This window comes from Manis javanica, chromosome 11 (genome assembly GCF_040802235.1).
Source record: "Manis javanica isolate MJ-LG chromosome 11, MJ_LKY, whole genome shotgun sequence".
Lineage (NCBI taxonomy): Eukaryota > Metazoa > Chordata > Mammalia > Pholidota > Manidae > Manis > Manis javanica.
Genome location: NC_133166.1, coordinates 9,432,381 through 10,000,000, shown reverse-complemented (window position 1 = coordinate 10,000,000; position 567,620 = coordinate 9,432,381). Strand labels below are relative to the sequence as shown.

At 38.9% G+C, this 567,620-nt stretch overlaps 3 protein-coding genes, 1 long non-coding RNA gene and 1 pseudogene across 19 annotated transcripts; 2 read left to right on the top strand and 3 right to left on the bottom strand.

The window, feature by feature from the left end:
• Nucleotides 1–37,849: 37,849 nt before the first annotated feature.
• Nucleotides 37,850–46,563, bottom strand: FZD4 (frizzled class receptor 4). Its single transcript, XM_017657120.3, has 2 exons — nucleotides 46,279–46,563; nucleotides 37,850–44,196 (listed from the first exon to the last, which is right to left on the bottom strand). The coding sequence occupies exons 1-2, from the start codon at nucleotides 46,561–46,563 to the stop codon at nucleotides 42,868–42,870; spliced, it is 1,614 nt and encodes a 537-aa protein (XP_017512609.2). The 3' UTR covers nucleotides 37,850–42,867.
• LOC108395111 (uncharacterized) lies at nucleotides 46,561–49,642 on the top strand. 14 transcript variants are annotated; one of them, XR_012122508.1, is made up of 5 exons: nucleotides 46,561–47,158; nucleotides 47,603–47,689; nucleotides 47,907–47,986; nucleotides 49,238–49,297; nucleotides 49,440–49,642. XR_012122508.1 is itself a non-coding variant. In XM_073215915.1 (4 exons), exons 1-3 carry the CDS (start codon nucleotides 46,562–46,564, stop codon nucleotides 47,940–47,942), a joined length of 720 nt encoding a protein of 239 aa, XP_073072016.1. In that variant the 5' UTR covers nucleotide 46,561; the 3' UTR covers nucleotides 47,943–47,986; nucleotides 49,440–49,642. The 14 variants fall into 14 exon arrangements, 6 of the variants coding, with proteins under 6 accessions (XP_073072016.1, XP_073072015.1, XP_073072013.1 ...); XR_012122507.1 differs by having other exon boundaries at nucleotides 46,562–47,158; nucleotides 47,843–47,986; XR_012122505.1 differs by having other exon boundaries at nucleotides 46,562–47,158; nucleotides 47,451–47,689; nucleotides 47,843–47,986.
• A 44,572-nt stretch (nucleotides 49,643–94,214) lies between these two features.
• LOC118973016 (U4 spliceosomal RNA) lies at nucleotides 94,215–94,296 on the bottom strand (annotated as a pseudogene).
• A 5,229-nt stretch (nucleotides 94,297–99,525) lies between these two features.
• On the bottom strand, nucleotides 99,526–100,763 carry LOC118970956 (uncharacterized). The gene is made up of 2 exons (XR_012122503.1): nucleotides 100,327–100,763; nucleotides 99,526–99,988 (listed from the first exon to the last, which is right to left on the bottom strand). It is a non-coding gene; the product is annotated as an uncharacterized lncRNA (long non-coding RNA).
• A 114-nt stretch (nucleotides 100,764–100,877) lies between these two features.
• TMEM135 (transmembrane protein 135) lies at nucleotides 100,878–371,237 on the top strand. 3 transcript variants are annotated; one of them, XM_037010522.2, is made up of 15 exons: nucleotides 100,878–101,195; nucleotides 137,774–137,901; nucleotides 140,193–140,285; nucleotides 156,795–156,828; nucleotides 206,819–206,884; nucleotides 287,301–287,347; nucleotides 347,756–347,797; nucleotides 351,576–351,722; nucleotides 354,361–354,430; nucleotides 357,615–357,782; nucleotides 360,780–360,843; nucleotides 361,825–361,901; nucleotides 365,560–365,658; nucleotides 366,495–366,562; nucleotides 368,530–371,237. In XM_037010522.2, the coding sequence occupies exons 1-15, from the start codon at nucleotides 101,055–101,057 to the stop codon at nucleotides 368,660–368,662; spliced, it is 1,377 nt and encodes a 458-aa protein (XP_036866417.1). In that variant the 5' UTR covers nucleotides 100,878–101,054; the 3' UTR covers nucleotides 368,663–371,237. The 3 variants fall into 3 exon arrangements, with proteins under 3 accessions (XP_036866417.1, XP_036866418.1, XP_073072011.1); XM_037010523.2 differs by lacking the exon at nucleotides 361,825–361,901; XM_073215910.1 differs by lacking the exons at nucleotides 137,774–137,901; nucleotides 140,193–140,285; nucleotides 156,795–156,828.
• The last annotated feature ends 196,383 nt before the right edge of the window (nucleotides 371,238–567,620 follow it).

Below are 567,620 nucleotides of genomic sequence, written 5' to 3'. Positions count from 1 at the left end.
ACACATTTTGTGTTTACTGGGACAACTTGCTAGGACCCGTTTTAGAGACTCCCCAGATGTGTTCCCTGAGGCCCTGTGAGCCACATAATGCCAGGTGTCCTCATGGAAGTTTCATGGTGTGTAAATTGCACCCTCATGCTTTTTTCGTCAGTAATGCATTACTATCCTCCTTTAACAGACTGAAAACTGAAGCTTACCAGCTGTGTGTCTTTGGGTATATTACTTAACTTCTCTGAACCTTCATTTCCCCTCCTCTAAATGGAGAAAACAATGCACACCTTTCCAAGTGCTGAGGAGCATTTTATGTATATTGTCTGGTGGTAGTAGGCACTCATCTATGTTAATTTCTTTGTGTCCCAGGGTTGTGATTAGGAAGTGATAAGACATCCAACCCACACATCCAACCCAGGGCATCACTCTACTTCCAGGAACACCCAGCAGAAAAAGTACATCCCCTAAGTCCCGTGTTCAGCCTGAAGCTGGGAGGTGTTTGTCCCTCCCCTCCATTCCCCACCTGCTTGCACCACCCCTATCCCTGCCTGTATGCATTCCTGTGCGGACCCCTGCCCCAAGCCCCACAACCCACCTGGGGGGAGCTGAGAGAGGAGAACCAAGCTAACTCTAGCAAGTCAAAAAAAAAAAAACCCCACAATTACCCCAAGGAGCCATGAAGTAAATGGGGAGGGGAAACTAATGACAAGTGACACTAAAAAGACTGGATTTTTCAAGATGTTTTCACTTGTCTTTAAAAAAAAATTACAAAGGCAAATCAGATAACCAAAGAATGCATGGTCTGTGAGGGAGAAAAGTAGGAAATTGAGTTAGAAAAGGGAAGGGGCTGACTAAACACCACTTTGAAAATAGAGATGTTTCTGAATCAATGGGCCCTAAGGACATGTTTCCTGAGATGCTTACAGCCAAATGGATTCCTTTCACTGAAAACCAACTTCACGCTGGAATCTTGTTCTTTAAGTTGGTAAGATCTTGAAAACTTGATTTATTGTTTCCCCCTCACAGCCTTCCTCTGCTGCTGCAGTCCCAGACACTTTACACTTTAGCTCACTGTCTATAAGCCACATTCTGTCTCCCAGGCAGGATGTTAGGGAGAGGAGACAGGGGAAAGTGATCTACATGTGCCCAGGATATGCCCAGCTTCAGTGCACACCTTGCCATCGAGCTTGGAAAAGCAAGTTGCCTGTGGAACATGCAAGTAAGACAGATACATGATGACTCAGGCTGTGTAAAATGCTTTCTTAGACATATATTGATCCATTCTATACACAGAATTCACAGGTATTTTTTAATATAAGTAGATCATAATACTTCCCTACTTATGACTCTTCTGTGACTTTCCAGGCCACCCAGGATGAAACTCACACTCTTTGCCAGGTGCTACAGGCCCTGCATGGCCTGGCTCTGAGCCACCATGCCACCCTCCTTCTGTGGCACTCTGCCCCACCATGACTATGCCACAGACCTATTGCCTGCGATAGTTTGAAGAGGATACCATCTTCTTTTCAGCTCATCGTCTGCCCATATGCTATGCCCTCTGCCTGGAATCTGTTCCCCTGACTCTGGCCAGCTAGTGCCCACAATATCCAATCTCAGCCTTACTGTCTCTTTCTTAAAGAGGCCTTCCCTGTGTCCCAGTGCAAATTAGGTCCACCCTTACCATACACTCACAATAGCCAAGTCTCTTCTATCTGCTCTTATTAAAATTTGTGGTGTTATTTGCTTAATGTCTATCACCCCACCCCTGAGAGATGGGGCACTGACCACATCCAGGTTATGTGTCTGTATACCAACCTAGCATAGCTCTTGGCTCAGCACAGCACACGGCAGATGTTTGGAGAATCGACGAATGGTTGGCTTGGAGAGAGGTACCTAATTATCTACTCCTACAACCAGAGCTGAAAGAATAAAGTGGCTTCTGACCAAAACCATCTCACAACAGAATATCAAATTATTAAAAGTGCCTGTAACCAGGTTGAATGAGAGGCAAAACGGTAGGTTGGCAGACTCTTGTCTCTGTCTAGCCAAGGAACTGGGATAAAAGGACTTTGAGAAAAATAAGGTCCATTTTTCAAAACCAGGAAGCCTCTAATCAGCAGCCTCCTGAGAGAACAGCCATACAGGTACCTAGTCCTACAGTCACTCATGTAAATGTAAAAGGTCAGAATTTAAAGGTGGAGTTTGGAAGAGAAGCAGCTGCACCCCCAGAGAAACCTGGGTCCTGGGGATCCTTGCTTCATGGTCTAGTGTTTCCAGTGGTATTAGGAGAAGCCCAGCTGCTCCCGTAACTAAAGGCAACTTGCAGTCATTCCTCTGATTTTCCACATTTATAAAACATTAGTATAAAGGCGTAGCATGTCAACCAGAGCCCTTCCAGAGAGTCATGACTCATGTCAGTCTCTCTCTCCTGAACCAGGACTGGGAGCTCCTTCAAGCCAGAAACCACATGTTATGTTGCTCATCTTTGTTTACCAAGAGCTCAGAACCATGCCAAACACAGAGTAGATCATCAGGTAAGGTGTGCGCACACCAAGTGTCTGCATGAACAATGGAAGGATGAGCGTGTGTCTAAGCCACTGGTGGAGTTTTCTTTCACTGAAATGCAACTGACCCTCCAAGCATTCATTTAAGAAGATACTGTACTTTTAACCTGACCCACCTGTGCTCAGACCCTGTGGCACCTACTATATGACCCCCAGAATCTCAACTTTTCCTGCTCTGTTTTGACTCAGCCCATCTCCTGACCTTTGACAATATCTCAGCTGTAGTCTCCCCTCTCTTCAGACAAGACATTTGTACTCAACTTTCTACTTCCTAAGAACTGTAACGCAGAGGACTTCATTCCTATCTTTGACAGACTTGGATAAGAGTCTTCATTCAAGCCTTAGCCACTTACCTTCCTCGGCTCAAGGCCTCTATGCAACTTTAGAGAGAATTCCCCAGAAACTAGATAAGTTAGTTAGCTGCAACCAAGCGAGTAGCGAGCATAGTTCATAGGCTCAGCAGCTATTAAAGTGCCTCCAGACATGAATGACCGAGGGGAAGAGATTAGTCTACATTATGCCACTACTTAATGTTTTCTTTTCCTGTAAAGACAATAAAGAAAACAACCCAAAACAAAATAACATCAATGCACAGATTGGTGCTTTTTTTTTTCCCTGATCTTAACTAGTTCTAAACTGCTTCTCTCAACTGCCTTAAGCTTTTTTTTAGGCATGAGTTGGAAATTTCTTCCCTTCCTCCTAAGGATAGAAGATATATATAAAAGCTGTAAAGAGCTTGGACTGTGGATTCTGGGAGACCAGTGTGGAAATTCTGGGTCTACCTCTGGATAGTATAGGTGAGCTATGTAACCTCTTCAAGCCTCAGTTTCCTTATTGCCAATATACAGAAAATGACAGCACAGAGAATGATTGCTGACTGAGGTCTCAGTGACTTCACCTACTGTGGAAGAATGATATTTCCAAGGTTTAGATTATCTTATCTTCAAAACAGCTCTTCCTGCTGCCATTTGATCCAGCTCGAGCAACTTCTAGATCTATTCCCCCACCCACACCTGCTTCTCCTCTCCTCTTCTCTCTTTCTCTCTCTCTAGTTCTGATTTATTATATGGATTAAGGGATGAGGTGTATAATATCAATTTACACAAATTAATATCAATTTAGATAAAAGATATTCTATCACCAAAATATAAACAAACAAGAATAATCCCAGCTTCTGTTTTACAAGCTATCTATAATGAGGTGACAGCAATCATGTGTTATCATTTACGCCACACCATCACTGTTGCATTGACTGAGCCTCTCAGACATGCCTACCAGTCATTTACAACCCAGCCAGATGCATCGCCACCATACCCAGTTGTTCCTCAATTGTTGTAATTTTTAATGGATAATCTTTAGAACAATTAAGATGCTTATTGCCAGACCCCTGGGTACATGATCTATGTATTCTACCTCCCTCATGCCATTGAAGTGAGGATTAAGAGAGAGAAAGCATGTAAAACACTTGGTGTATGACCTGGCACAGGCCCACTAGACAGTAATTTAGAATGTGCTGAAATGGGACTACTCGAATTAGTAACTTTGCTTCTGAAGATCTTTTTTAACAGCTTCAGAGGAAGCACCTAGCTGGAATGATGTAAATTAAGAACAGCAAATAGATTTCAATGTGTATGCTAGCTCTGATGAATGGTGGCTACCTGAGTACCAGTAAGGTTGAAAAGCATTCAGAAGCTGCCATTTGGGCCCAGCTGGAGTTCTGTGATCAATTAGCACTGTCTGTCACAGGCATGGTTGAAGGCATGGTAACATGTATGCTGTGTATTTGCTGTCTTTGAGGTTGTTACAAACACTTAGGACTAAAAGTCAGAAAACCCAGATTCTAGTCCTTCTCCATCTAGACATGTCACCTCCAGGAAATTATCTAACTCTAGCCCAATTTCTTCATCTGCTGCAGGCCCATCTTGCACTTTATAGCCTAGTAATCATAAACTACTTGCCATTCTCCCCACTTATTAGACTATTTTGTATATACTTGGCTCACTGAAGGATTGTTTTGTTCTTCTATTCACATAAAACATTATGAATAAAAGCATCTTTAAATATATATTACATACAATTAATATAATTATAGTATTACATAAAATTTTGTTATATAGGTAGATTGATGTACCTATATAAGTAGAGTAATTTTGTACATGCCTAGAGATCCCTACATGAACTTCAATGCATAGCACAGTACCTGGCACATTCTAAGTATATAGTAAGTGTTTACTGAATAAATTAATGATTGAGAAAGCTGAAAGAATCAAAATGTCAGCCATGGTATTAGGACCATTGTCGTTTTTTATATTTTTCTATAAGTAACTTTTTTTGTGTGTGTTGTAAGAACGCTAAACTTGAGACCTACCCTCTTAACCAAATTTTAAATGTGTAATACCATACTGTTAACTATAGGCATTACATTGTACAGCAGATCTCTAGAACTTATTAATCTTGTATAAGTGAAACTTTGTACCTATTGAATAGCAACTTCCCATATTCCCCTTCAGGGATCCCCTGGCACCTACCATTCTACTCTCTGCTTCTATAAGTTTGGCTATTGTAGATAATCTCATATAAGTGGAATCATAAGGTAACTGTCCTTCTGTGACTGGCTTATTTCACTCAGTATCATGTCCTCAAGATTCACCTGTGTTGTCACATATGGCAGGATTTCCAATTTTTTTCAGGCTGACTAATATTCCACTGTATGTATGCACCACATTTACTTTATCCATTTATCCACTGAGAGACAATAGGTTATTTCTACCCTTTTGCTGTTGTGAGCAATGCTGCAGTGTACGTGGGACTGTAAATATTTCTTCTAGATCCTGATTTCAATTCTTTTGGATAAATACCCCGAAGTGGGATTGTTGGGCCATAGGTAATTCTACTCTTAACTTTCTGAGGGAACTCCATACTGTCTCCCACAGTAGTGCACCATTTTACATTCCCACCAACAGCATACAAGCAGAACATAGATTATTAATAATCAAAATATGTGCATATGTATAATTTTGTTGGCCTTTGAGAAAATAACATGTCAAAAGTAACAAGAATTCATAAGATGTTCATAGTCTGTAGGAGCCAGTTTACATCTACAGATCAACCCTAGGGGGGAAGCACAAAACACCCCCAGCCGTCCCTGGAGCGGGCTGTGTTTCCCTGGCAGCTGCTTCCTGAGGACTCCCTGGCCCAACCATACGAACCTTGAAGCCCAACATCAAAGGCCTGGATAAGTGATGCTATTCCAGCACTATGGGATATTGTACAACTACTTAAAAATAATAATTACAGAAACTTTGCAATCTGTATAATTCACAGAAACATGGAAACTATTTAAGATGTAATGTTAAATGAGAAAATATCAGAGGAGGGAGAGTAGTATTAGGGTGGTGAGATTTAGATAAATTGTTATTTTCACTTTCAAAGATGTTATTCATTTATGTCCTTGTTCATCAAGGGTGGCCCACTTGAGCAACAGCAGTATCAGTCAGCCTCACCCTGAAGGTGGTTAGAAATGTAGAATTGGGGGCCCTACCCCTGACCTTCTGAATCAGAATTTGCACTTTAATAAGATCCCCAAGTGATTCATACGCACGTATGTTATCTTTTTAAGAAAAATGATGTTTGTTGAGTGAGTTTCCTCACTTCGGTGTTCAGACAATCCTGTGAGGTGGTAGCAGAGGGCTTGTTAGCCACATTCTACAGATGAGCAGACAAGGTTACAGTTAGTGATTTACAAAAGGACGTGCGCCATTTAGGGTCTAGGTCAGCTCTCAAGCCCAAGTCTCCTGATTCTGGGGGCTAAATCCAGGCCAGCCACAGCCTTCCTGGGCTTACTTATGCTCCACACCTTCCTACGCAAGACCTAAGGTGGACCACCCGCTGTCACCCTGATGAGGCTTAACGGCACAGTGAAAGTCCAGAAGGAAGAAGACAGTCTGAGGTTCCTGAGGTCATTCATCTTTCCTCCATGAGACTGTGAGGACACTGTGCTGACCCCCAACCTGGGAGGGTGAAGCTTGCATTTGTGAACCATCTTTGGGTTGTGGGGATGGGCATGAGCAGGGAAGAGGGCCACGACATCAGTCTGAAGCCACCCTGGCTCTCATCTAGTCTGACCCCATCCATCGTCAGAGGGATGCAGGCCCAGAGAGGGGAACCAGGCAGCAGAGCTAATTAGGATCAGAGCGATGAGCGTCAGCATGGAAGGCAGTCCAGATATTGGAACACAGGGGGTGTGGCTGGGAACACCTGCAAAGGCCTGGAAGTGGGGCATCCCTGCTCCTCCTTGGGAAGGAGGAGAAGGAACAGGGGGTCCGGAGCCCTCCCTGCAGAGGAGGGCTGCAGAAGTCTCCCCCACTGTCGTGATAGTGTGTCAGTTGTGTACCCTGATTTGATTGGAAGTGTGTCCTAGCCCTCCACACTGAGGAATGTTTGCACCCTGGCCCATGTGCTGTGTATCTCAAGCTCTTTACCCTCTTCAACCACTGACAGAACCAAATAGTAGTTATTTAAAAGGTAAACTTAAGGAAATAAAACGAATGTTTTAGTTAAGGTCTGCCCAAAGGCACCATGTGAAATGAACTGTGCTACTCATATACGCTCTTTTCAAAATAGAATTTGAAGACAGGCTTCTTCAGAGGAGAAATGTCCATCCAGGTAAAAATTTCAAAAAAAAGAAAAATCAACTATTTGAATTAGTTCCCAAGAGAACTTCTGTACAATCCACAGGAAATAGAAGATCATTAAAATACGTGATTACTTAGAGATAAGTGGAGACATGAAACAGTAGTTAATATGGCTTGAGCTCAGATTGCTTCTGTAAGATCTGCAGGAATAACATGACAGGGCAGGGTTTTGTAGAGCAGTATTTCATCAGGAGATAATAGCAGTATCTCATTAGACCTAAGGGAGATGACAGATGACGGAAGATGACTGTTCATTACAGCTCTTCTCTGACTGTAATAATATCTTCTGCAAATGACAGAGAAGTAAGTTCATACTGTATCTAAATAACACCAAAACACTAAGTCAATTCAGGGTTTTAAGAAGTTGGCCCAAAGTGTGCAGCTCCATAGAGGGATTCAGCCACAAAACCTAGATTGTACCTACATAGGCTATATTTTAGCATTTTACAGGTAAAAGCATAACATACACTAAACTACAAATGAGGTATCTAAAAGGAAAATATTTGTGTCTTTGATATTTGCTATTTGTAATTTCTAAAGTAACTGGAATGAGCTAAAATGTTTTCAATCAAAAATAAATACTTCCTATAAGTGCCCACTTTTAGCATTCTAATATTCTCTCTCTCTTGTTCTGTTTTGTCCAGCAACATTGACTAATTTTCTTGGAATTCCCATTTTGGGTATTGTAGTTGACCCTTGACAGACATGGGTTTGAACTACATGGGTCCAAATATATGCACATTTTTTGAATAATTTATTTTTTCTATGAATATTAGAAAGTGTTTTTGGAGATTTGCAATAATTTGAAAAGAAAACTTCTTTTCTCCAGCTTATTTTATTGTAAGAATGCAGTATATAATACATATAACATACAAAATATGTGTTAACGATGGTTTATGTTATCAGTAAGGCTTTGGGTCAACAGTAGGCTCTTAGTGGTTAACTTTTGGGGGAGTCAAAATTTATATGCAGATTTTCAACTGTGTGGGGATCAACAACCCTGACCCCTGTGTTGTTCAGGAGCCAACTGTATATTACACATCTATTTGCTTGTTTTCCTTTGTGTGACTCACCTACTAGAGGAAAAGTAAGGATTTTTTTTTAAAGTTGGGTTCCCAGTACCACAGATAATCCATGGCACATAATTGGTGCTCAGTGAGTAATTATTGAATAATGAATTATCTTCCCTTGCTCTCCTATATCATCTAAATATCCTATGCATTACTTTTGTGATAAGAAAAGCAATAATAAATTATTTTAGAAGTAACAGAATACAAAAGTGACCAGTACAGACCCTTTGACAGTGAGTTCTGAAGTTTTTTTCTCCTTTCTTGGATTTCCCAATTTACAGCTGCCATTACCTGAATGCTTTCCTCTGATTCTTCTCTCTAGTAAGACTGCAGGCTTCTCGCTGAGTTTAGTTGCCCTGCTTAGTACTGACTGGGGTTTCTTTTCAGGCAAAAATCCATAAAACATGCAACACTCACATATGACATTTCATTCTTCCAAGTGCTGGCTCTTATCCACTATCTGCCTGTTTTTGGTTCCCCTGCAATGCCTCCAGGTAACTGGTTTTTGGTTTTTGTTCTATAGTTAGTAGTTGTTATTTGTGGGAGGGTCGGCCTTACAGGAACAACTCTTCTGTTTTAGGAAGTGGAAGCTTGGGTTTCCATGTTGTAGAATGTATTGCCCAGGAGCGTTGAGAATGGATTGGAGATGAAATTAGGGGTAGAGGGCCCAGCAGGATGGCATGGCGGGATGCCCAGGAAAAGGCGGGTGAGGGTTCATAGCAGCAGCAATTAGATGAAAAGGAAAGTACCTGTTTCAGAACTCCTGATTCTGAAATTCCAACTCCTCAGGGAAATGGCCAGCAATTGAGTCTGGACTATGATGTCAGGAGTCTCTGGTTAGAGATGTAGGAAGAGCCGAGAATTGGTGGGATGGCCTTGGGTGGTATTATCTCAGGAGGGGGAGGGAAGTACGAGGGAAGTGGAGCAGGGGTTGAACCCCAGGGAGGACACAGAGTGATGGGGCAGCAAGGTGGCCAAGTGGAGTCAGAGACGTAGGCCAGTCAGGAGAGCAGGGGTGGTGGCACTAAGAGCACAGTTACAAAAGGGGCATTATTTGTTAACAACAGCAAATGCCTCAGGTAATCTAGTAAACTCAGGTCCAGAAACTGCTGTTGGGCTTGGCAGTTGGAAAGCCATTGGTGACCTCGGTGGGAGCAGTTTCAGTGGACGGTAGGGAAGCCAGATGGGAGGGGATTAAAAAGGAAAGTGTGCATCTATAGATGCCTTTAGAGCTTCTCACTTGTTTTTCCCTGTTCTTTTTCCACATACACATTTTATGATCATACACTACACAGTTTTGAAATTTTGAAAAGTGTGATTATATTAAGCCATTTTTGTTCCTATTTTTACACACGTATCCTTGGAAACAGTGCCACCTGCTTATGCTTTTAAAACCATTCAGAAGCAAACGGCAAAATTTATAAGGTGTTAGACAATTTCAATATTGCACATCAATAACTTTCCCTTCTAATGATTTTGCTAAAGTGAAGGTATCTTTGTTCATTTATACTTTCAGTTGGTTGGGATTCCAGGCTGCCAATTATTGGCTAGATGACTCTAATCTTCCTAAATCTCAATTTCCTGGCAGAGCTAATAATAATAACAACAATAGCAGCTAAGCATTTACATAGTGCTTAATATTTGCCAGGCGCTGCTTTAAGTTCTTCACATATAACAAATAATTGAATTATTCTGACAACTCAATTAGGTACTATTATTATCCCCACGATAACTCCAGGGGAAAATATGTTCCCAGTCCAGGGCAAATAACCTTATAAGCCGAAATCATCCAGACAGAGAAGTGAGGTGGGAGAAGCTCGGTTATTGCTTGCAAGCAGTTGTCTACTCCTGCTCTCCCGTGTCTCTCGCTACCCAGCTGCCAAGGCCTCACCAAACCTCTCCCTTCCCAGTGCCAGCTCGCTCTCCACCAGCCTTGTAATCACCTATTAATACGGAGATGGGCAATTTCTCTCCACCCTTGGAAACACCTATTGATATGGAGATACACTAAGACCAGGCAAGAGATTCTGGAAATATTGCAATTTTACCCACACCCACTTAAGATGAGAAAACCCGAGGTACAGAGTGGTTAAGATACTTGCTTAAGCTCACAGAGCTAATAAGTGGCAGAGCCAGGATCTGAACTCACAAAAAATGACCTCATTAAATGGCAACTGATACTGTTATTATCACAATTTATTCATTCACTCAACAAATATTGATTGAGCACATATTCTAAGCAGGTATTTTACAAGGACCTGGGTATATAATGGAGAATAAAAATCTGTCCTTTGCTATGAAAGATTCTAACTTAATCAGGGAGACAAGCGATTAAGGAGTGAACAGATAAGTAAGTAATTTCAGCTTACCATAGGGGCTATGAAGAAAAACATACTGTCGTAAGAAAGAATAACAGGTGATTGCTTCATTCTGGGTGATCAGAAAGGTCTCTCTAAGAAGGTAGATATTAAAACTGATGTCTGTCTGATAAAAAGGATCTAGCCATGGGGAGTGTTAGGGGACAAGTGTACCAGGCAGAGGGATCTGCATAGTGAAGGTTCTAAATGTGTAAGACGTAAGAAGCCAGTTTGGCAAGGAGAAAGTAAAGATTGGAGATGTGGACTGGTGGCCAGATCATGTGAGGCCTTACGGGCCGTAGTAAGGAGTTCAGATTTTACTCAAAATATAATGCAAAGTCCTTGAAAGGTTGGAAGCAGGTAGTTAGCATGAATTAGGTTATATTTTTAAAGATCACTCAGGCTGTGATGTCTAGAATATGCTGTGGGAATATCCAGCTGTGATATTGGGGATGGCCAGGAGTTGGAGAGATCAGATCAATTAAGGAGCTTGAAGGAGTTCAAATGAGTGATGATGATGGCTTCCTGGATTGGAGTGGTGGCTGGGTAGATGGGGAGCCCCGGGGCAGGAAACAAGAGGAGCTCAGCAGCAGCCTGAAGTTGCAACAGTGGGAAGTTGGTAGAATCTTGCGAGTAATTGATCGCCAGGGAGGTGGCTTGAGCAAGAGGTGAGGCTGAGCTGACTTGAAGTGCTGCATAAGAAATGTCTAATACAGCCTCTTCTTTATCTCGAGGAAAATTTGTACCTAGAAATGCTCTAGTCCAACAATTCCTTTAAATTTCACTGACCACCCCTTGCTGGAGGCCAGGAATAGAAATACCCAGCAATGGAGCTGAGATTGCTATGATGCGCTCAGGTCAAACCTGGTTCAGCCACTGGTCTGGGCTTCAAAGTTCTGCAAACTAAGGAGGGGGCTAGACGGCCACAGACAGATTTGAAAGAAAACATCAAGAATTCTTATTTGGACACAGTACATTTCAAAGCATCTGCAAAAGGGTATCAATTAAACCATTGGATATATAAGTCTGGAATTCAAAAGAGAAGTTCGAGCTTGATGCATTTTTTTTTTTTTAAGTTTAGCAGCCTGTCTAACATGTGCTGAGTTGCCAAGGGCACCTCAGATCTTGGAAATTGTTGAAAATATAAATGGAGTACAAATAACCGTGAGGGCTTAGTGAGTATATCAGGATTCAGTTGTACAACATGAAGACGAGCTCAACCTCACAGCCTGCCTATGTGAGAACAGCTGAGAACGAAGGAGGGTGAGAACATATGGGGCAGCAGTTGGGGGCCATCAGTTGCATCAGCCCAGCTGCCTGGGAACTTTCCAATGGACAGTATTTAACTGCAAAGGCCTGCATCTTATTAAGGGACCAGGGTGTCCATGAGAATATGAAAGGAGGGAGACTAGGATTAGGATTTTGGACAAAGGAAGAGTACAGGAACATTCCTCGGTCATAAGCAGTGATGCTCTGGGAAGATGGAACACTCAGTGTGGCACAGAGTGAGCCAAGCACACCCAGGGTGTGATAATGAGGGGCTGGCTCAGGAGTTAGACCTGGATTCAAAACCTGCCTCTGACCTTGGGATAGTTCCTTACTCTCTTTAAATGCCAGTTCCTTCATTTCTATAAACACTGTCATGTCTACTCTGGAGGCTTCAGATGAGGAAATGAGATGATGTTAGAGACCAGTGGTACATCTCAATGAGGCAATGTCTGCTCAGAGTTGTAATAATATAATAATCAAAAGTTGGAGAAGATGGGATTTAAATGTCTAACAAGAGATTGGCCAACTAATTACAGAGCAACCCCATAACAGAATGTTACATATCATTTATAGTTATGTTTTAAAGAACATAATTCATGGGGAAATATTTACCATGTAATGTTATATGATCAGAGCATGATATAAAATGCATAGAAAGATCATTTTTAAAAGAAAATACATACAGCAAAATGTTAACAGTGGTTTGAGTAGAGAAATGATAGATCTTAGGTTTGTTTTTACAAAAAAAAAAAAAACTCCACGCACATTTCTGTCATTTTCTGAGTTTTCTGTGAGAACAAATTGCTTTTATGGAACATGGAATTTGGAGATAATAAATGGTAGATGTTTTAATGTTACTGTGGTTGTTACCCTTATTAGTGTATTGTTCTTATTTGCTGTTCCTCAAATCTACCTCTGGCTTAGCCCCTGGGAAAATGGCAACAATCCAGCAAAACTCAAAGATGTGTACCTAGAGGAATTAAGAGGATTTTTCTTAATTTAATTTGGGTGGTTTTGACCGGCTGGGTGTGCCTCACCCTGAGAGGAAGTGTGTGTCATTAGAGAACAATTTAATTCTTTGCAGCAAAAAGATGGTGAGTGGAGAGAGAGAAACACCCTTGCGTGTTTCTCACAGACTCTGCTTGATGGTGTCAGACCAGCAGCCCCACAGAGCTGGCCCCACTCAGAGAGGAGACACCTCTTCTCAGGAGCCACCCCTCAGCCGGGCAGGGATGTGGTGTAGGAGCCTCCCAAGGAGATTAGCCTCCTTTGGCCCCTGGACTCTAAACCTGGCTTTAGCCCTCGAAAGAATTATCATCCTGCCCTGAGCCTCAATTTCTCAACTGTAAAAAGCTCTTGGCTCTGCCCAGGCCTGCTCCCTCGACAGGGAGCCCCTTTCGGGGCAGGGACTCTGCTTCATTCCTTTCTGTACCCATAGGGCCTGCCCCAGTGCCCTGGCTCAATGAATGACTGTTGACTAAGTGAGAAAGTGGTATTAAGTGGCTTTGTAAATTTTACATACAGTGTTGGCCATTACATCTGTGAACACGGGCCTCCAGGTATACTTATACACCATGTTCTTTTTCTGGAAGAAAAAAAACTATCTAAAACAAATATGGGGAAATGTTAAGAGAAGTCTGGTTGGTGGGACATGAATGAACCCACATAACATCCATATTAATCTTTGATTCTTGGTTTTCCTATGTTCAAAATAATATCTACCTTATTGAGTTGTTCTGTGCCCTGAATAAGATGTGTTTTGTGAACTTCCTAGCTCATCTGTGTACTCATTAAATGTTCATTTTCTTTCAGTGAGGGGAGTGGAAGGTAGCTGTCATTAGCTGGTCTTTTAATTCTAATGCAAACATTCCACTCTTTGCTTTGAAGGACATGGTCACAGTCACCCCGGCTGTATCCAGGGTGGCTCTATCTGATAGTGACACAGATTTTCAGTGGAGAATAAATCAGCTCCCATTAGGACAGACCACAGCATTGATTTCAGCCAATATCCCACCCAATGTTGGAAGCCCTCCATGGTAATATGTGAAAATAAAATTAATTGCCCATTCCTTTACTGAACACCCACCATATGCTAGACATCATCCCAGGCGCTCTAATTCAGGGATGAGAAGACATAATCCCTGGCCACAAAGAACTCACTGTCCAGAAGAAACAGAGGTAGAAACAAATCATCACACTACAATGCAGGGAATACTAGATTAATAGCCCAGAGGAGGAAGTGAAACACCCACCCACACTAAGCAATGAAATGTAGCCACTTCATTTTAGTAATGAGTCCCATAGCTCTCATATACCTCTGAAGCTTAGGAAACATTAAGAAAAGGCTGTCTGCCAAAAATGAACTGGCATCAGCTTCACAATGGATAATCTCAACTAGGAAGTCAAAGTTATGTGTGTGGGTGAGACTTACAAAAATGAATATAAACTTAGAGACAAAGTTTAGGAAGGGAAGACACTTGGAGGGGAAAGTGATAGGGTAGCGAGAAGGATAGCCTCTTGTTATTCATGTATTTCTATGTTGTTTGAAGTTTTTAATATTGAGGATGTAGTCACACATTGCTTATGCTATAATTGCATTACTTAGACACACAAAAAATGGAGGGAAGAGAAGTCTTCCCCAGAGGTCCCCAGGGTTTACTCCCACCTCTGCTTCAGAACCCTGTCGATGACACTTTCTGAATATCCTACTTTAAAGTGCCCCCTCACCATCATTAAAATCTGCATCCCCTTCTCTGGCTTATTTTTCTTCATAGCACTTCCCACAGTCTGACAGTCTATAAATGTTACTTCTTTTAAAACTGAATTGTCAGTCTCCCCCAACTAGGAGGTAAGCTCTGGGAGAGCCGAGCCTGGTGGATACCATTGTTCGGCTCTGACCCCAGCACCTGGAGCCCCACAGGCTGGAGAGGGTTTTCTGCCTGAACCTGTGCAGCGGGGACTTAACAGTGAGTATTTCTGAAGGGACGAATTACAGATTTAAAAGTTTTTCTTCTTTCTGCTACTTGGTATCTGAATTTTTGTATTGAGCTTATATTAATGTTATTAGCTAACGAAACAATAAAGCGCATTTCATTTAAAAAATGTTAGCTGGGAGGCAAGAGAAGGCGACTCCTGTTGAAGCCACAGTGGGAAACGAAAGGGCTGGTGGGAGTCAGGCCAAGGGAACGTCATGAGACGCCTGGCGGGTGAGCCAAGTCCCTTGTACACAACTCTGCTGCCTCGCTGTTTGCAGACATTGGGACAAAGGCCTGTTCTAGGGGTCACTGGCTCGCAGAAGACCTGCCCTGTAGTTACCCATTCCCTGAATGCAGGGCACAGAAATGTATCCTCATTTTTCTATCCAGCACATGTCTTTATCTAGTTTCTACTTAGGTTTCAGCCAATTCTTTACTGAGGCAACTTGGCTTCTTGTTTTCCTTGGGAACCAGACTCTTTTTAAGTCAAAGCCATAAAAAGGATGAAATCCACTACCTGATCCTCTTCTGTTCAGCTATTCAAACCCTGCCACAGATGGGGGCCCTGCGTGCCACTCATTGTGGGCAATGGCATCTGGCCGGAACACTTTGAATAAGGCACTTTGGAATAAAGCACATGTAACAGTGACCGCTGAGGGTTTTTCTTCCTTCATTCTTTTTTTTTGTTCTCCATTTTTTCTCTATTCTGTTTCCAATTAAGCCATTGTCTTGAGTGAGCTTGGTCCTCTCCAAATGCCACCCTAGGAACAGTGGCGGAAGGCGGTCATGTCAGTTCAAGAGTTAAGGGACTTGGAGTCTCATACTTGCTCTGCCACTAACTTGCTACATGATCTTAGTTAAATTGCATTAGCTCTCTGTGCCTCAGTTGCAAAATAAGCGTTTTTAGTGTTTTTAAAGTCCCTGCCCAAATCAGTTTTTGTTAAACGGAGGATCAACAGTGACACCTTGTGGTAACATTTGAGCCGTGGCGTCAGTTTCTAGCCCACAGCCTGAGGCATTCATTCATCAGCAGGGAGCTCAGTCCCGGCTCCTGGCCCAGTCCTGCTCCAGCCCCTGACCCATAGATGAAGGCCTGTGCATCCAGTGGTGAAGTCTGAGGTTTGATGTGAATGTGAAGGGCTCAGCCCCAGGTGTCTTATGGGGCTTATAGAAAAACTCTAGAAAGGGACCTGGCAATAGCTAAAATGGTAAGACTAGAGATTTAATGGTTTTCCAGGGATTCTCCTAATTTGTAAAACAAACTCCAAATTACTCTGTGCCTCCATTTTCCCATTCATAAAATAAAGTTGCCACTCAAACTGCCTTCAAACTCAGAGTTTATTCATTCATTTGCTTATTCATTCATCAACTGTGTATTGAGCATCTTCCTAGTGCCAAGTTCTGAGCACTTACCTGTGTTAGTGATACAAACCTGAGAACACACAGTCCCTGCCCTTTAAGAACAGTGTTCTTGACCAGTGAAGAGGAGAAACAAGAAAACCTTCCACTACCATACAGTAAGATAAGCCTTAAGGTGGACCCTGTGCACAGCAGGGCGTGGAGATAGACATCTAACTGGAAAGACATCTAGCTGGGCCTGGGAAGAATGTTTGACAGAGGATGGGAGCCTTCAACCTGGATCTTACAGAATTTGCCAGAAGAGGAATTCCAGGAAGAAGGAACAGGATGGACACATTAAACCTGATCTATAGATACTTCAGACAGAAAATCAAATGCCGAAACTTTCTTGACCCACCCATGTGACTCCCCTTCCAGATATCACTCTATTTCTAAGCTCCCTATTTTGGCCAAACTTTCCAAAAGAGCAGACTTCCCTTTCTCACTTCCTATTCAAACTTCACCCACCCTGACTTAGCTGCACCCCCCCTCAATGCCTAACCAGTGTCACCATGATACCACATCCAAATGACCCTTTTGGGGTGTTGTCGTTGCCTTGCTGCCCTTTGGCAGCATTTGCCACAGCGAGCTGGGCTTTCCTGCTCGAAGCACCTTCTTTTCTTGCTTCCATGACACCTGCTCTCCTAGTAATGTTCAAACGTCATTGCTCCTTCTCCATCTCGCTTGTCAGCTCCTCCAACTCTACCCAACACTAAATGTCAGTATTCCTTAGTGCTGGTCCTGTACCTTCTTTTCATTTTTTTTCTACTGAGGGAACCTTATTCATTCTCATAGTTTTATATACTATGTATCAGCTCCTAAATTTGTAAATCCAAACTTGACTCCTGAAGTCCAGACTTCTCAACCATCAGAGTCTCGGTTTAAATGCTACCTGATGCTTGGATGACTTTTGCTGGCATTTTTCTTCTTTCTGTCTGCCTCCCACTAGACTGGGAGTCCCCAGCAAGGGCAGATCCATCTTTACTTTCTTCAACCTTGTAGGTTTAATGATTAGCACAGTGCCTAGTGGGTACTAGAAAAGGTATTTGTTGACTGAATGAAATATAAGTAAACATATTACTTCAAATGACAGAATAAATCTGTTTTTTTGTTTTTTGTTTTTAATTCCTCAGCCTATCCAGTTCAAGTTCAGCCAGGCAAGCCTCACAGGTGTCCTTTGCTCTGTTTCAGGATGTGATCTGATTTTCAGTTGTTTCTTGAGGCAAAGTATCACCCTCTTCTAGGAACTGGTTTCCCCCACACAACTGTCTACTCTCCTCTAGTGGGAATTTCCTCATGAAATCACACTGATGATCTTGATCAGAATATTTTATTCTCCTTGATTATTTCAGATTCACAAACTTCTTTAGCTGTGACCCTCATGGCAGGTGGTGTTCTTTCAGGAAATACGGTGGCTGCAGCAGGCTATGTTCCAGCTTGCTGGGTATTCACATTCTGGGTGCTTCTTACCGGCACTCACAGTTTCCAAGTGACCAGGAGGAGCAGGAGACAGAAGCGCAGCGATCTGGACTATGGCAAAGAGGAAGTCACTGCTGGCCTGGCCTCTCAGCACCCCAGCAAAGGGAAGTGGCGAGCAGCATGCTCAGTTTAGAAAAATTAGGTCGACTGTCCTTGATATAAACTTGAGGCTGAGACCCATTTCGACAGGAGACCTCTGAGACACAGAGTGGCTCCCAGCAGCCGAGAGGAACTGAGAAACACAACAACCTCAGCTCTTCCTTTGTTGCCAGAGGGGAACTTCACAACTGGCAGGGGGATCTTTGGTCACCTGGGATGGACAGTTGTAATTAAAATAAACCTCCGGTCAGGGAACTTTGGGAATGTTTGTAAATAGACCAAAATAGAAATGGTCGAGGAAAGCTTTTCTCTCTCTCATATGTCCACAGGGTGATAGTGACCAAGTTAAGCATGCCGGCTCTCTGAGACTGAGTCTCAGTTCCACCTCTGATAAACTGGGGACTTTTGGACAAATTATTTAACCCCCTGAGCCTTTATTTCCTCTTTTTAAAATGTGTGAAATAATGTCTCCACACAGTCACAATGAGCTGTAAACCAGACAAAATTTGTCAAGTGCAGGGCACAATGCCTAGAACATAATAGGAGCTCAGTACAAATAGATGTTTTTCTGTCCCCTGATACCTGAGCAGAAGAAAATGCCCTGGAGATGCAGATATTTTTCTTCTTGATTTGCTCAGTCAAACATACCAGTGAGTAATCCAGCAGCCAAGCTGGGGAGGGACTCCCAGCCTTGGATTATGGGGTGTGGCTTCCAAGGCTGTCCACCTAGTGCCCTGCTGTATTGATTTATCTTCCTATCCCCACATCTGATAGAGTGCCTGGCATACAACAGGTGCAAAAACATGGCTGCCTTGAATTGAACTAGACCTGCGCTGTCCAATACAGTGGCCACCTTTCAAGTGCTTAATAGTCAGACATGGCTAGTGGCTGAGTTGATTGTGCTGTAAGTGTAAAATACACACCAGATTTTGAAGACGTAGAATTTTAAAAAACCATAAAATATTTTATTAATAATTTTATATTGATTATATATAATGATAATATACCACATATATTGTGTTAAGTAAATAAGTTTTTAAGGTTAATTTCTCCTGTTTCGACTTTTTCAATGTGATTACTAGAAGCTTTTAAATTGTATGACTGGTTTAGATATTGAAATTCTACTAGAAAGAGCTGAACTATCTAGATCTGTACTGGCTGAAAGATCGTTGACTATATCCCAGACTTCTCTCTCTGGGCGGCCTCACTTGTAAAAGACGTACAAGCTCAATCAAGTGCTTTCCAGTTTCAGCATTCTACGATTTTATGAACTTTAGGCTGCACTTTCTTTAGTATGGATACTTATTAAATTGTTAGTATGGATTAAACTTTTGCAAACATTTTTGTTTAATCTGCATGCAAATGTAAGAGCGAAGAATGGCTCTTCTCATTTTATGGCTCTTTCATTTTAGAAATGAAAACGAGGATGCCTGCACAAATTGAGAGACTTGGCTGAGGTCATCTGCCTCGTATGTATCAGAACTAGTCTAGAATCTTCGTCCCTCTTCTGTGGTTCTCTGTAAGAATTTCCGGCAGAAAACACGACTCAAGAGCTGTAGGTGCTTTGGCTCAGTTGTCCCCGAAGGTCCATTTCCTTGCTTGGGAGAGCCGTATATCATTGGAAGCATGGTACAAATGTATGTAAGGAGCTCCTTGAAGACCAGGGAGGTACCCTGAGTGCCCATGGATTTGGTAGATCATTGACACCCAGCAGTAAAGTGTTGGGAGGCTTCTGAGAAGAGAAGATGAAGAGCGGCTGGAGGTTAATTGTTCACCAGCTTCAGAAGAGCCAGCCGGGAGGGTAGCTGGAGGAGTGAAACATTGACCAGTTCTGATTTAGATGCAGGAATGTGTTGGGGAGGCACGGAAAGGTCAGGGGAGCAGTCGGCACCTGAGACAGCTCCCATGGGCAAAATTCCTCTCCCAGACAGGACAGGAAATGGGAATATGCTCAGAAGGGGTGAAAAGGGCCTCTGGCCTCAAAGGCACTTAACTTGCCGGCTCCTACAGCCTGTTCCAGGGCCAGCTGGAGGCAAAAATGATGAGGTCAGGTTTGACTTTTTCAACCCCCTAAACTCAACTAAATTTTGGAGAGCTGGCACCAGACAGGGAGAGGTAGGAGAAACAAAGATGAATAAATAAGATATTGTTCTTGCCTTGGAGCCAAGCTGGAAAAATGCTGATCAGGCCTGGAGGCTCAGAGGTTTAAGTGTCGGCTCCACCCACCCAGGGAATCCTAGGCAGCTGAGTTTCCCTCTGAGTCTCAGTTTCCTCAACAGGAAAAGTTAGAAAATCTACCTCCAAGTATTTTTATGGTAATTACGTGATAAACCTCCAGACTCCTAGTTCAATCAATGGATGAGTTGAAGAGAAAGGAAAACAATAGCATCGTTTAAAATGGTCCAGAGGGCTCCCCACAGCAGCTAGGGGAAGGTTTGAGCTCCCTTCCCTCTGTGATGTGGCACCAGCTCTCTTCCCATCTCCCTCCACCCCCCAAATCCCCACCCCCACTCCACCCTTAGCAGCTTCTTATCTGTGACACTTTTAGAAACAACATCTTGGATGCTGAAGTTGGTGTCTCATTCTTTAGCATTTTCTGTAGCTTGTAAGTCAACCAGGGGAGTTGATCCCTTAAAGACCCTCCGTTGCTCCACCCACCAGACTACGTGGTCCTTTCCAGGGGTTAGCTTTTAGCCCAGGGGAGATGGGCCTGATCACTTGACAAAGAGCATGTTGCTTTCTCTCTGTTTTTCTTAAAAACACCACACAGAAGTTTACTGGCTGGCTGCCCAGTTTCTGTTACGTAGTCCATGATTGAATTTCTCTTGAACTAGTTTGCAGAGCCCCTGGATGCTTGACTGGAAAGTGATTTACATTTTCTCTTGGCAGGGAATTACCCAAGTGGGAATTGCCTTAAAAAATAACTGAAGCTTGTGTATGTGTGTGCACACACATGTGTACACATGCCCATGTCTGCTCAGGTTAATAAGCTTCTTAGTGGTTCATAAGCTTCAGAAGAAGAAAATCAAGAGCCAGGAAGGGGGGTTTACCATATTTGATGTTAATGGTAACAGGGTTGCCATGACTACATTTTAAATTGGATTCTCAACTCCTGGCAAAAAGGGAAACATAAGCAAGCAAGTAACTCACATTATCAGTAAGGAAGGTCCTCCTGATCCTTCTTGGGAGCGCTGGGAATAATACCGATCATCTACTGAGCCTTCACTATGCACTGGGAGCACATTTAGTGCTACAAAACCACACAAATTAGGTTTTTCTTGTTCATTAAGAAAATTCAGACCTATAGAGGTGGTAACTTTTGTAAGCCTCCCCAGCTAGCAGGCGTTGGGGCCTAAATTGCAAGGAGGTCTGGCTCTAGCTACTACCCCACAGTCTTCCCAGCCCATAACAGACATGTCTTTGTAAGTCCTGGGAGAGGAAATCCCTGGGCAAAATACCTCTGAAAACCAAAATTAGTCAAAGGGAGAAATAAAGTTTAAAATCCTTTTATTGCTCACAAACTGCAGTCTGGTGCCATCTCTCTCTTTCCATCTCCAGCAGAAGCAAAACCAGCCCTCCCCCTCACCTCTCAGGTACAGATAAGCCTTCCAGTTGCCCAGGTGATTACCCATTGATATGGAGACGAACTTCTCTCCACCCCTGAGGAATGATGAAAATGCACTAAAGCCATACTTCTTTCTACCTGTGAACGCCTATTGATATGCAGATATACTAAAGCCAGGCGAGATATTCTGGAAATATTACAATTTTACCCACAGTCTTCAACAATGTTTTCATTGCAAACGTACTACTTTTTATGGCTGTTTGACCTTCCAACAGAAATTTCAAGACATTGGGGTTTGTGTGGAGTCATGTTCAAACCAGGAGTGGGTTGACTGGCTGAGGCTCAGAGCTCTGCCCCATCAAAATATATATATATATAAAACTAAACATATATTGAATCCACCATACGTGGTGCCCTATATTCATTTTTCTATTTAAACTTTACAACAATTATGTAGGTTACCAGGAATAGGCACCACATGAAAGAATTTAAATAAAAGGGGACATATCGTTACAAAGATACATTACGTGTATCTGTGAGAGTTTAAGGGCAAGAAATGTGACTGGGCTTCAGAAGAGAGACAAGAAGCAGAAGCTAGGAAGTCAAAATCCAGACAACTGGAGCTAGTTCTCTAGGGAGTATTGTCTCTTGGCCCTGCTTCTCTCTACACCTCCATGTTAGGGTGACCTTCCTTGTTTCCAAGTATAAGGACCTCCATTAGGGTTACACTCCCAGCCTTTGACTGATGAATTTGGGAAAAGGATCAGGCACTCATGGCTCATCAGCCCTTTCCCTCCCCCCCTTTCTTCTTTGGAGGCCTCCAGAAAGCCCCTAGTCTTCCTTCCTCAATCTATGTGGGTGGCCTGACTGTTTGGGGCTGTCTGTAAAAAGTCTCTCTCCATGTGGTTCAACATTGCCACAGGAAGCCATGCTTATCTCCAAAAAGCTGATGTGTTGGTCTTCCTCTGACATAATCACAGCCATCCTTCTCTTCCAGCCTGCAGTCGAACAGGGCTCCCAGTCTTGGTTTCACCCCGCTTCCCAAATCAGGAATTAACAGAGCCCCTAGGTTCTGCTCTCGAATCCCTTTGGCATTCTGACTGTGCTAACTTAGATCAGCCCACCCAGGGCCCAGTCGGCTCTGCCAGGCACCTGGAGTCACCAAGTACAAGCAGGGAGGAGAGAACAAGGTGAGCAGGAGCCTCAAGGCTTCCACTCAGGGTAGGTGTTGTCATCTCCTTCTCACTGATAGGAGATTGCATCTCAGGGAGAAGATGGTCTCACGGTTAGGAACAGAGCTGAGACTCATACTCGGTTCTGGTTGACCCTCGAGGCCATGGTCTCAGTTAAACAGGGTTGTTATGAGACTCCAGAAGCTGTCCCCGAGCTAAGTATTTTCCAGTAGGAGAGTTTTCCTCAATAGGAAAACCTGGCATCACATAAATTATTTCAACAGTAACACCAAGACCAAGGCAGAGCTAAGATTTTACCTTCCATCTTTTAATGGCATCTCCTTTTCCGTTCTCCTTTTGGACTGTTCTAGAAATAGGAAGCTGCATAGATTAATAGAAAGCATACTGGACTTGGTGCCAGAAAGTCTCCACTTACAAGCTATATGCCTTAAATCATTTCACCTTAAGCTGTTTAATCACCGTCCAGTTTTTTTCATTCATTTAACAAATATATAAACTAGTAAATAATACATATGCCTATTATATATTAATACATAGGAAATACATATTTAGCATATATCATATGCTGTATTAATAATAATACATATGTTTACTATTGTGTCAATAAATGTATTGGCTATCTACCACATACCAGACACTGTGCTAAGTAATTAAAAATACAACAAAAATCCTACCAGATGCTTATTTCTTATAGAAGAAATGCAAACAAAACTGTGATGAGATAGTATTTTTCTGCTCCCTGATTTCCAAATGCTCCAGTGTTCTGCAACCCAAATGGATGAGGCCGAGGGGAAACAGATATGTGGATATATTGTGGGTGGGACTACAAAGTGGTGTAACCCCCTGGAGGGCAAATTACCAACTCTGTTAAAATACACAGGCATTCTCACACTCATAAAAAGTAACATATGTTATATGACTGTTACCATTGCATCATTGTTCATAACAGCAAAAGATTAAAAATAACTTAAAAGGCCATCAGTATAGGCCTAGATCAGCCATAGAGTGGAACACTGGGCATCATTGACAAAGAGTGTATAGAATAATTAGTATAGTGTATGTGTGTGTGTAAAATCTTATATAGGCATTTTTTTAAATCTCTGGAAAGATTTAAAAAACCGTTCCAAGGAGTTATTTTTCTTTTTCTTAATATAGGTGGGAAACCAGGCAAATGGGAACAGTGGTGGGAATAAAATTTTTCATGAATAACTTTTGAGAATCCTTGAACCATGTGACTGTATAATGTATGCAAAATTTGAGATAAATATATGCAAATCTAAAAATAACAGCAGCACAATGAATATGAAGAGGAGAACGCTAGGTGCTACAGGAACAGCTAACAGGGGACCTGACCTAATCTGCAGAATGAGTCCCTGAGGACATAATTTTGAAATGGGAATTTGGCTGATAAATAGGCAGAGGAGCTAACCAGTGAAGAAGGGCTACCCAGGTAAAGGGACCTCATGTACAAAAGTCCTGAAGAGGAAAAGAGCTTCACACACAAGGAATGGAAACATTTCCAGTTCAGCAGGGATGCAGCTACAGGGGGGTGGGAAGAAAGGGCTAGCAGTAGCTGAATACAAAGCAAGGCACCAAATTATCCAGGCTATGTTAAAAACCTTGAACTTTATCTCAAGGGCAGTGGGAAGCCACTGAAATGGTTTAAACAGGAAAGCGATGGGATCAAGGTTATGTTTTAGATTGTTCTGGAGCCTATGAAGAGAAAAGACTGGAGGAAGCAAGAGTGGATGTTGACAACTCATATAATCTGACAAATTGCTTTGGAGAACCATCTGGTGGTTTCTTACAAAGCTAAACATACACCTACCCTGTGACCCAGCAATTTCATTTTTTAGGTTTTTGTCCAAGTTAAATGAAAACATATGTTCACAAAAGTATTCATATGAAAAAATTTTATAGCAGCCATATTTGTAATAGCAAAAATTATGGCCAAAGATTTCTATCAAATGATGAATTCATAAACAAATCATGGTATATTTATACGAGGGAATACTACTCAGCAATACAAAGGAAGGGACTCCTGATAACACATAACACAGGTGATTCTTAAATCCATGAAGAAAGAAAATACAGACATGCACATACTTAAATCCACAAAAAAAGAAAATACAAATGCATATGATTCCATTGGCATGAAATGAAATCCCTGTACAGAAAAAATAATGCATAGTGATAGAAATCAGAAAGCAGTCACCTGAGGGAAAGAAGGAAATTGACTGGAAAGAAAAATGAGGAAATGTTCTGGGGCAATGGCAGTGTTTTATCTTGTATATGGCAGTTACACAGTGTGTGCAAGTGTCAAAACTCATCAAAGTGAACAACCCAGAATTGTGTTTTTTATTGTATGTTAAGTATACCTCAATAAAAAAAAAAAAAGAAAGAAAAAGAGAGTGGAACTGAGAAACATGGGAAGGTTTACGATATCTAGGAGAAAGGTGATGGTTGGACAGTGACCTACGGTAAGTACCCCATAAAGTAATGTGTAAACAGGGCAAACTGTAATGCCCTATGCAAACCATAAAGCTCTATACACCATATGAAGATTTAGTCTAACTTAACCCCTATCACATTTTTGTGGTGGACATGGATCACCTAACTTGCCCAAGGCAGTCCTGTGTATCTGTAATGAAAAGTTAATCATGGTCTTGTTGGGTCGGTCACATTGGGCAGGAAATGGATACAATAGCTGCTGAGCTTCATCAGGATACTTGACCTTGGGGCAAAAATAAAGGGGGTGGGGCAGGAGTAGTTTCCTACTGAAAACTGGGCTTTCACAAACAAAAAATGCATTCCGCTGCTGTGCTTGAATCTTGAGTTTATTATTTTTTTAAATAGGGTTTCAAAGATACAGAAAAAAGGAAGCAGACTGTCAGTTCCTGGGGTAGGGACCATAACGATCAGTGACACAGCCACCCAGCATTCAGGAGAGTTTGCTGGGAGCTGAGAGTGTGTGGAAAACACCTGGGCTGCTTAAACTATCTGCCTGAGTGCAGAACAAGTTTGGAGAAACAGCTGTGTGGACATCAGTCAAAAACCATCTGAAGGGCTGATCACTCACTATTTAAATGGATTTAACTGTTTTTGTGTGATTTTTCTCAATGTTAATAAATCCCTAATTATTTGATTTTATTTAATGTTGATTTTTTCCCCCCCAAAAAAAACCACTTTGAATAAGCAGACCAGCTGAATTCTTCCTGTCCACACCAATGGACACTGAACAAACACCTGGTTCTGTACTTCCATGTTTTGTCCATGAACAGGAGATGTGGGGGAAAATGGAAGTTCCTATGGCCAGGATCCTCCCCTGACCCTAGACGACTTGATGATGTAACTGGCCTGCTGCTAGGCTACTGCTTCCACACCTGGAGGCAATGAGCTATTATTGACTGAGTCACTCTATACAGAGCTCTGCCCAGTGCTCTGCACATGAAGGCAAACATGGGGGTGGATTAGGGTCCTACAGACTGCTGGACGCAGATGTGATTCTAGTGCTCGACCTACCGCCGGGAGAATAAAGTCAGGTATAAACCCTTTTGCCCTAAGAATGTTCTGTTGTCATTTCTTGGTCTCACTTAATCCACAGTGAACTTGCCCAGGGCTGAAATACTCAGGCAAGACAGAGACATCCCTGAGTTAGGGCCTTAGATTCCACAACCTTCAGAAGAGGATTGAAGATCTGAGCAGCAGTGGACATTTGTCATATTTTTATTAACTAGGATCTTCCATCTAATCCCTTTCTCTTTCTAAGGATTGATCTCTGTTGTATTTTATCTTGCTGTGAGGTAGGACTCATCTTCCACATTGAAAGTCGATGGGATTCGTGTATGCGCACACACACACACACACACACACACACACACACACACACACACACACACACACACACACACACACACACACACACACATGCATGCACACACCCCTTGGTCCTGCCAAAAACTGAGGATGGGCAACTGACTTGGGCTTGGCCCAGCTGGTGGTCTTCCCTTGAAGGGGGAGTCTTAGGTGAGCAATACAAGATCATGGGTGTATTTGGTGCTTATCCATGGATGCAGCTGCAAGTCATTTCTTCCAAGAGGCAGACTGGCATGTTGACCGGGCTCCTCCTGCCAAGGAGTAGTGCTGTGACTCCTTTGGCCTCACCCTCTGACTCACCACTTCTGGATGGGAAAACCGAGGCTGAGGACTTGAAATGACATGTCCACGTTCATGCAACAAATTATCCAAGCCAAAACTCAAACCCAGATCTTTCGCTCTCCCCCACTGCTTCCTGGCTGGCACAAGAATCTCCCCTAATTTCTACCCTTTTTTAAGCCTAACTCTCTCTATCCAGTAAATTCTCTTCTTTATAAGTTATCTAAAGTCTGTTTTCACTGCTGACATGCAAGACAGATATACAATCATAAGATAGTGGTTCCATTTCCTATCTGAAGCCTTTGCAGCAATGCTGTCCAGCTGTATCTCAGACACTCAGATCAAGGCTCTACTCGGGGTTACAAAGAGACACCTGAATAAGAGGGCATGGGGACAGGGTAAGAAGTGTGAGAAAGAGGAAGGGAGAAAGGAAAGTACCATGTATTTGCCATCTACTCTGTTCTGGGTGTGGATAAAGTGAAGGTCCCTGTGGCCAGGATTCTCACCTGGCCCTGGTTGGCTAGCTCACTACACACGTGTGGGCAATACGTTGTTATTGACTCTATAAAGAGCTCTGCCCAGTGCTCTATCCAAAATGGTGGTATTGCTGCAAGGCAGGAGAGTGGAGACTAAACTGGACTGGTGACAGTGCCAAGCAAAGAGACTGAGATGGCTGTGTGGGTAGAGAGGCCCAGAAGCAGAGACTGGCTTGCTGCATGCAGACTCTCTCTGAGTGGATGGAATTTTCATGATTGACCTGCCACCATGGAAATAAAGTTGGGTATCAACTCTTTCACCCCAAGAACATTCTACTATCATTTCTTTGGTCACATTGAATCCATAGTGAACTTGCCCTGGGCTGAAACCCATTGGTAAGGCACTAGGACTGAGGATACTATGATGGTCAACTTAGGCTGAGGTTCCAACAGATGCCAGGAACTCTGTTGAGCACTTGCCCTTGTGGTAACAACCCAGGGAAGGAGGTGTTTCTGCTCAGAAGTGGAAAGAGTGCAGTTGGCTGAGGATGAGAGACTTGCCTGTGGCCACACAGACCAGGAGCAGCAGAAATGCTGCACAAGATCTCATTCCTAAGCAGACTTGCCCTTTCCACTGTAATACGTGTGTTGAACAGTGGTGAGTAAACCTTGTCTCTTTTTCATATATATATTTTTTTATTTCAGTGTTGTATCCATGATTTGGAATGTATGCACCTGAGCATAATTATGTGACAAGATCACTGGATTACATATTTATTTTAAAAGCACGAGCTAGGAAACTTTACGGAGCCCATGCAAAGCAGAGCTGGAGGCGCATAGAAGCCTGTTTTGATTTAAGTGGAATGGATCCAGCTAGAGTGTAAATTCGAGACTGTATTTGCTTTTGTCACATTCTATTTTTTCAAAATACTTTTGTATGTTTCATTTGATCTATTACCCCCACTTCTGGATGAGAAAACTGAGGCTTAGGATTTGAAATGGTGTGTCTATGTTCACACAACAAATTAGTAGCCATGCCAAAACTCAAACCGAAATCGTTCCCTGTACCCTGCTGCTTCCTTCCCAGCAAGGATTATTATTATTGCATCAATTGACCTTCACAAGGCGATCTGATTGATTCATCCCTGATGACTCAATTTAGCCTCCCGGGCTTATTCAAGTAAATATTAATCCCACATCTCTTCCTAAATACACTGAATCTGTGTCTCTGTTTTTGCTTCTTCATCACTTTCCCTGCGTTCCACCTCTCCTCCCTCCTTCCTCTGCCATCCTCCCTCTCTGTTAATCTCCTTTCCTTCTCTTCTTTCCTCCCTTCCTCTCCTCTCACAAACACATTTGTTTTTCTTACATAGGGATGGTATCATGTTGGCAGGGCTCATGAAATGAGGAGTATCAAGTCCCTGGAAGCAGAATATTTTCTTATGGATTTTTTTTATTGTGTGGATTGTTTTGCCAGGCTAATGAAAAAAAGGAGTTGCCCTTATCTCAGGCCAACCAGAGGAGGCCTTCAAGTTTTTGTTTTTTTTTTCCAAGCTGGTTCCTTACAAATGCATCCAGAAGGTCACTCTCAGGTCCCCAAGATAGCAGCGGGTAATCAATCACATCCAGGACATGAGCATCCCAGAAGGTGATCTCATGCATGGGAGGATTGGGGGAAGGAGAAAGGGAAGCGTGAGCTGTCCCAGCATGGTGAGCTAGTAAAGGTGACCCGATGGATGGCTTTCTCCAGGCTTTCTCTGGGGCAGTCGCAAGTATATTCTAGCACCAGTGGCTGTCCTTCCCCTGGTTGTTTTACACCAAATTAAAAAAAATAAAAGCATACACTTGCATAAAAGGCTCAAACATGTCCCATAATTTGATAATTGCAACTCAGTCACAACTTAGACTGTCTAAGAGCTCCAAGTGCTGACTCCACATGGGACCCCCAGGCAATTCCTTCAAAACACAAGAGGGGGCTTCAGTCCTGACTTTGACAAGGGCGAGCTGTGTGAGCATGGGCAACTCTATCAACTTCTCTGGGCCTTGGCTTCCTCAGTTATGAAATAAAATAACTAGTTTATTCTTTTAACACACACTTATTAAACATCTACTTTAATGACAGGCCATGTTCTAGGAGTTGAAAAAACTTTTTAAATGATAGATACAGTTGCTGGTCTCAGGGGGATCACAAAGTTTAATAGGGGAAAGATGTGTAATATAGGAAAACAGTAATAATATTTTTAAGCGCTCTTATGGCGCTGTGTGCAAAGTGTTACGAAAAGACAAAGGTGGTAACAACTTAACCTAGGAGCTTATCTTTAGGATAACCTCCCAGCCCTAAAAACTTGTGTGTGTGGCTTTTTAATTTGTTTTGATCTGTTTTTCACACTAATGTATTTCATTCTTTCTCTGGCTATTTTCAAATCATTGTTGTCATTATCAACCATGACCAATTACTACATCACATGCTGTTTAATTGCCCCAACCATTGTAAAAATTAGGTATTATAATCATCATGATCATAGTGTCTTGAGATGTAAGAGCACTGAGGCCCAGAGAGGTTGAGTAACTGATTCAAGCTCACACAGCTGGGAAGTTTCAGAACTGGGATTTGAGCCTCCAACTATCAACTCCAAAGCTCATGCCCTTTCCACACGGTGATGCTTCATGTGTGTGCTGCCACTCAGGACTGGCAACATAATTAGCAGGACCAAGTACAAAGTAAAAATATGGGGCCCTGTGTTCAAAAAGTGTTAAGAATTAAGAATTTCAATGCAGCAACAGGAGAGCATTAAACAAAGCAAAAGGCCTAAGTATGGGGCCCTGAATGACTGTCCAGGTGGCACTCCCATAAGGCTGCCCTTCAGCCAGCCCCCCATTCACTCTGCAGATGGCATCTCCCATCAAGGAGCAAAATAGCATCAGAGCAATTTGTAGGCCTAGACCTATTACTAGGCAGTAATCATGCTCCACGTCCAGGTTTCCCAGTTTACACAGAAGGTTCAGCATGGACCTCTTGGGCAGAACTTGTGGGCACTGTGTGACAGCTCTCCAAGAGTAAGAAAAATTTTCATTGTGGGGAAAGGTGCATAATCTTGGGCTGACAAAGATTAGCCACAAAGATCTAACCACACCCTCATCTTATATTTGGAACCTGAAGAGGGGGGCATAAATGCAGAACAAATAGAACACAGTCAAAAATCCTCTTAGCCTCTCCTTTTAAATTGCAGGTCAGATCTGCAGGTGTGCCCTAAGGAAGAGAAGTGGGGGAAAGTAACAAGGGCCTTGCCTCTGCTGGTTGGTAAGGCTCCCTCCTAATGCTCCCAAGAAGGTGTCGACTCCTATGGATCCAGTAGAGATTCTCATCCCTCTTTAGGTCAATGATTTTTAAACAGTGGTATTTAATCTTTTGAGATCATAGATCCATCTATGAAAATATGAACTATCTCCCTAGAGAAAAGACATATATGCATAAAATATTTTGTATGCAATTATAGACTCTCTGCATTGACACCAGATTTTTTAAGACCCTGTTTTAGACCACAGCTTCCCCAAAAATAGAACCCTACAATATCAGACCCAGTCAGAAATTTAGAGATTATTTTTTTGAAACCATCTCTTCCTAAGGGAGTAAAAGCTGAGGTCATTTGGATAAATGGTCCTGCATATTTTCAAAAGCCGACTCCCCTGATTGTCAACTCTACCCTTGAACAAGTTGCCCCACCCCCATTTGCTCCTATCAAAACACTGTAGCTGAGAGGAATGAGTTACCGTCACAAATGGCTGCTGTCAGGCTGTCAGTGAACATTCGTGGAGCACCGAGACAAGTCAGGGTGTTAGGCAGAACAGTTCTTGTCCTTGGGAAGCTCACAGACATCTGGGGAGAGACACATCAAAACAATGGAATGTATATAACCTGTAGGGTAGACATGTTTGAGCTAGGCTGAGAAGTGGCACACGGGCAGGCACAGTTCGCTCTGCTGGGTTGGCCATACAAGTGTCCCGAGAAAGAAACACTGAGTCTTCAAGAATGAGCACAGGGCCATGGGGGGAAAGTCTGCTAGTCAAGGGAACCGGCATGTACAAGAGCAGACGAGGGAGAGACAGCACGAGGTTTGCAGGGAACCGGAAGTGGATGGGATTGGCTAGAACACAGGGCAGGTCTGAGGAAGAAGTTGGAGGCGAGGTGGAAGAGAGGGGCAGGGACCAGAGGCTGGGGGGCCTTAGATATCATGCTGAGGGTTTGGATCTAAGGAAGAATGTCAGCCTGAGTGATGGATGAGGGAGTCTCTTCCTGAGGCTGATGCGAGGAGGCCAGATATCCATCTCTCCCGGATGGCCGCCTACCAGGTGGGGGCAGGGGGAAGGGTGGGTCATGAGCAGCCCCTTTGAGATCCCTATCATTTCTCTTTACAAATCAACCACTGCCAAACACTAGAGAACATAAGAAGGGCCTTGTAAAGCGTTCATCAATGATGGGGAGTCTAAAATACATCTCTAAGATGTCAATGAGATTTAGCACCAGAAAAGTACCATTCTGCTCTACTAAAACATGGCTAAATGGGAGGAGGCCTTCTCACAAATACAGAGAAATTGCTTTCATTAAAACAAATTTAAACATTAAAAGCCTGACCTCCACCTGATATATAGATGTCTGCAAAGTCTCACATTTTTTATTCATTCTTAAAATTGAACAAGTTTAGCCCTAAGGTGATGGGCTGACTTTGAGGAGATATGGATCAAGAGAAGATCGCCAGAAATGCTAAGAATTGCTGTTTCCATGTCACTACTTCTCAGGATTCCTAGACAGTATGGGCACTAAAAAGTGCTTGGAAGGCATGTGTTTCTCCCAAGCAAATGTGTAAATAAAAAACCAACTAGGACTTTTTGGTCAGTATTCTGCTCTAAAAGTGGTTTTCCCATATTAACCACTAGATGTCACAGGAACCCTGTTTTAAAAGGAACAAAGCGTCAAAATTGCAGATTTAAAGAAAACAATTCCCCCTAGTGTTTGGATTTTTCAAGTAAAAAACACTTTTAACGAGAGTAATATCTACCAATGTTCAGAATTTCTCTATTGAGTGTCCACATAATGATTATAATTCCTCAGACTACCTGCAAATAAGATGGTCCCTGCAGGATCACAACAAATAGATTTCTGTTGAAATATCTGTGGTAAATGTACACTGTACAGGAAATTCCATTTGATTTACACTATTTATTTAATAAAAATAATCTCTGCGATTATTTGCATTTATTTCTGAAGGAGGATGTTTTTCCTTCCTCAGAATAAGTTCAGGAAATGGGTGAAGTGTTCAGGAAGTTAGCTAAATGCTGATGTAAATCCAAAAGGAAGGTCTGTTGTTAAAAAAAAAAAAATGCTAGGAAGTGGTTCTCTCTTTCACTTATGGAAAATGTTATACAGAATTACTGATTTAAAAGGAAGAGGACTAGGAAAAACGTGTGTACCCGTGATATCTTTTTCTGTGGATCTGGTTAGGCAGTCCAGACTTTTACTGATAACAGTAGCCGGCAAAGAAAACTGTGTCAAGAAATAACATCTAGATGGGAGACGTGACTGGGATTAAGTTTGTACTAAGTTAAGCCCTTACTATGGAATTTGTATCAGCTATTCTAGGAAGTATGTCTTGATAGGAAACTCTGAGTTGAAACGAGATGGTGGGGCCCCTCAGAGCTATAGAAACAGCCAAACACTGCACTCCCCTGACCAGGACCCTGTCCCTTCCAGCTACCAACAAAGGGTCATGCTGACCTGTGGACACAGAGAGGCAGAGACTCATTCAGGGAAACCTCAGCTCTCCAAGGGTGCTTGATCAGTGTTGCAATGTGCTGTGGCCCTTTAGTGATGAGGTGGTTATTTATCTGCAGCTTGCAGTGTAGGGAGTGTGCTGTATCAAGTGTACAGAGCAAACAGAAAGCTCCTGGCCTCTGAAACACTGGCAGTTGAGAAAGCGAAGATTCGATTCACTGAACAGTGCCACAGAGGACAGTTTGTTGTGCTTTCTTTGAAACTCGCCCCCTCCTTTCTATCTCTCTGTTACCACCTTCATTCAGACTCTCATGGTTTCTCATCCAAACTGGTCTGCCTGCCTCCAGCTTGCCTCCTCTCGAGCCCATGGTCTGTGTGTCAGCCACAGTGAGCTTTGCAAAACACCAGCGTGGATCTAGGCTTTCTTGCCCTTAAATGTCTGCTGGCTCCCCTGTGCAGGAGACAGTACAACCCCCAAGACCTTTCATAACTTTGTCTCAGCCCCCCTTCCCTCCTACTCCAAGAATCTCAGGCTCCAGTTACACTGAACAACTCGCTGCCCACACCTCCCCGCAGGCAGCTCGCAGCCAAGTTTATTCACACGTTTATTCTTTTCACTCCGGGTAAATGAGGAATTGGGGATTGACCATGCCCTTTTAATTTCTAGGGAGTAGTCTCTTGGATTGATGGAATTACAGCATGAGAGAAGCAAGAGCATGAGGCTCAGAGGACCTCAGGCAGACCCACCTACACAACCATCTACTCGGAGCAAATCTCATTAATCAATAGGTCTACTAGGAAAGATGTTTGCATGGAGGTAGTTAGCTGATCTGATGATTAAATTGCCTCTACTGGCACATCATGAGTCAGTTTTAATTGTAATTTTTTTGTATATTGCATTCAGAGGATGGTTGTGATGAGCAGATCAAGTCTTAAAAGAATCTTGGTCCCTGGGATCCACCCCTTCCTGTTTCCTTCCCCTAGCCCTCCCTCCACATTTACCAATTGAGGCAGATGTGTCCTTTCAGGGATCAAATGGTGAGATGGCAATAATTTAGAAAATGTTTTCCCATTGCCCTCAGAAACTGTTCTATCCAAGGCAAACCAACAAGGCCCTGGGACTTAGGATAGGAGGAAATGACATGGTAAATGTGAGAGGAATAGCAGCCCTGATTCTTGAGGGGGTAGAGATATAGGGGTGAAGGGGGGTTAAGTGGACCATGTGGTTTGCTGCCATGAACTTCTGGAGGCAGAGGTTGTGTCTTATTTATCCTGGTGTCCCCTGCAGTGCCCTCCCAGGACAGTGGCTGGCACGTGATGGACTCTCACTCAGCTATTCAACAAATATTTACTAAGTGGTAGAGGGTTTGTTTGTCCAGATTTGGAGTTTTAAGCTTGTCAATAACAGCTGAATTCTTTCTCTGTTTTGTCATCTGCACTTTTGGACTCTGAGTCCGACCTTGTCTTTCGAAGCTTTTTACAATTCTCCCTCTCCCCCTTCCTCAGCTCACTCCAGGATTCTACATACAGTCGGTGCTCAGCAAATATTTGCTGGGGAGGTGGAGGAGAGAGAGGAAAGAGACAGCTTAACAATAAGCCACACAGGAGGTAGGTGGTCATTCCCAAGCCCATCTTTGAAACTGGAGAATCTTCTTAGTCTATTGCCGGAGCATTTTTCCAGAGCTTCTTGCCTATGTGATGACCTGTTACCTTTGGTTTCTTTCCTGTGCCGGCCACATTTGTCACCAAAGCTCCTCAGTTTCCCCACCTGATAAGAGAGAACCCGCCTTACTTCTTTCCTCCCTCTGTCGCATAGATATTCCTGCTGGACCCTGAGGATACACAGGAGGCACTGTGGGTGCTCAGAGTTCTCGGGGAGCTCAATCAAGTGGGGAGATGGATAGACGGATAGACCATCACAAGCAGGGCAATTAACACTTCTGGAGTTGAAAGCAGAGGCTTACCCTTAACCTATGATAAGAAGAAAAGAGAGGCAGTCTCATGTGAGATGACCTGAGACTTCAATCTTGAATGAAGAATAGAACCTAGTGGAAGAAAGAGGGGAGGGGCATTCCAGGCAAGGGGAAACACAGATGAAAAGGCAAAGGAGAGGCAAACACGGAACTAGGACAGGTTTGTCTATGTGACTTATCAATTCCATCTCATTGCTTTATACTCTACCCATTCACCTCATATCAAGTGAAATGATGCAGCCCTCAGGCATTTTAGTAAATTTAGATAGGCCATCACCTAATCTCTTCAGGAGAAAGGCATTGATAATGTGGGCTACCCACGAGATTAAGCATGTTCTTGGGTGAAAGTGGGCTTGAGTACTTTTAGGAAATCATGTGGGAGGCTGATGAAAATCAGGCTGTTGATGTGAAATGTAATCAATTTTATCTTTATTCTCTTTCCTGGTTGTTGGAGAAGTTGGAATCTTTTGCCGTGAGGGGAGATGAATCTATGGGTTCTCTTAGTCTAAGAACAAGCTGGAGGAAGAGGACAGGGTGATTCCAGGAATTTCAGGAGGAGCCAGGCCCACTTTGCAAGTCCACTTCTGGACCACACCTGTGCATGTCCAACATTTTCAAAACATTTTATGGGATTCTCCCATTCCTAAAATGCAGCACTGTGAAGAAGAACTGAGGCGAGGAGGGCGCCCCTCTCGGAGCGTGGTTTATTTCTGTTCACAGAACCTCTGAAGACAGGAAGCCGAGGCTGACCTCTTCAGTCAAGAGTCAGCTCAACTTTAAAATTATGATTGCATGTGAAAGCTAAAATGGGAAAGAGAAAAAATCAGTTCTCAGGACAGAAATGCTAAAAACCCTTGGGCCACATTCCACTCAAGGTCCAGGCCCTGCACACAGAGCTCCCACTGGGGGGTGGGTGGGCGGGAGAAAAGCCAAGACCAGTCCAAATAGGTTGAATGTCAGGGATAATGCGGTTTATTCTAGAGGTGTCCAGCTTGCAGATAAAGAAGGTACCAGGGTGATTGTGCTACATAATCCTTAAACAACAGAAGCTCATGGCCAGGTCTCATTGTTGAGAGAGTTGCCTGCCAAAACATTTACCCATCCCCAGTGAATTATTTGTAGTAAAGGAATCAGAGGAATAGAGAATGTTTTAGTTTCCTACAGGCTGCCATAACAAATTATCACACACTGGCTGGCTAAAGACACGGAGATTTATCCTTACACAGTTCGGGAAGCTGGAAGTTCACAATCAAGCTGTCGGCAGGACTGGTTCCTATCTGAGGCTCTGAGGAGTGCACCTTCCATACCTTCCTCCTAGCCTCAGTGGTTGTGGACAATCCTTGGTGTCTCTGGCCTGACCCACAGCGGCATCACTCCAATCTCTGCCTTCACGTGGCTTTCTCCTTGTGGTGTCTATGTCCAGATTGCTCCCTAATTATAAGGACACCAGTCATGTGATTAGGGCAGACCCTAAGCTAGTATGAGCTCATCTTAGCCACTAAGACCACAAAACCCTTGCTTTCAACTCTGTTCATGTTCACAGCTATGGGGGCAGGGTTGGTCAAGACCCCAACATGTCTTTTGGGTGGGCACAGTTCAACCCACAGCTGAGTGTGAAACAAAAACAGCCCCCTGGGCGAGACAGGGGAAGACCTGGCTATCCAACCTGCTGCCTCCCCAGTGGGTTAACCTGGGCAAGCCCCTTATTCTAAGTTTCAGTTCTCCTCTAAAGCAGAACAATGCCTGCCCTGCTTACTTCAGAGATGCCATGAGAATAACATGAAATCATGCACAGAAAAGTATTTTCTAAGGCAGAGTGTTTCTCTAAGTACAAGGGCTTATTATTGAATTAATTCCCTATTATACTGATTCTCCCTTAACTTTGTAAATACTTAATGACTAGGTAATGAAATGAGAAACACAGCCTGTCTTATAGGGAAGAGAATGTAAATTACAGCATCCCTTCATTTACGGTTTGACATAAAAGTACAATAGCCATCTGAAGTGAAGGAGAGTAGCATTGGATAGCCTTCTTCCCTAAGCTTTTGTATTCATACTAAAGCAGGGTGGTATTCAGGTAAAACTAATGGGTGGAAAACAGTCAAACTAAGAGGGTCTATGAGACACCAGCAGATGACTCCAATGGCAGTGGCTCCCCATCCCTGTGTGCCCGTGTGGTCCATAATATTATTTGCTCCCGTGACAATGTCCCAATGATAGCTTTGAATTTGCCTGATGTCATTTCTGGATATGAGGACACAGACCACCCAACTAATAAAATCAGCTAATGCCGTCATTTTCCTGGACTAATGTGACATACTCCCATATCAATTGCACAAAACAGATCTATTATGTTTTAGCTAGGGAAAAAAAAATGTTTTTTAATGAAAATCTTAAAAAAAAAAAGGCTCTTCTCTTTTAAAGAGGCCTGAAGCTCTGGTGGTGAAAGGGAAACTTTGTTCAGGCGACCAGATTAAGTCAAAGGGGTTTGGAAAGTCTATTTAAACATGGCCACACATATAGGAAATGCCAAAAAGAGGTGTCATGGATGACAGCTTGAGAACTACAGTTATGTCCAAGAAGTATGTGACCACTTGAGTGTTACTGATGACCACAGTAGTGATAAATTCTGTTGACCTTGGACCTTGGGGGTTTGCTGACCCAGGAGAAATCCCAGAGGCGAAAGACAGCACCAGCTAGAAAGAAACAAAGGGGCCCTCAGTTCTCCCTGCAAACCGAATTCTCTGTTTCTCACTGCTGGGTATGTGTACTTCCCGAGGGCCATCACACACCTCCAGGAATATGCCACATCACACACCAGTTAATAAACAAAACTTTTATTTCCTTTAATACAAAAATTAAATAGCAAAGTTTATTTTTTTTGTACAGTGATAAATTAGAAATTTACAGTACAGACATCAATGCAGACATACGCTTGTACATCTTTAAAAGCAGGGTCCATTTTCTTTGATGTTAGCAATTTGTTCAGGGCATGTGTAGCAGGGGTTTGCCTGGTACCTCTTTGTCAAACACCTGAAAAACCCCCAGGTTGGCCTCCAGGAGGCTGGAGCTGCAGGTGGATCCACAAGGGGCCACCGAGTGCTGGCTTGACTGCAGGCTGAGTCACTTTTCATCTTGTCATGGACCATGTGTGATTATTCCACTTTTCCTACAAAGAGCTCGAGAGGCCTTCATCCCCATACCTTCTCAAGTCTCACAACATCTCTGTGAGGTAGGAGAAAATCCAGAACCACCTAGATGCCCCTCTGGGAGAGATGTAGAAAGCAGCCTCTCCCTCCCAAAGCCCACAGCCAAGCCAGAGCCCCAGCCCAGGAACAGGATGTGGACCCAGCCTTCAGGGCCCAGAGCTGCTCTTGTCCCTCTTCCCAGAAACCTTCGGGGGTGACAGTGGTCATGTATTGAATATTGTAGGAGATCAGGGAGCTACAAAAGCTTGGAGGACACAGCTCATACAGGAACTCACACAGGCCCTCTACAAATTGCCTGGGTGAATACTGGATATTTGCTGGTGCAAAGAAGAAATAGAAAGAAAAGAAGTAAGGCAAATCAGAAACAGAAACAGGCTATGATAGGGCAACGGGGCTTATAAGGGGGAGAGGCCTGTCAGGGTTATCTGGGTTCACTTCCCTCCTGGTACTGTCCAGTGTGCCAGTCCTGCATATACGCATGGCAGAGAGTTCTGCCCAGGCCAGTGAAACAAAATCCATTCTGTAAAGCTCTGGTATCTGACCCCTGGTAGGAGCCACATGCTCTTCTAGGAGTTTCCAAGATCTGTGACCTAGGTCCGGAGGAAAAATGGTTAACTTGGGTCCTTTGCCAGGTACAAGACAAACCCAGACATGGACTCTGAACCCAAATACAATAAAGGAACAAAAAGAAGTGCTAAAGTCCAGTGACTCATTGTAACTGGCTAGAAGAGCAACTCCCTCCAATCCTTTCCATCACAGAATAAGATTCAGGATGTAGATCAATTCTGGGGGCTCCTTCCCAAGTCTGTGCTCTGTGGCTCTCTTCTCTAACTGCTGTGATGGCCACCTCACCAGAAGCCAAAGATTGCACTATCGTGGGGAAATCCCCTTAAATTGAGTCTGCCCTTCAGGGCTGAGGCTGACTGTCAAGCTCCTCTTTGCGTCCTCAGGTTCTAGCTTGCTTCCCAACAGGGTAAGCACTAAATTCAGTGACAGGAAGCTGAGGAGGGCCAGAGAAGATAGAGCTAGGGGTGCTGGAATAGTCACAATTCAAAACCTAGAAGTTTCCTGGATTCTAGGTTAGGTGGGTGCAGGCGAGAGAGTGACCTGGGAAAGGAGAGTCAGAGAGTATCTCAGGGAAATAAAAAGTGTCACCTCTTCTCCAATTTCAGGTCCCTGAGAAGCAGTCTCAGAGATCAGGAAATAGGTCTCCATAAAGGAAAAAAGGATATGAATTAACCGAGTAGCTCAACCAGTGGTTCTGACCAGTTTCACCCTACTCCATGTCCCTCTGCTGTGAGGTGTGACCTTTATGAAGGAGGAGAAAGGTGTTTGCTGGGGAGAAGGCCAGACAGAAGTGCCCTTGGGCCCTATTAATAAAATCTCTGGTGGTCACGGGATTTTATAGGAAGCTACCATCCTACCTACTTATTCTAGATTTCAGAGAAAGAAAAACAACCTAACTCAAGAGGCTATCTTCAAAGTCACCTGTACAAGTCACATGGAACACCCAAGCCCTGAACTGCCTGCCTGCAAAGCCATGTTAGATGTGGGCACTCATGTGGGAGGAACCCCTATAGCCAGTTTTCATAGTCTTCTTACTCCATGGAGAAAGCCATGAAACAGGGCTGATGCTTTCTGTCAAAACCCCAGTAATTGATTTTCAGGGAACTCTGGGAAGATGTGTTAAATGAAAGATGTGTTAAAGGTAGAAAGTCCCAACAAGAGATTTTGGGATGGAGACAGTGAAACAGATGGTGATTCAGAGGACCCTGCTTCTTCCCAAAACCAACAGCAAAGTTCAAAAGACCTAAGAGCATCCCTGGTCTAGGTCAATCAGACCAGAGCTTATCCTCTGTGACATCCCCTAGGCACCTAACACAGGGCCTTACACACAGTTGGTACTCAATAAATGTGTTGATAATTGACTTTTTAAAAACAAAACAAAACAAGTACATACTTAAGAAGTAGTGGAGTCACTTCAAGGTAATTGGTAACTGACTCCTCAGCCACAAAGCCCCTTTCCTGAAACCATAAACAGTCTCCATTGTCTGGAATGTGAAAGGAAAGGACTATACCCCTGTGACATCGCTAAGGCTACTAATCCAGTCTGTATGACAGCCACTTCAGATGGAGGATACTTCCCCCTAGGAAGGCAAGAGATTGCTGGGAGACATGTTAAAACCCAGGGAGGCTAGCTCCAGAACTTGGCCTTCCAGGTTCACCCAACTACTTTTATGATTGTTACTATTTCATCATTCACAAGTACTGAGCAGCTGCTGTGTGCCTGGCCCTCTCTTAGGTGCTGCCTTGGTCACACGGCACTGAAACATTATAAAGGAAATTGCATCACGAACCCCTCCACTCGGCCGCACGGTCCTTCTTCCCCTTCCTGGGCCAGAGTCCCTGCACAACTCCCAAGACACTAGAGTGGAGCGTGAGTAAGGGCAGGCTCTGCCCCTGGGTGCACACTCCAGGCCCCGGGCAGCTATGGGAACTGTCAGCAAGCAGCGCAGGGAGTTCACATTTTACATCTCAGAGGTGACATAGCCTCAGATGGACTTCAACTGATCCTTCTGGGCATCATTTCTCATGCTCCCAGAGCCCTGACCCTGAGCCCAGCTACGATGCTCAGGCTTGGCACACACAGGGGCCACCTTGCCCACTTAGCATCTGTCCCCAAGGCCCCAAGACTTTCCCTTCCAAACAACATATCACACCTAACATCCATGTGCAGCTCCGACAGCTCAAGGACCAGGAGAAAACAGAGGAACAGGGAAGGAAAATGTCACATCACCGGTATAAAGCTCAAACGAACAAAAAAAGACATGCTTATTCCCAGAATTTGACTAGGTCTTTGGAATTCTGAGTCCCTGGAAATGTCACAAAGAAATGTGACAAAAGAGGTTTCCGACCTGTTTTTAAAAGTGGGGGGGGGGGGGGGGGCAGGGCATGAATAAATAAATGGTCATCGCAAAGTAGTTGCTGAAGCAAAGACAGATATGGGTTACGAGGCGAGTCCTGCAACAATTTGTCCCAGAGATCTGGTGGTTAGAAGGCCTAAGGCGAGTTAAGAGAAAGGCCAGTTACAGTTTTTAAAGGACTGCAACTCTTGAGAGGCTACTAGGGGGGGCACCCCCTTGTGAGGAACATGAAGCATAAATTTTAAAAGCTCTGGATACCTCCGCAAAAGGCAATTAAGACCTGTGTTTAGTTAGAGTGTGCAGTTCATTTCATATGTCTATACTTTATTCCCTACTAGCCAATCAAGCTCCTGGCTGGCATTCTGGAGATTCATTAAGCACCATATAAATACTCTAGGCCACACTGCCTCCAATGAAATGTTATAAGGAGCTTTTACCAATTACTAGGAAACAATTATGGACCAAGCAGTTGGATTAGCTGTCCTTAGCTCCTGCGATGAAACTGAAAAAGTCACCATTGTGGTAAGTAGACCAGACTCTGATAACATTCTTATGCTAAATGCAAAAAAAGGCACTATCATTCAAAGAATGCAAGATGACCAAAGTTTTAGTCAGTTGAGTATACTACTATGTCATGGCCCAAGAATGTGCTTTTAATTGTAATTGACACACACAAATTACACAGTTAATCTGTGTGAGTGCAAAGTTGCCAAGAAACTCAACATTTTAGCTCTTTCAGACTGGCGTCTGCAGAGATGCAATCACACAAAGTAAAATATATTAAGTCCCCATTGCTCAATGCAATAGGTCTCTGGGGTCGGTAAAGTAAGTAGACTTGGTAAATCTCATTTTCCTCTGAATTAAGTGATTGTCAGAAAGTGAATCACCCTTCCTTCCCCCCTTAATTAGGCAGGCTGCAGTGCAAAAATTCCTATAAAAATGCCTATTTTGAATCATTAATGTACAATGAAGAAAACAGCAGCAGCCTAGAAGGGAGATGTTGAAATTTGAGAGGAAGCGAGAAGAAAAATCCACTGGATACCTTACATGTGTTTGTACAGTACTTCTGTTTGTTCAAACAATTCTGTTTTATGATCAAGGCACTGAAAGATTCTGACACCACCTCTTGGGAGAGCAATCCGCAAAGTTCTAAACAGCAGACAGTGCACCACGGAAAATGTTTATGTTAGATCAGCCAAACTATAAAACTCTCGTTACGCTTCTCTGAACCCAGCATTTCCAGTGTTTATAGATTGCTTTGCTATCTGAAAGACCCAGTCAGTATTTAAAATTTTTAAAGTGTTAAAAAAAAGTGAATCTTTCTCCTTGTGAGTTACCTACTCACAGCTCAAATCCCACCTGCAGAGAAAAGCAGCCACCACCTTGGACCACCTGGAATCTAGGCGGGACCTCCACGCTCCAAGCTGCGACCTGCTAAAGTGATCAATGTTTTGATTTTTCACAGCTTTGAAAGCCTTCTAACTGGCTTTTCCATTTTGGATCAGTCCAAAGTCTGCAGCAAAATCATTAGATTTATGATGCTGAGCATAGGGTGGGGGAGTGGAGGTGGGTTATGGGAGTCCCTTAAGTGTTGCTAGTTTGTTCAAACTGAGACTCCCTGCACGAAACTTTTAGTAGCTTTTGCACTGAAAATGCTGGCATTCCCCCCTTCAAAATTTGAGAATCGTGGAGGCCCCTGGCTAGCCTTATACCACAGTTTCATTGCCTTTGCTGGGCTTCATCCAACCATTCCCTCTCTTTTCTCTCTTCACCTTCCCCGAGTTCACCAATCTGTTGGAACACTTCTGCCACGTGTGAAGAGTTTTGGCAGACCAAATCCACATGCCTGAAGTGATGCCCACCAGCAGAGACATAAAAATTTTCAACATCTCAACCGCCATGTTGGAGTCATCTGCAGAATACTGGAAGAGCGCCCAGTTAGAGATTTCATAGAAATAACAGGCAATCACACAGGTTGCAGGAACCGTGTACAGGACTGAGAAGACCCCAATCTTGACCATCAGCCTTTCCAGTTTATCTGTCTTTGTCCCATCCTTTTGAAGATTGGACCGAATTTTGAACAAGGCCACCAAACCCGCAGCAATGAACAGAGTTCCAATCACCAAGTAAGTGAAGAGCGGAGCTACCACAAAGCCAGTGAGGGCATCCAGGTTCTGGTTGCCGACATAGCACAGGCCGGTCAGCTCATCTGCATCCACCAGTCTCATAATCAAGATGACAATGGTTTTCACTGCGGGGATGGCCCAGGCTGCAATGTGGAAATAAGAGCTGTGCATTTCAATGGCTTCATGACCCCACTTGAGTCCCGCTGCCAAAAACCACGTGAGTGTCAGAATGACCCACCAGATGGAACTGGCCATTCCAAAAAAGTACATCAGCAAGAAAATGATTGCACATCCTGTGTTCTTAAGTCCTTCTTGGATGAGAACAGGTTCTGCTGCCTCTTCAAAATCGCAGGATATCCTTTCCCGGCCTACAGTCAGCCTGACAATATAAGCAATGCTATAAATATTATAGCACATACTGAGGAATATGATGGGGCGCTCGGGGTAGGAAAACCTGGAAGAATCGATCAGGAAGGTCAGCACGGTGAAGGCGGTGGAGATGAAGCACAAGCTGGCCCACACGGCCATCCAGATGTCGGTGAACTCCTTGGCCGAGCGGCTGTGAAGGCCAGCATCGTAGCCACACTTGAGCACGCAGTTCAGGCTCCTCTTCACCCAGATGTACTGATCGGAGTTGGTTCCCACGGCATGGCACTCCTCCCCAGGCTGCATGGGGGTTTTGTGAGGTAATGGCATCTCCTCATCACCGGGCCCTTCCATGCACATGTGGTTGTGGTCATTCTGTGGTGGGAATTTGCTGCAGTTCAGGCTCTCTGGCCAGGCAAATCCAAATTCCTTCAGGACAGGTTCACAGCGTCTCTTGACTGAAAGACACATGCCACCACACGGGCCGATGGGGATGTTGATCTTCTCTGTGCACATTGGCACATAAACCGAACAAAGGAAGAACTGGAAAAGTAATGAAATGAACAAAGAAAACAATGACTTGGAAGTTTGGCCAAAGCTTTGCACAAAGCTGAGTTGAATGCTTCCAGGCTAAGTACGTTATCTACTTTTAAACCAGCCTATAGGGAGTCAGCTGTTTACTCTGACCTCAGACGAGGGTGCTTAATAATCCATCACTTACACACTTTTTTTTCTTTTGGTTTTACTAATCCTTTCCAGGAGAATATAAATAAATAGACATATAAAAAGGACCTGAAGAATTACATAATCTCTTTTTATACAACACTTAAGGAAATAAACCTTAAAACATTGACTTGGAGACCCCCTCTCCCTTTCAGCTACACTTTTGAAAGAGCTGAAGAGACTACTCAAATGACTTGGTCATTTTGGTGATGGGGTGATTTATTTTTATCCCCATAAAAATAAATGTAAAAAAAAATAGGTAGGTCCAGCTTTTCTCCTGTTCATATTCTTCCTTTCCTCTACTTTATCCCCTAAAATTATTTTTTCATCAGTCCCATATTAAAACAGAAAACGTCCTAATTGAGACACTGTTAGACCCGAGGATGGGATGCGGATTGAGGTCTCTTGGTCTCCAGGGGTTTGGTTAGTCAGGTTTCCTAATAATGAGGCACAATAGGAAAATATAGATGTTACGTCCTTGAAACTGCAATACCAGCAGGGGAGAGTCCAGTTGCTGTCCTCAATTCCTCCAGCATTGATAAACAGTCTGCTTGGCTCCTTACAGATGTTGTCTATGAAGTCTAGAGTTACAAGTAACTATTTTCCAGCATGTAAAGGGATCCAGTCCTGCCCTTCAAAACAGCTTGGCTGCTTCCCCAGGATACATGTAATTAAAAATATATATCCCTGCAAAAGCTGTTTCTCCAACAAAATTGCCACTGATGTCAGGATATGTGCCGTTTCCAAACTGAGAGCTAAAGGATCATTCCTTAAGCTTTTATAACCTAGTTCTAAAGTTCTGAAATTTCCAAAGGGACATTTCACCAGCAACAGGTCTAATCCCAACCATCTTTCTGAAACCACAATCCAACTTTTTAAATGACCTATGTAAAAACATGCTCTTACTAGGGAAGCTGCTTGCCTGTTTCTTATCTCTCAAAAGTTAACAACCAGAACTATGGATTTCTGGAGACTTTAGCTTGGATGACTCTATTTCCTCCCAACTTCTCTTTTCTACATTTCTAACAATCACTCAAAGCCTCACCAACATAAAAACACAACCAGTACTAACACTTTTTAAAATTTCCTTTCAGCTCCTTTTTTCCCCAATCATGGGCTTGTTGTTTGTGTAAGATTATAATCACCCTGCATATGCAAATTATTGTTATTGTTGTAGGACGAACATTTTCCATATCATTACATAAGCTTTAAAATTTTTAGTAATTGAAAAAGAAAAGAAGAAGAAAAAATTATCTTCCAATATACAAAGTTCCTTCCTGGAGCTTGATCATACCATTACCTTTTTTTCTCTCCATGCAAGTACTAAACTTAACCCTCAACCCTGAGGATAAGAACGAACTCAAGCCAACCCCACCATTCCTTCCTGTGACCTCTAAAATCAAGCGGGAAGACGGGAGGAGGGGCCATTCCGCAGAAAACGGGGCAGTGGCAATTCATTTACTAACCCATCCAAAAATATGGGGGAGAAAGGAGGTCGGTGAGGGAGGAGAAGGTCCCGTTTCCTTATCTCTCCTTCCAAGTCTTAGCTGCAGCTGGCTGCCCTGCCGGGGACTCGCCCACCGAGCTCCGGCAGCCAGAATCCTTGGCAAAGATAACCCTCAGCGCCACTGGGGTTAGGGGCTTGGCCAGACACGGGTGGGCAAGGGAGAAAAACGGAAGGGCGGGGTGTAAGAGTGGGTTCTTTCGCAGGCCAGATGACTTACACAACGTTTTGGCTTCCAGTCCCTGAGAAGGGACAGAAAAGTGGGGGTAGGGATAGAAATCACTTCTCCAGGATGGTTATACCCTTCAGCCTAGGAAGGGGGCAGGGGGCCCGACTTGGAGTTAGTTTGGGGAGTTCCTGCCCAAGGGGTCCCGCCAGGGTTGGGTGGGGGCGCCCACCTGCAGCTGGCTGGAGCAGCCGTACTGGATGAGCGGCGTGAAAGTTGTCAGCTGCAGCTCGGCGTCCGTCTGCAGCTCGTGCCCCACAAGGTTGGGCATCTTGGTCACGTTGTAACCCAGGTTCTGGCACATGGAGATGCGGATGGGGTCGCAGCGCCTCTCTTCCTCGTCCCCGAAGCCCCGCACCGGCCCCAGGAGCAGTAGTGATAGCAACAGCGGCCGCAGGCTGAGACCTGCGCCCCTGGGCGCCCCCAGGACGCCCGGCCCTGCGCCCCACCAGGCCATGGCCAGAGCCAGGGGCAGCAGCGGCGGCTGCTCCAGCAGACACCCCCAGTTTGTACAGGGGCGCCGGCTGCCCGCGCTGCTCCGGCTCCGGGAAAGGGAGCGTGATAAGGCGCCAAGGGCGAAGAGGGGGCAGCGGCCAGCAACCGGCAGCTGCGCGCGGCTGTGTGGGTATTATACGCCCCCGGCCGAGAACGCAGAACAGATTGTGAGGGTCATTGCTGCAGGCAGCGAGTCCCCTATCCGGCGCCGGCCGCGTTCGCTCGGCGTCTCCCCGAAGCCCGCCAGCACCCAGCGCCGCGCCGCTCTCGCCGCCCCAGCCCTGCACGGCGCTGGAGGTTCGCTGGGCGGTGGAGGGGCAGGACGGACAGCGCGCCTGCCCAATGACCGTGCGCCATGGGCAGCGGGGGCGGGGCCGGCCCGCCGCCCGAGGGTCAGCACCCGCCCGCCCGCCCCTCCCGCAGCCCTCCTCCCTCCCGGGGCGCCCCGCCCCACTTCCCGGCTCTCACTTTCCTCCCACCCGGATCGCAGAGCTGGGGGCCAGGCGGGGATGGGGCTGAGTAGCTCCGGCGGGGCCAGCCTGCCCCTCCTCTCCCAGGTGAGAAGAGCTCCTATTTCCCTTCCTTCTTCCAGCTGTCACCTCAGCCCGTGGCCACCTCCCCGTCAGGCAGGGAAACGCACACAAAGAACACGGGATTTGGATTTACAAAATTTGTGACTTTTAATCCCGGCTGTGTGACTTTGAGCAAATTGCACAACCTCTCGGCGTCGCTTTCCTCATGCGTAAAGGGACTTGGGAGGATTAGAGATAGTACGTAAAACGCTTAGCACGGTGCCTGGTACAGCGTGAGATCGCAGCTATTTTCACTCCTAACTTGCTGGGGTTGGAGCCCGGCCCCCTCTCCCCGCCCCCAGGCTCGGCCCGACCTGCGCCCCGGAGCTGCCTGTCTCCAGCCGCGAGTGGGGGAGGCGCCCCGGAGCAGCCTACCAGCCGACGGTCTCGCGCTCCGATTTCCTCACCGTATGAAATGAAATTCCACAGGGGGATTCGAAAGGAAATGAGACCGGGACGCTCCGTGCTTCTCGGCCCGCCGCCCTTCCTGTCTCGGGGACACGGTTTCTAAATAAGGTTGGGAGGGTGAGAGGGCGGTAGGGGAGAGGCTTGACCTGTGCACGCGGGGCGGAGAAGGCGCACAACCACCCGGGCCCTCCTCCCCCAGCTCCCGGGCATCCCTTCCCTGCGGACGGCATCTCTTTCCTAATTTGTTTTGCTTCTGCACAGGGTCCTGAGCATCTGAGTATCCTGCAACCCGTGTTTCGATCCAACTTTTCCCTCTCATTCCCAGCCCACCCACCACCCGTCGAGTGGAGCTTTGCGCTAGTCCACCCTCTGGGCTTTCCAGTCGGGCGGTGAAACCCTCAGCAGGTGGATGCCTAAACCATTCAGTTGTTGTTTGACTATGCCAAGCTACTGTGCCTCTCAGAGCCTCACGTTGGCCATCTGTAAACTAAGGAAGTTCACGTCTACCCCACACAGTTGTTCTAAGAGTTAAATGAGATACCGCCTGAAAATCATTTAGCACAGGGAAGGTTACTATTGTGGGATAGTCCTGCTTTCCAATCTGGTGCCCACAGCCTCTGGGTAAATAATTTTCTCTTCCTGAGATCTTTTGTCCAACACTTGCCACTGTTTTCCCGGGGCTTGGTGACAGAGACGAAGTTTTTACCCATTTCAGCCAAGTCCGTCATATAGCAGAGGCTGGATACAAAATTGGAAGGATGTCTGAACCACTCGTGTGGTGCTCGTATTCGGAATTACATTTTTAGTTTTCTTATACTGGCAACTAGCCTTGGCCAAGGGCAAGAATGAGATCAACTTTTTGGGTCTTTGGCTCTGTGCCTAGAACTGTGATGGACACATAGAAGCTGCATTGTCTCCAGGCATCATCATAACCTCCTAGGGAAGGAGGCTCCACTAGCCCTTAAAGACATGAAAAAACTGAGGCTAGAACCAAGGTATAGTTAGAAAATGAAAGAGCAACCAAAGGAGGCCTTTCAAAGATGGGGGAAAGACAGGGCAAGGTTATTTCTCCAGAAAAGCTCCCAGTTAGTAATCTACATACTCAGCAGTTGAAATGGATCTTCTGCATGGCTGTGCTGAGTAATGCATAAAGCCATTGGCCTATAGAGATGATTATTGATTAGATGAAAGAATCAAGTGAGTAGATGATCCCCACCCTCTAGGAATTCACAGGAGGAGGTAAAGAATAAACAGACGACTATAACTCAATGTGCTAAGTGCGCAGAAAGAGAACTGTGGGCAGACTGAATGTAGAGGTAGCTGAGTCGGAAGGGCTGCTCAAAGGGGTTGACCTGCAGGGTTCTGGCTTTCCCAGCAAAATAAGAGTGCACAATTGCATTTCTCCTAGGGCACGTGCAGGGAGGTGAGGGGCCTTGTTTTGTGCTAAAGATCTGTGTACATGGCTTATTAAACAATGAACTCCATGGGTCAGGAAGCAGGAGCTGTCCCTTGCGAAAGACCTGGCACACTGAGGGAGCACCACTGGTGTGGGATGAAGGGATGCCGTAATCAAATCAACAACAACTCATATAAAGCCCTTACTCTGTGCCATATATTATAACATATTTTACATGCATCCTCTGTTTCACACAACAGCTTGAGAAAATTTATGTGAGAAAACTTGGAGAGTTTAAGCAGTTTGCCCCAAGTCACACAGTAAGTGATAGAGAAGGACTCAGACACATGTCTGCCTAGCCCAAAAGTCTGTGCCTGGTCCTGCTCTCACAGAGGAACCTACTTGGCACTCAGCCTAATCCACAGGTAAAGATGAGCTGTGATCTGGACCTCTTCTTCCTAGGTCTGGCACCCCTGCCTCAGCTTGCCAGAAGCAACTGCCTCCTAGAACACTTCAAGAAGCCCCTTCTCTGTCAGAAGCTTTTCCTGTCAACAGCTTTTCTTTCCCAGCATGGAACTCATCACAGGTATTTTCCAAAAAAAGAAAGCCAGGGGAATCACATTTCAGTCTGAATGTGGAAAGGAAACAAAGACCACGACTTAGAGGTAAGTCTGAAGGGCCTGGAGCCCCTTGGCCTCCCCTGACAGAGTGGTTCACACGGTCGCCAATCTGCTCCTTGTGACAGGCAAGGCATGTTTTTGTTGCAGAAAACACTTCCCCGAGGGAGTTCCGGACAGAGGGCTACCCACCCTGTGACATGCAGAGCATGAAGGAGGAGAGTAGAAGATAGAGACTTGTGAATAGGACCTTCCAGTAACCTAAGGGGCAGGCCATGGGCCTCCAGTGGCTCTGGCCTAAGTGCCTGGGTGGCTTCCTCCATCCACTCTCAGTAGCAAAGATGCAGCCACTTTGGAGCTGCAACAAATATGACTTCAGGGGACTTTGGGGCAGCTGAAGGGCTCTCTGTTTGCATCTCATGAGAGGTTGGGTCCTAATTAACTCCTGTGATGTGTTAATTTTTCAACCTGATGTTTTTCTGCTCTAATAGATTCTTGTACTGGTTCCTAAATTAAAGGCTGCATTTGAAGACTAGTGTTTAGGTTGAAATCCACCACCTAAGGGGGTGGGGGGCCATAAACATCCTCCACTCCTAAGGAAAACCTCTCATTTGCAGTTCTTTGCTAACCCAATTAAGTGCTGAAGTAGTCACCCCAGAGCCTGCTTTTTATTTCCTGCAAAAGAATCCAACTAATCCATATTCAGTAGCTTCCAAGAAAAGTCTTATTACAACCACTCATGAAGAAAGCAGCTTCTTTGAATCTGGACAGAACATTTAGATCTCACAAAGCGTTTCTTGATAGAAAACGCAAGAAAGTGGTTCATTATCATCCTGCTCGGTTTTTGAGGGGAAAATTCACTGGGGCTAACACCTCATACAGATTAGGAATTTATTGTGGAAGACAAAAGCATCGGGGGAAGTCATGCCACACCCAATCCATTTATAGATCGTCTAGGTGCTGTATCTTCCCCTGCACCCAAACTAGTTATACAACAAAAATGTGTGCACGAAATAAAGCAGAAAGGAACAGTGATCTTGCTCAAAGTTGAGGAACCAAAGGCCCCAAGAGGTTCAGTACCAGCTCTGAAGTGGCAGAACCACACCCCCATCTTATCCATTACACCACGAGCCAGGAGAGAAGAATCAAGTCACACTGAACTCTTGCATGTCAAGGAATCAAAGCCTTGCTGTTCCTCCTACCAGGCATAGGATGTATGTAGGACATTCTTATTTGTTGGTAATGATGGTTTAACATATAGATGGGCAAACAAGAGCCTTTGCAGGAGACAGAAAATAATGTGTGCACACTTTGTATCTCCACAACCTCATTTCATTTCAGCATTTATCAGTCAAGCCATATTTAGTGAATGCAAATTTAGCTAAACAAATCTTGAGTGGTGGCACAGTGGACATGTCACTGAGCTGGGTTCTGGATGGTATGCAGGCATGTAAATCGTGCTCTGCACCTTCAAGGAGCTAACACTCAAACTGGAGGAGATTAAGACATGAGACCAAGAGTGAAACAAGCTCATTTATAGTGACATGCTTTTTCTTGAGCTCCCTTACTGCACTCTCTGAGTAGGAAAGATGCAGCCACTTTGGAGCTGCAACAAACAATAAGAAATTGCCAATAATTTATTTGTGTGTGTGTGTATGTGTGTGTGTGTTTATGGTTTCCTTCACAACCCCTTGAGGTGGGGGCTGTATCTTTTTCACCTTTTTGCTCCTGAACAGTAAGGAAGAGCACTACCTGACCCACAGAAAGCATTCAGTAGATAACTGTTGAATAAATAAGTGAATGATTCCAATTATAAGTGCTCTAATTCTTCAGGAAAAGAGACCCTTCCTTATGTGCTGGGTAGAAGTGACCATTAAAATACAACCTAACTGGTTCCAGAATGATGGTTGAGTCTATTCTTTAAAGCCACTGCTGTGAGAGAGCTTTCAGCTTTCTTTTGAATTCGGATGTTTTGCCAATCATTTATCTTCCTTCTTTATTTTACTGTGCTGATTCCTAATATTTTAAGGTAGAATAATGTCTTGGCTAAAGTTGTTTGATTTAGGAGCTTGTTTCTCTATTTCATGAATCTCCCCAACACACTTACTTATCACTGTTTATTGGCTAGTTGACCACTCATCTCACTGTTGTCAGTTGAAGCAATTAGGAATGCCACAAGATAGGTGGTAAACAGAGGTCTCCAGCCAAAGAGTTATATGTCAGGGAATCACCTGTAAGTAGTAAGTTTGTAGAAAAATTGAAATGTGAGCTTAGCTATGAGGGTTATATGAGGTATGCAGGTTTCCAAGGGACCTGGGGAAGCAAGGAAAGGAAGGGCCTGTAATAATATTCTCATAGGCAAAACTCTCATCAGTTGATACAGGTAAGAAATGAATAGGAATAAAAATGATGCTAAGTAATGACCAAAGGGTGAACTGGATACCCACTGTGGAGGGCATGAACTAGACTAGATGAAGTTCCAGGTGGCGGTTTTAAAACAGCCTCAAATTTTTCAACATTCTTCTCATTGACCAGCAGAGTTTATGTTCCCTTCTCTTAAATCTGGGAGGGCTTGTGACTTCTTCAACCAATAGAGTATGGTGTAAGTGTCCTTAGGTGACTTCCAAAGCTCTGTCACAAAACGCCATGCAGTTTCTACCTTATTTGCTGGGAAGTTCGCCCTGGAGCTCTGAGCAGCCTTAGAAGTAGTCCAACTACCTGAAGACTGCCATGCAAGTGAGGATACATGTAGGCATTCCAGCTGGTAGTCCCAGATGAGCTTGCCCTTCAGCCATTGCAGGCCAAGTCTGCAATGAGGATTCTGTGGCCCCAGCTGTTCCTACCCCTAGCTGTTTGAGTGATCCTAGTCCAGACATTGTGGGGCAAAGAAGAACTATCCTTGCCATGCCTTTTCTAAATTCCTGACACACAAAATCCATGATGGTTACTGTTTTATGCCTATCTTATTAGCCCATTTGGACTGCCAGAAAAAATCACCACAGACTGGGGCAGCTTATAAACTGAAATACAGTTACAAACAGTAATTTATAAGCAGATAATTTTTAACCAGTCTGCATGCTGATAAGTCCAAGATCAAAGCACCAGCAGATTAAGTGTCTGGTAGGGACCCAGTTCCTGGTTCTCAGATGACTGTCTTTTTGTTGTGTCCTCCCATGATAGAAGGGATGAAGGAACACATCCCTTTTTTAGAAGGGCATTAATCCCATTCATGAGGGCTCTGCTCTTATCACCTAATCGTGTCCCGAAGCCTCCCTGGCCAAATACCAACACTGAGGATTAGGGTTTCAACACATGAATTTGGGGAGCTGGTGGGGACAAACATTCAGTGTATTGTAATGCTTATAGGTGTAGGTTGGTCTGTTACTCAGGACATGGAACCAGGACAGAATTAAGTAACAAGATAGCAAAGGGGATTGTGACTCAGCTAAAAAAAGAATGAATATCACCCAAAGATGGACAAAAGGACTTTAGATCCTCTCTTGGGGAGAAAGGTAGCATGATTTTGCTATTGTCTTTACTTGAAAGTTAAATATTGTTAAAAGAAGTATTTATGAATGCCAAATTGACAAGGAGGGGACTCTGTCAGTTTAGCTACAGTGGAGCTGCTAGTGGAAGTGCAGCAGCATTTTAGGCTCTGGAAGTCAGTGCTGGGTGCCAGGCACAGTGGCAGCTCACGCATGCTGTCTCTAATCTGCTGACTCACCTGTTGGCATGGGGCAGCACTGGACCTGTGCGGTCTGCTCCTTCAGCTTCTCTGAGTCCTGGTCTGGGGTAGGGGTTGCTCCATGGCTAAGGGCTCTAGTCTCTGCAGGTAATCTGCATCATCAGGATTAGAGGTGGTTACAGACAGACATAGGATCTAGCCTGTCTCTGTGGGTTCCAGTTTGCCCTCAACTTTATAAACCTTGTGCCCTGCTTTCCTTCTTGATTGGAGGCCTGGCTGATCTAGAGTGACTTTGGGCCTAAAACCAGACACAGAGGCAAGGCCTTGCATAGAGTACCTCTCCAGCTTCCATAGTTTTGTAAGGTCTAATGCTTATTAAAAATGGTTTATTCTGCCTTACTCATAATGAATTCTCTAATCAAACTCTAACTGATATATCCCTCCCCACCCCCAAAAAAAGGATTCACAGAATGTTAGCTCTGGCAATTGCATTCTTACTCATTTGGAGGTTCTTATTCATTTGATCCATTTCTTATTTTATGAATGCGGAAACTGAGGCCCCAGATGTGACTTGCCCAAGTGGCACATAAATAAAAGAGTGGGTGAACTAGTTTGCCAAACTGCTCTGTGGACTTAAGTATTTACCAAATTCCTCTTTAACTTATGGAGTTGCAATTGGCCCACTACACCAGATTGTATTATCTAGAGCAAGCACTTAATTGAGCCCCTTCTGTTGTACCCTGGGCTAGGTGTTTCACATAGATTACCTCATTTAATCCGCATGTCCTCCAGAATATAGCCTAAATCTGAATTACTGCTGTCCAGATCCACCACCACCAGCTGTCCAGTCCTCATCAGCTCTCCCTTGGACGACTGTCTCCTACCAGGCCTCACTCCACCGTTGCTCATGGACAACCTCTTCTCCACACAACACATCACATGTTCCTTTCCTGCTGAAAACTTGTTAGTGGTTTCCCAACGCTGTTGGAAGGAAATTTATCAGGCCTATAGAGTCCTGTAAGATCTGGCCACATCTCCACTCACCTTTGGTCATGCTCTCTGCTTTTCTTACCACACTCCAGCTGCACTGACCTTTCCTTCTATTCCTAGAACATGCCTAGCTGGTTCCTGCTGTAGGGTCTTTGCTCTCCCCCATCTTCCCATGGCTGCTCCTTCCTGACAAATGTCATTTCCTCAGAGAGGTCTTGAGCACTCATGTCTCATCCTTCCCTTTGTCACTTGCTTCTTAACCTAGTTTTATTTCCTTCATGGCGTTCATCGATGTCTGTCACTGTCTTGGTTATTTAGTTGCTTTTGGAAATTTTCTTTCTCTCCTAGCTAGAAAGAAATCTCCATGAGGACAGGGTCTTTGCTGTCTTATTTATTCATTTATCCCTGGTGTCAAGCAGGTGTTCAGTAAATACTTGTTAAATGAACAGACCTGTAGTACCTATTGTTACTCTCCCCATTTTACAGATGAGGCAACAGAGTCCCAAAGAGATTAAGAAACTTGGCTGAGGTCCCACAGTAAATGGCAGAGTTGCTATTGCATCACAGGTCTGCCTGACTCCACAGCCTGTGCTTTCGGCCTTTATGCATCCTCCTGCAGATGGCTTTATTGCCTACACAATGTCCTCTGGGCACAAAATGGATCAGAGGATATTGGAATTGCAAGGAACCTTTGGTAATCAGCTAGTGCCTTGCCTGGCTGTGACAATAAAGTTAATCAGTTAGCAACTATTTATTGAGTCTTAACAGTGTATATCGGTAAGGTCACTGGAATAGCTCCCCCAAACACGGCAGACACTAAGGATCACTCATTTGTTACATCCTGGGAGTTTCCACATGCCTGCATTTTTATCTGATTTCCTTCAGGAGCCCTCAATTTTTCAGTTTCAAGACTTTGAATTTTTGGCCTTCCTGCCTTACTTTTTCTCCATTAGCTCTTTTTGCCTTCAAGAATCCATACCTAGGGTTTCATTCGTATTCTAAAACAGGAAGGAGTGACACATTTTAAGAAAACAACTTTCAGACACATGCAAGGAAACAGTAGCAGCTGATAGCATCTGTTAGACTATCAGAGACCCAGAAGGAACTTTCCAGATCATCTGCTGCAGAACCCCACTTAACAGATGAAATAAGCTGCGATGCAGTGGGTGGAGATGACTTATCCCAGACAAGATTAGAACTAGATATCCTTTACCCTTCCTCCAGGACTCTTTCCACCACATCACAGCCTTCCTTCCACCTCCTTGCTCGGGAAAACTAGGATTGCTGTGGAAACCAGGTTATGGGTAAACAACAGCAGACCCATTCTTGGGTCTGTGGCTTCAGACATCAAACTGCTCGGTATAACCAGGCACTTTCTCTTTCTCAGTAATACTGCCACACAGCACCACTCACTAAGGACGACTAGACCTGCCCCATCTGCCTGCCCTTCATAGTGACCAGTCCCTTCTCTACCTCAGCCATCCCATGTTTTCCTTCCTTCTTGTCCAAACATCATGTTTCAGAAAATTGTATTGAATGACTTTCTCATTTCTGCTTCTGCGACTGTTTAAGCCTCCCTTGAGGGATGAGCTGAGGTTGAGGTCCCTGCTAATGAAGTATCCCAGTGAGGCTAGGATGGTAGGAGTTATAGGGCCCAGAGAATGAAAGACCAGAAGATACTCTTAAATGCTAAGGCATCTACCTCATCACCTTATTGCACATAGATGTGGGTACAGAGAGAAAATGAAATATTGACTATCCATTTTGATACTGTTAACTAGGCACAGAGCAGGACCAGAACCCAGGCCTTCTGACTTCACAGATTAGCACTTACTACATCATGCTAAAACCTTGCCACTTAGTATGTGAGGGACAGTGAGCCCTGGGGAAAGGGTGTTAAATGACTGACAATATCTTCCAGCAAGTAAATCAGGAAATACTATTTCCTTCTTAGAATTAAGCTCCACCATAGTAACTCTCTACAGGAAAAACAAAAGCAATAACAAAATTTCTGTGTCATCCTAGGGCTTTTGTGAAAATTAAAGAGATACATCTGTGGAGGTTCTTATTATTGGGCTTGAAAAATTCTGTAACCTCTCCTTGACCTATTGTAGTATTGGGTTAAAACTTGCCTGTATTGTTGGACTTAAATTCCAGAACTCTTCACTCCTCATTCTAGAAGTGAGTTTTCTATACCTCTTAGTAAGGGTGATGATGCAGTGAAATTCCAGGGGCATAATACACCTTATCCTAAGTGAATAGTGCTCCCTGGAGTTGTACAATAAATATGTGGTTCTTTGTACTGTGATGAGTCAGCAGATAACAGATGGTCTCTGACTTACGATGGTTTGACTTACGACTTCTTGACTTTACGTGGTACAAAAGCAATATACATTCAGTAAAAACCATACTTCAGATTTTGAATTTTGATCTTTTTGCAGGCTAGTGATACGTGGTAAGACATTCTCTCAATGCCGGGCAGGGACAGCAAGCTGCAGCTCTCCATCAGCTGCATGGTCAAAACGTTGAACAACTGAAATGCTTATAGCCATTCTGTGCCCATACGACTGTTTTGTTTTTCACTTTCAGTACAGTATTCAATCAATTACATGAGATAGTCAACACTTTGTTACAAAATAGGCTTTGTGTGAGATGATTTTGCACAACTGGAGGCTAATAGAAGTATTATGAGCATGTTTAAGTTAGGCTAGGTTAAGTTATGACATTCAGTTAGTTAGGTATAATAAATACATTTTCAACTTACTCAGTTATTTTCAATTTACAATGGATTTAGTGGGACATAACCCCATGTAAGTTGAGGACAATTTGTAAAAGGCAAAGTACTTTACATATACTATCTAAGTTAATATGATACTCTGAAAGATAAGGACTATGATTATGTCTATTTATCAGTGACAGAAAAGAAGATTTGGAGGGATTAAAGCACTTTCCAAGGTTACAGTACAGGATGGAGTAAGGTCTACCCACAAATAGACCTTCAAATACAGCAGACAAATTAGAGCCAGAGAGATGTTACAGTACAGGATGGAGTAAGGTCTACCCACAAATAGACCTTCAAATACAGCAGACAAATTAGAGCCAGAGAGATATTATTGGAACTGCTGACTTAATAGTTTGCTGGGTATGTGGTGCTGACTAGCTCAATCTCTCTGAGCCTCCAGTGTCCATATCTTTAAAATAAAGATAATAGAAATTATGGCAGAAACACTGTTGGTTATTTAGCCAATAGCCTCCCCCATTACTACTTGCCCCATCCAAACCTTCCTTTCCAGCAACAATGTATCTGGCTGTCAGTGCTTCAGAGGAAGAAGGATGGAGGCAGGTAGCAAATCTTTCCCCTTGCAAATGATTGGTTTAGGAATGGGCACATGACATAGTTCTAGCCAATGAGTTAGAAGTGGCAATTGGGGGAGGATAGGTATGGAGGGCTCATCTTTTGGAACATTTCCCCTAACTTTTAGAAAGAATATGGGAAAAATGTCTGCATTTTCTTACTTCAGTTCTTGAATGTTGTTTGAGGGTGTGATAACTGGACCTGTTTTCTGTTATCCAAAAGGGTGTAGACCAAATGCTGAAGATGAATGTGTGGTTAGTTTTTTTATGTGTCACTTTGATTGGGCCACAAGGTACCCAGATATTTAGTCTCACATTATTCAAGGTGTATCTGTGGGAATATTTTTAGGCAAGTATAAGATTTAAATCAATAGACTGAGTAGACTGAGTAAAGCAGATTGCCCTCCCTAGTGTGGGTAGGCCTCACTCAGTCAGTTGAAGGCCTAAATAGAATAAAAAGGCTGACCTTCCCCTGAAATGAGGAAATTCCTTCTGCCTTATTGCCTTTGAACCTGGGGCATCAGGACTGTCTTCAAACTTCAAAATCCACTGTAAACTGAAAGTAATCAATAAACTGAATACTGGCTCTTCCTGGGTCTTGAGCCTGACAGCCTTTAGACTAGAACTACACCATCAGCTCTCCCATGTCTCTAGCTTGCCAGTTCACCCTGCAGGTCTTGGGACTAGTTCATACTTAATTCATCATAACAAATCCCTAATTCTGTATATATATCCCATTTATTCTGTTTTTCTGAAGACCCTTAAAATACAATGAGAGAGCAGAAAGGTGGAAAGAACCTGGGTTTTTGCAGATATGACTGAGCTACTGAATTAATCAATCCCAGTTATCATCATGTCTGCACTTGTGGTTAAGTGAGATAATACATTTTTCTTCTTGTTTAAGTCACTTTTAATTGTGTTTTCTATTCCTTGCACCTAAAGGCATCATAGCTGATCCAGCAATCAAACTAGTAGAATAGTTGTGAAAATAAAATGGTATTCAGTAAATATTAGTTCTCTTCTCGGCATCTAAGTTATAGTACAAGACTCTCTCCTTAATGATAAAGTTTAAATGGTATAGTCTTTTGTTTGTCACAGAATGCTTCCATAGGCATTTTTCTACTAAACTGGAATTTCTTGAAAATCAAGACCATGATTAATTTACCTGTAGCTCCAGCTCCTAGCACAGGTGTTGAGTGTTTCTTAGCCTACACCTTTTTTTTAAATTAAAGTATCATTGATATACAATCTTATGAAGGTTTCATGTGAGCAACATTCACCCATATTATCAAGTCCACCCCCCGCCACATCACATTGCAGTCACTGTCCATCAGCATAGTAAGATGCTATAGAGTCACTACTTATCTTCTCTGTGCTGTACTGCCTTCTCCATGACCCCCCTACACTATGTGTGTTAATCATAGTGCCCTTTAATCCCCTTCTCCCTCCCTCCCCACTCACACTCCCCAACCCCTCCCCTTTGGTAACCGCTAGTCCCTTCTTGGGTTCTGTGATTTTGCTGCTGTTTTGTTCTTTCAGTTTTGCTTTGTTGTTATGCTCCACAAATGAGTGGAATCATTTGGTACTTGTCTTTCTCCTCCTGGCTTATTTCACTGAGCATAATACCCCCAGCTCCATACATGTTGTTGTAAATGGCAGGATTTGTTTTCTTCATATGGCTGAATAATATTCCATTGTATATAGGTACCACATCCTCTTTATCCATTCATCTATTGATGGACACTTAGTTTGCTTCCATATCTTGGCTATTGTAAATAACACTGTGATAAACATAGGGGTGCATATTAGACTATATCTTTTAATGGGTTTGTTCTTCATTGTTGCTCACTTCAAAGTAATTACCAAGGATCCAGGCTTGCTTGACATCACTCTAGATGTGTAGCTCCACTGAGTTGTTGATTATAGGGCAGCTCAGTTTGGTTCCTTGATTGACAAACCTTATGTTGACAGTGATGTGCTTATGTGTTTACTGCTATTATCTAAGGTCTATGCTATATTGAGGATATCACGAACTTAATAACCTAATGTGTGGACATTCTCTGACAGGACTACCACCAACGACAGAATAATGTTGCTTGGAAGCGCTTGGGCAACCCAAGAATTTAGGAAGAGCAATAGAAAATGCTAAATATGATTCTAAAGAGCAAACAAGAATTTTTAGGGATAGATAGCTGTCACCTAGCTGCCTCTGGCTGCTGGAGAATATGTTATATATACCATAAGCCAGTAGTAAGAAAGGGGGAGAGAAGGAAGATCTCTCTGAGGTATATTTTGTGTATTTCTTGGAGCTAGTGGGTGCAAAGTACAAGGAGATTGTCAAGGGAAAGGAAACCTATAACTGAGCTAAAATCTAGCCTTCCTGAAGGCCTGTTTGTATCTTTGGGCTTCTTCCAAGAGGAAGAGTCTTTCTAAGGAACATTCAGCTCTTCATCATGATGCCCATGTAGCCTTTTTGAAATGAAGAGAATTCTTGACCAGGAAAGCCTTCTTCATGATCAGCAAGCCTGTAAAGAAGTGATTCAAATTATTTTGACAGCTCTCCTTAACATAATCTCTAAAGATTTTAGAATCTAGGTCCGGTGTATGGTTCAGGAAAGTGCATTTTCTGTCAAGTGTCCCAAATGATGGTGTCAGTAATTTTTCAGACCCTACCTTGAGAATTACTGATATAGGAACACATTACTGATATAGCAAGGCACTGTGTTTTGAGGAGACCCCTGCCAGTTAATTAGTAAGGCCTAAAATGTATTTGTCAGTCCTTTTCTGTGAGGGTAGGACATACAGGTGGGAGAAGTGGGGTCTAGAGAGCATGACGCTTACGTATCTCTTCAGGAAGTCCTCATGATCCCCTCTAGCAACAGGAAGGACCTTAACCCTGAGAAAGGGCATGCACAATGTCAGGCCTGCTTCTAGCCCATATTCTCTGAGAATTAGTAAAGTTATCCCCTCTGGGTGGAAACTGCCCATGGATTCATGGCTTGGTGAAAAAAAGGAAGGCTAGATTTTAGCTCACTTGCCCACACTGGGACATCTTTGTACACTGTACAATTTGCTCAGCCATACGGGATGGCCTTATATGAGACCCTTGCCTTGGTTTTCATGAAGTGAGAATTATAATAATCTGAGGATTAGTTAAAAAAATTAAAATAGCTTGTTGGGGTTCCCCAGTAGAGCCCTCATTAAACAGAATCCTTTTTCCCAGTGGGGTCAAAACAAGTTGCATAAATAAGCCAAAAATATTACCTTTATTAATGAGAGAGGCTAGATGCTACAGCTCTAGTGCAGGAAAATAGCTGCCCTTTATTCACTGACTAGTATATACCAGGGCTGAATAGACATACTATTTCTAACCACCCCTCCCCTCAAACTTTGGGAGGTAAATATTATGATCCCTGTTTTGCAGATGAGGAAACTGAGTTCGTAAGTTGGAGGGGAATTCAAATCAGGCTTGACTAGACGCAAAGCTCCCTGCTTACTTGACATGGCCATGTCTGGAGAAACAGCTGGAACTTCTAACCAAATTAAATCAACCAGCAATTCTTAGGAGATTTCCAAAATTGCCTTCTGGCCGACGTTTTTCCTTTCCCCAAATTTCTCCTTTGGCATAAAGCCTTAAAGGCTTGGCTCTTCCAGCAGATGTAGAAATGTGCAAAGCCTCAAGCCCTCCAATTCCAGGTCATTCCTCATCGCCCCTGGGAGCACTAGGTCTAATGCCAGCACGGATATACTATTTTAAAACTAAATGCATTTCTCAGAAAATGCAGGCATAGTGCCATTTCGAAGATATATTTTATATTGTTCCCCAGGTCTTCAGTCCATAGGGCAGTATTGCCTCTGTCTTTTCAGTCTGGCCCTGCTGCCTGCGGAGAAGTTCACTTGGTTCAGCTCTGCCTCTCAAGCCTGTTGTGAAAGTTACATTCGATGACCCAAAGGGCTGTTTTGTTTGCTTGACTTTCATCATTACAAAGATGCGTTTGTCCATGGGATTGTTCTTGTCTTAGGTCAGGATCCTTAGAAACAGTCTAGGTGAGTTGTGTTAACTGTTTTTTGGGTGTTTTCAAGGAAAAGGAGGTGAAAAACAGGATAGGACGGGGAAAGGAGAAGGCAAGAATTTGCTTCCACTGGAGTCTTGCTTCAGCTTGATCCCGTGGGGAGCTCTGGAGCACAACTTGCACCACAAGGCCTGTCTTGCCTGAAGGTTAGGAGGGTTGGCTTTTTGTACTCTTATGATAGTCAGTTACTGGCCACTGGCTGTGGAGACCACATGCATGTGTGTGTGTGCACGTAGCCATCTGGTCAAGATGGCTCCCTAGTAGCCCAGGGCAATTCCCCAGAGAGGCGGTAGCTGTGATTGGCCAACTCTCCCAGCAGCTCAGGTAAACTGTCTGGGTGTGCTGACTGGTTAAAGGGATCTGGGCATGGCGCCTACCCCACTTCTGAATCACAAGACACAAAAATCAGTTGAATCAGAGTGTTGGTCCATTAATCTCAGAGTTCCAAGAGATTATGCTTCATTATATATTCCTTTCTACACATTTAATTGGTGAGTAAACCAGGGCAAAACTCACATAGTAAAATAGTCCTATACTTCCAAACAGCTGTGACTAAAGATAATGTTCAAGGAACATTTATTCCATTTCAGCATTCAGCCAGCCTGATGAAATACATAACTGTCATGGCTACAGCATAAATTCCATTTCATATTCATTTTCATGACCAACAATACTGCATATAGTTCAGTCTTACAGTATGACCAATAGGTGGCACCAGCAACACCTACACTTATGTCAGCTAATTTATGCATTATGTATGTATTTGATAAAGTTTCAGTTCCTCTCTGTTTAGGTTTTTCATGATGAAAAGGCACCCATAACAGTAAATCCAAACCAAAACTTGGTAACTTACATTTTCTCATTTGCTATTTGACTTCATTCTTGTAGGGTTATTTGAGTGTAAAAAAAAAAAAAAAAATAGAGGGTGATAGGGACAGTGAATTCAGAAAGAAAACATCTATTCATTAACAAAAGGAAGGAAAAAAGACTGGAGTCCTGCATCCTTTTCCTTCAAGGTCTCCTGAGTGTATAAATGCTAAAGATTATTAGGAAATATTTGAATAACAGGATAAAAAAGTCAAGGATACTGCCTTCAAAACATGAACTTTATTCCCCACTGAAAACAGGCTTGGATGGCAACCAAGTTGTTCAAGGATTGCCCTGGCCAATATCTGACCACAGGGTTCCCCTCCAGGAAGGGTCTCTGAGTCTGGCATTCACCATTTTCAAGTTTGTTTCTTCTGAAGTTTGTGCTTTATTGTTGGTGAGGGGAAGTAAAGGGGGGAGCGGGGAACCTGCATCTTCCAATTTTTTTTCCCCAACAATCCAGCATTGAGCTCTTTTCCTACATCAGGCTATTCCAAGGAGTAGAATGACAGAGGAAAAAACACCAACCTGGGAAGTAAGCCACAAGACATAAGACACTGTATGGAGAATTAGGCCTTTTGTTATTTGATCCTCTGACCATGTTAAAAATGGGGATACTGAGTCTCAGAAAGGTCATCTAGGTGTAGCCAGGATCTCAATCCAGTTCCTCTGACTTCAAGGGCAAGCTAAATCTAGAGGTGCCATGAACTCACCATGCAAATTAGGATGAACTATTTCCCTTTACTCGGCTTCCGTTTCATCTATAACATAAGAGGCTGGACTGCATGGCCCCAGTATGCCTTCTAGCTAGCAGTCTCCAGATTCTGAATTGTACGTGTAGAGCATAGTGTCTTGTGTACCGATTGGGACTGAAGGTGTGGTTTGGCACTGTGGTTAGTAGGAAGGGAGGGTAAAGCTCACTTTGATAGTGTTCCAAAGTGGAAGGTGACACGGCTATTATACAATGCGCTAAACAGCCTGGTTCTTGTATTTTAGGGGAAAAGTAAATACCAGGTCCTGATTAGTCTTTCCTATACCTGTTGTCAGCTTATTATACTGTAAACATTGTGCCTCTGGGAGCTTTTCTTTCCAAATGAAATAATCCCAGGGTTTGGAATTCCTCTTTTCATGGCATGATCTTCTGCCACGCATGCCACAAATTATTTTCACTGCCCTTCTCTGAACCTTTACTATTTTTGCTTTGCTTTTTTTGACATCACGAGTGACTAAGTCTTGGGATCTGATTTGGGACATTCTTTTAAATTTTTACTTAAAAGACTCTCCAAAAGGACTCTTCAAGGATACGTATGGAGTCCTTGCTCATATATATCTCCATAAGGTGAATGGGGAAAAGTCAGGAAAGAGGAAGAAAAGAAACTAACGTTAATTGAGTACCTACTGTGTGTCAGACTCTCCACTATGTGTGCATTTGATATCTTACCTCTCTTCATCCTCATGGATGGGAGGCAGTGCGATGCATTAGTTATGTACCAGATGCTTCGGTTGGACAGAGCTAGCTTCTTATTGAGGCCCTGGTAGTGCTTTACCAGGCTCCTATTGGAACCTTTCTAAGCTTTAGTTTAACTCAGCGAGACAACATACATAAAGTACTTAGTATCAGCCCAGAGTACATGCTAAATGAATGTTAACTAGCACCATTACTACCACCCCAAAGGGCAGATCTCATCTATTTCACGCTAGATGAAAAAAATAAGGTTCTCAGAAGTTAAGTAAAAGATGTTCAAACTCATGTTGATCTCACACTGTTACGGTTGTCTGTTGTTTTTTTTCCCCAGCACCTCTCTTTAAGCAGGGAAATCCTCCTTTCCCCCGTCCCACATTGTTTTGTAAGAACAGACTCTGTCCTGGTCAAAGAGTGAACTCTGGACCAACTGGCCTGGTCCAAATCTCAGTTCTACCACTTATTAGCTGTGTAATTTTGGAAAGACTGCATAACCTTCCTGTGCTTTAGTTTCTTTGTCCATCAAATGGGAATACTAAAAGTTCTTGCCAAGATTAAATAAATTAATACAAGTGAAGTGCTTGAGTACTGCTTGACATTGTGAGTGCACAAATTGATAATGTATTATTATTTTTTTCTTACCTTATCTTTCTCCTAGCTAGAGGGATGGATGCAATACTCATCTGGCCAGTTAGAGGGACCTGTCTTCTTGTTTACCATGACTGGTCTAGGGCAGGGAGGGTCTGCACAATTTTTCTGTAAAGAGCAGATATTACTATTTTAGGTTTTGTGGGCTATACTGTCTGTGTCACTGCTACCCCATCCTACTGTTGTAGAGGAAAACAGACATAGACAATACATAAATGAATGAGTGTGGTGTGACCAATAAAACTGAAATTTGTGGATACTTAAATCCAAATTTCAAAACATCTCCAAGTGTTATGAAATATTATCCTCCTTTTGTGTCTCTTCCAACCATTTAAAAATGACAAAACCATTCTCATGCTGTCCACAAGCAGGATGTGAGCTGAATTTGGCCTATGGGTCATAGTTTGACTCCTGATAAGGAAAGGGCACATGAACCACAAAGGGCCAAAGTCCAGCCATGAGATACAATACATGGGCATGGGAGAGAGTATGCGCCTCTTCCTTTCGGGTCATGATTCCCAGGACGGTCTTCTTTCCCACATGGAGAGATGCTGTCTGTTGCAAGAGAGAACGCAGTAGCCAAGAACTGGAGCCAAGCCAGCTATGCGAGAGAGAAAAGGACTCTGCAAACTTCATTTGAGCCTCTAGTTTTAGTCATGCCTATTAACTCCCTGAGCCAATGAATTCCTTTTTTTTTTCCTTCTAGTTTGAATCACCTACAATAGGAGAGTTTCGATCACCTGCAATAGGAGAGTTTTGATAGCAAATTATAGGCTCATTTTCCTCACACTGTGTGACACTGCCTTACAACATTATTAAGAAAAAGGGAAAACTGGATGTAGTCTGTCCTTATCAAGTGCCACACAGTTTGGTTAGTGCTTCCACTTGTGATTTCTCATTTACTTGTTATAGCAGCCCTCCGAGACTGGCATCTTTACCTCATCTTACCGAGAACGCAGACCCGTTTGGGGCCAGTGGTGTGCTGGCTCAGAGGCAGTGTGTGACGGCAAGAGAGAGCAGTTTGAAGGGAATTTTAATGGGGGGAGGAGTGGTCCCTTTCCTCACCCACTTTCACTCCCCAAGAAAGAATGATGAAAGAGTAAACTTTGTCAAGGCACGCTTAATCCCTCTTCTGGGAAAGAGAGCATGCACTGATCAGGAATCCCCACTGCTCCCTCTGGCCCCGCTGGGCCGTGGGGAGTGGCGGTCCTGAGTTTTTGCCCAGCTGCCCAGCAGAGAGTGGATGAGCAGCTGAGACATCCTGATGAACAGCCTGGGTTAATCCAGGCTGCAGTTTGCAACTCCCTTGCAGGACCGATCCAGGATTTCCTTCAGAAGTATCACTTCACAGCAGCTGGCTGGCTTGACTTTGCCAACTGCTTGACCTCTGGCTACACAGGAAACTTCAGCAGGTAGGGCTTGGCCAGCCTGAGGAGCAGACACACCCTGAGCTCCTCAGGACAGAACAGAAAAGCTTGCACAGACAGGGTTTGCGTGATACAGGATGAAAAAGGAGCCAGGAAAATAATCCTCCACATCCATTAACCCTCACCTTGATACATCAGCCCTTTGCATTTCGGACTGAGGACAAAGTGCTACCATATTAAAGCTACTACTTACTGGACAACTACTGTATCTCATTCCATTTCTTATTAAAATAGCTACCATTCTTTATCAAGCAATTGCTGTGTGCCAGGCACTTTACTTTCATTATTCTTAATTTCAACGACCCAGCAAAATAGACATTAAATATTACCTATTATTTTATGGATAGATAACTGGGATACCTAGCAGGTAAGAAATGATGAACACTGGGAGGGAAGGGGAATTTGCACTTGGTGTGTCTCTGTGTGTGTCTCACTGCCTAAGGAGCTGAGGGGCTAGATGAGAAGAGAGGACCAATCCTTTTCCAGTCTTCAGTAGTTGGTCGGGATGGGTCGAGCCACCAGAAAAGGAAACTGAGCTTGAGGCTTGCATCCCTCCTCAGGCTCTGGGACTCTTTGAAGGCATGAACCATTGTTATTTTTGGGTTTGCCTGATGTACCCTCAGCACCTATCTCATACTTGGCTCTGAGCAGGGCTGCAAAGAATGTATGTTAGATGAATGAGTAAATGACTGAACGTGTTTGTTATCCATAGAGAAGGAGATGGCTGAGCGGACACTGATTTGATGAGGTCTTCTCTTTGTTGAAGTTGCTTTCAGGAACTCTTAGAAGTTGTGTGGACTCTTAGGGGCATCTACACTACCATCAGTGCAGCGGAACAGAATTTTACCCAATTTTACAGGTCATTTTATAGGCAGTGATTTACCCCAGTGGTCTAAAAGAATCAATGCATCTTTCAAAACCTCCTACTGGACTGACTGCTAGGGAGTAGCTTGAAGCAGGGAAAAGAGTCTGATTCTGTAAACTTGCCTTAGGCCTTTTTTTTTGCTGAACCTTAACTAGGCAGTGATCAAGCATGGGATGCAAAAAAAGTTAAGCAGAGAGCTCTATAACGCAAGTCTTTCAAATAGAGGAGGAGGACAAAGGAAGGGAAAATTGGACAAAAAAGGTAAAAAACAGGCTTTGGCTATTTCCTACTTAGCAGGCAGGCCCTGAACCAGATGCCCCTTTGCTTGCTCTTAAGGACAAAGCTGAACTAGCAAGCTATAAATTCCATTAGTGTTAAGTGTGAGGAATGTGGAGACGAATGTGGGGAAGTCTTAGTTCCAGAGGAAAGGGCACAACAGTGGGCCAGCTGGAGATGGAAGACAGAACAGATCCCAAGTGCGAGCCAACAGAGATCCGAAGTTAGAATCTGAGCTCAACCTGCATCAAGTTTTTAAGAACTCTGTAAGCGAATAGGGCTGTCAAATAGTTGGAGGAAATTTTGTAGAGACCTGAAGTGACATAGTGTTTATTTGCCTAGAAAAATCATTAGCATGTTTATCTGATCATTTGAGTCAATGTATCTTCTTGGCAAGGAGAGGCATCTGTGCAGAGAACTATGACCTGGAGGGGAAGAGTAACAGAAGAAGAAAGGCCTGCAAGAGGTGAGCAGGAGAAGGTCAGCTGGTGCCCAGAGGAGCCCATCTGGCTTTGCCATCAAAGGCAGCTTGAAGGAGATGGGTTCTTTAAACAATTTGCCAAATTTCCGGCGGGGTTACAGCTGATGCCCTCTCATAGAACTCATGGCCTGGGATCCAGGCCTCAAGCTTTCTTTGGAACTAGTTATGGAGGATCATTTTTATTGGGAAGTGTGGTTTGGAATGTAGAACTGTTGAGGACTCTGTCTATCTTTGAAGATCACTGTTTGCTGGCACAAACTAGGGCTCTGGGTTCTTGGCTATTTCACAACTGTCTCTTTCCTCACCGCAATTAGACTAGGTATAAACAATGACTATGTGGGAACTAAGAATTCAAGGATGATGACCCGCTGAGGGTTTGGTTTGAGTGGAAGGATTTAAAACTATAATCTTAACATGATCTCACCTTTTACACGGTGGGTCGATAGCAAAAAGGTATCATATTAATGGTCAGAAAGAGGGGACTCTGGGCCAACTCTACCATTAATGTGTGAAGTTGGGAAAACTATTTAGCCTCTTCCATATTATTTTGCTTACCTTTAACGTGGAGGTAATAGTATGTTTTTTTCTTTCCACAGAGTCTCTTGTCAAAGTGAAATAAGGTAAGTGACCAAATGCTTTTTAAGTACGAAAACTGATTCAACTACATTACATGAAAAAGGATTGAGAATCTGGGTTTAAATCCAAATTAAATGATATACCACCTATATCATCTTGGGCACTTTTCTTAACTTGTCAGTGTCTGGATTTCCTGATTTCTAAATACCTCTCTTAAGAAGTTGTTTTGAGGTTTGAATTATGTATGTAAAGCACCTAGCTTATAGATGGGGCATAATCATACTGGTTATGATTTAGACTCTTATCAAGCAAGAAATACATGTTAAGTTCTTAGATTAATACTTACCCTGGCATATGGTAACTACCTGTTATCATTAATGTTTCTACCAGACATAAAAAAACAGAGAGGCATAATTTCTTAACCTCTCTGAAGAATGGCTGATTAAAAGAAAAGTGAATCTAATCTGTGCAGAGTAACCTGGGGATTATTGGACCTAAATGTAGTTTCCTAACACCTCTGGAAATCCTCTTTCACAGGAGTTTTTATTTTATTGAAATAAGAACAAGAAAGGGCTTAAAACCACTAACAGTATTTAATACAGAGACAAAACGCTGACCGGGGATAGGCCTTGGACATGATTCTTCAGCAATAACTCAGTAGTGACCACAGCTCCACAGGAATAATGTTCTTCCAGAAGCCTAAAAACCAGGGTGGCGTCCTTCCACCAACTTACCACAAAAGATTGTACCGAAACAGTGGGGGAGAAGGAGCTCACATTTTTAAAATTACAGGACAAATGAATGCAAGTCCAAAATATCCATAGGCAGAATGTAGTATAATCTCATAACATCCATAACTGCTAAGTAAGAACTAATTATACTAAGACACTTTATCTAGTAAAAACATATGGTAAGGTAACAAAATTGGTTAAGCTTGCTAGAAAGCTAATAAAACATCTAGATATTTAATTTTTTAGCCCACGGGTCTAATAGTTAAATCTAAAAACTTTTTCTGCCCATTACATATTTTTAGAGGCAGTTCTATTTTTGTGTTTAATGAGTTTCTGAAAACCTGTATGAAAAGTTAAATATATTAAAATCAAGCAGTAACCTTATATGTTATGTGAGGAATTTTATCCCCAAGAGCTAAAAAATTTATGAAGTCCCTTGTATATGTTAGAAAGGTTTTAATCTTAATTAAAAATAGAAGCCCGAGTTATCCAGTATAAACATGAATATTACCAATGTACAAAACACAACATAAACATTAAATATAGACAGTGAAATTTCTTATCTAAAGTAATTTTAACTTACCTCTTATTCTGTACTTAGCCTATTTGAAATGACATTTTGTAGACATCAGGTTTTGACTTAATGTTAGGAAGGAGGACTTCCTGATGGCATATTTTCACTGGCTTGGCAGGGTATTTTGCAGAAGAAGTTTGATAAGTGGGTTATGAAGCTATTGCTTCTCCACCAAATTTCCATCTTGGGTGGATTCATCATACAAGTCAGTCTTGCTTCTTCCACTCTCTGAAGCCCTTAAAATAACATAAATGATAATTAAAAGAAACTAGGGTTGGCATACTTAGCAAAAAATAAATTAAAAAAATACAGGACACCCAGTTGGATTTCAGATAAACAATAATTTTCTTGTAAAAGTATGTCCCAAATGCAATATTTGGGACTTACTGTATTTTACCTGGCGACCATAAAAAAATATATCCACAGCACTGTACCACTAGTGCATCATAATTACGAAAATTTTTTGGATTGCATCAGATTGGATTTGTCCCACAATTCTATGTCTAGCTCTTTACCCAATAGAAATGAAGAGATATGTTTACAGAAGCTTTATTTATACTATCCAGAAGCAACCAAATATTTATTAGCAGTATTATGGATAAATAATTTGCATTTCTCACGAGTTCCCAGGTTCTGTAGATGCTGCTGGTTCAGGCACTAGGAGAACTACTGGTATAGAGAATTCTATAAAAAATAGATTGGGCCAGAAAGAAAGAAAGTTAAAAGTTTATAAAAACTCCCAGTTCAGAGTTAGAATGTATAAATGTATAAATCAAGAGCAGTAGGGGGCCCTGAGATAATTATTAGGAGTTTTAATTACAGACCTGCATCCATAGCAACAAAGCCCCCTGGCCTCCTACTACCACCGCCCCTGAGTAGGCAGCAGCTGCCACCGCCTTAGACTTGGGTGAAAATCCCAGAATCTCCTTCCAAATAATGTGAACCTCCTATCCTCAGAAGGATAGTGATGTGTGGGGCTCAAGGGCTGAGAGAGATAAATGGAAAAATCCAAAATGGACTCTGAAGTAATAAAAAATGTAAGTTATTTTTTGCGTAGGTGAAAAATTCATTGATGTCCTCCAATGCCCAAGTGAAGCCCTCCTTGCCTGGGGAGGAGGTAGGGGTGAGAGGATAAGGGGTCTTCAGCCTGCATGTCTGCCCCATGCCCAAGTCCCTCAAGTGGAGTATGTTGGTCAGGGCCCTATCTACTCGTATGAGGATCGCAGCCACCCTTTCTGTTAGGAGAAAGGCCTGTTGGGGTAAATGAGCCTGAGTGGTTGGAGAGGGAGCACACACCAGGTACCATAAATCATGAGACTATGAACAGATAACTGGGGATTTACAGTCATCTGAGGATCATCACACATGAAGGCTATGATAGATCAAGGAGAACACTGACAGAAGAAGCAGAGAGAACTCAGGAAGCAGAGAACTTGACAGAAATGCTAATTTGTGTAACTAGGAAATATTTAATTGTGTAACATGCATAAAACAAAAATATGAACAATCATAGCCGAAGGCTGTCAAAGAAAAGTAATACAAACTAAACATGGCTGAGGACTGTCTTTTCCTGTTTCTCTCTTGTTTTCTTTGTAAATAGTAATGGATATATGAATAAAATATGCACAAAAACTTTAAAATAGGAAAGGATGTGCCCTGCCAAAGCAGAGCTGTGGGCTGGCAGGTGGTGCGGCCATGGGATACCTCAAATTGCTCATTAAACGGCAAGTGTAGGAAATTCCAGATTTGGTGTGGGAAAGGCATTTTAGGGGTGGCATGTGTAATGTGTGAAAATCAGGTTATATAAAAATCAAGTATGTGAAAGTTAAGAACCATCTGTGTCCACATTCCACTTGGCCTTCTCCAGAGTTAGTTATATAAATCTTTCAGTTTAAATTCAAGATTACTGTAATAGTAACTAAATCTACCTCTCACTTCACCACTTGATTGTTTGCAAAGCACTTTTACTGATTCTTAATATTTAATTCTTACTTGGGGAGGCAGCTAATATCCCCATTCTACCTTCAGGGAACACAGGCAGCCAGAAATTTGTGTCTTCCTTCCAGGAAATAGAGCCTAGTCAGAAAAGCAAATTTGCAAATTGTTCCTAAAGGATGTTTTACTGATTGTTGATCCTGTAAGACAGTGGTTCTCGAAGTTTAATGTACATCAGAATTGCCTGGATAGCTTATAAAAACACACAGATTGCTGCCCTCCCCATCTCCCACCACCTAAACTCATTTCTGATTCAGTGGGTCTGGAGTGGAGCCTAAGAATCTGCATTTCTAACAAATTCCTAAGTGATGTCTGCTGCTGCTGGCCAAGGATCCATACTTTGAGAACCACTGCCGTAAGATGTTCTCTGAAGAAAGTGTTCCAGTCAAAATTACCATGTAATAGAATACAAAATAGCTTCCATTCTGTAAGAGAAAGAATAGGAAAAATGAGAATAGTTATAGAAAATAATAGGATTGTAAATTATTTTTATTAAAAAAATATTTTTAAATGCCATGAGTGTCTTATCCTTTAAACTAAAATGGAGGTGGAGGATATAGTCTACTGAAAAATAGCTAAAATAAAAGATTATCTACAAAGCTTAGTGAAAAATTCTTAGTGATCCTGGAAAATGTTTATGATGTACAATGTGATCTTAACCATAAACCTTAAAACAAGTCTAGCTTTTTCTATAAGAGAGAGAGGTAGCTAGAAGGAACTGCTGCAGAATTGTTACAGTGGTTATCTTCAGACTGAGTTTATGCATAATTTTTTGTTTTTTCTTTGTACTTTCTACAGTATGTACATGTTATTCACACAGTCAGAAAAATTAATCTGTAATTTTTTAAAAAAGGTGCTTAGGGTATGTAGAAATCTTGATTTTAAAAAATCCCATGGTTATCTTTTTTTTTTTTAAAGTCCACATTATAATTCTACCTGTTCTGTTTAAGTAATCTTTCTGATAAAATTACAAATTTCTTGTAACATAATTCATACAAAAGGCAATTTGGGGGCTATTGATGCAAAAAAGGGATTATACCATTAAATCAACTAGGATCAAATTACCACATTTCATTGCATATAGCCTGTAATTACGGCCAGCCTAAACTGGACTGATCTTTTCTCTCTCTCTTTTTTTCTTTTTTTTGCTTCTTATAATAATCTGGTTTCATCTCTTTGCATACTACTCTTATGTATTTTACCCAACTATATTTGGAAATTACCCCAAAGTTACAGGCCAATTGCTGATATTCATACATAGTAATAATGTCTTGTTAATTTTGGAAAAAGGATGGTAAACCTGTCCATATAGTGATATGTTGACTGTAACAACCTCATGCTAGAAGAGTGGGCTCCTGTGGTATACAAATGCATAGTGTACAAGTTTCACTGTGGGGAAAATACTCCCCTTAAAGAAAGAATGAATCAATAGTTCAAAATCAATAGAGTTTAAAAAACATTTCCCAGATAGACTCAATTTTTTTGTTTTCATTAAGAAGCTGAAGCAGACTGGAGCTGTTTAAAATGATCCCAAATGTACTTATTTCGGTAATATGTTCACAAAAGTACACTTTCAAAAATTCAGTTATTAATGCATATGATGGATCCTTGTTGAGAGCCTAATTCTGACAGACCTACAAAAAGTCTCCTGCCATAAAAGAGCTTCTCTCTAAATTGGTAGAGATAAAATGTGCAGGCAGGAAACAATAAGAGGCAAATGAAAGATAGTCTAAATGAGTGGCTAGTGAAGGTAGCTCATTAAACAAGGGCAGGCCCTATACCCCACTCATCCCTAAACCTTAAACCTGTCGGAACACTACTGTAACAGATCAGTGATAGTTCAGGGTGGTTAGCAGCACAGCAATTCCTAAGGAATTTAAAAATCAACTAAATTAAAGTGAATTATTGCACTGGGAAGTCTTCAGTAAGGAGCATTTCTTTTTTTTTTCTTTTTCCTACTCCTACCAGACTTCAGGACATTTACTAGCTTGGGGGGGAAATAGACAAGGGGGACCATTTCCTTTTAGGGAAACATAGTAGCTAGGATACTCTTGGCTACAAGTAAGAGAAAAGCCCACTCAATGGACATAATAAAGAAGAAATCTAGTATCTTACAAGATAAGAAGCCCAGACTGAAGGTGGGTTCCACGTGTATTAGGATGAGAGGTTCCCATCAAGGACTGTATTTCTTTATCTGTCTCCATCCTCAGTTTGGTAGCAAAATGGGTGCTGCGGTTCCAGGAGGTGCTCCCAGATGTGCACGTTAGTGTAGAGCAGGGATGAGAAAACTATGACCCATGGGCTAAATCTGGACCATCACCTGATTTTATAAATAGGGTTCTGTTGGGACACATCTGTATGAGTTCCCTTACATATTGTCTGTGGCTGCTTTCAATTTATAACAGACGAATTGAGTAGTTGCAACAGAGAATTCGAAAAATTCTTGCAAAGCCAGGCCAAGTCAAGAGACAGCCAGACCGGTGCTGCTCATTACCCATATTTTTCATTCCTGTCTCTAATGATCCGTCCATCTGTCCACCTACCCACTGACCCGTACTTTCACATACATTTCTTGAATACTGTCTGTGTCTGCATGGGTACTTTAAGCTCATGTGTGCGCACATGCACACACACACACACACTTTAAGCTCATGTGTGCACACATGCACACACACACACACACACATTATTTTAAGAGAGATAGATTCCAGTCACCTGCTTCTCAGAAACTTGTTTATGATGTGCTTGACTCTGAACATTTCTAAACCCTTGTTAATTCTTGCTCCCAATCTGATTCTTTAATAAGCTGACACTGAGACTGCAAGGCAGGGAGAAGAGAGGAGGGAAAATAGAAGAGCATCTACTGATGGTCTCTTGTGAACCATGTATTATCCCAGACACCCTCTGTGCTTCCTGTCTTCACATCTGAAGTCAGTTGCAGGCAGGCATGAGGAACCTTGGCAAACAGCTGAGAGAGGAAGCGCAGAAGGACACTTGCATTAATTGTTGCTAGGGAGAGATTGGTTTCTCCAGTTTGTTTGACCCTTACCTGGCATCTTTTCATACTCAGGTTCCTGCTAAACAAGATATTCTTTCTAGTTCTCCCTTTTCCTGGTCTTTCTGAGGCCTTGGAAAATTAAAATTAGAGTGAAGCTAGAGATGAGTCTGAAAAATATTTCATTCTAGGTAATTTATTCATAAAAGGAGCTTGTGTAAAATGTTAACAGTACTGTTCACAAAGGGAGTGATATCAATTTTCTGTGAAATGAAATGTGAAGAAAACCATCACTTATTGGAGCATCTACTCTGTGACTTGTATATGAATCCCATCTCATATTTACAATAAGCCTGTGATATATTGGAAATACTTGGGAATAGATTTGACTGTAAAATGCAATGGCTTAAAAAATTATGGGTTTAATAGTCCAGTAGGTGGTGCTGGCATTGAAGCAGCTTCTCAGTGGTGACATCAAGGAGCTAGTTGTTTTTTCTCCATCACTGTCCTTAGCTGCGTCGGCTCCAGACATCACATCCACACCCAGAATTGAGAGGGAAGTACAAGGCCAGCCATATTAGTCCCTATTTTATCAGAAAAGCAAAAAATTTCCCAGAAACTCCTTTGTGAAACTTCTATAAAGGTTTCAGGTCACAGCAGGGTCATGGATACCTTTAGTACAAAATAGATGGAAAAAGTAGGGAGTAGGCTTTTCAGGGTGTTTACTCTAAGGATGGACAAATCACAACCAAATCTGGATCACTGCCTTTTTTTGTAAATAAAGTTTTGTTGCAACATAGCCACACCCATTCTTCTTTAAGTATTGTCTATGGCTGTTTTCATGCTACCGTGGTGGAGTAGTGACAAACTCAATGGTCTGTGAAGAATTTTACTAGATATCTCATGACTATCATTGTAGGTCTTAGATTAGTCACAAGCCATCATCTAGGTTAGACAGTTTCCTTCTCCAAACAAAACTGGGGGAGCTTCTGTCTCTGGGTAGGCCACTTACATTATGTGCCACACACAACTATTGTTGTCTGTTTTAAGTGAGAAGACTGAGGCTCCGAAAGGTTAAGTAATCTGCCCAAGGACACAAGTTGAATGAGCTCAGTCCTCAGTGCAAACTTAGGGCTCTCTGAATTTGTACTTTTGACCATACCATATTTTTGTGGGTTTTCTCATCTGTGAAGGAGTTGTGAGATACCCACTTGTTATTCAGCCCTTAATGAGTTGTACAAAAGAAAAGAGCCAGTGAATCTATCTTTAATAAGTACACAAGATCATTAGACACCAACTTTTAAATTGAATTTCGATGTCCATTTCTGATCTTGTTCTCTTTCCATTACAGATGTCCACAGGCTAGGAGATCCTGATCTATTTTAGGATAGTTTTTTTTTTGTCTTTTCTCCCCATCACTTCATATAGTGTCTGACACTATTGTAAGGACTCAATTAAAGTTTGTTGTACACCCCACTACATTATTGTCTCGTATCAAGTAAATATATACCATTCCTGTTTGTGTGTTACCTCTCCAGTGATGCTGTGAGTTACATTAGGGGATGGGATACCCATTCTGCATTCAGCATATGCGGAATGACTGAATGACATCCCGAGCCCCACCACTGACCCCTTGGAACTGAAAATGATTGCAGTTCCTGTGTTTCAGGGCAGCACGTGTCACCTTTGGCCTGGCTGGTCAATATCATCTGCGTGTGATGGCTGCAGCATCTCTATGGATTGTAGGCTTCAACCCTGGGCTGCTTCTGTCCTTTAATTTCCTCTGTAATCTTGAAACAACAGCACAAGGATTAGGTGAGCAAGAATAGCATACTCGGAGACAAAGGAAAAAGGCAAAGTTTTGAGAGAAAGAAGAGGAAGTCTTTTGCAAATCTATTTTTCTTTTTCTTCTCACCTTTCTTCATAACTCAATCTAAGGGGAACAAGAAGAAGGCACTTGCCCTTTTCCTGTCTTCCATTCCAGACGTCTCAAGCTTCCTCCAATGCTCTCTACTTTTCTTGTTTGCAGACATTAGCCACTTCTTTAACTTGGAAGATCCTTCTTCTCTCCCACACTCAGATCACCTTTATCAGGCTCTCTCTTCTAAGGTTTTACTTTGTGTCAACTTCCTTCAAAAAGTCTTGCTCAGTCGTTGAAGATGCTCTGAAATTACAGGCATAGCATCCTGTACCCTGGAATTAATGTCTGTCTGCCTGTTTGTCTCTTGTATGAATCTATAAGCAAATCTATGAGGAGCCACATCCGGTGTATCCTATGTACCCAATTAACTGGCAAATGAAAGAATGAGGAACAGGAGGAGGAACTCGTAGGGCACCTAATCCTTCCCAAGGGTCAGGCCAGGGAATTCCAATCCATATGTAATTCTCTCTTTCCTGGAGGTTTCTGTTTGCTCCTCAGACTTTGGAAACTAGCCAGAGTGACTGCCTTTGGAGATTTTATCTACACTCTTCTCCACCGGGTGTCGTTTTCCTCTATCTTCCCAGCCAGCCATTCCTCTGCTGCCAGCCACCTCAGCTCTCTAAGTGGTGGAGCCTGGTGTCCTGGACAGAGTGCAAAGCCACAGTGTAATCTCGTTTTCTTTCAGGGACACTGACCAGAAGAAACAAAAACTGCACTGATTGGGTTCTCCTGACGCGGACCAGCCAGTGGCTGTATAGTTTCCTTCTGTGTTTAAAACTCCTTATCTGGCATTGCTAGAAAATCAGCAGGCCCGCAGGTCAATGGAAGCTTATCTCCAGAGCTGGCCCTTCAAAGGGGTATACGCACACTGCTCCCCTGGATCAGATAGCTGTGTCAGTGAGAGATGGAGTTGTTGGGATCAGTTAACTGAACACATAACACGACCCATTAACTGTTATTTATTTTCGGTATCATTAATATACACTTACATGAACAACATTGTGGTTGCTATACTGCCTTCCCTGTGCCCCCCCTAAATTATGTGTGCTAATAATCATAATGCCCCTTTTTCCCCTTATCCCTCCCTTCCCCCTTGCCCCCCAGTCCCTTTCCCTTTGGCAACTGTTAGTCCATTGTTGGGTTCTGTGGGTCTGCTGCTGTTTTGTTCCTTCAGTTTTTTCTTTGTTCTTATGCTCCACAGATGAGTGAAATCATTTGGTACTTGTCTTTCTCGGCCTGACTTATTTCACTGAGCATAATACCCTCTAGCTCCATCCATGTTGTTGCAAATGGTAGGATTTGTTTTCTTCTTATGGCTGAATCATATTCCATTGTGTGTATGTACCACATATTCTTTATTCATTCATCTACTGATGGACACTTAGGTTGCTTCCATATCTTGGCTATTGTAAATAGTTCAAGCAAGTATTTTTTTTTTGGATGTAATCTATTTATGATCTTTTTTCACCTCCCCATGTGGCCCTTTAATATTTTCCTTGTTTTTTTTCATGTGATTTCGGGGAAGACAGAATAGCACAGAGAAGATAAGTAGTGACTCTATAGCATCTTACTACACACAGATGAACAGGAACTGCAATGGGGTGGGGGTGGGAGACTCAATAATATGGGTGAATGTAGTAACCACAATGTTGCTCATGTGAAACCTTCAAAAGATTGTATATTAATGATATCTTAATAAAAAATTCTTTTTCATATTATTTAATTCTTACCTTACATACAGCTGTAAATACATTTTCCTATTTGTTGCTTTCCTTTTGATTTCAGTTTGCTGGTGTACAGAATAAAATTTTTTTTTGTACTACAATATATTGCTTTTTAACATTGCATTATCTTTTGTTACTTTTAAACTTAAATAGCCTCCCTCCTAGAGATTTGATAACCTTCTTTTCTTTGTTTGCTTTATGTTTGTTAGTTTGTTTGGCTTAGGAAGATAGCATTTAAGAACCCAAAATCTGGAGTCAAACTGCCTGATTTCAAATACCAGCTCTACCACCCACGGACTCTAAAATGTGGGGTTACTTAAACTCCCAGCACCTTAACTTTCTCATCTGCAAAATGGGGACACTAATGTACACACATTTCAAATGGTTGGTGTGACAATTAGTTAATGTATAAAGTACTTAGAACTGTTCTTAGAAGCTTATCCTAAGTGCTATATAAATGTTGGCTACTAGTAATTATTGTAGATTTAGATTGTTTTAAAATATGATAGAGCTAAGTTCTGTTTTCCTAGTTTTAAAAATTGCTGATTTTTCAGAAATGCCTTACTTAGACAGTTTCACTTGGTTTTCAGGATGAAATTTCAGTCATGCTCCTAAAAAGATGTCCAGTGAGGGTTTACCTGGCCTTGCCCCCATCTAGTTTTGTGTTCCACAAGGCTGTATAGCATGGTTAAGAGGCAGTGATGTAGTGACTAAGAGCAAGAATGAAAGCATCAGATACTCCTGGATTTGTGTGCATCTCAGTTCTGTCACTTTCTAGCTGTTTAACCTTGGTCAAATTTTACATTCTGGAGATTCAGTTTCCTGAATGCTACCACATGGATGAACCTTGAAAACATTACACTAAATGAAAAATTCAGTCCATATATTTTACTGCTCCATTTATATGAAACACAGAATAGGTGAATCTAAAGACAGAAAATAGATTAGTGGTTGCTTAGAGCTTGAAAAGATGGGGAAGCTGGAGGTTGATAACTAAAAAATACCAGGTTTCTAGTTAAATCCCGTATGGTTGGAACAGATTGATGGTACAAAGATTGCGTGCCTGCCTCCTGATTCTACACTGAAAAATTTACCACTTAAATATGGGAATTTCCCCTAACACAGAAAGGCTGTTCAAAAGACCATGGGACGTCATGATTATAATTACATAAGTACTAAAAGAAAAAAGATAGACTCCCAGAAAACTCAAAATCTAAGCGGGGTGGAGAGAGGAAGAGCATCTAGGGAAGAATACAAAGAAGGGAGGGTAATATAAATGGAAAGAAAATACAAAAAGAAAAATAATTGAAGAAAACAGATAAAAGAATTTCAATAAGGAGGGAGTAGTGAACAAGAATGTTAGTATTACTGAGAAATCAAATCAAAAAAGCTGAGAATTATCCAGTAGCTTTAGCCATTAGGAGGTCATTCATTTCCTTAGTAAGAGAAGTTTAATTTAGTATGGTGAGGAGGAAGCCTAATTTCAGTGGGCTGAAAGGAAATGGAAGATGATGATACAAAGACATAACACTCATAAAGAGTTGGGGATATGGTTCCAAAATGAGGATGCTGTAATAAACGTCATATTTAATCCTTGTAAAGCCTTATGAGGTAGGGAATGTTATTACCCATATCAGATATAAACAGGCTTTGAGACCCAAGATCATGTAAGGAGCAGATCTGGGCCCCACACCCAGACTTGTCTGACATCAGAGTAGAAAAAACTCTTAGGCACTAGATTACACTGCAAACCCTTTATAATAGCTATGTGTTTTAGGGCAATCCCTATATTTACAGATTCTCAGAATGGGAAGGGATTTGAACTCTATTCCTCTTCTTGATTCCACTTCATAGATCCTTAAAACCAGAATGTTTCTACCCCATCTTTCATCATACTGTGTTTATTCCTCTGTTATATTTGTTTTTGAATCATTTCTCCTTCTTATGGTAATAGAACTCTGATTTTTTCCCCCTCTGGGGAATTGCTCATGCACTCTACGTCAGTCCACTCACTTTGGCAGATGCTGACTCCATCCTTGTGTCCAAGGCTCCAGGGCTGGTCACTCAGCCTTGACTGGTTAGAACATGGCCCCCCTCTGGCCACTGTGATAAGTTTAGGGAAAAACTTGTTAACAAATTCAAACCACTAATCATATCCAAAACTTATATTATACAGCTGTGGAATAGAAGTCCTATTTTCTGTTAGACTTGAGATAGACCTGGAGCTGTGGGAGGCCATCTTCCCTTCACACAGAATCTGAGAGGGAAGCCTGTACTTGGGAGAGAAAATTCAGAAGATGGAGAGAGTTGGGATCCCAAAGAGCCCGTGGATCAAGCCCCATTTGAGGCCAGCACCTCTGTATTTTTCATTAAATAAGCTAATACTTTTTGTTTGTTCACTTAAATCAGCTTGAATGGGGTTTTCCTGCACTTGATACCAAGAAAGAGCTAATGCATAGCTTATCACTGCCTGCACTTTCTCCATGGAGTGTTCTAATCCTGCCATTTTTATCTTTGTTCTGTGCCTCCACCAATGCTTAGGATGATGTCTTGTATGTATCAAGTGCTCAGTAAATGCCTGATGGGTTCACAAGAATTGAATATGGACTGATTCTGCAATAATCTTTAAAAATTGCTTCAGGAAAACTTCCTGGCTGCATGCAAGCTTACTGAATGTCGCTTTGTCTCTTAATCACAAAAGCAATCTGCCAAAAAGTTCCAAATATTTGATCTTTCTGTTTGTTTGAATCCATGTTAAACTGAAACTTAGTGTAAACATGGACTTGGAAAGTTCACTACATGCTTCGACAAAACAGCTTGAAAGATGCAGAGTGGATTGTTTTATCAGTGGCTCCATAAAGTGAAATATTTACTTTATGTCCTTTCTGGAAAAAAAACACAAAAACACTACTTTTTCTCTAGGGCTTGATTCCTTTCACACAAAGAGACTGACATTGTCTCTAATAAAAAAGGGGTGGAGAAATTGGGCACTTTTCTGTTTATTACTGTGAAAACTTGGCAGCAGCTCTGTACCGCAAAGGCCATGAGCTATTGCCATTATGCACACTTTAGGAACACTGCCCTTTTGCACTGGACTCATTAAACAAGAATGATACAGACAGAAAGGAATACTTTCCAGACACATCGAGGAGCACTGTTAAATGATGTGTCATAGCTGTGGATGGCTGGAAAATCCTGATTTGCTCATGTTAATAACTGCTGAGATTGTTGTTCCCTAGACATAGGTAAAGAAAATCTTCTACCCTACCTTCACGACAAAAAAAAAATCCCATTGGAGGAAATATAGTGAGTTGATCATATTAATGTTCCAATTTATCACAACTATAATTATAGCTGTACAACTTACTAAGTACTTATTATGTGCTGGATACTGTTCTATGTGTTTTACACATATCAATAATAGATAAGGTCTGTTATTATCCCCATTTTACAAGTGTGAAACTGAGGTACAGCATGATTACTTAGCTTGCTCAAAGTCACACAGGTTGTAATGGCCTAGTTACGAGTCATGCCAGGTAGTCTTGCTCTACAGCATCTTTACTCAATCATTATGCTTTACTGCTTCTCATAATATTTGCACAGAGAAGTTGGTAAGCTTGTGGGAATATGGGAATGTGACCTTTTGAGAAAGTAATCTTGCAACATCTACTGAGTTTAACTTACATATACCTTTGACCTAACAGCCTAGGAACATATTTTGCAGAAGTAATAGACATATACTAAAGGGATTACATGCAAGAATACTTACTGCAACATTGTTTATTGAAACTGGAAAATCGTAAGTGAAGATTGAATTAACTTGACTGAGTTATATTTAGCAGGTTTATTTTGAATCAGCTGGGTCTAGATCTGTTGACCTGAAGGTAGATCCACGGTGTATTATTAAATGAGAAGAGCAAATAGCAGAAAACTGTGTGTAGCATAATCTATTTCTATAAAACAATGACCAAAAGATATATATTTGTGTGTGGTTTCATGAAAATTGAGTGGAATTAGGATATATCAGGCGTTTAGTATTTTGGGTACAGGAAAGTTAAGAAAACAAAAAACTAAAACAACATGTAACAATAGTCATGGTATAATGTCAAATTGAACATCAAATATAGAAGACCATAGTATTACTGCAAATATGTAATAATTGAATGTGCATTTAGGAAAGAGCTATATGGTAACAAGGGCAAATGTTAAATCACATATTAATTTGATTAAATGATAATCATGTGAAAAATTTTTTCTTTGAGTTTGGTTGCTTTTTAATATTGATTTTTATAATAAATAACCATTAATGGGCAAGGAGGAAAAGATGTAAACCTTTGCAGGAGAGGAGCAAGTCTAAAATCCAGAGGTGAAATTCAGTAATGTGGCCTATTCAGTGCATTGTGAACATGGGCTCTGAGATAGGCAGAGGTAGGCAGCACTGCCAAGCATCATAGGCAGGGAGCTCAAGAGCAAACAGGACAGCACTGAGGTAATATGGGACAGGAAGCAGCCCGTGTACCTACATTCCTGATCTGTGACTTGTTTGGACTCAAATCATAGTTGCCTGGACTTACATTTTTAATGAAGTACCTACCAGATCTAGAGTTTGGTAAACTATATTTCTCTATTACAAAGGCATCTGCCACCTGTCTCTCCACCCACCCACCTACCCATCCATCCATCCATCCATCCAGGTGTTCATTCACCTAGCATTTGTTGAGTGCCTGCTGAGTACCAGGCCATGTGCCAGGTACTCAGAAGGCACGCTTGCTTCTGTCATAGAAGGTCGAACATACTCTGTCCGTCCTCCCCAAAACCTTCTTTAAGGATAAACATGCTCATTTACCCTGCTCACTATGTGAAAGAGAAAGGAAAGGAATGGTTTTTCTTTTACATGTGGCTGGAGTGGCCTTAGACTTTTCACTGGGGCCCCCTTTAGCTAATAGTGGCCCTGTCGAATACCCTGATAGACCATGGCATGTGAGGCTCTCCATAATTGCCCCTGACCTATTTGGCCTGTTTCCTCTCCTACCACTTCTCACCCTCTATCAAAACTATCACTCCAAGTTTCTGAGCATTCCTAGAAAATATCATGCTTTTGTAAGCCTCTTTGCTTTTGTAAATGCCACTTTTCCTAGAATACCCCTACCCATCCTTTAAGAATCAACTCACATGTCACTTCTGGAAAGCTCTCAGTCACTTTCCCAGAGTCTGAGAAGCAAATGTAAGCACTTCCCATTGTATTTCCCCAATGTGAGTAGTGCCCCACGGGGTGAAATATCCTTGCTGGAGATAAAATTTGAATTATTTCCATGTCTAATGATTTTCCCTACTGTGGAGATGGATACTGGAGGGTATCAATTTCAAGTGCTATCAGCCATCCTTATTGTGAGAATTATATAAAAGCATATCTTAGCCAGTCCCACAAGGCAATGTTCTGATTATAATTAGGCTTTCTATGTAGCTTAAGAACCAGAAGTACAAGCTTTCTTCAATAAACTGTTGAGATTCTAATCTATTTGGCAGTTTTATTTCTCACTGAAAATTATTAAATAATCACTCTGATGTCTATTTTTAGTTTCCTGTGCATTTTATTTATCAGGAATCACTGGCAGGCCCTGAATCCAGAGCACTGAATCCAGACAATGTATGGGCTGGCAAAGCAAAGGAAGAAAATTTGGAAATTGGCAACAACTGAAAACAGGCCAGTAGTTCTCAACCTTTATTCCACAATACGCATAGTGAAGGGTGTTCACATGAACAGATCCTAGGGACAGTCCCAGGCCGATGTGGATTTGAGGGTGCTCGTTTAAACTCCATTACTTTCTTTTCCACTAAAGCATATTAGAATGCAAGTGAGTTCAAGGTTGCCACAGAGATGACCTTGAATCTGTTCTAATTTAAAAAAAATAAATTACTCTTGTTTTTTTTTTCAAGTTGCCCCACTCTGGTCTGTACAGTTTTGGGGGTGAGGTCTGTAAAGGATTTTAGCAGGTGAGCAACATGATTATATTTGGAGTTTAGAATGGAAGCTAAAATTTAGAATGCTACTGCAGTACTTCAGCAAGAGCTGATGAATGTCCTGGTGGTAAGGATGGAGGAGAAAGGATTGATTTGAGAGCCATTTAAGAGTACAATGAATAGAATGATTGGATATGGGGCAGGGGGAGGGCAATGAGAGAGAGGGAGAGGTTACAAAGTCAGTTTGCTTGAATGACTGGGTATAAATAGTAACAGCACTAACATAAAAAGGACCTCAGGAAAAGGGGCTGCTTAAGGGTGGGAGAAGGCACATTTCACTTCATATACAATAGGTTTGAGGTTCTCATTTAGGAAATCTGGACATCAAGTAAGATGTCAAAAATACAGTCTTGGAGATTAAGTTATAAGTATAAATATAAATTTAACAGTAATGAGATTATAAATGATAGTTGAAGTCAAAGAAAGTGAAAAGGAAAAATAGATGAAGGATTACATTTAGGAATACTAACATATAAGGGCTGCAGAGAGGAAGAAGCCAGCAAAGAAAGCTGAAAGATGTTGAGATTTACTAGAAGAATCAGGAGGGAAGAAAATTCCAAAAAGAAGAGAGTTTTTGATGATGTCAAATACCCTAGAGAGAGCAGGAAAAACAATGAAAAATATTTATTGGCTTGGCAATGAAAAGATCATTGAAGGTCTTTAAAAGAATATCCAGAGTGTGTGGAACACGGGCACTGGACTGCAGTGGGCTCAGGTGTGAGCAGGAAGCAAGGACTGAAAGGGAGCAGGAAGGAGTTTGGTGATGAAGGAAATAATAAGTCATGACAGCGAACATTTACTGGGTGCTTATTCTGTGTCAGGCACCGTGCCTGACATATAATTTCTCATTTCATTTTATGAACTACATATAATTTTAGTTTCCTTTTTTACATGAGAAACATACTTTGGAAGTTAGGTGAGTTGCTGACGATCACTTAACTAATAAGTTACAAAGACACAATCCAGACCTATAGCTGATGGACCAAAGGCCATGATCTCAACCACTACCCTGGGGTCAGAGAATACTCTTGTTTATCTGGTTATAAAATTATAAATGGAATGCTTCTTCTGAAACGGTGGATTTCGTTTTTTAATAATGAAAACCACACCCACAAAATAACAAGGAATTAGTTTCCTTGAATTGTCATTCTGATCTCATGCCTGGAACCAACTGATAATGAACTACTCCAGTTCTTTCAATATCAAAACTTTGCACTTGGCCAGCTAGCCGGTCAGTCATTAACATGTACTGAGCCTGGACTGTACAGGACAGAGAACTTGAAGTGGAATTAAGACATCAACCTCAACTTTTTGGACTTTCGGAAAAAGGCAGCTGGTGAAACAGAGAAGAGATTTCCAGATCCACATTTCTGTTTCTGACTTGTGCTGGAGGCAGCCCAGAAAGGTATTTTGGTTACGGTGTCCCTGCGGGGATTCAAGTCCAATTTTAAGTTGGTGTGGGAGTCTGTTTTACAGTGGGACTCTGAGTTATTCCAGAATCAATCTGCAAAGACCTGATTTCCCAATTTTATTAAGAAAGTGGACTTTCTGCGATTCACTGGTCTCATGGATCACTCATCATGTGCCAGCTATGTGCCAGAAGGGCTCCAAAGACAAACCTTTTCATGGCAAGTGCATCTCTAGGGCCCTCCACCTTCTTTCCTGCCAACAGATCTCAGAAAACTGGTGAGTTGACCAATCCAAAAGTTTCTTTGTTCTGTTTCTGCTATGCTGGGTCCTTGCTGCTCCTGCACAGACTACTGGGCATGTCTCCTGCTGAGGTTATACTGTTGCTGGTCCAGGTCCTGCCCTGGCTGCATGATGCACCAAGGTTTGCCTTCAAGGTTCAGCTCCTCAGCTCACTTAATACATGCTGAGTGTGTTCCGCCATGGTTTCTTCATAGCATCTTCAGGCAGAAAGCTCTGCTAGGTCCCGCCCTCCAAAGACAGCCCTTCTCTTAGGGCAGGTGCCTCTCTGGGGCCCTTCATCTTCTTTGCTGCCAGCAGATCTCAGTAACCACCATCCCAAGCCATTTGAGATCCAATATTCTTGAACTTCAAAGAGAAAAAGTCAGAGTCCCTTTCCTTTCCTCTCCCTAAGGCTGTCTGCTTGCACAGTTCCAGGGACACCATCCATACTGTATTCAAAAGGAAGGCTGTCCCTCCACACCTAGCTCCAAAGAGTCTCTATATCTAACACAATAGATCACCATATAAATGGTGTCCCCTGGAGTTGTGCAACTCAGCGCTAACTCTCTTCTCTAACCCCAGCTTCAGTTTTCCATCCAAAAGGAATGGGAAAGAACAGATAGTAATATTCCCTTCCTCCAAGGCAGTAAGTCTCTTGTAGTTGCATAATTAAGAAGGGTCACTCAAAGAAGGATCCCTTGCAAAACGAAGATCAGCATCAAGGTGAGTTTCTGAAGCTTATTTTTTAAATAAAAATAAAATATATTTTCTACTCTTTTATGTAACCCTTTACACAAATAGTAATAGCTGTCATTTATTCAATGGACGTGGCACAAATACATTACCAGCATCATCTCATCTTGCTTGTAGAAGAATTCTGAGCCTAATAATGTAGCTAAATGGACAGAAATTACAGTACATGATAGAAAAAAAAAATTACAGGAGTGAGGTAAGTGCAAGGCACCCAGAGAGTGTTGTGTGTGTGTGTGTGTGTGTGTGTGTGTGTGTGTGTGTGTGTGTGGTGGATTATTTCCAGACAGAGAGGCTCATCCAGTCAACATTCAGCCTATAATTACTATGTATGCCTTTTATATCCTGGTCTCAAGAATTTCACAGACCATGGGGAAAAGAACAAGGAAACAGATCATTTTGACAGTGGGGTGTCATGTGATGACTGCAATCTGGCCATCCAGGTAGGCTCCTTGGAAGAGGAGGCATGTGAACTACAGGCATTGAAGGTTTGGGGGGCTTCTGAACAGACAAGGATGGGGATACCTCAAAGCCCAGGGTTGCACCTGGATCTCATTACAATGGTCTCATCCCTAGAAGAGAGAGAGAAAAACAAGGCATTGTTAACTTCCTTTTTCAATTCTCCTTAAAGTCCCTCATTTTGAAACCTTTAATGGTAACCAGTCCTTCCCCTCTGTGCAACTGGCTTTCCTCCCACTGAAGATTGTACTGCACTTTTCTCTTCTTAACTCTGTTCACTTAGTGACCTTCTCTCCAATTTACCAATTCTGATCCACATCCTCCGTCTTTTCTCCCACTGAGAAGAAACAGCCAACTCTTGGACTTCCAAACCTCCTGGAAAAAGGCCAAGCTTCCATAAACTCCAGAATATCATTGTGTGAATTAAAATGGTCACATGGTATCAACCATGCAGTTACTCCAACGTTTATTTTGGAAAATATTACATTTGGAAAATGGGAAGCATTCCAGAGCATTCTCTTACCTTGAAATATCAATAGACACAAGGGTATTTTGAGATCATTTCTTGCACAAAAGTTAGCAAACAATCTTTACAATTAGACACATAAAATTGCCTTAAATAACATTAGTTAAGGGCTCTGGGACTTAAAAAATGCCTATAGAATATTTGTGGAGAAATCTGGGGCAAAAGGCTGCAATTGTAATGCAATGAAGCAAACTTTCAAAATGCCTTTGAGTTAAATCCCAGTTGGCTCTTATTGCACATTTGTCTTCCAATCACTGATGATTAGACCTTGCTCAGTTGCACATTTTCCAAGGTCTTACATGCTTCAATCTCCATCTCTCTGGCTATAAGAGGCAAAGCAGTCTAGAGGCCTAGCAAGAACTATATCTAAACCTAAAGGCCCATGCACTTAGGGGTCCGAGGGGCCCATACATGCTTCTTTTATAGTCCTGTCCTCCCATTTGTTTCTCCTCAGCCTGGTTTTGCAAAGCTAAAGCCACAGAGAAGAGTGCCAAGGGGTCAGCTGTCCCAGGGGGATCTTATTTATGCACCTTTTTCTTTAATGTGGCTCAATTCCCAGTGCCTATGATATGTTTGCAATGGCTACAACACAAGTGAGATTGGAAGGCCTGGAGAAAAAGGCTGGGAATGATGGACAAGGTTGCAGATCCTTTTGTGTGTTCTTTCTGGCTTTGAAATTTGATAACACCTGAAACTCAACATTGTCCATTATCCCATTTATGAAAAAGAAAACCCAACATACAAACATATACCTATACACACATACGTGTGTGTGTGTGTGTGTGTGTGTGTGTGTGTGTGTGTGTGTAAATGCATAAAGAAAAAGTAGGAAGACATATGCCAGTAGACAAGAATGGTTACCTCTGGGAAAGGAAGTGTAGTCGGGGATAACAACAGACTACTGAGTTACATATGTCACTTTTATTTACATTGACAATTTATTCATGTAGTGTGTGAATGAACATAAAGAAAAATGATTGAAATAAAGTGAAAATACATTTTTTTAAAAGAACTAAATAGAATTCTATGTACTAATTTAGAAAGCTACCCAAGAAATGTCAAGTTGAAAACAGCAAGTTTAAAGTGGTAAGTATAAGTTCAGTTTTGGAGGAAAATGTAAATATACTCACACATAATTGGTAGTATATGCAAAAAAAAAATTATGAGGAAAATAGTGTAAGATATTGCTGAGGTCATTTCAGGGAGATGGAATATTTCTGGGAGATGAAGATGGTGATTTTTAACTTTCTACCTTGTATGATCCCTAGAATATTTAATTTTTAACCATATTAAATTAGCAGTTATTGATTTTTCTAGAAAACGAATGTACTGACATAGTATTATGTTCTTGATATTGCCCCCAAAAGACTGATTGCCTGGTTTAAATGGACCAACAACATGTAGCATCACTTTGACTGATTTGGACAGGTAACTCACACCCCAATCCAAATGATAATGTTCATGGGAGGTTCCTGAGTTTAATAGCAATCCCAGGTTTCACACCTGTACCTACCTTAGACAGCTAGTTCCTTCTGCTACAAATTTCTGTCTTCCTCTCCTTTTTTGGTAAACTCTTTTTCACCCCTTAAAACTCAACAACTTTCCCCAATTCCCCAGACAGAAATAGTCATTTCCACTTTGCTCCTCTAGCATTTACACATACCTCCATTTCCGCAAATTACTTCATGTACTCTAGCACTGCTTTTCAACTGCTGTCTCCCCTTCTGAATTGTCAGCTCCTCAGAGCAGGGAAAATATCTTATTTGTCTATGTATCTGTCTCAGGGCTTAATATAATGAACAGCACTTAGTAAGCATTCAATTAAAACTGTTCATTTCCTCAGCCTTCCCTAGCATAAGAGTTTTAAATTCAGTGGACTCCAAACATGGCCATTATCAGAATTTCTGGGGGATCATTTAAAAACACAGGTACTGATACCCCACTATAGCTGTTCTCAATTCAGATCTCCCTGATGGTTTTCTCTTTCTATTCCCCCTCCTTTTCCCATTGCTTTCCTTCCTGAACAATTCAGTATAAAGCCTGAACTGGACCTGAACAGGGTAGGCTTCCCCATGGGGCGGGGAACAGGACACAGACACCCAGAATGGGGTGACAAAGTCTGAGCTGCTTGAGGGAGGTATCTGGGTTGTGTGGGAGGGGTGATTTGGCACAAACGTTAAAGTCTGAGCAGGGTGAGAAGGGCATTCACATGGGGGATGATGCAGTGGTGCCTTAGGGTGGAATGTTGGAGCCTTACAATCAGAAGGGGTCCCCATGAGGTGTCCAAGCAAGGTGAGGGGTACCTTCCTGCTTGGGTAGCGTTTCAGAGCCCACACGGTAAGGAGAGTATTCGCATGGGTGTTGGGGGACCAGGGTGAGAAAAGATTAGTAAGTAAGTACATTTACTGGTGGTGTCTTATGGTCAGAGAGTTACAAATATGGAACAGGAGAAAGCTAGGATGCATCTTATAGTGTCATATTGGAATTGAAGTCTCTCATAGTTTTCAGTATAGAAATAGATACAGAAATATAGATGTAGATAGTGTGTATGTATAAAAATGTATGTGTGTGTATGTGTGTGCACGTTCATGCGTGCTCTGTTCACTTGAAGGGTTGGAAGCAGAAACACCCTCATAGCAAGGATCATACTTAGCCTCTTAATTTCTAAAAGGAACTGGCATTCTTTGCAGAATTGGCTGATTCTAGTGCTGAGGCAGTCAATGGAAAAACTGAACCTGGTGTCCCAAACACAAAAGAGTGGTCAAAGTATAGCAGACATGTCTAAGGAGCTGCGAGGCCCTTCCAGTGCCATTCTGGGACAATTGGAACAGCAATGTAAGGAATGACAGTACTGGGTGATAACCCATTGGATAAAAGAGGAATCCATGAGTACATACTGCTATAAACATGTAAGTGAATAAATTGAAAGTTTGATGAGGGATATTTACACCATCTTAAAATTCTCTCTCATAAAAAACTTATTAGAGAGAGAAAAAGAATTACTTCACAGTGTATAAGCCTAGAAGATACTATCTTAATCAAGTGATTGAAATACCCATAAATGATACTGGGACAAATAAAAACGGTGTGCCCCTGAATTGGATGTGATGAGAAAAACGTGGCATCACTTCTGTGATATTTTTTCAGAGGCACGTAACCACAATCTAATCATGAGAAAACTTCCAACAGCCAAATTGAGGGCCATTCTACAAAATAAGTGGCCTGCAATTTTAAAATGTCAAGGTCATCACAATCAAGGAAAGACTGAAGAACTGTCTTCTGAGTAGAGGCTAAAGAGACATGACATAAACACAACACATGATTCTATATTCTACTTTTATTTTAAAAGACATTTGGGAACAATTTACAAAACCTGAATGGGGTCTGAGGAGGAGAGGGCAGTGACATACTGAAATTAATTTTCCTGGTTTTGATGGGTTCTCTTTGGTTGTATAAGAAAATGTCTTTGTAGGAAACACAAATATTTGCAAGTACTGAGGTACCATGTCAACAACTAACACTTAAAATGGTTCAGAAAAAGAAAAAGATATGTATTCTTCTTGCCACTTTTCTGTAAGTTTGATTTCCAAATAAAAAGTAAAAAAAAAAAAAAAAAAAATCCCAGATAGGTCCAACGCATCTCTGTTGGTTCAGAAGCTTCCCAGGTGATCCCAGTGTTCAGTAATGGAAGCTATTGGGTTAGACAATGTGAGTGGATTTTCCCTTCTCACATGAACTTCTTTGTCATGAGAGTGCTTGTAAAAGTATAGATTTCTAGGTCCAAACTGAAGCCCACCTGATCAGATTTTCCAGAAGTAAAGCCTGGGTACTTTTATTTATAATAACAGAAGTTTGGGAAACATTAAAAATCAGCATAAAGGTCAATGACCTGTTTGTCCAGGGCATGCAAGGTGTGTCCATTTAGTATCAAAATAGTAAATAATATTGATGCACCCCGGAAGAGAAGGAGGCTAGTATACAAGCTTTCTAAATCCTATTGCCAAGAGAGGACCTTTGACATCTAGGAGTCAACAGAAAACTGCTGCCAGAAGAATGGTGGCCCTGAGACCTGGAGACCACCTGCGAAGTCACTTTAGCTGAGGGCATGAAAGGGTCTCTTGGCTGGGAGAAGAATGGAAATAGTACTTTTGTATGTTAATGGTTGAAGAGAAATGTGTTCTAGCATCTGGGGGCCCCTGAGACTGGAATGGTAGTGGTTTTGCTGTCTGTGAAGGGCTGACACCGAGCCGGTCAGAGGGAAGTGTCATAGGATTGATGGTGAGGCTTGAAGGAGAACGACCGTGTGTGACAGAAAGGCCTGAGTGCTAAATGCTGCAGACAGGGAGGTCCAGTGAGGACCATTCTTCATTGATCATGGCCCTGAGGAAATGGAGTCTCTCATGAAGTCCCTCTGTGTCCTGCTGGCCTGTGCAGTGAACGGGACCCGCAGCAGCACTGCACAGTGGAGCCGCTGAGGGCCAGGCCAACTGCACGGCCAGGACTAACTTCCGTCAGTAATACCCTGAGGCCTCAAGGAACAGTGTGGATGCTTAGATTCCAGGGCCTATCTTAGCCTGAAGTGAAGTCAAATGGACCTCCTAAGTGGATGTGTACACCTTCCAGGGTTCTCAGAAGATCTAGAAGAAGAGAAAGGGCTTGAAGGAAATGACACTAGATTCCACCCTAATCTAGCACAAGGGGGCTCAAGTCATTTTTCCTTTAATTAGGAGAATTGAATATATGATAATTCTGCCTTAAGCACTGAGGAGCAGTTTATACCAGCTACATTTTAGTGGATCTGCTTTGATTTCTATCATACTGCTTGGCATATACTGGGATCTACTACATGATTACTAATGAATGCATAAACAGAGTGTGATCAATATAATTTTCACAAAATTGGTTGGGAATCCATTTTAGGCCTGCTTTTGTATTCTGCAAACCTGTGTTAAACAGGTTACTAAGAAGCAAAGACAACATTTTATAGTGCATGCTAGGTGCATATACCCAGTCTCCCAGACCTCACTAGATTATGATTTAAAATGAGGTCAAGTTTACCTTTCCATGTCCAAATTACTGTGGCTCAAGCTTTCATCTTCTCTGATGACAGGAAGTCTCACTTTTTATGAGGCTCCATTCCACAAGTAAGTCTTTGCACTTCCTAGTTGCTCACGTGTACCACAAATCCATCCTGCCCCAGCCACCTCTGTGGTTCCAGATTGCTCCCCCACTGTCACCTCACACCTCCTGCACCTCTATGACTGAAGCCACCACAGCTATGCCCACCTCAAGGGAAGGCTTTTCTTCCCTTTTCTAAATGTTCCCAGAGGTACACACAGAGCTGTCCTTTAATTTCCCATATCCTAACAAGGACTAGGTTGTTAACATTTAGCAAACTTCTATGGAATAGTGGAGAATAAGAGAAAGGAGTTGTAAAGCTGACAAACAAAAATGGCTGTGTACTCTGAATGCTCTCAAGGTCCACAAGCCAAAGCACAGGCTGTCTTAAGGCCACAGGGGTGCCTTCCTGCCTAGTTCTCAGGCTTGCACTATCTGGCAGAGTCTGCTTATCTTCTCCCTTGGGTGGGGGTGACCTCCTGAAAGTTCAGGCCTCAATCTCCAGAAGCCCCAGGAGAAGAGCCCATTGCTCCCTGTAGTGTCCCTAGTCTCAGGCCACCTCTCCTATCCTCATTTCCTGTCCACTTCCTCTTAAGAATGCCCAAACCTCCCCAACTCATGGAGTCAGGCCCATTCCTATGGCCTCTGTGAAATATCACACAAGAGCAAAATATCCAGTGGAGTACATTCCTCAAGTCCGTGTTTGAGCATTACCACGTGTGGGATAACAGCAGGCCTGTCTTTTTGTACTAAGCCCAGCCCAGTCCTGTTTCTTTTTATGGCATTTTATCCACATGAAGTAAAAAACCAGAATCCTATAGCCCTAAAGTCTTCACTCCTAATCTCCTGTAAGAAGCTGTTTAAACAGGCAGCACGAGCATCTCAACTAAAATAAACAATACCACGCAGGCTAGGGGAGTCTACACCCACACTTTAAAGGAAATGTTTCTCCAAAGACATCAGAAACTATAGCAATGTAAAGGTAACTTTTATTCATGTTATTAGGCAGAAAAGTTTAGATCTCTGGAGTGGCAGCTCTCAAACTTCCATTCCAGAAAAGGGTCTGGCTCAATATTATTATATCCAACCTCACCCATTAGATAATTTCCTGCAAACAGAGGATGACTTTGCCTCAAGATGAAAGAAAGTTTCACCTCTTGAAAAAGTATTCGAAGATCTGAAATGATAATGTACTCCACAATTGAGCCTTTTTAGGGATTCAGGTTGTGTAGTCATAGGTTATGTAGAATTAAATGAATTTGGAGGTGTGGATTTAGATTGGGTTTAGATGGTGGAGTTTAGTAGACTGAGTAGGTTTAGATTGTGGAGACTGTCAACTCAGATAAATTGAAGCAAAAGGTGGATTTTTCTCAGTACATTTTTTTTTTTTTTTTTTTTTTTTTTTTTTTTTTTTTTTTTTTTTTACGTTTTCAATTAGCAATAATCGCGCCTCGGATAAACCTCATTGGCTACGATACTGCCACTGCGCAAAGCTTCTCAGTACATTTTTAAATAGACTTTAAGATTTTATAATTATGGCAGCTGGCAAGTGCTCGCATCTATTTCTATTTCTATTTCTGTTGGCCACTAGCCCAAACAATAAAAATGGATTTTGCCAATCCTAAACTTAAAGTTCTTCAATGGGGAATACCATTTTTAATTTAAAAAACACAAGTAGATATACAGTATTCTGAAAGGAGTCAGAGACAGCTTTCCATTATTTTCTCTTGACTTCAGTGACATTCATTGAAGTACTTATTGCCTACTATATGCCAGGTACTGTGCTAGGTCCTGAAGGTGCCATCAAGATGAATGGGCAAACCTGCCCTTGAGTTCCTTACCACCTGGTTGGGGGTAGAGGTCAGTGAGTTGGCAGGAAATACTATTAAGTAAAATATTAAAATAAAAAGCCTGTTCCCAGTTGATAACAGAGGTATGACTCATATGTTGTAGAAGCACAAAGGGCAGTGAACTCCCCCAGAAAGCTTCACAGAAAAGGTGCATTTTAGTCTGATTCTGAAAGGTGAGTAGAAGGTCACCAAATGAAGGGAAGAGGAATTCAGTATTTGATGCCTATTCTTCTTACAGACTGACTGTAAGTTCCATGTGGGTAGGAACCAGGTCTTGTTCATTACTGTATGCCTGGAACCCAACTCAGCACTTGGTACACATCAAATGTTCTAAAATGTTTATTGACCAACTGACTGAAAGTATCTTAGCCAGAGAGAACCATATGTATAATAACAAATAAATAATAGTAATTTTTCTACTATGGTTTATTATAATATCCACACCACCATCTCCTGGAAAGAGATATATCCAAAAATAGCTCAAAGAGCAAGCACTGGAGAAGCCAGAAGACCTGAGCTCTAGTCTTAGCCCTGTTACTAACTAGTCACATGGCTTTGAATTGGTGATTATCTTGTACCACCTTCAGTTTCTCACGTGTAAAGCAGACTTGTAAGGGTTTATTGTTACAATATTATATATTGCAAAAAAAAAAAAAATTAAGAGGAGGGAAAGAATGTAGCGCTGCATCTTTTATTTATTTTTCTAAAGGCAAAATTAATACATGCATCCCAGGTTTAAGGTGGCTGGCAGAGTACATACTGATGATCTCTCCCTCCCTTACCAAAGTTGGAGGACTGACAAAAAATGGATTAATAAGTCTATAAAAACAAGGCAGGGTCTTTCTTTGGATCAGAAGCTGTGATCAAATGATGAGCCAGAGCAGCGAGCTGGGGCTCCAGCCACCTAAAGCTGGCCATGTGTTGCCCTCACTGGGGGCCTTCTATTTCTCTCTAATCTAACCACAGAAATGAAGACATAGAAAGACTGAAACTGAAAGAAAAGCTAAGAGGCATTGAAGTTACAGAGATTTTTATTCATCTATCTAATGCAGGCATTTTTAAAAACTTGGTAGTTTGTAACAACAGGAATTTGTTTCTCACAGCCTGGAGCCTCAGAAGTCCAAGATCAAGGTGCCAGCATGGTCACCTCGTGGTGAGGGCCTTCCTCCTGGTTCATAGCTGGGACCTTCTTGCTATGTCCTTACATGGGGCTCCCTGGGGCTTCTGTTATAAGGGCACTAATCCCATTCATGAGGGTTCCATCCTCATGACCTAAGCACCTCCCAAAGGCCCCACCTTGTACTACTATCACATCAGGCATTAGAATTTCAACATAGGAATCTTTTGGAGGGAAGACATTCAGACCACTGTACCTTCTCAGAATACCTTTAAATGAACACAATAAAAATAAAAAAGATTAGAAAAGAAATCAATTATATTGAAATGCAGTTGTGAAAAGTTAAAATTTTGTGGTCTATTAATAAATAAGATCTGATAGCCAGTTTACTATCATTTTTGAGATATCTGCCACAATCAATGTAATATGAAAATATCTGTGATTTCTATTAGTAATAATGTCACAGACACTACTGTGGTTTGTTGCCTCAATTCAAATGGTAGAAAATATTATATTTCAGTTTGAGGCTGGTGAAAATACAAATGTAATTGTTTTCTTGCCCAAGTTCATGGACTCCCCTGAATTCTATCCACAGATCCCAGGTTAAAAAATCCTGGGTTAATAAAAAAGAAAGAAATCCTGCCATTTGGGACAACATGGATGGACCTAGAGAGTATTATGCTAAGTGAAATAAGCCAGGCAGAGAAAGATAAATGCCATTTCACTTGTTTGTGAAATCTAAAAAAAAAAGAAAAAACAACAGAATGGACAGAATAGCAGTGGCCTCACAGACACTGAGAAGTGACTGGTGGTCACCATGGGGGAGGGGTGGGGGAGGAGGATAAACAGGCACAAAAATTCTCAATCATAATATAAGTTGGTCATGGGGATGGTAGTACAGCATGGAGAATATAGCCAATGATTCTGTAACATCTTTCTATCTTGACAGATAGCAATTGCACTAATTGGGGCAAGGATTTATTATTATGGGTAACTGGTGAACCCCTGTGTTGTACACTTGAAACTAATATAAGATTGTGTATCAACTATACTTCAATTAAAAATAAAACAACCTTCTGGGTTAGAATTTCCAGATTTCCAAAGAACAGAGGAAATGCAAGTTTTAAATTTTCTACAACTGAAAAGAGATGAGATACTTCAGATTAAAAGAGTTCACTAAATTCTAGCAGAATACGGAAAATGAAACAGAGAAACATGACTAGAAACATATAGTAAAACGTTAGCGATAAAGAGAAAACCCTAAAAACCCTAAAAACTACCAGTATAGAAAGACAACCTACACAGGAAGAAGACTCAAATAACACTGGGTATCTAATTAGCAAAACTCTATGCAAGAAAGCAATGAAGAAGTGGTTTTAAAATACTGACGGAAAAATTACTCTGAACTGAATTAATTTTATTCATGACCAAACTATCAGCAGTTTGAGGGAACATGAGGGTAACAAAATGCTGATTTTGGACATAGAAGAATTTAAAACAATTAGCACTCATGATCTAAAATAAATCTAGCAAGCAAAAAAAAAAAAAAAACCAGAAGGAAGTGTTGGAATGCAAGTATAGGTATGCTAATTGGGAAAAAAATTAAATAATATAGTAGTATATAAAATTAAAATTAAAAGTTCTATCCAATTCCTTTATTTGTTGTGTGTATCTGCTACACCTTTTCAATGTCTACATAAGCATGTACACAAATACGTATATACAAGATATTTTTTATTTTTTAAACAATGAGCTCACTCTATAAAATTGTGTTGGGTTTTTTCCCCATTCAGTGGAATAACACGAACATCCTTCAGAATTGTTACATGCAGATCTGCCTCACTTTTTTTACTATCTACATTTGACAATATGGATGTATCATAATTTATTTATTTAACATGCCCCTAACATGGACATTTTGATTATTTTAAAAATATTTTTACTCATATAAATAATGCTTGGCACAATTTCTGTCAGCATTTCTATAAAATAAGAGCCTAGAATTAGAATTGTTGGGGTCAAAGGATATATATATATATGTCTAAAACATTTATAGATTCTCCTGAAATGACTTCTAAAAATATTGCTTATTTATAGTCAGACTGCAAGTATATGGGATGCAGTAGTTTAGGGAAGAAAAATCTTCAAACAAGAGAACAAATACAAAATGGAGAGAATCTGGTTGTGACTTTTCTTTAAAGAGACAGAAAATAAACAGTGCTTTGAGTACACATGACAGATGGCTTTGTCCTCTTGGCCGTGTGAAAAATACTTTTCTAAAAGTGATTACAAACTAATCCAAAGAGATTTAGTAAGGAAGGAACTCTTCAGTTATTCAATTAGGTCTTATTTTATTAAGAGCAGACGATCGAATTCTCACAGATAATTTCATCTTTTATAAGGTAATCTTAATGAGGAAAACTTCTGCCTTTCAACTTGATTCTAACTATCATGGGGCACTGCTTTGTACAGTGAGCATGATAAGATCTTTTGGTCAAAAGTATCTGCATTGTCTTAGAATTTGTAATATTTGTAATATGTAAGACTGTAATTGCTGGGCAGGTTTAGACATGTATTAAGATTTGGGGAAAACACTGAAAGTTTAGAGAGAGAAAAATATATAAATGGCCCATTACTTGAATCTTCAAATGAGAGTCTAGCTATAGCATGCTAACTGCAGAGTTTAACCATAAAAAGGTATAATTTAAATTTTATTTAGTGTTGCAAGACTTACATGTTAAATATAAAACTGCTATACTTACTTGGTATTGTACACTCAATGAAAAACAAAAAGGCATTCATAATAGCTATTTCTTTTAAGAAGCATGCAGTAAGAGGAATGAACACGGGAGTACTAGTATAAGTTGATGACACAGTTAACACAACCTAATTGGCATTCCTTTTGGAGGTGGGGATTAAATTTCTTGCAAAAAAGTGCTTTCAATGCATAGTGTTATATCATGCTGTCATGTCACAAAACTAGGCTTGCCAAGGTAGGTGAAGTGTATGAATGCTCAGGTCTCACAGAACAGCAGTCAAGTGCAACTATAACAATCCTGAGTAAGTTTACCGCTGACAAATGGATAACACTTTCAAGGCCTCCAATTAGGTTATCCTCTGCAGTATTCTAAGCTAGTCACATTGACAATCACGTTCATTGTAGTGCTTGCTGCAAGGAAGGCATATAACCAGTTTTTCTGGCTAAAATATGATGGGAAGGCATTCCTTGTGTTTACATAAAAGTAACAGAATTAAACAGTCTTAAGAGCAATCACTGGTAGGCTGCTTCCTTCACTCACTGTTTTGTAAGGGCCCACTGGGAAGGGGAAAAAAGAACACAAAATTCATACAATTCCAACTGACTGAGTTGGAGAAGAGAAGTAGAAGTGCCCTAACATTCAGATGGCCTCTGACTTTGATTTTATAAGGTTTTCCTTCAAGTGAGACTACTACGTTCCCTCCCAGTTTCTCTCCAAGTCCTTAATATCATCCAAGCCATTTACTTGCCACTCACGTCTAATACCTGTAAATTTATTTTTAATGGCAACTTTGGAGGTATAAATCATCTTGCTTCTTAAAGGTGCACTTTCTGGAGGCCAGAATATAAATACAGTTGCCCTTTGAACAACAAGGGGTCAGAAGCCCTAAAGATAGCATAAACAATTAATACATATTTTGTATGTTATAGGTATTATATACTGTATTAAAAAAGTAAGCTAAAGTAAATGTTTTTTCAAATTGTTGCAAATCTCCAAAAAATTTTCCAATATGTTTATTGAAAAAACTCTGTATATACATGGTCTCACACAGTTCAAACCTGTGTTGTTCAAGGGTTGACTGTACTGGATCTTCTTTATGAAGACTCTTGTGTTTTGTATGTGGCATCATACAAAGCAAATCAGCAAGCATTCAACAGGAAAAACTTCACAAAAGACACGTAGGTGTCCTCTACAGCATCACCAGGGTCACCGAGATGTTTTGCTTCCTCTATAATGGTCTTTTGTCATTGATTAAACCGAAGAGAACTGCTTTTTGCCCGCCTTTTCTTAGATCTCCTCTATGCAGATTTCCTACTTTCATCTCATTAAAAGCTTTGGTGATCATCGCTCACTTTAAGCACGGCAGCTCAGGCTCTGCTTCTGTGGCTCTGTGGAGAAGGAAGAGTGGGCTGAAACCTTGCCTCTTGTTTACATCTCAATCTGTAGAATTTATAGTAGTGCCTGGAAAACAGGATGTGCTCAGTAAATAGCTGTAGAATGAGTGGCTGAAGAGTAGATTAGAACGGGAATCCTCTAAAGGTAGTACACTCCTGCTTTAAGGAACTATAGAATTTCGAACTCTAAGGAAACTGGAAGGATATTACAGGTGAGGAAACTTACATTTGGAGGGATTATATGATTCATAGGCCACACAGGTCTCTTGTCATGTTAATTACTTGGCTAAGCTTTCTAGCCAGATTTGAGTTCTAAGAACACTGCTCCCTCTACTGTGCGTAGTTTGGCTGATGAACACTTGTCACGGATCCTCAGTGGCACAGGGTTTGGACAGGATGACCTACCGCTCTCTCCCGACCCAGGAAGTACAGGAACACAGCTAACAGAGCTTTCAAGCCTTCTCAGGCACCACAAAGCGTTGACAGCCCAGCGACTGGGAGCAGCGTGGTCGCAAGCAGCAGGCAGCCTTAGCTATTTATTACCGGGCGCTCTAGGGAAGGGCAGCTGGCAGTTCTGAGGAGGACAGTTGCCCAGGTTCTCCTCTGGAAACCGCCTTCCTCCACCAGCTCGCAGCAAAGACATGTAATCCCTTTCCTCCCCTGCCCTCAGATCTCGTTGGCCAGACTTTGAGCGGACAGAGCCTAGAGCGCAGTGTGACCCACGCCACTGATCACGGCGCAGCCTGTGCGCCCTAGCGCGGGGCGGGACGTGGGGCGTGGGGTGCGGGCGCGCCCGGAGCTGCGCTAGCACACCTTCCGCTTCCCGCTCGCGCCGGCTCGGAAGGACGGCGCGCGTCCCCGCGAGGCCTGCTGGCGGGAGCGCACGCGCCCCGCCTCTCCCCGCCTTCCCGGTGCGCGCCCCGCCCCCTCGAGCTTCGATACGCGGAGCCCTCAACATCCGAGGGCTTTGGCCCAGAGTAACCCCGCTCGCGTGACCTTTCCCCTCCTTTTGGTACCTCCCGCGGCCCGCGGGGCCGGCTGGCTGCGGTTGGGCGCTCGCCCTGCTCCCTCCTCGCCACCTCCCTCCCGAGCTTCGGCTCCCCAGTCCCGGCGCGTCGGCGCGACTCCCCGTCATGGCGGCCCTCAGCAAGTCCATCCCTCATAACTGCTACGAGATCGGCCACACTTGGCACCCTTCCTGCGGGGTCTCCTTCGTGCAGATCACCCGGGGCGCCCTGGAGGAGTCCCTGAAGATCTATGCTCCCCTGTACTTGGTGAGACCCGTCAGTTCCTCCCCTAGGGCGAGTTGGTGTGGAAGATGGGCCAGGGGAGCAGTCGGGTTCCCCAGAGGCCTGGGGGACTCGCCCTGTGTCGGTTTCGCACTCGGAGTAGGGGGGGAGTTCAGATTGTTTTTTGACGGGGTGGATAAGTTGGGGAGAGGTCGCAAGGGGCGAATAGCCCTAAGTACTCGGGATGCGAGAAGGGTGATGCGAATTAGAGGTTGAGTTGTCATCCGATCGCCTGTTGTTGGGAAGAGGGTCTCTTCTCAACTTTAGGAGTCTTAAAATTGTAAATTGAGGGACCTGCATTACGTTTCCTCTCTCCTGACTTGGGATGGAGAGGTGTTTATAGGTCACCGAGGCGAATAAGCAATGGCCTGCAGTTTCTTCTGAGCTGATTTTCTTATTGACCCCATCTCCCCCCTCACCCCCTCCCCATTTCTTTTTTAAGAGCATATTTGCCAGTAAAGCCCTGCCACCTCAGGTCTTGTCGTTTGGGATGGCTGGGTTTGGCTTGAGGGTTTTCTAAGTGTTTTTGCAAGTTCACAAAGTAGACTACCTACCGGTTGAAATTTTGCGTGGTAAATTAAAGTATGGTTCCAGTATTTGAGTCAGTGGGGGTGATTAGGAGATCTGTATATCAACTAAGTCCTTTATTACACAGCTTTACATATAGGGCAATCTTGGAGTTGTAGGTAGAGAATATTTGTAACTTCGTGTATGTATCACCGGGAACTTAAAAGAAGTTTGTTCTTAAATGTACTCACTGCATCTCTTTTTTTCAATAACCTTGTTCTTGGTATTAATGATTGACTACTTTGGCAATTGAAGTTCATTCATTTTCTTGTGCAATAGAGTCTGTGTCCTGAGAGATCATACTTTGTCTATGTTTCCTGGAAGTTCCACTCAAGAAGCAATGGATCATCAAGTTTTACTTCTCACTGAGTAATAATTTAGGTTTAATACCCTGTTATGCCTGTAAGTGTGTTATGGCCTTATCTGTAGTACTTCTGGAAAAGTCTGATTATTTATTACAGAGGTAACACAGGAGAAGATGGTAACTTTTTCTGAGCTTGCAGAAGCCAGTTTCATTTTTTTATCATACAGTTTGATGCTTTTCAGACTTTAATGTGTGTTAGGAATCCCCAGGGGGATCATGTTAAAATGGGGGTTTTGATTCAATAAATCTGAGTGGGTGGGGCCTGAGACTCTGCTTTTATAACAAACTCCCATGTAATCCTGATGCTGCTAGACTAAGAGCCACTCGGAATAGTAAGGATCTGGAGTAGATAATAAATTTACTATCAGAGCTGGGAGTTTCTTCATTTTCTTTGGCAATGATCCGTGTTTATCTGCTTTTCCACATGAATTGTGGCTAGTCTATAGTTCATTTTTAAAAAAAACAGAGCATCTACAAACATTACTGAGCTCTTGATACAGTCAGTACAAAAGACTGTTCCTGCCCTTAGAGGATTATGATGTAGGTGGGGAGAAAGTTTATGCTCTGTACTTTCTCTCTCTGAAAATCCACAGCATTTTGATTGTGCTTCATTCTTTCAACAACTATTTGTTGAGTGCTGTTATCTGTGCTATCTACTGCCTGGACAGTTTACTGGTTGTGTTCCACGATGGGGAAGTTCAGGGGAGCAAAGGAACTTGGGTTCTTCAATTCCAGTAGGTGGCATGGGGGCTGGAGATAAATTCTCCATCTTGTTTGATCTTGTATCCCTTACAACTGTCCAAACTTTGGGTTACTACTCATGAATTGTGAAATACTACTCATGAAATCGTGGGAACTGACCATTATTTTATTTTAAGGAAAATAGAAGAGAAGAGAAGAAATTAAGAGTCTTTTGCAAATACTGAGGATAAGCATCATTTCATGACAGTTTTGTTTCAGTTATATTTGCGTATTTGGCTTGGGCTACTTGGAGCATACAGCAACACTTTGCTCTTTCTTTGTCAGTGTTGAATAGTTGTTGATTATTTTTGTAATCCTAGGTGCCAGTATACAAGTTGGTATGGGAAGAAGTGGACTTGGAAAGGGATCAAAGACATCTGAATTTGAATCTCAGCTCTATTAGTTACAAGCTGTTAGATTTTGTCCATGTTACATTGTCTTTCTCTCTGAGAATCAAGTGAAATAATGCACTTAACGCATATCATAAATTTTCTAGTTCATAATAGGTCTCGGGTTAGGCATTTTTTTCTTTTCTTCCCTCTTACCCCAGTGGCACTCAAGTTACTTGTAAAGTTCATTGAAGGTGGCTGGGGAGGGCTCCTGGGAGCAAGTAGCATTTGACTTGGGCTTTGAAGATAGGAATGGACAGACATTGATTCATGTAGTAGATACTTATAGAATACTCTTAATGCAAAGGACAGAGAATGGTGTGAACTGAGGTAGAGATCTAAGTGGTTCTGTGAGGAAAGTAGTTATGTACATTGATGACTAGAAACAAGTTTGTGTACAGGAATTATGAGTGATAACTTCTCTATTTAGAACATGTATGTATTTAGATCCTTCCATGTCATCTTCTTTAATGCTTACACAACTCTGTTATCCATTTCATAGGTAAGCAAACTGAAGGTTAGAGAAAAGTGATTTCAAAGATTCAGAGCTAGTAAGGGAGAGAGAGACAGGATTCAGTTCTAAGTTTTGTTTTTTTTTTTTTTAGATTCAGCGTCAGACTCAAGGGTAGGCTAAAGACCATTGAGATTTTTTTTTGAGGAAAAGGGTTACAAGTACAAAATGGTGCTCTAAGATGATGAACCTTGTAGCACTGGGTAGACTGGAATGGAGGGAGTGTTTTAGGAGTTGATGGAGTAGATTCATTAAGTGGTAGAAAGAATCGGACCCATAGAATCCCACTCTGCAATTTACTAGCAGTGTGATTTTAGGAAAATTACCTCACCCCTTTGAGCTTTAGTCTCCTTGCTTTAGTGAAGATAATTATACCCATCTTTTAGGGCTGCTGTGGGTCTTTAAAGGGATTGCAATGTGTAATAATAGCAGTTGTCACTTAGTAGGGTCCTAATAAAATGTTGCTGTTAAAATAGTGCATTTGTTATGACCTATGTTTCTATCTCCTGTTAGAATGGTGGTTTGTACTCAAACCAAGCATGTTTCTTCAGTGAGTGCTTAATAAGTGGGTAAATGAGTACTTATATGAATGAATGAACTCAAGGATAGTTCAGGAGTAAGGAGATATTCAGTAGGTCTGGGTAGTGCCAGAGAGAATGGAAGGGCAGTTTTAGAGGCATTTTACAAGAGAGGCATCCCACAGAAGAGGAGTTTCACAGGAGGAATGAATAGAACTTAGAGACTGGGAAGACTGGGGCAGTGTGAGAACTTGTTGATACATCTAGCATTTCAAGTCTGCTGCCTTTGCTATGATTGATAAAAAGGAGAAGTTTCTGAGGGAAGCTGGTTTGGGGGGAAATTTTAATTGAGAGTGTTTTCTGGATCCTAGAAAATGGGTCTTCTATATTTGCTTTTCATTTGAAATGTTACCCTATGTGTTGTACTAAATTGATTTCCTTTTGCTCCTTTCATATTTACTATCTTGTTCTGTACATCTGCTCTGGAGCTTTTTCATCTCTTTTTCATCTTGGTATCCACAGCTATTCTTGGAATTCATCGTCTAATGCTTAAACCGTGTTGAAATGTAGATGGACTATTCCTTTTAGTAGTGAATTTTTGTGTTTTCCCAATTTGTAAAAACATTAATCCTCATTACCTATTCACTTCTCTCATGTAGTTTTTTTTTTTAAGAATCCTACATTTGTTGTAATGCAGGCTAACAATTTATGCATGTTCCCAAAATGTATTTCTGGAAGTTATATTGTGTTTCTTGCATGTTCGTTATTGTTACACATTCATAGTAAGTGGTACCCTTTGCCACACGCATACATGTGAATCAGTTGTTAAACTGTTTAAACCCTTGACTACCACTTAAATTAATGAAAGCATTGTGCCCTCAATAATTTGTGGCAAATTTAGAATGCACAGTTGCTCATTTAGGGGGATGGATTCTATGCTTTACAAGTTCTTAGGTGCCTTCTCTAAGAGGGAAAACTTGTTCACTTATCTCAGGTGGTTATAAGACCTCTCTTAATTATGCTTCTCCTAGGTGACTTTTTAGGATCTTCAGATTAGGGTACTGGCATTTACCTTTAGCTGACTGCAGAGTAGACCCTTTTGCTCTTTTCAGAAGGAATAATTTAAAAACCTGCTTTAAAATGACCTTTATATATTTAAATCCTTTTTTAAAAAAATTTAGTATCTACTCCCTTTGAACCTTCTCATCTAACAGATAAAGGGTCAGTTCATCATCTCTAGACTGAATAAATACTTAAAGCAAGAATTGAAATTCTTAGGAATAAAAAAACAACTTATGGACAGTCTAGTTATTTGCTAAAGGCTTGAAAACCACCTACTGTGAAGAAACCATTTTAGGGATATATGGACTGAGGTTTTTTTTTTTTTTTTTAAATACGTTCTCACACAGTTTTATTATACAGAGACATGGTAATTCCACAAAATTTCCAAACTCTAATTTCCGTTACACGAGTCTGTTCAGATTCCTGTATTTCAGTATGGTTGATGAGGCAGGATCCCGGATTCTGGGATCAAATTGCCTGTTAGAATTCTAGCTCCCTAGAATTTTTTTCTAGCTGGGTAACCTCAGACAAATTACCTAACCACTCTAAGCCTCAATTTCTGTGTCTGTAGTATTGGAGAAAGGGTACATTTTAACTCCAGAGGTCTTTGTGAGGATTAAATGAAGCATAATATGTAAAGTGCTTCTGGCACGTTTTGTGGACTGAGTTTGAAAGGCAGTGGCTTAGCAGGTTTCTAGGGAAAACATGACCAGCAATGGGACTTTTTGAAGGGTTTGATAATAGGGCATTTGTTTTGTTTTCTCTTTAAAAAAAAAAAGAGTCTGAAGTCATTAAGAAATACAAATTGTTGAAAACTATCTATATTATTTGATCTTTGGAGATCATGATGTTTGTAAATACGTGGACTGATAATCCTCCTTCGATATTTGCTTGACGCCTAGTTTAGGGAGTAGAGGTAAATAACTCATTTTATCTCTCTATTCAAAAAGTAAAAAATGATATTAACAGGATTTTGTTGTTATATCTTTGGAGTTGTGAGTAATTTGTTGTTTTGCTTTTAAATGAGCAAGTAAGTTATGAATTTTTCTATTCATTAACATGACATTTTGAGTTTGTTGAACTTGTTTTTATACTTGTTGACTTTTTGCTATTCTTTGCTGATCTTTGTTCTGTACAAAGTACATTTCTAGCTGAAAGCTGAAGACTTACTGTTGATTGCACTAAATACTTTTTCAACTCTCCACTTTTTTGTAGCAACTGTCATAGTATAGCTGCCGAAATCTGGTTTATTATTGTTTGCACTTTTAGTTGCCATAGCTCAGAGGTAAAAATTAATAACAATTTGTTGGAATATAGAGTCTAAATAATTATGATCCATTACTGCTCATGTTTTTGAGTCAGTAGATTCTTATTTAAGCAGATATTTGGTTGACTTAAAAAAAATTTAAAGAGCCTTCAAGCCCTTAATGCATAGTTTTCAATGTCAGCATTATTTTCTTTCTCATGGTCACTAGAAAATTCTCTTCAAATCACAAAGACTGGTTGTCCCTCTAGGAAAGTTTATCATCTTCAATAAAATAATACATTTTAGTAGAAAGAAGAACCCATGTGGAAGAGTGAGGGAGCCAAATCCACACTGGTAATCCTTGTGGCGACATATTTTCCATCAATTGCCTTGATACACAGTTAGGTTCTCAGTGATATAGATTATTTTGAATAACCAGACCTCTTACTTATTAGTATTTACAAAATTGTATTTGTCATGTACTTTTGGTCTTTTAAAACATTTGTTTTTGATTATTTGCTGATAAATATTGATGAAAAAATACACTAATGGAGGGGAGACTGAGATTTGATGATTAGGTTTAGTAATACCTGAAACTCAGACTATTAGTATTAGAATATTGTCCCCTACCCATTTACCAGTTATTTTTTGAGTCTGCTGTTTTTTGGGATGTTGTGTATAGCAGCTGTGTGCTGTGTGGTGGTGGAGAATAAATAAATCAATGAGACATACTTTTTATATTAAGTTTATAGTCCAGGAGAGAGGATTAGGCATGTATTATGCTGTAGTACAGATTCATTGAGATAAATACCATAAGGTACAGATAAAATGGTGTGAGAGATCAGAGGTAGATCACATTTGGAAAATAAGGGGAAATTTAATGGGAAAGGTGGTATTTTAGTGGCCTTGAAGGTAAAGTAGGATTTGGAAAGGTATAATTTAGGGGGTGCATAAGGGCCCTAATGGCTTAAATAAAGACATTCAGTAAAATAGGATATGGTATGCTTTGGGGAGTGGCATATGGAATAAAACTTCATTTGAGGTAATAGGTGATCACTAAAGGTTGCCAACAGGATAGTACACTTGGAATTGTTTCTTAGATCTTAATCTGGCAGCAGCATAGAATTGAATCAAATGAAGCTATAAGATTTTAAGCCTTGTTTATTGTGATGTGTGGGAGGTAGTGCTTGGGAAAAACATTCTTAGTGAAATCTGCTGGACTGCTTTGTGGCATATTGATAGCATAGTTGTAGCTACTAGTGTAATATATGACCAGAGAATTGAGAAATGTAGAGGCATTGAGAAATGTAGAGCTGTTATTCTAGAGAGGATGGGGTTAGAGATTTGGGTTTACATGTCCTGAGAATAAAGATGACAGTTGAAGGTATGGTAGCCAAGAAGAAAGGTTCTTTAGGTCAACAAGTGAGAGTTTAGAAAGAGAAGATAACTGAGGAACACTTATTTTTGGAGCAGAGGAAAACAAAATGAAAGAAAGAAGTCAGAGAGGTATAAAGAGGTTGAGAAGAAAGTGTTGGCTGCGATCTTGTTTGGAGGCAGAATAGCACTGGCTCCAATCTCATTTTTACCCTCTTTTAGCTTCATAATCTTGAGTAAGATTCTGAACCTTAGTGTTTTCTCTCTATAGATATAAAATGCAGGGTAAAATACCTATCTCAAGTCCTTTAAAAACATAAGTCAATGCTTGTTAAATTCTGCTCAGAATTCTGCTGTGGTTTTCTATCTGTGTAAGATGTGAAATCTTTACTGTGGCCTACAGCATCTTAATGCGATTTGGGTGTGCCTTGTTTAATAACGTTTAATTCCATTTTCCCCTTTGTTTATTCACTCCACCCAGATATAACTACATAATTTATATTTTTTAATCCAAATTTTGTTACTTAGAACAGACAACTCTTGATTTAGTATCTTAAATTGGACAACAGATTGTCAAAAAAATGAACATGACTAAGGAGTGAACTAATGTAAGGTAGCTTCCTCTTTATGAGTTATGACTTGGAGAAAAAAATCTTGCCTTATATTTGGGCATAAGCAATATGCATATAAATTTTTGCTTTTATTGTTTATGACAAGACAATGTGGATTGAAAGGCTGGAGCACAAACTTATGTTTCATAAATCTATCTATGTAAACTGATAGTAATAAAAAATGTGGTAAGAGTTTAATAATATACTTATAACTTAATTATCAAATACTTATTGACCATCTACCAGATACTGTGCTAGGCAATAATTAGGGAAGAGAATTAATTGAAGTGACTGCTTAACAAAGAGCTAAATAAAATGTTTTTGGAAAGTCTTTTCAAAATGTATTGGTACAATTTCTTGCATTACTTATACAATAAATGTGAAAAATGTTTACATCCTCAAGGACTATACTAGGCACATAGTAATGCTTAATATTAGTTGATGCTTTGATGATTAAGGGTCTTAAAATATTTTATCATGACTGTGGGTAAAATTGCAATATTTCCAGAATCTCTCTCACCTGGCCTTAGTTCATCTCCGTATCAATAGGTATTAGAAGTAGCCATTTTCATATCAATAGGTGATTACAAGGTGGATGGAGAGGGATCCTGCACCTGGACCGAGAAGTGTTTTTAGGTTTCTTCTGAGCCAGGAGTAAGAGAGACACACAGGCAAATGGGAGTAGATGACTTCCTGTAAGCAATAAATGTTTTTTTTCCTTCCACTTCATTTTTCCCTTTGATTACAGCTTCAAAGGTTTATTTGTGCTGGGCTGAGAACATATTTTCTCCCCCAGAGTTACACCTGATGATAGTTGGCAGGACCTCTGAACCCGAAATCTGTCTTAGTGTGTGTGGTGCTTGGGTGGGCTGCCCCTAGAGATGGCGGGGAGATACCTGGAAGCCCCTGTGTGGATGGTGGGGAGGCCCTGGTCAGGGCTGCGCCCTGTTGGCTGCTGTAGTGGGGGATGATGACTCACCCTAGCCTCCGGCAGTGGTGGAGGGTATGGCTTCACCCAGGAGCCCCCTATCCATCGGGCTTTCCCTTGGGGAGATCCTAATGGAGAATTGGTCTATGGTAAAGCCCCTCCTAGATGGGTAGGCCCTTCCTCAGAATTGAGGAAGGGTGGAGACACCAGAAGCTGTGGAATTAGCCCTCTGTAAGAGAGAAGACTGCTTAGAGCCCTGAGTGGCCTTGTGGCAGCTGAGATTGTGGGATGTTTGTTTCTTGAGATATTGGAAAGTTATCGAGGAGAGAGACACACTTTGGTGTCTCTTGGAGGAGCTGGGTGATGACCTATGGGATGCCCTTAAGAAAGAGAGACAGTTATTGAGAAGACAGGTAGCGCTCCGAGAAGATTTGTTAGCAGTGAGGGAGGAGGCAGCAGGAGAAGCCGCGTTGCAGGAGGCTGTCGGAGTGGGAGGAAAGAGCGGTGCCCTCAGCCCCAGAGGTGGCAGAGGAGACATCAGGGAGGATGAGGGAGTGGGCCAAGGGTGGAACTGCTGACAAGCCCTCCCCAACCAGGCACCAGCCCCTCCCATATTAAAGATATGGCTGGTTGTAATTAAGAAAATAAAACAGCAGCAACTGTGGGCTCAGGGAGGAGCAGCCCCCTCCCCAGGTTATGGTGCACTCCATGCTCCACCCCTGTACCCAAGATGAGCTGGTGAATATGAACATCCTGTTTTGGCAGAAGCCGTCAGAACCTCTGCCTACATGGCTTTTCTGTCTTTGGGATATGGGGGGTGGAAAACATAGTTATGTTGGGTTCTAAAATGGGTAGACTGGCTTCCCTGAGGACTCACTGCTCCCTCTGGCAGCAGTTGCAAAGTGCTTGTCACACCCCAGAGAATCATGCGCTTCTGGATTGGCTGACAACAGCCCTCAGGGCAGTTTGGCCCAATCAGGGTGATTTAGCACACTTACCCACTAGCTGGAAAACATGTGCAGAGCTCCAGCAGGTGTTACAGGAGTTGGGCATGAAAAATATCATCTCTAATTGGGACCCCCAGTTATCCTATGAGGAGTTGTTCACCGAGTGAATGAGAAATCTGGTGCTCCATACAGCTCCCCATCTCTCTTTTGGTCCCTAGAGACTATTCTTGCTCACCCCCCTACTCCGCAGCCCACCATACAGCAACCCATAAGTGAGGGTATTTGTACTTTAGCAGATCTGAAGGAACTTGAAACAGTGAGAGCACAGGAAGACACATGGGCTATGACTGAAAGGAGATGTGCAAAGAGCCCCATTGTGGTCTTGAGGACCCAGATGTGGGTTGATTTGATAAAAAACCAGTGAAAAAAAAACCTGTTGGGCAGTCCAATAGGATCTTGTTAGAACTGTGGCATCAATTTAAGCCAGAGCAGCAGTTGCAGCCGCTGAGGTCCAGGACATGGAAGATGGAGGCAAAGCCCCACATCTGGCCTGTGTCCCTGCAAGACTTCCTTGGGGACAGTACTCAGGCTCTGCCTGGGCCCTCACCCCCACAGGAGGACGATTGGGCATTGTAGTTTGAGGTGGGCAGTCAAGGCCCCCACCTTGGAGGAGTGGTGGGGACCGGGGGCCACATATAGAATTAGCAATTCATTGGTCCTCTGTGAATGTACAACGTGTCCTGGCACTGGTGGACACAGGAGCTGAATGTTCTCTGATTTATGGCAACCCTGAGTGTTTTCCTGGGACCCCTGTTGTGTTAGATGGCTAATCCCACTGGGGATAGGGCATTTATCCCCAAAGGAGTATACTGTGTACATTTGTCCCTTCCCCGAATATATTTTGGGGGTAGATATCCTGCAGGGCTTGGGTTACAGACCACTGCAGGTGAGTTCAGACTAAGGGTATGTGTGGTAAAGACAGTTCTGAGGGGACATGCTCAGCACCCACCTGTAGTTCTTCCTGTGCCTCAGTGGGTGACAAATACTAAGCAGTACAAAGTGCTGGGGGGCACAAGGAAATTGGAGAAACTCTACAGGAGTTGGAGAAGGTGGGCATCATAAAGCCCACTCATAGTCTTTTTAATCCCCTGGTGTGGCCAGTGAAAAAGCTGGATGGCTCCTGGCGTATGACCATGGACTACAAGGAATTGAATAAAGTCACACCCCCTTTTCATGCTACTGTCCCTCTACAGTACCCATTATGGACATCCTCAGTCATGAACTAGGGATATATCATTATGTCATGGACCTTGCTAATGCTTTCTTCTCTATTGATCTAGCACAGCAAAGTCAGGAACAGTTCGCCTTCATGTGGGAAGACTGGCAGTAGACATTCACTGTCTTTCCACAGGGAAACCTCAACAGTCCCACCATTTGTCGCAGACTGGTAACCCAGGACTTGGCCACATGGAAGAAACTGCAAGTGGTGTGGCTGTGTCACTACATTGATGATATCATGCCCACATCTGATTCTCTTGCAGATTTAGAAGGGGCAATTCCTAGACTGCTGCAACATATGCAGGAGAAAGGATGGGCTGTGAACAGCACCAAGGTTTAGGGACCTGGTTTGTCAGTAAAGTTCTTGGGGGTTGTCTGGTTAAGTAAAACTAAAGTTATCCCAGAAGCACTCACAGACAAGGTCTGGGGTTTCCCTACTCCTACCACTGTGGCAGTAGAATTTTTGAGCCTTTTTGGCTACTGGAGGGTGTTTATCCCACACTTGGCACAAATTCTGAAGCCCTTACAATGGTTGGTACAAAAAGGCATTGGGTGAGACTGGGATGAGACATGTGCAGCTGCTTTTACTGCTGCTAAGTGAGCAGTCAAGGCCATACATGCCTTGAGTTTAATGAACTCATCAAGGCTCTGTGAGCTAGATGTTCATGTGACCGAAGATGGTTATGGATGGGACCTTTGGCAGCAGCTTGAAGGACCCACCAATCTATTGGATTCTGGTCACAACTATGGAAAGGAACAGAGGTCTGGTACACCTTGACAGAGAAGCAACTGGCTGCTGTGTGTACCATGCCTTGCTGCCTGTGGAGCCCATCACTGGAACAGCTCCGACCAGCGTAACAACCACCTACCCCATTGCTGGGTGGGTGGGAGACTGGACCCAAAAGCCATGGAGTGGCATGGCAAAGATGCCTACACTGGCCATATGGAGTGCATATTTACAGCAGTGTAGTGCTCTCTCCTCCAGCCCAGTAAGTGGAGAACTTTAACTCTTATTGGGACCAGTGACATATACCAGGGGAAAGCTCAGGAAGAACTTTGGAGCCATTAATAACAGAGAGACCCTATTAGGAGGGAAGAGCTCCTATATGTAAAGACGCTCCTACACCTGAGGACGGCTTCAGTTGTGGGCAGCTTCTGAAGTGGTAGGCTGTGGCTTTCCATCCTAAGACTGAGACAATATGGATGGAGGACGGAGAAGGGGGAAGAGTAGCCAATGGGCTGAGCTGTAGGCAGTATGGCTCTTCATCACCCAGGAGCCTTCCCCTATAGTTGTCTGCACTGATAGCTGTGGCTACTGACATGGTACCATGCCAACTGGATGGTTGGTCACCTGTCTCTTTGGTGGCAAGAGTTATGGCAAGTCCTATAGGCCTCTGGTCAGACTAACACTGTTACTGTATATCATGTGACTGGCCATTTGCCTTTGGAATCCCCAGGGAAGATGAAGCAGACACACTGGCCCAGGTGCATTGGCTAGAAGGAAAGCCTGCCTCTGATGTGGCCCAATGGTTATGTCAGTGTTTGTTGCATGCGGGCAAAAGACAATGTGGGCTGTAGCCTGTCAGTGGGGCTTGCTGTTGACCTTTGAAGAAGTCAGCAAAGCCCGAAAGGAGTGCCTTGTGTGCTCTAAGAGGGGCTTACACTGAGTACCGCAGGAACATGGGACTATAGTGTCTGATACTTGTCAGGTACCACCAAAAGGGGCCTAGAGCGTCTCTTTGCAACCTGTGGCTGGCTGCAGGTGATTGAGAGCTATCAAGGCACCCGTTTCCCTGGACATCGTTACAGGGATGGGTGCAGCAATTTGGGATAAAGTGGAAGTTGCATGTACTATATAACCCTACTGTGGCAGGTGTGATAGACAGGCACAATGGTTTGTTGAAATCTAGCCTGAAGTTGGACAACAGTAGTCTATGGGGATGGTCAGTTTGCTTATGGACAGTGCTACAGCATTTGGATGAGAAGCTCTGAAAAGGAGCCTTGAGCCCTGTGAATATCCTAACACACATTGCTCTCTTTCCTATACAACTATATGTGCAAACCAAAGAGGAATTATTGAAGCCAGGATATGGCCAGCAGAGCAACATCCTGCTGCCAGCTCCAACTGCATTAAACCCTGGAGACTGATGAGTGGATGTGGTCCTGGACATTTTGACACATGGACCAGTGATGGCTGGCCCTTCTGGCACCTTGGGAAGATGGCGTGGAATTTGGCCTCCTGTGTGTTCCTAGAGTAACAGCAGAGTGACCCCCCAAAGATCATGGTAGTGTACCCAAAACGTCTGGGAGGTAAGGGCATTTTATGGGAAGTTTTGTTTTATCTTTATGGCCAGTGCAGGTACCTCCCATAGCCCTATATATTGACCCATCTGTGACTCCCACAGGGAGTGGGTGAAGGTCTGGTATACTAGATCAGGATGAGATCCCACTCCTGCCACTGTCCTATCACAGGACCAGTCTCTTGCATGCGTCCTACCTGATGGACAAGATTTGCCTATGCTGGTGTCATTAAAACATGTATCTTACCATCCTTAAGGTTATTTTCTTCTACAGTTCCTGTGGCCTGGACCCCGCCCCCTTGGTGCAGCTGCCGCACTTAATTCCCTACCTATTCAGCTACCGACTGCTTGTGAAATGGGCTAGCTATGGACTTAATCTATGTAGGACTTTGAATTTAGCTGAATTCTCTGGCTTGAGGATTATCATGATTTTATTGCTTTTGTTACTGTATGTTATTAGTCTGGTGACAGTGCTCCAGTTTTCTCCCACAGGGGCTGTTGTGGAAGATGGGGAGCCAGTAGATTGTGATGTGAGATTTCTGGAGGGGTGGGCTTTGGGTAAAATTGCAATATTTCCAGAATCTCTTACCTGGCTTTAGTACATCTTCATATCAATAGGTGTTTCCAAGGGTTAGAGAGAAGTAGTCTGTCTCCATATCAATAGGTGATTACAAGGTGGGTGGAGAGCAAGCAGGCACCTGTACCAGAGAGGTTTTTTAGGTTTTCTTCCAAGCCAGGATGGGGAGAGACATGGGTGAGCAGGAGTGGATGACTTCTTGGAAGCAGTAAGCGGGTTTCTCCTACTTTATTTTTCTGTTTGACTGATTTTGGCTTCAAAGATTTATTTGCCCTGGGCTGGGAACCCATTTCCGCCCACCCGTACCTGGAGTTACAATGACATAGTATGTATTAAAGATATTTTTAAATTAATCACTTTTGATTAATCATTAATCTTACCTTCCTTTCTACTAATTGATCTCTGAAAGAGTGTTATGATTTCAGATTTTTTGGGTGTATTTTTTCCTTCATGTATAATATAAGATGTATCTATTTCATCTTGGGAAATCAGAAGTATAGTTAATAAGTGTTTGTTAATGAGTTTGATTTATTAATGAATCAATATTGTAAATTGTATATTTACATTATTGTGATTTAAAAATTGTATATAAGACTTTCTATACTTGTGGAGAATTAATAATTGAAGTGAGTGAAGATTTTAAGTAATTTTGCTTTTAGCAGCTTGGAAAAATATTGTGTTTTGTGAGCCCTTGGAGTGTTACTGTAACTGTATTTACTCTGATCCTTCATGTACTTTCACTCTCTTTCCTACCCTCATTTCATTCTTCAAATATTATGGAGTGCCTGCAGTGTGTCATGAAATGAATTTTTGCATGAAGAAAAATGTATGAAAAGTGGTAAGTATGCTAGATCAAGATTTGAACAGATCATCAGATTTGAGCAGGTTTGTTTTATAAGAATGCTGAATTTACAGTGTTTCCAACTTACTACCATTTATTTTATATAGTCTTTTAACTCATTACGAGTGTTGGGTTGCTTTGGTTTATTGATTCCAACTAGATCTTTGGGGTTTGGATTGTGCTTCGTCCCATTTGGGAGTTGCCTTGAAGATTCCGTATCTAGTGATAACAATAGAAGGAGCCTTGTTCTGATCATTCTTGATTTCTAAACCTTGAAGAAAGTAGGTATGCAATAGTTTTTTTCAGACCTGTATCTCAGAAACTCTGAAGGCCAGGGAATGCTGAATTGATCAGTGTCAAACTGAATTTCAGTGTGCTCATAGTTTCATTTGGAGCCCTTGGAGTGTTACTGTAACTGTATTTACTCTGATCCTTCATGTACTTTCACTCTCTTTCCTACCCTCATTTCATTCTTCAAATATTATGGAGTGCCTGCAGTGTGTCAGAAATACAAGGGTGGAGGGGGAGCATGGACATTACAAGTTAAGGGGAAAGACAAATATTTAAAAAATTAAAATGTTAAATTAAAAATACTAAAAAATTTTTAGCTGTGATAAGTACTATTAAGTACAGGTTGTTACCTGGAGAATGTTACAAGAGGACATTTTCTAGTGTGGTGGGTTTGGGAAGGCTTTCCCAAGAAAGTAACGTAGTGATTATAGGAATATATTTTAAGTGAATATGTATTAGACTTAACATTGACACAAAACCCAAATTTTACTATGAGGAAATTGAGAGAAATAAGAATCAGTTACTTTATAGAAAGAGATTTTTTCTTAAATCCAACACCCTGGCCAAGAATTTGATTTCTTTCCTTTTCACTTTGGCTTTTACTTAAACTTGAAGCCAAAGGCAGTAATAAAACACCTCAGACCATACAAATACTTTGATTACCATATTCTCTGAAATTGAACCTCCTTCTAAGAAAAATCTGTATTTTAAATTAAGGTCATCAGAAATTTTCAGATACAAATGTTAAGAACACTGTTGTAACCTCTATTTGTCTACACCCTTTTAAAGTTAAATGAAGTTGTTCAGACAAAACGTCTGGGAAATTCAGCATTTTTTTTTTCTTTTCTACGTTATTTATTTATTTTATTTTGTTTTGATATCATTAATCTACAACTACATGAGGAACGTTATGTTTACTAGACTCCCCCCATCACCACGTCCCCTCCACATACCCCATTACAGTCTCTGTCCATCAGTGTAGTAAGATACTATAGAGTCACTACTTGTCTTCTCTGGGTTGTACAGCGCTCCCCTGCCCTCCCCTCATTATACATGCTAATCATAATGCCCCCTTTCTTTTTCTCGTGCCCCTGACCCCCCCCGCCCACCTTATCCCTCCCTTCCCACCTATCTTCCCCAGTCCCTTTCTCTTTGGTAACTGTTAGTCCATTCTTGGATTCTGTGTGTCTGCTGCTATTTTGCTCCTTCAGTTTTTTCTTTGTTCTTATATTCCACAGATGAGTGAAATCATGATACTTCCTTCTTTGCCTGGCTTATTTCACTGAGCATAATACCCTCTAGCTCCATCCATGTTCTTGCAAATGATAGGATTTGTTTTCTTCTTAAGGCTGAATGATATTCCATTGTGTATATGTAACACATCTTCTTTATCCATTCATCTACTGATGGATACTTAGGTTGCTTCCAATTCTTGGCTATTGTAAATAGTGCTGCGATAAACATAGGGGTGCATATGTCTTTTTCAAACTGGGGTCCTGCATTCTTAGGGTAAATTCCTAGGAGTGGTTAAGCATCTTTTAAAGCTTTCTTTTTCTGTTCTCTTTTCTCTTTAGCATGTTTTAATTACTTTTTTGGGAAAGTCTTCCCAAACCCACCATACATGTTTAAATTTTTGTTTAAATTTCTTTTCTGAATTAGGTAGATAGTTCAGGTTATCCCTACCAAAAAATAGTAAGGGATTTTATATGTATGAAATAGTTGATGGGCTAATTATTATACTTAAGTATGAGTTTTAGCAGATGTGTGAGCACATTCTCCTTTGAGAATGGCTTTGTCTTCTGCTAATCGACTTTTATATATCAACAAATGGTGAGGTAGTCGTTTAGTCAGCATAGTCGCTGATAAATGTGATTTCTTCTTTTGTTCAAATTGTCCTTACTCTGGCTTGAACTCTTGGTTGGCTTGAGTTCTGTTTTCAGAATTCAGTTCAGTTTACCCAATATTCTTATTGGTGAGACTGGAATATATGTGCATAACTTCTATTTTCCATCTTAATACAGTTCTTCAATAAGTTATTTGGAATTTCCTTTATTAATTAAAGTATTTCATGTCAGAGCCCATGGTATTTATACTTAAATATGCAGAAGATGGCAGAGTATTAAAGATGTTTTGGTTTAATATTGTAATGTTGCATGGTGAGTTATATCAGTAAGTTTAAGTAATAACAGGTGTGCGTTTTTAAGACTGTCCCTGTATTACCAAAAATATTAGTATTACTTACTCAGTTTGGAACATGGCTATAAAATATGCATGGCTAAATCTCAGTTTTGTTCTTGGTCCTATTTTGTCTCAATCTTATAGCTTAAGTATATATTCAGATTTATCTTTAAAGCTTTTGTCGACTTCCTTATAGATTTGAAAGTGGCCCTTTTATTGAGAATAAGGATATTATAAGACTTAATGGTCATCACTAAAGCTTGATGGTATGATTTTCATTATAGGGAGGCTTTATGGTAAGTAGCTAAGGAAAACCTTTGAAGATTGGCTTGTATTTTCCAACATATGTTTTAATGGAGTTGCCCTAGTTTTTTTTGTTTTGAACAAGCTGGTTTGTCTGTAGGTGATGAGCCAGAATGGTATAGTACATTAGGTCTGTGTTATAAAAATCTAAGTTTTTGTTTTTCTGCAATTCATATGATGACCCTCAGTTTCTTCATCTATAAAGAGGATAATCCTTCCTTAACTGTTAGGGGCTAAGTTCATTTTCATCCATTCTTGTCCCTGCTGCAACAAAGAATTGAAAGGCAGAGATACAGTAGTGAAGCAGAATGAAAGTTTTAGTCAAGTACACTCTGAAGGAGGAGTGGGCTAAAGTCAAGGCAGGTTAAAGCAGGTTTATTTGATTACGCTCCAAGGGAGGAGTGGGTCAGAGTCAAGGTACACGAAGGCAGACTGCTTACTGTGAGGCTTCTTTTATGGGGTTTTTGTCAGGCCAGAGAAGTCCTTGATTGACATCCTTTGGCCCTGGAGGCTTGATCTGATTGGAGGATTGAAGACTTGGCCTGTGCTCTGACATTTTTATCTGGGGAGTTTTTGTCTTCTGGGGAGTGCCTGTGTCCTTCAAGTCACTCTTGGTCCTGTGGCTTCATTTCATTAATCTCCGGAGTCATCTCTGGCCATCCGGTTTTATCTGATTAACTCCCTGAGTTCTTGGTGGGCCCCAGCCTCTTTTCATCTCATTCATATCTGCCTTTCTGCCTAAGGTAACTACTTAATGACTTGCTGTGGGAATTATGTAAGTGCACATGTAAAAGGTTTGAACATTGTAAAAAGTTATATAAATATTGGTCTATGATACATGGTTTCTTGTCTTTTTATTTTAGATATTTAAATTTGGATATTTAAATTAAATTTTATTTTAGATAATTAGACTTCTGTAACTTATAGTTTAACCTGAAAAATAAAAACATTGGAAACAATTTAAATAAGGTGTATTTTTCAGGGTTCTCCAGAGACACAAAACCAAAGGATGTCTCTCTCGCTCTGTGAGTATGGGAGTTTTCTTCCTGGAACAAATTCCTATGAATCCTTTGAAACCAAAGTCAGTCAAGGAAAGGGGCAGGTTGGGAGAAAGGCTTTTATTTCTTACAGCTTGCTCTGGATTACTAGCCAGGCCCTGCATGGTTTGTCCCCTCTGGCCATGGTCCTTTCCCCAACTGGGAGGAATTCAATGGGCAGGTTCTTGGTGACTGGCAAACACTAGAACAATTACCTACCAGGAATGGAGGGGAGGAGAATATGGCCATTTCCTCTCCACCCCTTGCCACAGAATGACTGGAGGCTCTGTGTAGTAAGCATCCATTGGTATGTAAATGGACTAAAGCCAGGTGGGAGAGTCTAGAAGTTCTGAGTAAAACCTTCCATTTGCCCCAAATCTTTCTTGCACATACAAAGACTTACAAAGATTTTTTTAGCTCATGAGATTGTGGAGGTTGAGAAGTCCCAAAATCCAGGAGAGCCAATTGTGTAAATTCCCATCTAATAACTGACTTGAAATTAACAAGCACATGCAATATACATTTATTTGTGGCAGCAAAGTAATTATTTTAATAAAGACAGGGTTTTGAAATTTGTTAGAGTTAAAAAACATAGGACATATTCTGACTTTAGATGAATATTCTACTTTAGTTTTTTTCATTGAAGTTCGGTTTTTATTTTGAATCTGTTGGTGTAAAAATGTGGTTTGATTATTCTCTGAAAGAGTAAGTGACTTATTCTCTGAAAGAGCTCCTTCCTGACCATGTAACAGGTTAGAGCGATCAACCCTAATATCTACTGATCCTATTTTAAGAACACAAAGGATGAGGACATGAGGTATAACTGAGTTTTTTACAGTCCTTTTTATCACCATTTATTTTTTCAAACATCTTAAGTTACCAGAAACAGAAATCTCTTCAAAATGCTTAATAAAACAAACCTGTACAAAACAAAAAGGAACTAGGGTTGGAGTAGGGAGTGATTGTGCACAGTGAAGGAAACTAACACTTTTAAGTGCCTACTATGTGCTAGTTACTCTGCTGAATACTGCATACTTACTATCTCATTTATTTAAAAAGTACAATGAAGTCTTGGAAGAAGAAAATAGAGTAAAGTTAGCTGCTGAACCAACCAGGTTCCACTTTATTGTGATACGTTTATTTACTAATTGAGTGTTGTTAATGCTATGTTTCCATCTTCTTTCATAATTTGCTCTGTAGATTGGGAATGTAATTTCTAGTGCTGGACTCAGTGCCTTATTTAGTCTTTCCCCAGGTTAGATTACTGGTTTATGTGTATACCAAATTTATGAATATTCTTTTAGGTTATTTATGTATCTCAGTTGTGTTTTCTCTGTATTTTTGTGTTTTTCTTTTCAAGATGGGTGGCCTGGACTCTGTAAGGGCTAGTAAGTCATAAGTTTTTACTTCTAATGCACACTATCAATAAGTGGTATTTCTCTTCATGTAGGATATGTCAGACTTCAATATCAGGTATGGTGTTTAAGAGATGGATTCTAGAACCACTTACCTGAGTTCAGTCCCTGCTCTGCTACTTAATTGTATGACTTTGGACAGCTTAATCTCTTTGTGCCCATGTTTCCTGGGGATAATGATCATGCTCATCTCGGAATGTTTTGAAAATTGAGTTAATATTTACATGGTGTTCAGAACAGTGCCTCTCACATTGTAAATGTTACAGATTTTAAGTGAATTAAATATTCTGTTAATAAAGTACGTAAAAATGTAAATTCATTATGCTGTTTTCTTTAAAGCAGTTGTTCTCAATAAGGTATAATTTCACCTTTGAGGAAACATTTGACAGTACCTGGAGACATTTTTGGCTTTTACAGTTCAGAGCATGCTATGGGCATTTAGGGGCAGAAGGCAGGGATGCTGCCAAATGTCCTGTAATGTATAGGACAGTCCTCCACAGCAGCAAATTATCTGACCCAAAATGTTGATAGTGTCGAGGTTGAGAGACCTTGCTTTAAGAAATCATTATATGCCAGTGATTAGAAAGATGAAACATAACATGAAATCAGCTCTTTTTTATTGTGAACTGTTTTATTTTCCAAAGAAACTACATTTGTCAGACTCTCTAGAAATAGTCTTCTAGGAGAATTAATGATCAAGCTCTGGGGCTAACGAAGACTGCTAAATTAAAGTTTGGTGCTAATAAAGCTAATACTGGCCAGCCGTTTTGAGGGACAATTAGCATTGTTCTGCTCCGTGGCTATAAACTGCAATCCCAACACCAGTCAACCATGTCTGTGGCAAATGTGCAGCATTAGTCACATGGGGAAACAGACAAAAGAATATAAATGAATTAGATGAAATGCATATAGGCCTGATACATATTTAATAGTGATATTGTTGTAAAGAGAAACTCCTAAATTGGGGCCCGGTCAGTATAATTTTGCATCACTGTTCAGTCTGTGTGGCCTTTGTATTAGTTAGGTTGGTCTCCATACTTGCCCTTCATGAGCTATGTTTAATGCTGTCTCAGTTTTTTGACAAAGGAATAGTCACAAGGATATATAGTCACCTATGTTTTTTTCTAGATACTTCATTGTTTATACTTTCTAAATTTAAAGTTTATGATCCATCTCAATTTTTGTGTATAGTAGGAGGTAGAGGTCAGGTTAATGTTTTGTTTACACACATAGACAATTCCTCTAGTACAATTCATTTTAAAGATGATACAATTTTAGAAGTGGGAAAAAAAGAACTTATTTTTTTTTTTAGTGTTGACCTTTTTTATTCTACAACATGATTTGATGTATATACATAATGAAATAATTACTATAATAAATCTAATTAACATATCTTCTCACATAGTTCTATTTTTTTGTGTATGATGAGAGCACCTGAAAACTATTTTTTAGCATATTTCTAATGTTCAATACAGTGTTGTTAACTAATAGTCATTAGATGCTATCATGCTGTACATTAGTTCTGTAGACTCACTTAACCTACATAACTCACTTTCTACCCTTTGACCAACATCTCTCCATTTCCTGCACCTTTGATCATTTTTAAAATTTTAAATGTTTTTGAATTGAAATACAGTTTATATATAATATTGTATTGGTTTCAGATGAGCAACTTAGTGATATATCAATTATATATATTACTAAATGCTCACCGTAAATGTAGTTACTGTCATCATATAAAGATGAAATATAATGAGCTATATTTTCTGTGCTATACTTCCATCCTTGTGACTAAATTATTTTATAATTTAAAGTTTGTACTCCTTTATCCCCTTCACCTATTTCACCCATTCCCCCCTTCCCATGGTTACCAACCATCTGTTTTCTGTGTTGATGAGTCTGTTTCTGTGTTTGTTCGTTTTTGATTCTCATATTCCACATATAAGTGAAGTCATATGGTATTCCTCTTTCTTTAACTGCCTTATTTCACTGAGCATAATACTCTCTGGGTTCATCCATATTATCATAAATAGCAAGACTTGTTTCCTTTTTATAGCTGAATAATAATCTATTACATATATGTACCACATCTTTATTCACCAATTGAGGGACACTTCAGTTGCTTCCATATTTTGGCTATTGTAAGTAATGCTGCAGTAAACATAGGGGTGCATATATCTTTTCAAATTAATGCTTTTGTTTTCTTTGGGTGGATTCCAAGAAGTGTAATTGCTGGGTCATATGGTATTTCTGTTTTTAGTTTTTTGAGAAACCTCCACACAATTTTCCTTAATGGCTACACTCATTTGCAATCATACCAGCAATGTATAAAAGTTCTCTTTTCTCCATATCCTCGCCAAACTTGTTACTTCTTTTCTTGTTGATACTAGTCATTCTGACTGGTGTGAGATGATGTCTCCTTGTGTTTTTGATTTGCATTTTCCTGATGATTAGTGATATTGAGCATTTTTTCATGTCTCCTGGCCATCTGTATGTCCTTAGAAAAATGTCTATTCACATCTTCTGCCCAATTTTTAATCACATTATTTTATTTTTGCAGAAGCTTTTTAATTTGATGTAGTTCCACTTGTTTATTTTCGCTTTTGTTTGTATTGCCTGGAGAGACCTAGCCAGAAAAAAATTTCTAATGTTGTTATTCAAGGTTTTGCTGCCTTTGTTTTTTTCTAGTAGTTTTATGGTTTAAGATCTTAAATTTAGGTCTCTAATCCATGTTGAGTTTGTTTTTGTATATTGTGTAAGACAGTGATCTAGCTTCATTCTTTTGCATCTAGCTGTTCAGTTTTCCCAGTACCAATTATTGAAGAGACTTTCTCCCATTGTATGTTCTTGTCTCCTTTATTATATATTAATCCACCATATAGGCATTGGTTTATTTCTAGGCTTTCTATTCTGTTCCGTTGATCTATGTGTCTATTTTTGTGTCAGTACCATACTGTTTTGATTACTGTAGCTTTATAATACAGTTTGGAAGTCAGGGAGCAAGATACCTCTAGCTTTGTTGAGGGTTTTTGTACTTCCATACAAATTTTAGGATTATTTTTTCTAGTTCAGTGAAAAATGTCATTGGTAGTTTGATACTTCCTGTCTATGAGAACGGGATAGCTTTCCATTTATTTGTATTGTCTTCAATTATTTTAAACTATGTTTTACAATTTTCAGAGTATAGGTCTTTCACCTCCTTGGTTAGATTTATTTCTAGGTATTTTAGTTTTATTGATGCAATTGCAAAGGGATTGTTTTCTTAATTTCTCTTTCTTCTAGTTCATCATTTGTGTATAGAAATGTAACAGATTTCTATGCACTGATTTTGTATTCTATGGATTTACTGAATTCATTTATTCTAACAGCTTTTTGGTAGAGTCTTTAGGGTTTTCTATTTATAGTATCATGTCATCTGCAAATAGTGACAATTGTACTTCTTCCTTACCAGTTTGGATGCCTTTTATTTCTTTTTCTTGTTTGATTGCTGTGGCTAGGACTTCTAGGACTTCTAGCACCTATGTTGAATAAAGGTGGTGAGGGTGAGCATCCTTGTCTTGTTACTGATCTTAGAGTAACAGCTTTGAGCCTTTTCCCTTTGACTGTGATGTTAGTTGTGGGTTTTTCATATTTGATCTTTATTATGTTGAGATGTGTTCCCTTTCTACCCACTTTGCTGAGAGTTTTTATGATCAATAGTTGTTGATTTTGTCAAATGCTTTTTCAGCATCTATTGAAATGATCATATGCTTTTTATCCTTCCTTTGGTTATTGGATTGTATCTCATTGATTGATTGGCAGGTACTGAACCATCCTTGCATCCCTCAGATAACTCCTAATTGATGGTGGTGAATGATCTTTTTAACATATTTTTGAATTTGGTTTGCTAATATTTTGTTGAGGATTTTTGCATGTACATTTATCAGGGATTTTGGCCTGGAATTTTCTTTTTTTGTAGTGTCCTTATATAGTTTTGGGATCAGGGTGATGCTGGCTTCATTGAATGAATTTGATAGTTTCCTTCCTTTTCAATTGTGTGGAATAGTTTAAGTAGGAGAGGTACCAACTCTTCATGAGATGTTTGGTAGGATCTCCTGAGAAGCCGTCTGGTCCTGGGAGTTTGATTGTGGGAGTTTGTGGGAGTTTTTGATTGCTTGTTCAATTTCATTACAAGTAATTGGCCTGTTCAATTGTAATGGGGCAGTGCAGCCCCAGTCCCAGGTGTGACTCCCCAGGAAAGTTCCACCTCTGTGGCTACTGGCTTTGCACACACAGTGGCTCATGGGTGCTTTCAAGGCATGGGCAGCAACAGAATCTGCATCCATGGTGCAACCCCAGGCCCAGGTGTGGCCCTGGAAAGTCCCACCTCTGTGTCCATGGTGTACTGTGTATTGTGTGCACAGTGATGACCTGCTTGAGGGAAGCTGCCTTCACAGCTACAGGCTTGATGCCTGCAGTGCTGTGGTGGCCAAGGTGCATTCTCCATGGGTTGTTAGCAACTGACTATGTACCCTTTGGGCAGCCGTGTCCTGCATGTGCTCTCTGACAGACACAACTGGGTCTGGGTGTGGGCTTGGAAGCCACCTAGATCAAATATGAAATTGGTGTGTGTGCCCCAAACCTGTTCACCACGTCTCTGTCAATGTGAGGAAGAAGTGCAAACAGTGATGCTTGCCTGACCTCCAATCCTGAGCGAATTATAGCCATTCCCCTGTCAACTGGTGGGTTTAGTCCTATTAATCAGGTTTTTTCATGTATAGTTGAGATGCACTTTAAAGTGCAGCTTTGTTTTCTGTGTGTCGCAGGGTAGCAAATCTGCATCCTGGTCCCTCAGTGATACAATAAAATTGTATGAACATTTTAACAATATTTGTTCTTCAGACCCTGAGTATGGAATATCTTTACATTTGTGTATTCTTTAGGACATAGTTTTATCAACAGTTTAATGTTTTCAGTGTACAGCTCTTATACCTCCTTGCTTAAATTTATTCCTAAGTGTTTTATTCTTCCAGAGGTAATTGTAAATATCTTTAATATCTTTTTCAGCTTGTTTGGTGTGAGTGTATAGAAATACAACTAACTTTTTATGTTGATTTATATCCTGCAACTTTAATGAATTCATTTATTAGCTGTAATAGTCTTTTTGATGGCATTTTGTGGGTTTTCTGTATATAAGATCATGTCATCTGCAAATATAGTTTTACTTCTGCCTTTCAGATTTTTTTTTCCTTGCCTAATTGCTGTTTAGGACTTCCTTTACTAAGTTGAATAAAAGTGGTGAGTGGCCACTCTTATTCCTATTCTTAGAGGAAAAGTTTCATTTTTTTCATTGTTGAATATGATGTTACCTGTGAACTTAACTGTACATGGCTTTTATTATTGAGTTTTATTGAGAGTTTTTAATTATGAAAGGGTATTGAAATTTGTCAAATGCTTTTCCTCCATTTATGAAGATGATCATGATTTTTATCCTTTATCTAGTTAATGTATTGTACCACCATTACTGATTTCACTATGTGGAACCATCCTTGCATAAATCCTACTTGATCACGGTTTATAATCTTCAAAAGTGCTATTAAACTCAGTCTGCTAGTATTTTTGAGAGTTTTGGAATATGTGTTCATCAGGGTTACTGACCTGTAAATTTTTTTTTCTTGTAGTATCCTTATCGAATTTTGGTATCATTGTAATGCTGGCTCATAAAATGAGTTGGAAATATTTCCTTCTCTTCAGTTTTTTGGAGAAGTTTGAGTAGCATTGACATTAAGTCTTTCAATGTGTGTTAGAATTCACCAATGAAGCTCTTAGGTCTTACATTTTTCTTTGTTTTGGAAGTTTTTAGTCATTGACTCAACTGGCTTCATGTTATTGTCTATTCAGATTTTTTATTTCTTCATTATTTGTTCTTGATAGGTTATGTGTTTCTAGGAATTTATTCATTTCTTCTTGGTTATCCAGTTTGCTGGTGTGTAATTGTTTATAGTAGTCTCTTAATGATCCTTTATATTTCTGTGGTGTCAGTTCTAAAATCCCTTCTTTGCTTATAATTTTGAGTCTTCTCTTTTTTATTTAGTCTAGCTACAGGCTTGTCAATTTTATCTTTTCAAAAAACAACCTTTAGTTTTATTGATCTTCTGTATTGTTTCTCTAGTCTCTATTTCATTTATTTCTAATCTGGTTTTCACTGTTTTCTTCCTGCTCCTAATTTTTGGGTTAGTTATTTTTAGAGTATTTTGAGGTACAAAGTTAGGCTATTTGAGATCTTTCTTTTTTCTAAATGTAGGCATTTATTGATACAAACTTTTCTTGTAAAACTGCTTTGCTGTATCCCGAAAGTTTTGATGTGTTGTGTTTCCATTTTCATTTTCATTTGTCTCAAGATATTTTTTAAAATTGTTTTTTACCTATTGGTTTTTCATGAGTATGTTTTTCAATTTCCATATATTTATGTGTTTACAATTTTGTTCCTATTATTGGCTTCTAGTTTCATATTATTGTGGTCAGAAAAACTATTTGATATGACTTCAAACTTCTTAAGTGTTTTTAGACTTCTTTTATGGCCTAACATTATGATCTGTCCTTGAGAATGTCCCATGTAGCTTGAAAAGAATGTGTATTCTGTAGTTGGAAATTTGTGTGGTCCATTTGTCTATAGTGTTGTTCATCCCAAATATTTGTTGATTTACTATCTGGATGATCAATCTATTGTTCAAAGTTGAGTACTGAAGTCTCCTACTGTTATTGCTGTCTTTTTCTTCCTTCAGTTCTGTTAATTGCTTTATATATTTAGGTGTGTCTATGTTAGATGTGTATACATTTACAATTTTTATATCTTCTTGATGGATTGACCCCTTTATCATTATATGATGGCCTTCTCTTTCTCTTGTTAGTTTTTGATTCTGTCTTATATAAATATAGCTACTCCTTCTCTCTTTTGGTTATCATTTGCATAGAATATCTCTTTCCATTCCTTCACTTTAAGTCTAGTGTGTATCCTTAAAGCTAAAATGAGTCTGTAGGAAGCATTTAGTTAGGTCTTTTTAATTTTTTAAAATTCATTTAGCCACTGTGTATCTTTGATAGGATAGTTCCTTTGCATTTAAAGTAATTATTGATAGGTAAGGACTTACTGTTGGTATTTTGTTCATTGCTTTCTGTTTTGTAATTCCCTTCTTCCTTTCTTCCTCTATTGTTTCCTTCCTTTGTAATTTTTTTTTTTTTGGTAGTGGTGTGCTTTGATTTTTAAAAATCTTTTTTGTATCATTGGTAGGTTTTTGCCTTGTGGTTATTGTACCCTTACAAAAAACATATTTAAACAGTCAAAGGTGATAACAACTTTGATCACTTACAAAAACTCTGCCCTTTCCTCCCCCATTTTATGCTTTTGATGTCACAATCTTTTTATATGGTGTATCCATAAGCAAATTATTATAGTTATTTTAAGTATTTCATCTTTTCACCTTTAGAGTTAGTTGATTTACACAGTACTATGACAGCATTAGAGTATTTTGAATTTGACTATATATTTACTTCTACCAGTAAGTTTTATACTTTCATATGTTTTTATAATGCTAATTAGTATCCTTTCACTTCAGCTTGAAGAACTCCATTTAGCATGTCCTCTCAGGCAGGTCTCATGGTGATGAACTCCCTCAGCTTTTGTGTTTTTTGGAAAGATCTTTAACTCTTTTTCCATTTTGTATGACACCTTTACTGGGTAAAGTATTCTTGGTTTGCAGTATATTTTTTTTCAGCACTTGGAATATATCATTCCACTCTTTCCTGGCATACAAGATTTCTGCTAAGAAATCCACTTACATTCTTTTGGGGTTCCTTTAAATGTAAGGAGTTGCTTTTCTCTTACTGCTTTCAAAATTTTCTCTTTGTCTTCGACCTTTGAGATTTTGACTATAGTGTGTCTAGATGAAGATCTCTTTATATTTAATTTATCTTTGGTTTTTTGGCTTCAAGGATCTGGATGTCCATTTCTCTCTCCAGAATAGGGAAGTATTCAGTTATTATTTCTTTAAGTAAGCTTTCAGTCCCATTCTTTTTTCTACTTACTCTGGGACTCCTTCTATGTATATATTAATTATTTTCCTGGCATCCTGTAAGTCTCATAAGTTTTTTTCAGTCTATTTTCCTTTTCTTCCTCTGCTTGGGTAATTAGAGCCTGGCTCCACTGGTATGCATTTTGTTGTGCTTTGGTCCATGGAGGCAGGCATGGTGTCTGGGACTACAGGGTTGGACCTGAAGCCTAGGCCCGTGGGGCAAGCCTGGAGCCTGTGGTTTGGGGAGTTGGCCTGGTGCTGCGATGGTTCAAGAGCCTGAGTTCACAGGGGCACTACTGGCTCTGTGTGGGCTGGCCTGGTGCCTGGTTTCATGGGGGCAGGCTTGGTACTGGGGTTTGTACTGAAGTCGGGTCCTCAGTTCAGTCCTATTCCTCCACTGGGTGAGTGTCTCACTCCACGCTTGGTTGCCTTGGCGTGGGGGTTGGGTGACTTGCGTAATGTGAGATTGTCTTTCCTACTCTCTTCAGTGCATCTTTTCTTATTTCTATGCTCTACCCAGGTGCTGTAGTCTCTTACCTGGAATCCTTAGCTCTTGTGAAGGCATATTCATGCGTAAATAGTTGTTCACATTGATGACTGTGAGGGGATGAGTGCTGGAAACTATTCTGCCATCTTGCTGATTCCTGAGTCATTTAATTCAACCTCTTTATTTAATAAATGAGGGAAACAAGGATCCTTCATAGAAATTGTTAGTCATAGACCTAAGATTAAAAATCATATCTCCTGATTATTTTGTGTTCTACATGCTGATCATTTCTGTTTCTTCTTCAGCTTTTTTTCTGTGGTAATTAATCTCCACCTTGTCATAGCTGTTCCCCTCCCACCAGTTTTACAGATATTACATATGTTTATTGTAAAATGTTTGGAATATACCCAAAAGCAGGAAGAAGATTAAAATAATCTGTTAACCACCATCAGAGATAACCATTGCATAATGTTTGACAATTTGTTCCATATGTTCATTAGAGAATATTGTTTTGTAGTCTGTCTTCTCTTTATATATTCTCATTTATTTTTCCTTGGTCATTAAATAGTCTTTTAAAACTGGGTGATATAAATACAAATAAATACAGTTGTATATTTTAATCATATTACTCTTATGTGCCTTGTTTTAGCTAAGTGTATGCATACTTGGAAAATTCATAAGGAATTAATTAATGTGGAATTACTTGGTCAAAAGCATATGAACATTACAACATTTTTCCTATAAAATATATTCATGAAGGTGTCTGGTGTCTGATAATGATTTTATACATATGTGCATGTGTTCTTAAAATTACTACCTGGCTAGTACAATTATTGTTATTTTATTTGGTTAACTCAGTGCTTCCTAATCTTGTTTCACACTGTAGCATGCTGTGGAATATGTGGAATGTGATAGTAATTGTGTCACATGCTATGGAAAACTGAGATGGTTATTACTCTGCTCTGTTAACTTAGGCTTGACCTGGCTACCGAGACTGTGGAGAAGAGGAGTATTTCAGCCACTTTAAACCTGATTGAAAGCTCTGGGTTAGATCACAGTGATGATAAGGGCCTAGGTTCTTTCCCATGTTTTGTGTCATATTTTCCCTATTTCTCACAAAAAACTGTACAGTTTGGTCTATCAGTGTTGCAGATAGTACAGTTTATTGACTTTACTGTTAGCAGAAATTTAGGTGTTTTGTGGTATTTGTAATTACAGATAGTGCCATGAATATGACATTTGGTGAAATAAGCACTATTTCTCTTGAGCATCTACTCAGGAGTGGAATTGCTGGATCATACAATATAAGTATCCACTTAATTTCATTAGATAATAACAAGTGACTGTGCAATTTTATATTCCCGCCAGCAATGTGTGAAGTAGGAGTTTTTGTTCCAGAAAGTACTTTACATTATCAGATCTTTATATTTTAGTCATTCTAGTGTGTGTGCGTAGTGGTATTTGTTTTGTGCAATTTTCTCATGGCTAATGATGCTGAACGTATTTCATATGCCCATTGGTTGTGCAGGTGACTGCTTTTATTTTTCTTTTAACTTAAATTTTATTTTGAGATAATTGTAGGTTCTTTTATTTTATTGAAGTATCATTGATATATAGTCTTAATTGGTTTCAAATGTACAGTGGTTCAAATGAACAGTGGTTCAGAAGTTGCCCATATTATTAAATCTTCATCCCCTCTAGAGCAGTTGTTATCTGTCAACATAGAAAGATGTTACAGAACCGTTGACTGTATTCTCCATGCTGTGTACTACTGTCTCTGTGACCAGCTTATATTGCGATTGGGAATTATTATGCCCCATTATCTCCCTCACCCTCCCTACTTTCCCAACCCAATCCCTTCCCCTTGATAACCACTAGTCACTTCTCAGTGTCAATGAGTCTACTGCTGTTTTGTTCATTCTGTTTTATTTTGCTTTTATATATCACAAATAAGTAGCATCATACCCTCTAGGTCCATCCATGTTGTTGCAAATGGCAGGATTTCTTGTTATGTCTGAATAATAATCCTTTGTGTATATGTACCACATCTTTATCCATTAATCTGTTGATGGATACTTAGGTTGCTTCCATATTTTGGCTATTGTAAATAATGCAGCAATAAACATAGGGGTGCATATATCTTTTTGAATCAGGGCTTTTGTTTTCTTCAGCTTAATTCCTAGAAGTAGAATTACTGGATTGAATGGTATTTCTATTTTTAGTTTTTTGAGGCCCCTCCATACTGCTTTCCACAGTAGTTGCACCAATTTATATTCCCACCAACAGTGTAGGAGGGTTCCCTTATCTCCACATTCTAACCAACATTTCTTATTTCTTGTCTCTTGGAGATTGGCCGTTCTAACTGGTGTAAGGTGATACCTCACTGTGGTTTTGATTTGCATTTCCCTGATGATTAGTGATGTGCAGTATCTTTTCATGTGCCTGTTGGCCATCTGTATTTCTTCTTTGGAAATATGCCTATTCAGGCCCTCTGCCCATTTTTTAAATTGGGTTGTTTTTTGGGTGTTGAGGCATACTAGTTCTGTATATTTTGGATGTTAACCCCTTATGAGATGAGTTGTTTACAAAAACAAATATATTCTCCCATAATATAGGTTGCCTTTTTGTTCTGCTGCTGCTGTCCTTTGCTGTATAGAAGCTTTTTTAGTTTGATGTAGTCCCACTTGTTCAGTTTTGATTTTATTTCTTTTGTCTGACGAGATCTGTCCAGGAAAAAATTGCTCATACTTACATTCAAGAGATTTTTGCTTATGTTTTCTTCTAAGAGTTTTATTGTTTCATGATTTACATTCAGGTCTTTGATCCATTTCAAGTTTACTTTTGAGTATGGAGTTAGGCAGTAATCCAGTTTCATTCTCTTGCATGCATCTGTCAAGTTTTCCTAACACAAGCTGTTGAAGAGGCTCCCTTTTCCCCACTGTATATTCATGACTCCTTTATTGTATATTAATTGACCATATATGTGTGAGTTTATATATGGGCTCTCTGTTCTGTTTCATTCATTTACAGGTCTGTTTTTGTGCCAGTACTGTACTATTTTGATTATATAGCTTTGTAGTATAGCTTGAAGTCAGGGAGCATAATCCTCCAGCTTTGTTCTTCTTTCTCAGGATTTCTTTGGCTATTCAGAGTCTTTTGTGGTTCTATATGAATTTTAAAACTATTTGTTACAGTTCATTGAAAAGTGCTGTTGGTGTTCTGATAGGGATTGCATTGAATCTGTAAATTGATTTGGACAATATGGCCACTTTGACAACATCCTTCTTATCCACTAGCACAGGATAAATTTCTACTTATTTGTGCCTTCTTTAATTTCTCTACTGAGTGTCTTACAGTCTTCAGAATGCAGGACTTTCACTTCCTTGGTTAGGTTTATTCCTAGGTATTTTATTCTTTTTGTTGAAATTGTAAATGGAGTTGTTTTCCTGATTTCTTTTTGTGATAGTTCAGTGTTAGTATACAGGAATGCAAGAGATTTCTGTGTATTAATTTTGTATCTTGCAACTTTGTTGAATACAGTTATTAGTTCTGATAGTTTTTTGGTGGAGTCTTTAGGTTTTTTTATGTATAATATCATGTCATCTGCAAATAGTGACAGTTTAACTTCTTCCTTACCAACTTGGATGCCTTTTATCTCTTTTTGTTGCCTGATTGCTGTGGCTAGGACCTCCCCTCCAGTACTATGTTTAAAAAAAGTGAGGAGAGTGGACATCCTTGTCTTTCTTCCTGATCTTAGAGGAAAAGCTTTCAGCTTTTTGCCATTGAGTGTGATGTTAGTTGTGTGTTTGTTATATATGGCCTTTATTATGTTTAGATATGTTCCCTCTACCCATTTTGTTGAGAGTTTTAATTTGAATAGGTGTTGAATTTTGTTAAATGCTTTTTCAGCATCTATTGAGATGATCTTGTGGGTTTGTCCTTTTTGTTAATGTGGTGTATGATATTGATCGATTTATGAATATTAAACCATCTTTTTTGAATCCCTGGAATAAATCCCTCTTGGTCATGATGGATGACCCTTTTGATGTATTTTTGAATTTCATTTGCTAATATTTTGTTGAGGATTTTTGCATCTATGATCATCAGGGCATTAGTCTATAATTTTCTTTTTTTGTGGAGTCTTTGCTTGTTTTTGGTATTAGAGTGATGCTGGCCTCATGTCTTTTTCTGGTTTTGATATTAGAGTTTGGAAGTATTCCCTTTTCTACTTCTTGGAATACTTTAAGAAGGAAGGGTATTAGCTCTTCTTTAAATGTTTGGTAGTATTCAGCTTTGGAGCCATCTGGTCCTGGACTTGTGTTTGTTGGGAGTTTTTGATTACCAATTCAGTTTCATTGCTGGTGATTGGTCTGTTCAGATTTTCTTTTTCTTCCTGGGTCAGTCTTGGAAGGTTGTATTTTTCTAGGAAGTTGTCCATTTTTCTAGGCTGTACAATTTATTGGCATATAATTTTTCATATTCTCTAATAATTCTTTGTATTTCTGTGACATCCATTGTGACTATTCCTTCTTTGCTACTGATTTTGTTTGTGTCCTCTTTCTTTTTTTCTTGATAAGTCTGGCTAGAGGTTTATCTATTTTGTTTATTTTCTCAAAGAACTAGTTCTTGGTTTCATTGATTTTTTTTTTCTGATTTTTATCTTCTGTATATTATTTATCTCTGCTCTGATCTTTATTATGTTCCTCTTTATAGTAACTGGGTTTTATTTGTTCTTTTTCTAGTTTCTTTAATTGTGAGTTGAGATTGTTTATTTGGGATTGTTGTTTCTTGAGGTAGATCTGTGTTGCTTTGAACTTCCCTCTTCGATTGGCCTTTGTGGCATCCCACAAATAATGGACTGTTGAATTTTTGTTTTCATTTGTCTCCATGTATTGCTTGATTTCATCAATTGTTTGGAAGCTTGTTTAGCTTTCATGTGTTTGTAGGCTTTTTTTGTTTTCTTTGTGTAATTCTAGTTTCATACCATTGTGGTCTGAGAAGCTATTTGATACAATTTCAATCTCTTTGAATTTATTGAGGCTCTTTTTGTGACCTAGTATGTGATCTCTTATGGAGTACCTTCCATGTACATTTGAGAAAAATGTGTATCCTGCTGTTTTTGTGTGGAATGTTCTTTAGGTATCTGTTAAGTCCAACTGTTATACAGAATTTTTCAGTGCCTCTGTTTCCTTATTTATTTTCTGTCTAGTTGATATGTCTTATTGATGTGAGAAGTATTTTAAAGTCTCCTAAAATGAGTATGTTGCATTCTATTTCCCCTTTAATTCTGTTAGTATTTGTTTCACATATTTAGGTGCTCCTATAATAGGTGCATAGATATTTATAATGGCTGTATCTTCTTGTTGGACTGCCCCCTTTTTGTTATGTAATGTCCTTCTTTATCTCTTGTTACTTTCTTTGTTTGAAATCAGTTTTGTCTAAGTATTGCTACTCCTGCTTTTTTCTCCCTATTAGTTGCATGAAATATCTTTTTCCATCCCTTTACTTTTAGTCTGTTTATGTCTTTGCGCCTAAAACAAGTTTCCTGTAGCAGCAGATAGATAGATCTCGTTTCTTTATCTGTTCTGCCACTCTCTTTCTTTTGATTGGTGGATTCAGTCCATTTACATTTAAGGTGTATTTCAGTCCATTTACATTGGATTGGTTACACAGCTCTCTTATTATTCTTATTAATCTTTCATTCCTAGAGGTCCTCTTTTCTCTCTGTTTCTCAGCTTTGTTGTTTTTCTGTTCTCTAATTTCTATCTTGTTGTCTCCTCTATTTGCAGCAGTCTATTCATTCACTCCATTGTATATTTCATTTCATTTACTGTATTCTTCAGCTCTGAGTAGCTGCTTTTCAGCTTTTCTCTTTGCTGTCACCCTCCCTGAGATCTTCAATACTTTTCTGCAGATGAGTGAGCATATTTATGACTTTTATTTTGAAATCTTTGTTAAAGAAGATTGGTGATCTCTGTTCCATTTAGCCCTCTTTGTGGTGACTTGTCCTGTACTTTTGTTTGGAACTTACTTTTCTGCCTTCTCATTTTGTCAGTGTTTCTGTGTTTCTTCCTTTGTATTAGATGGATCTGCTATGCTTCCTGATCTAGAGAGTAATGGCTTCATGAAGAAAGTGTCCTGTGCAGCTCAGAAGCCCAGGAAGCTTTCCTCTTCAGTGCCCAGCTCTCCTTTGTCGTGGAGCCTCAGTTGCTGTTGGTGGGCAATGGTTGGGCCACTTTTCTGTCTGTCTGCTGGCAGTGGTTTATGTCATTCTGTTGAGGGCATCAGTTTGCTGCAGCTGGCCCTTTGTGGTCAGAGCAATGGCTTCTGAGATTGTTGTGGGCAGAGTCACCCTCTGCCTGCCCTAGAGCAGTGGTGGGGCTACTGGGTGAACAGGGCACGGTGAGCTGCACAGTGGCAGGGTTCATGGGCAGGGAGTGGCTAGTTAGTGGGAGTGCCTGCAGGTGCTGGGAGGCGGCAAGTTGTGCTTGGGCATGTGGCTGCTGCATAAAGTCAAGGTTGTCTCCTAGAGGCAGCAGGGCACACAGCAGTGGGCTTGGCCACCTGTGGGGAGGAAGGAGCTTTGGAGGCTGGCTCCTCTAAGTACTTGTCTAATTGGGTTGAAACAGGTTGGAGAAGGCTGGGGGAGTCTCCCTTTGCCGGCCAGGCAGCAAAGTCTGATGCTGCCAGACCGAGTGTGCTGGTGTGGTGTGCAGCAAAGTGTCCTGGGGCTGAGCAAGGGTGATGGAGCATCTGGGGCTCCTGTGTGCTTGACCTGTTGGGCCTGACGGAGGGCTGGGTTGGGGGGTAAACTCCACCTGCCCTTTCTCCTGCAGAGAGAGCTCCACCCAGCCGTGGTTCCCCTGGCACTCCTCCCACTGCTGGGAAGTCTTTTAAACTGCTGCCTCTGTGTTGGGTCTCAGTAGGATCAGAAGAGCATGCCTGTCCTCCACAAGTGGCTGAAGTCTCTGCCTCCCAGAGTGTTCCAACCGTCCCTGGTGTCCAGTCCTTCTAATCACTAGAACTCAGTGTAATGTGGGCTTGTGTTCCTGGAGCAGATCTCTAGGGCCAGGTGTGCAGAGTTCCTGGGTGCCTGTCCCCTCCACTCTCCATTCCTCTTACTTCTGCCTCTGGGCTGGGATTGGGGAAGGGCTTGGGTCCCACTCAGTGGTGGCTCTGCCACTTTACCCTTTCTGTGTGGTCTCTTCACCAGGTGTAGGCAGTCTGTTCTGTAGTTTTTAGGTCGTTTTCAGCTTTAGTTGTGTCTTTGATGTGTGTGTGTGTGAGAGGGAAGGCTTCTGCCTTGCCTTCTTACTCTGGCATCTTTTTTCCCTGTCCTTAGCCAAATGAAAACTTTTCTAGTCTTCCTTCTCTCAAGTCAGGATTGCCCTTTCTTACATCCCCTTCTCATTCCCTAATCATGTTGTTTTAACTTGTTCCTTTGATATATTGTTTCATCATGATGGAAAGTGTTCCTCCAGTGACCTGTGAGGATTCTGCTATTCTTCCAAATCTAGCTCATATCCCCTTCTCCATGAAACTGCTGCCTAATCTGTGTTAAACTCACTCTTTGCTAAACTTCCAAGGCACTTTGTATTATATTATTAACATTTAATCATCCCTTAATATCTGTAGCCATATCATATTATGTTATGATTTGTATTCTTTTAATTTCCTATAGCATTAATAGTGAACTCAATAAATACTTAGATTTCATGTCTTGAAGTTTATCTCAGGGCTTTTTCTTTTGTGTTTGTTTTAATCTCTAAAGTTTTCTTTTAAATTGAAAGTTCACACACATAAAAACCCTAAAATGAAATGTGTTCTCAATCAAAATTTGAAATATAAGTCATGAGGATTTATAGATTGATAATCTTTATAAAATATTTCTTTCATAAATTTATGCAGTCCTCTACACAGGAAATTGTTTCTGTTTTTGTGTTTTTGTAGCATGTGGTACCTACCTGTATTATACTAGATTCTCAGTATTCATTTTTCAGGTTTTTTCTTTTTAAATGAGCTCCATTCAGTAAGCCAGAAATCATTACTTTTATATTTTCCTTTTTTTAAAAATACTATAGAATGGTTTTTGTCACACAGTAGTTGTGTTTGAATAACTGAATGAATTTTTCTGGTTTCTGTCTCTGAGGTTCTCTGATATCCAGGTGATAATATCTGTAATGTAGTTTTATTTAGCATTCAATTTCTATTTGAATTGTAGTTTTCCATTTAAAAAGTGTATTTTATTTCTCAGCTAAAAACTGTTCCTAAGGCAGTATAAATACTTAGCTCAACATTTGGGGGTTACTCTTCAATAACCCAGGTTGTAATTTCCTGGTGCATATTTTACCTGTTACAGTAAATTAAAATTAAATTACATGTTTTCCTTTCTGTCCCAGAAATTGCAGTTTTATAGAGGAGCCAGTAAAATACCAGGGTTTTATTTTAACTTAAAAATATGTGCTATTATTTAGTAGCATCCACATAAGAGCTAATTTAAATAGGAAAAGTTGGTTGGATTAAACAAAAAAGATTTTCTCTTTCCAGATTGCAGCAGTTCTCCGGAAACGAAAATTAGACTATTATTTACACAAACTACTCCCTGAGATCCTCCAATCTGCTTCATTTCTGACTGCTAATGGGGCCTTGTATATGGCTTTCTTTTGCATTTTAAGGTTGGTACCTTAATCACCATTGGAGGTTAATACAGATTCCTTTGCTGAAACTGAAACAAGCAGATATTTAGATAAATGTTGTATAGGTCATTGCTGCTTGCATATTTTTTCTGTTAAATGACATTTATTTATCTCAAGAAAGCTTGTAAAACCAGGTGTTGTGGGACTTTTGGCCTAAAGATGTAATATAAACTTGAAATTATTGCTATGATTATATAACAAATATGTTTTAACATCTACATTTTCTGAGGCATACTGTGTTTATTTACCAAGTTGAGCGTTTCTTAATTTTTCAGTTTCATAGATCAGGAATTCAAAGCAATTATCTGTGATATAGGTTAGTCCATATACAGTGAACAAACTTCAAAAGGACTATAAAATGCTGGTGTTATGTAACAAACAATAAGTTAACTTCTGGCATATCCTACTGATGAAACTTTTGATCTTGATTCATTCTTTCATACGTTACCTATGTCACATGCTTCGTACAATACACATGCAATAAGAATTAAATTTTTCATGCTGTGATACACCTAACATGTTCATTAAATATTTACTTTTTCTTTTTCTCCACTGATAGTTGAAAACCTAAACTAGTGTTGTCTTTTAAACTTGTCAAGTTAAAATACTAACTTCACATTATCCTTATATTAGTGTTACCCAGTGTGCCCAAAATAGTTCTGTAGGTATGTTTTAACTGCAATTAAAAATTGAGTTTCCAAATATCTTTTATAGTTTTTTTCCCCTCTGATGTTAATATCCATAAGCTTTAGAGTATAATTGATACTCTATTATAAAAATAATTGATAAGTTTTATTCTATTGAGTAAATCATGCCTTTAAATTGACTTAAAAATATGTATAAGAAACTATTATGTGGTCTCTGGAAAGTTTCTATACTCATTAAAACTCAAAATAAAGTTATGACTAGGTTTTAAAAATCGCAATAATAATAAATTCCTATTGCAACCTATTTATGTTTTTTTATGTTCTGTTTAGTTAAGTTGTGGAAATATAAAATACTTATAACGTCTGTGTTCCTCCTGTAACTGACACCTTGAGTTATTTTCCCTTAATTTTTAGTAAATTTTAAAATTTACTAACAATTTACTAAATTGTTGAATCCTTTGTGGATTTTATATTGGAGGGAGGTCCACCTCCAGTCTTCTCAGGCAGAAGGTTTCTGATGTCCCTTTCAGAAACACCCATGTTATAAATACTCAGTAGGTTTTCTAATTCTTTTAAAGCTAAGCTTCAATTAAAAAGACCATTTCATCTGTGATTCTTGATCCTTATCTGTACATATATGTATTTTTTCCTATAATTCCCATTTAGCCATCTACCAACTTTGTTCAGATAATTTCTGATCATTTTTATGTGCTGCTTTTCCCTTAGAAATTTATTGTCTTTGAAAATAAAAAGAAATCTTTCTAACCTCTCCAAAGTTATTTTTTTCTCCTTAAAAATCCAAGCAGCTAATGGCCATTTATAATATGTGAGACACTATGTAGATTCTTACTTTCAAGGGATGTAGTCTCTTAAATGAAAAATGGTCTGTACATGTAACAAAAGAAATATAAAACACCTTAGTAGCTGCTGTAGGAAAAAGTTGTTAAGGGCTGTAGAAGCCAAGGAGGAGAGACATTTGTTGAGTATCATGTATTAAAAAATAGTAGTAGTAAAAATAGTACTAATAGCTGACATTTTCTGAGTACTTTGGTGTCCATGCATGGTGATGGGAAATAGCTCATGAAGCCCTCGTAACAACTATATGAGGTATGTAAGATTATTATATCCGTTTGGTAGATAAGAGGACTGAGAATGTAAAGGGTTTGTATTGTGAACGATGTTGGATCCAGGGAATGTCTAGATGAATATGACTAAGTCATGGGAAGGAGGGATGCTTGTTAGTGTGCTGTCGTAGTGACCTGAATAGGAGATGGTGAGGAACTTAACCAAGGCAGGGGCAGTGGGTTGGAGAGAAATTTGAGAGATACATTGTGTTGGAAACATTTCATGGCATGATTTAATATATGGGGTAGAGGAGGAGGAGAAGCCAAGGATGTCTCAAAGTGTCACACATAGGTGGATAGTTGTCGATGTCACTAACCTAGGAAAATAGAGAGCAAGGACATGGGGATACATAGGGTAGAGAGCTAGTTTTGGACATGTTGAATTTGCTGTGGGTCATTTAGATAGAGGGTGGACAGAGAATGGGAACTTACATTCATAATAACTGAAATGACCAACCAACTAGAAATTTCACTCAAACATTCCAAATTTGCATTTCAGGAAGATACTTGGAAAATTCTACTCATGGAGTCCTGGCTTTGGTGCCGCTTTGCCAGCATCTTATGTGGCAATTCTAATTGAAAGGAAAAGCAGGTAAAATTTTATTTATCTACCTATTTAATAGAACTGATTTACTATCTCCTACCCCAGCTTAAAAAAATTTTTTTTATCATTCATTGAAATCCAGGTATAAGAAATAGTTCCACATGTTTTTCAGTTTTGCAAATTTTTGATGGAAAATTTAACTTTATACTAATATGATTTATGTTCACTAAGCCTATAAAAATATAAAAGTTGACATTATAGAGCAGTAACACCCAGTAGTCTTTGTTTACTAAAAAGAATGTTCACTAATGAATGCAAACTAGAACATGGCATGCACAAGTTATAATTAAAGATATTTTCCTTTAACAAAATACCATTATCACACCTGAGAAAATTAACAGTAGTTCTTTATTATCATCTAGATCTGTAATTTACTTCAGGCTTATTGAGTGACCTCTGTTAAATCAGTTACTATTTTTAAAACATCATCTCATTTAAAAGTGTATTTTCATTTTTGTCAACCTGAAAATGTTCCATGTGAAATAATAAGATTTTCATAAAGTGCTACAAACTGTTATGTAAATTGTTCAGTCAGGTAAACAGTTGAGGTTAAAGTTGTTACATAAAAGAATTTTTGCCCTATTATGAGTAACTATTTTTATGGCTGAGAATTGCTTTGATTCTATATTTATCCCACAGAATCAAGATGGGGTCATGTATAAATCAAGGGGTCATGTATTATTCAAGAATGGGGTCATCTTTCAGTTTATAAAGATGTTTATTATAATCATTGATTCCCTAGTAAGAATATAGATAAATCTTACCAGGTAACCAAATATTTACTTATCTACCTGAAGCAATTTTTAGTGTCTTGTTGTAAATGTAATAATATCTAAATTTGTGTGGTTCTCTGTTTGATTATATCATAATACTTTTGGATTGTTAAAATTATTAAAATAAAAGGACTGGTAGATATTATTACATAGTCAGTAGATATTATTACATATCTACCATTAATACTGGTAGATATTGTCTAGCATAGTCAATCTGTATTGCTAGACATGTAGATTTCCCCACCTGATAGGACAGTACAGAATACTTGTTAGGAGTGTGGATTCTGGAGCTGCACCATCTGGCTTAGGAGACTGGCTCTGCCACTTATTGTGTGACTTCTATGGTTTATTCCTTGCCTGAAAAATGGAGATAGTGATAATCTGCTCATATGGTTGTCTAGAGAATTAAATGAGTTAATATATGTAGAAGTGCTTAGAACACAGCTAAGTAATAAGTATAATTATTTTTTCTCATAAGTAGTAATAGAGTTACTCTGGTGATTGTAACTTCCCAATCAATTTTAAAAGGTGAACACTGTTTTCAGAAATATGATTTCAGAATATGTTCCTCATACATGAAACTTAAAAGATGCTTTAAACTAAGTTTACTCAGATTTATGTACTTTTAGCACTTGAATAATAAGATAGCATTTTTTAAGTTATTTGTCTGCTTTCAACAAAATGTTGAGATACATTACCTGAAGTCAACAGTTGTTAACATTTTGCCATTTTTACATTATTTATATGTGATTATATATATATGAGTATGTGTGGTTTTGTGTGTGTGTGTGTGTGTGTGTGTGGAAGTGCATTAAGACACCATAATACTTTACTTCTAAATAGTTCAGCATCCAAATTATAAAATAAGGATATTTTCCAGTGTAATTACAACACTGTTATCACACATAAGGAAATTAAAGTCATTCCCTCATATCACCTAATCCATACTGTCTTAAAATGCTTTCATAGCTGTTTTTTTGATCCAGAATATAGTCAAAGTTTATGTATGGTGGTGTATTACTCTATGTCTTTTTATCTAGGTTAATCTTCCATGTTTTTCCCCCCTGGCATTGACTTACTAGCATGACCAGGCCAGTTGTCTTGTATGCATAAAACACTTCTGATTTTGTCTGAATTTTTTCCTCATGTAATTGTTTAATTGGCTCATATAGCTCATGTATTTTCTATAAATTGAAGTTCAGTCTAAATACTTGATTAGAGTTAAGCATTCTTGGTAAGAATATACTCCACAGATGATGCTTACACCATCAGGAGGTCCATAGTTCCAAGTGGTTCCAAGTTTGAATATGTGATTAAAGTAGTAATCACCAGATCTTTCCAATAAATCTATTATTTATGGTGAATTAGGTGAATGGATTTCCTCACATTCCACCATCCTTGCTTTACTGGAATGAACCTCAGTTGATCATGACATCACTGTTTGTGAGATTAGCTAGTTGTATGTGTATGAGTGTGTGTGTATTCTTTATCAGGTTTGAGTATCATTTATATGATAAAATATCTTAGAAGTTTTCATTCTTTTTTCTTGCTCTGGAAGTTTAAGTAGCAGTGAATTTTCTGGCCTGTTGAGTATTTGACTCGTTCCTCTGTGAAACATCTTGGCCACGGTGACTTTTGGTTGTGGTAGTTCTTAGAAAAAGTTAACCAGTTTCTTCTATGGAAATCGGTCTATTTAAACTTTCAATGTACTTAACAGGAAAAGTTTTTAGTAAGTTTTTCTAACAGCTAGAGTGGTATCCATTTCTTCAAATTATCCATTTCCCAGAAATTATCCATTATATAAAGATTTTTATATTTATTTACATGGAGTTGTACAAAGTCTGTCATGTTTGATTTTCAACGGTTATTTCTCCACTTGTTATGTATTTTGTATAATTGTGTCATTTCCCCTCTTTATTAAATTAGCTAATAATCTTTTTGACTTTTTTCAATGAATCATTTTATTTATTAGTCCTGGTTTTTGATTTTCTAATTCAATTTTTGTTTTTATTGTTTTTTTCCTTCTACTTTTTTTTGGCTAATTTGCCTGCTTTTTTAAACCTTTTTAGTTTGATGTTTATTTATTTTAATGTTTTAAGTTCTGTAGATATGAGTATTTAAAGCTATGAATTTTCTTCTGATCAGTGCTTTAATTCTACCCTATAGATTCTAATATATAGTATTTCCATTAATATCATTTATCAGAAGTTTTGCAATTTTAGTTTGTATTTTTGCTTTGATATAAGAATTATTTTGAAGAGAGCTTAAGAAGATGGAAGGGCCCGTTTGTTATTTCTAGTTTTATTGCCTTCTTATCTGAGAAGGTTGTTTGTATTATTTTTTCTGTATGAAACTTACAGATTTATACCCAAGTTTTGTGACTATTTTATGAATGTTTGAAAGAAAGGTGCATTCTCTTTTATATACAAGTTCAAAGGTTGATAGATAGCCATAGGATCTATGCTACTGGTTATGTTTTTTAGGTTGTATTTTCCTTTTAAGGTGGGATTTCTGGTGTTAGAAAGTATATTCTTCATTTCATTTAATGCCTTTTGGCTTGAGGTTCTATACTTTGGTTATCTTTCTTTTTGCTTGTATTTGCCTAGTATGTTTTTACCTTCCTGAAACACTTTATGTGTCTTTTTCATGTACAGCAAAGATTTCATTCTTTTTCTATTGCTGAGTAGTATTCCATTGTGTGTATGTGTATCTTCTTCATCATTTCTTCTTTATCCATTCGTTTAATAATAGACACTTAGCTTCCTTCCATATCTTGGCTATTGTAAATAATACTTCAGTGAATATAAGGGTGCATATATCTTTTTGAATTGGTGTTTTTATTTTCTTTGGATAAATACCCAGAAGTGGAATTGCTGGATGGTAGTTATATTTTAAAGTTTTGAAGAACTTCTGTACTGTTTTCCATAGTGGCTGTACCAGTTTTCATTCCCACCAGCAGTGCACAAAGCTTTCCTTTTCTCCCCATCTTTGCCAACACTTGTTATTTCTTGTCTTTTTCATAATAGCTGTTCTGACAGATATGAGATGGTATTTTATTGTGGTTTTGATTTGCATTTCCCTGATGATTTGTGATGTTGAACACCTTTTCATGTGTCTCTTGGCCATTTGTATGTCTTTGGAGAAATGTCTGTTCAGGTCTTCTGCCCATTTTTTGATTGGATTTTTTTTTTTTTTGTATTGAGTTGTGAGAGCTCTTTATATATTTTGGATATTAACCCCTTATTGGTCATATCATTTACAAGTATTTTCTCCCATTCAGTAGGCTGTCTTTTCCTTTTGTTGATGGTTTCCTTTGCTGTGCAAAGCTTTTTTAGTTTGATGTAGTCCCCTTTGTTTATTTTTGCTTTTGTGGCTCTTGCCTGAGGAGATAGATCCAAAAAAAATACTGTAAGACCAATGTCAAAGAGATTACTGCCTATGTTTTCTTCTAGTTTTATGATTTCTGGTCTTATAGTTAAGTCTTTAATCCATTTTGAGTTTATTTTGGTGCATGGCATATGAAAGTGGTCCATTTTCATTCTATTTCATGTTGTCCACTTTTCCCAACATCATTTATTGAAGAGATGTCTTTTCCCCATTGTATATTTTTGCCTCCTTTGTCAAAGACTAATTGACCATATTAGCAGGGGTTTATTTCAGGATTCTATGTTCTTTTCTATTGATTTGTGTATCTATTTTTGTGCCAGTACCATAATGTTTTGATTATTAAAAAATACACGTTTAATATAAAGACACAGGTGCTTGAAATTAATTAGAAGAAAAATATATACTATGCAAACAGTAAAAGAAGGCTGAAATAGTTGTAGTAATACTAAATAAAATGTAATTTGAAACAAAGAAAATCTGAGCTGTAGAGGCACATTTAATTTTTTTAAAAATAATTTTTTATTAAGGTATGATTGATATACACTCTTATGAAGGTTTCACATGAAAAAACAATGTGGTTACTACATTTACCCATATTATCAAGTCCCCACCGATACCCCAATGCAGGCACTGTCCATCAGTGCAGCAAGTTGGCAGAGATCCACTATGTCCCTTCTCTGTGATACACTGTTCTCCCCGTGATCCCCCACACCATGTGTACTAAACATAATACCGGTCAGTCCCCTTCTCCCTCCCTCCCCACCCACCCTCCCACACCCCTCTTCTTTGGTAACCACTAGTTCATTCTTGGAGTCTCTGAGTCTATGAGGCACATTTAATAGTGATAAAAGGTTCAGTTCATCAAGAAGAAATGGCAATTGTATCTATATCAATAAAATCTTCCCAGAAGCTGATAGCATTAGAGACACAGACAAGCCCAGAACCACACTTGGAGATTTTGACACCTTTTTCTCAGCAGATGATATAACTAGACAAAAAAAAAATAGTAACAATATAGATCAGTAGTTCTCAATGAAGCAGGGAGTTGTCCCGTAGGAACATATTTCCCATAGACAACATTATTTGTTGTGTCAATTTGGTAGGGAAGGGAAGGGAATGCTAATGGTACAATGCACAGGACATCCCTTCCCAAAATAGAGACTTATCTAGCTCAAAACGTATCAATAGTGCAAAGATTGAGAAATGCTGCTGTAGATGAACAGCACTATTAAATTGGCCTTGTTAATATTTAGAAAAAGCAGTACAACAGGATTAATCACAGAAGTATCACATGATCATATTAATTGATCCAGAAAAGGCATTTGTCAAAATAACTATATACATGCATGATCAATGCTCTAATGAAGACTCGGAAGAGGTGTGAACTTCCTTAACATGATAGAGAGCAGCTTAAAAAAAATGCTCTGAATTCTTTCCCCTATAATCAAGAACAACATAGAAGGTATTATGCTAAGTGGAATAAGTCAGACAGAGAAAGACAAATACCATATGATTTCACTTATATGTGGAATATAAGAAACAAAACAAATGAACAAATACATTTAAAAAAGAACAGAAACAGACTCAAAGCAAAATTGAGAGGAAGGTACAATGATTTGTCGTGTATTTCCTGTATTATATATTATTCATAGCCTCCCTAATTATCAGTATCCCTCAACAGAGTGGTGTATTTGTTGAAATTGAGGAACCTACACTGAAATGTCATCATCTCAAATCCATAATTTATGGTAAGGTTCACTCTTGGTGTACATTTTATGTTGGGATTGGACAGATGTATAACATGTGTCAACCATCATAGTATCATAAGTTCACTCTTCTAAAAATCCTCTGTGTTGCTTATTTATCCCACCCTCCCCCAAGCCCCTGGTAACCAGTGATCTTTACTGTCTTCATGGTGTTACCTTTCCCAGAATGTCATAAAGTTGGAATCATACAGTTTGTAGACTTTTGTTTGACTTCTTTTACTTAGCAGTATGCCTTTTAGTTTCTTCCATGTCTTCACAGCTTGATAGGCTTGATTTCTTTTAAGTGCTGAATAATATTCCATTGTCTAGATATACCATCATTTATTTCCCTCTTGACTTGCTTGAAGGACATCTTGGTTGCCTCCAGGCTTTGACAATTATGAATAAAGCTGTTATAAACATCCACATGCAGGTTTTTATGTGGATATAAGTTTTCATTCCCTTTAGGTAATGACTAAGGGGTTGAGTTCTGGATTATATATTTAATTTTATAAGAAACTGCCAAACTGTCTTCCATTTGTGGTTATACCAGTTTTACATTCCCACCAGCAATGAATAAGAGTTTCTGTTGCTCCACATTCCTCATCAGTATTAGGTATTACTAGTGTTCTGAATTTTGGCCATTCTCATTGGTGTGTTGTGGTATCTTATTTTTGTTTCAATTTGAATTTCCTTGATGATATATGTTGTGGAGCATTTTCATGTGGTTATTTATTGAAATCTGTATGTGTCTTTATACTTAAAGTGGGTTTCTTATAAATGACTTACAGTTGAGTTGTGTTTTTTGGTCGACTGACAATCTCTGTCTTTTAAGTGGTGTGTTTAGACCATTTGGTATTGTTGGATTAATATCCGCCAAATTTGTTACTGTTTTCTCTGTTGTCCTTGTTTTTTGTTCTGATTTTTGTCTTCTAGTCTTATTCTGCCTTTTGTGGTTTTGAATAAACAATTTATATGGTTCCACTTTCTCTTCTAACTTAGCATATCATTTATACTTTTTATTGTTGCTTTTTTAGTCCTAGTTTTGCCATATACATATACAACTAATCCGAAACTACTTTCAAATCATGCTACACCTTTCATAGGTAGAGTACCTCATAATAACAAACTAATGCCAGGTCCTTTTCCTGTCCCTTGTATAATTGCTGTCATTCACTTCACTTATATATAACCCTTGAAAAACATGGGTTTGAACTGTGTGGGTCCACTTATATATGGATTTTTTCCAATAAATATATTGGAAATTTTTTTGGAGATTTGCAGCTATGACAAAATGTTTTCTTTAGCTTACTGTACTGTAAGAATGCAGTATATAATATATATATAACATACAAAATAAATGTTAATTGACTACTTATGTTATTAGTAAGGCTTCAGGTCCACAGTAGGCTATTAGTACTTAAGTGTTTGGGGAGTAAGAAGTTATATACGGATTTTCAACTGCATGGGGGTTGGTGCCCCTGACCCCCATGTTGTTCAAGGATCAACTATAGATTTATATAGATATAGATATATGGATATAGATAGACATTCACACATAAGATACATATGTAAACATACATATACATATTCAAATGTATTTTTTACCAATTTTGCTTTGAACAAACTGTTATCTGTTAGAGCATTTGAGAATAAGAAATAGGAAAATTTTTATTTTACCTTCACTTATTCTCTCCTTGAAGCCCTTTCTTTATGTAGATGAGTTTCTGACCTGTATTATTTTCCTTCTCTCTAGTGAACATTTAACATTTAACATTTCTTGCAGAGCAGGTCTACTGGCAACAAATTCTCTCTATTTTTATTTGATAAAGTGTTTGTCCTTCATTTTTTAAGGATAATGCCACAGGGTACAGAATTGTAAGTTGGTGTTTTTTGTTTTCCTGTCAACACTGAATATTTCACTCAGCTCTCTTGTTTGCATGGTTTTGAGAAATTGGATGTAATTTTTATCTTCCTCTGTAGGTAAGGTGTGGTTTTCCTCTGGCTTCTTTCAGAATTTTTATTTATCTTTGAATTTATCTAGTTTGAATATGATATTCCTAGGTGTAAGGTTTTTGTTTGTTTTATATTTATCCTGTTTGGTGTTCTCTGAACTTTCTGGATCTGTGGTTTGGTGTCTGACATTAATTTGGGAAAATTCTCAGACATTACTGTTTCAGAGAGTTCTTCTGTTCCTGCTCTTTTCCTACTGCTTTTCCCATTCTGTATATGTTTCATCTCTTGTAGTTGTCACACAATCCTTGGATATTCTTTTTGGTTTTTATTCCTGTTTACAGGAGACACACTTAATTTTAATTTTTATTGAGGTATAGTTGATATGAATGCAATATTATATTAGTTTCAAGTGTAGAACATAGTGACCCAACATTTATATATATTATGAAGTGATTATTATGATAAGTGTAGTAACCATCTGTTACCATATAAAGTTATTACACTATTATTGACTATATTCTCTATGCTATACTTTTCATTCCTGTGGCTTATTTATGTTATAACTGGAAGTTTTTACCCCTTTTTCCCCTTTACCCATTTTGCCTATCCCCTCCCCTCTGACAGCCACCAGTATGTTCTCTGTATCTATGGGTTTGTTCTGTTTTGTTTGTTTGTTTTATTTTTGTGAAATGTGCTATTTGTTTTTCTCTGTCTGACTTATATTACTTAGCATAATACCCTTTAGGTGCTTCATATTGTTGGAAATGGCAATTTTTCATTATTTTTTATGGCCTAGTAATATTCCATTGTATGTTTGTACCATGACTTCTTTTTATCTGCTGATGGACACTTAGGTTGCTTCCACATCTTAGCTATTGCAAATAATGCCACAGTGAACATAAGAGTACATATATCTTTTTGAATTAGTGTTCTCGTTTTCTTTGGATATTCCATTCTGTTTCTTTCAATCGTTGTTCTCTTTTCTTTTCTGTTTTTAAGTATTCTACTAATAACTTATAATGTCATTTAGCTTAGAGATTCTTCTCTCAGTTACATTCAGTCTACTAGTAAGTCCTTCAAAGACATTCTTCATTTTTATTATAGTTCCTTTTCTTTGTGTTTCTTTCTTAGTATTTCCATCACTTTGCTTACATTGCTTATCTGTTCTTATGTGCTATGTACTTTACTCATTAGAGCCCTTAGCATGTTGTTTTAAATTTCTGGTCTGATAATTCTAATATCTTTGCAGTGTCTGGTTCTGGTGCTTGCTTTGTCTCTTCAAGTTGGGTTTTTTGACTTTTGGCATGCCTTGTAATTTTTTTTCTTGATAGCTGGACATGGTGTGCAAGGTAAAAGAAACTGCTGTGAATAGTTAAGTGTGAGGTGAGGGCAGTGGAAATGTTCTGTAGTTCTTTGATAAGGTCTCAGTCTTTCAGTGAGCTTATGCCTCTAGATTGAACTTTACAAATGTGTCTCAGTTTTCTCCCTTCCCTTTGGTGCAGGATGGCTAGCCTATGCTAGAACTGGGTTTTTTGCTTCTTTCACGTGGAGTTCTAGAGCTGGCTGGGGTTGGGTATTTTTCTTCGCCAGGTCAGTTAGGTTGTGATACCACCCCAGGCAGGTTAGGCCCTGGTACGCTGGTTCTCCTGAGCGCAAGCCTTGTAAGAACAGAGTGCTCTGGTTTATTTCAGAATGGCTCCTTTTCTCCTCCCCCTGCTTGGAAACCCAAGGGGATTTGTCTCTGACATTTACTGTGAGAGCTTAAGTTAAGCTCCTGTAGGTAAAACTCACAAAAGTTTGAGGCCCCTTATGATTGCGTACCCCTGGAATTTTTAACTCTGACTTGTCCACACCGAGACTACCGCTATTTATCAGTTACAGTTCAGCTTTTCCTATTCTGGGTCTCATTCCCTCGAAGGTTTCACCTTATGAGTTTCAGCGCTGGTAAGTTGTGATTCTCTGTATCTGCCTATGGTCTTTCCAAATTAGGGGGCAGCAGTTTGCAGTGTGACCTCACTTTTACGGGTCTAAGAAGAGTTGAGCTTTCAGTTGGTTCAGCTTTTTATTTGGTGTTAGGACTGAGTAATGACTTGTATGAGCCTTATTACATGGAAACTAGAGGAATTTTTTTTTAGAGTTCCATTTTTATGTATTTTTTCTTTTTTCTTTAAGCTTTTGCTCTATAAGACTACAACATGTATCTTTAACTTTATAGCTTCTCAGTGTTAATATTTGATCACCCTGCAAGATGTAGAAATATGTTCAGGTCCATCTTAGAGGCTGCTTGCCGTAGGCTCTCTTTTTATTTTCCCCCCTATTTTTTTGCTGGTGAATAGTCAGTTACTCTGGCACCAGGAATTCAATAGTTCATGCTTTTTTCCACTGTAGTACCCCTTGTCATATACCAATTTTTCATATATATTTGTGTGTGTGTTATTGAGCTCTCAATTCTTTTCTGTTGATTTACTAGTCTAGGTCTTATGTTTACAACTTTAGTTGTAAAAAAAAAATCAGACTTTTCTTTGAAGACAAACATATGTTTAAATACAGTAACACCAAAGTAAAATTTTGTCATGGACAGTAAAAGCTCCTATTTTCTAAGGCATAAAGATGTTTCCTGGAAGTGAGATGATAGCTTAGATTTTGGTTACTAGTTTATTTTCTGTTCTCTTTTTACTTTTGATAGTGAACTTTTTTTAAAAAAAATATTTCTGTTTTTTATATCTTTTAATGAGTTCTACCAACAGTGTTTTATTTGTAGACACTACATATTGACAGGAAATTTGTAGGTGTTCTAGATTGTGACCTGTTCTGAATATTAATTGTAGTAGTTTTACTGTTTTAGAGACCTAATAAAAAGTTTAAGTCTAGCTTCTTCATTAGTATTATGGTTGCTGAAGAAAATTGATCCTTATCTTGATGTAATTATTAGGTAGTCATACTCTGTGATATATGTTGATTTAGCTCTGTTGCTTATTAGGTGATACAGCTAATACCTGGAAATAGCTCTTTAGTTCTTTTTTGTTGTGAGTTGTGTATGTATATGCATATTACTGGTATGGGCTCTAATTAGAAACTTTAAATTTTAGTTTTTTAGTATTGTTCAGAAGCAAGTGACTTTTTAAAAAATCAGGTTCTAAGAATTGTCTTGGAGTCAAGTCTAAAACATAGAAAAGCAAACCTGTTTGCTTTAAATCTCTTTACAAGTTGCATTATAGTGTGTCTTAATTTAGGCAGATCTGGTTTGTGTTTATATGGAATTGTGCAAAAGTTAATGGTCTTATTTGCTCGAAAAGTATTTGAAAGTATTTGTTACAACAAAATTTTAAGATTTCACTCATTATTAAGATCCTGTGACAGGTCGTAAGTAATTTACAAAGGTTGAAGTTACATACATTTAAAAATTATTATATCTAGTGCCCCAAATTAAGCATATTAATATTATAGTCTTTACTTTAAGGAAAAGGAATTTATAATTATGCCTTTAATTTCCAAAGAAAATCAATGATATGTTTGTGGCTATAGCTAGTAGGCAGCTTGAAATATGAGTCTAGATTCAGGAAAAGTATGGAGTTACAAAATCAAAATTGGTAGTTTCCTTCTTATAGTAGGTGGTCTTTGAAGCTTTGGGAGATTAGAATGTGAAAGCCCAGAATAAGAAGAGGTCTGAAGTTAGAAGTTGGTAAACAGCAATATTCAAGGAGTCAGTTGTCAGTTGAATGTGTGTAAAGTTTATCCTCTTAAAAATAAAAAATACCAGTAATGTGTTAAAAAGAATGGAAGTAAAAGAATGTCGGGGATTAGCAGTTTTTTCAGATTAGCAAATAGTGGTAGTCCTAATTACTGAATCTCTAAAGCTTTATTTAATAGTGAAATCTTTAATCTGAGATTGTACATTTTGTATAATCAGTTTTTCAGAAAGCATTTAATGAGTCAGAACATATAGTATAGTTACATACACACACACACACAGGCCCTTATCTTTCTTTGTTTCCCTACTTTTTTTCTCCTTCTCTCCAGTGCATCCATTTATACATCATCCATCTCATCTATTCATCCATTTATCTGTCTTTCCCAGTTTTCCTTCCTCCCTTTACAGAATTAAGCATAGTTTGCCAGCTAGTCTTGACAGCCTGTAAGAGGGGAGTTTACTTAAATCTTAATCGCATCACTGTGGGGTTTTGAGAAAGCTTTGAAGTTGTTTCCAGGGTTGCTTAAAAAATTTGTGTCACAAAGAATTGGGATCATAGTAACTCAGCAGGAAGCATTCGTAACATCTAGTTTATCCTTAGGTGGGCTGTTAAGAACTAGTCTTCTCTTTCTTTTTCTAGGAAGTGCTTTGTTTGTGGTTCTGAAAGAAGTTCTCCTGATGGATTTTGTTTTTTAGAATTGCTATGGAATTTGCTTTGATATTTACTATTAGTTTAGATAAGTTAAAACTACAGGGAGCTCAAATGTGGGCATGGATTAAGATGTAAAAAATTGTGTATTTATTCTAAGCATACTCGTAGGTTGAATTGTTAAATTACACTGTTGTAGTTATGTAACTTTGAAGCAGATAGGACCAAAATGAATGCACCGTATCATATGTAAGTGAAAGAATACCATGAATTTGGTCCATGAATTCTTGGCATCTTCAAGTTTCAGTGTCATTTTATCTTCACAGGGAGAAAAATTACCTTAGAGTTTTTGGAAAAGTTTACTGTATCTTATTCACTATCTATAGTAGAATATGCACAAAGACTTGCTCTAGACTGGAAGTTGATCTTCTCCATTCCTATGCCTTAAGGAATATTTTTATACTCTAATAAAACATTCTGATGGATGAAAATCTATTATATGTTTAAAGATTTCCTGAGATGATTAAATAGCATCTGTTAGTGAACCATTACAAAGAACTTTTACTTTGTTTTTCTTTAATCTCTAATCTTCTTATTTGTAGAAGGCATAAATATTTTTGTATGTGTATATAGGATATATACATATTTAGAATTTTGAAGTTACACCATTCTTATTATACCCGCTGTGACCCTAGTTATGAACACCCTAGAGTTATTAACCTTAGTTAGTAACATCCTAAAGTGTTACTCAGAAATTTGAGGTTAGCTAGAGAATATATATACATACACCAAAGTTTCCAGAAAAAAAGCATTATTGCTCATCTAATTAGACACAGTGATACCGTTAGAAACTAGTAACACTTGCAATTTCAGCAGAATGTGAGGATACCTTTTAACCTACAAAAATGTTAAGAAAATTTAATTATATTTACCCAGAGGAATAATGATACTCTGGTTACACAGAGTTAGTTCCTACAGCTGTGACTGTGAATACTTTTTAGGTAGTACCCCTTGATGTGCATACTTACTTCAATTTTCCATGCTAATTAAGAGATTCATACCCATCAAAAAAAAGAAGCAAATTTGTAGTTTAAAGAAATAACTCAACTAACTTTAGACTACTTATTTATTGATCTTCACCAATCTAATCTGTGGTTCACAACAGAATGGGGATATTGTTGTATCAGAGTCTCCTGTGAAGTTTTTTAAAAAAGTTATTGTCTGTTGGTTCCAGCCCTTCCTCTTTAGGCCTAGGCCACCTTTTGTTCTGATTGGCACCTCCTCCTTCTCTGTCCCTATTGTAGTTGTGTTTTAATATGCAACTTGGTTTCCAGAGAAATACTAGGGAGTGACCTGTTTGGCTTAAGACTTAGGCTAGATATAGTCAAATATTAATAAAATGGCATTTAATTAACTTACCAGTTTCATGTGATACTGAGTGTCTCTGGAGAACTGATAAAAAAAAAATCACTACTCTGATACTCTCCACCTCTCAGACTGACACTGGACCAGAGGCTGGAGTCACTGTATCAGGGAGACCTACCAAAAGGAGTCTGACTGTATAACCCAACATACCACACCCTTCACAGATACTGTCCTTTAATTCTTGAGGCTGTTAGCTTGGGGTTGGAATTCAGATAAATCTGGGAAGGAGATTACCTTCCTTATTATTTGGGAACAGTAAATTGAAACTTGAGACCAGAACAGGACATCATGTAACAATTTACATCCTCTGCCTTTTCCCTATAGTAAGAGTAGGTCAAAGCACAGAAGCCTGTTAGTATACTGCCTTAAACAAGTCAGTGAGTTGGGAAATTTAAAGGTAACTTAGTAATGTAAAGATTTTTTGCTGTAAGAGCAGTGCATTGGAAGAAACACAGAATTGGAGTCAGATGAACTGACTACTAATTTGAACTTGTCTTTTTTTGCTACTTTTATATTTTTAAGGAAACCATTTTTCTCTGATACTTGGTTTTCAATAGCATGAGGATAATAGTATACTTGATATAACTATTATACTTACTTGTATTACACTTGATATAAAACCTGATTTCACAATGTTGACTGTACCTTGCAGATTGTGAGATTTTATGCAAATGTAAGAATCTGATCATATCTTTGCTTGCTAATAAATTGATATCCTTGATTGACTCTTCCTCTGTCTAGTGGCCATCTTTCATGATTATTTTTCTGTATTATATTATGTACTTATAATGTCTTCTTTTTATAAGGCTGGGTTCCTAGTAACACTTTGTCTACCAATTCTACAGTCATTTATTTAGTGCCTATTAGATGTCAAGTAGTATTGTAGGTTTTGAAAATGTAAAGGTAAATGAGATAATCATTGCCTGGTAGTTAATGTTATATAATCAGATATGTGAAAGCTAGTGTTGAAACTGGAGCTGGATTGCTGTTGAATATTAACAGAAACAGAATTAGATTAGTGGACAGCATCATGTACTGGTTCACTTCATAATGAAGTATATTAGAGGAACTACCACTGAAATTACAGGAACATTTTTATTTTGATTTTGTAATAACGAATATATATTTTTTTCTCCATATGTAACCAGCCTTCAGTAAGAAAGTAACTTTCTATGTATGTGTGAAGGATTTAACTTTTCTGCATAGTGCCTCTTGGATGTTGATGTTACGCTACTTTTTCTTTATATAATTTATTTAGAATAGGTACTATTAGAACACCTTTGATTTAGAGTTTGGCAGGAATTGATAAATTGGTAAGGATTAGTAAGCACAATTTCAAGTCATGTATATAAATCATAGAAAAGAAGAACTAAAGGGCATCTTACAGACCATCTTATCAGTGATTTTAAAATTCTTTTTTAGAGGAGCAGTAGATTTCTGTTGTTCTGCTGAGGTGCATTAGGACCTGCTCCAGAAGGACACTGTCTAGGGGGTGATGGCTCAGTGGGTATTATGCCTAGACCTCCTTGCCCTTTCCAGCAGAGTAGCTCCAATATTATGTTTTATATATTGGTGATAAATGTAAGTCTTTTCTTAAATAGTTCTTATGTTTAAAAATATAAGTTAGGGAACTAGTCTTGTCTCATTTTAATGACAAAATTAAGAAGTGCCAGAGAATTAAAGTTAATAGGCACCCCTATTTCTTAACTTCAGTGTTGTGTTCAGTTAAAGCATACTGCCTCCATGTGGCTTTAATAATATTAAAAATCTTCAGTCTTTTAAAATAATGAACAGGCTATGTTAACTGGACCTGACTTTAAGCAGATTTTATTGACAAAGTTACTATGAAGAGCTGGCATGATATTTAGGTGAAAATGATCTGATACTGGTACTTGTTTTATATGCAAAGTATTTTTTCTTTGAATACTAAAAGTATTCCTAAATGAAACTCAGGTTTTTATAATTTTCAGAGTTTATTTGAACTCTGCCCTTAAACTCTTAAAGCATTCAGGACCTCTTTCCTAGAGAATAGGATATAGTTCATTCATGGTCTCACATGCAGTGTAAGTTGAATGCAGTGATTAAGGGCAAGAAATTGTCCTTATCTTTGAGTTTCTACCTAAATTATCACTAACTTTTCATTAAATAAGTTTGGTAAATATGCACTTTTTCTGTAAAACTGTGTTTATAGAGATTTTGCTTGTCCTTTGGAATTAAAAAGTTCATTTAGTGCCTGACTTCCCACTTAACAATGAAATAAAGCCAGGGTGATTTAGTATGATTTACAGTGACATCTAGGCAGATGCATTGGGTGTGAAACAAATAGGAGACCTCATTTCTTTTAATAAGTTTGCATTTGGTTAGAATTTTTCTGGCCCTGACTTTCTGAATGTGTTAAGATTCTTTATTAAATTTAGAACTTCTAGCATAAACATAAACTAACACAACAAATTGTACTACTCTTCCTGTTAATAAATATTAGGAAAGCAATAGCAGTTTTCAAAGTTGAGGTATAGTGGACATAATGACACTGTGTTAGCTTCAGGTGAACAACATAATGATTCAATATTGGCATATATTGTGAAATCATCATAAGTCTAGTTAACATTTACTAGGCAATGATCTTTTAAATATTTAAAATATTTTGAATAATTTTAATCAATGACTACCAAACAGAATGTTTAATGACCACTAAGTGGAACTACTTGTAGATTCCATTGAGATCCAATTATTAGGGCACTGAAACTTAGTTCAGCATAATCTCCCCCTTTTTCTCAATTCCTGATAATTGTTTTGATAAACTTCTAGAAAATGCTGAAGTAGTAAGTCAAATGATGCTTAATCTCACTCTCTCTTTAAAATTGTTTGCAGGAGAGGGCTGCTCACAATTTATATGGCCAACTTGGTAAGTCATCCTTTTTTTTTTTTTTTTTTTTGGCTTATGAGATTTCTCCATATGCTTTTTAAAACCTTTTTCCTTTTTTTTTTTAAAAATGAAGTTCCCTTAAAAAAGGAAAGCTACTTAAATTTGAGAATATTTTCTCTCTCTGTTTTAAAGGCTGGACTTAAAATGTGTAAAAGAGCTTTGATGCCTTCTGGTTTATCCCTGCCATACATGGCGGAATTTCACTTATTTCAGAAGGAAAGTGATTCACTGTCCTGTGCCCTTCATGACTCTTTCTTCTTTAAGCTTAACTCTTCATCTTTGATAGAATACGTATCTTTCTTTATGTGTACCTTTAATGTCATTTCATACTCTGCTTCCATTGCCAGAAAAATTATTTAAGGATGAGCTTTTATGATGTACATTCTTCTTGGACATCAGGACAGCATTGGTTCTATCTCTGAAACACTGAGCACATTTAATAATATAATTAGCCAGGCTTCTAAATTTCTAAGTTTACAAAAAAAAAAAAAATTAATGTTATCCAGTATGATATTCTTTGTGGTAAATATAAAAGCAAGGTTATATAATTTTCATTGCCAAGTTCAGATTTTAAAAACATATATGAAAGTCTTCTAAATTTAAAAGAATTGTTATATATAGAATTGATAGGCAACATTGAAAAATTCAACTAAGAAAAAATAAAATTTTTTTTACCTAAGGATAGGTTCTTGAATTCTGTAAGAAGGGAATATAATTGAGTTATATTTAGCAACTCATTTCACTTATTAAAGTGTCTAGTTGTTCTTTTTTACTTACCATGTGTCAGTTCTGTGCTATATGCTGTTATCTAAGATAGATACAGTCCTTGTGTTTATGGAGTTTGCTGTCTAGTGGAAAAGTCAGAGTAGAAATAACAGTGTTTGAAAAGGACTGAAAGATGAGTTAATTACGGGGTGCTGTGGGAACCGAAATAGTGGCACCAAACTATTCTGGGTGCTGCTCTCCTTATTTTTAAAAAATTTTAGAAATGTTATTCCTACAAATTAGAATGAATTTGAGTTTATTTTTTTTCTTTAAGCTATGTATATACTTTTCTATACTACAACACGGTATACTTTAATACCCAAACAGTGTGTGCATTTATATACTCTTATCTTTAAATTCAAAGTAAACCTTTATAAACTTTTTTTTGTGTGTGTTGCCTAGTTTATATTGTAAATTCCTGGAGAGATTTTTGACTTTGTTTGATATAACCAATGTTAGAGAGTGCTCTTAAAATACTGTATTTTTTTTAGATTAAACTTTTTATTTTGAAAATAGCATAGATTCATATGCAGTTGTAATGAATAATGGAGAGATCTCACATACTGTCTGCCCAGTTTTCTCCAATAGTAGTATCTTACAAAACTATGGTAGTATCAAAATTAGTATATTTACACTGATATTTACTGTAGTTAAGATAGAGAACATTTCCTTCACTATGAGGTTCCCATGCTACCCTTTTGTAGCTGTATCCACTTCACTCTTACTCTTACCTCCTACCCCCACCTTTACCTCTGGCAACCACTAATCTACTCTTTATTTCTATAGGCGTTTCCAAAATGTCATATAAATAAAATCATACAGTATATACTATTTGTGACTTCCTGTTTCCACTCAGTGTAATTCTCTGGGGATTCATTCAAGTTGTTATATATATCACTAGTTCATTCCTTTTTATTACTGAATTGTATTCTGTAGTATGGCTATACTAGTTTCTTTAACCATTCACTCATTGAAGGACAGCTGGCTTGTTTCTGGTTTTTGGCTATTATAAATAAAGCTGCTATAAATATTCATATGCAGGTTTTTGTGTGAACATGAGTTTTCATTTTTCTTGGATAAATGCTCAGGAGTGCAATTACCAGCTCATATGGTAGTTGCATGTTTAGTTTTTAAAGAAATTGTTAAACTGATTTCCAGAGTTGCTGTACCATGTTGTTTTTGTAGAGTTCCCAATCTAGAATAAACCCTTGAATCTCTAGTTCTTTCTAAATAGAAAACCTCTTTTACTGGAGGGAGAATATTGGTCTGTTAAGCAGGTTTATTCTTTTAGAGTCCAGATTAATAAGTTTTGGTATTAGAAGTTTTTCAGGTAGTGCAATAAATGAATTGGTCTTTAATCTTTTGTCAGCTCGTTATAAAGGGTCTGTAGTTCAAAAACATAATGAAATCAAAGGCTTATCAAATGTATTTTTACTGTATTAAAGGAAAGTGAATTTGTACATGATATATTCTGGATACTAATGATAATCTAATAACCTTCATCTTCCCTTTATCTAAATAGAGCCTTTTATTTATAGTATTACTAAAGTAAGAGGGTGGTTGGTGGAGAATGGTTAAGAATTTCAATATTTTAAGAGAAATTGAGGTTAGCCTTAAGAAATACTATTCTGTAACTTGATTGTATTGCTTACTAGACTACATTAAAATTGTTGGCTTATATTGTCAACAACAAAATTTCATATGTTGGGAGGTTTTATTTTAGAACATTTAATATAGTTAGGTATGTGTTTCTGATTTGTAAAGTACATAAAAGAATAAAGAAGAAAGCAAAAATCATCTGCAATTTTACCATGTAGTAATTATTAACATTTTAGTGTTTACTTTTTACCCTCTTCTCCTCCAGTGTACATACATAAATATACAAACAACAAATGCGCGTTCACATTATATACTCATTTTTAAAAAATTGGGGGACATATTGTTTTATGATGTCTAGTTTTCATTGCTCATGATATTAAATGGTTTTTGGAAGGTGTTCTACTAATTTTTTACTTACTTCTTGGTTACACCTTCATTATAATTGGTTTTATATTTAACACATATACACTGACCCATTCAAAATATTGGGAGACAATGAAATAGTAACTATTTGTCTAATAATAATATCATTTTATTAGTTTTGGCTGTGACAGTTCCCCATTCCTTCATTATTTTGACCAGAAAATTTCAAAGGCATTACTATGCCTTTGAATGAATACAAAATGGAAAAATGGGTAGAACTGGCTCCTTACTATCTTTATCATTTTTTTCTTTATTTTTATCAGCAATCATCTGTTGAGTGCAAAGCATTTTGCTAGGTGTTGGGACACAAATATAAGCCCTTATCATGTCCTTAAAATAAATTTATTTTGTGGGAACAGTTATGTCTAGATAAGGATTTAAAATGTAAGTAATTAATAGTCCAAGATAGTGTATATATATCAAATATGTGGCCAGACAGTACACTCTTTAGGACCTCAGAAAATGGATTTTGCTTTGGGTTGGGGTAATCAGAGAAGCCTTTATGAATTTAGATGGGACTTGAACCTTGAAGAAAGGAGAGAACTTGGAGGCAGCTCCATGTTAGAGTTGTCATTGGTGACTACAGAATGACAGTCTTCCCTTTCCTAGGATTGCCAAGTTGGGGCCAAGGTTTAGGGACAAAAAAAAAAAAGGATAAGAAACATTTATTGAACATCTACTGTGTTAGACACTGTAGATGAAATTGGAGTTATCAAAGTAAACAAGGCATAGACCTTGCTTCTGAGGACCTCATACTCTACTGAGGCAGAGAAATATGTAAGCTAACGGAAGCAAACCTCATCTCTCCTTAGTAATGATAGTTGTCTCAACAGCAACAGAATAGTGTTTGTGCTATGTAGCTGGGAATATAAGTGTTGGCAGTTCTGTTTGTGTTATGCTATAATGGGTGGGTGAAGAACTAGAACTATACACTCTAAATAAGGGTCGTCTCTATTAATGCTTTCATTATTAAAAGAAGACCTTCAAAAAAAAAAAAGACCTTCCTTTGGTCTCATTATTACTCATACTTGTCAGTAACCCTGTTATTAGCCCTTAGTTATTAGACTAGTAGTTTATAGCCTTAATGATTAACTAGAAGTTTTAAAAATCACAAACTTAAGGCAATTGAATTAATACCTTTTTGTAAAAGTTGTTTTCTTGTTTTGTGCTAGTTAGCGTATTTTGGAAGAAAAAGTACAATTTTTAAAGTAGTATAGTTTTTAGAGTTTTTGAAAAATTAATAGAATTTTTTGTTAAAGGGTAAAATGTATAAAAGGTATATAGAAAAGGTGTGAAATAAAAAATTAAACATTTTCTCTGGCTCCTACCCAAGATATGGCTATGTAATGATAGAAATATTTTCCTGTAGTTAATGTGCCAGAACCAGTTTTCCACAGAACACCAGCTGCCGGGTTTCAACTTTGCCATACTATTACCTAAAAGAGAACACATAAACGCTTGCATTTCCCTTTATTATGTATGTGGGTTGTGACAATGACTGAGGATTCCAGTCTTTTAAAATTCATCCTATGCTGCTAATGGTTATTTAGAATGTGATACCTATAGCAGTTCACTTCGGTTTAGGTTACTTATAATTTATTACATTTTAAAATCTTTCTGTATGTCCTTTTGAAAACTTCTCTTTGCTATTTCACTTATGTCACCAAAGCATTCAACAATGCAAGCATTTTAAAATTGTAAACATATATCTAGTAGGCTTTTCTCTAGCATTTTTTAAAAAATTTTAAACATGTAGTGTCTTTGATTAAAACATCTGCATTTGATTTTTCAAACATAAGGTTTGAAAATGTTGATTCATATGTTTTCTTGTAAGCCTACTTCAATTTAATTCAATTAAGTAGGTATTTATTATATATATCAGTGGTGTGCTAGGCACATGAGGAAACAAAAGAAATATAAAACGGATTGTAAACTAGTTGGAAAAATTTGACAACTGAATTTGAAAGAAATAAACTGAGAGTATTAAATTCAAAAAACAATTAGAAACATCCTCTCTCAGATTGTTCCCCTAAGCGTTCCCATTGCATCAAATGACATTAACCATCTATCCAGTTGCTCAGACCAAAAACTTAGGAGTTTTAACTCTTCTCCTCATATTCCTGGTTTAATCCACCAGGAAATCTTATTCTACTTCTAAAATATATTCTGAATCGTACAGTTAGTTAACCTCCTCCATAGTTATAACCACAGCCCTAACATCTCTTGCCTGAACTATCTGAACAGCCTCGCTGGTTTACATCATCCCACTCTTGTCTTACGCATAGCAGTCAGTCTTTGCAAATACGAAGTAGAGTATGATGATGATCCACTTAAAATTCAGAAAAACCTTGCCTTCCCACTGTACCCCAGGTAAAATTCAGACGCCTTACAGGCTCTGTGTGATAGCTGCTACCTCTCCAACTTCATCTACTCATGTTACTCATTCTGTACCCTGGCTTTCTCTTTATCTGTTCAACACTTGAAGCTTGTTTTTCCTTTATAGCCTTAGCACTTGCTTTTCTTTTTGTTTTGTAAATCTATTTCCCTAGATTTTTCTCTGCTAGCATCTTCTCCTTATATAGCTCTCAACCCATTGTCACCTCCTGAGAGAGCCCTTTCTTACTACCATAGTTAAAGCAGTTTCCCCTTGCCTCTACTCTCTCACTCATAGTCTTATATATTCATGGCACTTTATAAGTACTGAGATTTTCTTATTCGCTTGTTAAATTGTTTTTCTTCCTTCATTGTATATAAGCTGCCTAAAGGCAAGGGTTCTTGCTTGTTCACGGCCATATACCTAATATCTAAAAACAGAGCTTAGCATATGATATATGCTCAATAGAGAATTATTGAATGATGTAGATTGGGAGCAGATACTGAAAATGGCTCTTCCAAGTTGGTGAACACAATACCTGTTCTTCCTCCACCTCTCTCCCCCGCCTTTCATTAGCCCCAGGACCCAAGCCTTTAAGCCAACCAGATGACCTTTTTTTTCCACAGGACGGTAAGGAAAGAAGTAAGTATATCTACCCTCAGCTGAGTTCCTGAGTTCTCTTGTTGGAGGCTTTCTTAGGAGTACCAGAATTAGCGATGATATGATACCCTCTGTTCTTCCTATGATTCTTTCAGTCACACTGAGGAATGTGTTGAATCAACCTATGTGTGTTGTTTTATATGCCTCCAAAGCATTGCTTCTGACTGCTGTGTATTGTGTCAGAATCTCCCTATCGTATATATGCATTATAATAGCTTTCTTCAGATATATATCATACATTATAACATTTACCCCTTTCAGAGTTTATCGTCCAGTGGTTTTTAGTATATACACAGAGTTGTGCAGCTGCCACCACCATCTGATTTTAGAATATTTTCACTCACTGCATTTTACTTTTCATTCTTCAGCAGTAGACATCCAGATTGTTTCCCACTCCTCTACATCACAGACAATGTGGTGATGAACATTACTGTATGTGATTCTTGTAAATTTATCTGGGTGTGCAGTGACAAAAAAGTTAAGAAGATGGATTTTTAGATCATGCATTTTCTGGTAAAAGGACAGAAAGGCTTGGAATGTGAGGAAATTATCCTAGTAGTTCATTTGGAGGTGCATTTCTTGTTACTTCAGGAGATAAATGTGCTTCTTTGTCCTGTGTTTTTATAAGTCTCAAAGGATTCATGTCTTAGAATTTATGGTTTGGCCACATGGAATTAAAGAGACCAGTAACTAAAAGTTTCTGGAAAATCCCCAAATATTTGGAAACTAATATACTTCAGAAGATATCAAAACAGAAACTAGAAAATTTTTTGAACTTGAATGAAAAAGCAAACAAAACATATCAAAACCTAGGATATATTTACTGCCTACCTAAGAGGGACTTTTATAGCACTAAATGCCTGTTTAGAAAAATAAGGTTTTAAATAAATGATTTCAGTTTTCCAAGAAAACAGAAAAAGAGCAGTTAAACCCAAAGTAAGCTGAAATAGGGAAATAGTATATATTAGAGTGGGAATAAGTGGAAAAAATATTAAAGCCAAAGAAAAAAATCAGTATACCCAAAGCTAGTTCTTTGAGAAAATGAATTAAATTGATAAATCTCTAGCCAGACCAACCAGGGAAAAAAGAGGAATGATACAAAGTAACAATATTAGGAATGAGAATTGATATCAAGTATAGATTGTACATATATTAAAAGTACAATAACTTGATATTTGAACAAATTTATATCCACATATTTGATCAATTAGATGAAATTTTTACTTTTCTTCAAATAGATGAACCACTAAAACTTACTCAAGAAGAAATAAACAATGTAACCAGCCTTGTATCTATTAAAGAAATTGTATTTGTAGTTAAAACCCTTTTCCCAAAGAAAATTCCAGGCATAGGAAGCTCTGTTGGTGAGTTCTGTTAAATATTTAAATAAAGAAATAATACCAATTCTACTCAAACCGTGTCACAAAGTTGTTGAAGAGAAGTGATAATTTCCAAATCAGAAGACTTTAGAAGAAAAGCAAACTACAGATCCAGTATCATTCATGAATATAGATATAATACTCTTATCAAAATTTGAGCAAATTAAATCCAATATAATTAGAAGAATGACATATCATGACCAAGTAGGTTTAGCCCATAAATTCATGTTTGATTTAACATTCAGAAATCAAATTAATGTAAGTCATATTAACAGACTTAGAAAAATGTAATCATCCCTAATAGAGTCAGAATAAACTTTTGACAGAATTCAATATCCATGTCTCATAAAATCTCTCATAAAGCTAGATCAGTGTTTTTCAATCAGGAAGAGTGATTTTCCACCCCAGGGGATATTGACAATGTCTGGAGATATTCTTGATTCTTATGATTGGGTGAGTGCTGCTAACACTCATCAACTTGAATCCTGGCTTACACTGTTTACTATGTTTTGTCTTGATCTCATCTGTCTAATGGAATAATTAACATATCACTTTTTTTGTGATTTTTGTGAAGATGAATTAATAGAGTCCAAGAGGAATAGGAAGTCATTAAACCTAGCATTTCTTTACTGTGATAATGAATCTTTCTAATAAGTAAGAAAAGAGGAGTAATTTAAAGGAATGTTTGATTACACAGTTATATTTTTGACAGCTTTTTAAAATATGTATGTGTTATGATAAATGGGTAATTAAGAATGAATAAAAAGTGACATACATTTTAAAATTATAGACTTTGTTCCAAAGAGAAAATAATATTTATGTTATTAGCTGTGTATAGTCATTTTCGTAATGTGTGATCAGTTTCCCAAAATGCTTGCCTGAATGCTGATATAGAAGTAGGTTCTGAGACTTGGACCTGCTGCAGATTCCTTATTTACAAATTATGAAACAATGAATGAAATGAATATTGTAGTAGAGATCATCGACATCAGATTGGATTAAGCAGAAGAACTAATTTTTGAAGTAGAAGATAGGTCCCTTGAAATTATCATGTCAGAGGAGAAAAAAGAAAAATGAACAAAAGAGTGAAGAAAGCCTGTGTAAAAAACAGTATACCATTAAAAGACAAAATCTACATACTACTGAGGTGTGAGAAAGAGAATGCAACAGAAGATTTCTTTGAAGGAATAATGGGAACTTCCCTCTGGGGAGAGATTTGGACATCCAAGTTCATGAAGCTAATAGGAACCCAAATGAACTCAAAGAGATCTTTGAGAGACAGTATAATAAAACTGTCAAAAATCAAAGCTAAAGAGAGAATTTAAAAAGCAACAAGAGAGAAAAAAATCTTACATATAAAGGGACTCCCCATAAGGCTATTCACAAATTTCTCAGTAGAAACCTTGCAAGCAGGAGAGACTTGAATAGTAGATTCAAAGTGCTGAAAGAAAAACTGCCATCCAAGAATATTTACCTGGCAAAGTTGCCTTCAAAAATGAACATGAGCTAAAGACTCCAAAACAAAACAAAATTTGGGGGTTCATCACCATTAGGCCTACCTTACAAGAAATGTGGAAAGGAGTTCTTCAAGCTGAAAAGAAAGACATTAGTGAAAGCATGGAAATATACAACACAATGGTAAAGGTAAGTATATAGTCAAATTCAGAATATTGAAATAGTGTAATATGGTGTGTTAAAATTTTAACTCTAAAGGTTAAAGCACAAAGTCTTAAAAATAGCTGTGGCTACAAAAATATATTAATGGATACACAATATAAAAAGGTGTAAATTTTGACATCAAAAACATAAAACATGGGGGGAGAATGAAAAGGTAGAGTTTTTGTAGGTGATAGTAGCTAAGTTGTTATCAGTGTTAAAGAGACTGCTTTATCTATAAAGTATTTGATGTATGACTCACAGTGACCACAAGGCCTATAGTTGATACAAAAAGATAAAGAGAAGGGAAACAAAGCAAAACAGTATAGAAAAATCATTAAATCAGATAGGAAGATAGCAAGAAATGAAGAAAGGAACAAGGGAACTGTAAAACAGCCAGAAAATAATATGATGGCTTTAGTAAGTACTTACCTATCAATAATTACTTTAGATATAAATGTAATAAATTCTCCAATCAAAAGTCGTTTAGTGCCTGTGGATAAAAAGTCAAGACCCAACTATAATGCTGCCTACAAGGTTCTCACGTTAGCTTTAAGGACACACGTATGCTTAAAGTGAGGGGATGGAAGAGTTATTCCATGCAAATGGAAACAAAAATGAGCAGGAGTAACTATACTCACATCAGAAAAAACAGATTTAATCAAAAGTTCTAACAAGACAAAGAAGATCACATATAAAGTGATCATTTATCAAGAGGATAACAATCATAAATATATATATGACCAACATTGAAACACATAAATGTATTAAACAAATATTAACAGACAAAAGGGAGAAATGGGGAGTTAGTTCCCCACTTAACAATGTGCAGATCATCCAGGCAGAAAATTAATAAGGAAACATTGGATTGTAGATGAAATGGACTTGACAGACCATCCAACAGCAGCAGAACACACATTCTTCTCAAGCACACATGGAACATTCCCCAGGATAGACTATATATTATGTCATAAAACACATCTTAGCAAATTTAAGAAGGATGAAATCATATGAAGTATCTTTGCCAATGGCAAGGGAATGAGTAGTAACCAAGAACAGAAGGAAAAACTGGAAAATTCACAAATATATGGAAATTAACACACTGCTGATCAACCAAATGGGTCAGAGAAGAAACCAAAAGGGAAATAAAAAAATCTTGAAAAAAAGGAAACACAACATGACAAAACATGAGATGCAGCAAAAGGAATTCTAAGGGGGATAAGATATGCACATTTGGTCAGTCATATCACCAAATATATATTTCTCATGTATATTTGGTCTTTACTCACAGTTCCTGAAAACACTGCAGAGCCTTAAAGGTGAAACTGGTGTTTGTCATGTTAACAGACTTTGGGACCCCAACCCTAGGGCAGGGGCTGAAGGCTGAATCAGCCAGTGGCCAATAATTTAGTCAATCATCTGTGCAATGAAGCCTTCACAAAACCCGTGAGAAGAGCTCACTCTCTCTGCCTGCTCTGCTCTTCCTGCTCTGCTTGGTTTGATCCTGCTTCTTGGCTGGAGAGAGCTTCTATGCTTGGGGAACCAGAATGCCTCCATGTGCTGCCGAGCCAGTCCCCAAGCTCCACGAGGATAGAAGTTCCTTTATTTGGGACCTTGCCCTGTGTCTCTTTTCATCTGGCAGTTAACATGTATCCTTTATGGTATCCATTATTAAACTGATAAACATAAGTGTTTTCCTGAGTTCTGTGAGCTTCTCTGTCAAATTAATGGAACCTAAGGGGGAGGTCGTAGAAATCTCCAGTCTGTAGCTGGTAGGTCAGAAGCACAGGTAATTGCCTGGGGCTTGTGACTAGCATCTGGAGTCAGGGGTGGAGGGCAGTCTTGTAGGATGGAACCCTTAACCTGCAGAATCTGGTGCTGTCTCCAGGCAAATAGTATCAGAATTTAGTTGAATTCTCCAACACCCTCCTGGTGTTTAAGAATTGCCCCTCCCACATATTTACACACATTGGAATCAGGTCCAGGTACCCAAATGAGGTTATACTACTATTACTACTGTGTGTAATATTGTTACTGTTATACATATATGTAAGGAAGAAACACACCATCTCATTTGGTGACAGAAATGTTGCAGGGAGGTATCTAATGATATACATTTACATAAAGAAAAAAAATAAGACCTCAAACAATCTAACTTTACAACTCAAGGAAGTAGAAAAAGAACAAATTAAGCCAAACTTAGCTAAAGAACGGAAATAAAAAAGATCAGAGAAGAAATAAATGAAATTGAGACCAGAAAACCAATAGAAAATATCTTCAAAACAGGTGGTTTTGAAAATATAAAATGACAAAACTCTACCAAGACAAAGAAAATAAAGGCTCAAATAAATAAAATCAGCAATAAAAGAGGAGATGCCACTAAACTACGAAGGATCATAAGAGACTGCTTTGAACAATTATACAACACATTTGGTAACCTAGAAGAAAGAGATAAGTTCCTAAAGATATAAAACTTACCAAGACTGAATCATGAAGAAATAGAACATCTGAACATATCAGTAAGTAAGGAGATTGAATCAGTAATCAAAAACCTTCCAACAAAGGAAAGCCTAGAAACCCATAGGGTCACTTGTGAATTCTACCAAACATTTACAGAACAATTAATGCAAATCCTTCTCAAACTCTTTTAAAAAAATTGAAGAGGAAAGGACATTTCTAAACTCTTTACAGGGCCAAAATTACCAAAGCCAGATAAGGATCCTACAAGAAAAGAAAACCACACACCAATGTCCTGATCAATATAGGTGCAAAATACTAGGAAACTAAATTCAACAACTTATTAAAAGGATTGTACACTGTGATAAAGTGGGATTTATTTTTGGGACACAAAGATGTTCCTCAAGTGCATACACCACACTTGGCTACTGATTGATTAATAGAATGAAAGATAAAAATCATATGATCACCTCAATAGATACTGAAAAAAATATTTGACAAAATTCAGTATCCTTTCATGATAAAAACACTCAACAAATTGAGTATTGAAGGAATGTACCTCAGTGTGATAAAGGGCATACACAACAAGGTCACAGCTAACATCATAATGGAGAAAAGCTGAAAGCTTTCCTTAGATAAGCAACAAGACAAGCATGCCAACTCTCACCATTCATATGCAGTGTCCTACTTGGAAGTCCTAGCTGCAGCAATTAGGTAAGATAAAGAAATAAAAGGCACCCAAATGAGAAAGGATAAGTAAAATTGCTCTGCTGTAGTTTTATTAAGTATGCAATAGTATTGTCTAAAAAATATGCATACTTTAATTAAAGAATACTGCTAAAAAATGCTAACCATCATATGAGCTTTCAATAAGTCATAATCTTTTTGCTGGTGGAGGGTCTTGCCTTGATATTCTTGGCTGCTGATTGATTGGGGGGATGGTTTTCTGTGGACAGCTGTGGTGATTTCTTAAAGCAAGACAATAAAGTTTGCAGCATCAATTGACTTTTGTTCACAAATGATTTTTCTAAAGTATGTAATGCTGTTTCATAGCATTTTACTCACAGAAATTCTTTAAAAATTGGAGTCAATCCACTGAAATCCTGCCACTGCTTTGTCAACTAAGTTTATGTAATGTTCTAAATCTTTTGCTGTCCTTTCAGCCATCTTCACAGCATCTTCACCAGGAGTAGATTCCATCTCAAGAAACCACTTTCTTTGCTCATTCATAGGAACAACTCTTCATCTATTAAACTTTTATCATGAAATTTCAGCCATTCAGTAACATCATTAGGCTTCACTTCTAGTTCTCTTCATATTTCTACCACATTTGCAGTTACTTCCTTCACTGAAGTCTTGAACCCCTTGAAGTCATCCAGGAGGGTAGGAATCAACTTCTAAATCTTTTAATGTTGACCTCTTCCCATGAATCATAAATGTTCTTAATGGCATCCAGAATGAAGAATCCTTTCCAGAAGGATTTCAGTCTACTTTTCCCACTTCCAGCAGAGGAATCACTATTTATGGCAGTTATAGCCTTGTGAAATATATTTCTTAAATAACAAGACTTGAAATTGAAATTAACTTTTTGATAAACAAGCTGAAGAATGGATGTTGTGTTGTTACATGAAACATGAAAACATGTAAACAATACTAATCTCATTGTTCATCTTCACCAGAGCTTTTGAGTGATGAGGTACATTGTCAATGAGGAGTAGGTCTTAACAGTGAGCTTAAAATAATTATGTAAGCCATATTATAAAGAGATGTGCTCTCGTACAGGCTTTGTTGTTCTATTTATATAAAACACTTATCATAATTTTTAAAGGCCCTTGGATTTTCAGAATGGTAAAAGAGCATTAACATCACCTTAAAGTCACCAGCTGCATTAGCCCCTAACAAGAGGGTCAGCCATCCTTTGAAGCTTTGAAGTCAGACATTGAATTCTCCTCTCTAACTGTGAAAGTCTTAGTTGGCATCTTCTTGCAATATAAGGTTGTTTTGTCTACATTGCAAATCTGTTGTTTAGTGTAGTCACCTTCATTAATGACCTTAGCTACATCTCTGGATAACTTGCTGCGGTTTCTACATCAGCACTTGATCCTTCGCCTTGCATTTTCATGTTATGGATATAGTTTCTTAAAGCTCATGAATCAACCTCTGCTAGCTTCAAACTTCTTTCTCACCTCTTCATAGAATTGAAGACAGTTAGGGACTTGCTCTGGATTAGGTTTTGGCTTAAGGGAATCTTGTGGCTGACTTGATCTTCGATCCAAATTACTAAAAAAGGCTGTTTTCCCTTTTTTATCATTCATGTGTTCACTGGAGTAGCACTTAATTTCCTTTAAGGACTTTTCCTTTGCATTCACAGCTTGGATAATTGTTTGAAGAGGCCTAGCTTTTGACATGTCTTCCTCACTAAGCTTAATCATTTCTGTTTTGGATTTAATCTGAGAAATGTACAGCTCTTTCTTTTACTTGAACATTTAGAGGCCCTTACATTATGATTAGCATGTGTAGTGTGGAGGGGGACACGGGGAGGGCTGTGCAACACAGAGAAGACAAGTAGTCATTTTACAGCATCTTACTACGCTGATGGGGTATGTGGGAGGGACTTGGTGAAGGGGGGAGCCTAGTAAACATAATGTTCTTCATGTAATTGTAGATTAATTATACCAAAAAAAAAAGTAATTCTTCTTTGAGGTCATGGAAAGATGGTCACTACACATTGTTGGAGAAGAAGACAAGTTAGACAATAGTATTGTAGTATGATTGTATTTTTGGCAGGAAAACTATATACATATGCAGACATGTATATGCATGTACACAAATAGTCTGTGAGTGAAGTTGGAATAAAATTTTATTGTGTTATCTCTAAAAATAAAACATTTAGAGGCCCTTACAGGGTTATTAAAGCCTAATTTCAATGTTGTGTGTCTCAGGAAATAGGGAAGCCCCTGGAGAGGGTGAAAGATGGGAAAACAGCTAGTCAGTGGAACAGTCAAAATACACACATTTATTGATTATATTCACTGTTTTACATGGATGTGGCTTATGGCATCCCAAAACAGTTTACTATAGTAGCATCACAGATGACTTACCAAAGGTCACCGTAACAAATATAATAATAATTAAGAAGTTTGAAATACTGTAAGAATACTGAAATGTGACACAGAGACATGAAGTGAGTAAATGATGTTGAAAAAAATGGGACAGAAAGACTTGCTCACCACAGGGTTGCTACAAACCTTCAGTTTGTAAAAATACAGTATCTGTGAAGTACAGTAAAGTGAAGTGCAATGAAATGAGGTTTGCTTGTATAGTTGGCCCTTGAACAACACAGGTTTGAACAGTGTGGGTCCACTTTTATGTGGATGAATATATATTGGAAGAATTTTCCATGACTATATTGAGAGACTTTTTGGAGATTTGCAACAATTTGAAAAAAGATATTCTTTTTTCTAACTTTATTGTAAGAATACAGTACATAATACATATAACATACAAAATATGTATTAGTTAAGTGGTTATGTTACTGGTCAGTAATAACTATTAGTAGTTAGCTTTTTGATGAGTCAGAAGTTATACATGGATTTTCTGCTGTGTGGGGGTCAGTGAAATATAAGGGTTAACTGTCTTTCTATATATGAACAATGAAATACCAGTAAAATAAATAAAACTATCCCATTTACATTAGCATTGAAAACAGTAAAAACTTAGAAGTTAATTTAACCAAGGAGGTGAAAGATATATACTCTGAAACTATAGGACTTTGAGGAAAGAAACTGAAGGCACAAATAAATGGAAACGTATCTTGTGTTCATGCATTGGAAGAATTAATATTGTTGAAATTCCATAGTACCCAATACTATCTATAGATTCAGTGCAATCCCTGTCAAACTTCCAATGGCATTTTTAACAATAATAGAAAAAAATCCTAAAGTTTGTATGGAACAACAAAGGCATAGCAATCTTGAGAAGTATTAAGAAAGCTGGAGGCATCACACTTCCTCTATATTCTAAAAGTACAGCAATCATAACATTGTTGCACTGATATATAAATTGACAGTGAGACCGAGGGCCTAGAACAGAATCAAGGGCCCAGAAATTAAACCCTCACAGATCCAGTCAACTATCTGATAGGGGAGTCAAGAATACTCAATAGGGAAAAGACAGTCTCTTCAAAAAGTTGTATTGGAAAAGCTGGACAATCACATAAAAAATACAGAAACTAGACCTCTATCTTGCACCATTCAAAAAGTTTAACTTGAGATGGATTCAAGTCTTCAGTATAACACCTGAAGCTTGTCATCAAACTCCTAGAAGACAATGTAGGGGAAAAACTTCTTGGTATTGGTTTTGTCAATGAGACCCAAAGCACAAGCCACAAAAACACAGACAAGTTGGACTACATTAATCTAAAAAGCTTTTTGCACAAAAGAAATACTCAGTAAAATGAAAAGGAGTAGGAGAAAGTATTTATAAACTGTATATCTGATTACAAGGGGTTTATAATTCAAAATACATAAGGAACAGTGCTTGAGACCTATGACATTTTATTATACCTTCTTAATAATTCAACTTAAACTCTAGATCATATTAGTTTATAGATTTTTCCCCCTCTGTGTTGTAAATGACTTTAGCGATCTTATTCTTGAAAGATTTCTATCTCTGTATTTCAAATAGAATATTTTTTAAGGTAAAATAAAGTGATTTCAGTAGCTTTGAGAGCCATGGTTCATCCCACCCCACCTCACACCAGTCCCTCTTTATTTCGGTTAATACTTTTATAGTCACCTTCACTTTTATGCTTATTCAACTAAACTATATATTTACATTGAAGTTTACTACCATTGAGGTCTATAAATTGTGTAATGACTTAGTTGGCATTGACTTTTCTATTTTTTATTTTGTTATTTTGTTATCAATAATCTACAATTAGATGAATAACATTATGTTTACTAGGCTCTCCCCTTCACCAAGTCCCCCTCTATTAATTTTTTATATCTAGCTGATATTAGGTAGGTAATTAAATTTAGAACTACTGACTTGAGTAAAATACTCATGATTTTTTGAGAATTTTTTGAGAGTACTGCTTGTAGGAGAAGTTTTCTTATAACTTCAGAATTTTCCTTTCTAAAACAAAAGAAAGTTTTATACACATAGTAATTTTAATGTTACAAATGAAAAAAATCTATTATATTTAAATTCATTATTATTCTGGTCATTTTTGAATCTTAATCTCAGAAAACCTTTGAGAAATTTGTAGCACTATGTTAGAAATTCATTAAACATTAAATTAGTTTATGTAGAATTTGGTTTATTTAACTTATCAGCAAAATAAAAATAATTACTTTTCATTTATCTAAGAATGTATATTAATGATAATTTTAGTTACTTTAGCAAATTGAAGGGTTAAAAATAGGTTTATGAAATCACTTCAATTTTTTTTTTTTTTGAGAGGGCATCTCTCATATTTATTGATCATATGGTTGTTAACACCAATCAAATTCTGTATAGGGGACTCAATGCACAATCATTAATCAACCCCAAGCCTAATTCTCAACAGTCTCCAATCTTCTGAAGCATAACGAACAAGTTCTTACATGGTGAACAAGTTCTTACATGTGAATAAGTTCTTACATGGTCAACAGTGCAAGGGCATTCATCACAGAACCTTTCGGTTTTGATCACGCATCATGAACTATGAACAATCAAGTCAGATATGATTATCCATTTGATTTTTATACTTGATTTCTATGTGAATCCCACATTTCTCCTGTATTTTTTTTTTTAATAAAATGCTGAAGTGGTAGGTAGATGCAAGATAAAGGTAGAAAATATAATTTAGTGCTGTAAGAGGGCAAGAAATCACTTCAATTTTTACTCTTGAAAATCAATTAAGATTTATTCTGTTATTTTATAGTTTTTGTTTGACTCTGGCCAATGATATATATGCAGCAGTAGCTTTTAATTGATGTTACAACTGCATGTATTGACAGAGTTTACAATGTAGAATTCCACATTTTCTAGATCTAAAATTGACAGAATTCATCTGGATAATTGTTAGCCTTTACAAACATACTTTTACTGTGCTTGAAGTCAGAAAACAGTGACATTGAAAACCTATGCTTTTCTAACATATGGCTTCTATTTGCATTTTAATCAGAATATGGAAGTCATTACTCTGACATCTGAAACTGAGGTAGCAATAAAAAATTATCACTAACAGGACAGCAGACACAATTTATTTTGTGTTTATTACTGGGTGGCCTTCTTGAAACTTTGCTGGGCTTAATTGATTCCAGATACTAAAATATTACAATTAAGTTATATTTATTTTGGATGCATTTATGTTGAACTCTTTTAATAGGATTGGTATAAATTAGTGATTAATATCTGTTAAGATTTGTAGAATATGTGTACAAACTCATATGTATGTGTAGTATATTCATATCTATGCATATGAATGTGTAGACTAAGGAGCAAGAAGATTCATTTGAAAATGCTAAATGGCCTAATTATATTTAATATCTCTGAAATAGAAATGTTAGTGAAAAAAGAATTTCAGATTTTATTCTAAATATTCTGTGTCTTACAGTGGGGATAAATTATTTCTATAATAAAATAATAAATTTATTCAAATTTTATTTGAGCTGAAATATGCAATCATAATTGTTTAAAGGACTGTTCAATAAGTTATTAAAACAAATTAACTTCTAATGAAGAAAATAGGTATATAGTATTCTATGATCTAGAACTTTATTTGTTGTCTTAAGTTTCCAAGATAACCTTAATTTTGACTCAACAAATATATTTTGACTCTTCAGATGTTGCATACTGTGGGCTAAGTGTTGGAGAGAATAATGATGAATAAAACAGTTTTTGTCCTTGAGAAATTCAAGGTTTAATGAAGTCCAAGTATCAGCAAATAGATAACACTACAGTATGATATGGCAAATACTATTTTAGTGATGGAGAGGAAGGACAGAATAATTTGCTGGGAAATGTAAGGAATGGGTTTACTGAGGAGGCTGCATTTGAAGGAGGAGTAAGAATTTTCCAGGTAGGTAAACAAGGCAAAGGGAATTTTCAGCAGGAGGAGAATTATGTGCAAAATAAGGGAGTCCTGAGTTGACCTGGTGTGTTCAGTCATCGGGTTTTCATTTATTCATTCTTTATTCAGCTTATATTTATTGTACATTTTTGTGCCAGGCACTGGGTTGAGTGCTCTGTATATTATAGTGAAGGTGACAGACGTGCTCCTATTATAAAATTTAGTTTAGTGTGGACGAATACCCAAGTAACTAAAATCATAATGGATTTTACAAGGGGGAAGCATAGGGTGTTATAAGTGTTTATAACAATGTTAAAAATAGGAGAAGCTTCTGAAATATTGAAGTGTGGTATGAAATGGGACTGGGTTGTGGGTAGGGCTCTAATTGTGAAGGACATTATATACTGACAACAGGAGTTTAAATACTGTCTTAATTAAAAATGAACTACCGAAGTTCCATAACATGATCAAACTTTTAATTTTAGGACAAATATTCTGATGATTGTATTGTAGGGATAGATTTATAAAATGGGCAGTGTTTGGTCAGTTAAAGTTGTAATTGCTTAGAATTGCCGTTTAAATAGAAAATAGAAGACTAGGGTGTGTCAATCAATGTCTAAATTTTTCAATCATTTTTTAAATTCCATTTGATGCTGTTTTCAAGAGACTTATACTTGATGTTACTGCCTACCTCAAGTGATATACAATAAAGCAAATTAATAGTGTTATTCCCCATCATTTTACTGTTCCCACATTCTTCCTAACAGCAGCTAATATCATCTTTTTTCATAAAATAAGACATGTCAGATTATTCTTGACTGACACTTTTGTGTTTTGCTAGTCTCTTGCCAAGTCCTGATTACTTTAAAACTTTAAACCATTTTCCCATGATAAAAATTCCAGGTTTTTAGATTGTTCATTTAGGTTTTTAATCTATCCAGCTAGTAGTTGGTCACCTGTCACTAGTTGGATCCATTTTAGAACCTCTACTATTTGTGTCTGAGGCATTAATTCTTTAGTGCCAAGGATTAGCAAACCTTCTTGGGATGGAGTCAGAAAGTAAAGATTTCCAGTTTTGTGGGCTGTGTGGCCTCTGTGGTAACTGTTTAACTTCACCAATGTAGAACAGAAACAGCCACAATCAACGTTAACAAATTAGTATGGCTATACTCCAATAAAACTTCATTGACTTTGAAATTTGAATTTTAGACAGTTTTCTCATGTCAGAAACTACTATTCTTTTGACTAAAAAAACTATTTGTATTAGTCTCCTAGGGCTGCTATAACAAATTACTACAAACTGGGGGGCTTAAGACAACAGAAACATGTTTTCACACAGTTCTGGAGGTGAAATCTGATATTAAGGTGTGGGCAGGCCATCCACGCTCCTGAAGTTTCTAGGGAAGAATCTTTCCTTGTGTCTTCTGGCCTCAGTGACTCCTTACAGTCCTTGACATTCCTTGGATTTTAGCTGCATCATTCCAATCTCTGCCTCTATTGTCACATGGCTTTCATTCCTGTATCCAAACCTCCCTCCTCTCTTACAGAAACCAGTCATTGGATTTAGTCATTGGCTCGCCCTAATCCAATATGACTCCACCTTGATTGCATCTGCAAAGACCCTTTCTCAAAATAAGATCATATTTACAAGTACTGGGGGTTATGATTTCAACCTATCTTTTGAGGGGGGACAGTATTTAACCCACAACTCTATTTAAAAATATGAAAACCATTTGTATAGTTTATGGGCTATACTAAACCAGGGGTGGGGTGGATTTGGTCCATGGCTCTATTTGCTAATCCCTGCTCTAGCCAGAGTTGACTTTTTATTTATTCCCTGATTAAACATCTTACCCTATTGGGAAACAAGGTAAGTATTAACATTTATGAGCCCCTTCTCACTTCCAGACATTTGCTGTGTATTGACATCTTTTATTCTGTTTAATCTTTCAAGTAATCCTGTAAGGCAGATGTTATCAGCAGTTTGGAAAACAGACAGAATAGGGAGTAAATACTGAACTGCATTAGAATGTGAGTGACACTACTGTGATTCTCTTTCTACGATAACGCTATAGTTTGTACGTGTGTAGTGACTTTAATAATAATTGGAACAGATCCGTAATCCTTAATCTCTGTTTTAGCTCTTCATTAGAGTGATTGCACATTTATAGCGTTTCATATGTCTATTACAGTTGCTTTGGTTTTATATAACAGAAACCAATTTGGAAGGACATCAAAGGTGGCTCACAGAATTGAAGGAGGTGCTAAACAATCACGTCTCAGGAAAGGCTGGAACCAGGGAAGATACAGGGATCTCCGCAGTAGGACCTTTTTTTAATATGACACTTCCATTTTTTTTATATGATTCTACCATACAAAACACACATATATCACTGTCATTAAAGTGACTCAGTAACAACATCCCCACTCGACCTACTTCCCCCTGCTTTTACCCTAAAATTTCAGGCCATTTTTCCTAGTTTGGGTATAGTGTATTTGATCCAGGAACAAATGACTATAGTGGGGTGAGGGACAATAACGTGACTTATGGAGTATTCCTGGTGAATTACACAGTATTCTGAATTTCGTCAATGACATCTTTTGTGTCATACACATTCATGGGGCTCCTGTGTGGTACTGAGGGTCAAATGGAATAATCCCCATGTAGTACATGGTGTGTACTACTGTTTTTTCCTGGTTATGTACCTCAGATTGACAAATCTGAATTCAGAACTCTTTTCCTCTCTTCTCCCATGGTGCTTAGTTTGTGGTTCTCTAGTAGCACTGTTCCTCCCTTGCCTTCCCCTCCCTTCTTCCTTTTCTCTTCCTCCCATCTTTCCTTCTGTTTTCCCTTTCTCCCTTATTCCACTTCCACCTCTCTGTCATTACATCAGCAAGTTCTTCCAGAGCTGAGGCCAAGACACTGTTATGACTGGAAAGAATGGTATGAAATGAGGTTGAAAAAAATAGGCAAACAACAGTTCATATTTAGGACATTGTTGGCTGTGGTAAGGAGTTGTTTTATTTTATGTTCAGTAGAAAACTATTGGAGATTTTTCAACCAAAGAGTGATAAGAGATGATTTGCCTTTTCAGTTATTGTAGCTGGCTTAGGAAGAAATAATTGCAGGGGAGATGGGCAACAGTATTAGAAGCCTTGGGGCTCGTTCTCAGGCTCTTGTAGCAGGTTATTAAGAGCTCCAGAAAATCCAAATGGCATGTAAAATTGATTTAATTAACTTCACAGTTTATTTGTGCAGATAAATTTTGGTTAGCCACTAAAATTTATACTAATTTGTTTTACTCTTTTATCAAAGCAAAAGTCATAGTACATGAGACATACACTTTCTCAGTGCCATTCCCCCTTTCCCAATCACTTTCTCTTTCATCAGTTTTCAACAATGGTATGAAGAAAATACTGTATTGAGATCTGCTATGGGGAATGTTTCCGGAAATTTTTATTTGTACTAGTGAAAATATTATAATCATCTCTTTAAAAACATAACTTCCCCTGAATTACATCCTGATATGCTTTCTTGAATGGAAGACAAAGGGGTGAATTACAGCTAGCATGACAGTAATTGTCCATAATCTTGGTAACACCTATGGGAATAAGTCAGCCGTCATAGGGGTGATGATGCAGAAAGGTTGAAGCCCCTGTTTCAGATGAAAGGTAACCCATTTTATTTATTTACTTGTTAATCATTTTGTTTTTATTCCAGGTAGAAATTATCTTTTAAATTGGGACATATATATGAAAGCAGCTTGTTAATTTTAAAGTGCTATGCAAATATATACTATTTTAATTCACAGGATCAGTATGAATCTATTAATCACTTTGGAAAATAATTTTAATTCACGTCTTTATAAGTAGGCTCCTGAAACTTAATTTTTGTGGCTGTCTTTTTAAGAAAAGTCTGGATTATTGTGCTTATGTAAAAAAAAGTATACTTTTTACGTATATAGTAGCATCAAAATTTTAATTTTAATTTATTTTGTTTTTCTCAAATATTTTAAAGAATTTTATTTAACATTTGTTGATAATTATTTATCCTTTCACTGAAAAATGACAGTTTAAATGACCATAATTGAAACGATTACATTATTTAAATTTCTAGCAAAAAAATTTGGTATGCTATATACCTTTACCCTTCTTTTTTTGAGAAGGAAATTTAGTCCTTACCAACAACCTTAGAAGTGCTATGCTTTTTTTTTCCCATGTAGCACATTATTTGTATATACACAAATGTGGGAGAAAGGGACTCATTAATTGTACCATTATGAATCTGATTGTTTCGAAAAAGATGCTTTTCCCATTTCTGGTGTTAAAAATTGCTAATAAAATGAAGTGCTTGTGAAGTATAGCCTATACATATTTGGAAGTCCTAGAAAGGAAGCATTTAAAGAAGTCTGATTTTAATTACTAAGTAGGCATATGTACTGTATGTGTTTATCAAATTTATGTGTAGTTTCTGAATTCTTATTAGAGGAATTTATGATGGAAATGAAAGCCAACAGCAGAGCCAGACTCTAGGAAATGGCAAGAAATTGTGGAATTAGGGGGGAATGATTAAGCATTGGATCTTTTACATTCTTTTAAGAACACACATACAAATGTAGATAAAAAAGGCTAGGTTAATTTATGATATATTTATTAACAGCCTAAACCTTGTGGAAAGTAATCTTGACTGAGTAACTTTGGATTTTTTCCAACTCCTGTTTACTTTGTTAAAACCATAGCAAGGTAATCTGGTTCCCTTAGACTTAAATAAGACAAAGAATCCAATATTGAGACACTGTTTATAGGTTGTTAAATATTTTAGTTTGGTGTCTGAGGATAATGTTTAGCATTGTGTTAAATTAGTGTGAACTAACCAGTTCAAGTGCCAGATTCTTAAATGTCTTACTTCAATTAATACGGAATACTGAGGGCTCCATTCATTCCAAGTTACTTGCTCCGTGGGTGCCAGCCATGCAGTCGCCATAAGCAGGCTTTTCTCAGGACTAATCAAGACTCATGGCCTCCAGGTTTTGTAGCACTGGCATTTTAGTATCTGAAACGTCACTTTTTCTTTTTATGAGCTTCTCTGCTTTTATTCCTAGTTATTTCTCCCATTTTAAGTTATATAGAATTGTATTTGAATGATACTCCAATATAGTTAGAAATGAGTCTGACTGGGTACAACATATTGGAAAGTTATAACAGTAAACCCAAATGAAACTTTATGTGAATTTAGGATATTGGTCTTAAGTAGTAGAAATTTTCAGTCAATTAAAGACAGCAGGAATGTTGTTTCTTCCTACTGGTGTTAGGGCCAGATGGTGGTAAAATGGTGAAGTAGGCAAGTTTTTGTGAGGCCTTCTCTCGCCACCTTTTTCAGCATCTCTGTTCCCATTTCTGTTTTTCTTCACGTGCCTGTCCTTGTCAGCTATTTTTTCGTAAGTTTCCTGTGTCTAGAGATATTTGCAACTTAACATAAAATATTGATGCAAATATTTGTTAATGAATGAAAAATCCTAAACGTCCAACAGAATGAAATAATGCAAATGTGGTTTCAGGCACTGTGAGGGAAAAGGCACTGTTCTGGAGGTGAGAGGGACTTTTTGACATCACTTAAATCCAGACAGGCAAATAAGTGCTCTGAGCATTTTGTATCTATAGCCTCACTTCAGCTTTATTGTGTCTAGTCCCAGTTATTCTCTGAATTGGTTACATAGGCAATAGAGAAATTACTGTAGATACAGTTGTATAATATAGTAAAACTCTTGCTTCTAACCTTTTATAATTTCCTGTTAAGAATAGTAGAGCCTGAAGACAAAACTATGCTCCTTTACACATTCATCACACCTTTTTCCCTGGTCTTAATTGGGTTGTGTGTGTGTATGCATATTAGCATATATGACTACATGTGTGTGCACATGCCCATGTACATACTTCCCATACTTCCTTGAAACCTTCTACTCACTCCTCTGACTTCAGGAGACCTTTGTTCCAGCTGTTGCAACTCTCTGAATACTCTTTCTTTTCTTGTGGGTTTCCGTAGTAAGGGAATCTTTAGCAGACCAAGCGTCTATGATTTTCTTGCTACCAAGGGAAGGCTAAGGAATGCTTCTGATTACTGAGTTACCACCACACATAGGGTACCATGAAGTAGGTAATCAATAAATACTTACCGAGGAAATGAATAGTTTTCACTTCAGACTTTCTTTAGATAGTTTCAAGATACTTGATGAACTTTCGTTTTTTTATGCCTGAGAAAAGCATTACAAGTAAATACAGGCTTACCTCAGAGATAATGTGGGTTTGGTTCCAGACCATCAAAATAAAGCTAATACTGCAACAAAGCAAGTAAAAATTTTTTTGACTTCCCAGTGTATATAAAAGTTATGTTTACACTATACAGTAGTTTATTAAGTGTACAATGATATTGTCTAAAAAAACAAGGTACGTACCTTAAAGAAATTCTTTAGTGCTAAAAAAGTGCTAACCAACACCAGAGCTTTCAGCATGTCATAATCACTGATCACGAATCACAACTACAAATATAATAATAATGAAAAGTTTGAAATATTGTGAGAGTTACCAAAATGTGACACAGAAATCTGAAGTGAGCAAATGCTGTTGGAAAGTGACATGGACGCTTGTCTTTGCTCAATGCAGGGTTGCCACAAACCTTCAATTTGTGAAACACAGTATCTGTGATGTGCATTAAACGAGATATGCCTGAAGGAGAAATTATCTGTTGTAGGTAGGAGTGTAGGTTAGTGCAACCACTTTGGAAAACAATTTAGTGATTTTTAATAAAGCTGAACTTACACGCACCCTATGACTCATTGGTCCATTCTTCATGTACTAGAGAAACTTTGACTCATGTGTACCAGGAGAAACCAATGAGAATGTTTAGAGCAGCATGTTCATAATTAGAAAAACTCAGTTCAACTCACAGATTCACCAGCAGTTGAACAGATAAGTAAATTTATATTGATGTATATTATACACTATACATATTTTATAGTCATGTAAAGTAAATGTTTTATTCATATCCACTGTATTGGAATACCATATGGCATAGAAGTTTAAGTTGGTTCTAAGAAACTCCAGTGAATTATTTCTTCCAAATGCCCCTGCTGTTTCCTCTTTGGAAATTAAGCAGCTTTAAGTTTATTTTTCTTAGTTAAAGCTTACCACTATGAGTGTCTTGGCCTCTTGCATTTTCTCATGTTTGGATTTTGTAATTTATAATCACTACTTTCCCTTAGAAAACTTATTAGTTGTATGGCTATTATAGAAAGGAATAACAAGGTTTGTCTTATCAGCAGTTAATTTTTTTTATAATGTTCCTTTTTTCATCATAAATAACACACAGCTGTTTACGATTTTTCTTAGGATAAATTGATCCCCAAATTAATAAAATACAATTATTCAGGAAACGATTTCAAACTTGTCCAGACATCTAGGACCCAAAATATTTAAGGAGTGATGAATGAATGCAGAGTTCCACGTTAAGATGGAGATTTTATTTTAACAAATTGTAAGGCAAGTTCTTCATTGGGCTTCTAGGCTTATTTGGATGCAAGTAGCTGGATACACAACTACGAGTGACTTAAAGTGTAAGTATGCTGTTTTTTAAAGTAAGTTACAAAGAGTCTTGAGAATCCGAGTTTCAGGATGCAGTGATGTTATTGAGAGCTCAGATTATTTAGATTCCTCTACTCTGTCTTTGGTTCACTGGCCTTTTGCTTTCATGCTTGTCAGTAAATTGGTGATGATGGTAAAGGACATACTATTCCTATTTCTACTTTTTCTGGAAGGATCTGGGTGAACAGATTGATAATTAGAGCATAACTCTTTGAAAGTAATGTTCTATTGATATTTTGGAAATCATATGACTAAAATTCTGACATGGAAAGGGAATGGCCCTCCATATGCACAGTTCCTCCTTCTGGTTTTGACTCTTCATTCCATACTGTCCTTTTCATGGACTATGGAGATTGGATTGCATATATGAGTCTTACAGTCATTATGAGTAACTCTTGGTACTCTAGTATGGAATGAGTAGCTGTTAGATATTTTAAGTGAGTTAAATTCAAATTGTCATCTAATTTCACCCATTTTTTGATATTTATTAAAATAGTAAATTTGTTGTAGGAAAGGTACTGTTTCTAATTTATGTGTTTTGTTAGAGTGTTTTTCTTTTATTTTTTACCTTGGTATATGATCTTCCATTTTCTATTTTCTTTTTAGGTTGTACATATGTACTTTCTACGATTAGACTAATTTTCAGTGCAGTTTTAGGTCTATAGACAAATTGAGCAGAAAGTACAGATAGTTCATATTCTCCCCTGTTATTAACATCTTGCATTAGCATGGCACATTTGTTAAAATTGATGGATCTACATGGATACATTATTTATTAACTAAAATCCGTAGTGTATCCATAAAGGTGTACTCTGTGTTGGTACAGTGGAATAGTTTCACTGTCCCCCAGATCTCCTGTGTTCTACCTATTCATTAATCCCTGGCAACCACTGGTCTTTTAGTGAAAAGACAATTTCATAGTAAGAGAGTTAATTCATCAAGAGGATGTAAACTTAAATGTTTGTGAATCTAAAAAGAGAGATTCAAAACACATGAGTCAAAAATTGATACAACTACATGGGGAAATAAGACAAATCCACATAAGATTTCAGTACCCTTCTATAATAGCTGATGGAAAAGTAGAGAGAAAATCAGTAAAGATAGCCTGGAAGAACACTGTCAATTTACTTAAGTAACCTGATTGATGTTTATAGAACACTACACTAAACAAAAGCAAAATAACATTCTTTTCAAATCCATACAGAATACTTTCTAAGACTGTAATCTGGAAAAAAAGAGAAGGCACAAATTACCATTATCAGGAATGAGGTGATATCACTACAGATCTTCAGAAATTAAAAGATAGGGAATATATGGACAGTTTTATGCCAATTAATCTGGTAACTTAAATGGACAAATTTCTTGAAAGAGACAAACTATCAGAGATCACACAAGAAAAAATATAACCTAAATAGCCCTATGTCTATAAAAAAAATCGAAATAGTAGTTAAGTATCTTCCCACAAAGGAAATTCCTGGTCCAGATGGCTTTGATGCTAAATTCTTACAAACATTTAAGGAAGAAATAATTCTAATTCTATCCAACCTCTTGCAGATATTTGAAAAGGAGGGAATGCTTCTAAACTCATTCTAAGAGGGCGATATTACCCTGACAACAAAACCAGATGGAGACATTACAAGAAAACTACAGACCAATATCCTCCATGAACACAGATATAAGTGTGTTTAACAAAATTTGAGCAGTTTGAATACAACAATATATAAAAAGAGTAATAAATCAACTTGGTCTTAGTCCAGAGTACAGAGTCAAACACTCAAACAACAAGCAATGTAATTCACCATACTAAACTAAAAAAGAAAACCACATGATCATCTTTGTAGATATGGGAAAAACATCTGACATAATCAGTCTTCTATTGTTCATAATAAAAACTTGCATTAAGAACTGGAAATAGAAAGGAACTTTCTCAAGTAGAAAGAGAGAATCTACAAAAAATTTGTATCTAACATGTTTAAGGCTGAAAAGATTGAATATATTCTTCCTAAAATCAGGAAGAAGGCAAGATGTCAGCTTGATTTTTATCAATTTGTAGTGGAAATCCTAGCCAATGCAATAATGAAATGAAAAGGAATACAAGTCATCCAGATTAGAAAGGAAGAAGTAAAATTTTCTTTTTTAGATGATATTCTAATAACAATTAAACACCAACAAACAATTTTTTCATTCTAGAAAAGGCAAAACTATAAAATAAAAACTATTAAGAATGGTCACTTGTATCTCTGGTATCTTCTGCCTATATCTTAAAAAAATCACTGGCAGAGGAATGGGATTAACATTATTGATTTAGTTCAGCCAATAGCCTTAAAAAAGAAGATGGATTGCCTAACCAAAATGAATTTTCTTACAAGGAAAAAGTGAAGGAAGGGGAGGGACGTTTATAGTCATCTAACAATTATTTATTATATATGCTAATCTTGCCTATTTACAAAATTAAATGCCAATTAAATGAAAAATCAAATTTAGATCAAGTCCTTTATTCCCAGTCTTGAAGTTTAAACAAACTCTCAATTATTACAATTTTGATATTATCACCTTTTAATGGTTGAGGAAACAGCTGACAGAGTGACTTGCTGTTACTTTTCTTTGTTTTGACTTTATATGAAGGTAACATTGTGGGGGAAAAACATGCTTTTCTTAAGTTTTATTATATTCAAAGAGGAAAAGCAGAACATAATATAGTACATTATTTCATCATGTCACATTGGATAGAACATGACAGAACATATATTTACAAAAGTACACACTTCTTCAGAGCCAGATGACTGCTATCAATTTGGAAACAAACCATCTGCTTATTGTTTAAATTCCAGAATAACTTACCAAGCCACATCTATAAACAGAAGTAACATTCTTCATAACCTTAAAACCACTGCTAAGGTCCATTGTCTCCATATGTAATGCATATTTCCTGTGTAGTGAATGAAAACAGATTATGACATTTATGATGCCTAAAAAGATCAAGTTGATTCCATTAAAAGGAAAGGCTAATGAATTATACTTTCAACATTTGAAATTGTTACAAAACAGTTTGGGACATATTTATTCACATTTTGGTAGAGCACATACCCCAAAACTATCAATAAATAAACTCCTGTCATATTCCAAACAAATACTTATTCATTTAATTCTTGCATTTATTCAATATTTATTGAGTGTTTCTCAGGTGTTAGGTGCTAGGGGTATAATGATGAATGAAACACAGCTCACAACCTACTGAGCATTTTACATGAATACATTACCACTATAACAAGTTTTATACTGTACTAAGTATGATAATACATACTATAATAAGTGAAAGGAAGGAGCAACACACAGCAGCAATTCACTGCAGAATTCTGCTTTATTAGGGAAAGGTGCTGGGTTATATAGGAAGGGGCATGAGCTGATTGAGGTGTCACTTCTACGGGCCTGGTGGCTATTGGCTAGGTACTGGGATTGGGAGGGGGCGAGGGGTGATTGGGCTTCAGGTGGTGCTGGCGGGAGCCGAAGACCCAGAAGAGAAGCAGGAAGTTCACCATCTTATGGGTAGGGGCCCTTCATTCCCCCCTTTCTCCTCTATGGGGTTGTGGACGTTGCTTTCTCTCTGACTGCTTCCTGCTGAACGGGGGCAGAGAAGGGAGTGAGGGCTTGAGGATTGGGAGGAAAGGGTTGATAGGACTCCCCACAGTAAGGATGAGTAGATGTGGACTTCTTCAGGTTGGAAATCAATGAAGGTTCCCTGTAACCATAGGTCGAGGACTTGTTGATTCCAATGGTGCCAAGAGGATACGGGTGCCAGAAGCCAGGCGTCTGTGGCCATTGTTTCCAGGAACAGTTTCCAACGGAGAGAGGGTCTATCTCAGCGTGCGGTGAGGAGGTTATGTGAGGGTGAGGGATCTTCTGTGGCCAGAAGCTGGTACTTCCTGAGTAAAAGCTGGTTGAAAGTTTGATTAGAGATTTTACCGACTTGGGATTTGATAAACTTTATTATACAAGGCAAGAAGAGACAGGCAAGAAGAATGATTATTATGGGGCCTGCAATGGACCAGAGCCAGGTAAGGAGGGTGTTTGTTAGTATTGAAGAGAATGGGTTGGAATTGGAAGCAGAGTCGAGGCTGGAGGCAAGGTCGGTGAGTTTGGTAATGTCAGTTTCTACAATGCCGGATTCGTTGATGTAATAGCAGCACTCTTCTGGAAGGAAGACGCAGGTGCCGCCCTTTTCAGCTGTGAGCAGATCTAAGGCCCGCCGGTTTTGAAGGGTGACCTTGGCTAGCGAAGTGACCTGTCTTTGGAGAGAGGCCAGGGAATCGGCAGTGGATGTCAGGGCTCCCTCAAGTTTGGTGTTGAGATCTCTAATTGCCCATAGAGAGTGACCCAAGGCTCCCGCTGAAAATCCTGCCCCAATGGCTGAGGTGACTAGGGAAATACCGACCATAATGAGAAGGAAAGCAGCCCTTCTTTGCACAAGGGCAAGGGAGGTTGGAGCTCAAGGAATTCTGCCATGCTGTAAAGTGTAAGCTGTGGGATTAGGGTGATGAGAATGCAGGGTGTGCTGGAGTTGGGAGGCATTGAGTTGAAAAGACTGCCATTACACCTAAAGAAGTGTCCCGGTTGCGTAAAAGTCTTAGAGACGGAGGTAGGGGTGTGGATAGAGAGACAGTGAAGTGCGCTGGAGGTGCGAGGGGTTTGGGCCTACACAGTGGTGGATGGTGAGATTATCTGCGTATTCTGGTTCCCGTAGGGGTATGTCTGCCAGGGGGCGAAAGGGTTGTTCTTCTGCGTGAAAGGAGTAATTGGAAATATTAAGGGGCACGGCAGCCAGCAGTGGGTGCTGTAGTGATGCGCACAAGAAACAATTGGCAGTGTTAAGGGTGTGGTTGAGAAAGATGGTGGTGTCTTGAATGAGCTGTAACCAAGAGTAGGAGGAATAAGAAGATGAAGAGGCGCCGTCAAGAGTTTGGATAATGACTTTTTTTGGAATGTCCGATATCTGATGCAACTTGAGAGATCTGGGGGTGAGAGGGAACATACTCTCGAGAGATATGAAGGGTACCATGGGGGGTCGAGGACCCCCCATAGTAAACTGAGGCTGTGACTCTGGCGGCCCATCGAGAGTCCCAGGGATCTGGGATTGATAAGGAGAATGAGCTGTTGGGATATTTTATGAAACGGCTGGAGGAGTAATACTGTGGGTACTGGGAGTTACCCATGTAGTGAATGGCGCAGGACCAGTAGGGACATCCCCCGTAGGTGTCTTGCCATCGCCTGCAATAGGCTTGTTTTTGGTCATAGAGGAAGCAGAGGTAGGGAGAATAAGGGTAGCTGCTAGTGAACACTTCGGTGGAGGGAGGAAAGTGGAGGTATAAAGGCTCAGAGCAGCCTTTCAGAGGGCAGTCTGGTGTAGCAATGAGGGCAGTAACTTTTGTTTAATACTGTGTGTAAGTCTGTCTGACTTTGAATCGCCATACAAAGGAGGCTGGGGTGGTGGGGAAAACAATAGGAATGAGGAAAAAAAGCGAGAGAGCAGTAAAGGAGGAAAAAATCATGATTTGGGTATGGATGGCAAAGGGGGTGAATGGGAGATGCGGAGTTTCAAGGGATCAGAGGGATGAGGCGTGGTAGAGTAGATAGCGTCTTGGGCTGTATCCGAAGGACTCTGGGTTGTGACTGATGGGTCTTGGGTGTCCAGAGAAGGTGGGTCTTGTGTGTTTGGTTTCAACCTGGAGATATGAATCCAAGGGGTGACAGAGTTATCAGGCAGTGAGAGCATGGTGGCCGAGGGGGTGCAGAGAATAACTGGGTGTTGATCTTCCCATTTTGGAGTAAGGGAGGGCCGATCCTCTGGCAGCTTATAAAACACTAGTTGGCCGGGCTGTAAGACAGGAGGATTTTGGGAGGTGGATGGATCAGGAAGGAGCCAATCCTGATATTTCCACAATTCAGTGCAGAGGAGGGAGAGTAGCGGAAGGGCCATATTGGGAGGAATTGGTCCTTTGTGGGAAGGGAGCCCCGGGGGTAGAATTTGGTGGCCGTACATGATCTCAAAGGGCAACAAGAAGGAAGGTTTCTTTGGGAGGGCCCGAATGCGGAGTAGAGCTAAGGGAAGTAAGTGAGCCCAGTCAAGGTGTAGTTCTAGAGATAGTTTGGTCAGGATGTCCTTTAGAGTCCTATTGGCTCTTTCTACTTTTCCCGAAGCCTGTGCTCGATAAGGACAATGTAAATGCCAGGGGAGCGAGAGCGACTTGGAGAGGTTCTGGATAATTTGGGCAGTGAACTCAGAGCCGTTATCTGATTGGAGGAAAGTGGGCATCCCAAACCTAGGAAAGATCTGGGTGAGGAGGATAGAAGCAAACGCGGACGCTCATTTGTTAGTGGTGGGGAAAGCTTTGACCCATCCTGAAAATGTATCTACTAACACAAGTAGGTATCTGGTATGATGTACGGGGGGCATGTTAGTGAAGTCTATTTGCCAATCTGCAGTGGGGACATTACCCCTTGCTTGATGAGCCAGGAAGGGTTGGGCCTTGAGGGGGGTATTAGGGTTAGTGAGTTGGCAGATGGTGCACCTGCGGGTGATTTGGTTAAGTAGGGTTTTGTCTTCAGGAGAGAGAGAAAAAAAAGGATTGTAAAAAATGGATCAAGGATTGGGGGCTAGGATGGAACAGATCGTGTAAGAAGCGGAAGAGGGACTCTTTGTCATGGGAACAGAGGGTGTCTTGTGATAAGGCTAAAACCGCAAGGGCAGACGGATTGCTGTCTTCTGATAGGGCAACCGACCGGGCTACTCTGTCAGCTTTATTGTTACCCCTTGTAATGGGGGAGTCATCTTTGATGTGATTTGCAGTGGACTATGCCCAGTCGGTGTGGGAGTTGTGAAGCCTCTATAAGTTTGGTAATTAAGGCTGAATTAGTGATGGAATTTCCATTTGTGGTGAGGAGGCCTTGTTCTTTCCATACTGCCGCATGAGACAAGAGAATTTGGAATACGTATTTGGAGTCAGTGTACAGTGTGAGAGATGTGTCCCGGGCTAGAGTGCAAGCTCTGGTGGCCACAATGAGTTCGGCCTGTTGATTGGTTGTACCGGCGGTTAGGGCTTGTGCTTCGATGATGTCTTTGAGGGAGACTACTGCGTATCCTGTGTAGTGGGTGCCCTCATGTTTACAGGAGGACCCATCAGTAAACCAGATGAGGTCAGAGTGTGAGAGGGCTCCTTCAGAGATTGTGGAGTGGCACGGAAGGAAGTTGTGAAGGGCTTCCAGGCAATCATGCGAGGGAGTATGAGGAGAGTAGGGTAGAGGAAGAAGAGTGGCCGGATTCAGGGGCTGGCAGGGGAGGAAAGAAATGTCTGGATTTTGGAGGAAAGAGGACAGTAAGGTCAGGAGTCTGGAGGGAGGGAGAGTCTGTAAACTTTTGTAGGTTAAGAGGTCTTTTAGGTGATGTGGGGACAGAATGGGAAGGGGCGCCCCGAATGTCAGTTTATGAGCTTCCTTCTGCAAGAGCTGTCCAGCGGCTAATGCCCGTAGGCAGGGGGCCCATCCCCAAACTGTGGGGTCTAATTGCTTGGAGAGATAAGCTACTGGGGCAAAGGATGGGCCATAATATTGGCCTAGGACTCCTAGAGCTTGACTGGACCTCTCATGAATGTATGAGAAGGGCTTCGACAAATCAGGAAGATGGAGAGCTGGGGCTTCCACAAGGGCTTGACGGAGCTTAATGAAGGAGTGTCGGGGTGAGGAGGATAATGGTTCTTCAGAGGGGCCCCTGCTGAGGTCGTATAGGGGTCTTGCCAACAGGGAGAAGTTAGGGATCCATGCTCTAAAATACCTAGCCAGGCCTAGAAAGGAAAGGATTTCTGTCTTGGTTTTGGGAATGGGCAGGTCAGAGAGGAGCCATTTTCTGTCTAAGGTAATGGACTTTCTTTGTTGAGATAGAAGGAATCCAAGGTGACAGAAGGGGAAGAGATTTGAGCTTTGACGGGGGATACCCAGTAACCTCTGGAAGCTAGAAGGTTAAGTAGGGAGGCAGTGTCAAGTTGAGACTGTTCCCACGAGGGACTGCAGAGTAGAAGATTGTCCACATATTGTAATAAGGTGGACTCGTAGTGATCATCATGAAACTGTTTGAGGTCCTGAGCTAGGACCTGTCCAAAAAGATGGGGACTATCTCGGAAGCCTGTGGCAAAACTGTCCAAGTGAGTTATTCAGAATGTCTTGTGTATGGGTCCATCCAGGTGAAGGCGAAAAAATCTTGGGAGGAGGGGTCCAGAGGGATACAAAAATATGTGTCCTTGAGGTCTAGGACTGAGAAGTGGGAGGCTGAGTCAGGGATCTGCGATAAAAGTGTGTATGGATTTGGAACTAAGGGATGGATAGGGACCACGGCCATGTTGATGAGGGAAAGGTCTTGGACAAGGCGGAAAGATCCGTTGGTTTTTTTAACAGCTAATTTGGGGGTATTAAACTGGGAGTGAGTGGGTCTGAGGTAATTTTTGTTTAAAAGATCTTGAATGATGGGTTGAAGGCCTATGAGGGCTGAAGTGGTTAGGGGGTATTGGGCCTGACAGATATACTGAGAGGGGTCACGTAATTTGATAGAGGCAGGGAGACATAGAGCCACGGAGGGGCTTGTAATGTCCCAAACTTTGGGATTTACAAGGTGTATAAGGGCAGAACTGGAGCTCTCATTGGGTAGAGGGGGTCATCGGCTATGAGGGCCATCAGAAAGAGGGTACTGGGGGCTGTGGGAGTGGATATAGTTATGGAAACATGGAGGAGAGAAAGGATGTCCTGTCCTAGTAAAGGGATGGGACACTGGGGCATAACCAGGAAGGAGTGGGAAAAAGGTATGGGATTGTCCTGGATTGTGCATAAAAGGAGAGTGGGTTTTAATGGGAAAATCTGTTTACCTCCTACACCGACTATAGGAGTAATGGCAGGCATGGTAGGGCCCCGGTATTCTCACAAGACTGAGGAGGTGGCTCCTGTGTCTAGGAGGAAGGAGATGGGGCGACCGTCTACTATTAAAGTAACCCTGGGCTCCTGTTTGGTGATGGAAATGGTCAGGCAAGAAGCCCTTGGTCCCCGTCAATCTTCTGCGAGTCCCACTACGACGGGCTTAGGATGGGGGTTGTTCATTCAGTCTCCCCTTCGGGTGGTTGGGCAATCAAACCCCCAGTGGCCCTTTTTGTGGCATGGGGCATGGGGTGGTAGGAGATCTAGGGGAGGGGCATGCCCTTGACCAATGTCCTTCTTTTCCGCACTTGAAACAAGCCCCCCGAGGGGGGGCTTGTTTGTAGAGGGGTGCCCAGGTTGTGGTTTTATCAGCTGGGCCAACATTTGGAAGTTGGCGTGATCAGCCTTTTGTTTACGTCGTTTTCTCCTCCTCCCGGTTATGGAAGACTTTAAAGGCCACTGTTAGGATCTCAGTCTGTGGGGTAGCGGGGCCCTGTTCTAACTTTTTGAGTTTAGCCTTAATGTTGGGGTAGCTTTGAGCTAGGAAGTATGTCATAAGGACATGTCTTCCGTCCAGCGTTTCTGGGTCTAGGCTGGTATACTGTAATAGGGCTTGGGTGAGTCTATCTACGAATACGGAGGGAGTTTCTTCCTTTTTTTGAATTATGTCCTGGAGCTTTTGAAAATTGACTATTTTACGAGCTGCCTTTTTCAGACCTGCTATTAAGCAGGAGGCAAAAATATCCCGAGAGCGGAGACCTACAGCGGTGTTATAATCCCAGTGCGGGTCTTGTTTGGGGACAGCAGTGGGGCCAGTGGGATAGGTGGGGTCAGTCCTGTGGGTTTCGGTAGTGTGTGTTTGGGCGAAGTCCCAAACTCGTCTGTGTTCTTCAGGAAGGAGGGTATTGGCTAGGAGCATGAAAATGTCATGATGTGTGAGGCTGTAAGACTATAGGGTCCATTGAAACTCCCTGATATATGTCGTGGGATCAGTGGAAAAGGAACCAAGGCATATTTCAAGTTGGGCTAAATCCCCTAAGGAGAAAGGTACGTGAACTCGCACAATGCCTTCGGGTCCCGCCACCTCTCGGAGGGGGGCAATAATTTGGGGAGGCCCTCGGGTTCGAGTCTGAGGGGGACTGAAAGGTTCCCGCTCAGTCGGTGGGGGAGAAACAGGTGATGGGGGCAAAGACGGAGGAGGCCCCTGGGACCTAGTTAAAGGGGGTCTGAAAGGCTCAGGCTCAATCCACGGGGGAGGGTGGGAGGTGAAGGGGACAAAGGTGGAGGGGGTGAGGTGGGGTAGGAGATGGTGGTGGAGGAAGGGGAGGGGCTTTTGAAGGAGAGGAGGGGGAAGGGAGTGGATGGGAGGCTTCTGCGGGGGAGGAGGTGGAGGCGGGGGCGATGGCGGAAGAATGTGGAGGGGTTGTAGGAGGGGGAGGGGCCGAAGAGGGAAGCCTGTATGGTGGAGGTTCGTTGGCTGGGTCAAAGGTAATTGAAGAGGGACTGGGAGCGTGTGGAAGGGAGGGTGACGGCTTGCAGGCTAGGAGAACTTGGGGCAGGGAACAGGTGGTGCAGAGGCTAGGATTTTGGGCTAGGAGGTGAAAAGCCTCGATATAGGGAATCTCCTTCCATTTTTTCAGGTGCCGACAGTAGTTAAAAAGATCGCGAGTGATGTTAGGATTAAGAGTTCCCCCTGCGGGCCATTGGTTGTTATTGTCTAGGGGGTATGTCGGCCAATCTTGGGAGCAGTATTTATGGAGAAGTTTTGGTTTTTATCAGGTGTCAGAGAGAGGGTAGCTAGATGCTTGATCAGGCATTCAAGAGGTGAACTTTCAGGGAGGGATGAGGAGGCTCCCATGGCTAAAGGACAGAGAAGGAGTTGAACAGGGGAAGACGAAAGGGGATCCTCGGACTGGGAGCAGGCTGCAAGGAGACAAAGGGCGTCCCCGATGATCCTTGGTGGTCTGCGGAAACTCGTATACGAGTCGGAGTTTCTTAGGAAGTGTGGGTTTTCACCCAGACTTCTCTAAGAAGGCAGAGTTCCAGAGTCACGAGGAATCTAGTACTAGGAATTTTTGGTGGAAGGAGCGGAAGGGGGTGGGGGAAAGGGAGCATTCTCATCTGCAAAGGAGTCACCTCGTTTATGGCTGTTGGAGGAGGGGCCTGAAGGTCCGCTGCAGCCGTGAAGGCCTGCGGTGGGGAGAGTTACCTCCTCGTCCCCGAGCATCAGGGCCTTGCCGGATGATCACGGTCAATGGTGCTGCGATAGGTTGGGGAAGACTGGCCCGCTTCGGGGGAAAACTTACCCAAAGGCCAAAGAGGAGTGGTGAGTGTGAGGAGCCAGCGCCAGAAAAAGAGGACAAGGGCAAGCTGCTGCTGGTGTCGGGGGGAAGACGGGGCCCAGTTGGGGTGTCCCGTCTCCCGGGTTTCGGCACCAATGAAAGGAAGGAGCGACACACAGCAGCAATTCACTGGAGAATTCCGCTTTATTAGGGAAAGGTGCTGGGTTATATGGGAAGGGGCATGAGCTGATTGAGGTGTCACTTCTATGGGGCTAGTGGCTGTTGGCTAGGTACTGGGATTGGGAGGGGGGCGAGGGGTGATTGGGCTTCAGGTGGTTCCGGTGGGAACCGAAGACCCAGATGAGAAGCAGGAAGTTCGCCATCTTACTGGTAGGGGCCCTTCATTCAGTATTACGCGTTGTTGAGAGAAAATAAAGTTTTAGGGATGCCTCAAGTTTCTGCTTGGGCAAATGAGGGATGAAACAAGTGCAAGAACTCTGACCTGCAAGTGAAGGTGAGGTTGGTGATGCTTCTTTGCTGATTGGTCAGTTTTTATGTATAGTACTTATTTTCCTTAATTATTAAGTTAATAGTATAGTAGAGCAATGGTTCTTAAATGGTGATATGTATAGAATTTTGAGTGTTATGCAGAGTTTTCATAACTATTTGCTCTTCTTGGATCTCTTAAGTCCTGTTAGTGTGACGTGCATACTCTCTTACTTGTTCTAAATTATTCATCTCTTGCATTTCTTGTTCACTTAGGTGTTTTTTTTTTCTTTTGCTAATTTTATTCTGTTTTGGTCAACCTCTTTCTCTGCCTCCAGTTTATATGAATTTAAGATGAAATCTGTATCTAAAACATATAAATGCTGTTCCTAAAAATATTTTAATTAGGGTAGTAGTTAGGTTTTTCTTAGTGTTTGGTGGGAAGCAAACTACCAATTAGTTGAGAACTGCTTTGGGAAGGGGAACATTCATTTTTTAAGAACAGTGTGGTATTTAATGAACATCACCTGTTTTATGTACACAGTTTGATGAGTTTTGACAGATATTTATAGTCATATGACTATAACCATAATCAAGATATAGAATATTTTTCTCTTTCCTAAAAAGTCCCTCTACCTGCTTTACAGTGATTCCTTCCCCCCATATCCCAGGTCCCAAGCAATCCTTAATGTGCTCTTGGTCACTATAATTTTGGCTTCTCTATAATTCATACAAATGGACATATGTTTTCATTTCTCTTGGGTAGATACCCAGGGATAGAATTTCTGGGTCTTATGGTAAGTGTATGTTTAACTTTATAGGAAACTTCCCAACTATTTTCCAAAGTGCTATACCATTTTGTATTCTCACCAGCATCACTGAGAGTTCCAGTACCTCCATATTCCCACTATCATTTAGTATTGTCGTTCTTTTTACTTTTAGCCATTCTGGTGCATGTGTGGTTGTAGCTCACTGCAGTTTTAATTTGCATTTCCCTGAAGATTGATGATGTTGAACATCTTTTTGTTGACTTTGTGCCTATTTGTATGTGTGTATGTATAAGTATACACATAACAAGGTATACACATACATAAACATACACACATGTATGCATGCACACACATATATATCCATGTGCTTAAATATCTCTTTTTGTTTTTGATGTAGTGTCTGTTGGAATCTTTTTCCTATTTTAATTTTTAATTTTTCTTTGGTTATATGTCTCTTTTGAGTTGTACAAGTTATACATTCTGAATGTAAGTGCTTTGTCATATGTATTTGCAGATATTTTCTGTGAGTCTGTGGCTTGCTTTTTCATTTTTTCTATTGAGTCATTCAAGGAGCAAAAGGCTTTTAATACTGATGAAGCACATTTTATTAATGTATAGATATTTATGCTGCATAACAAACTACTCAAAGTTTAGTGGCTTAAATTAACAATAGTGTTTATGTTGCATGATTCTGCCATCTGGGAAGGTCTTGCCAGAAGAGCCCATTGCTGCTCTATTTGATATTGGCTGGTGCATACTAGCTAAAGGCTAGAATCATCTGAGGACTCACTCACATGAATGGCAACTGGGCTTGGAATACTTGAATGGCTGTGTGTTGGAATACCTGGGCATCTCTCTCTGGTTCTATGTAGTTTTTCTATCATGGTGGCTTCTAGGCAGTTGGACTTCTTACATAGTGGCTCAGGGTTCCAAAGGTACATGTCCAAAGAAAATGAGAATGCCAAGTAGAAGCCATTTTGCCTGTTATGATTTAGCTTTAAAATTAGCAGTGCTTCTGCCTCATTATGTTGAGTTACAATATGAAGGTAGTTTCAAAGGTCCCAGGTTCAAGGGGAGGGAAGATTTGACATATGGAGGGACAGGGAAGGCTTAATAAAGGAATTCTGAATTGAATGCTGATAATATGTTTGTAAATATGATCTGACAATCTCTGTCTTTTAATAGATGGGTTTAGATCAGGGATCAGCAAACTACAACCTGCTCGCTGTTTGTAACTGAAGTTTTACTGCAGCCATGTCCATTCATTGATGTATCATTTATGGTACTTTCATGCTACAATGACAAGAGTTCAGTAGTTGTAACACACACTGTGAAGCATGAGAACCCTGAAATATTTTTTATTTAAACTTCTGCATTAAAGTAAAGTTTTCTGGCCCTTGGTTTAGATACTTATTCATGTAATTATATTGTTGAAATACTGCATTATCTTGTTTTCTGTCACCTCTTTTTTTGCTTCTTTGTTCCTCTTCTCTTGCATTTCTTGGATTATGAATATTTTTTACTGTTCCATTTAAATTTATCTCTTGGCTTTTGGCTTTACCTTTGCATTATTTTTTAGTGGTTCTATTAGTGATTATAATATATATGCTTAATCTGCCAGTCTACTTAGAATTAATATTTTACCACTTAAAAAATATGACCAGTTCTAGTAAAATGTAGGCTTACAACCACATAGGCCTCTGTACCCTCCCCACTTATGTTATAGTTCTCATGTATTACATCATGTACACTGAAAACTTCATCAGTGTTATAATTTCTCAAGTCATACCTATCTTAAAGATCTTAAAAGAAGAAATGCAAGCTTTTACATTTACTGTTTTTTCATTTTTATATTTATTTTATGATTTCTGTTGCTTTTTTTTCATTCATGACACTTCAGGTTTCCCTCGAGGACTATTTTTCTTCAACCTGTAGAAATGCTTTAGCATTTCCTTTAGAGCAGGTCTGCTGGAGACAGATTAGCTTCTCTTAGCCTCTTTCACATGAGAATATCTTTATTTTGTCTTCATTCCTAAAGGATATTTTTGCTGGATATAGAATTCTGGCTATGTTTTTTTTTTTTTTCAAAACGTTAAAGATACTCTGCTTCTTTCTGTGATTTCTGATGGCAAATCCATGATCACTGTAATAGTTGTTCTACTACATGTAATATATGTGGCTTTTTTTTGTTTATACTTTCAAGATATTTTCTCTGATTTGAATTTCAGCATTTTGTTTATGGTGTGTTTAGGTATGGTTTACTTGAGCATATCTTGCTTGGGGTCCACTGAGTTTCTTGAATCTTCAAATGTATGTCTTTCAGCAAACTTGGGAAATTTTTAGCTATTATTTCTTCAAATATTTTATATGAATATGTTTTTCCTCTTTCTGCATCTCTGATAATACAAACACTAGATCTTTTGGTATTCTCCCACAAGTTTCTGGAGGCTCTGTTCATTTTTTTTTAATCTTTTTTTCTCTCTGTTCTGTAGCATGAGTAATTTTATTGATATATCTTAAAGTCAACTTATTCTTTTTTCTTTTTTAAAATTATTTATTTATATATTGTTTGAGAGGACATCTCTCATATTTATTGATCAGATGGTTGTTAACAACAATAAAATTCTGTATAGGGGACTCAATGCACAATCATTAATCAACCCCAAGCCTAATTCTCAACAGTCTCCAATCTTCTAAAGCATAACAAACAAGTTCTTACATGGTGAACAAGTTCTTACATAGTGAATAAGTTCTTACATGGTGAACAGTGCAAGGGCAGTCATATCACAGAAACTTTCAGTTTTGATCATGCATCATGAACTATAAACAATCAGGTCAGATATGATTATTCATTTGATTTTTATACTTATATATGAATCCCACATTTCTCCCTTATTATTATTATTATTATTATTATTATTATTATTATTTTTAATAAGATGCTGAGGTGGTAGGTAGATGCAAGATAAAGGTAGAAAACATAGTTTAGTGCTGTAAGAGGGCAAATGTAGATGATCAGGTGTGTGCCTATAGACCCAGTATTAATCCAAGCTAGACAAGGGCAACAAAACATCCACGGATGCAGAAGGTTTCTCTCAGAACAGGGGGGGGTGAGGTTCTAAGCCTCACCCCTGTTGATCCCCAATTTCTCACCTGATGGCCCCCCTGCGACTGTGCCTGTCTTAGGTTGTTCCTCCCTTGAGGAATCTTACCCATCTCTGGCTAACCAGCCGTCTTCCAGGGCCATACAGGGAAATGTAAAGTTGGTAAGTGAGAGAGAAGCCATATTGTTTGAAAAGGTTAGCATTTTACTTCTTTGCAGATTTATGCCCTGTGGCTTCTATGCCCAGCATTTGTCTTGAGGTATCTTTACCACTTGGAAGAATTATGATACTCAGTAATTTCATTATGAGGCACGAATTCTACTTAAAGGTTGTAATTAGGAAGGAAGAAGAAAAGCTATAGAAGTAGCAGATGGAAGAAAACATGGGAAGATTGATTATTTCTTTGACATATCTTCTTGTAGAGTAACATAAGCATGTATAGGTTTTAAACTACTAATTAAATTGCATACACACATTAACATAATAGGAATACAGCTACATAACCAAAGCAGACCTCCAATTACCAGCCATCTCCAGTGAAACCAAGAAAACCAGTTAGGCACCCTAGGCATTTGTGAAAACTTATCAATGATATGATGGATATTGTCTAACTGAATTTGAATATTTTGAGAAAAATCAGACAAATTAAAACAACTCATTCCTGGGAACTGTTCACATCCCATATGTTCTTTTAACAGTAGTCTATAGTCGCAAGATTTTGGAGCGCTGGAACTTACACTTCTCCTAATTCTTGGTTGAGTTCCAACAGTATAGATCCAGTCAAATTTGTTGTTTTACTGTATGCACAGGCCATGATTCTTTCTTCTTTTTATCTCCATTCTTCGTTGAGTCCCCATCCATTGAATTTTTTATTTCAGATAGTGTATTTTTTAGTTCCAAAGTTTCCATTTTTTTTATGGTTTCTATTTTTCTGCTGAGAATGTCTTTCCATTCATAGTGTGTTTAACCTTATCTCATAGAACACAGTTACAATAACTACTTTTATAGATACTGTACTGCTCTATGTGTGTTCAGTGAGCAGTAATGTCAGTTCTGTGTTCAACACTTTTGCTTTGCTGCTTTGGGGTCTGTCCCATCTGTGTGCAGCTTACAGGACATTCTAGAACTCAGGTGGTAGTTCCAATTATAGTTTTGCTCTCAAAGCCTTTGCTTTACTGCTTGGGAATGTTCCACGCTTATGCTGATTAGTGGTGAGTCCTGTACTTAGGCCACTTCAAACACAGATTTAGTTAGGGGGATCTGCCTTTCTAGCTCTTCCTTTCTGGGATTACCTCTATATTCTCTACCTCATTGAGCTTCCGTTTATTGGTCCTTTGGCCAGAAAGATGGGGTTCCTCTTGGAGTTTTAGCTGCTTGTACTGCTCTTACAGCTGCACACACTCACACACTCAACAGGGCCTGCTGTTGGAACAAAGTGGCTAGAGAAAAGAGTGAAACAAATACTGGGGATTTTTCCTTTTTTCGTGGGCTACAGAGGTCTCCTTTCTTGCCTTTGTGGTGAGAAAAACAGAATTTATTTTTCAGTTTTAACTACCTGCATTGCTGCTCTTTATCTTGAAGCAGCAGTGGGGCATATCCTTGAGATAGAGTCAAGAGAAGAAAAGAAAGGACCCCTCTCCCCAACCTGGGATTAATTCCCTACACATTCTCTGGTTCACTTGGGACTGTCTTCCCTGTTCTCTGGCTGGAAAGAGAGTTTCTCTGAGAGTTATTCTTCCCTGTGCTGCAGCTGCTGCTGAAGTTCTGAGGTATAATTAGTGAGCTGGCAAAGGGATGGGTTATAGGCAGCTGCCTGGAGAAAAGAGAATGAGAATGGTTTGGGGACTTCACAAAGGTCTTGGTTGCTCTGCTGATGCATGTATATTTTGAAGGCATATTGTTAAATTGATATCATGCACTGCTGCTTTTGTGAGAAGCAGGTAGCTAATGTTCAGTTTTCATATTTTTTATTTTGTATTTTTATCATCACAAGGAAGGAAAGCAATTGGTACTTAAAAGCCTCAGTATTTAAATCTTTTTTCTTCTATGGCCAGGATAAACAACTGGGAAATGAACTTTGCATATGATTTCTGAAGACTATTGCTAAATTAATCTTCTTGATGTAATGTAAGTTTTCTACTTTTCTGGTTATCTTGTCAAGATTTTAGCTTAAATAAATGGCCAAACGATATAATGTGCTAATTGTGGTCGACAGTTTTATGTAGCACATTTTTAATTGCCATATGATGCAAATTTTAAGTGCATTTAAAATTCCAGTCTGCTGACTACTTTTTAAGGTAGAATTGGAATTCTTCAATTTGTTTGAGATGTTGAATTGTAATAAAATTATCATGTATTGAGCACTTATAATTTTCCTTGAGTTTTGCACCATTATTATTCCTTCCTTATTTTGCCAATGATGAAGTTGAGCTCAAAGAACTGAAGTTGCTTGTCTGAGAACACACATCTTGCAAATGGAAAAAAGAATTTAAACTGAACAGTCTATTTCTAAACCTGCTTTCTTAATATGCTGCTTGTTATATATTGTATAAGGTGCTGGGAATAAATAAATAAATGATATAATTCATTGTCCTCTATGACCTTCATAGTTGGTGAACCAGAACAATGAAGAGATAGTCATAGAACAGTAAGTGCTGTGACTTTTTCACATAGATTTTTGTTTTTCATGATCACAGTTGTGATTAAGGCTTATTCACTTTTAGTCTTTCATTAGTCCTTTCTTTATTTTTACATTTGAAAAATCAAAATTTGTATTTCTCAAACACCTTTTCAGCTCAAGGAGTGCTGTCCTAAACTAGATCTCCTTGGATTCATCATTTTACATTCATTTAGCTCTTTACATAGCCTTTCACATGTTAGTTAGCACCTGCATTGACCACCACAAGAAGACAGGTTGATATTAGCTGTCACCTTTTGTAGAAGAGGTCAGAGATTAGAGTTTTAAATGACCTGTGTAAGGTTGCCTGATAGTAAAAAGTGGAAAAAAGATAATTAGAATTCTAGCTGCTTCACTAATAGGAAATAAGTATCTGCTAAATACACTTTTTACTTTATTTTATAAACTTGATATTGAATTAACCCACTGAAGTCTTTCTATAATATGTTTTAAACTTATTTTAATCCCACTGCTTTTCAAGGCAAACTGTATTAAATAAATATTTCTTACTTTTTAAAAGTTTACTTACTTGGTGCTGGTTTAATGAGTTAAGAAGTAGTAGACAGTAGGAGTACGAGCCTCTATTGAATTTTGGTTCTTTTCACTTCGGGAGCTATTCAACATAGTGCTGCTTGTATTATAACACTTTACATTGTTCCAAAATTCTATCTGAAATCTGTTTCATCTCCTAGTGTAACAAAAATTGTTACTTTTTATTTTTATTTTTAACAAACAGTATATGTGCATGGTAGAATGTTAGAAAATAAAGGAAAAGAGATGACTACTATCAAGTCATTGAATATCCTGATTGGGTCTTTTTTGTGTGTGATTTGATTTGCACACATACACAAAGAACCAATCCAGAACCTTGCATTTAGTACATCTAGATTTCATATCCCCTAGATTTCTTTTATCTAACACCTCTTAAAAACAGTCTTTCTTGCTAACCTGTTTTTTTTTCATTTATTTGTTTATTTATTATTTTATTTATTAATTTTTTTGAGAGGACATCTCTCATATTTATTGATCAGATGGTTGTTAACAACAATAAAATTCTGTATAGGGGACTCAATGCACAATCATTAATCAACCCCAAGCCTAATTCTCAACAGTCTCCAATCTTCTGAAGCATAACAAACAAGTTCTTACATGGTGAACAAGTTCTTACATAGTGAATAAGTTCTTACATGGTGAACAGTGCAAGGGCAGTCATATCACAGAAACTTTCGGTTTTGATCACGCATCATGAACTATAAACAATCAGGTCAGATATGACTATTCATTTGATTTTTATACTTGATTTATATGTGAATCCCACATTTCTCCCTTATTATTATTATTATTATTTTTAATAAGATACTGAGGTGGTAGGTAGATGCAAGATAAAGGTAGAAAACATAGTTTAGTGCTGTAAGAGGGCAAATGTGGATGATCAGGTGTGTGCCTGTAGACTAAGTATTAATCCAAGCTAGACAAGGGCAACAAAACATCCACGGATGCAGAAGATTTCTCTCAGAACAGGGGGGGTGAGGTTCTAATCCTCACCTCTGTTGATCCCCAATTTCTCACCTGATGGCCCCCCTGCAACTGTGCCTGTCTTAGGTTGTTCCTCCTTTGAGAAATCTTACCCGTCTCTGGCTAACCAGCCATCTTCCGGGGCCATACAGGGAAATGTAAAGTTGGTAAGTGAGAGAGAAGCAATATTCTTTGAAAATGCTAACCTGTTTTTTAACAAGGACCTATAGATGTTTTTTTCTTTTCCCCTGCCACTGACAGAAAATGTTTAATGATTGTATTTGTATTAATCATTAAAGCTGCCATCAAAACTCCAGGAGAGGGAAATTTCAACGAAGAAATTGATGGTGGAAAATTTTACAAATGCTGGAATTAGCCTTGTATCTTATTGTTTTTGACACTTGTTGGTTGTTGTTTGGGTACAAGTAAATTAAAAGCAGTCTCTTTAGTAGAGGTCCAAAGAATGTGGTACACTCCAGTGCCTCCTTACAGAGCCAAAGGGAGCTGAGCTTGACTGACGGAGTGCTATTAGAGTGAGACATCCTTTAACATGTTGCTGGGAAGAGCTGATGAAGTAAATCAATTGAGTTGGAAACAAAAGACTGAATTTGGTATTCTTTTTCTTCTGGAGAAAATGCAGAAAGAGAATTAGATCTTTAAACTGCCTCGGGGTTTTGAGACACAAAAAAGTTAAGTTGTTTGGTCTGGTTTAGAGAAGTTGTATACTTTACTCAAATGCTTGCTGCCTCTGCCTTTCTCCTTTTGCCCCTCAAATATATACAGTAACTAACCTGATCTAGATGAGGACCATTAATCACATCATTAGATTAAATTAAGTTTAAAAAGAAACTGGAAGATGAATGGTGTAATTTAATATGCATATCATTAGGAATAGGAAAAAATGCAAGTGTATCACTGGTGAGAAATTTTTTTCCTTTAATAAAATTTTCTGTAAATAGTTCTTTCAACATTTAGTTTTATATGCTGTAGTAGAATTCTGTCATAGCAATATAAGTGCCATTTATTTATAATTTGTTTTTTTGTTTGGGTATGTGACTAATCCCTCTCCTTCCCCTATTCATGACCTATTTTGACTGTCTTAGTGAATTTTGGATTTGAACTATATTCTTATTATACTGTAATCACAAAATTTAGCAGAGTTTGTCCTGAAAGTTTTTAAATTTTCTGACTTAGCATGTAAACATCAAACCCTCTCCCTTTTTAGCGTGTGTGTTTGTGTGTGTAGGAATGTTCTAAAGATTACCACCCTTCATTTAAAAAATGTTTGGCAGTTTTCCTTTTATTAAAATTTCATGCTGTATTTTACCAATAAAGTTGGATTTAAAAGAGTTGTTTTAATCCATATCCTCTCTAGTATTGTTCACTTTCCCTTGACAAATCTTAAACCATGGACTTCTCTAGCATTTCTAATCCCATAACTATGTGGATTTGTAACAACAAAGATTTATGATTTACAACCTTAACTGGGCTTTCAGTATTGCTTGGCAGTTCAATGTTTCATTCCTTTATGTTTTTCTTTTCCATGTATGCCATACTCTTTCCTTTGTCCTTTAAGACATTATCTTTCTCCTTCTCAGCAGATTATCCTGTCTCCTAATTTAGAGAGAGAGAGAGAGAGAGAGAGAGAGAGAGAGAGAGAGAGACGGAGAGGGAGAGAGACAGAGAAAAGGGGAAGAATAAAACGAGAAGGTAGAGAGAAAGCATTTGTCTATGTTTGCACCTTTTTCCTTTTAACATAGCTAACAGGTTTTGTGTGCTCTTGATCCTGTTCTCTACAGTCATCTCCTAGTCAGTATCCATTTTCCTTCCTGTGTTTATTATAACTTCTTCCATCTTACTGACTACTTCTGTTTTGCCATTAAAACTTGTTTAAATTTCTTCTATCCTAAAAATACAGTTATCAGTTTTTTTCCTCAACTCTGCTTTTTAGGAATAACTCAGTCTCATTCTTTACCTTTCCTGTCAAACTATTTGACAGAGTTTACTTTTTACTGTTTGACTTTATGTCCTCTTAGTCTGTCAAATATATTCTTATATGCACCACTCTATCAAAATTGTAAAGACTTCTTTGCAAAATTGGACACTTGATTACTTACTGCTTTAAAAGTTAAAAATAGTTTTGATCAGATATTTACATGTTGTTTAAACCGACAGCAAGCTGTGGAGCCAGTAGAAAAAGCATAGTCCTTTTTTTTCACCTATCCAATGCCTCATTTTCACAATCCAGAGGCAACCGCCTGCAACCCTTTTCTTATTTCTTCTCTTATTTACTTTTTTATGTCTAAATTAACATGTTTTCACTGCTATTTATGTTACACTGATCACACTGATTTTGTTTACATACATTAGTTTCCTTACAGTTTCCCCTGGTTTTCCACGCCTTCTACTCTGGATTCTTTGGATGTTCATTCCATTTTAAATTTAAAATTCTGGTTTTTTTTTTTGTTCATATACTAACTCTTAAAATTTATGTTTAGTAGAGCATCCTTTGAATTCTGTTTTCGATTATTGAAGGTTAGAAATTATTCCTCTTCTGCCAGGTTAAGAAAAGCACATATTGGCCGATGAACTTGCATCGTCTCCTTTCTCTGCCATACTCTTATGCAGTCTTTTTCTTTCAGCCTCACTGGCCATTTTACTCGTCTTTGAACATGCCAACCATGATCCTCCCTACCTTCCTTTGTGCTTATTGCCCCTTCTGACTAGAATACTCCTTTTACAGATTGAATGTTTGTGTTCTCCTCAAATTCATGTCAACACCCTATCCCTCAATGTGATGGTATTAGAAGGTGAGGTCTTTTGGGAAGTAATTAGGATGAAATGAGGAGCTCTCATGAATGGGATTATTGCCCATGTAAGAGTACAAAGAGAGCTCTCTTCTCTGCTCTCCACCTGTGGAGATAGAACAAAAAGACAAGAATCAGGTTCTCACCAAATACTGAATTGTGAAACTGTTCCTTTATTTTTCTTCTAAGAGTTTTATAGTTTCAGCTCTCACATTTAAGTCTTTGATCCTTTTTGAGTTAATTTTTGTGTATGATATATGGTAAGGGCCCACCTTCATTCTTTTGCATGTGGATGTTGTTTTCCTGGTACCATTTGTTAAAAAGACTACTTTCCCCATTAAATGGTCTTGGTACACTTATCAAATATCATAGACCATGTAAACAAAAGACTATTTTGGGACTCTCTATTCTGTTTCATTGGCCTACATGTCTGTCTTTATGTATGGTAGTACCACACTGACTGCTGCAGCTCTGAAGTGAGCTTTGAAATCAGGAGTGTGAATCCTCAGCTTTGTTCCACTTTTTCAAGTTTTGGTTATTTGGGGTCCTTTGGGTTCCATATGACTTTTAGGTTGGATTTTTATATTTCTGTGAAAATGTCATTGGGATTTTGATAGGAATCACATTGACTCTGTAGACCATTGTGGGTAGTTTTGACATCTTAATATAAAACCTTTCAATTCATGAACACAGGATGTCTTTCTGTTTATTTATGTGTTGTTTATCTCTTTCAACAGTGTTATGTAGTTTTCAGTGAATAAATCTTTGGCTTCTTTGGTTAAGTTTATTCCTAAGTATTTTACTTATTTTATTGTATTTATTTTATTTGATGCTATTGTAAATGAACTCTTAATTTCCTCTTAGGATTGTTCATTGTTAGTGTATAAAAAGCAGTAACTGTAGAGGGTTATTTAATATATGATATCACTGTATTACTTTGTTTTCTGTCAGTATTTTAGTAACAGTCAAGTGATTTGAAGTGAACTCAAATGGAAGCTAAAAATCAGAATAAATGATAATTTCTGAATTGAATCCAGGTATTAAAATTTTATTTACTCTTTGTTAATTAAATTAAGGTTTAAATCTATCAACTATACCAATTTGAAAGTATAGACCTGGAAGAATATCAGCAGATCCAAATAACCTTTGAAATAATTCACTTTGAGCCCTTGATGACATTAAAATAAGGTTCTGAAAATGATATTTCTGGAGTATAATGGAGAACTTGTAGCTCTTACTGTATCTTATTGGTGCTTCTAAGAGGTTACTGGAAATGTATTGAATGTTTTTTACATTTTGGGGGTGGGATATAATATGCATTTGAGTACAGATTATAGATGATACAGCTTTACTCTTTTTAATTTACAGGCCACAGAAACGCTATTTAGAATGGGTGTAGCAAGAGGAACCATCACAACATGGAGAAACGGAGAAGTAAGATGAGAATTTTGATATAATCGCTAGTTCTTAATTTGTAGTTGGCTGTTTTTAAGACATAAGATGTGGTGAATTCTGTGATGATTTATATAACAAATTGAGAAATACCTGATACACATGATGTTGAGTAAATCTGACCTACAAATCTATTTCATTTGAGTCGTATTGGAAGCAGATCTTGGGTTGAAAATGAATTGTGAGCTTTTTAATTTTTGGTTACTAGTTGTTTGTACTCTTAAAAGAGAATGACATTAAAAAAACTCTTCAAATATATATTTTTTAATGAAAATAATCCATACTTTTCCCTTTCTTCCTATTTTTATATTCTGCAGATCTGATACTTCGTAGGATAAAAAAATTTTTAATGTTGATATTTATCACAAAGAGAAAAAGCGGGAGGGAAGGAGGGAGAAAGAGAAATGGAATTTAGTCTGCTCTTTCTTGTATTTGAGGCTCATTGAAGACACACATTCTAAGTTTTGATTTTTCTAAATGCTCCTACCAGTTATTAAAAAAATTTATCACCTGAAATAAATTTCCATTCCAAAATTTTTTCCAGCCTAATTTACTACTCTATTTTTTCTTTACTTAACTTCCTCACCAAGACATTCTTAGGTTGGGATTGAATATAATGTCACATTGCCATATTCCTTTTTCTATTCTACTAGCAATTACTTAAGGGTAAAATATAGTGCACCTAATTCTGGAATTAAGGTCTATGTTATTTCATGTAATATTTATAATTCAATAACCTAAATATTTAGTAGTAGACATGAGTAAGTAGCTAAGGAGTTAACTGAAGTTCTATTACAATATAATTATAAAATTTATTGGCCAATTTATCTGCTTGTCAGGTGAAAATGCACAGTCATTTAGAAATCTTATACCCTTAAATGTTCAACTGTACATTGGCAAATCATTTTGATATTAATTTGTAAAATATATTTTGTCTATGAAAATGATTTAATTGATCCTTTGTAGTCTCAACAAACTGTAGTATGTGGTGCCATTTTGAGAAAAGAAAACATTCCAGTTAATAAAGTCAGACATACTTATCTGCCTAGAATGTGTAAAAATGAATTTCAGATTTTCGTAATTACGGTGTATTTTCTCATGCGGCAATGAACTTTTGAACTTTATCTCTGTTTTAAGAAGACTGGGAAAATGTATGCAAGACAGGTTTATAAGTACTCTTCTGAGAATATCAACACATATTAAATATGTACATATTTTACTTAATGGAGAGGAAGTAATTAAAACAGTTGGATTTTGATCCATTTCTTCCCCAGTTACTAGAGATTGCTATAGTCACTAACCTGGTTAAACAGGTATTAATGTTGGATAAAGTTTTTAGGCACTCTGACTTCATTTTCTAAAATAAGGTTAAAACTGCAAAATGCATTTTTTTCCCCTTACAGTTTACGATCACTGAAAATGAAGTGTATCTTTTAATCAATGAGACCTCATACTCACCATTTACTCTTTTTACATTTTAACACCTCTAAAATTATGAGATTTCTTATAAGTCTATGATATTTTATAGTTGATAAAATATGACAATATTTTGTAGTTTAAAAAAATACAGACTGATATGTAGTAAGTATTCATAGCTAGGATAGGCCACAAAATTAGGTTTAGTTTAATTATTTGACTTTGGGTAGTAGAGAATTAAGGTAAAACAAAACAAAGATATTATGGAATATGTATATATACAAATGGCGTAGATCGTAGGAGATCATGGGCTGAGTGCTATGCAAATACAGCACATAACACTGTTCTTGCCTTTAGAGGAGCTTTGTCTCTGATGCAGGAAACAGTCGCATCAATACTTGAGGAAAAATTTTGGGAGACAGTAAGACTGTTTAGTTTACGTTGAGTCTGAAAGCAGTGAGAGTACAGATTCCAGTGACAATGTGCCGTAAATCTCAGTATCAAGGCAATAATAGAGAATTCATTTAGGAGCAGAAGATAAACCAGAAAATTAGCAATTTAATGGATTATTTAAACAGAAGTGAAATCACTGTGTTTATCATATTGGAGAATTTATGTTATGCTAAGAGAGGAGAGTGGCAAGGAGTTTACTTGTCCTAGGGCATTAAAATAATTGTTCTAGCCCATTACTGCAAAAATATCTGTTATACAGGGATTAATAAGTAACCCCATGACAATGACATCTGCTAGGATGTATAAAGATTGGTATATCCAAATTACAAAACCAGCAGTCTTTGAGTAAATTTGTTAACTGTTTGCATGGTGACTCAGAACTTTGCAACCTTCCCTGTGTTCCAATTCTAAGCCTATATTTTGTCTACCTATTGGACCTTTCTGCTTGGATATTTTAAGAAATAGTGAGGCTCTTCTCTTGGAAAGGTAGATGGTATTTTTGAAGGAGTTTGAAATTTACTTTCTAAGTTGTAATGAATCACTAGCAAATTTAAGCACAGGAGTGACACATCTTTTTTAACTTCATCACAGCTCTGCACTTTATACCCATCTTACAGATAAACCAAGGCTCAAGAAGTTTAACATTTTGCCTATAATCAGCTTCCCAACAAACCATAGAAAATGGCAGTGCTAGAATTTGACACCAGTTTGACTCCAAAGCATATTCATTCCACTATAGAATGTAATTCCTTCTCAATGTAATTCTCTTAATTAGATTAGAATTTTCTAATCATTTAATTGTCCTATAGTTTAACAATTGAAAAATAGCATAGTAGCTAAGACTTCTAACATTATGTGAACAGCAATGATTGCTTACCACTGTTAACTTTTCATACATTTAAAGAAATATATGGCTTAAAATGAATAGAAAAAAAATACTGAGTTTTCACAATTACATTTTGCCACTGATAGCCTGATAATGGTGATATGTTCTTTGTACACTCCTATATGGACTAGCTGGATTTTGTATCTTATTAAATTATTTAAGCTAGAAAGCAACTACATTTTTTTGGGTAGAATTTTTTATAATGTCTTTCTTTATTTAGGGAAGGAACTGACTTGTAAAATTATCATTGTCAATAGTTACTGAAAGTGCTTAGCACAAAAATTATACTTCTGTAACTTCTTCAGGAAAGGTATGATCCTGTTTTCAGCTTTCTACATATTTATATATAGGTTGAAACAAGTACTTTGTTGAAAGATAAATTACTCTCTTAAATTAGTGTGTTTTAATAATTATCTACTGTTCTTTTACATAACTTGAGACCAAAGTAAGCCAGGATTGGTGTTTTTTTCATTAGATTATTCTTTATGTTTATAAAAGAGAACAAAACAAAATTTGGCAATTTTTTACCATAGAAAAGTGGAATTTTAAATGCTAGGTCTTAATTTAATCTTTTACCTTCTGTTTCGTCAGCTGACACTATATCCCCAGTTTTGACAAGTAATAATGACAGGGGTCCCTGAGCATGTGTAATGAAGAAGCCAAGTGAATTCCAATAGCCAGTGAGTTGATTGATCTGTTTTAGCTGTATTAGTTTTCAAAAATTTTTTATGAATTCCTATAATATCAGGCATACCTATTTTCATTTTTTTAAAAAGTTTAATTATTTATATATGTTTTTAGCATTACATTTGGAATTTTGGAAGAGATTCATGAATGGAAGGAGAAGTAATCCTTGCTTGCTCATTTTCAAGTTTTATTGAGCACCTACTTTGTTGACAGCATTGTTTTAGGTGCCTGTGATCCATCAGTGAGCAAAACAGACCAATATCCTTGCCTTTGGGGAGCTTATATAAGCTGTGTTCTAATTATGGAGAAAACATGTACAAAGCAACTAGGAAGTAATTACAATTATATAGCTTCAAAAGAAGGTGTAAACAGGTATATGGTTTAAAAGTACACAATTTAAATAATAAAAGAAGAAACAGGTAATTAAAGTCAGTTGAGAAGATTTTTTAGGAGGCATATCTTAAACTGGGTCTTGAAGAAATTTATGAGCGTTACTGAAGGAGAAGAGGTCAAAAGGCAGTACCAGTTAGAAGAAACAATATAAAAAGGGGCATAGTTGAAAGTTATAGAGAGATATCTTGATATAGAATCAAAAAGGAAAGGGGAGGAGGGTGTGGTGTTGAGGGAAGGAACATTTGTTGAGTGCCTTTTCCAGCCACTTTATAACTACTCAGCTCATTTTATACATCAAAACAACTTTCTATTTCAGATCCTTTTTGTCACCATTCTTTACAAAGGAGAGATATCTGAGGTTTAAGGAAGAGTAAGGTTTTTATTTTTAATCATATTTTCCTAGGAATTTGTTTTTGAATGCTTATGATTTTGATTCAGCTTGTGGTAGAGTCAAGAATGATTCTTGATTTTATCTTTTGATTTTATCTTTTATCTCCCCCACCCAAAGTGGAGTAGCCAGTCTTGTGTGCTAGAAAGGGTACTTGTCTGCATGCCAGGAGACCTGGCTTCTCTTCCTGGCTTTACCAGCTATGTGGTCTTGGACAATCAACTTAATGTCTCACAACTTAAGATTCATACTTTAGAAAAGAGTTGATTAGATGATCTTTAAGGTCCTACAAATTTCACATTTTCTAAGTCTGGGCAGCTTTGTATACACTTACTCGTAGTTCTCAGCCTTGACTCCACCTGCGAATTGCCTATGGAACTTTGCAAAACTGCAGATGCTTGGGCTCCAGCCCCAAAGACTTTGGCCATCAGGTCTAGCATAGGACTCCAATATAACATCAGCTGATTTTAATGCTTAGTCACTGTTGTAATCTACTGTTTAAGAGTATTTTTCAATTTTATGTCTTTTTTGAGTTTAAGGAATGTACAATTTGAGTAAAACAAAACAGATAAATAGCAAAGAAATTTGTAGTGTATTTAAAGATTTTAGTATATAAAGTAGAACACAGCAGCAGGGTTTGTTCCTATTTTGGAAAGACGGATCTGAGTTTTGACCCAGTATCTAATTTTGTTTCATGTTACTCCATGGTATTATGTATTCTGCATGTTTTACTGGAATGGAAACCTTTTTTGCCTTCATGGAGCATGCTTCAATTAGTAGTATAGACTATTTTAGTTTTAGTGTGATTGCTGCATTGAAGGTAGGAGCTTTTTTGTTACAGATTTGTTTTTTTCAGATTTAGCACTTGCCTAACACATAAGTATCTCAGTTGATGAACAAGTAATAGATTTATTTAGGAAGAACTTATGTGGTAAATATTACTTTGATTTAATTAACTCTCAGTTTAAGATAAATATAACCATAAGTATCTTTATAGATTTATATGTATACATATAGATACTAGGGCTATATTATTCTGAAATCATGCAGTTTATGATACAGTGATACATTTTTCGACATCAGATTTTTTCATGAATTAAGAAATATTTGAAGAGACTTAAATTTACATGTATTTATTCACAAAGTTAATTGAATATTCAGATGCTAAGATACATTTCTGGCATTGTGGAATTGTTAAAAACTGTTTAATTTAATATAATTCTTAAGTTAATATTTTCTTCTTTTTGAATGTGAATTCTTTAAATAAGGAAATGTAGAAGTAAACTTTCATACATTTATATTTTTAAAATCGCATCTATTTTTTCTTGAATTTTTATCTTTTTATACTATTTCTCTTTTAATACCACTTCAGGAAATATCTAAGTCTTTAATAAGCAAAGTGTTTGTATTTCAAATAGTAAAGTCTCTTGAGGCCTGGTGCACAGTAGATTGCAGTAACTAGTCGCTTGTAGAATCTAATCAAATCAGCTAGTCTTTATTGAGAGCATCTTGAAGGGGGGTGTGATACATGGCTTTAGCATCGGATCTAGTGTTTCTTCCCTTTCCTCTCTTCTCTAAATATTGAGTGCCAGGGACTATATTAGGTGCTGGGTTTTAACAGCAAAAAAACCTAATATGGTATCTGCTCTCAGGAAGCTTTATAGCTTTATAGCTGGGTCTGTAACATGCCACTTAGGACCTTGTTACTCAGTGTTTTCCTCTGTCAGTAGGAATGAAAAGTGTCCATTTCATGCATTACTTTGTGAGAAATTAATTAGATATTAATTATAAAGCAGCTAGCACAATGTCTGGCATATACTAAATAATAACTATTTTTTATTTAGTTAAATATGATGAAATATTTTCTATATTAGAGTGAATATATGGAGATCTCTGGATTATGGTTATTTATAGCAGTATGTGAATTGAGAGTTAGTAATGAAAGACTGATTAGATGTTTTGGGTTCATAGCCATGTTAATACCAGTGTTACTGGTGCTTTGAATGATCATTTCCTTAATCATTTCCTTTGTGTGGAACTCAGGGTTTTTAGGTCAACGTATATTGCCAGTGCCCTCTGCTGTCTAGTGCCAGTAGCTCAGTAATATACAGAATATGTGTTTAGTTACAGACTTGAAGTGTACTACTCAACCAAATTCCACTGATCATGATTTTGTTACTATATGTAGAAAACATAGCAGGAGAAAGTGCAGTGGTAGAAAAACTGATGTACAATGTAGCAAATAGAATCCTAGTAGAAAAATAGGGCCAAGTCATTACATAGTGAAAACTTAGTTCTTCTAATAGCAGGTCTTAGTTGGGCAAAAGTCCCACTGACAATGGTGACTAAGGCTTGTCCCAGAAGTGCAGACTAAGGCTCATTTAATCTGTCAAAGAAAATTGTATTATCTCTGCTGTAGTAAGATTTTTCATCTATGTATTCATTTTACAGGAAAAAAAATTTTAAGATACTTTACACATGTCCATTGCCATTGAAATACGTTGTTTGTTAACTTGATTAGCTTCCTTCCATGTGCCCATATCATCTAAGGAAAAAAAAAAGGGAATTCTGACCTCTCTAGAATGTTCCTGAATAACTTAGTCAATGATTTTTTCCTACTGGAATGATTTCCAAATTCTTATTGATAAGCTATACAAATAATGTATTAGAATTTAGCGTAGAAAAGTTATGTTTTCTCCTTTCAAGTAGCAGGTAGAGTATAGCTTAGAAAAAAAAAGGCGTATGGGGAAAATGGATAGAATGGATAGCATCCAGAGAAGAAAAAAAGAAATAAGTATGGAAAAGGATCTAGAGAGAAAGGGTGAAGCCCAGGGAATATTTATAACAAGCAAGATATCTATGTATAAGGAAGCCCCAAATTTGTCTCTAAAAGGTAGGAAGAAATAAGTTTTGATTGCAGAACAAAAAGTTTGGGATAACTGGAACTGCTGGTCATTACTTCAGGGTGATGAAACATTAAAAGAGGCTTCAAAGAGGTTGTGGGATTGCTATCTTGCTCATTTTTACAAAGTTGTTATTTCTTAATAGCCATCAATTTGATGGTTTAGATATTAAAATGCCAGAGGAAGAAGGCTGGTCTAAGTAACATCTTGATTTTTTTTCAGTTTTCCAATTCCATGAATCAAAACAACATGTTGTATTTTGGCAGGTGCTTAGAAAATTTCGAATTCATGCCGGAATTGCCTCATCAAACACTGACTTTCAGAACTTATATTTTATTCTTGTAGAAATATTTTATTTTGTCACTAAATCTGCTTTTAAATGGCTCATCATGATAAATGCTGTGGCTTTATTTCATATTCTTGATGAATACTTTATTTGGAAAATTCTGGTGCAGATAAAGTAGGCCAAGGGCCAAATCGAGGTTTTAAAAATATCAGATCACTATGTTTAAGCTTGGTGGGCTTGTCTGTACCAACTCTGTATGCGCCTTTTTATACTGAGATAATTATCTTTTATGCCTTTATTTTCTTCATAATAGTAACTCTGTTTTTGATTTAAATACAAAAATAAATGTGCCATAATTTTGTCCTTAAACAAAACAAACAATATCTGGACAATATCTGGCTAACTGTGGAACACTTAGGTTTTATTTTTCAATGATTAGAAGGGTGCTTAAGATAACATCAGTTTGTCTTGATCCTAATAGGAAAAGCTTTAGGCCAGAAAACAATTATTTCCACATGGGAAAGACCAGTCCCAACTACCTCCCCTCCACCAGCCACAAACTGAACTTAACCTTGCTTATCATGGTTAGTTATATAGCTAAATGTTGAATGCATTAGAAAATGCAGGCTCTGTTTTAAAAATAGAGTCTTTAAATGTACAGAAACTGTTTCTTTGCACAGAGTCTACCAAAAGAATTTTGTGCTTGATGTTGGGGTGAGTTTTGCAGCAAGTAATTTAAACTTTTGAATTATCAAAGAAATTTTATACGCACATATCCAAATATAATTTTACCATTTTGTTTGTATGGTCATTTTTTCTTTCTTTGTTGACACTTGGGTGTGTTCTCAATAGGTAATTTTGCTATGTAGAGCAAGTATTATTTGTGGTGGTTCAGTAGGGATATGGCAGATCAGAAAAGAGAAGATTTGTTATTAAATGATGAGCCTTGATCCTAAAGTTATTACCATGAATCACCTCATTAGCATGACTGATACTCCTATTGCTTAAGAAGCTCCAGGGACTTTTGAAGCTGTACCAGGAACTGGGAACAAAGACCAGATATATTATTTTTTTTTTGAGAGGGCATCTCTCATATTTATTGATCATATGGTTGTTAACAACAATAAAATTCTGTATAGGGGACTCAATACACAATCATTAATCAACCTCAAGCCTAATTCTCAATAGTCTCCAATCTTCTGAAGCATAATGAACAAGTTTTTACATGGTGAAAAAGTTCTTACATAATGAATAAGTTCTTACATGGTGAACAGTGCAAGGGCATTCATCACAGAAACTTTCGGTTTGGATCACGCATCATGAACTGTACACAATCAGGTCAATTATGATTATTCGTTTAATTTTTATACTTGATTTATGTGTGAATCCCACATTTCTCCCTTATTATTATTATTATTATTATTATTTTTTTTTTTTTAATAAGATGCTGAGGTGGTAGGTAGATGCAAGATAAAGGTAGAAAACATAGTTTAGTGCTGTAAGAGGGCAAATGTAGATGATCAGGTGTGTGCCTATGGACTAAGTATTAATCCAGGCTAGACAAGGGCAACAAAACATCCACAGATGCAGAAGATTTCTCTCAAAACAGGGTGGGTGAGGTTCTGAGCCTCACCTCTGTTGATCCCCAAATTCTCACCTGATGGCCCCCCTGCGACTGTGCCTGTCTTAGGTTGTTCCTCCCTTGAGGAATCTTACCCGTCTCTGGCTAACCAGTCATCTTCTGGGGCCATACAGGGAAATGTAAAGTTGGTAAGTGAGAGAGAAGCAATATTATTTGAAAAGGTTAGCTTTTTACTTCTTTGCAGATTTATGCCCTGTGGCTTCTATGCCCAGCTTTTGTCTTGAGATATCTTTACCACTTGGAAGAATTATGATACTCGGTAATTTCGACATGAGGCACGAATTCTACTTAGGGGTTGTAATTATGAAGGAAGAAGAGAAGCTATAGAAGTAGCAGATGGAAGAAAACATGGAAAGATTGATTATTTCTTTGACATATCTTCTTGTAGTGTAACGTAAGCATGTATAGGTTTTAAATTACTTATTAAATTGCATGCACACATTAACATAATAGGAATACAGCTGTATAACCAAAGCAGACCTACAATTACCAGCCATATCCAGTGAAACCAAGAAAACCAGTTAGGCACCCTAGGCATTTGTGAAAACTTATTAATGATATGATGGATATTGTCTGAGTGAATATTTTGAGAAAAATCAGACAAATTAAAACAACCCATTCCTGGGAACTGTTCACATCCCATATGTTCTTTTAACAGTAGATAGTCTATAGTCGCAAGATTTTGGAGCGCTGCAACTTGCACTTCTCCTAATTCTTGGTTGAGTTCCGAGAGTATAGATCCAGTCAAATTTGTTGTTTTACTCTATGCACAGGCCAGCTTAGATATCTCCTTCTTCATTGCAGTGCAAGTCCAGGAACCGGTGGGATGGATGCAGCTACAACTGCAACAGCACCAGAATCTTTGTTGAAGTTTTTTGATGATCATCTTCTGGAATGACTCTTCCAGAGAATTTTGATGTTGGAAGTTCTTCTTCATATCGTATCTTAATTCGTTTTCTGGGTAGCCAAATTAGGCTTTGATCCTCTGTATAAACACAAACAAACCCTTTGCCCACTCTTTGATATGCCCTTTATACCATTGTGAAGAACTCATTGGAGGTCACCACACAGGAACTGCTTTTTTTTTTTTTTAGGAGAAAGGAATATTATCAGAAAATGTACTTCCATAGCTGATCATCTGACACCCTTTAAATGATCAAAATTAAGGATATTTAAAGCATGCATTAATCAGTGATTTGCAGTTAGTTTTATCCTATCAGGGAGTAATCCCCCCTTTCTTTTTTTTTTTTCAGATATATTCTTTGTTATAGCACAATTGATAAATTTGATTTCTCTGAAAATTTCTTATCCATGGAATTATACAATATGCATTTTTTATGTCTGACTTCTTTTATTTAGCATGTTTTTGAAGTTCACCCCTATCAGTTTTTCCTTTATATCTTTTTGAATCAGAGATTTTGTTTTCTTCAGGTAGAGTCCTAGGAGTGGATATAACTTTTAGTTTTGCATTTAGATCTGTGATCCACTTTGGGTTGACTTTTGCATATGGTATGACACAAAGGCTCATCTATTTATCTTGCACTGGATATCTAATTGTTCTAGGAGCATTTGTTGAAAAAAACTCACCTTTGCCTATTTAATTACTTTGACACTTTTGTCAAAAATCAGTTGGCTATAAATGTTAGGGTTTATTTCTGGAAATTTTGTGATTCAGTTTCTGTTAAGATGGAAGAAGAATGGTCTTTCTAGCTTTCCCACTGATTATAACTAAAACCCCTGAACAGAATATATCAGATCTCCAGAGAGTAAATAATAACAGGAGTTTTGGGAAGGGAGGTCAAATCTGGGAATATGACTGATAACAGTGAGTGTCCTATACCCTCTTATCATCCTTTATCTCCTGGCTTGGACTCTAGGTAATCCCCTATTCTTGATTTGCACAATGTATCCAGGCAGAAAAATCTCTTAAGAGACCCTCTGTTCCTCTGCTTATGATCAGAAAACTCGAAAAGAGAACCCCTGCATGAAGGAGACAATGCAGAAAATCATTGTCTTCTTTCTTTTCTATTTTGGCTTTATTCTTCTGGTGGGGTTACAGGCAGGCCCCAGCGATGAGGCTCTTCTCCAGTAACAGTGGCAACAGCAGCTATGTAGCCATTTAAAACTTTGACCAGAGAAACTGGACAAAGGGGCTCCTATAGTCCAAAGAGAGTGGAGAGAGTATCTGTTATTTTTTTGCTCTGTTTTCCTTCTTGCCTCTTTACCCCTGAGGCAAATGTAGTTGCAGGAAATGTGTTATGGTATGGATAGGCAAAAAACCCAATGTAGGCAAAGGATCAAGAAAAGGGCTCTGAGAGACAGCATGGGAAAATCATGGAGAGGTAAGAGGTAGAGAAAAAGATGACATAAATCTGTGTTTGAAGTTTGAACTAACCCCTGAGCTCAGCATATGTGGAACTTAGTTGAGGAAGTGTAATGAAGGCTTGGAGAACTGAACTGTAGCACAGACCCCTGCCTGTAGGTGGCACATATGGGATAAATTGAGTAGCACTGAAGGACTTGGGAAACTGAAAATGATATTCAAACTGCAGCCCACAGAAGTGGGTAGGGTGTTGTGGCTGGAACCTAACAGGGCGGATTGTATACAACAACAATAACAACAAAAACATCCACAAAAACAAGAAATCAATTCTTCAGACAGGCAAGATGTATACCGTGACCAAGAATGTCACAGTGCAAGTCTCTGGAAAATAATCCAAAAGTATTTGACATATGAAGAAATGAGGAAGTCATAATCAATTGTAGGGAAAACAATCAATAATCAACAGATGGCCACCATGAGATGACACTGATGTTGGAATTGTATTAAAAAGTTCTCAGAGCAGTTATTATAACCCTGCAAAAACTTCTGAAATGAATGGAAAGATTGAAGCCTCAGCGAAAAAAGAGAAACCAAATTGGAATTTTAGGACAGAAAATTAAAATAGATCCAATTCTAATATTGAACATTAAAATAACTAAAAATTTACTCTATTAGTTCACTAGCACAGTAGAGAAAACAGAGGAAAGAAAAGTGAAGTTGTAGAGAGCTCGATAGTAATTGTACAATCTGAACAATAAAGGTTAAAAGACTGAAAAAAAATGCACAGAGCTTAAGGACCTGAAGGACAATGGCAAATATATAACATTTGTGTCTTGAGCGTCCTAGAGAAGAAGACAAAGAGATCTGTGCAGAAAAAACATCTGAAGAAATAATGGCTTACAGACTTTAAAATTTGGTGAAAGACACACATTTATATATTTATAAAGCTCAGTGAACCCGTACAAGGCTAACTATTGTATGATTCTATTTATATGACATTTTGCGAAGGCCAAAACTACAGGGAGGGGAGAACAGGTCAGTGGTTGTCAGCGATTGGAGGGGGACGAGAGGTTGACTACAAAAGGACAAAATGAGGAAGTAGTTTTGGTGATGAACTATTCTGTATCATCATCATGATACTGGTGGTGGGTACACAGCTCTATGCATTTTTCAAAATCCATAGAGCTGTGCGCTGTAAATAAGTTTTTTTTATGCATATTAAAAGAAAAAGTAATGGTTGAAACAATAAAGTGTATTTAGAGAGATAATACATTCAGAACGCTCTGGTTCTTATAACTTCTCCTGGACTAATAAAGATTAAAGAGCATAATTATGGAGGCTAGTTCTACAGTTTCTTTCTTCCCTGTCTTCCTTCTTTCAGTATTTTTCTTTATCTTTGATTTTCTCTAGTTTAAAAATGATATGAGTAGGCATATTTTTTTTTGGCATTTATCTGAGCTTGCTGAATCTATTGTTTGGCGTCTGACATTAACTTGGGGAAATTCTGTCATTGTCTCAAATGTTTCTCCTGTTCCTTTCTTTCTTCTCTTGGTATTCCCATTACACACGTTACAACCTTTTGTTCACAGTCCTTGGATTTTCTGTTCTGTTTTTTCTAGTTTTTGTTCTCTTTGCTTTCCAGTTCTGGAGGTTTCTATCAATATATCCTTAAGCTCAGAGATTCTTTCCTTAGCTGTGTCCAGTCTGCTAATAAGCCTATAAATAGCATTTTTAAAATTTCTGTTAATAAGCCTATAAGTAGCATTTTTTATTTCTGTTACTTTTAAAAAAATTTCCAGTGTTCTTTTTGGTTCTTAGGATTTCCATCTCTCCACTTACATTGCCCATCTGTTTTTGCATGCTGTCTACTTTATCCATTAGAGTGCTTAGCATATTAGAGTTGTTTTAAATTCATGGCCTGGTAATTCCAACATCCATGTCATGTCTGGTTCTGATGCTTGCTTTGTCTCTTCAAACCTCTTTCACCTTTTAGCATGTTTTGTAATTTTTGTCCTGATAGCTGGACATGATGTATTGGGTAAAAGGAACTGAGGTAAATAGGACTTTAGGAATGTGGTGGTTAGGTATGGGGGCAGGAGAAGCGTTCTGTAGTCCTATGATTTTGTTGGTCTTTTTGTGAACCTATGCCTCTGAACTGTGAACTTCACTGGTGTTTCTCAGTTTGTTCAACCCCTTTAGGTGAGACAGGATGGCTAAAGTGGGCAGGAGCTGGATACTTCCCCTCCCCCAAGTCAGTTAGGCTCTGATAATACAGCCGCAGATTAGGCTCTGATTAACGAGTTTCCCCTGAGCACAGGCCTTGTTAAGCACAGAATGCTCTGGCTTATTTCAAAGTGGTTCATTTTTCCCTTCCCTTCCTTGTAAGGGGATTTTCTTCTGATGTTTTCTGTGAGAACCTAACCAAGCCTTTGGCGGTTAAACTCACAGAAAGTGTGAGGGTCCCCCTATGACTGGGTGCCCTTGGGGTTTTTAACTCTCAGACTTGTCCATGGTAAGCCTCCAGTAACTCAATTACATTTCAGGTTTTCTGTTTCCAGCCCTGGTGTCCACAGTTTTCACTTGTGACTATTTGCTAGGCTTTCCCCCCAGTCTTGGGGACAGTAGTTTGTACCCAGGTCCTCAGTTCTCTTGTGGATCCAGGTATTGTTGGGTTTTCAGTTTGCTCAGCTTTTTACTTGTTAGGATGGAGTGTCAACTTCTAAGTTCCTTAGGTGTGAACCAAACACTAGGAGTCCCCCAGATTCTTCTAGGAGAATTGAATCCTTGAATTCAGTATTCCTATGTGATGTTGAAGTATTCAATTCCTTTTGAATGAGGGTGATAATTTTTTTTAAGGAAAGGATTGGCAACATGGCATGTATTTGAACTGGGAGTAAAAAGTCTTAATATCCTTAATAAAGCCCAAGCCAAAGTTGAAAAGCATTTGCCAAAACTAGAAATTCAGAACAGAATTTAGAATATGTAATGATATTTAACTGTACTAAAATGACATGTTTGTTTATTGTCTTTCCATGCAAACTTTGTAAGTTTACATGCCAAAATGAAATGTGTATGTTTTGTGTTTCCTGTTAACAGTAGGTATATACAGTGTACATTTTATGACCTGCATGCTATTTCTCTTTTTTTTTAATTCTCTGTTTAAATTAGGAGGATAAATATAAACCAAAGTCCTTTCTTGTATGTGTGTTTGTTTAAGTTACAGTTTCTTATTCATTGTTCAGACTTGTGATGTTGAGTAGAGGGTTGTGCTTGATGCAATTGAAAACAAGGTGGAATAGTTGGAGAACTACAGACTCAAATAAGAATTTCCAGTTGGTGACCTTTTTGCTCCAGATCTTACAGCTCTGACAGCCATCTTAAAGTGTTGTTTATCTTGTGTTTTAAAAATATTGATTCCTCTGTCTTAAGAGCTGTCTTCAGATTTTGTTTGCCTGGGTTTTGTCAAGGCTATTTTGGCAGTTATAGTAAGTTTTTTTTTTAATCTTGCACTATGTTTTCACCTAAATATTAAATATAGAAGAAAACCCTTGAAAAGAAAGTCGAGTTATACACTAGGCATACAGCCTTTTCTTAAACATGGCTTAGTACTGAGGCACAAATATGAATTAACATCAACTTTGCCAAACATAGTAAGAACAGTTGCTCCCAAAGATTTATGATAAAACCCTCTGGAGGGGTTTTCATTTTCCTGTGCTGCATGGGTTGTGCAACAGTATGGGGAGGCAAAACCCCAAACTTTGCAGCCTATGGCTACCTCTTTTGTCTCCACCACTGCTAAAGAAAAAAGGAATCATGGTGTTTGCTTACCTCATGGACTGCTAGAGTGGATGGTAATAGCCAGCTCTACCATTCCAAAAAAATAATGAGATTCAAAAGCAAATAACTACTTCTTGAAAACAGTGTGCCCTTGCCCATTTCTTCCACTTCCCACATTCAGATCCTGCTCATTCCACAAGTGAGACCCATCACAATTGTTACCTACTCTGTGGAGTGTGCTTTGATTTACCCAGCTGGAAGTCATTTTTCCTTTCTCTGAAATATCACAGTACAGTATTTGTACTCTGTAAAAAGCCTTTAGTATTTCCTGCATTTCCATTTTTTATTTAGTTATTTGCCTTATGTTTCCTGCTAGATTTTAAGCTCTTCAAGGACAGTTTTTGTGTCTAGTTTTCCTTTGCATTCTGGACAGCAGTTGGTACATAATCCCAATTTATATTAATGGAAGACAAACTGACAGTAAATTAAGAGGAGAAAACCAAAAATGAAAGTCCTCTTGTATGTATGTTTAAGTTACAGTTTCTTGTTCACTGCTTAGGCTTGTGATATTGGGTGGAAGGTTATTCAATATGGTCTATAATAATTGCATATACCTTTTACAATAGAGTGACTAAAATGGTAGCATCTTTATTAGGGTGCTGTGAATTGTAGGGTGTAAAAAATATGTGTCTGTGGGCAGGTGTTTAAATCTCCTTATATCTCCAATACCTTGGGTTATGCAAATGTAATTTCTTCCTCTATTTTGTGGTGTTTGATTATTAAAACAGTTAATTTTAATGTTAATGTGATGGGAATGTCTGAAGATAATTGCATTACTTACTAATTTTTTTACTTAATGAACATCAGATTTGCTTTAGGAAATATTTTGTCTTCAGAAACTTAGAAAATTTAGAAAGAACTTTTCTAGAAGTAATGATAAATAAGACGGGCTGTACTTTCACAGATCTCACTTTTAAAAGTATAGTTTCACGTGAAACTAAAAAAATATATATATATCTTTTAATTTTTCTCTTAATATTTAGAGTTAAATGTTTTGAATGTGATTTTTTGTTAGTTTACTTTTATATAAAATGTAAATAAAATAATATTTGTTCTCATTGTGGTGTTCAATGGAAATTTTCTCTTTCACATGCATATGACCTAGTAGGGTTTACTTACTTCTAACCCTAATAGAACCTAGTTCCATAGAATTGAGGTTAAGGAGGGCAAAGAAAGAAAGCTGTTGCTTGAAGCTAAAAGTTCTATTGTATCTGAATTGTAGCTGTCTAAATGACTGATATTTCTTCGCAAATGGTATAGTTGAGTAATTATTAAAAAATTTTGTCTACTCCCTCTATAGTCTATAGAAAGTTAAAGGCAAAATTTAGCTCTTAATGTTTTCACTCCAGAGCACTTTTCTTTTTTAAAGGACATTACAGTTAAATCATTTGATAAAAGCAAACTTTTCTACAGATGGATTTCTTAGGATAATTGAAATGTAGGCACTGACACTAGAATTTGCAAATCACATATTTTCTGTATGCTGTTTCTGTACAGCACTCTGTACAGTCTGAAAAATCCCAACAGAGTTTGATTAATTTTGATCTTTTTTTCTAAGGGCATGTTTAGTGAATGAATGTTCTCTAAATAGAAAAATTTTACAATATACCTTTCAAGTATTTTAGAATCTTTGAAATTCACAGTTATTTCATTTGCTCTTTTGGAAAATTATTTAAGAGAAATTGAAACTTTTTCTCTGTATGTTTATTGTGAATTATCTGTCATCCAAGAAACTCATCAGAAAAATTAAAGAACAGTTACGTGAATATCATATACACATTGTGTAAGGACAGTTTAATTTTAGATGACCCTTCTACTTGGTATTACCTCCATAATTGGGTTTTTTACTTTTTAATTCAAAGTTTTCAATCTTTAATATGCTTTTAAATGTTGCTTTTTGAAAAATGCATAGTGAGGCATTAATCTGTAGTTTTGCCTGACAGAGTGACTTTTAGATAAGAATTTCATAGGAAGAAGTATCTGAGTACTTTAGATCTTTAAAAACAATAGCAATACAGAGCGACTTTTTGAAAATTACTGTTTAGTCCATATAGTAAATAAGAGAACTTCTAATGGCAAATATGTTTCAGAATCTATAGACATGACAAATTGTGTTGTGTTTAAGTATATATAGTAGCTTTAAATGCTCCCCTTTTTCCCCTTAAACATTCTTGTGTTATGTGTTTTACACAAATAAAGTTACCATCTTCATTCTATATACATTTCTTTCTTTATTGAATGCCTGTAGCATCTAATCTAATGGCTGGAATGTAGTATATGTTCAGTAAAAGGTTGATGTTGTTAAATACTCTTTTGAGTAAACACTGATTTATAACATTTAAAAATACCCAGTATAGAAGTATTAATACACATTGGTTTACTTCTCTTTATGAAAACCCAGTATGCAGACATCCTTTTTGCTAAATGAAAAATTTATGGTATCATTTATTATATTACGAAAGTATGTTTCTGATAAAAAATTCTTTTTGTTATTGAAAATTTCAAACTTATACAAAAAACAGCCATCTTCCAGCTTTTATAATTATACACTGATTGCCAATGTCTTTTACGCATATCTACACCCACTTTCCTATTACCTCCTCTCAATAAATTTGAAGCAAATTTCAACCATCATTCTGTAAATATTTTTTTAGTATGTATCACTAAAAGATAAGGACGCCCTTTTAAAAATATAAATATGTCATTTCTCACTTAAACATTTTTCCTAAATCACCTAATATATTTAATCAGTGTTCATATTTCCCCACTTATCTCTTTCTCTTATTTGCATTAAAGTGAGAATGCAAATAACATTCCAATTGGTTAAAAAATCTTATGTTTGTTTTATTGGTTGGTTCCTTTTCCAATCCACCTCTGGTTTCTTAGAAACCAGCTCCAAAAATGAGTAATGAGGTTTTTAAACTTACTTTTATAAATTCATAGGTTTAAGCATATTTTATTATTTAAATTTATTGCAGTTATCATTCTCGATGGTCAGATTGTCCCTTCTTTGGCCAGTGGAAGCCTCTAGAGATTGGCGCCTGAATCCTTTTGATCTAACCCTAGTAGTGTTCTGGTGAGGTAGGATGTTCATCTTGTCCATTTGCTGGCCCCAACTAGAACCAGCCATTTCTCTAAGGAGCCATGGCTGATTTACAGAGGCTTTTTAACTTACAAAATATTTCTATATTTAAACAATCCCTTCCCCATGAATTAAATTTTTCATTTGACTTAGATAGCTTTGATTGTATTGGATGTATGAGTGGGTCATTTCTTAACATTTGTCCACTGTTCAAGTCAGTAGTCTGGGATTTAGTTATTCCCCTTAGGAATTTCTGTTACTTACAATTAAATTTATCTTTAAAGATGATTAAGTTTTTGTGATGTCTGATTTGAATGATTAGCCTTATTATACTCATTTAGCTTCATGCATGTATTTATAAAGTTATCTCCACTTTATAAGTAGGAAAACATTTATAAACTTAGGATTTTGTTTTGTTTGTGAGACACTGTGAAACACAGTAATTTGAGTTCCAATATTTTTCACTCACTGATATGTTACTTTCTGATTTAAAATTGGTGTGGGAGTAAACAGTTATTTTATAAAACAAGGGAAAATTAAAGATAAACTCCCCCCCCCAATATTTAAAGAAAAGTAATGTATGAGAAAAAGTGCTTTTTATCATGTGATTAGTATTATGAATACTTTGTTTTCATGGTTTTTAATTAAGTGAGTCTTAGCCAAAATAATAGTTTGATCAAATGCTCAAATGATTAGTTAAGAATATTATATACAGCCTATTGGATTTTCAAACTTTTTCTGACTTTGAAAATTTAAATGTTTAGAAATATCAGTGCTTGGTTTGTGTCTCAAAGGGAGATATGACAAACCAAGTAAGAGTTCATGAATAGAACTCTTAGAATTTATTTCCCACAGAGGTTTAACTTGAATTTAGATGTCAGAGGTTACATAGAAGTACTTCATAGAAAGTCTCTGAGGTAAAGATAGTAAGTTAGCAGGGCCAGGCAGGGAAGTGCGGTACCTGAGGCCAGATTCTGATTAATGTGTTCACATGAAATGAAAACAGGAGTGGAGAAATCGTTACTGACTGTCAGAAAGTATTGTGGTTGGGCTGGAACTGCCAAACCTAAGAGATCCTGTTGAACTCAATGTAACCCTCCCATGGGCTTTGGGGATCTTTCAGATCTTGACCTTAACTGCCTTGGGCCTTCAAACCACTCACTCTTTGAGCCCAATTGGAGTGTGGGCTGGTGTAGGAATTGCAGTAAGATGACCGGAAACATGCTGGGTACTTGTGTGTCTGTGAGCACTTGTGTGTGGATCTTGTAGTGGTTGATTGGCTTTATGTTTATCATACTTCAACTACTGAAAATATTTTTATGGTAGTTGACAAATTTGGTTTCAAAGATTGGAGCATTTTTCAACCAAAGTGTAAATAAAACTGTCAAGAAAATGTCTAGTTACCATGCTGCTTCAACAATTTCTTATTGTTTGTGGTAAAATAAACAAAGTCAGGTTCCTTTACATTTCATTCATCTAGCACAAAATGTTGCTTATGCCTGGCTAGCAGGTGTTTATTTGCCAATCTTCCAAAGCTAAACCTTTTTGGAGTATATTATACTTTGAGACTCAGTTAATTGCTATATCTGATTTTGTTTAGAAAGAGTGCTTTGTGTTTATGCTATAGGATATTTTGATAAATAAGGTTAGTTATTCAGAATTCCCAGCTACAAGTTCAGAGTTGAACAGTGACCGAGAGCATCATCACAGACTCCTCTTTGTTTTGATGGTGAAATTTAGTGGACAACAGATGGTATTCAGATGCCTATTTCTTTAGAATGTTGTAGAAGGGGGAGGGAGCCAGTGCAGTTTGCACAGTCATTTTTTTGTTCATTCCCCACCCCCAATCTCATGCAGAGGCTTTTATAGAAAAAAAAAGTTTAAGTCATGGGCTTCCTCTAGAGTAATTAAATTGAACTGATTTGAAGTCAAATCTAAAAAAGTAATTTTCAGCCTGATATTTTGTGTTTTGTTTGTTTTTAAATCACTCTCCACTTCTCCCTATCCCATCTTTTAATGTTTCCCCTCGCTTTTTAAAAAAGCATGTTAATAAATAAGAAGTGTGGTTGTCTTTGTGTCATTCTCACCCTCCGGGTTAACCACTGTTAGCAGTTTGATGTTGTATCTTGACTGTTTTGTGTTCATCCACATACATAAGCATACATCTGTATAAGCATAGAAAAAACTATATATTATGTACCTATTTTAATAGTAAAAAATGGCATCATGCACATTTTCTATATCACTTTTTTCACATAAAAGTAGGTCATGAAGATTCTACCAGTTGGTATATATGCCAACCCAATTTATTCTTTATAACTATTGTATAATTACTGTGTCCTATAGATACACCATCATTTATTTACTTAGTCTCTTATTGTTGAACATTTGGAGTGCTTTCAGTATTTTATTTCTTTAATGGTAAAATGATCATCCTTGAGCATCAACTCTTGGGCACTTTTGTTTATTTATTCTTTATGTTGGATAGATTTCTAGAGGAAGAATTGCTGGGTCAAAGTGGGTGTACATTTAAAATATTGATAAATATGGCCAAGTTGCCTCTCCAAAAGTTAGGACTAGTTTATACCCCAGCACACACTGTAAGAATGTACTTTTCCTCACACTTTTGCCAACACTGACGATTCAATCTTTGACTTTTTTAGTAGGTTTTTTAAAGTCACTGTTTTCACCCTTTTTTAAAAAATTCAAACTGCTTCTTAGGTTTTCTGAATTAGTCCCCTGATTTGTGATGTCTTCTGGCAGCTTACAAAAAGAATACAGGCTACAGCCAGAGATTTCATTGAAAAAAATAAGGAAGGGTAACAATGGTAAAGTTTCTTCGCTGTTTGAAAAACTTCTTTCTTCAGTATTTGCTATTACTGTTCAAATATGAATCTAACTTGTTATGTTCACATATGCTGGAGTATCCAGCCAACATCACTTTTGTAAAAATTCATATTTTTATAATTTATACCAAGATTGAGGTTCTAGAAGATGAATGATGAAAAGTGATATAGTATGGTAGCACATTTTCAAAACTCTTTAGTGGATGAAACATAATAGAGTGTTCTTTTAAAAATTTCTAGACTTAATTGTTTTTTTAAGTAGGGCATAGTAAACTCTCCAGGGCAAGAGCTATATCTTCTACTTCTGTGTTTTCCTCCACATACTCTTCCATACTCCTTAGTAAGGATTTGTTGATTTGGGCTGACTTACAGTCGAGTTTTGGACATTGGACATTGAGTTATCCTGTAAATTCATGAAGGGGATGTATTTATTAAAAACATTTCAAAATTTCAAATTTGAAGAAATTGTCTTACTTAATGGTATTTCTTTTCAGGTACAGTCAGTTGTCACCTGCCTGGGAAGGTAAATTATTAATTTTGTGAAATACTTTTTTTTTAATTCCTTAATTTTTATTTATTTATTAATTTATTTTTATTAATTTATTTTTTGAGAGGGCATCTCTCATATTTATTGATCAAATGGTTGTTAACAACAATAAAATTCTGTATAGGGGGGTCAACGCTCAATGTACAATCATTAATCCATCTCAAGCCTAATTCTCTTCAGTCTCCAATCTTCTGAAGCATAACGAACGAGTTCTTACATGGTGAACGAATTCTTACATAGTGAATAAATTCTTACATGGTGAACAGTACAAGGGCATTCATCACAGAAACTTTCGGATTTGATCACGCATTATGAACTATAAACAATCAGGTCAAATATGAATATTCGTTTGATTTTTATACTTGATTTATATGTTGATCCCACATTTCTCCCTTTATTATTATTATTTTTATTTTTAATAAAATGCTGAAGTGGTAGGTAGATGCAAGATAAAGGTAGAAAACATAGTTTAGTGCTGTAAGAGGGCAAATGTAGATGATCAGGTGTGTGCCTATGGACTAAGTATTAATCCAAGCTAGACAAGGGCAGCAAAACATCCACGGATGCAGAAGATTTCTCTCAAAACAGGGTGGGTGAGGTTCTGAGCCTCACCTCTGTTGATCCCCAATTTCTCACCTGATGGCCCCCCTGCGACTGTGCCTGTCTTAGGTTGTTCCTCCCTTGAGGAATCTTACCTGTCTCTGGCTAACCAGTCATCTTCCGGGGCCATACAGGGAAATGTAAAGTTGGTAGGTGAGAGAGAAGCCATATTGTTTGAAAAGGTTAGCTTTTTACTTCTTTGCAGATTTATGCCCTGTGGCTTCTATGCCCAGCACTTGTCTCGAGGTATCTTTACCACCTGGAGAAATTATGATACTCAGTAAATTAGATATGAGGCACAAATTCTATTTAAGGGTTGTAATTAGGAAGGAAGAAGGAAAGCCATAAGAGGTAGCATATGGAAGAAAACATGGGATGATTGATTATTTCTTTGACATATCTTCTTGTAGAGTACCTTAAGCATGTATAGGTTTTAAATTATCAACTAATTTGCACTCACATATTAACATAATAGTAATACGATGACATAAACAAAGCAAATCTATAATTACCATCCATCTCCAGTGAAGCCAAGAAAACCATTTAGGCCCCCTAGGCATTTGTGAAAATTTATCTATGATATGATGGATATTGTCCAACTGTACTTGAACAATCAGACAAATTAAAGTAGCCCATTTCTGGGATCTGTTCACATCCCATATGTTCTTTTAACCGTAGATAGTCTATAGTCATGAGATTTTGGAGTGCTACAACTTGCACCCCTCCCAAGTCCTGGTTGAGTTCCAACAGTACAGATACGGTCAAATTTGTTGTCTCACTGTATGCACATGCCAGCCTAGACATCTCCCTCCTCATTCCTATGGCAAGTCCAGGAGACGGTGGGCTGGATGCAGCCACAACCGCAGCATCGTCCGGATCCTTGTGGAGGCTTTTTGATCATCATCCCCCAGCACAAGTCCTCCAGAGAGTGCTGATGCCGGAAGCTCCTCCTCATATCGTATCTTAGTTATCTTAGTTCATTTTCTGGGTATCCAAGCTAGGCCTTGATCTTCTGCATAGAAACAAACAGACCCTTTGCCCACACTTTGACATGCCCTCTATACCACTGTGCAGAACTCATTGGAGGTCAGCACACAGTAACTGCTTTTTTTTTTTATTAAGAGAAAGGAATATTATCAGAAAAGAGTACCTCCATAGCTGATCATCTGACATTCTTTAAGTGATCAACATTAAGGATATTTAAAGCATGCGTTGATCTTTGATTTACCAATAGTTTTATCCTATCAAGGAGTAATCCCCCTTTTCTTTCTTTCTTTTCTTTTTTAATCTTTAATCTACACTTATATGAAGAATACTATGTTTACTATGCTCTCCCCTATATCAGGTCCCCCCTAACAACCACATTACGATTACTGTCCATCAGCATAGCAAAATGTTGTAGAATCACTACTTGTCCCCTCTGTGTTGTACAGCCCACCCTCCCCTTTCTCCCCCCCCATGCATGCTAATCTTAATACTCCCCTTCTTCTTCCCAACCCCCTTATCCCTCCCTGCCCACCCATCCTCCCTAGTTCCTTTCCCTTTGGTACCTGTTAGTCCATTTTTGGGTTCTGTAATTCCGTTGCTGTTTCGTTCCTTCAGTTTTTCCTTTGTTCTTATACTCCTCAGATGAGTGAAATCATTTGGTATTTCTCTTTCTCCACTTGGCTTATTTCAGTGAGCATAATACTCTCCAGCTCCATCCATGTTGCTGCAAATGGTTGGATGTTTCCACTTCTTATGGCTGAGTAGTATTCCATTGTGTATATGTACCACGTCTTCTTTATCCAGCTTGTTGGCATATAGGTTTTCATAGTAGTCTTTAATAATTCTTTGTATTTCTGTGGAGTCTGTCGTGATTTTTCCATTCTCATTTCTGATTCTGTTGATTTGTGTTGATTCTCTTTTTCTCTTAATAAGTTTGGCTAGAGGCTTATCTATTTTGTTTATTTTCTCAAAGAACCAGCTCTTGGTTTCATTGATTTTTGCTATTGTCTTATTCTTCTCAATTTTGTTTATTTCTTCTCTGATCTTTTTATGTCCCTCCTTCTGCTGACTTGAGGCCTCATTTGTTCTTCTTTTTCCAATTTCGATAATTGTGATGTTAGACTATTCATTTGGGATTGTTCTTCCTTCTTCAAGTGTGCCTGGATTGCTATATACTCTCCTCTTAGGACTTCTTTTGCTTCATCCCACAGAAGTTGGGGCTTTGTGTTGTTGTTTTCATTTGTTTCTATATATTCCTTGATCTCTATTTTAATTTGTTTGTTGATCCATTGATTATTTAGGAGCATGTTGTGAAGCCTCCATGTGTTTGTGAGCCTTTTTGTTTTCTTTGTAGAATTTATTTCTACTTTTATACCTTTGTGGTCTGAAAAATTGGTTGGTGGAATTTCAATATTTTGGATTTTGCTGAGGCTCTTTTTGTGGGCTAGTATGTGGTCTATTCTGGAGAATGTTCCATGTGCACTTGAGAAGAATCTATATCCTGTTGGTTTTGGATGTAGAATTGTATAGATGTCTATTAGGTCCATCTGCTCTACTGTGTTGTTCAGTGCTTCTGTGTCCTTACTATTTTCTGCCCGGTGGATCTATCTTTTGGGGTGAGTGGTGTGTTGAAGTCTCCTGAAATGAATGCATTGCGGTCTATTTCCCCCTTTAGTTCTGTTAGTATTTGTTTCACATATGCTGGTGCTCCTGTATTGGGTGAATATATATTTAGAATGGTTATATCCTCTTTTGGACTGAGCCCTGTATCATTATGTATTGTCCTTCTTTATCTCTTGTTACTTTCTTTGTTTGAAGTCTATTTTGTCTGATATTAGTACTGTAACCCCTGCTTTCTTCTCACTGTTGTTTGCCTGAAATATGTTTTTCCATCCCTTGACTTTTAGTCTGTGCTTTTCTTTGGGTTTGAGGTGAGTTTCTTGTAAGCAGCATATAGATGTGTCTTGCTTTTTTATCCATTCTATTACTCTGTGTCTTTTGATTGGTGCATTAAGTCCATTTACATTTAGGGTGACTATTGAGAGATATGTACTTATTGCCATTTCAGGCTTTAGATTTGTGGTTACCAAAGGTTCAAGGTTAGCTTCTTTAGTATCTTACTGCCTAACTTAGCTCGCTTATTGAGCTGTTATATACACTGTCTGGAGATTCTTTTCTTCTCTCCCTTCTTATTCCTCCTCCTCCATTCTTCATATGTTGTGTGTTTTGTTCTGTGCTCTTTTTAGGAGTGCTCCCATCTAGAGCAGTCCCTGTAGGATGCCCTGTAGAGGTGGTTTGTGGGAAGCAAATTTCCTCAGCTTTTGCTTGTCTGGGAATTGTTTAATCCCACCATCATATTTAAATGGTAGTCGTGCTGGGTACAGTATCCTTGGTTCAAGGCCCTTCTGTTTCATTGCATTAAGTATATCATGCCATTCTCTTCTGGCCTGTAGGGTTTCTGTTGAGAAGTCTGATGTTAGCCTGATGGGTTTTCCTTTATAGGTGACCTTTTTCTCTCTAGCTGCCTGTAAAACTCTTTCCTTGTCCTTGATCCTTGCCATTTTAATTACTATGTGTCTTGGTGTTGTCCTCCTTGGATCCTTTCTGTTGGGGGTTCTGTGTAATTCCATGGTCTGTTTGATTATTTCCTCCCCCAGTTTGGGGAAGTTTTCAGCAATTATTTCTTCAAAGAGACTTTCTATCCCTTTTCCTCTTTCTTCTTCTTCTGGTATCCCTATAATACGAATATTATTCCTTTTGGATTGGTCGTATAGTTCTCTTAGTGTTGTTTCATTCCTGGAGATCCTTTTTTCTCTCTCTATGTCAGCTTCTATACATTCCTGTTCTCTGGTTTCTGTTCCTTCAATGGCCTCTTGCATCTTATCCATTCTGCTTATAAATCCTTCCAGGGATTGTTTCACTTCTGTGATCTCCTTCCTGACATCTGTGATCTCCCTCCGGACTTCATCCCACTGCTCTTGCATTTTTCTCTGCATCTCATCCCATTGCTCTTGCATTTTTCTCTGTATCTCTGTCAGCATGTTCATGATTTTTATTTTGAATTCTTTTTCAGGAGGACTGGTTAGGTCTGTCTCCTTCTCAGGTGTTGTCTCTGTGATCTTTGTCTGCCTGTAGTTTTGCCTTTTCATGGTGATAGAGATAGTTTGCAGAGCTGGTACGAGTGACCGCTGGAAGAGCTTCCCTTCTTGTTGGTTTGCGGCCTTCCTCTCCTGGGAGAATAGCGACCTCTAGTGGCTTATGCTTGTCAGCTGTGCGCAGACAGGGCTTCTGCTACGTGCCGGTTTGCTATGGAGTTTGTCTCCGCTGTTGCTGTGGGTGTGGCCTGGCTGTGGCTGCTCCTCCAAAATGGTGGAGCCCCGTTTGAGGGGGAGCGGCCGGGAGGATATTTATCTCCGTAAGGGGCCTCTGTGCTCCCTGTTGCCCAGGGAGTTAGAGTGCCCAGAGATCCCCAGATTCCCTGCCTCTGGTCTAAGTGTCCTGTCCTGCCCCTTCAAGACTTCCAAAAAGCACTGTCCAAACCAAAACAACAACAGCAGCAATGAGAGAGGAAACAAAAAAATAAATAAATAAAGGAAAAAACACGTGATTTTTTTTGTCCTCAGGTGCCGGTCCCAGGCACCCGCTCACTGGTCCTGCTGTCCTGCCTGCCTAGCACCGGGGTCCCTGTCCCTTCAAGGCTTCCAAGAAGCACCCGCCAAAAAAATAAATAAATAAAATAATAAGGGAAAAACGCCTGATATTGTTTGTCCTCAGGCGCCAGTCCCAGGCACCCACCCACCGGTCCTGCCGCCCTGCCTCCCTAGCACTGGGGTCCCCATCCCTCCAAGGCCTCCAAAAAACACTCGCCAAAAAAAAAGGGACAAACACGTGACCCTCTCCGTTCCCAGGCGCTGGTCCCAGGCACCCGCTCACCGGCCCTGCCGCCCTGCCTCCCTGGCACTGGGGTCCCTGTCCCCCTAAGGCCTCCAAAAAGCACTTGCCAAAAAGAAAAAAATGGGAGAAACACGCCATTTTGTTTGTCCTCAGGCGCCTGCCCCAGGCCCCCGCCCACTGGTCCCGCTGCCCTGCCTCCCTCGTATTGGGAAAAATGCGTGATTTTCTTTGTCCCCAGGCGCTGGTCTCAGGCACCCGCTCACCAGTCTTGCTGCCCTGTTTTGCTGGTATTGGGGTCCCTGTCCCTTTAAGGCTTCCAAAAAGCCCTCGCCAAAAAGAGAAAAATAAAAGGGAAAAACGTGTGATTTCCTCCGTCCTCAGGCGTCGGTCTCAGGCACTCGCCCACCGGTCCTGCAGGGAAAAACACGCGATATTCTTTGTCCTCTGGCGCCGGTCCCAGGCACCCGCTCACCGGTCCTGCTGCTCTGCCTCCCTAGCACCGGTGTCCCTGTCCCTTTAAGGCTTCCAAAAAGAGAAAAAAAAAGGGGAAAAACGCACCATTTCCTCTGACCTCAGGCGCCAGTCTCAGGCACCCGCCCAACTGTCCCGCAGGGAAAAACGCGCAATATTCTTTGTCCTCAGGCGCCTGTCCCAGGCACCCACTCACCGATCCCGCCGCCCTGCCTCCCCAACACCGGGGTCCCTGTCCCTTTAAGGCTTCCAAAAAGCACTCGCCAAAAAAAAAAAACCCGCTCCAGTTTCTTTCCACCCGCCTGGAGCCAGGGGGAGGGGCGCTCGGGTCCCGCTGGCCCGGGGCTTGTATCTTACCCGCTTCACAAGGCGCTGGGTTCTTGCAGGTGTGGATGTTGTCTGGATGTTTTCCTGTGTCCTCTCGTCTCTATTTTAGGAAGAGTTTTCTTTGTTATATTTTCATAGATCTATGTGTTTTTGGGAGGAGATTTCCAGTGCTCTACTCATGCCGCCATCCTGGCTCCGCCCCCGTGAAATACTTTTATGGTCAGTTTGAGTCTTGGTTAATTGCAACCCTTGGCTATTTGCCAGCTTTAAGATATTTTTCTTTGACACTGTTTTCTGTTACCTTCTGTAGTGTGTCTAGGAAATTCAAACTAATCTCAGTAACATCCTGTGAAGACTATATTAGGAATATATATTTGCAGATGCCACCACAACATAAGATAAATTCTAATGCAAATGCAAACTGTATAGTTAAAATTGTACACATATATTTCATATGCCTCCTAGCTTAATTTTTAGCTTTTTTATATACATTTACTTAACTTTTTTCTATGTATTTCCTCTTAAGTATTCCATTACATGCTAGTCACTTTTCCTTGATTTTATGTTGTTTTTAAATTGTTTTCTGTATATTATCTTGTTAATCTTCCTAAATTCCCAGAGGGCATAGATGATCGTTGTCATTTTTGAATTATATAAAAATTTACAATTTTCAAATGCACTATATTCTTTCCATGATTGTGTTAGGTAGAAGAATGTTTTTTTTAAAAAAAGTCTTATTATTGGATGGTGTCATGCTCCTTAAAGGCTTAACCAGTCCCATGCGTAGGATTATTATCTGTAATATGCTAACTGTTATTTATGACCTTCCTCATACTTGCCTTCTAGAAATCCCAGGCATTCTCAGCTGCATAGTAATCATTATAAACATGCTAAGAGTTTGTATAGTGTTGAGGGTGGCAGAAGACCATCTCAATGGGCAGCATCCCTCTGGTAATGTTTGTTTGACAGAAACATTTATAGGACTGGAAAGTATGCATTTTGAAACTGCTATTAAAATAGGATTCAAGAAATCATTTTGAAGGGCTCAGGGTAGATCCAGATTATGTTTTTAAGTTGATCATGCAGAGCAAGGTGCTATTTTGACATTTTTGAATCTAGTGATTCCTAAGTGAGTTGTCTTAACAAAAATCTCACTTTGTTTCATAACCTTGTCAGATAAGCCTCAAATTGATCTGCCCCTTAAATTCTTTCTTGTTTACAGATATCTTCCAGACTTCAAAGCTCTTACTCTCTGACAAACATAGTCACCGATCTTTGTGAAGTGCTGTCACTGCCTAATTCCAGTTTATTTTTGACTGCTATCTTTGAGGATTGTTACAGATAATGCCCTGGAAAATAGAAAACCATCTGGTTAAAAGTGAGTTAGTTGTAGTAATTGTATTCAGTTGAGATAGTGGAGTAGGGTGAGGTGGTGTAGGGGTAATGTGTATTTTTAATATGAATAAGGCAAACTTTTTCTTAGTTTTTTTTTGTTTGTTTCTTTTTGGGTAGTATTTACTAACTAGGAAACTTGAAACTGACTCCTGAACATTCACATCCTTATACTTAGAAATCTTTTGGAATTTCAAAGATTTACAAAAGTCTATCTTAAAGTCTATCTTAACATGTGCCTGAGTGAGTGTCCAAGAGAAAGCAAAGAGGAAGTCACAATGTCTTTTATGTCCTAATTTTGTAAGTCATGCACCATCACTTCTGCCACATTCTACTCATTAGAAGTACGTCACTAAGTACAGCCAACACTTAAGTGGAGGGGAATGAGGTTCTACCTTTTGAAGGGAGAAGTGTAAAGAATTTGCTAAATATATTTTAATACCACTAAAGTCACAAAATGTCATTTTTAAAAATTTTGCTGTTAGAGTCTTATTTAGGGTGTTTGCCATGATGTTAGTAAATGACATGTACTATGATTTGTTTTTGATGAAGTTTTTTTTAGACTTTGCAATCACTTTACAGAAATAACTTGGAAGCATTCCTTACATTTTATGATTTTGGAATACTTTCAAATGTAAATGGGTGTTCACAGTTTTTAAAAGTATGCTAGAATTCTCCTGAGAAACCATCTGGACCTGGGGGTTAGGGGGTCTTTTTACTTGGGAGCTGTACAACTACTTACTACTTTTTCTAATTCCTTCATAATATTTGATTTATGTAGACTGTATGTCTCTACTAAAGCCATTTCTGTTACCAATTTCAGTAGTTTTTAAGGTAAAATTTGAAAGCAAATTTATATTCAGAAGACCATGTCGTTTGTTTTTGTACAATAAACCAATGAGAATAAAAAAGAAGTTACATTCTTATGTGTTTTATATATAGGCAAACATCTGAAATACCTTATTTCTTTAAAGAAAGGTCTGTCTTTTTTATACACATTTCTTTTTTAACCTGTAGCGGAAGGCATTCTAATTAGGTAAATATGAGTGAATGTAAGAGTTTTCAAAACACCATGTATTTATTTTTTGGCATTGTGTGTGCTATTTAAAGATTTCAGTCATCATTATTACTTATAAATGAGAGAGTGACCTATATCCCATGTAATTTGATGTAGTGATTTGAATTTTTTGTTTTTAGATCTATTCTCATCTAAATAATATTGCTTGAGTTTATTTCTCTATAAAATCAGTTTATATATTGGTAAGAATGTGACTATTGGTAAGAAAGTGTAAATGAGAAATATGATACTGCTTTTAATATATATTTGGGTTGCCAGGTTTCTATTCTTTGTTTATTCATTCTTCTTTCCTTAAATATTAAAATCCATTGTTCAGTTAGGATTGGGTGTTATGTAACAGTGGAAGTAGCATGGTATCTGCTCTTGAGGCACTTGTGTCTAGTAGATTCTGAATTAGCACATTGGTAGTAAGATTTGAGAAATATTTAGGAGGTATCTGAGAATTGTAAAAGACATTTATAAAATCACTTTGTCTATTCTGGAAACAAAGATATGGATCATTAAATAGGCTAGCCTCTGTTAATTTTTATCCATTTTCCTTGTAATTTATATAGTTTTCAGGTTAGTCCATTCTATTTTTCCAGTTTATTTTTCTATAAAACTAAATATTAATGAGACTTCAGATACCAAAATTAGTTTAGTTTGATATTAAGGATTGGAAATGAACCCTTTTCTGAGGAGCAGTAGCTATTTATTAATTGCTACAAAGTACCCAGGGAATAACTGTTTGCTTTTAGTTTTGTAGTTATGATGTAAAGAGTATCTAAATTCTCTTTTCACTTTATAATAAGAAAAAGAGAATTAAGAACTCAATTTTCTTTCTCTTTTTTCCCCCCTTTAGTGGGTTCACATTCATGTCTTGACTATTCACAAATGAGGAGAATTATATATTATATTTGTTTTGAATTTTTATGGGCATAGGGCTGTGCTTGGGTATAGTAGACACACAGTAAATGTTGATTCAATTTGTGTATATTGAAACACTGCTGAGGAAAATGATAAAATATTTTGTGGTAAGACATAGTCTTGTCATTTTTGTATTTTTTACTTACTGGCAGTGAAGGTTACTATAGTAATGTAGTAATTGTGATATTCATCATTATTCTTTGAAATCTTCATAATATGTCTTTTAAATTGGGTAAACATTTAAAAGAATATGTGAATTTTAAGCCTTTTAGTGTTTTTTACTTCCATTTCATTTAATGAAGAAGAAAACTTTTTTAGCTTCACAAAAAGGCAGCATTTTCTCTGCTCAAGTTAAAAGGAAAATATATTGCTAAATATAGGTCTTCATTGAGTGAGTGCTGGGAAAGTTACTGTTTCTTGCATGAATTCTTTTTTTTTCCAAGTGTGTTTTTTTAATTGAATAATAGTTGCTACACAAATATTATATTGCTTTTAGGCATACAATACAGTAATTCACCAGTTACACACATTATTTAATCCTTACCCAAACTACTGCAGGTACCATCTGTCAACATAGAAAGATGTTACAGAACCACTGACCATATTCTTATGTAGCACTTCCATCATTGCGGCCAACTTATATTATTATAGAGATTTTTGTGCCCCTTTATTCCCCTCATTTACTCCACCCATCACCCAAGCACCTCCCCAGTCACTTCTCAGTGTCTATGAGTCTACTGCTGTTTTATTCATTTTGTTTTGTTTTATTTTTAGATTCCACATGTAAGTGAAGTCATATGGTATTTGTCTTTCTCTGCCTGGCTTATTTCACTTAGCATAATACCCTCTAGGTCCATCCATGTTGTTGTAAATGGCAGGATTTCTTTTTTATGGCTGAATAGTATTCCATTTTGTATATGTATCACTTCTTCTTTATACATTCATCTATTAATGAACATTTTATTTGCTTCCATATTATGACTATTGTAAATAATGCAGCAATAAACATAGGTGTACACATATCTTTTTGAATCAGAGATTTCATTTCCTTTGGGTAGGTTGCTACAGGTGGAATTACTGGGTTGTATGGTATTTCTATTTTTAGTTTTTTGAGGAACCTCCATACCGTTTTCTACAGTGGTTGGACTAATTGACATTCCCACCAACAGTGTTGGAGGGTTCCATTTTCTCCACATCCTCATCAACACTTGTTATTTCTTGTCTTTTGGGTAGTGGCTATTCTAACTGGTGTAAGGTGGTAATCTCATTGTGGCTTTGATTTGCATTTCCCTGATTATTAGCAACGAGGAGCATCTTTTCTTGTGCCTGTTGGCCATTTGTATTTCTTCTTTGAAGATATGTCTATTCAGGTCCTGTCCCCCATTTTTAATAGGATTGTTTTTTGGGTCCTGAGGTGTATACAGTCTTTATATATTTTTGATGTTAATCCCTTATTGGATAAATTGTTTATGAATATATTCTCCCATACTGTAATTTGCTATCTATTCATTCATTCATTCATTCATTCATTCATTTATTTTGGTATCATTAATCTACAATTACATGAAGAACATTATGTTTACTAGGCTCCCCCCTTCACCAAGTCCCCCCCACATACCCCTTCACAGTCACTGTCCATCAGCGTAGTAAGATGCTATAAAATCACGACTTGTCTTCTCTGTGTTGCAAAGCCCTCCCCGTACCACCCCCCACACTATACATGCTAATTGTAATGCCCCCCTTTCTTTTTTCCTGCCCTTGTCCCTCCCTTCCCACCCATCCTCCCCAGTCCCTTTCCCTTTGGTAACTATTAGTCCATTCTTGGGTTCTGTGATTCTGCTGCTGTTTTGTTCCTTCAGTTTTCCTTTGTTCTTATACTCCACATATGAGTGAAATCATTTGGTACTTGTCTTTCTCCACCTCGTGTAATTTGCTGTTTTGTTCTGCTGATGGTGTCCTTTGCTGTAAAGAAACTTTTTACTTTGATGTAGTCCCATTTGTTCAGTTTTGATTTTATTTCCCTGCTTGTGGAGATATGTCTGGGAAAAAATTGCTCATACTTATGTTCAAGAGATTTTTGCCTCTGTTTTCTTCTAAGAGTTTTATGGTTTCATTTCTTACATTCAGGTCTTTGGTCCATTTCAAGTTTACGTTTGGGTATAGGGTTAGAGAGTAATCCTGTTTAATTCTCTTGCATGTAGCTGTCCAGTAAATGGTTTCCCAACACCATTTATTGAAGAAACTGTCTTTTTACCATTGTATATTCATGGGTCTTTTAACATATATTAATTGACCATATATATATGTGGGTTTATTTCTGGGCTCTCTATTCTGTTCCATTGATCTATGGGTCTGTTCTTATGTCGGTACCATAGTGTTTTGATTATGGTAGCTTTGTAGTATAGTTTAAAGTCAGGGAGTGTGATACCGCCAGCTTTGTTCTTTCTCAGGGTTGCTTTGGCTGTTCTGGGTCTTTTGTGGTCCATATGAATTTTAGGATTATTTCCTCTACTTCATTGAATAATGCCATTAGTATTTTGATAGGAATTGCATTTAATGTGTAAATTGCTTTAGGCAGGTTGGCCATCTTAATTCTTCCTATTCATGAGCATGGGATACTTACTTGTGTCTTCTTTAATTTCTTTTATTGGTATCTTATAGTTTTCAGATTACAGGTCATTTACCACCTTGGTGTTTATTCCTAGGTATTTTATTCTTTCTGATGCAATTATAAATGGGATTTTTTTCCTGATTTCTCTTTCTGCTAGCTTATTGTTAGTATATAGGAACACACCAGAATCTGTGTATTAATTTGGTATCCTGAAATTTTACTGAATCCATTTATTACTTCTAATAGTTTTTTGGTGGAGTTTTTAGGGTTTTCTATATATATTAGCATGTCATTTGCAAATAGTGACAGTATTTCTTTTTCCTTACCAATTTGGATTCCTTTTATATTTTTATCTTGACTGATTGCTATGGCTAGGACCTCCAGTACTATGTTGAAAAAAGTGGATTTTAGAGGAAAAGTTAGTGTACATGGATTGTTCTCCAGAATACATCACATACTAGTCCACAAAAAGAGGAAAAGTTTTTACCTTTTGCCAGTAAGTATGATGTTAGCTGAGAGTTTGTCATATGTGGACTTTATTATGCTGAGGTATTTATCATCTATACCCATTTTTTTGAGAATTTTTATCATAAATGGATGTTGAATTTTGTCAAATGCTTTTTCAGCATCTATTGAGATAATTATATGGCTTATATCCTTTTGTTAATGTGGTGTATCACATTGATTTATGAATATTGAACCACCCTTCTTGCATCCTTGGGATAAATCCCATGGTCTTTATGGATGATCCTTTTTATGAGTTTTTGAATTCAGTTTGTTAATATTTCATTGAGAATTTTTGCATCTATGTTCATCAGCAATATTGGTCTATAATTTCCTTTTCTTTGTAGTGTTTGCCTGTGGCTTTGGTATTAGAGTGATGCTGGCCTAATAGAATGAGTTGTAAAGTATTTGCTCCTCCTCTTCTTTTTTGCAGTATACTTTAAGAAGTATGGGTATTAGCTCTTTTTGAAATGTTTGGTAGGATTTAGCTGTGAAGCCATCTGGTACTGGAATTTTTTTTGTTGGGGAGTTTTTGATTACCAATTCAATTTCATTACTGGTAATTGGCCTATTTAGCTTTTTCTGCTTCTTCTTGAGTCAGTCTTGGGAGGTCCTACTTTTCTAGGAATTTCGTTTATTGTCTCAACCAAATCTTGGTTTCAATGATATTTTCTATTGTTTTGTTCTTCTCTGTTTTATTTCTCTGATTTTTATTATGTCCCTGCTACTACTAATTTTGGGTTTCATTAGTTCTTTTTCTAGTGTCTCTATTTGTGAGTTTGTGCTCTTTATTTGGGTTGTTTTTGTGTTGTTATGTGCTGCCCCTTTAGAACCGTTTTTGCAGCATTTCACATATTTTGAACACTTGTACTTTTGTTTTCATTTGTCTCCATGTATTATTTGATTTCCTCTGATTTATTCATTGATACATTGAGTATTTAGAAGCATGTTGTTTAGCCTCCATGTTTTTGCAGGCTTTTTTGTTTTCTTTGTGTAATTTACTTCTAGTTTGATACCATTGTGGTCTTAGAAGTTGCTTGATCCACTTTCAGTCTTTTTGAATTTATTTAGGCTCTTTTTGTGGACTAGTATGTGATGTATTCTGGAGAACAATCCATGTACACTTGAGAAGAATGTATATCCTGCTGCTTTTGTGTGGAGTGTTCTGCATATATCTGTTAAGTCTCTCTGGTCTAATATATTATTCAGTGCCTATTTCCTTATTTATTTTCTGTCTTGTTGATCTGTCCATTGATGGAAGTGGGGTGTTAAAATGCCCTCATTTGATTGTACTGCTGTCTATTTCCCCCTTTAGTTCTGTTAGTCTTTGTTACACATATTTAGGTGCTCCTATGTTGAGTGAATAGATATTTATAACTATATCCTTTTGTTGGACTGACCCCTTTATCATTTTGTAATGTTCTTATTTTTCTCTTGTTACTGTCTTTGTTTTGACATCTAGTTTGTCTGATATAAGTACTATTACTTCTGTTTTTTTCTCCCTTTATTTACATAAAATATCTTTTTTCATCCCTTTAATTTCAGTCTATACATGTCTTTAGGTCTCAAATGAGTCTCTTGCTGGCAGTATATAGATGTATCTTGTTTCTTTATCCATTCTGCCATCCTGTGTCTTTTTATTGGTTCATTTAGTCCATTTACATTTAAGGCAATTATTGATATGTATGTTCTTATTGCCATTTTATCAATTGTTTCTTGGTTTTTTTTGTTGTTCCTCTCTGTTCCCTTCTTCCTCCCTTATTATCTTATGATTGTATGGTTTTCTTTAGTGTTATGCATGAATTTCTTTCTAAATTTTTTGTGTATCTGTTATAAGTTTTAGGTTTGTTGTAACTCTAAGTTTCACAGATAGTTTCTTAAATATATAATAGTCTATATTAAGTAGATGGTTGCTCTATTTTGAGCACAATCTAAAAGTACTACTTTCTTATTCTTCCTCTTCTACATTTTATGTATAAGGTCTCAATCTACATTTATATGTGTATCTCTTGACTGATTTTATCTATAGCTTATTTTACTACTTATGCTTAACTTAGTACTTGCTTAGTATTTGGTCCATTACTTTTACTGTAGGTTTATTTTCACTGGTGAGAAATATTTATGCATAAGAACATTTCTATCTATGGAAGTTCCTTTAATATATCCTGTAAAGCCAATTCAGTGGTGGAAAATACTTTAACTTTAGTTTATTTGGCAAACTTTTAATCTCTCCTTCAGTTATGAATGAAAACCCTGCTGGGTAGAGCATTCTTTGTTGTAGGTTTTTTTTACCTTCCAATACATTAAATATTTCATGCCACTCCCTTTTGGCCTGTAAAATTTCTTCTGAGAAATCTGCTGATAGCCTTACGGAGTTTCCTTTATAGGTAACTGTCCACTTCTCTCTTGCCTTCTTTAAAATTCTCTCTTTATTGCTAATCTTTTCCATTTTAGTTACCATATGTCTTAGTGTTATCTTCCTTGGGCTCCTTTTGTTAGAGGCTTTCTGAGTTTCCAGACCTGAGTGTCTTATTTCCTTCCCAAGTTTGGGATGTTTTCAGCTATTATTTCTTCAAAGAGACTCTCTGCTCCTTTGTCTCTCCTACTTCTGGGACTCCTATTATGTGAGTTTTTTTGTTTGGTGTTGTTACACAGCTCTCTTAGCATCTTCTCATTTTTAGAAATATTTCTGTTTCTCAGCTTGGTTATTTTCCAGTTCTCTAATTTCCATCTCATTGATTATTTCCTCTACTTCCAACAGTCTACTATTCATTCTCTCCATTGTATTTTTCATTTCTGTTATTGTATTATTCAGCTCTGTGTGGCCCTTTTTTGAATATTCTATCTTTTTGTTGAAGTTTTCATTGAGATCATCCATTCTTTCCCCAGGTCAGTGAGCATCTTTATGACTGTTACTTTGAAATCTTTATTAAGATTAGTAATCTCTATCTCATTTAGCTCTCCTTTTGGTGTCTTACCCTGTACTTTTGTTCGGAACTCTGCCTCCTTATTTTGTCTGTGGTTCTGTATTTCTTCCTTTGTGTTATATAGATCTGCTATGCCTCTTGGTCTAGAAGTCTAGAAGGTAATGACTTCATGCAAAACATGTTCTATGGTGCCCAGAAGCTTGTGATTCTTTGCTCACTAGTGCCTGGGTCTTCTTTGTTGTGGAGCCCCTATTGCTGTTGGTGGGCTGTGGCTGGGGCCACCTTTTGCCCTGCCTGTGGATGGTGCCTGATCTGTCAACAGAGGCTAGAAGCTTACCTGAGCCAGCCCTTTGTATTCAGTGGGGCAGTTCTGCAGGGATTGTTGTAGGCAGGGCCACCCTCTGCCTCCTGGGCAGCAATGGCAGCTGCTGCTGGGCTAGTGGGGCTGGTATACAGGGGAGCACAATGCAGGGCCCAGCTAGCAGTGAGGGAGTTTAAGTATTTGGGGCTGTGCTCTCAAGAACGTGTGACAAGTTGGCTCAGGGAGTGTTGGGGAGGTGTCATTCACCTGCCTTTTCTCCTCCAGAAAGAGCTCCCTCCCTTCCTTGCCCCTTTGGCACACTTACAACTGCTGGTAGATCTTTCAAACTGCCATCTATGTGTTGGGTCTCAGCAGGTCTGATGGAGCATACCAGTCCTCCACATGTGACAGGAGTCGCTGCCTCCCAGAGTGCTTCAGGTGTCTCTGGTGTCCATCATGTTAATTGTCAAACGACAATGCAATGTGGACATGTTTCCTGAGCGGAGGTCCAGGGCCAGATGTGTAGGTATCCTGTACTATTATCCTCTCCTTCCTCTCCTTCCTGCTTGCAAGCTGGGATGGGGAAAGGGCTTAGGTCCCAATCAGTTGGTGCTCTGCTACTTTACACTTCTCATTATGATTTTCTCATCTTTGCTAGGTATAGATGGGCTGTTCTGGAGTCTTCAGGTTATTTTCTGAATTAGTTGTATTTGCTGTAGTTGTTTCCTTTGTGTATATGTGGGAGGACATTTTGCCTTGCCTTCCTAGTCCATCATCTTTTCCACAGCTCTCCTTGTAGTATTCTTAAAATAAACAAAATACTACCATAAGACAATTAACAGTTATAGTTGGACTTACAAAGCACCATCCACCATTCTAACATCTGCAGTATTTTAGTCTAGGTAACTATGTGTCACTCTGCAAATTTAAAAAAGAATCTCTCAAGTCATTTAGTGGACAAAGCTTTAGAAATTCTCTCCTGTTATAGTATATCAAGTCTTCTTTGGAACTATTTACTTTCTATTTTAGTTTCCTCTACATTGTGTAGTTATACTCTCTTGGGGAATAATAACACCAATGCCAATAGTAATACCAATACATTTATGTGTAGTAGAAAATTTGATTATCATTAAGTATACAAATTAAAGCAACCATTAAACTCTACTTAAAGTGATTTCCTTTTATTCCTAATCTACTACATTGAGCAAGGTTCCTGTTGCCCCTCACATCTTCCATCAGCCCTCCAGAATTCTCTGAAGGCATTGCTTGCTGCAAGTAAGGTAGTAAGGAGAGAAAGGAAAGCCTAACCAGTGTACTAAAACTCTTATTGAAGTCAATGACAGTTCGTTGTGAACAAATATGTCCCTCTTTCATTTTTGTAGTATCTATAATATATAACAAGTCACATGTGATCTATTGCTTTTTAGAAAATTAGGTATCTTCCTAATTTCCTGATGCTATACCTGATGCTGTATAATTTTCCTCTTGCATAATATCATAAATACATGAATTACATCTTTTTACTAAAGTGACACATAGATATGCCATTTAATGAATATTGGTTTCTATTTTCCTGAAGTTTTTCGTTTTTATTTTTTTTGAGGGCTACTCTCATATTTATTGACAAATGGTTGTTAACAACAATACAATTCTGTATAGGGGACTCAATGCACAGTCATTAATCAACCTGAAGCCTAATTCTCAACAGTCTCCAATCTTCTGAAGCATAACGAACAAGTTCTTACATGGTGAACAAATTCTTACATAGTGAGTAAGTTTTTACGTGGTGAACAGTACAAGGGCAGTCATCACAGAAACTTTCGGTTTTGATCACACATTATGAACTATAAACAATCAGGTCAAATATGAATATTTGTTTGATTTTTATACTTGATTTATATGGGAATCCCACATTTCTCCATTATTATTAATATTATTATTTTTATTTTTAATAAAATGCTAAAGTGGTAGGTAGATGCAAAATAAAGGTAGAAAACATAGTTTAGTGCTGTAAGAGGGCAAATGTAGATGATCAGGTGTGTGCCTATAGACTAAGTATTAATCCAAGCTAGACAAGGGCAACAAAACATCCACGGATGCAGAAGATTTCTCTCAAAACAGAGGGGGGTGAGGTTCTAAGCCTCACCTCTGTTGATCCCCAATTTCTCACCTGATGGCCCCCTGCGACTGTGCCTTTCTTAGGTTGTTCCTCCCTTGAGGAATCTTACCCGTCTCTGGCTAACCAGTCATCTTCTGGGGCCATAGCGGGAAATGTAAAGTTGGTAAGTGAGAGAGAAGCAATATTGTTTGAAAAGGTTAGCTTTTTACTTCTATGCAGATTTATGCCCTGTGGCTTCTATGCCCAGCATTTGTCTTGAGGTAACTTTTCCACTTGGAAGAGTTATGATACTAGGTAATTTCAATATGAGGCACGAATTCTACTTAAGGGTTGTAATTATGAAGGAAGAAGAAAGACGGAAGTAGTAGCAGATGGAAGAAAACATGGGTAGATTATTTCTTTGACATATCTTCTTGTAGAGTAACATAAGCATATATGGGTTTTAAACTACTAATTAAATTGCGTACACACATTAACATAATAGGAATACAGCTATATAACCAAAGCAGACCTACAATTACCAGCCATCTCCAGTGAAACCAAAAAATCCAGTTAGGCACCCTAGGCCTTTGTGAAAACTTATCAATGATATGATGGATATTGTCTAACTGAGTTTGAATATTTTGAGAAAAATCAGACAAATTAAAACAACCCATTCCTGGGAACTGTTCACATCCCATATGTTCTATTAACAGTAGATAGTCTATAGTTGCAAGATTTTGGAGTGCTGCAACTTGCACTTCTCCTAATTCTTGGTTGAGTTCCGAGAGTATAGATCCAGTCAAATTTGTTGTTTTACTCTATGCACAGGCCAGCTTAGATATCTCCTTCTTCATTGCAATGCAAGTCCAGGAACCGGTGGGATGAATGCAGCTACAACTGCAACAGCACCAGGATCTTTGTTGAAGTTTTTTGATGATCATCTTCTGGAATGACTCTTTCAGAGAATGTTGATGTTGGAAGTTCTTCTTCATATCGTATCTTAATTCCTTTTCAGGGTAGCCAAATTAGGCTTTGATCCTCTGTATAAACACAAACAGACCCTTTGCCCACACATTGGTATGCCCTTTATACCATTGTGAAGAAGTTATTGGAGATCACCACACAGGAACTGCTTTTTTTTGTTTTTAAGAAAAAGGAATATTGTCAGAAAAATGTACTTCCATAGCTGATCATCTGACACCCTTTAAGTGATCAAAATTAAGGATATTTAAAGCATGCATTAATTGTTGATTTACAGTTAGTTTTAGCCTATCAGGGAGTAATCACCCTTTTCTTTCTTTCTTTCTTTTTTTGTTATCATTAATCTACAATTACATGAAGAATTTTATGTTTAGGCTCTCCCCTATACCAGGTCCCCCCCACAAACCCCTGTACAGTCACTGTCCATCAGCATAGCAAAATGTTGTAGAATCACTACTTGTCTTCTCTGTGTTGTACAGCCCTCCCCTTTCTCCCATCCCCCCATTATGCATGCTAATCATAATACCCCCTTTCTTCTTCCCCCCCTTATCCCTACCTACCCACCCATCCTCCCCAGTCCCTTTCCATTTGGTACCTGTTAGTCCATTGTTGGGTTCTGTAATTCTGCTGCTGTTTTGTTCCTTCAGATTTTCCAAATGGTAGGATTTGTTTTCTTCTTATGGCTGAGTAATATTCCATTGTGTATATGTACCTCATCTTCTTTATCCATTCATCTACTGATGGACACTTAGGTTGCTTCCAATTCTTGGCTATTGTAAATAGTGCTGCGATAAACATAGGGGTGCATCTGTCTTTTTCAAACTTGATTGCTGCGTTCTTAGGGTAAATTCCTAGGAGTGGAATTCCTGGGTCAAATGGTAAGTCTATTTTGAGCATTTTGAGGAACCTCTCCATACTGCTTTCCACAATGGTTGAACTAATTTACATTCCCACCAGCAGTGTAGGAGGGTTCCCCTTTCTCCACAACCTTGCCAACATTTGTCTTTTGGATGGTAGCCATCCTTACTGGTGTGAGGTGTTACCTCATTGTGGTTTTAATTTGCATTTCTCTGATAATTAGCGATGTGGAGCATCTTTTCATGTGTCTGTTGGCCATCTGTGTTTCTTTTTTGGAGAACTGTCTGTTTAGTTCCTCTGCCCATTTTTTAACTGGATCATTTGTTTTTTGTTTGGTGAGGTGGGTGAGCTCTTTATATATTTTGGACGTCAAGCCTTTATCGGATCTGTCATTTACAAATATATTCTCCCATACTGTAAGCAACCTTTTTGTTCTATTGATGGTGTCTTTTGCTGTACAGAAGCTTTTCAGCTTAATATAGTCCCACTTGTTCATTTTTGCTGTTGTTTTCCTTGCCCGGGGAGATGTGTTCAAGAAGAGGTCACTCATGTTTATGTCTAAGAGGTTTTCGCCTATGTTTTTTTCCAAGAGTTTAATGGTTTCATGACTTACATTCAGGTCTTTGATCCATTTTGAATTTACTTTTGTGTATGCGTTTAGACAATGGTCCAATTTCATTCTCCTACATGTAGCTGTCCAGTTTTGCCAGCACCATCTGTTGAAGAGACTATCATTTCGCCATTGTATGTCCATGGATCCTTTATCAAATATTAATTGACCATATATGTTTGGGTTAATGTCTGGAGTCTCTAGTCTGTTCCACTGGTCTGTGGCTCTGTTCTTGTGCCAGTATGAAATTGTCTTGATAACTATGGCTTTGTAGTCAAGCTTGAAGTTGGGGAGTGAAATCCCCCCTACTTTATTCTTCTTTCTCAGGATTGCTTTGGCTATTCAGGGGTCTTTGGTGTTTCCATATGAATTTTTGAACTATTTGTTCCAGCTTGTTGAAGAATGTTGCTGGTAATTTGATAGGGATTGCATTAAATCTGTATGTTGCTTTGGGCAGGATGGCCATTTTGACGATATTCATTCTTCCTAGCCACAAGCATGGGATGAGTTTCCATTTGTTAGTGTCCCCTTTAATTTCTCTTAAGAGTGACTTGTAGTTTTCTGGGTATAGGTCTTTCACTTCTTTGGTTAGGTTTATTCCTACGTGTTTTATTCTTTTTGATGCAATTGTGAATGGAGTTGTTTTCCTGATTTCTCTTTCTATTGGTTCATTGTTAGTATATAGGAAAGCCACAGATTTCTGTGTGTTAATTTTGTATCCTGCAACTTTGCTGTATTCTGATATCTGTTCTAGTAGTTTTGGTTTGGAGTCTTTAGGGTTTTTTATGTACAATATCATGTCATCTGCAAATAGTGACAGTTTAACTTCTTCTTTACCAATCTGGATTCCTTGTATTTCTTTGTTTTGTCTGATTGCCGTGGCTAGGACCTCCAGTACTATGTTAAATAACAGTGGGGAGAGTGGGCATCCCTGTCTGGTTCCTGATCTCAGAGGAAATGCTTTCAGCTTCTCGCTGTTCAGTATAATGCTGTCTGTGGGTTTATCATATATGGCCTTTATTATGTTGAGGTACTTGCCCTGTATTCCCATTTTGCTGAGAGTTTTTATCATGAATGAATGTTGAATTTTGTCAAATGCTTTTTCAGCATCTATGGAGATGGTCATGTGGTTTTTGTCTTTCTTTTTGCTGATGTGGTGGATGATGTTGATGGATTTTCGAATGTTGTACCATCCTTGCATCCCTGGGATGAATCCCACTTTGTCATGGTGTATGATCCTTTTGATATACTGTTGAATTCTGTTTGCTAATATTTTATTGAGTATTTTAGCATCTACATTCATCAGGGATATTGGTCTGTAATTTTCTTTTTTGGTGGGGTCTTTGCCTGGTTTTGGTATTAGGGTGATGTTGGCTTCATAGAATGAGTTTGGGAGTATTCCCTCCTCTTCTATTTTTTGGAACACTTTAAGGAGAATGGGTATTATGTCTTCTCTGTGTGTCTGATAAAATTCCGAGGTAAATCTGTCCAGCCCCGGGGTTTAGTTCTTGGGTAGTTTTTTGATTACCGTTTCAATTTCTTTGCTCCTAATTGGTTTGCTTAACTTTTGTGTTTCTTCCTTGGTCAGTCTTGGAAGGTTGTATTTTTCTAGGAAGTTGTCCATTTCTTCTAGGTTTTCCAGCTTGTTGGCATATAGGTTTTCATAGTAGTCTTTAATAATTCTTTGTATTTCTGTGGAGTCTGTCGTGATTTTTCCATTCTCATTTCTGATTCTGTTGATTTGTGTTGATTCTCTTTTTCTCTTAACAAGTTTGGCTAGAGGCTTATCTATTTTGTTTATTTTCTCAAAGAACCAGCTCTTGGTTTCATTGATTTTTGCTATTGTCTTATTCTTCTCAATTTTGTTTATTTCTTCTCTGATCGTTTTATGTCCCTCCTTCTGCTGACTTGAGGCCTCATTTGTTCTTCTTTTTCCAATTTCGATAATTTCGATAATTCATTTGGGATTGATCTTCCTTCTTCAAGTCTGCCTAGATTGCTATATACTTTCCTCTTAGGACTGCTTTTGCTTCGTCCCACAGAAGTTGGGGCTTTGTGTTGTTGTTGTCATTTTTTTCTACATATTCCTTGATCTCTATTTTAATTTGTTTGTTGATCCATTGATTATTTAGGAGCATGTTGTGAAGCCTCCATGTGTTTGTGAGCCTTTTTGTTTTCTTTGTAGAATGTATTTCTACTTTTATACCTTTGTGGTCTGAAAAATTGGTTGGTAGAATTTCAATATTTTGGATTTTGCTGAGGCTCTTTTTGTGGGCTAGTATGTGATCTATTCTGGAGAATGTTCCATGTGCACTTGAGAAGAATCTATATCCTGTTGGTTTTGGATGTAGAGTTGTATAGATGTCTATTAGGTCCATCTGCTCTACTGTGTTGTTCAGTGCTTCTGTGTCCTTACTTATTTTCTTCCCGGTGGATCTATCTTTTGGGGTGAGTGGTGTGTTGAAGTCTCCTGAAATGAATGCATTGCAGTCTATTTCCCCCTTTAGTTCTGTTAGTATTTGTTTCACATATGCTGGTGCTCCTATGTTGGGCGCATATATATTTAGAATGGTTATATCCTCTTGTTGGACTGAGCCCTGTATCATTATGTAGTGGCCTTCTTTATCTCTTGTTACTTTCTTTGTTTTGAAGTCTATTTTGTCTGATATTAGTACTGCAACCTCTGCTTTCTTCTCTCTGTTGTTTGACTGAAATATTTTTTTCCATCCCTTGACTTTTAGTCTGTACGTGTCTTTGGGTTTGAGGTGAGTTTCTTGTAAGCAGCATATAGAGGGGTCTTGCTTTTTTATCCCTTCTATTACTCTGTGAGTTTTGATTGGGGCATTTAGTCCATTTACATTTAGGGTGACTTTTGAAAGATATGTACTGATTGCCATTGCAGGCTTTCGATTCATGGTTACCAAAGGCTCAAGGTTAGCCTCTTTAGTATGTTACCGCCTAACTTAGCTCGCTTATTGAGCTGTTATATACACTGTCTGGAGATTCTTTTCTTCTCTTCCTTCTTATTCCTCCTCCTCTATTCTTCATATGTTGGGTGTTTTGTTCTGTGCTCTTTCTAGGAGTGCTCCCATCCTGAGCAGTTCCTTTAAGATGCCCTGTAGAGATGGTTTGTGGGAAGCAAATTTCTTCAGCTTTTGCTTGTCTGGGAATTGTTTAATCCCTCCATCATATTTAAATGATAATCGTGCTGGATACAGTATCCTTGGTTCAAGTCCCTTCTGTTTCATTGTATTAAATGTATCATGCCATTCTCTTCTAGCCTGTAAGGTTTCTGTCGAGAAGTCTGATGATAGCCTAATGGGTTTTCCTTTATAGGTGACCTTTTTCTCTCTAGCTATCTTTAAATCTCTTTCCTTGTCCTTCATCTTTGCCATTTTAATTATTATGTGTCTTGGTGTTGTCCTCCTTGGATCCTATCTGTTGGGAGTTCTGTGTATTTCCCTGGTCTGTTCAATTATTTCCTCCCCCAATTTGGGGAAGTTTTCAGCAATTATTTCTTCATAGACATTTTCCATCCCTTTTTCTCTCTCTTCTTCTTCTGGTACCCCTACAATACGGATATTGTTCCTTTTGCATTGGTCACACAGTTCTCTTAAAATTATTTCAGTCCTGGAGATCCATTTATCTCTCTTTGTGTCAGCCTCTATGCATTCCTGTTTTCTGGTTTCTGTTCCATCAATGGCCTCTTGCATCTTATCCATTCTGCTTATAAATCCTTCCAGAGTTTGTTTCACTTCTGTAATCTCCTTCCTTGCATCTGTGATCTCCCTCCGGACTTCATTCCTGAGCTCTTGCATTTTTCTCTGCATCTCCGTCAGCAAATTCATGATTTTTATTTTGAATTCTTTTTCAGGAAGACTGGTTAGGTCTGTCTCCTTCTCTGGTGTTTTCTCTGTGATCTTGGTTTGCTTGTAGTTTTGCCTTTTCATGGTGATAGAAATAGTTGCAGAGCTGGGAGGAGTGACGGCTGGAAGAACTTCCCTTGTTGATTTGTGGCCTTCCTCTCGTGGGAGAACAGCGACCTCTAGTGGCTTGTGCTGGGCAGCTGCGCAGAGACAGGGCTTCTGATTCCTGCCTGGCTGCTATGTAGTTTATCTCCGCTGTTGCTGTGGGCACTGGCCCACCTCGGGCCACTGCTCCGACATGGTGGAGCCATGTTGGAGGGGAAGCGCCCCTGAGGCTATTTATCTCTGTGAGGGTCTTCTGTGCTCCCTGCTGCCCAGTGGGTTAGAGTGCCCTGAGATCCCCAGATTCCCTGCCTCTGGACTAAGTGTCCTGGGACTCTTCCTCTCATTTTGGGGTCCCTGTCCCTTTAAGACTTCCAAAAAGCACTTGCCAAAAGAAGAAAAAAAAAATTTAATAAATAATAAAAAAAAAGCCGCTCGCTTTTCTTTATCCTAGGGCGCCAGCCTCAGGGACCCACTCACCGGTTTTTCTGTTCTTTTTCCCTAGTATCCAGGACCCCATGCATGCACTGTGTCTGTGCTCTGGTCCGGATGGCTGGGGCTGGGTGTTCAGCAGTCTTGGGCTCCCTCTCCCTCCCTGCTCTGACTCCTTTCCTCCCGCCGGGAGCTGGGGTGAGGGGCGCTCGCGTCCCGCCGGTCCGGGGCTTGTATCTTACACTCTTTGCGAGGCGCTGGGTTCTTGCAGGTGTGGATGTGGTCTGGATGTTGTCCTGTGTCCTCTGGTCTCTATTCTTGGAAGAGTTGTCTTTGTTATATTTTCATCAATATATGTGGTTTTGGGAGGAGATTTCTGCTGCTCTAGTCATGTTGCCATCTTGGCTCCACCCCCCTGAAGGTTTTTGAGAACATAAAGTATTATATATTTTATTTTTTAAAAATAAATATGCCTCTATATTAGATGGTGAACCATATATCAAAAATTAATTTTAGTTGTATGCTATTTGAATTGTTTTGTCTAGAAACATGGTGTTCTTTGCAAGATAATAAATGCAAATACAACTAGCTAAACTTAGGTAGTTTGTTTACAGTGAAATGTTTGTCTTTCCTTCCTTCTTCTTCCCTTCTTCCTTCCCTTGTTTTCTTGCATATGATGCTGCAAAGAATGATAGATTTCCATCAATACAGTTAAAAAGTCATTTCCTAGTATACAGAAGTGAAAACTATTTTTACATGTCTGTTACCTTCAGCCTCCAGTTTCTTGGAGTCTGCTTCCTACTGTTGTTATTCTATGTTAAAAACAGTGAGTAAGATTTAAGACATTTCTAAAATATAGTATATAGTTGGTATTATTAAGGTAGCATTTAAAAGTTATTTTTAGTATCTGAGCAAGACTATTTTGCAACAGTTATAAGCTTGTGTGGAATGATACCATTCTGTTGGCTGGAATTATTAAAAACAACAAATGAGTTTATGAAATCTCCCTTCATAGTTCTTGTTGGGAGAATAAAATCATGTAAAAAAAGTATTTGTGAGAGTTTTATTGGGAAATATTTTGGGTTTTTGCACTAAAAATGTTATCCATAACTTTCATCAACCTTTGTAGAGGTAAAATCTTCAAATATTAAGTTAAATATTTGATTAAATATTACAGATTCATTCATATAATAACTTTTGGTATATTTAAAGTAAAAATGAAGGTCATTGAAATTACATTAATTATCATTTAACAACCTTTTTCTTTTCACTATAGTTAACTTAGTTAACTTGGCACAAATGCCGAGAAAAGAACATGAAAAAGAATGATAAAATCACAAAAATCCACTATATTTTTTATTATTTTATGATATGCTGGGCTTTCTAGCCTAAAAATTGTAATTCAACTATATCAGATTTAGAAGTCTGATATTAGAATGTTTTCTTTTTGTTTTGTGCACAGTTGGAACCATTATTTTTATATAATTTGGTTTGGGGAACCTGAAATTGAGATTTAGTTTCAGAGTTGTTAGGAAGTAGATTCCAAATATAATTGCGCATAATCTGGCTGCCTATTCAGTATTTCTTGGCTTTCTGATAAGACAAAGCCCAGATTGAATGAGATTTTTAGTGAAACCTGAACTTTTAGACTTTAATGCATAATCCTTCAAGTGGGATAATATAGTAGATACTTTTAGTGGGCTTTAAGAAATGCCAAGAATTCTTTTTGAAAATTATTGTCCAAAAATGGACTAAAATTACTTTATGAGCAGATTTTTTTTTTTGGAACACATATTGTCTAATAAAGATATAGAATATTGAAGGGATACTGAAGAAGCATAGTTAGGTTCTTCCAAGTTAAAAAACATGAGTTGAACTTATTTATAGTACCAAAAAGAAAAAAGAAATTCAAGTATTTTTGTTTCAGACTAATTTTTATCTTCAAGTAAAATTAAATATTTTACTTTTTAGAAATTTCCTGATGCAAACAGAAGGTGCAATAGCTGCATGGTTATGTATTCTTTTACTTTATTGCCAGAAATTTCAATCGAGCAGAAATGGTAAAACAGACCCAACTCTCATACAGAATATTGTCAAATAGTGTAAAAGGCAACACATTAAATTCCTTTGTGTTCAAACTAAAAGAGAAAATTCTTTATTCCTGTGTTAGAATCAAGAAAGGAGATAGTAACATATAATTTGTCATTGGATACAGACCTCTTTCTAAGTTAGCAAGTGAAACTTGCTAAATTTGTACTATTGATAAGATATATTTCTTTATGATGGTATTTAACAGTTCTATTAAAAGTTGTAGTTTTTTGTTATTTTCATGGTTTGGACAGTGTGGTTTTGTGTGGTGTGGCAAAACAGTTTCACGTAGTTTGGAGTGAATCCGAGGTTAAATTTTATTTTCATATTATGTGAAGTATTTCTTACAAATTCATTATCACAGGTGTCATAAATGTATTGCTAATTCGAATGAAAAAGTCACAAAATGGTGTTTTTATTTGTATGTTATCAGAAAAGAAAGTTGACATTTTAAATATTTGGAAAACAGTTAACAGTACAAATGAATTCCATCTCAATCCATTTTTATTTTGTTTCATTATGCATTTTTATCAGGATACCTGTTTTCAACTAAATTTATTTAGGAGGTGGCATATTAGCACAGAAACTCTTGGAAACCCTTGAAAACCACTGGAATATTCCAGAGAAAAATCAGAATAACAAAAAACAACAAGACATGTTAATATGGTTATTTCCAAAGTCAAAACATCTAAGGCCTGCGTTTGGTTAGTTGGTCCTTCCTTACTTGTACATCTTCCCTCCCTTTGTTCCTCCTTCCCTCTCTCCCTGTCTCTCTCTCTCTTTCTTTCTTTTCAATGAATGAATACATGATGATTATCCAGGCCAGGTGATAGGGACAAGTAAAAGCAAAGCAATCAAATTTTAAAAGATGCTTAGAATGGGGAACATTTGACTGCCTAGTTTGTAAATTCGTTCAACAAATTTTGATGTGTCTTTTTTTTTTTTTCTGTATTTTGTCAGGCCCTCAGATTTTCTTGCTTACAAGATGCTCATAATTTAAATATATTTGGTGCTACAATGGAAGTATGTACAAAATGCCATGGGAGTCTAGAGAAAGAAGCATCTTAGCCCTTGAGAAAGAATCTTTATGCTCTGATTTGGAAGCCTAGTTCAGACACCTTATGTGTTTTAACATTAATCTAGTTAATATCAGAATTTATGAATTTCTAGCCTACATTTTTACAGACCCAGCCTCAATGCTACCCCAGATTGTTTAGAGTTATAGATGGGTGGCAGTGGGAAAACATTCTCTACTGAGTTCTCTTCTGCCTGTGTTCTGGTGAGTAAGTAGTCACCACATTTGTAGGCTGAGGATAGGGAAATAAATGTTTCATTCAAAAAATGAGATGTTCATTTGCAGTATTATGAAAGGATGGCTGTAGCTGTGCTCAGAGCATAAGCTTTCTTGGAGTTGGTTTCACATTCGTTTCTTGCTAGGTTGCTCAGTTAAAGATGTGTGTGGTCTCCAGTTCATTACCTTTTACCCTACAGTCCTTTTACCCTATAAAAAATATTTTAAAAGTTTTTAGATTCCAAGTCTTGTTCTCAGAAGTGTTTATTGGATCTAACATTTAGTAGTAATGCTATTTCCCAAAAATCAATTTAAACTTTTATATAGTTTATAAATGATAACCCATGTGTAAATAAAAGTTTCTTGGAATAGATTGCAGTATATGTTCTGGAATTTTGATCAACTTCTGATTTTTCTAACCAAACAAATGTATAAAATGTTTTTATAGTATCAGCAGAATATAGATAGCTAAAAATAACAACTTTAAAGATGATTAACCACTTTAAAATTTTTATGCTTTTTCAACATGTTTAAATTGTCAGAGAAAAATCAAAGGCGGTATTCCATGGAGGGTTTATAAACTGAGATTACTTGAATACTTAGAAGCCAGAACACTTGCAGAATTTTATCTGGTCCTTCTAGTTTCTACATTTGTTAATGTACATTGTTAGTGTATTCTTCTATACTAAATTCTATGCACAACTAAATTAAAAGACATGATTTCTACCTTCAAGATGTTTACTGAATTCACCTCTTAAGGCACCTAGAATCCGTATTGATATTCCCAATAACTTCTGTTATTATTATTATTTAATGTAGCTTTCTCTATCTCAACAAACCGGTTACCTCCCTCCCTCCCATCACCGTTCACCCTCCCTTCCTTCCTTTCTTCCTTCTCTTTCTTCCCTCCCATGAGGATGAACAGTGTGTTTGAAAACAGTTTCAACTGGCAGACTGATTGTTGATATAATGGCCATAATTATCTTAGAAACCTCAATGTAATATGAAAATGAGTTGTTAAGTGCTCTGTAATGTGGTATATAAATGTAAAGTATTATTATAGTTGCATAGATAAATGTAGAAAATACTGATTAATATTTACTGGGCATACAAAGATTAGTAAGTCTTTGTCCCTATTCCCCTAGGACCTTGATTCTGTATTGAAGGACAACTATTTAAGAAATTCTAATACAATTTAAGCCTTAATTAGCACAATAGTATAGAGTAGCATCTAGATTTTGGGGAGACAGTGATGAAGTTAATTCCTTTTAATTCTAAACTTCATGCTTTTCACAGTACCTTGGAGGAATTTGGAATAAAAAAAGATCTAAAATAAATCTGTTAAACTTGAGATTGTGTAGTAGGAGTGTAATAGGAGGTAAGATTTAAAGGTTGAGATCAGAATTTGGAGAGGTCTTAAATTGCCCTAGAGTACACAAGTTTACATCTTTAGTAGTAATTTCTTGTAGATTTACAAATAACAGTTCAGGGATTATGGTTTTTATTATTGCCATGTGAGAGCTTTTTCATTCCTTAGACCTTGCATAAGTACAGGTGTTTAATATAAAGGAAATTAAAGTTTTTGCTAGTAATAATTTTGAAACAATTCCCTTTAGGATCAATCATAAGAACATTTAATAAAAATGTGATATGAATGGTCAATAATAAGAAAATAGGAAAGCTCTTCCATTAGAGACAAGTTATTGGAAGGTAAATAGAAATAAATCCTTGTTAAGCACTAAGATTTGCATTCAGTGTAAATCATGCTGATTATTTTACAGCAGAATCATATCTTTGACAATATTTTACTTTCTCAACTTTTGTCTTTCTTTAGCTGTCATTCCCATTTTCCTTGAGAAAAGATTCACAATTTGGGAAGACAATTCAACTGAATATTTTTGACATCCCTTTTGGGGAGAGTAAAGATGCATTCTTTTTTAGAATTCCTATTAAGTATACCTTATTTGTCTTCAGCTATCTTTATAAATATAATTTATAGTACTTGAGATTAAGAAATAAAAGGAGTTAAATGGTGATGTAGAAATTAATCACATGTTTGGAAGAAAGATTTTTATAAGCTAAGCTTTTTGGTTATTTTGTAATAAGGAGTGGCTTACCTCATATATAGGATAGAAGAAAAAATATAAACTCTCAGCATGGCCCTCTTATTATAATTCCTTGTTTTGCCTTCTATGAATGCATGATGCTATTGTAACTGTAAAATTAAAATAGTCATAAAAGACACTAGAGTTCAATGATAGTTAAACTTGATGTATTTTACAGGACTTTAGATCAGTATGTCTCTTATTGCATGAATTAGGTTCTATTCATTGGTTGCAAACTAAAATTGTCCAAGAAATTTAAAAAAAACAAGTAAATATTTCTCTTGAGATTCATAATAATTGTTTTGGCATCTCCAAAGCATTTTATAGAATTGGCTAGATTTTGAACAGTAGCTATATGTATATTCTAAACAAATTTGTTTATGGTAGTATTTTTTCTGCCCACAGCCACATCCCAAAAGTCAATTTTTGAAGTTAAAAATAGTGTTAGAAGTCCTTATAACTGCTGTATCTTATTAGTCCAAGAGCATTAGCTAACAGCTATAATCTCTCAAGTCTATGGTAAAGTTACTCCCCTAGCCGATGCAGTTTCCACTAAAGGCAAAGGCGTACACCAATGGAATGGAAGGCACATGGCAATTTTTACAGATACTGAACTAAGGACACTCAGCAAGGACACTGTAAATTGCTAAGGCTCACATGAAGTCATGCCATACTTGACAACATAGATGGTGACTTGGGCATGAAATTGTTATTTACTCTGTAAAAGTAAAGTTGTTTTTTAAAAAATTAGCTTTTTTTTTTACTATAAAAGTATATTCAAGCTATTGCTTTTTAATCATAGAACAAAGCTTTTCTCTGTAATTAGGTGTATCTTACCTATCAGTGTGTAGTTATGCCACTTTACAAGCAGGTTAATTTTATGAGAGGAATGTACCTACTGGATGTATATTTTCTCTCTGTAATTGTCTCTTTGTGTGTGTGTGTGCGTACAGCTACATGTGTGTATAAAACCATACATACGCATACATAATTTTAAAATATTTTTCCCACTTTAACTTCTGTCAACATTTTTATTGGGGTAAAAATATCAGTTTACATAAGCCATATATCACTTTACATATATATGTATGTCTCTTGTTAGCATAAATTAGATTCTATTAATTGGTTATAAACTAAAAATTGTCCATTGTTCATATATGTATACACACATACACATATTTACATTTAGGGTGATTATATACACACACATTTATATGTACATATAAAATGTAAAAAAATATATATCTTTGAACTGTACATTTTCTTTTTTCTAATATTTGGAAAAATTATGAAATACTGTAGGAACCACGTTTTGCAAAAGTAAATTTGTAATTTAGTTCTTGAATGACTTCATATTCATATATCACTTTTAAAAAATATTTCATCCATGTCTTTGTTTTATTAACATAATTGTTGGTATGAATGACTCTTATCATGGTTTTTGTTTTAATGAAGACAAATTACTAATTTGTATTTTGAGGGAGAAGAATGGAACCTCAAATCCTAGGTTGCAATCCTTAGTCTTTCAGCTGTGTTTTTGTTGAAATGGTATGACATCATTATTGGAAATTTGGGCCATTGCTTGTTAATGAACTTTTGTTTTTCCAAAAAGCTGTTCAAAAAGAAGGGAACACTTTCAGACTACCTTTTGCAGTATAAAGAATGCAGCACTGGTGACAGAGAATGTACTTAGAGTCTAGACACTGGGAACTCCTTGTACAATGCTATTACAAGTGGCTTAATGTTTCTGAATAGCGTAGGTTAGAGGGAGTGTCAAGAGGATGGAAAACTTGTATTGACCTCTTTGAGACAGTGCATTCATGTCAAAAACTAATCAAGCGCAGCTGCAAGATTAATTGTGTTGGGAAGCTATAAACATAGGAAGCTGTGACCTCTACTCAGAGCTCTGTTTTATGTACAAGCATTCACTTTGGAACTACTGACTGTGAATTTGAATGAACAATAATTTACTCAATTGAGCATGCTGTGGTAGTATTTAATAATTACTGAGTTTGTAGGACATGAGATGGACACTTAACCGATTTCTAGTTGAGGCATTTGAAGAAACTAGAGTAGGCCTGAGTAAATGAGAAGAGGGAAAAAAGAACTTGGGTTTGTAAAGACATGAGAGAAATTTGCCATTATTAACCTTGGAATCTTTTACTTGAGACCATTTGCTTGTAATAGAATTTCACTTTAATCCTCACTGTAACTTGTCTTTCTCTAAGTCTTATTAATAATTGTTAAACATCCCTCATCATAGTATGTAATTATTAGTAATTCTTGACTGAATAACTACTTTACTGAAGTGAAATAATGTTTTCAAATTATGAGATAATAGTTAAATTTATTTTAAATAAGTAGCTTATCCATCTTATTTTAATAAGAAGTAGCTTATATTTATAAATAAATATCAATATTTTTAATTGATATGAGCATTCACAGGGCTTTAAGCTTTGCCTACATAAATCCAAAAATGTTGTTATTTGGAAAGTAGCCTAACAGGACATTTGGATTATCTTGTTAGGTTTTTGGTAACTGTAGAATTCAAGATTATCAAAGTTACATGATGATTTATCTTTATAGTGTATGTTATTTTATGATTCTATTTACTTATTTATTTTTGCCTTAATAGACTTAATTTTTTAGAGCAGTTTTAGGTTTACAACAAAGTTGAATGGAAGTATGGAGAGTTCTGTATCACCCCTCCCTCTGCCAGCCTCCCCCGTTATCAATATTGCCCACTGGAGTAGTAGGTGTGTTACAATTAAAGAAGCTACACTGACACGTCATTAGCAAGCAAAGTCCATAGTTTACTTGTGGGTTTACTCTTGGTGGTGTTCCTTCTGTGGTTTAATGGCAAATTTATAATGACCTGTATCCAGTATTATAGTATCATGCAAAGTCGTTTCACTGCCCTACAAGTCCCCTTGTCCTACTTATCTATCCCTTCCTCCCCACAAATACCTGGCAATCACTGATCTTTTTATAGTCTCTCTGCCTTTTCCAGAATGTCATATACACGGAATCAGATTGGCTTCTTTCACTTACTAACATGCATTTAAGGTTCCACCATTTCTTATTGTGGCTTATATAGCTCATTTCTTTTTAGTGGTGAATAGTATTCTATTGCATTCTTTTAGCTTTTAGGAAGAGAAGAAAGCATACATATGTTAGTGCTATTATTTTTTAAAATTAAAATTTAATTTTTTCCTAAGTAAAGTATAATTACTACTATTTGCATGTAAGGAAATTAGGTACAGAGAAGTTATATAACTTTCCCCAAAATCACATTGCTGAAAATTACAGGTCCAGGAATTAAATTCCAGAAGACCTTGTTTCTGCTACATCATTTTGTCTTGGAGAAGGTATATGTAACATATAAAAAATATGATTTTAATGACTTAATTTTTGTTAAAAATTCCCTCTTTTTACATCTTCCATGATCCACTAACATTTTTTTGTAGTTTGTTTTTTTGTCATAAATTTATTGAACTATAATTCACATACTGTACAATTCACCCATATAAAGTGTGTAATTCAATGGTTTTTAGTATATTCACAATGTTCACGCAACCAGCCAATCAATGACAGAGCATTTTCATGACCCTCAAAAGAAAATACATACCCTCTAGCCATATGCTCCAAACCTCTATACTTTTAGCCTAGAAAACCACTAGTCTGCTTTATGTTCTGTAGATTTGCCTATTCTGTACATTTCATATACATGGAGTCATACAACTTGTGTCTTTTTTGATGGATGGTTTTCTCTTCCTCCTGAGAGCATTTACTTTTGCTTTCAGGATCCATTAAACATTTTTAATAGGCAAAATAAGTAAACTACTTTTGGAAAAGAAAATGTAAAAAGTCTGTATAGTACATATTGACATTTTATGAGTCTTAGTAGATGCAGTTTAAATTCCACTAACTTCAAGATTTCATGCAGTACAAAAGGCTCCTTGCCTTTCATCCTTCTGTAATCTTGTGAATTATGTATCTTTCCTGATGCAATCAATGACTATAACATGTAATTGTTAAGGTCATTGTTAAGACACTTGGTACTTGGAGGAGTTAATTTTGTCATGTGATGACAGCTAATGTCAGTTGTATGTTATGAAAGCTCCTACTTTGGGAAATGTGAGAAGTGATTGGGGTTTATGCTTAATATTCCTTTTTTCTCCTTATATTTTGAGAAAACTGACACTTGAAAAAAAATTAGTTCATTGTAAAATTTCACTTCAGTTTGCTTAAATATCCTAAATTTACATTAGGCCATTCATGAACTTTAATGATCATTAAAGAGTTATTATACTTACATAGTACTGCAGTGACATGTCACGTCATTACATTTTTTTAGACTTAGTAGGGGATTTAAAAACATACACGCACACACGCACACACACACATATATATATATATATATATATATATAGTAGGGGATTTAAAAACATACGCACACACACACACACATACACACACATATATATATATATATACAAGGACCTTTAGGTTTTAAAGAAAATTCTGTAAAAGTATTTCTTTCATTGCCACTTGAATAATTTGCAGTCTTATTAATTTGTATAGCTGTTGAGTGGCAAGTGGCAAGCCATAGGTGTATGTATATAAAATACAGTTCTCTATAGTACAGATGAGTGCATATAACATTGCATGTAAATAATAATGATTGACATTTGTTGTCAAGCACTGTACTAATTGATTTGTATGGGTTTCCTCATTTAGTTTAATATTGGTAACCCATGAAATAGGTAATATTACTTTCATTTTACAGACACCTGTGGCTTGAAATAAATTAAATGCCACATGACAACACTCTTATAACTGGGGTAATGTCAAGAATTTTAAAGGGTCTGAGAGTTTACCTTATCTGCAGGCTGCCAATTTAGCCTGCAATAGTTTCATGGATGGTAGCAGAAGACATGAGATTTTTGGTCAGCGACAAAAGATTTTATTACTCACAGCAATAGCAATAAACAGAATGCCATTTTCCTGTAGTGGTTCCTTGAGCCCCAGTTCCCGAGGGGTGAAGAGGGCCAGGTGACACCTGCGAACATAGTAGGTTATGAACTCTGAGCCTGGGCAACCCAAGTCTTTTATAATGGCCAGTAAGCATGGCTTTTTGCTCCAAAGCAAGAAAGTTATATCTCCCAAAGTTGTTCACTGTATACACATCCTTGAAAGATAGTCTGGAACCAAAGATAAGTGCCTTTCTTGTTAAGACACCCAGAAACACTAAGACCTATGCAGAATTCCACCCCCTGCTCTCCAGTCCCACAATCATGTATTGGTAGAATGACTGCAGAGTGGATCTCTTAACTACTTCTTATTATACTGACACCCCACATAAAATACTTTGACCTTTATTCTTTCTTTTCCTTTTCTGTGTAGTCTTCTCTGTTTTTTTTGCAGTCATTCAATTAATTTTTAGAATTACCCTTTTCTTTCCTGCTTCAGTTCCATTGCCATTTCTGGACCCCTTTGACTCAGTTACTGCAAATAGTCTGGGAGGTCTTTTGCCTTGCTCTTTATTTTTCTTTCTCATGTATTTTGTTTTGGGCTAAAATACCTCTCTCTGAAAGTCCCTTATAAATCTATAATTGGTTTACTTAGCCAATCTTTATTGAACAATGAATGGATTGAATATTCATACATATGATCTGTCAAGTCTAGGCCTGTTGGCCTAGTATGTAAGGCCATTTATAATTTGTTCCTTTCTTGTCTATTCAACCGTTCTTCCTACTGCTTCCCTATGGAGTGTGTTATAACGGTTGTCTCTTTAACTATTCTTTTTTCATATTGTTTCTTCTGTCTGAAATGCCCTTTGTGGTTCTCTTCTGAATTGTTCTGCTCTACCTTCTCCATGAAATTCTCATACGATACTGAAAGTGCATTTTGAGAGGTCTTATACTGCTTTTAATCAGTTATTTATTGTTTAGTAAATTATTTAAATGAATTCTTGAATTAAAGTCCTTTTTGCTAGTTTTATCATGGTAAAATCAGACTATTATCTATGTGCTTTGTATTCCTGCTGCTGAAAAAAGTGGTTGCTCTGAGCTTCAGAAGATGAGTAATTACATGGACAAAAATATAGACGTGAAGATAGTTGTAAGGAAGATGTGAGAACCTGGTTGAAATAGGGTTATTTTAAAGAGTAATGTGAGCTGAGATGGGATAGATTTAAGATTTTTTGATGTGTGGTGGCTGTGAATTTTCAGTAGGCATAAAAGACCTACCATAGATATTTGAGTAATAATGTTATGATGAAAATGGTGCATTAGGAAGACCTATTTGTCAGTTTACTATAGGTTGGGACAACTGAATAGTAAGAAAGCAGCTATAAGATGTTTGTAGTAATCTAATGATGAATAGTATAGACATTCAAGTGTCAAAACTATTAATTGGGAAGGGATCCAAAGGAATAGGGTGGAGGCATTGCCATTTCTGTAGAGAGACAGAAACACCCCAGTTTATGTGAAACTGATATTCTTTGGAAGTTTTATATGTTAAGCCATGTTATAGCCAGATATAAAAAAATCAGTTACTTACTTAACATTTGTGTTATTAATGTTGTAGGCCCTAGAGATGTACAGATGAATAAGACACAAATCTTTTTCAAACCATAAAGTTGGCTAAACATAGTAATTTATAATGATTTTGTTCATGTTCTGCATCCCTTCACCGTCCTGAGTCCATATCGAATGCTCTGCCTCTCATGGTTTCTCAATATGCTGCTAGTCAAAGGATAGGGAATTGGGCAATTAGGAGAAATAGTGATTGACTTGGTGACTCTTTATCCCCACCCCAGGTCACAGAGATAGCCTCTTTGGCAGATAAGCTTGATAGGATGGATGTGGGGTTCACTATCTTACTAATTGTAATAAATCTTCATTTCCCTCTTATCATTAGGTCCTGCTGGTCACTGACGTTTACACAGGTGGCTGTGAACTACTGTTCTAGTCTTTTAAAATGTGATTCATTTTGGAATACTTTTATTGAAACACAACTTTGTAGTAACATTTCATAATGTCAGGAAATGATGTACATCTGGTTTGAAAAGACCATGCTCTGTTCCAGATTGTTGGCAAAGCTTCAGAAACTGCATCTGAGAGTAATATGTAGTAATTTGTGAAATGCTGTGATTTAGTGTTTAGTAATGTTAGCAGTACATGTCTGTATTTAATGGATAAAAATTGCGAATTGCGACAATTTGTTATAATTAATCTCAAATTACTCCAGGACTACAGAAAGGCAAATGATGGTACATTTAAATCATTTCAGGAATTTTTAAGTGTTATACTCTTTTCTTCCTATCTCATGGTACAGATTACTTCTACAATTTTTCAAAGATAATTTATTAAGCAAAACAGTGTAAAAGCCAATCTTATAGTTAAGGCACATTTCTCTAAATTATCCATAATATAACCTGTGGAAGTGTTGTTGAGGCTAATCAGAAACACCTGTTAGGAATAGTCACACTGAATGTTAGTTAAGAATATTTACTACATACATATACTATAGTTAACCAGAATAAAGTGTTTAGTCTGCATAAGTTTAACATTTAAAGGTATTTTGATTGGATACTAATAGTTTAAAAACTTACAGCAGGAACCCTATTTTGGGGGATTTTATTTTCATTTTAGCTGAAGCCTGTGTATATATTGTAATTGTAATAGATGACTGTTTAAACTTGAGGTCATCTCCCTGCCTGGATTCTTTATTTTAATATGTATTTTTATTTTAATACATATGGTAGAACCTTTATTGGTCAGAATAGCCCACTTAAAAGTTAGGCTAATAAAAATTCTCTCTCTAGCCTTCTGTGATGCCAAAAATCATGAAAAACATGAGTTTTATCTAGGCAAGGATGAGACAGGAAACCTACCAAAGCAGTAGCTAGCTACCACCTTTAGCAGGGACTTTTCTGATGATTGGTACAGAACAGAATGCTAGGGTAATGGAACAGAAAAAGTGATGGAGGGAGACAGGAAACTTTTTAGAACTTGTAGTTCAGATATGTTTTAGGTTGGGTGTTGGACTGTTGGTTGTGAGATATTGGGTTCTTGGGATGAACTCTAATAGTACCAAGGATAAACATTGCTTACAAAGTTTTACCTCGGGTTGATGAAATTAATAATTCTGCATTTGTATTGCTCCTGGAAGTTCTGCTGTGTTACCTTATGGTTCTTAATTCTGATTTTCTGTGATCTTTGCTGTACCTGAAATAGTTTCAGTACTTTCCGGGTGTGTTTTAGATCTCTCTTTGGGACCCAGGGACCACATATTCCTAGTTTAATAATTGTCATTAGGCAGTAATGTTTACTTAATTTAAAGCATAAATCATCCAAGCTATAACAACAGTAATCACCACCATTTATTGAACCTCATCATTTATATGTGTCAAATAATGTGCTGAGTACTTTACATAGAGGTATTATTTTGTTAAGTCCTCAAAATGGCTTGAAAAGAATGCATTCTTACCCCCATTTCATAATATAAAACTGAGGCTCAGAGAGGCTATCTCATTTGCCCAAGGTCACACACAGTAAGGATTTCAGAACCTAGTACTTTCCAGTTAATAAACTGCTGCTTGGAATATGAAGTTTTTAATGAAGTTGGATTTTGTTTTTTTCATAAATATACTGCATATTACTATCATATAACTATATGCTTTTCATATATGTTTAGTTCATTGAATATTTTAAAAGCAGAGCTGTCAGTGGTGTTGCTAAGTCCTGTGTTCTTGGTCTTATATTCCTAGGCATCCTATTGTCACTTAGATTCAGAGAGTGAAACTATATTGAAGAGAATTAGTAAAAGAACATAGTAAGGAAATCCTATAGAATTGAGGAGGAATCTGCATAAAAGCCATTGATTTTTCAAGAAAATTTATAGACCTCTTTCAGTTTTGAACTGTTAAAAGATAAACTGAGGTAAATTAAAATTTACAAAAGCTTATTTGAGCTTTTGTAATCAATTCTAATCAGGTAATGACAAAATGAAAGTGGTTGGAAGCGCTCTGTGGACAGGAGCCTGGGAAAACGCTTCTATAGAGCAGTCAAGAAGCAATACAAGGAAATTATTTGATTGGCTATAGCTTAAATGGTGGCCTCATGTGGAAAAGCCTTCTTATTGGCTGTTGTGATTGGTTGTTCTTAGGTTTTCCTTTTTTAACCTCAGGGCATTTACAGGAATTTATTCTGGTTTAGGTTTCAGTTTGCTTATTTAGGTTGCAAAGGCACTTGAGCCACCTCAGTCTAAAGCCTTTCTTGTTTAATTAGTTTAACACTGTGCAAATTAGCTCTAATTTCTAAGAGTCACAAAATGCACTAAAGTAGAGATATATAATTACTCTAAAAGTTCAGAATGATTTCTAAGTCAGAATATAATTTGACTGAAATATAATCGAATATATCAATAATTCTAAAGGAGAACTTTGTAAATTACAGAGGGTATTGGCCATTCCAGAAAGGGAGTACTAGGAGTTGTAGATTAAAAATTACCAGTGCCAGTATGGTAGAGAAGACCACGGCCAAGAATATAAAGTCGTGTGTATGTAGCTTGACATTAGTATATATTCAAACCTTAATTAACTCATCTTGCTATGATCCTATATTCACCAATAAGTCTTATGATTAAAATCTGGCTTCTTATGGACCTCCTCCTGTTCAGGGACAGTATGCAATAAGAGCTTCAGAATGTATAGTCCCTTTGGCATTGCATTTTAAATTACAAATTTATCAACTTTTTGCTGAAAGAATCATTCAAAGTGGTAGAACCTGGGATACCTGGTATGTGATGAGAAGACAGCACCAGTGAGATTTCTGGGCCATTTGAGAACTGTGTCTGTAGGATAAATGACAGTACACAGAGGAGTATCCAGTTATGTGCAGAGACTCCCCAGAAGAGCAATTCTCAAGCTTCCAAACTAGTGGGTATTGTATCTGTTGTTCTCTACTGCCTTCCCAGCATGGTAGCTTGTGTTCAGTAAGATTTTGTAGCATGAGTGACTAGAATGAATATTCAGTGTTGAATAGGTCAGTTGTGGAATACAAACATAGAACACACTTAAAAAAAAAACTACATTATTGAGATGTAATTGGCATTCAAAAAGCGGCACATATTTAATGTATACAACTTGATGAGTTCGGAGATAAGTATAACCGTCACCACAATCAGTGCCATAAACATATCCATCACCTCCAAAAGTTTCTTCCTGCCTCTTCATGCTTTCCTTCTTCCCTTCCTCTCTCCTTCTCTCCTTCCCTCCTCCCCTCCCTCCTCCCCTCTCTTCCTTCATTCCTTCCCTCCTTTCACTTTTTTGTAGAACACACTCTTTAGTGACCTAATAAAGGTGCATATTTTGGCTGATAACACATCTATTATCCTATTCCAGATGGTGACTTAAAAAGATCTTACAGCTGTTGAGTTCAGCAGTAGAAAGTGTGTATTAAATGAATGATAACTTCAGTCTTTCCTTCCCATAACATTCCATACTGATATGATGTAAGAAAATAGAGTAGTAAGTACTTAACATGAGACTAAGAATGTATCCTTTTATGGGAATTGTGATATTCTATTGTACTAGTAGTTGTAATCACTGATGATTTCAGTGTTGTCCTGAGTCTTAATTTCTTACTTCCAAAGTGGTCTGAGAACACAAACAGGTTGAGAATCTCTGTTCTAGCCTGTGGTGAATCCTCAGTGTGGTGCAGTCCTGCTAGGGACCTGTGGGCAACCAGGTGAACTTCCGCAGGTACTTTGCCAGTGAAAGCCAGCCTGTCTGCAAACTCTCATATACTCAGTAGGACTGGTGGTGGCTATGCTAAAGTCTAACTCACTGAAGACTTGTGTTGGGAAGTTACTTGTTTGTAGGCTATGCTAGAGATCACAAAGTAGAGAGTTTTCTTTAAAGAAAACACACTACCTATGCAGATTAGATGGTATAACACTTTTTTTTTCTTTTGGGGTATTTTTTTTTTTTTTTTTTGCTACAGCACCATGTTATGAGGCAAAAAAAAATCCTAGTTATTACGGTGTTTACTTAATTAAATGGTGTTATTTTAAATACTTAACATTTTCTCTCATATTACATCACTGTGGAATGTTATGGGAAGGAAAGACTGAACCTATGGTTCACATATGTAGAGTTTCTGCTGTTATAACAACTGAATAGCTGTATTTTTCAGCCAATGTTTTGAATAAGGTATTGGATAAAGATGTATTAGCAGCTAAAACATGCATCTTTATTAGGTTATTAAAAAGTACATTCTAGGTTTTATGTATCCATAATTGACTTCCTATTCCAACACTCATGGGAATATGTAAGAAAATAAAGGTGCTAAAGAATGTTATTCTCTACCTACTAAAATTTCTGTTCTGTATCTAAGATCAACAGAATTAGTTGTTATTTAGTAATGCAAAACCCAAGTTTTCTTCAAGTTTTGGGTTCATTAAACTATTTCAAACCACCTTAGATTTAATTGTCTCTAAAAGGTGTTACATGTCCCTCTTTGTTAATTAGAACATGGTAAACAACTTAAATTGTTCATTATTAAGCTATTAATATGAAGTATTTTATACCAGAATATTTATACATTTAGGACCTATCAGTTGGGTAGGGCACTTTATTCTGCACTAAATTATCTCCAGATGACAATTATTTTTTAGTTCAGCTTACTTATTATTCAACTGCTGTGTAAATGAACCACCCTAAAACATAGTAAATTTAAAACAGAAGCAATTTTATTTAGTTATGATTCTGCACATCAGCAATTTAATCTGGGCTTAACTGGGCAGTTCCCTCTGGGGCTCACTCACATAACTACCAGCTCCTGGTGCCGTGGCGGGTCTTCATGGGCTCAGACGATGAGCTGGTTGTTTGCTTCTCTCTCTTCCTGGTCTTTCATGCTCAAGTTGGCTACCTTGGGCTTCTTCACTTAGTGGGCTCAAGGTTCCCCCCACAGGTGAGAGTGGAGCCTGGCCTTAAGAGTCACACAGTGTCACTTTTGCCACATTCTGTTGGTAACAGCAAATCATAGGGCCAATCCAGGAAGGGAGTGGAGCTAGTCTCTCTCTAATAAGCAGAGCAGTAAAGCCAGTTGGCAAGAGGATATGCATTCAGGAATGGGGAGAAATTGTTGTAAATCTGGCAACTCTGTAATAATATAGCATCCTTAGCAATTTTTGTTTTTGTTTTCAACAGTTATTTCACTGTTACTTTTGTGCATAGCCTTGTAGCATCCCCTCTCTTCCCTTTCCCTCTTATGTTGAATTTGCAACTATGTTTTTGAAACCACTTAACCCACATTGCTAGCATGGTATGTAAACTAAGAAAGACTTACTTACAGAGAGTGCTTGAGATGTTTTACTACAAGTGCAGGGTAGATGTGGCATCTCTCTTTCCAGCCTCCGAACCTTTTTTTTTTTTTTAAACTACATGTCAGGATAGTGTTTATTAATATATTCTTTACGTAGTGCCAGAGTTTTTCAGAAGTTTCTAGGAATACTGCATAGTGTGGAATGGGAGACAAAACAGTACTTCAGGCCGTTTCTACATTTCTATATTCATTAATTTTACTTATAGTTTTGCAGATTTGATTTTTTTTGAACAAAGAGTTTCTTTGCTTAAAAAACAAAACCACCATTTTAGGTAATTAAACCTGTTGGTTAGCTGAATTTTGGATATGTGAGGTTAATTATACGGTTAAAACACAAATAATTTAAGACCTTATAAAAATATTTTTCCCTTAAGACATTTCTCAAGTATGTTTTCTAAATGGGGAATTTGTATGCTTTGATTTTATCAGATACTTCAAAAACACAGTCTAGAACTTAGCAACCCCAAGTACAGACCACCAATTACCCAAGAAAATAAAATTATATAAAATTAAGAATTAACTTCCATCTAAGAAAGCAGTCAATATAGTAAAGCAGCAAAATGAAAAGTCACTGTATTGAAGGAGGCATATTATTTAGTCCACTAGTAAGGGAGATCTTTTAAAAAAAATTTAAAACATAATCTTTATCAGAAATTGTGTTCCTATTTAAATGAAAAGGAAATAATTTAAAAAGAAAAAAGTTATTCCATTAGTTATAGGTATGTTTTTGAGGATACGAAAATTTAAATGAATAAACAAGTGTTTATAAATGTTGGTCTAATGCATTTATGATCCAGGGCTGGACCTGGCCGGAGCTGGGGGATAGCCCAGTTTCTCTCCATCTCCATGGAAGGCTTGGGTGACTCCTGATCATTGGATACCTGAAATGTTGACTGAGATTATTTATGTGTCCCTTGTAGTTCCAACCTACAAAGAAATCAAGGTATAGAGATTGTCACTTATATTTGAAGGGCTAGTTTTATGGAAGAAAAATTCGTTGTTTGTGAAACTAGAAATTACAAGTATAATTTAGAGAAGAGCATATTCCAGGGTAATAATAAGGAAGACTATTCAAACAGAACTGTCCAAATTTTGGATTTGGTTGCTTGATAAAGTTGAGAGTTTCCCATTCTAGGAGATTTTTAAGCAGAAGCTGTCCAGTGATGTTTTATGGTCATTACAGAAAGGATTTAGGTAGCAGAGGAGGAGTTAGATTGAATAGTTCTCAGAGTTTTGTCAGTGCTTAAGATTTTATTAATGGTCCAGATAAAGAATCTCTAGGTTTCCTCTAGGTTAGTGGTTTAAGCTCGGGCAATTTTGTATGCCCTCCAAGAGATATCTGGCATATTTGGAAACATTTTTGGTTGTCCTCACTGGTGACCTGGGGTGCTTTTCTAATCAGCTGGGTAAAGGCCACAGAGCCTGTTAAACATCTGCAGTGCTCAGACAGCCTCCCACCTCCCCACCCAAAATGACAGTTACCCACCCCAAATGCCCAGGGTGAGAAACTCTGGGACTTGGCTGAGTAAGTGATTTAGATAATCTTTGAGACTGCCCTAGGTCTGAAGTGATTAGGCCAGCTAATAATGGCCTTAGGCAGAGGTATGAAGTAGGAAACAGTTATTTTCAGCAGCTTCTTGCCATGCCCATCACACCGTCAGTTCCGTTGCTCTCCCTCTGTACAGCCTGCCTCTGTCTCACCCTTCTGGGAGTCTCCACTCTGACTCTTGATCTCATCAGACTTGGCTCCCCTGGGTCCTAATTCTTCAGTGTCTGCTCTTTGCTAGCTAGATATATGAAAAATGAATATTTAGTGATTTAGTACTCTTTTCTTAAGTGGTGATAATGCTTGAATCTCTTTTTGTCCCCCAGAAATTACTGTTGGTTCTGTGGGAGCCTTCCAAGACGGCCCGTTGTATACTCACTCACAGGGCTATAACATTTGCTAATCGTCATTCAGCAGATTATGTATGAATTCTTCATTAAAGCAAGACAATCTTTATTAAAGATTCTTACCTACTATTTATTCAAAATTATGTAAATAATTCCAACAGCACATTAGAAATATTACATGTATTTTATATGAAGCTAAGTAGAGTTAGCAACCAGGAGGTAGATTAAAATATCAATGGACACAGTTGGAGTACTGGAAAAATTAATACTATTTAATACTAATTTTGCTTATGTATGTAAGCAGAAATGAAATAATCAGTCCATAGTTTTGCACTGAAATTTAGATGATATAAATAAACCATTCTGATTTGTAGTTTAGTAGCAGAACAATCTAAAATCAAATTCAAAGGTCACCATATTTTTAAAGATGGGGAAAGTTTTATTCTAGTCATTCTTACTATACACACTAGTAAGTTCTGAATATATTTAATTGGATAATTATCTTTTTTGCTCAGGTAGGTCTCTCTATATATAAAAGTCTAATTCTAATGAAATTTTTGAAGCAGAGTAATTAAAGATATTTTAATGTTTAGTTTCCATTAAAAACTAGTCACTGTACCCTCTTACCTTTTTATAAAAATGAATTATGCTTCCCTAAAGCCAGTTTATGCTTTGGCCTCTTGCTTGATTAAGACGAAGGAATGTATACTTGGAATAGCCCAAACACTGAGACTGTGTACCAGGAACCACCTGCTTTCCTTAGGGGCCTTTTCTATTAAAATATTAATTTGAGAGTTTGTTGTTATAGATAGAATTTCCATGTGAAAATTTTGGTTAACTTACACACATACCTCATTTTTTTGCCATGCCCTCTATTTAATACACTAAGAAAGTTACATTTACAAATGTTCCTTAGATCTTTGCAGCTTCCATCCCCAATTAGCCTCGTTTATTGTTACTAATTAAATTTGGAGACTAAGAAGGCCAAACACATATCAGATTCAAAGTGTTTTGAAGTTGAACGAGTTGTGAGTACTTACTTTTAAGGGTTTTACTCTATTTCAGGCCTAATCATCTTCCCAGCAAGACAATATTGAGTTGTTGTGCTCTGCTGATACATTGCTTGTTCACCTCATTCTAACTTTGTGGGTGGAGACAACAATGGTATTTAGACACAGTGTTTTAGAAATAACCCAGGGGAGTTTTGTGTATGCTGTAATTTGTAGAACTTTATTTGAAATGGCTCTAACATTCAAACTTTAAGATAACTTTAAATAACCACTTCAAAAAAATTTGGGAGCAAGATGAGAGAAATCACTGTCTATAATTTAAATGAGTGAATAAAATGAATGACCCTTTTGTTCTTAATCATGAAATCTGTGTCCCATATGTCTATATGTCCAGTAGTGATACTTTGGAATATAACTCAGAGTAAGCATACATTCATGTTACTGGTATTGTAAAATAAAAATTAATATGGGTGTATACATAAAATAATACTGGAGAAGTAAGCTAAAACTCTTCAGCTATGCTAATTGCTACTAAAAAAAACCTGTGGGAACATTAATAATGCTATTGTGAGAAGTTTAAGAAAATCTTTGTTCTTCCCATGCCTTTTAATGACATCTTCTGGACAAAAAATATGAGAAGAAAAAACAAAACTTACGTTTCCTTTTGTGATAATTTCTATAGGAGATAATTTCTAGATGATTATCAGGTTGTTAACATAATTGAGAGACTGAAATACCATATGAAGATCACATTCTTTGTTCTGAAACCTCCTAGTCCTCTTAGATGCAAACATTATGAAAAAGCCAAGTATGTTAGAGAGGAAAAAGCAAGGTGGAGGTTTGTCTAAGTAGAAACCATGCTCAGATTTGCCAGGTACATTATTCTGAGTTTATTTAGAAATTGCAGGCAATAGGCTTTGGTAAGAGGATTCTAAAGAAGAGTTCTGCATATAAACCTATCTGTCTATCCATCTGCGTACATACATACATACAAAATACTGACATCTGCATTTTAAGAGTAATGTGCTTTTAAAGGGTGATTAGTTTGTACAAACATTCCCAGATATCAGTGCCTAAAGTTGTGATTTTGACTTTAAGACAGACAACAGACTGCCTGCTTGCATTTTAGGTTATATGGTCCAGATCCATCCTTGAAACTGGCTATACACAAATGTCATACAAGGTCTTGACCACATGCAACTAGAATACAAAGCAGAAGGGAGATTTCCATGATAGGGTAACCTCTGGTCTATAAGTCTCTACTCTTTAATCATTTTGGAATCCATAACTAATAGCTAATACTGGGTATAAACTTGGTTTTGTTGTTGTACTAGATTTTTTATCTTTCTATTTATTCTTAGTTAATTTTTTTCTCTTTGCCCTACAGCCAACAAACTTGACTCTGGGTTTTAAAAAAATATCAGTAGTGATTTTTTTATTCTTGAATCACTTTCTTATCTATAAGATGTTAAAAATGCTTCTTAAGGTATTTTGAAAACTATATATTTCAATATTGTGTCTCAGTGACAAACTATATACTGAATCTGTTTTGCTGTTTGGGGAGGAAAAAAAAAAGCACAGTAAATGAAGGTTTCTTTAGGTTGCCCAACACATCTGAGAGGCCTTGATCTAGTGTGTTTCCTTGATGTATAAGCATGGAAAACTCAAAAGGAAAATATCTTGTATGTGGATTAAGTATGGACAAGGTGATTGAAAAGTCTTCCACAGTTCATCTGGCGCAGAATTCAACCACATGCTACCCTATTTTTTTTGTGTGTGTGAAAGTACTGCCCACTTTCATTACACCTAAAGACTTTTACAGTGTTCACTAGAAAAACCAAACCAAACCAAACCAAACCAAACCAAACCAAACCAAACCAAGCCATTAGTTCTGCACCTTTCCTGCCTGAAGAAGTGGTAGTGGGAACTGCGTATGCAGAAAGGAATCTGCAGCTGGATAGAAATAGTGAGAACCAAGACAGATACAAGCAATGCCATGGCTAATCAAGGAAGTATTTTCTCATGAATGCTGGAATTAGCATATGCTCAAAGCACCGGCAGATGGCTTGAATGTGGACACAGGACACAACATTTGGGAGAACTAAGTGACATTCTATTATACTACATGGGTAAATTATCCCTTTGCTGTGTTTAGAACAACAGCAATGAGATTATCTATCCTCCTGTTTATTGTTGATAGCTTTTTATTTTTATTTTTATTTTTGTAGATTATGTATTGGGATTGAGTTAGTTCTCAGTAGACACCTAAAAAATGTGCAACTCAGCTGGAGGGCAGCTGTTGGCCTTTTGCCCACAGCAGTGTGGTTAGTTGAAGCAGTGAGTGCTATCTTACTGGCCTCCTTAGTTAGGTTTACGAAATAGTCTTTCTTATGTGTTCCAAATGATGAAAATCTGAATTGCTATACTGCTATGTACTGTTTGGATATGGCCCTGCTGTGACCTCTCTAAAGTAATCTGGAAGCTCTTATTTATTTTTGTAGTGTCTCTGAGGGAAAAAACATAATGTCACCCTAAGCCTGGTTCTTATTTGAGGTTAATGGGAATACCGTCCTTTGGGTGAAAATAACTAACTTACTACAAATCGTCTACTATAATAATGAGATTTCACTTGGGTGACCTGTCTACTTTGCCCTACTGAAACACAATATTTTTTCAGCTTTCACTTTGCTGTGAATCCACATAAAAGCTTTCTCCTCTCCTCCTCAGTGTGCTGAATGACGTGTGAGGTTTTTTGTTTTGTTCTAAATTGAAAAAGTAACATGTTTGGCTTCATTAGGATAAAGAATGGCCTGTGACATAGTTAATGTAAACATATTATTGGAAAACTGGTTTATGAAATTTTTTTCTTATCTCAACACATACACATGTAAGGTTTTCAGTTTTTGATTGTAATATTTAGGTTACTTATTTTGGAAATTTAAAAATATATTTCTTAGTTTTTTTTTTACTTAGAATAAATGTTATATGGAAGTTTTGAGGATTATGGAATTTTCTTGTCATCTTCACTTTTTTCAAATCTGGTTCATTATGTAAGTAGTGAACTCTGACACAGAGACTATATATTAGCTTACTGTTTAATCCATTGTGCAAGAAAACAAGAGATGTTTTATAAATTGAATGAAACTTGTAAAAACTGGGATTCTTTGGGGTTTTTAAAGGAATCTTTGAGAGAAATCCATGACAGCTCATGAATTTAGAATCACACCTGGTTTCTAAACTGGGCTCAATCCCATAACTATATATCTCTAAACTTCTCTGAAGTGGAGATAATAGTCTCTAAATTGCAGGGCTATTTTGAGTATTATATAAGATACGTATGTCAAGCATTGAATACAACATAGTGAGCATTCAGTAACACGAGCAGTTGATACTGTGGTTACACTAGTATTTTAATTCCTATTCTACTGAACTCTGATTTTTACTCATTCCCTTTTTTAAAATGAAAGACACTGATAATAGATATGTATATTAAATATATGCATGTATATATATAATAAGCTTTATGGTGTTATGGTTTATTCCTATCTTGGAAACAGTAGGCACTAAATAAACATTAATAAGAATAAAATATTTTCTAAGGGCTGAGGGTATGACTGAAAGCCTCACATTTGAAATCAGAGTCTAGCTTTGAGTCAGTTCACCACCTAAGTACTCTTTGATTTTACGTGAGTAACTTATTTTCTGCCTCATCTTTAAAATGGGAGTGATGAAAATGTACATTAAAGAGCTATTTTTAGGATTAGAGATAATGTTTTAAAAATATAAAGTGTTTGGCACTGTTAACCAAAGTAGTTTATTTTCTGTTTATTCGTATACTTTGTTTCTCCATGTTCTCATTTTCTTCATTACCTTTATTAGCTTTCCATCTTTAAAATCTCTCATGGTTTCTTTTGCCCCTTACTCTTCCTATTCATATTTATTTCCTTTCCTGTTTGTTTTGAATTACATTTTTAATGATTTTAAGGACCAATTAATTGGCCATAAAATAGAGAAATAGGTATGGGAAAGAAAGGAAGCAGCTGAATATCTTGATAACTTTTTAATATAAGTGTCTAATTATTTTTTTTTAGCTGCAATTCTGATGATAACACCAATGAGCATTTTGTTCAATGAATGAATTCACATCTTGTTTTACGTGATCACTAAATTAGCTTTTCAATTTATAATAAAGACTGAATTTTCCCATATGTAAACCTTTATCTGTAATCCTTTAAATAGTGAGTTGTTTAAAGCTGTTTTTTTTTCCCAATCTGCCAGTAGATAGAATTTTGTTGTAATAAGGAATGTAACTTCCAGGTTGTATTAGTTACTTCATATTGAAATTTTCCATAGTTATATACTTTGTTTCATTTTTATGGAAGACAAAATACAGCTTACCTCCTTACCATAAAAGGACAGGATATCATATAGGTTGAACTTCCCAGCCACTGTCTATAACATTGCTGTTTCTACAACTGGAAAATTTTAAGGTTAATATGTTGCCAGACTCTGTTCTCTGACCTTGAAGGTATAAATCAAGAATGGTAAGCAGTGCAATAAAAAGACTCTGCCCAAATTTTTGGCATATTTTAATATAACTCCCACAATTCTGTCAAAGCAAATATTTTTATTTGCTTAGTGTATGTATATATTCTGAGGTTTGTCTCATATATTAATGACAGTTTGCTTTGAAATGATTTTGTTGTACGCTGAGAAAAGTTGACTCATGACATCAGAAGTTTGGGGTGCTGAAGGATCCTAGAGATTAATCTAACTTCTTTTAAAGTAGAAAAGTGAAGACTTAAGAATGGAAATGATTTGATTAAGTTTATAGTGTTAATCTGGAGACCTGAGACTTCTTTCTAGCCTGGCATTTGTGACCCTAAATTTCCCATCCAGTGTTTTGTACACTTCCTGTACTTGTTTTGCCAAGGCACGGAAACTTAAAATCAGTAACTAAAACTGCTAACCCAAAACTAAGGGACAAATTAAAAAGATGGACTGTATATTATGTGAGATTTTATATAAGGATTTAAAGAAATTACAAACCAATACATAGCTATTTAACTCTACCGAACTATTTAATTAGAGAATAGTGCTTCTTAAAAATATAAAGCAAAACAGTATTATGATAATGATGTGTTGTGTATTCAAAGTCAAAATATATACGTGGCAAATTGTGATAACACTCACTCACCCAGTAAGAGGCTATGCAATGAATGGTCTGTGTTTCAGAAAAGTCGAACACACTCAGTAGAGTTTAAAGTTCTGCCTTTTTAAAAGTGTATATGAATGGAAGTACTATTTTTTTTTGAAAGGTAGGTGCTATAAATAGAAACAAACATTATTATCAACAATCCTATATATCAAAAATCTATCCATTTTTGGAATTAGGTGAGGTAAAGACTCTGTCTGCCCTTTGGGACTTTCTGTTCTAAGTAATTAATTATGGAGACATAGGGAAAGGTGTATACAGATGCCCCAAAAAGGATTGCCTAAATATATTGAGTAATTAAAGTAATAATATAATCAAATGTTTTGATGAGTACCTTTTGTAAGGTGTAGTATAAATATTCTGTCTAGCATATTTTAACGGAATGATTTGCTAATATGCCTGCATTTTCACTAGACAGACTTCATAAGGGCAACAGGAATCAAATATTGTGTAATTTTGTTTCCCCAGTAGCTGGCAATATAGCAAGTACTGAGTAAATATATAAATGAGGGTGAGAACTTGGGGTTCCTTGTCTCTTGTTTTGCTTGACGATCATAAGGGCTTCTGATAGTCTGGCTCTAACCCTCTATCTATCTCCTGTTGACTTGCTCAGTTTTAAGTATTAGAAGCATATGAACACCAGATCAATTTTTGTGAGTGGGTAGGTGGATACATGGCTAAAATAGGAATGAAGTACACTTGGGAGAAAGGGAAATTTGTTGCTTCTTTTACAAAAAACAGAGAAGAGATTCTAGTATTTATGAATATTGGAAGGAAGAAGGCTCAGTGAACATCAGGGAAATGGGCTTGCAGAGTAATGAAGCTCAGGCAGCACAGGGCATCCTTGTTTTTGGAAACACTGAATATGGGGTAGGCATGGGTTCTGTGATCAAGGAAAAAGGACATTTAATTGAGTATGTTAAATAAAAGCAGAAGAGTTCTGTGGTAGGAAGTAGTTAAATGCACCATCTGTTTATGTCTCTAGTAGATTTTAAAATGACTGCGGGATATGTGTTTGAACCGTTTTGAGGCCTAAATGGTAAAAACAGCTTTCTTTACCAGACCATATTCACATTGGACCATATTAATATTTTTTAATCTTTCTGGTTATGTTTAAGATTTTTAAATATTCATGTATTGTGATACTTTTTCTTTGTTAGAACCATGAGAGGGGTAGTTTTTTTTTTTACATAATTACATAATTATACGTGATATGGTGACAACAATAGTACAATTTTTTTCTGAAAGTTTTGTGATTTCTATAGCAGAAAGCCACGTATCTATCACTTTCTGAAAAGTTGTTTCAGAAAAAACAGTATCTTTTATTCAAATGAACCTTGCTTTCACATTATTTGTTATACCTTCTGTACACTCTTGGCTTAAAACATTCTTTTGCCTTAGTACAGTAGGAGATTTCCTTCACATGATTACTTTCATTGAACCACCCATATTCTCAGTGCAAATAGATAATACTGAAATTAATTCTAGATTTTCATGTAAATATTTTCAGTCTCACAAAATAAAAATGGTTTCTAAAAGATCAATGTCCAAAAATGTACAAAGTATATGAAAAAAGCAGTTAAAACAACTAATCAAAAACCAAACAAAAAGATTTATAAACCTGGAAGGCTCAGTTTCACTCATAAGAATAATAAAACTATGATATATCATTTCTTTCATCCATCGGATTGGCAAGGATTAAACAATCTAATAAAATGGTTTTTGTGGTTACAGGGATAAAGCTAGTGTAAGGAAATAGCCACTTTCATATACTGTTGATGGGAGGGCATCAAGATTAAAAAGGTATCTACCCCTTGATACAGTGAATCCAGTTGTAAGAATTTACCTCCAGAAATACAAATGTACATGTTTACAAAGTATACTTTGCTATGCAGTATTTATTGCATCTGTTCTAAATATCTATTCATAGACCACTTAAATAAACTTCAGCATTGCCATAAATGTGTGTGTGTGTGGATAGACATGGATTGATCAATAGATCTGCCTGCCTGTCTGTCTGTCTATCTATCTATCTATCTATCTATCTATCTATCTATCTATCTATCTATCTATCTATCTGTCATCTACCTATCTGTACACACATACAATATCCTATAAAGGGTAACAAAGATCTGAAATACAAAGGAACTTTCTTTTCATTGTATTTTTGTTAATTCAGTCTGAACTTTTGTTTTTATCATGTGTCCTCCATTGTAAAAAAAACCAGTTTTAATAATAGCATTTTTGAAATGTAATTTACATGCTGTAAAATTTGTCAGCTTAAATTGTCAATTCCATGAGTTTTTAGCATATTTACAGTTGTGCACCTATCCGTACGATCTAATTTTAAAACACTTTCATAATGTACAGAAGAAACCTTGTACTGATAGCAAACACACCCTATCACTCCTCACTCTCCTACCTCTAGACATCCATTATTCTTTCTGTAAAAAGATTTGTTTAATCTGAAATTTCATATAACTAGTATCATCAACACGGTCTTTTGTAACTGGCTTCTTTCACTTAATGTTTGTGAGGTTCATCCATGTTGCAGCATGTCCTACATTCTTTTTTGGATGTAAGGAAAAGTTAAAAAAATTAAAGGGAAGATAACAATTTCAAAATTACTTATCTTGTTTATATTGTGCACTGCTTGTGAAATAGAAGGGAATTACAGAGAAATTTCTTGTTAATAGTTACTATTTATTGAGCATCTATGATGTAGTGGTCACTCTTTCAGGCTTTATGTATGTTACCTCATTTAATTCTTACAATGTATGCAATAGGTAGTATTGTATTGTTTCCACAAATGAGTAAATTAAGTGATGTGATTATTTTATGTATCAATTTAGACATGAAAGTGTGAAGTATAAAAATAGATGTGTGCAGATGTACTCTTTACACCAAAGTTAGAATATGTTAAGTGCTATAATAATACTACAATGCACAGTAAAAATGTAATTTACTAGCCAGACAGGTCTTAATAAAAATCCCTGCAGTTACAGAGATATTCTGCATCTCCACTCTTCTCTTTCCATTAGAGTATCCACTATCACATGTGGTTGCTAATTACATGAAATATGGCTAGTGTAAATGAGGAACTGAAATTTAGTATTGTTTATTATTAGTAGTATTTAAGTTTAAGTTTAAATAACCACACTGCTTGTGGCCATGACATAGTAACAATTCTGTGTTAATTGGTGAAATCCTTACCCTTCAATTGAAACAACCAAAGATGGGCAAAACACATGAAACAATGGTTTTAAGATCCTGAGCATTAGACACTGAAAGGTAGAGATCCCCAAGAGTTGGTAAGCTACTGCAAAGAGGTCTAGGAGTATGCTAGTTTACTGCCTAGATTCCAGGAGGGTTTCCTTGAGAGGGCTGGATCAAAGATAGGCATTCAGACAAAGTCTAGAGGACTTTCTAAGTTGAGGAAACAGAAAAGGAGAGTAAGAGGTAACCATACTGGGTCAGGTTCACAGAAGACTAGAGAAAAAAGCGCTCACATGATTACTGATGAGGTCATATACAGGAGGAAAATACCCTGGCCAAGGAAGGAACTAGAAAGGATTAGAGGTCCTTAATCAAATGCTTCACACTCTTCATATCAGCAAGAATAGTGTCTGTTCCTACCAACCAGACTGGAAAACCTCAAGATTCATGTGGTATTGGGTTAAGTACACATAAGGATTGTATCTCAGTAATGTGGAACAATTAGCCCTTAATTGAGCACTACTCCACACCCTCCTAAAATACCTTGAAAGGAGTTCCTAAAGGATCAAACTATTTCCAGATAACTGTGTCCCAGAACAAAGCTCAAAAAGATTTATGGGAATGCGAAATATCCAGCACCCACCAAGATAAAACTGAGAATGTCTGCTATCCAGTCAGAATTACCAGGCATGCAGCAAGAAACAAGACAATTTAAGCCATTTACCAAAAGCAAAGCAAATTCAAACAAACAAAAAAGAATAAAGATCAAATTGAAATCAGTGAAGTAGAAAGCAGAAAAAAATGATAGCGAAAATCATTTAAATCACAAGCTTATTTAATAAAATCAATACAGTTAATAAATCTATACTTAGACTGAACAAGAGAATAAAATAACAAACTTCCAATACTGGGAATTAGAAAGGTGACATCACTACAGATATTGAAATGACAATAAGGGAATGCTATGAAGACCTTTTTGGATGTGGTGTGTTCATTATCTTGAGTATGGTGAACTTGCAGGTATTATTTATGCCCAAACTTAAAATCCGATAGTTTAAATGTGTCAATTATACCTCAATAAAGCTATTAAAAAATTTAAATAGTCACGTACGAACAGTAGGTACATAATGGACTGTAGTGCAGTATTCTTTAAGCTCCTTGAAGGTCAGAACTATATTTAATTTAAATATCCTCTGTATAGGGCAGATACAGAGTAACCACTTGACTAATGTTTGCTTAGTGGAAGGTACACATAGCAGGGTAAATGTGAACTTTGGAAGTATAACTTTCTTAAGATCTTAGTTTCCTAGTAAGAAAAAAAATACATGTCTGTTTGAACTTTCTTACAGCTCTAAAATAATTCGAAACAGAAAATATTCTTATTTATTTAACTGCAGATTTGTATTTATTTGGGAAAGCATTTTGTTGAAGTCACAATGTCTCATAAATTAACATAATTAACTTAAAAAACTTTTGAAAACTTTATATCACTAAAAATGAAATCCTTTGTTTACCATCTTTAATGAACATAATATTGAATATTCTTCTTAATAAAAAGTCAGTCTTTGCAGTGGTTCCATTGATACCATCCCCTCACTTATCCTTCATTCTTCTTTGTCTCTACTAACAAATCTCTGCTCCTTGATTACATAGTATAAAACAATAAAACAATAACCCCTATTCTCCTGTATTATATTTCCTTTTCCTGCTTTTTTTTTCTTCCAAAACTCTAGTCACTATCTGGCATTTTTTTTCCCCATGGTCATACCTTTATTTATTTATTTATTAGGGTATCACTGGTATACAATCTTATGAAGGTTTCACATGAGCAACGTTGTGGTTACTATATTCACCCATATTATCAAGTCCCCCTCCCTCCATTGCAGTCACTGTCCATCAGCATAGTAAGATGCTGTGGAGTTATTACTTGTCTTCTTTGTGCTCTACTGCCTTCCCCATGATCCCCCTGCATTATATGTGTTCATCATAATGCCCTTTAATCACCTTCTCCCTCCCTCCCCACCTACCCTCCCTACTCCCTTCCCTTTCGTAACCACTAGTCCCTTCTTGGAGTCTGTGAGCCTGCTGCTGTTTTGTTCCTTCAGTTTTGCTTTGTTGTTATACTCCACAAATGAGTGGAATCTTTGGTACTTGTCTTTCCCCGCCTGACTTGTTCCACTGAGCATAACACCCTCTAGCTCCATCCATGTTGTTGCAAATGGTAGGATTTGTTTTCTTCTTATGGCTGAATAATATTCCATTGTGTATTTGTACCACATCTTTATCCATTCATCTGATGGACACTTAGGTTGCTTCCATATCTTGGCTGTTGTAAATAACATATTTTTAAAGGAAAAATAGTTTTCTTTTAATACCTCCTCTTACCTGACTTGAAGGTAAGTTCCATGAGGGCAAGAACTTTGTCCATTTTGTGTACTGTTGGAAGTTCTAGGACAATGCCTGGCACATAGTAGGGGTTCAGTAAATATTTGTTGAGTGCATTGATCAGTTGTACTTGATATCCCTTAGATTTTTTCCCCCCTACTTGTACAGATTTTCATGTCTTTAATCCCTGCTCTATAAAAACATGAACTCCAAATATTTGTGATTTGAGAGATTTCAAAAGGTCTGCCTGTTAAAAACAACTTCTTTCCAGACTTATGTCTCTGGATAAGGTTTTCATATCTTCTTTGAGTAACACTTCTATGAATAACAAGACAAAATAAAAACAGTCTGCCTGATGCTTGACACTTTTGCAAGCATCATCTCATTTAATCTTCCCAGCAATTCAATGTGAGATCATATCCTCACTTTATAAATAAGGCATCTGTGGGAAATTATATAAAGCATCCAAAGTCACACAAAACTGGATTCAAACCTAGACTGGCCTTACTCCAAAGCTTGAGTCCTTAAACATTGTACTCCTTCCCAGTTTCAAATGTATTATTTGAAAAGATAATTGTTGGTTTAATATGAACACAGGTTTAGTACATTAGGGCATAGCAACATTTTGAGGGAAACAGACTTTAGAAATTTTCTTTAGAGAAGGTTAAGTGTGGGGAAACATTTGTGGGACACTTCTAGAGAGGTGTGTGAGTGGGTCTGCACAATGCCTAGTGCAAGGAAAGAATGAAACATTGAACGTCTAGGGATGATGGCATTACCCAAAGGGAATAGGGTGAATTCAAATAAAAGTTGAGTTTCATGATTTAGATCATTTGCTGGCAAATGATAGCCAGTAAACAAACTCACTTGAACCTTAATTTATAATTCATTACTCAGCAACTGAAAATTATTCCTTTTGCTTTGATTCATGTTACATTTTCAGAAATAGTGACACAAACCTTATGCACATAGGTAGGATATTTTTAAAGACTATGATAAAGAAGAGGAAGGGTAGCAGAAAAAAGTGTGCATGTTTATTGGAGATTTTATGTATTTTATATATAAAGAGATTTTGCATATTTATATATTATGATAAACAAGCAAATAAATAAATATTTGTTTTGTTGTAATTGACACCCTTCCTCTTTTGGTTGGTAGGTTTATATATTCTTAAGTCATTCCAGTTATGTTTATAATGCTTTTCTTAAGCCAAGGTGGCAAACCTGTCGAGCTGGATTTATAATAGCAAAACTATTATACTTTGTTGACTTAAGCTGACTATAAGTTATTTGTGTTGGAAATTGCAAAATACTATTTTGCACCATTTTTATTTTTGTTGTTTCTTGTGGTCAATCTTTTATGGTTGAAGATTGTTATTTATCATTTGCTTATGATGTGAGGTCATTGAAGATCTTTATGTTTAATTTACTCTGTTAACATAGGAACACATTTTACAGCTTCTTTTTTAGTGACTTAAAATAACTTATGGAGATGGACTACGTTGGCATAACTAAGCTTTTGGTCAGGACTTGGTTTCTGGAGTCTTCCATGTATATCTTGGTATGGGGTGTTCAGGATGATATTTTGAGAAAGGCTTCTTTCATCCAGATTTACCGTGTGTTCTAATGCCTGTTTCTAGAGGAATTTTTTTATCGCTAGTCTGTATCCCGCAAAGAATGATTATATTTTCAAGAGCTTTTCTTATTGATTAGAATTGAGTGACAAGTGGACATATTTTATATTTTTTTAAAAATCTGGTCATCTTATATAATAGTTAATAAGCTTTGTGATTTATTGCTGACTTTCTTATATAAAATCCATTGCCTTTGTTCTTAAATTACTTGCTTCTTCAGGCATTCTTAGAGATAATTAAAAATCATCTGGTCTTTCTGAACCCTGTTACTCTTCTACTCAGTCTATATACATATGTATTGTAGTATATATACATATAGTATAATGTATATAATTTTACTTATATATAGAAACTCCTTATTGCCTTAATATGGTTTATTTAAAAGGTAGAGAATATGATATGTGTATGGTTTTACATATCTTTTAATTGTTTCAGACACAAGGCTTAATAGTGGGTATTTTGCTTTTATAAGACACAAATGATGAATGTCAGTGTTCTTCTGCAAGTAATATATTTTCTTCTTATTATAGGTCCTTTTGTTCTGCATCACAGCTGCCATGTACATGTTCTTTTTCAGGTATGTTCTATTATACCTATTTATTTTAATAGAAAAGATAGTGTTCCTGTGTAACTTTCTATCAACCATGTAACTAATGTGTTCCCCAAATATTCCCTACAAATGGCACGAATTATTTATTTATTTTTTTCCTGCAGTGTTCAGAGATAAACCACTGCTTCTTAGTGAATAGAAACAGGGAAAGGAGATTTGTGGGGTCTTTTTTTTTTTTTTTTGTATTATAGGTACATCTTGGAAAGCTGAATATGCAAATTAATAGTCCTCAAATCTTGATAAGTGAATTTTTGTTTTTTGTGGAACTGATTTTAGATATTCTTCACTGTCCTTATAAAGCAATCAACACTTTAAATTGAAATGAGAAAGAAGTGATGGTAGGGCTTAATCTGTCTTCTGTGAAGGTAGCTCGCACACTCATCATTGTCTGTAAAGTGTTTAATTAGCGCATAGTGTCAGCGTTGTATTTTTCATCAACACTGAGATTCTGAGGAATTGGGGGATTCTTAGGATGGCTCAAGTCTTCAATGCCTAAAAGAATGTTTGTCATCATCATATAATTACAGCAGTATGGGAATAGGACTTTTGATTAGGAAGAGTCCATTACTTCATAATCTTCATTTTCAGAGATACCAGTAATTCCCATTTATTTTACTCTTATTATACTCATTTGATAGTGTAATTTGATATTTCACTCTTTTTATACTCTTCCTTGATTTTTCTGGATATATGCGGAATTCAGTCATGGCAGGAAGGACCAGGACTTCAAAATAAGGATTTGTACTTGATTAACAAAGGCAGTGATGGATTTTAGTAAGATGTTATTTGGTAGAGAGCTGTATTTTTTTTTCTTTTTTACCTAAATAAAATAATTCAACTATACGAGAATTTGTAAACACTAATCTCCTCTCAGAACATCCTAATAAATATTTGATAAGCACAATGATGACTTTTAACTTACTTTAATTTTATAAAAAATGTTATATGTAAATATAAAATGGTGATGCTGCTGTTCTTATTCTTGTTAAGTAGCCAAGGTTATTAGAAGGGGAAAAGGTGGATAAAGTTTCAAGGTAGGGAGAACTTGATCCATAAAGGATTGGTAAGGGGGTACATAATGTTTTATGTCAGTTACTGGTGACTGAAAAATCATTTCAGCTCTCTGGAAAGTTCTTTTTGAAATTGTTTGACCTACCATTTTAAATATATCTTCATACATACTGCACAGTTCCTGTGGTCTCTTAAAGTTTAATAATTTGGGGGTAGGGCAGGGGAATCAAGAACAATGACTGTTTTGTTTCATCGATTTCCAAAACCTCCATAACTGTATTCAGACACATTATTAGGACAATATTGCAAAAAGTTCACCTGGTTTAACTATGTTTTGTCTAGTCTGAAGATAAAGCATACATAGTACGGGAAATGTAAAAAAGGTGAAAACTTAGAAACCTATCTTTTGTTGACATGTGCAAGAGGAAAGTATAATATCAAGTAAATTTTCTCTGTGAAAATTCCTAACAGAACAAGTAGGTAAACGAATCAATCCTTCCCAATATGACACTTAAAGATAGTATGTTTGATCAACATTTAGCATTTCTTAGTCACTAGAAGTTTTTCAGGCTTAAAAAACAAATTCTGTGTTGAATCTAGTGATAATGCCCATTTTTTAGCATGATCCTAGGAAACTGTACTTTGCAAACTGCCATCAATCTAGTATTTTTGGTGTAGAAAGAAAACCCTGTAAATATGTATTTTGGTGCAGAGCTACAGAACATTTTCCTGTTTCAGTCACAACGTCTAGGTTAAAAACAAAAATTTAAAATACTTTCCAGAAGGCTCAATACATGGTTTTTGTGCCAGGATAAACATTTTCAATTTTCTGAGGAAAGGAGTTATTTTCTCCTAAAAGAAGCACTATCACCAAATTCCTAGTGATCCTGGCAGAAGTTACTTTGACTGACTCAACAAAAGAGATTTAGTAAATGGCAAAATGAAACCCTTTATAAAGTACTACAACCAAACAAAACAATGTTATATGTTTGTTTAAACTCTAGCATGTGTTTGGAATGAAAAAACAATATTGTACATAGTTAGAAAGTCCAAGTTCCTATGAGTATTTTATTTCTTAAAATTAGATTTTATTATAAATATAGATCCTTGCAGATATACTTATTCTATTTATTAAAAATTATTTTAATTTTAATTGCCTGTAATTTTATAATACATCAAATGATATTGTCCCTAAGACTCTATTTATGGTAATGTCCTTTGAGAAGAAGATAGGAAAACATTTTATGTTAGAAATGAGTCCACTTGTGCTTGTAGCCTAACCCATAAAAAGGAAAAAGGGAAATGAGACCCCTTTTCAATAGAGAGAAAATGTGCCAATTTTATTTCTTTAAAGAAAACTTGAGGAAGTAGTTGTATTCCGTAAGTACTTTCTTAAAGTGACATAGGATGTGAATGCTCTAGTATGAATTTACTCAGAAAGCAACACATTGTTCTTAGTATTGAAGCAATTATTATTCAAATGTGTAATGAAAATATCTTGCTTTTGAATAGCTCTTAATATATTTTTAAAGGCATAATTTTTTTCCGTATGTATTATCTTATACATGGTGATCTTGGTTTTCCATTTGTACATCAGAAATAAGGCTTACATTCAAATGGAATTCTTGGAAAACTTCAGAGGCCTGGGTTGAGAGAAAGGTAATGATGTGAAAACAAAGTTCAAATTTTCTTCTGGTTCTTGGCCAGCTGGCCATCCAGCCATCTAACTATTGATACCAACAAATGCTATGGTTTCTGTGAGGAACTGGGGTACAGTATTTTGAAGATATTTTGAAAGAAGTCTCTGTACAGCCCCAGTAGGCATTTTTCATAATGGTTCTGCCTCCTTTGTTCCATCATTTTATTATTTTGTATGTTATTGTCATAGCTTTGCCTTAGAGAAGGTCTGCCACTATCAGTTCAGGCTAAGCAGAAGTCATGGTTGAAAACTTTAAAGAATATTTTATCTCAATCCTCCATTTAAAGTATTTACTTCCAAATATGTATCTGTGAGTAAAGCAATCTTAAGTTTTTTTAGTCAAGGATTCATCATAGTTGTTGATTTGGGCTTGATCAGGATCTTCCCAACAGTCATGTGGAGAGAAGAAATGAGCTGCTTTTGAACAACTAGTTGTTTGATTGAGAAGCAAAGGAGAGAATAAGCAATAACATAAACACCATGCCAAAACTATTACCCTTATCCTGCTCTCAAAGAATGATGAGACATGCAACAGTTTGAAACATTATTTTATTTGTTTTATTTTTATTAGGTATCTGTGTATGGAGAACAGTAATATTTTAGAAAAATGAAACTATCCAACTTCATTTTTCTTCAATTTAATTTAAAACAGACAATATATAAAGTGTATTATGACAACTTTGATCCCATCCTAGTGAGTCCCTAGTTAGAAATTCTTTACACCTGCATTTGCCAAGGCAGCACAAATCCAAGTTTGTTTAAACATATAGATTGAAAGGCTCAGATGTTGTCATAGCAGATAATCTACAGACTGCATATGACTGATTCACAATAGACAGGTCTTAATCAGCTGTAAACATTGAAAAGCATTGCATTTTTAGTTAGAAACCAGCTGCAAGTTAACGTTTGTTGTTTTGCTTTAAACATTTAAAGCTGTATTGATGCCTGCTGCCATTTGATGAATTCTAGTTAACTCTCTGCGAAGGCACACAGAATAGACCTTTGCATTAGTCTCAAGATATAGATGTCATTTTTAGCATTTAAGAAAGTGACACTTTATTGGCTCCCTGCAATTCTTGAGTGAAAGACATTTGTGATTATCCCGAATCTCTTTACATAAACGTATCTTTGAAATAAATTTGACAGCGAATAAAGAACTTGTGATCTGGGTCTTTCAACCATTTACTGATTTTAATAAAAGTCCTTTAAATATCTATTAGGTTTTGTTTTTTAAAGTATTGCCTAAAATTACACAAAAATTCACTCTAGAAAATTACATACGGCATTTTGAGTTTCAGAGTTTTACTTCAGAGTTAGAAGAGTTTGCCCAAAATATTTTTATCAGGGCAATTTGCCAATTTTATTTCAGAGAGATTATTTCCAGCAATGTGGAGCGTGAACTGGGAGTTTGGAGGGGACATAATGACTGGTAATGGGAGGGTACTGTTGCACTTATGCAGGAAAGAAATGTGAAGACATGACTGAGACCTGTGGTAATGGAAGAGTGGGTTTATCTGAGACAATGAAGATTGCTGCTTAGACGAGGAAGAGCAGAACACTGCAAAGTGAGCCAGTTAGAGTGTGTGAGTACAGACTTTGCATATGCTGAGACTGAGGTACTTCTAGGACATTTACATAGAGAAATACTGATAGCAGTTGGGTATTTGGAGTTCAGGAGATAAATACAAGCTCTAGTTGGTTGTCCCATTAGCTCTTTGACTTTGGACAAATTACACAAGTTCTGTAGACCTCAGTTTTTTCATTATTAAAAAAGTATAAATTATAACATCAACCTCGTAAGTAGGGCTGTGGGTATTAAGTAAGACATGATGTTTTTAAACTTTTTTGGATGTGACCCAAAGTAAGAACTAAATTTTATGTTGTGAATGCACACAGACACACACACACATGTGCACACAAATGTCCTAGAATAATACTTAACCTTATTACATATAATACATTTGGATATTTTTCTGTTCTGACTTATTTTATTTATTTAAAAAGCTACTTTGAACTACTAATGAAAAACACTGAGCTAACGGTGTGAGCACCCAGCCCAGCAATGGCTACTTGGGTAAAAGTCGAGTTAAGTCTAATGGTTTTTATTTTTAAACTAGGAAAGAAAGTTGACTAAAATAAAGAATTTCAGAAAGGAGAGTATTATCTTTAATGTTAATGCTATAGGTATATATATACTAAGGTAAGGGTTCAAAGTGTTCATTTACTCTTCAATAAAAAAGGAAAAAAAATGAAAAGAGAGGAAAAAAATAGCTGGTGGTCTGTGGTAGGCTGCTACCACTGACCTGTTAGAGAAATTTCTGTGGTTGAGTTGGAATAGTAAATTGAGAAATAAATGTGACATGGTGTTCACTTTAAACATATACAGTTATGTCTGTTAATTATTTCCTAATAAAGTTGGGGGATTTAAAAAAAATAAAATGCAAAAAAAAAAGAGGGATGAGGAAATAGAAGGAGTATAATAAACTCCAAAAGTTTGAGAGGAGAGAGGGCAAGTAGTCACAAGACTAAGGGGTATTCTTTTGTATTGTTTCAATTCTTTCTTTTTTTAGGCAAGAGAGGCTAGGCTATGGGAAAACTTAAGTAGATAAAAGAAGGTTGCACAAGCAGGAGAGATTCACAAGTTGGGGGATGAGAAGAGAAATTGTTTTAAATGTGGTCCAAAATGTCAAAATATATGGCTAGATTGCTAAACCTACTTGTCTGAAAAAATCATGATAAATGATTGGGAGGAAATTGAAAGCCTTGGACACATGGCTTAAGTTAAGAGGAATGATATAAAGAAGAGGTACAAAATAGATCTAATGCATCCTAAGTTCATTGTCATCCTTTAAAGGTAAACTCACTTAATAAATATCTAGATGGGCTTGTGAAATCAGTATTCCTCAAAAGATATATGCAGGTGGAACACGGTATACTTCTGTAATTGGCAACTGAACCAGTGAGCTTACCAAAAAAGGCATAATCTGTCCTATGGAAAGAGAAAGTATAGCGATTGTTAAGACTGTTACTTTCCTCATACCAGATGGAAAAGGTGAGAAAATAGGCTCCTTAATATTGTAAATCACTTCCTCTGAGAATGAAAAGCTTGTTATCAAGTCACATGACTATAATTTGACTTTTATACTGAGGAGAGAAAATTAGTCTGCCCATTTACTCCATCACTGGATGGAAGTTGTGGCAAATCTATTCTCACCTTTTGCCTGTCAGCCTTTGAGATACTTACGCCTAGATAAAGAAATTACTCAGACATTTTGTAACTAACATAAATGTTTATCGTTTGTAGTAGAAGGCAGAGAAAAATGTTATATGGAAAAATAGTCCCAATTTAAAATGCGACTCGTAAAGGAAGGACTTCATGGGACACAGTCATGTCGGAAGTGGTCAGTTGCCTCTCAAAAACTTGTTAGTTTTATTTTCATGAAGAAAAATGTCATTTTTAGGTGATTTTCTAAATGTAAATATAATGTTTATTTTCACTGATGTCAGAGTTCAAGAAGTGGATGACATCCACATGTTATTAAATCAGTGAAAAGTTTATGCCATTAACATTCTGTTATCATTCATTGCTAATAGACTTATACTAGTTCCACAGTAGTTCTGAGGTTCCACCAGATATAGGAATCTCTTTGTGAATCAGTATGGTGGCTTACAGTTAAAATAAAGGATGAACCATAATTTTGTTTATCTTTTCTTATACTAATAGCCTGGTGTACATTTCTGACCCAGTGCAATTTCAAACAGCATTGTTAAGCTAAATCAATTGGCACTATATATAGTCTTACTTACTTAATCTATAAAATAATATTTAACTAGAATATAATAGTAACAATGGTTCTATCATGAAAAAATAATTTGTTCCAAGTTCTACAGTTGAGTTTATAATATTGACAGAAGAATAATTTTTTCTACAAATTGAGTTTACTCTTTAGTAGTTATGATAAATGAAAATATTTTTGTTTTAAAAATGACAGTTCACAAAAGATGATAACAAAGCATTTTCAACAAGAAATTATCTATATATATATTTTTCTTTTTTTCTTTTTTTTCTTTTTATTTTTTGAGAGGGCATCTCATATTTATTGATCAAATGGTTGTTAACAACAATAAAATTCTGTATAGGGGGGTCAATGCTCAATGCACAATCATTAATCCATCTCAAGCCTAATTCTCATCAGTCTCCAATCTTCTGAAGCATAACGAACAAGTTCTTACATGGTGAATGAATTCTTACACAGTGAATAAATTCTTACATGGTGAACAGTACAAGGGCATTCATCACAGAAACTTTCGGTTTTGATCACGCATTATGAACTATAAACAATCAGGTCAAATATGAATATTCATTTGATTTTTATACTTGATTTATATGTGGATCCCACATTTCTCCCTTTATTATTATTATTTTTATTTTTAATAAAATGCTGAAGTGGTAGGTAGATGCAAGATAAAGGTAGAAAACATAGTTTAGTGTTGTAAGAGGGCAAATGTAGATGATCAGGTGTGTGCCTATAGACTAAGTATTAATCCAAGCTAGACAAGGGCAGCAAAACATCCACAGATGCAGAAGATTTCTCTCAAAACAGGGGGGGTGAGGTTCTGAGCCTCACCTCTGTTGATCCCCAATTTCTCACCTGATGGCCCCTGTGACTGTGCCTGTCTTAGGTTGTTCATCCCTTGAGAAATCTTACCCGTCTCTGTCTAACCAGTCATCTTCCGGGGCCATACAGGGAAATGTAAAGTTGGTAAGTGAGAGAGAAGCCATATTGTTTGAAAAGGTTAGCTTTTTACTTCTTTGCAGATTTATGCCCTGTGGCTTCTATGCCCAGCACTTGTCTCGAGGTATCTTTACCACCTGGAGGAATTATGATACTTGGTAAATTCGATATGGGGCACGAATTCTATTTAAGGGTTGTAATTAGGAAGGAAGAAGAAAAGCTATAGAGGTAGCATATGGAAGAAAACATGGGAGGATTGATTATTTCTTTGACATATCTTCTTGTAGAGTACCTTAAGCATGTATAGGTTTTAAACTACTAACTAACTTGTACTCACATATTAACATAATAGGAATACGGTGACATAAACAAAGCAAATCTATATTAACCATCCATCTCCAGTAAAGCCAAGAAAACCATTTAGGCACCCTAGGTATTTGTGAAAATTTGTCTATGATATGATGGATATTGTCCAACTGTACTTGAACAGTCTGAGAGAAGTCAGACAGATTAAAGCAACCCATTTCTGGGATCTGTTCACATCCCATATGTTCTTTTAACCGTAGATAGTCTATAGTCATGAGATTTTGGAGTGCTACAACTTGCACCCCTCCCAACTCCTGGTTGAGTTCCAACAGTACAGACCCGGTCAAATTCGTTGTCTCACTGTATGCACATGCCAGCCTAGACATGTCCCTCCTCATTCCCATGGCAAGTCCAGGAAATGGTGGGCTGGATGCAGCCACAACCGCAGCATCGTCCGGATCCCTGTGGAGGCTTTTTGATGATCATCCCCCGGCACGAGTCCTCCAGAGAGTGCTGATGCCGGAAGCTCCTCCTCATATTGTATCTTAGTTCATTTTCTGGGTATCCAAGCTAGGCCTTGATCTTCTGCATAGAAACAAACAGACCCTTTGCCCACACTTTGACATGCCCTCTGTACCACTGTGTAGAACTCATTGGAAGTCAGCACACAGGAACTGCTTTTTTTTTTTTTTATTAAGAGAAAGGAATATTATTAGAAAAGAGTACCTCCATAGCTGATCATCTGACACCCTTTAAGTAATCAACATTAAGGATATTTAAAGCATGCATTGATCTTTGATTTACCAATAGTTTTATCCTATCAAGGAGTAATCCCCCTTTTCTTTCTTTCTTTTTTTTTTTTAATCTTTAATCTACACTTACATGAAGAATACTATGTGTACTATGCTGTCCCCTATATCAGGTCCTCCCTAAAAACCACATTACGGTTACTGTCCATCAGCATAGCAAAATGTTGTAGAATCACTACTTGTCCTCTCTGTGTTGTGCAGCCCACCCTCCCCTTGCTCCCTCCCCCCCATGCATACTAATCTTAATACCCCCCTTCTTCTTCCCCCCCCTTATCCCTCCCTGCCCACCCATCCTCCCCAGTTCCTTTCCCTTTGGTATCTGTTAGTCCATTTTTGGGTTCTGTAATTCCGCTGCTGTTTCATTCCTTCAGTTTTTCCTTTGTTCTTATACTCCTCAGATGAGTGAAATCATTTGGTATTTCTCTTTCTCCATTTGGCTTATTTCACTGAGCATAATACTCTCCAGCTCCATCCATGTTGCTGCAAATGGTTGGATTTTTCCACTTCTTATGGCTGAGTAGTATTCCATTGTGTATATGTACCACGTCTTCTTTATCCATTCATCTACCGATGGACATTTAGGTTGCTTCCAATTCTTGGCTATTGTAAATAGTGCTGCGATAAACATAGGGGTGCATCTGTCTTTCTCAAACTTGATTGCTGCGTTCTTAGGGTAAATTCCTAGGAGTGGAATTCCTGGGTCAAATGGTAGGTCTGTTTTGAGCATTTTGATGCACCTCCATACTGCTTTCCACAATGGCTGAACTAATTTACATTCCCACCAGCAGTGTAGGAGGGTTCCCCTTTCTCCACAGCCTCACCAACATTTGTTGTTGTTTGTCTTTTGGATGGCAGCTATCCTTACTGGTGTGAGGTGATACCTCATTGTAGTTTTAATTTGCATTTCTCTGATAATTAGCGATGTGGAGCATCTTTTCATGTGTCTGTTGGCCATCTGTATTTCTTTTTTAGAGGACTGTCTGTTCAGTTCCTCTGCCCATTTTTTAATTGGGCTATTTGTTTTTTGTTTGTTGAGGTGTGTGAGCTCTTTATATATTCTGGACGTCAAGCCTTTATCGGATGTGTCATTTTCAAATATATTCTCCCATACTGTAGGGTTCCTTTTTGTTGTATTGATGGTGGCTTTCGCTGTACAGAAGCTTTTCAGCTTAATGTAGTCCCACTTGTTCATTTTTGCTGTTGTTTTCCTTGCCCGGGGAGATATGTTCAAGGAGAGGTCACTGATGTTTATGTCTAAGAGGTTTTTGCCTATGTTTTTTTCCAAGAGTTTAATGGTTTCATGACTTACATTCAGGTCTTTGATCCATTTTGAGTTTACCTTTGTATATGGGGTGAGACAATGGTCCAGTTTCATTTTCCTACATGTAGCTGTCCAGTTTTACCAGCACCATCTGCTGAATAGACTGTCATTTTGCCATTGTATGTCCATGGCTCCTTTATCAAATATTAATTGACCATATATGTTTGGGTTAATTTCTGGAGTCTCTAATCTGTTCCACTGCTCTGTGGGTCTGTTCTTGTGCCAGTACCAGATTGTCTTGATTACTATGGCTTTGTAGTAGAGCTTGAAGTTGGGGAGTGAGATCCCCCCTACTTTATTCTTCTTTCTCAGGATTGCTTTGGCTATTCGGGGTCTTTGGTGTTTCCATATGAATTTCTGAATTATTTGTTCCAATTCATTGAGGAATGTTGCTGGTAATTTGAGAGGGATTGTATCAAATCTGTATATTGCTTTGGGGAGGATGGCCATTTTGACGATATTAATTCTTCCTAGACATGAGCATGGGATGAGTTTCCATTTATTAGTGTCCCCTTTAATTTCTCTTAAGAGTGACTTGTAGTTTTCAGAGTATAAGTCTTTCACTTCTTTGATTAGGTTTATTCCTAGGTATTGTATTCTTTTTGATGCAATCATGAATGGAATTGTTTTCCTGATTTCTCTTTCTATTGGTTCATTGTTAGTGTATAGGAAAGCTACAGATTTCTGTGTGTTAATTTTGTATCCTGCAACTTTGCTGTATTCCGATATCAGTTCTAGTAGTTTTGGAGTGGAGTTTTTAGGGTTTTTTATGTACAGTATCATATCATCTGCAAATAGTGACAGTTTAACTTCTTCTTTATCAATCTGGATTCCTTGTATTTCTTTGTTTTGTCTGATTGCCGTGGCTAGGACCTCCAGTACTATGTTAAATAACAGTGGGGGAGAGTGGGCATCCCTGTCTGGTTCCCGTTCTCAGAGGAAATGCTTTCAGCTTCTCGCTGATCAGTATAATGTTGGCTGTGGGTTTATCATATATGGCCTTTATTATGTTGAGGTACTTGCCCTCTATTCCCATTTTGCTGAGAGTTTTTATCATGAATGGATGTTGAATTTTGTCAAATGCTTTTTCAGCATCTACGGAGACGATCATGTGGTTTTTGTCTTTCTTTTTGTTGATGTGGTGGATGATGTTGATGGATTTTCGAATGTTGTACCATCCTTGCATCCCTGGGATGAACCCCGCTTGGTCATGGTGTATTATCCTTTTGATATATTTTTGAATTCAGTTTGCTAATATTTTATTGAGTATTTTAGCATCTACATTCATCAGGGATATGGGTCTGTAATTTTCTCTTTTGGTGGGGTCTTTGCCTGGTTTTATTATTAGGGTGATGTTGGCTTCATAGAATGAGTTTGGAGTGTTCCCTCCTCTTCTATTTTTTGGAACACTTTAAGGAGAATGGGTATTATGTCTTCTCTGTGTTTGATAAAATTCCGAGGTAAATCCGTCCGGCCCGGATGCTTTGTTCTTGGGTAGTTTTTTGATTACCGTTTCAATTTCTTTGCTCGTAATTGGTTTGTTTAACTTTTGTGTTTCTTCCTTGGTCAGTCTTGGAAGGTTGTATTTTTCTAGGACGTTGTCCATTTCTTCTAGGTTTTCCAGCTTGTTGGCATATAGGTTTTCATAGTTGTCTTTAATAATTCTTTGTATTTCTGTGGAGTCTGTTGTGATTTTTCCATTCTCATTTCTGATTCTGTTGATTTGTGTTGATTCTCTTTTTCTCTTAATAAGTTTGGCTAGAGGCTTATCTATTTTGTTTATTTTCTCAAAGAACCAGCTCTTGGTTTCATTGATTTTTGCTATTGTCTTATTCTTCTCAATTTTGTTTATTTCTTCTCTGATCTTTTTATGTCCCTCCTTCTGCTGACTTGAGGCCTCATTTGTTCTTCTTTTTCCAATTTCGATAATTGTGATGTTAGACTATTCATTTGGGATTGTTCTTCCTTCTTCAAGTCTGCCTGGATCGCTATATACTTTCCTCTTAGGACTTCTTTTGCTTCGTCCCACAGAAGTTGGGGCTTTGTGTTGTTGTTTTCATTTGTTTCTATATATTCCTTGATCTCTATTTTAATTTGTTTGTTGATCCATTGATTATTTAGGAGCATGTTGTGAAGCCTCCATGTGTTTGTGAGCCTTTTTGTTTTCTTTGTAGAATTTATTTCTACTTTTATACCTTTGTGGTCTGAAAAATTGGTTGGTGGAATTTCAATATTTTGGATTTTGCTGAGGCTCTTTTTGTGGGCTAGTATGTGGTCTATTCTGGAGAATGTTCCATGTGCACTTGAGAAGAATCTATATCCTGTTGGTTTTGGATGTAGAATTGTATAGATGTCTATTAGGTCCATCTGCTCTACTGTGTTGTTCAGTGCTTCTGTGTCCTTACTATTTTCTGCCCGGTGGATCTATCTTTTGGGGTGAGTGGTGTGTTGAAGTCTCCTGAAATGAATGCGTTGCAGTCTATTTCCCCCTTTAGTTCTGTTAGTATTTGTTTCACATATGCTGGTGCTCCTGTATTGGGTGAATATATATTTAGAATGGTTATATCCTCTTTTGGACTGAGCCCTGTATCATTATGTAGTGTCCTTCTTTATCTCTTGTTACTTTCTTTGTTTGAAGTCTATTTTGTCTGATATTAGTACTGTAACCCCTGCTTTCTTCTCTCTGTTGTTTGCCTGAAATATGTTTTTCCATTCCTTGACTTTTAGCCTGTGAATGTCTTTGGGTTTGAGGTGAGTTTCTTGTAAGCAGTGTATAGATGGGTCTTGGTTTTTTATCCATTCTATCACTCTGTGTGTTTTGATTGGTGCATTCAGTCCATTTACATTTAGGGTGACTATTGAAAGATATGTACTTATTGCCATTGCAGGCTTTAAATTCATGGTTACCAAAGGCTCAAGGTTAGCCTCTTTAGTATCTTACTGCCTAACTTAGCTCGCTTATTGAGCTGTTATATACACTGTCTGGAGATTCTTTTCTTCTCTCCCTTCTTATTCTTCCTCCTCCATTCTTCATATGTTGGGTGTTTTGTTCTGTGCTCTTTCTAGGAGTGCTCCCATTAGAGCAGTTCCTGTAAGATGCCCTGTAGAGATGGTTTTTGGGAAGCAAATTCCCTCAGCTTTTGCTTGTCTGGGAATTGTTTAATCCCACTATCATATTTAAATGATAGTCGTGCTGGATACAGTATCCTTGGTTCAAGACCCTTCTGTTTCATTGCATTAAATATATCATGCCATTCTCTTCTTGCCTGTAGGGTTTCTGTCGAGAAGTCTGATGTTAGCCTGATGGGTTTTCCTTTATAGGTGACCTTTTTCTCTCTCGCTGCTTTTAATCTCTTTCCTTGTCCTTGATCTTTGCCATTTTTATTATTATGTGTGTTGGTGTTGTCCTCCTTGGATCCTTTCTGTTGGGGGTTCTGTGTATTTCCGTGGTCTGTTCGATTATTTCCTCCCCCAGTTTGGGGTAGTTTTCAGCAAATATTTCTTCCAAGGTACTTTCATTCCCTTTTCCTCTCTCTTCTTCTTCTGGTACCCCTATAATACGGATATTGTTCCTTTTGGATTGGTCACACAGTTCTCTTAATATTGTTTCATTCCTGGAGATCCTTTTATCTCTCTCTATGTCAGCTTCTATGCGTTCCTGTTCTCTGGTTTCAATTCCATCAATGGCCTCTTGCATCTTATCCGTTCTGCTTATAAATCCTTCCAGAGTTTGTTTTATTTCTGTGGTCTCCTTTCTGGCATCTGTGATCTCCCTCCGGACTTCATCCCATTTCTCTTGTGTATTTCTCTGCATCTATGTCAGCATGTTTATGATTTTTATTTTGAATTCTTTGTCAGGAAGACTGGTTAGGTCTGTCTCCTTCTCTGGTGTCTCTGTGATCTTGGTTTGCCTGTAATTTTGTCTTTTCATGTTGATAGGAATAGTTTGCAGAGCTGGAACTAGTGACGGGTGGAAGAACTTCCCTTCTTGTTGGTTTGTCGCCTTCCTCTCCTGGGAGAATAGCGACCTCTAGTGGCTTGTGCTGGGTAGCTATGTGCAGACAGGGCTTCTGCTTCCTGCCCGGCTGCTGTGGAATTTATCTCCGCTGTTGCTGTGGTTGTGGCCTGGATTGGGCTGCTGCTCCAAAGTGGTGGAGTTGCGTTGGAGGGGGAGTGACCGGGAGGCTATTTATCTCCGTAAGGTGCCTCCGTGCTCCCTCCAGCCCGGGGGATTAGAGTGTCCAGAGATCCCGGGATTCTTTACCTCTGAACTAAGTGTCCCACCCTGCCCCTTTAAAACTTCCAAAAAGCACCCGCCAAAACAGAAGAACGACCACAAAAAAAAAAAAATTGGCCGGTCGTTTTTCTTTATTCTCTAGCGCCAGCCTCGGGCACCCGCTCACCGGACTTGCTGCCCTGTTTCCCTAGTATTCGGGTCCCTATCCCTTTAAGGCTTCCAAAAAGTACTCACCGCAACAAAACAACAACAAGAACAACAACAACAAAAATGGCTGCTTTCTGTTCTTTTGTCCTCTGGTGCCAGCCTCTGGTACCCGCTCACAGTTCTTGCTGCCCTGTTTTCCTAGTATCCAGGGTCCCGCGCATGCACTGTGTCTGCGCTGTGGTCTGGATGGCTGGGGCTGGGTGTTCAGCTGTCCTGGGCTCCTTCGCCCTCCCACTCAGACCTCTCTCCTACCCTGGGAGCTGGGGGGAGGGGCGCTCGGGACTCGCTGGGCCGGGGCTTGTATCTTGCCCCCTTTGCGATGTGCTGCGTTCTCGCAGGTGTGGATGTGGTCTGGATGTTGTCCTGTGTCCTTTGGTCTCTACTTTAGGAAGAGTTGTCTTTGTTATATTTTCATAGATATATGTGGTTTTGGGAGGAGATTTCCACTGCTCTACTCACGCCACCATCCTTCCTCCCTCTTCCTAAAGGAATCTCTTTTAATAGGGATCTCTTAAAATAGAGTCTGAAAGTATAAACTTCTTTTAATTAAATTTATTATTCATTCTTGGCCCAAATACCACTTTATCTTTAAATAGTGGGAGATCTGATATATTAGCCAAACTAGGGATTCCAACTGTGCAAATTTTCGTACCTGTGCAGCTCAGTCATATTGTAACTTAACTCCATTTTATTCAGGTTTGAGTTAGAAACATGATGTTTTTTAAAATAAGAGATTAAAATTATTTGGAATTGAGTATAACTTATAAATGATAAATACTGAAGTTAGGTGCTATTTGGCAATGAAAAGATGATGAAGTGCTTGCAGATAATTTCAGGGATCACCCTTAGGCTTTATTTAGTTGAGTCATGATATAATGCCTAGAGAGCTTTAAAGTCGGGATTATAATGAATATAGAAGAATGATAAATCTTACTTTGTAATGAGACTTGCTGCCTTGTGTGTTAGAAAAACAGCCAGAGTTTAATGGAGCACGTTAGAAGGCAAACAGCCTCAAATTAATGTTCTGTTTTTTTCTGGGAACAATACATGTTTTGCTCATTGTAGAAAAATACCACTAAACAAAATCATCGCCACCACCACCACCACTACCATCACCCATAATACCATCTTTCCGAGATGAACACTGCCAACTTCGCGTATATCCTTATAGACCATTCTGCTGTCTTTGTCTCTTGTGCCCACCTGCCCTCCTTCCCTCCCTCCCTTGATCCTTTTCTTCCTCCCTTCTTCACTGTTTTCCTCTCTTCTTCCGTATCCTTCAAAAATGAGGTTATACCATGTAGGCTGAATGATGAAATGCCTTTTCTTGGCACATCTGCTTTAGGAAAGACAGAACTTTCTGAGATTAGTAATCACCATGACACAGGAAGTAGGCAACGCAACACAGATGAAACACAAAGACTTCGGTTTAATCTAGACACACACAAGGTTATTAGAAGCAGTAGAAAGTATTCTGATACCTGTCTTCAGTTCTTCACTAAGAAACTGTTGATGCCTCTTTTAACAGTGTGAATGTGACTGTAATGATTCCAAGCATCTGTTCTTTTAAGTTCTGGACTCTACTTCTGTGTGCTAAGATGTCTGCTGCTTGTATAAGGAGCATTATTACTAATCACAGAGCGTTCATAGACTAGACTTTGCTGATGCAGGTGCTAAAATTTGAGGTAGTTTAAGTTAAACTGCTTGTTTTATCACTTAAGAGGAATGCCATATAATCCACTGTTTTTTCAAGCCTGACTTCGTTTCTGTTACTTTCTACTGTTTAAGTTCTCTTAGAGATAATCAAGGGACCCTGTAGCATATCAGAGTTGGCTGAGAGCATGAACTCTAGAGCCAGACTGTGTAGGTTCAAACCTTCATGCCCTCTTGTCTCTTGTGCCCACCTGCCCTCCTTCCCTCCCTCCCTTGATCCTTTTCTTCCTCCCTTCTTCACTGTTTTCCTCTCTTCTTCCCTATCCTTCAAAAATGAGGTTATACCATGTAGGCTGATTCCAACTGTGCAAATTTACATACACTTATTTTGTGATCTTGGGTAGATTGCTTAGTTTGTCTGTGCCTCAGCTTTCTCATCTTAAGGTGGGGATTATAATGGTACTTACCTCAGGATTACTGTGAGCATTAAGTGCGTGCCACTTTGAAAGAACTCAGTAAATGTTAGCTGTTTTTATTATTTATCTGAGTTGTAAAGATCATACATTTATTGATTCCATTTATATGAAATGTCCAGAATAGCCAGCTCTCTAGAGATAGAAGTAGATTTGTGTTGCTTATGGCCAGGGGACTTCTGGGGAATGAGGAGTGACTGCTAATGGGTATTTGATTTTTCTTTAATGGTGATGAAAATGTTCTCAAATAATGATCACAGCTACATAAGTTTGTGAATATACTAAAAGCCAATGAATGATGCATTTTAAAAAGCAATTTTTATAGCATTTGAATTAATACCAATTAAGCTATTATGGAAATATCAGATATGGAAACATCTTTGTTGCGCAGTGGCATGGTGCTTCTTGTGTTAGCGCTATGGAACATCCCTCTGGTTGCCACATCTCAGGAATGCTACTGTTTTTGTGGGCAAATAGACATATACTGAAAAGAACAGGAGGAAGCTTATTTTTTTTTCTCGGGTGTATGTGACGGAGGAGTGTCCCCTTGGAGGATGAATGTGCAAGTGCACTGTAAGGCTTGCCAGCTCTCTTCCCAGGATTGTCAGAGCTGCAGTTCAGAATGTGCATATTCTTAGTTCTTAGACACTACGCATTAGAACTAGAAGAGAAGCAACAGAGGGAGCTACAGTAGAAGTCACAAGTACATAGGAGATTGTATTACAGCACTGACCCTGATGACACTGAAATTCATTTTTGATTCTTAAGAGTTCAGATGTTTTATACTTTGTAGTAACATTTGAAAAATACAGAAAAGTTTTATAGGATTGTCAGTAAAGACTAATTCTAGAAATACATGCAAATATGGTCCAGATCAAAGATATTTATTAGTTGAAGAAAAACAAGGTTGAGGAATGGAGAGAAATTTATGTGAACATTTAGATTTTTAGTGCCTATATTCTCAAATATGTCTGATGTATTCCTGTTGATCAAAATGGAAAGTCATAGATTGCCATTTAAAAACTGTTTATGAAAATGCACTTTAATATCTATGAAGTCCATTGCTAAAAGATTTCAATTTAGTTTGAAAGGAAATAAATTTTCAGTCTCTGGAAATATAAATTATCAGTTCATAACTTGATTACATTTTGAGTACATATTTCATATGTCATACTTGATTATATATTGATACTGATTATATTTTGAAGAATTTTACTGTATTTTCTCTTTATTTTGAGGGAGATGTTTCAAAATCACTGTTCTTGTGGTAAAGAATTACTGAAATGAATAGATGGGCGTAGAAAGAAATTATATTTAGATCACATATGATATTATATTTTTTCCTCTTAAGTTATCTAGATACTTTTTAAAAAACCACAGGCAGCAAAAACTGGAAATATTTGGATTTAATCCAATTTGAATCCTTAAAAGTTCAAATAAAAATACCCATGTATGGAGGCTTATTTTTCATGCTGCATAGGTTCAGTGACAGAGCTTGCTGGGAGAGGAAGTACATCACTTACAGTTATGCTGAGCTGAAATTCACAGTAAAACAATATTTTTCCACCATTATCAATTTTCTGCACAGATTCTGTTTCTAATGTGTAACTGAGTCACTGAACCAGGAAGGTGTTTACCTGCAAGGTGAGCTGGTTGAAATGGGAGAGGCTTTTAAGTTCTAAAATTTCAGCCAGAGTCTTCCCTAGAGGAAGGAAAAAGTGAGTCCCTTACCTTTTTTATATTCTCTTATCAGTCACAAAACCTCGTTGTACTGGTAGGGGTCTTGATGGTGACTAAGGGCTGGCTGTTTATCATGTTCCTGTCATCCTGAAATGCAAAAATAAAATGAGGAAAATATATCTTTGACTTCTGGGGCCTTACAATATTAGTTGCTTATGGCAGCCCAGGACCTCTGAATCCAAACTGCCCTGGATTGATTTCTGAAGTGATTTGCTCACTGAAATGGTGATTGTAATTCTAATGATTTTTTAGGCATATTCTCAGCAAGAATGATCTTCAAAATCAGAAATGGAAAACAACTGAGCTTATCAGATTTGATTTCTTCTACCGTAAAAGCATCAAACTCTAATATTAACACAATTGCTATGTTCTGTTTCTTGCTTGAATGTTAATGCTTTTGAATTGGATACAATTCTAATATTTCAGATAAACCTTCCTTGCAGGGTGTCATTTTAAGATATTTTCAGGGATTCTTATGAAAGATGAGATTCTCCTTACCTTTTAAAATCACCAGCAACTTCTACTGGTGTGAAACACATGGGGAGATTTATTATAACAAGCCAACCGTGTTGAAATTACTTGAGGCCGAAGACTTTAATAATCATTAAAGTTTTTGGTCATGTTACTAATTGTTATTTCTTTCAATCCCTTGCAATTACATTTTCATGACAGGAAGAACTGTTTGAATGAATTTGAGTTGGTCGGACTAATGTGGCTTTCATTTTGAAAGACTACAGGACCAATAAAAGTATTACCTTTTAAAAACTATACTTTGGAAAAGTGGAAATAAAATAGTTGCAATATGGATGAAAAGAAAAGTTTTGTTATTGTTTGGGGAGGAGGGGGTTACCCCCTCTGGGCAAGGTGAGACCTAATAAAGACAAGAGCAAGTTGGGGCTGGTTAAAAGAGGCTCATACTACCTTTATTCTCCTGGTGGTCACCCAGCTGTGTAGGAGCAGCTGGCTCCAGCACTGCCCCTGCTGCTCCCCAGCAGGGGGCTTAATCCTCTCCCTTCTTAGCACAGGGCTGTTCAGCTTCTCTTTCCGGGCTCTCCCTCTAGGCTTCCCTCCTCCACTTGTACTGCCCTCCTCTGCACCGCCCCTCCTATACCTCCTCCAGCTTCCCCACCCCTAGCTCTGGGAGGAATCTGTGGTGACTGGTGGATGCCTGACCAATTAAATGCCAGGAACTGCAGAGAGGAGACAATGGGTATTTGCTCTCCACCCCTCCTCTGTGTGGGTAACTCCTCTGACCAGCGGCTCTGTCACTGGTAAACATCCTGCCACTCTCATTAAGTATGCAAAGCAGGGCTCTTTCATATATATAGTGGGCGGTATTAAAGCCAGGTGAGGATCCTGGCCATAATTTCCCATTTTCTCTACAGTTATCAAATGAGATACTTCTTTTTATTGATTCCAATACACACACCTTGTTAATATTCAAAGGGTGTAAAATGAACTGTTATAAATTTAAATGTTTGAAGTAAGGGTTATAATTGAGTTCACTAATGTGCACTTAGGGATGTTACTAAAATGCAGATAATGATTCATTAGGTCTGAGGTGGGGGGTCTTAGCTTATGTATTTCCAACAGCTCCCAGATGATGCCAGTGCTGCTGACACTGGGATCTCACTTTTGAGTAGAAAAGCTAAGTCACTTTGAGAAATAAATCACAAAGTTTTCCTTAAAATCTGTAATTTACAAAAAAATCCAGAGAATTTAATTCCACTGCCTTTCTTGGCAACCTATCCCAATAATTCACGACATATATGAAGACATTTTCCCCAAATATCCCTAATCTCTAACAAGAAAGAATGGACTTACTCTAAAGTCCTTGTTCCAGTTGAAATGGAAAATAACAATTCATGTTAACTTTAGATGCTTAAAGTTTATTAGGTCTCTTTTCTTCCCTATTCTTTTAGCATTTTAATACATGTTTTGCTTTATTACTCCAATTTAAATGCAAATTATCTATGTAGGGAAGAAATGATATCTGTTATTCAATTGGTGAATTGATGAATACTTTTGTGATGTTAAGTTTAGCAAGTCCCCTTTTTATTTGTTAATTGTACAATTGTACAATTTAATTTGTTCTACTAAATTCTTTTGAAAAATTCAAATAATGTAGAAGTGTGTAGAGTAAATGTGAAAGTTTTTCCTTGTTTATCCAGCTCCCTTCTCCTGCTTCTCTTTTCAGTTGAAACCATCTTAACAGTTTGGTATGTATCTTTCCAGAACTCTTTCTATACATGCCTATGCACCTGTATCTATATTTATTTTTTAAAATAAGAACCCAACACATATATTTTTCTACAGTGCTTTTCTGTTTAATAATACACCTGAGGGTTCTGTCTATATATAAGTACATATAGATCTACCTCTTTGTTTTTAGGGGATGCAAAAAAATTATATAAATCTATAAATAATACTTTAAGCCTTGTTATCATTTATACTACTTGAAGTTTTTCACTATAACAAAAGTGTGCAACTATGAATTTCTTTTTAAAATAACATTGTGTGCATGTTCTAGTATTTTTGTAGGCTGGACAGTTAACTACAGGTGGATTCTCTGGATTAGGTAGGCTAGATGTATTTATTTTTAATAGATTTTGCCAGATTGTCTTTCACAAAAGGCAGTACCAATCTACTTTCTCCTAAGATTGTTCGATGGTTCCCAATCCTAGTTCATATTGGTAGTTTTTACCTTTGTCACCCAAATGATGTAAAAGCTGGTGGGTCATTTTTGCCTTGCTTTGTATTTCCCTGATAACTAGTGAGGTGGAACATCTTTTCATTGGTTTATCAGCCATTTTGATTTCATGCCTTCTGTCTACTCTTTATTTTTCAACTTATTTCACTGATTTGTAGGGGCACTTTATATGCTATTAATCTTTTTTTGTTCCTGTTACAGTGTCATGTCAGCAATCTGTTATGTCAACTACCGTAAAATCTTAGTGGCTATAGCCAGCAAGCTGGCTAGGCCAGCTCTGTGTCACACTGCAGGCCTGTGGTCACCTAGGGTGGTTCTGCTCACAATGTATTCATTCTGATGCCTAAACTGAGGCGCCAAAAGCTATGCAGGGAAAGCTGTCTTTGGGGCAGTGGCATGAGACTTGTTTTCACTAACATCATTTCCAAAATACCTGCACATGTATCCTTAAATATTTTATCTAAACCTTGCACACTAAAATATCTCCTTGTTTACCAAGGCATTTTTAAAAAAAATATCTCCTTGTTTACCAAGGCATTTTCTTTGTGTATGAGTTCCCGAGCTGGACTTCTGTGTTGTTTTTGTTATATAAACCATAGTTAGTATTGTCTTCCCAAAGCATTCAACTGAGTTTCCAAGGGAAAAAACTTTCTGCCTTTTTGGTTTGTATAATGTGTAGATCAGTTACATAATTAACATTAACAAATATAAATTATATTGGGGACAAACACATCTGATTTTTGGGAAACAGGTAGCTCAACTAGTGGAAACAGCTGTGTATATAGTCATATTTGGGAGTGGTGTTTTTATCTTTGAGCAAGCAGTGTGAACATTATTTTTCAGTGAGCAGTGTTTTACAGAGGAAAGAGGCTAAGATAAATTTGTCTTATTAAATGTAGTCTCTTAAATGGAGATTGGATAAGAGAATTTTTACTGTAAAGAGCACATTTAAAAAATATTTACTGTTTTTTTGTCTCTGCAATATCATGTCCACTGTCCTTTTTTCTGTTCTTTTATTATTTCTTCCATGCCTTAAAGCCCTCAAGATTTGGCTCAAGAAATCATGGACTATATGCTGACTCAGTATTATTTTAAGTTCATTTGATATGTTGCAATATTCTATAAATAAAAGTATTTTCCTTTAAAATGAATAATACCAATAGTTAATGCTTCAGAATATCATAGATTTTTAGAGTAGAGACCGAATTAGAGATTATGTAATACCGCACACTATCACTTTTCTAGGAAGGAAAAGGAATATCCAAAGATTTTTGTGACTTGTCTTAGTTCATTTGGGGCAGAGGTAGATGTGGAATTTTGAATAATTTACTTTAAATACCATTAAATATTCCAAAATAATAAAATATTTTGAAATTTACATGAGAACATGGAGAAAGATTCAGTTATTTTTGTACTCTTATATACTACAATATGATAGAAAGCTTTTATGTGAGGAAAGATGAGATTAAACAGAAAGACCTAGAAATTAAGGGAGGCAGAAGTTTGGTCAAAATTTTCTCAATGCGTATTCTTGGATTTATGTACAAAATAGTTTTAACTATCACAAATACCATCTCATGGGATTATCCATTTTTCTATTTAAAATAATAAATATTTCTGATTATTGACATTAGAAGTCTTTGGAATTCTTGTGACTAGACCTTAAGCCAGAAGGGAGGATAAAAGCCACTTTTAGTCAGTGGGTTATGCTTTCTGTCTCTGTGCTTCAGTCTCTCCCCTTTCTTGCTGTCCCCACTCCCTTTTCTCCACTCTGTTTCTTTACTAATTTTTTGGTTTTTGTTTTCTGCTTTTTTTGCTTAATGTATAACATCAAGAAGGTAACTAGTATTGCAATATGGTACTTAACATTAAATATCCCATCATGTCATTTTAGGTGTGAAAATGTGTTTGGCATTTTAGAACTGAATTAAATTTATGTTTCTACTTCCTTACGTATTATTAATATTTCTTAAGATGAAGAAACTACACATTAGCATGTGTTTATAATCATTTCTTATATTTTATCATGAATTGATCACTGTTTTCCTTGTGAAAATGAAACATATATATTGGAAATTTACTTGAACGGCAGTTTGTACATTTTAGGGATGGCAATTGTTTTAATTTATGCAATGTAATTCCAATCTTAAGCTCACTGGTTATAGTCACTTGTCATTTAAATTCAGCCTTGTAATTTAAGATACATTAATTTCATGTAGGAAAACAGAATCATCTTAAATGTTTTTCTGTTTATTTTCTTTGAGGACATCATTTTATTCCTAGTATTAAAGTTCATTTTGTTGAAAAATATTTGGCTAGATTTCCAAAGAGATTTGTAAAAAGAAATTGTTATTTTTTAAAACTACGAACTACTTGAAATTTCATAAAGATGAGTCTGAAACTATGTTGTAGAATATAGGTTTTATATTTTTTTGTATCAAATTGGCTATAGTAACAATAAGCTACAATTGAAATAGGAAGCTTTGACATAAAGCAGAAATTGGAATGTTACTAACAGCTGCTGTCATAAAAGAGATTCACTAGAATTTTATTGTGTGTCTAAAACATCTCACAAGTCTCCTCTTTTAGCTTACTGAATTTAAGTTCTAATTCTGCTCTGTTTAATCTCGCTTTGTCAAATATTGTTTGTTCTTTTTCCATACGTGAATTAAATAGATATTAGGCTGATGATATCTACCTTGCATAGGGTTCTATTTTGTCTGAAAGTATCTTTCCAAGTCATAATTCCTTTGGGTTTAACTGTTTTTACTGGTTAATAACATCCAGATCTGCTCCAGGTCTTGGCCTCTTGCCCTATTTCTAACCCTACAAATCTAATGAGGTTCCCTATTTCTTGGCTGTTGAGTTTTTTGTTTAAATTCAGCATCTCTCTTCTTTTCATCATCCTTTTCCCATTTTTTTTCACCTGTCAGTTATGCCTTCTCTGTAAGTGGTCATCTACAAGGTGGGATTAATTATATAGGCCGCATTTTGGGCCCAACACACTTTCTTGTAGTGCCCAATTTTTTTTTTAGGTATAAAGAAATTTTAAAGATGCTGATGTACCCTAAGTAGAACCTGTCTGTGTTCTCACATATTTGTAACACTTTTCTGTAGAAAATAGTGTAAAAAAGTCATATATCTGGGTATGCAACATAAATGGAAGAAATTCTGAATTCTTAGGGGAAGAGCTACCAACACACTAGTGAGACAAATATAATGAAGCTGTGAACATACATTTTTCTAAATTGTACCAGTTTTGAAGGAGTATATTATATTAGTAGTATTCTTACATTAGCAGTAATTCTACGTGTAAATAGCATACAAGCTCGTAGGACTTAAAAAATCCACCATGCTAGTCTGTGTCTCCCACAGCCTCAGAGCCAGCTTGTCTCTTTCTTCATTTTGAGAGGCCCATAGATGGTGAGGCTTTGATGAAAAATGAAAAAATTATGGCTAGCTAATATTTATCAAGTGTTTACTATGTGCCAGGCACTGTGCTAAGTGCTTTATACACAGCATTGGGTTAATTAATCCTTACCACCACCTGTTGCCTACTACGGTAGGTACTTGTATGGTCTCCCATTTTACGTGTGAGGAAACTGGAGCTTGGAGAAGTGAAGTGACTTGCCAAGGAGTGTGTAACTGGAAATAAGCAGAGCTTGGATTGGAATTTGGGTCTTCCTAACCTGAGATCCTGTGCGTGTCTTTCCTCAGTCTGACTGACTGCACACTGTTACTCCCAGTCTTTTTCACACCATTTCATGCATGGAAAATGATAGCATTTGCTGTTTACAATTTAGTGAGGGAAGGGGTTAAGGCTGCTTACAGCTGGAGGCACTGATCCGGAGGTTCTGGGTGCCCTAAAGGTCTGCTCTGCACCCCCACCAAGTCAAGTCAAAGTAAAGAGAGAATAGTACCTAGTCGTATGGTTCAGTTATTTGTGGCAGGCATACCTATTGGGAAGCTCTGTCCTTCACTATGCTGTCTCCCTAGAAAATGGGAGATGAGAGGTAAAGGCCCTTTTTCATAATGTCTCAATGCCTCCAGCTCTCCTTATCATCACATCACGGGCTGGGTAGTAGGACGTTGGAGTAGTGGTATATTTTCAGTTCTGTCACATTCCTCTCTCTCTTTCTCTCTCTGTTCCTGTCTGTTGTAGCAATAACAACGTATGACTGATGGTTGAGTGCTGTCCATTCAGGAAGTGTTCATCACGAAGCTAGTGTGCTGTGCTGTGGGCTTTGGGAGATTCACAGTCTGCCAGAGGAAGTGATTTTTTGTTCCTATGTCTGGATTTTTGTGTCTCCCTCTAAATTCATACGCTGAAATCCTAACCTCCAACATGATGGTGTTAGGAGCTGATTCTGTTATGAGAGCAAAACCCTCATCAGTGGGATTCGTGTCTTTATAAAAGAGGCCCCAGAGAGCTCCCTGGTTCTTCCACCATGTAAAGACATAGCAAGGAGGCACCATCTGTGCCCCAGAAGAGGCCCTCCCCAGGCACCACATTCACTGGTGCCTTGATCTTGGACTTCTCAGCCTCCAGAGCTGTGAGAAATAAGTTTCTGTTGTTTATAAGCTGCTTGGTATATGGCATTTTGTCAAAGCAGCTCCAGCTAAGACATTTGTACAGAAATTACTTTAATATCATGTGTGAAGTGTCATAGCGCAGTGGCATAAACACAGTGCTGCAAGGAGCAGGATGGACACTGATTCGTTTTCATTAGGACAGATAGTTTCACTAACAAGTAGCTTCTTATCCAAGCCTTGAAGATTAATATAATTTAAGCAGAAGAGGTCAAGAGGTTGGGAGGAGGACAATCATGCAGATAGAGTTGACAGCATCGGGAAGGGCTTCGAGGTTGGAACACTTGGAACTATGCTTTCAGGTTAAAAAGAAAGGGAGAGAGGGAGAAAAAGAACCCTTCTTGCCCCAGTATTCCTTCCACTCACTACCTGTTTCTTCCCTTTTACAGCTGCATTTCTCAAATCAGTTGTCCACATTCGCTGTCTGGCTTTCTGATGTGCCACTGTTATCTCATGTCTCCTGCCCAGGCCTCTGATATTGATCTTACTGAGATCATCCACGACACCCTGTAACGAAATCTAATGGACACTTGTATGTTCTTGTTTTACAAGGTCTGTCCACTTACGACATTGTTACCTACTTTGCATCTTTTGAAACGTTCTTTCCTTAGTTTCCCTGAAATCCTGCTCTCTGGATACTTTTCTGTCCAGTCACTTCTCCATCTCCTCTTCATTCTTCTCTTTCTTACACCATCCCTTAAGTGGTCATATATTCAATATTTTTTTCTAGAACCTCAGCTTTTCTTACTCTTTATATTTCACTGTGATTCACTGGTTAAAATGGAAGAACTTCTGTGATTTCAGCATATGTGAGAAACATGTGGTACTCAGTGTTCCACGTGGACATCACTAGAAAAAAATTAATGTATAAGGGTAACTTTACATTTCTGTGGCCTCAATTATCATTTATATACTGATGACCCCCTAACCTGTATCTGTAGCTGAGATTTCTCCTGAACTTCAGATCCATATATTAAACTGATTACTTAGTTGTCTCATTCTCCCTCAAAATAAATTTTTCCCAAATTAAATTTATTGTCTCTGCCTCAACCCTTTTCCTCATCCTTTCTTCCTCAAACTCTATTTTTTCTCCAGTATTCATTTCAGTGAGTGGAAATACCACTTACCCAGTTGGCCTCAGTTGGAAATTTGGCCATCATCCCAAGCTTCTGTTTTTCAATTACTGAAATGTTTAGTCACCAAGAATGATCTGTTTTACCTTCTTAATACATCTCAAATCACCGACACTTTGTTCCTTGCACACGGCTGTTGCTCTCCTCCATGATCAAGGCCCCATTACCCTGGTTAGATAGCTGCCTTCTCATAGGTCTCCACACATGTACTGTCTCTCCTGTCCAGTTTGTTTCCCAACTATAACCAGAGAGCATTTCGATCCCATACTTCCAGTTCAAAGACTTTTTTGCCTTCCAAGTAAAATCTGAACTTTTTCAGATTGTTTATAATGCCCTCGTAAAGGTCTGGTCTCATCTGGGAGACTAGGAATGCTGCAATTCTAGTCTGATGCTTGGATTTGTATACCTCTTACTGTGTGATCTTGGAAACATACCTTCCCTTTGCCTCTCTTCTTTGCTAAAATAGGATTAATACTAAATATAAATTTGGGGAGATTATGACAGTGTTCAATTGCAAAAAAATAAGTGAATATTTTGCAAGTTGTATAACCTCAGGCTTAGAAACTGAGACATTCTGAATTTTGGTTAGAGAAGCTTGAATTAAATATGTGTATTTCTTTGGTGGCCTTTTGTAATTTTGCAAATATAGAAAAAGCACTAAAATCCTGTTTAACAATTTAGACGTTCTGTTCATGCTTGATTTAATCTGACTTCATAGGTTTAGTGCATTTCATTGAAGGTAGAGCATTTAGAATAGAACCTTTGAAGATTTGGGGTGTTTTTATTAAGGGATTTTTTTCCATTTGTGACAGACTTTAAATGGTGTTACATCAAGTACTATATTTTTGATCACCAAACAGGCTAGATTCTCTTGTGAGGATAGACTGGCTTTGGTTGCCACCTATGTGGTGAGACCCCTTTTCTTTCATTTCATTGGAAAAGATTATCTAACAATTATTGTCATTCATCCCAAACTTAATTTGGTATCATGAATACCTATTGCACAGTTTACTTTTTGTTCTTTCTTTTTAAAAATCTTTGAAAGTCAATCTTGATGCCATTTTTTGAGCTTGTCCTAGCAGGCCAACACTTATGAAAATTCTTCAGTTTTCAGAATGTATAGTCTTTTGTTCTTTTTATTCCTTTGCTAAAGAAATTGTAAACTATGTTCTTAACTGTCAAGGTGTAGGTGACACAATTGACAAGTTAATCGAGGTCTTATCAAGGGAATATGACTTACTGCTTTTTACTAACACCAGGAGAAAGAAGGTTTTTTTCTTTGATGGTTTTCTTATAGACATATTAATTTATATTAGTTAGGGCATTTGTATTCTAGGTGACTTCTGATCCTCACCCGCCCCCTTTTAATAACAACGTCTTGGAAATGAAGTGTTGGGAATTGGTATCTCTTTTCCACTATTTCTATCTGTATCAATAATTTTAGATCATCTATCCAGACATTTTAGTTAACTAGGAGTGGTAAAAAAATGTAATCTTAAACTTTTTTTTTTTTAAACTGCATCATGAACGTGCAATTAGCAACTTTGTAGTGGAATGAACATAAGGTTTGGCTAATATGGATTCAGAGTCCACTTTTACCAGCTACTACATATGCAACCTTGAACAGTTTATTAATCACTTGGAGCCTGTTTCTTCACTCACCAAATACTAATAATTTCTCCTTTGCTGATTGTGTTAAGGATTAGAGACAATGCTGGTAAGGTCCTTTCACATGGTACATGCTCAGTAAACTGCTCGGTACTGTGGGGATTGTGCCATTTGTTAAGGAAGTTATTTTATCTCAGTTGTGAGAAAATATCTATTAGATCTTGTGGTAGTCATTATACTAATGACCAAATACTTCCTGATTGCATGTCCCCCACCCCCACCTTGAGTCACATGATAGCAGTGTACTTTACTGACCTTGAAGCTAAGTGTAACCATGTGACTATCTTTGGCCAAAGGAATGTGATTGAATGTGACGTATGATGTGTGTAAGATATGTCATGTATGTATGTGTTGTATGTCACTTGTGGCAGAAGCTTTAAGAGCCCATATATAGGTTGCCATACCCTCACTCTTGTTTCGATAATTGAGTAAATATGCGTCAAGGTGGAGCATCCTTAAGCCTGGGCTCCTTAGTGACTATAATAAACAGAGTACTGCTAAACTTTTAGTGTGAGCTAGAAATAAACTTTTGTTGCATTATGTCACTAAGACTTGGGCATTGTTCCTTACTGCTGCAAAACTGTATCTTGAATGATACAGAACTACTCAAAAAGTGGTTGCAATTTGTGTGGGAATAACGCAGTCTTCACTGTTGTAAATGAAGATTTGACCTTCAGAAAACAGGTTACTTATTATAGTTCTTTAACTCAACATTAATCTTGAGCACCCTGGCCTTTGAAAACATGGAATATATTTTATGAGAATGTGGCATTTAAAAGGCATGTTGCAATCTGGAAGTTAAAATCTTAATGAGTATGCTTGTGGAATAACACTGTGGTATGGGGGGTCATTGTTAGACAGTAAAGCCTCTGGGTTTCAGTTAGTGTAAGAGCACCCCAGGCCTGTTGATAGCAAGAGAAGCTGTTTAACACTACTGAACACCACAGGTCCTTAGAGAAAGGTAAAAGAAGGTTAGGAACTACAGATTAAGATTAATAGTGTGCAGTTCCTTGTCCCTTACATTGCTACAATGACTGCCTATCTGAGCATCTGCTGTGCATGCTGGGGTGGGGTGGGGGATGGGAAAGAAAGCAGCTCAGTTGATCGGAACAGTTTGCCTACAGCTGTGAAAATGGGCACCACTTGCTAGCTGCTTAATCTTGAATAAATTCTTTAATCTTTTTCAGTTTGTTTTCTTATATTTAAAATGGGCAGGATAATGCTAAATGATGATGTAATGATATGAGATAATGTATATGGGATACCTTAGTATTAAATGCTTAGCTCTGTGACCATGACTAAGATGGATGGTGCTAAAAATAATTGGAGTTCCATTTCCTCTTGTTAACTGTATTTGTTGCGCAAGATGGTGCTGGTGTGTTATCAAGATCTTCCTTTACATGATTTTAGAAAGGAATAATACTATTCCTTGTTGATAGGATCCTTTATAAAATCTGTTTATTCTCCATAATATCACATAAAACTCACTAAACTAAGTTTCTTGAAGGGTATGAGCTCTTTTTTTATTCCAAAGGCCCACCAAAGTACCCTATCAAAATAGGTCCACATCTTTTATAGTATAAGCCTTTAATAAATAGTAGTTCAGATTGAATTTATTCTTTAATTGTCTGGTAATATAGCTGTCATGTTCATATGAATACCTATAAACTCTGCATATTTAATATTATAGAGATACTGTTGCACATAGTGACTTACCTGAATAGATATTACACTGCAAATCTAGCAAATTAAATTGTCGAAACGCTGTTTGCCTCATGCTCTTCTGGTAATAAAAAGTTGATAGGAAAATTTCTCATGTCTTACCTTGTTTTGTCCATTGTCTTACATTTGAAATTCTTGGTTCCTTGTTTAGGGCTCCCTGAATATTGTTGCTACATGAGAGAAAAGGCAACATTGCAGAAGAAAAAGTTGATATTTCAGTAGAACTTTAAAAATCCCACACTTGCAAATTTATCCTAATCTATGTAAAGAGGCCTTGTGTACATTATTGATTCTTTAGAAGCGGCCAGACATACAGATTTTAGTGAAAGAAGTTGAAACATCTTTGTTGACAAATGTCAATGTAAAAAAGGTTTAAAAACAAACTAGTTTAGTGTGAGAAGTAATTTTGCTTTATTTTGCCTTATAGTATTTTTCATGAACTTCATGCCATGTAAGAATTGGATTTCATACTATGAATGTGACAGTCTTATAATCAGAATGTTGAGTCTTTGAATAATTAATGCTACACTTGATTAGCATATAAAATGGCAGTTCATTATCCAACATTTTGATCCATTTGAAATAGCATTATAATAAAATTCCAGTTATCAAGTCATCATTTTAACAGTATGTTAAACACCAGGATTTTGTATAATAATAAATAAGAGCAAGGAGTATGAGATACACTAGTATTAAAGAGTGCCATCCTTTAAGAAATTTATAATAGAAAACATGCTCTTCCAGAATAGACAAATCCAAGGGATGATGAAATATTTGTTTTATAAAGCAATAAACTAATGTTTAAATGATAGTTTTACTACATGTACATAAAAGGTTTCTCATATTGCATGCTCATGGCTTCTGTTAATAATGTCTTATAATAGGGAAAAAAGAAACTTCTCTGTTTTTCATATTTTGAATAGAATAATTTAAAAATAGCATGTGTTCTTTATTTTCCATCATTCTGTTTTTAAGAAACTGTATTGTTTTTTTCTTCCATTTTCCCCCAACATATTAGATTTCCATTTATTTAGACTTCATTTAATGTATTTAGTAATAGTAGCATGTTTGGACTCAAATTCAAGCTGTATATTATCTTCCTCAGTGTTTATAATGTGTAATTTTTTCTACCAATTTTATCCAAATACAATAAATTTTTTTACTGGTAACAAGACGGCTATGGTATTTGTCACAAATTCTTGTGTATTAGAAAAAATATAGTATTACTTAAGACTCTATGGTAAAATTTTCAGTCATTTAGATAGTGAAGTAAAAAGTATCATATTAATTGGAGAAACGTATTATTTGCATTCCACAACTGTAGTTCTGAGACGTGAATTATATAGGAGTTAAGTGAACATCTGAGTCCATATGTACTATCTGGAAAACAGCCAGTTGCAGCTAAAACATTTCCTCATAATGTTCATTAACTTTCCATAGAGAAAGTGGTTCACACTTAGATCAGTTCTTTTAGAAGGAGGAAATTTAGAGCTAGAACAAATAATATTTAATGCTCATTTTACAGACCAATAGTGAGAAACCCAGCCAGGAGCCAAGATTTTTAGTCCCACACATCTGGTCATGATGATTTTGGAATCTTTGCACTCTGATGCTGTGTCTTTGTTATGACTTTAGAATATATTCTGGCCAACTTGTTAAGCAGGTTTGGAAACAAATCCTGAGTCAGACCAAGTTCCTATCATCCATGAAGAATTCTGGACTCCTTTCATCTTGAAAGAGAAAAACAATTCTTTGGATGGTTTCATGGAGCCATTTTGCCATATTGTACATAAATGAAGTGTAATACTGTTTTCTCTTCTCTTCTTCCAAAAAGAAAGAAGGAAAGAGAGAAAATCTGTTTCCTTTCACTTGAATGCAGTTTTTCTTTATACTTAGACCAAATTTTTATGAGGATCTAAAGACATCTTGAAAATAATGTATGCATCATTTGTGAAATATTCAAATAGTTTTCTTAAAGGTGTGTTTAACCTAATCAGCTATCATTTTGATGCAATACGTAAACAAATTCAACTTTAAAAAAGTTTTGGTTGGCTTGTATAGTAGTATGCCAAATAGTCAGCAGTAAATCTTCTCTGAGACTAAAATAGGAATACAGGATATTTCATAGTTCATTTATTTAATCTCCTAGGTCATGCATCATTATTAAACACTATGCAAAAAATACCAGGGATTATTGTATGTATAGAGAGGGTTTATTTCTCATTAAGCATCTTAATGTTAAGCATTTCTCATTAAGCATCATCTCAAGTGTTCCTTGAGATACTGAGAAAATCACTTCAGATCTTTTTATATTGATTTAATGAGGAATAGTACCCTGAACTATCTATTGAATAGATAGCATTATAGCTAAAAGGTTTTATTGAAAACCTTTGTTTTTGAACAAAGATTGAATCTTTTTGAACAAAGATTGAATCTTTTCCATGAGTCAGAGTAAAGAAAAAGGAAATATTTATTTTGAAGATAAGCCAATTTATATATTATTGGACATAACACAGACCACCCAGGCCTGAAGCCTACTGTTTATAGTTAAGGATCTTAAATCTACATATGTTCTTGATGAGCAAGAGCGATCTTTGTTCCAAGTAGAAAGCTTTATGTCTACAAAGGGTAATAATTTCATGTTTCTCCCCCTATCCTTGGCTAGTAAAATGCTGTCAAGTAGATTATTTCATTTCCACAGGGGAAAAGATTTCTTTGGACCTCAGTAATGATAATGTTGCTAAATTTCATTTATTAAAGTCTAATGTTTAATATTGTTGGAAATAACACTAGAGTTATATTTGCCTTCAAAACCAATTTCTTGTATAAATGTGTGTGTGTGTGTGTGTGTGTGTGTGTGTGAATGTATATACACCCACAAAATATAGCTGACTGTTTAGTGCAAAATTTATAGTTTGATTTGAAGCTTCATTCTCCTCTACTCAGCCGTCAAACTTAAGAATTCTTCCAAGATTGGTTCTAAGCTCATCTCTTGTCTTTCTCTCTGTGTTCTCACTGTCAACAGTTTACCCCATGTTCATAGATAGCCCTGACTACCGTCCAATGTAATAAGAGAGAAGAAGAGAAAATGGTGCAAAACAGAAGCTATCAGGCATGATTCTTCTCAAATGCCCATTGGAAAGTCATGTCTATTAGCTTCTGTGTTTCTCAGAAAAGTGGAAGGTAGGGTCTTTGATTAAACTAAGGACAGAGTCAAAGTCCTGAACAGATTTCAGGAGACTTGAAATCTTTGTAAAGATCATCATAAAATGATAGGGTTGCGGGGGCTGTGTCCAGGATCTGTTGGAGTGGTTTTCCCTAGCAGCACATACGTGCTTGGTATGCTTATGAGAAGGTAGTTTCATCCAGGGTTGCAGTTTTGCCAGTGGAGGGTGTGCAAGGACCGAGTGGGAAAGGAGTTCAGGATGATAGAGTGTTTTCTGAGGTCATGGGACTTGATCTGGATAGGGTGGATAGTGAAGAAAGAAAGCACTGATAAATGGGAAGAAATAGGAAGCTATTGGATTAGAAGTCTCTTAGATCAAAGAACCTTCATGGTGGGAGTAGTTCATGAGGAGAATTAGAGTAAAGGAAAATATGGGTATAAGGCGAACTGCTTGAGTAAATAATTCAAGAGCAGGCAGGCTGACAAAATTAGGACAGTAACTGTGGAAGTAGATGGCTGAAGTAAAGTAGGGTTACTCACCCAGAATTGAGAAGGCCAGAGTACTACATGGATCATACATGTGGATGTTGAAGTCACCCGGGATTTGTAAGGATTCACAATTGAGAGAAAAACTGCAAATTCCAAAGTCTTTGACGCTTTAGGGAGAATGACAGAGATATTAGCAGATACAGCAGTGATGAGTCAGAGAGCGTGATATGAGACCTCAAATGACATGAGCCTGGAATAATCAAGATCTTTACTAAAGACTTAGAGATAATTGGAATAAAGCTAGAAATAGGGAGCAAAGAAGAATGTGGTAAGTAAACAGCCTTCAGTTGAGATGGCTGTAGGGCATATGTGTCTTAAAGGGACAGCTAGTTTTCACTGGAGGCAAAGAGGAAAAAAACTTTTTCCCAGTGGGATGAGATTATAGGACAAGGTGAAACAGGTAGGTACTCAGTAAATGTGGTTTGTTTATTGAGCAATAATAAAAAGTTGATTGAAACACTAATACTATGTCCATATCCCTTTTGGTTTTCATGTGAATTGATGTTTGAAATGGAGAATACATACTACAGATGGATTTTAATAACCTCAGCATCAATGGGATAGATCAAGAGTACTAGGATGGGTAAGAGAAGCAATGAGAACTATTGTGCAATCGCAGAATTTACAAGTCAAATGGAGCATTCACTGTCTAAGGACTATAAAACTCTATTTGTAAATGCAGTGGATTGATTATGTATGTGTTGGCATTAAATTTCCCCAAGTGTGTAGTGCTGGTTAAAGAAAACAATTCAAAGTTTTATATTCTTTGAATTAATGATCATATGATCACATTTATAAATTGCCAAGATAATATAAAATTGCTTTCTTTTTAAAATGAATCATTTAACCTATTAAGTGGCAAAGCTAAATAAAAATTTTCTTATTGAATGATGTCATTACCCTTTTGTGGAAATATTTTTCTAAAATTTTCTAGTGGAGTAAGTTACCTCTTATTAAGCAGATAACTTGGCAGCACCCATATTCCAATGTTGGACCTTGTGTGTGTTTGAGAAAATCTTGTGTTGAGCAATTTCCTAAAGGTCATTAAGTATTGAGATATAAATATGTATGAAGGCTATATTTATTACTATTTGAAGTATCAGTAGTAATCATGATAGCTAACATACAATAACACTTATATTGTGCCAAGCACTAAGTACTTTATGCATGTTAATTCTCAAAACAACCCTAAGAGGGTAGGTACTATTATTATCATCCTACTTTTATAGATAGGTAAACTGAGGTACAGAGAGAGTTAACTAACTTGCTCATAAGTGACAGAGCCAGGGCCTGGACCCAGTTGTCTGGATCCAGACTCTAGGTTCTTAACAATTAATGCTGAACCACTTTATGTGATATCAGGAATAATACAACCCATAAAAAATAAAACTTTCCTTTTCCTATTTCTTATTTGCTCAGTCCCTGTGGATTCTTAGGATTTGGCTCAGTGCTTAAGATTGAAAAACCCAGAATACAGTGGTTTAAACAATAGAGATTTATTTCTTACATAAAGAGATTTATTTCTTGGACTACTTGGGCAGTCCAAGGCAATATGGTAACTGCATAGTTATTGTGTGCTAACTCACTATCTGTTTTCACCACCCTTGTCAATGTATTTCATTCTTAAGGTCCCTTCCTATACTAAGGTGGCTGCTAGAACTCCAGCCATCACATATGTCTTACAGGCCAGAAGGAAGGTGAATGGTGAAAAAGAAATAAGGAACCCCTTCTGTTGCAATCAGCTTTCTTTAGATGAAGCCTCACAGAACACTTCTGCTCTCATCTCATTATTTAGAACTTAGTCACATGGCCACACAAGCTTGGAATTGTGGTCTTTTATTTTTGATAGCAGCGTGCCTAACTGGATAATGGGTTCCTATTACTTAGACAGGGAGAATGGATATTGGGGAAGTATCTAGCAGTCTGTGAGTCACCATCCTTGGTGTCCACATCTTTTCAGATCAGTGTCTTACACAGATTTTATCAGCACATTTTGAACTGAGAATTTAAATAACTGACACAGGTGAAGACAAAGATTGAGAAACGGTAGAATGGAATTTGGGGCCTCTCATGGCATATGGTGAGAGTCATACAAAACAAATTGGAGAGGGTGTAAGTCATAATTGCTGTGGTTTTCATTTAGAAGAAAACTCTTCCATAAAGTGGCAAGCGAAGTCTAATTATAAATTCACACAAAATGCTATATTTTTAATGGGTTAATAAAAAACAGTTATTTTTAAATTGGACTTGTAGTGCCTGCATGGGGAAAGGATAAACAAAAAGTTCTCACCTGCTTGTTTCGTTTATTTCAAGTTTGTAGGAAAAGATTGATTACTGAACTGAGAAAGTCCTAACCCATCAGGAGGACATCCCTTCCTGATTCTTCCTCTCAGGAGATAAGCACTCTTGTCCACCCCCTTTTAAAGAATGGAAGACATGCTTTGTTTGTTTTCACATGGTTGTGGGAGTTTTTTTATATAGAAAAAATTAAAACAAAAGTATTTTGGAGGAAAACATTTCTTCAGAAAGGTGTTTTTTTCTACTGAAGATAATAGTAAGCTTCAAGTAGTTACTCAAGCTTATTTCACATTTTTTACACAGCTTGGATTTCATGATTCTTTTGGTGATGCATAGAAATTTTTCAGTAAAGTAGAGAATATTATGCAGGATACACACATTTAAAAAAATACTACATGAGACTAACTTTCACGATTAGTATTTTTATCTCCTTGTAAGGCAGTATACTCTGGAACACAGGGTTAGGTAAAGTGCTGTTTAATTTCAGGGGCTAAGTACCTTCTCTTTTATAAAGATAGTTGAATATGAATAATTAGGTGGCTTGTTCATCATACATACTGATTAACTATTACATTATAGATGACTTAAGTTTCCAGTAAATGATTTAAGGATTAGAACTAGAATGAGAAAAAACTTTCTAATCTTTATTTCAGGAGTATCTTAAGAACAAAATTCTGACCTTAAGGGTCAAATATACTGAATGGATAATCATGGATTTAACATTCTGTTCTCTCTCCTCTTTGCTATTGTATTCTTCTCCTGCTGCACAATTAGTAAACCCAGTTTACTAGTGTTCTTAATGTTCTTTGTTTTGTTGCTTGTGGAAACCTGATTATAGCTTTTGAGAGTGGATTTCAGTCAGAAGTGATTTATTTTGTGTATCTAAGCTGGATTCCAACTGTTTGAGGTTTTTCTCTCAGAAGTCTAGGTTTCAGATAGCATCTAGATTGAAAAGACAATCCTGGTTAATATGCCGATCCTAGTCTTTCTTAAGCAGTTTAAACTCTTTGTTTTTCCAAGTTTCTAACAATTTTACTTAGATTTTCATGTTCAAAAATCACTATTTGTGCTTAAATTTGTTGTACTGATAGGATTATAGATTCCAAAATTTGCTTTTAAAAATGACTAGTTTTAAGGAAAGATTTTTTAAAAATCATTCATACTTTTCTAATTTCTAATTCAAATCAATAGAATTCAGTAGGCTGTCTTTAAGAGGAGTCTGACAGTATATAACACAAGAACATTTCCTTAGTGCTTCTAATTCAGAAGTTACAACCTCCATTAATGTAAAGAGGCCACCTCCTGTTCATATTTACCATATGATTTGTTGTCTCCTAAGCCTTTCCACCAAAAAGTGAATTTATTTTTATTTACCAAAATGTAAGCAGTTTCACATCTAGTTTTGACTTACATGACTTGTCAAACTCTTCTGTTTATTATTAGAATTAATTTTCATAGCCTTCATAATATAAATTTTTAGAATTCTATAAAATAACATTTTCTGGGAAGGTATCATCCATCGTCATTCTTCGACAACAGATTTCTGTTGGCTCTCTCACAATTTTTAAAGAGAAACTTGCAATTTTTATCAGATTCAAATCATAAGTACCTGAAGGAACATCTGTAAAAATCTCAATTCCGTTTCTTATGTGAACTTCAGTTATAAAATACTTTTCTTGAAATTTTCTGTATCAGATTACCTATCAGTTTACTTTTAGAAAGGTCATTTGTGATTACTTCCTTCTTGACTGTAATCCTTAGAAGAAAAGCCCCCTTGAAAATTGTACACAAGCACTAAAAAATAAGTCAGTAATCATGGCCGTCTTGGGTTCAGTTGAGCAGTATAACTAGCCTCCTATAGGAACAGTATGGTTGCATTAACTATGGATTTATTTGAGGTTTCATGGTTCTACTATCAGTGAAGAGAAGAAAGCTGTATCTCATATCCTATTACCACTCTATTAATTTTAGTCTTTAAAAAGTCACTTAATATGTGCAGACTCTGGTTATTTGTGTGATTATCTAGAGCTGCATTGTCCGGTATAGTAGCCCTTGCCACACTCAGCTATAGAGCGCTTGAAATGTGGCTACCCAAATTTACTGTGTTGTAAGTATAAAGTACACATCAGATATTGAAGGCTCATTACAGAAAAGGATGTAAATATTGTTAATAATTCTTTAATGTTGATTACTTGTTGACATTATAATCTTGTATATATTGTGTTAAGAGAAATGTTATTAAAATTAATTTCACATCTTTCTTTTTACTTTTTAAAAATATGGCTCCTAGCACATTTTAAATTATACATATCTTGCATTATTATTTCTATTGGACAGTGCAGCCCTAGCAGATTCAAGACTAGAGATGATCTCTATGGATCCTCTGGTACCTTTGCTTAGATGATTCTGATTGAGGCTCTGATTGATTTCTGGAACCATCATTTTACTTTTGAGTGTTATGATGTTGAGGTCTCTATTACAGTGTGCCGTTTTGGAATGTGAAGCTCTTGGAAAATGCTTTCTGTTTCTTAAGCATGAACCAAACAAACTACCTTTGCTTGGGAAGCATTTAGCCTTTAACCTTTTCATTATACCTAGATCTTTTCATTTCTGGAGTTGGACCTAGATCCTGGATGGCTGATATCCTGCCTTTCTTTATCCTTTCATTATTAAAAACCTCAAATCTATTAATTTTATCTCAGTGATTCTATTTTATTCTTTCCAAAGCCTTTGACCTCCTATGATCTCAGTCTGTCTTCACTAGGTCTAGAATGGTATAGTAGAAAGAATATAGGATTTAGAGTCATAAGTAGTCTTGATTCTAATTCAGTTTCCTCCTCTAATAACTTATTAACTGAACAATCCTGGGCAAGACACTTATCTTCCTAAACCTCAGTCATTCTATCTGTATAATGGATGTTGTGAGGATCAAATAAAACACTGTATTTTGCTGTAACTTACCCATGTTCTTATTCTGAGGTCTTTTCTTTTAAACTTTTTTCTTGACAGTATTTGACTTCAAAGATACTATAATTTCCTAGTGTCCTTGATCCCTTACCTTTTATTATCTTTTTAGGTCATTTCCTTCCCTCATCCATTGATATCTGTGGTTCTACAATCTTTAGTGCTTCTTACAGACTTTGGTTATAAAGAAAAATAGAACCAACATCTTATATAATGTTGCTCACAAAACAAATCATCACTTTGAATTTGCACGTGGATTTTTAGATTCAGGGCAAGTGTTCCCAAACACCAAGGGGGGCAAGGAGGGAATCTAGTGTAAATTGGAGAAAAAAGGATCTGAAGGAAAGGGAGGAAGGAGCTTAACATATTGAATACCTGTTACATTCTAGCTGTTGCTCTTGACAGATGATTGTATGTTACCTCATTTTATTTTACGTTGACCACAATCTTTTAAGGAAGAGTTTCCTCCCCACCCCGACTCTTATCTTTCAGAAGAAGAAACTGTGGACCAGGCATATTAAGAGTTTGCTTTTACCGTTATTCAGGTCCCTCCTTACTGTTTATCTGTATTTTCCCCCACAAGAACACTGTTTGGTAAATAAACACTGTTTACTTTGGGCATTTGAGCTCTGTGCTAACGGTGTGGATAGGTTTGGTTTCAAGTGTACTGGCAAAAGTAAATGAAACTTGAGTGTTTTTAAACAAGGTTACAGGTATGAGATTTATGAAATGTATTTTGTGCTCTTTTGGGAAACAGGTCTCTAAACCAGCCTGTAGAGTAGGTGTAAATGGTGGTAACAGCAATTGAGGAAGCCTCCTCTTCCCAAGCTAAAATTGTCAGTCGAACTTTCAGGTCTGAGAGCTCCTGAACACTAAAAATGAAACTTTTCAATGTCTCATTTTCTTCCCTATGCTCCCTTAGGGCCCGACACCCACTTTTCTCCTAGCTACTCCTTTTACTGGTAGGCAAAACTGAAATGCTAATTGTAAATTTGTGAATTATGCTGTGACTTTCAGGACTAACTCCAGACTTACTCAAATGTCTTCACAAATGTGGTCTTAATATGCTCTGCCTCCTTTTCTCAAAACTTTCCTCCCTGTTGACACTTTTCTGCTTATTTGCTCCCTAATTGTCTACTCCACATGTCTTTCTTAAGTTACACTAGTATATTTTTACCTTCTGACTCTGTAACTTTTTTGGCAAGGCCAAAATATACTAAATATCTTGTGCTTTAGCAGTATTGTGGCACATATTCTGTACTGCCTGAAGTATAGAATTGGCAGGACTGAATAAACTCTTGAGAAATAAATACCTTGTTTTCAACTCCATATCCTCATATTAAAGAAGGCTAGATAAGACATTTATAAAACATAATTTATAAAAATGCACTAGTTCTTATAGAAACCTTTTTTCCCCTTAGGAATTCTAAGAAGCATTTGTTGTATTTCTAGAACAAATAGCCTCTAACCTCTCCTTTCTAACCTCTCCTTCATTTTTTGTTTTATTTAAATGAATGAATATTTGAGAAACCCTTGTCTCCATGTTCAGGCCCTTAAATTTTTATATTTAAAAAAAAAACTATGTGAACTGGTACTATTACATTGGAGAATTTTATTTCAACTAAATACAAGAATGTTATTTTCTCCTATCCTGCTGTGTGGTGCTTGTCTTTCGTATTTTCACTTGAACTCTCCCTCCTCTTTAGCCTCCTGGAATTCTGCCTCTGAAGCTTGAATTCCCTTCCTTTTTTTCACAAAAATGAGATGCAGAACAAGGCATGGCTTGAAGTCAAAAGTAAATTCCTATACTTAAGTGCTAGCAACTATGACAGGCTCTTTGAGGCCAAAGCCCACTTGGCTGTTGGGTGACTTCATGTTCTAGGAAAGGGTCCGGAACTATCTCTAAGAATGTTGAGTTTTGATGCACTCTTGCAAAGAAGAACCTCATCACTCTGTGTATTAAGTATTTGCCTAGCAGAATACTGGAAACCTAAAATATAGTCCATTTATATAAACTTGTTGGAAGACTAAATACATTTTTCACCAAGTTAGAGTCTCAGGGTGAGAAAAAAGCCATGCTCATTTGGATTTGAAAGTTTCCCTCCCACTTCCCCCAAGTGCCAAGCTCCACAGGGATCCCTAATCATGTAACACTGACAAGATTAGTTTCTACATTGTTAAACAGTATTATTCCTTTTGACCCAGAAGCATTTCAATTTACATATGCAAAAGAAAATATAAAATTGAAAGGAATGGACACTAACTAGTATGATATTTAAGGAAAGAATTAAGATGGAATTAGAACTATTTAGAATAGTGAGTTTGCCCATGAGTTTGCCCATCTTTAAAATAGAACATACATAATCCTAAAATTATGTGTGTGTATAAATTTTGTTAACTCTTTTAATATATTTTTAAACATTTTAAAATGTAGGTTTTCTAAATGTTCTAAAATATTTTCTTTTTAAATATTAGGTCATGTGTACATTAAATATTCTAAGATATTTTCCTGTAAAATATTGCATTATATATTCCACCATTCAAAGCTTGGAAAGCAAGAACATGTTGTACAAAGTCAACTTATAACAAATATAGATAGTGCTCTGAAGAGTATGCTCTGGTCATTTGCTATATTAATTCAACAGAACTTGGATAATTTCTACATAAAATGTATTACTGACTGATATAGAAATAGGTAAGTTACCTTGAAGGTAAAATATGGTTTTGAGCATTAGAGTATTTAGTTCATTTGTATTAAAAGTTCTTCTACTTTAGGTAGAATGTTACTATATAGTATTTTTTCTACTTAGAACATATAGGGAGACATCTTCAGTGGTCCCTAGAACTGAATGTTTCAACCCATCTCATACAAATTTAGTATTAATTCTATTAATAGTATTTTAATTTGCTACCTAGAATCAGATTGGGACTATATCAAGTTTGAGCATATCATAAAAATGGGTGGATAATATTTTGTATCAGAATTTTTTAAGTTGTGAGGAATCTTAAGGTTCATTCAATTCAGTCCTTTCATTTTATATTTGGGGATGACACAGTTTCTTTTCAAGGTAGGTCTTTTAACTATTTAATGAAAAAGTCAGAATAAGAAGTGAGATTCTCAAACTCTGTCTTACTGTAATCAGTTACGGAGTCTCTAATGGAAAAAGAATGTTCACTAGGAGAAGAAGAACCTCTCAGTGCATGAGGCCATATGTATCTATCAGCCTATTTGTGGATGAACCCATCATATTTCTTGAAATTCATGAGAACCTTAAGACTACTCTGAGTCACTCATGTTGTTGGCCCTGATAAAGTAAATGAAATATTGCCAAAGCAGGAATTTTCTTTCTGTTGCATTTTAAAATTATCAATGCCACATGATTGATATCTGAGAAATACCTTCCAGATGGCTTTACTTTTGTTTACTGAACCTCTGTTTGCAACAGTAATGGATGTCTTTGAAAGAATATGGGCCTTATAATTTTCGGTGGCCTTTAATTCCTCCTTATCCCTTATTTAGGCTGGCCAGATAGTGTTTGTTTTTATTTTTGTTCTTGTCTTTAAAATAAGCATCACTGTTGATATAAATTGTCATGTTTTATGTGTATATTCAAAACACTTACTTTTTCCAAATTGATGAATTAAAAAAATTTAATTCTAGTTTTCTACCTGTTGTAGATTTTCACTCTTAATAAAGCTTGAGGGAAATAAAACATTTTTCTTTACAGTTTCTCAAAAAATATCAGGGTTTTCCTGTAAGCAGTTCCTTATTTAGTTTCCCCACTGCCCAGTTCTCCCATAAAAAGAAATACAGAAGTTGAGTTATAAGGCCAGTAAGGGTTATCAAATTTAAGATTTCCCATTGAGATCCTTATAGAAGGGACTAGGACTTCAGAAACCTATTCTCCATACCCTCCCTTTCCTGAATCTTTTCTAGTGTTTTTTTCTATCAGTATCACTTATTCCCTCTCTGGGGCTGATTGGCCAATTTTGCCATCTTAAAATTGTAGCAACAAAGGATTATAAATTCAACATGTTGAGTAGTTTTGAGACTTTTATAGCCAGCCCTGTCATTACAAACATTTAATCCTATGACTAGATGGCTTTGTGTAGGACTGGTCAAACCCTCCCTGCATTTTCCTCCTTTCCTCCCCAAAGAAACCAACAAAAACCCTAAGGCTGAAACGGCGTATTGAGCACTTTTTCTGCTTCAGACAGTATATATTAGGTCCTTTAATTTTTACAACAATCCTCTCGTAGTAATGTCTGATTTTACATTTGGGGAAACTGAAGCCCTATGACATCAAGTAATTTAACCATTATTCCTTAAAGTTCTCTTGTTTGTGCTCTTTTGTAGTCAGTTCCCATGGTGCCAGGGAAACATGGATCTGCTTTCTGTCACTATAAATTAGATTCCTTTTTTCTAGAATTTCTTGTAAGTGAAATCACACAGTATGCACCTTTGTTCCTGGTTTCTCCTCTACATTTTTTTTTGAGGTTCATTTTGTTGAATTTATCTGTGGTTCTCTCTTTTTTTTAACTGAGGAGTATTCCCTTGTATGCCACAATTTGTTTATGCATTCACATGTTTGATGGACTTGTTTCCAGTTCAGGTCAATTTTTCATCTGACAGTTTATGTTCCATGTACTGTTGTCTTTGATTTGTAAATAGTTACGTGTTAATGTGATTATATCTGTTTGTATCTTTGAGGGAGTGCTGTAATGTTGGACCTCTTAGGCAATGGTGTTAATTTCATGGCAGATGCTGTCTATTTCCTCCTGCTGTTTGTGATTCACTGCATCATCTCAGGGTTTAAGCCTATGGGCTTGTTAAGGGTAGGAACTATTGTATTTTCTCTGTAGTTCCGATGCTGAAGACAGTAACCTCCATACCATTATCTTTGTTGTTGTGTTTGTTGCAGTAATAGCAGAAGCAGTAGGAACAAGTGGTGTTTATCGAGCACTTAGTATAGTAATCATGAGTTTGGTGCTATTATTTACAGCCACAGATGGAGAAACACAATTTAAGCAACTTACTTGTCTGATTCTATAGCCCTGCCTTTTAACTCTGATGCCTCAGTGCTTAATAATTGTTTGTGGAACAAATGATTGTATAAGTGAATAACCATTGCTTCATAGTTCTCTGGTTATCCTGTTAATTACATAGAAATGTGTAACTACTCCATCTGGTGTGATTTATTGGTGATCTTGGTTCTCATCATCCTTCCATGTTCCTCCAATAAATAAATGATATGACTGTATTGATCATATATATACACACAAGTAGTATCTAGAATTAAACGTGGTTGCTGGAAGTGGAGGACCCTTTGCCAGAGACAACCTAGTGAATTCCTGAGTAGATTAAAAGCAAGAAATAGATCTTCATTATGTTAAAGCACTAAGATTTTTTGGCTTATTTATTACAACAGCTAATATTAATTACCTGAATTTCATAGTATTATGAAGTTTGATACTTTGTCTTTATTTAGTTTTGATTTTGATAGGAGTTTATATTTTTTAAACTAATTTGTAAGTCTATCAAAAGGTATTAAAATCTGTCTTAAAGTTGATGAGTAGTTTAATCTATTATCTTAAAGAAAAAGACAACTTTTTAGATGGCTTTAGTATGTGTTGCTTTCAATAGAACTCACTTTGTAAGTTGACATTTAAAAAGTTAAATATTACCAAGTGAGATTAGCTTTAAAATAAACAATGAGAGGGGATTCAGTAGCAGGTCATAAAAGCTGCACTTGGAATATTCTTGTTAAACACAAATCTGGTTGTGTCATTCTTCTGGGGTGTGGGGCCTTTTGCCCTATAGGTGAAGTTCAGACTCATTGTGGGCATGGTGTGGTCTCTGCCAATCTTTCTCCACTCTACTTCCTTCTCATTTTAAACTTTTTCAGTTCCCAGACTACCCAATGTTTTCTTTTTTTTAAGTCTTATATGTCCTGTCCCTCCTCCTTTCTTCCCACATTTTTATGTATCACCTTAGGCATCTCTTCTTTTCTGGATAGCCTTCCGTGAAAAAGCCAGGGTTGGGCACCCTTCCTTTGTGCTCCTGTAGTACTGTACTTCGTATTAAAGTACCGTCTACTGTGCAGGAGCACTTTATCCATATATGTACGCCCTGCTGGATTGTGAACTTCTGGAGAACATGGACAATGACTGTCTCCACCACTTGGCAACCTGCCTGGTACATAAGTGACTCATAGGAAATAATTTGTGAATTATATAACTATGTGAATGAGTGAGTGATTGCTGAGTGAATACAAATAATGCCCCAACCTACAAACATCAAGGTCTCACCTCTTTTACTCAGTTACAGTTCTTAGTAAAGTAACAAGCATGCTTATAGCAGCATCTCCATTCCTGCCTTCCGGACTTGAGAGTTTTATGTTATAGTCACTGTCGTATTTCATCTGGGGGATTGGAAAATAGCGTCTTGTTAAGAAAAGATTACAGAATCCTATTTAGACTCTTGTTTATGCGTATTTATGTCTTACTGTAAATTCATACCAAATTACCAGTGTAAAGAAAGCTAATAAAACCTTATATTAAGGATGAACGCTAGTAGTTCTTAGAAAGTATTGAAGTAGCTGATTTAAAAATAATAAAAACTTGATTATTTTTTTAAACCCTAGAATTGCTGTTACAATGAATCCATGAAACTTGGCATCCTATTAAAAATATAATTACTATTAAGGGACACTATAATTCACATCTCAGCATAGGTGGGTCATGGAGAAGGCAGCACAGCGCGGAGAAGACATGTGATGAAATGACTCTGCAGCATGTTACTATGCTGATGGACAGTGACTGCAGTGGGGTGGGGCAGGGGAGATTTGATAATATGGGTGAATATTGGGACCACAATGTTGTTCATGTGAAACTGTCACAAGATTGTGTATCAATGATAACTTAATTAAAATATATTTATATAATTACTATAAAGTACAAAGTTTGCAGTTACTGCACAAATAAAAATTCTTTTATCATATATTCACTGAGTAACTTATGGCTGTGCAGTGACATAGGCACTTGGGATACATAATTTTTATTATATTATCATTGATTATATTATAAATATTATATTATTATAATTAAATTGTGTATTATATGAAATTCCTGGATCCTTTAGTAATTAGGAAAAAATGGACCTTAGAATGCACATGTGCACACATGCATATGCACATTTGTGCAGATTAGTAAAATATTAATGAATATGTTGTAGACAAGCTTATTACTGAAATCAGTACTAGATTTTAAGATTATAATCTTAAAGTGAAATATTGAAGTTACTATGAAAAAGACTAAATGATGGTAGGATTTAGGAAGAAAAGGGAATTGTGCCTCGATTTCCTTAATATGGTAAACAAATACAGTTAATCTTCAGCAGTAAATTGCTTGGCCTGTGTGGTAGGCTATGGTGGTGTTCCAAGACCTTCACTGCCCCTTTCTGGGGAAGCATTATACTGCGCTGCCCTATTGACGTCATGCCTGGCCATAGATTTGCTTTGGCTGATGAAATATGGATGGAAGTGATTTACTTTTGAACACAAACTTCGTGTCAGAACATAATGTCCTATATTCTTTTTTTTTCCTGCTCTGACAACCAGCAGATCTGAACAGACACTTCTCCATCACCTTCAGGTCAGAAATAAAGATGACATGGCCTTGAGCCATAGACAGCCCTGTTTGACATGTAGCATGAGCAAGAAGTAAACTTTTGTTGAAAGCCACTGAATTTTATTGCTACAACATAACCTAGCCCAGTGGTTCTCAAATGTAAGCATGGATGTGAAGATTGTGTTAAAACCCTGACTGTACGATTGTATAGACTGATGGGTCTTACTCTTGGTTTCTGATTGTAGTAAGAATTTGTATTTCTAACAAGTTTTCACCTGATGCTGATGAGGGGCCAGAGACCACACTTGGAGAACTGCTGACCTAGCCCATCCTGACTGATAGAGCCCATTAATTCATATTCCTGGATACTGTAATTATGCAGTAAATGCTGTTAACAAGAAAATGCAGAATATTTCCCAACCTAATTATTAAAGAAGTAAGCTCTATAAACTGGCTCCTTTGATTTCTGGGACATGGACATACAAAATGCCATAAGAAACTTTAAATTTGGCAAAATAGATTAGGAAGCTGTGGAAATTACTGTCATACTAGCCTGAGTGAAATAAAACCCACCAAAAATATACAAAGAACAAAGAGAATTTGAGAAACACTTGCTTTTAATTGTGGGAGAAATTGCCATTCCTCCTCAATTTACAGGAATTCTTTTTAAAAAAGATGGTTGAAGAGGGTATCACATAGTGGAGCACCAGGATGACCAGAAGGAGAGAGGTGAGGAAGGGTGAAATGTGTCCGAAAGTAACTACTGATACCGTTTGCCCCTGAGACACAGTGAAATGTGTCCGAAAGTAACTACTGATACCGTTTGCCCCTGAGACACAGAGAAGAGAGCAGCGATCTTAGGAAATTTCTTTCAGAAGTCCAATTTCTTAGTTGGTGTAGATTATGAAATACAATGAAGCTTCAGTTCAGCAGTACTATTTTTTTTTCTATTCATGCCTGGGATTGAGATGTTTGGAATTCAAATCCTAAAGGTGACAAATTAATACCAAGGGTAGGTCTTATGACTGTCCAGGAAATTCTGAGTTTACCCATGTGAAAAATAGCTCTTGGGAAGAGTGGGATGAGAGAAGCTAGCATGGAGTCCTGACCCCAAAGTACATTCTCAGGCAAATATGATTAGAGAGGAGGATGTGTGTAAGTGAGGAAATGGAAAATCTGATTCCCTTAAAACTATCCATGCTCTTAATCTCCCGTGTGAAGTCTGTGCACACTGTCAGTTGGAAGAGCATTGCTCTTTCCCTCCGTTCAGGGAATTTGTCGCTTCTCTTCTACAGCACAAGATGCCTCTACTTCTCTGTTAGCATTTATTCTCCACAGTGAGACCTCAGCAGGCAGAGAGTTAGTTAATTGGGATGTAAAATGATTTTGCTGTTGTGTGAGCATGTCTGGGACCAAACTCCGTTTCAGGCAGATCACTTAACCTCCCTGGGTCTCAGTTTTTTAGTCTGTGAAATAGAAATTCTCCCAGGTTACTTCAGTTACAGTGTTACATTTTTTCTAATACCATCTGTAAGCCAGCAAGATTCTAATATGTGTTAACTTAACTAGTTTCTATTATATTATATGCCACAAATTAAGTTATAATCTTTGAGATGAATGAAGTGAGCTGGAGTATTTGAAGTGAATGTTTTCTCATAGAGTTAGGATACTCTCTCTAGTCCTCAGTTAATCAGAAAATACTAGTTTTCTAAAACTACCAGCAAAAAACAAATTTAAAGTTCCTAAAATGTTTTTGCTCTGTTACCCAGAGATGCCTATTTTATTTATTTCAGATTTTAACATTTATATTAAATAAGCATAAAACTTATGAAAAAATATAGCTTTATATTATAGTTCAAATAGCTGCCCATTTTGTTCACTGGCCATATTTTGATGACATAGATACCAACATGCATTTGAAAATAAACTAATGTTGATTTAAAGATTCTGTATAATTGAAAACATTTGTTTTAATCTTTTTCACAAGCATTATAGGAGGGGTAAAGAATGAAAATACTTGCCAGTCTTGAGGTCTTTAAAAAATAAGTTGGTTCAGCATTGTGGTTATGATATTGTTTAATGTAAATAATTTTTGTCCATAGCAATGCCATGATTTTAAGAAACTTGCTGAGTTTTTCCTTGGATTTACATAAAACACCAGTTTGACCTTAAATTTGGTTTTTGCCTGTAGTTAATTTGTCAAGTCTAAACACGTGCCATTTCCTTAGGAACTGCAAGCAGCCTTTTCAGTTTAGGTCCAGTGGAACTCAAATATTCTCCTTTTGCAAATATTTTAAAGTTTGACCACAATTGCTATTACCAGTTCATTTTGAGAGCAGAATTCATCCTAATTAAAGTTTCTTTTAGAAACAGTCTGAAGGTGATTCTTGGTTCCTTAGCAAATGAAGACAGCTTGGAGCATGGCCTTCCTTAGTTTGGATTTTAAAGCAAAAACAGTTCCAGAAACAAGTTTAAGGAGAAATCTGATTCTGTTGGAGTTGTTACTGTAAGTTGGAATCCAAATGTTTCCAATTTATATTTAGAGCACATCATGAAAAAGTGCACAATAATCATCTGGGGACTTACAGTCACACTGGATTACCCGTAACTGCTGCCTGCCTTAGCGACTTTCCATAGGTTCTTGAGAACAAAGCTAAGCACCAGTGTTCCATTCTGTATGAAATAAATGTACTGTAAAATATAGACCAGAATAAAAAATAGTATTTTAATGTGCTGGGAGAATTTACTATTTAAAAGAATCTAGTTGAAAATTATTTTGGAGGTATGTAGATAGATGATGTAAAATGCTGCACTAAAGAAATTCAAGCTGAACTTATAAAGTACAAATAGAGTAATTAAGCTCCTAGAAAGAACTACTGATACAGAAAATTGTGTGTCAGAACTTTCTAAAAAAATTTTTTTATTAAGGTATGATTGATATACACTCTTATGAAGGTTACACATGAAAAAACAATGTGGTTACTACATTTACCCATATTATCAAGTCCCCACCCATCCCCAATGCAGTCACTGTCCATCAGTCCAGCAAGATGCCAGAGATCCACTATGTGCCTTCTCTGTGCTACACTGTTCTCCCTGTGATCCCCCACACCATGTGTACTAAACATAATACCCCTCAATCCCCTTTTCCTTCCCTCTCCATCCACCCTCCCACACCCCTCCCCTTTGGTAACCACTAGTTCATTCTTGGAGTCTCTGAGTCTGCTACTATTTTGTTCCTTCAGTTTTGCTTCATTGTTACACTCCACAAATGAGGGAAATCATTTGGCATTTATATTTCTCCGCCTGACTTATTTCACTGAGCATCATGTCCTCCAGCTGCATCCATGTTACTACAAATGGTAGGATTTGTTTCTTTCTTATGGCTGAATAGTATTCCACTGTGTATATGTACCACATCTTTATCCATTCATCTACTGATGGACACTTAGGTTGCTTCCATATCTTGGCTATTGTAAAAAGTGCTGCAATAAACATAGGGGTGCATATGTCTTTTTGAATCTGAGAAGTTGTATTCTTTGGGTAAATTCCAAGGAGTGTGATTCCCAGGTCAAATGGGATGTGGTGGATGATATTTTTAGTTTATTGAGGAACCTCCATATTGCTTTCCACCATGGTTGAACTATCTTACATTCCCACCAGAAGTGTAGGAGGGTTCCCCTTTCTCCACATCCTTGCCAGCATTTGTTGTTCTTAGTCTTTTTGATGCTGGCCATCCTTACTGGTGTGAGGTGATATCTCATTGTGGTTTTAATTTGCATTTCCCTGATGATTAGTGATGAGGAGCATCTTTTCATGTGTCTGTTGGCCATGTGAATTTCTTCTTTGGAGAACTGTCTCTTCATATCCTCTGCCCATTTTTTAATTGGGTTATTTGCTTTTTGGGTGTTGAGGTGTGTAAGTTCTTTATATATTTTGGATGTTAACCCCTTGTCAGATATGTCATTTACAAATATATTCTCTCATACTGTAGGATGCCTTTTTGTTCTGTTGATGTTGTCCTTTTCTGTACAGAAACTTTTTAGTTTGATGTAGTCCAATGAGTTCATTTTTGCTTTTGTTTCCCTTGCTTGAGGAGATGTGTTCAGGAAAAAGTTGCTCATGCTTATATTCAGGAGATGTTTGCCTATGTTGTCTTCTAAGAGTTTTATAGTTTCATGACTTATATTCAAGTCTTTGATCCATTCCAAATTTACTTTTGTGTATGGGGTTAAAAAATAGTTCAGTTTCATTCTCTTGCATGTAGCTGTCCAGTTTTGCCAACACCAGCTATTGAAGAGGCTGTCATTTCCCCATTGTATATCCCTGGCTCCTTTATTGTATATTAATTGACCATATATGGTTGGGTTTATATCAGGGCTCTCTAGTCTGTTCCATTGGTCTATGGGTCTGTTCTTGTGCCAGTACCAAATTGTGTTGATTACTGTGGCTTTGTAATAGAGCTTGAAGTTGGGGAGCATAATGCCCCAAGCTTTATTCTTCCTTCTCAGAATTGCTTTGGCTATTCAGGGTCTTTTGTGGTTCCATATGAATTTTAGAATGATTTTCTCTAGTTCATTGAAGAATGCTATTGGTATTTTGATAAGAATTGCATTGAATCTATAGATTGCTTTGGCAGGATAGCCATTTTGACAATATTAATTCTCCCTATCCATGAGCACAGGATGTGTTTCCATTCATTGTTATCTTCTTTAATTTCTCCTGAGAGTGTCTTGTAGTTTTCAGGGTATAGGTCTTTTACTTCCGTGGTTAAGTTTATTCCTAGGTATTTTATTCTTTTTGATGCAATTGTGAATGTAATTGTTTTCCTGATTTTTCTCTGTGCTAGTTCATTGTTAGTGTATAGGAATGCCACAGATTTCTGTGTGTTAATTTTGTATCCTGCAACTTTGCTGTATTCCGATATCAGTTCTAGTAGTTTTGGAGTGGAGTCTTTAGGGTTTTTTATGTACAATATCATGTCATCTGCAAATAGTGACAGTTTAACTTCTTCTTTACCAATCTGGATTCCTTGTATTTCTTTGTTTTGTCTGATTGCCGTGGCTAGGACCTCCAGTACTATGTTAAATAGCGGTGGGGAGAGTGCGCATTCCTGTCTTGTTCCTGATCTCAGAGGAAATGCTTTCAGTTTCTCGCTGTTCAGTATAATGCTGGCTGTGGGTTTATCATATATGGCCTTTATTATGTTGAGGTACTTGCCCTGTATTCCCATTTTGCTGAGAGTTTTTATCATGAATGGATGTTGAATTTTGTCAAATGCTTTTTCAGCATGTATGGAGATGATCATGTGGTTTTTGTCCCTCTTTTTGTTGATGTGGTGGATGATGTTGATGGATTTTCTAATGTTGTACCATCCTTGCATCCCTGGAATAAATCCTTCTTGATAATGAAGGATGATCTTTTTGATGTATTTTTGAATTTGGTTTGCTAATATTTTGTTGAGTATTTTTGCATATATGTTCATCAGGGATATTGGTCTGTAATTTTCTCTTTTTGTGTGGTGTCTTTGCCTGGTTTTGGTATTAGAGTGATGCTGGCCTCATAGAATGAGTTTGGAAGTATTCCCTCTTCTTCTACTCTTTGGAAAACCTTAAGGAGATTGGGTATTAGGTCTTCACTAAATGTTTGATAAAATTCAGTGGTGAAGCCATCTGGTTCAGGGGTTTTGTTCTTAGGTAGTTTATTGATTACCAGTTCAATTTCATTGCTGGTAATTGGTCTGTTCAGATTTTCTGTTTCTTCCTTGGTCAGTCTTGGAAGGTTGTAATTTTCTAGAAAGTTGTCCATTTCTTCTAGGTTATCCAGTTTGTTAGCATAAAATTTTTCATAGTATTCTCTAATAATTCTTTGTATTTCTGTGCTATCTATAGTGATTTTTCCATTCTCGTTTCTGATTCTGTTTATGTGTGTAGACTCTCTTTTTTTCTTTGTAAGTCTGGCTATGGGTTTATCTATTTTGTTTATTTTCCCAAAGAACCAACTCTTGCTTTCATTGATTCTTTCTATTGTTTTATTCTTCTCAATTTTATTTATTTCTGCTGTAATCTTTATTATGTCCCTCCTCCTACTGACTTTGGGCTTCATTTGTTCTTCTTTTTCTAGTTTCATTAATTGTGAATTTAGACTGCTCATATGGGATTTTTCTTATTTCCTGAGGTAGGCCTGTATTGCAGCATACTTTCCTCTTAGCATAGCCTTGGCTGCGTCCCACAGATTTTGTGTTGTTAAATTATTGTTGTCATTTTTCTCCATATATTGCTTGATCTCTGTTTTTGTTTGGTCATTGATCCATTGGTTATTTAGGAGCATGTTGTGAAGCCTCCATGTGTTTATGGGACTTTTCATTTTCTTTGCATAGTTTATTTCTAGCTTCATACCTTTGTGATCTGAAAAACTGGTTGGTACAATTTCAATCTTTTTGAATTTACTGAGGCTCTTTTTGTGGCCTAGTATATGGTCTATTCTTGAAAATGTTCCATGTGCACTTGAGAAGATTGTGTATTCTGCTGGCTTTTGGTGTAGAGTTCTGTAGATATCTGTTAGGTTCATCTGTTCTAATGTGTTGTTCAGTGCCTCTGTCTCCTTACTTATTTTCTGTCTGGTTGATCTGTCCTTCAGAGTGAGTGGAGTGTTGAAATCTCCTAGAATGAATGTATTACATTCTATTTCCCCTTTTAATTCAGTTAGTATTTGTTTCACATATGTAGGTGCTCCTGTGTTGGGAGCATAGATTGTATAGTAGTTGTATTTTCTTCTTGGATTCATCCCTTTATCATTATGTAATGTCCTTCTTTGTCTCTTGTGACTTTCTTTGTTTTGAAGTCTATTTTGTCTGATACAAGTACTAGAACTCCTGCTTTTTTCTCTCTATTAGTTGCATGAAATATCTTTTTCCATCCCTTCACTTTTAGTCTTTGTATGTCTTTGGGTTTAAAGTGAGTCTCTGGTAGGCAGCTTATAGAAGGGTCTTGTTTTTTTATCCATTCAGTGACTCTGTGTCTTTTGATTGGTGCATTCAGTCCATTTACATATAGGGTGATTTTCGATAGGTATGCACTTACTGCCATCCCAGACTTTAGATTTGTGGTTACCAAAGGTTCAAGGTTAACTTCCCTACTATCTAAAAGTCTAACTTAACTCACTTAATATGCTATTACAAACACAGTCTAAAGGTTCTTTTCTTTTCTCTTCCTTTTTCTTCCTCTTCCATTCTTTATATATTAGGTATCATATTCTGTACTGTTTGTCTATCCCTTGATTGACTCTGGGAATAGTTAATTTAATTTTGCATTTGCTTAGTAATTAGCTATTCTACTTTCTTTATACTGTGGTTTTATTATTACCTCTGGTGACAGCTATTCAACCTTAGGAACACTTCCATCTATAGCAGTCCCTCCAAAATAGACTGTATAGATGTTTTGTGGGAGGTAAATTCTCTCAACTTTTGCTTATTTTGAAATTGTTTAATCCCTCCTTCAAATTTAAATGATAATCTTGCTGGATAAAGTAATCTTGGTTCCAGCCCCTTCTGCTTCGTTGCATTAAATACATCATGCCACTCTCTTCTGGCCTGTAAGGTTTCTGCTGAGAAGTCTGATTTTAGCCTGATTGATTTTCCTTTGTATGTGATCTCATTTCTGTCTCTGGCTGCTTTCAATAGTCTGTCCTTATTCTTGATCTTTGCTATTTTAATTACTATATGTCTTGGTGTTGTCTTCCTTGGGTCCCTTGTGTTGAAAGATCTGTGGATCTCCATGGCCTGAGAGACTATCTCCTTCCACAGATTGGGGAAGTTTTCAGCAATTACCTCCTCAAAGACATTTTCTATCCCTTTTTCTCTCTCTTCTTCTTCTGATATCCCTATGATGTGAATATTGTTCCGTTTGGATAGGTCACACAGTTCTCTCAATATTTTTTCATTCTTAGAGATCCTTTTTTCTCTCTGTGCCTCTGTGCCTCAGCTTCTTTGTATTCCTCTTCTCTAGTTTCTATTTCATTTATCGTCTCCTTCACCGTCAATCTTCTTTTAATTCCTCTATTGTCCTCTTCAATGATTGGATCTCCAACCAAAATTCATTCCTGAGTTCTTGAATATCTTTCCATACCTCCATTAGCATGTTAATGATTTTTATTTTGAATTCCCTTTCAGGAAGAATCATGAGGTCCATGTCATTTAAATCTTTCTCGGGAGTTGTTTTAATAATTTTACTCTGGACCAGGTTCATTTGACTTTTCATATTTGTATATGTAGCTGTCTAGTGTCCAGAAGCTCTACTCTCTGGAACTGCTCAGCCTCTGAAGCAATGTCAGGAGTCACAGGGGAGTGGGATTGGTGCCTGGGGGGAGGGAAGAGCTGTTTCCTGTTTCCCGGTTGCTATGCCTGTCTTCACTGCCTGACCCTGTGGGCCGAGCACACAGGTATAAGCTTTTGTCCCAGAGCAGCCGAATATGGATCCCTGCTTTCCAGAAGCAGCTGGAATCTCAGTCTCTCCAGGAATTCTGCCTGTCTTAGCTTTCCAACTCCATAATCATGAGACTATCATGAAGGCATCATGAAATGTAGGTTTGTGCTCCCAGAGAAGATATCCGGAGCTAGGTATTCAGCAGACCCAGGCCTCCACTCCCTTCCTGCTCCATTTCTCTTACTCCTGCTGGTGAGCTGGGGTGGGGGAGGGGCTCAGGTACTGCCAGGCCCCTTTGAACATTACCCTGTTCTGTGAGGTTTGCTCTTTTCTCCAGGTGTATGCAGTCTGGTGCAGTTGTCTTTCCTGTTGCTCTCTCAGGATTAGTTGTATTAATTATATTTCTTATTATATGTGGTTTTAGAAGGAAGCCTCTGTCTCACCTCTCATGCTGCCATCTTTAATCCTGTGTCAGAACTTTTTAGTCAACATTATTTTCATTAATTTGATGAACATACACATAGATTTATAGATACCTTATTTTTAATGGTCAGAGATAGTATAGCAAGTGATTGGCAGCAGGGTGTCTTCTGCCTATAAGGTACCCAACAAATGATTGTTGAGTGAATAAAGATAGAAGAGGTAATATTTAACCAATAATTGAGTTTCCTTTTAAGCAGTTCAGTGAGTAACAAAAAGGACAAAAGCACTCTGAAATTGATGCTTAATAAATCTTTTTTTTTTTTTCATCATTGAAGTCACCTAATTATCCATGTTCACTGGAATCTTAGTTTCAGAAAATTCTAGTCTGAACCATGTGCTATAGTTAGTAATTTTATGCCTTCTAGCAAAATTTACAGAAGTATAAGTAAGGATTACTATGTTGGGTTTTACATTCTCTGCCATTGTGTTGGTGAAACAAAGATAAATAAGATTTACACTGTTTAATCTATTCCTAAGTGTTCATTTATTGATGTTTTTAATTAAACAAACTACACAAACAATATGTGAATGCATACCTGTAAAAATTTTTTAAATGAAACATAAATATAAAGAGTAAAAAGCCCTATCTTTCTTCATGGCCATCCAACTTCAATAGGTAGCCTGCTCGCAACTGTTTGGGGTATGTCCTTTTGACCACTTTCTGTAACATTTTATATGTATATATAATAAATAACATCTTACCAATAATATATTTTATCAGTAACAGTATTTTAGCAATGATCTTAATATAGCAATAATATAGTAATATTTTATCATTGTGATTGCCTATAGAATTGGATCTTAACAGTGTTTCTTACACATTGTAGGAGCATATATGTCTATATGGTTGGTCTTGTAATGTTATAATTAAAAAAGAAAAGGTTCTCTTTGAACTTTTTGTGGAAGTAAATTCCACATCAGTAAGTATTACAAAACAATAAGCAAATGTAATAGTAGTAGCTAATAATGTCAAGGTAAATTCAGAGTTTTGTTTGTATTTTTTTAATTCTTGATGGTGTGATCATTTATTTGTTTACCTTATAAGTGATTAATTTGTTTTATTTTTTCCATTATGATTTCTAATAATAATACTAGCTTTACATATAATGATAAGATACAATCAGTGAAAAATTTTAGAATTACAAGTTATTTAATCAGCCAATTATGGAGGTCATTTACCTCTAGACACTTGTAATAGACATTTGAGCCCTAAAGTTAAGTGACTTGCTCTGGGTTGGTATAGAAGTTGTGGCTGTTACCTGTACTTTTTTTGTTCATATCAAGAATCTTTTGACTGCACCATTCTCTGTCTTGAAGAAATATTTTAAAGATTTAAAACATACATCTTTTATATCCATTATATTTGCCAGATGAATGAAAACTGAGTAGGCAATCAAAAATATTTTAGGAATCAAAATGGCTATCATTGTTTCCAGCTTATTACAGAACATATAAATGGAGCAACAGATTTACCTCATCAGATTTTATGTTGGTGCCGAACGGTAGTGTATTCTTCAAGATTTTAAAACTATATGGAATGATAGAACAGGAACATCACCTATCACTGAAAGGCTAATATATGATATTTACTTGCAGGAACTTAATGCAGTTTAACAAAGATTAGCAACATTTTGAATGACTGCAAATGTGTTTTTAAGAGGAAACATGCAACAAAATGATAAGAGAAATAACCTTAGAGCTACAAATTCTTCCAAGCATAGTTTACTGGTGACACCTGCTGGTGCTATGTTGTAATAAAGATAAAAATATCACATGGAAGTAATTTTATGGAAATTAAGCACGAGACAAAGAATCTTCTGGGGTAAAATTATTTCTTTTACTGTTATTTACACTTCTCATTGAAAAAAATGTTTTGTCTTTGTGGGTTTCCCCCACTGGAAGTGTATTATTCTAATAAGAATAACATTAAACTTTTTATACTTTACGGTACACACTATATAATTCCAACTTAAACCTCTTTAGTTAGTTGTGCTACCAGCTAAGTTGTGTGATACAATGCTGCAAACTCTTTTTCCTCTGTGTTTTCCCTGAATCTTGAACAGAACCTTGCAAATATGGAGATTCAGTAACAATGGATTGGGTCATATTATTTATGACTTTTGCATAGACTAACTTTAATAGAAAAGTCTGTGTTTATATGATTTAAATGCATTATCTTTATGCATACTCAGAAATAAAAATGACTTTAGAGAATGATTTTATTAGAAAAAATGAATTTTTGTTTTTATTCTATCGAAGGGATTTTCTGCATTATAGACTATGAAGAATAAAATATACTTAGTCCTTGAATATTTTCTCTGTTGACACTTCCTAGTTTATTGTATCTAGTCTTGTGGATTAAAGTACTGTTTATAAACAAATGAGATTGCTTCCTTGAACCTGTATCTGTGTATAATATAGCCAGCTGCTTGCTCTGTAGCTTTTCCATTCATACCTAATATGCATCTCAAACTTACATCTAAAACAAAACTTTGATTTTCTCCTCAAACCTGTTCCTCCCATAGTCTTCCTCATTTCAGTAAATGGATATTTTGTCCTTACCTAAGGATTCTGTATTGTCCACTGTTACATCCTTAGAGCCTAAACCAGGGCTTACACATAGTAGCACTCAGTCAATATTTGTCAAATAAAATCAGTGAGCCTTGGATGGAGAATGTGATTTGATTTACATTATAATAACTGAATCCATCAAATAGTTGGGGTCTGCTTTTTGTAAATCTTTGTTTATATCATACTTTTTACATTTAACTCAGATTACAATAGCATTTCGGTAGTTAGGTTAAGGCTCAGACAATGCTCTGGGTGTCAAAATGCGGGGCAATATTACTATTTTAAAGATTCTTTTTATGAGAATAATTACTTTTTTGTTCTTTTGACACAGACATCTGACCCTCAATTACATTAATAGACTTATACACATGAATGGAGAGAAGAACAGCTCCTTTTGCCCGTGAGCTAAGACTTTATCAATATGAAGTGCTTCCCACTGGGTTCTGAAAGAACCAAACTGCCATCATAATGAAATTGCAAATTCATTTGTATCCACCCTTTTATATTTGAAAGCTACTTTTTGATGTTTGGTCTGCAATTAGATTTATTGTTTAAGGTCACAAATATGCAGTCCTGACTAGACTGAGTTGTCAGAATCCTTTATCTATTCAGCATTGTACAAAGATAAATGGCTGTCTTTTAACAAAAACATACCAAAGCCAAAATTTGTTCCCCGTTGTATATAATCTTTTAATCAATCTGCTGCTTTCTGTTTTCCAGTCAATAGAATCCTAGCTAACCCCTCACCACTCCACCCATCTAGAAATTACCCAATTACAGGTTTTAAATTACGTAGAAACACTTTCTTCAGATGGAGAAGATAAGTTTAAGAATTTTAGTGCTATAATTTTCCAATGCACGTTTTTAGCTTAGCATATGATTTCTTTTGCTTTTTACCCTCATTCTGTGTGGGATAGATAATTATGTACTATGTTAGCTAAATTCTGTGGTTACATTTCCCACTATTAGCAGGACCTCAAAGTAGATAAAGTTGCTTAATTGAAATGAATTCTTAAGTGTTTTAAAACATCTCTATGGATATGGATTAAATTATTTTCTGAGATTTATATGTCTTCCAAAAAAATGTTTATATTTAATATTATTAAGATAGATTTCTTATATTTTTGTGCGTTTTCTTTGTGATCTTTCATATAAGAGGCATACAGAAGGAATTGCCCAATTAGATTTGAGGCTGTACTTTCTATCCAAGAATATCTAGTGTGCAATACTAATATACATTAGAGCATCATTGCATCACCAATCTCTGTAATTTCCCCAAAGGATTTTGATACTAGATACCCAAAGGTCCTTTAGTAACTTGATCATAACTATAAAATACAGCATTAAGGCCAGTAAAGTTAATGTCCCCATTTAAAAATCTTGTTTAAATATCTTTTACTGACCTGAGAATCTTTTTTTCTTAATTGCCATATAGTTTGAGTCTTTCCCAATTAAAAGGAATACACTGTTTTAGGAGGAGTGTAAGAGAAAATCATGACTTTTAAGTCAGATGAACTTTTTTACCCATGATTCTGACTACAATTGATTTTGTGACCTCTGGGAAGTTCCTGCTTTTTTTTGACCCTCTGCACAGGTATAGAATAGAGAAACACCTATTCAAAGAGTTGTGATATAATTAAATAAATGAGAGCCAAAACAATGCTCAGCAATAGTAAGCACTTGCTGAAGATTTTCTGGAATCCTCTTTGTGTTCTCCCTCTACCCCCATCCTGTTCCCCATGCTGTTACCGTTCTGATTGCCCTTACTCAGAAGTTAAAACTGTTGAACTAAACTTGAAGCCTTCTGTGCCTGCCAATTCTACATTGCTCTGCATTCACTGAATTAATAAGTAGGGAGAAGTCAGGATCTTGAATTGACCTATACATAATACCCAGCAGGTGTATGTGGCCTTTTTCTTTACAACAAATTGCTCCCCTAGGGATTGGGTAGAATGTAGAATACTCTGCTCCTAGCCTTCCTTTTAAGTCCACATGGAGCCCTTAGAAGATTTAGTTAAGTTTCTCTCTTCAACCAGGAAATCTGAGAGTTGAGGCTTAAGTTATGTTAATATGACATAGAAAGCATTATCATTTTAATCGTCCTGTGTAAGATGGATTGCTTCATTGTTTTTTGCTTGTTTGACCATTTGTACTGCTCAGATCATTGTCCTAAAAGAGTTTCACCTTTTAAAAAATAATCATTTTCAGGAAAAATAACAGCTATTTAATACACTATATCTCAAAACATTTTTTTATTGTAAATTTTTATCATTTTAGGTGCAAAGATGGCTTGAAAGGATTTACGTTTTCTGCGCTTAGGTAAGCAGCATTTTTTATTTGCACTTATGTTAAGAGAAATTTCACAAGTTAACTTTTTCAAAAAAGTAATAATATAATTATACATAATTACAATGAATATTTCAGTTTTTAAGCTGAAAGTAATTTTAGAACTCACGGAAATGATGGTGGAGATTTCATTGAAAGAGTAATTTATTGATATTTCCCCCCTCAAAAATCAATCAACAACTGAGATCTACTGTGTGCCTATGCCGTGGGGGTGTTAGAAAAGATTACAAGAACTCTCTTCAGGGAGCTTGGAAAGACAGAGCTACACATGAACAATTATCAGAAAACTATGTGCTTGATTGTGTGGTATCAGATTATGGACTTTGTCAGGGCAGGACTCATGCATTGTTAAACACATTTTGTATTATAAACCTCATCTAGAGATGCTAGAGCCTTCTATTTATATCACAGCCTATCTCTTACCATCGTAATTGTCCATGGTGGATACTGTAGAAATGTTGGTTTTCATTAGCATTGTATTTTATAGTTCACCAAACATTTCATACAGATTAGAAAATGAGATTTTCACAACAAATCTATAAGATATGAATATTTTTATGCCTGTGTGACATGATGAAGAAACCTAGGCTTAGAATGTTTGACTAATACAATTTAACATGACACAGTAACTATATATACTTACTCCAAACCTGATGCTCTTCCAGTTTATGTCATAAATGTTGCCTATTTTATTCTCCAAAGTACATATAGTAGATATGTAGTGAAGGTTAGTTGTGTGGTATTTACTGCAGGTATTAGAGGGAAAATTGAGGGTGGGCTTCAATACAAGGAGAAACTTTATATGAGTGTCTCATAAGATTATTTTGAGGATCAAATGAGTTAATACACAAAATGTGTTAGAACTGTGCTCAAGAAATGCTGGCTATTCGTGTTGTTATTCTTATAGGTATAAGCCTTAAATTGTATTTGAAAGAGAGCTTTAGACAGCAATAAGGAAGGAGCACCCTGAGTCAAAGTGAATAATGTTAGCAAAACTGAAAATCGTAAACATGAAATAATGAGGTAAGAGTGGGAAGACCAACTTAATTAGTATGAAAGGTTTCTCTTATGGGTTATGAGGATTTTGTTATGGTAGGTAACTAAGGCCAGATTATGAGAGAACTAACCCCCCCCCCCAACAAAAAAAGACAAATTTAGATTTGATAGGATGGGCAATAGGGAGCCACTAAAGGTTTTGGAGCAGGGTAGCTGACAATGGTTTAGAAAGATTAGTCTGGACACAGTATTTGGGAGACTGAAATAGATTCAGAAAGAAGAAAGATGAAATGTTAAGGACTAGGACTTGGATGGGAGTGGAGGATTAAAGAGAAAGAGACAAAATTGGGGCTTGAAATGGAAGAAAGGAAGACCTGATGACTGAGATTTTCCTTTTTTCTCTTCCCTTCCATTCTGCAATCCCAGCAGCATTGAAAACCTGTGTGCCTGAAAAAAGGTGGCATTCACAGAAAATCAGATAGCATGCAAAGAAACTGATTTGGGAGGGAACAGATTGAGTCCACTGTGTGATGAGGAATATCTTTGGTTGTGGAAACTCCATGGTAACAATAACTAAGTCATAATGCATGTAATCATTTCTTCATTATATTTTTCATTAAGAGATTATGACACTTACTGGAAAATAACTTTTTATTATTGTTGCATTGGCTTTAAAGGATTCTTGTTAAACTGAAAGTTGGCAACAAGAGCAGTATTTGGTTTTCCTAAAGAGAAAACTTTGCCTTTTTCTAGCATCTCCTTAGGCTCCCAGTGCCCTTGCAAAACCTGAAAATGTGGCAGATTCTTTTGTGTCTCATCCTCCAATGCATTTATAATAAAGCGCTGGTTTGGACTATTTGCATTTAAACTTTTCTCCATATTATGGGAAAATATTCTGGAAGAATGGTTATTAATTTTTCCTAGGTCTGTACAGATTATAGGAGAAGTTATGGGAACAAATGGAGTTGACAGGACCATGGGAAAAGAGCTAGTGCAGGAGTCTGAAGATACACTAAGCCTGATTCATTATAGTTTGTTAGAACTGTACATAACTTGGTGATCAAAAACCCAGGCTTTAAAGTCAGACAGTTCTGGGTTGAAATCATTGTTACTGGTTGTGGACAAGATGCTTTTTCAAGCTAACTCTCGTGGAGATTATGGCACCTACTTCATAGTATTGCTGTGAAGATTATGTGATTTAATATTCATAGAAGGCTCAGTCCTGTGCCTGTTATATAGTAAATGCTCAGAAAATGCTAGTTTATTACCATATTGATTCATTTAATATGTATTAATTAAATATTTACTGTGTGCCAGACACTGTGTGAGGCACGGGGATATTACAGTGAAGAAGACATACATAGTCTCATAGACCCCACCTTTTAGTGGAGGATGTAAATGACTAATAAGGTGCCTCCAGTACTGGGCTTCACTGGGCTGAGGGAGCGCCAAGGAAGGGCTGACTCAACTCTGGTTTGGGGTGGGGACAGTTTCTCCAAGGAAGTGAGCTCTAATCTGAGATGGTCAGTCCTGGCCAACATCACAACAGTTTCTAGAGGGTAAGCGAGAGATTATTATATCTGTGCTAGCATGGTTTTTTCCTGTTGTTTATATAGAGCAGAGTACAGATCTTAAATTTACCATGCACACCCAGGATTAAGACCAAGATTCTTTGGGAATAACAGCTACAAAGGGTGCACAGCTGCCATCTGGTGCCAAACCATCTCATTGCATGCTCCTTAGGATTTGATAAGCCAGATGCTTCACCAGGTTTGTCCAGACAGGTTGCAGTTGCAGCTTTAGCTCTCTTCCAAATGTTTAAATTTTCTATTCTGTTTTTCATAGGTCCCATGTTTCAGAGTTTGAGTGTGGTATTATTGATCTACTGTTTTATCTATGTTTATAATATTTTCTGGAAGTTTAGCATGTAGAGTTCCCTTAGGGAAGTTGAGTTTTTCTGTATAAGTGCAGTAACTGTTAGTAAAGGTGCACACAGCAAAAATGAAAACTCTGATAAATATTATTTGAGTGATATCTAATGGTGGTAACATTTTTTCTTATGTAGTCCAGTTTTGATGAGATAGGAGTAGTGTCTTCTCTTGGATATTAGGTTTTTCTAAAGAGAAATAAGCAGATTGGAATAACATTAAATTTAAGGTTTTCTAATTAATAATGTGAGGAGACAGGGAATCTTCACCATTTTCTGATTCTCTTTCTTTAGTCCCTCTATTTCCTCTCATATATGGAGATGACCTTCAATTGCACTACAGCTGTTTTATGACTCAAAGTGACATGAAATATAAATGTAGAGTAAAAAATGAGAAGCTTATTCAATTTTAACTATTAGCAGAATTAGAGAAAAAAATAGGATTTTTATGATTAACAAGCAGACCCATGTTAATAGTTTACTTGCTGCTTTGTTTGAAAAAGCCTTAAGGTATGTAATACCTTCAAAAGGTGGTGACCTAAGTTAAAAGGGTACTTCATAAAAGTGCTCTGCTGTGTATTACATGGTTAGTTTGATTTTAAAATATCTGCATTTGGCAAACAAATGACTATTAACATTTTCTGAGTATTCAGATTTCAAAAGCCTATTTTTTGAAGGATGATTCAATTTTATATAAACTGAAGGTTGCTATTTCAAATGATAACATATTCTCCAAAATGCATTTGTATATAAACAAAACTGAGAGTTTTTTTCTTACTGATTTTTTTTTAAGGTGAAAAATGCCTCACATTGTTCTCCTTTCTTTAGGTTCATTGTAGGGAAGGAAGAAATTCCCACACATTCTTATTCACCAGAGGCAGCATATGCAAAAGTGGAACAAAAGGCAGAGAAACATGAGGAAAAAGCAAGAAGAATGGATGTAATTGCTCTTGTCAGGAAACTTGTGGATTCAGTGTGAGTTCTGTATTTTGATATTTTAGCACACTTTGTTTTATATGGCATTTGCACAATGCCACGGTCTTTTTGTTTTCTTTTCAGGTAATGATAATTTTTTTACCAGAAACTGCACATAAAGTTTTATCAACGGTACATGAAGGCAAACGAATGTTGTCTGTTATTTCTGGCAGGACACTGTAGACCATCATATACCTTTGAAATAGATTTACATGAAATTGAAATACTCCTCTGTTTCAAACAAGGCAGAACTGCAGAGGCTAGAACAGGGAACTTGAGAAAACAGATTAGTACCATGTTAATCAAATGTGCCTTGTGTAGAAAGGAGAAAGAAGAGTTCTGAGAGAGATTCAGAAAGATACAGGAATAAAAGTACTGACCCTTAAAGTAAACAATATTTTGCAAGAGTGGAGATTTTTAGAACTTGGGAAATATTTATTTCTATATTATCAGAGAGGCCTATTTTTTTTTACAAATAAGTCTTCATTTATATTTCAAGTGTAGATATTTAAGAAAATTAATTGGATGGTTTAATATTAGAACTTCAGACCCCCAAAATAATAATAATCTTGGTAATGATATTTTTGAGAGTGTGGAATCATCAGGCAATATATATATATATATATATATATAGAAAGTTTGGGGATCAGTTATGAGAAGTAGAAGGCCTCTGACTCTCATTGTGCCCCTGCCAGCTCTGTGACTTTGGGTAAGTGATTTAACCACTCTGTAGCCCAAAGTTCTCATCAGTTAACTGAGGTTATTAAATAGAGACTTTTAAATCTCTAAGGAATGTTGTGTGCATTAAGTGACATAATGTATGAGTTGTGTTACATACAGGGTAGGTGCTCAAAAATTTCATTGAATTTAAAGACTTGGGCTTCATTTTAGCATGCATCAGATATAGAAAGTAAGAGAGCAAAAAGTAATAGTAGGTGTCAGGAATTATTGTGGTAGTGAACTTTTTAAGCAAGTTCAAAGTAGTTATGGTTACATTACTGGAGGGGAGAGAGAATCCCTATTAATAGCCATCTTGTCAAGAATCAGAGGAATGAGGGTATGGGGGGAACTTGATAATATGGGTGAATGTAGTAACCACAGTGTTTTTCATGTGAACCTTTGTAAGAGTGTATATCAATGATGCCTTAATTAAAAAAAAAAAAGGGAGAGAGACAGTAGGGACCCCCCACCCCCGCCCTGCCAAAAAAAAAAAAAGAATCAGGAATGCAGAGGTTATATTATGTGGGTGAATGCTGCTGTGGACATCAGAACTACTCAGGTCATGGCAGAACTTGTCCAGATAGCCTCTGTGAGGCCACTGGTATGAAGGCAGATGCAGGTTAACACAGAAGCAAGTCAGGTAAGATAGGAGAAGGGCAGTCCAGGACTGGTGAAGCCATTTTAATGAAAGACTAAGGAAAGATGAAATGACAGTATAGTTGATACCAGAAATTAACCTCACTGGCAAAGAGAGTTTAACAATTTCTGGTGGTTCTGGTAGCAGTGGCTGAGGAATGTGTAGGAAGGGGCCGCTTAGAGGTTTGAAGAGTGATGGTTTACATGAGGCCATCCTTCTGATTCACCTCTTTTCAGGCCCCCAGCTTTAATCACTCAACAACTTCACATGACCAGATACGGCATATTCTAACAACATAAGGGCTGTGGCTGGTACGAACTATTGCTGTCACCCTTAACTAGGAAAGGCAGCCTATATGTTCTGGCTGCAATGCAGAATTGAATTTTGGAGAAGGTCCTGATAATCCATTTGCAAATCGAATTAGATGTGGGGCCAGAATAGCACTCTGCAAGTTATTGTTATAAACAGGAAAGAGTTAATATGTTGCAACCATGAAGATAATTAATTAACTGCAGTCTGGAAGCATTTTCAAGATTACTTCTTTTGGAATATGAATTCTGCAAAGAGAAAGGTGGAGACCTAAACCCACATTAGGTATTTTACTTACTTTTCATACCTAAGTGAATAAATAGTCCTGGAACCAGCACACCAAATAATTAAAAGTAGTGTGCCTCCCAGAAGAAATGTTTATTAAATACTAGAGGACTAAGTGGTTTCAAGTTAAATCACAATTAACGTACTTTTGAATGCCCACATGATCTATTTCTGTACTTATTTTAGAAACTGAATTTTGAATTCTAAGACTATATCATGTTCTTTTACAGATGTTTTCTCTCAGTATAATTAAGCATAAATTCCTGTAACCTGAGCACACCCCTTATTATGATTTTTGCTCAAGTACTGACTTAATGGGTGATTTATGACTGTTACACTCTACAATAAGCGATTTAAAGCTTCCAAAAGATTTGGCAGAGTATAGAGATAACATATATACATATTTTTCATATTTAATCACAAATATTTACCAATATTACTTTTCAGTTCCATATTTAAATATTTTGATGGCAGTCACATGTTTTATATACCATGTTAAATGGTGAGCAACAAAGAAAAAAAATGTGTTTTCTTTACTTCTGTGTGTCCTAAGAAGCCAAAAGATGCACACATTTCAAAACAAATAGGTAAAAAGTTTTCTCCTTTTTTGGTTAGAGAATTTTGAGCAGATCTACACACATACACATACATATTTTAATTATAATTAGCTTTTTGGTTTAATTTCAGATGTAAGCATGGACCAAGGCATAGATGTTGCAAACACTATGAAGATAATTGCATCTCTTACTGCATTAAGGTAAGTATATAAAAGTATCTACTTCATTAACCACAGGCAGTATGTATATTGAGGTAACTTATTTATTAAAGCATAATTTCAAAGTAAGTGGAAAAGTTAAAAGTCATTGCTATCATTCTTTCATGGGATTTGAAGAATAAGAAATGTGTGAGAAATAGGTAACAGTTTAGTTTTCAGTACTCACTTTACAGATCATTAGTGAAATAATTTGAAAATTAGCTTATTTAAAAATTAATGTAAAACTCACGAAGTAGAACGGGAAGCAACAACACCTAAGACAGAAAAAGTAAAGTCAGTAAAATTTGTACTTTGTAATGTATTCTTCTTAGAATACATCCTAGAACAAAGCCCTGGAGTGCGCTGTGTGCTGATGGTTGAGCAGCACATACTTTGACAGTGCACTACCTGGGACAGCGGCGTTTGGCTTTGGACTTGCAAAGCTGTTACATTTTATAAGGTGTGGAGGTAACTGGAGCATGTTCGCGATTGCTCCACATTAAGAAAGTTAGCTATGGCCACTGGTAGTAATTCCTCACTCCCTGAAGTACTAGTGCACTAGTGCATCTCTCCCTACCATCTCACATGCCTGCTCCCCCGCACCTCTCACCCCTCGCCCCCCAATCACCACGACTAGGGCAGGAAGCTATTTGCATGACAGCCTGGCATGGTACCACCTGCTGCTACACGTTTCTTTAGTTTGACTGGTACCCTAACAGTTCTGATGCTCAAAATGTTTGTGTTGTTTCTTAAAATACCTTATTTCCCCACTGTTATTGATAATCAGAAGAACATTGTTGTGCAGTACCCTAAAAGACAGTTTCTGACGGTCACTCTAGAAAGAAGGAAGTATATGACTTCAGTGCTTATGAATGTGACCTCCTATGGCTAGTGTTGACGGTGGCATTTGTGCAAGCCAGCACTTACCCGTAGAGTCCCCTAAGATATGACCAGGAGTAAAAGCAGAAGAGTATTTTTTCATTTGTGCAGTGGTTTCTAATATACTGTTTCCAAATCTGATTTCCTGCCCCACTTTTAAAGAGGCAAAAAAAGCGGTGTCTTTGGCAGCCTCAGAGTCCACCAGCACCCGGAGAGTTATTACTCCTCCAACTGGATAATTCTAGCTCAAGGGAAAACTTCAGAGGGGAACTAAGTTTTTCGATTAAATCAGAGGTCACTGAGAAATTGTGGGGGAAAGGGGAGATGATGTTAAAAAAAATAGATGAGAAACTTAGAATTACAAGGCAATAAAAAGATCTAGGCATTCTTCTGAATGTGAACCAGTACTATAAACTTGGTAATTTATGTATAAATTGGAATATCATGTCCATTAATGTAAAATTATTTGAAGACCAAGTGTTAAATATTTAGGTGAGGAATTTACACCACAAATATAGTAAAATACTTTGATGGTGCACATCATTATTCTATGGACTCAGTTATACTACATGTTAAATCTTATCCTTGAGTTACATATTCATGTGAGTTACTTTCTCTAACTCACTGTAATCCATTCATACTTTTTGTTGGTTCCTTGTACCTGCCAATCCCTTTTTTTGCTTTGCGCTTTCTATCCAAGCTCTCTGAAATGTTTTTCTCATGATAGCTCCTTCTCTTTTGTGTCTATTTAAATGTCACATCCTTAGTAGCCTTCCCTTACCACTCAATCTAATATTTCTAATTTCTAATCTGACTTCTCTCCTTCTGCCCTGATTATTTCCTCTGCAACACTTAGTGTAATCTGTGATTATTTTGTGTTTGTTTGCCTATTCATGTTCTCTTCCTCTAATGAGCATGGAAGCCCCATGATGGCCAGACCTCTCTGTCCTCCTCACCATTCGATCCCCGGCACCAAGTGTAATGCTTGGTATGTAAATGACCTTCAGTGATTATTTCCTGAATATGCAACAGGGTGAATGGATGGAGGGATGGGTGGAGTTCTTGAAAATAACGTGGAAAGATAGAAAGAACATGAGTATGATCCTTGAGTCCTTATGTGTTTAATGTTACATAATTATTAATGGCAAGATAATAGAGTTTACATTTCATGCCTTAAACAAATACTGGGCAGTTTCAGTTAGGCAAATGCATGGTGATGGTGATTCATACTTATTGATTGGACAGATTTCCATGTTTTAACCAATATTAGGTAGTTTCAGGTAATTAAGGAATGTTTCTTTACAGTAATGCAATTTTTTCTAAAAAGAAGGCTGCTGTCTGGAAAGCACAAACCTAACCTTTGGAACTCAGCAGGCCAGCACTGTGTAGAATGTAGACATTTCCCCATTCTAATGGGGGGGTGAGAGAGGAGGAAAGTGGGAGAACTATACTACAGTGTATTGATTGATTCATGTATAAAATGGTATTCTTTTTGATAACATTTTGTTTTGTGCTAATTGGAATATTTCAGTCTCAGTCTTAGGTGACATCTAAACTTTATTTTTCCAGTATTAAAATAAAATTGGCCAACATTAGTTATCCTCTCTGTTCCCTTTTACACTGTAATAGTTGAAGGTAATGCAGAGAAATGTTGGCAGCAAATACACACTTGTAGCTGATTTGCTTTTTCAAGTTGTGTTTAGTGTACCTTGAAGTTACCATTCCCAAGAGATGCTTTAGCATGTGTGACACCATTGAGCACAGAAATAAAAACTTAGATATGATTATTTATCTAAGTTTTTGATAATCTTTTAACCTGATCATCAAAAAGTAAATACCAAAGATCTAAACAAATAATAAAATTATTTTTCTGTCAAAAGAATCCCTACTCATACTAATGATTAAGGGGAGTTTTCTGTTAAAATTTACAAATGCATTTGGTTTTGTTAACTGTTTTTTGGAATTTCAGTGCTTTTGTTTCTAAAAACTCAATTTAGGTTTAGGAATGATAAATCCTGGTTGTCAACAAAATGTCAAAAAAATGAAAGTTTTGTACATAGACAAGCTTGGCCAGTGCTTGTGAAACTTTTTAAGTCTTCATTAATCAAATAATGTGTATTGAGTGCAAGATTTTGAACATATTTTTAAAGTAATTATTTTTTTGAGGTTTTTAAAAGAATTTAAAAAATGGCTGTGATATAATCTTGTATGTTTCTGGGCCCTATTTTAGTTCTGAGATGGTAAAACTCATGTCTGTCAGACTTCAAAATTTGGCTGTAAATCAGAATTTTCTCCCAATTTTCTCTAGGGTTTCATCAGAATGTTTAGTGTGGGATACTTGATCCAGTGCTGCCTCCGAATTCCCTCTGCATTTAGGCATCTGTTTACACAGCCATCCCGGCTGCTTTCTCTCTTCTACAATAAAGAGAACTTCCAGCTTGGAGCTTTTCTGGGCTCCTTTGTTAGTATATACAAGGTAAGGCTTTCAGAAGAGGAAAGAAAAATGGGAAATAAATAGCATGGTTATTGTTAGAATGAGATATTGCCTTAACTCATCTATCATTTTTTAGTGCTTCTTTCTATAGTATTGATAAATAACACTGCCAGATATACACAATATATTGGGAATTGAGGTTGGATAAATGTCTTCTTTTAAAATGTTATTTAGTATGCTTAGAAGTGTAGACGTATTTGCATTTATACGTAAAGATTGCAAAAACTCATTCTTTTTTCAGTAACACAGACATTAAGAAAATACGAACTTTCTGAAATTTCTAACATCAAAAATAATATTAATATACCTGGTCTTTTTGTTTTTCTTTATCATGTTTGCTGCCTGGATAGTGGTTTAAACATATTTGAAACCCTTAGAGCTGATATTAACACCTAATAGAACCAGAAAGGATTTTGTTGTAACTTAGATAAGCAATGACTTATTTTCTCTCTTCCATCCACTCAATATTTCTACCTCTCTCTCAAATAACCAGAATTAACATTCTTCCTATCCTTTCTGTATGTCCCTGTAAACACCCACACATATTAAAGTACAACACCCAAACACATATTTTGAGATCATCCGCGATTTCTGAGTAATAGACTTCTGCTTAATGGGAATCACTCACAGTAAATCACATTACTGACATATTTCATTAAACATTTAAAATTTAGATTCTACATATATATTGTCAATGGTAAAATATGTTAACTCAGGTTTATCTCTATGCACACACATACACATACGTTATTAAACTCAAAAGAAAATGCTGGGAAAATAGAGTTCTGGAGTTGTTTTGGGTAAGATGGTTATGTATCGTTTTATATAAAAGTTTACTTATAAAAGGTAGGTATGGGGAAGGTATTTTGAAACGGAAAGGAGGAGTGACAAACTATAGATATGCTATAGTCATCACTTGTTATGAAATACTAATATCTGAGTATCGAAGAGTTAGTTAGGTGAGAATACTGGTAATTACATGTTTATATTCACATTCTTTTCCATTTCTCATGTTAAGAGTGTTTGTTTTTATTCTTAACATAAACTCTTAAACGTTTACATGCAGATCATCTCCAAATTTTTTAGCCCAGGTTGGTCATGCTCTACCACCCAGCATATCTCAGAGCATGGTGGTGGTGATTTGCTTTCATTTCTGTTACTAGTTATTTGCTTAGGTGATAAAATCTAGTGGTATTAAACTAAGGAAAATGCAAGCAAGCCAGAAAGTGCTTTAAGGGAAATATTCATGCAGTGTGTTCAAAGCCATATGCGATTAAAAAAAAATACCAATGTGATGAGCATCTTCATAAGAATGTAAGAGAAGGGTAGGGAAGCAAACCTTACTTCTGTCTTATTGGTGAGCTGCTACTTTTTTCACATCTTTCATGTTCCTCTTTATCTCTGGTAATATTCCTTGTTCTGAAATCTACTTATGTGTGATGTTAATAGAGCTACATCAGTTTTCTTTTTGATAGTATTTGATATATCATTTCCATCTTTTTACTTTAACCTTTGTGTCTTCAGTTTAGTTTTTATATATATATCTATATCTATCTATCTATATATATATATATAGATAGATAGATATATATAGTTGGTCTTTGCCTTTTTATCCTATTTAATAATCTCTGTCTTTTCATTGGTTTTGTTCAAACTATTTACATTTAATGTATTTATTGATACGGCTAATTGAAATCTACCGTCTTGCTAGTTGTTTTATATTTGTTCCATCCCAGTCTTTGTTTCTTTTTTTTTTCTTTTTCTGTCCCCTTCTGGATTTTCTTTTACATTTATATATACATTTTTAATTTTTTAGTAATTTTTTGTATTTTTTTGTGCTCTGTCCTCACCAATGGCTTATAACTTACACCTCTTTTTTTTAATTTAGTGGTTGCCTTGACATTTATACTAAGCATTTTTAGTTTATCAGTGTTTCTTGATAATATTATACTGCTTAATTATATTGTAGAATCTTCCAACACTATACTTCTGATTCCTTCTTCCCATCCTTTGTGCTGTACATTTATCGTTTCACTTGTTATAAGCCCCACAAGACATTGTTACTGATTTTGTTTCAGACCAAGAGTCAGAAAACTTTCTATAAAGGCCCACGAGTGAATATTTTAAGCTTAGTGTCACAACTACTCAGCTCTGCTGTTGTACTGTAAAGTAGCCAAAGACAACCCATACACTATTGAGCATGGCTGTGTTCTAATAAAACTTTATCATACTATAATTAGAATTTCAAGTAATTTTTACATCACAAAATATTCTTTATCAATTTAGAAGTGTAAAACTGTTCATAGCTCAAAGCCATATAAAAATAGGTGGCAGGTCAGATTTGGCTAGTAGGAGGTAGTTTTTTAACCATTGCTTTAGACAGTTAATTCATTTTTATAGCAATTGAAAATAAGAAAAAATGTGTCTTCTAAATGTACTGTCATTTTTCCATTTTCAGAGCTCTTCATTTCTTTTTGTAGACCTAAATTTTTATCTGGCATCATATTCCTTCTGCTTGCAGAACTACCTTTAACATTTCTGGATATGCAGGTCTGCAGGTGATGAATTTTCGCAGCTTTTATCTGTCTGAGAAAGTCTTTATTTCACCTTTAATTGAAAAATATTTTCTCTGGATCTATAATTCTAGCTTGTCAGATTTGTAGTTTATCCAGCTTTTTCTCCTTGTTAGATAGAGTGGGAGTGATGCTTTTCCCAGCTTTCTTCATGTAGACAAAAGTAGAATTTATGGATTCATTTTGAAAATTTGTTATAATAAAAATATTACATATCATTTCTTAATGGAGTCTAGCTAATAACAATAAAAGTTTATTGTTTGTAATTTTCACAATCATATATTCAGTTTGATTTAGATAAGATAATTGATTTACCTCCCAAGTGACTCATTAATTACACATGTTACATGCACTTTTTTTCTAGAAATGAAACAATTAAAGTCATTGTATTTTCTTCTTGATACAGGGTACTAGTTGCTTCCTGCGCTGGGTCAGAAACCTGGATGATGAACTGCATGCTATTATAGCTGGTAAAGCAATCATAAAAAAAGAATTATTATTATTATTATTGCATCAATCAGTGGTAGAAGTGAATCAGAAGTAGTTTCCAAATTAATCTGATTTCTGTGTCTCTTCTTTTCTCTGTAATAGAATCCCTTTCCAGCCACTAGTCCAAATAGTTTTTTATTTGCAAAGTTTGACATATCAAGGCACCCTTGCCATCTGGTGTTTTGTGTTGGCAATGTAATGACTTGGTTATCTGCCCCACTGTAAGTCAGAAATCCTAGGGAATGTGTCACAAAAGAACATAAAGACTTAAAATACTATATGAGTGACTAATGGAAGTGTAATGAAAAGATTTCTTAAAATACCCTGTTTTAGCACTGGTAAGTGACATCTATTTTAATATTTTATTTTATATTTTAGGCACTTAAAAATTTTATAACAATAAAATCTGAAGAACATTTTCTACAAGTGCAACATATGTACTACTTAAGACAATTTTTCAGATATTTATTAGTAAATATTCCTACTATTAATATTCCAGGCCTACCACCACCTTGTTTTTTCCATTTATAGAATGAATGCAAGACTGAAGAGAAGTGTGATGATAGCACTAAAAATAATTTGAGCTGTTAGGAGAATAGCTGAATAAATATTTCCACTTAAAATCAGAAATGATGCCATTAGTCTTTAAAAAATCATTTTTGAATATCATTGTATTTGGCAAGACAACTGCTATTTTTAAAGGTAAATTTGGAATGTAAAATTTCTTATAATATGTGTAGCAGAACTGTCTGTGCCTAACTCTAAAGATCAATTTTTTAATGTAAAAATATGTGATAATAACTTGCCCTACTTAATGTCATTAAGTATATTCCTGTCCTTGATTTTGTTGTACTAAAAGGCAGTGCTACAAATCATTTATTTCCTCTTTAAATGAATTACACTTCTGAATGACTTATAACAAAGATTTTGAGATCTGATCAGTTTTGCCTCATTTATTTCAGGATTTTTGGCGGGAATATCAATGATGTTTTATAAAAGCACAACAATTTCCATGTATTTAGCTTCTAAATTAGTAGAGGTAAGCAAACATTTTGATGCATGTATGATTCCAAAGGCTATAGAACTTTTCTAGCTGCTTTAGTAGCAAATATGTATTCCAATTCTAATCCCATCAAATTATTTACCAAATCAGTTCCCCTATTTATTCTTCTTTCTTTGTGTGTGTTATTTTCATACACATGAGTATAGAAAAAATAATGTAATCAGCTCTCATGTACCCATCATACAGCTTCAAGTTAACAGCACTTGGCCAATATCATTTCAATTTTACTGCCCCAGGCCCCAAGTCCTGCATTAATTTAAAGTCAATTCCAGACATGATATCACTTTATCCATAAACAACTCAGGATAAAGGCTCCTTAAAGACAAAGACTAAAGGACAAAGACTTCTTAAAAACAAACAAGCCAATCAACAATACCACCAAAGTATAATTAAAATATCATTATCGTACATTGTTTTAAAAACCTAGTAGTTCTTTAATATTATCCTATATCCAGTTAGAGCTTACATTTTCACCGTGTCACAAAATCTTTTTACAGTCCCTTTATTTCAGTCTGGATCTGAAGCCTCTTTTAGTTTATAATAGTCACCTTCACTTCTTCATTCCCACCCCCGCCATGCCATTTCTTTTTTTCCTTGCTATTTTTTGTTAATGATCTAGGTCATTAGTTCTATGGAATTTCCCACATTCTGGGCTTTGCTGATTGCATCCTTACTCGTGGTGTTAACATGTTTCTTTAACTCATGTATTTCTTGTAAACTGTTCTTTAGAGCAGAGGCCTAAGCAAATTCAGGTTTAATTTGGGGTGGGGATGATGGCAGAAATACTTCACATTTACCATGTATGTGAATTTCTATTGCACCACATTAGGAAACACAAAAATATCTGGTTGTCTCTCTTTTTGTGATGCTGAGACGGATCGGTAGGGTCAGGGTTGTTAGAGCTAACATAAGGCTCCCCACTGGTCCTGAACCTGATTGTTCTAGCAGCCACTAATGATCACTAACCAGGATGTGTTATTTCATTGAGGATTCTGAAATGATCATAATCTAGTAGTATTGTCTCTTCTGCATTTTTTTAATGGGAATCTTCTAAAAAGAACTTTCCCTTTTCAGCTATTTGGTTACTTTGAAGTCTTTTGTGCACAAAGTCCTAATAAGATACTTGATCACTTCCCTTTATTTACTAGTGTTCACAATGAGTTAGTTCCTAGAATCCTGCACAGTTGCCCTATGAGTCCTTATTTTCAAGTGTTGTCATGAATACATGGATTTTAACATATTTGGTTTGTTTCAAACCATTGCAGTCATTATGCTCAAATTCCTCCAGCTTTGACCATGAGAGTCCCTTCAAGTTGATTCCAGTTTCTTTTTTACTTAATGCCAGTATTTTTGATAGTTTCTTACTTAGTGGTAGGATACATTTTCTGCCCCAGACACAGAATCAGCCTTTTCTCCAATAGCCCATAGTTTCTTTTGGTGGGAAATGGTACTTAGACTCTGCGTAACTGTAGGTTTTTTATTCCCAGGGTAAGTCATTGTTTCTCAACCTTTCCAGTAAACAGAGCTAGAGAATCCTACCTCCACTCCTTTTCTTTTTATAGAAAGATATAATAATTAGGGACATACTGGTATTTCCAATTCAAAGTTATCATTATATATTTTATTTAACTTATTCGATTTTTAAGAAGTTTTATGTCACTGATAATCTGTGTCTCTAATGACATTAAGAAAATTACATCTTTGCTTTATCCAAATGTGTGTGTGTATGTGTGCATGAGAGAGAGAAGGAGAGCAAGATTGATTATTTTTTTCTCAGTGCAATTGGAGGCCATTGGAGAGTTTTAAGCATGGAAATGACATATGATTTAATTCACATTTTACAAAGAACATTCTGGCTATTATATAGAGACTGGATTAGAGGTAAGACTGGTAGTTGGAGGAATAGTCTCAGCAGGACATGGTGGCTTATGTCCAGATAGTAACAGTAGAGATGGAGAGAAGTACACAGATCTGGTGCATGTGTAGGAGATAATGTCAAAGGGGAGTGAGAGAAAGAAAATAATCCCTAACTAACAAAATATATTATTTGACACAGGGGGAATCCAATATTGAGATCCAGTTTGTAAAAGGTGTGTCTTATAGCTGCTTCCCTAAATGGCTGGCTTTTTTAAAGCCAGACAATGGTATTGCTCTGTTTCTTGTAACAATAACCTGTTTCTGGTCTTGGCAAAAGAAACTGGTTTATAAAGTGTGCTAATGAGAACTTATTTTTAAATAGAGGAAATTAGAAATTTAAGATTACGGTGTCTACTGTGGAATTAATGACTATGGTGTAATAGGCAATTTCCTATGATTGAAGTTAATGTTATATTAAAATTCTGTGTCACTTACTATGCACATTAATTACTGTATAATGAATCTTAAATAAAAATCAGCAACATAGACAGTATTTTTCTTGGTAAAAAGTTATTTCCAAGATGTATTTATTGGGTATGTATTATGTTCCCATTACTGTGATAGGTGCTGGTAAACATATGGAAGTATAGGGTGTGGTTCCTGACCTTCTTTAATCTAGAATCTGGTTCAGTAGATAGGTTTTATTATAAGAAACAATTAGGAACATAATTATTCCATATATTAAAAGATACTTATTTCACATAATGATTCTAGAATGCCATTCTACCACATCTGAATTTCATTTTCATCAACATGAATACACTACAATATATCTGTACCTTATAATACACTGTCATATTATTTATAAAATAATGACCCATGCTCATCCTGTTTCCTAAGTAGATTGTAACTCTTTCTATATATCTTACAGATTGATATTAATGTTATAGTAAAATGCTATATTACTGTGTAATAAATATTAAATAAAAATCAGGTATATACATAACTTTTTTCTTGAAAAAAATTGTAATGTTCTTTATTTTATGGATGATGCATACCTTCTTGAGCCTTTCTCCACCCTGTTGGAATACCATTATCTCATTGTCCTTTTGCCATTTTTCTGGCTAGTTTTACTTTAGTTTTCCCATGGTCCAAAAAACCCATTTCCATGAATTATCCCATGGTCTGTCCATATACATTTGATGGCAGTCTGCCACATGTATTCTTACTTCACCCTGCTTGTGACCCTGCTTCTTCTTTCTTCCCATAGGATCATATTGATCCTCTGCCTCTTACAAGGCAGCAGTGTTAAAAGTGTGCTAGTGCTGGGCTAGTCTGTGAACTGTTGGTTATCAGTTCACAAGATAAGTAAAATCCCTCATTCCTAGCTTAGTGATGAGAATATAGTGAACATTATTACATGTTGAATGAATGAATGAATGAATGAATAGATCTAACAGGGGAGGGAGGATCTGATAAAAGATCATTGAAGAGCAAATGCCATAGAAGAGGTAGAACTACAGTGCCATTGGGAATTTTCACAGAAAAGTATTATTTCTGGCATCTGGTGTTTGGGTGAGGGGATGAGGAGAAGGGCAGGGCTGACGCTTAACGCCATCATGGGAGATGCGACCTTTGATTTGAGCGCTGAAAGGATTGTTAGGGTTTTGAAAGGTAGAAAAAAATAGTCATAGGTAGGGAGCATATTGCTCCACTATCTTGTTAATGCTATTAAAGTTGTTTTCTTTATAAATCTTGTATTATGCTTGTTTTGCAGACAATGTATTTCAAAGGCATCGAAGCAGGAAAGGTTCCTTATTTTCCCCATGCAGATACTATTATCTATTCCATCTCTACGGCAATTTGCTTCCAGGCTGTAAGTATAGCTTTTTGAAATGAGAAATAGAATTATCTCTTTTTCTAGTGTACATTAAATCAATGGGGGGAATATAGAGGCCCAGAATGTTTATTATACTTTATGCTTTTTTTTATATATTATACTTTATGCTTTTTTGTGTTTTTTTTAGCAAGATAGCTTACAAGTTTAAAATCATTAAACATGTTAACATAATGGTCCAGGTCATGTTTTATGAACACAATTTTTCAGTTTGAAGAGAGTGCAATTTTTATAGGTAAATTATTACTCTAGTGCATTGTCTAGAATGCCCCAATTTACTTATACTTCTTCTAGAAAAGGGATACCATGGTAATAAATAAGAATAATTGCATTTCCCCAGGATTTCTTAGGCAGTGAGGATAGGGGTAGAATCTGGTTTAATAGAAGCACTGTTCTATCTCTTTAAATTCTGCAATCATCATTATTGATGTTAATAATTTTAGGGGCTGGGGCTGTTGCAACATTTTTGAGACAGCTTTTAATTTGCAAATTCTCATAGTAATGCTGCCAGACTGATAAACTTATCATAACCAGTGAAGTACCAGACATCTGATGGGTATTCAGTAAATGCTTCCTAATAATATTGACTATTAACTCAATTGTTATTTCACAAGCAACATTCCTATTTGGAAGCCTATTTACAAAGATTCTTGATAGTTATCAACCTAGTATTTATATGTTTTTGTTGTTATTGTCATTGCCCTGTCATTTTTAAAATACATTGAGCAACAAAAATAGATATACAACTCTGTTGCCTAAAACTGCTGATAATATTTGCTGTTTACTAAAAGAAGTCTCAAATTGAATAATCTTAGGCTGTCATGGAAGTTCAGACCTTGCGGCCATCTTACTGGAAGTTCCTTTTAAGGCTCACGAAGGGCAAGTAAGTGACTGAGATGTTTTAACTGATCATAGAAATAAACCAGTTTCCCTAGAAAAATTTTGAATCTTTTTGTCCCCTTGAGGGGATAATCTCTCAGTTTTAAAGTAGGTATCTAAATATAAATCAAATGTGACCAACTTAATAAGAATAACATTGGGTGTTCTTTTAGTGAACATTGTTTTACTCTTCTTCTCCCTATATTATTTTAGATATTTTAGGTGTTCTAGATTAATATTATGTTGATTTTCAAACTGTAAATTAGTTGTTCCATATCATAGTTAAGTCAACTTTTTAAATCTTGGATCTCTTTTTTGTTACTAAAAACATAAAACAGATTCTTCAGAAATCATGCCTAAAGCAATTGAGTGATTTCATTTTGGAAAAATAATCACATTGTCTTGCCTGATAGTGTAAGCATACTTTCCTTTGCTTTTCTAACATGTTCTTTATGGTGGTTGTTCTTGTTGTTAACATTTCCTGATCTTAGTTTCATTCTTGCTGGAGGCAGCTTGACCTGATAGAGTGACCGTGTGCCCTGGAGTCACATCTAGGCCTGACGTCAGCGCTGGCTCCTTTAGCTCTGCTGCTGGTGGGAAAGTTGTTGGCCTCATGAGCCCCAGTTTCTTTCTTTCTACAATGAAACAATAATACATACTCTACATTATTATGGAAAAATTGAGATGTTTACAGTAGCAGTTAGTAGGCACACAGTAAATTGGAGTTGCTATTAATATTGCTATCTAATTACTAAGTACTAATAGTAGTTATATTAATATTACTAATAGTAATAATAGAAACAGTTGTATAGTGATTCCCATGTCTCAGATATGTGCGTTTTTTTAATTTGTTTTTGGAGGCCCCGCTGGGATAGATATGGTTTTAAGATGCACATTTATATGCATATAACACATACAGTACATACATACATATTTAATCTTTAAAATAGCTCAATGTGATAGGTACTATTAATATCCCAGTTTTACATATGAGGAAAAAAGAGATGCACAGAGAGGTCAGATAGCTTGCCAGAATCACACAGCTAGTAAATGATGTTGCTGGCATATGAGCCAGGCAGTCTGTCTTCAGAATTCTTCCTCTTAGCCATGATACTCTGTATCTTTTACAGTATTGTTATTTAATTATTTACTTGTCATTTACTTTTTCTGCACATTAAAGAGTTTAATCAGTTGATTATTTTGGAAGGGAACTTACTTTGGATAGAGACTAATAAAAGTCACATTTATTGGCTCTTGAAATAATGATGCTGGCCAGTGATTCAAAACTAATTTTACTCTGCTCGCTTCTTCAGAAAGGAAATGCTTGTGATCCAGGCACAGAGACAGAGAGTCCAAATTAGTTAAATTAGCTAATTTGCTAAATATGCACATTAGCTAAATATGTATCTTTAAAAAATTTTTGATCTCTTCGGCTAGATGATTGATAAAATGAGGATGTGTTTTTACTCAGTTTTGTCTATTAAATTTGAAAATCTGCTTGCTGTTTGCTCTGTAACCATTAAGTATTTGCACATTTGGATGCCTTTTCTGTTGATTGTGAGACATTAAAAGGTCAGTTATGAGAGAAATTACATTTTAATACCTTTCCTCATTGATAAATGTTAGCTCACTGATTGTTTTTTTAATTGCCTGAGATTTCATTCATTAGAAAAATCTTAATGAACCTGTTTTTCAGTTTGACACAGTCCAGTGGAAAAAACTCTAAAAGGGTTTGAAGTAATGATGCTAATCTCTGGGGTTTCAGGTGTGGGGATTATTATCTCTTAAAGGAAATATGGGATAGTGAATCTTGAGGAAGAGTATCGAAGTGACTTTTGAATCTGCCATTGAGTCTTTTGCCATGTCAGTCTTTTCTGTTTTCTCATCTCATGAAAGATGTGAAATAGAGTAAATCATCTTGTTTTATAAACTTCATTAAGTACTTGATCACTGTTGTCCTCTGTTTTACAGATTTGCTGTCATGAACCGAAAAGTCCTTGATGTTTTTGGTACTGATGCATCTAAACACTTTCAGGATTTCATCCCTAGGTTGGATCCGAGATATACGACTGTCACACCAGAGTTGCCCATTGAGTTTTCCTGAAGATGACTGTAATATATTCATGTGACTTAACGTTTCATTATTTTATCCTGAAGAGTTAATTGTGTTGAGCACAAAGAAGGGGTCTGAGCTTGAACTTCAGTGTTATTTCAATGAGAGATGCTCTTATTTTTGTTTGTTTTTTTACCAATCAGAAATACAGAAGCTTTTTAGGAAGGTGTTGCTTAATAATTAAGCTCCCTCCATAGCCAGAATCTGATTCTGGATCTCTGTAGTGGTTGACATGATGATGTACTATTGTTTAAATTATGTCCACAAGCAATATTAAATAATCTGTGTAGAAATTTAGTAACAAATAAGTATACTTAAAATTACTTTAGAAGATGTTTTTAGTTCATTCCAATATAATTCTTGGTAAAAACTAAGAATATTTCTACCTTTTAGGATACAAAGGATCACGGGTACATGGATTTGGTCTGTATTTTTTTTTTTAACTTTTGAACTGGTAACTATGGTAGTGAAATGTTACGGATATTAAGTAACTCTTCACAGACAATGCTGCTTTAGTATAGAGCAATTTAATTGGAGAAAGTGGCCATTCTTACTCCAGGGCTGCACAACACGGGTCTTATACCGTTTGGATCAATGCCGTGGTATCCATGCTCTTCCTCCACTGAGACCTTCATTTCTGTCCATGATCAGCTGGGCTGTTTGGCAGCCCAGTGAACCTATGTACTAATGGCCGGCTAGGAGCAAATGGAAATGGCCGTGTCTGATGAAGCTGAAATGTATGTTTCAGTCTTTTGCAGAAACATTGCACTTGAATATTTAAAAGCAAATGAAGTTACTGTTAAAGCTCCTGCAAGTTTGTCCTGTTTGTTCTCATGTATAAGGACTGACTTTTTCATAGCTAGTTTGTATGCCATTGTTGATTTAGAAGGGATCAAAATCCTATGGGACAAAATAAGTCTGGCAGTTTGTTCCCTCTCAACTGTTTCACCTATACAGTGAATGTTTTACAACTAAAAACAACATAATAATCCAGCGATGATTAAAAAGTTCATTTCATAACTAATCTGATTCAGGTTCTCTAGCCTCTTTTCAAAAGATCATTGTCAGTAAAATCATTTTTACTCCTGTTAGAATAAATGACAAAATGTAATCACTGCTGATTATGAGTTTGTTCAGAACAGCTGTGATTGAAATATGATCACACTTTAGAGGGAAAAGTTATACTTTTCTACATTAATAAAAGGCAAACTTTTTGTTTTTCTTCTTTACGTACTACAGTTGTGTCTACAGTTAATGTAACCTATACCTATGATGATGGTATTTTTTTTAATATAATTTTGTTGCTGAAAAGCTTTAGACCATTAGAAATTAATTACACAGTAGAACTTGTGTTACAACAAGAATTATAACCCAGACCTTAAAAATGCTTAATCCTTCATATTCAATTTCATCAAGACTTGTATCCTTCTGTTTACATGTAATCCTATCCTTGGTTGTTCTGGCAAATTGAAACCCAATGAAAAGATAGACTCTGGTACTGTGGTAACAGAGAGCCACTTTAATTTGGTCAAAATTTTGCATTGTGATTAACATTTTAGAGCTGACTTGTCTGCTGGGCAATACTATTAAAGGATGGTTTTGGTTTTAGACTTCAAAATCAATTAATAAATTAAGTTTTAAGTTTTTACTCTCTGGAATCAAAATGGTGATTAGTACTGTGTTTACTTTCAAGTAGCAGTGAAGAATGCACTGCTACCTGCACCTTGTTTTTCTATTTAAAAATTAGGTTTATACTGTTTCCCCTGTCAGGTTAAAAGGGAAACACTTTCATTTGTAAGTTATTGCTTTCGTTGACATTTAAAGACTAAGATATTGAAAGACAAGTTCTACTGAAATTTGATGAGATTGTTTAGTAAAATTTTACTGGTCAAAAGAGGCATTTTCTATGATTTACTTTTTGTTTTTCTTCTTTACATACTACAGTCATCTTTTACTTTGTATAAACTGTAAAATTAAATAACTGTCATGAAGCAGAATACACTAATGAATGTATAGCTCGAATTAATAGTTAACTAATTTGCAGTGGTGAATAGAGAAGTCCATTTGATTTCATGGGACAGACTGTAAACAAGCAAATGCAAACTCTGCATTTATATTCCTGAAGACAATCAAAACGAACACCTTTCTACCTCTAACTAATCAGGTATTGATTGACAACTTGGCATCATAAATAAAGTCAAATAGATGTCTCCATTCCAAAACATGGTTTATAGTCCTTTTAATATGTGAAGAAATCCTGCCTATGGGAAGTTTCTACTAGAACTGGTTATATTTAACATTAATATACTCCCTTAATATTTCCTACATCTTTATGTAGACTGGAAAACAGGGCACTGGGGGTAGATGAGTATAGTTTGGTTGTTTCATTGCCATTTCCTGTATTAATAAAATAATAAAATCCTCAAGTTAGTACCAACCAAGCAGAGATTGAGGTTGCAAGATGACAAACTGTCTCAAATCTATTAGTTTTTCATCAGATAGTTCTGGTTCATTTTATTACTCATTTCTGAAATAAAACCTTTGGTTCATTTTCTTTTATTTCTGATTACTTATGTAACTTTTCATCTGTGAACAGTGTCACTCCGTCAATGCCTCATTAATTGTCTGCCTTCATTTGTTGTTTAGCCAGTTGTTATTTAATTTAGAGTTTCATCTTTTGCTCTCAGATTTTATAATTTACTTTTCTTCTAGAATGAGCATGTCTTTTATGATGAAACCCAAATCGGTCAATTGTCACACAGTATTTTCTTGTTGCAACTGAGTATTCACCTCCTGTACATTGTGTCTAGTTAACATTTGATTTAGTGGTTACTGCAGACAGAATTGTTTCTGCTTGTGTTTTGCCACATGCTTGAGTTCCTAAGTCCTCTGCCAATGTGTCTAATGAAAATCAGTTTACCTCAAGGAGCTTTGTCTACCTGCTTATGTTGCCTCGTGCTCACAGCAGTCAAGAAGCTTCTGGGCAAAGCTAGAAGGAATGTGACCCCTGGGAGCTGTGACCTGGTATCTTTCTGCCTATGAATCAGAGAAGCCACCAAGCCCATTGAGTCCTTGAAGTCCCCCTGTGATTAATTTTTATTTGTATAAGTAGAAAGTAGTTTGACAGGGCAACAAAATCATTCTTAACATGGATAGTTTTTTTGATCCCCAAAGGCAAAAGTATTCATGTCTGAATTCTGTGCTTGCTGAGATGTCTGATACACCGCATTTCCTCTAATACCCTGATTTGTTGCTGCTTATCTTCTCAGTGTCCATTTTCAGATAGACAATTTAGATAACTGAAAATGAGTGATGAAGGAAAAATACATAGGAAAAACAATGAGGAATGAATATTTTCTGTAGGGGCGGGCTGAGACTGTGATGAGTAGTGAGGTTGGCCTAATTGTCGATGCCCAGGAAACAGTTCTTCATTTGCCTCAACCCTGTGCCTTCCTTTTTATAGCCCTTTCCTGTTGGTGCTTTAGTAGCTCACAATTCCTTTTTGTGGAATTAGCAAGGAAAGGCGTGTCAGGGACTGAGGCGACCTTGAGATCAGGGGTGTAGGCTTGGATCGTGGGGCCCTGGGGTATTCCCCGAGACAGGATTGGGCACCTCAGGGTTGAGGCCGTATTTCTGTTTCCAGCTATAGCTTCAGGTGACGTTGTAATAGCTCTGTAGTTATAAGAGGGTAACTGAGGAAATGAGACTGGCAGGTGTGTGACTTCTGGGGACGGAGTAGGGGACTTGGCCTTGTTACACCTGTCCTAGGACTGTGGCAGGGCAGTCTGGAGCTGTAAGCTTACAGCGGTGGTAAGAGCGTGTGCTATTTTACATTGACGGAAAAGCAAGTAACTAACTTGGAGGAAAGAACTGATGGTTTTCTTGCTCTTCGATGTGGCCTCTCCTTCACCGCTCTGTCCCAACTCTCCTTTTTCCTCCTTCCCAGCCTTGCAGTCTCTGTATCTGACCTTGTGTTGACACTCCCCACTTTTTCTCCCTGTGCCTTTTGCCTTCCTTCTGCTGGCTGGTAGTACATTCTGCTGACTGTGCGCCTTGAATGTGGGGTTCCATTGCTCCCTTCAGTGGCAGCTTGTCAGGTGGGGGGCTCCATGAAAATGGAGTAAATAGCTCTGCATTTCTTAGGCTAGCAAGGTACGGAGGATAGTTGCACAGATGTGGAAAGGTGTTCCTCTGTACCCGGGGCCTTTAGATCCAGGAGAGTCAGTCTCTTCTCAGCAACCTGGGAACATCACCTGACTCTTGCTGTGGCTACATGGAAGGAGCAAGAACTCATGTTCCTGTTGCTTTCTCCATTTTCTTTCCACTTCTCTTTCCTCCAAATGTGTCCTCAGTGAAATAATGTACTAGGCTTTATCCTTTGTCCTCACAGACCGGAAAATCCCAGTGATACACATATACACAAACACACACACACACACACACACACACACACACACACACACACACGATTTGTACTTCTCCAGCCTACGAGCCACTGCAGCTTGCCAGTTCCGTTTTTTTGGTTAGTTTAGTACCTGTAACTCCCTTCTCAACAAAATACAGCATTCTAATTTTGTGAGAAAACTCAGGCTCATAATAAGACACCCTGTGGTCATGGCACACAACATACCAACCTCAGTATCCCTCCGTGGCTGGGGAAGTCCAAGCCTCCACAGGTGGACCTGCGCAGCAGTACTGCCTGAGGTCACCCCGGGGTGCTACTTTCCTCTCCCTTCATTTGGACCAGGCAGTCTCTGAGGCCTGTTTGCTGTCATCAGTCAACCCCTTAAGTGAATTTCCTCTTCAGATTATTTTGGTCACACAGGAGGACCCTGTGGCTATAGAGGGACATTGGGGCCAGAGGTCTGAAAAGGTTTTGCATTATGAAGCAGTCCTGTTGTTGTTTATTATGGGATGGGGTTCCAAGAGAGGTGAGTGAGAAGAGGCTCTAAACACACATTCTTTCCTTCTAGTGCTTTATCTCCCAAGCCTGTGCTTTCCTATCACATATTTGCTACTTATATTGTCACTTTGAGTTCCCCTGTTTGTTTCAGGGCAAAGTGAAGCAAAACATAAAAATGTTGCTCTTGGTCAGGCAAGAGCCTAAGGGAATGTTGTTGAGTCTGTTAGAGATAGAGGCAGCTTCTGTTCCTCCCCTTCCCCTCAGCAGTGAGCCAGAGGAATTAATTCAAAGTGGGAATATTTTAGAGTCATGTCCCAGTGATGGAAGTGACAGGTGTATCCTACCTACCAAATCTGACATAGTGAAGACACACTGTCAATGAAGGGAGAGGAAAGGATATTTCTCTCAGAATTATTAAATCCAGGGTCATGTCTGCAAGCAGCAGTATTGCAAATATAAACCTGACTGGAGGCCAGTGCTTAAACTGGGTATTGACCAATGTGGTAATTTACTTCCTTGGTGTTTGTGGCATGATTGAATGGCCTTGTGATGCTAAAGAAAAGACAGCAGTTACTTCCTCATTAAGTTGGAAATGTGTTAAATGTATTAAGAGAGGCTTTATATGAATGAAGTTTTAACTTCCTCCTTTTGAAGTCTAATTTGTAACAGAGGTAAAAATCTGCAGACCTATGGGAAGAAATTCACTTGCACCTAAACCCGAGTCTGCAGTTTTTGAAAGTGTGCCATTCTCAGGAATAGCAGTAAGGTTCGCTTAAGACCCAAAAGGGTAGGATAAATAGGTCTACAAATCTAGAGTAGTAGAATCATCTGGGCATCTTCTTTTTCACTGAAACTCTTGCTATAACTTGGATTCAAGTTTAAAAATGAGATCACAGTCATTGTTAATCGTTCACCTAGTGGCCGTCTCATCTTGCTTTCAGAGCACTGATTATGTGATCATGTTCAAGGCAGCAACATAGCCAGCTCCAGGGGATGGATCCTAATTTTTCTAGGCCTTTCATGTCAATCCTTTCTTCTTGTCCCGATATTTTTCCATCTCTTCCTCTGAAGATGGATGACTGTGTTACCCAGTTTGGGCCAATAAAGTGTAATGGGAAATCTGGAAAATTCTTGGGAAATTTTTTCCTCTGTGATTAAAGAAAAGCTCTTCTCAACTCCCACCTTTTTTCCTTGTTAAAAACACTGGTTAATGGGAGCTGTATCTGTGGCAACAGTCTTACAAATATGAGGTAGAAAGTACAAAGATGAAAAACCACCATGTTAAGAAGTCAGAGCAGAAAAATGGAAAGACCCTACCTCCCAGATGACATTCTTGAGCCACCGAATCCCTGCCAGTAACCACACATTTCGAGAAAATAAACCTCTATCACTTAAGGCTATATTAGTCAAGGATTCTGTTACTTTCAGCTAAAAACCTTTCTAATGGACACATTCCAGTCCTATATAGATCAGGCCTCAGATTCATGTCCTGTTGAATCCCTCCCTCCCTTGATTTAGAACACTCTCTTCCTCCCCTCCCCTACATCTGCATGCATCCTGAAATATTCAGTCATTTCCCCAGAGCTTTGGCTCATCTTTACCTCTGTCTTCCTGGAGCAGTTTGCTGATACTCCTCTAAAGCACATTCCGTTTGATTCCAACTAGCTGTATAGTCAGCTGTTCCTCCTTTAGATTGTGGTATATATTTGAAGGGCAATGACCACAGTTTATCCCCCATCTCAGTGCATAAATCAGCCTTTATATGAGGGGTGGGGTGGAGTTAGGCTTGAAAGTGATGGTCTAGGCAACTGCCTGCTGAATACATGCTAACTGGAGTCTGCAGACTAGAAACATCTACCCTTATAAAAGTCTGGAAAATATTATCCTTACAAATGATTTTGTAAATACTCCAGGAAATTGGCTTCTGCTACCATTCCAGAGCTATTGGAGCCCGTTTGGCTTCAGGTCTCAGAAAAATGATTTGTCATCTGTTTCATTTGTTTGCTTTTTCCTGACAGAAATGGAATTCTGGATTGTTCCCCACTTACAACACTGCCAAGTCCAAACCCCAAGTAGACAGGGCAGGACACAAGGCTTTTCCTTCCCACTCATTTTCACAGGATATAAATCCACAGGCAGTTTTCCTAGAATTACACTTTGTGTCTAACTTTTCAAAGCATGTTGTGATTTTGTTCCCCCCTATAACAGAGGATTTTATGTGTATGAGAGGGAACAGTGTGGGAATACAGGCAGGTCCCTAACACATAGCTTCTTCTGATACTCATTTTTAGGGGGAAAAGAAGGAAACTAAAATGTATGAGGTGCTTCTGGTATATAGTAGATTGTTTATATCACATTCAAACCTCAGAATCTATGAGACAGTATTCATTCTATTTTACCAGTGAGAGAACTGGGAGTCAAAGAGGCTTATAGTTTGCCATTTGGCAATACAGGGATTAGATTTCAGATCTCCAAGAACCGAAAGTTGTGTGTGCATGGTTTTTTTCCTTAGAAGAAAACAATACCTGGCAAGAAGTGGCATCTTCACTACCCTCCCATTAAAAGTAATCATATGGCATTGTAATAAAAACCCTGCCTCCAAAAATAGTTTTGACATCTTCTTTGAGCTCAGATAGTAGAAGAGGAACTGGAATAACTTTCTCACTTGAAAAAAAACCTTATTTTACATATATATACATAAGAGCAGTTTCAGATACTGGACATCAAGCAGTGTGGGGCACTAGGATCCTGGAGGGAAGGAAAGCGAGTGAGCTGCGTCTTGTGAATGTTCCAGCTGCTGCCTGGAGAGATTCCAGATTACCACTTAGGGAGGGAGCATCCCGGCAGAGCCCAGAGGCCTCCCTGAGGTAAGGAAATAGACCTGGGAGTCCAGCAAGGCCGAAGTGGGTGAAGTTCACAGGACAGAGTACAAGAAACTGCACAGGAAGAAAGCACAGAGACCTAAAGAGGGTCCCCCTTATGACTTAAGCTGAGTATTTCTGTATGAATGGGAGGAAACTGCTGAGGCTGGGAGAAAGAACCACCTTCAAGGAACAGAGGAGGCAGTCACTGCAGCTCACGAAAGGCAGAAATAGTTTATGTTCCTGCTAGCCAGACTACAAAACTGTAATTCAAAGGGAAAGGAGACTCAGAATAGTATTAGTTCAGTAGGAGAGTAAAATTAACCCTAGACTAACCCCAGAACAAACAGTTTCTAAGTATTTGTCTCCTAGAACAAGGTACAAGCATATAGGGATGCACATATATTGAATACGCAGCAAGGTAAAATTAAAAATGTTTGGCATTCAATAAAAAGTTGCCAAGCACGCAGAAAGCCAGAAAGTACAACCCATAAGAAAAGAGAAAAAAATGAGGTCCAGAAATTACGCAAATAGTAGATATGTTATTTGTACAAAAGGACATGGTAACTATATGCCATATAGTCAAATAGGTAGCTGTCAAGAAATGGGGGCAAGATTGTGCGTGATAAGTAGAGGCATAGAAGACAGAAAAAGGATCAAAAAATAATATGTAAGAGATGAAAGGTATAATGTCCCAGATTAAAAAAAAAAAACGAACTGGGTGGGATTAACAGTACATTAGGCAACAAAAGAAAAGATTATAGAACTTGAAGACATAGCAGTAGAAACTATCCCAGGCTATTTAAGGTAAAGCATGACTGGAATAAAGGTGGACAGAACTTCAGTAAGCTGTGGTTCAGTTTTAAGCAGTCTCATTTACATGTAATTGTAATCCTCAGAGGTGGATTTGAGGAGGGGAAGGGCACAGAAATATTTTTATTTTGTGTTTTCATTTTCATTCAGGTCACTGAAGATATAATGGCCAATATTTTTTCAAATTTTATGAAAATTATAAACCTACAGATTTAAGAAGCTCAATGAACTCCATGGACAAGAAACATGAAGAGAATCACACCAAGAAACACGAAGAGGCACATCTTAAATTGCCTTAAACCAATGATAAAAAGAATATCTTAACTGCATCTGGCAGGGGGTGGGGGTGGTAAAGGAGAAGACGTTACAAATACAGCTCTTGATAAAAATGACAGGAAACTTCTCATTGAAACCAATGGAAGCTAGAAGACAGTGGATCACCCTTTTTAATATAGTAAAAGGAACAAAACAAAACCTGTCAGCCTAGAATTCTATGTGCAGTGAAAATATCTTTCAAAGTACAAAGGCAAAATAAAGATCTTCTCAAACACCCAAAAGCTGAAATGAATATATCACCAACAGACCTGTGTTACAAGAAATATTTTTATAAGTCTTTCAAACATAAAATAGTTGTCCCCACTTACATGTAAAGTTTATGTTACAAGACCCCCAGTAGACACCTGAAACTGGGTAATACTGAATCATTCATATATATATATAATGTTTTTTCCTATACATACCTATGATAAAGTAGTAATATATAAATTAGATACAGTAAGAATAATAGTAAAAACAATTATTATACTGTAATAAGAGTGAATGTGTTTTCTCTCAAAATATTGTACTGTACTCACCCTTATTTTCATGATGTGAAATAATAAAAATGCCTATAGTATGGTGCACAAAAATAGATCAGTGGAACAGAATAGAGACCCCAGAAATTAACCCATGCTAACATGGCTAATTAGTCTATGACAGAAGAAGCAAGAGTATACAATGGGTAAAGGACAGTCTCTTCAAGAAGTGGTATTGGGGAAACTGGACAGTTATATGCAAAAGAATGAAACGATTACTGTTTTACACTGTATACAAAATAAACTTGAAATGGATTAAAGACCTAAATGTAAGACCTGAAACCATAAAACTCCTAAAAGAAAACATAGGCAGTGAACTCTTGGATATCAACCTCAGCTGTTTTTTTTTCTGGATATGTCTCCACAGGCAAGAGAAACAAAAGCAAAAATAAACAAGTGAGACTATATCAAACTAAAAAGCTTTTACACAGAAGGAAACCAACAAAACAAAAAGGCAACCTACTGAATGGGAGAATTTATTTGCAAATGATATATTCAATGAATTAGTATCAAAAGTATATAAAGAACTCAAAATTCAACACCAAAAAACCCTCAATCCAACTTAAAAATGGACAGAGGATCTGAACATTTTTCTGAAGATGATATTAAAATAGTCAGTAGACACATGAAAAGTTCTCAGCATCAGGAATCAAGGAAATGCAAATCAAAACCACAATGAGATACCATCTTACACCAGTCAGAATAGCTCATATCAACAAGACTATCAAATGTTGGTGAGGATGTAGAGGAAAGGGTATCATGGTGAACTGTTGATGGGAATGTAAACTCTTGCAGCCATAAGGAAAACAGTATGGAGGTTCCTAAAAAAATTACATATAAAAATATCATATGACCCAGTAATTCTACTTCAAGACCTGAAGAAAACAAAAACACTAATTCCAAAAGACATATGCACCCCTTGGTTTATTGAAGATTTATTTCTAATAACAAAGATATGGAAGCAACCTTGTCCATCACTAGGTGAATGGATAAGGAAGATGCAGTATATATGCACAGTGGACTGTTACTCAGTCATAAGAAAAGAATGAAATTTGCCATTTGTGACAACATGAATGGACTTAGAGGATATTATGCTATGTGAAAAAGTAGGGAAGGACAAATATGATATGATTCACTTACATGTGGAATCCAAAAACAAAACAAATGAACAAAATAAATAGACTCATACATACAGAGAACAAACGTAGTAATCTTAGAGGGAGGGTGTGGGGGAATGGGTGAAATAGACAAAGGTGATAAAGTACAAACTTCCAATTATAAAATATATAAGCCACAGTAATGAAAAATACAGCATAGGGAATACAGTCAACATTTTAATGACTTTGTATAGTTAGAGATGATAGCCACCTATGGTGAATATTTTATAATGTGTATCATTGGTGAGTCACTATGTATGAACCTGAAACTAGTATCATATGTTAACTGTAAAAGTAATTTTTTTAAATGCCTATATGATGAGATGAAGTGAGGTGAATTATGTAGTCATTATGATGTAGCATTAAGCTACTATTGACCTGCTGACAATATGTCAGAAGGACGGTCCTCTGCTTCTGAACCATGGTTGACCATGGGTAACAAACCACTGGAAGCAAAACCACAGGGAAGGGTGGGACTACTATAATACCATGGGAAAGATGGTAGATCTGTGGGTAGTATAAACTTGTTACCTCACAGTTTTTTAAAAGGATCATCAATTGCTGAAAAGAAAAATAAATTTGTGGAGTTTATGATACATGTCAAGGTAAAACATACTACAGTCACACAAAGTTTAGGAAGGGGAATATGGAAGTATACTAAAAACGTAATATGTATGAAGTGGTGTACTATTACCTGAAGAAAAACTACAATAAATTAAAGATGTGTAATATAAACCCTAAAGTAATTACTCTCCCCCCTACCAAAATCTTTCAACTAATGATACAACAACAAAAAGCACAATAGAATCAATAAGAATTCAGTTAGACCAAAAGAAGGAAGAAAAAGGAGGGGAGAGGGAATGAAATAAGACAAAAAAACAAAAAGAAAACAAAAAACCCCAAATAGCAAGATGATAGATTTAAGCTTCACCATATCAATAATCACATTGATTTTTAATTAGTGACCTAAAATAAGCACCTAAGCAGCCAATAAGAAGGCAGAAATTATTAAATAACAGAAGACCCAATTGCATACTGCTTATTCAAAATCCACTCTAAGTATAAAGATACTATGTTTAAAGCAAAAATATAAAGATCTATCATACTAAAAATAATTTAAGGGAAGTAGATGTACTATAGAAATTAGAAGTATAGTTAATGACCTTTATAAATAACTTAATCCCAATAAATTTTGTAATTGAGCTGAAATGGAAAAATTTCTTGAACAATACAAACCAACAAAGCTCATGCAAGAACTGGAGAATCTGAATAGGACTGAATCTATTAAACTGAATTTTTAGTTCAAAGGCTTCTGGCAGATAAGTCTCTAGGACCAGCTGAGTTCACTGGTCAGTTCTAGCAGATATCTAAAGAGTAGGAAAAATTTATAATCTCATTCTGTAAGGCCAGCATTTTTCCACTGATACCAAATCAGGCAAAGAAATAACAAGAAAATGTAACAAGCCCAACATTACTCCTGAATATAGGACAAGAATTTCTAACAAACTTAGCAAAATGAATTTAAAATACAAAAAGGATAAAATACATCATGTCCAAGTGGGGTTTATCCCAGAAATGCAAGATTGGTTTGACAGTGGAAAATCAGTGCAATTCATTATATCAACCCACTATAAAAAATATAATCTCAAAAGAACCAGGAAAAACATTTGACAAGATCTAACCATCCATTTCTAATAAATCTCAGCAAACTAGGAATAGGAGGGAATTTCTAGAAATATAAAAATGAATTTTCTAGTAAATGGCATCTACAAAAAAATCTACAGCTAACACATCATGCTTAATTGTGAATTACTTAAATGTTTCCCTTTAATATCAAGACAAGAATGTCTGCTCTTACCACTTCTGTCCATCAAACTGGAAGTGCTAGCCATTGCAACAAGATAAAAAAATCCAGATCAGAAAACAATAAGTATTACTCTTGCATGGCAGACACCATGCTCATCTATGTAGAAAATCCTATGAAATCAACCCCCCCAAAAAGCTATTAGAATTATAAATGGTTTTTGAAATCTGATTTTAGTATACAGAAATGAAAAGAAACAAAATGGCCAAAACTGCCTTGAAAAAAGAAAAGGGAACTTAACACTATTGATTTCAAGACTTACAGAAAATTATCGCAAGAAAGCTATTCTAGTATTGGTATAAAAATAGACAAATGAATCAATCCAACATAATAGAGAGTCCAGAAATCAACCTAGACATTTCTAGTTAATGGACTTTTTGGCAAAGATGGCATGGTAGTTCAATGGGGGAAAGAATAATTTTTTCAACAAATGTGCTGGGACAGTTTGCTAGCCATATGCAAACAACAAAAATTTGACCCTTCTTTTAAAAATTAACTCATACCATATAATAGTAACTCAAAATATGATATAGGCGTAACTATAAAAACTATAAAATTTCTAGAAGAAAAAAAATTTTTATGACCTAGGATTAGGCACACTCCTGAGATAAGGCACCAAAGTTTACAGTCCATAAAAGAAAAATTTAATAAATTGGAGTTCATTAAAATATAAAACTGGCTCTTCAGAAGACACTTTTAAGAGAATGAAAAGATAAGCAACATACTGGGAGAAAATATTTGTAAATCTTAACTGATAAAGGGCTTTATCCACAATATATAAAGAACTCTTAAAACTCAATGTTAAGAGAAATTTCTGGTATGACAGCTGACTTGCTCTCAGTGAAACTGGTTTAAAAATTTAAAAACCTTTGGACAAACAGAAAATGACACATTTTTCAAGAAAATCTAGACAATTCAATAAGAGGTGAATTTTACTTCCCCCCAATGAAAGTCTGTGGGTTTTGATCAAGACTGATCCTGCCTACTCTGCTTCCCAGCCCATCAAGGTGCAGACCTTACTCCAAACTGCTGCAGCCAAGAACAGAGCTTCCTGTCTCCCCAGTTCTCAGCCAGAAGGCTTTCTTGCAAGAGTAGCAGGAGTTCAGCAGTTCTCATCCTGACCCCAGCTGTTTGTTACTGAGGCTGAGGCAAGGGAAGGTGAGAGGTAGGAGCTCAACTCCCACTCAGGGAATGAGGGTTCTAAGTTGTGTGCAGCATGCTGAGAATACTGGGATCTTAATAGTCTTTTCCCCATCTTGTGAGGTAGTGGTTGCAGCAAGCTGAGAGGACCTCAAGGCTACTGCTCCCCTCATTACCCCTGAGCATTCAGCTCCAAGCATGTAAGTAGGGCAAGAGGGAAGGGAGCCCTCCTACTACTATTGTCATCTCAGAGTCACTGAGCATGGCCAAAGCTGCACCTCCCTGAGGAATAACTTCAGAGGCTTGACACTGGGGTCGGGGGTGAGTGGGGAGAAATAGACTTTACTAAAGAAATGTAGCCAGTCACTAAACAAATGAGCAAGTGAAAGCAATAAGCCCTTGGTGTGGAGTATCCCTTATCCACGGTTGCTACAAGCTAGTATCCAAAATGTCCAGTCTCCAATACAAATTTATTAGCCATGCAAAGAAACAGGAAGGTGTGACCCATACACTGGAAAACAAAGAAACCAGGCAACAGAAACTGCCTGTGAGAGTGACTTATTTATGAGATGTCAGATTTAATAGGAAAAGTATTTCAAAGTAACCATTATAAATATGTTCACAGTATAGGAAAGCTGGATTGAAAAAAGTAAAGGAAGGTATGATGACAATGTTGTATCAAGTAGATAATATCATAAAGAAGTAGAGTTTTTTTAAAAGAACCAAAGGAAAATTCTGGAGTTGAAAAGTACACTAACTGAAAAGTTTCACTGTAGAAACTCAATCATAGATTTGAACTGGTAGAAGAAATAATTACTGAACTTCAAGATAGATCAATAGAGATTATGCGACCCAAAGAACAGAAAAAAGAAATGAGAAATGAACAGAGCCTCAGAGGAAGATGGAGTAAGTGCACAGATACATGCGTAATGGGAGTACCAGGAGGTGGGGGAGAGAGGAGAAAACGTATTTAAAGAAAGAATGGCTGAAATGGCCCCAATTTAATGAAAAATTGTAACCTACACATGTAGGAAGTTCAGTGAACCCCAAGTTAGATAAATTCAAAGAGATCCACAGACACATCATAGTAAAAATCCAGAATATCAAAGACAAGGAAAAACCATTAAAAGCAGCAATAGAAAAATGATGAATCACTTACATTTGGGTACATAGATGGCAAATGAGCACATGCAAAGATGTTCAGAATCAGAATCCTTGCAAATTAAAACCAGAATGAGATACCACTGCACACTCCCTGAAATGCCTATAACTAAAAAGACTGGCTTCATTAGGATGTGGGGCAGCTTTAACTCTCATACAGAGCTAGTGGGAATGTAAAATAGAGCGACTTACGGGAGAAGAATTAGGTAGTGTGTGTGTGTGTGTATAGTTGAAGTGTGTATTTAAAAAATTTTAACATTAATAACAAATGTAGAAGCTGAGCTAATAGGAAATACTAACATCAATGTCCCAGTTTTGACAGTGTACTATGGTTATAGAAGGTATCATTGGGGGACGCAGGGTGAAGGAGACACAGGAATTATTCCACTATTTTGGCAACTTAATCTGAGTTAAACTGTTCCAAAATAAGTTTTCATTATTATTAAAGTATAGTTTTGGTAGTATCTTAAAAAGTAAACATACATTGGCATTTGACTCAGGCATTCCAATCATAAGTATTTACCCTTCTGAAATGAAATCATATATCCATATTTAGTGGACTTGTACATGAATGTTCATAGTGGCTTTATTTGTAATACCCAAAAATAGATACAAATTAAATGCCTTTCAACAGGTAAAGGGATAACATATTTATATATACATACAATATAATACTATGCAGCAGTAAAAAAAAGTAAATTAGTGATTCCTACAACATGCTAACAGGTTTTTAAAACCTTTTTATTGTGAAATATACAAAATTGTCCCCTCCCACCTACAAAACTTTTCTCTTAGTGATTTATCACAAAGCAATGTAATCACCACCACGATCAATAGAATATTGTCAGCACCCAAGAAGCCTATCTTGTACTGTCTTGCAGTCACAAAGCTTACTTCCCCCAAAGGTAATGGATATCCTTTTTACAATAATCACTTCTTGTGATTATTGTAAAATAATGGCCAGGCTAAAAATGCCCATGCCTTAATATGCATTCCCAAGGACTAGAGATCACACAGGCCAGTTAATTGAACTTTATGTAAATGGAGTCATGCACCATGAATTTTTTTGTACCTGGCTGCTTTCTCTCAGTTTTATATTTACTATTCTGTACTGCTGTAATGTATTTTCATTTTGTACAGTATTCTGAATATGCCATGGACATGAATTGTTTCCTGTGTGGGGCTATTATAAAAGCGGTACTGTTAACTTTCCCATGTATGTCTCTGGGTGCCTTGCACACACCTTTCTGTGGGTTATATCCCTGGGAGTGTAGGTACTAGGGCGTGCAGTGTTTTTGTCTTCAAGTTTATTAGATTGAATTTTCCAAAGTGGTTGTTCAGTTTGTACTACTACACAGCTCTGTGACTGTCAAAACCTGGTTCAGTCTCATAGTCTCTCAGCGAAAGCAGCCCCATACGCTCGCCTCGCCTCGCCAGGCTTGTCTTCCTTATGGAATCTGGCTCAATAATTCATTTTCTTGTTAGCTTTCTAATGCCTTCAAGAAGTTGTTTCTTTCATATGTTGTCTATTTTTGACGATTATATTCAATTAGAGGGTGGTTCTGAGTTATCTAGTCCACCATTACTAGAAGCAGAACATCTGTTATTTATGGAAACATTGTGTGCCAACTTTCTACAGACACTACTGGTGCTAAGAGATTTTTCTCAATCTTCAAAGAGTAATCCTTACAGTTTCTGGGAACTCTAGACCTCAGGTAATTTCAATGATCCTGAATGTGGGCTTTTCATTGGGGCCACACGAGATTTCTTAAAACTATGTGCCTGAATTCAGGGGAATGCTTGAGTTTGACACAGAAAAATAGGTTATACTGTTGATTAAAATCTGATTAATCTCCTCTGGCCTAAAAGCATCTTGTAATAAGGTTCCAAGCAGGTTGACCACTATGGGAAGGTGGTCAGGCTAAAAATTGTTTCATGGAAACCCTACTAAGGGACATAAGATCCTCCCTTGAGGAGCTTGTGAACTTCACGCCGATCCTAGCTGGCCCTGCCCCTTGCTGTGACCTGAGCCTAGCGTGGCCTACAGGTAGTTTTGAGGCTTAAACAAGGCAATTGGAGGAGCACTGAGAAAAATGTTTCACCCACACTAAACACTAAGTCAATGTTAGCGATTGTTTTTCATGCTGGGTGAGCAAACATTTAATACATCTGTTTACAGAGATTCGTATTTGACAATTATTTCAACACAATTTTGAACCTGTAATGGCAGGAGACTTTTCTAGGAAACCTAGTCTGACTTTTCATGGAAAGGAGGATGTAGGTCATTGTAATGTTGACTTTTGGGGTTTTTTTGCTTCATTGCTGCTTGAACTCTATGTAAATGGGGTCATGCACTGTGAAGTTTTTGTACCTGGCTTCTTTCTCTCAGTTTTATATTTATCACATCCCAAAGCACACTCATTCCGTTCTTCAAACCCGTGCTTTCTCCTCTGTTGCAGCCTTACTTGCCTCCCTGTCACCTAGGCTACATCTTCTACGTCTTCCTTATCCCCTGGCCATCAAGTTCTAGAGACACAAATTTTGCAGTATTTTGAGTCTGTCTCCTCTGCATCCCTCCTACCCACTCCATTATACTCCAGAATGTAAGCTCCATAAGGGAAAGGCCTGTGTATGAGCAGTGCCTGGACCATCATAGGCCTGTCAGTCTGTTTCATGTTTAGTGAATTCTCTTGTTACTGGAATGGTGCAACCATTTTCCTAACCAGCCTCTGTGCACACTTGCCACTTAAATAGATCTTGTAAAAATCTACCTACTTGTCCCTTTGCTTCAGACCTTTCAGTGGCTTATCTTAGTCCTCGGGAAAAGAGTTCCAACCTGGCCCCTGGCTTGGAAGGTTCACTGTGACTCCATCACAGGCTTTCTTCAAGTTCTTCCTCTGCCTGCATCACCCCCCTCCCCCGCCCAACAAGCTTCTGCAGCCATACCTGCTGGTCCCTGGATCTACCGTGTTTTCACTGGTCTGTGCCTTTACCCTCTGCTTGGAGTAGCCTTCCCTTTGTTATCTGTTGAAATCTGATTCCTACTTGATGGCCTCCAGGATGCATCATTTTTAAGCTGCTGATGTTCAGCAAATTATTACCTCATCTGTGTCCCCACAGCTAAGTGAATCTGTTTGTCACCCTCTTGTATTTTGGCTAATCGTGAATATCTGAGCATGTGAGGCCTTTGAGGGAAGGGGTCGGTAGCCTGTTGATTTTTAGCCCCTTGTGCCTAGCTCGGTGCTTGGCAGAATGCAAATGCCTGATGTATGTGGAGATTCCTGTTATTTTTGATGGTGCTGTGCTTTTCATTGTAACTAATATGGTTGGGACAAAGAGGGACCGGCCTGACTGAAACCCAGGAAGGGTGCAGTGCAGCTGGAAAGATGCGCGGTGCTGGTAGGGTGTGGTCATCATTACAGTCCTTGCGGTGGGGCCCGTGGTTATCGGGTCGCAAGGCTGTATCCCCGGGTCCTCTGGGCGCCGGTCACGCTAGATCTGGCCACCAGGTGGCACCCGTGCTCCACGAGTGCTGGACACAGTGCTAAGCGTGGGCTCGGGCTCCGCTGGGGGACGGTGACCGGTCTCGGGAAGACCGCGGGGACGCAGTGAGGTTCGACCCTATACCCCGCCGTGGCCAGGGTGGCGCGGGATCAAGGGCCGCAAGGCAGCACTCTGGCCCGCTCCCCGCTCTCCTAGCTGCCAGTGGACCTCCGTTCTCTCCGCGCCTCTGTGCGGGTCTGCATGGAGTACGGCTCTACGCTCCTCCCCAAGCCTTTATTTGTGTTAATCTGCTTCCTGCAGGCTGGGTTTCCAAGGCCGCCTGTCTGGCCTTGGTGGGGGCCGGCAGGAGGTGCCAGAGGCGGCAGGGCTCAGGCCGGCGGGACCCAGAGGACTGTCAGCCCCCTCAGGCACAGAGTCACCCGTGGCGTCTGCTGGGGCGCCCAGGCCTGGGAAAATGGGCTCTCCGGTCCCACTGCCCTGCCTCCCTGCGCCCAGCCCCACCCTTGCAAGTGCCGCACATCTGCCTGTCCATGTTATTTGTGACCAGCTAAGGACTGGCTTTTCCTCTTGAGTAACAGATGACTTGCAAAAAATGGCTGTCCTGGTAGGTTTCGGGGAGATTCAGAGGAGCCTCTACAAAGAGGACACCCAGCTGCGCCCAGGCAAGTGCGCTGGGCGCCTCCGCGCCTGCCATGTGTGCCCTCTCGCCTCTGGGGCTGTGACTCAAGTCCCTGTCCGCAGCAGAGGCTCCCCTCCCGGGCCTCGGCTCCGGGCGCCCAGATTCCCGTCCCTGGCGGAGGGCACACGGCCCGTCTGGACTGCCCACTTTCCAGTCAGAGGCTGTCGGGACCTGTTAGGTCTCATCCGGAAGCCAGAGCGCTCCCTCCAAGTGTGTGTCAGCCCGTGGAAACAGAGGCATTCCGTCTGTCTGCTGGGCTCGAGCACAGAGAGGCAGTGGTCAGAACGCCATACAGCCATGTACTTACGTGTTACATCAGCCACAGCGTGCAGGGCTCCAAAGGGATGCTTTTGAGGTGCTTATGGTGCCTGGACGACACAGGACGTATGGTCCTCACCCCCGCTCCTGCCCCCGCCCTCCCCACCCCGTCACAGTGTCACGGTGTCACGGTGGAGGAGAATGCCGCACAGGAGGAGCCAAGCCAGGAAGGCTTCTGCCCCGGGGTCGGGGATGGAGGCAGGGAGGAACGGGGAGCTCAGGAGTGTTGTCTTGGGTGCAGGGGTGTGGCAGGGTGGCCCTCACGTGCTTTGCACAGGAGCTGGGAGCTGATGCCAGAGCCCAGTGCTCAGGGGGATATTTGAGCCGGTGAATTCTACACCAAAATGCATCTCGGGAAACAACTGGACACATTGTTTCCTTCCAAACTCTAAGCAGGGCAAAGCAGTTTTAGAACTTGAGACGAATCTGCCCCTGCAAACAACTGTGCCTTCCGCTGCTGCTGATCTTCAGGTGTCATAATTTTGTAGCCAGCAAGCTGCCTGGTTCCTACTCGTGGGAGAGTCACTACCTCCCTGAGAACCTCAGCCTGAAAGGGCCCGGAAAGGGGCAATTCTTTTGCATCCGTAAAATAAGCACCAGCCTCTCTGCCTGCACTGCCCCCCGGAGGTGGTGTGAGACGAGACGACGCCTGAGGAAGGGGTGCCTCCAAGAGCGCGGTCCACTGGTGGTGCTCACGCATTAACCTCACGCTTGAGTCTGGGCCCAACACCCTTGTTTAATGAGTTTCTTAGCCTGCATTTGAATCTCACTTGGGCCTCCTTGAACTACAGTACTTTTACCGAAGTCCACAGGGTCCCAAAGATTTTTGAAGTTGCCAGGGAGTGAGGGCATCTTACAAACACTTCTGCCTCCGTGGCATTGATCCAGACAAGAAACTCAGCCCCTTCCTCAAGTTGTACATTAGGTACCCTGTTCTTATAGTTTCCTGGCATGAAATTGTCACTGGGTCAGAGTCTGGGCTCAGCCCTGCTCTGGGGGGAATTTCACTGTCTAGACCTAGGCTTACTCTTAATTCCCCCACTTTTTCGCCCTCCAGTCTCCTCTTCCTATTTCGTTCCCTCCCCCTACAACAAGTCGCCCTTTTTCTCACAGGGCTACTTCAGCCAGTGGCTTTGCAGCTGTCTGTCCCACCTGCTACCCTCAAGTGCCTGTCAAAGTGTTTTTCCAAAACAAACGCAGTTTCCTCCCTAAGAGGAACTCAGGGCCAGCTGTTAAGATGACAGCATTTTCATCTGATCGTTGGCATCCCAGAATCAAAAAGTGGTTTCAACAGATTTGATGTTGGGAGCAGATTTGAGATGGGAAAAATAACTGACAGTTTTGTTGGAAATGAAATTATGAAGAAAAATCAGGAATGACATGGAGGGGAAGGGATGAAATTCTCCCAGAATCTGAGCAGCCCTTGACTAGCTGAGACTGAAAGAACGTGAATGTACTTCTCAGCTTAACACCTAATCCTCCAGCCCCACAAGGTCTGGGGGTGGGGAGCCCTTCTGAGTTCTGAGCCCCTGCAAGCAAAGGTTCCTGGAATGAGTGGAAGTTGGGGCTCTCCTGGACACTCGGAGACATAGGGAAACCAGAGTTGGAAGGTACAGAGTGGGACCTGCTGGGATGGACCCTCCTGGGCCAGCATCAGGGCTGGACTGAATGCCTACATGGCTTACTCCTCCCACTGGGCGATCACAGAGTGATCCCCCGTTCTCCCAAGCAGGCCAAGGTTGAGGGACCCTATTCTGGTTCCCCACAGCTGGCTGGCTATCCAGTCATAGCCCGTCATTGTCACAGTATAATCACCTGGTGACCTGCCAGCAGGCACCGCACCAGGTTCCTGCTCTGTACCTGGTACTCTGAAGCTGTGTGATTGTGTGATAAATGTGTGAAGAAGGAAGGAAGAAATGGTTGGATTCCAGGCTGGGGGTCCTGGGTTTGATTTCTGCCTTCTTCACTGCCGTACTCTGACGCCTCTGGCAAGCCTCTAAATCTCTCTAAAACTTCACTTTCCTTAGACTGGAACAGAAGATAATGTCTGTCTTGAGGGGAGGATACAGGATCTAATGAAACAGGTGTGAAAGTGCTCGGAAAGTTGAAAAGACAAGGAGCACAATGATCAATCGGTCGGAAACTCACAGGATGTTGCCAGCAACGTCCTCATTCTGGTGCTTGGCACCTGGTGCCGTGTCCCACGTGGGCTCATGCTTCCGCCAGGTTCCCCGAGACCTGCACTTTCCTGTTACTTCACTTGGGTACATGGAGATCCACAAGGGTGAACCGCCTGTCCAGAGCCACCCCTTCCTGCACCCACTTCCCCCTTGTGCCCTTTGGGTCCTGTTGAGGCCACTTGTGGGCCCCAGGCCTCTGCCCTTGTCTCTCCCACACGTGTGGGCGATGGACCTGACTACAGGAGGGAAGAACTCACGCTTGACATGGAGCAAATGAGGGCTGGAAGAAGGAGTGAGCGGTGAGGGCCGGACTGGGACACTAAACTCTGAGTGTGTGTGTGTGCCCTCCCGGTCCCGTGGAGAGCAGGGTCACGGCTCTCTTGTGGAAATCTCACCCAGAGCCGGCTCATTGGAACGAAACATGTTCCTAGCGCTCTTATCAGTTAGGAGTTCACAAGGGGTTCAGGGTCAAAGACCAAATATTAGAACAGCAGATGCTCCCAGTGATCCTATTACTTAAGACTTCCTAAGGGTTTTAGAAGATCTGTGTCGGGAACTGGGGGAGAACAATAAGTACATTTCTTGTTATTTTGCAGGCTGTCGTGTGGCTGGCTCAGGGGTTGCAGTACCTCTCCACTCTCTGCCTTGGCTCATGCTGTTTTTTCCCTCCACCCACACGGCCTTTTTTCCCCAGCTTCAGGTGCCCAGCTTACAGTGCCTAATTTGCTTCCATTTCTCCTACTCATAGTACAAAATACAGCTTGGATGTTCCCTCCTTGAAGTCTCCTCTAATTGTGTCTGGGCTGCAGTTACAGTGTCTGGCGCTCTGGCAGCCCTACCATGCCCTATGGCACTGCTGCCCAGATGACTGGCCCTCCAGGCCCACAGCTCAGCTCCAGCGAGGGGCCTGGCACTTGGCTGGTGTGGGTGACCGAGTTGAATGCGGCATAAAAGGGCCCACCCCAGCAAGCTTGCCCTGCACTGACAGGTCTGGAGCCGGCAGAGCAAGCCCAAGCCACCCTTCCTCAAATGAAAGACAGGAAAGCGACTTGTGGAGGTTTCCTTTGTTTCCCGTGTGGAGCAGGATGCACATTTTTAGTGCTGTGAGTTCTCAGCTGAAGGGTTTTACCTTATCAGCAGTATCCATTTCCAGCATCTCTTTAAATGCTAATTAGAGTCTCACCCCAGGGACATCTGGCAGATTCAGCTTCACTCTGAATAATTTTCCTCCTCTTTGTGCAGAGATGCAGGTTTGGAGCCTGCGTTACCGGGATGCCTGTGCAGCCCTCTGATCTGCACCCAGAGCTGTGTCCCTCGGATTCCCTCCACCCGCCACCTCTGCAGCTCGCGCTCTTGCTTTGAGAAAGGGCTGCTCCCGGCGCACCTCCCTGTGAGGAAGCGGGGGTGGAGATGAAAGTGAGTAGCACTGACTCATCTAATCTCCATGAGCACCTTTTCATGTCGTTTTTACCCCCGTTTTAACCGATGAGGAAGCCGAGACCCACTTTATTATCTTGTCCGCAGTCACAAAGGCTACGTGGCAGCAGTGGGATTCAAACACTACCCTGGGTCCAGAGTCCACAGTACTGCCCAGACGAGAAAAATCACCACCTGCGCTTTATTGAAGGCTTCTAAGGGATAGGCTCTGTGCTAAATAATATGCCAAATAATGCTTCGCACATATTAACTCATTTACTCTATATGAATGCCCACAGAACCCCCTGAGGAAGCTATTATCAGCCCGGTTTTGCAGTAACACCAATAAGAGAGGTGATGAGGGCACGCGGGACTACTGAAGGGCCTCACCCACGTGTCTGACCCGGAGCCCTCTCTCGGCCTATGCCTCCCTCTCTGCCCAGCGTCTGTCATTCACTTGAAGGCTGAGCTGTGTTCAGATTGCCCTGTAGTGCAGGTATCTGTCCCAGTAGGAGAGAGATGGGACAGCAAGCGGCCAGTCTCAGGCCCTGCTAGGGGGTCTCTGTGGACCCTGGGTCTGGCACTGGAAATCTGTCAGGGAGCCATGTGGCTCTGGTCTGATGGACTGTAGCTCTAGAAACACTAGGTGAATTGACTTTTCCTTTGTGTGGGCTGCGCTTCCCACCTCCTGGTGTAGGGATATATTTGTATCACTCGCCTAAATTACAGCAGTGCTTCCTAATGGGCTTCCAGAACCTCTCCTGCTCCCCTCCAGCCCTTTCACCACACAATAGTCAAAATGATCCCTAAGAAATACAAAGCTGATGAGGTCACTTGTCTACCTGAAAATAAGCTGCAGAAAGAGGCAGATGACATTTATTTGGGATCAAAGAATTGCAATTTGGGGAGCACAAATTTAGGTAGAAACCCAAATAGTGTCCCAGGGGTTTTTATGAGGAGAAGGAAGGGGGTCAGTTACATGAATGGAAGAAAACAAAGGTTTCTGTGGGTGTTAAGGAGCTAGCCTGCTCTGGGTTATGCCCGACTGACTGCTCTTCTACCTTCAGAATCCATGACCATCGTCATGATAGGACATCTGGCCTGCTGACTCCTCGTGCAATTGCTTAAAACAATTGCCATTTTGCCTTGTCCGATGGTTTGGGCCAGGTTCAAACAAGGGCAAGTAGGGCAGTTTCTCTGCAGTGCCTGCTCTGGGTCTATTTTTAAATGGCTCTAGTCTTGCCAATCTTTCATGCACTCACTCCCTGGGCATACGTCCGTGGTTCCCATTGCTCTTGAGATAATGGCCCAGATCTTTAACATGACCAGGGCCTGTCTGTCCTACCCATGTCTCAGCCGCCCTCATGTTTTATTTTCTTGGTTTGCGCCTTTCCCCCTTAGGACCTTTTGCTCTTGGTAGAACTTTCCTCTCAGATACTCTCTATGCTATGTCAGGCCCACTTCCTTATCTTTTAAATCTGGAATTAAATGTCCCTTCCTCAGACAGCTATGCCTACCTCCTGCAGAGCTACACCGGTCCCTCTCATAGCTGCTTGTAGTTCTCCTTGCTGTTATTCACATCACTTACCATCACATCTCCATTAGTGTAAGCAGTGGCTCAGTGGTGATTCCCCCTGGGAGTGTAGGCCCCCACATGGGGCAGAACCCTCCTTGCCCTGTACTCCAGCACCCACCATCATGCTTTGTGCAGAGTCAGCCTTTTACAGATATTTGTTGAATAAAAGTTAAATGGTAAGGACTGGGTTCTTCACACCTTCGAAGCTATTTTCTACAGACACCTGAATTTCCCAAGCCTGATTTTGCAGAAGCTCTACTCTGAACATCAAGAGCTTTGGGAGACACACAACTGGAAAGAATTTCTGCTGGTAATTAAATTATGGCTAATGAAATAAGTGACATGTTCTGTCTCACTGCTTACACATCTGGGACTGTGTATTGCATACTTCTGGCCTCAATCAAAGTCTCGTGGAAAATATTCTTCCCCTCCTTCAGAGAATCATAGGGCTCTTGAGGAGGCACTGAGAGGGACAAAGGGGAGGGAACCTGCAGGTCCTGTAGCTCTGCCTTCATCCTGTCACAGCTGAAGGAGCGCAGAGGAGGAAGATCTGGGTCTCGACAACCAGATCATTTTAGACTGTAGAAATGTACCTCACAATACACTGCTAATCTTCTTAGCCCTTGGGAGAGGCAAATAACAAGAAAGCAATTGGATTTCAGGGATTTAGGCTAAACAGTATCTCCCAGCTGTCCCATGGTTAATACAGTTTCAGTGCCATTTTCTTCTTCTCCAGCTACAATCAGGTGGGGAGAACTGATGCTCTTACCCACTGAGGCAGGGAATTAAAATCATACTGGATTCACAAAAGTTTTACATTCTTCTTGCTAATTCTTACGTCAGTCACTCAAGAAATCAGTATTCATTTTATACAGAGGGGACCCAGACACAGTCCTTGTCCTTGAGGTGGAGAAAGGAGGAGGGGACTCTCAACAGGGCATAATTATGGGTTTGGAGGTTCTGTCATAAAACATACCCCACCTTCTACTACATATGTGTATCTCTTAGGATAGCTGGGCCTTACTGGGTTGTCTCCTGACAGCATTAGTCAATTTAATCTATAGGAAAAGGTCGTGCATGTTGAGTGACAGCTCTCTGAAGATATTCTCAGTGTCAACCACCTAAGGAAGAGGTAGCTTCTCAGCAAAGTGAACCTTGCAGAGCATTAGGCGGGGAGAGAGGGAACATCTGTCTTTCGGGAACATCTGTCTTTCTCGGGGCCTCTCTTGGTTCTACTTTTAAGACCTTAAGATGTCTAGGCTCACCTGCGAGCACTTACCATGTGTCAGGCTTGGGGTTGTTCGTTTGTATAGTACTTCTTTTAATCCTCCCAGCCCTAACATGGAAGTTCTTATCTCCATTTTTGCAGAAAGAAGACTGAGACTCTGAGATTGAGAGTTTCATAGCTATTAAGGGACCGTCTTGGGATTCAAAACAAGATCTTTTTTTGGCACACAGCCTGTGCTTTTATCCATGGAGCTATTACGCATTCCTGGTGATGGGTTCGAAGCAGTGATGTGCTGGTAACTGTTGAACAACTAGTTCTCAAAAATAAATGAACATTGCCCTGATCTTTGCTGATTTCTATGCTGATTTCCCACCATGGCCAATTTCAAGCTACCAACAGGAAGACAGTCACTGAACAGGGAGCTGGGAAAAGATGCACCCAGTTGAGCCAGCTCCAGCACACCTCCGGAGTGGAGTCACCCACAGCACAGAAGCTGGAAGCTTCTATGGGATGGAGCCAAAAGCTCTGGATAAAGCCTGTTTGTTGAGCTGAGTGCAACTTTGAGAGCTAGTTTATTTAGCTTACGTATTGCTCTTTGTTTTCCACAAGCCTTCACTGAAGCCCTGAACCAGTGCCTCTCCTTCCTCAGCTCCACTGCAAGGAATTCCTGAAATCAGGGAAGCCCACCCTCACCCAGCCCCATCGGTCCCCCGTGGTGTGGTAGAGATGCTTAGGGAGACATCCCCAGGGGCACAGGGAACCTTGGGGGGTAGGGGCTGTGGCTGTCCCTCCTCTCATGAAAGTCTTCTTCCCTTTGATTAGTTAAGGGAAATGGCAATTTTCACCTAAAGAAGCTTTGAAAATACTCTGAGATAATTGTAGTCTACCTCCTTTTTCATGTATGTGGCCACCTCTTGACCTTTGACCCCAAGGTCATGCTCACCCTTGTTTTTCCACTACTATCAGTTTTCTCTTAAATGTGTGATGCTTGGATCATCTGTATTATAATCATCTAGTGCATGATGAAAATGCAGATATCAGGCCCAGAAATCTGCACTTAAACAGCTCTCCAGTTGTTGATGATTATGTTCAGTGTTTGAGAGCTGTTTCTTTAAGCTATATTTCTCATATGTCTCCAGCAGAATTGGAAGTTGTGGTACTGTGATTCACAACAAATGGACATTTGGTCATTCAGATGACCAAAATGTGTTCCCCATACTTATTTGTTCTTCATTCTCAGTCCCTGGCTCACAACTCCCAAAATCATTGGAATTTCTTAAGTGTTGGGAATGACGAAGCTGTCCTTTGTTGTGTTAATGAGGTGACTCCCAGAAGGCACCTAAGGATGGGAGCTGGTTTCCAGTAGAGCCAGTCATGTGATCAGGAGGCTGAAACTTCCAGGCCCGCCGCCTGACCTCCAGGATGGGGAGAAAGGCTGGAGGTTGAACCAGTCCCCTATGTCCGTTGATTTAACCAATCATGCCTGTGTACTGGGGCCTCCATAACCCAACAGGAAGGTGTTTTGAGAGTTTCTGAGTTTGTGACCTTTTGGAGCTTTGGGGAATGTGGCCCACCTGGAGAGGGCATGGAAGCTCTGTGCCCTTCCCCCACACCTTGCCCTATGCATCTCTTCCTGAGTTCTGCGAGCTGCTCTAACAAATTAATTGAACCTAAGGAGGAGATCGTGGGAACCTCCAGTCTGTAGTGGGTTGGACAGAAATGCAGGTAACAATCTGGACTTGCCATAGGCAACAGGCATCTGAAGTGGTGAGGGGTGGGGCAATGGAGGGGAGGGGCGGGGGCAGTCTTGGGGGCCCTGAATCTGATGCTGTCTCTGGGTCATGTCAGAATTGAGTTGAATTGTAAGATACGGAGCGCTACTTGTTGGTGTGGGGGACCTCCCCTCCAGACACAATGGAGGTGAGTCCAGGAACATATTTTGAAGCAACAGAATATTGATAAGCCTAATGTAAAAAAAAAAAGGAGTGAGAAAGAGACCTCCATGGGAAGGGTCTGCAAAGAGCTGAAATTTGAGCAGTGGCCTTTTTCTGTATGGCCCTTGAGCTAAGAATGGCTTTTACATTTTTAAAGTGTACAAAAAACAAACTGACTGCAGGAAGACTTGGCACCTATAATATGACAATGTGACTGGGGTAAACAGCATTTCTCAATCTCGTTTGAGCACAGAATTCCCCCTCTCTTTATTTTTGTTTTTTTCTTTTTTAGAGAGCATAGTGTAAAACCAGTGTTCTATGGAATGTATTCTGAGAAACACTGTTCTAAACAAATTAATTCCAATCCAGATTTAGCAATCAAGTTCCCTTGAATCTTACATGATAATATTTCCCCTTATCTTGGTCAGGAGTACCATTCTCTCTCCTGACTCTGTGGATTCAGTTCGTTCTTCTGGGCTGTCATTTAAGTCTTCTCTCCTCCTACCATCTCCTACATCAACCACAATCTTTTCCTTTCAGAATTCTTACAGCACTTTGTATTTGTTCAGTCAATCCATGACATTCTGAAGCCTCAAGGAAATTAAGGGTTCCAGAAAAAGAGTATTTTTCTGAAAATCGTAGAGCTTCCCAGTTTCGGGCATGAAAATATTATTTAACTTAATTCTTTTGGGCAGGAAACTTTTGAAGTGTACTGAATAATTCACTGGCTAATTGAAAAGAAAACACTGAATATAATTTAACTTTATTTTCATGACATGGTATAGAGAGAAGATCACTGGATGGAAAAGTTGTGTTTCCAGCTTAGTCCTACCACTGGAGAGGTGTGAGGCCTGAGAAAGTCGCATTTCCATCCTGGCTTCTGATAAAATGAGGTTTTTGGCCCAGAGGTTCTTGAAGGCTTCTCACGGCTCTAATACTTTGGAATGTTCTAGGATTGTCCAGATTTCCAGGAAGGGGAATGAGATGAGGCAGGTCCACTCAGGGTTACAATTGATTTATACCTGGTGATTTCTCACTAGCCACATAAATCAGTATTGTTAACTTGTGCTTACAATACAGATTTTTTTAAACTTTCTAACTGATACTTAATTCTCTTTGGTGAACAAAACTCAGAGTTTTACACAGCAACAGATTAAGAATCAAAGATTTTCTTAATGCTGTTAAGTGGATTTTCTTCTTCATGAGTGAGTCTGGCAAGCCTTTGATCATGGACTTGGACAGAATGCTGGTATTTTTATGCCTTTTAGAAAAAGCCCCAGCTGTTCTGAGACACTCTGTCCCTGAGGTCTCACAAATCTGATTTGATCACTCTTAATTTATTTCCCAGATAAAGCTATTGACTGTGGGAGAGTTGCTTTTTGCTTTACAGGAAGGTCATGAACTTCAATTTCATGGATTTCTATTTATTAGTTGATACCACTGGCATGCAAACCCCAGCTGGGCTCTCCTGTGCCTCCACCTAGTCCATCAGCTTTGACTTTCCATCGAGGTCCCAACGGGGCCTGCTTTGGGCAGCTCTGTGTTTTTCTCAAGCTTCGGCCCACTCATCTTACCCAGCAAGTGGTAATTTTTTTTCTCCGTCTCAAAGCTCCTACAGCACTGTAAAGATTTTAGGAGATAGATTTTCTTTCTTCATTCATCCATTCATTAGACCACCCAATGTTTCTTGAACATTCGTGTTTGAACTGGGCACAGTCCTTCGCCTCAAGGTACTCCACTCTGGCGGTGAGTCAGAGGGATAAGTACACTAATAAAAGTGTGTTTTACAAGTCTTTGAATATCAGAGGAGGACCATGTACCTTGCTCAGATGGAAGAATCAGGAAAATTTCCCAGCAGTGAAGCGAATCTGTGAGTTGTGTCTGAAAGGGCAACTCAGAGTTCAGAGGAGAAAACTGCAGGTGGAGGGGACAGCATGTGCAAAGCCCCAGAGGCCTGAGAAAGCGTAGCCTGATCAGGGAGGGGGACGGGCGGGCTAGAAGGGAGGAGGTCTTAGGGCAGTGCTGGGAGAGAAGCTGGCAAAGCTGGTAGGGAAAGGGCTCCATCATCCCCTCCTGTGATCTTGGCCCTACTTCCTGTGGCCTCTTTTTGTCTTCTCTTTCAACAGAAATGGTTGAATCTTCTCTTTCTTCAACAGACACACACACACCCGACGTCACTCCACTCTGCTTTAAGCTTGCACCTCGTGGTACTTAGTCCCTTGTTTCTGAAGTTCTTCAAAAAACAGTTTGTCTTTCTTTTTTCTAATGTTTTTAATTTTTTAAAATTTTGGTATCATGAATCTACAATTACATGAGCAACATCATGGTTACTAGACTCCTCCCATCATCAAGTCCCCCCCACATACCCCATTACAGTCACTGCCCATCAGCATAGTAAGATGCTATAGAATCACTACTTGTCTTCTTTGTGCTGTACATATACACAATGGACTATTGTTCAGCCATAAGAAGAAAATAGTTAATCTTGACTTCCTCGTCTCCCATTCTCATCCTGCCATTGCCATCTGGCTTGAGAAAAAGTGAGGAGTGTGTTTGGGGGCACTATCCAACTTTTAAACTTTTAAATATGAAACCTGTGAGTCAACTTTTTGGGGTTCACCCCACTGTGAATTTTAAAGAATGCCATTTTCTCTTCTTCCTTATTTATTTGCAGCTCATGGAGGCTCAGTTCCTCCTTGAATATATATTTAATTTACTTAAAACAAGTCCTCTTTTCCCTGTACGATGATGTAAGACCAATGGCTCCTTTAATTCCAAGGCCACGGGGATGCCCATTTGATGCAGAGGCTGAAACGGGGTCCATTTTCCTTTATCCTCACTCAGAGAAGACGTGCAGTAATGGGAAAGCAGCAGAAGAAATCTAGAGCAAGAGGTGATTCACCTTGTCGGGAAAGTGTCATGAGGGCTGTGTATGCCTGTCTGTGCAGAAGTCACTCTCCGGTTACAGCTATTTCACAAATATTTGACAGTTGTTACTATGTGGCAGGCAATGAGGATACCGAGTTGCAAGCTACATTTCCTGAATTCCTGGATTCACAGTCTGGGGAGACAGATCAAAATGTCAGAGATTGTTATTCAGCAGTTTGCTAGGGGCCAGGAGGGAAGAGTGTGGGGAACACCAAGTGAAAAGAGCAAGTGAGGCAGCCTTAGATGGGTGAGATGTCTTGGAGGACAAAGAGAAGCCCACTAGGTGGCTGAGGGAAGGAGGGTCAAGTAGAGGGAACAGGGTGTCCGAATGCAAAGACATGAGAAGATGGTGTATTCAGGGAACTGCCCTCGTTTTATAGCTTGTGTCTGAAATGGCAGAGAATCGGCCAGAGGCCATAAAATGAAGAGGTCCATGATAGAGACTGGATTTCATCCTTTCGTAATACTCTCTGAAGGGAGTTAATCAGGGCAGTAATGTGACTAGAAATGTTTGTTAACTGTTTCCCTACCTTACCTTTTTTACCTCTAATTTTCATACTCAGATTCTTGTTCTTTCTTAAAATACAACACGTGTCTTCATTCCTCTTGTTTTCCCCAACCCCACCCTAACTTGCTATCCTTCGTAGTTCCGTTGTTCCGTGAGTAGTTCTGCCGTCCCTCCTTCTCTGGACCGGGAACCTTCTCCCCTTCTCATCCCACGCATCTGATTTTATGATTCTTTCATGCTTCTCACATTCTTTTCCTCCTCTCTGTCTCCCTCATAGCTTTTCTGGTTTTGCTTAAGATCTCTTGATTTCTTTTCTGGGTTAATGCAACACCCACCGAACTGACCTTTTGGCGTTAGATATCCTCCATACTGCCAGCGTGAGCTGTATGAAGTGGGAATCTGATCATCTTATATCCCTGGCTCAAATCACCACTCTTCAGAAAGTAGACGTCCACAGGCCCTGCTGAGTGGGCAGACAGAGATCCCTGGTCCAGGATGGGGAGACAATCAGATGGCCCATCTCCCAGGAAATTTGAAAGGGACCTCAGAGTCATGAGCCAGACACTGATCTGAGCACTGAGAAAAAGCAGGATCTGGGCAGCCATATTTAGCCTGTTTACAGAGGAACAGGAAAAATTGCTTTGCAGAGAGAGGTGCAGTGGGAAGAGGGGATGAGATCACGTGACCCCAGAGAGCACGGCACTCAGTGGTGGGTGGGTCTGTGGTGCACTTTGGAGGGGATATGTTCTGTTCCTGATTCCAGGTCTTCCTGGGGCCTGTCTTGAACTCCCTGCCTTTGGGTTTGTGTTGATACTTCTCTTCATCACCCAAAAACTCCACACCCCTTTTAACCTTTTAACAGATTGAGAAAGTTGTGTTTCTTATAACCAAAAACTCTTAAGTGGGGGACTGATGGAACCCAATTCCTATTAGACCCTCTGACCCTACACTTAGTGGTTTCCTCATGTCTATGGGTTTTCTTAGGAGCGTAGATTCAAGTGCTACCTTAAATTCTGGCAGCATCTGGCACTCTTTCTACTGCACTCTTAGGATCACTCCAAAATTGTGGCCTAGAACCAAATCTCACAACTTGGGACAGGCTTTTAATGCACCCAGAACTCTTTTTCATCGTAAATTGTTGTCTGTACTGCCAGACAGAGCTGTTGACCATGTCAGGGGCTTTGGGTATTTCCGTGGAAGTCACAACTTCACAGAACCTTGGACATTCATTCATTCCAGATTAATGCCTTCTGTCTGATGGAACTGTCTCTGGCGTTGGAGACAGAGTAAATGAAATGCCGTCTCTGACCTCAGAGGACTTTTAAGGGATAGATAAAAGTTACAAAATGAAACAGCTCACATTACTGGTGATGCAACTGACTCCTAGATTAGGGGATGCCATTTAATCATAGACTTAATGCTCATCTCTCTGTTCTTGCTATACTGAATGTATATACTGTTTGGGCACTAAATTATTCTAAATATTTTGGTGTAATTGTAATAGGCATTGATGGCAAATTGGAGGTTTGCATTATTACCATTGAACAGAATATTGAATCCAGTATTCTTGGAAATTACATAAGTGTTAAGGATGCCAACCATTAGGGATTAACTTTTGGGAATAACCAATTGAGTTCTACAAGCTCATCCTACTTAGTGAAAATAAAATACTTTCAAAATTGCCTAATCAGTTCATTTCTGGTAACAGTGAAAGGCTGTAACTAGGTCAACAACAGCATAGTATCAATCTTAGGGAGGCCATGTGAGACTATTATGTTTATCTTGAACTCATTCATTTTGCAAAATGGAAGCACAGTGTCAGCAGAAAGAGTGAGACCCCAAAGGGATGATGTCCTGTTACCATTAGGCTGGATGGTGAGATGACCAGGGGCAGTACAGATAGGACGGAAGTGTTTTGAAAGTGTATCAGCTTTGCTGTGGGATGTCCTGAAGAAGCTGGTGGCAGGGCCACTCATGCCTTTGGAACTGGAAGGGCTATCCTAGGAGCTCAGCCTAGCTGGAGAAGTGAGGTTGGCACGAGAGTAGGCAAGGTCATGGTGGAGAGAGTAACTGAGTGTGTCAGACTTGAAGGAGGTAATGACCTGGCATGTACCATGTTGGAAAAGGAGCAATAATTTAGTAATCTCAAGAGCTACTCAGAGAATTATTCAGGGCTGAGTCTGGGAGTAGAATATTGCCTTGAGATGCCTCCCTAGGCTGGATGCCAGGCCAGAAGCTAAAGATAATAGTGCTTGAGAAGATTCTGAATGTATTCTAGAAGCATGGGAATGTCTATATTCTTTGCGTAGAGTTGACCTGGGGTTTCTCTGAATTGTACAGGGTTGAAGTTAAAAAACTTGAGGTGCACTAAAATCCTGAAATGTAATAATATTTTAGCCACTATATCTGGAGCCTCTATATTTTTCCAGCCACTGGACTCCCTGTTCTACATTGGATTACTTCAGTTAATCTTGACAATAATTCTATACTGATCGGATTATTTCAGAATACAAGAAACAGGGATACATTGTTTTCTGGTTCATGGGAGTTTACTTGATTACAAATTTAATAATGAAAAGTTTCAAACTTACACTAAACTTAGACTTATACAATGAAACCATTGTACCTATCATAATTCATACATTAATTAACTCACAGCTGCTGTTTTATCTGTACCGTCTTTCATTCTTTCCTACTCTATAATTGGATTATTTTGAAGCAAATACTAGATATCACATTATATTAAGAATCTAAAAGATCCCCCTGCCCCAATTTACTTAATATCATCAAATATCCAGTTAAGGTTCATATTCTCTCTCTCTTCTCTTATACACACACACACACACACACACACACACACACACACACACACACACACACTCTTTTGGTTCGAAACACATTTAAAGAAGATCAATACATTGTATTTTGTTGATATAGCTCTTAAATATCTTTTAATCTACAGGTTCTCCCTTTTGTATTATTTCCTTGAAGAAACTGAGTTATTTGACTATTTATAGAGTTTACATATTCTGAGTTTTACTGGTTGCATCCCCATTATATCATGAAACATGTTCCTCTGCCCACTCCATTTCCTTTAATCAGAAATTATAGCTGTGTCTTCAAATGACTCAGAATCATAATTTTTTAAAAACAAAACCACTTCAAATGTAGTATTACATATTTCTGTTAGGAAGGAATAATTATGCCTGGTTTCTCTTTTGTGATATTAGTGTCATTAATGTATATCCTTGTGTTAGGAATTACAAAAGGTAATATTCTATCATTCCTCCTTTATTTCTAACTTGAAATACCTGTAGAGAAAGAAAATTTTCTTAAACATCTAATTGTTCTAAAGCTCAGTTCATATAGAAAAGGCAGAAAAAAGTGTTTGATTTCCCTTTAATTAGCATTTTTTAGAATTGTGAATTAGTTTCTAGTATTCTCCAAAATATACAGTAAGTTGTGTGCGTGTATGTGTGATTATGAACTCAATGGATTTAAATGTATTTGCCACATTTTAAATCATTGGAGTTATTATTCATGCTCAAATGATGCCCATTTTAGCCAGCAGAATCTTCTCTAAATTGTTCTAAGTCCTTTTGACATGACCTTAGTAGTCTTGGGTAACTTTCTTGCTTTTGAATGTTTCAAATGTAAAGATGTTTCAGAGTCACCTTATAGATTTTTGGCCTTAGATTTGGAATCAGCCATTTCTCCAAAGAAGTCTGGTTTATTTTAGTGAGAAATGGTATTTAGAGACCAAATTTAGGTATTAGGGTGCTCAAAGCTATTGAATTGGTTATTGTTTCTAGGTCTTAACAGTAGAAAGGGCTAGGATAAACATTTTTTAAAAGAAAGTACATCATACCAACATTTCAAATTCAAATTTAAGATTGCTTTCCATTTCATTTTGATTTAATATTGTTTTATAATTTTATAAAACTTCTCCATGGTTCAAAATTCAAATTATGAAATAAGGAATATATAGAACAGTTTATCTTCTAATTCTCTGCCCCTGCCATGTTCCCTTCTCCCCATTTTATTTATTTATAGGTTATTCTTCCATTTTTCAAATTATGATAAATATATAGTTATTCCTTATTATTCAGAGAATCCATATTTGAAAATTTGCATATATGCAAAAATTTATTTGTAACCCCCAAATCAATGCTTGTAGCATTTCATGGTCATCCATGGACATGTGTGGAGCACCGAAAAATTTGAGTCACCTCAACTTGAGGTAAACTTTCTTAGCTGGGATTGAACAAAGAACGCTCTGCCTTGTTTTCAGCTTTCATATATAAACAGGGGTCCTTTTTGCAATGTATTTTGGGCTGCATTTTTGTGATTTTCACATTTTTGTGATTTTTCTTGGTGATTTCATGTTTTAAAATGGCCCCAAGCATAGTGCTAAGTGTTCTTAAGTATAAGAATGCTGTAATATGCCTTACAGAGAAAATACATGTGTGGGATGAGCTTCATTTAGGCATGACTTATAGTGTTTTTGGCTGTGAGTTCAGTGTTAATGAATTAACTATATAAATACATATAACTACTATATTTATATATACTATATAACATATTTATGTATATAAATATATATGGTATATAGCATGTAAATACTATATAACTACTTATATATGAAAATATGACAATTATATATATATATAATATATATAGAAAGTCTTTAAATAGAAACACACATAAAAAAAGGTTATATATTGATAAGTTGACAAAAAATGTTGTGACCTGAATTTAATAGGGATCTAATCCTATGTTTGTCCTGGGAGCAGTGGCTCAGTATTTGCTAATTCAGTGTTCACGGAGACTTTATAGAACATAACTACCAAAAATAATAATGAGAATTGACTCTGTGTGTTTACTCAGTACCTTTCTTTCTTAGGTGAACAATAGTGTACCATGCATACTGTCTTTACCTTGATTTTTTTTTAACTTTAAATCCTAGGTATCATTCCATGGCAGTACATAGAAACATTCCTTTTTCTTTAAGACAAGATGTACACCCATGTGTGAATATGCTACAGTTATTCAACCAGTCCTCTAAAGGCAGACATTTATTTTCAGTTTTTAAAACCTCCTTAAGATGATATGTATAGTCCTGTGGATACATCGTTTTATATTTTTGCCAATGTATCCTTGCATAGATACTTAGAAGTAAGATTGCTGTGTCAAATGATAAATGCATATGCAATTACTAGATATTTCCAAATTCACCTGCCTAAGGGGTTGTATTATTTTTTTTCTCCCACCACCAGAGAAGTACCCATTTCTCCATAGTCCTGATCAAAGTTTTCTTATCAAACTTTGGAATGTTTGCCAATATGATAGGTGAGAAACAAAACCTCAGTTGTTTTAATGGGCATATTTCTTACTATCTTATCAGTGAAGGTCAGTGTCTTTTTTTTTTTTTGTCATTCTTTTATGTCTCAGTTTATCTTTTTATATATTTAAAGGCCATTTACTTTTTTTGTTGTTGTTCATGTCTCCAGCACTAAGGATTTTTATTTCAAGGACACATGGAAAAATTTAAAAGGCTGCACAACCAGGACTCTAGATACCTGGAACATTGTGCCGCATATAATTCTTCAGCATCCTGAGTTGTCAGTAGTGCTGAGCCCCAGTTACAATTTGAGTAATCGTCTGAGCTCATGACACAGCAGCTCCATCTGTGTTTTTCTCTCCAGCCTCTTCTTCCTATTTCATTCCTGACTTATTCTCCCGCTCAACCTTTTGCTTTTAGCTTACTCATGGCTTTTACTTACTTATTTGTCATGTTGCCACACGGCTTCTGCCTCTTGCCTTCTTTTTGCCTCTCAGCTTCTGCCAGTTCCTCTCCTCTGTTCTCTTTTTTGCACACCTGACATGAAAATTCCCTAAGGCTAGACTTAATGGATTGGATTATCCAGTAACCACTGAGTGTCAAGTATCTTTATCGGGCAATGCTTTTGAACCGGATTACTTGCCAATCTCTACATAACTACCTGTGGGTCAGGGACTCATCCTTAGTTTAGGAGGCCATGGTTAAAGTCTGAGGTTATAGGATACAAAACATTGAAACCATAAGATAAGGAGGTTCTCAGAAGAAAGGCGTGTGCAAGGACTCAATGGTTTTGCCTGGGTATCCAGTACAAACACTAAGAGGAAGAGTATCATGGAACTAAAATATCCATTTCACAGATGAGGAAGTTGAGGCTTAGATACCTTAAGGAACTTTCCGGAAGTCTCATGGCTTACTAGAATCAAAGCCACATGCTTCAGGGCTGAGATTCAGTTGGAGGAGTTGAGTAGAGGACATTTTTGTCCTGTTGTATATTGAACCTTACTTGGGTTTCATGGGTGTTGGGTGTTTCGATCTGGCTGTTTTGACCTTGAACATATTTAACCTCTACACTGAAAAAAAATTATAGCAGGATTGTACCTCAGTAATGAATGTCTATGAAAAACATTTTTCTTTTGGAGGGCTGTACTAATGCATTTTGTTTTCTTTGATCAATTTTTTTATACATTGCAGTTAAACCAGTTCCAGTTTTACTTCCATTTTCCTAACCTCGGTCTGGATTATTTCTTCCTGTGTACATTTTACAACACACTTTGATGTAGCCCTTTGTTTTTGTTATTGTCATTTGTTTGGCTATTGAAACATTTCATTGATTATAGTCTTACACATTTTTTCCTTTTTGGCCTTTATAGTTCTTAAATTCAATTCAGGTAAAAATTTTTAGATGTAAACTTTGCAAGAAGATCTGATTCTTTTGCTAGTTTTATTGAGTGTGATTTTTAGCTTTTGACATGTTTACTTTTTGTTGTTGATTTTATCTTCCAAATGGAGTTTTTCCTTCAGTCACTTTTTTTTTCTTTTTGTATCTTACAATATCAATGCATGATTCCTCAATTAGTTTTTGCCTGTAACAAATTTTAGCCTGTAGAATTTTCATTGTTGTCAGTTTCATTTTGTGGTATTTCTTTCTGTAGTAATGCTTAGTATGAATTGGAAAAAGTACTGATAATTTGTATCACTTTCTTGGTGCAAAGCAAGAAGTACAGGAAGGTCAAAGGCATACGACTGGAGGGGGTAGCAGTGTAAAGAATTGCAAATAGCAAGCAGTTTGGATTCTTTAGGCGATGCTCTTTCTTTTCTACCTCAGATACCTCCAGGGGACCTGATATTTTCCCTTTCTTCCAAAAGTTTGGGCTATCAGGCCAAGGATTGGGGTGTTTGCCTGACAAAGCTACTGTTGGACAGGAAGAGAGGCACCCTGAATTTGTGGGCAAGGATTAGAAGAGAACACGTAAACAAAATAGCTCCCCAGGCTCTACTTGCCTCTGTCAGGGAGATAAGCTGTTCCTTCCCTGACCTTGGCCTCCAAGGTCCACAGGCTGCCTTGGGGCTGGGGCTGGAGAAGGAATGCCTTTCATCCTTCTCTGGATCCATCCAAGTTCATCCAAGCTTGGAAGAGCTCCCAAGCCTTTCTCCACTTCCCCTACAGAGCAAAGCCTCCCTGCAGGCTTTGCTTGCCTGAATTCCAGGGGCTGTATGTCAATTAAAGTACTTGGAAGTCACAGCCAGCTGCCTCCCTAATGCCTCTGACTTCAACTCTCTGAACTGTTGCATTAGGTTCAATCCTGTCCACGGTTGTTAAGGCCATGGTGTCCAGTGGGATTTTTATGATTAGTATGACCATAGAAACATGGCTAAGACCTAGACAAAACAAATAATAACAACCATATAATTGCAGTCAAATTTTGTTATGAACTAAGCAATTAAATCTCATGATTCCAGCCTTGTCATTCTCTGGTGATAAGGTATTCTGTGGCCGTGTCCTGAAGTGACCCTCCCTGTGTGTATGTTTAATGGGTGATGCTCAGCACAAGGCTGAGGGATAGATAACACTCTTGCTGATGACCCCCCGCAATCAGCCTGGGGGACTCATGGATGGCCAATATTTACTGTAAAACAAAGCATCTATTCCCCATGGAAACACGGTATTCACCCTGTTGATCACCAAAAATACCAGCAGAAATCTGGGGCTGTGACTTTTTCATGGTCTGCATTCTGAAACTTGATCTTCCTTGCCAACCTACTTTCCACCCTGTTCCTGAGCTCAAATCAAGATCTGTTGCTTTGTATTTGGACTTAGTCCTTAATACCCCTTTTCAGATACTGATGTTTGCTTTACCTGTAGCTACATCTCAGATTATTCCGTTGGGTTGTGGGCTTAGAATGGCTCCTGGTAAAGGCCTATCATACTTCTGCCTGATTTCTGGAACCCTCTGAATGCCACGGCCATTATGGCCATTATTAAGTTTGATCTGGATTTTGAATGGGAATCAGAGAGAATGGGAGGAATGTTTACTACTTACCCCTCTGTCTGCCTTCCATAATGTTTCTTTCGTTTAGCCTTCCAGTGTAATGAGGTGAATATCTTCCTGAATCCCACAGCCTCAGAGAATAGATACAGTGGATCTGATTTATCATGAGGTCTAGGAGGGCCCTACAGTCTTGAAAAAGACCGTTTTCTACTCAGGCTCTATACTCTCGAAGGATCTGTCCAATGTTACCCAGCAAACCTGCATTGCTGCTCCCAAAGAGCTGCAAGGGGATGCTGAGCATGTTGTAAACTGAATCAGGGACTAGTGCTACACATGTCTTTGCTAAGAAAATGTACTAGGCTAATTGAAGCAAGAATTGAATGCTGTTCATCTCTCTGACTGTAGGTGCTCAGTAAGTAGCATTTGAATTTAACTGGATATGATTTATATTTATAAACCAATGTTTGTGTGTTCTCATTAATAAAAGTTGTATTGCTTATTACAATATAGACATGAAGGACTTGCATAGTCATATAGTGTTTACCAACCCTTTCATATGTCATATTTATCTCACATTTTAATTTTCCTATTACCTTTTTTGATAAACCTGTTGGAAAATATGAGGTCTTTGGGATCGGAAAGATGTACATCTGAATCCCTCTCTACTACATACTCTCTGTGTACTTATATTTCTGTCTGCCTCAATAGAGAAAGGTAATCAAACCTAGCCTGCTGGACACTTACAAAGATTGAGTATAATAATGTAGGGAGTTTCTCTTTTCCGATTAGGCATTTGATAAATGGTGCCTATTATTATTATCTCACGGCTCTTACCTTGGTTCCTCACCATCTTTACATCAAAGAAGTAAGAAATAATATTGTTTCTCCCAAATGAAATATAGGCAATTAAATGACTTGCTACATTCACTTAGCCTTCGAGGGGAGGAGCCGAGGCTAGGACCCAGACCTGCTGCCTTCTCATTACAGGCTCCCGGCAGTTTGAGCCGGAGAGGTGCAGATGGGCATTCCAGCCATGCCGCCCACTGGCTGTGTGGCTGTGGAAAAATCCTTCCATGTTCCTGAGTCTTGTTTTCCTAATTCTGAGAGTTATAACATACATCTTATGAGACTGGTTTGAGGACCCATTTCAGTTATTAAGGCAGTGGTTTTTATCTAGGAAACATGAATCATCTGAAAAGCTTTTTGAACATGCCCATGCACAGGGCCCACCCGGGAGGTTTGGAGGGGAAAATAGACATGTATGTTTTGATAGAGCTTTTTTTCCCAGGTAATTCCGAAGCACCCCAAACTCCTGCCTGGAGAGAACTTTGGCTTCTAACTATACAATTCCACATAAATATGAATGATTATTAGTATTCTTACAAGTCTACATTGTATTGAGCCCTTAAAATGCTTATAAAGCTGTTGCGTTGTGAAGGAAAGAGCAAAATCTCTTGGGTCAGCAGATATGGAACAAATTCAAGCTGTAAATTTCCAGCTATGTGGCCCCAGGCAGGTTATATAACCTCTCTGAGAATCATTCTCCTCAATGGGAAAACAGGGTGGACTGGTGCTCAGGATGAAATTAGGGAGCTGATGTAGTGACACCCTTTAAATCAAAAGGACTTCCTTCATTTGAGGAAAGGGAAGCCGAAAGAGCTCAAGACATTTATATAATATCACAGAGCTTTTAAGTAGTGAATAGGAATTTGAACTCAGGTCTAGTTGATACTAGAGCCAGAGCTTTTATATTCTACCATCCTTCAATCACTCAGTAACTGTTTACTAGGGGCCTACTATGTGCCAGGTGCTCTTCTAGGAGCCTGGAATCTACAGGGATAAAACAGACCAAAAAGTCCCTGTTCCGGTGGAGCTTTGACATCGGAAGGTGGTATGCTAGGGAATGAAACTAACAAAGGGACAAACCCCAGCATAGGTTAGGGGATCAGGAATGTGGGGGTGGGGGCGGGGGTTGGGTTGGCTTCCTCATTGGGGTGGTCAGGCTGGGCCTCATGCAGAATGAGACTTTTAAGCAGAGGCTTGGAGGTGAATGAAATAGTTGTGCAGTTATCTGGAGGAAGATGGTTCCAGACCGAAGGCCCAGCCAGGACGGTGGCCCCCACTGAGGTGAGGGCAGGCCCAGCAGGTTGTGAAGCGGCAGCACAGTGGCCGGTGGCTGGGGTGATGCGGGTGTGGGCTAGAGAAGCAACAGGTGATGGCACAGAGGCTGCGGTGGCAGAGTGCAGCCACTACTGGGTATCTGGTTTTTACCTTGGGCTGAAATAGGAGCCACTGACGGATTCTGAGCAGTGGATTGACTTGATGTCACTTGTGCTAAGTGAGGTGAGCAAGCCAGCCCAGGAGGACAGATACCGCGTGATCTCACTCAGGTGAGGGTCTCAAGCAGTCAGACTCAGAGATGCAGAGCATAGGATGGTGGTGGTTTGACCACGGGGAGGGGAAGACGGGGAGCAGCTAATCAACAGGTGTGAGGTTTCAGCGTTGCAAGATGCTGAACACAAACGAAAGAATGTGTTGAAATGCTGGACATAATACCTGGCTCTTAGTACTGCCTTAGTACTGCTCCCTGCGGCCCTTACTAACTGCTGCTCCCTGACGCCATGGTTTAGAGTACTTTGCTTGAGTGTGGAGGGAGGGTGAGAGTGGGGAGCACTGCGGGCAGGAATGTAGCTGCTCTTCTACACTCTGTGGCACCTTCTAGACGCCCCTAGATTTCTCCATGTCACAATTTTCATTTTGGCAGAAAAAATAAAATTAATGGGAGGCTATACCTGGCTATATTAACAAATGGGAACATACTGAAACCCAAATAACATGCAAACGACAGCAAGCTGTTTGGTGTGCATGCATGTGAGTGTGTGTGTAAATGGAGGTCATCGGTGTTGTGTAGGCCCCTATAGAAGCCGGAGGGGCTGCCCCCAAACTTAGTTTGTGTACTGAGGCTGACGACACTCCATATACCAAGAGAACTTGAGAGGAAGTGTGTTACTTACGCAAGGGACTCTGGGGAGGGCTGAGCGGGTGCGAGCAGATCCAGGTTGGCTTGGGTGAAGCAGAGGGAGTGGGTTTGGGTCTTTAGTGACTAAGGAGTGGGGCTAGGGAAAAGTTTCTGTCCATGGGACATTTAATTTCCTACTGGTGCCAAAGGAGGAGGTGAGGTCATAGGCCTTCTTATCAGCCTGTCCAGACAAAGGGCCAAAGGGAAGGGGTTTTGTGGCCTAAGAGAAATCAGCAATCAAACATCAAAAATGAGGGCAGACTCTATTACAATTGGTTATAAAGAGAGTAAGAAAGAAATACCATGCAAAGTCACTTTAAAGTATGAATGGCTGCCCACAGGAAATTGTTACAGATGTGTGAGTGAATTAACAAAGGAAACACATTTACCATAACCCCAGTGACTGATATAGGGGATGACCAACCCTCTCACGCCTCTGGCCTGAGAGATTTATTATCCCACAAAGAATGGCTGAGGGTGTGATTGGCCTTCCACTAGGCCTTTGATATACTCAAGGCAATGGATGGCATTGGCCCAGTCAAGTGTCAGTGGATGAGGAGGATGTGGGTTTCACTCATTCATCGTCCTAACTGAGTGCTTACATGGTGCTAGGTACAGTCCTAGGAAGCTGTGATGCAACACCAAACACGCAGCAGACAGCCCTGTTCTTGCAGGACAATTAACCAAACAATTCTGACACAGTGTGATGTATTCCACCATGTGGCTAAGTGCTTTGCTAGGAGAAGTACCCGGGTGTGAGAGCCTGCAGGCAATGTGACAGCAGGGGAAGTAAGGAGAGAAAGAGTGGAGGAAATGGACAGATTAAAATGATAATGAGGAGGTAGAAGTGATCTCTCTTGGTAGTAGATTAAATGTAGGGGTGGAACCAGGACGAGGGCCAAAGATGACATCCAGGCGGCTGGCAGGGGCATCTGTGTGGACCGAGGTGCTGTTCTTTGAACTAGGTGATACCCAAGGAGGAGCAGACTGGTGGGGAAGGTCAGGATTTAGTTTTGGGTATGCTGAGTTTGAGATGCCTGTGGGACATCCAATTGATGTGTCCTGAAAACCATCATGGAGAGAGATCTGGACTATTGATATGGTTCTGGGTGTCGTCAGGATATCTATTGTGATGGGAGTCAGAATATCTGGAGAGAGTGAGCGTGATATGGCGAGGGTCCCGGATAGCACTCTGAGGAGCATCAAGGTTGGGTGGCCTAGTACAGAAGGGAACCTCTGCCTGGAGAAGATTTTGGTGGCCTACGGCATGGATTTTAAGCACTGGCACTAGAGTTCTGCTGGGGTGACCTCAGCAGCACAGAAGGACAGAGGCAGGAAGAAGGGAGCTAAGAGGACACAGTTGTGGGTGGTCTCTGGGGAGCCCCAGAAATAGTGGCCAGTGGCAGCCAAGGTTTGGAAGGACGCCTGAGCACTCAGTTGTTATACTAGGGGAGAAAGAGCAAAGAGCTACCATTTGTAGGCAGTGTGACGCCAATGGCCCACTGTGGTGTGTCTGAGGACACTGGAGTTATCCTGGAGACTTGGCACTTCCTACCCTGCGTGGATGGTTCTGGCTTCAATGAGGTCAGGAGGAACCATCTCACATCTGTGGGGGAGTCAGTGCCTGACGTGGCACTGACATTTATTTTCATCTGCTCCCCTTGACTGCCAGCAGAGCATGGTCACCTGACTGCTTCAACATGCAAAAGGGACCAAGGAGCCAGGACACTTGAAATGGTCAGTGTCACCTGACTGGGAGGGTCCCAGCTCCCCTGGAAAAACCCACTCCTGGAGAACTACAGATGGGCTTTGGGGCAGAGCAGATCCAGCTTTGCAGGCCATGTCTGCCTCTCTCTAGCTCTGTAAAACTGGGCAAGTTCCTCTGAGTTTCTGTTTTCTCATCCGTAGAAAAATGAGAATTATTCCTGTGGATAAAGATGAATGCAGGAGGTACTCGGGAGGAGTTAGTTAGCTTGTACTTCCAGAATGCACTTGCTGGGCCTGGCTTTACTTCCCCTGGGCGCTCTTGATTCTGGGATTGCCCTGAGCCTGGAACCGAGGGCTGTTGCTGACTCTGCTGAGTTCTTCTGTTTAGACACGGGTCCTGAAGGGAGAAGGGGTGATGTGCACCGTAAGCGATGTTGAATCCCTCTTTAGAAACTTGAGTGAGCGCTTTGGGTTTCACAGTGTCCTACCTTACTTTATTTCTGCCTCCCCAAAGGAAATCTGTGGGGATTTCTCTACTCATTACCACCTTTGGAGGGCGGAGACAACATGGAATGGGAGGAGCACTGGCTTTGTGTCCTGGCTTCGTCACTTGCTAACAGGTGACCCTTGGTAAGGGTAGGACATCTCTTGAGTTTGTTTTCTCATCTGCAAAATGGGCATAAATCAGGGGAGGGCCTACATGTTTGTAAAGTACTGTATTTTCAGTGCTTAGTTCTTTGTATGTATATATATATTCAGGAAATATTTGTTGACTGAACAAATGAGCGAATGAATCAATATCATGAATTCATGTACTGAGCTGCTACTGGTCCATCCCGGCAGTGGGCTGTGGCCAATAGTGCAGTGTAAGCAGCCGTCCTGGGGTGCCCAGGGTGGAAGGATTTCCTGGGACTTGGGACTTTCACATTTGTTTTGGGATGAGTTGGTCACCCAACTATTACAACTTTTCTTGTGGATGTACAATGTGAAAAGCCCTTGCAGATGCATTGATTTAACAATGAATTGTTGAAGTCTTTCTCCATGCCAAGCAATGGTCTAGAGATTAGGGACACAAGGATGAATAGCACCTAGTGACTGCCCTTGAGCACTCTATGCTTAAATATCCTTTAAATACCTACTATGTGTTAAGCTTTATGGAGCTGGTGCTGTAACATTCAGAGATATGACACCTGTCATTGAGATGCTCAGACTTAAGAGATATACAAACTAATAATTTCTAGCAGGGTAAAAAGCTGTGTAAGATGAGAGTCCTGAAGTTCATACCAGGGGGTGATCAGGGAAGACTTTCAGGAGGAGTAATGTTAAAGGTTAAATAGGCTGAGTAGAAACATGCCAATTAAAGAAGGGAAATAAATGTGGTATGAGAGAGAATGGTCTCTCTGGAGAGGTGGATGTAGGATGAAGTATATCTCTGGGGATCCCCCCAGGAACTGGGCTTGAGGAATAGCTGGCTACCAGTGGGCCCTCTTGGTGAGGGTGAGAGGGCCTGCTTTGTGGTGTTTGTGTAAGGAATGGCAAGTGGTTGAAAATGTGGGTCTAGGCTAGACCAATGGTGACCAGGAATGCTGGGTAAGGAATGTGGGCATTATTCCACTGGAAATAGGGCCCTCTGTAGAAGAGTTTTGGCAGAGACAGACCCAGTTTATTTCTGCCTACTCTGACTTCCTCTCTCTCCCACCCCAAAGCATGCTTTCCACGGCTCCTGGTCAGAGCCGGACTCGTTCCTGTCGCCCCTTGACTGTCCTCTTCCTATCTCCTGCACACTGCACCCCACACCTCCTCTGTACTGTGTACTCTCCCAGGTGACAAAGCTCCTAATAAGTCTTGGCAGAAACAAACATTGATAATAATTTTCTCAGAGGGAAAAATAACTTCAGTGTGAATTGTTGAGCCATTTAACTTCTTTTGCTAAAAGCCAAGGGGTCTAGATGGTGAGATTAGCATATAGATGACCTCACTCTTTGCTCTTTGATTCAACCTTGGTGGGCATACATGCTTCCAGATGTTCACTGCATTATAGTTCCTTACGCCACCCCCTGCCCTAGGCAGTATGCCTGAAAGAGTAGAGAGAATCTCTGGAGTAAAATAGGCACATCCAATTTTCTGAGCTTGATCAGCCTACAGAATCAATTACCCGGAGAAAGAATGAGCTAGTGCTGCCTCTTCGGAGAATGCTGAACAGGAAAGAGGAGGCACGCATGGCTCTGCTACTGATGGGCCTGTGTCTCAGTTTCCCCTCTGAAAAAGACCTCTTCAAAATCTAATGGAATTTGTAGTAGTTCAGCTTAGCTGGTAACGTGAATTGTTCATTCATGCATTCATTCACTCAAAATGTCTTATTCACCTTCACTGTGATCAGTTTTGAGGATATAAAAAATGAAAAGCCACAAGCCTGCTTTCAAGGGTAAGATGGGCAAGTGTATATAAGTAGAGATTATAGATAAATAGAGAATGGGGCAGGAGCCTGCTCTTTCTCCCATGCAGGGTAACTGGGTCCAAAGTGATTTCAGTATGGTTTAGTCCTTGAAGGAAAAGCCTTCTTTAAGTTTAATAGGACTGGCTTATTTGCCCATGCAGTTCCATCAGCCTGGAATGGTCTGTCCCAATGCTTTGCACAAGACCTGTGCATTTGTCAAGTCTCATCCCAAAAGCTGTGACCAATTTTGTGAAGCTTCCCTACCTCCCAAGGCAGGCCTGAGGGCTCCTCCTGCGTGCTCATGACCTGGGGTCCTTCGTTCCAGCACCTTCTCACCCGATGGTAGGAATACAGCCTATATGCTGTGAGCTCTGGAGGGCAGAGGATACTCTCCTTTGAGTCTTCAGCTCTCAGCACAGGATCCGGCACACAGCAGGTGCTCAGGACATTCATAACTGAATCAGAATGAAGAAAGGGGCTGGACTCACTAGTGTGGGCAGATGTGTACCTCACATTCCCTGTCACTGGTCAAGTCTCAGAGGTGTGCAGACACCTGTAAATAGTGTCTTTGTGGGGAAGACCGTAGACAGGTAGATGCAAACTAGATCCAAGTGCCAAGAACCCAGCAGTCTGCGGGAGTTTCCCGTTAATCTGGTTGAGAATTAGAGGGGCGTTTAAAGTAGGACAGTGACACCTAGTGGTGGAGGGAGGACAGCCTGGATGTCAGGCTCCCCAAGCAGCCCCCTCCTCTCGGAACTCCTGCCCCGGCCGGTCAGGACGAGGTGATGACGCCGGTGGGCACGTGTGCTGTCCCAGGCTCTGAGAGGACCAGGGTGGAGTGGATGGGCTGACTGTCAAAGCCACACACATCGTGCCTGTACTTAACAGTACTGTACTGTACACTTCAACATTTGTTACGTGTTCTTACACAGTTGCACAGGCACAGTCTGATTCTGTGACAGGGCCAGACTAGAGGCCTTCTGGTCAGCCCACTTGAGCCCAGAGAGAGAAAAGGGCCAGTCCAAAAGCACACAGTAAAGCAGTCGTAGAACCGGCCCAGGACCCAGGTTTTCTGAGGCTCAGAAAGAAGTCTTTCCTCCTTATCAAGCTTCCTGTCCTGACGGCAGGACAAACTGACGTCAGGAGTGGAATTTTGTTATAGTGATCACCGAGGTAACCTGGAAAGGTCCAAAACAATGGGAGGGGAAGCTTGAGGACGTGTCCAAGGGGAGTCGCACTTTCTCTGCTTTAAGAATGGAAGTGCGGGCAGTACTGAGCCACTGGAAAAGGCTGTCCTCTGCATGCGCCCAGCACCTTGCATCCTTGCACCCTACTGCTCAGGGCCCAGAGCCGTTATCAGGTTCCTGCCTGAAGGGCTGGGTATGACAATTCATACTAACAACATATGGCAAATGATTCTTAGTATACGGTGTGCTGGTGGGAAGTCTAGGAAGTATTAGAGTTATTGGAGGGGTTTCATCACTTACAGGAGTTTGTCCCACCCGTGGTTGCAAAGACTGGGACAATGGAATCAAGTGGACCCACGTGGAGTGTGAGCAGAGCCTGGGCTGGGGGTTGGGAGGAAATTCACATGGGAGCCCCAGGAACGGGCTTCTTACAGGAGAGACTGTCCTGCTCCGCCGCTCAGGGGAGCTGCCCCGTAGAGGTGTCTTCAGTGGCCTCCTGTCTGCCCGGCAGAGTCAGGCTCGTGGACAGTCCCGGCAACTGCCCACTGTGATCCCAGGTCCTGCCGTCTCTGCGTTTCTGCCACACATGTGTACTACCCTCTCAGCCTAGGCCCTTTGCTTGGCTTTTCCATTAGCTGCTCTGTGAGACATAAATTCTCTCAACGTTCTTCAGCTCCTGCTCCCCTACAGGAAGTCCCAGGTTTCAGGGGCAAGTGGGGAGCAGCTATCTCTTGCTTCCAGCAAAACTTGTCACTGTGAACACAGAATGGAGCATAGCTCCCACCAAACTTGGTGGAAAGATATGCTCCAGAGATATGCTCTTGCTGTGTCTCCAGAATCTTCCTTTTCATTTGGTGTTTGGCTATTCGTTTTTGCGGTTGGTAGACTTCTTAGTTTATTTAGTGATTTTTTCTTACATATATGAAATTGTAGGTATAGTTGACCCTGAACAATCTAGGGGTTGGGGCACTGATCCCTTTGCAAAGTTGAAAATCTGCATGTACCTTTTGACTCCCCAAAATCTTAACAAATAGTCTCCTGTTGACAGGAAGCCTTGCAAATAACATAAAGTGTTGATTAACACATGTTTTGCACGCTATATAGGTTACATACTGTATTCTTACAATAAAGTGAGCTAGAGAAAATTTGAAAAGAAAAATTTTCACAGTGTTGTAAAACACAAGCGTTTTTCCAATGTATTTATTGATAAAAATCCTTGAATCAGTGGTCCTGAGCAGTTCAAACCCATATTGTTCCAGGGTCAACTTTTATTTCAAAGACAATTGAAAGCATATGGAAAATGACTAAATGCGAAATGGCTTGTTAGTCATCCCAATTAGCAAGCAGATCTATACTTGACCAATTCACATAAGCTTAGTTGCCAATAGCTAGGGGACATTTACTGTACGCCTTGCCCTGTGCTGAATACATTCTGTGCATTTCATCATGAAATCCTGACAACATTCTGACATAGACAATTTCATTATCCCAATTTGTGGTTAAGAAAACTGAGGCTCAATGACTTACCTAAAATCACAGGCAGGTTGGGAGGTCTTGAGGGTGGAGACTTGCAGTTACCTCTGCCGCCTCCATTTGCCTGGTGCATGGTGGGTGCACGCAGGTGGTGGTTAAAGACGGTGCTGTAGGTGATGATGAGAGATGATCACTTCTGATTAAGATGTGAGGGCTTCCTGACTCTCACTGTTTACTCCTTTGCTCTGTCCGAGGTGTCATCTGCACAAGACTTCTCCCATTGGGACACGTTGGAATATACCTCACTTTCCCTCCCTGATTCTGTTCTTGCCTCACTTTCCTTATTGTAAAATGGGGATAAAAATACCGCTTTGGGGAATTGAGATATAAATGTGCATCAGATGTGAAAACACTTTGTAAGTTGTTAATCATGCATATGGATGATGTTACTTCTATAAACACTCTGGTATTAAATATGAATAATTAAGTTCACACCTCCCTGAGAGGTGGACCACCTTCTCCTTACTCTGAGCATAAAGCAAAACTTACCTCATCTTCCATGCTTGGGTCTTTGTATTTTAAAAGTGGAAAGGGACAACTTGAGATACTCTTTTCCTCTCCTGTCAAATCTTAACCTGCAAGTCTATTTTCTTGCTTTGGATGAGAAAATCTTGTTTGGAATGTCTGAAGCTGAATATTGCTTTCTTCATATTACAACCCTAATCATCCCCACAGATAGATGCTTTGGGGGGCATGGACTGTAATAGGGGTGGAAGACTTCCTTGTTGTGTCTTAGATTGGTGTTAGTCAAAGTGTAGCACTTGGACAGGGGCCTGGCCATGAAATTTTTGTTCCTAGCCTGCAAAAACATACATTTAAAATTGACAGGAGGCATCTAGAAACATTGTATAGCAATTTCACAGAGTTACTTTTATGTTTGTTGAATCTAATAAAAAGTGTATTACATTTTATTTAATTTTTTAGCATTTTTAAAAAATTAAGGTATCATTGATATACAATCTTATGAAGGTTTCACAGGAGCAACATTGTGGTTTCAACATTCACCCATATTATCAAGTTCCCCCCAACCCCACTGCAATCACTGTCCATCAGCGTGGTAAGATACTATAGAGTCACTACTTGTCTTCTCTGTGCTACACTGCCTTCCCTGTGCCCCCCTACTTTATGTGTGCTGATCATAATGCCCCATAATCTCCCCTTCTCCCTCCCTCCTGATCCCCCCTCCCCAACCCCTTTCTCTTTGTTAACCGCTAGTCCCTTCTTGGAGTCTGTGAGTCTGTTGCTATTTTGTTCCTTCAGTTTTGCTTTGTTCTTATACTCCACAAATGAGGGAAATCATTTGGCATTTGTCTTTCTCCACTTGGCTTATTTCACTGAGCATAATACCCTGTAGCTCCATCCATGTTGTTGCAAATGGTAGGATTTGTTTTCTTCTTATGGTTGAATAATATTCCATTGTGTATATGTACCACATCTTCTTTATCCATTCATCTACTGATGGGCACTTAGGTGGCTTCCATATCTTGGCTACTGTAAATAGTGCTGCAGTAAACATAGAGGTGCATATGTCTTTTTGAATCAGGGTCTTGTTTTCTTCGGGTAAATTCCTAAGAGTGGAATTCCTAGGTCAAATGGTATTTCTATTTTTAGTTTTCTATTTCCGTTTTAGTTTATGAGGAACCTCCATACTGCTTTTCACAGCAGTTGCACCAATTTACATTCCTACCAACAGTGCAGAAAGGTTCCTATTTCTCTGCATCCTTGCCAGCATTTGTTGTTCCTTGTCTCTTGGATGTTGACCATCCTAACTGGTGTGAGGTGATATCTCATTGTGGTTTTAATTTGCATTTCCCTGGTAATTAGCAGTGTGGAGCATCTTTTCATGCATCTGTTGGCCATCTGAATTTCTTCTTTGGAGAAGTATCTGCTCATACCCTCTGCCCATTTTTTAATCGGGTTGTTTGCTTTTTGGGTGTTTCGGCATGTGAGTTCTTTAGATATTTTGGATTTTAACCCCCTTATTGTATATGTCATTTATTAATATATTCTCTCATACTGCAGGGTGCCTTTTTATTCTACTGATTGTATCCTTTGCTGTACCGAAGCTTTTTGGTTTGATATAGTCCCACTTGTTCATTTTTGCTTTTGTTTCCCTTGCCTAAGGAGATATGTTCATGAAAAAGTTGCTCATGTTTATATTCAAGAGAGTTTTGCCTATGTTTTCTTCTAAGAGTTTTATGGTTTCATGACTGACATTCAGGTCTTTGATCCATTTCAAGTTTACTTTTGTGTATGGAGTTCAACAGTAATCCAATTTCATTCTCTTGCATGTAGCTGTCCAGTTTTGCCAACACCAGTTGTTGAAGAGGCTGTCGTTTCCTCATTGTGTGTCTATGGCTTCTTTATCATATATTAATTGACCATATATGTGTGGTTTTATATCAGGGCTCTCTATTCTATTCCATTCATCTATGGCTCTGCTCTTGTGTCAGTACTAAATTGTCTTGATTACTGTGGCTTTGTAGTAATCTAGAAGTTGCGGAGTGTATCATCCCCTCTTTATTCTTCCCTCTCAGGATTGCTTTGGCTATTCAGGATCTTCTGAATTTTAGAACTGTTTGTTCTAGTTCACTAAAGAATGTTTAGCTATACATTTTTATTGTATTTTCCAAAAGTATTCATCAGTGATGGAGTGGAAAATTTTTAAAAAGGTTATTTGCTAAGACTAGTAGTTTGAAAAGTCTGGCTTTATATTGGAAAATGAAGGAGTGGAGTTTCTAGTCTTTTATGCTAAGGATACTAATACTTGGCCCTATGAAAATATGCTCACCTCCTACTCAGAAACCACACCTGAAGGTCTGGTGCAGGATCAGACTTTGACAAGCCACAAAAGGTCCCATACACTGTTCCCCTAGGGAAGTAGGTATCAACTACCCTCTCTCTACTTGGCAACTCAAGAAGACCACTTTCGTTATTTAGTTAATGTTTTCTCAACAAGAACAAAATTTACTTCTTGGTGATTCTTGGTTTTCACTTCCAGACATAGAAGTAACAGACAATAATTAAAAAACGAGGCTCACCAGGCACCTGTTTACCATAAAACGAGGAAACTGGGGCTCAGAGAGGGAAAGTAACTTGTCCTAGGCACACAGTTATTGCAGCTTAGAACCAAAATGTAAACCCAGGTCTGTTTTTTCAAAGAGTGCATGATCTTCCTAATTTACCACAATTAGTTATTTTGGTGAAATTAGGCATATTCCCAAGGTTGCTCAAGGCACCACACAGAGCTGAGGGGTCTGGAAGATGGGAGAAGAGGACAGCCAGGCAAGCTCAGGAGGTGAGACGGGAGGGTCAGCTGACATAGCAACAAAATTGTCAGATAGTATTATGGGTTGAGGTTTTAATCCTCTCCCTACATTCATAAGTTCTAACTCATACTACCTCAGAATGTGACCTTATTTGGATATAAGATGTTTAAAAGTAATCAAGTTAAAATGAGGTCATTAGGATGGGCCCTGATCCAGGATCACCTATACAAAGGGGAACTTGGGAGGCAGACCCACTTCACCATGTGAAGAGCCCAAGGAAGAAAGTGGTTACCTAGAGGCAAGAGAGATCCTGGGCCAGATCCTTCCCTGCCAGCCCCTGGAAGGACCCAGCCCTGCTGACCGACACCTTAACCTCAGGCTTCTGATCTCCGGAACCGGGAGACAAAGACTTCCTGTCGTTTAAGCCACCCAGTTTGTGGTACTTCGTTAGCAAACTAATGTAGACATCTTGGACTGAAAAGCATTCTGACAGAGCCACAACTTTCAGAACGGATAACATTACTGCAGATTCCAGAGCTGGCTAGCTCCCTCAGTGGGAGAGAGAGGACTCCGTGCTGTCAGATGGCTGCCAGTCCCTCTCCCCGTTACCGTTCACTCCCAGCTGTCATAGTGGGGTTGATGAGGTTGTTCTCATCAAGCCTGTCAACTTCCTGATTCAGTCTCCCCACCCCCCACCGCTGTCCTGCCTCCTGACGAATTTCTGGCCATCACTCATTCTTTCAGGCCTGACCTCTGTCGCCCTTTTACAAAGAGATTTTCACCAGACACGACTCTATTAGACTTAAATGTGTTTTATGCATTGCTTCATACGGTGCATGCTTTTACCATAAACAGCACTGTTCTAGCCCAGGCCCTGATCCACTTTCTCAGCGGCAAGCTGACACTCTATCATCCCCCATGAAATTCCTCTGAGTTCTGTTGGAGGGACAGGCTACCGAGACTGAGTAGTTTACCCCAGGAAGGAGCCATGTGTGGTTCACAGAGATTAAGGAGCAGGGCTCTGCCGGCCCCTGGGGAGGCCATGGGAATAGGAAAAATCTTCTGCTTTGGAAGGGAATATATATATATATATTTTAATCATATTATTATTATTATTATTTTTTTTTTTTGAGAGGGCATCTCATATTTATTGATCAAATGGTGTTAACAACAATAAAATTCTGTATAGGGGACTCAATGCACAATCATTAATCAACCCCAAGCCTAATTCTCAACAGTCTCCAATCTCCTGAAGCATAATGAACAAGTTCTTACATGGTGAACAAGTTCTTACATAGTGAATAAGTTCTTACATGGTGAACAGTGCAAGGGCAGTCATCACAGAAACTTTTGGTTTTGATCACGCATCATGAACTATAAACAATCAGGTCAAATATGAATATTCGTTTGATTTTTATACTTGATTTATATGTGAATCCCACATTTCTCCCTTATTATTATTATTATTATTTTTAATAAAATGCTGAAGTGGTAGGTAGATGCAAGATAAAGGTAGAAAACATAGTTTAGTGCTGTAAGAGGGCAAATGTAGATGATCAGGTGTGTGCCTATGGACTAAGTATTAATCCAGGCTAGACAAGGGCAGCAAAACATCCACGGATGCAGAAGATGTCTCTCAAAACAGGGGGGGGGGGTTCTAAGCCTCACCTCTGTTGATCCCCAATTTCTCACCTGATGGCCCCCTGCAACTGTGCCTGTCTTAGGTTGTTCTTCCCTTGAGGAATCTTACCCCTCTCTGGCTAACCAGTCATCTTCCGGGGCCATACAGGGAAATGTAAAGTTGGTAAGTGAGAGAGAAGAAATATTCTTTGAAAAGGTTAGCTTTTTACTTCTTTGCAGATTTATGCCCTGCGGCTTCTATGTCCAGCATTTGTCTTGAGGTATCTTTACCACTTGGAAGAATTATGATACTCGGTAATTTCGATATGAGGCACGAATTCTACTAAAGGGTTGTAATTAGGAAGGAAGAAGAAAAGCTATAGAAGTAGCAGACGGAAGAAAACGTGGGAAGATTGATTATTTCTTTGACATATCTTCTTGTAGTGTAACATATGTGTGTATAGGTTTTAAATTACTAATTAAATTGCGTGCACACATTAACATAATAGGAATACAGCTACATAACCAAAGCAGACCTACAATTACCAGCCATATCCAGTGAAACCAAGAAAACCAGGCATTTGTGAAAACATATCAATGATATGATGGATATTGTCTAACTGAATTTGAATAGTTTGAGAAAAATCAGACAAATTAAAACAACACATTCCTGGGAACTGTTCACATCCCATATGTTCTTTTAACAGTAGATAGTCTATAGTCGCACAATTTTGGAGCGCTGCAACTTGCACTTCTCCTAATTCTTGGTTGAGTTCCAACAATATAGATCCAGTCAAATTTGTTTTACTGTATGCACAGGCCAGCTTAGATATCTCCTTCTTCATTCCAATGGCAAGTCCAGGAACTGGTGGGATGAATGCAGCTACAACTGCAACAGTGCCAGGATCTTTGTTGAAGTTTTTTGATGATCATCTTCTGGAATGACTGGAAGGAAATATTTTTTATAAATGCTACATATCATCTGGCTGGAGGCCCCTCTGACTACAAGTGGAGGTCCTCTGAGCCTTTTCTGGAAGCTTCTTGGGGACTTCTTTACTCACCTTATGTAACAACCATTTTCCTTTCTGTGCAGAAAACTTTGTCTGGAGGGATAGTTTACCTTTTCTCAGTTATGGAGGTTGGCATTGTCAGGTGGTCTGCAGAGCTGGTAAAGGCTGCTCACTGCCATTTGTCTTCTAGATCAGCTCTTCTTATAGACCTGCATTAGGATCACATCGGAGTTTAAACAGTCAGCATTGCTGGATTTCACTTCCTGATACACTGATTAGGAGTCTGGGCTAATATCTAGGAATTTGTATTTTCAAACTCTCCCGAGGAGACTGTAATGTGCAGCCCAGTTTGGGAACCTCTGGCCCTCCTTTCTTCATTGCTCTCCTAATTTGTAACAAATGTTTGTTGAGCACATTCTCTGTTCTAGAAACCAGGCAAAGACCTAAGGGTGTAGGGATCAGAGGCACACTTTTGGTTCTCAGGTATTCCACAGTTTAATGGGAAAGAGACTGGTAACAACAGACATTTACCAGGTACTGTCATAATTGCGTGAGTAGAATTAGGCCTGGGAGGAATAATAACATTAAAAATGCTTTTGGGGGTGGGAGTGAAAGTGGGGTTAGGGCATTGATTTTCATCTGGGGGCAATTTTGTCCCCAGGAGATGATATATAGTAATAACATCTGGAAACATTTTGGTTGTCACAATCTGGGAGGGGGTGATCCTGGAATCCAGTGGGTAGAGGTCAGAGAAGGATGCTCTTGAACATCCTGTAACACGCACAAAGCCCTGTCTGGCCCCAGTGTCAACAGCACTGAGCCTGGGGAGCTCTGGGTTCAGGAAAGCTTCCTAGGAGTTAAAATTGACAAGGCACCCGAGGTGACAGTTGGCAGTGGAGAGGGCACTGCAGAGAAACAGCATGTCTGAAGGCCCAGTGCCCCTGAGCAGGCACATCCTGGGAAAGCACGGCAATAGGCAGGGAGGGAGGAGGCCAGGCAGGTTGAATGGGACTTGAGTTCCTTGCTTTGCAGAGCGGATTTCTCTCCCAAGGTTCGGGCAAGCTCCTGAGGACTCAGTAGTCAATTGCAAAAGAAAGTTTGCATTTTGTTGCACTCTAGTGTAAGTTATTTATTATGAGATTTATTTATTATGACTGATATAAGTTTGAGGGATACACCAAGGTGGATGGTTGGAAGGCTGGGAGGACTCAGGTTTCTGAACAAAGAGATAAAGACAAACCTTTCTAAACCAAGAGTAAATCCAAGAGCTAAAAGAACATGCTAGATGGGAATGCAGAGAGGAGATAGAGGAGGCTGGGAAATGCTGAGAGGCTAAGCCCCTTGCTTAAGGATATACTTTTAAGCAACTTTGGTAGACCTGGAAATTTTAGCAGACTATCTTAAGGATAAATGTATACTGCAACAGTTGCTTTATATTATGGGCCACCTAATCAACTGCTGAAGTTTCTTGCAACTGTTACCCAAACACTACCTGTAGCTGAATTTCCTCCCTGGTAGGAAGAAGTGGCCTGTCATCATTACCGGGACAAGTGCTTTTATTTCCCACAATAGCCCTCTGAAGTTGGTATTATCAATTTGTAAATTTGAAGACTGAGATGCAGTGAGCTTAATTACGTAGATAGCGTATCAGTTAGCTATTACTGCATAACAATGCCATCCCACCCCGACAGTTGCCACCTGAGTTTATAGGGAGCTAAACGACTTTGCTGATCTTGGCTGAGCTCTTTTACATGCCTGGAGTCTTGGCTGAGATTACTCAGCTCTGTCCCACAGGGTCTTTCTTCTCATGGTAACATGAGCATGTTCTCATAGAGATGGCTGAGAAGCAGTAGGAAGCAGAAACGTGGGATCCCATTTTCAGCTCTCTGCTTCAAGTTCACTTACTGCTGCATTGGCAAAACAAGTCACACTGCTGAGGCCACCGCCAGTGGGAGGGACTGAAGGGCTATAGATGCAGACAGAGGAGGCTACTAATTAGGACCATTAATCCACTTGGTCTACCTCAGCAAGTAGTGACAGAGCCAGGATTTGAGCTGGGTACTTCAGATTCCAAAGTATATGCCTTTTTTACCAGACTCTTTGATGATAAGAAAAAATCCAGAGAAACACTACACATCAGTTAAAACTTTGCATCAGCGCAAGTGCTTGCATATATATTAACTGAGGCTGAGAACAGCCCCAGTAGGCTGGCAGAACTGACATCTTTGTTCAAAGGAAAAAAGGCAAACAAACATTTGGAAACATAAAGGGCTAATTTTCTTAGTCAGCCAAGGGTGCTTAGGCATCAGTAAGGAAAAGGTAACTGTAGAAAAGTGAGCAAAGGCCACAAACAGACAATCTATAGAGAAAGAGACATAAATGGAAAACAAACATAAAAGATGCAAAATATCATTAAAAGTAAAAGAAATGCACAGTGAAAAAAATGAGAGATAATTTTCTCTGATAGGATTGACATAGACCTTCAGTTTTCATGATACTCAGTGTTACTTAGGGACAAGAGTGGGGGCCAGGAATAGGAAATATTCTATGTTCTTGATGGGAGAATAAATTGGAGTGATATATTTGGAGAGTAATTTTGGCAATAGTGAAAAAATACTCACATGAAATTTGACTTAACAGTTTTATTTTTAGGAATTTTTAGGAGTAAAGCTAGAGGTACGTGAGTCTACAAAGATATGCACAGGGCTGTTCATTGCAGCACTGTTTGTGATAGCCAAACAGCAAAAACACTATAAATGAGGGGGCGGAGCCAAGATGGCGGCGTGAGTAGAGCAGTGGAAATCTCCTCCCAAAAACACATAGAGCTATGAAAATATAACAAAGAAAAATCTTCCTAAAATAGAGACCACAGGACACAGGACAACATCCAGACCACATCCACACCTGCAAGAACCCAGCGCCTTGTGAAGGGGGTAAGATACAAGCCCCAGCCCGGCGGGACCCGAGCGCCCCTCCCCCCGGCTCCCGGCGGGTGGAGAGAAACCGGAGCAGTTTTTTTTTTTTTTGGCGAGCGCTTTTTGGAAGCCTTAGAGGGACGGGCCCCCGTTGCTGGGGAGGCAGGGTGGCGGGACCGGTGAGGAGGTGCCTGGGAACGGCGCCGGAGGACAAAGAATATCCCGCGTTTCTCCCTGCGAGACCTGGGGGCGGGTGCCTGAGACCGGTGCCTGAGGACGGAGGAGGTCGCGCGTTTTTCCCCTTTTTTTTTTTTCTCTTTATGGCAAGCGCTTTTTGGAAGCCTTGAAGGGACGGGGACCCCAGTGCTAGGGAGGCACGGTGGCGGGACTGGTGAGCGGGTGGCTGGGACCGGCGCCTGAGGGCAAAGAATATCCCCCGTTTTTCCCTGCGGGACCGGTGGGCGGGTGCCTGAGACCGGCACTTGAGGACAGAGGAAATCGCGCGTTTTTCCCCTTTTATTTTTCTCTTTTCTGCAAGTGCTTTTTGGAAGCCTAAAAGGGACAGGGACCCCGGTGCTAGGGAGGCAGGGCGGCGGGACTGGTGAGCGGGTGCCTGGGACCGGCACCTGAGGACAAAGAATATCCCGCATTTTTCCCTGTGGGACCGGTGGGTGGGTGCCTGAGACCAGCACCTGAGGACGGAAGAAATCGCGCGTTTTTCCCCTTTTTTTTCTCTCTTTTTGCCAAGTGCTTTTTGGAAGCCTTGAAGGGACAGGGACCCCGGTGCTAGGGAGGCAGGGCGGCAGGACTGGTGAGCGGGTGCGTGGGACCAGTGCCTGAGGACAAAGAATATTGAGCGTTCCTTCCCTGCGGGACCGGTGGGTGGGTGCTTTTTGGAAGCCTTGAAAGGACAGGGACCCTGGTGCTAGGGAGACAGGGCAGCAGGACCAGTGCGCGGGTGCCTGGGACCGGCACCTGAGGAAAAAAAAAAAAAAAATCGCGTGTTTTTTCTTTTTTTTTTCCTTTCTGTTCCCTCTCTCATTGTTGCTGTTGTTGTTTTGGTTTGGAGAGTGCTTTTTGGAAATCTTAAAGGGGCAGGACAGGTCACTTAGACCAGAAGCAGGGAATCTGGGGATCTCTGGGCACTCTAACCCCCTGGGCAGCAGGGAGCACAGAGGCCCCTTACGGAGATAAATAGTCTCCTGGCTGCTCCCCCTCTAACGGGGCTCCACCATTTTGGAGGAACAGCCCCAGCCAGGCCAAGCCCACAGCAACAGTGGAGATAAACCCCAAAGCAACTGGGCAGGAAGCAGAAGCCCTGTCTGCGCACAGCTGCCCAGCACAAGCCACTAGAGGTCGCTATTCTCCCAGGAAAAGGCTACAAACCAACAAGAAGGGAAGCTCTTCCAGCGGTCACTTGTACCAGCTCTGCAGACTATCTCTATCACCATGAAAAGGCAAAACTACAGGCAGACAAAGATCACAGAGACAACACCTGAGAAGGAGACAGACCTAACTAGTCCTCCTGAAAAAGAATTCAAAATAAAAATCATGAACATGCTGACAGAGATGCAGAAAAAAATGCAAGAGCAATGGGATGAGATGCAGAGAAAAATGCAAGAGCAGTGGGATGAGATGCAGAGAAAAATGCAAGAGCAGTGGGATGAAGTCCGGAAGGAGATCACAGATGTCAGGAAAGAGATCACAGAAGTGAAACAATCCCTGGAAGGATTTATAAGCAGAATGGATAAGATGCAAGAGGCCATTGAAGGAATAGAAGCCAGAGAACAGGAACGTATAGAAGCTGACATAGAGAGAGATAAAAGGATCTCCAGGAATGAAACAACACTAAGAGAAATATGTGACCAATACAAAAGGAAAAACATTCGTATTATAGGGATACCAGAAGAGGAAGAAAGAGGAAAAGGGATAGAAAGGGTCTTTGAAGAAATAATTGCTGAAAACTTCCCCAAACTGGGGGAGGAAATAATCGAACAGACCATGGAATTATACAGAACCCCCAACAGAAAGGATCCAAGGAGGACAACACCAAGACACATAATAATTAAAATGGCAAGGATCAAGGACAAGGAAAGAGTTTTAAAGGCAGCTAGAGAGAAAAAGGTCACCTATAAAGGAAAACCAATCAGGCTAACATCAGACTTCTCAACAGAAACCCTACAGGCCAGAAGAGAATGGCATGATATACTTAATGCAATGAAACAGAAGGGCCTTGAACCAAGGATACTGTATCCAGCACGACTATCATTTAAATATGATGGTGGGATCAAACAATTCCCAGACAAGCAAAAGCTGAGGGAATTTGCTTCCCACAAACCACCTCTACAGGGCATCCTACAGGGACTGCTCTAGATGGGAGCACCCCTAAAAAGAGCACAGAACAAAACACACAACATATGAAGAAGGGAGGAGGAGGAATAAGAAGGGAGAGAAGAAAAGACTCTCCAGACAGTGTATATAACAGCTCAATAAGCGAGCTAAGTTAGGCAGTAAGATACTAAAGAAGCTAACCTTGAACCTTTGGTAACCATGAATCTAAAGCCTGCAATGGCAATAAGTACATATCTTTCAATAGTCACCCTAAATGTAAATGGACTTAATGCACCAATCAAAAGACATAGAGTAATAGAATGGATAAAAAAGCAAGACCCATCTATATGCTGCTTACAAGAAACTCACCTTAAACCCAAAGATAAGCATAGACTAAAAGTCAAGGGATGGAAAAACATATTTCAGGCAAACAACAGTGAGAAGAAAGCAGGGGTTGCAGTACTAATATCAGACAAAATAGACTTCAAAACAAAGAAAGTAACAAGAGATAAAGAAGGCCACTACATAATGATAAAGGGCTTAGTCCAACAAGAGGATATAACCATTCTAAATATATATGCACCCAATACAGGAGCACCAGCATATGTGAAGCAAATACTAACAGAACTAAAGAGGGAAATAGACTGCAATGCATTCATTGTAGGAGACTTCAACACACCACTCACCCCAAAGGATAGATCCACCGGGCAGAAAATAAGTAAAGACACACAGGCACTGAACAACACACTAGAACAGATGGACCTAATAGACATCTATAGAACTTTACATCCAAAAGCAACAGGATATACATTCTTCTCAAGTGCACATGGAACATTCTCTAGAATAGACCACATACTAGCTCACAAAAAGAGCCTCAGTAAATTCCACAATATTGAAATTCTACCAACCAATTTTTCAGACCACAAAGGTATGAAAGTAGAAATAAATTCTACAAAGAAAACAAAAAGGCTCACAAACACATGGAGGCTTAACAACATGCTACTAAATAATCAATGGATCAATGAACAAATCAAAATAGAGATCAAGGAATATATAGAAACAAATGACAACAACAACACTAAGCCCCAACTTCTGTGGGATGCAGCGAAAGCAGTCTTAAGAGGAAAGTATATAGCAATCCAGGCACACTTGAAGAAGGAAGAACAATCCCAAATGAATAGTCTAACATCACAATTATTAAAACTGGAAAAAGAAGAACAAATGAGGCCTAAAGTCAGCAGAAGGAGGGACATAATAAAGATCAGAGAAGAAATAAACAAAATTGAGAAGAATAAAACAATAGCAAAAATCAACGAAACCAAGAGCTGGTTCTTTGAGAAAATAAACAAAATAGATAAGCCTCTAGCCCAACTTATTAAGAGAAAAAGAGAGTCAACACAAATCAACATAATCAGAAATGAGAATGGAAAAATCACGACAGACTCCACAGAAATACAAAGAATTATTAAAGACTACTATGAAAACCTATATGCCAACAAGCTGGAAAACCTAGAAGAAATGGACAACTTCCTAGAAAAATACAACCTCCCAAGACTGACCAAGGAAGAAACACAAAAGTTAAACAAACCAATTACAAGCAAAGAAATTGAAACAGTAATCAAAAAACTACCCAAGAACAAAACCCCGGGGCCGGACGGATTTACCTCGGAATTTTATCAGACACACAGAGAAGACATAATACCCATTCTCCTTAAAGTGTTCCACAAAATAGAAGAAGAGGGAATACTCCCAAACTCATTCTATGAAGCCAACATCACCCTAATACCAAAACCAGGCAAAGACCCCACCAAAAAAGAAAATTACAGACCAATATCCCTGATGAACGTAGATGCAAAAATACTCAATAAAATATTAGCAAACAGAATTCAACAGTATATCAAAAGGATCATACACCATGACCAAGTGGGGTTCATCCCAGGGATGCAAGGATGGTACAACATTCGAAAATCCATCAACATCATCCACCACATCAACAAAAAGAAAGACAAAAACCACATGATCATCTCCATAGATGCTGAAAAAGCATTTGACAAAATTCAACATCCATTCATGATAAAAACTCTCAGCAAAATGGGAATAGAGGGCAAGTACCTCAACATAATAAAGGCCATATATGATAAACCCACAGCCAGCATTATACTGAACAGCGAGAAGCTGAAAGCATTTCCACTGAGATCGGGAACCAGACAGGGATGCCCACTCTCCCCACTGTTATTTAACATAGTACTGGAGGTCCTAGCCACGGCAATCAGACAAAACAAAGAAATACAAGGAATCCAGATTGGTAAAGAAGAAGTTAAACTGTCACTATTTGCAGATGATATGATACTGTACATAAAAAACCCTAAAGACTCCACTCCAAAACTACTAGAACTGATATCGGAATACAGCAAAGTTGCAGGATACAAAATCAACACACAGAAATCTGTAGCTTTCCTATACACTAACAACGAATCAATAGAAAGAGAAATCAGGAAAACAATTCCATTCACCATTGCATCAAAAAGAATAAAATACCTAGGAATAAACCTAACCAAGGAAGTGAAAGACTTATACTCTGAAAACTACAAGTCACTCTTAAGAGAAATTAAAGGGGACACTAATAAATGGAAACTCATCCCATGCTCATGGCTAGGAAGAATTAATATCGTCAAAATGGCCATCCTGCCAAAAGCAATATACAAATTTGATGCAATCCCTCTCAAATTACCAGCAACATTCTTCAATGAATTGGAACAAATAATTCAAAAATTCATATGGAAACACCAAAGACCCCGAATAGCCAAAGCAATCCTGAAAAAGAAGAATAAAGTAGGGGGGATCTCACTCCCCAACTTCAAGCTCTACTACAAAGCCATAGTAATCAAGACAATTTGGTACTGGCACAAGAACAGAGCCACAGACCAGTGGAACAGATTAGAGACCCCAGAAATTAACCCAAACATATATGGTCAATTAATATTTGATAAAGGAGCCATGGACATACAATGGCAAAATGACAGTCTCTTCAACAGATGGTGCTGGCAAAACTGGACAGCTACATGTAGGAGAATGAAACTGGACCATTGTCTAACCCCATATACAAAGGTAAACTCAAAATGGATCAAAGACCTGAATGTAAGTCACGAAACCATTAAACTCTTGGAAAAAAACATAGGCAAAAACCTCTTAGACATAAACATGAGTGATCTCTTCTTGAACATATCTCCCCGGGCAAGGAAAACAACAGCAAAAATGAGCAAGTGGGACTACATTAAGCTGAAAAGCTTCTGTACAGCGAAAGACACCATCAATAGAACAAAAAGGAACCCTACAGTATGGGAGAATATATTTGAAAATGACAGATCTGATAAAGGCTTGACGTCCAGAATATATAAAGAGCTCACACGCCTCAACAAACAAAAAACAAATAACCCAATTAAAAAATGGGCAGAGGAACTGAACAGACAGTTCTCCAAAAAAGAAATACAGATGGCCAAGAGACACATGAAAAGATGCTCCACATCGCTAATTATCAGAGAAATGCAAATTAAAACTACAATGAGGTATCACCTCACACCAGTAAGGATAGCTGCCATCCAAAAGACAAACAACCACAAATGTTGGCGAGGCTGTGGAGAAAGGGGAACCCTCCTACACTGCTGGTGGGAATGTAAATTAGTTCAACCATTGTGGAAAGCAGTATGGAGGTGCATCAAAATGCTCAAAACAGACCTACCATTTGACCCAGGAATTCCACTCCTAGGAATTTACCCTAAGAACGCAGCAATCAAGTTTGAGAAAGACAGATGCACTCCTATGTTTATCGCAGCACTATTTACAATAGCCAAGAATTGGAAGCAACCTAAATGTCCATCTGTAGATGAATGGATAAAGAAGATGTGGTACATATACACAATGGAATACTACTCAGCCATAAGAAGTGGAAAAATCCAACCATTTGCAGCAACATGGATGGAGCTGGAGAGTATTATGCTCAGTGAAATAAGCCAAGCGGAGAAAGAGAAATACCAAATGATTTCACTCATCTGAGGAGTATAGGAACAAAGGAAAAACTGAAGGAACAAAACAGCAGCAGAATTACAGAACCCAAAAATGGACTAACAGGTACCAAAGGGAAAGGAACTGGGGAGGATGGGTGGGCAGGGAGGGATAAGGGGGGGGAAGAAGAAGGGGGGTATTAAGATTAGCATGCATGGGGGGGAGGGAGAAAGGGGAGGGTGGGCTGCACAACACAGAGAGGACAAGTAGTGACTCTACAACATTTTGCTAAGCTGATGGACAGTAACCGTAATGTGGTTGTTAGGGGGGACCTGATATAGGGGAGAGCATAGTAAACATAGTATTCTTCAGGTAAGTGTAGATTAAAAATTTAAAAAAAAAAAAAAAAAAAGAAAGAAAGAAAGAAAAGGGGGATTACTCCTTAACAGGATAAAACTATTGGTAAATCAAAGATCAACGCATGCTTTAAATATCCTTAATGTTGATCACTTAAAGGGTGTCAGATGATCAGCTATGGAGGTACTCTTTTCTGATAATATTCCTTTCTCTTAATTAAAAAAAAAAAAAAAAAAAGCAGTTACTGTGTGCTGACCTCCAATGAGTTCTGCACAGTGGTATAGAGGGCATGTCAAAGTGTGGGCAAAGGGTCTGTTTGTTTCTACGCAGAAGATCAAGGCCTAGCTTGGATACCCAGAAAATGAACTAAGATACGATATGAGGAGGAGCTTCCGGCATCAGCACTCTCTGGAGGACTCGTGCCGGGGGATGATCATCAAAAAGCCTCCACAGGGATCCGGACGATGCTGCGGTTGTGGCTGCATCCAGCCCACCATCTCCTGGACTTGCCATGAGAAGGAGGAGGGAGATGTCTAGGCTGGCATGTGCATACAGTGAGACAACGAATTTGACTGGATCTGTACTGTTGGAACTCAACCAGGAGTTGGGAGGGGTGCAAGTTGTAGCACCCCAAAATCTCATGACTATAGACTATCTATGGTTAAAAGAACATATGGGATGTGAACAGATCCCAGAAATGGGCTGCTTTAATTTGTCTGATGGTTCAAGTACAGTTGGAAAATATCCATCATATCATAGATAAATTTTCACAAATGCCTAGGGTGCCTAAATGGTTTTCTTGGCTTCACTGGAGATGGTTGGTAATTATAGATTTGCTTTGTTTATGTCACCATATTCCTATTATGTCAATATGTGTGTGCAAATTAGTTAGTAGTTTAAAACCTATACATACTTAAGGTACTATACAAGAAGATATGTCAAAGAAATAATCAATCCTCCCAAGTTTCCTTCATATGCTACATCTATAGCTTTTCTTCTTCCTTCCTAATTACAAACTTTAAATAGAATTCGTGCCTCATATCGAATTTACCGAGTATCATAATTCCTCCAGGTGGTAAAGATACCTCGAGACAAGTGCTGGGCATAGAAGCCACAGGGCATAAATCTGCAAAGAAGTAAAAAGCTAACCTTTGCAAACAATATGGCTTCTCTCTCACTTACCAACTTTACATTTCCCTGTATGGCCCCGGAAGATGACTGGTTAGCCAGAGACGGGTAAGATTCCTCAAGGGAGGAACAACCTAAGACAGGCACAGTCGCAGGGGGGCCATCAGGTGAGAATTTGGGGATCAACAGAGGTGAGGCTCAGAACCTCACCCCCCCTGCTTTGAGAGAAATCTTCTGCATCCGTGGATGTTTTGCTGCCCTTGTCTAGCCTGGATTAATACTTAGTCCATAGGCACACACCTGATCATCTGATCATCTACATTTGCCTTCTTACAGCACTAAACTATGTTTTCTACCTTTATCTTGCATCTACCTACCACTTCAGCATTTTATTAAAAATAAAAATAATAATAATAATAGGAGAAATGTGGGATCAACATATAAATCAAGTACAAAAATCAAATGAATATTCATATTTGACCTGATGGTTTATAGGTCATATTGCATGATCAAAACCGAAAGTTTCTGTGATGACTGCCCTTGTACTGTTCACCATGTAAGAATTTATTCACTCTGTAAGAATTCGTTCACCATGTAAGAACTTGTTCGTTATGCTTCAGAAGATTGGAGACTGACGAGAATTAGGCTTGAGATGGATTAATGATTGTACATTGAGCATTGACCCCCCTATACTGAATTTTATTGTTGTTAACAACCATTTGATCAATAAATATGAGAGATGCCCTCTCAAAAAAAAAAAAAAAAAAAAAAAAAAAAAAAAAAAAAAGTAAAAGAAATGCACAGTGAAAAAAATGAGAGATAATTTTCTCTGATAGGATTGACATAGACCTTCAGTTTTCATGATACTCAGTGTTACTTAGGGACAAGAGTGGGGGCCAGGAATAGGAAATATTCTATGTTCTTGATGGGAGAATAAATTGGAGTGATATATTTGGAGAGTAATTTTGGCAATAGTGAAAAAATACTCACATGAAATTTGACTTAACAGTTTTATTTTTAGGAATTTTTAGGAGTAAAGCTAGAGGTACGTGAGTCTACAAAGATATGCACAGGGCTGTTCATTGCAGCACTGTTTGTGATAGCCAAACAGCAAAAACACTATAAATGAGGGGGCAGAGCCAAGATGGCGGCGTGAGTAGAGCAGTGGAAATCTCCTCCCAAAAACACATAGAGCTATGAAAATATAACAAAGAAAAATCTTCCTAAAATAAAGACCACAGGACACAGGACAACATCCAGACCACATCCACACCTGCAAGAACCCAGCACCTTGTGAAGGGGGTAAGATACAAGCCCCAGCCCGGCGGGACCCGAGCGCCCCTCCCCCCGGCTCCCGGCGGGTGGAGAGAAACCGGAGCGGTTTTTTTTTTCTTTTTTTTTGGCGAGCGCCTTTTGGAAGCCTTAGAGGGACGGGCCCCCGTTGCTGGGGAGGCAGGGTGGCGGGACCGGTGAGGAGGTGCCTGGGAACGGCGCCGGAGGACAAAGAATATCCCGCGTTTCTCCCTGCGAGACCTGGGGGCGGGTGCCTGAGACCGGTGCCTGAGGACGGAGGAGGTCGCGCGTTTTTCCCCCTTTTTTTTTTTCTCTTTTTGGCGAGCGCTTTTTGGAAGCCTTGAAGGGACGGGGACCCCAGTGCTAGGGAGGCACGGTGGCGGGACTGGTGAGCGGGTGGCTGGGACCGGCGCCTGAGGACAAAGAATATCCCCCGTTTTTCCCTGCGGGACCGGTGGGCGGGTGCCTGAGACCGGCACTTGAGGACAGAGGAAATCGCGCGTTTTTCCCCTTTTTTTTTTCTCTTTTCTGCGAGTGCTTTTTGGAAGCCTAAAAGGGACAGGGACCCCGGTGCTAGGGAGGCAGGGCAGCGGGACTGGTGAGCGGGTGCCTGGGACCGGCACCTGAGGACAAAGAATATCCCGCATTTTTCCCTGTGGGACCGGTGGGTGGGTGCCTGAGACCAGCACCTGAGGACGGAAGAAATCGTGCGTTTTTCCCCTTTTTTTTCTCTCTTTTTGCCGAGTGCTTTTTGGAAGCCTTGAAGGGACAGGGACCCCGGTGCTAGGGAGGCAGGGCGGCGGGACTGGTGAGCGGGTGCGTGGGACCAGTGCCTGAGGACAAAGAATATTGAGCGTTCCTTCCCTGCGGGACCGGTGGGTGGGTGCTTTTTGGAAGCCCTGAAAGGACAGGGACCCTGGTGCTAGGGAGACAGGGCAGCAGGACCAGTGAGCGGGTGCCTGGGACCGGCACCTGAGGACAAAAAAAAAAAAAAAAAAATCGCTTGTTTTTTCCTTTTTTTTTTTCTCTTTCTTTCTGTTCCCTCTCTCATTGTTGCTGCTGTTGTTTTGGTTTGGAGAGTGCTTTTTGGAAATCTTAAAGGGGCAGCACAGGTCACTTAGACCAGAAGCAGGGAATCTGGGGATCTCTGGGCACTCTAACCCCCTGGGCAGCAGGGAGCACAGAGGCCCCTTACGGAGATAAATAGTCTCCTGGCTGCTCCCCCTGCAACGGGGCTCCACCATTTTGGAGGAACAGCCCCAGCCAGGCCAAGCCCACAGCAACAGCGGAGATAAACCCCAAAGCAACTGGGCAGGAAGCAGAAGCCCTGTCTGCGCACAGCTGCCCAGCACAAGCCACTAGAGGTCGCTATTCTCCCAGGAAAAGGCTACAAACCAACAAGAAGGGAAGCTCTTCCAGCGGTCACTTGTACCAGCTCTGCAAACTATCTCTATCACCATGAAAAGGCAAAACTACAGGCAGACAAAGATCACAGAGACAACACCTGAGAAGGAGACAGACCTAACTAGTCCTCCTGAAAAAGAATTCAAAATAAAAATCATGAACATGCTGACAGAGATGCAGAAAAAAATGCAAGAGCAATGGGATGAGATGCAGAGAAAAATGCAAGAGCAGTGGGATGAAGTACGGAAGGAGATCACAGATGTCAGGAAAGAGATCACAGAAGTGAAACAATCCCTGGAAGGATTTATAAGCAGAATGGATAAGATGCAAGAGGCCATTGAAGGAATAGAAGCCAGAGAACAGGAACGTATAGAAGCTGACATAGAGAGAGATAAAAGGATCTCCAGGAATGAAACAACACTAAGAGAAATATGTGACCAATACAAAAGGAAAAACATTCGTATTATAGGGATACCAGAATAAGAAGAAAGAGGAAAAGGGATAGAAAGTGTCTTTGAAGAAATAATTGCTGAAAACTTCCCCAAACTGGGGGAGGAAATAATCGAACAGACCATGGAATTATACAGAACCCCCAACAGAAAGGATCCAAGGAGGACAACACCAAGACACATAATAATTAAAATGGCAAGGATCAAGGACAAGGAAAGAGTTTTAAAGGCAGCTAGAGAGAAAAAGGTCACCTATAAAGGAAAACCAATCAGGCTAACATCAGACTTCTCAACAGAAACCCTACAGGCCAGAAGAGAATGGCATGATATACTTAATGCAATGAAACAGAAGGGCCTTGAACCAAGGATACTGTATCCAGCACGACTATCATTTAAATATGATGGTGGGATCAAACAATTCCCAGACAAGCAAAAGCTGAGGGAATTTGCTTCCCACAAACCACCTCTACAGGGCATCCTACAGGGACTGCTCTAGATGGGAGCACCCCTAAAAAGAGCACAGAACAAAACACACAACATATGAAGAATGGAGGAGGAGGAATAAGAAGGGAGAGAAGAAAAGACTCTCCAGACAGTGTATATAACAGCTCAATAAGCGAGCTAAGTTAGGCAGTAAGATACTAAAGAAGCTAACCTTGAACCTTTGGTAACCACGAATCTAAAGCCTGCAATGGCAATAAGTACATATCTTTCAATAGTCACCCTAAATGTAAATGGACTTAATGCACCAATCAAAAGACATAGAGTAATAGAATGGATAAAAAAGCAAGACCCATCTATATGCTGCTTACAAGAAACTCACCTTAAACCCAAAGATAAGCATAGACTAAAAGTCAAGGGATGGAAAAACATATTTCAGGCAAACAACAGTGAGAAGAAAGCAGGGGTTGCAGTACTAATATCAGACAAAATAGACTTCAAAACAAAGAAAGTAACAAGAGATAAAGAAGGCCACTACATAATGATAAAGGGCTTAGTCCAACAAGAGGATATAACCATTCTAAATATATATGCACCCAATACAGGAGCACCAGCATATGTGAAGCAAATACTAACAGAACTAAAGAGGGAAATAGACTGCAATGCATTCATCTTAGGAGACTTCAACACACCACTCACCCCAAAGGATAGATCCACCGGGCAGAAAATAAGTAAAGACACACAGGCACTGAACAACACACTAGAACAGATGGACCTAATAGACATCTATAGAACTTTACATCCAAAAGCAACAGGATATACATTCTTCTCAAGTGCACATGGAACATTCTCCAGAATAGACCACATACTAGCTCACAAAAAGAGCCTCAGTAAATTCCACAATATTGAAATTCTACCAACCAATTTTTCAGACCACAAAGGTATGAAAGTAGAAATAAATTCTACAAAGAAAACAAAAAGGCTCACAAACACATGGAGGCTTAACAACATGCTACTAAATAATCAATGGATCAATGAACAAATCAAAATAGAGATCAAGGAATATATAGAAACAAATGACAACAACAACACTAAGCCCCAACTTCTGTGGGATGCAGCGAAAGCAGTCTTAAGAGGAAAGTATATAGCAATCCAGGCACACTTGAAGAAGGAAGAACAATCCCAAATGAATAGTCTAACATCACAATTATTAAAACTGGAAAAAGAAGAACAAATGAGGCCTAAAGTCAGCAGAAGGAGGGACATAATAAAGATCAGAGAAGAAATAAACAAAATTGAGAAGAATAAAACAATAGCAAAAATCAACGAAACCAAGAGCTGGTTCTTTGAGAAAATAAACAAAATAGATAAGCCTCTAGCCCAACTTATTAAGAGAAAAAGAGAGTCAACACAAATCAACATAATCAGAAATGAGAATGGAAAAATCACGACAGACTCCACAGAAATACAAAGAATTATTAAAGACTACTATGAAAACCTATATGCCAACAAGCTGGAAAACCTAGAAGAAATGGACAACTTCCTAGAAAAATACAACCTCCCAAGACTGACCAAGGAAGAAACACAAAAGTTAAACAAACCAATTACAAGCAAAGAAATTGAAACAGTAATCAAAAAACTACCCAAGAACAAAACCCCGGGGCCGGACGGATTTACCTCGGAATTTTATCAGACACACAGAGAAGACATAATACCCATTCTCCTTAAAGTGTTCCACAAAATAGAAGAAGAGGGAATACTCCCAAACTCATTCTATGAAGCCAACATCACCCTAATACCAAAACCAGGCAAAGACCCCACCAAAAAAGAAAATTACAGACCAATATCCCTGATGAACGTAGATGCAAAAATACTCAATAAAATATTAGCAAACAGAATTCAACAGTATATCAAAAGGATCATACACCATGACCAAGTGGGGTTCATCCCAGGGATGCAAGGATGGTACAACATTCGAAAATCCATCAACATCATCCACCACATCAACAAAAAGAAAGACAAAAACCACATGATCATCTCCATAGATGCTGAAAAAGCATTTGACAAAATTCAACATCCATTCATGATAAAAACTCTCAGCAAAATGGGAATAGAGGGCAAGTACCTCAACATAATAAAGGCCATATATGATAAACCCACAGCCAGCATTATACTGAACAGCGAGAAGCTGAAAGCATTTCCACTGAGATCGGGAACCAGACAGGGATGCCCACTCTCCCCACTGTTATTTAACATAGTACTGGAGGTCCTAGCCACGGCAATCAGACAAAACAAAGAAATACAAGGAATCCAGATTGGTAAAGAAGAAGTTAAACTGTCACTATTTGCAGATGATATGATACTGTACATAAAAAACCCTAAAGACTCCACTCCAAAACTACTAGAACTGATATCGGAATACAGCAAAGTTGCAGGATACAAAATCAACACACAGAAATCTGTAGCTTTCCTATACACTAACAACAAATCAATAGAAAGAGAAATCAGGAAAACAATTCCATTCACCATTGCATCAAAAAGAATAAAATACCTAGGAATAAACCTAACCAAGGAAGTGAAAGACTTATACTCTGAAAACTACAAGTCACTCTTAAGAGAAATTAAAGGGGACACTAATAAATGGAAACTCATCCCATGCTCATGGCTAGGAAGAATTAATATCGTCAAAATGGCCATCCTGCCGAAAGCAATATACAAATTTGATGCAATCCCTCTCAAATTACCAGCAACATTCTTCAATGAATTGGAACAAATAATTCAAAAATTCATATGGAAACACCAAAGACCCCGAATAGCCAAAGCAATCCTGAAAAAGAAGAATAAAGTAGGGGGGATCTCACTCCCCAACTTCAAGCTCTACTACAAAGCCATAGTAATCAAGACAATTTGGTACTGGCACAAGAACAGAGCCACAGACCAGTGGAACAGATTAGAGACCCCAGAAATTAACCCAAACATATATGGTCAATTAATATTTGATAAAGGAGCCATGGACATACAATGGCAAAATGACAGTCTCTTCAACAGATGGTGCTGGCAAAACTGGACAGCTACATGTAGGAGAATGAAACTGGACCATTGTCTAACCCCATATACAAAGGTAAACTCAAAATGGATCAAAGACCTGAATGTAAGTCACGAAACCATTAAACTCTTGGAAAAAAACATAGGCAAAAACCTCTTAGACATAAACATGAGTGATCTCTTCTTGAACATATCTCCCCGGGCAAGGAAAACAACAGCAAAAATGAGCAAGTGGGACTACATTAAGCTGAAAAGCTTCTGTACAGCGAAAGACACCATCAATAGAACAAAAAGGAACCCTACAGTATGGGAGAATATATTTGAAAATGACAGATCTGATAAAGGCTTGACGTCCAGAATATATAAAGAGCTCACATGCCTCAACAAACAAAAAACAAATAACCCAATTAAAAAATGGGCAGAGGAACTGAACAGACAGTTCTCCAAAAAAGAAATACAGATGGCCAAGAGACACATGAAAAGATGCTCCACATCACTAATTATCAGAGAAATGCAAATTAAAACTACAATGAGGTATCACCTCACACCAGTAAGGATAGCTGCCATCCAAAAGACAAACAACAACAAATGTTGGCGAGGCTGTGGAGAAAGGGGAACCCTCCTACACTGCTGGTGGGAATGTAAATTAGTTCAACCATTGTGGAAAGCAGTATGGAGGTGCATCAAAATGCTCAAAACAGACCTACCATTTGACCCAGGAATTCCACTCCTAGGAATTTACCCTAAGAACGCAGCAATCAAGTTTGAGAAAGACAGATGCACTCCTATGTTTATCGCAGCACTATTTACAATAGCCAAGAATTGGAAGCAACCTAAATGTCCATCTGTAGATGAATGGATAAAGAAGATGTGGTACATATACACAATGGAATACTACTCAGCCATAAGAAGTGGAAAAATCCAACCATTTGCAGCAACATGGATGGAGCTGGAGAGTATTATGCTCAGTGAAATAAGCCAAGCGGAGAAAGAGAAATACCAAATGATTTCACTCATCTGAGGAGTATAGGAACAAAGGAAAAACTGAAGGAACAAAACAGCAGCAGAATTACAGAACCCAAAAATGGACTAACAGGTACCAAAGGGAAAGGAACTGGGGAGGATGGGTGGGCAGGGAGGGATAAGGGGGGGGAAGAAGAAGGGGGGTATTAAGATTAGCATGCATGGGGGGAGGGAGAAAGGGGAGGGTGGGCTGCACAACACAGAGAGGACAAGTAGTGACTCTACCACATTTTGCTAAGCTGATGGACAGTAACCGTAATGTGGTTGTTAGGGGGGACCTGATATAGGGGAGAGCATAGTAAACATAGTATTCTTCAGGTAAGTGTAGATTAAAAATTAAAAAAAAAAAAAAGAAAGAAAGAAAGAAAAGGGGGATTACTCCTTAACAGGATAAAACTATTGGTAAATCAAAGATCAACGCATGCTTTAAATATCCTTAATGTTGATCACTTAAAGGGTGTCAGATGATCAGCTATGGAGGTACTCTTTTCTGATAATATTCCTTTCTCTTAGTTAAAAAAAAAAAAAAAAAAAGCAGTTACGGTGTGCTGACCTCCAATGAGTTCTGCACAGTGGTATAGAGGGCATGTCAAAGTGTGGGCAAAGGGTCTGTTTGTTTCTACGCAGAAGATCAAGGCCTAGCTTGGATACCCAGAAAATGAACTAAGATACGATATGAGGAGGAGCTTCCGGCATCAGCACTCTCTGGAGGACTCGTGCCGGGGGATGATCATCAAAAAGCCTCCACAGGGATCCGGACGATGCTGCGGTTGTGGCTGCATCCAGCCCACCGTCTCCTGGACTTGCCATAAGAAGGAGGAGGGAGATGTCTAGGCTGGCATGTGCATACAGTGAGACAACGAATTTGACTGGATCTGTACTGTTGGAACTCAACCAGGAGTTGGGAGGGGTGCAAGTTGTAGCACCCCAAAATCTCATGACTATAGACTATCTATGGTTAAAAGAACATATGGGATGTGAACAGATCCCAGAAATGGGCTGCTTTAATTTGTCTGATGGTTCAAGTACAGTTGGAAAATATCCATCATATCATAGATAAATTTTCACAAATGCCTAGGGTGCCTAAATGGTTTTCTTGGCTTCACTGGAGATGGCTGGTAATTATAGATTTGCTTTGTTTATGTCACCGTATTCCTATTATGTTAATATGTGTGTGCAAATTAGTTAGTAGTTTAAAACCTATACATACTTAAGGTACTATACAAGAAGATATGTCAAAGAAATAATCAATCCTCCCAAGTTTCCTTCATATGCTACATCTATAGCTTTTCTTCTTCCTTCCTAATTACAAACCTTAAATAGAATTCGTGCCTCATATCGAATTTACCGAGTATCATAATTCCTCCAGGTGGTAAAGATACCTCGAGACAAGTGCTTTTTTTTTTTTTTTTTTTTTTTTGAGAGGGCATCTCTCATATTTATTGATCAAATGGTTGTTAACAACAATAAAAATCAGTATAGGGGGGTCAACGCTCAATGTACAATCATTAATCCATCTCAAGCCTAATTCTCGTCAGTCTCCAATCTTCTGAAGCATAACGAACAAGTTCTTACCTGGTGAACGAATTCTTACAGAGTGAATAAATTCTTACATGGTGAACAGTACAAGGGCATTCATCACAGAAACTTTCGGTTTTGATCATGCAATATGACCTATAAACCATCAGGTCAAATATGAATATTCATTTGATTTTTGTACTTGATTTATATGTTGATCCCACATTTCTCCTATTATTATTATTATTTTTATTTTTAATAAAATGCTGAAGTGGTAGGTAGATGCAAGATAAAGGTAGAAAACATAGTTTAGTGCTGTAAGAAGGCAAATGTAGATGATCAGATGATCAGGTGTGTGCCTATGGACTAAGTATTAATCCAGGCTAGACAAGGGCAGCAAGACATCCACGGATGCAGAAGATTTCTCTCAAAGCAGGGGGGGTGAGGTTCTGAGCCTCACCTCTGTTGATCCCCAAATTCTCACCTGATGGCCCCCCTGCGACTGTGCCTGTCTTAGGTTGTTCCTCCCTTGAGGAATCTTACCCGTCTCTGGCTAACCAGTCATCTTCCGGGGCCATACAGGGAAATGTAAAGTTGGTAAGTGAGAGAGAAGCCATATTGTTTGCAAAGGTTAGCTTTTAACTTCTTTGCAGATTTATGCCCTGTGGCTTCTATGCCCAGCACTTGTCTCGAGGTATCTTTACCACCTGGAGGAATTATGATACTCGGTAAATTCGATATGAGGCACGAATTCTATTTAAGGTTTGTAATTAGGAAGGAAGAAGAAAAGCTATAGATGTAGCATATGAAGGAAACTTGGGAGGATTGATTATTTCTTTGACATATCTTCTTGTATAGTACCTTAAGTATGTATAGGTTTTAAACTACTAACTAATTTGCACACACATATTAACATAATAGGAATACGGTGACATAAACAAAGCAAATCTATAATTACCAGCCATCTCCAGTGAAGCCGAGAAAACCATTTAGGCACCCTAGGCATTTGTGAAAATTTATCTATGATATGATGGATATTTTCGAACTGTACTTGAACCATCAGACAAATTAAAGCAGCCCATTTCTGGGATCTGTTCACATCCCATATGTTCTTTTAACCATAGATAGTCTATAGTCATGAGATTTTGGGGTGCTACAACTTGCACCCCTCCCAACTCCTGGTTGAGTTCCAACAGTACAGATCCAGTCAAATTCGTTGTCTCACTGTATGCACATGCCAGCCTAGACATCTCCCTCCTCCTTCTTATGGCAAGTCCAGGAGACGGTGGGCTGGATGCAGCCACAACCGCAGCATCGTCCGGATCCCTGTGGAGGCTTTTTGATGATCATCCCCCGGCACGAGTCCTCCAGAGAGTGCTGATGCCGGAAGCTCCTCCTCATATCGTATCTTAGTTCATTTTCTGGGTATCCAAGCTAGGCCTTGATCTTCTGCGTAGAAACAAACAGACCCTTTGCCCACACTTTGACATGCCCTCTATACCACTGTGCAGAACTCATTGGAGGTCAGCACACAGTAACTGCTTTTTTTTTTTTTTTTTTTTTTATTAAGAGAAAGGAATATTATCAGAAAAGAGTACCTCCATAGCTGATCATCTGACACCCTTTAAGTGATCAACATTAAGGATATTTAAAGCATGCGTTGATCTTTGATTTACCAATAGTTTTATCCTGTTAAGGAGTAATCCCCCTTTTCTTTCTTTCTTTCTTTTTTTTTTTTAAATTTTTAATCTACACTTACCTGAAGAATACTATGTTTACTATGCTCTCCCCTATATCAGGTCCCCCCTAACAACCACATTACGGTTACTGTCCATCAGCTTAGCAAAATGTGGTAGAGTCACTACTTGTCCTCTCTGTGTTGTGCAGCCCACCCTCCCCTTTCTCCCTCCCCCCCATGCATGCTAATCTTAATACCCCCCTTCTTCTTCCCCCCCCTTATCCCTCCCTGCCCACCCATCCTCCCCAGTTCCTTTCCCTTTGGTACCTGTTAGTCCATTTTTGGGTTCTGTAATTCTGCTGCTGTTTTGTTCCTTCAGTTTTTCCTTTGTTCCTATACTCCTCAGATGAGTGAAATCATTTGGTATTTCTCTTTCTCCGCTTGGCTTATTTCACTGAGCATAATACTCTCCAGCTCCATCCATGTTGCTGCAAATGGTTGGATTTTTCCACTTCTTATGGCTGAGTAGTATTCCATTGTGTATATGTACCACATCTTCTTTATCCATTCATCTACAGATGGACATTTAGGTTGCTTCCAATTCTTGGCTATTGTAAATAGTGCTGCGATAAACATAGGAGTGCATCTGTCTTTCTCAAACTTGATTGCTGCGTTCTTAGGGTAAATTCCTAGGAGTGGAATTCCTGGGTCAAATGGTAGGTCTGTTTTGAGCATTTTGATGCACCTCCATACTGCTTTCCACAATGGTTGAACTAATTTACATTCCCACCAGCAGTGTAGGAGGGTTCCCCTTTCTCCACAGCCTCGCCAACATTTGTTGTTGTTTGTCTTTTGGATGGCAGCTATCCTTACTGGTGTGAGGTGATACCTCATTGTAGTTTTAATTTGCATTTCTCTGATAATTAGCGATGTGGAGCATCTTTTCATGTGTCTCTTGGCCATCTGTATTTCTTTTTTGGAGAACTGTCTGTTCAGTTCCTCTGCCCATTTTTTAATTGGGTTATTTGTTTTTTGTTTGTTGAGGCGTGTGAGCTCTTTATATATTCTGGACGTCAAGCCTTTATCAGATCTGTCATTTTCAAATATATTCTCCCATACTGTAGGGTTCCTTTTTGTTCTATTGATGGTGTCTTTCGCTGTACAGAAGCTTTTCAGCTTAATGTAGTCCCACTTGCTCATTTTTGCTGTTGTTTTCCTTGCCCGGGGAGATATGTTCAAGAAGAGATCACTCATGTTTATGTCTAAGAGGTTTTTGCCTATGTTTTTTTCCAAGAGTTTAATGGTTTCGTGACTTACATTCAGGTCTTTGATCCATTTTGAGTTTACCTTTGTATATGGGGTTAGACAATGGTCCAGTTTCATTCTCCTACATGTAGCTGTCCAGTTTTGCCAGCACCATCTGTTGAAGAGACTGTCATTTTGCCATTGTATGTCCATGGCTCCTTTATCAAATATTAATTGACCATATATGTTTGGGTTAATTTCTGGGGTCTCTAACCTGTTCCACTGGTCTGTGGCTCTGTTCTTGTGCCAGTACCAAATTGTCTTGATTACTATGGCTTTGTAGTAGAGCTTGAAGTTGGGGAGTGAGATCCCCCCTACTTTATTCTTCTTTTTCAGGATTGCTTTGGCTATTCGGGGTCTTTGGTGTTTCCATATGAATTTTTGAATTATTTGTTCCAATTCATTGAAGAATGTTGCTGGTAATTTGAGAGGGATTGCATCAAATTTGTATATTGCTTTCGGCAGGATGGCCATTTTGACGATATTAATTCTTCCTAGCCATGAGCATGGGATGAGTTTCCATTTATTAGTGTCCCCTTTAATTTCTCTTAAGAATGACTTGTAGTTTTCAGAGTATAAGTCTTTCACTTCCTTGGTTAGGTTTATTCCTAGGTATTTTATTCTTTTTGATGCAATGGTGAATGGAATTGTTTTCCTGATTTCTCTTTCTATTGATTCGTTGTTAGTGTATAGGAAAGCTACAGATTTCTGTGTGTTGATTTTGTATCCTGCAACTTTGCTGTATTCCGATATCAGTTCTAGTAGTTTTGGAGTGGAGTCTTTAGGGTTTTTTATGTACAGTATCATATCATCTGCAAATAGTGACAGTTTAACTTCTTCTTTACCAATCTGGATTCCTTGTATTTCTTTGTTTTGTCTGATTGCCGTGGCTAGGACCTCCAGTACTATGTTAAATAACAGTGGGGAGAGTGGGCATCCCTGTCTGGTTCCCGATCTCAGTGGAAATGCTTTCAGCTTCTCGCTGTTCAGTATAATGCTGGCTGTGGGTTTATCATATATGGCCTTTATTATGTTGAGGTACTTGCCCTCTATTCCCATTTTGCTGAGAGTTTTTATCATGAATGGATGTTGAATTTTGTCAAATGCTTTTTCAGCATCTATGGAGATGATCATGTGGTTTTTGTCTTTCTTTTTGTTGATGTGGTGGATGATGTTGATGGATTTTCGAATGTTGTACCATCCTTGCATCCCTGGGATGAACCCCACTTGGTCATGGTGTATGATCCTTTTGATATACTGTTGAATTCTGTTTGCTAATATTTTATTGAGTATTTTTGCATCTACATTCATCAGGGATATTGGTCTGTAATTTTCTTTTTTGGTGGGGTCTTTTCCTGGTTTTGGTATTAGGGTGATGTTGGCTTCATAGAATGAGTTTGGGAGTATTCCCTCTTCTTCTATTTTGTGGAACACTTTAAGGAGAATGGGTATTATGTCTTCTCTGTGTGTCTGATAAAATTCCGAGGTAAATCCGTCCGGCCCCGGGGTTTTGTTCTTGGGTAGTTTTTTGATTACTGTTTCAATTTCTTTGCTTGTAATTGGTTTGTTTAACTTTTGTGTTTCTTCCTTGGTCAGTCTTGGAAGGTTGTATTTTTCTAGGAAGTTGTCCATTTCTTCTAGGTTTTCCAGCTTGTTGGCATATAGGTTTTCATAGTAGTCTTTAATAAGTCTTTGTATTTCTGTGGAGTCTGTCGTGATTTTTCCATTCTCATTTCTGATTATGTTGATTTGTGTTGACTCTCTTTTTCTCTTAATAAGTTGGGCTAGAGGCTTATCTATTTTGTTTATTTTCTCAAAGAACCAGCTCTTGGTTTCGTTGATTTTTGCTATTGTTTTATTCTTCTCAATTTTGTTTATTTCTTCTCTGATCTTTATTATGTCCCTCCTTCTGCTGACTTTAGGCCTCATTTGTTCTTCTTTTTCCAGTTTTAATAATTGTGATGTTAGACTATTCATTTGGGATTGTTCTTCCTTCTTCAAGTGTGCCTGGATTGCTATATACTTTCCTCTTAAGACTGCTTTCGCTGCATCCCACAGAAGTTGGGGCTTAGTGTTGTTGTTGTCATTTGTTTCTATATATTCCTTGATCTCTATTTTGATTTGTTCATTGATCCATTGATTATTTAGTAGCATGTTGTTAAGCCTCCATGTGTTTGTGAGCCTTTTTGTTTTCTTTGTAGAATTTATTTCTACTTTCATACCTTTGTGGTCTGAAAAATTGGTTGGTAGAATTTCAATATTGTGGAATTTACTGAGGCTCTTTTTGTGAGCTAGTATGTGGTCTATTCTGGAGAATGTTCCATGTGCACTTGAGAAGAATGTATATCCTGTTGCTTTTGGATGTAAAGTTCTATAGATGTCTATTAGGTCCATCTGTTCTAGTGTGTTGTTCAGTGCCTGTGTGTCTTTACTTATTTTCTGCCCGGTGGATCTATCCTTTGGGGTGAGTGGTGTGTTGAAGTCTCCTACAATGAATGCATTGCAGTCTATTTCCCTCTTTAGTTCTGTTAGTATTTGCTTCACATATGCTGGTGCTCCTGTATTGGGTGCATATATATTTAGAATGGTTATATCCTCTTGTTGGACTAAGCCCTTTATCATTATGTAGTGGCCTTCTTTATCTCTTGTTACTTTCTTTGTTTTGAAGTCTATTTTGTCTGATATTAGTACTGCAACCCCTGCTTTCTTCTCACTGTTGTTTGCCTGAAATATGTTTTTCCATCCCTTGACTTTTAGTCTATGCTTATCTTTGGATTTAAGGTGAGTTTCTTGTAAGCAGCATATAGATGGGTCTTGCTTTTTTATCCATTCTATTACTCTATGTCTTTTGATTGGTGCATTAAGTCCATTTACATTTAGGGTGACTATTGAAAGATATGTACTTATTGCCATTGCAGGCTTTAGATTCGTGGTTACCAAAGGTTCAAGGTTAGCTTCTTTAGTATCTTACTGCCTAACTTAGCTCGCTTATTGAGCTGTTATATACACTGTCTGGAGAGTCTTTTCTTCTCTCCCTTCTTATTCCTCCTCCTCCATTCTTCATATGTTGTGTGTTTTGTTCTGTGCTCTTTTTAGGGGTGCTCCCATCTAGAGCAGTCCCTGTAGGATGCCCTGTAGAGGTGGTTTGTGGGAAGCAAATTCCCTCAGCTTTTGCTTGTCTGGGAATTGTTTGATCCCACCATCATATTTAAATGATAGTCGTGCTGGATACAGTATCCTTGGTTCAAGGCCCTTCTGTTTCATTGCATTAAGTATATCATGCCATTCTCTTCTGGCCTGTAGGGTTTCTGTTGAGAAGTCTGATGTTAGCCTGATTGGTTTTCCTTTATAGGTGACCTTTTTCTCTCTAGCTGCCTTTAAAACTCTTTCCTTGTCCTTGATCCTTGCCATTTTAATTATTATGTGTCTTGGTGTTGTCCTCCTTGGATCCTTTCTGTTGGGGGTTCTGTATAATTCCATGGTCTGTTCGATTATTTCCTCCCCCAGTTTGGGGAAGTTTTCAGCAATTATTTCTTCAAAGACACTTTCTATCCCTTTTCCTCTTTCTTCCTCTTCTGGTATCCCTATAATACGAATGTTTTTCCTTTTGTATTGGTCACATATTTCTCTTAGTGTTGTTTCATTCCTGGAGATCCTTTTATCTCTCTCTATGTCAGCTTCTATACGTTCCTGTTCTCTGGCTTCTATTCCTTCAATGGCCTCTTGCATCTTATCCATTCTGCTTATAAATCCTTCCAGGGATTGTTTCACTTCTGTGATCTCTTTCCTGACATCTGTGATCTCCTTCCGGACTTCATCCCACTGCTCTTGCATTTTTCTCTGCATCTCATCCCACTGCTCTTGCATTTTTCTCTGCATCTCATCCCATTGCTCTTGCATTTTTCTCTGCATCTCTGTCAGCATGTTCATGATTTTTATTTTGAATTCTTTTTCAGGAAGACTAGTTAGGTCTGTCTCCTTCTCAGGTGTTGTCTCTGTGATCTTTGTCTGCCTGTAGTTTTGCCTTTTCATGGTGATAGAGATAGTTTGCAGAGCTGGTACAAGTGACCGCTGGAAGAGCTTCCCTTCTTGTTGGTTTGTAGCCTTTTCCTGGGAGAATAGCGACCTCTAGTGGCTTGTGCTGGGCAGCTGCGCGCAGACAGGGCTTCTGCTTCCTGCCCAGTTGCTTTGGGGTTTATCTCCGCTGTTGCTGTGGGCTTGGCCTGGCTGGGGCTGTTCCTCCAAAATGGTGGAGCCCCGTTGGAGGGGGAGCAGCCAGGAGACTATTTATCTCCGTAAGGGGCCTCTGTGCTCCCTGCTGCCCAGGGGGTTAGAGTGCCCAGAGATCCCCAGATTCCCTGCTTCTGGTCTAAGTGACCTGTCCTGCCCCTTTAAGATTTCCAAAAAGCACTCTCCAAACCAAAACAACAGCAGCAACAATGAGAGAGGGAACAGAAAGAAAGAGAAAAAAAAAAGGAAAAAAAGGGGAAAAACAAGCGATTTTTTTTTTTTTTTTTTTTTTTGTCCTCAGGTGCCGGTCCCAGGCACCCGCTCACTGGTCCTGCTGCCCTGTCTCCCTAGCACCAGGGTCCCTGTCCTTTCAAGGCTTCCAAAAAGCACCCACCCACCGGTCCCGCAGGGAAGGAACGCTCAATATTCTTTGTCCTCAGGCACTGGTCCCACGCACCCGCTCACCAGTCCCGCCGCCCTGCCTCCCTAGCACCGGGGTCCCTGTCCCTTCAAGGCTTCCAAAAAGCACTCGGCAAAAAGAGAGAAAAAAAAGGGGAAAAACGCGCGATTTCTTCCGTCCTCAGGTGCTGGTCTCAGGCACCCACCCACCGGTCCCACAGGGAAAAATGCGGGATATTCTTTGTCCTCAGGTGCCGGTCCCAGGCACCCGCTCACCAGTCCCGCCGCCCTGCCTCCCTAGCACCGGGGTCCCTGTCCCTTTTAGGCTTCCAAAAAGCACTCACAGAAAAGAGAAAAAAAAAAGGGGAAAAACGCGCGATTTCCTCTGTTCTCAAGTGCCGGTCTCAGGCACCCGCCCACCGGTCCCGCAGGGAAAAATGGGGGATATTCTTTGTCCTCAGGCGCCGGTCCCAGCCACCCGCTCAACAGTCCCGCCACCGTGCCTCCCTAGCACTGGGGTCCCCGTCCCTTCAAGGCTTCCAAAAAGCGCTCGCCAAAAAGAGAAAAAAAAAAAAAAGGGGAAAAACGCGCGACCTCCTCCGTCCTCAGGCACCGGTCTCAGGCACCCGCCCCCAGGTCTCGCAGGGAGAAACGCGGGATATTCTTTGTCCTCCGGCGCCGTTCCCAGGCACCTCCTCACCGGTCCCGCCACCCTGCCTCCCCAGCAACGGGGGCCCGTCCCTCTAAGGCTTCCAAAAAGCGCTCGCCAAAAAAAAAAAAAAAAAAAACCGCTCCGGTTTCTCTCCACCCGCCGGGAGCCGGGGGGAGGGGCGCTCGGGTCCCGCCGGGCTGGGGCTTGTATCTTACCCCCTTCACAAGGCGCTGGGTTCTTGCAGGTGTGGATGTAGTCTGGATGTTGTCCTGTGTCCTGTGGTCTCTATTTTAGGAAGATTTTTCTTTGTTATATTTTCATAGCTCTATGTGTTTTTGGGAGGAGATTTCCACTGCTCTACTCACGCCGCCATCTTGGCTCCGCCCCCGTTTATTCACTCTGTAAGAATTCGTTCACCATGTAAGAACTTGTTCGTTATGCTTCAGAAGATTGGAGACTGACGAGAATTAGGCTTGAGATGGATTAATGATTGTACATTGAGCATTGACCCCCCTATACTGAATTTTATTGTTGTTAACAACCATTTGATCAATAAATATGAGAGATGCCCTCTCAAAAAAAAAAAAAAACAAAAAAAAACACTATAAATGAATGTTAGAGAATGGGTTAGTTACATAGGTTTCCTTTCAAATGTCGTTCCGACAGGAGGGCTGGTGTCGAGGAGAATGAAGTAGATCTCTATGTCCTTCTACAGAATGTTCTCCAAGACACCTCGCGAAAGAAAAAATTCTCAAGTCTGTGAATGGGCTATACAATTTTCACTTGTGTAAATGAAGACATACCAAGCCATGCTTGTGGCTACAGAGGAGGTATCTCAGAGGACACCTAAGAAGCAATTAGCAGTGGCTGGCTCTGAGGAAACCACAGGGGTGGAGGAGGGAAAAGGCAGCTGTGCTTTTCACTTTATTTTCTCCCTACTTTTGAATTATTTCTCCATGAGCATGTACTACTTTTTTACAAAGAAAGAAAAAAAAAACAGAATAAAATATAACAGAGAACAGATTGAGAATCAGCATTGTGTTTGAGTATCAGTTTTTACTGGCCTATCTCAACTGGACAGTTAGCCAGTTTACTCAATTAGAAGTTCACTCTTTTTTTCTGCTTTGTGTCCGTCTATTAGGAAGACTTTATTCTTGCTCAGCATTAATACTTAATGCCCAGGAATTGTTTCCAAGGAAACCCATCTATAACCAAGAGTTACTGGCATGAGCTTCTGTGGTCACAGAGAGGGTCTTGTTTCTTAGCAACTCACCCAAATTTTCTTGTTTTAATTAAAATCATACATTTCCTTAGAAACCTATTCAGAGCAGGGATATGGATGGTCACTTACCTTGTTGATGAAATTCACCCCTTCAATACAAGCTTTGGTGAATATGAAGTGAAATTCAAAAACATCCCCACGTGCCAAGGTGCCGTCTTTGTTACGTGCTTGAAGCTGTCACTGCTTTCTTCCCACCTTCAGTAAACCCAGTCTGGGTCTCTGCCCTGGGCTTCCTGGGCAAAGTGTGTGGAAGGAGGATATGGGTTCCTGGCCTTCCTGCCTCTAAGGTTCCTATCAAGACTGAATGACCTAAAACAAGGAAAGCACATTCATGATGCTGGTACCACCTTTCTGGGGACCTATGCTCAGGTCAGATGGTACTGGGCAGTCACGGTCCTCTTTCCCACTGAGTATGGACGGGGTCCTCACTGTTCTGCTCTGGGCAGTCACGATGCTGGAGCTGCCCTGTGGCCTGAGACCTACCCTCTGTCTTGAGTGAAAGGATGTGAAAACACACCACGGTAAGTGTAAAAGGTCACATGATCACCAACACTGTGTGTCTCCAGAAATGGTTGGCTAAGAAGGACAAACACACATTGGTGGTTTTCCTGAAACAAACAAAAACAAAACACAAAAGAGTACATTCTAAATACAAATAGGAAGAAACATGAGGCAAATCTAGACAAAGGAATGTTCTACAAAATAACTTCAAAACTATCAAGGTCCAAAAGATGACAGACTGAAGAACAGAGCATAGAGAGTGATGAAAGCATCATATCAAAATTCTACAACTTTCCTGTTTTCATGGAAAAGCTCCTAGAGGGCACTGCTTTTGTTATGACTGATTATGGAGACCCTCTGAGGATGCATTCCCTGGACCATTCTACAGAGACTGAGGGCCTTCGGGGATAGAGAGGGACTGTCATGCCAGGAAAGCCCTGCATGGGGCCCCTTGGGACCTCTCAGTCCTCAGAGGGTTCTGTGGGGACTTTGGCTATGTGGTAGCTATACAGGTGAGGGAGTCAGGACCCCTGCATTTGGTTGGAAGAAGGAGGCTGTAACTCATCCTTACCTGAGTCCAAAATCTCAGCTTCCCTGGGTGAACTGAGCAGGTTGCTTCCTAATCATTCAACAAATATGTATTAGTGTTGTCCTGCGAGCTAGGGCTATAGCCCATGAGCAAGACTAACTCCAAGTCTAGCAGAAAGGTCAGTATGTAGACCAAAAGACAAACCTGTGTTAGAGAGAGCGTGGGCACTATGGGTGCGCACATCAGAAGAGCCTACCTTAACTTGCAGAGTCAGGGAAGGCTTCCTGAAGGAAGTCGACAACATCTAATCTGAGTGTAAAGGTCAGATGTGAGTTCAGCAGGTTACAGGAAGTGAGAGCTTTCCCATCTGCAGAGAAATGTGGTTGGACTTGATCAAGGCTCCTTCCAGCTCTGACTTTATCTCATGATTCCTACCTCTCAGCTTGAACCCACTCCTGGCAGTTACAGGTTTGGGTCCTGGGGAGAACAGAGGTCATGTTTTGGCTGCTTGGAGTCCCGCTGGCCTGGTCGTTCTGGCTGATGGAGCATCTCTGCCAGGCCTTTGCTGATGTGACTCTCAGCCTGGATGAGTAATGGGCTGTCTGCGTCTTCAGGACTGGAGGGTATAACCTTGCTGGGATCTTGAAGACCCCATTTCACTGCCTGCTTCAAAGTAAATGAAGCTCCCAGATGCTGGCAGGGTTATCGGGGTTGACCCTGTGGTCTGCCTCTTCTCTGAGCGGGGTTCTTTGGGGCAGACTCCCATTGGTTTGCTCCCTCAGGCGGGAGAGCAATCTCAGGCATCCTTGCTGGGTGGCAGATGGTGAAATCCTTGATGCTGGAGGTAAGAAGGGAATGATGACAAGCCACTTTTGGCCCTGTTGGCAAGCTACAGGGTCTAATTATAACCCACCAGGAAACTCCAATATGGAGAAACAAGGAACAGGGAATGATGGCAATACGACTTACGAGAGACATCTTTGGGCAGACATTGGGAGGAGTCAGGGAAGAGGCAATATTATCCGAGGCTGGAGACAGGCCAACCGGGGCAAACCTTTCTAAGCCTCAGCTTTCTGATCTATAAAATGGGGTTGTGATAACATCTTCCTCATAGGATTATCGTGAGATGAAGTGAAATAATGCAGGTTTCAGCATTCATGTTTGCACCTAGTAGGTACTCAAGAGATATTAGCTATTTTGTAATAATAATTATTGTTTATTAATCATATTCTGTGTCAAGTTTGTAATAGGTTGGCAATTCAAAAAGTTCTTTAAGGATGCATCTTTAAGGATGATCTTTAAGGATGAAGAATGCACCTTGAAGACACTGATCATTTACATAGAACAGTTGCAACTGGTAAGATCTGTCAGTATCATTTAGTCTGAGCTTCTGTTTCATCACCTTTAAATTGGGGATCAAGAGCCCTGCCCTACAAGATACCTATGAAAATTAACTAAAAATAGTGACTGTGACAGAGTCACTAGGAACTCAGGGCTCTCTCCTGATGGCTGGAGGCCAAGTTCTCTGTTGGCAGACAGCCCTTGCCTGAGGATGTGGGGGAAATTACCAAACACAGAAGTATGAGCCGTCTGAGGGGAGGCGGGCAGAGGACAGTTATTTAGGGGCTTTTCCTGGCAGACCTGGTAGTCATGCTTCTGGAGTGCTGAGCAGCTACCCCAGGGTTGCTCTCTCATCACCTCATCCCAGAAAGGAATTCAGAGTCTCCCTTTCTTTGACCAGGGGCCCTATTGGAGTTATGTGTTCTCTTTCTTGCAGTCCACACCTATACTGCATTGCCTCCGATTTCTAGTACTGAGTCCTTTAAAGTAGGCTAAGATCCTAAAGATCCTTGAAAAGCAGTTGCTCTAAAGCTTATCATCCTTCTGGATTTTTAAAATTTCTTCCTCCATCTTCTACAGATGTTTCTCCCGCACCTTTGTCAAGTTTTAACAAGGGATTTAACTTAGTTTCCATAGAAACAACTCTCTTCCTTTTCGCACTGGACATTCATAATTTTACCTAGGATTTTATTAAATGATTTATTTACAATAGCGAGTACAACTGGACTGAACAGGCACGGGGACAGACAAAACTGATTCTGGGTGTTACCCGCCTCAACTGCGGGATGCAGAGTGAGCAGACATGCCAGGGGTAGCTGGCTGTGGGCATCTGGGTGCCCTGGGCATCAGCCAGCATGTCTTACGGGAAACGGAGAGCACCAGCTACGCCTGTCAGTGGTTGAGCAAAGGTCTGAACAAGAGTTTCTACTTACTTGCAGATTTCACAAAGCACCATCCTTTCTCTTGGTCTGGGTCTTTACATCCTGTTCTCTTAGGAAGGCCTCTCTCATCCCTTTCTACCTCTCCCTCTTTTCTAAGCCAATACTTATTTTTCTTCACTCTAGGGAATCTCCCTTAGAAGCTCTTCCTTGCTCCTCTCTCACATTACTCTCCCTAAACGTTTTGCCCACCCCTGTGCACTTCTTGACCTCCCCTTGTATACTGTGAAGATGGCTGAGCCGCAAGGTGGACGTAGCCTGACTTTCCTCCCCACTCCTCCCACTTCTACGAGAGCACACACCCCACTCTGTCTATGCGGTCACTTCTCTGTCCCTCCCAGTAGTATTTGAGCACCTTGATGGCAGGGCCTGTGTCATATTCAACTTTGTTTCCCCAGCACCAAGCCCAGTGCCTGACCTACAGTTTTCACTGAAAGTTTGTTGAATTATTTGTAATCCTATGCATATAGTCTAATCCCACAGTGGTGTGGTAGATGGACAATCACAGTCCAGTAACCAAAAGTAATTCCAGAATGGCCTGAACTGTCTCTGTGTATTTCGCAAATGCTGTGAACACAAACACACTGCTTATAGCCTCTTTCTTTTTCTGAGCTTTTATACAATTAAGTTGATCAAACTTGCTTTTCATATTCACTGGCTTGGGGGAAAGAGCACAGCGAAACGCATATGTAAGACTCTTATGGTCCAGTCCTGGAAATGGTACATATTACAGCTTACTCATACTCCTAAAGCCATAACTGTTATGTGCCCTCTCTCCCCAATTTCAAAGGTGGCTGGAAAATATAATCTAGCTGTATCCTGTGCAGAGTAAATTGCTGCATCATGGAGGTATGTACATCTTTAATATTATTAGATAATGTCAGCCTATTTTCAAAGTGGTATACCTATTCATACTCCTACCAGCATAGGATGAGGGCTACCATTACTCCACATTCTGGCCAGTATTTGTTACTCACTTTTGGGCCTTCATGATATCTGGCATGGTATCATCTATGATAGCACATATCACCTTACATTATGTGTATTTGTCTCCTTTATAAGAATGTGACCTCACTGATAGAAGTTACTGTGTTCCTTTATTGCCAAGTATTTAGCAATTCTACCCTAGGTATGCACTCAGCAGAAAGATGTGGACCCATGCACCAAGAGGTACGTGCAAGAATGTTCGTACCTGCATTAAGTGGATAGAAAATAGAAGTGACTCAGCTGTCCACTGAGAGTTAAATGGACTGCTATACAACAGTGAGAATGAACAGATTGTGCCTTCACAGAGCAACATGGATGAGCTTTAAAAATACAATACTGAGCAAAATAAGTATATACTGTATGAATCTGTTTATGTAAAGTTCAAAACTGAAAAAAACCTAAACACTAGTATTTAGGGCTATGTATTTGGATGGGATAAGCACAAAGAAAAGAAAGGAAGTAATAACCATGAAAACAATTAGGGAGGAGGGAGAGGATTGTGATTGAAAGAGGCTCACTAATGTCTCCATGGTGGGGACTTAGGAAGGCTGATACAGGGCTCTAGCGACCAGGGTTAGTTGTAGGGCAGTTTTAGTTTTAAAATGCAGAATATGGTTATTTCTGCATAGCAGGATTATGATTTTTAGTTTCTTCCTCTGAGCTTGAATTGATCTTGAGAGATTGAGTTTGCTTAAACATAGATAAAAGCAATGGTAAAGTCACTTCTAGTAGTTCACATTTGTTTTCAGTTTAAGTCAGCTAATGTTTTTCCAATTCAGTTCCATGCAGTTCCCCAGTTAGTAATTTAATAAGTATTTGTTGCCCTATTGTGTAATAGATACTATGCAAAACGTGAGGAAAACAGATGAAACATTTATTAACTATTCTCCCGGATGTTATTAGGGGCAAAAAGCCCACATATGCATTTAACTAATATGTGCAAAATGTGACATTACAAGACAGAAGTGTGAACAGATTTCTGCATGAACACAGAGAGGAGGATGCAACTGCGAGGGGGAGGGCTGGGAAGGCTTCCCCGGAGTGGGAACCTAAGAATGAGGGTTTCCATAGTGGGGCAGGAGAGGAGAGGATGAAAGGGCAGGCCCGGTAAAATGAACATGAGAACTAAAGACCTGGAGTGTGGACAGGTGTGATCGGACAGGAGGGATGGTGCATGGACCCCAGGGCTGGGAGGGTCAGGGGTGTGTTTTCAGGAGAAGGTTCAGGAGAGCAAATGGAAGGTAAGGTAGACAGGCAGGCTGGGCTCAGATCATGAAGGACTTGAAAAGCATGAAGCCACTTGGGCATCTCTCTCTGTCTTTCATAATAAGAGAGAGCTCACAGTGGATCCGAAGATGAGCCACTTGGTCATGTCCACTGTAGAAGAATGACTTGGGCAAGGAGATAGAGGAATAAATAGAGAGAAAAACCTACAAGAAGGGCAGTCATACAAGGGGTTGTTTTAATGGTCACCCCAGCCCTTCGCTCTAACAAAAAAACCCCGAGGTGAAAGTAGAAGGGAAGGGCTGACACATCTACTCTTCGGCAGATGCTGAGTGAGGAGGCAGGACCAACGGAGGATTGTCTGAGGGAGGAGCCTGCGCCTGGCCCACATGTGCTGCTCATGTGACTGCGATGGGTGTGCGCCACCTCCAGCTCAAGTTTGTTGAAACTTTGAAGGAAAAGGGAAGAGGCCCCCAGTGCTTGAGGTGTGTATGCTTGCTAACTGGACGGTAGTTTCGAGTCTCCCAGACTCTCTGATAGACTCACAGTTCCCAAGGGCATCACATTTCTTTTGTAGGAAAATGATCGAGCAACCTTGGAATGATCACTAAATACCACTAACCCAGCAGAAGGAAACGTTTCCACTGAACTCAAAAGCCAGTTTGGAACCATCCAGCCCATGGTTGCACCATTGTCCAGGGTGAGGAACCTTGTGCAGGGATTTCACAAACTGGCCTGTTCACCCACAAAATCTTTCCAGAGTCAGCAGTTGGGTAACTTGAGATGTGGTTGTCCACATTCTCCTGTAACCCTGTTGTACTGTCCTAATTTCTGCCATTTGCATATCCTCTGGGAACCAGGATCTGTGCCCCAAGATCTTGTCTTTGATGAGAAATTTTGTCCACTTTTTGGATGTTTACGTTTAACTCCCCAAACTCAGAGATTAAATATCACTGTGCAAAACATTTCCATTAATCATTGCAGATACCGTGTCACAGAAGGCAATGCAAAATCTCCCAGAGGCTCTTGAGCCTTTATCTGCCATCATAATCCTTTTTTCCTGCCAAAAATCAAACATTTATCTTCATGCCAGACTGGAGTGAATCCCTGGTACCCATAAATTCATCACTGGCTAACTCATGGATAAATACATTCCTTACATGAGATTTATTTCCACCTCTGACAGTTTTCCCGTCCATCTAAAGTAGAAGAATGAATTTACTTTCCTTAAGGGGAGAAAAAGATCCTTTGAAAAGGGATGCGGTGGGGAAGGAATGTGAGGGAGCATTTTTTGGATTTTAAGACGTGGTTTTGATACTCTGTTGAATTTGGGCAAATATCTTAACATCTCAGAGCCTCAGTTTGCTAACTTATAAACTGTAACAATAATAGCTCTGCCTACCCCTTTCCTTCCAATGGCATGATTGGATCAGCTGCAATACCATATGGGAAGACAGTTTGTAAATTGCAAAGCACTATATAAATGTCATGTATCAGAATTATTTTATGATAATAGGAATTTTAGTCTTGAAGGGCAAATGTCTGTCTTTTTCTATTCCTCTGACTCTTACGCATATCCATTCTCCATTGACTTAAAATATTCATTGAGTGCCTATTTCATGACAGCAGAGTTAGAAACAGGGTTGACAATGGATATGACAGGAAATATATGCCAACTTCAAAATAAAAAAGATTCTAACAGAGGTGAGAAAAGAGCATTAACATCTCTTTAGAAAATAAACATGGTTCGATGTGGGATATGCTAAGTGGAATGGTGTATGGTAGTAATTCCCAAGCCTGGCTAGACTGTAGGTTCGCCTGGGGAGTCCACAGGAAGTACATGCTTGGTGTGCTCCTAACTCCTACCAAATCAGAACATGTGGGGTACACCCAGAAGTCGGTGTGGTTTTTGTTGTTGATGTCATTGTTTTAGCAAGCTCCCTGGAGAATTCTTAGACAGCCACCTGGGTCAGTTTCTTACTGGAACCACAGTCAGATGACACAGATGTAGGAGAACAATGGAGAGAGGGCTCAGTGCGGGCTGCAGTAGCCAGGAAGGGTGGGCATTGGTTTCCTGGAGCAGGTGGGCCTCAGGGTGGGAAGAATGATGAAAAGGGCTTGCACCCAAGGCTCTCTTTCCACTGCCTTGGACTGGCTAATCATTACTGCTCCTTCAGGATTCTGCAAAATTGCTACCTCCTCTGGTAGAGTTTTCTAATTCCATGATATGGGGCTGGGGGAACCTCTGGGCTCCCATAGCACCCATGGGGATCATGCTGGTTTATAGTTATTTGCTCACTTTTTGCTTCTCCTCTAGACTATACACACTGTGTGAGATGCAGATGTGTTTTATATGTTCTTCGCACAGTGTCTGGCACATACTAGGCATTCATAAAATCTCTAGAAAAGTGAAAGGTGAGGGCATTCCAGGCAAGAGCAGTAGCATACGCTGAAATTAGAAAGTGAGATTGTGTGTGTTTGGGGCATGTGAGGAGGCTGTTTGCAGACCAGAAATAGAGAGAGGGGTAAGATTGGCCGTAAAACGGAGCTTTGGATTCATTCCTTCACCAACACAGGTTGAGCACTTACAGTGCACCAGACATTTGCTGATAAGAAAACATCATCTTCTCCCTAGTGGGAGAGGTTTGTAAAAAAAAATTATGCACTAGGTACTGTTGAGATATAGCGCAGGGGACACGTGCTGATCAGCCCAGCACGCTGCAGTAGTGGACCGGCAGGTAGAAAACAAGCACTGGTGAGAGGCATCAGGAATCCTGGGACCAGGGCAGAACCTGCTCCTGATGGAGGAGTAGTGTTTTATCAGGCACTGGAAGTGAGGAAAAGGCAGGAATCTTAGAGGTCTTTCCATCTAAAAACATACTTGAAGCTTAAATCCTCTACCTCTGATCAATCCACTTACTCTAGACCACCTTCAATGATAGGGAACTTTCTGTCCCCAGGGCAGCAGCTAATTCTGCTTCAGATGTTACATGATACCATACTAAGGCTTGTAGGCAGGCCGTGGCTATGCCACGGGGTGTGTGTTGATGAGAAGGAAGTGGTTCTCACCCACCATGCTCTGTGTTTGTATGTGCGCTTTGACAACCTTCACTAGTCTTGACCTTAGCCTTTGCAAGAGAGCGTGGCTATCTTGTTTAACACTGTATAACCAGTATTAGTACATTGCCTGAACAGAGCAGGCACCCACTCAAGATTTGGTGAATAAAAGCCAAGACGAAAGGACAGTGCTCCCAGAGCACTCCTCTGCTGCAGCTGTGGCCTGGCCTTTTGGTGAGTGCACAGGTGAAGGTCGGTGTTCTGAGGATCCAGGCAGCGGTAAGTCATGAGCAATAAGATTCAGGCATCACTTGTTCGTTACCTTCTTAGAACTGCCCATTATGTCAGGACTCTCTCACCTGAGAATTTGGAAGGACAGGTGATGCAATGTGACAGGCTGGCGAGAGCCTTCCCAGGGTCCATGAGTGTCCCAGGGTAGCTTATTCTATTTCCTCAAGTCTCCTTGCAGGTGTTGGCATAACTGTATCAAAGTATTTAATGGATAGAGGACAGCTGACTAGAGTGAATAGCTCTTGGACTTGTGTGTATGATCGAATTGGGAATTGTACCTGATTAGTGATTTCAGAAGAGGTCCCTGTAAAATAAACACAGGAAATGTGTTCCTGCCATGTTGTCCAGCAGGGGAAAGAGCAGTAAACTGGAAGACAGAGATCTGAGTTTCTCAGGCTTACCCCTGACTGGGTTAACAAATGGGCAAGTTTGTTCGGTCACCTCTCTGGGACTTAGTTTACCCAAAGTTAAAGAATTCACTCCACAAGTTACAAAGCTTGTAAAACTGACTTCCTGAAAGACATGAGGAGTTGCTGAGGGGTCTTAAGAGGGGAAATGACATGGATCTTAAGTCACCCCAGGAATTTTTTGAGAAGGGTCAAATTCTGTGTGCGGAGTGTTTTTTTTTACTGCTGAGATCAGTAGTGTACTGTGTGTGATCCAGTCGCCTTTCTGGGATAACTTTTGTTTTTTTCCCCTGAAATTATTAGTTGCTGTTTTTTTTCCCCCCTGTCTTTTGCCTACATTTTAATGAATCCTATTATTAACCCTTTGAAACTCTCTACTTATTTAAAAAACTCGTTTAAATGCAGGGTCAAACTCACTAGGTCGTCTGTGAATCCCTTTTTTTGTTTTTGTTTTTTCTGGAGTCCTCCCTTCTGGAATCCTTTGTCTTTCTGATACTGATACAGTCTGGACGGGGGGGCTTTCCAGGCCCACCTCACAGCCGTCATCTGGAATATCCCTCCACACCTCCTTTATGTTAGGTCTCCTGTTTCCTGGACCCTATCTTTTAGATCTTGATTTATTTCTTCACTGGATGATGTGGAGAACAGCATCTATAGCTCCTAGAAAAGGGGTTTAAAGAAAGTAGTGGGTTTTTTTTGGTATCATTAATCTACGATTACATGAGGAACATTATGTTTACTAGACTCCCCCCTTCAACCAAGTCCCCCCCACATACCCCTTCACAGTCACTGTCCATCAGCATAGTAAGATGCTGTAGAATGACTACTAGAAAGTAGTATTTTTGAGAAGTGGTGTGTAGGAGAACATACTTTTTTCCATACTCATACTTTAATGACAGTATGTCTGGTTATGACTACAGGTTGGAAACCTCAGAATTGGAGTGTTAGCTGCATTGTTTTGGCTTCCAGTGTTACTGTAAGTGATACGATACTGATCTTTAGTTTTCAGTATGTCACTTCTTTTCTTTTTTCTCTGTAGGTTTTAGGGTCTTCTCTTGGTCCCATTGTTATGAAATTTGACAATAATATATACTTATTCTCACTAACTTTTCTGAGCAATGAGCGGGAACACTCAATTCAGAAACTCAGATCCTTTTGTTCTGGAAAAATTTCTAGTATTGTTTTTTTAATATATTCTTCTTCTAGCCCTTTCTTCTTTCCTGATTCTGGAATACTACATATTAGAACTCCTACACTGATCCTTTATTTGCCTTATCTTTTGTCAAAGGAAAATTCAAAGAGCTTTACTTAATGTGAATATTTTATTGAGCAAAAGACAAACTTCGTGAACTGGGAGACTTCAAACCCGAAAGTAGTACAAAGCTCAAAGGCATCTAACTCCCTAGTGGGAGAGGTTTGTAAAAAAAAAATTATGCACTAGGTACTGTTGAGATACAGCTTCTAACGTGAGAATGAGAAAGTTGTTTAACCTTTATGACTGGTTATTTCAGTGGAGATTTCCAGACGGCAGGAGATTGATTGGTCAAAGTGATTGATTATCTTATATCATTTGAGGAAGATGACTTAAGCTTTGATTGTAATTATCAGAGGTATTTACAAGAAGTAACCTAAGTAACCTAACTTGTTTAGCTTATATTCATGAAATAAATTGAAATAAAAGAGGTGAAGTGTTGCTTATGTGACTTAAATGGTTTTGTCTGCTCAGAGGATCTTCAAGCTTGATTTTCATTTTACTTTAACACTTTGTCCATATATTCCATCACTTGGTCTGCTTTCTCGGAACTAGCCTCAATTTTCTCTTTCAATCATTCTATTTCTTCTACCATGCTTTTAATTTACAATAGCATCTTCTTTTTCTGTACAAGTTCTGTTACAAGCATTCTTTTTTGCAAAATAACATCCCATTTTTTCTTTCCTGCCACCTAAGGATATCAATTATAGTCTTCTAAATTTTTTTCCTGTTATTTCTCTGTTTTCACTGAGTTAAGTTTCTGCTAAAAAAATGTTTATTTTAGTCACTGTCTTTCATGTTGAATACTTACAGAAATGTCTGGTGATCCTTAGCTGCCCATTTCGTGGTTAGGAGTGACATCCTAAATAGGCTTTTGAAAATCCTCATGATCTGTGGTAAGGGTTTGTCAGCTGATATGTGAATTTCACTGTGAGTTGATTAGGTGGGACTTCCCAGGTCTTTCAGTTATAAGGTTCTCAAATATCTGTGCCTAGAGATCTTTTCGGTGGGCCGTTTGATTTTTCCAGGAAGCTAATCTCTTACCTGGAAAGAACACACCTGGCTAATAATATTCCTGGAGCCAGGTGATACTAGCAGAATAGGAAATCTCTTATTTCAATATGTGGACTTCCACTTAATTATTTTGTTTTCAGATTAGCCCTCTTCCAGTATTCCTGTTAACCCCACATTTGGAACTGCTCTGCGTCATTGTCTCACAAAATAATCCTCCAGTTTCCTGCCTGAGTGGGAGAGGTAGCTTTCTGGCTTCAACAGAGGCGGTGGGGACCTCGGATTCTAATTGTTAAAGAGGTTTTCACTAACCCCCTTGTCTCACACTCCTCTAAGGTGAAAGTTGGCACCTCCATGCACTAGCCTTTCTGGAGCTGTGCGGCACCAATGGGCCATGTCTTACTGACCTCCTTTCCTGCAGCACCTGCGATTCAACTTTCTCAGGTCCACTAATGCTTTCTTCTATTTTCCATCTTCCAAAAATTTGTTGACATCTTGTCTCTCTCTCCCATTCATTGCCCTTCTTGGTTTAGACTTTTTCAATTCTTGTAATACCATTGTAGAAGAGTGTAGAGGGAGAGAACAGTGATAAACATATGGTGTCAATCCATCATTTTAAACCAGAAGTCCAGATGGACTTTTCATTAAAATGATTTTATCCTGTCATGCCTGAGTTATTTTCTACTATGTGTCACTTTACTACAATCTAAAATCATGATACTAAAATAGAGCTGTTTCCTCTGATAACTCTCTATCCATCTCTTTCTCTCTCAATGCACATTCTCCATTAAAAGGCAAATCTTGAATTCGAAATAGAGTTCCAGCTGGTTCAATGTGAGGTGCTAAAATTTGGCCAATCCAAACATGTTTTCTGATGCTAAGAGCCCATTACTCCCCTATTCCACTATGCATTGAACATTTTCTTCCACCCACAACATCTTTTGGGATGGGCCAGCTCTGCATTGGTCTGCATAATGTTGCCTCATTAATTCCAGCTGTTTGTTTTAGTTCTGTGGCCCTTTACAGACGATTTGGGGAGGCTGCCATTGCCTCTAAGTGACTGAACAACAAATGTGAGTTTGGGGATAGAATGAAGAGATGGCTTTGCATAATAAAAGAGGCAATATAAGCAAAAATAAGAGAAATGACTACTCTGTGCAACAGGTAGCAACACTGGGAGTCTTTAGCTCCAGGCTTCTCATTGATTGAACAAAAGGTGCAAAGTTTAGGCACACTAATGCATGCTCAGTCCCTAAGGGATTACGTGTGCTTTCTGAACCACTGAGGTGAAGTTAAAGAGGCCATGTGGTCTGTCTTTGGTGCCATTATCTGGTGCAGCATCTGAGGTGGGTGAGTCTTGGGACGGAACTAGAAGGGTTTTGAGAAGCCTTTTCTGATCCCTTGCCATGGAGCACTTGTCCCATATTGTGACCCCGTAGCACACGGCATACCATAGCAAATCCTCTATTGCAGCATTTGATACTGTTTACCTTTGAAAATTACCTTTTATTTACCCCAAACAGCATTTATTGCCTTTCTCCAGTTACAAAATTCATAGATATTCATTGTACCATATTTGGAAAAAAGCACAGAAAAAATGAAGAAAGGTAATGCACAACTCTGTGATGACCATTTTCCCCCTGAATGTATATAAATAGACTTTTTTTTAAAACAAAATGTATCTCTTCCTGGACATATTATTTTGTAATATGTTGTTTTTTTTCATTTGATATCAAATTAAACATTTTCCTGTCATTCTTTTAAATCAGATTTTTAAAAATATACCTTTATAGTGTTTATTCATTAAGAAAATATGAGTTTTGGTTTCAGCTTTGACTTATGAAGAACTTGGAAGTCTAAGAAAAAGCAAACAAAGAGAAAACCGATGACTCTAAGCACAGACCCTTCACCTTTAAAGAAGTGTACTCAAAATGGATCACAGACCTAAATGTAAATGCAAAACTATAAAACTTCTGAAAGATAACATAGGAGAAAATCTACATGGCTGTGGGTTTGGTGATGAAGTTTCAGATACAGCACCAAAAGCACAATCATGAAAAAAAAACCTGACTAGTTGGACCTTGTTAAAATTAGAAATTTCTGCTTTGCAGATGATATTGTTATGAAATTTAGTGAAATATAAGTCATATACTGAGAAATATATTTCCCAAACATGTACCTGATTGAAGACTTGTATTCAAAATACATAATTAATTCTTAAAACTCAACAATAAGAAAATAAACCAGTTAAAAAATGGGCAAAATACCTGAAGAGATACCACCCCAAAGGAGATACTCAGATGATGAATGAGTATATTAAAAGATGCTCAGCCTTATATCATTGGGAAGTTGCAAATTTAAACAATCATAAGATACCACTATACATCCATTAGGAAAGCTAAAATCCAAAACACAGACATCACCAAATGTTGGCAAGGATGTGGGGCAACAGGAATTCTAATCCCCCACTGATGGGAAAAATGGTACAGTCATTTTGGAAGAGAGTTTGACAGTGTCTAACAAAACTAAACATAATTTCACCATATCCAATAATCGCACTCCTTGGAATTTATCCAAATGAGTTGAAAACTTAATGTCCGCACAAAAATTGCCATACATAGATGTTTATAGCAGCTTTATTTTTAATTTCCCAAACATGGAAGCAACCAGCATGTCCTTCAGTAGGTGAATGGATAAACTGTGGTACATTTGGGCCATGGGATATTATTAAGTGCTGAAAAGAAATGACCTATAAAGCCATGAAAAGACATACAGACTTGAGATGCATATTACTAAGTGAAAGAAGCCAGTCAGAAAAGGCTACGTAGTGTATGAGTCTAACTACATGACCTTCTGGAAAAGGCAAAATTATGGAGATAGTAAAAAAGATCAGGGGTTGAGAGAGGGAGTGATGAAGAGCACAGAGGATTTTTTAGGGCCGTGGAACTGTTCTGTATGATATTATAACGATGGATACATAACAATATACGTTTGTCCAAACCCATGGAATGTACACCACCAAGTGAAGCCTAATGTTAACTATGGATTTTACGTGATGGTGATGTGTCAGTGCAGGTTCATCCATTGTGACAGATGTACCACTCTGGTGCAGGATGTTGGTAGGGGGAGAGGCCATGCATAGGTGGAAGGAGAGGGTATATGGGAACTCCGTACTTTCTTCTTAATTTTGCTGTGAATTTAAGTCTGTTCTGAGAAATAGTCTTTTTAAAAAAATCCTTCTTTGTATCTTGTACCTCTTGACCAAAGAAGTCAATTATAAAAAACAGTATTCTTTCAGATGGATGTAAATTTAATTTATTAAATCAGTCCCCAATTGCTGGATACTTAGTTTTTTTCCTCCTTTTTTTTATAGTTAATAGCCCTACAAAGAACCTCCTTGCACTTAGATTTTTGTGTGCATTTTATTATATTGTAATTGTGTATATTCCTCCTAAACTGTAAGTTCCCTGAATGTGGAGCTCTGCCTACCTTACTTTTATATGATCAGAGCCTGAAACAGTGTGAGGTACCTAGTGGATACTTAATACATATTTCTTGATTAAGTGAATGCCAATTATATTTTTTCCTAGAGAGTAGGTAACCCCATGGGATTTTATATTGGTCTCTATTCTAGACATATTATAAGCTCTTATATTTAAATTACACACACACACACACACACACACATACACACACACACACACACACACACACACACACACACACACACACACACACACACTCAGAGTCTTTGAAAGTCAAACATGCATTTGAGGGGACATACAGCACTAATTTACTTACAAATTCACCTAAGAAACTTTGATACTGGAATGTAGTCAAAGAAACTAGGCAAACAATATGGCCTATCGTTTTGAACTGCAGGCTTCTCTTTTTCTCTCTTTCTCTTCTTAAGAAGGCAGCACAAATTGTCTGTGTCTTATGGGTATGGCTGTATGCCAGATCCCAGGGAAGACAGTTGAATTGCAGAAGGGTGGAAGCAAAGTCGGAACAAATGTTCGAGGGTATTCTCTTCTAGCCCTTGCCGCATCAGATGAATTCTCCCAAAATGCTCATTTGTGCCCTTACCACGGGGGCACTTTGTAGGACTCTGCTTATGGGAGTCTGCTGTGGAACTCTTAGAATATTCTTTCTAATTGAACTCCATTCGATAAGTATGGAATATGCAGTGAATATTAGAATATAGATAAATAATGTACTTCCTTTCCCTGAAGAAATTCACAATTTTCTGACATCTTCATGTAAACAAATTCAGTGAGATCTTTGTTTCCACAAAAGGCTAAGCTTCTCTAGGGGTAGGGAAGACAGACTTTGTTGTGGAAATCAGTGGAGACTTTCCAGAGCCTGCTTCTGCTTCCTTATAGCTTTCCTCTGGTATCCCTTGTGATGGGCTTTGATGCAAAACAGAACAGAACTTGCTTACCCATTACATCTCTCTAGATACTCAAAGAAAGACATCATGCCTCTTAGGTCTCTTCTTCTCCTTATCTGGCATAGTGTCAAGTCCCTTTAGCATCTTAGTCCTTCTCTGTTGGCTATATCCCACTCATTGATGCCCGGTGCTTTTGTTGTGTTCTGTGTGGCATAAAGGACTACTAATTTCCTTGATCTTTTCTATGAACACTGACTACCAATGAGTTTGGTGTTTTTTGGCAGCCAAAGTACAATATAGATTCTTATTGAAATTACCAGTCACAAAGCTTTCCCCTGAACTGCTATTGGTTTCTGAGACTTAAATTCAGGGAACCACACGTACTTTCTTAAAATCTATTGTGTTAGACACCTTTATCTGTTAATCCTAATCTATTGCAATCCTTTTCCACCCTAAATTGGCCGATCATTATATTGGTGGTCTCTCTCAGTTTTGTATTATATGAATAGATTTTATCAATACAAGAATTGGTTAGATTAGGTTCAGTTCTATTGAAGGAAAAATGAGTCCAAAATCCCAGTGGTTTATCAAATCCAAAATCCATCATGGGCTGGCTGGGACTCAGTCTCATGTCTCCTCACTCCAGGAGCCAGGCTAAGAGAAACCTCTACCTTGAATGTTGCTGAAGGAACATGGCAGCAGGATGAAGACTCCAGGCAATCCCACACCAGTGATTAGATGCTCCAGCTGGAAATAACATGCATCACTCTTGCTCATTAGCTAGAATTAGTTTCATGGTCTCATTAACCACATGGAGGTCAGAAATTGCAGTTCTATCATGTACTCAAAGATATTTCATAAACAGTGCCAGTGACTATTAGAGCATAATCTTCATGTTGTTGACATATACTTAATAAAAATATTGGCAGTGTTAAGACCTAGAGGATATCCATATAGCATACTTCTAGAGATCTCCTTTAAGATGTGTATGGATGCATTAATCAGTACTCATTGGGTCTGTTCTTTCAATAAGGTTTAATTCCACTTGAATACACTGTGTTCTGGGTCACATTTTCTCCTCTTCTTCACAACATATTCTGAGAGATGAAGGCAAACTCACTGAAGCTTGTCTGCAGCATATGAGGTGTGTTTGGGTGATGGAAAGGCATTTGATTTGTAAAAAGAAAATCTGTATTATGGTCTTTTGTTTTATGATTCTCTATTCTTGTGAGCACTGGCAAATAAATATATTTTTCTGGGTCTTAGGGCTTGTTCCTTAAGTTTACAAAATTGTTGAGATTATTTTAAAATATCCCTTCTGTCTATAAAGTTCTAAGAAATCTTATCCTTCTCTTCCAACCCAATAGCCCATAAAATACTTCTGCCATGATTAGCTCTACAGGTATTGGTAATCACAAATTCCATTTCTGGATCATCAGTTCCCAGATTCCACAAAGAGGGAAGAGACCAAGACACAGCAGTGGGTGGGCTTCTGAGGTAGGTCACATATTGGTTGGGGGACATAGCATGGGGTGTCGAGAACACGTACAGGAAGTAAAATGGAGTATTGTCTCTGGAGAGCACCATGGGCTCCTCTACAGGGAATATTAGCAAGGCATTCCATGTATAGTAGGTCACACTACTGTTTATAATTATTAACTGCTTTTTCCATGAGATTATACTTCTGGTACCATTGCTATTAGGCTGGGCTAAGAAAATGGGTTGGTCAATAAAATGTGAGTAGAAGTCATTTATAATGAGCAGAATCATTAAGAGACAGCACATGGCTCTTCCATTGTGCTTTTCCCCATTGCACAATAATGAGATGTCCAAAATAGGTTTTCTCCTTCAATCTGCATCCAAGAAAGGAGAGGACATGTGGAGTAGAGCTACAGTCAACCTGCAGCTGACATGTATGCAGTTGACAAATTCACTCTTGTTATAAACCACTAACATAGCTGGATTGTCAGTTACCACAGCATTACCTCCTGAAGGCTGACTGACATAGTCTGGCCAAAAAGTGGGTGGGACAGGGAGTCTGGACCCAAGATTATGAACTGAAAAGTTCAAGAGAGGAGGGATTTTCAAGATTACTAGAATTGTCAAATGCAGTAAAAAAACAATCAAGAAATACATTAACTGAGAGGCTATCTGGTTTGAGGACCAGGTAATGCAAGTGAAAAAGGTTTTATAAATAGTAAAGAGCTATATAATGATAAGATGTTATGATTAAGATACCATTAAATTCCAGCAAATGGATTCCGTGTTAGCTACAGAAATAGCAATGTCTTTGAACTAGGAAGAGAAATACCAAATGAAAGAGGTAAAGCAGACAGCAGGTGTTTAAAAAATGATGATATCCAGATGAGGGACTTTGGGGAGAATTCCTGTTCTCTCAGATAAACAGCTTTGTTGATGTAAATCTTTGTGCTGAGCTTTGAAGAAGTAGGATATCTTGATCCCAGAATGGGCCCAAAGTTGACTCTGGCTGCTTTATCACAGAAAGGGTATTGAAAGCTTGCTGTTAATAAATAGTCCTGTCATGCAGAAAGTCTTTCTAATTCATGTTTCAAGGAGACAGGCAGAGATGAGCCATCCAGAATTCAAGCACTATCTCCCTGACTGATTGCAAACTGCTCATGAAACAGTGGTGGAAAAAGCCTGTAGAGGAGGGGACCAGGCTCTGTCTTTGTGATAATAACACAGGACGATAAGATGTGTTCTGCCAGGTGTCTTGGTATTTCTCTTTCTATAAAAAGAATCTATCATGGCTTTAGAACTCTGTCACATCTGTTTGTGTGACTTGAAGCCATGGGGTTGGACCACATTAATCTCTCCTCTGTGAGGCAAGACTGGGTCCTCAGCAACATCTGAGAAGCCAGAAGTAACAGAAATCTCAAGACGGATGTGTTGAGAGAAGTGTAGGAATAGAATGCTCCATGATAGGAGGAGGATTTGGCTTTTATCTAGAAAGTAAATCTCACTCTGTTACTGTTCTGCTTACACCCATCAGGGGCACCCACGTTGCGGAGGATAAAGGTTAGGGTGCCCAGTTTTCCACACCCGCACTTTGTGGGAGCTGCTCTAACCCATAGTTTCCACCTTCGTGCCTTCCTTTTCATAGCAAAGTCTTGCCTGTCTGCCCACGTGTGGTCCAGGAGCTCTACCTCAGACTTGTCCGACCTGCAGTGTAACTTTGCCCCTGTCATCCTGAGCACTAATGGGCGAGTCGCTTTGTCCTTCTCCAGCCTGTTAGTGCTTCCCTGTGCCAGGATGGGGCCTCCAGAGCATTCCACACTGTTTCCTTACTGCCTGGGGCTATGCCTGGCATTGACAGATGCTTAATAACTGTTGGACTTGTTCTTCAATCTCTTTTACCTCCTTTTTTTTTAACCACCATTGTGGGTAAAACTGCAATATTTCCAGAATCTCTCCTATGGCTTCTGCAGATACCAGACACTCATGTCCACCAGCTCATCCTCGGTACGGGGGCGGAGCATGGAGTGCTCCACAACCTGGGGAGGGGGCAGCTCCTCCCCTATGGAGCCTGCAGTTGTTGTGTTTTTATTTTCTTAATTACAACTGGGCTGGCCTTTAATACGGGAGAGGCTACTGCCTTGGGTGGGGGCCTCTGTGAATGTACATGTCCTGCCATTGGTGGACGAATTGGCCTTGGGCCCCACCCCCTCATCCTCTCCTGACACTGCCTCTACCATCTCTGGTGCTGAAGGCTTCACTTTTTCCTCCCCCTACCTCCCAGCCTCCTACAACCGGCTTCTCCTGCTGCCTACTCCCTCGCTGCTAAGGAATTTTCAAGGAGCACTACCAGTCTTCTCAGTAACTGTCTCTCCTCAATAACCCTCTCTCTCTCCTCGATAACACTTTCCACTATCTGGAGGAAAAGATATCCCACAATCCCAACGGCTACATGGCCACTCTGGGCCTCTAAGCAGTCTATCTCATGGGGAGCTAATTCTACAGCTTCTGGGGTCTCCACCCTTTCCCAGTTCTTGGGAAGGCCCTACCCCTCTAGGAGGTGCTTTACCCTAGAACAATTCCCCACTAGGGGCTCCCTAATTGGAAGCCCTACAAATAGGAGCCACCTGGGTGAAGATGCACCATCTACTGCTGCAGCCGCTGGGGCCTCACCGCCATCCATGGGGGGTCCTTTGCAGGACTCACCCAAGGGTCACACCCATGTAGACAGATTTTGGATTCAAACTCATGCTGACTACCTCCAGATGTAACTCCAGGGTAGAAATTTCAGGGAAAAATACCTTTAAAACCAAAATCAGTCAAAGGAAGAAATAAAGTGGGAAAAACCTGTTTATTTCTTACAAGCGGTTGTCCACTTCTGCTCTACCATGTGCCTCACTAACCTGCTGCAGAAGAAGAGATGACACCCAACCTCTCTGGTCCAGATAAGCCATCACTTGCGTTTGTAATTACCTATTGATATTTTTACCTCCTTTTTTATTTGGGGGAAGGGCCTGGCCCCAAGCGCACATCCCCGATCTCTTACTAAACCTTACGGCTACTTCCAGATGCCTTCATGGCCCCAAGGAAGAAATGAGAACATCTGTACGGAGAGGCCGCTGGAGAGAGGGCCACAGAATTTTCATGGAGGTCCCGGGCACCAAGCTGCTGCCTTAAAGGATGAGTAGAAGTGTGTCAGACACATGAGGTAATAGGAAAACATGCAAAGAGAGTTACAAAAGAGATTAAAAATGAACAATTTTACCATATATTGAGCACATACTCTCTGATATTCGTGTTGAGTGTTTATGTACAAAATCTCTAAGTCTGGAAACAGACCCACAGTGGCATACTCTCTTTACAGGATTCCAAAGAGAACATCCAATTAAACAACAAACTTGCTCAGTGAGGCCCAGTTATATGCCCAACGCTGCACTGCTCTCGTGATGGGGCTACAAGATTCTAACCCACTGTGGTCTGGCGATAAAAGCCCAAGTCCTTCTCACCACTCAGGGCTGTAGGTGTAGTTTGGAATTGCTCTGTATCCCATATTCATCATCAGTAAAATAGGTATGCTTGATGCTGTAGATGTCCATGATTTCTTCCAATCCTGAACTTTTTGTTTGCTGAGCTCTGTTCTCAGAGAGCAGCGAGGCCTGGTGAGTTGGGCAGTGGGCTCCAGAGCTGGAGCATCGGTTCCAGCCTCCGCTCCACCACGTAGCCACTTACTTCAGCTGTGGCCTGGGCTAGTCTCTCCACCTCACTGTTTCCATTTCCTTTGGAGAATGGCGCTGACGATGATGATACTCCCCCAAGGGTCCTCTGTGAGTGTGCATGGCACCCGGCACATGGGGAAGCACTCAGGGTGAGAGCCGTCAGCGATTCTCACGCACTGTACGTGCACCTTCTCCCTGGCGTTTCTTACCTCTAGAGACTCTGTTGTTCCTTATTCATCCACTGAGCAAACATTTGTTCAGAAATAGGCGGTTGCTGCCGTACATTTATTGGTGATACAGAGAATAACAAGCACACCCAGGAATGACATGGACAACACCTGTTCGGCTCTTCACATGTACAATCACATGGAGCATTTGCAGTGCTAATTCAATTCATCGTGCTGCATGCTGTCTAGACTCACATAGGCGGGCTCCAGATGGTTAAGTAGCAAAACCCAAGTTGGGGCTGTTGGAAAATTATGTAACCAAATGGGCTGTTTGCTTCTGGAAGGACTGGCTGGGGTGGAGGTTGTCCTCTGCCCTCTGATGGCACTGTGGTCTAGAAGCCTGAGTGCCAGGGCAAAGAGAGAACAAAAGGGGAAGGGAGGCAGGGAGGCACATGCACATGGCAGCATTTAGCAGGAGGCCTGCCAGGGCGGGGGTGCCTTCTGTTCCCACAGCTCCCCTGACGGGAGGCAGGAGGAGCACAGACTCTGGAACATGTATGAGCAAATGTCCAGAATCATGTTTCTGTTGGGGGACTGTGTTTTTTGTGTGTATTATCACAGTATCCCCTACCTTTTCAACTTTAAATCACTGTTTGCTCTCTAATTTGTGGCCTTTAGGAACACATAATCACTTTTCAAGAATTATTAGAAAAGACAAGAGTATGACAAAGTGTGTTTTTAGTAAGTAACCAATTGTCTTGCCAATGGGCTTCAGCCCCGGGCAAGTTCACTATGATTCATTGAGACCGAAAAATGACAATGGGACATTCTTGGGGTGAAAGGGTTATACCCCCTTTATTCCCGTGGAGGTAGGTCAGTCACTAGAATCCCATCCACTCAAAGCGAGTCTGCATGCAGCAAGCCGGTCTCTGCCTCTGGTCCTCTCTGTCCCCCTCAGCCATCTCAGTCTCTGTCCTCAGAGCTGCCACCACTCCAGCCTCTGCTCTCCTGTAGCCCTGCATCCCTGCAGCCATGCCACCATGTCACCCAGAGCACCCAGATTCTTATGGCCAGGTTTCTCACTACAACATGTGGGCAATATGTTGCTATTGACTTTATATAAAGAGCTCCACCCAGTGCTCTGGGTGACATGGTGGCACGGCTGCAGGGCTGCAGGAGAGCAGAGGCTAGAGTGGTGGCAACCCCAAGGACAGACACTGAGACAGCTGTGGGGGACAGAGAGGCCCAGAGGCAGAGACGGGCTTGCTGCATGCAGACTCACCTTGAGTGGACGGGATTCTAATGATTGAACTGCCACCGTAGGAATAAAGTTGTGTATAAATCCTCTCACCCCAAGAAGGTTCCATTGTCATTTTTTGGTCTCACTGAATCCATAGTGAACTTGCCTGGGGCTGAAACCCATTGGCAAGACAATTGGCGACAATCGGCAGGGTTCATTGGTGACCAAGGAAAAAGAACAGGCTGCCCTCCTGGGAGGGGTGCTTCAGCAGGCTGCCCCTATGGACAGGGAGACATTCGAAAGTCCCCCAGTGGACGTGTGGTCCAACGTGGCTTACCTCCTAGAGGACTGGGCCCCACCCCAAGACTGGGAAGGGCTGGAGTACAGTTGGCCCTCAGCAAAATAGGGAATTCCTTAGAGAAACAGAGTGCCCGTGAAGCCACAGGAATGGTGGGGAGTTTTCTTCTCACAATATTGAGAAAGGCCATTAGGGAGAAAGATGCCCTCCTGCAGGAAGCATGAGAAGAGGCAGCATGGAAATGGAGCTGCGAGGTGCTGTTGAGGAGGTAACAAATGTGTCTGTGACTGAAATGGCATCACTATGAAGTGCTGTGGAAACGGTAGAGGCAGGAGAAGCAGCAGCAGCACAAGAGCGCAGGCTGCCCCATGCCGCGGGGCAGGTGAAGGACGGAGCAGAGCCGTCAGCCCCAGAAATGGAGGAGCAGAGGTTCGATGAACAGGTGGGAGTGGAGGCCTTGGCGGTGCCAGAGGCATCAGCCCATCCTTGGTTGAAAGCCCACCTGGTTGAAAGTTGGTGGAAAGCCCCCCAAAAATAAAGACTTGGCAACCACGGGTTCCTGCAGGAGGGGTGCAGCCCCCTCCCAGGTCGTGGAGCACTCTATGCTCTGTACCTACAGATGCTCAGGCTCAAGCAATGAGGGCACAGAAGGAAACATGGTCTGCTACTCGAAGGAAGACTATAAAGGGCGTGAAGGTCATGAGGACCCAGATGTGGGTTAATTTGATAAAAGCAGGAGCAGACAGAAAGAAATTAGATGGAAAATCAAATAGAATCTTCCTAGAGCTGTGGTAACAATTGAAACCAGAGCAGTGGTTCTGGCCGCTGAGGATGAAGTAAAAGCCAGAGACAAAGCAAGAAGATCAGCCTGTGTGTCTGCAAGACTTTCTGCTGGGGAGGCTGGAGAATGTGGGCATTGTAAGGCCCACCGTGGTCCTTTTGGTTAACTCATTTGAGTAGAACTGGTTTGAATACAGCCAGGATGTCCACTTGGTGGCAATGGATCTCCTCAGGGTTGAGCATTACCATAATTTGTCATAATTTTTGTTATTTGTATATTGTTGTAGCCTCTGTTATTATGGAATTTAGTTACAATGTTCCAGCTTTCTCACACAGGGACCATTGCAGAGGACTGAGGGCACATGGATGGAGAGAAGAGAATCCTGGAGGGGTGGAGTGTGGAGAAAGTGAAGGTTCTTATAGCCAGGATTCTCACCTGGCCCTGGTCGGCTAGCTCACTACATCCGTGTGGGCAATACATTGCTATTGACTCTATATAAAGAGCTCTGCCCAGTGCTCTGGGCTGCATGGCTGCAGGAGAGCAGAGATTGGAGTAGGGGCAGTACTGAGGACAGAGAGGCCCAGAGGCAGAGACCAGCTTGCTGCAGGCAGACTTGCTCTGAGTAGATGGGGTTCTAGTGACTGACCTGCCACCGTGGGAATAAAGTTGGGTATAACCCCTTTCACCCCAATAACATTCCATTGTAATTTTTCGGTCTCATTGAGTCCATTGTGAACTTGCCTGGGGCTGAAACCCATTGGCAAGAAAATAACACTTACCTAACAGGGTTGCTGTGAAGAGTCAAAAAGAGATTGTGTAAGAGGCTTGGCACTGAAGCCATTTAGGGTGCTGTTCACAGTACGGCTCTGTAGGTGGAAGCAAGCAAGGTCACACCAGCCTTGCTGCAGTATCTCATTCACCCCCTTTCCAAGCAGAAACTGTAGGCTCAGAATAGAGCCAGCTCTTGGGTGTGTGCGCCAAACACACTTGTCTTTGTGATTATGCCGCTGCTGGGGTGATTGCTTTCAATCAGAAAGGTTATTGCTGGGCACCTGGATGAGCTGATTCTCTAACTGCCTGCAGTTTGGGGAGTTGCCACTTTTCTAGCCAATTGCCTCCTTAATTGCTCACCTCCCCATTACTCTGGGCTGGAAATTGGTGGTGGTGTGGAGTTTCTTCCTTTCTGGTCATCTGTTTGGCTGAAGAGATAACTTCTGTTTTTAGTTGTTTGGAAATTCTCAATATCGTCTACTAATCAGCATCAGTGTAATGAATGAGCGACTAATACACGTTCATTTCTGAAGCTCCTACCTTGGAGATTCTGATTCAGCAGTGGCCACAGTTTGTATTTTGAAAAACCTTTGCTCTTTGGTTGGGATGCATAGTCTATTTGAGAACTGCTGGGTGAGGAATCTGGTCATAGGAGAAATGAGTGTGTCTATTAGATGTCTCTTCAGTGTGACTGTCAGATGGGCTCTTTAGTCCCCCATGTCATGGCTGCAAAGAGTGGTTTGAATAGTGAGTGAATCCCATGCCGGTCATGAGGCACTGTCACATGTCAGGCCATTGAATCCTCTCTGCCTCCTCCAGGGGGGCAATATCACCTCTAGTTTACAGGGGCAGAAACTAAGGCCCATGACTGCTGCTTTGGGGAAGGGGAATGAAAGAATGCAGAGAACTCTTGAGAAGGTGTCAGGGAACTAGCTTGCCTCTGGAAAGCATTTGAAAACCGTTCTTGAGACAGGAAGCCATTTAAAGGTATTCAGGTAACTTTGGCATTCTCCAATTGACACGTTTATGGAAACGACATCTCCTGCAGCAATTTGACTATTAGAGCACAGAAATGCTTAATTAAATAGTGATTGAATTGAATTCACCTCTGTTGATGTGCAGTAGGGTTTCTTCCCTTCCATTTATTAAAGTACTAGTTGCATGGCAGGCAACTAAAAGCTAATATTAAACTCTTTAAGAGAATCAGCTCAGTCGCAAGAAAATCTAAACTATGAGTTGAATATGTATCTATTACAGTCTTCAGTGAGGTGGGGGGACATTCCTGGCTTGCCAAAGTTAGGGGATTTTCTAAAGCAAGGAACAATATAATTTCCAAGATGTCCAAACTGAAGTATCTTAGTGTAGCCATTTATTTATTCATTCAGCAAACATTTCTGACTACCTGCTATGTATTATGTGTTCCAGCTCTGTTGCAGGAAGTTACTGAGAGGACGTGACCTCTGGTTGCCCCCTAAGCTGGATGCGGCAATCGAAGACTCCTCACCCCCTTCACCTGTCCTTGAAACATGCGTTCCGCCTACTGTTCCCACAGCTGAAGCCGTTTTAAAGTTGCAACCTGGAGAGAGAATGTGTTACTGAGACCATCTGGGTGGTATACGTGACTGGAGTCAATTAAGGCCTCTCCATAAACTGAGGTTCCTGGAGGGTAAGTGCAGAGATTTGCTGTGCTGCAGGCGGCAAGCCTGGCAATCAGTCCCCTTGCTTACTAAACATGCCGCCTACCAGCTGGGGGTGGTCTGCTCGTTCTTGGTCTTTCCTTTCCTTCCCTCGGCAGAGGCCAGTTCGCAAACCAACCATCAGTACACCTGCCAGCGGATCTGAAACAGGAGTCTGAGGGGGCCATCCTGCGTTGGCCCTCGACCTCTGAGTGGGGAGGGTATGGGGCAGCCCCCCAAACACTGGCTAGTTTGATGCCCTTGTTTGAGGGAAATGCACATAGTACACTGCAGCAGGGGAGGGAAGCACTTGGGCCGGCCTCGCTGTGGGCAGTCAGCTGGCTGCCGATGCCCAACTAGAGGCTGAAGCTCAAGTTAGAAAGTTAGAACTGAGATTAGAGAAGGATGTGTGAGTGTCCACTACTCTGCTAGCTGAGGGACTGGCAGACAAGGGGAGAGAGCAGGATGCTAAGTTAGAGACCTTAAGGTGCCGTTTTGTACGGTTAGGATGGTGCAAACCATGGCATGTTAAGGTCCTAGTGCTTGTGACTAAGCCTGACTGGGACGCTCAGAGGTGCCATCCCTGGAAAAGTGATGAGTGAAGAGCAGGATATTGTGGTGACTGACATTGGAACAGATGAAGTGCCCTGTGGTCCAACTGGGTACAAAGGACAGTGGAATCACCTCAACAGGGAGCCCAGCCCAGGTCAGGAAATGCTCACTGCAAGAGAATTTACTCCCACTGGGCTTATTGATAAAGCTGCCAGGTCCCAGCACAGGGCCTGGGAAAGTATCCAGGTGGAGTTAGTGTGGCTGTGGGATACGGGGGTGTTGGAGGGAGATGGCATTTCTCTGACCAGCCAGGAGGTAGAGAAAATGAGTAACTTCATCACATATCCTGCCCTCCGGCAGCACCTGAATGGTGCTCAGGGGGCTCAAGGTACTCACTCTCTTACAATGGATTATTCTAGCCTGCAGAGAGGTTTGGCCCAATGAGGGGGACCTCCCTGGGCATGTGAGAAATCCACAGAGGAGGTACAACAAATTATTAGGGAGCTGGGAATGTGACAGGTCATCTGTGCCACTGTCTGTGATGGTCCTGATAGAGCCACACTCACTGTAGGACTGAAGGCCAAATTCTCCCATATGTTCCCAGCACCTGGTATGGGTGCTGCTGTTCATGTGAGTCCAGTCATGGGATGAGACATTTACGATGTTGGGCAATTCGTTGGTGACCTGGGGGAAGCTAATAAATACAGGGTATGGTATGAGAATGACCCTAGATGGAAAGGCACCTCAAAATGCTAGAAGGCTATCCCAGTTGGCTGGAAGGAGTCCAGTAAAAGTAACCCAGAAGCATATGTTATCAGACCTCTGCTGCTAAGAAGATAGCCTGACAGACCAACACTGTGCAAGGCCTTAAAACCTGGGCAGCAGGCTTTCCTGTGGGAGTTCAGACCTGCTCCCACAGAAGCTCAGGGACACAGGCCTACTTGGAGCAGGTGCCCCCATCACCTTAGGTATAGGATACGGGCCAAGACTGCCTCCAGGTGAGAACTACTGGAGGTGATCAGAGGACTCATGTTGAGCTCATTATTCCTTGGCCCCCCAGAAATAAAAGGTGACAACTCTGGTTGATACTGGAGCCAAATATACTCTAAGATGTGGTAACCCTCAAGTTTCCTGGTCCCCTGTGCACCACTGATGGTTATGAAGGGCAAATAGTTATAATCAAGAAAGTCCCTTTGAAAATGCAAATTGGGTGTTCTCCCTTATTAGAATGTTTTTTTTAAATCTCTCCAAATGCCAGAGAAAATATTGGGCATTGATATCCTACCAGGTCAGACCCTGCCAGCCTTTCACTGAATTCTGCCTCCTGGTAACGATAATCAAACTAGAGCTGAGGGGAAGCGCAGGCTGGGAGCCACCCTTGCCCCAACAACATAAATTGCCTGTGGGGCATACGGAATGGGAGAAAGATCTGAGAACTGTGCTAAGTAGGTATTGTCCACAGTGCTTTCAGCAGCCTGGTATGCCTGGTAGAAAATTCAGATGCTCATGGTGGGTGACTGTCGATACTCAAATTGACCCCCATACATGTGGCTGTGCCCAATATTGCCACCGTCTTAGATACCTTCACCACAGCTCTAGGAGTGTACCATAATTTAGCAAATGCTTTTTTTGGTGTACCTCCAGCTGCTAAGTCACAAGATCTGTTTGCCTTCATGTGGAAGGGGCAACAATGGACTTTTGAAGTGCTTCCCCAAGCTGTCTGCTCAGCCGCACATGTCATGGGATGGGGGCCCAAGACCTGTCCCTTTCTCCTTCCACATCAGTAAAATGGGCCCATTACACTGAGGACATGTTAACATGTAAAGAGTTGCCTGCAGGACATTCTTCAGGCCTTGCAAAACACCTGTAACAGGGCGGATGGGTGATGAGCCCATAGGAAATTCAAGGCCAAGGCACTGCCATAGGGTTTTTGGGGAGTTGTTTGATGGGAACTGTGTTGCTCCAAAAGCTGTGATTGACTGGGTGTAAGCCTATCCAACCCCTCTGAAAATGTACAAGCCTTTGAAAGAGGTACAAGCCTTTGTAGAGATTTTGGGATCTTGGAGAACTTTTATTCCCCACCTGGCATGGTGCCTCTGCCCCTTATACTGCCTGGTCAAGAAAAGGCACAAGTGGGACTGTGAATCAGAACAAGCAAGCTGCCTGTGAGAAGTAGATTAAAGCTCTGGGCATCTCTGAAGCAGGGCTACCATTTGAGTTAGAGGTATCTGTGATTCTGGAAGGTATGGGCTAGGCCTTGTGACAGAGACAACAGTAGAGAACAAATTACCCCTGGGATTTCGGTCCCAGCTCTAAAGGGGGCAGAAAAAAGATATACCCCCATAGAGCAACAGCTCCTAGCCGTGTAAGCAGGGCTCCTCCAGGTAGAGCCTATCATGAAGGAGCAGCAAATCAAGAACTTCCCTTCCTATCAAGGCATTGGTTGAGAATGTGTTCCATTGGCCCACCTCTGCCGTGGCTCACACCCCCACTTTGATAAGAGGCATGCCTGTTGGTAGCAGAGGAGCACCCTGTCTGCCATCCCACTGTCTCTAGAAGTGTGGGTGCTGCTAGATCCTGTATAGTGTGGAGATCCTCCAGATGCCCTCACCCCTGTTCCTGTGGCAGCCCCTGTGACCTGAGGAGAGGGACTGGGGGACATTTCCCTCTGATGCCTGATATACAGATGGGTCTGGGCAGGCAACACACCCACATGGGTAATAGTTGCTCCTCGGTCCAACATTGATGCCATGTGGATGGAAGCAAAAATAAACCACAGTAGCCAGTGGGCTGCACTCAGGGGGTATGCGTGTTGATCCATCCCAAGTCCTGGCTGTTAACTCTTTGCACTGACAGTTGGGCCATTCTAAAGGGATAAACCCTATGGCTTGGACAATGGAAAGCCAAGTGGAAGATGATCATGAATAAGCCCTTGTGGAGTTAGGATATGTAAAAAGACATTTAGGTTTGCTTGCAAGAACCTGAAGCTGTCACTGTTTTCTGTGACCCTGATTTTAGGGTGTTGACACCCCCTGGCAATCAGGAAGCTGATGCCCTAGACTGAGTACAACCCCGAGCAATGGAACCTTCAATAGATAGAGCAGATTTACACTCCAGAAAGAGTGGCCACTGTAGCACCGGGTGGGATAGCATAATGCCAAGGATGCCAGATGGCTCTCAAAATACAGTGACTTGGTTAATGTAGTAACAACATGTCTATATGTTCTAAACAATGCCCAAGGCAATTGCCAAAGGGGTTTGAGAGCCATCCACTGGAGTTCTCAACTGGTGAAAAATTGACTATGTTGGTCCCCTTCCTTCCACTGAGGGTTTGAAAAATGCCTTGGTTGGTGTGGATGCCAAGGATGACCTGACCCAAGCTCTTCCCATCACAGCAGAGACGAGGCTGTCACCAACAGGAGATTAGAGAAACTGAGCAGCAGGTGCAGACACCTGGGTGGGATAGACAGCGATTGGTGATTACATTTCAAAGTTCATGATGTGCAAGACTGGACAAAAGAACATTAAATGGTGGTTCTGTTGCCCATATAACCCACAAACAACAGAGTTGGTTAAAAATACATGAAATCAACAGAATATACATATGTAAAAGCAGCAGATTAAATTACTAACAGGTAAAACCACTTTGGTTACCTTTTAATACATTTAAATGATCAACCAGTAAGGCCTGTTGCCTCATATGACAGACTGGGGACCCCTGCCAAAACACCCCCATAAAGGTGTGGAAATCACAGGAAACAGCTGTGTCCTCAGTGCTCACCATGGGTCAACATGCTAAGCTGCTGAGAACACTAAGCCCCATCATACCTGGGAGAGGAGTTACCTGTTGGAATTTGCAATGAAACATCCCAGTGGATTGGGGCAGCCCTATTGCCACCAAACAAGCCACCCCCAAGCCAGTAAAACCCCTTGCTGACCACTCAGCGTACACCGTGGAAGAGGGGAAATGTGAGGTGGTAGGAGCTGGTCACAAGGGGTGGAGTGTTGGAGGAGGTCATGGAGAGGATGTGACCTCTGGTTGCACTGACCCAGGAGCTGAGCTGGGGCAATTAGAGGCCCCACATACGTTCCCTTGGCCTTGGAATATACTCTTCCTGCTGTTTCCATAGCCAATGCCACTTTAAGGATGCAACCTCGAGAGAGTGATGGGTGAGACCATCTGGGTAGTGCATGTGACTGAACCACATTAAAGCCTCCACATAAACTTTTAGGGTTCTGGTGGGCAGATGTGGTGATCTCCTTATGGCCACCCTGGAGGACTTGTGTGTAAGTGTCTTTGCTAATTAAAATGGCTGCCTACCAATCTGGAGTGATCTGCCTCTGTCTTCAGTCTCTCCTTGCCAACCCTGTATGGGGGTCAACTTGTGGACCATCTCTGTGTGTGTGATGGGGAAGAAAGAAACAGTTCTTCCTTGCTTTCATTGTATAGAAGGCAGAAAAGTAAACATTTACACAACTGTGTTCACTTTGCCTCAGTAGAGCTATGTTAAGGGGCTAAGGGTGCTAGAGAAGGGGGCTTGGTCAGGATGGGGCCTTCTAAAAGCCTGATGTAATTTAGCTTAGTGGATCGATGTGAAGTGCACAGGTCTAGCACCAGAAGAGAATGGGGAAGTCAGTGCATCAAACACAGAGGCAGTAACAGCAATACCGAGAGACCACAGTCCTGTATGAATGTAGCATTGAGCGTAGAGTGAGGTTAAGGGAGCGTGGTGAGGTAAGACTGGAGAAGGGAGACAGAAGGCGTGCCACAAAGGGCTGAGCTTGCCAGGCTATAAGCTTGGACTTCACCTTCAAATGAATGGTAACTTAGTGAATATCCGGGCATCCAGCATGACTTTTTGTTTTTAAGAAAACATTAACTTATTGGCTTCTGTAGTTTTAAAGATATAGGGGTAATCATAACGACTCAGATTAGGGATGGGAACCAAGGATTTGACATTGCTGGGACTCTCCATTGCTCATCTGCTTCACTCTCCTTTCTTTTTATTTATTTTATTTTTTTTTTATTTTGGTATCATTAATCTACAATTACATGAAGTGCATTATGTTTACTAGGCTCCCCCCCTTCACCAAGTCCCCCTCACATCCCCGTTCACAGTCACTGTCCATCAACATAGTAAGATTCTGTAAAATCACTACTTGTCACCAAGTTCACAGTCACTGTCCTTCAACATAGTAAGATGCTGTAGAATCACTACTTATCTTCTCTGTGTTGTACAGCCCTTCCCGTGCCCCCCCAACACTATACATGCTAATCGTAATGCCCTCTTTCTTTTCTTCCTGCCCTTAGCCCTCCCTTTCCACCTGTCCTCCCCAGTCCCTTTCCCTTTGGTAACCATTAGTCCATTCTTGGGTTCTGTGCTTCTGCTGCTGTTTTATTCCTTCAGTTTTCTTTTGTTCTTATACTCCACATATGAGTGAGATCATTCGGTACTTGTCTTTCTCCGCCTGGCTTATTTCACTGAGCATAATACCCTCTAGCTCCATCCATGTTGTTGTGAATGGTAGGATTTGTTTTCTTCTTATGGCTGCGTAATATTCCATTGTGTATATGTACCACATCTTCTTTATCCAATCATCTACTGATGGACATTTAGGTTGCTTCCATATCTTGGCTGTTGTAAATAGTGCTGTGATAAACATAGGGGTGCATCTGTCTTTTTCAAACTGAAGTGCTGCATTCTTAGGGTAAATTCCTGGAAGTGGAATTCCTGGGTCAACTGGTATTTCTATTTTGTCACTCTTCTTTCTTTTGAATGTTGGCTTTAGCCTTGCCTCTTATGTACAGACATCCTCACATGGCAGAGACATGACAAGGTGTTTAATTTTTCAGCATCTGTGTCATAGGTTGAGGGAAGGATTCTGGGTTTAGCCTTGCTTGGACCAGTCACTCTTGGCAGTAATGTGAGATACTTGACAGCATTAGGTATTAAAAAGCTCACTCCAGAGGATGGATGGGATGGCAGCAAGACTGGAGGCCAGGAGGGGGGAGGCAGTGAATCCTGAATTGATGCAGTGACAAGGAATGGTGAGGAAGAGCAGGGTCAAAAAAGTAAAGGAGGCAGAATTCAGAATGTGGGGATTGCATGAAGGGGAGAGGAAATGAGGGGTGTAAGGAGTGTATGACATTGCCTCAGTTTCCTGCAGGATCAACTTGGTAGATGGTGGTACTATTTACTGAGGTATGGGGGAGAAACAGTTTATCCAGGAAAGAAAATTCAATCTTTCTTTTTATTTTGCTCCCTGTCACTACTTAAATTTTTTCTCTAACTTTTTCAAAGGCAGGAACTGTCACTTTGGATGTAAAAACTCATTTAATGAAAATTAAACTTCATTTATATTATCTGAAATGGGCGACATCTTACATAGGTCTTCATTAGCAGATTAACAGATGTGGTAACCCTTGAATAATTAGGCTGCGAGATGTGCTTGTGAGAATTCAAGGAGAGATGTAATGCCTAATAAGACAGTTTGGGAAAGGTTAGACTGTCCACTGATGTTAGTGGGGCCAAAAATAGTTGGGACTAAAACTAAATAGGTAGCTCTTTTGACTTTTTTTGCGGGGGAGAGGGGAGAATTCTGTTTGTAAGCATACGAAATGTAATAAAACTGTATTTATATTTGTTTATAAATGAACACAGTTCAGACCTTTCACTTTTTTAAACTCTCCTCTCCAGGAATTTGAGTTAGTAGGATTCATTGGACTTCGGTTAGAAACATTGAACTACACGAGTTGTCTTTGCATGCCATCTTTTCTCTGCCTCAAGGGCCTTTTGCCATGTTCCCTGCTGGGAAAACTCTGACTTTTCTTTGAAGGCTTCCCCTGGACAAAATTAATCACTATTTTTCTATGCCCTTCTGTTTTGTTCATACCTCTACCGAGTGGTAGCCTAGTAGTTAAGAGCATGGCCTTTGACCTGACCTATGTTCAAGACTGCTTCTGTGAAGGACTAGGCAAATTACTTTAACTTCTCTGAGCCTCAGTATTTTTATTATGGAATGAGGTTAATAATAGTGCCTTATCATATCATGATGAAGACTAAACAATATAGTTAATGCACATGAAGTGCTTAGCATAGTGTCTGGCCATACTAATTGCTTAGTAAATGACGCACCAGTAAATGAAGGAAATAATAAGTACATGTATAAAAGAATGGCCCAAGATATAAGGCATCTGAGTTTTGGTTTGTTTGGTTATTGGATGGAGATTATATTATATAGCATAGTGGAAATTCCAGCTGGTTAATGTCTTTATATTCCTTGAGCAGTTTGAAATGCCCAGGGGGATATTGTTTCTCAGTACTGTATTCTTCTTATCTTAGTATGATGATAGTTACCCTTTTCAAATGGAGAAAGACCAAGAGTACGTCATAAATCAGGTTGATTGGAATCCGGCAATCCCATCCCCCACCTTCAGAGTGTATCTGAGACTTGACTTAGCTCATCCTAGTACACCACATCCCCAGCCATGGTGGCTGTTATGGGGATGAGCAAAGGAACCAAGCTGGACCAATCAAAGAACTTCTGTGGAATCATGTGTCAAGGCTGGGCAAGAGAGGCTCTCTCTTTGCTAGCAGCTTATCAGCCTGTGGCCGTTTCCCGGGTCCTCTCACTGCTGCATGGAGGGAAGCCATCTGCAGTAGGCCAGAAGGAGGTCAACACACAGGAGCAAACAGTCTTGATGATGTTGTTCAAGTCCTTGGATTTTCTGAGGCCTTTTCTTCACTTGGACTTCTAGTTAGATGATGCAGATGGTCTTTATTTTGATCTTTAAAAGAAGTTTGAATTGGGCTTTTGTTTGTTTGCTTTTTTTTAAAAATTGAAGTATAGTTGATATTAGTTTCAGGTATATGACATAATGATTTGACATTTATAAACATTACAAAATGTTCACCTCAATAAGAGTAGTTACCATCTACCACCATACAAAGTTATTACAATATTATTGACTATATTCCTTATGCTGTACATTTCATCCCCATGACTTATCTTATAAATGGAAGTTTATACCTCTTAATCCCCTTCACCTATTTTGCCTATTCTACATGCTTACCCCCTGGTACCAACTATTTGTTTTCTGTATTTATGAGTCTGTTTATGATTTTTCCTTTTTTTTTTGATTCCACATAGAACTGAAGCCATATTGTTTTTATTTTTTTCTCTGTATGGCTTATTTCACTTGGTATAATCTAGGTTCATCACTGTTGTTACGAATAGCAAGATTTCATTTTTTATGGCTGAGTAATATTGCATTGTGTATTTGTATCACATCTTCTTTATTCATTCATCTATTGATGGATACCCATGCTGCTTCCATATCTTGGCTATTCTGAATAATGCTGCAGTAAATATATGGGCACATATATATCTATTCAGATTAGTATTTTTGTTTTCTTCAGGTATATACCTGAAAGTGGAGGTACTAGATTATACGGTATTTCTATTTTTAATTTTTTGAGGAACCTCCATACTGTTTTCAATAAAGGCTGTACCAATTTACATTCCCACCAACAGAGCAGGAGGGTCCCCTTTCCTCCAAATCCTTGCTAGTATTTGTTATTTATTGTCTTTTTGATACTAGCCATTCTGACAGGTGTGAAGTGATATCGCATTGTGGTTTTGATTAGTGATATTGAGCAACTTTTCATGTGTCTGAGAGCCATTTGTATGTCTTTGTTGGAAAAATGTTCAGGTCCTCTACCCATTTTCTAATTAGACTATTTGTTTTTTGTTTGGTGTTGAGTTGTGTAAGTTCTTTATATATATATATATATATGATATCAACCCCTTGTCAGATATATCATTTGCAAATATTTTCTCCCATTCAGTCATTTGTCTTTGCATTTTGCTGACAGTGTCCTTTGCTGTGCAGAAGGTTTTAGTTTGATGTAGTCCCATTTGTTTATTTTTGCTTTTGTTTCCCTTGCCAGGGGACATGTGTCCAGAAAAAAAATTGCTAAGTCTGATATCCTAAGGTTACTACCTATTTTTTAAGAGTTTTATGGTTTTAGGTCTTACATTTAAGTCTTTGATCTACTTTGAGTTGATTTTTCTGTAAGAGAATGGTCCAGTTTCATTCTTTTACATGTAACTGTCCAGTTTTCTCAGCACCATTTATTGAAGACATTACCCTTTCCGCATTATATATTCTTGCCTGCTTTGTTATAGATTGATCATATAAGAGTGGGGTTCTTTCTGGGCTCAATTCTGTTCCATTGATCTGTATGTCTAATTTTATGCCAGTACCAATGTTTTGATTATTATACTTTTAAGTATAGTTTGAAATCAGTTGATGCATCATATCTCCAACTTTTTTCATCTTTTTCAGGATTGCTTTGGCTATTTAGAGTCCTTTGTGGTTCGATATAAATTTTAGGGTTATTTGATCTAGTTCTGTAAAAAATGCTGTTGGTATTTTAGAGGGGATTGCATTGAATCTGTAGATTGCTTTGGGTAGTATGGACATTTTAACAATATTTAGTCTTTCAATCCATGAGCATTATGTATCTTTCCATTTCTTTCTTTTTTTATTTTGGATCATTAATGTACAATTACATGAGCAGCATTATGGTTACTAGACTCTCCCCATTATCAACTCCCTACCACATACCCCATTACAGTCACTGTCCATCAGTGTAGTAAGATGCTATAGAATCACTACTTGTCTTCTCTGTGTTATACTGCCTTCCCTGTGTCTCCCCCCAACCCCACATTATGTGTGCTAATCATAATCCATTTATTTCTTTTGTCTCCAATTTCTTTTATTCTTGTCATAGTTTTCAGAGTATAGGTCTTTCACATAAATTTATTTCTAGGTATTTAATTATTTTGGTCAACTGTAAGTGGGATTGTTTTCTTAATTTATTTTCTGCTAGTTCATTTTTAGTATATAGAAGCACAACAGGTTTCTGTATATTGATTTTGTATCCTGCAACTTTACTGAATTAATTTATTAGTTACAAGACTTTTTTTGGTGGAATCTTTTGGGTTTTTTATATATATAGTATGTCATCTGTAAATAGTGACAGTTTTACTTGTTCTTACCAATGTGCATCCCTTTTATTTTTTGTCTGATTTTTGTGCCTAGGACTTCTAGTATTATGTTGAAAAAGAGTTGTAAAATTGGACATCCTTAGATTAATGATGACAAAATTAAAAAAAAAAGAGTGGACATCCTTGTCTAGTTCCTGATTTTAGAGGAAAAGCTTTCAGTTTTCACTATTGAGTATGATGTTAGCTGTGGGCTTATATATGGCCTTTATTATGTTGAATTATGTTCACTCTGTACCTACTTTCTTGAGAGTTTTTATCATGGATGGATATTGAATTTTGTCAAATGCTTTTTCTGCATCTATTGAGTTAATCACATGGTTTTTATCCTTCCTTTTGTTAATGTGGTGTTTACACATTGAATAATTTGCAGATGTTGAATCATCCTTGCATCCCTGTAATAATCTCACCTGATCATGCTGAATGATCCTTTTAATGTATTTTTGAATTTGGTTGCCTAATATTGTGTTGAGGATTTTTGCATCTATGTTTATCAAGGATATTCATTGTAATTTTCTTTTTCTTTTTTTTTTGGTAGTGTCTATTTCTGGCTTTGGTATCAGGGTAATGGTGGTCTCATAGAATGAGTTTGGAATTATTCCCTCCTCTTCTACTTTTTTAGAATAGTTTGAGAAGGATAGGTATTGCTCCTTTTATAAATGTTTGATAGAATTCACCTGTGAAGCCATCAGTTCTAGACTTTTGTTTGTTGGGAGTTTTTTATTACAAATTCAATTTCATTACTAGCAATGGGTCTGTTCAGATTTTTTATTTCTTCCTGATTGAGGCTTGGAATTCTGATTGTATGTTTCTAGGAGTTTAGAAGTGTATTCCAGGTTGACCAATTTGTTATATAATTTTTCTTTTTATAGAATTCTTATGTATTCTTTTATAATTCTTTTGTAATCCTTTGAATCTTATAGAATTCTTTTGTTATCCTTTGAATATCTGTGGCATTATTTCTTCCATTTCATTTCTGGTTTTGAGTCTGACTGAAGGTTTATCCATTTTGTTTTTTCTTTTCATAGAATCGTTTCTTTTCTAATCATAGAATGTTAGTTTCATTGATTTTTTACTGTTTTTTTCTTAGTTCATTTTCATTTCTCAGCTCTTATCTTTATTATGTCTTCCTTTTACTAACTTAGGGCTTTGTTCTTTTCCTGGTTCCTTTAGTTATAAGGTTGGATTGTTTATTTGAGACTGGTTTTACATCCTAAAGTAGGCTTGAATAAGTATAAGCTTCCCTCTTAGAACTGCTTTTGCTGTGTCTGAAAGATTTTGAATTGTCGTTTCTGTTTTTATTTGTCTCCATGTATTTTAAAAATTTTCTTTTTGATTACTTCACTGACCCATTGGTTATTCAGTAGCATGTTGTTTAGCTTCCACCTGTTTGTGATTTTTGCAGTTTTTTTCTTGCGATTAATTTCTGGTTTGATACTGTTGTAAACTGAAAAGATGTTTGATATGATTACAATCTCCTTAAATTTACTGAGACTCATTTTGGGGCCTAACATATAATCCATCTTGGAGAGTGTTCCATGTGCACTTGAAAAGAATGTGCATTCTGTTTTTGGATGGAATGTTCTGAATATATAAATCCATCTGGTTTCACGTGTCATTCAAAGCCACTGTTTCCTTGTTGCTTTTCTGTCTAGATGATCTATCAGTTGACCAACTGGGGTGTTAAAGTCCCTTACTATTATTGTATTACTGTCAAATTTTCTGTTATGTCTGTTAATATTTGTTTTTAATTTAGGTGCTCCTATAGTGGATGCATAGATATTTATAATTGTTATATCTTCTTGTTGGATTGATCTCTTTATCGTTATGTAATGGTATTCTTTGTTACATTCTTTGTTTTGAAGTCTATTTTGTCTAATATAAGTATATTCAGCTTTATTTTTTGCTCCTATTTGCGTGAAATATCTTTTTCCATACCTTCAGTTTCAGTCTATATGTGTCTGTAGATCTGAAGTGAGTGTCTTATAGGAAGCATATAGATGAATCTTGTTTTTTATCAATTCAGCCACCAGTCTTTTGATTGGAGTGTTTACTCCACTTACACTTGAAGTAATTATTGATAGATATGTACTTACTATAGGTTTGTTAATTTTCTATTTATTTTTGTAGTTCTCTGTTCCTTCTTCTCTTGCTCTCTTGTGATTTGATGACTTTTTATCATTATGCTTGGATTCCTTTATCTTCATTTTTTGCATATCTATCGCAGCTTTTTGGTTTGTTGTTACTATGAGGTTCATAGTATAGCATCCTACACACACACACACACACACACACACATATATATATATATATAAATTTTCTTGCCTGTAAAGTTTCTGCTGATAGATTAGCTGAGAGCTTTATGGGGTTTCCTTGTATATAATGTCTGCTTTTCTCTCACTGCTTTTAAGATTCTTTATCTATAATCTTTGTCATTATAACACAATGTGTCTTGGTGTGGACATCCTTGGGTTCATCTTATTCGAGGCTCTCCGTGCTTTCTGGACCTGGATGTCTGTTTTCTTCCTTAGGTTAGGTAAGTTTCAGCTATTATTTCTTCAGATAGGTTTTCTGCCTTTCTCTTTCTCTTCCTTCTTAGACCTCTATAATATGAATGCTGTTTTGTTTGATGTTGTCACAGAGATCTTTACCATCTTCTCATTTAAAAAATTTTTTTCTTTCTGCTGTTCAGGTTGTTTGGTTTCCATTACCCTGTGTTCCCAATTGCTGGTTTGTTCTCCATCCTCTCCTCTGCTGTTGATTCCCTCTAGTGTATTTTAAAATTTTTCATTGTATTCTTTACCTCTAATTGGTTCTGTTTTATATATTTTCTTTGTTGAAGTCCTCCCTGAGTTCATTCATGCTTCACTTCAGTTCATTGAGAGTCTTTATGACCATTACTTTGAATTCTTTGTTGAGTAAATTGCTTATCTTTATTTTGTTTAGTAATTTTCCGGTGATTTTCTCTTGTTCTTTCACTTAGAATTTCCTCTGATTTTGTTTGGCTCTGTATTTGTATGTATCAGGTAGGTCATCTGTTTCCTGGTCTTGAAAGCACAGTGGCCTCATATAGTAGGCATCCTGTGGTATATCCACTGGTTGCCAGGATCAGGCACTGCAGAAGTGTCCCCTCTGTGGATCCTCCTCATGTGGCTAAGCTGCTGCTGCTGCAAGTGGGCTGGTGGGTGAGGCTGGCCCTCTGACTGTCAGCAGTGACTGGCATGACTACTGCTAGTGTGCTGGTGGGTGGGGCTAGGTCTTCCCCTCTTGAGGTTGGCAGTCTCTTTGTGGGGCACCTGTCTGGCTGGGCACGTTGGTTGGGGTAGGTCCACAGGGAAACATGGGTGGAGCAAGCAGTGTTGGCATGGTAGATGGAGAGTGTCAGGACTGGCTCCTGCAAGCATCTGTCTAGCTAAGCTGAATAAGGGCAAGAAAAATGGCCTCTGCCAGCCCTTCCTCCCCAAGAGAATGCTCCTACAGATCCCCACCCCTGGCACACTTTCTAAAATTAAGTAATAAATCTCCTTTGCTTTTTTTTTTAACTTTTAACTTTTCAAGTTTAACTTTTTTTTTCTCCTTTCCTTTTAAACTGCCACTTCTGTCAATCTCAGACAGATTGACACAACACGGTGGTTCTCCAAAAGTGAAGACTTGGCCTCCCACAGCCCTCTAGCTTTCTGGGTGTTCAACTGCACTGATTTTTCAAGGCCAAATATTATGAGAGCTTGTCTTCCTGGTGCAGATCCCCAGGGCCAGACTATACCAGGTGCAGGGACTTTATCCCTTTCTCTCCACCTGCCTCCCTCCCTCCCACTTATGGGTTAGGATTGGGAGGGGTTTATACCCTGTCTGATTGAGGCTCTGCCCTTTTTATCCTTCTTAATGTGGCCTTCTTTTTGTCATTAGCTGTGGGAAGTCTGTTCTGCCAGTCTTAAGGTCTTTTTCAGTTACTTACATTACATGTAGTTGCTGCCTCAGTGTGTACATGGAGGAAGCTATCACAGTGACCTCCTATTCCACCATCTTCCCTGCATCTCCTTGAGCTGAGCTTCTCGATTCAAGACACATTGGTTTGAGTAAATTGTTTATAATCTTCATCCATCACACTATGAATTGGATGTCATTGCTTTCTTCTTTTCAGATATAAAACCCAGGTTTAGAGAGGTTACCTATGTAAGAATACACAGCTATTGAGAGATAAAGCTGGGTTTCAAATTAAGGTCTGCCTGATTCTAAAAGCTTTTCTGCCTTGATTGCTTCTGTTGACATGTGGCCCCGATCTTCCTAAATGCCAGTCTATGTAGGTGGGGAGGTGGTGTCGTTTTCCTGGGTACCTTTTCACCTGGTCCTCGTAGTATCAAGATTGTTCCTTTGTATATTCAGCTCCCAATTTTGTCTAATTCAAATTTATTTGTAGACTTTTCTATTTAAACTCTTCCTCACTCCCTTTGTAAGTAACTCAGGGACCATGAAGAGCCTCTTTGCCAGGTTGCCTCTGACTTCCGCTGCGATGGGTCCATTAATTTCTCAGACTGTGAGGGATGATGTGACCGCCCCAGATGCCATTTCTTAGGAGACAGGAGAGCAGCCACAAGGACGTGGCTGGAATTGAAATGGCAGTGGGGTGCTCAGAGCAGGAGGGGTAGGTCTAGGAAGAAAGGCAAAGTAGCAGCTTTATTTGATTAGTTTATTGGTTCATTATATTGAGTGATTATACAACGGCCTTTGATTTGATAATTCATGAGATAAGAATGTTCGTGGCCAACCGTAAGAGCAATTCTAGAGGTAGAGAAGAAGAGATGCAGGATGTAACATGTGTACCTGTCTTCCATGTATGTTTTATCTTCTCACTGATGGTTCAGAATACCCAACTGTGTTTATAGCTGTAGTCTTACCTCCTGTAACTACCTACTGGTTTCCTTTCCCTATTAAAGGTTACAAATTGTAATGGTCCTTTAGGATTTTAACTGTTAGTTTTACTCTTGAGATAATTTTTTAGGCTATTAAGAATGAACTAGAATTCTATCCTCAATCTACATCTTAAAGGATTCTACATCTGCTTATATATCTACATTTTTAAGGATAGTATGAATTATAATTTTGCATGAGGTTCTTTTATTTTGACGAACATGCTTTTAAGGCTCTTCCCTCCCTTCTCTGAACTAACTCTTACTCAACTTTGGTCTCATGTCCTTCAGGAAGTTTTAAACTGTTGGCCCTAACCGTTGTACTTTGTACACTTGCAGATTTTCTTCACTGTTGGTCTTTCTGGCTTGATTGCAAACATGATGCAGTGTGTTAAACAGGACCTTGCATGTTTGTGTTCAACAAACATTACGTGAAAGAGGCAATGGAGTATAATCCATATCATATTACCAGAGTCAGTGAAGTCATCTGGGCTGGTTGGAAAGTGGGAACTGGGATATAGGGTGGCCCCCCATTTCCACCATCCTGATGAGCATCACCCCTGCCACTCCTGTAGGGAGCCGCTGCTCCTCGTGGGAATTCTTCTTATCACTCAGGTGTTTGGGAACCAAGAGCAGGCTGTGAACTGCTGCATTTCTGGACTTCCATTCTCGTACTCATCCTATTGTATTATGATTGTATATTTTAATATCTGCTTCTTCCCCTGAACTGAGCTACTAAGGGTTGGGAATATGTCTTATTCTTTGCCCAGCATATATATTAGCCACTTGTTATAATAGAAATTGCTAGTACTTACTGAGAGCAGACTATGTGGCACATATTATACTAAGCATTTTACATATATTAATTTGTTATTCACAAATCCTACATTAGGTAGGCACTATTATATCCATTGTTAAGGTGAGAAAACTGAGGGTAATGGGGATTTTATGTAACTTCTAAAGACCATGAATGATAAACTCAGGCTTTATAGGTTCAAAGATAATTCTTAACCATTACTATCTCTCAATATGTTTTAATCAAATTCAGTTCAAGATTAGCAAGTGATCCCTGTCAGAGATCTCAAAAGAAAGAAACATATCATTTCAGACAAGGTAGTAAAGATGAGATAGGCATACCCCAGAGTCAGGTCAAGTAGGCATATATCATTATCTCTTAGAATATGGGCCCCAGGAAAGGAGGAGGGGAGGCACAAAATTCCTTGATGCAGGAGCTTAAACTCAAGTGGTGGACTGCCTTTGGGCTGCAAGAGCAATAAGAATTTAGTAGGTGGTAGTGGTGGTGGTGGGGACATACCCACTCACCACTAGGTGACCTGAGGTCAGTTTATTGTAGTGGTTAAGGGCAAGTGTTGTGAAGACAGAAGATAGACTGGCTTAGCCCAATGCCAGCATGCGGTGAACACCCAGTCCATGACAGCTGTCCATCACCACCCTTTGAGAGGATTTTGAGTATTGAGAGCAAATGCTGAATATCCACAAAGATTAGGACACGAGGGCTTGTGCATTCTCATGAAGCTGAAGGCATGCAGAAGCAGGAACACAACCAGAAGCATCTGGTTCTGTTTGCTCCCCTGTCCCCTCAAGCCACGCTGTGGAGCTGCCACACCTGCGGGAGTATCTGGCTCCCAGGGAAACATGAGCTTTGGCTGAGCGCTGGGTCCCTCCCGCACTGCTCATGGCCATTTCTGTGAAGAAGTTATGTCTCTTTCCATTTCTCTTACCCATTAACCCACCCAAGGCTTTCTCTGGCTAATTGAATTCGCTAGAAGTCTGCCTTTTGTGATTAGGCGTCCTGCAGCCTGAGCTGAGAGGAAGAAGGGAACAGGCAGGGAGGCAAACATTTTAGTGAGCGCAATTCAATCTGCTGCTAAATTTAATCTGTGCGTTTCTGGTTTCTGTTCTCATTCAGCCACCTGCAGTGAAATGTTTAAAATGCTCCTGATGCATCAGTAAGGTGGGCGGTGTGCCAAGACTAAGGCTGCCCACTCTCTTTCCATTTTATGTAAAACCCTAGTGAATATCAGGTAGTGTTTTTCCTTTTCTCTCCACATCTGCAATTCCAAACTGCTGAAGAAGACAGGACTGCAGTAGCTGCTCCAGATGTGGTCTCCAAACAGGTTTAAAAACATCAGCACACCACTTCCCCAATGGTCCCCTATCCAGAAGAAATTGGTAAAGAACCCTAGGGGTTCTTATTTTTGGAGCTCTCATCTCACATTATATCAAACACCTTAATCAACCTAAATCTTGCACCATATAAAATTTATTTAAAATTTCATGTGGTAAATTGTAGATGAATTAAAGATGGGTTGACGTTTAATTAAGTGCACATTCATATTTTAAGTTTTCTTTTTGTGTTTTGCAGCCAATGTATTTTTCAGATCTCACACCTTTTATTTAGGCCTCTGAAAAGCTCAGGTTTTGGGTCCTGTGCCCCTGTAAGGGCCAGACTGGAGGCTAAACTAAGGTGTTGTCTGCCCAACATTTTGAACTTTCCTCAAGTAGAGACAAAGAACTGTGTGATGGGGCAAAGCACACATGGGCTTTGGTGCCAGGCGTGTTTCAGTCTGCCTGCTCAAAGCATTGGTTTCTGAGAAGAGAGCCTCTGTTTTTGCTTTTGTAAAATTTGCATGATGCTAGTGCCTACTCATTACTATTGTTTGAATGGTATCTGTGGTGGCTTTGTAATGTGACAACCTGGTGGCACTGAACTACATTTCCCAGAATTCCCTTACCTGTGTGTTTCTACTTAGAGTGGTCTGCAACAGAGATTCCAGTGGGAAATTTGCAAAGTGCAAGTGAAGCAGCTATTGTTTGGCAGTTCACACATCTTGCTGCTTATCTGCTGGCTCACTTGATTGGCAGGAGGTAGCGGCCAGGCCTGCCGTGCCTTACCCTCCCCTGGATCTTCCTTTGCTTTCTCTGACTTCTGGGCCAGGTATGTGCATTAAGCATCAGGACAAGGCCCCAGCTTCTACAGGACACTGCCATGAAAATCAGAACCCAAAATATGACCTGATTTCAGTCTATTCTAGTTCATCATTGTTCTCCCCCACTTGACGTACATCTTCCCTTGCTGACTGCCGCCCCTAAGGAGACTTCCGGCTCTAGCATCAGATGTGAAGACAACTAACTCCCACGGTTATTTAAGGTCAAATCTCTGTAGCAAATTCCTTTCTCTATTTCTAGTGGTTATGTTTGTTTTGCTGAGCCCCACCTGAAACAGAACCTACTTGTTTGAATGGGATAAGCCTTGTAAAGTGAATGGTACAGGGTCTGGTCTATATTAAATTGTTGATAAGCATCTCCATTACAATCCCCAAAGATGGGCATTATTTGACTAACACAAATCTAAGTCCAGCATCTAACACAGAGCCTGGCACATAGCAGATGCTCTATACAGACCTGTTGAGTGTTTTACATCACAAGAGAGAGAAACAGGACTATATGTGGCAATACATGGGAGTTGAGGGGGAGGCGCTGGGATCAGTTGAGTAATAGGGCATCTATATTTAAGAACACCCTTTCAAAGAAATGCAGTTTATCATTCCACGTTTATAGAGTGATCACCTAGGGCAACATCATACTCTCTAAAATTAAACAGTTGCTAAGTATGTTCCTTGGGACCACTTTGCATGAACACTTAGGTTGATACCTAATATGAGTGTTCAAATTAAAATAGATGTTTCCATGGTACTTGAGAATAAAATTGTTCTCTTATGGGTTTTGCACATTCTAATAAATGTCTCCTGTTCTTCTCTCTCTCTAATCTAGTTCCCTCTGTCCTATGTGAGGGTGCCTTTTCCCTGTGTGGCCCTTTTGACACTAGTTAGCTTCACCTTATCTTCTTCAGCCACCATATAGTCATGGCCATTACCTGGCTCTTGTCTTTGGCCATGACGGCATCACCTCTGAAAGCTTAACTGCAGTCGTTCTGGTTACTTAGTGCTGCATGATAAACCACCCCAAACAACAACAGTCATTTATTTTTCTCAGAAATCTGCAAGGCGGTTGGAGCTCAGAAGGACAACTAGTCTTTGCTGTATGACATCTGGGGCCTCAGCTGGGTAATTGGAAAAAGTGGAAATGGGATGGGAAAGGGCTGGTTGGACATCTGTCTCTGCCTGTGGCTTCTCCACATGGTCTTCCCAGAACCGTGATCCCAGAATAGCTGGACTTCTTACAGGGTTGCTTAGGACTCAAAGAGCAAGTGTTCCAAGAAGTCTGGGTGGAATCTACAGGGCTTTTCGTGACCTAGCTTACAAAGCCCAGATCATCTCTTATACCATATTCTATCAGTCAAGCTAATAACTGTGCCCTCCTAATCACAAGCTAATCACCTATGCCCACTCAGTGGAGGGAATTTAGGCTTTACCTCTCAATGGGGGAAGTAGCAAATGATTTGTTTCTCTTTAATCTGTTATCAGTTTTTGACTCCTCTGGCTTCCAGCTCCTTTACGTCCACCTGCTATTCTCTTTCTTTGTTGTGCCTACTGGTTGAGACCTCAGTTCCTTTGGTGCATCCATTTTCTTCTTATCCTAGCTTTACATCCCCCACCTCCCTTCCAGCCTGGTCTTTCTTCACTACTTCAATACCCTCAATGTCCTGCCTCTTTAACTGTGTTACAGCCCCTTAGCTAAGCCTCAAGCATGGAGCAACCCAGCCAGTAGTCACCTCTCCTTCACAGGCTGTTGAGAAAGGAAATTGCACTGATTCTCTGGGGGATCTTGGAAGCCTCCCCAGAAACCACTGCTCAGCCCTGCACTGTCTATACTGGCAATATCAGAACTTCCCTCCTCTGACACCAGCCCTCTCTCCATTCACCACCTCCTTCTTGATTCTCAGCACATGACTTTGTTTTACACGTCACTGAGAAAATAGAAGTTCTCTCAACTATCCGTACCTGCTTCCCTAAGACAAACAAACACATGCAGATCTGACCTCCACTGGTGCTCGCCTCTGACTCTCTTAATGGAAGCAAAGAATATCCCTCCATGTCTGAGGGTACCCTTCCTTCAGTGCTCTGTCCATCTCCCCTGCTCCATCAGGAGCTTTGCTCTGTCACTAATTCTTTACCTTTCCTGTATCTTTGAAGTCTCCTTTTGATAGTCCTTTCTTACCATCCAATAGGAATATCAACAACAGAAGCAGCTCACATTTACAATGGACAAGGCACCATCCAAGCACATGTGTTATTTAATACAACTCTATATTGTATTGTTATTATCTCCATCTTAGAGATGAGCAAAATGGGATTCTGGGAAGTTAAGGAATGTACCCAAGGTCACACAACTTCTCTGTGAAGCTGGGAATTGACCTCGGAGAGTCTGGTTCCAGAACTTGAGCTGTAATATAGGAACTATACTACATGCTGCTTTACCACGTGAACAAATATTAAGAAAAACCAAAATACTTCCCACCTTTAGCTCTACTGACTTATCTTTCTTTTACAAACTTCTTGAAAGAGTTGTCTTCAAAAAAAAATATCATGTCCGGTTCCTTACTTCACCTTCCACTACTCACACGGGTCCCTGGAAACCACCTGAGCACCTGCAGCCTGAATATTACTCCAGTCCCGATCCCTCTGCGGTGCTTGCTGTCTGCCGCTCGTTTCATTCCCCGTCCCCTGAGCTTCTCATGGTTTCCTTGCTGTGCCTCTGGCTGCTGCTTCTTTGCCAGCTCTTCTCCCTCTCCGTGGCTCTTCCCCTGACAGTTCTCTTAGTGGTTCCTGTTCATCAGGCTGCCATCTGTGCCCAAGTCTCCTACCCCTCCCACCCTCCCTGGGTGAGTTCGCCTATCCTAGGAGTTGCCTTCATGCAGCCACTGTGCTGATTACTCAGATGTATGCTCTGGCTCACATGCTGCTTTGAGCTCCAGTTCCGTCCATGAAGCTGCTGTCTGGAGACCTGTGGCCTAATAGTCTGGGTCACCTTCTGGGTTGGGTTGGTGGGCCAGGGGAAAGCTAGGGAAAGTAGGCACCTAGACCATGCGACAGAATTCATGGGAGAGACCCAGAGCAATGCTGGATCGGGATGTGAGCTGGTAGGAACGGAAGGGTAAAGGTTCACCACGGCTGTATGAACCCGCACGTGGCCTGTGCATGAGGAAACGATGTTACATAATATCAAGGAACAGGATCGATACGGGCCCTTTGGAAACCCCAAATGAAGTGTGTACAAAGCTACGCTGCCCTCTTTTTCTTTGCAGACTTGCTATTCTTCTTGTAATCTTTGAGTCAGTGAATGGCTCCATACGCACTCCGTCACCGCAGTCCAATTCTGGGTCATTTGTTCCTGTTTGCTTCCCACATCAAATTAGTCCATAAGTTCTGTTGATTGTACTTCCTAATTATATTTTTAATTTACAGGCCCCTCATCACTTCTACTTTCTTAAGTCTGCCATCACTGTTGCCCATCTGAATTCTTTCACAAGCTCTTTGATTTTCCCAGCTGCCGTCTGTCCTCCTAGAATGAGCTATAGAAAATGTAGCTGTGATCATGTCACTTTGTCCCCCACTTTGGAGTTCTTCAGCTCTTCCCATTGCCTACTGAATAAAAGCCAAATTCCTCAGCACACTTCATTATCTGGCTCCGACTTGTCTCTCCAGCTCTGCTCTTTCCTGTCCTGCCATCTCCCCAGAACCTGAGCTGAGTGAAACACTTGGCACTTCCTCAGCATCCACACGGTCGCCTGCTGTCCCTTCTGAATGAATCATCCTTCTGGTCCCTCGGCTGGCTGGCTCCTCACTCCCTCACGCCTCCATCCTGGGTCACCTTCTGGAAGCCGCCTCTGACCGGGCATTCTGGATTAGGCTGTTGTCCTCTGTGCACCCGAAGGGGCCCCGGGCGGAGGAGATGTCCTCCTCGATGGGCTGTAAGTCCTCCTGGAGGGCAGGGCCTGGGTTCTGTGTACCTGTATCTGTCTACAACTAATCATAAAGATTGTTTGACTAATTCCTTTCATCCCTCAAACTTTGCTCAGACATCCTTCCCCAAGATAGGCCTTCTCTATTCCCAGATAAAATTAATTACCTTTTTATATTACTTCTAAACACTGTATTTACTTCATATATGTTAATAATTACATCTACTGAATATTTACCTATGTGTTTGTCTGCCTGCTAACTGCTTTACTGCTGCCTGGAGATACCATTGGCTTCAGTATTTACAACACCCCTATGAAGTAGATACTGTTATCCGTATTTTCCAGAGGAAAAACCTTGGATTTGGAGGTACTGTGACAGGTGCAGGAGAAATGGCATGAACAAAACCAGTGGGACCTCTACCTTCTTGACGTTAATAGTCTGGTGGAAGGGAAGGACATTAAAAATTTCATTAACAGAAAAACTGATATTTCTTGAGAACTTACTTTTTGTCAGGCACTCTTCTAACTGCTTTCCATGTGCTATTTTATTTAGCACTTATGAAACCCGAGAAAGGAGGTATTATCTGCCTTTTACAGAAGAGGATGCCAACCAAGGCTTGGTGATCCTGGGGAACTTGCCAAGGTCCTGCAGCTAGTGAGGCAGGTGCTAGAATTTGAACTTGCAGTCACCTGACTCCAGGCTCCTAAGGAATGAATGATGGGACACTCTGAGAGTGTCACAAGGGACCTGGCTTGATGGGGGTGAACATGATAGAAAGGCTTCCCAGAGGACATGACTGATGGGCTGAGACTTGAAAGAGGAGCTGAGGGAGGAGAAGCATTTCAGGCTGAAAGAACAGGATTCTTTGGTTTATGTGTGCATCCCTCCTCTTAGACTAGAATTGCAGTTTGCTTATTTTGTATCACTAGTAATATGTACTGTGCATATATATGAACACATTGTGTACATGTGTATGTGTGTGTAATGTGTTTATCTCCGGTACTGTGGTAGTTAGTAAATGCTAGATGCTCAAACAATGCTTGCAAAACATAAAAACACATCTGTGACTTCTATAACCATGTCTCATTTGATTCCTTACGCATTAAAACTGTAAAGTAGGTACAATAAAGATAATATATTTCTTTGGAAGTATTAACAACAACAACAAAAAAAAACAGAAAAAGTGATTTGCTTAATGTCCCCAGGCCAGGCCACAGAGAAGCAGAGGCAGAACCTAAAATCAGGTCTCTGTGTACTCTGCCTACCTTGGCTTACCTTTTGGTTCCTTCCATTGTTCTACCAGGACTCTTGAAACAGCTGTGACCATAGGAAGCTGAATTGCAGTGTGACCTTAGAATCTCAGAGACACACAATATCTCACTCCCAAAGAACCTAGTCCATTTGGGAGCCTTTTGTACTATATTAGCACCAGGCAACTTTTTACCAGATTTTGAAGTCAGGGTTCTCTCCATTGCAAACCAGCAGGTGTCAGAATTTACCCAAGAAGAGTATAATCCAGGCTGTGCTGCGGGTATGGACACACCCCAGGAATTCTACCTGCAGGGGCCAAGGTGGCCTATCTTGTCATCCTTCACTGTTTGGCCAACCACCTGGTAATTCACAACCCCTTGTACTGAGAAGTTTGGTGGGCCTTGAAATCTTCCAAAACCTTAGAAATTCTCCCTTTTCTTTGACCAGGCCTTATGGAACTTCTGCTTCCTGTCTTTGTCCCCTGCATTCCCTGGATGCCTCGTCTGGCTGCCTGGAGGGCAGCCTCTGGGTGACCTTGGCTATCCAGTTCTTTTATTTTCATGACTCTGCGGGCCAAGGTCATGCCTCAGTGGCTGCTTTGCAAGTGTCCTATAGAGGTTTGTCTTTTGTTACAAAAACTCTGTATCCCTCTTTTCCAATAGATCTCAGTTTTCCATGTTGGACTAAACATGTCTTCCTGTCTGCCCATCACCATTGCCCCAAACGGGGCAACCATGTTTGTACCCAGGACTGTCTGCCCTCTCCTGGCTGGGCTAACCGCATCGGAAAAGCTGTCGCGGGGAGGTGGTGGGGCTGCAGCTAGCCAGGAATTGAAGGATGGAGGAGATTCAGGAAGGCTGAAAGAAGGAATGGGGAGAGAGTGAGTGAAGGCAGGAATGCCGAGTAGAGTTGGGGATAGAACAAGTATCACTATGGGGTATAAACAGCTGGCTTAGCTGCCATTGACTGGGATTCTGACAGCAATGTGGTGGTGGTCGTGGGAGGAAGAAACACATTAGAGGCCTTGATGGCCAGTCTGGATCCAAATTTTGGACCCAAATCCTACCATAAATGTACATAACCCAATGGCATAGATTAGGAGTTTATAATTGAAGAGAAGATATATGGTGAGTGGGGGGTGGAGGTGAGGAAAATAGAACTAATATTTATCAAATACCAGTAACTATTATAGCCATTTTATATACATCACTTATACATATCAGGAATGCATTTGGCAGCAAGAAATCTCACCTTGCAGAGGCTTTGATAAAGACACACTGTGTCTCTATTAATGTTGGGCTGATGACTTTGAGATTCTCTTGGTCACAAGATGGCTCCTGCAACTCCAGGCATCACATCTTTGTTCAAGGCAGGAAGAAGAGGAAAGGGGGGTAGGGCTACAGGCAGGGAAGAGTCAGCCTCATCTGTCCCTTCTATTAGGAAAGCAGAAGCATTTCCAGAACCCCCTAAGACATCCGCTTATATCTCACTGCCTAGAACTGTGTTACCTGTCCACCCATCCCCCACTGAAAGGGAGACTAGGAAAGTGAGTATTAAGCTCTCCCAGGCCCTTAGGTGGAAGGAGCCAGGGGATAATAAAGTTAAGGATGATAACCAACAGTGTCTGCCACAGTTCCTGTATTTACTTCTCACACTATTAACTGGACAAATGTTAATATCATTTTTGTATTACAAGGAAGAAAATTGAAATTTCATAAGGAAAATATACTGGTAAAGGAGACATAGCTAGTATCTGGGTAAGTTAGACCTTAAATCTGGGTCTTTCTGATCCCAAAGCCCTTGCCCTTCCTGTGAGCCCTGGCAAGCCTTGACCATACACATCTCCAGGTGTCTGCAGGACACTCTCTCTGCTGGCCCTAAAAGCAGCCTCCTGAAAATCCATAAGAGCAGGTGTGAGAGAAAATGTTGGAACCTCAGATGTGACTTGATTCTCTTATGAAACTGCTGTTCCTGGGGTGTGTGTGTTGCTGGGTAGGGGAGGTGGATAGAGGAGGTGTGGAGAAGGAAAAGCAGAGAATTAAGCCCTTACTTTTTGTTGTAAGTGGTTCCTAAATAGAACTGGACATGGAGCTCTGGGAGGAGTATCTTTTTTGAAGTGAGAACAAAGAGACCTGGAAATTTGATCTGTTAGGCTAAAGAAATCGCTCTATGAAAATACCTCAGAATACTCAGGTGCTCTGCTGTTTCTAGAATGGGTGGCTGACAGGCCCCAGTTCATGGGGGAGCAAATATGGGAAATAAAAGGCTTAGTTAAGTTTGACTGAATGACATTTCCTATGGAGCCAGAAATGACAAGTAGTGATTTCCTATCAATCACACCTTAGGTGACTATTTTAAAAGCAAATTATCCCTATTGACGTTAAAAGGAAAAAAGAAAGAACATTTCTGGGTGTGGGTTTTTGCCCTTAACCTAACTGCATGTGGCTATTTGGAAGACTTTAGAAATGGAAATGCCAGGACTGGGAGGGAAGCAGGTTGTAGGGAAATTTTGGTTCAAGGTCAGATGACGTTCCTGGCCTGGGGAGGGGAGTTGTTGGAGAGCCCCAGCCTTTCCCTCTGGTGAGGAGATGAAGCTCTCTCTGACTTTGGCTGGCACTGGAATGGGGACTGCGGCCAAAGCCGCCCCCAGTCTGTCCAGGCTTTCTAGAGAAGGTCGAGGCGTGGGCTTCTCTTTCCGTGAGCTGGCAGATCTCAGGATGCATTTCAATTCTCCTTCCCCTGAATGGCATTGCATGTGCCCAGCTCCAGGACCTCGGCCTCTATTTGGTTTCAGCAGTTGTGTTGGGTGAGTTCCTTTGAGCTTCTGAGGCCTTTTGTGGGCAGAGCAATAGCAGGAAAAGTGAATTTCAGAGAAATATTAGAGGAAAACGCAGGTCAGAGAAACTTAAGCCTTTTATTTTTTAAGCCTCATGCTTGACCCTTCCCAGTCGGCTCCAGTTTCATATCCTCACACTCTTTCCACAAATGTTTGATGTCAGTTTTCTGCTCCCTCCGAGGCTGCTCTGATTTCCATGCTCTACTTTTCTCTCTGCCTGGAGTCCACTTACCCGCATTCTCTTCCTGGCAGCACTTTTGGCACTGAACTCAGGTATCGCCTCTGGAGGAAGCCTTCTCTAACTCATGTATGCAGGGAGTTACTCTTCCCTGTGGCCACAGCATGGCCTCAACTTGCCACTTCTCATGAGATGGAGCAGTGGTTCTCAAACGTTACACTCACAGGACTTCCTGGGGGCTTGTTTAAAAATACAGGTTCCTAGGCTCCAGCCCTAGAGTTTCTGACTCAGTATATCTAGGGTGAGACCTAGGAGTCTGTGTTTTAAGCATAGAATCATAAGAGATTCTATGTATCCTTGAATTGGAATCTCATTGCTCCCCATATGACTGGGAAGTCATCTGACCATACTTTGCAAAACTCCGTGGTGGAATAGTTATTTGTTTTGTCTATTCCTCCTGCATTTGTACTAGCTTCTCTGGGCACAGGCCAGTTCGTACAAAAGAAAAATCATAAAATATAAACACTTGGCAAGGTCCTGGGATCTTACCTTTTCTGTCCTGTTTATGCTTCTTTCAGGTGTTAGGTGATATTCTATCCGGGCTATTTCCTCTACCACCTTGATATATTTTGGGAGTCTGCTAAGGCCATGTCCTTTCGTTGGAAGTGCCTCCCCAAGCCTTTCTGAGCCCCCCACCCCCCAGCCCCCAGTCCAGAAAGGATAGAATGATGTTTGTGTGACATGACTTCAGCTCTCAGTCATAACTGACCTTGAATGGAATATCAGGTTCTCACTTCAGAATTTGAACTAGGAGGTCCAGATGTTGTCAGATGGTAATGGGTAAGGGAGCTGTGAGGTCGCCCTGCGACTAGAGTCAGCACCATGGTATCACAGAGCTCCATGCAAATTGAAATGAGGAGGTTTCAGGAAGAAAGAGCCTTGCAGAGAAAGTGGTCCAGAGGGAAAAAGAGTGGAATGGAGTAAATTTCTAGCAGAGACGAAAGGTCATGTAGCTTCAAAGAGTGACAGCTAGATGGATCAAAGACTGAGCTGCTCACAGATTTCCCACTTTCTCTGTGGCTCAGCTGTTTCCTGACATTGCAGTCTGAGAAGTACTCCCCAATGCTTAAAATCGACCCTCCTCCTCTTAAGCTAGCTTGAATCTGTTCCTGATAACCTAAGACAGTGAGCAAGTCAAAGACCCACATACAGTTTTTGTGTAAATAAGGCCATCCTCTACCTTGTTTCTCCTTGCCCTTGAGAGGTCCACAGAAAGCTGCCATCTTGCACCTGACTTTGATAGATTCTGCCTTGTTTTCTAAACAATTCTGAGCTAAAGTTGTTCTTACTCCCTTTGCTGGTTGGTATGTTAACATCTAGTCTAGGGCCCAGTAAGAATATACAGAGATTCAAATCCAAGGAAAGTTCAGAATAAAAGACTCAAACTAATCAGCATTCCAAGGCTTCTAATGCCCACAGGTTGGCTGCCTTTACTGAGAATCCCTGTGTGCAGGAGCCAAGCCAGGGAAGTGATGCCATCTTACCAGGGCTGAGCAGGCTGAACCCAGTGAAATCTAGGCTCCCAGTACAGTTTTCATGCTGTGCACACAAACTGGCCCCAAAGCAGAAGTCACGTCAATTAAAGGTAGACTTGAAACCACAGGAGTCAGCTAGGAAACTGGGTTGGCTTGGCCAAAAGGTACATTGATGCCTTCCAGCCCCATCTCCATCCATCAGCCAGCTCATCAGACCTGCATAAATTCACCGATTGACAAAGCACTGATTCAGTAAAATATTATGCCTGGAAATAAGAGCTGCTAAAGAGGAAACTGTACATTTAGAATCTGACACACCCACCTGGCAGCCTGTTCCATCTTCCTGCATGACTTTCAGTAAATTTACTTAACCAATCTGATCCTCAGTTTTTTTCTTTCCCCATATCAGTAACTAAAGCATAAGAGAGCAGAGACGAATCCCATACTTTCTCACTTAAATCTCTCTTCCCAGACAGCTGCCAACCAATAGCCGAGTTGGCAGCTGGAGCAGTGTGGCAACACTAGACAGTTGCTCCCTCACGGTAAGCTCATGTCACTACCCAGTGTGCCACGGCCCAGGGGTGGGGGTGTCCACTGCACCCAAAGTTAGGAAATCTGGGTTCTAGTGCTGCACTGTGGCCTTGCCTTGACCCTCTCTTAACCAAAAAAGGACAGAATTATCCCTACTTACAAGGTTGTTGTGGAGATTGTGTGAGAACATGACTGGAGTGAAAAAGGTTAGGGAATTGGAGAGTATGCCTCACAAAGAATGTTTGACGATGGGAATGACTTTAGTTGTCCTCAAGCCAGGTGAGTTGCCCTTGCAAGGAAGGAGGCCTGGATTTGGCAAGCACGCCATGTTCTACTAATCTGGATAAAGCTGAGGATGAATTATTGCAGAGTGTGTGTGCTGGGAGGGGAGGATTATTTCCTCCACGAATAATACTAGCTTTTCATGGAGTCTTTTAGAACCTTGCTGCTCAAAAGTGTTGTTGGTAGACCAAACAGTATCACTTGGGAGCTCATAAGAAATGCAGGATGCAGGCTTCACCCAGGACCCTGCATTTTAACAAGATCTCTTGTGGATTCATATGTGTGCTGCAATTTGAGACACACAGCAATCTAATAGAGATCATAGGAAGCTGGTTTTTTTCTGCCTTCTAATCAGAATGATACAAATCTCAACTCTGCCAGGCTGAGGGACAACTTTTATCTTTTCAAACTCTTTTGGGCATGGCATGCCTTCAGCTGCTCTTGATTTATATAAAGGAATTAAATTTCAGAAGAAAGATAACACATTTAGTATATTAGCACATTGACACTAATGGCTGATGAACCACCAATTGGTTCATCAGCTCTTATAATGAAGAACAAATGGCAGGGGAGAAAGGGAAAACACCTAGGGGAGGGGTACCATTTCCATACACGTAAGTTAATTGTTCACAAAAATACTATTACAAGTTTTGTTATCACTACTTTGCAGATTGGATACAGGCTCAGAGAAGTCAAGTAGCTTTCATTTACTTCATGTGGGGGATAGAGCTGAAATTTCAAAGTAGGTGCTATTTGACTTTAAACACTATGTCGTACTGTTTGTCCCAATTACTCTTGCTGCTAACAAATCAATGTGAAACTTAGTAGCTCCAAACAACCATTTTATTATATTCATGGATTCTATGGGTCAGGAATTCCAGATAAAGCACAGTGGGAATGCCTTGTCTCACCCTTCATGGATGGAGTTGACTTTATGGCTGGGCCTGGACTCATATGAAGGCACCTTCACATCTGTGTCTGGCAGTTGTTGCCAGCCACCAGCTGGACTGGTGCTATTGACCAGAATACCTACCAGTGGCTTGGACCTTCTAACATCTGGTGACCTCAAGGAAGCTGGACTTCTTACATGGTATCTCAGGGCCCCAAAAGTGAGTGTCCCAGTGGACAAAGCAGAAGCTGTATCAACTTTTCTGTGTGAACCTCAGAAGTCTCATAGCCTTCATTCTACCACATTCTGTTGATTATGGGGAAGTCCCATATCTGCCCAGATTCCAGGGGAGGAGACAAAGATCCCACCTCTGATGGCAGGATTGTCAAAGGACTGGCAGCTGTTTTTCTATAATTTCCCTAAAGTTTATTAGATACCTGTGGGGTGTACCTTCATGGATGATGGTAGGTCATTTGCATCAATTTTTTTGCTTCCTACTGTTGTCCAGGACCAGCTGTATTTTGTAGTAAAGCAAAAGGTGGGATCATAGGCCTGGTCAATTCTTTGGTTGACTTCTTAGTCAACTGACTTGTCGACATCTTTCAGTTGTCTTTGTAGGCCAGAGTATACAGGACTTCTGAGCTGTGGTATGCATCAGCAGATGCCAGAAATCCCAGTTAAAGCTGCCAACAGAGACTGAAAGAAGCAATGTGGAGTCTTTCTGTCATCTGGGAGAAAAATTCAGTATATGGGAGATGATTTTGGGTTGGTGATAACTGGCAGAGATGATGAAAGGTCCTCATGATTTCCCATTTCTTTCAGGATTATCTTGCTTTTTACAGTTTCTTGACCTGATTTACTTTGACAAGAAAGACTATTTTCTAAGATATTCTGCTTCTCAGTCTATTAGAATCAAATATCAGGGAGACAGTAGAATAGATAACTTGTGCAGTGTTAGAGAATCTGGGGGGAAAAGCCCTAGACAGGTATAAATAAAGTCCCCTTAGCTTGATTCTGATAGATCAAAGTCATGTTCCAAATGGTTTCTCTGTGATTATCTGGAAGACCTAGAGATCACCCCTTAAATGGTTCACTGAGTCTGGAAGGAAGTATCTCATCTAACATGGTGTTCAGTGCTATGAAGGCCACTATTGTCAGCCTTAGATGAGAATACTCCCTTGTCCAAGAAGAGGAAAAGCCCTGAGCAGAGCTGACAATAATGGTAGTGAATGTAATTGCTCTGAAAGGATTGAATATGTAGGGAACAGCTTTTATATGCCATTCTCTGTGCTGGATGTCCAAATCATCTCACTCCCTAGCAAGTAGGACAGTTCCTGTTACATGAAGGCCTGGACTTTGTTAAATGAATGAATGACAACATAGAATTTGATGGGTTACAGGTAACTGCCTCTATGGTATGAATTGTCAATGTGCAGACATGGGTAAATGCCCCAAACTAGAACGTGCCGCTCTTCTTCAGTCCCACTGAAAATCACCAAGCTAAAGTGAAACTGTTGACAGAGTCATCCTTTTCTCATTGTAGAATTTTCCAGCACAGGAGGCTACAGAATTCCAGGAACTGATTTTTCAGCTATCATTCATCTATCAAGAGGGGTAAGAAAGTAACATTCTCCATCTACTGTGTATCAGAGCTCAGTGGTTAGGCAAAATAGGGAGCACAGGGTAGACACCGGATATGCTGAGAGCTTACGAGCTCAAAGCGAGGCAAACAGGTAAGGCTGGGGAGTGAATCGGACAGCAGACACAGAGGCTGAAAGGTGAGCAGTGGTCAACGCAAGTGTCTGCCACACAGTTTTGTCCCCAGTGAACATATTCTGAATTAAAAGGATCTGAAATACTCTGTCACAGCAGCCAGGGGGAATTGCAGCAGAGGAAACCTATTTTGTCGGAAGGAGCCTTGCCTCTGACACTGCACTCTTTCAGGCTGCTCATCTAACTCTGTGTTGATCGGGATGATTTCTCTGCATAAAGTGGCTCTAGTCCTCAAAACAGGAGCAAGAAAGTACTGCAGACTTTGAAGTGAACATGGAGCAAATGTTTGTCGAGATAATGATGAATCACAGCCTTCGATTTCAGATTTGTGAAGATCTTGGCACAGAATACAGGCCGTGGTGCTGTCCCAGGTCTTAGCTCATGATGAAACTGGATGAAGTCCCAGACTCTATCCTGGACCCTTTTTCACACCTTTCTCTCTTCAGAATGTGAATTATTGATTGGCCTGTTTTTTCCAAGTCACGAATACTGTATTCATCCACAGAATTGTCCTGTGAAAGTGGTCAGAAACTTTATTTTTGGCATGGGGAAAGCAGGCTGAACGTCCGATGCATTTTTTATGTTAATTGTGTTTTTCTGGTTAAGACATTGTAATAGGCTCAGCATTTCTCTTTCCCTCATCTCAGGTGTCCTCTCCCATTTTAGCTGGGACATTCTAGGTGTCCTAGACTTTCTTATTGGGACTAGTGGTTGCAGTGGGCTGTCATATCAGGCTTAGAGGCCAAGATGGCATGTATCACCATTTGTCACAGAATATTGCTGGCCTCCTAGCCACAAGGGGGGAAAGTGAAAATGTGGGTAGATGAACATAGATTCCTGCCCAGTCACCCTGTATTTGATTTGATTTAATTTAATTCAAGGTCATCAGATCCCTTCCTGTGCTCTCCCATCCCAACTCAGCCCATCCCTTTCTACTCCATTTGTCTCATTCTATTTTGCAAGTTCCACCTCATGTATACGGATATACAGTTTTATTCTGCTTACTGAGCTCCTGTGTCCCCTGCGGACAACATGCCCTGCTGGCTATCCCAGGGTACACAAGGGTCAGGAAATCACAAAGCCCCTCGTAAAAGTGACTTAGGATATTTACCAGGCTATCCTCAATTTTACCCACTTCAGAACCTTCCTATTCTTCCCGATCTGCCTCTTGAAGATACCCCCTTTACTTTGCTTTCTTTGAGACACTGTGAGAAGGAGGAAGGAGCCCAGGAGGCAGGCTGGCATCTTGGTCTCTGACTAGTTCTTAGTTCTCTGAAGCTCCAGAGTGTGTCCAATACAAGGCACATGGTCTTCACAACTCATCTTTGTTAACTGACATCTGTGTTGATTGTAAGAACAACCATCTGTGTGGTGCTGGACAAGACACTTCCCCTCTTTGGGTCTCAATTCCTTACTCCTACAGAATAGGCAGTTTGACTAGGTTGGTGGTTTTCAGACAGGTAGGTCTTCTGATTCAGGAGGTGGCTCTGGTGGGATCAGACTGTGCAGGAGAGGTTACAACGTGGTTAGAGGGCTTATGAAGAGTCTTAAGAGAAGAATGGAAAGGGTTAGGTCGGTGATTATATGTGGGGGATTTTCTTGGAGAATACTGTTTATGATTAACTTTATTGTCCAAGAAGTAGAGGCTATATGAAATATTTCATTTATACTTTTCTGAATAAATGAAAAAACACTTTTTCTTGGCTAATGAAAACTGTACATAAAATCTTTTAAATTCCCAAGAATTACTAAATGCTTTTAGGTAAGAAATTCAAGGTTATTGAGACTAAAATTATTAGTTCCTTTATTTTCTCCATGGGTCTTAGGATGAATCAGCTCTACTTCTGTAGCTACACAGCAGAAGGGGAAGCTTTTGGTGGGTGTGCTATTAGTGGTGTTGTCAAGGAGCTTTCATCTGCAGGGAAAATGCCAGGACTGGAAAAAGATTCTTTTCTGTTTCTGCAGAAGAGACGTGGGTAGTTGATGCATCTCCTTTGTTTTCCAGATGCAACAAACAGACCTCCTTTCCTTTTATTGCCAACCAACAAATCCAATTGAGACTCTACTATGTACCAGTAAAGACGTGGTGAATAAGGGAGACAGAGACCTTGTCCTCAGTCATAATTAATATTAATTAATATTTATTACATGATGAGCCCTAAGTACTTTGTGTGTACACACTAAGTCAACAATCCTCACAATAACCTTGAAAAGCACATACTATCATCATATCCATTCTAGAGGGAATCAAAATAGAGACACTGAGAAATCAAATACTTGCCTAAGCTTTCATAGCTACTAGGATTTAATCTGCACTTGAGCTCCAGAGCCCAAGCCTTGAAAATGTATACTAAACCACTGCATATGTGAATTTATTCTAGTTAGCCTGCTTAGAGCCTCTTGTTGAGTGTGCAGTTCAGTTAAAACACAAAAACCTGAATGTAAGTCATGAAACCATAAAACTCTCAGAAGAAAACATAGGCAAAACTCTCCTGAATATAAACATAAACTTCTTCATGAATATATTTTCAGGCAAGGGGAACAAAAGCAAAAATGAACAAGTGGGACTATATCAAACTAAAAAGCTTCTGTACAGCAAAGGACACCATCAGTAGAACAAAAAGGCATCCCACAGTATGAAAGAATATATTCATAAATGACATATCCGATAAAGGGTTGACATTCAAAATATACAAGGAGCTCATGCACCTCAACAAACACAAAGCAAATAATCCAATTAAAAAATGGGCAGAGGATCTGAATAGACACTTCTCCAAAGAAGAAATTCAGATGACCAACAGGCACATGAAAAGATCCTCCACATCACTAATTATCAGGGAAATGCAAATTAAAACCACAGTGAGGTATCACCTCACACCAGTTAGGATGGCCACCGTCCAAAAGACAAACAACAACAAAAGTTGGCAAGGATGTGGAGAAAGGGGAACCCTCCTACACTGCTGGTGGGAATGTAAATTAGTTCAACCTTTGTGGAAAGCAGTATGGAGGTTCCTCAAAACACTAAAAATAGAAATACCATTTGACCCAGGAATTCCACTCCTTGGAATTTACCCTAAGAATGAGGAGCCCAGTTTCAAAAAGACATATGCACCCCTATGTTTATGACAGCACTATTTACAATGGCCAAGAAAGGGAAGCAACCTAAGTGTCCATCAATATTGGTACATATACACAATGGAATATTATTCAGCCATAAGAAGAAAACAAATCCTACCATTTGCAACAACATGGATGGAGCTAGAGGGTATTATGCTCAGTGAAATAGGCCAGGTGGAGAAAGACAAGCATCAAATGATTTCACTCATCTGTGGAGTATAAGAACAAAGCAAAAACTGAAGGAACAAAACAGCAGCAGAATCACAGAACCCAAGAATGGACTAACAGTTACCAAGAGGAAAGGGACTGGGGAGGATGAGTGGGTAGGGAGGGATAAGGGGGAAAAACGGGCATTATGATTAGCACACATAATGTAGGTGGTGGGTCATAGGGAAGGCTATACAACACAGAGTAGAGAAGTAGTGATTCTGTAGCATCTTACGCGGCTATGGACAGTGACTGTAATGGGGTATGTGGTGGGGACTTAATAATGGAGGGAATCTAGTAACTATAATGTTGCTCATGTAAGTGTATATTAATGATATCAAAAAAAGAAACAACCACAGGTAGGTTAGAGAGGATTAAAATTGGCTATAAAGCATCCAACAGGTAATTTATAAACCACTTTGTATAACTAATTTTTTTTTCTCTTCTGAGCCTTTGCAAAAGGTGTTACACTGCCTGAAAAGCTCTTTTATCTTCCCAAGATTGACACCTTTAAAAAAATACTTTTGAGGTATAATTTAGATATGAGATATGATCAGATCTTAAGTATACTTAAGTTAAATGAGTTTTGAATTGATTATGTTGGTGTAGCCACCACCCCAATCAAGAACATTTTTATCACCTAGGAAAGTCCTCTGTGTACTCAATCACCCCACCCTTTACTCTCTGCTTGGGTGGTCCTTTGATTTCTATTAACATAGCTTACTTTTGCTTAGTTCTAGAATTTCATGTAATATAAATTATATAGAATATACTCTTTTATGTCTGGATTCTTTTACTCACCATAATGGTTTTAATATTTTTTTATGATTTTGCTTTGTTTAGTTTTGTTTTATTACTGAGTTCATTGCATGTGTTCACCACACTTAAAATTCATTCACCAGTTGATGGCTGCTTGGGTGTGTTTCTAGTTTGTGACTATTATGAATTAAAGTGTCTACAAACATTTTTGTACTCTTTGTGTTTTCATTTCCTTTGAGTAAATATCTAGGAGTAGAATTGCTGGGTCATATGACAAGTGTATAATAAATCAAACTGTTTTCTGAGGTTCTTGAATCTTTTTGGATTCCCACCAGCAAGCTGTCTGAGAGTTCCAGTGCCTCCATATTCTTGTCAACACTTTAATTTTTTGGTCTTCTTGATTTTAACTATTCTAGTGGCTGTGAAGTGGTATCTACTTGTGATTTTGATTTGTAATTCCCTGATGACTAATTATGTTAAATAATTTTTCATGTGTTTCTTGGGCATTCATATATCTTTTGAGAAATACCTGCTTGATTCTTCTGCCCACTGTTTAATTTATCTGACTTTAAAAAATTACAGTTAATTTTTTACTATTTTCCCCCCATCTGTGGCTTATCTTTCATCTTCTTCAAAGTATATTTTGAAGAACAGAGGTTTTAAATTTAGATTAAATCCAATTTATCAATCTTTTCTTTTGTAGCCAATGCTTTTTGTATCCTGAGTAACCTTGCCTATACTAAGGATATGGAGGTCCTTTCCACATTTTCCTCTAGCAGTTTTCAGTGTTGACTTTTATGTCTAGGTCTGTGATCCAGCTTGAATAAATTTTTGTGTATTGTGTGAGGTAGGAGTCAAGGATCAATTTGCATTCCATTGATTTCAAGGTTTTTCAGTAGTATGTCTTAAAAAGAATATAATTTCCCCATGGAATTGCCTTGGAAGCTTTGTTGAGAATAAACTGCATATATGTGAGTCTGTCTTCTTTCCTTTGATCTATCTGTATTCTTCACATATACCACATTGACTTGACTATTATGGATTTTAGGCAAATTCTGAAGTCAGGTTATATAATTTCTACAAGTTTGTTCATCTACAAAGTTATTTTGACTTTTCATAGTCCTTCATGTTTCCAAATGAATCTTAGAATTATCTTGCCACGTATGCTGAGATTTTGAGTAGATGAATTTGGGCAGATTTGATAATCTTATAACATAAAATCTTCAAATTCATGAATAAGGTTTATATTTTCTAAATTTGCCTTCTTTAGTTTCTCTCTGTAATGTATACTTTACATCTGGAACTGTTGGAGATCTTACACATTTTTGTTAAATATATTTAAAACATTTTTATGTTTTTTGGTGCTACTGTAAAAGGTATTGCTTTATTTTTTATTAAGGTATCATTAACATACAATCTTATGCTCAGGTTTCACATGAGCAACATTGTGGTTACTACATTCCCCCTTATTATCAAGTCCACACCACATACCCCATTACAGTCACTGTCCATCAGCACACTAGGATGCTATAATCACTACTTGTCTTCTCTGTGCTATACTGCCTTCCCCATACACCTCTGTATTATGTATGCTAATCATAATGCCCTTTAATCCCCTTATCCCTCTCTTCCCACCCACCCTCCCCAAACCCTTTCCCTTTGATAACCGCTAGTCCATTGATGGAGACTGTGAGTCTGCTGCTGTTTTGTTCCTTCAGTTTTTGCTTTGTTCTTATACTCCACAGATGAGTGAAATCATTTGATGCTTGTCTTTCTCCACCTGGCCTATTTCACTGAGCATAATACCCTCTAGCTCCATCCATGTTGTTGCAAATGGTAGGATTTGTTTTCTTCTTATGGCTGAATAATATTCCACTGTGTATATGTACCACATATTCTTTATCCATTCATCTACTGATGGACACTTAGTTGCTTCCATGTCTTGGCTATTATTGTAAACAATGCTATGATAAACATAGGGGTGCATATGTCTTTTTGAATCTGTGATCCTGTTTTCTTAGGGTAAATTCCAAGGAGTGGAATTCCTGGGTCAAATGGTATTTCTATTTTTAGTTTTTTGAAGAACCTCCATACTGCTTTCCACAATGGTTGAATTAACTTACATTCCCACCAGCAGTGTAGGAGGGTTCCCCTTTCTCCACATCCTTGCCAGCACTTGTTGTTGTTTGTCTTTTGGATGGTGGCCATCCTAACTGATGTGAGGTTTTAATTTGCATTTCCCTGATAATTAGTGATGTGGAGGATCTTTTCATGTGCCTGTTGGTCATCTGAATTTCTTCTTTGGAGAAGTGTCTGTTCATACCCTCTGCCCATTTTTTAATCAGGTTATTTGCTTTTGGGTGTTGAGTCATGTGAGTTCTTTATATTTTTGGGTGTTAGCCCCTTACCAGATATGTCATTTATGAATATATTCTTTCATACTGTAGGATGCCTTTTTGTTCTACTGATGGTGTCCTTTGCTGTACAGAAACATTTTAGTTTGATGTAGTCCCACTTCTTCATTTTTGCTTTTGTTTCCCTTGCCTGAGGAGATATATTCATGAAAAAGTTGCTCATGTTTATATTCAAGAGAGTTTTGCCTATGTTTTCTTTTAAGAGTTTTATGATTTCATGACTTACATTGAGATCTTTAATCCATTTTAAGTTTACTTCTGTGTTTGGAGTTAGACAGTAATGCAGTTTCATTCTCTTACATGTAGCTGTCCAGTTTTGCCAACACTAGTTGTTGAAAAGGCTGTCATTTCCCCATTGCATGTTCATGGTTCCTTTATCATATATTGATTGGTCATATATGTGTGGGTTTATATCTGGGCTCTCTATTCTATTCCATTGATCTATGGCTATGTTCTTGTGCCAGGTATTGCTTTTTAAGTTTCCAATTATTTTTCTTACAAATATAAATTTAATTTATTTTTGGATGTTGAACTCATATTCTGTGTCTTTGCTAAATTTTCTAATTGATAGTAGTAGTTTTTGTAGATCCTGTAGGGGTTTCTATGAAAGCAATCTTATTTGTTACAAAGTATTACTTATGCTAGTCTAATCATCATGAATTTATATTTTGTCTTGACTTATTATTCTGGCTGGAACTACGGATACAGTATTGAATAGAAATGGTGATGGGTCAACATGTTTTATTCCCATGTGTAAAGGAAAGACTCTTAATATTTCATCATTATGTATATTAGCTGTGGGATTTTTGTAGATACTCTATCAGATTGAAAAATATTCCATTTTTTCTTTGCTGAGAGATATTTTCTTAAACATGAATGAATATTGAATCCTGTTAAGTGCTTTTTCTGCATCTATTAATGTGATCATATATATTTTCCTTTATGCTGTTTATATAGTATATTTAATTGATTTGTGAGTGTTATAGCAACCATGTATTTCCACAAAAGCCTCCCTTGGTATGATATATTATCCTTTTTATATAATGTAGATTTAATTTACCATTATTTTGTTCAGAATTTTTTTGCCTATATTAATGAGGGATATTTGTACATTTTCTTTTTTTTGTTATATACTTAAGAATTTGTTATCAGGATTATGTTAGTCTTATAAAATGAGTTGGGAAGTGGGTATTTTCTGAAGCTGATTGTATATTAACACAGTAAGATTTTCTGTTCTTGTTTTAGTTGGTAAGTTGTGTTTTTAAAGGAATTTGTTTTCTATAAACAGTCAAGTTAGTTTGCATTAACTTGTTTATAATACATTCTCATTATCCTATGACTGCAGGATCTATAATGATCAGGTAATTTGTCTTCTCTCTTTATTAATCTGGCCCTGGACTTATCAATTTTAATAACCTTTCAAAAAACCATTTTCTTGCTTTATTGATTGCTTCAATTCTTTGTTATCAATTTATGTCTTCTATGGTCTTTATTATATCCATTATTTTACTTTAATTCTCCTTTCTATTTTTCCTAGCTTCTTAAGATTAAAGTACAGATTACTTATTTTATGCCTTTCTTCTTAACTACTATGGTATTGAGGCTATTTCCTTTGAGGACTGTCTTTGTTGCATCTCATAAATTTTGTTATGTTGCAGTCATTCAGCTAAAAGTGTTTTCTAAATTTTCTTGTAATTTCCTCTTTGACCCTTGGGCATTCAATGTATGTTGCTTCATTTTCAAATATTTGTATATTTTTCTATGTGTATTATTATTACTGATTTCTAACATTATGGTTAAAGAGTATAATGTGTGATTTCAATCCTTGAATTTATTGAAAACTTTTTTATGATCCAGCATATGGTCCAATTTTGTGAATGTTTCACGTGAAATTGAAAAAAATATGCATTCTGTGGATGTTGATGGTAGCGTTCTATAAATGTTGATTTTTGTCAAACTGATCTCTGTAGTGGTGGTCTAATTTTCTCATTCTTAGTGATTTTTTCCCCATTTCTCTCATAGTTACTAAGAGAGGAATGTTGTCATCTCTAAACATAATTATTGATTTGTCTGTTTCTTCCTTTTAATTCTGTTAAAAATTTGTGTAATTTAGAGCTAAGTTATTATTGAATAAGTCATTTGGAATTGTTATGTCTTCCAGATGAACTGACCTTTTTTATTATTATTTTATTATTTTCTCTCTGATATTCTTGAATCCAGCATTGTTTGATTTAATACCCCACCTTTAAACATTTAAAAAATAACTTTCTTACATTTAGTATTTGCATGGTATATATTTTACAAATATTAGTTTTAGTCTGTTTGTATCTTTATAGTTAAAATACGATTCTTATAAAAAGCATATACTTAGGTTTTGTTTTGTTTTGGTTGTTTTGTTTGCCCAGTCTGACCATCTCTGGGTATTTGTAGTGATTTCTTGTTGCTTGGAAGAAGTGAAAGTCTTTTGGATCATTCTACATTTTTAGAGGAAGCAGAACTCAGACTGGCTAACTCTTATTTAACTCTAAGAAAGTATCTTCACATGACACCATTCATTACCCTCTCAGTTATGGTATCTTTTCTTTATGTTCTAATAGTTCTGCACCTCTCAGTTTTGAGAAGCAACTAAATTTTGTTTAATATATCCTTGATACCTAACACATGCTTCTAGGCAGTGGTGTGGAGAGACAGAAATCAGGCGGAAGCACATGAAGGGAAAAACCAGTGCTGAAGAGACAGTTGTGAGTATGCAGTGACTAGGATGTTCAGAGCTCACAGGACAGAAGAAGAGAGAAACACACAGGGAGAACTCCAGAGATCTGCAGAGGGTTGCTTTTCATTATTCAGCAGAAAACTGATCATTATTTATGTGATGAAAATACATGAGGCAAGGAAAGAATTACCCAAAATGATTAGAGGGAAAATCACCAGGTATGCATAAAAGAGACTGGAAAACCTTACAATTCATGGGCATTGGGTAGCATACACAGAAGGGCTGTGCATTAGTAGTGAGGAATAAGTACCCTCAGACTGAGGCTGCTCTAGTATTGGCTGATAAACCTTAAAAGCAAGATCCTAAAGGCTGATAAATCTTAAAAGCAAGACCCTAAAGGATCAAATTAATGTCAAGTAACTGAACTATGCCCAAGATGAAGCTAATGAAAATTTATAGCAATACTAAAATATTCAGCACTCATTGAGGTAAAATTCACAATGTGTGGTATCCAGCCAAAAAAATTACCATGTGCTCTTAGAAGCAGGAGAATACCACCCAGAAAAGGAGGAAGATCAATAAAACTGATCCAAACTGAGAGACGTTAGAAATAGCAAACAAGAACAATAACACTGTTATAACTGTATTACATACATTCAGAAATTCAGTAGAGACATCAAAGATATAAAAAGAGTCAAATTCACCTTCTAGAGATGAAAAGCATGATGTATCTAATGAAACATACACAGGATAGAAATAATGACAGATTAGACATTACAAAAGATAAATGGACTTGGCATAGCAATAGAAACTACCTATAATGAAACACAGGAAAAAGTGTGAAGCTTTGAACAGAGCATCAATGAACTGTGAGAGGACTCTAAATTGCCTACTTTCAGTCCCTGAAGAAAAGCAGTGAGGGGAAATTTAAAAAAGAATGTTTTGAAGAAATAATGGTCAGGAAAAGAAAAACACCCAAACTGATGAAAACTATAAACTGATCAGAGCAAACTCAAAAAACTAAGCATGAAAAACATGAAGAAACTGCACACAGGAAATACATGACCAAATTACTCAAAGCTAGTAATAAAGAGAAAATCTTACAAGCAGGCAGAACAAGTAAGACTTTAGACACAGAGAGGTAAGGATAAGAAATACAGCAGATTCTTCAGTAGAAACAATGTAAGTGAGAAGATGTTGGAGCAAGATATTTAAGTGGTGAATAAAAAACCCTGTCAATCTAGAATTCTATAATCAGAGGAATTATCTTTTACAAAGGAAAGAGCAATAATGATCTTTTCAGACATATTAAATTTGGAAGAATAGCAACTTGTACTACAAGAAATATTACAGGAAGCCCTTCAGGTAGGAGGTAAATAATTGATATTGAATGAAAGTATACACAAAAGGAATGAAGAGTATCAGACATGATCATGGTATCTACATAGGTATAGATTGTTTTCTTTGAATATATTTATACTGTTTGAACAAAAATGAAAATGGTGTAATATGAGTTTGTCAACATATCAAAATGGGACAATAATAGCCCAAAACCTTGGAGAAGAGAAATGAAAGAACACTATGTTTAAAGTAGTATATTATTTGAACATAGATTGTGATAAGTAAAAGATGTATACTATTAACTCTAAAACAATTACTAAAAGAACTCTACAAAACTCACAAAAAAACAAAATTATAGCTAGTAAAAAGCCAACAATGCCAATTAAGTGTAATCATAAAAAATAATCCATTAATACAAAATAAGACATAAAAGAAAAAAGTAGCAAGGAATAAGTATAACAAATAGCAAGATAATCAAACTTTATTAATAATCACATTAAATATAAATGATCTAAAATACACCAATTTAGAAGTATAGATTGTCAGATACAAAAAGCAAGACCAAACTATATGTTGCCTACAAGAAATGTACTTTAAGTATCAAGACATAAATTGGTTAATAATAAAAGGCTGGGAGAAGGTAATGCACAGAAGAAAAAGCTTGGAAAGATAGAAAATAGATCAACAGAACAAATAGTTCAGAAATAGATTCCAGCATAATATCCTCCAGCTTCATCCATGTTGTTGCAAATGGTAGGATTTGTTTCTTTCTTATGGCTGAATAGTATTCCATTGTGTATATGTACCACCTCTTCTTTATCCATTCATCTACTGAATTATAGAACTGATTTTTAAAAAATATGCAAAAGCAATCTAGTGGAGAAAGGATAGCCTTTTCAACAAATAATGCTGGGACAATTGCATATCAAGATGCAAAAGAACAAATTTCAATTCAGCATGGCGCATGCAGAAATTAACTCAAGGTGTATCATGGACATAAATATAAAACCTAGAGCTATAACACTTGTAGTGGAAAATTTTTATATTTCAGATTAGTTGAAAGTTTCTTAGATATAATACCAAAAGCACAATACATAAAGGAAAAAAAAGTATTTCATCAATTTAAAAATGTTTGCTTTTTGCAAGATACTGTTAAGAGAATGAAAAGACAAGCCAGATTGGGCAAATATTTTTGCAAACCACATATCTGATGAAGAACTTCTATTCAGAATATGTAAAGTGCACTCAAAACTCAGTAATGAGAAAACAAGTGACCCCCAAAAATGGGTTCTTTTGAACAGACACTTTACCAAAGAAAATACTAAGATGGTAAATAAAATGTGAAAAGATCATCAATGCTGTTGGTACTGAGAAAAGCAAATTAAAACTACAATCAGATATCAGTACTTTCCATTAGAATGGTTAAAATGAAGACTAGTCAAGTATTGGCAAAGATGTGGAGGAACTGGAACTCCCATACATTACTGGCAGTGGTATAAAATGTTTAACCAGTTTGGAAAACAGTTTGGCAATTTCTGAAAAGTTGCACATAAATCTATCATACAATCCAGTCATTCCACCCAAGAGAAATAAAAGCATACATCCATATGCAGATTTGTTTATAAATATTCAGAGCGTCTTTATTTGCATTATTTGTTTTATTTATATGTACAACATGGATAAATCTCAAAACAATTATATTGAGTGAAATAAGCCAGACCAAAGAAAGAATACATAAGGTATAATTCTTTTTATTAAAAAGTCTAGATAATGCAAAGTAATCTAGAGTGACAAAAAGCAGATGAGAGGTTGGCTGGAATGAGGACTGGTATACAAAGTAAACCAGTGAGATTATAGAGGTACATAATGGGTCCACTATGGATAATGAGTATGTTTATTATTTTGATTGTGGTGATAGTTTAACAGGCTTATATATGACACTTATCAAATTTTACTCTATAAATGTGTTGCTGATTGTATGTTAATTCTATCTCAAATAGTTAAATTATTGATATCGTGCAACTTTCATGAGAAATTCATTATTTGTATCTCATTTATAATGAGAGGTATACACTAGGCAAAACAGAAAATTTAACCGTGTCTAGAAATATTTTTATTATTTAAATACCTGCATGGAAATAAAGCTGAGTTATACAGAATGATTCTAGTTCCAAAGATGGAAAACAGAAAAATGTAGGTTCAGGAAGCTGAAACCTTAGTTCCTACTGGCACTTTGTTAGTATATGTAGTTGGAGGCATGTATTTTTATAATGCTAATGAAGAATGTAATTGTTGAGTTGAATTTTATGTCGAAAATAGCTATCACTGGGAGCTACATGAAACCTAATTATAAATGAATTGTAATTGTAAATTGCTGAATATAGTAATTATTGTGGCAGATGTACAGTAATTAGTTTGTAATAGTAAGATTTTTACTTCATGATTTTTGCAATACCTTCCAAAAGAGAAGTAGCTATGGACAGGCGGAATTGGGTTTGGAATCTGAAGGGTTTTTAGGATTTATTTTTCTGAAGCAAACAGGGCTTGTACGCTGGCAACAGAAGATTTCTGGCTCAGGAATCACATAGAATATAGTGTGTGGTAGTGAAATAGCTAGAGGAAAAATGGGGCAATGAAATGTATGATTTTTTAGTGGGCTATCAATACATAAAAGACCAATACTACTGATATGCTGATAATAGCTAATTGACAAGTTATCGTAACAGTTAAAAAACACTTTAAATTAAGTTCTCAGAGTATTCCTAGTCTTAGAATGCAGAATATGAAGTTCTACATCTTCTTGTTAGAGAGATTTGGAAGTTGGCCAAACTTGGGTTTGAATCCCAGGCTCACCACACATCAGCTGTATGATCATTTGCAAGGTGTGGTTTCCGAATCTATGAAACGGAAATAATACCTACCTTCACAAGGTAATAGGGATGGCAGAGATAATGTATGTGAAGTACCAGTACTCCAGGTCACTTACCCTAACATGGGAATGTGCTCGATGCTATGAAAAGGTCCTGAAAAGGAAATGATACTTTCAATCCCTACTTTGCAGGGTTCTTGTAAGAATTAGAGCTGCTCTTTATAAAGTGCCTGGCATCATGCCTTGCACATAGCACAAAGTAGGTGCTTAATAAATGGTAGCTAGTGTGCATATTATTAAAGAAATTTGTGTAAGCATCTGAACAGGACCTGGTCCTAGTTTCAATTATACCACCTGTCAGCACTAACAACACAAAAAAGCAAAGTAAATAGTTGTGCTTATTTGGGGTCTTAGGAATTGCAATCTGGGAGATACAGCTTTAGGTAGCAACCCAAATTGTGCTCCAAATTGCTGACAAAGCTTAAGGCTTTTAAATGGAAATAGAAAATGTACTCATTCACATAGCTTGTTTCAAATATTTTATGATTGGAGCTGGCGGAGAAGTGCAGTTTCTGATTGGTTGCTATGGTGTAAATCAGGTAAGAGTCCATTTAAGTCCATACAGATGGTGGTGTCAAGAATATGGTGGCATTCTTAGGGTTTACACATAGGCAGTTTACTTCTATTTCTTTAGTGGTCCCCTTCCTCCCCCCACCCCACTGGTCTATTTTAGCTGTTTCCCTTCAAAAGGTTGACTCCTTTTTTATTTTAATTTATCAGATTTTGCCTGCCTGATAATTGTGTGCCCTTATGTAACTCATTTGTCACTTCTCCTTTTTGAGCTAGTGACCACCAATGTCCCTTCTACCATTGCAGCTCTATAACTTGCTTCTTTTTTCTGTTCTTAACTTTTTAATTATGATGAAGAAAATAATAGAAGAATAAAAATTCAAACAGTGAGTGGATAATGAAATGTTGGTTTCTCTCATTCAGATCCTTAACTACTATCCACTGTCTCTTTCAGGAAATTTCCATGCTATCTCCATGTTTGTGTGTATGTGTTTCCTAATACATAAGGTACACATATTATACTAAGCATACTGTTCTGTATCTTAATTGATTTTTTCCCAAGTGCCAATTTATCTTGCAGATCTTTACATGTCAACACACAGACATCTGCCACATTCTGGTTCATGTTCATGACATAATAATGGCTGCATTATATTCCAAATAAATGGAACTAATATCTTTTTTTATTTAGTCCCCTATTCATGGACATACAGGTTTTCTTTTGTTTAAATGCAGTAAACATTTATCTGTGCACATTCCGTTTTTGCATATGCATAAATTTATTTGCAGGATGAATTTTCAGAAGTTGAATTGCTGGGTCAGAGGGTATGTGTAGTAAAATGTTGATATTCTCAAATTCTTCTCCCAAGAGAATGAACAAATTTATTTGGCCCTAACTATGTACTTGTACATTTTTTCCCTGCACACTTACCAACACTGTGTGATAACTTGTTTCTTAGCAGAGAGTAGTTTTTTTCACTGACACAATTTCTCTACTGGCCACATTTTTTGTTTTTTTGCTATAGATATGACTTGATTCAACAAATATTTAATCTCGTGAAACTTTTTGAGTATGATATTGGATATTTGGGGAAGTCAAAATTTATTAGATACAGTGTCTGCCCCTGACCAGATGATAACCCTATTGAAGGAGGCAGACACATTCTGGCTTCAGATTACCTTTCCCACCTTATCTATTTGTAATAACTTTTGTGACCACTGTGGGATTTAAAGTGAGCAAGTTTCATGAATATTTTAAGTGGGTACTAGAAGTTTCATGAATATATTAAGTAGGTGTGAGAATTTCCATGAATACATTAAGTAGGAGAATGATTAGCATGGACCTCGCAGCCACAGCTCGCTCACCTCTGTCTCCTATGTTCTCATGTGCGGCCTTGCTCATCTTTTCACTGTTAGGATCTAGCACAAGGAGATGTGATTAGGCATTTATGACTTACTATGTCTCTTTCAGTTTCACTGACTCACTATGCCAGCTGTCCATAACTAGATTAAAAACATTTATGCATCGCTATTGAAAAAAAGATCCCCTCTGGAAAGCAACAATGTTTTAATGAGTAGCAATACACCACAATCTGTACAACAAGCAAAACAAACACAAATGAGACTTCTGGAAAAGAGACATGGATGCCAGGAGGAGTGGGGAGAGGTGACAGGAGTTGAGGGAGATGAACCCCCCCTTACAGCTGACATATATGGGGGACAGGCAATAATAGCAAAATACAAAAGTGGAGGCAAATAATGGTCACATTTAAGTTCTTATAGGCCTTGTATTTTTTTTTTTTTTTTTTTTTTTAGAGGGCATCTCTCATATTTATTGATCAAATGGTTGTTAACAACAATAAAATTCAGTATAGGGGGGTCAATGCTCAATGTACAATCATTAATCCATCTCAAGCCTAATTCTCGTCAGTCTCCAATCTTCTGAAGCATAACGAACAAGTTCTTACATGGTGAACGAATTCTTACAGAGTGAATAAATTCTTACATGGTGAACAGTACAAGGGCATTCATCACAGAAACTTTCGGTTTTGATCATGCAATATGACCTATAAACCATCAGGTCAAATATGAATATTCATTTGATTTTTGTACTTGATTTATATGTTGATCCCACATTTCTCCTATTATTATTATTATTTTTATTTTTAATAAAATGCTGAAGTGGTAGGTAGATGCAAGATAAAGGTAGAAAACATAGTTTAGTGCTGTAAGAAGGCAAATGTAGATGATCAGATGATCAGGTGTGTGCCTATGGACTAAGTATTAATCCAGGCTAGACAAGGGCAGCAAGACATCCATGGATGCAGAAGATTTCTCTCAAAGCAGGGGGGGTGAGGTTCTGAGCCTCACCTCTGTTGATCCCCAAATTCTCACCTGATGGCCCCCCTGCGACTGTGCCTGTCTTAGGTTGTTCCTCCCTTGAGGAATCTTACCCGTCTCTGGCTAACCAGTCATCTTCCGGGGCCATACAGGAAAATGTAAAGTTGGTAAGTGAGAGAGAAGCCATATTGTTTGCAAAGGTTAGCTTTTTACTTCTTTGCAGATTTATGCCCTGTGGCTTCTATGCCCAGCACTTGTCTCGAGGTATCTTTACCACCTGGAGGAATTATGATACTCGGTAAATTCGATATGAGGCACGAATTCTATTTAAGGTTTGTAATTAGGAAGGAAGAAGAAAAGCTATAGATGTAGCATATGAAGGAAACTTGGGAGGATTGATTATTTCTTTGACATATCTTCTTGTATAGTACCTTAAGTATGTATAGGTTTTAAACTACTAACTAATTTGCACACACATATTAACATAATAGGAATACGGTGACATAAACAAAGCAAATCTATAATTACCAGCCATCTCCAGTGAAGCCAAGAAAACCATTTAGGCACCCTAGGCATTTGTGAAAATTTATCTATGATATGATGGATATTTTCCAACTGTACTTGAACCATCAGACAAATTAAAGCAGCCCATTTCTGGGATCTGTTCACATCCCATATGTTCTTTTAACCATAGATAGTCTATAGTCATGAGATTTTGGGGTGCTACAACTTGCACCCCTCCCAACTCCTGGTTGAGTTCCAACAGTACAGATCCAGTCAAATTCGTTGTCTCACTGTATGCACATGCCAGCCTAGACATCTCCCTCCTCCTTCTTATGGCAAGTCCAGGAGACGGTGGGCTGGATGCAGCCACAACTGCAGCATCGTCCGGATCCCTGTGGAGGCTTTTTGATGATCATCCCCCGGCACGAGTCCTCCAGAGAGTGCTGATGCCGGAAGCTCCTCCTCATATCGTATCTTAGTTCATTTTCTGGGTATCCAAGCTAGGCCTTGATCTTCTGCGTAGAAACAAACAGACCCTTTGCCCACACTTTGACATGCCCTCTATACCACTGTGCAGAACTCATTGGAGGTCAGCACACAGTAACTGCTTTTTTTTTTTTTTTTTAATTAAGAGAAAGGAATATTATCAGAAAAGAGTACCTCCATAGCTGATCATCTGACACCCTTTAAGTGATCAACATTAAGGATATTTAAAGCATGCGTTGATCTTTGATTTACCAATAGTTTCATCCTGTTAAGGAGTAATCCCCCTTTTCTTTCTTTCTTTCTTTTTTTTTTTTTAAATTTTTAATCTACACTTACCTGAAGAATACTATGTTTACTATGCTCTCCCCTATATCAGGTCCCCCCTAACAACCACATTACGGTTACTGTCCATCAGCTTAGCAAAATGTGGTAGAGTCACTACTTGTCCTCTCTGTGTTGTGCAGCCCACCCTCTCCTTTCTCCCTCCCCCCATGCATGCTAATCTTAATACCCCCCTTCTTCTTCCCCCCTCTTATCCCTCCCTGCCCACCCATCCTCCCCAGTTCCTTTCCCTTTGGTACCTGTTAGTCCATTTTTGGGTTCTGTAATTCTGCTGCTGTTTTGTTCCTTCAGTTTTTCCTTTGTTCCTATACTCCTCAGATGAGTGAAATCATTTGGTATTTCTCTTTCTCCGCTTGGCTTATTTCACTGAGCATAATACTCTCCAGCTCCATCCATGTTGCTGCAAATGGTTGGATTTTTCCACTTCTTATGGCTGAGTAGTATTCCATTGTGTATATGTACCACATCTTCTTTATCCATTCATCTACAGATGGACATTTAGGTTGCTTCCAATTCTTGGCTATTGTAAATAGTGCTGCGATAAACATAGGAGTGCATCTGTCTTTCTCAAACTTGATTGCTGCGTTCTTAGGGTAAATTCCTAGGAGTGGAATTCCTGGGTCAAATGGTAGGTCTGTTTTGAGCATTTTGATGCACCTCCATACTGCTTTCCACAATGGTTGAACTAATTTACATTCCCACCAGCAGTGTAGGAGGGTTCCCCTTTCTCCACAGCCTCGCCAACATTTGTTGTTGTTTGTCTTTTGGATGGCAGCTATCCTTACTGGTGTGAGGTGATACCTCATTGTAGTTTTAATTTGCATTTCTCTGATAATTAGCGATGTGGAGCATCTTTTCATGTGTCTCTTGGCCATCTGTATTTCTTTTTTGGAGAACTGTCTGTTCAGTTCCTCTGCCCATTTTTTAATTGGGTTATTTGTTTTTTGTTTGTTGAGGCGTGTGAGCTCTTTATATATTCTGGACGTCAAGCCTTTATCAGATCTGTCATTTTCAAATATATTCTCCCATACTGTAGGGTTCCTTTTTGTTCTATTGATGGTGTCTTTCGCTGTACAGAAGCTTTTCAGCTTAATGTAGTCCCACTTGCTCATTTTTGCTGTTGTTTTCCTTGCCCGGGGAGATATGTTCAAGAAGAGATCACTCATGTTTATGTCTAAGAGGATTTTGCCTATGTTTTTTTCCAAGAGTTTAATGGTTTCGTGACTTACATTCAGGTCTTTGATCCATTTTGAGTTTACCTTTGTATATGGGGTTAGACAATGGTCCAGTTTCATTCTCCTACATGTAGCTGTCCAGTTTTGCCAGCACCATCTGTTGAAGAGACTGTCATTTTGCCATTGTATGTCCATGGCTCCTTTATCAAATATTAATTGACCATATATGTTTGGGTTAATTTCTGGGGTCTCTAATCTGTTCCACTGGTCTGTGGCTCTGTTCTTGTGCCAGTACCAAATTGTCTTGATTACTATGGCTTTGTAGTAGAGCTTGAAGTTGGGGAGTGAGATCCCCCCTACTTTATTCTTCTTTTTCAGGATTGCTTTGGCTATTCGGGGTCTTTGGTGTTTCCATATGAATTTTTGAATTATTTGTTCCAATTCATTGAAGAATGTTGCTGGTAATTTGAGAGGGATTGCATCAAATTTGTATATTGCTTTCGGCAGGATGGCCATTTTGACGATATTAATTCTTCCTAGCCATGAGCATGGGATGAGTTTCCATTTATTAGTGTCCCCTTTAATTTCTCTTAAGAGTGACTTGTAGTTTTCAGAGTATAAGTCTTTCACTTCCTTGGTTAGGTTTATTCCTAGGTATTTTATTCTTTTTGATACAATGGTGAATGGAATTGTTTTCCTGATTTCTCTTTCTATTGATTCGTTGTTAGTGTATAGGAAAGCTACAGATTTCTGTGTGTTGATTTTGTATCCTGCAACTTTGCTGTATTCCGATATCAGTTCTAGTAGTTTTGGAGTGGAGTCTTTAGGGTTTTTTATGTACAGTATCATATCATCTGCAAATAGTGACAGTTTAACTTCTTCTTTACCAATCTGGATTCCTTGTATTTCTTTGTTTTGTCTGATTGCCGTGGCTAGGACCTCCAGTACTATGTTAAATAACAGTGGGGAGAGTGGGCATCCCTGTCTGGTTCCCGATCTCAGTGGAAATGCTTTCAGCTTCTCGCTGTTCAGTATAATGCTGGCTGTGGGTTTATCATATATGGCCTTTATTATGTTCAGGTACTTGCCCTCTATTCCCATTTTGCTGAGAGTTTTTATCATGAATGGATGTTGAATTTTGTCAAATGCTTTTTCAGCATCTATGGAGATGATCATGTGGTTTTTGTCTTTCTTTTTGTTGATGTGGTGGATGATGTTGATGGATTTTCGAATGTTGTACCATCCTTGCATCCCTGGGATGAACCCCACTTGGTCATGGTGTATGATCCTTTTGATATACTGTTGAATTCTGTTTGCTAATATTTTATTGAGTATTTTTGCATCTACATTCATCAGGGATATTGGTCTGTAATTTTCTTTTTTGGTGGGGTCTTTTCCTGGTTTTGGTATTAGGGTGATGTTGGCTTCATAGAATGAGTTTGGGAGTATTCCCTCTTCTTCTATTTTGTGGAACACTTTAAGGAGAATGGGTATTATGTCTTCTCTGTGTGTCTGATAAAATTCCGAGGTAAATCCGTCCGGCCCCGGGGTTTTGTTCTTGGGTAGTTTTTTGATTACTGTTTCAATTTCTTTGCTTGTAATTGGTTTGTTTAACTTTTGTGTTTCTTCCTTGGTCAGTCTTGGGAGGTTGTATTTTTCTAGGAAGTTGTCCATTTCTTCTAGGTTTTCCAGCTTGTTGGCATATAGGTTTTCATAGTAGTCTTTAATAATTCTTTGTATTTCTGTGGAGTCTGTCGTGATTTTTCCATTCTCATTTCTGATTATGTTGATTTGTGTTGACTCTCTTTTTCTCTTAATAAGTTGGGCTAGAGGCTTATCTATTTTGTTTATTTTCTCAAAGAACCAGCTCTTGGTTTCGTTGATTTTTGCTATTGTTTTATTTTTCTCAATTTTGTTTATTTCTTCTCTGATCTTTATTATGTCCCTCCTTCTGCTGACTTTAGGCCTCATTTGTTCTTCTTTTTCCAGTTTTAATAATTGTGATGTTAGACTATTCATTTGGGATTGTTCTTCCTTCTTCAAGTGTGCCTGGATTGCTATATACTTTCCTCTTAAGACTGCTTTCGCTGCATCCCACAGAAGTTGGGGCTTAGTGTTGTTGTTGTCATTTGTTTCTATATATTCCTTGATCTCTATTTTGATTTGTTCATTGATCCATTGATTATTTAGTAGCATGTTGTTAAGCCTCCATGTGTTTGTGAGCCTTTTTGTTTTCTTTGTAGAATTTATTTCTACTTTCATACCTTTGTGGTCTGAAAAATTGGTTGATAGAATTTCAATATTGTGGAATTTACTGAGGCTCTTTTTGTGAGCTAGTATGTGGTCTATTCTGGAGAATGTTCCATGTGCACTTGAGAAGAATGTATATCCTGTTGCTTTTGGATGTAAAGTTCTATAGATGTCTATTAGGTCCATCTGTTCTAGTGTGTTGTTCAGTGCCTGTGTGTCTTTACTTATTTTCTGCCCGGTGGATCTATCCTTTGGGGTGAGTGGTGTGTTGAAGTCTCCTACAATGAATGCATTGCAGTCTATTTCCCTCTTTAGTTCTGTTAGTATTTGCTTCACATATGCTGGTGCTCCTGTATTGGGTGCATATATATTTAGAATGGTTATATCCTCTTGTTGGACTAAGCCCTTTATCATTATGTAGTGGCCTTCTTTATCTCTTGTTACTTTCTTTGTTTTGAAGTCTATTTTGTCTGATATTAGTACTGCAACCCCTGCTTTCTTCTCACTGTTGTTTGCCTGAAATATGTTTTTCCATCCCTTGACTTTTAGTCTATGCTTATCTTTGGGTTTAAGGTGAGTTTCTTGTAAGCAGCATATAGATGGGTCTTGCTTTTTTATCCATTCTATTACTCTATGTCTTTTGATTGGTGCATTAAGTCCATTTACATTTAGGGTGACTATTGAAAGATATGTACTTATTGCCATTGCAGGCTTTAGATTCGTGGTTACCAAAGGTTCAAGGTTAGCTTCTTTAGTATCTTACTGCCTAACTTAGCTCGCTTATTGAGCTGTTATATACACTGTCTGGAGAGTCTTTTCTTCTCTCCCTTCTTATTCCTCCTCCTCCATTCTTCATATGTTGTGTGTTTTGTTCTGTGCTCTTTTTAGGGGTGCTCCCATCTAGAGCAGTCCCTGTAGGATGCCCTGTAGAGGTGGTTTGTGGGAAGCAAATTCCCTCAGCTTTTGCTTGTCTGGGAATTGTTTGATCCCACCATCATATTTAAATGATAGTCGTGCTGGATACAGTATCCTTGGTTCAAGGCCCTTCTGTTTCATTGCATTAAGTATATCATGCCATTCTCTTCTGGCCTGTAGGGTTTCTGTTGAGAAGTCTGATGTTAGCCTGATTGGTTTTCCTTTATAGGTGACCTTTTTCTCTCTAGCTGCCTTTAAAACTCTTTCCTTGTCCTTGATCCTTGCCATTTTAATTATTATGTGTCTTGGTGTTGTCCTCCTTGGATCCTTTCTGTTGGGGGTTCTGTATAATTCCATGGTCTGTTCGATTATTTCCTCCCCCAGTTTGGGGAAGTTTTCAGCAATTATTTCTTCAAAGACACTTTCTATCCCTTTTCCTCTTTCTTCCTCTTCTGGTATCCCTATAATACGAATGTTTTTCCTTTTGTATTGGTCACATATTTCTCTTAGTGTTGTTTCATTCCTGGAGATCCTTTTATCTCTCTCTGTGTCAGCTTCTATACGTTCCTGTTCTCTGGCTTCTATTCCTTCAATGGCCTCTTGCATCTTATCCATTCTGCTTATAAATCCTTCCAGGGATTGTTTCACTTCTGTGATCTCTTTCCTGACATCTGTGATCTCCTTCCGGACTTCATCCCACTGCTCTTGCATTTTTCTCTGCATCTCATCCCATTGCTCTTGCATTTTTTTCTGCATCTCTGTCAGCATGTTCATGATTTTTATTTTGAATTCTTTTTCAGGAGGACTAGTTAGGTCTGTCTCCTTCTCAGGTGTTGTCTCTGTGATCTTTGTCTGCCTGTAGTTTTGCCTTTTCATGGTGATAGAGATAGTTTGCAGAGCTGGTACAAGTGACCGCTGGAAGAGCTTCCCTTCTTGTTGGTTTGTAGCCTTTTCCTGGGAGAATAGCGACCTCTAGTGGCTTGTGCTGGGCAGCTGTGCGCAGACAGGGCTTCTGCTTCCTGCCCAGTTGCTTTGGGGTTTATCTCCGCTGTTGCTGTGGGCTTGGCCTGGCTGGGGCTGTTCCTCCAAAATGGTGGAGCCCCGTTGGAGGGGGAGCAGCCAGGAGACTATTTATCTCCGTAAGGGGCCTCTGTGCTCCCTGCTGCCCAGGGGGTTAGAGTGCCCAGAGATCCCCAGATTCCCTGCTTCTGGTCTAAGTGACCTGTCCTGCCCCTTTAAGATTTCCAAAAAGCACTCTCCAAACCAAAACAACAACAGCAACAATGAGAGAGGGAACAGAAAGAAAGAGAAAAAAAAAAGGAAAAAAAAGGAAAAAACAAGCGATTTTTTTTTTTTTTTTTTTTGTCCTCAGGTGCCGGTCCCAGGCACCCGCTCACTGGTCCTACTGCCCTGTCTCCCTAGCACCAGGGTCCCTGTCCTTTCAAGGCTTCCAAAAAGCACCCACCCACCGGTTCCGCAGGGAAGGAACGCTCAATATTCTTTGTCCTCAGGCACTGGTCCCACGCACCTGCTCACCAGTCCCGCCGCCCTGCCTCCCTAGCACCGGGGTCCCTGTCCCTTCAAGGCTTCCAAAAAGCACTCGGCAAAAAGAGAGAAAAAAAAGGGGAAAAACGCGCGATTTCTTCCGTCCTCAGGTGCTGGTCTCAGGCACCCACCCACCGGTCCCACAGGGAAAAATGCGGGATATTCTTTGTCCTCAGGTGCCGGTCCCAGGCACCCGCTCACCAGTCCCGCCGCCCTGCCTCCCTAGCACCGGGGTCCCTGTCCCTTTTAGGCTTCCAAAAAGCACTCGCAGAAAAGAGAAAAAAAAAAGGGGAAAAACGCACGATTTCCTCTGTCCTCAAGTGCCGGTCTCAGGCACCCGCCCACCGGTCCCGCAGGGAAAAACGGGGGATATTCTTTGTCCTCAGGCGCCGGTCCCAGCCACCCGCTCACCAGTCCCGCCACCGTGCCTCCCTAGCACTGGGGTCCCCGTCCCTTCAAGGCTTCCAAAAAGCGCTCGCCAAAAAGAGAAAAAAAAAAAAAAGGGGAAAAACGCGCGACCTCCTCCGTCCTCAGGCACCGGTCTCAGGCACCCGCCCCCAGGTCTCGCAGGGAGAAACGCGGGATATTCTTTGTCCTCCGGCACCGTTCCCAGGCACCTCCTCACCGGTCCCGCCACCCTGCCTCCCCAGCAACGGGGGCCCGTCCCTCTAAGGCTTCGAAAAAGCGCTCGCCAAAAAAAAAAAAAAAAAAAAAAAAACCGCTCCGGTTTCTCTCCACCCGCCGGGAGCCGGGGGGAGGGGCGCTCGGGTCCCGCCGGGCTGGGGCTTGTATCTTACCCCCTTCACAAGGCGCTGGGTTCTTGCAGGTGTGGATGTGGTCTGGATGTTTTCCTGTGTCCTGTGGTCTCTATTTTAGGAAGATTTTTCTTTGTTATATTTTCATAGCTCTATGTGTTTTTGGGAGGAGATTTCCACTGCTCTACTCACGCCGCCATCTTGGCTCCGCCTTCTAGGCCTTGTATTTTTAACATTCATCTCTATTAATTTTAGGCTGAATGTACACCTGAGGTATTCTGTATCAGAAACACATTCCTTATTAAATACCTCACAGTTAGTAAGTGCTCTGACCTCCCCTTATTCCCTAGTCTTGGTCCCTGGAATGATGTGATGAGAACCATGCCAACTGTCATATGCAAGTACTGGGATACTGCATACAAAGTGGAAGGAGGGAGCTGTTGCCCATCCCTCCTGAAAATGCTTCTTCCAGACTCCAGCACTTTGGTATGCAAATAAAATCTCTGCAGGAGCTTGGTAGTCCTTTGCTTCTAGGCTTTTGTGACAAAGAGGAATTCCAAGGTCAGTGGCTTATTCCTCCTTGAAATGGAAATCCCTAGGGACAATTCTCCCTTCTCCAAGCATCTTCTGAGCTAGTATAGGTACATATCCTGGGACATACCCACTTGACTTTTGGGAGGTAAGAGAAGCATTAAGCTGCAGATCTAATCCTTATGCTATGTAGAAGTGTTTCTAGAAGAAGTGAAAGTTAACATTACCTCTCTTTAGAGAAAATATGTTTTTGTAGCTCAGTGTAGCTCCTGGGGAGAAAGGTGTTCCAGGCCCAGTATGAATCTCTTACGAAATTGGTGAAACCAAAATAAGTCAAGGGAAAGAGTAGATTGGGAGAAAGACTTTTTGTTACTCACAGCTTGTTCAGATATGCAGGTAGGCCCAGCCCCGTCTATCTCCTCCGGCTGCCACTTGCACTCTGCTCCATGGTGCACTCTCTACTTCCCACCCGCCCTGTCTGGGAAGAACTCTATTGGCAGGTCCTTGGTGATGAGCAGACACCAGACCAATTATGTACTAGATTTGGAGGCGAAGAGGGAATGGCTGTTATCTCTCCAGACCTTGTGTCAGAGGCAGCCAGAGGCTATAGCGGTAAACACCTATTGATACGTAAATGGACTAAGGAGAGACGGGAGATTCTGGAGATTTCTGCAATTTACCCCATAATCCACCCCTCCAGAATTCTTGCCTCACAATCTATGCAACCCCCATCTTCCACAATGGCCCCTGTGCAAGATAGCTAGAGCTGTAGTCCAACTAATAGCATACAATACCAACAGAAATATAGGTTGCAATAAAGTCATGATAATCCTCAAGCCTGAGAATTCAGCTGGATTCAAACTCCTACTCAGATTAAGTCCATAGTTTGCCCTTTCCACAGGAGGCCAGCAGCTGAACTGGTAGGGAGCTCTGTGCATGCTCAGCAAGCAGCAGCTGGGGCTAGGAGGCGGGCCAATCCACAAGGACTGTAGAGGAACGTAACCTTAAAGGTGGTAAGATAACATGTTTTGATGAGACCAGCATAGGCAAATCCTGTCCATCAGGTGGGATGCATGCAAGAGAATGGTCCTGTGATAGGACAGTGGCAGAAATAGGGTCTCATCCTGGTCTAGCATACCAGATCTTCACTCCTTTCTCTGTGGGTGTTACAGATGGGTCAATATATAGTGCTATGAAAGGTACATGCACTGGCCATAAAGACAAAACAATGTGATCTTTGAGGGCCACTCTGGTGTTACTTCAGGAATACACAGGAGGCCAGCTTCCAGGCCTTTTTTCCAAGGTGCCAGAGGGCCAGCCATTGCTGGTCCATGTCTCGAATGTCCAGGGCCATGTCCATTCAACAGAATCTCCAGGGTTTAACGCAGTTGGGGCTGGCAGCAGGATATTGTCTGCTGGCCATATCCTAGCTTTATAACTCCTCTTTGGTTTGCACATACAGTTGTATAGGAGAGGCAGCAATGTATGTTAACATGTCCACAGGACTAAAGGCCCCCTTCTGGGGCTTCTCATTCAAATACTGTAGCACTTTCCACAAGCAACTGACCAGCCCCATAGACTATTGGTGTCTGACTTTAGGCTATATTTTAACAAACCATTGTACCTCTCTATCATAATGCCTGCCCGGTAATATGGTACATGAAACTTCCACTTTATTCCTAATTGCTACACCCATTCTTGTACTGCATGTCCAGTAAAGTGGGTGCCTTGATCACTCTCAATCACCTGTGGCCAGCCATAGACTAGGCCCCATTTGGTCATCTGCTGATCTGCAAGACTGCAGGAAAAGCAACCAACAGGCCAATGGCTGTACCCACAAAAGTCATGGCATATGATATCCTTCTGATATGGGTAGAGGCCCAGTATAGTCTGTCTGCCACCTGACAAGGGGTATTGGCCCCTTTCCTATTGTCCCATGTTGCTGCAGGACTCAGTGTAAGTCCCTCTTAGAGCACACAAAGCACTCCTTCTGGGCTCTGCTGACTTCTTCAAAGGTCAACGGCAAGCCCCACCAGCAGGCTACAGCCCACATTGTCTTTTACCCCATGTGCAATAAGTACTGATGTAACCATTGGGCTACATCAGAGGCAGGCTTTCCTTCTAGCCAGTGTACCTGGGCCAGTGTGTCTCCTTCATCATTCCCTGGGGATCTCAAAGGCAAATGGCCAGTCACATGATATACAGTAACTGTCTTAGTCTGACCAGAGGCCCATAGGTCTTGCCACAACTTTTGCTCCCAAAGGGGCCGGTGTCCAATCATCCAATTGGCATAGTACCATGTCAGTAGCCACAGGGTCAAGCCCTGATAGGCGGCCTAACTGTCAGTGCAGACAACTGTAGGGGAGGGCTCCTGGGTGATCATGAACCATACTGCTCACAACTCAGCCCATTGAAAGCTCTTCCTATCCCCATTCTCCATCCATATTATTTCAGTCTTAGGATGGAAAGCCACAGCCCTCCACTTTGGGGGCTATGCATGACTGGAGCTGTTGTCAGGTGTAGGAGCATGCAGGGAGGAGCCTCTATGCTACACCCTTGTAGCTGCCACAGGTGGGGACCCCCTCTCTCTGGCTTGGTGCAATGGCGGGGACAGCAGGTTTGAGAGCCGGCACCAGCTGGGAGTAAGGAGTGGCAGGCTGCATGTTGTGGTGGGAACCTTGAAGCTGCATTGCCAGCCAGGGGATGGAGCACCTGAAGCTCCTGAAGTTCCCAACCTGCTGGGCTGAGTGTGCTGGGACAATTTTGCCCACCTGTCCTTTCTCCTGAGCAGCAAGCTCTGTGCAATTCTTGCCCCTTTAGCAGCCCTCTTACTGGTGGGAAGTCTCCCAAAGTGCCTGCCCTTCTTTTGTCCCAGAATGGCCGGTTGTGGGTACCTGTTCTCCACAAGTGGCTAGAATCTCAGTCTCTCTGAGTATTCCGCCTGTCTTAGCTTTCCAACCCCACTAATCTCCAGAGCATGATGTAAGGTTTGTGCTCCCAGAGCAGATCTCCAGGGCTGGGTATTCAGCGATCCTAGGCCTCCAACCCCTCCCTAATCCATTTCTCTTCTCTGGTGAGCTGGGGTGGGGGAAGGGCTTCAGTCCTGCTGGATCATGGCTTTGGTATGTTACCCTTTTCTGTGAGGCCTGCTCTTTTCCCCAGATGTAGACAGTCTGTCACAGCTTTCTTTACTGTTGCTCTTTCAGAACTAGTTGTTTTTGGTATATTTTCATATTATATGTGGTTTTTGGAGAAGGCTTCTGTCTCACCTCTCACGCGGCCATCTTTCCCCTCTCCAACTAACCCTATTCTTAAGACAAAACTTCAAAGGAATTATGAGTCACCTGTATACAACATTCCTTATGCTGACTCTGACACAAAAAGCCTTATAAAACCCCAAACCCTAAATCCTTAAGGGTGCCTCCTCTCTGAGGTTGCCCACACTACCCTTTCTTCAAATGTGCATCTTTTTGCCTTAAATAAAGATGACGTACTGCTCAACTCATTACGTTTTGTCTCTGAGCTCTTCCCTGATAAGTGTCTTCATTACTTTGCTATTTCATCCTATTTTCCAGACTTAGGCACAAGTTTTCACTCTGTCTCTGTCCTGCTCCAGATAAGGAGGGAGGTGCTGCTGAAAGCTCTGATTTGAGCTTGCAAATTCCCGTCACCTGGGTGACCCAGATGGGACTGCAGCTGTGCAATCGTGCTCTTAAGTAGCCTGCCTGAAAATCTTTCTTTGGTTTGGGAAGCTCCCAGAATGTAATCTCACTCCATGAGGTGCTCCGTAGCTCCCCCAAATCTTGGGGTGGTAGGAACTTAGTTCTCACGCCGTGCAGTCAAGCAGACACTGGATGTCAGGTGACCCTGGCTTTAGTAGGTGCAAGAGATCTACCCTATAGGAAGCAGGAGTTCAATGAGCTTCCCTTCCCTCCCTCTGTTCTTGCTCTCTGCTGCCTGCAAGGCAGCTTCCATTCCCTGCTACTCTTGCTTTAATGAATTCCTGGCTCACCTTGCACTCCGACTTCCCTTTGTCTCCAAACTGAATTCTTTCCCAGCATTATTTTATGTGACCCTGTAAGCCTTATAGTGGGGACTCCAAAGTCACTATGTGGATAAGAAATGGCTGATGGAGTTGGCTTGTAATCAAAAGAAAATGTGTTAACTTGTCCCAGCTATTGTTCTTCATAGCAAGTTCACAAGTGAAAGAAAGGGGGAGAATGCTAATATTGTCTATTTCTGAGGACGTTTCCTATTCACTAAGGAACCCAAAGTGGGGCCATAGCTCCTGCCTGTTCACATGTTGGCTTCAATCCCAAGATGCACCACATTCTCAGCTTGCATTGTTATTAAAGATAGAACCAGTGGGGAGAAAGGGAAAATTGGCAAACAACAAACTTAATTTCTTGAAGACACCTGACTACTTTCTCTTGATAAGGTATCCTTCAAAGCATGAGAATTTTTTCCTTGATGATTTTTGCTTCCTCCCACCCTGATATTCAAATAAACTCAGTAGTATTATTTTAAAATCAAATCAAATTATACCTATGACACATTTTTATTTTTAACTTATCAGGTGGATCTTATATCTTAAAGGTAGGTGAAAAAAATTAGTATCCTTTCCCATCCCTACCAGAAATTTTTTCATGTCCTCAAAAATCTGTAAAATAAAATTTCCTTAGTAGGTAGCAAAAATACCTATTGATTGTAAAGGAGTGTTGTATCTATTCTCACTAATTAAAAAAGTAACATCTGCATATTGTAATAAAATCCAAGTTGAAGTTTCTTTCTTAAGAATCCCCCCGTGCCCCATCAACAAATCCACTCTTTCTAGGTAGCCTGTCATAGTAGTTCACTGCTGATCTCTTCAGACCTTTTATATTTCTATGAACATTTAACCATATAGATTTATATCTATACATGTAAAGTACTACATATATGTAGAGTATTTCTATATGTATAATACAATAATGTGTACTGTACATAATGTGTGTAAATTTTTAAAGAAAGAATAGCCATCAATCTTTTTATTTCTTATGTATTATCCTATAGCATTGATATACTATCATTTATTTAACTGTCCCCTTTTTTATAAACAGGTTGTTGACAAGAAAGTCTGCATTTTAAAAATAAGCATCAGCCACTAGAATACTTCTCATGGTGCAAAATAAATCAGCTGGTGAGTGAAAAATGAATCTATTTCAAATTTTTATTTTGAAAACTTTGCTTAAATTTGTTTAAAATATTTGTTCACATGATGATACTACTGATGGCAAAGATAAGAGAAATGATCTCTCAGGTTCTGCTAGTAAGAGTGAGAATTTAATGCATCTTTGCTGAGAAGGAATTTGGCAATGTGTATAAAGAGTTTTAAGATGATTTATCTCCCTCCATCCAGTAATTCCATCTCCAGGGATTAATTTAAAAATAATCAATACTGTAGAAAAAGATTTATAGATATGGATATTTAATCATATTGTTTATAATATAAAAAAGCATGGAAACAAATACTAACCTGTGGTTAAATAAATTATGGCACATTAATATGACTGAATGATAGTTTGTAGCCAATATAACCAAATTTTCAAAGATTAACTTGCATGAAAAATGCTTACAATGTAATGTGAAATGAAAACTCTGGTGTTTTTTCTTGAAATGTTTCCTTTACATTTTCTATATTTTTCAGTTTTCCATAAGAAACTTATTTTTTACATAAAGTATAAACATTAGCATGATAATTTGTGATGGAAGAGATAACAGGTGATTTTGAAGGAAATGTCTTTAGCTCCTTGTTGACATAACTTATAGAAGCTAAGATATCTAGGGGTGTCTTCAAATAGGGGAGTATCATTTTGTTTTATTTATTTGTGGTGATTCGGGACAACATTCACTGGATATACTCCCTGGGGAAGGGAGGTCTCGCCTGCATAAGAGGATGAAGGACTCAATGGAGGACTGCAGTGCAGAAAGTACTGCTTGCTCGGTTGGGGTTTCTTGTGCATCTTCCCAATAAAAAGTGTGTCTTCCATCCCCTGACAGCATTCCTCTCGCTTCTGAGACAGAGGACAAAACCCAAGTCAACCACTTTGAAAACATTTTATAGAATTGTACTTCAGGTGAAAGTGCATTTCAGAAAATTGCTTGTTCGAACCTCAAAGCTTTGAGACTTAAAGGCAAATATGAGAGAAGCTTATTTTGCTCTCTGAAGTTATAAAGTAGAAGAAGACAGAAGTCTCATAATTCTAACAGTTAAGAAGTAGTGATGGAGCACAATTTTAGGTAGGGGTTATTTTATTTGAAACAAATTCTACCTGTTATGTATGTCGTAATTGTTGATACTTAATTTTTTTTTAAAAAAGGTTAGGGAGAAAATTCTGATCTGTAGTTCAAATAAACCTGTCAGTGGTTTGAAGCTATTCCTTTGGACCATGCAATGAAGACATCTGTCATTCCTTGACAGCATTTTCTCTTACCAGTGTTCCCTTTTATGGAGGTTAAAAAGGTCTCTAAGTTGTATCAGCAAAGCTAAAGTGTAACATGAGTGACCAGTAGACTGGTTTCCCCATTTCCAACTATTTGCCCAGTGGTTTTGTGTGTCCTGCTTTCTCCCCTTATTTTCCTCCTCCTTCATCTTCCTTTAAAAAAAAAATTGCTCCTTGCTTACCCAAATTATGAGATTTTAGTGGAAGCGGAAAACTGTAACACCTGGTCTTGGAGTACAGGAATCAGAGTTCTTTCCAAGCATCTCTTGGACTGGAGGTGGGCAGGAACGTTCCTTGCTTTCCAGCCATTAGCTGCAAGGATAAGTCTGGAGTTGCTTATGGAGCCTTATATTCACAGGCTTGTAGAAAAAATCCTCTGTGTAATAGGGAATAGCCCACCAGAGAAGAACAGGGATGAGTCACACAGAGAGCATGAGAGAGAAGCTTGTCACCCTTTTCCTTTTGCAGTGTATCACTTTTCCCTTTTTGCATAAGCTAATTTGTGTTGGATTTCTATCACTGCAATCAGAAAGTTCTGATTACTTCAATGACCATATTGGTGTACAGTCAGAATTAGAGCGGTAGATTATATGGGGTTATCCTTGGACATACTAACTTGCTTTTTATTGAACTCCAGAGTAAATATAAGTGCTTAAGGAGTAAAGCAGTAGGTACTTCGCAGAAGAAATGCCAACTTTAATTTATTTGAAACCATTTAGCTTTGGGGAAGAGCTAGAGATGATTAGGACAGGGAGTTTGACTTACAAATAAGAAATGAGAACAGAACAGCATTATCCTTGTACAGCACAGAAAAGGAATAAAAGGAATTAATTTAGAATCCCAAGGATCCCACTTTTCATCTGCTCTCAGAAATGGAAATGTGATCGAATACATTATATGATGATCCTACAGAATTTGTCCTTTTCAGGTTTTAAGAAGGATGAGTCTGTGAATAGATTTTTGCCTATCAGTTCAGTTAAAGAAAATCCGCTTGCTGTCTTATATTCCTCATATCAGCGAGGGTCCACGGTTGCTGTTGGTTTCCATTTTTCCTCTTTCTACAAACACTAGTCAAGATTTTTTCCATCTTTCCTACCACCATGAGTATGTCACTATCTAAATAGACTATCTTTGTCTTAATACCATTTAGATAGAGCTTTACATTTTAAAAACATTGAGTTATTTGACAATATGTCCCATATCAAATCAAAGTGCTATCAGTTTTAAAGTCAATAATTTGTGGACAGTCAAGTCAGAGTGGTGATCTTATGGAATTCTGAGTGGACTCAGTGGAATTCTGAATTCCTGGGATGATCAGCTTCTAGTTTGAGAGATCAGTGTAGTCTTCTTCTGCATAATGGAATTTTCATTGTAAGTGGTATTTGAACAACTGACTCATCATCTGGAGGTACGTCAAGTACAGCCTTTATGTGTACTCGGTATAGAATGCAGGAAGTGTAGTATTTATTGACTGAATGAGTTTTCTAGATTTTGCATAAAGGGATGTACAGATAAGGTATTATTTTAGAGCAAAGACATCTGTAATCTTACCCTAACTCCTTACTTTATACACTGTTCCTCTTCTTGCTGGGAAGTAAACTGGTAAAAAATTAAAATGATGGGCTATATTTTTGGTATTTAAAAAAAAGATTTTTTTACCCAGTATGGCTGCATCTTAAATGATTGCATGATGAAAAAATCTTTACATAACTTAACTGTCAATTAGGCATTGGCAACCTTTCAAAGCTGTGGGTTGCTTTTCGTCCCCCAGTATCTGTCAAGTGTTTGGTGTTGGCAGAGAGAGTTGCCCTGAAAAGATGGTGGTGGGTAAGGAGTCCTTCTTTCTATACTCCTGAGATAAGGAGCTGTATGTGACCTCCCAGGAAACAAAATGGTATTTATGATAAATACTGTCTTGGGTCCTGGGAGGGGAAAGTGGGAGGGGCCAGGAGCGGTATCTCATTGTAGTTCTAAATGCACTTGAATCTTTGGCTCTAAGATTTGGAGCCACTTGGGGCTGTGCTACCCCTCAGACAAAGTAGTTGTGCCTGTGGGTCCTGTCAAGCTGCCTTTGGCTGATCTTGACATAGACCAGTGATTTTTCTCCTTAACCTTTTTTAGACTGCTTTGTTGAGGTGTAATTGATGTGTGATAAGCTGCTTGCAAGGGGTACCATTTGGTAAGTTTTTACATAAGCATACACGCATGAAGCCATCACCACATAGTAAAGAAATCTTAACTCCTGAACATGTCCTCATGTGTTTTGTAATTCCTCTTATCAGCTCCTCTCTGCTCTCCTCCACCTCCATCCCCAGGCAATCACTGATGTACTTTCTGTCCCTATAAAATTAGTTTTCATTAAATAGAATTTTATGTAAATGGTGGTCTTTTAAAAATCTATCTTTTACTTAGCACAATTATTTTAAGATGCATCCATATTTTAGCAGGTATTAGTAGTTCACCCTTTTTCACTGCTGGTTAGTATTCCATTGTATATATATGCAACAGTCTGTGTATCCATTCACCTATTGATGGACATTTGGGTTGTTTCCATATTTTGGCTCTTACAGATAAAGCTGCTGTGAACATTTGTATGGACATTTGCTTTCATTTCTCCTGGGTAAAGACTTAGGAGTGGAATGTGGGATCATGTGGGAGGTCATGTTTAATCTTTTGAGAAACTGCCAAACTGTTTTCCAAAGTGATTGTACCACTTTACATTCCCACCAGCAGTGCATGAGAGTTCTGGTTGTCAACTCTTGGGATGATCCTTATAATTTAAGCATTCTAATAGGTGTGAAGTGGTATCTCATTGTAGTTCTAAATGCACTTAAATCTTTGGTCATAATGGTGGATTTATTTCTCTTTTCAATTCTGTTAGTTTTTGCTTGCTATCTTTTGAAGTTCTCTTTTTGCATGAATAAATATCTAGGGTTGTTATGTCTGCTTCATGAACTAACCTGCTTGTTATTGTAAAGCAACCTTCTATATCCTTGGCAATATTTTTTATTCTGAAATCTCCTTTGATAAAATACAGCCACTCCCGCTTTCATTTGAATAGTGTTAGCATGATATACCATTTCCATTCATTTTCTTTTAGTCTGCTAGTCTTTATATATAAAGGGTATTTCTTTTGGCAGCATATAGTTGGCCCATGCTTTTTTATTCAATCTGACCATATCTGCATTTTAATAGAGATGTTTAGACTGTTTACATTTAGAGTAAGTATTGATATATTCGGTATAAATCTATCTTCTTGTTCTTTGTTGTCTCATCTTTTCTCTATTTCTCTTTATCCTTTTTTCATGTCTTATTTTGAATTAATTGAAATGATTCCACTCCATATCTTTTTTTTGGCTTGTTAGCTATAACTCTGTTTAATTAATTTTGTAGGTTGCTTTAGGATTTATAGCACACATCTGTGTTACACCCTTCAAGTAATACTTTACCATTTTGCATATATGAATAATCTTAACAATATACTCCCATTTCCCCTCCTGACCTTTGTGCTATTTTATATATTTCAGTTTTATATATATTATAATCAACATACTATATTGTTACTATTTTTGTTGAAACCAGGGGTTGGTAAACTTTTCCTGTAAAGAGCCAAGTCATCAACATTTTAGGCTTTGTGTGTCATATGGTCTTTGTTTCAACAATTCACCTCTGCTATTGTAGCTCAAAGCAGCCATAGCTAATACATATATGAATGAGCATGACTGGGTTCCAATAGTACCTTACTTAAAAAAATAGCAAGAAGGATTTGGTCTTAGTCCATTTGGGCTGCCATTGCAAAATACTACAGGCTGGATAGCTTATAAACAACAGAAATTTATTTCTCAGTTTTGGGGGAAGTCAGAGATTAGGGTGCCAGCATGGTTAGGTGAGGGCCTTCTTCCAAATCACAAACTTCTTATTGTATCCAAACATGGCAGAAGGGGCTGGAGATCTTTCTGGAACCTTTCTTATAAGATAATAAGCACCTTCCAAAGCCCCCACCTACTAATACTGCCTTTGGACATGAGAATTTCAACAAGTGAATTTGAGAGAGAGCTAACCATTCAGACCATGGTGTGGTCTGTGGGCTATAGTTTGCTATTCGCGAACAGTCAGTTGTCATTTTAAAGATTACCATGTCTGCTATTCTCCACTCCTTTATGTAGATTATTATTTTCCTATGGTGTTAATGTTCTTTCAGCCTAAAGAACTTCTTTGGACTTCTTTTTATATTTCTTGCAGTGCCCATGTGTTAGTGTTGAATTCTTAAAGCTTTTGCATGTCTGAAATATTCTTAATTTCACTATCATATGTAAAAAATATTTTTTTCTGGGTATTAAAGCCTAAGTTAACAGTTATTTTCCTTTGTCTTTTTTTTGTCAGTTGATTTTTTAAATTATTTTTATTAAGGTATTATTGATATACACTCTTATGAAGGTTTCACATGAAAAAACAATGCAGTTACTACATTTACGCATATGATCAAGTCCCTACCCATACCCCATTGCAGTCACTGTCCATCAGTGTAGTAAGATGTCACAGATTCACTATTTGCCTTCTCTCTGCTACACTGTCTTCCCCGTGACCCCTCACACCACGTGTACTAAACGTTATACCCCTCAATCCCCTTCTCCCTCCCTCCTGATGCACCTTCCCCACCCCTCCCCTTTGGTAACCAGTAGTCCCTTCTTGGGGTCTGTGAGTCTGCTGCTGTTTTGTTCCTTCAGTTTTGCTTCATTGTTATACTCCACAAATAAGGGAAATCATTTGGCACTTGTCTTTCTCTGCCTGACTTATTTCACCGAGCATAATATCCTCCAGCTTCATCCATGTTGTTGCAAATGGTAGGATTTGTTTCTTTCTTATGGCTGAATAGTATTCCATTGTGTATATGTACCACCTCTTCTTTATCCATTCATCTACTGATGGGCACTTAGGTTGCTTCCAGATCTTGGCTATTGTAAATAGTGCTGTAATAAACAGGGGTGCATGTGTCTTTTTGAATCTGAGAAGTTGTATTACTTTGGTAAATTCCAAGGAGTGGGATTCCTGGTTCAAATGGTATATCTATTTTTAGTTTTTTTGAGGAACCCCCATATTGCTTTCCACAATGGTTGAACTAGCTTACATTCCCACCAGCAGTGTAAGAGGGTTCCCCTTTCTCTACATCCTCACCAGCATTTGTTATTCTTAGTCTTTTTGATGCTGACCATCCTTACTGGTGTGAGGTGATATCTCATTGTGCTTTTGATTTGCATTTCTCTGATCATTAGTGATGTGGAGCATCTTTTCATGTGCCTGTTGGCCATCTGAATTTATTCTTTGGAGAATTGTCTCTTCATTCCTCTGCCTATGTTTTAATAGGGTTATTTGCTTTTTGGGTGTTGTGAGTTCTTTATATATTTTGGATGTTAACCCCTTGTCGGATATGTCGTTTACAAATATATTCTCCCATACTGTAGGATGACTTTTGTTCTATTGATGGTGTCCTTTGCCATACAGAACCTTTTTAGTTTGATGTAGTCCCATGTGTTCATTTTTTCTTTTTTTCCCCTTGCTTGAGGAGATGCATTCAGGAAGAAGTTGCTCTTGTTTATGTTTTGGAGATTTTTGCCTATGTTGTCTTCTAAGAGTTTTATGGTTTCATGACTTATATTCAAGTCTTTGATCCATTTCAAGTTTACTTTTGTGTATGGGGTTAAACAATAATCCAGTTTCATTCTCTTGCATGTAGCTGTCCAGTTTTGCCAACACCAGTTGTTGAAGAGGCTGTCACTTGCCTTTTGTATGTTCATAGCTCCTTTATTGTATATTAATTGACCATATATGGTTGGGTTTATATCTGAGCTCTCTAGTCTGTTCCATTGGCTATTGTTCTGTTCTTGTGCCAGTACCAAATTGTCTTGATCACTGTGTCTTTGTAGTAGAGCTTGAAGTTGTGGAGCATAATTCCCCCAGCTTTATTCTTCCTTCTCAGGATTGCTTTGCCTATTTGGGGTCTTTTGTGGTTCTATATGAATTTTAGAATAACTTGCTCTAGTTCATTGAAGAATGCTGTTGGTATTTTGATAGGAATTGCATTGAATCTTTAAGCAGGAAGGCCATTTAAACAACATTAATTCTTCTTATCAATGAGCACAGGATGTGCTTCCTTATTGGTATCTTCTTTAATTTCTCTCATGAGTGTCTTGTAGTTTTCAAAGTATAAGCCTTTTACTTCCTTGCATAGGTTTATTCGTAGGTGTTTTATTCTTTTTGGTGCAATTGTGAATGGAATTGTTTTCCTGCTTTCTCTTTATGCTAGTTCATTGTTAGTGTATAGGAATGCCACAGATTTCTATGTATTAATTTTGTATCCTGCAACTTTGCTGAATTCATATATTATATCTAGTAGTTTTGGAGTGGATTCTTTAGGGTTTTTTTATGTACAATATCATGTTATATGCAAACAGTGACAGTTTAACTTCTTCCTTACCAATCTGGATGCCTTTTATTTCTTTGTATTGTTTAACTGCTGTGGCTAGGACTTCCAGAACTATGTTGAATAAAAGTGGAGAGAGTGGGCATCCTTGTCTTGTTCCCAATCTTAAAGGAAAGGTTTTCAGCCTCTTGCTGTTAAGTATGATGTTGGCTGTGGGTTTGTCATATATGGTCTTTATCATGTTGAGGTACTTGTCCTCTATACCCATTTTGTTGAGAGTTTTTATCATGAATGGATGTTGAATTTTGTCGAATGCTTTTTCAGCATCTATGGAGATGACCATGTGGTTTTTGTCCTTCTTTTTGTTGATGTGGATGATGTTGATGGATTTTAGAATGTTGTACCATCCTTGCATCCCTGGAATAAATCCTACTTAGTCATGGTGGATGATCCTTTTGATGTTTTTTTGAATTTGGTTTGTTAATATTTTGTTGAGTATCTTTGCATCTATGTTCGTCAGGGATATTGGTCTGTAATTTTCTTTTTTTGTGGTGTCTTTGCCTGGTTTTGGTATTAGAGTGATGCTGGCCTCATAGAATGAGTTTGGAAGTATTCCCTCTTCTTCTACTCTTTGGAAAACTTTAAGGAGGATGGGTATTAGATTTTCACTAGATGTTTAATAAAACTCAGCAGTGAAGCCATCTGGTCCAGCGGTTTTGTTCCTGGGTAGTTTTTTGATTGCCAGTTCAATTTCATTGTTGGTAATTGGTCTTTTCATATTTTATTTTTCTTTCTGTGTCAGCTTTGGAAGGTTGTATTTTTCTAGAAAGTTGTCCATTTCCTCTAGGGTATCCAATTTAGCATATAACTTTTCATGGTATTCTCTAATAATTCTTTGTATTTCTGTGGTGTCCATAGTGATATTCCCTTTCTTATTTCTGATTCTGTTTATGTGTGTAGACTCTTTTATTTTTTTATTGTTAAGTCTGGCTAGGGGTTTTTCTATTTTGTTTATTTTCTTGAAGAACCAGCTCTTGCTTTCATTGATTCTTTCTATTGTTTTATTTTTCTCAATTTTATTTATTTATTCTCTATTTTATCTTTACTATGTCCCTCCTTCTACTGAGTTCAGGCCTCATTTGTTATTCTTCTTCTGGTTTCATTAATTGTGAGTTTAGACTGTTCATATGGGATTGTTCTTCCTTCCTGAGGTAGGCCTGTATTTCAGTATACTTCCCTGTGAGCACTGCCTTTGCTGAAACTATAGATTTTGCGGTGTTGAATTATTGTTGTCATTTGTCTCCATATATTGCTTGATCTTTGTTTTTATTTGGTCATTGATCCATTGGTTATTTAGGAGCATGTTGTGAAGCCTCCATGTGTTTGTGGTACTTTTCATTTTCTTTGCATAGTTTATTTCTAGCTTCATACCTTTGTGGTCTGAAAAACTGGTTGGTACAATTTCAATCTTTTTTAATTTACTGAGGCTCTTTTTGTGGCCTAGTTTATGGTCTATTCTTGAAAATGTTCCATGTGCACTTGAGAAGATTGTGTATTCTGCTGCCTTTTTGTGTAGAGTTCTGTAGATATCTGATAGGTCCATCTGTTCTAATGTGTTGTTCAGTGCGTCTGTGTCCTCATTTATTTTCTGTCTGGTTGATCTGTCCTTCAGAGTGAGTGGAGTGTTGAAGTCTCCTAGAATGAATGCATTGCATTCTATTTCCCCTTTTAATTCAGTTAATATTCAGTTGGTGTTTCACATATGTAGGTGCTCCTCTGTTGGGTGCATAGGTATTTATAATGGTTATATCTTCTTGTGGGATTAACCCCTTTATCATTATGTAATGTCCTTCTTTGTCTCTTGTGACTTTCTTTGTTTCGAAGTCTATTTTGTCTGATACAAGTACTGCAACTTCTGCTTTTTTCTCCCTATTAGTTGCGTGAAATATCTTTTTCCATCCCTTCACTTTTAGTCTGTGTATGTCTTTGGGTTTAAAGTGAGTCTCTTCTAGGCAGCATATAGACTGCTCTTTTTTTAATCCATTCAGTGACTCTGTATCTTTTGATTGGTGCATTCAAACCACTTACATTTAGGGTGATTATCGATAGGTATGTACTTATTGCCATTGCAGGCTTTAGGCTCATGATTACCAAAGGTTCAAGGTTAACTTCCTTACTATCTAAGAGTCTAACTTAACTCACTCAGTATGCTATTACAAACACAATCTAAGGGTTCTTTTTTTATCTTCCTTTCTTTATATATTAGGTATCATATTCTGCATTCTTTGTCTATCCCTTTACTGACTTTGGGGGTAGTTGATTTAATTTTGCATTTGCTTACTAATTAACTGTCCTACTTTCTTTACTGTGGTTTTATTATCTCTGGTGATAGCTATTAAACCTTAGGAACACTTCCATCTATAGCAGTCCCTCCAAAATAGACTGTAGAGATGGTTTGTGGGAAGTAAATTCTATCAGCTTTTGCTTATCTGGATATTTTTTAACCCCTCCTTCAAATTTAAGTGATAATCTTGCCATATAAAGTATTCTAGTTTTGAGGCCCTTCTGCTTCATTGCATTAAATACATCATGCCACTCCTTTCTGGCCTGTAAGGTTTCTGCTGAGAAGTCTGATGAAAGCCTGATGGGTTTTCATTTGTAGGTGATCTTTTTTCTCTCTCTGGCTGCTTTTAATACTCTGTCCTTGTCTTTGATCTTTGCCATTTTAATTATTATATGTCTTGGTGTTATCCTCCTTGGGTCCCTTGTGTTGGGATATCTGTGGACTTCCATGGCCTGAGAGAGTATTTTCTTCCCCAGATTGGGGATGTCTTCAGGAATTATTTCTTCAGATACTTTCTATCCCTTTTTCTCTCTTCTTCTTCTGGTACCCCTATAATGCAAATATTGTTCTATTTGGATTGATCACAGAGTTCTCTTAATATTCTTTCATTCATAGAGATCCTTTTTTCTCTCTCTGCCTTAGATTCTTTGTATTCCTGTTCTCTGATTTCTATTCCATTAACAGTCACCCCCACTTCATCTAGTCTGCTCTTAAATCCTCCTATTGTTTGTTTCATTTCTGTTATCTCCCTCCTGAATTCATCCCTTACCTCTTGAATATTTTCATGTAGCTCCATGAGCATGCTTATGACTTTTATTTTTAATTCTCTTTCAAGAAAATTGGTGTTTTCAGTCTCACCGAGCCCTCTTTCTGGTGTTTGAGGGATTTTGGATTGAACAAGATTCTTCTGCCTTTTCATCACAATGGGAATGATTGCTGGTGAGTCCTGCTTGCAGGTCACCTTGCCTGTCTCTGCGGTTTGTGCCAGTTAACTGCACACAGGGAGCAACCTCTGGGTTAATCCTCTAGGCTGCCTTTGGTGGGGCAGCTCTCGGGTTGACCTAGGGCACTGGCAGGTGTTACAGGTGAGCAGCACATGTTTTGTTGTGAGAAGAAGGCCCCTTCATGCCTCCCGGTCTCCACCCCCATCTCCACTGTCTGTGGGGGTCAACCACTCTCAAGGAGCAGCTCCTGGGTTAATCTCCTGAGCTGCCGTGGGTGGTGCAGCCTTCGGGATGGCCTAGAGCACTGTGTGGGGGTCGCAGGCCAACAACACATGTTCTGTCTTGAGGTCAAAGCCCTTCCTGCCTCCTGTTCTCCGTGGCCATGTCCTCTGTGTGTGCCAGTCAACTGCATGCAGGGAGCAGCCTCTGGGTTAATTCCAAGCTGCTGTGGGCAGGCAGCCCCTGGGATGGCCTAGGGCACTGGCAGGGTTCACAGGCAAGAGGCGTGTGTTCTGCCATGAGAACAAAGCCCCTTTGTGTCTCCCATTCTCTGCACCTGTGTCTGCAGCCTGTGCTGGTCAACCCCTTGCTGTGAGCAGCCTCTGGGTCTGGGCTGGGTAGCAACATGCAGGGAGAAGCCTCTGTGTTAAGCTGTGTGGTTGCTGTAGGCAGGGCTTCTCTCCAGCTGTTCTGCAGCAATGGCAGGGATTGCCAGTTTGCTCACAGGTACCAGAGGGGTGAAAGAATGGCAGGCTCCTTATCATGGTGGGCAGCCTCGGAGCTGCATTGCCAACCAGGGGGATAGGATTCCTGTAGGTCCTTAAAGTTCCCAGCCTGCTGGGCTGAGTGTACCAGGATGATTTTGTCCACCTGTTAAACTCTTGTCCCTTTAATGCTTTTTAAATGCCTGCTTTTCTCTTGTCCCAGGAAGCCAACTGTGGAAACCTGTTCACAGTCTTTGTCTCCAATTTTGCTTTTCTGCTCCTTTAATATCCAGTACATCATGCAATGTGTGTCTGTGATCCCGGTGCAGATTACTAGGGCTGGTTACTTAGCAGTCCTGTGCTTCCACTCCCTCCCCACTCTGATTCCTTTCCTCCTATTGGTGAGCTGGGGTGGGAGGAGTGCTCATGTCCTGCTGGGTCATGGCTTTGTACTTTACTCTCTTCCATGAGATGTTGGGTTCTCCCAGATGTAGACTGGCTGGTGTACTGCTACCTCTGGTCACTCTTTTAGGAATAGTTGTATTTGCTGTTTTAACAAAATATATATTTTTGCCACCATCTTTTCCTCTGGTTGGTTCCTTTATAAAACCAGATGTTTTTCTCCATGGCCTTTATGACATAATACAATGATGGCAACTGAGCTGCTCAGTTTAAAGTAAACCCTAAGACTTCATTAAGTAAGGCAACCCACCTAAACATCGTAGTAGGAAGGACTATTCCTTGCTAAGATGTCCAGATAAATCACTATAAACCCAGAATGCCAGTCTCTCCCAGTTCCATTCTGTCCTAATTTTTGCCAGTAATCTTTCCAACAGTCAGTTCTGACCTTGTCCCTTCCCATTTAGTAGCTCTCAGGTCCACAAGATAAAGTCCAAGCTTTCCAACAAAGCACATAGCATTTCCACAGAATCTGCTTCAGCTTTGCTTATCCTCTGCAAAGGCCTTGGGTGCCAGCCTGCTGCATTATGTACAGTTCCCAGCATGCTCTCCACTACTTCAGACTCAGTATGTTTGCATATGCTGTTCCCTGGAAACAGCTACAAATCCTCTAAATCTTAGCTCAAGTCACTGTTCTTCTGTAAATTCTCCTCCCTCAAGTACCCTAGACAGAGTTGGTGACTTCTTCACCAGTGCTTTTCTTGGCTTCAGTCATGAGATGGCATGTTTTCATTCTCTGAAGGACTATGGATTCCTTAAGCACAGAGATTTTCCTATTCTATCTTTGTATTTCTGAAGTTCAGCTTGGGAGTACCAAAGGGTTTATTGCGTAGATGAATGAAAATTCTATTTAAAAGTAATAAAAAGGCAATTTTATATCTGTCGTAATTTTTAAATTTCCTTATTTAAAATTGGCTTTACCCTGATAATCTGAAACAGTGAAGGCTACTGACATTTCTGAGGATTTTGTAGGAACCATTCATCGGGAATATTCTGCCTTGAAAATTACATTTAAGATGAAGAAAGGGTGTAGTTAGTGAACTGAGACTGGAGTTTAAAGAAAAGTCATTTGGAAAATGTCAATTTTTTAATAGTACTTTTATCAGCCCACAGTAGTGCAGCCTATTTCATGTTGTGTTAATCAAGGTCATAGCCATATTTCTTGCATGCCTATTAGGAATTGTTCTAGAAATGGGTGGGCTTTCCCAAAGTTATACATTTTTGACCCCTGGAGGTGAGGTGTTCAGGTAGTGGGTTAAGGCCATCTGATGTGATTGCTAAAGAGAAAATGCATGCATTTGGCACAAGCATTTTCAACCCAAAGATTTTCTATTGATATTATGTTTTTCCAGATTTGTAGATGAGAGAAGTGAGCTCTGTATTTATTTAATAAATTCAGGGTTTTACAGTCTTGGCACTGTTGGACTGGAGAAATATTGTGGACAGGGGCTAGCCTGTGCATTATAGATGTTTAGCAGCATGTCTACCTTCTCCCCACCAGTAGCATCCCCATCCCCTGTTGTGAAAAAGATCTCCATATATTAACAAATGTCCCCCAGGGGGAAAAACTGTTCCTTTGAGAACCATTGAATTAAATGAATCAATTAATAAACACCTGAGGAGAGCAAAAGTCTGCATCAAGTCCATGGATAAAATTTGTTTTTCATTTTGGTGTTAAAATTAATTAGATTCAAATAAACATATTTAACATTTGCCTATGAGTTTATAAACAGGCCCCTGTGCTAAGGATGGTTCAGTATCTGTAAATCAGTTAACATAGTACACCACATTAGCAAAATGAAGAACAAATATCATATGACTGTTTCAAAATATGCAGAAAACACATTTGACAAACGTTAACCATGACAAAAACATCTAGTTATGATAAAAATTCTCAACAAAGTGGCTATAGAGAAAACAGCAGAATAAAGGCTTTATATGACAAATCCACAGTAAACATTATACTCAACAGTGAAAAGATGAAAGCTTCTCCTTTAACATCAGAAACAAGACAATAATAACTACTGTTGCTACTTTTATTCAACATAATACTGGAAGTCCTAGCCACAGCAGTCAGACAAGAAAAAGAAATAAAAAGCACACAAATTTGGAAGTAGTAAAATTGTCACTATTTGCGGACAACATGATGTTTTATATAGAAAACCCTAAAAACTCCACCAAAAAACTATTGGAATTAATAAATGAATTTCATAGAGTCACAGGATATAGAATCAATATACAGTAATCTGTTACATTCTATATACAAATAATGAACTAGCAGGAAGAGAAATTAAGAAACAATCCCACTTACAGTTGCATCAAAAAGAGTAAAATACACAGGAATAAATTTAAGCAAGTAGGTGAAGGACCTGTCCTCTGAAAACTGTAAGACATTGATGAAAGAAATTGAAGATGACAGAAATAAATGGAAATATATTCCATGTTCATGTATAGGAAGAGGGAATAATATTAAAATGGCCATGTTATTCAAAGCAATGTACAGACATAATGCAATTCATAGAAAAATACCAGTGGCAATTTTCACAGAACTAAAGTAAATAATTCTAAAATTTGTATGGAACCACAAAAGACCCTGAATAGCCAAAGCAATCCTGAGAAAGAAGAATAAAGCTGGAGGTATCATACTCCCAGACTTAAAGCTATATTACAAATCTAAAGTAATTAAAACAATATGGTACTGGTGCAAAAACAGACACAAAGATCAATGGAAAGAATAGAAAGCCCAGAAAAAACCCATTCTTATATAATCAACTAATATATAATAAAGGCGACAAGAATATACAAGGGGAAATGACAGTTTCTTCAACAAATGGTTGGGAAAACTGGACCATTCTTTATACCATACACAAACATAAACTCAGAATAGCTTAGACACCTAAATATAAGATCTGAAAACATGAAACTCCTCAAAGAAAACATAGACAGTAAACTCTTAGATATTGATATTAACAATATTTATTTTAGGTCTGCTTCCTTAGGCAAGGGCAACGAAAACAAAAATAAATGAGTGAGACTACATAAAACTTAAAACATTTTGCACAGCAAAGGAAACCATCAAAAAACAAAAATTAACCTACTGAATGGGAGAATATTTGAAAATCATATATCTGATAAGGGGTTAACATCCAAAATATATAAAGAACCCATGCAACTCCACACCAAAACACAATCCAATTAAGAAATGGGCAGAGGATCTGAACAGACGTTTTTCCAAAGAAGGTATACAGGTGGCCAACAGATACATGAAAGATGCTCAATATCACTATCACCAGGGAACTGCAAATAAAAATATAACAAGGTAAACCCACATACCTATCAGAATGGCTACTATCAAAAAGATAAGAAATAACAAGTGTTGGCATGAGTTGGCATTTACTGTTGGTGGTAAACAGTGCATCCACTATGGAAAACAGTATAAAGGTTCCTCAAAAAATTAAAAATAGAACTACCATATGATCCAGCAATTTCACTTCTGGGTGTTTATCCAAAGAAAATGAAAATACTAATTCAAAGACATATATACACTGTATGTTTATTGCAGCATTATTTACAGTTGCCAAGATATGGGCACAACCTAAGTGTCATTGGATAAATGCATAAAAAATAGATAAAATGCATAAAACAGATATCTCACACACACACACAAATATTACTCAGGCATAAACAAGAGTGAAATCTTGCCATTTGCAACAACATGGATGGACCTAGAGAGTATTATGCTAAGTAAAATAAGTCAGAAAAAGACAAATGCCATATTTTACTTATATGTGGAATCTAAGAAACAAAGTATATAGAAACAGATTTATAAATATGGGTAATAAATTGGTGGTTGCTGGGAGGGAGGAGAAGTTTGGGCAAAATAGGTGAAGGGGATTAAGAGATACAGACTTCTAGTCATAAAATAAGTAAATCATGGAGTATAAAGTACAGCATAGAGAATATAGTCAATAATAGTGTAGTAACTTTGTATGGTGAGAGATGGTAGCTACACTTACCATGGTGAGCATTTTCTAATGTATATAAATGTTGACTCACTATACTTCTATACTTCAGCAAAAAGTGCAAATCAATAATGTAAGAAACAATGGCACTTTAACAGAGTGAAAGTGAAACTAAATAAATTAATTAAAAAATGTAACTTTGACAAGAAAACACTGTGTTAGGCACTGTGGAATTATTGAGGGCTGAAAAAGGAACCCTCTGTCTGTTTAAAAACCTACCAATAACTCTTACAGACATCTCTGGACAGAAAGGCAGTGTGGAGAGAGCTGGTGTGGCATAGGCAGTATGAGTATAGCATTAAAGTATAGAATATAGTACTTAGAGTTGCAGAGTCTGGAACCATAACTGCATTTCAAATACTCATCTCAGTGTTTACTTGGGAGGGGAGGTCAAGCTACTTAATAGCCCTATGCCTCAGTCTTCTTATCTCTAGGATGAAAATGATAATAATAGACTATATCACAGTGTTGTTATGAGGTTTAGGTCAGTTAATAGATGTAAGGTGTTTGGCATGATGTTACTGCATAAAATGTGCTATTAACAGATTTTATTGAATCAAAAATACCAGTGGTTAAGTAATGCACTGTATTTATTGAATCACTAAGATAGAAAAAAATGCTAATAATTGTAAATTATAGGACATCCTGATTTCAGAGAGATAAAAAGAAGAAAAAAGTACATTTTAGATTTAATGGAACGTGATTACTTAGTATTATCATGGCTTTGTAGTCAGATCTGTATTTGAATTCTTGTGCTGCCACTTTCTAGCTGGGTCACCCTGAATGAATTAAGTTCTTTGAGCTTGTTTTCTCATCTGTGAAATGGAAATAATCATTGTCATCTTATAGCAGATGTAACAGATATTAAAGGAGGTTGTTCATGTAAAATGGCTTAGCAAAAATTTAGGTGCTCAATACGCGGTAGGTATTATGGATGCTGATGGATGTAAAACTGGAAACCAGTCCTTAGCACATGCTGTTTGTCATTTGAAGGTGTTTACTAGGAGATGCTCTTAGAGAAGAGACTGGGGTCATCAAGGCAGGACATGAATGCCCTCTATCAGTTCTAGGGAATAGGGCCAATTTTCTTCCCTTGCCTCTTTATTTCTTGAGTTCTTAATATATTTTTAATCCTGAGCTGGTGGTATTAGAGCAATTGGACCATGTCAGCCACAGTCCACCAAGTCAGACAACCTGCCCATTAGATGGGAAGGCAAGACAAAGACATGTATGTGTGAGTGAGGAGAATGAGAGGGAGACCAGTTTATTTAGTACCTTCTACATGTCAGAAATCTACTGTGTGTATTGTTTACTTCTCACAGTAACACTGTGAGGTAAGTCCTATTAGTCCCATTTGCAGATGAGAAACTGAGGCTCATAGAGAATATTAATTTATTTGGGGCCATACACTTAAGAAGAGGTACAGTTGGATATTCCACTCAAGTTTTTCTGACCACTAATGTCATCCTCTGTTTATAGTGTGGATAAAATATTTCCATAAGCATAGAAGACAGTAGCTAATTAAATGCTGTGACATTTCATTCACAGAAATTAGGATTCAGAAGGGACTCAGCAGAGTGGGAGAGCACACTGAGTTGGATTGCCAGAGAAAGCTTTAGAGAAGAAGGAACTTTGAAGGAAAGATAAAATGTGATAGGTAGAGGGAAAGTTCTCACTTTTACTCAAGTATTCCAGCTAGGAGGATGTTCTGAATTAAGGTCGAGATAAATATGACATATCTAAAGGTAGTGGGGACACTGGGCTGGCTGGATCAGAGCAACTGAGTTTTGTGAGTCTAAGGAGCATGTGTTGCATGGTCTCTATACATCCAGGACTAATTCTGTACTTAGCACATAGTAAGACCTCAGTAGTAAGGGTAGGAAATACTACTGAATGGATAGTGGATAATAAAACTGAAGATGTGGTTTAGGATCTCAAAAGATCTGAATGTCAAGTTGAGGGGTTTGAACCTATAACCACGTTTATCATCAAGAGAGAGGCAATAATAGTGTACTTATAAAGTGCTTACCATGTATCAGTCCCTCCTCCATGTACCTGAAGCCTAAGGCATCATTTACTTTTCACTGCAAATGCACAAGCTAAGTATTATTGTGTTCCACCCCATTTCTCAGATGGGAAACTGAGGTGGAGGGAAGTTAGGAAACTTACCAAAGATCACAAAGCAATTGAGTGACAGAGCTGGGATTTGATACTAGGAAGTGGTCTACTTCCAAGTTCATATTCTTTTTTTATTTTTATTTTTATTTTTATTTTGTTGTCATTAATCTACAATTACATGAAGAATATTGTGTTTACTAGGGTCCCCCCTTCACCAAATCCCCCCCCACAAACCCCATTACAGTACTGTCCATCAGCGTAGTAAGATGCTATAGAATCACTACTTGTCTTCTCTGTGTTGCACAGTCCTCCCCGTGCCCCCCCCATTATACATGCTAATTTTAATGTCCCCTTTCTTTTTCCCCACCCTTATCCCTCCCTTTCTCCCCAGTCCCTTTCCCTTTGGTAACTGTTAGTCCATTCTTAGGTTCTATGATTCTGCTGCTGTTTTGTTCCTTCAATCATTGTTCCTATAGTCTTTGGGTTTGAGGTGAGTCTCTTGTAAGCAGCATATGGATGGGTCTTGCTTTTTTATCCATTCTATTATTCTGTGTCTTTTGATTGGTGCATTCAGTCCATTTACATTTAGGGTGATTACTGAAAGATATGTCCTTATTGCCATTGCAGGCTTTAGATGTGTGGTTGCCAAAGGTTCAAGGTTAGCTTCTTTAGTATCTTACTGTCTAACTTAACTCACTTATTGAGCTATTTTAAACACTGTCTGGTCATTCTTTATTTTTCTCCCTTCTTATTCCTCCCCCTCCATTCTTTATATGTTGGTTGTTTTATTCTGTGCTCTTTTGTACTTCCTTTAACTGCTTTTGTGTGTAGTGGATTTTATTTTTTGCCTTCAGTTAGTATTTGGTTGGTTTGCTTTCTTTGCTGTGATTTTATTTTCTCTGGTGACACTTAGAAGTGCTCCCATCTAGAGCAGTCCCTCTAAAATACCCTGTAGAGGTGGTTTGTGGGAGGCAAATTCCCTCAGCTTTTGCTTATCTGGGAATTGTTTAATCCCTCCTTCATATTTAAATGATAGTCATGCTGGATACAGTATTCTTGGTTCAAGGCCCTTCTCTTTCATTGCATTAAGTATATCATGCCATTCTCTTCTGGCCTGTAAGGTTTCTGTTGAGAAGTCTGATGATAGCCTGATGGGTTTTCCTTTGTAGGTGACCTTTTCCCTCTCTCTAGCTGCCTTTAAAACTCTGTCCTTGTCCTTGATCTTTGCCATTTTAATTATTATGTGTCTTGGTGTTGTCCTCCTTGGATCCTTTCTGTTGGGAGTTCTGTACACTTCCATGGTCTGATCGATTATTCCCTCCCCCGGTTTTGGGAAGTTTTCAGCAATTATTTCTTCAAATACTCTTTCTATTCCTTTTTCTCTCTTCTTCTTCTTGTACCCCTATAATGTGAATATTGTTCCTTTTGGATTGGTCACACAGTTCTCTTAATATTGTTTCATTCCTCGAGATCCTTTTATCTCTCTCTGCATCAGCTTCTATGCATTCCTGTTCTCTGGTTTCTATTCCATCAATGGCCTATTGCATCTTATCCATTCTGTTTATAAATCCTCCCAGAGATTGTTTTATTTCTGTAATCTCCCTCCGGACATCTGTAATCTCCCACCAGACCTCATCCCTTAGCTATTGCATATTTCTCTGCAGCTCCATCAGCATGATTATGAGCTTCAGTTTTAATTCTTTTTCAGGACGACTGGTTAGGGCTATCTCCTTCTCAGGGTTTGCCTCTGTGATCTTGGTCTGTATCAATTTCTTCTGCCTTTTCATGGCGATAGATTTGTGGGGAGCTGGCATGTGTGTTGGGCAAGAGAAAGTCCCTTCTTGCCAGTTTATGGCCTTTCTCTCCTGGGAGAACGGTGACCTCTAGCGACTTGTGCTGGGCAGCTGTGTGCAGACAGGGCTTCTGATTCTTGCCCTGCCACTATGGAGTTTATCTCCGCTGTTGCTGTGGACGTAGCTTGCCTTGGGCGGCTGCTCCAATATGGTGGAGCCACGTCACAGGGGGAACAGGCGGGAGGCTGTTTATCTCCATGAGGGACCTCCAAGCTGTGCTGCAGGGGTTCAGGCACCCAGAATTCCCCAGGATTCACAGCTGCTGGACCAAGTGTCCCAGGACGATTCCGTACAGTTGTGTGGGGTCCCTGTCCCTTTAAGACTTCCAAAAAGCACTTGCTTTTCTTTGTCCCGGGTGCGCCGGCTGTGAGGACCTGCTCACATGTTCTTACTGTCCTGTTTCCCTACTATCCAGGACCCCACGCATGCACTGTGTCTGCGCTCTGGTGCGGATGGCTGGGGCTGGGTGTTCAGCAGTCCTGGGCTCCCTCTCCCTCCCTGCTCCGACCCCTCTCCTTCCGCTGGGAGCTGCGGGGTGGGGTGCTTGGGTCCCGCGGGGCCAGGGCTTGTATCTTACCTCCTTCGCAAGGTGCTGGGTTCTTGCAGGTCTGGATGTGGTCTGGCTGTTGTCCTGTGTCTTCTGGTCTCTCTTTTAGGATTAGTTGTATTTGTTGTATTTTCAAAAATATATATGGTTTTGGGAGGAGATTTCCACTGTTCTACTCATGCAGCCATCTTGGTTCTCTCTCAAGTTCATATTCTTAACCTATACTACACTGCTTCTTAGAGAATTCAGACGGATCTCTCTGGGGGACCATTTTTCATGTTTCCTTTGCAGCCTGTGAATCCCTACACCAGTGGTATGAATGAGCACTTACATAAAGACCTGCAGTTTAAAGTTAAAGTCTTCCTACTTCTTGTCCCCATGTATTGTTCCCACCCAGCACCACTGCTCCCACTTCTCCTCTTTTGGGCCTGATAAAAATGGATGCAGAGAGGTAACTACCATCTTCCATACCTTTGGTAGCTACCTAGTGATCACAGAGACAATTCAAAACATGAGAAGTCTCCACAAATGTCAAATGTGTTGTCTTTCATTATTTAAATATCGCTAAATGTCTCTATCCAAGTGGAAACTGAATTCTGAGTCTGCATGTTACCTTGAAAGTATGGGAACCAGGCATTGCTTCTTCATTAGCATGAAATGATTCATTCTGTCAGAAAGCCCAGAGCTCCTGGAGGGTGTGTGGTGAGGAGAGCTGGGCCTGGCCCCTAGCAGGTGTTCTGTGCCTACTTGTTAGATGGACAAGTGGGATCATAAAGGGGACAGGGATTCAGACTTAGAAGATATACATTTAGAAGCCATCCCCTGCATTTATAGGCCGTGTGATCTTGGGCAGGAATCCCTCTGCATCTTGGGTTTCTCATCTGGTCAATGGGGTAAGAATAACTACCTTGCAGGGTGGTGGTGGGAATTCAGTAAACCAACATGAGATCATTGTATACAAGTCACCCAGTAGACTGGTAAGGGAACAAGAGAACCAGTTTTTCTTAGCCCTCTGTCAGGGCAAACCTCAGCACCTCTCCTCTTTGCTTATTACCGCCAATGCATGAACAGTAGTTGCCTGTCTATCACTGCACCATGGTAATCTAACACATGATACTCTACACGCTGTAGTAAATTTTAACGAGGTATACGTGGGTGCCACATAATTGTTGCTGCTTTTAATTGTTCTTTGGGATGATATTAAATCAACAAACAACAGAGAGGCATGTCAGAAGTATTGTTTTCATTAGTGCATAGTGAAAGGAAAATAGATTCCATTGGCAATCTTGGAAAAGTTTGAAAAAAGCCGCAGGGAAGAACAGAATGGAAACACGGGAGGAAACGTTATTAGGGAGCAGGTTTTGTCACCTCACCTTTTGCTGGTAGAACCAAGGCCATCAGAAGGGACTTCCAGGGATCACATGCCAGCTCTGCTGCTGATCAGCCACGAGGCCTGAGCTCTACCTCTCTCAGCAGGTCGAAAAGATTAAGCACCTAATACACAGTGCCTGGCACATGGTAGGCAATTCTAAATGACAGTCCATTTTCTGTTAAATATTTAGTAACTTACTCATTTACTCAATGTGGAGACCCTACAGACGCCAATACTCTGTTGGAGAAACTGGGCAGGAAATGCAGGCAGAGGCCAGATTGTGGTGGTCCTTGAGGAGAATGATTTTTTTTGTAGACAGTGGGGACAATTGAAGCTTTATTTAGGAAGGGAGTGGTGGGAACTGATCCATTTTCAAGTCATTTATACAAAATAACTACCACTGTCCCTGTCCCTCCCCTTTCTCTCCTTACTCTAATCTTCTGGCATTTCTATAGTATGCTATCATTTTTGTTAAGCTTTTCTTATTAGTTAATTTGATCACCAAAGCAACACACTGCTGTATGCATTATTTTGGTCTGCATTTTTCTAATGAGACATGAGAGGCTTACATAATTTGACCAAGATTACACAGCTGCAAAGAGGCAGAACTTATACTTGAACCCAAATCTTGGTGTTCCAAGCCTTGACCTCTGTGCTATGTTCCAACACCATAACAGAAATAGAAAAACCAATATAGGCTTGCATGTCATCTACCCACCAGGGAAAATACAGAATAGCCCTAAACATCTTGCTTCCAGGCCATAAAAATAACCACTATCCCAAGAATAACTTTACCTTTGTGTTTCATTTCAGTACTATTTATTTAGTAATTGTCCACTAAGTGCCTCTCTGATAGCTGTTATTTGATTTTCAGACCCACTGAGAAAAGAAGTCATCTCAAACTGTGCCTGTTTCACAGAGCACTGTGTTTTAACTCTGCCAGTTCTGCCCCTGGCCCAGTCCCTTTAGGAATGTGTGCTTTCCAGACCCGTATCTATTGAAGACCCATTTCTGTCTTCTGAACACTTTAGTATTGCTGCTAATTCCTAGTTACTTTTTTTCCAGAAGGTTCACTGCTCAAAAATAGGGTACTTCTTGTTAGCTAGACTTAAGAGAGTTCACCTTTCTATCCATTATAATCGAATTGGACAAAAACCTCAAGAATTGTGGGATCTAGCTTTCTCATTTTACAGATAAAGACACTGAGGCCCAAACTGGAATGGGGAAACTCAGAGGCACAACTCTAACTTAGATAACCGGGTTCCTACTTACCTTTGTGGCTGATTCTGAGAATGGCCCAGGGACCAGCAGTGTCAGTGAAACTGTGAGTTGTTAAAAATGCAGAATTTGGGGCCCCACTTCAACCTCACAGATTCAGAATCTGAATTGTAGCAAGATTCCCAGGTGGTTTATATGCACATTGTTTAAGAAGCATTGTTTTATATTAAATTGAGCTTTTGCTTATGTAGGTACTTGTAGGCAGTGTGTGTGTATGTGTGTGTGTGTATGCATGCATGCATGCATGTAGCAATAGGGAAGAGGAGAAGGGGGTGAGGAAAGAGGGAGAGAGAGAATGACTGATTCTGGGGAAGTATGGGCTGGATGTAATGAAAAGTCTACATGATGTTCCTTAAACACTTGACAAATGGGACTGGCATTCAGGAATGAGATGTGCGGAGGGATACTATTCCGCAGGGCATCTCTAAATAGGTGAAGGATTAAAGCAAGGAGGGAATGAGATAATCCGTACAGAGTAGGGAGGAAACACTAACATTTAGAAGCTGGCAGGCCCAGCTAAAAGAGCTGACAAGGAAGGCCAGGAGTTAGCATGAGGACCTCTGTGTTCTCAAAGCCAAGGAGAAGTGTTTTTATTTCTTTGGTTAATGTCAGATAACAAAGAAAGATTAGATAAAAATGGAAAATTCTCCCTTTATCTGATAGCTAGCAGGCCCCTGGTTATTGGCCAGGGGCCCCAGCCAAGAACGGTGTCCTCCCAAATCCAGAACATTTCCCAGGGCAGAAGTTTCAAGTACTTGGCATCGATGGTAGACCCTTGTGCCAGCAAAAGCTTCATCTGCCACCACGTCTGCCGCTGGCCTCTGTCCTGCCTCTCCGTCTCTGACTTCTGGGCTCTTGGCTGCTGGACTCAACTTCCCATCTGACCCTTTTCCTGCTCCTTCGTGTGTTTCCTCTGCCAGGCCACCAGTGCCTCCTAACTTAGGTTTGCTCTGGGCTGATCTCCACTGCCAGATTATTTCTGTTCCCTCAAATCCCAGCATATGTTCCTTGAGTTGAAAAGATCTGATTTACTAAATCCCCATGCAAAACAGGCAGGGCACCAAAACTCTAGGACCTCTCAGTGTAATGCAATAGGCACATCTCCCTTCTTAGAGGAGGCCCGTTATGGTTTAAAATGAGCTCCATGAGCAGATAGGCTCCGAGAAAGAAACACAGACTTGCCTTGGTGCCAGTGTCTTAGCAGACACACTGGGAGGAAATATTAAAAAAGTTAAGCCATTGACTTCAACAAAGGTGTCTGTACATGATTTTTAATGTGTCTTTTGGGCATCCATATGATTCTGGGGAGAAATAAAAACATTTTACAACTTTTAAAAACAGCTGGTAGAGTTAGATTCCTAGTTACTGATTATTGAAAGTTATTGCACAAAGTCTCTAGTAGCTGGCTGCTTTCTCTTTTGCAGGCTGGATTGGAGACACTAGCCAAATATAGCCGAATTCACTGATATCAGGTCCGCCAAAAAGTTATTTGTGCCAGGCACCTGCTAGGTACATCCCCACATTACCTTGTTTAGTCTTCACAACAACCATCTGGTGTAGATATTATTATCCCCGTTTTGTAGATGAGTCTCAGAAATGTGACATAGCATGTTAGCAGCAAGAAATGAGGTACAAACTCAGTGTGGGTTGATTTTGTCTATAATGGGGTAACTTAAAAACTTGGGTGAGAGTCAGTGGGGAAAAAAAGCATCATAGGGTAAAGGAGTATTTTTTGTATTTTCTTAATAAAATGTTACAAGCCAATTATTTATTTCACCAGAGGTAAGGTAGTCCTAAATCTGTGATTCAAGGAAAGAACTACAAGATGGTGATAAAGGAGAATTTCCTGGCAAATTAGTGATCCTGGGCCAGCTGGGACTTCTCTTAGCTCTGCACTTCCACTTAATGCTTGACGGGCTACTCCGTACACCTGGAATATTTCTCTGCCCTGCTTACCATCTCTTACATCCATTCACCATCTTCACTGAGGACCCTTCTCGAAGTCATCTCCAAGGCCACTTAGGTGCCATGAATCTCAGCTTCTCCATCAATAATTTAGGAATAATAAAATGAATCCCTGAGATCATTTGATGTATGAATCTCATAAGGATGTAATACATGTAGTAATATTGATAAATAGTAATGGAAAAATATGAAACATTGGGAATGCTACTGGCCCACCTGAAAACTAGTCCAAACTCTTTACAAAAGAAAGTCTGGTTCACTGAATGAAAGAAAATTTTAAGTGTTAGGTGGATTCAATGACCAAAAATGAAAAGAAAGTGGCTGAAACTAAGGAATGGACCTAATACCTTAAGTAACTGATATAAGGATCAAATGAGATGATTTCTGTGAAGAGGCCCTACAAGTAAGTCATGGATTGTCCTATAAAATTTGCCATCTCTATTTGTGAACAAGTGGGCATCATCTAGGGAAGAGTACGGATTGGGCGTTTCATTGCAAATTGTTTCTTTTAAAATGTGTAATTATATCTACTGGTGAATATGCAATAAATCTTTTTTTAACACTTTTCTCTTCAGTGACCTTATACTTCGTTCTAACATCTTATCCAGGTATGGTCTCAACAGAATTCTTTGTGAAAAGTTTGGAGACTGATCTGTCTGAGCTGCATCATAGTTTATTTTGTTGGAGTGTGATTTGTCTTTCTACACACCCACATCTCTCTTGGTTGTATTCAAGTTGGTTAGCTATTAGAAATGGATCTCCCTGAGATTGCTCCTCAAAGACCGATCAGGAAACAGTAAAGAACATCATAGAACACACATTAGACATAGAAGTAAGAAGACAGTGAACTTTCTACCCTAGATTTCTAGTTATCTCTGGTGGGCCAATTAAAAGTTGACCCCTGTGATAATAAGACATATGAAAGTAGAAGAGGGAGAGCTGAGGAAGGAGGTATTTAGGTAGTGCTTAGTCATACGCTGACCCAGAACAGTTTGTTTACTTTTGAGAATAGTTTTTAACAAGGCACTTAAAATGGAGACCTTGAGGGCAGAGCCAGGATGGCAGCGTGAGTAGAACAGCGGAAATCTCCTCCAAAAACCACATATATCTATGAAAATATAACAAAGACAACTCTTCCTAAAATAGAGACCAGAGGACACAGGACAACATCCAGACCACATCCACACCTGCAAGAACCCAGCGCCTCATGAAGGGGGTAAGATACAAGCCCCAGCCCGGTGGGACCCGAGTGTCCCTTCCCCGGCTCCTGGCC

Coding starts and splice junctions, on each gene's coding strand:
- LOC108395111 (XM_073215911.1), top strand. CDS start 46,562: ATGGCCAGAGCCAGGGGCAGCAGCGGCGGCTGCTCCAGCAGACACCCC. Junction 47,159..47,450: donor GCCTGCCCCTCCTCTCCCAG/GTGAGAAGAGCT, acceptor CTGGGGTTGGAG/CCCGGCCCCCTCTCCCCGCC.
- FZD4 (XM_017657120.3), bottom strand. CDS start 46,563: ATGGCCTGGTGGGGCGCAGGGCCGGGCGTCCTGGGGGCGCCCAGGGGC. Junction 44,197..46,278: donor GCTGCTCCAGCCAGCTGCAG/GTGGGCGCCCCC, acceptor TTACTTTTCCAG/TTCTTCCTTTGTTCGGTTTA.
- TMEM135 (XM_037010522.2), top strand. CDS start 101,055: ATGGCGGCCCTCAGCAAGTCCATCCCTCATAACTGCTACGAGATCGGC. Junction 101,196..137,773: donor TCTATGCTCCCCTGTACTTG/GTGAGACCCGTC, acceptor TTCTCTTTCCAG/ATTGCAGCAGTTCTCCGGAA. Junction 347,798..351,575: donor TTTACGTTTTCTGCGCTTAG/GTAAGCAGCATT, acceptor TCCTTTCTTTAG/GTTCATTGTAGGGAAGGAAG.